At 36.5% G+C, this 576,716-nt stretch overlaps 3 protein-coding genes and 3 non-coding genes across 13 annotated transcripts in view; 3 read left to right on the top strand and 3 right to left on the bottom strand.

Annotated features, from left to right (window-relative positions):
• The first annotated feature begins 20,650 nt into the window (after positions 1 to 20,650).
• On the top strand, positions 20,651 to 301,029 carry LOC150103716 (cubilin-like). The gene is made up of 23 exons (XM_090397061.1): positions 20,651 to 20,753; positions 227,996 to 228,107; positions 240,017 to 240,277; positions 243,886 to 244,017; positions 247,448 to 247,693; positions 249,671 to 249,787; positions 252,205 to 252,483; positions 252,959 to 253,090; positions 260,595 to 260,840; positions 262,173 to 262,544; positions 263,878 to 264,273; positions 264,393 to 264,782; positions 267,392 to 267,766; positions 273,097 to 273,216; positions 275,089 to 275,382; positions 277,614 to 277,733; positions 280,110 to 280,397; positions 281,282 to 281,866; positions 283,971 to 284,108; positions 287,526 to 287,774; positions 289,544 to 289,666; positions 291,601 to 291,849; positions 300,568 to 301,029. Exons 3-23 carry the CDS (start codon positions 240,022 to 240,024, stop codon positions 300,912 to 300,914), a joined length of 5,454 nt encoding a protein of 1,817 aa, XP_090253187.1. The 5' UTR covers positions 20,651 to 20,753; positions 227,996 to 228,107; positions 240,017 to 240,021; the 3' UTR covers positions 300,915 to 301,029.
• LOC150103717 (uncharacterized) lies at positions 71,423 to 109,930 on the bottom strand. 5 transcript variants are annotated; one of them, XM_090397121.1, is made up of 3 exons: positions 109,773 to 109,930; positions 84,461 to 84,623; positions 71,423 to 74,609 (listed from the first exon to the last, which is right to left on the bottom strand). In XM_090397121.1, exon 3 carries the CDS (start codon positions 74,529 to 74,531, stop codon positions 72,207 to 72,209), a length of 2,325 nt encoding a protein of 774 aa, XP_090253247.1. In that variant the 5' UTR covers positions 74,532 to 74,609; positions 84,461 to 84,623; positions 109,773 to 109,930; the 3' UTR covers positions 71,423 to 72,206. The 5 variants fall into 5 exon arrangements, with proteins under 5 accessions (XP_090253247.1, XP_090253248.1, XP_090253249.1 ...); XM_090397119.1 differs by lacking the exon at positions 71,423 to 74,609 and adding an exon at positions 78,386 to 82,902; XM_090397122.1 differs by lacking the exon at positions 84,461 to 84,623.
• On the bottom strand, positions 168,858 to 168,929 carry TRNAH-GUG (transfer RNA histidin (anticodon GUG)). Its single transcript has one exon. It is a non-coding gene; the product is annotated as a tRNA-His (tRNA).
• TRNAH-GUG (transfer RNA histidin (anticodon GUG)) lies at positions 196,932 to 197,003 on the bottom strand. Its single transcript has one exon. It is a non-coding gene; the product is annotated as a tRNA-His (tRNA).
• A 33,257-nt stretch (positions 301,030 to 334,286) lies between the features above and the next one.
• TRNAL-CAA (transfer RNA leucine (anticodon CAA)) lies at positions 334,287 to 334,402 on the top strand. Its single transcript has 2 exons — positions 334,287 to 334,324; positions 334,357 to 334,402. It is a non-coding gene; the product is annotated as a tRNA-Leu (tRNA).
• A 2,251-nt stretch (positions 334,403 to 336,653) lies between these two features.
• LOC150103721 (glycerophosphocholine phosphodiesterase GPCPD1-like) overlaps positions 336,654 to 576,716 on the top strand; it is a 284,138-nt gene continuing 44,075 nt past the window's right edge. Inside the window, exons 1-16 of one of the 4 annotated variants that reach the window (XM_090397127.1) lie at positions 336,655 to 336,887; positions 356,546 to 356,621; positions 402,637 to 402,801; positions 424,769 to 424,977; positions 454,641 to 454,798; positions 471,682 to 471,765; positions 475,264 to 475,374; positions 491,001 to 491,151; positions 491,278 to 491,410; positions 503,632 to 503,686; positions 518,750 to 518,842; positions 542,938 to 543,015; positions 543,104 to 543,122; positions 546,425 to 546,573; positions 566,759 to 566,889; positions 573,740 to 573,875. In XM_090397127.1, coding sequence (XP_090253253.1) covers positions 402,647 to 402,801; positions 424,769 to 424,977; positions 454,641 to 454,798; positions 471,682 to 471,765; positions 475,264 to 475,374; positions 491,001 to 491,151; positions 491,278 to 491,410; positions 503,632 to 503,686; positions 518,750 to 518,842; positions 542,938 to 543,015; positions 543,104 to 543,122; positions 546,425 to 546,573; positions 566,759 to 566,889; positions 573,740 to 573,875 — 1,662 coding nt within the window. In that variant the 5' untranslated portion in view covers positions 336,655 to 336,887; positions 356,546 to 356,621; positions 402,637 to 402,646. Of the gene's footprint in view, positions 336,888 to 356,545; positions 356,622 to 379,688; positions 379,844 to 402,636; positions 402,802 to 424,768; positions 424,978 to 454,640; positions 454,799 to 471,681; positions 471,766 to 475,263; positions 475,375 to 491,000; positions 491,152 to 491,277; positions 491,411 to 503,631; positions 503,687 to 518,749; positions 518,843 to 542,937; positions 543,016 to 543,103; positions 543,123 to 546,424; positions 546,574 to 566,758; positions 566,890 to 573,739; positions 573,876 to 576,716 lie in introns of those variants that run through there. The other 3 variants (XM_090397125.1, XM_090397126.1, XM_090397128.1) reach the window with 3 other exon arrangements.

The following is a 576,716-nucleotide window of genomic DNA, read 5'->3' on the forward strand; positions in this document are numbered from 1 at the left end:
GAAAAAGAAATTAAAAGAAACCATGAGAACTAAAAATTTTAATGCGATATATAGCGGAGTCGACAGAGACCAAAGAGCACAAGCAGGAGTCATGATTTGGATTTCATAACTCCCTTTCAAAAGAGTTAAAACATTATAAATTATGAAATGAAAGAATAATAGAAGCTAGAATAAAAATAGATAGAGGCTATTTAACAATAATTGGTTTATATGCCCCAGAAGAAGGAAGAGAACAGGATAATATTGATTTTTATAATCAGCTACAAAACATATATAATAAAATAAATAAAAATGATTACGTAATTTTATCAGGAGACTGAAATGCAAGAATTGGAAACACGAAAATTAATAATAATATAGGAATATATGGAGAACACACTCTAAACAGGAATGGTAAAAAATTGATTGACTTTGTAGTTTATAATAACCTAAAAATAATGAATTCCTTCTATAAACATAAAAACATACATAAATACACTTGGGCAGCAAAGATGATGGAAATATTAGATTACTTTATATTAAATGAAAAGACATCAAAATTTTCAGATATGAAAAGGGTCACTGCTTATTTCAGATATGAAATAAGCAGTGAATGACACAAATGTACAATGGCTATATGAACAAAGAATTAACCAATATCTAGATAAAATAAAACAAAATGAAGAAATAGAAATAGAATGGCTTAATATAAAAACGATACTAAATGCAGCAGCAAATGAAAGCTTAGGAAAGACCAAAAAATTCAATAAAAGGAAAAACTGAAGATCTGGGATGATACAATCAAAGAAATAATGAAAAAGAAAAAAGAAGCCTATCACAAGTGGTTAAGCAGTAAAAGATTAGAAGATGAAATAGAATATAAAAGAATAAGAGCCATAGCTAAAAGAGAAGTCAGAAAAAGACATAGAGAATCATGGAACAAATTTGTTTCTAATTTAGAACATGATTTATATAAAATAAGACCCAATGTATATAAAATTATGAAACACTTAAATGCAGATACCAAAGAAAACATCAAATTAAACACCGAATTGAAATTAGAAGAATTTCTAAATTACTACACAGAATTGTGGACAGACAAATGTTTTAAAAAAGACAACTGGCAAACAATTAACGAAAATGAAAAGGAAATAACTAAAGAAGAATTAGAAATCAGCCTGAAAGAAACAAGAAATGGAAAATCACCTGGAGAAGATTAGCTAGGTTCAGAACTATATATATACGCAGGAACAAGATTCAAAGAAAGACTCATTATTTTTACATAAAATTTATTCAACTGGTATCCCTCCAATAGAATGGAAAAAAAGCAATTCTGATTCCTATCTTTAAAAAAGGTAATAGAGATGACCCTAAAAACTATAGAGGTATCAGTATACTTAATTCCTGTTACAAAATATATAGCAGAATCTTAAATAGCAAACTAATGAAATATTCCGAAAACTTTATTTTAGAAGTACAGAATGGATTTAGAAAAGGACGATCATGTATAGACCCGGCCTTTTGCATAAAATTAATAATAGAGAAAAGAAGAGAATACAATTTAGAAACAGATATTGCATTTATTGACTTTAAAAAAGCATTTGACAAAGTTAAAATAACCATATTATTTAACATATTAAAAGAAAGACAAATACCAAATAATATCCTAAAAACTATCACAAGTATATATGAAAATAACCAAATACAAATAAGATTAAATCACGAGCTATCATATACGAGAGAGAGATAAACCAAGGGGTCCGAACAGGGATGTCCCCTCTCAGCAATTTTTTTTAATATCTACTTAAATGAAACAATAATAAAATGGAATAAAAATTTACATAAAGAAATTAAACTTTCTCCTACAGTGAACTTAAACACAGTCCTCTTTGCAGACGATCAAATAATAATTACAAATTATGAAGATAACTTACAGAAAGCTATTTTAGATCTAAATGAGATAGCCAAAGATTATAGTATGAAAATATCAACAGAAAAATCCAAAACTATGGCCTTGAAAGGACAAGATCCAGCAAGAACTAAAATAGTAATAGATAATAAGATCGTAGAACAGGTGAATTCATTTAACTACCTATAATGTATGATTACGTATGAAAATGAAAAAGATATAAACGTAAAAATTGCAAAATATTTCAAAATAACAGGTCTAATTAACTCTAATTAACAAAATAACAGGTCTAATTAATACAATACATTAGCCCTACCAGTCTTAATGTATGGAAGCGAAATCTGGACAATAAAACAAAAAGAAACAAAGATTAACAACAGCAGAAATGAAGTTTATGAGAAAAACTGCAAAGTATACCCTATTTGATCACAAAAGAAACGAAGATATTATGAAAGAATTAAACCAAGAACCAGTAATAGAAAAAATTAAAAAATATAAACATAAATGGATGGAACACGTTCAAAGAATGAAAACAGAAAGATTACCAAAACAAGCCTTAAAGTACAAGCCAGTAGGAAAAAGAAAACCAGGACGTCCTCTTAAACGATTCAACGATGACTTCTAATGCCGGAACAGGCCACGCTAGGGCTAAATCCTTGATACGCATGATGATGATGACATGAAGTTGGCGCTTTCTTAACTTTCTCAGAAAAAGGATCCAAATGTATCTTTGCGCTCTGAAAAGTGGAAACTGGCTCCGACTTGTAATGATCATCGCTAAGCTGCTTCCTTCAACTCAGGATTCAAGAACAGCAAATATAAAGTTAATGTATGGACTATCTTTTATCATTTGTTTGAATTTATCCAAACCTACAAGACAGAAGAGAAACACATCCAAGTTTTATTTGCAACTATTGAAAATCATTTAACAATGCTGACAAAGAATTTTAGTAATTATTTTATAGACTTTCCATCAAGCGGCGAAATCAAAAGACAATTTGCATCTAATGTTTGAATATTGGGTGGTGTTGATGATGAATTTGCCATTTCCAACATCTTATTTTTGGGAAGTAGGGTTTTCTGCAGTGGCTGCCTTAAAAACAAAACACAAATCTCAGTGAATAGAAAAAAGAACTAAGGGTGTCAATTTTCAATGTATGACCATCATTATGGAAAGCTTTGCTTAGCGACACCAAGGAAGCCATTCATTTTTAGATTCATTGTTACTGTTTAGTTTTTACTTAATTAACTTAGTTGCTCGGTTTATTTTGTAATATTGATATACTCCCGTAAGCTTAACTAGTTTATTCAATACATTGGAATTTATGCATTTTATTATCTTATTTTCATAGTTTATTTTATGTTTTTGTTTTTGTGTCAATAAATAGTTTCACTAAATGCTTTTGTTTCAATAAAGTAGATTTTCAGTTTTCCTTTGATATCCACTTTCTTCGCGCTCCACAGGTTGAGAGTCATTTTCAAAATAAACACATCTCGTGATTTTTATGTGGTAATGTTAGGAAGAATGTTTTTTAGTAAACCCTTCTTCATTGTTAACAGTAGGTTAATTTCGTCGGATGAAAACACATTTCAAACACTTTTCTATTTACGACATAAGAATTAAATAACACCACGTTCCATGACTATCAAAGCAGATCTCACGATGTGATTTGGAAGACGAGAAAATAATCTTCAGTATTGAGGGGTTTAACCCAGCAATTCAATAAGGTTATTTTGAATATAATTGCTTTGCAACCAGTAATAATATTCCAAAATCGTCTCGGATAAATGTTTTAGGTAGTTCGTTGCTGATGTGGTGTGGGAAAGTTTTTTAGCATAGTTTTCAATATCATGATTCTTGTTATGCATCGCTTCAGATAGTAAGTGAGATTACGATCGCGAACTAGGTCTACTGACTTTTGTCAACCACATGGAAAAAAGCGCGCCTAATACTCTACCTCAGAGGGAGGTGGTATGGAAAATAGTATCTTACGCCTTTGCTGTTCGCTGACTTCCTTCAAAACAGCGATGAGGAGCAAACTTTCGGTTGTACTTGCAGAGGTCGCAATAATAAAGACAGACTCTCACTCTTGATAAAGGTAAATGCCGATTCTTTTAAGTAAGCAGATACACACTCTGCTGTGCGACATATAACATGCGTTATCCGTGCAGAGATAAGTTAGAGTCCTCATACTGAATTACACAAATACTTTGCACTGCTCCGCAGGTGTGTGATGTATAGTATCTTGTTAACACTTCTGGATAGTTGGCCTGAGTCCGGAACGACTTATCCTTCGTCAGATTTTCAAGAAACGGATGAATTTCTGGTTATTATTGAACACTTGGTAAGTTCTGTATGCGCTATTAATGTCATGAAATGTGTCAATTGATATGCCACTCGATATAAACATAATCTTAATTTTAGCCTCTCATAAACTTATAATAAAATAACATCTTACTAGAGGGGGAATTTAAAAGGAGTCATATGAAAAGTAATCGTTGTCTGTGTTAAAATATTCAAATTATCAAATGTCAAATTTTCGATTTGACAAAAATTTAAAATTTTGTATTTTTATTTTTCCATAACCCAGAACTGTAGAGACCGAACATGGAATTTTGTTTCAAGCCACGACGGCCCTAAAATAAACCGGTCAGTGGTCTTACATTGGTTGATGAAATTCGTCTCATATGCCACTCAATTTGATATTTAACAACCAAAGTCCTTTGGTGTATTTTTTTACTAAGAGCAGGAAAAGAAATTATAAGAATAATGAATCAAAAACAATGGTTGATCACTGATTGGTTAGATAATTTTGTAGCCACAAATGGTTTAAATTTTTTTTCCATTTCATCAAAATTATATGAAGCAATAAGATCACGTGCCATTTACAAAGAATTTAATATTCCGAACTAATAAGCATTATTTCGATGTCTTTTTTTAAATTTGCATGGCCAGTGCTTAATCGCCTGAATTCTGCATCTCGAAACCATACTTCCACAAAGACTGTATTAAGTTTATATCACAATTTAATTTTCCAAGTCCCTTTTTCACTACGGTCCACAAATTTTCTATTGGGTTAATGTCAGGGAGTTGTATGCGTTGGAGTGAGATCCTGTTGGAAGATGAGTTCCTTGTCTTTCAGGATCTATGGGACCACTTTTTTCTCCAATATTTTTATGTATTGTCACTTTTCATCACATCATTAACAGGCACCAGTGACCCTAGATAGTCATGTGTAAACCAACCCCAGAACATCGTTTTACCTGGGGGTTTTAGGAGCGTGTTGAAGGTGGGCAGAGAAGTCTTCTCAGACAATGATTTGCGAAGATAGGGTATTTGCTCTCCTTGGACAAAGAAATGGCTCTCATCTGAGAACATGACCTTCTTCCACTTCTCAACAGTCCACTCTTTGTACACTTTTTCCTATGGAACCTCTTTTTCTGCATAGCCTTCGTAAACAGCTGTTTCTTTTTTGGTCTGCGGGCTGTCTGTCCTCCTTGCTTCCAACAATCGTTGACGGGCTGTCATGTCAGAAATATTAATCCTACTAGCTGCCAGGTCTCTAACTCTAGATCAGACAATCTTGGATTTATTTTGCTTGAGAAAGTGTAGTTTTCTTCTCTTTTTTTACCAAATTTTCTTTTTCTATCAGGAGGAAAGGTACCTGTCTCCCTAAACCTCTTTAAAATCGCATCAACCAACAACACGAGACTCATTGGCAATTTGCCTTTGAGTCATGGATGTGCGCTGAGAAAAAGTACATATTTTTGAATGCTTTTTTTGGAGATGTATTCCTTTTATAGCTACACAAAATGAATATAACACTATTACTAAACATGTAGAGACTGCTAAAAACACGCAGTCAACCAAAATAATTAACTAAAACCAAAACTGAAAATAGTAAACCGAAACCAATGCCAAGTATATTCTGAACTCAAATAAAAACCAAACCAACACAAACACCTCACGAAATTTCGGCTTGTTTGGATTAATTTGTTCGCTACTGTAATTGAGAACATAACTACTAAAATGAATAACACCTTACAAGGCATTAGGAGGCAAAAGTACCCTTCAGTGTTATCATTCACCTTCTTAAAAATGGTACAATAGTACTCACAAGACCATATAAATTGCCTTCCTATAAGCTTAATTTCTAGTGCCACGATAGCACGATTATTACGCACAGAGGCTGCTGTGGCTGTCAACTATGTGTATTTCTTGTGCAGATTTGCCCGTCTTCGGAAGTGAAAAATGCAACTTATTGAAGGAAAAGCTCTACCATCTCCATACGAAACAACTACTTCCACCTGAAAAGCCCTCATAAAGACCCATCCTATTTTTAATATATGTTGAGAATCTGTGTGAGTGTGTGAGTACAAACTTTTTTTAGCAAAATGATATCGTTCGCTGACGGCATCAGTATACACCGAAACGACCCTTGAGGATCAAAATAGAATCAACCGTGATATGTTGAAACTAAATAAAGGGTTTAGCAATAATGGTCTTAAAATTAATACCGATAAAACGAGATATTTGTACTTCACGTTAACAGATAAGCTAGATTACAATATAACCATAAAATGGCATGAAACGAAGTGTAGTGATATCCACAATTGTAACTGTTACTTAGTCAAAAAAAAAAGAAAATAAACACTTAATTATTTCGGCTTCCATATCGATAGCAATCTGAAATGGAACTCCCACATCACACTTTTAACAAATAAGTTGAGGTTCGTAATTAACAGAATATATTATGTTGTAAATGCAGCATTCCTAAGATGCTTATACTATTCTTGGGTAAATTCCTCACTGCAGAATAATGTAGCCTGTTGATAAAGCAGGTCACACCATATGGCAGATTACTGCAACGATCTGCTTCATTTGATACGAATACAAAATAGAATAATTATAGCTGTAGCCATTACTGGCTTCGCGCATTCAACCAACGATCTGTTTGTCATCCATAATATTTTGCCACTATAGAAACTCTATCTTTATGGTTGTATATTGTATGTAAGAAATAACGTTGTTATTTCTTACATACAGGAAAAGTAAGTTTTTCGGTATGTAATGTAGGCTATGGTTTAGGCTGTGGCCGGAACTTGATGATAGTACCCAAGGCAAACAAAGAAATTTTTCATAAATCCCTTGAATAGCTGGCAACAAGCAGCTACAATAAACACCCAATTAATAATAAATCGCAATAATAAATTGTATTGCGCAATTCTAGTTTCCTAGTAACCAGTATAGCTACGTCCCTTGCTTACACATAAAAATATTGTAAAAACTCACTAACTTATTTTAAACATTTGTATAGACTATGAAAACTATCTGTTAAAGTATTCTCTACACTGTTGTTCTTTGCCACAGCCTTTTCTCTGGTATATTTTCTGTAAAACACAAACTGCATGCATTCCATTTTAACAAGTGTCTCTTCAACTTTCTAAGTGGGATTTTGGACAAGATATAATGGAGGAAGATACTTATTATTACTAAAATAAGGGAACAGACACCACATAACTTAAATTTTTGACTCATTAAATAGTCAATTTGCGAGATGTGCAAAAATGTTTACAGGACGAAGACCCTCTTTTTACATTAAGTTTGCCAAATATCTTCACAATTCAGTGACACGACAATCAAGCACATATTTAGAGGAAATTTCCCCTATCAATGGCTTCATTGTGTAATGTAAAATGGCCTCTCGCAGTGAGCGATAGGACTCCATGGAGGAGCCGTGTAATAATAACATAAAATTTCGGTTAATATTTTACTTAAACAAAAAACAAATCAAATTTCAAACAACATAACATCGTGATGAATGACCAACAAGAAAACAAGAAGTTCCTTTCTCTGGCTCAGATAATTTAGAAAACCTTTGCCTTATAGAAGAATATAAAAGTAGCCATATGTGTGTGTGTGTGTGTGTGTGTGTGTGTGTGTGTGTGTGTGTGTGTGTGTGTGCGTGTGTGTGTGTGTGTGTGTGTGTGTGTGTGTGTGTGTGTGTGTGTGTGTGTGTGTGTGTGTGTGTGTGTGTGTGTGTGTGTGTGTGTGTGTGTGTGTGTGTGTGTGCGTGCGTGCGTGCGTGCGTGCGAGGGAGGAGAGATTTTATTCCACAATAGTGTACTTGTAGAAGTATTACCTCTTTGACCTCATTTCTAACAAGATACCGCAGAGCAACGCAACGTCATCAATTACTGGAGTCTTGTTATCACCTGAAACTCAAACTTCGTCTATCCAGCGGCCGTAAATATGTCAGAAGTGGATAATAACGGAAATAATATCAAATTTCGAGATTTCTATAAATATGTCGTCGGTACAAGGAATCAGATACACTCCACTATTGATTGATAAGAGCTGTCGTCTCCAAACGTACGATTCCTTCATGGCAGTTTGGAAACTGTTCTGCCTACAATTATATCAAAACAACAAGAAATTTGAATTTTCCTATTGACTTTATCATGGACATTTTGGGGGGGGGGAACAGAAAATCCCCCTCTGTTTTGGGTGTAACAGGACGAAACAACACATTATTGGTATGTAACAGTTCTGTTCCAAACTATCAACATTCCATTCCGATGCTACCAGGCGGCTGTTCTTTACGAAAGTGTAGAATGTCTTTCATTTCAGGCAAATTCAGTAGAAGAGGTTGGTTGCTATTTTCCATTAGTCTTAGAGAGAGAGAGAGAGAGAGAGAGAGAATTTACCAGGCTTATTGAATAACCTACAAGGATGGTCTGAACAGTTCTCGGCCTAACAATAAAAAAGCGACTTTATAATTTTAAAATTATTTTTATTTTTCAACATAATCTCCCTTAAGACTAATGCATTTATTCCAGCGCCATTATCCAGTCCCTGTTGTTATCAGTGAGATCTACAAATAACCCCTCTACAGCTGCAATCACCTCTTGATTTGAAATAAAATGCTGACCAGTGGAAGAGTTTTAGTTTGGGGAAGAAATAGAAGTCAGAGGGAGCCAAATCTGGGGAATAGGGTGGATGTTCCAACAATTCATAGTGCAGATCGCTTAATTTTTCTATTGCCAAAATACCTTTGTGAGCAGGTGCATTGTCTTGATGAAAGATGATTTTTTTATTCTGCAAACACACCAGGTCTTTTCTCACAAATGTTTTCATCTAGTCTGGTTAGAAGATCGGAATAATACTCCCCGGTTATTGTTTTACCCTTTTCAAGATAATTATTAAGCAAAATGCCTCTAGCATCCGAAAACAGAGATGCCATGACCTTTCCTGCTAATGGAACTGACTTTGTCTTCTTTGGCGCTGAACAACCAGCTTCTGTCCACTGTTTTGACTGCTGTTTGGATTCTGGTGTTTAATGGTGAATCCAAGTCTCATCCATAGTAATAAATCAGTTTTATTCTTGTTAAAACGCTCCAAGCACTCTTCAGAGATTTTCATGCGAATTCGTTTTTGATCTGCTATGAGCAAGAGCGATACCCATCTTGCGCAAAGCATTTTCATATGGAATTTTTCATGCAAAATATATCCTCCATCGTCTTTTGAAATGCCTATAATCTCATAAATTTCACGCACTTTGACTCGCCGGTCATCCAATACCATATCGTGCACTTGATCAATGATTTCTGGTGTTGTTACACGTTTAGGACGTCCTTCACGTGGATCTTCTTCAAGGCTGGTACGGCCACGTTTAAACTGGAGCCAATTTCTTAATTGTCGAAAACGAAAGAGAAGAGTGCTCATAAACTTTTACGAACTTCGAATGAATTTCTTTTGGCATTAAACCTTTTATAAAGAATTTATAACCACATGATCCTCAATTTTATCCATTTCAAGGGATACAGACAACACTTTTGCTTCAGGCATCTGTATAAAACAAACTACTTGATAGAATGACTTGCAATTTGACATGGATGCTTACGAGAGATGTACTAACGTAGAAAAAAAAATCTTTCCTATAGTGTTGCCATCTATGGTCGAGGACGAAAACTTTTCTCATCACCCTCGTACAAAGCAGTTTGCGTTATTTGGAACTACGGCCGAAGCAACTGAAAACATGAAAGCAGAGTGGTGTCTGTTAACTGCGTGTGTTCCTCAGACTGGTTTGATTGTTTTACGAGAAGAAATCATCGAATGGGGATTTTTTCTTTTGAACAAGGAAATGTTGTTAATTTTTGTATGGAAATTGTCAAAAAGGGTGAGTCTATCTTTAATATTTTCTTGTTAAATAGGATAATAAAATACCTGATTTACTAAAAAGAGCATTTAGCAATACTGCCAAGAGACATATTTACAGTAGCGAACAAATTAACGTAACTTTAGGTAATCATTTATAGGTGCTCCTCTGTTCCTAATAAGTGCATTAATTTGCATAGGCATGACTTTTACCAAGGTTGAACACATTTTTCTTATTTCTGCATCTCAAAACCCTACTTTTATAATGGATTGTATTAAGTTATCCTTTGTTCCACAATTTAATTTTCCACGTCTTTCAATTTTTTAATCTTTTTGGCCCACAAGTTTTCTATTGGGTTAATGTCAAGAGAGTTATCTGGCCACTGAAGCAATTGAATGTTGTGATTTTTGAGGAACTCTTTCACTTTTAATAAATTTAGTTTAATCCTTTATCCAAGTGTGAGCAACAAAGTTTGCGCCTGAAAGTATCTTCAGAACTGGGGGAAGGTAGTACACCACCGGGCAACTTGTTCCAAAGGTGGAGCAAGCTAACATCATTCCTATCTCAGTGTCTCGCATAATGCAAAACACATCTCCTTGGGGATATGTATAATGTTATGCATTAAGGGAAGGGCCACTACCCAGACTAGTTTCGACCTTTATTGAGGTGGCCTCAGTGGGAGCCAGGCCCAAGTGGAGATACCAGGCAGGATATGTTATGCATACCTTAATGCATAACATTATACATCGCAAGATGTGTTTTGCATTATGGGAGATACTGAGATAGGAGTGATGTTAGCTTGGTCCACCTTTGCAACGAGTTTCCCGGTGTTGTACTACCTTACCCCAGTCCTGAAGATACTTTCAGGCGCAAACTTTGTTTGCTCACACTTGGATAAAGGATTAAACTAAATTTATTATAGTCTAACCAAGTCAAAAATTAACTTTCACTTTTATTGAAGTGTGGCATTTATCGAGATCCTGTTGGAAGATAAGTTCTTTGTTTTTCTGGATCTGTAGGACCACTCTTTTTCTCTAATATATTTGTATTGGTCACGTTTCATCACATCATTAACAGGCAAGTGATCCTGGACAGAAATGTGTAAAACATCCTCAAAACAACTTTTTAGCTGGGTGTTTAGGAGGTTGTTGAAGGTCCGCGGGAGAAGTCTTTTCAGCCCCTGATCTGCCTACAGAGAGTACTAGCTCTCCTTGGACAACGAAATGGCTCTCATCTGAGAATATGACCTTCTTCCACTTCTCAACAGTCCAATCTTTGTACACATTTGCCCACTGGAGTCTCTTTTTCTGCATAGCCTTAGTCAACAGTTGTTTCTCTTTTGGTCTGTGAGCAGCTCCTTGCTTCCAACAATCTTCGACGGACTGTCGTCTGAGAAACAGTAATCCAACTGGCTGCCACCCTCTATTTAAATCAACGGCAGACAATCTTGGACTCATTTTGCTTTTCCTAGTCAGTAAACGATCTTGAGTAAGTATAGTTTTCCTTTTCAAAGTCTTCAAAGGCGCTTCTTACTCCATCAGTCTATCGATCCTGGCCTTTCTCTGGGTCTTCGTCTTCCTTCCATCCCATCCTAAACATCTGTTTTGCTAATCTCTCCAATCTTTCTTCCTTCCCTCCCTTCCTTCCTTCCATACCATCTTAGGTTGGTTCTGTTCACACATACCAGAATGCTAACAGGTCAAGTTCCTTTCTAATATCTTCATTTTTAATATGATTCTACAATTGATGCCATGTTTTCATTCCCCTAATTTTTCTTAGAACCCTCATATCTGTGGTCTCTAGTCTTTGGTCAAGTGTTTTATTTCTAACCCAGTTCTCAAGTTAAAATTGGTTTGAGCACTGTCTTCTATACAGCTAATTTAGAGTTTGCACTAATTTCTCTCTTATTCCATAGAAATGTATTCAGGTAGCTACCCGCCATACCAACTTTGTTTTTTCTGTTGTCTGTTTCCAGATTTAATTTGCGATCTTCGCTAAAAATTCTGCCTAAATGGCTGAAATGTTTTACTTCTATTCTATTGGTTTCCATTCAGGATGCATTTGATGTTTTCGATGTCTCTGCATGTTTTCATAATTATTATCTGTTATTGCTAATTTTCATACCAAATTTATTACAACAGTTGTTCAGTTTAGTGAGAGAATTCTGCAAACTTGTAATAGATTTATGTGTGAGTATAACATCATCTGCATAAATTAAAGAGCTGACATTACCATCTCCATTTTGATATCAGGTTGAAATCACTTTCATTCATAATGTGATCCATATAGACGATGAATAACAGGATTGGCACTACATGACGGACTTGTCTGAAGATGTCAATATAGTAATAGTAAGATCTGCGGTGAATGTTACCTATGTCTCCGGGAGTTTACGGAGCTTTAAGTGTGAGACTGATGAATACATCAACGGAAGATGGCCTTCAATTCTAACTGCTTCCTTACAACTCAAATATAAACCATGCATTACTCGATAAATATTCCATTTAATCCATAAATCCATTAATCCAAGTCTTAAAGTGAAAATCTAAATCTGGCAACCTCTATTTGTCCCGAACCGAGCTTGTTCTTAGTCTACGGTTCACTTCTGAAATTTTTTTTCTCAGTCTGGTTGCAAATATGCTTGCAGGAATTTCACTTCATAGTGAAATTCCTCTGTGATTCCCACATTTAGTTTTATTTCCCTTTCTTTATAGATGGTACTGTGATACCTCTGCTCCAATCATCTAGATTAGACCTTCTGAATAATGCGATGCATCCACTGTAAAACGTTTATTGCTCATATTTGAATATTTCTGGTCGAATACCATCTACTCCAGCTGCCTTTCCAGATTTCAAGTTTATGATGGATTTTTCTACTTCAAGTATGGCTATCTCTTCCTGACTGCATTCCTGTTGAGAGTTTTTTATTATAATGTTGACAAAGTCTTATAAATTTCTTCAGAAATCTAGAGTATCTCTATCTTGAATTTTGATGTCAACTTTATCGTTTCTAATTCGTTTTCCGGTAGTCTTTCTTCGATTTTTAAGCTTTTCAATAACTTTCCGAATATTTTGCAACCTCCATGATATTTACTGTCTGTGTTAATTCCAGCGTCTTGGCATGAATCTTTAACTTGCTGAGTCCACCATCGAGTTCTGATTTTTCTATGCTTGCAGACAACTTCATCACATGATTCTCTGGCTAAATCATTCTCAAATGTGTTTCTCGAGATCTTGCAATGAATCTCCAAGGTTTGATTCTTGTTTTCAAATTATTTCATTTTTCTTGAATGATATTTGTTTACTTAGAGTACGGTTGACTTCGGAAAGCTGCTCAACTTTGATTCGTCTCAAATCTTTCTTGCGCACTTTTCTTTTCAATATGATATTCACTTCCATCATGGTCAAAGCAAAGTAATGATTACTTTCTATTTCAGATCTACTGGATATTTTTGTCCTGAACCAGAGGAAAGATTTCTCTTTCAAAAATAATATACTCAATGAGACTTTTCCCATTTTTCACATCTTTTCTCATTCTCTCATCAAACAGCAGGTACGTACCAATATCATTAGCTTGCTCTTTTCTCCAAATTTTCCCAAAACACTTTTGTATATCTGACAATTATTTCCTATTCTGCTGTTTAGATCCCCAACAAGAACCAACTTTTCATTTTTCATTGTGTCAGCTTCTCTCTCACTCATGCCTTAATATTTCTCCATTTGTTCCTTAGTAGAACATTCAGTGGGACCATAGACACAAATAAGTCTCATTGTCCAGTTCCCCATCTGATATTTCCCACATCACTCTACTTGAGATTGCCTGCCATTCAAGAAGATTAGCCTAGTATTTTGTGTTGAATACTATGGCTACTCCTTCTTTTCCTTGATTGTTATTGCCTGAATATAACATTTTGTATTTGTTGGTTAGAAGGATCTCACTGTTTTTATCTTCTTTGTTTCAGACAGGCCTATTATGTCGATGTCGTATTTATCCAATTCTTCAATTCAACGTAGGAAGCATCATTTTCCAATGATGCTTCTTACGTTGATGGTACGAAGGTTGAAATCTTCTCATGTTGTTTTCGAGTTCTTCCTGATATCTGAATTATTATTATTATTATTATTATTATTATTATTATTCGTAACACCTCCAAGGAGTCCGAAGACTAATTGCGGGAGAACACCTATTGTACAACTCTCCGTCTCCACCACTACCCCGAAATTCTAATACCAATCATCAACATCAGCGCCATCTACTGGTCACTACCACCACCACAGCTAGTATTTTTTTTTTGTCTGTAAATTGCGTGTGTTCTGAAGGGCCGATTTGTCTGTATGCGGGATGAAAAACCCGAGTTTCTGGGAGAAAAAATCCTGCTGATTCAATTCAATATTCTTTCCATAGATTTTCTTCAAATTTTCCTAGAAAGTCTCCAAATATCGGTTCCAGTTTGTGAACTGTTTCACGTTTTTGTATAGTAGTTAGTGTTTACATATTCATTTTTGAAAAACTATTATTTTAATATTTAAGTTTGTAGTTCACCTACGGAAACTTTTATTGTTTTTTTTAATAATTTCTTCTTTTTTTATTTTATTTTATTCTATTTTATTTATGTTTTGAATATGAATGATATTAAACTTAGCCAGCTGAAATGGAGTTAACTTCTTATTTCAAATTCTCTTCATAGTCGTGTGTCCTAAAGAAGCGTAAAGATATAAATTGTAAATATAACATAGTCATTGAGATTTCTTGTTCTTGTGTCTTCTCTCCATGTCAATTTTTGTCACTTTTTACGGTGGAACAAGGCGTTCGTATCAACTAGTCGATGTCCTGTATGAAATATGACAGGCACTTACAATTATGTAGTATTTGAATATAAAATCTTGTATTTGTTATTTAGAAGTGTCTCATTCTTTGTTTACTTGTTTGTTTCATATTTCTTGTCACGTCAACAGTAAATTCATTTTATAATAGTCGAATTTACTTTCTATTAAATGAATATTTGGTTTTGGACCTTTCAGATATCGCCTGTATAACGTAGCTTTGCGAAACATAACTCTACAAGCTCGATGCTGTTAGCCTGATAAATGTCTAGTGACGCCATCTCATGCAGTTGAAGCAACTTCCTAATTTCGCATTAAAATTATTTTGTGAATATTATCGATGTAAATTTAAGCATCAGAAAATGTAATGAGTTGAAAGTTAACCGCATCAAGCCAGAAATTCAACTGTTTGTTGCATTTTGCTGATTTCACTTTAAATAGCATGTTCTACACGATGTTTCGTCACCAGTAACGATCTTTTAATGCGGTTCTTGCAGTGTTCAGTTCGATACATTTTTTGGTCATCGGTTAACCTTGTGGGGAACAAATCACGAATTTAATTTACGAAGGCCCACACACTCGGTCAAACTGTTGTGCACAGTTGATTTTGGAATCCCCAATTCATCTTCAATCAATCTCACTGATCAATTTCGGGTTTTCTTTGATTAAATCACGCACTTTTTGGATATTAACTTCGCTCAATCCAGTTTTTGGACAGCCCGGCTTTTCGTCGTCCTCATGCGTCTCACGACCACTGAAATCGCTGAAACAACTCGTAAACTTGAGTACGGGATAAGCATTCATTACCGTATGCTTTTTGAAGCATTTGATGCGTTTCGGTTTAACACAAAAGTCAATCGCAGCTCTCTATTTGAAACTCATTTTCCGACCGTTCGTCAAAACACACTGTAACTCTTGGCACTTAACTCGGCTTCTAATGAAATAAATGTCATAAACAGTTCACACAATACTAATGAAGGATGCCGCTTTCGACAACAAAACGATACAACAGGTGGCGCCATTAGTTTTACGTGTAAAACGCCTTCGTATTTGTTTGCTATTTCTTATTTCCTTTTCTAAAACCAAAAAAAAAAAAAAAAATGAGACGTGATTTATTTCTGCAAAAAAGCCTGTATTTTAATACTATACTTTAATATTTGAATCCTGGTTGGGTACTCAATTCGGAATAAATTCAGAAGTATACAAATACAGCTCTAAACCATTTCAATGATTAAGTTGTAGGCGAGGCCTTTAAGCCCCATCTAGCTTGTTGGACACTGACTGATCAGCTCAATCTCCATAGGTAGCCAATCAGAGAGTCGATCACTAATTATAGGCGGCCACCGTTGACGAGATGGGCAAAAAAGTGCTGCCATCTCTTGGTACTTAACAATAACAGGATATGTTACTGATTAAAATAATGTTGGTTCTATGGTCGATTTTCTTGAGTATACTAGACGAAAAACCCGAGTTTCAGGATAAAAAAAACTCACTTGCCGTGCCAGATATCGACTAACTCGGGAACCGGTCGAAGAAATCTGAAAACTGTGATTAGTGAGAAAGCGCACCATATTTAAGAAAACTGCGGGAGAAAGGGCATATTATTTAAGAATATTTATTCTTTTTGCCGTTCATTATTGTCCTGCACATATAAACACCAACTGAGATGTAACATTTTTTTAATATGAACTAATTCAGAAGATGTGGTGTTAATATTATATTATGTATTCCCAACGTATAAGTTTATCGATAAAACTGCCGATATTGGTTAATAATTTTTCAGCTGTCATCATTATTATATTGAAGATCAGCCACCATACGATTTTTTCAAAAGGCTATTAGGTACAACTACCAGAGAAACTATTCCTAGATTCTTGAGTACAATCGGAATTACTTCTTTCAAAAGTGAAATTGTTTTAAACACACGTGTATCTGTTTTGCTCTGCTACGATTGGGTTAATAAATAAATAATAATAACGACAACAATATTCCAGTAAAAATAAAATTTATTTTAATATATATTATATATATATATATGTGTGTGTGTGTGTGTGTGTGTGTGTAAAAATGAATTTTACATTTTTACCATTTTTTAAAATTGTTAAATTAAACAGAATTCTTTTTATTACAAGCAAAGTAAGGGCTAAATTCGATGGGGTTTTATTCTATATATATAGGATGTGTTAATTTTCTTATTATTTGATTATTACTATTGTTCTTAAAAGAACCCTCCAGGTCGTCAGGAACTTATCGAGTGAGGCGTCATAAAACTTGCCAGCTATCACACTTAATCTTGAATTTATTCACACTGCTTGCACTCACAACATCCAATGGCAATCGATTCCAATCACGCACTACCCTACGAGAGAAAAATCTAGCTCTCTCACCATCTTCTGAGTGGCAGTCGTTCTCATCTTCCAAGGATGCCCTCTTTCCCCATCCTCCATCAATTGAAATCCTGTACAACACTTTCAGAAGTTTGTAAGTCTCAATCATATCACCCTTCTTTCTCCAGTCTGCTAGTGTCTGCAGTCTACAAATTCTCAATCTCTCTTCATAATTAGCATTCCACAATCCTGATATTATTTTAACATTCTCCAGTATATCAGAATCCCAATGGAAACTAGACCTGTGAACAATAGTCCAGGAGAGGACTTATCAAGGACTTGTAAAGAAGCAAATGGTATCCTTATCTTTACATGTGGACATTCTTTTCAGCATTGTGATTATGTTTTGAGTTGTTTTTGCAAATTGTGCTGCTTATCCCCCCCCCCACCAACTTCAACATCCTATCTGTTAACACTCCAAGATCCCTAGCTTCATCAGCATCTGGCATAATCCAACCAATATATTACGACATTGCATATCTAATCACGCAGTAGCGAATGATTTTATGTCATTTATTTACGTCAGTTGTGAATGAGTTTCCTGACATCTATATTCCCATGCCCACAATTCCAGCCTATTCAAACCATTCTGTAAGTACTGCATATCGGCAGCATTACTGATTATCGTCCCTGTCTTTGCATCATCAGCAAATAGTTGTATATCGCTTATCAAATCCTTTCCAATATCATTAATATACAGATTGAATAACAGTGGACCACTGGTTACATTAAATCTTGCAGACTCAGATCTCCCATGTACCACTTCATATATTATCAGTCAGCGATCCTCTTATCTATACTGCCAAAAGCCCCAGCAAAATGCAAAATAATCAAGGTATATCCGTTCTCCTTGTCTAATTCAATGGCAATATTGTTATACAATGCGAGCAATTTTGCTATAATATGATTTTCTCTTAGTAAACCCATGTTGCTCATTGCAAAGCAGACATTCACTTTCAACCCATTTCTGAAAGAGAGTCCTAACGGAGTTTTCCAAAACCTTCATCAGCACTCCTGAGATACTAATTGTTCAATAGTTGAATACATCTCTCTTTGCTCCACTCTTGTGCAATGCAATTTTCATACATCCTTTAAATCCCTATTAAAGATTCCCTGTTCTGCGACCCATATTAACCTCTGCAGCTGTAACCCTCACGCCATCTGCATTTAGAAGAGTTATTTTTCCATTTTCATTCTTTCGTTTACTTGCAGAATATAGATAGAATCCTTTTAGATTGTCTTTAGAACGCAGAGCCAGGTTCTTTTCATAATCCTTTGTTTCCGTACAACAATTGTCACTATTCTAGCCTGCTGCTTATAATTTTCATAACGGTCATCATCCTAATGTATACGATATACCCTCATATCATTCTTTTATTACGAATCTCTTGCTTACTAAGATTACAAATCCATTTGACTCCTACGTTATATATTATTCGAACTCTCAGGCCACATTCTGATATCGCAAGAATTAAGTGTTCTTTAAATGCTTCCCATGAACTGTCGATATTCTTTCAATCCAGCAACTGATCCCATTCCACTGAAATCAGTAACTCCTCAGTTGGTGACAGTTTCCTGCTTTTATGCGGTACTCACTGGGAAAGTGAGTGGCGCATGATCAGTGTCACCAACAGGAGTCAGAATAGTTATGTATCTAACCGAAACGCTGTCTGACATTAAATTCAAATCTAACACTCTTTGAACCTAGAGTATGTTCTGTCACATTCTGCTTAAAGATGTTTTTATGCAATAGCTCAATAAAGTCTACCATTATGATTACTCTTTTCACCCTCATCATTACTATTTGGTTATGCATTTCTTCATTAGTAGCAACCGATCCACCGTCTGTAATTGACACCCTACTATGTAATTGATCTTGTTAGATGCCACTTCACACCAGACGACTTCAAACGCACGGCCACATGAAATATTGTTAGTAGTAGTACTACAATCACAAGTCTCAACTCTAACTGGATTCAAGTCATCCGATATCATTAGCAGCACTCGCCCTCCTCTCCTATCCTTCCTAATAATAGCGTGCCCTTTACACTCGATACCAGTAATATGTCTGATTGCCAAGTCTCACTAATGCCTATAATCTGAGGTCCCAACATATTGACAAAGCAACAAACTCTACTCCTTTGTTTCTGATACTCCTAGCATTCGTTTACAGACATCATAATCTACCTGAATGGTCTTTTGTATACTCTTTTTTTGCAGTCTGCATGACACAGTTGGACAACTTGCAGACCTCTATTCTTTTCTAATGCTTTTTACATGTAGAAATCGTTTCAAACGTTTAATGGGTACGAACACAAAGCCGAAATCTTTCCCTCCTCGTCAACATTTCCATGACAAAGCCCATTCCCGTCATTTGACATTGTCGCTCTTTCGCTCACATTCTCACCATTCCTTCCTTTATAATTTAGTTTCCCTGACTATAAGTGTTAATTCTCATACCAGTTATTAGTTTCTCTGGTTTCCTGATAAAAAAAAGCATTCAGGTGTAGGCAGTCCTTGTTATACAAATCCATCTTCCCTCAAACTAACTCCACACATCCATATCGCATCCATTCCTTCTACATGTCCTACGATTCAGATTGTTTGCCATGATAGCCCTTCTTCGTAATACATTTTTATCATATCGAGGTAAAATACTGACGATTTTCACTTTCTCACTCTTCACTCTCGCCTCATCCAACAACTCTTTCATGTTTTCTCTCTCTTACTGAATTTATCGCTAGTTAAGTCGTTAGACCCACTACAATTACGAACTCGTTTACTTTTCTTTTCTGATTTTAAATTGCTTTCTTTATTTTCTTAAATATCGCTCAAGGTCAACTCGAAGTCATAACTCGCCCATCAACAGCATGTTTTTTTTATAGATGACTCGCGATATATGCTCATTTAAACGCCTTCTACTTTTTGTAATTCCCGCTCTGATGATCTTCTTAAATTTTGCTATTTTGGGGGTTACTTCATTTTTATTCACCTCGTCCACATCTCCAATAATCTCGTCAGCGGGGCTAGTCTTGGGTTCGCGCGAGGTGCTCTTCTCAGCATGACGTTTCTTGTGTGTGTTTTGCGCCATTTTAACCTTATATTTATTATTGAAATATCTTAAAATATATGTTATAAAATACTAATATACTATAAAATACAAATTTTCTAAGGAAAAAACAAAAAAAAAAAATCATCAATTTTACATTCACCGACCAACCACAATCTATCCTAGAACCAATCAGTTATTTTACTATAATTTTTTTTTTATCACATACTGCAAAATAGATGGCGTTAAAAACCAATGTTCTCTAAATGGTGCATTTATTTATGAGAAGCGCCCTCAATTTAGTATTTTGTTGATGTTTTCGTAGTGTGGAAATTTTAATTATTGTTCAGGTAACTTTCATTTAATGCTTTCACTTCGATTTACTCTGTTGTTTAAAACGAAGTAAAGAAATGTTCAGAAGGAAAACTGTATATTACTGAGCAAAGGTAAGTATATAAATCTGCCTCATTATTTTCCTAATAATATTTTTCGCACCGTACCAACATGATAAGTGTGCAATCAGATTTATCAAGCTCATGCATAGTTAATAATGTGGCTGCTGTGTCCTGATTAAAATTATTCTTATGAAAGAAAGATATAAGAAACTTCATTGACAAAAAAATCAAATTATCCATTTCAAAAATGTTTGCGTATTTCAATTTGAGTTTCGGGATACAGTGTGGCAAGTGCAGATTTTACATGTACAAGCGATGATTATTATTAAGTTCAGCTAAGCTTTGTGATATTTGTGTAAACACTTCGCGGGAAAGTCAGACTTGTGTGTTTCGCTTCTTCACAGTATACCAAATTTGTACATAAGTCAATCTTCTGCTCGAGCTATCTTAAATTAAATGGAAACCGTCTTTACACAACTTAAGCAATATTTTGGAAGATAAATTATTATATGCATTTTCACATTTAACGCTTCTGGTATTACGTAAAATACAAATTTTAAGATGGATTCGAAAGTAACTCTGTAGAATTTACATCCTGTTGCCATCATTCTGAGTATTTACTTATATTTAACAGAAAGGGAATACATTTCCTTCCTAAGCTTAATAATAAATATTTATCCGTTTTTATTTGTGTTTTAAATTTCGTATTTCGGGGATAGCGTGCCAAAATTCTTCTTCTTTGAGTATTCTGCAATTGAACAGGTTCTTCGTTTAGTAGAAAAAAACTTTCCTCTTAAGTGTTGGAGGCCACTTATTGCGTGCATGATTCAACGTGCTTTGGATCTATCTTGCATTTCCGTTGCAACTTCTGGAAGTAGCTTCGGATATACTACAGAATTGTTCCATTTATAGATAGATTGTCGTTAGACAACGTAATCTGCTTCTAAAGATTCATTGTGTGTAAAGCGTGCGTAGCCACGTTTTACATACAATGCATATATTACATGAAGCTTCTAAATCAGCGCTTCCCAAACTGTGGGCCGCGGCCCCCTTGGGGGCCGTAGGTTTTGTTGAGGGGGGCCGTGAAATAATGAAAACAAATTTAAAATGTTTTAAGACTAAGTAGTTTTTTATTTTAAAAGAAACGTCTTTAACTTTTATTATTTATTTCTTTTTTGTTATTTTTTATATTTTAATGGAAAAATTCACACATTGGTGTTGGTTCACAAACTTTGCTTCCTGCGTATTTCGGCGCTTAACAAATATTAGTAAATATTGCTTATTCATATGTTTCATTTCAAAGCAGTGGTTAATTGTATTAACTTTGAATGCTCTCCGGGGAAGCTCCAAATCTTCCCGTCCCTTTCATCACGCGTTCGTAATCAGGGACTGTTGATATTGACTTTATATACATATCAAAACTCGTTTTATATTATCACTGTCATCCGAGCTAGTTTTCTGTTACCAATAAAAGTTTCGCATATACTTCACACATGAAAAAAGCTTAAACAAGTTCATGTGGGGATATAGTAACTCGCTTGCAGTGGTAAACAACACGCCCTCCCTAAGAGCCACTATACTGCAGAGGCAATAAAAATAAGTACTTTTATTATGCCAGTGAATAAGGTATGAGGAGTCTGTGTAATATATTTCTCAACAAATAGTGCAATTAGAGACAACTGGGATAAAAACACACTAATTAATGAATCACATGCCCCCTCATACAGAAACTATGCTATATAGACTGAAACAAAACCATATGTTGCATGGGAAAACACAGTATCTAACTAAAAACTATTGTTATTAATTAGATGTATGTGAGTTCGATTTCCCAAGGCAGCAATAAAATTCAACCGAACGTGTTAAAATTCGTAAAAGTGTTAAAACAAGTAATATATATATATATATTAAATATAAGAGAGTTTCAACTCAATTGTCAGCTATGCTTTTATGTTTCGGTTGCGCGATCTTTTGTTAATACCGCACCAATCATATGCACGTTTTAATAAACAGACTGCCTTTGCTGTCTGTTTCGCGTTAGGCTTAATTACCGTAAAAGGAGAAAAGTCACAAAAGTGAAAAATGTTCCTGGTCCAGGGATTCCCTTATTCAGGTAATATTCACTAATTTCATGTTATCAGTCTGTGGTGTGCCAGTAGTGGTAAGTGGTGATATTATTTGATCTATTCTACGTTAAAAAATTTAACCCTGAGATGGATAAGTGGTTGATAAAAAAAGAAAATAAAAAATCCCGCTAACAATCAGAAGAAGCAGAAACAGACTAAAAAAAAAAGACAGTATTTCATATTTTACCAGAACAGCCCGCATCGTCTTCAGAACCAAACGGTAAGAGGCAAAAAATGTAATATATGCATTTGATTTTTGCAATATTCGCTGTGTATGTTTTGTATTGAATATAAATACAATAAATATTATAATAATATATCTCTTTTACGATTTTTTTTCGAGGGGAGCCGTGAAATATTTTAATTTTTGCAAAGGGGGCCCTGACATCCAGAAGTTTGGGAAGCACTGTTCTAAATAACTGACTAACATTTACATTAATAGTATTAACATTCATATTTTCATTTATGTATTTACAGCTATATGTACACATTTAAAAGTTAACATCCATATTTGCATATGCTGTGTTTATATTTCTATAATTTTATATCTACATATTTACAAACATAATCCAAACATAAGTAGTTATATTAAATAATCAGAACTGGAAGTTGACTCTATTCTCAAAATTAAATAATTTTGAGTACTAAGGGTCACTTATCTCTTGACGTGATGATGTGTTGCATCAAGGGCATCAGGATGGAGTCCAATAGCTGACATTAATAATGGACAATCTCTTGACGACGTGGAAAACAGATGAAAAATAGCGATTTCCAGAATATGGATTCTATTTTGATAATGTCTTTGTTTCCATGTCCTGTTATCCGAGTGTTTAAACCTGGAGAGATGGCGTGTATTTTCTGACAGTCTCCATCTCATACTTGGAAAGAATTTTTTTTGTTGTTGATCCTTTTTATATGTTTTCTTCTTCTTTTCCCACAATCTTCAATTATTTATTCTGCCAATGTTTGTGTAGCTGATTTTCAGTACTTTAGCAACCTTATTACTGACCGTTCGTTTATAGCCGCTTATTTAACCAGCGTCGGCTCTTCTTTTCCTGATACTTCAGTATACACCTTCACCCAACAGAACTTAATTTCCCTCCGCTCTAGACTGGGATTGTTTACCAGATTTTGTGTCTGGAGTATTCAAGCTAGGTGGTTGTTCTAGTTATTATTTTTTTCCTTATGTCGTCAATAGTGCCGCTGTATTCAGTCAATAGTCTTTTGGTAAGAGATGTTTAATTTTAATTCCTGGAGATATGTGAGTGAATAGTTGTTCTGTTTTGTTGTTTGAACAGAAGGAAAACAGCATAAGGCAGTGTTGTATATAATGTACTGCCTGTAATACTAGTAGGAAATAACCAACATTTCCACCTATTTCACTCCCCTCAGTGTGTTTATGTGGTATTCGTTATATCTTTCTGTTTAACGCTAGTAGTATACCAGTCACTAATGACAAGATAGAGATCAAGATAAGATAGAGATTCATGACGTCGTTGTGTGATGAGATCATTCACATCATTGTGAGGGAGGCGTGCCGTGATTTCATGAGTTTGGAATTTTCTTGGGAATATATGTGTGAGTGATATCATTTGGTTTGCGTATGGAATTTTGTATGATGGTTAGAGATAAGGAATCATGTCGTGATTGTTGGGGCAGTTTAAACCAAATAGGGGCTGGGTAAATGAGGGAAGCAAAGTCAGTGTCCTGGATGTGTGTTGTTATGAGATGTAGATAAATAAATGGTTTGTGTATTGAATTGTGGTGATGGTAGAGATAACATAGAGCATGGAATGTTTGGAATTCCCCCATCTGTCAGTGACATCGTGCTGTGTGTTTGGTTCACGTTTACCCTTGTGGGTTATGGTTAGAGATAAGAAATCATGACTTTATGAGTTTGAAATTTTCTGGGGACCATATCTCAGTCAAGAGATGACGGCAGCATTTAGACATTATCTCTGAATAATTAATTATAGACTATCATTGCTGTTCCCCCTCACACACAATTTTCTTGTGAATAGATGAATATGGGAATTCTTAGTTTAGAGTCGAGATATTGGCAGTATTTAGACCTTTTCTGAATAATTAATTACAAACTAATGTTATCTTTATTACAAAATATTTTGGCTATTGAAATTTTTAATTTAGAGTCAAGAATGGTGGCATTCTTTAGAGATAAAAAATTAGTTCTTTTTTTAATGAAAAACCAAATGGCATTTTTTAAAAAAAATAAATAAACAGATTTTAATGGATTACAAGAACTTTTGTATGTAGTCTAGAAATATTCTAATGATAATTTAGATTAACTTACAGTCTCTCCAGAATGGGTCTTCTGAATGCCAATAGATATTCCAAAGTAGTTGAAGTATAACCATATATCCACAGCACAACACACACAAAACACAAGGGTTGAAAGAATGACAGTTCTGTAAATAACCTGAAAAGCTAGTTGAATTTGGTTCCCTTCAATTTTCTGTCCTTTTGGTACTCTTAGTTAATTTCATTTGAACTGCGATCATGCTATTTTTTTCTCACTGTAATGAGTGTAAACTCAGCCTGCCTTTTTCATGATTAACATATGCCAGTGACTGGAAAATTTATATTTCTTGATGCGAAGATTTTGATGTTTCCATTTTTTTTTTCTTCAAATTCATTGGTTATTTTCTCTATTTTACTTTTAATATTCAGTTTCACAATATATTTTAACCAGAATAACTGAACAAAATAAATAAATAAATAAATTGTCTGTCAATTTAGTTTTCCCCCACAGTAGATTTTTCTTTTGTGTTATCTTAAAGATGTGTCTCATTTCTGGTCACAATTTGTTTTGCCTAGGTGAGAAATCATGTGTTTGGGTTGGAACACTTTGTTAGCATTTTCTTATATTTCAAATGAATGTTAGCTCTAGTATACTTTGTTGACTTCTATGTTACCTTTTATTTGACTGAAATATTATTTACAATATTGTATTTATGAATCTTACATACAGAAATTAAATAAAGTAAAAAAACACTGTTTTTTAACTCTTTGTTTCTTACTCTTCTGATTTAACATTTGCACTGAGGCTCATTTCTGTTAGTCCCAATTGACTGTTGTCCTCTCGGTTTGGCATTTATTTCACAGTAGGGATATTTATATATATTTTAACACATTGATTATATTAGGTATTTTTTCCAACACAAAGACATAATTATTTATTCTTATTTCAACTGAATATTAGGTTTGGTACTGTAATTTTCAACTTAATTCCAAAGATTACAGTTCAGAATCCCATATTTTTGACACAGCTATTCTGTTCTGTTAATTTCACAATGAAGTGCAAGGGTTTGTACTAAGATTTTATTTGGCACTAGTAATTTTTTTTCAATTAAAACTGATTGATCGTTTTTCTCTATTTTACTTTTAAAATTCAGTTTAACTACATATTCTAACCAGAATAACTGAGCAAAATAAATAAATATTTATTTATTTTGTGTGTGAATTCACTGTTAGTTCTGAAAAAAATAATATATATATATATATGTGTGTGTGTGTGTGTGTGTGTGTGTGTGTGTGTGTGTGGTATTACTTAAATTTACATAACACATTAATGACACTGATTTGTTCATTTAATTATATACATTTTATTAGTGTGAAATATTATTTACAATTGTATTTATTGAATCTAACATACAGAAAATAAATAAACTGAAAAATAAAATTTATTTATATTTCCTTAGTCTTATTGTTAAAATTGCGCTGTTGTTCAAGAACAAACTGAAAGTTTAATCATTTGCAATCGTCAGACTTTGTTACTGTAGTAAAATTAAGGGTGACATTTTTATTTTTTTTAAACGAATACATATATTTTTGAGCATTGTTATAAGCACAGAATCTTTCATTATGTTTCCAAAACCATTTAAAAGTACACAAAATTTTTTCACATTTATAACTTATTCAACAACAGGTCTGCCTATTAAATTCGTTAATGTTATTGATTTTTCTCTACCTTTGGCAACCAATATTTGATATTTGCATGTTGATTCCATTATCCATTCTCTTAGTTTGTCCAGAGATAGTGAACCAATTTCCCAAGTCAGCTGATGATTATATTTTATTAACCAAGAATTCTGTTTTTTAACTCTTTCAGGTAATTCTTTCCAAATACAAGGTGATTTTGTCAATGCATATCTTACAATAATTCCATCAGAAATACAAGTTTCTTTAGGAAATAAAGTGAACTCTTATTCAAAAGAAATTGAACATCAATAATTCCAATGAGAACTGAAAATTCATATTTTTCACCCACTGTATATTTTTCATATTCTTTTTCCTTCATTCTTCTTACAATACTTCATTTGGACTACAAATAAATAGTCATTTATTATTATTTCAGTGATTATTAGTTCTGATCTTATATTTTATGTTAACTTTCTGTTACAAAATTCCAAACAATTAGAACTTTACACAAAAAAAATTTCAGACTTTTGTGGCCAACTCATTGTTTTCACTTTACTGGACACAAAACACTGCAACACAATACAATAGCTGCAGTGGATGAATAATTTCCTTAAGTCCAAAGACACTTGACTCGATTGTTTTTCCTTATAGTACTGTTTACTGTACCCTACCCTTCCCTGACCATTCCTTCAAAAATGAAACTTCCACACAGATGACTCATGGACATGTTTTTGCATGCTGTTGGATATGCTGTTGATGTGTTTTTATCTTACTTTCTGTGGGGAAAGCAAAAATTTTTATTTGTGTTATTTGCAGAATACAAACTTTTTCTATACCAAACTTTTTTAAGTCATGTTTTTGGGTTAAATTATCTTTTATGTCTCTATAAAATCACCAAATTCTAACAGTTCGCGTTTTCGAGTATGTGATTATCAATTAAACAGAATTGCATTAAGGGTATAAAGTTAAGGATTTATATATCAAATTCTAAACAGAATAACTGGGTAAAAACTTCACTGTGGAAAAACACAGAACTTTGTTCATTTAAGTTGACAAATGCATATTGTATTTGGCTGAAGTACTATTTACAAGTATTCACAGAAAAAAATTCTAAACATCTAATTACCTAAAATTATTATACCATATTTAGTTTACTCTGTTAACATTTTCCAAAGGGTTCAATAAAGAAAGTGTTCGCTACTCACTGTTTCTTGGTTACATTAATCAAAACAGTTGGTAATGCAAAAGAGACTTAAGAACAGATACCATAGTAAACACATCTTCATACATTTGATACTACATCAGTCTGGAAATGACACCATGCCTCCCTAAACTTTCCGTGTATTCTTTTGTCACCAGATATACACAAGCAGTTTTTGTATAATGCTCGTAAATATCCCAAAATAAAGAATCTTTATTTAATTGAATAAAATCTTGTAAGTCTAATTTCCATTGACGAATTTAGATGATTAACGATCATTTTCCCCATGATACGAATTGCTGGTAATTCAGTTTCCAAAAATTGTAAATGATTATCAATGTCTTACAATTTTGGTGAAAATCTCTTAGCTTCTTCACAACTAATAGAGAAAACTTTACATCCACCAGCTCCTGTATCATCGAGCATTAGTTCCCCATCTTGGCATTTCAGAAAATAACAGTCACCAAGGTCCATTTCATAGTCAACTTTTCTTTGCAAGTAACTGAGGATATCAGACCACTTCCTGCATAACTTTTCCTGGATAAACATGTCACAATGTATGTGTCTTCTAAAATAATAACAGGTTTCTATCCTTTTAGATCTATGTGAAGAGATTTGTCTCGTGCTATTTTCCTGAAGAAAGAAAATTTCAAAGACTTGTAGTTCACTCATTATTTTACTTTACTGGACACAAAACACCACAATAGAATATGATAGCTGGACTGGATGGACGAATTGCAGTAACTGAAAAGGCACTCGACTCGATTTTTTCCTTATAGTACTGTTTACCTGACTCTTACCCTGACTGTTACTTCAAAACTGAAACTTTCGCACAGATGACTAACAGACATGTTTTCACATGCTGGTGGATATGATGTTGATGTCAGTTTATCTTACTTTGTGACATCATGGGGCAAACCTTATCTCTGTGGCTCAAATGGTATTCTATGTTATTTATCCTTATTATGTTAAGTAATTTTATCCTCAAACAGCGTTTTTGATGTTAAAGCATTTGACTAGTTCTCTCACTCATATGTCCGAAATTGTTGGGATGGAAAAAAAAAAAAAAAAAAAAAATATTAACCATTAAGTGGTGATGGTTAAAGGGTAGTCGAGAGGTTGACAGTGGTCTTCCCTACAATGCACCCAAGGGAGATGAGCGAGTTCACCATTTGTAGATATCTTTTAGTGATGTCATCTCAAACATGACCAGGGAGATGAGCAAGCTGGTGGATGTAAAGTTTTCTCTATTAGTTGTGAAGAAGCTGAGAGATTTTCACCAAAAATGTACGAACATTGATAATCATTTACTATTTTTGGAAACTGAATTATCAGCAATTCTTATCATGGGGAAAATTATCGCTAATCATCTAAATTCATCAATGTTAAAATTAAACTTTCAAGATTGTATTCAATTTGATAAAGATTCTTTATTTTGGGATATTTACGAGCATTATACAAGAACTGCTTGTGTATATCTGGTGACAAAAGAATACATGGAAAATTTAGCGAGGCATGTTGTTATTTCCAAACTAACTCAATATAAAATGTATGGATCTGTGCTTATTATGGTATCTGATCTTAAGATACCATAGTACTATTTTGATGTAATGTAACCAAGAAACAGTGAGTAACAAACACTTTCTTTATCGAACTCATTGGAAAATGTTAACAGTGTAAACTAAATATTGTGAAATATTTTTAGGTAATTACATGTTTTGAATATTTCTCTGTGAATATACATGTAAATAGTATTTCAGCAAAATGAAATATGCATTTGTCAACTTCAATGAACAAAGTTGTGTGTTGTTGTGTTAAATCAACAGTAAAGTTTTTACTCAGTTATTCTGTTTAATATTTCATATATAAATCCTTAATTTTATACCTTAATGCAATTCTGTTTAATTATTGTAAAAAAAATCACTGTGAAATTAATGCCAGGAACAGGAAAAAAGCATGGGGAAAACTGATATCCTGTAAATAATTATTTTCGAAATTTGTCTAATGCTACCTGTTGACATTGCTTGAGTTATTTGTAAACATTTCGTTCAGATACTCAAAAACCCAAACTGTTAGAATTTGGTGATTTTACAGAGAGACAGCAGATAATTTAACCCAAAAACATGACATTAACTCATAAAAAAAGTTTGGTATAGAAAAAAGTTTTGTACTCTGCAGATAACACAAATACAAATTTTTGCTTTCCCCACACAAAGTAAGATAAAACACATCAACAGTATATATCCACCATCATGCGAAAACATGTCCATGAGTCATCTGCACGGAAGTTTCATTTTTGAAGGAATGGTCAGGGAAGGGTAGGGTAAACAGTACTATAAGGAACACAATCGAGTCAAGGGTCTTTGGACTTAAGGAAATCATTCATCCACTGCAGCTATTGTATTGTGTTGTGGTATTTTGTGTCCGGTAAAGTAAAAACAATGAGTTGGCCACAAAAGTCTGAAATTTTCTTTGTGTATAGTTCTAATTGTTTGGAATTTTGTAACAGAAAGTTAACATAAAATATAAGATCAGAGCTAATAATCACTGAAATAATAATAAATGACTATTTATTTGTAGTGCAAATGAAGTATTGTAAGAAGAATGAAGGAAAAAGAATATGAGAATCTACAGTTGGTGAAAAATATGAAGTTTCAGTTCTCATTGGTATTATTGATGTTCAATTTCTTTTGATTAAGAGTTCAACTTTATTTCCTAAAGAAATTTGTATTTATCATGAAATTATTGTAAGATATGCATTGACAAAATCACCTTGTAGTTGGAAAGTATTACCTGAAAGAGTTAAAAAAACAGAATTCTTGGTTAATAAAATATAATCGTCAGCTGACTTGGGAAATTGGTTCACTATCTCCAGACAAACTAAGAGAATGGATAATAGAATCAACATGCAAATAAAAAATATTGCTCACCAAAGGAAGATAAAAATCATAAACGAATTTAATAGGTAGACCTGTTGTGGATTTAAATGATCTGGGTTGCCCTAAACGTGAAAAAATTACGTATACTTTTAAATGCTGTTTGAAAACATAATGAAAGATTCTGTGCTTATAACAATGTTCAAAAATATATGTATTAGTTTAGACAAATAAAAATATAGCCCTTAATTTTACTACAGTAACAAAGTCCCATGATCACAAATGAATAAATTTTTAGATGTGTGTGTCACATTGTCAAAAATCACTTGATGGCAATTCTGCAACTATGGGAATCTTTGAACAACAGCACAAATTTAACAATAATAAGATTAAGGAACAAAAAATAGATTGTATTTTTCACTTTAGTTATTTTCTGTATGTTAGATTCAGTAAATACAATTGAAAATAATATTTCACTCAAATAAAATATGTAAATTTAAATGAACAAATGGGTGTCGTTGATGTGTAATGCAAATTTAAGTAAGACGATATACATATTATATATATATATTTGGTCTTGTAATTTTTTTTAACTCACAGTGATCATTTATTTATTTTGCTCAGTTATTCTGGTTAGAATATGTAGTAAACTGAATTTTAATAGTAAAATAGCAAAAAACAATCAATCGGTTTGAAGAAAAAAAAATTACAAGTGCCAGTTCAAAATCTTAGTACAAACTTTCACACTTCATTGTGAAATTAATAGAATAGAATAGCTTTGTCAAAAATACAGGACTCTGAAGTATAATCTTCGGAATTAAGTTGAAAAAATTATGGTACCAAACCTAATATTCAGCTGAAATAAGAATAAATAATTATTTTATAATACATAAATATTTATTAATATAAATATAATAAATGTGTTGAAATATATATGAATATCCCTACTGTGAAATAAATGCCGGCCTGAGAGGACAACACTCAATTTGGACTAATGGAAATCAGCCTCAGGGCAAATGTTAAATCAGAAGAGTAAGAAACAAAACAAAAAAATAAAAAAATAGTGTATTTTTCACTTTATTTAATTTCTGTGTGTTAGATTCAGAAATACAATATTGTAAATAATATTTCAATCAAATAAAAGGTAATATAGAAATTAACAAAGTATATTAAAGAGCTAATATTCATTTAAAATATAAGAAAACGCTAACAAACTGTTCCAAACCAAACACACGATTTCAAACCTATGCACAACAATATTGTGCGCGGAAATGAGAAATCTTAAAGATAAGATAAATGACAAATATACAGTGGGGGAAAAATAAACCCTCACGCAATTTATTTATTTATATATTTTGCTTAGTTATTCTGGTTAGAATATGTAGTGAAACTGAATTTTATAAGTAAAATAGAGAAAAATAACCAATCAATTTGAAAAAAAAAAATATATATATATATATATATATATATATATATTTGAACATCAGTGCAAATGTAAAATCAGAAGAAAAAGAAACAAAAAAAATGTATTTTTCACTTTATTTAATTTCTGTATATGAGATTCATAAATATAATATAGCATATAAAATTTCAGTCTAATAAAAGGTAACATGGAAATTAACAAAGTATTCTACAGAGATAATATTCGTTTGAAATATAAGAAAACTCTGACGAAGAGTTCCAACATAAACACATGATTTCTCACCTAGCACTACAAATTGTGACTGGAAATGAGACACGTCTTTAAGATAACACAAATGAAAATCTGCAGTGGGGGAAAAATAAATTCACTCACAATTTGTTTATTTATTTTGCTCAGTTATTCTGGTTAGAATATGTAGTGAAACTGAATTTTAAAAGTAAAATAGAGAAAAATAACAAATCAATTTGAAAAATATATATATATAGAAACATATCAAAAACTATGCATAGAGATATATACGAATTTTCCAATCGCTGGCGGATATAGTCGTGAAAAAGATGTGTTAAGTTTACACTCGTCACCGTGGGAAAAAAGATAGCATGATCCCAATGCTTTTGAAATTATCGAAGAGTACCAAACGGACAGAAAATCTAAGGCAACAAAAGTCAACTAGGTTTTCAGGTTATTTAGTGAACCTTCGTTCTTTCAACCCTTGTGTTTTCTGTGTGTGTTGTACTGTGGATATATGGTTATACTTCAACTACTTTGGAATATCTATTAGCATTCAGGAGACCCATTCTGGAGAGCGTGTACATTAATTTAAATTATCATTACAATTTTTGTAGACTACATACAAAATTTCTTGTAATCCATTAAAATCTCCATTAATTAATTAATTTTTTTAAAAATGCTGTTTGACTTTTCATTCAAAAAAGAACTCATTTTTATCTCTAAAGACTGACACCATTCTTGACTCTAAACTAAAAATTCCAATAGCCAAACACTTTTGTAATAAAGATAACATTAGTTTGTAAATAATTATTCAGAAAAGGTCTAAATGCTGCCAACATCTCGACTTTAAACTGAGAATTCCCATACTCAACTATTGACAAGAAAAACGTGTGTGTGTGTGAGGGGGGATAGAAATGATAGTCTATAATTGATTATTCAGATATTGTCTAAATGCTGCCGCCATCTCTTGACTGAGACATGTGTTCCCTAAAAAATTCCTAACTCATAACTTCATGATTCCTTATCTCTAACCATTACCCACAAGGGTTTATGCTAACCAAACACACAACAGGATGTCACTGACAGATGGGGCACTCAGCGAAATTCCAAACATTTCGTACTCTATCTTATCTCTTCCATCACCCACAATTCCATACATAAACCATTTACTTATCTACATCTCATAACAACACACATCCAGGACATGGTCGTCACTTCCCCCATTTACCTTACCCCTATTTGGTTCATTGTGACCCACCAATCACGGTACGAGTCCTTATCTACTAATATATCTTCCTTTTCCATTCAAAGCAATAGCATCACTTATTTACCACTAACAAATTACGTCTCTTATCTACATCGATAACTACGCATATCAAGAACACAGATGTTGCTTCCTCCATTTACACTGCCACTATTTGGTTTAAACTGTCCCACCAATCACGACATGATTCCTTATCTCTAACCATCACCCACAATTCCATACGCTAACCAAATGATGTCACTGACATGTTCCCCAGAAAATTTCAAACATTCCAAACTCATGATGTCACGCCTCCCTCACAATGACGTCATTGATCTCATCACACTACGACGTCACGAATCCTTATCTTATCTTGATCTCAATCTGTCATTAGTCACCGGTATACTATTAACGCTTTCTTTCTGCATAAGATGTTTCTGGGTGAGGCCACTTAATATAATGAAGATGAAGATGGTAGCAGCATTTCCATGATATATTCCCAAAGTGACTTCATATATTAGACATAACCCTTTCATCTTCACACATATCGGTGGTAGACCAGCAATAATGCAAGCTGCCATGAAAGATATTGTTCTTTATCCTTTAATTATTGATAGGAATATAGCATTGAACTCTTAACTTTTGTTGGTTTTTCTTAGATTTCATTTCATATTCCCAAGTAGTACATCACAATATCTCAACATTGGTATATATCGCTTTTATCGCTTGTTGAACTAAACCCCACTTTATCCTTGTTGACTTAGCTATAAGGATTGCAATTTTGTTGAAGTTTAATTTGTTGTCTGTTGTTATTTCTAGGGTTTTTAACTTAATGGTTGCCTCTAAGTCATTTCCGTTTAGGAAGATCGTTATAAGTTTTTTCTATCGTTTAAGACAGGTATGAAGCATTTTCCACTCGATGCTGTTGAAAGTATCTTAATTTTCACGGTGAATTTCTGAAATTTTAAAAAGTACTTCATTGACAGTTATTTGTAACTGTAAGCCATTGCTTGTGCGAATCATTATCACATCATCAGCCAAAGCTCTGTCTTTTGTGCTTCATTAGTGATAGAAAGTCGCAATAGCTAGTCCTACTGGCTGCTCCAGAAATCTGATGCACAGCAAGAACCTTTCGGCCAGCCTGCCTTGTATGACATCTTTCGTTACGGTTAGGGGTTCTCGATGTCTGTTGCGCTTCTGTGTGTGAAATATTTTTTTTGTAAGCTATGGATGCTATTTTGCACGTTATAACATGTCTTAATCTAGTAAGTATGACTCGCACCATGTAGCATCGAAGTCGCCTTGCAGATCGAGTGAGATCAATAGTACCTCTTTTTTTTTATGGTAGATCTCTCTTGCGTGAGCTTTATATAACCTTCATAATTTCGTCTACTGCACTTGATCTAGGTCTGAATTGATACTGATTTATTCTGAACAATCAGAAGAAAAGAACAGAAGAGACTGAAATGCTCAACAACAGAAATGGTATTAGTATGAAAAATGAAGACAGAACAGTGACATAAGAGGAACAGGGAAACATGGGGGCCCCAGGTGGATACACAGATGGGCATAGGGAGGAGGGTGGATGTTAGAAGTAGCAGTGAATATATGTATTGGGGATGATCAGCATAGGAATAAAATTGAGATCCGAGTGGGACAGTTGAGAGTAAGGAGATATGCGGGATAGTGGTGATTACAAAATTCCTTAAATCTATATTTTCTGTTCTAAACTTTAATGTCATGCAAACCTTAAATTTTTCTGCAGTCGTGGCTATCTTAATTATGTTAATTCCGCACAGATTCAAATTTTCATGATGCATTGAGACCAAGATCAGGCAGGCTATTTGATTGACAAAAATGGATTTATTGATTGAACTAAGTAAGATACAAATAACAACAATTATGTGGTTAAAAACTAAAGCTATCATACAGGCTAATGTTAGTTAACAATAGCCTGTATGCTATTGTTAACTAACATAACTAACCCGCATAACTTCCAGGTCATTCTTTACATCTCATTACAATTTTATATCTCATATAAAGTTAAGTTTAAACTCCTTCTAATTGCTTAACGTTTCCAGCTAATCATTCAACAACTCTCAGAACTAGGAACTAACAAACTAAACATGCTATAATTCATTTAACACAATTCCTTACAATTCTCAATCCTATGACTTTACGGTTCCCTGTTAAGATTCTAGTTTTTTAAAGTCCTATCACGCACTGTAAATCTAGTAACTAAACAGTTCTTTTCTCAGACCCCTATTACTCCTCTCAGTACACAAGTAAATTGAATAAGATACTACTTTACTGGGGATTCTGGAATTCTTTGGCTTCTTCCTTGATCATCTGTAGGATGTCTGGGTCTCGTTGATTCTACATCTGCATAACTCTTCCTAATAAAACGGACTTGTGGGTTCTGTCACAACTCTTCCTTTGGTGCAGGAAAATCTGGTTGGCCACAATCCCCCCCCCCCCCCCACCCCCCCCCCCCCCCACCCCCCCCCCCCCCCACCCCCCCCCCCCCCCACCCCCCCCCCCCCCCACCCCCCCCCCCCCCCACCCCCCCCCCCCCCCACCCCCCCCCCCCCCCACCCCCCCCCCCCCCCACCCCCCCCCCCCCCCACCCCCCCCCCCCCCCACCCCCCCCCCCCCCCACCCCCCCCCCCCCCCACCCCCCCCCCCCCCCACCCCCCCCCCCCCCCACCCCCCCCCCCCCCCACCCCCCCCCCCCCCCACCCCCCCCCCCCCCCACCCCCCCCCCCCCCCACCCCCCCCCCCCCCCACCCCCCCCCCCCCCCACCCCCCCCCCCCCCCACCCCCCCCCCCCCCCACCCCCCCCCCCCCCCACCCCCCCCCCCCCCCACCCCCCCCCCCCCCCACCCCCCCCCCCCCCCACCCCCCCCCCCCCCCACCCCCCCCCCCCCCCACCCCCCCCCCCCCCCACCCCCCCCCCCCCCCACCCACATGTAATTTGATGTGATGTTTTGACAAACATAATCCAAACATAAGTAGTTATATTAAATAATCAGGATTGGAAGTTGACTCTATTAGCAAAATTAAATAATTTTGAGAACTACTGGTCACTTTTCTCTTCAGGTGATGATGTGTTGCATCAGGGGCATCGGGATGGAGTTCAGTACCTGACAGTAAGTGATGGACAATCTCTTGACGATGTGGAAAACAGATGCAAAATGGCGATTTCCAGACTATGGATATTCTATTTAGATGATGTCGTAATTTTCCATGTCCTCTAAGCAGAGTGTCTAGCCTGGAGAGATGGCGTTTATTTTCTGACAGTCTCCATCTCATACTTGGAAAGAAATTTTTTTGTTGTTGTTGATCCGTTTTTATATGTTTTCTTATTTTCCCACAATCTTAAATTATTTATTCTGCCAATGTCTGTGTAGCTGATTTTCGGTACTTTCGCTACCTTATTACTCACCGTTCGTTTATAGCCGATTATTTAACCAGATCGTCGGCTGTTCTTTTCCTGTTACTCCAGTATGCACCCTCACCCAACAGAACTTAATTTCCCTTCGCTTTAGCCTGGAATTTTATACCAGATTTTGTGTCTGCAGTATTCACGCTAGGTGTTTTTTTTCTTTACGTCATCAATAGTGCCTCTTTAGTCAGTCAATAGTGATGTCTATCGATAAGAGGTGTTTAATTTTAATTCCCAGAGATATGTGACTGAATAAACTATTGCTAGTTGTTCTAATTTGTTGTTTGAACAGAAGGAAAACAGCCTAAGGCAGCGTTGTTTATAATAGATTGCCTGTAATACTAGGAGGAAACAACCGACATTTCCACCTATTTTACCCCACTCAGTGTATATACGTGGTATTTGTCATGTCTTTCTGTTTAACTCTTTCTTTCTGTATAAGATGTTTCTCGGTGAGACCACTTAATATAATGAAGATGGTAGCAGCATTTCCATGATATATTCGCGAAGTGACTTCATATATTAGACAGAACCCTTTCATCTTCACGCATATCGGTGGTAGACCAGCAATAACGCAGCTGCCATGAAAAATAGTGTCCTTTAATTATTGATAGGAATATAGCGATGAACTCTGTTTAACTTTTGTTGGCTTTTCTTAGATTTCATTGCATATTCCCAAGTAGTACGTCACAAGATATCAGCACTGGTATATATTGCTTTTATCGCTCGTTGAACTAAACCCCACTTTATCGACTTAGCTACAAGGATTGTAAATTTTAAGCTTTTTCCTGCAACCAATGAGATGTGTTGTCTGTTGTTATTTCTAGGGATTTTAACTTACTGGCTACCTCTAAGTCATTTCCGTTCAGGAAGATCGTTATAGGGTCTTCGTATCGTTTAAGACAGGTATGAAGCATTTTCCACTTGGTGCTGTTGAAAGTATCTTACTTATCACGGTGAATTTCTAAAATTTTAAAAGTTCTTCATTGACAGTTACTTGTAACTGTAAGCCATTGCTTGCGCGAATCATTATCACATCATCAGCCAAAGCTCTGTCTTTTGTGCTTCATTAGTGATAGGAAGTCGCAATAGCTAGTCCTACTGGCTGCTCCAGAAATCTGATGCACAGCAAGAACCTTTCGGCCAGCCTTGTATGACATCGGTTAGGGATTCTCGATGTCCGTTGCGCTTCTGTGTGTGAAATATTTTTTTTGTAAGCTATGGATGCTATTTTGCACATTATAACATGTCTTAATCTAGTAAGTATGACTCGCACCATGTAGCATCGAAGTCGCCTTGCAGATCGAGTGAGATCAATAGTACCTCTTTTTTTTCTGATGGTAGATCTCTCTCTCGCGTGAGCTTTATATAACATTCATAATTTCGTCTACTGCACTTGATCTAGGTCTGAATTCATACTGATTACTGCATAATTGGATGCTTGAACAGACAAAGTGCATTATTCGGTTTATCAGAACTGTTTCTAGAACTTTTCCGGCGTCAACTATGTGACTAATTGGGCCGTGTTTCCTAATTTCTTCGGATGCTTCTTTTCTTGATTTGATTATCGGTACAATTTTAGTGCGTTTCTATCATGAGGTATTCCTTGTAAACTGTTATTGTGAATTTGGAGTATTCAAGCAACGTTCTTCAGAGTATGTTACTACTCATCCCATCTTTTCACTTCGCTTCAATCACTTCACTAATCAAGTCTCTATTGTATCTCCCCTTCCTCTTATTCAGCGATTCATCTTCATGATTTTGCGGTGATTAGGAGAACATTCCCGTCAAGACATTATAACGACAAACAAGAACTTTCTTTTCTTACTCGTCTTCACTTTGCCAGCACAACAAGTACTCGATGTCTTACTTCATTTTGTTTCTTCTGAATATCAAGTGCTTGCAAAATATCACTCCTCGTTTCAAATTTTCTTAATCTCCGAAGGGCATTTCTGCTATCTCTTTATATAAACACATTCGTACCTTGGCCATATTATTCTTGCATCGGTTTTCCCCTCTAAATAATAATCTTTCAAATCATCGTGAATTGTTCCTGTGTCAGACTGCCCCTCCTCGCTTTGCATGTTTAGCAATGAATTCGTTACGTATCAATTGCAAAAGTAAATGAAATGTATTCAATTTCATCATCATCATCAACAACCATAAGTACAATGCCTGTAGGTGTCCTGCCATCCATTGCATTCTATTTTGTGCAAGATGACTCAATTTGTGTACGTATAGGGTTTCCGCATCATTTGACGATGTCATCGCCCCATTCTCTGTTGTTTGGTCTTCCTCTTTTTATCATTCCAAACAGCAACGTTTTTAATTTTCTCTCATCATTCATTCTACATATATGGCCAAATAGACGTAGTTTCCTTTTGATTATTTTCTTGATCAGGTTTTCTTCTGGTTGTATTCGTCTGTAGATTTCTTCATTGTTCACTTTCTTTATCCAGCATATTCTCAAGATCTTTCTATAGCACTTCCTCTCAAATGCTAATATCCTCCTTTCAGATTCTCTCAGGAGTACCCAGGCCTCGCATCCATAACGCATGCTGCTGAAGATACAGGTTTCTACAATGCGCAGTTTAGTTTGCATCTTTATAGCTCGGCTCTTCCATATTTTGTCCATGGCTTTTAAAATAGTTGTTGCTCTGGCTATTCTAATTTTTATCTCTTTTGGGGTCCAAGTCATGTGTCATGTGGCATCCAAGATATGTGAAGTGTTCCACATTTTTTAGTCGAAATCTGTCTATCGTAACTCTGTTCAGTACTCCTGTTGTCCGAATATCATTGTTTTAGTTTATTCCAATTTGACATTTAGTCCATATCTTTTTCCTTCTGTGCATAGTGTTTGCAATGTATGGCCTTGCTGTTCTTCTATCAGAACGATGTCATCTGCAAAGCAGAGGTAGTTTATTCTCATACCATTTATTGAAATGCCTCAACCTTCTTTAATCTTGTCTAGTGTTCTTCCCAGATGTGTGATGAAGATGATTGGTGATATTAGGTAAAAAATCAGAATAGCAGGTGAGACTGGAGATTGGTTTGCCACTAGTCAAGGCACAAGACAAGATTAGTGGCAAACCAGTCTCCAGTCTCACCTGCTATTCTGATTTTTGCTTGTGCTTGGCTGTTTATATCTTTCAGCAGGCAGATCAATTTATTGTCCACACCATAGGATTCAAAGACAACCCATGTTATATTTTGGTCAATATTATCAAATTCTTTTTGGAAGTCCACGAAACAGCAATATATCTTTTTGTACTTTCTTCGAGCTTTCTCTGCTATTAGTCTTAGTGCGAGTATTTGTTGCAGTGTACTTCGACCTTGTCGAAATCCGGCTTGCTCATCTGGAAGATGTGCCTCCATATGCCCCTTCAGGTGTTCTGTTAGTATTTTCATCAGCACTTTGCCAAGATGACTCACTAATGCAATAGTTCTATAATTTGGTGCATTGTAAAGCACTGCCTTTCTTATGAAGAACAACCAAGACCGATTTACCCTCGAGGATATACTCCTCGAGGGTATATCCTCCTCTCCATATTTCATTACATAGCTTATGTATTTCGTTTACAACTGATTCTCCCCCATATTTTAGCATCTCGCCTATTGTTGTCATTTCAAGGACGCTTGTTGCTCTTGAAATGTTTTATAGCCTTATTCATCTCCTCTTCCAAGATGTCATTTTCAAAGATCTCTGCTGGTGGAGAGATTGCTTTTAGTTCTTTGATTACTTCTGTTGCAGTATCATTTAGTTGCTTTTTATATAGTTCGCTGAAATATCTTGTTCATCTGTGTATGATTTCTGTCTTGTCCATCAATACTTTACCATTTTCATCTTTGACTGCTACTGATCTTGTTTGCCACTTCCTATTGACATTTCTTATAAGTTTGTAGACCTTTCTAGTTTTGTGTTTTCCATAGTACTGTTCAATGTCTTTGCACTGGTCCTCCAACCATTTAGCTTTATCAGATCGTGCTGCTTTCCGTACTTCATTGCATTTTAACGGTATAACCCATCTGCAGCCACTGAATTATCTCTTTTAAGTCTCAGTTCTCTTTTCACTTGTACCAATTTTACAACTTTTACATTTTGAAATGGATAACTCACGGTTTCCTTAGTTATCGATTTCTTGTTGATCTTTTCTCTTTCAAGAATTACTTCCTCTACTGCTTTTTTAGCGCTGTAGTCAGTCGTTTTGCTCTTGTTTTTATTTTCATTTTTCACTTGGGGTCTTGAGCTTAGTTTCCAATATGTTCTGATATGCTGTTCTTAGCCTGTCGTAATTTAGTTTTGAGATTTCTCTTGATTTTTGGAACTTTCCTTTGTACGTCTGTTTCAGTTTTTGTCTTATATTCGCAATCACTCAGCTGTGGTCCGAATCAATATCAGCTCCTTGGAATGATCTGCACTGTTGAACTGAGTGTTTGTCTATTTCTGGTCTATTAATATCAGGTCGATCATATTCCCGTGTTTGCCATCGAACGAGCGCCACGTCCATTTACGGCAATCGTTTTGTTAGAATTTGGTATTGCAAATCAGGTTGTTATCCAAGGCAAATTCCAGAAGCATCTCTCCGCGTTCATTTCTTTCTCCATATCCGAATATTCCCATAACCTTTTCCCATCCTGTGTTATTTTCGCCAATTTTTGCATTAAATTTGTATGAAATGTGCTATCAAATATATGCTGTTTCTTGTAGAAATTTGTTTTTTTTTTCGCAGCAGGTTCATATGATTGGAGTCATAAGATCAACTTTTATCCTCTTCAATTTTTCCTTACATAAAAGAAAGGGAATTATGTTTTGTATTATAATTCTGTTGAAAGTACCTACAATATTTACCATCGGAGGTCATTCCCTGAAAACCATGGCAGTTATTTCCAAGACATTTGTAATTGATCTGAGCAGATTTTCTTTCCTTGCAAACAAATTGTTCGAATAATATGCAAATTATGCTTACAGGATTACTTCCTCGATTATAAGTTATCAACAAATAATAACAGAATTAACAAATTCTACAGATAAATGATTACTACTTCCAAATTGTCGCTTACATTGCTTGCATTTAAATTTGCATGCATGTTATAATTTATAACAGGACGCTTCGATGCAAATTACTCGTCTGAACAGACCATTAGTGAGCCTAACACAGTGAAGGAATAAAGAAATTAATTCAACAAATAATTTCCGCTTAAATTTGTTAAGTGCAATTAAGAAAAAAATGAAAATTCGAACTTAAAGTCATCTCCTACAAATAATTCACAAGAATGTACTAAAATTTCTGGTCCATTCCCCGTCTGTATATAAACACCATTTCAAATCAATATGCGTTGGGTTTATTTTTTACTTTCTTATTATTTACCTATGGTAGTTCGTATTTGATTTTATATATATTCGAATTACTGTCTAAGCAAATTCTAGACAAGATTCGAATCCAATCTTTCAAATTGAAGAGAGTGAACTTCTCGACGCAGCCATAATGGGGGAACGTTTTAGGAAGATCGTATGAGTAAATGGTGTAATAATTGAAAAATCTCCTTATCATTCTGATTTAAATTACGAATTACTTTTATTTAAAATTTTGCATCACTAAAATCAGTTGTTTTTTCATTATATTTTCTGTTTTTCATTCTTTATTGCAGAAAATTCCTAGAAGTCTGTGCGTGGAAGTCATATTACAGAAAATTAAGCATCTTCACGTTTCACGAAATTTACGCAGAAGAATGTGTCAAAACCGATATTTGTTTGCCATAGAAACTGTCGAGAAATATAACCAAGTTTAATGATAGAAATTAGTCACTGGAGGAAAATGAGTAGCGAAAGTATATTGCAACACTGTACGGATGACAATTACATTCTGAAGCGTTTTCTGTGCGAAGCAGAATATAAATAAAATATTTGCGCTGCCACCGTGAACATCGAGAACAAAGGCCCAGTCTGAAAGTGCACTTCAAGATTCATACTCATCATAAACCTTTCAAATATGAAGCCTGAACACAAATTTCTAGAAAGACTTGATCTCAAAAAGCATTTCAGGGTTCATTCTGGTGCGAAATTCTTTTCTTGTGAAGCCTGTGGAAATAAAATATCATCACGCTTCAAGCTTAAACGACATTTGAAAATTCATAGTCAGCAGTATTCCTTCACTTGTGGAGTTTGTGAAAAGAAATTTTCAGAAAGATACAATCTCAAAATGCACTTGAGAGTTCATTCTGGAGAGAAGCCCTTCAATGGTGAAGTCTGTGCTAAGAAATTCTCACGAACGTCCCACGTAAAACAGCACTTGAAGACGCATACTCATGAGAAACCCTTTAGTTGTGAAGTATGTGAGAAGACATTTTTTACAAACTCGAATCTTAAAAGGCACTTGAGAGTTCATTCTGGAGAGAAACCCTTTAATTGTGCAGTCTGTGTGAAGAGATTTACAAACAGCTCCAATCTGAAAGAGCACTTAAAGGTTCATACTGATGAGGAACCCTTATAGGGTGAGAAGAGATTTTCAGAAAGTTCTCTTGTGTAGTCTGTGGAAGAAATTCTCAAAGCTCCAATATTAACCAGCACTTTAAAGTTCATAGTGGTGAGACCCCTTCATTTATGTAGATTGCGAAACGAAATTTGCATATTATGCAGTCTCACAAAGCACATTATAGTTGAAAGTTAGAATTATTGGATTGATTCTTGTGAAACTCGTTCGCTTCTGATATATTAAAAGTAACGCAGTTCATTACACTTTGGGAATTCTCTTATGGAGAGAAATGAAACACGTACAAAAGAAAGTACGTTGAATTCCAAAACAAAAAAAAAAGAATTTTTCTTCCAAGCACTTTCAAATATTTCCTAGAAATGTATTCTGAGTACTGATTTAAGAGAAAAGTTAAGTCAGATGGGATTAGTTTTCAAACTCACTTCATGTGTTGCGGTCAGCAGAATCATCTCCAGAATAAAAATGTGCAGGAAAAAAAGCATTTCATATAATTACATCCTACAAAAGGATTCGTAATCAACAAACTATTTTCAGTTCTGAAATGTATGAAAAAGTAATTCAGATCATTGCAGACGAGAAGTCACTTCGTAGCTCTTACACAACAAATATCTTTCTCAAGATATTTAACAGCAAAATGTTTGAAATGTGCAATCACATTTTAATATTCTTTGAAATACAATACTAATTTTTCATCTTATATGTAGTATTTTTCTTTGCTTAAAATTAAAATTTTACCAGTTGAATGTGTTACTTTTCTAGAATTATCAGTGGGTTTATTTAGAACTCCAGCGAAATAACCTGCAATCAAGAGTTATTTTTGAATGGTGTCCTTTGTTTATATTTTCCCAGTTTCCTTAAATTATTTCTTCGAATTAAAACATCTTTTATAAAACGGAATTTGTTTACTCATAAAGCGATTTCACCAACTGATTTGTCACGTGAAGTAAATTTAAGTAATATTATTTATTATATTTCAAAGGATGAAACTGATGAAATAATATCCACATAAATACAATCCTCGGTATCACAGATATCAAAATTACATGTTTAGGCAGAAAACATTTGTTTAAAAATTTCATAATGCTTTGCCAATTTATTTTTCAGAGACGAGTAGAGTGCAGAGTGCTTTTTGCAATGCCTTTGGACCCCGTGGAGAATTACTTACACATATGATGATTCGGTCGCTCTTTGAATACTGAGCTCATATTTTGACCCCTGTTTGCTTCAAGATTGCAAAGTCGCAAAGACCATTCTGAGAACAACTGACTGTTGTCTTTCGGCTACTCTGTTGACAGTGAATTAGTTGAAAGCAAAATACGATAGGTGTGTTTAGATCGGTTAGTTTAATTCTTCAATATTCCTGCTGTCTACATGGAGGCATAATAATAAGAGCATATGATAAAACTATATGTTCACGAAATTTATTATACTGCATGCAATATTTATTAATCTACTCAAACAACTATTTATGATGGTGTTCAATTCAACACAGCGATTCATCCCTTTATCGGCATATTCATCCAGAATTAGAAAGAAATAAACATATGAAGTATATGTTTATCATATTATCTCGTCTTTAGTGCTGTATAAGGCCAACAGATATATATTTAGAGTTAAGTGTAGGAAGAAAATCTTATCGATTTTCAAAAAGAATGGAGGTTTTGATTGTACTTATACTTACTAGTTCATATCAATATCCTATCAAATATTGACAAAAGATCACAATTCAAAATCCACAGTGTTGTCCTCTGAAGAAATAGTTGACGCTCCACTTCAGTATATGCAATTCCTCTAGTCCAAACACACAGGACTTGCGGGACACGCTATATAATACCTTATGTAATGCTTATATACGATGAAAGTTTTGCAACCTTATTACTTCGTCCTATTCTTATCTATATTACGTACGTGTCATTCATGCATTTTCGTTGATGAGCATTTCAGTTTCTGTTCTACTGATGAAATTTTAATCATATTGAAAATTGCTGTGATATCTGGAGGACAATTCTATGCTTAATAAAAGCATATGAGAAAAAACATCCAAGTTTGAAACATAAAAGTTATATTACTGGTGTTCTGCAGTAGATGATGTTGGGCGCAGTTGGAGGATTCAGTAGTGCAGAGACTGCGTGAGGAATAGTATGATCTCCCAATAATGAGTTCTTGGGCTCCTTGCAGTTGTCACCTAATAATAATAATAATAAACTAATAAACCTTTTATTGCCTTATAGGGAGTAAGCGAGGCCCTTTAATCTGATAGAGCTTTTGGAGATTGAGTTGCAGATCCCATCTCTATCGTTGGCCAATCACAGATAGCTACCCCATATCTATCACTAATTTACTCATCCCTTCATAGGTGCACCCGATGAAGACACGAGCAAAAAATTGCTGCCATCTTTTGGTACCTAACCCTAAGAGGATATGTTGCTGTGAAATAATGTCGGTTGTAAGGTCAATTTGTTTGAGTTTATGAGACGAAATACCATATTTTTAGGGAGATAAAACCCCCTTGGCCGTGCCAGACATCGACTGACTTGGCAACTGGTAGAAGATAGGCTTAGTAAACGTTCCTCCATTCGATGACTAGAGTTCAATTGAAGTCTATCTTCGGGCGCCCTAGCACAGAAGATGCCAGCTCTGCTTCCACTGATCTACACAGGCCTTCCTCATAATTTTATTATTTTACCTAATAATAGTAATGTGAACTTAATACATAATTAATCAAACTTACAATGGAATGTAGTTTCGTCATGAGTGTAGATTGTAATAGATGCGTTTTGTGCAGTTCGAGCATTAGTTCAATAGGTTTAATTTTTGCATAAGTGGAAGACAGTAAGCAGGCGGTGTGATTTCTGTGATGAAGACAACCATACCTTTTGATGTCACATAACAATCATAATAAAATATGAAATGATATTGTTATTATTATTGCACCTAAAAATGAAGTTAATTTTACTGAAAATTGAACATTTACGATCAGCAAGTGCCATTCTTTATCATTAAAAATATATCTCATTTATTAGTATTCATTGTTTAGAAAAAATCGACGCTTGTTTATTGTATATTAGAAGGGTTTGCAGGAGAAGTAACTGCCATATTGCCGCAACTGCGATATTGCCCATGCCAGACACCGACACATGGTCACGTGACAGCAACAATGAGAACTTTCTGCAGATGAAGCCTAGTCCAAAGTTTACAGAAACCAGGGCCGGTTCTACTGACGGTGCAAGACGTGAATTTGCACGGGGCGACAAGTTTTTTTGGGGCTGCAAAGTTGGCATGAACTATACGAAAAATAAGGGAGAAGGGGCAGCAAAATATGCCACTGGGCGACTATACGAAAAATAAGGGAGAAGGGGCGGCAAAAGTCCGAGGGGCGGCCCTGACAGAGACGGTCAAAGTCACTGAAGGAAATACCCTGTCCAGTAACAATCTGTGAACAAAGCTTGTGAATCAATATCTTCCAAAGAGACTATCGCACATGTGGACTGCAGAGCCAAGTCATCAAAACTTATTCACATTGTGTGTCTTGTATTTCGTAATCAAATTCATAAGAAACGTTCTCTGTTTTATTTGAGGGTATTTCTTCTGATATCTCATTTTTGTATTGACGAAAGGATACAGAGAGAATTGAAATCGACATACATTATTTTTTTGTCGTCTGTAGTTTCTAAATAAAAATGTGTTGCATCTGTTCTTCCTCCATACAAAGTATCACAGGAGGAAATAAAGAGCGGAAAACTGTCTTCATCTTCGCAGAATGAACGAAAACAGGATCAGATTTCTTAAATTCTTGGAGCTCACATTCCGAAAGTTCATGATACGCATAATCTGGAAGAGCTTGTTTAATTGCAAATGAGCGATCAAGTTTCTTTTCCAAAATTTGCATGTTCATGCTATCTTTATAGAGAGGATGCATAGCTCGAGGATTACAAAGAAAGAAAGCGATAAAAGCAGCCATTAGCTTCGATCATTATTTTTGGAGAATGACAAATGGCATCGATGCAAAAAGGACCTACTTTGTACTCTGCTTGCGATGAACACATGGGGACCACTATATGTAATTTGAAAATTGTTTTTGGTAGAATACACAATGATCTGATACTGATTGTCTAAAAATCTCTGAAATGATATTAATGCATTTATAGAACCATCACCTGGAGTAACATTTGCTTTCTTAAATAACTGTCTTGCCTTCTGTCTTTTTAAGCAATATCGACAGTCAACAAGCTTCCGCTGTAATTTCTCATCAAAAGGGATGCCTTGTTTGCGACAAAAACTCCTATCAGCATAACTACAACTCTTCACAATAGCACTAGGTAGACATAACCCTTCTGTATTCCATATCCTTCTAACGGAGTATTTCTTTCTAAATTACACTTGCATTTCTATCTCTGCCCTCTTATATGGAGCTTTCATACGGCCTTTACCATCAGGAATAAACTTTGTAATTATTTCTAGCGTGAAGTTCTTAAAAAGGACTTATTCGATTGAGCTATCTTCTCTGTTGTATGCAATAACCGTTTTATAGAGAAACCATCTGCAGACATTACAGGTAAATTAACAGGGTGAGTTAAACTGTCGCTTAACATAGCAAAGCGAATTTTATTAAATTCTGGAACTTTACATTTATAGCTTTGTACGTATTAATATTCATAGTTTCATTTATATTTTCACAGCTACATATGTACATATTCAAAAGTTAACATCCATATTTACATATATAACCTAACGATTTTGAGTAGTTATATTAATTAATCAGGTTTGGATGTTGACTGTTCGCGAAATTAAATAATTTTGAATACTACTGGTCACCAGTCTCTTGACGTGATGATGTGTTCAATCAGGGGTTTCCGAATGGAGTCCAGTAGCTGAGACAACTGATGGACAGCCTCTTGAAGTTTTGGAGAATAGATACAAAATGGCGATTTCCAGAATACGGATTCTATTTAGATAATGACTTCTTTTCCATGTCCTGTTAGCAGAGTGTTTAAACCTGGAGAGATGGCGTGTGTTTTCTGACAGTCTCCATCTCATCCTTGGAAAGAATTTTTTGTTGTTGTTGACCGTTTTCATCTTTTCTTCTTCTTCCCAGAAGAAAAAATTGTTTCTTCTACCAATGTTTGTAGCTGATTTTTGGTACCTTTGGCAACTTATTACTAATCGATCATTTATGGCGTTGATTTAACTAGATCGTCGGCTCGGTTTTTCCTGTCTGGTCTATTAACGCTGGGTGGTTGTTCTTGTTTTTTTACATCGTCAATAGTGTCTCTTTAGTCAGTCAGTAGTGCTGTCGTTTAAAAAGAGGTGTTTAATTTTAATTCGCAGTGCGAATAAACTATTGTCAATTGTTCTGCTTTGTTGTTTGAACAGAGGGAAAGTAGCCTAAGTCAGCGTTGTTTATAATGGACTGCCTATGATATACTAGGAGGGAACAACCGACATTTCAACCTGTTTTACTCCCCTCAGTGTGTATCTGTGGTATTGATCATTTTCAAAGCTCTCTTTCTGTTTCAGATGTGTTTCTGGGTGAGACCACTTACTATAAGGAAGTGGAAGTCGGTTGTGGCATTCCCGTTAAATATTCCTTCTTCTCATATTCTTATCTAATAGTGTCTCTTTAGATGTCAGTTGCTCTACTATGTGTGAAATATTTTTTGTAAGATATGGATGCATTTTTACACATTATAACATCTCTTAATTTAGTTATTATGGCTTGCACCATGAAGCATCGAAATCGCCTTGAAGATCGAGTGAGATCAATAGTATCTCTTTTTTTTCCCTTTTTGCTGGTCGATCTGTCTCGTTAGAGCTTTAGAAATTTCATTCCAGCATCTGCTTCACTCCATTGAGGTATCTGAGTTCATACTGATTACTGCGTAGCTGGATTCTTGAATAGACAACGTGCATTATTCAGTTTATCAGAACTGTTTCTAGAACTTTTCCAGCGACAATTATGAGACTAAATTATGTCGTATTTCCTAATTTCTTCGGATGCTTCTTTTCTTGATTTGATTATCGGTATAATTTTAATGCGTTTCTATCATGAGGTATTTCTTGTAAACTGTAATTTTGAATTCGGAGTACTCACTGAAACGTTCATTTTAAGAGTAAGTTAGTACTCATCCCATCTTTTCACTTCACTTCAATCACTTCGTTAATTAAGTCTCTATTGTATCTCCCCTTCTTCTTATTCAATGAATCGTCTTCATGAAATTCCTGATAATTGGTGTACATTCGCGTCAACACATTATAACGACAAACAAGAACTTCCTTTTCTTACTCGTCTTCACTTTGCCAGCACAACATGTACTCTATGTCTTCTTCATTTTGTCTCTTCTCAATATCAACTGCTTGTCAAATATCACTCCTCGTTTGAAATTTTCTTAATCTCCGAAGGGCATTTCTGCTATCGCTTTATATAAATACAGTCTTGTCTTGCTCAAAATGATCTTGCATCCGTTTCCCCCTCTATATAATTCTAATTTATTCAAATCGTGGTAAATTGACACTTTGTCAGACTGCCCTTCCTCGCTTTGCGTGATTATCAATGAACTCATATTACATGCAAAAGTAAATTAAATGTATTAAGCATGCGTTCAAATATAAACTACTTCTTTTAGAAATCTGTTTTATTTCGCAACAGGTACTTAGGATTTAAAGTCATAAAATTTATCTCCTTCGATATGCAGTATTTTCATATATAAAAGGAAAGGAATTATGTTTTGTATTATGATTCTGTTGAAAGTACCTACAATAGTAACCATCGCAGATCATTTTGTAAAAAATGATGCTTCTATGCAAATTGCTTGACTATAACAGACCATTAGTGGGCCTAACTCTGGGAAGGGCAAAGAGATGAATTCAACAAATAATGTCCATCAAATATATTAAGTGCAATTAAGGAAAAATCAAAATTCTGTTATATTCCGAATTTGTATAAACATAATTTCAAATCAATAGACGTGTATTGTTTATTTTTTATTGATTAAATTTGGACATTCGTATTAAATTTTCTATATATTCGGATCACGGTGCAAGCAAATTTTAGAACAGAATCGATTCCAATCGTTCCAATTAATTAAGTTCTTAAACAGAATATGGGAAGAAGGAAACATCCCACAAGAATGGAAGACAGCAATAGTCATAAACATATTCAAAAAAAGGAAACAGAAAGGACTGCAGAAATACAGAAGAATATCCTTATTAAATATATGCTATAAAATATATCTAGATATAACTAAAAATAAATTAACACGATGGGCCGAGAAAATTATTGGACAAGAATAATGCGGCTTTAGGAACGGAAGATCCTCCACAGATCCCACATTTACACTCAAACAGATTATAGAAAAAGAATAGAATTTAACCTGCAACATACACGGCATTCCTAGATTATGAGAAAGGATACGATCAAATCAACAAAACAAAATTAATCAATATACTGTATGAATTGAAAGCTTCACCTCAAATCATAAAAGGAAAAGCAAATATAATGGAAGAAAGCTATACTAAAATAAAATTAATAATGAAACAAGCGAAATAATTAAAACCAATAGAGATCTCATTCAAGGAAGTGGACTATCACCAAACACTCTTCAATATATACATGGAAAAAATCTCAAGAGAGTGGAGGAAAAACAAAATCATAGGAACTAAAGAAGGAAATAAAGAATTAATCAGCCTTTTGTATGCTGACGATCAAGTTATTTTTGCTGAAAATGAAAACCAATTACAGAAACATCTTCACGTGTTGAACAAACAAAAGAACAGCATGAAATGAAAATCTCAATAAATAAAACAAAATTAATAACATTTCAAGGTAAAGAAATTAAAAGGTGCAAACTAGTCATCCACAACAAAGTAATAGAACAAGTGAACAAATTTAAATATCTAGGAAATTACATAAGCGCAATGGAGAAATCAACATTGCATATAAAAAGCAAACATTCCTAGCAGTCATTGGAACTTTGAACAGAAGACACTTCAGTAAACAGATGTCCAAAACAACCCAAACTATATAAAATAATAGCCAAACCAATTCTGAAATATGGCGTGAAACATGGACTTGGTGAGAACGAGATAAAAGACAAGTGGAAGCTGCAGAAATGAAGTTCCTAAGATCACTCGCAGGCTATAAAAGAACAGACAAGATAAGAAATGAAGAAATAAGAAAACAATCATCCATAATTAGCATAACAGAAGACATCACAAACTATAGAAAGAAATGGAAAAAACACGTAGAAAGAATGAATGAGGACCGCTGGCCAAATATTGCTTGGAAATATAAACCAAAGGGACACCGATCAAGAGGAAGACCCAGGAGGAGATGGGCAGAAGACTTTTTAAACCCTTGAAAACGTTGCAGGCAAACAATTGCCTAACACGAGAAGCCAAGAAGAAGAAGACTTTAATATCTATGAGGCAAATGATATATATTTTATAAGCAGAAATAGAAATTCCTGTCTTATGATAATAAGGAGAAAGTTAAACAAAAAAAACCTGTTAGTAAGAGTTCTATTCTTCTCGCTAACAGCAAGAGAAGACGCTAATTCAGTTGAATGGAGTAAACTTCTGTCATTTATCTTATATATGCTCTGAACAAAGTCACATTTAATTAAATCTCCTCTCCATTTGTCTGCTCTGCTTAAATAAATTCATTTGATTACTTTACAGCAACCAACTAGTTCTAATAACTATCACGAGAAACCCGCAACACACTTATTAAGTCTCGTCTGAATACCCTCGACCATTTTCTTGACATCCGTTAAACTGTTGGAGAGTACAGATGGTAGTCATAATCTAATGTTCGACTCACTGAAGACTTCATCTCCTTTCTTCCCCAAGGAAGCATCTTTTAATTGAATCCCCAACCTGCCGAGCTTTACTAGTGGCCTTACCGATATGATCCCTGAACTTGAATTCCCCATCAACAAAACATCCAAATTCTTGTATTCATGAACGTTTTCTTAAGCCTGTCATTCAACTATTATCCATCTAACATTATCTTATAACCAAATCAGACATTGTTGCTGTTTAGAGTTCAATGCGCACATTGAATTATGAACCGCACCTTTCTATCTCGTCTTCCAATCAATTAAGATCATCTGTTACTGTAATACACAAGAAAGGTCCTAAGCACCGAACCCTTTGGCACCTCGCTACTTACAATCGGATGCTTTGAAGACTTCAGAAGTTTATAAACCAAACAATTTCCTACTCATCTCACTAGATGTTCATCAATGCCTATTCGACACAGTTGAATCCATAATCCTTATAAGGATGGAAGGTCATGGGAGGCTTTGCCCAAATGCAAATAAATCACATCATAGCCATTACGTGGTCTATTCCTATCGTGGATTCATCATAGAAGAATAAGTACAATTATTATAAATGATCTCCCCATAACGAAGCTATACTCAGCTCTGCTCTACACCAGAATATCTTGGGCATAGTTTTTAATTAGTATTCCATTGCTTTGACTGTAACAGTAAGAGGGTTCTCTAGGATATAATTCTCCATTTTATGTAAAAAGCCGCCATCGTTAATTGGAATAACTGTCGCAAACGATCAAGAAAATATTTCGAATCTCAGCAATTCATTAATGATGATCAGATGTTGATTAATTTAACATCAAAACGGATATTTTAAAAAAATTTTAATAGACCAATAATTGAATTTAAAAATATCTACATATGATGCTCTGAAATCAGAGGATGAATCAGTACGTGAATTCTTTCATTTTTCCTTTTACGTAGTTTTTAATTATTTTTAATATGTTACCATGTTGTTTTTAACAGAATCCTTCGATCTATTGTAAATTCTTGCCATTCTATAAATCTTCCCTCCATTTTCTTTAACTCTTCTCCGCAGAATGAAACGCTTTTCAAGGAAATAACACAATAAGAAACTGAACAAAATAATTTGTGATCTATCACACTTCAGGAACCCTTATATTCAAAAAATATTGTTTCAAAGAACGAGAGTAAAGACCAGATCCTGTAGTCCTGAAAGTGCTATGGGCCATTTCGCATACAAAAGATTTTCTTAACAGATTGCTTTCCAATCAATATTGACGCTGCTACAGTTGCCGAAATGCCGTGGCAATCTACAGTCGTGAAGCTGTTATTACACCCTTCGTCAAAAAAGAAACCGAACTTTTCGAAAATAGAAGAAACTAGTGGCGCCACCTATTGTATATTTTTGTAGAAAGCGGCAACCGTCATTAGTGTTCTGTAAACTGTTTTATGACATTTGTTTCATTAGAAGCCGAGTTATTAGTGTCAAGAGTGACAGTGGGTTTTTATGAACGGTCGAAAAATGAGTTTCAAACAGAGCTGCGATTGACTTTTGTGTTAAACTTGGTAAACATTTTACCGAAACACATCAAATCCTTCAAGAAGCATACGCTGATGAATGCTTATCCTGTACACAAGTTTACGAGTCGTTTAAATGTGGTCTTGAGACGCTGGAACAGAGGGTGAACGTAGCGGTTTTGCATAATTCTGATAATCGGAATGCCTTTCCTACAAATCAGTGCATTAACGTTCTGACTAGAGCTAATAAAACACAATTGTATTCTTGACGAAATACCTCATCAGTGGTTGGGCAGTCGTCGTTGCTAACAACGCTTTCACTCCTGAGAAGGTTATGCGCACTCAAAGCTGTTTTATAAAAACAAAACCAAATATTTTATTTATTTATTTAGCTATTTATGTAAGATAAATAACAAAATAGGATTAAAAAAGGCACAAATGATTTAACCAGCACCTACTAATTAGAGGGAATTTCCCGATTGATTAATTATTCTTGTTTATTCTGATAAACAAATGTATAGGTTGCGGACTTGCGGGTGCTTCGGATAAGTTTTTTTATTTATTATTTTTTTTTTTGAATTTTTACAGATAAAGGAATGAAAGTTTGTGCTCAACTTGAATCTGATCGGGTTATCTTTTCTGCTGCTGCATAATCTTGGATTGACTAAGTATATAATACATAAGTATATTCCAATCCGAAGTAATGACAAATGGCTACTTATCTTGTTTTTAAAAGCAAACAAGTCTTCTTCAGTTCCTTCAATCCAACTGAAGTTTTATTTTTTTTTTTAAGTAGCCTTCTGAGGATGAGCTGTTTTTTTTACGACTATCTCCTTGTTTGTTGTGTCTAAAACAGTCTCTAAAGGACAGCTTCATTTTAGCGAATAGTTTGTTTCTAGAATGATAGAAATGAATCTTTTAGATGAAAACATGTTGCTTTAGGGAAAATCATTGTGAGAAAGATTTGCACCAGGCAACACCTTACTCTGTCCGGAGTAAGGTGTTGCCTGGTGGAGCATCTACCTGAGCCGCTGTGCTGCCCCAAGTTATAATAATCTTATAATCTTCCAGCACTTAACAAAATAAACCACTATCTGACACTTGTGATTTGTAATGTACTGTGCATTTTATTGATTTGCTAAGATTTGAGAGACAGAATAACTTCCCTTTTCTTTTCCGAGTAGCAGTGCGTACTTCGCACTACAAGTAAATCTTACAGTACTTTGCCCGCTTTCGTTGAGCGAGTTTTCATCAGCACATGATACCAATTACGACATCTTTTCTACTTCAAACTAAAGAAAAAATGAAAAAATATAGAAATTGGTGTAGAGATTCCATTTTGAAAGCAGTCCTGCTTTCGAAATCCAGAACACCTAAAGCACTTGACCACTGTGGGTTGGTTAAGTTAACGGTTGTGTGACCAAAAAGCCTCATTGTAATACAGAAATACAATGCTTAATCGAGCCACCCCAGGCCTCTGAGAAGTAAGATGATAGTTGAACAGCATGTGATGAACATCGCTCACCATTTAAAATTCATTCCATAATGGGATTTGACTCTGCATGCAACGGTTTATTGCCAAGTGGAATCCATTCTGTTTCCCAAATCAGCACTAAACTAGCTGGTAAAAAAATAAATAAATGCTAACACTTGTAATGGTTTGTTGCTGATCAGCTAACGACAATGCATTCTTAGTTGGAAACACTCCAGTTCGACTGCGGTTTAGAAAGGAAAATCTTTATAAGGTCATTTCAAATGATCACGAGTCGGCAGGACTCATGCGGAAGGAGTTTCATTCTGCAAACAGACAAACATCCGCGCGCACAGAGAGAGAGAGAGAGAGAATATACAGAACCTGTACTATCAACTAGACAAAAGAGTGTATAGGATTGCAGTGGGCAATAAAACTTAACTTGTACATCTCCTCCAAGAAGAACTAGGAAAAGATGAAAGAGGAAGAAGAACAAGACAAACAGTAAATGATTTCAGCCAGTGCTTTTGGATTTCCTCTAATTTCATCTGTTGAACTCCAACAGAAAACCAACTAGTATGCCCTAAAAACGACGTTCATTCAATCACAAACCCTGTCGGAATCGCTTCCTTTGACAAAAACAAGGAAAGCAAAATCTATAGTGTATCACCGTCGACCCGTTCTCCTATACCTGGGATGTTCACCCCGTCGATCGCGGAGCGATTTTTGCTGGATCTCTTGTGTATTCCTCCTTACTTACAAATTTAATTAAAACTGGAAACATAATATTTTATTTATTATTATTTTGCATTATTTTTAATTCGCTTTAAGTGTATTGCTATTGTGTTTTTTTATTTTTCGTTAAAATTGTCAAATCAGTAATTTTCTTACAAGTCCGGGTAAATGAATTAATTTGGATCAGTGGAAGTCAAACAGCGAGCCGAGGGAATAAGCAAAGTGTAAAAACTCGATTGTAGCTTAAAGATTAAATATTCCAAAGCACATTACATCGATTTTTTACTTAGGTTAAGTCCCATGTGAATATTGTAAAAAAATAAACTTTATTTGTCTCGGTATAATTTGTATTGGATGTTTTTGTAAATAACTCATTTGAAGCTGACTGTATATACTGCTTTAATAAGAATATGTTAGAGTGTTAAAAACAAAGCCAATGTTTATATCGCCGAAGCTGCATGTAATAGATGTACATGGCGACATTAGAAAGATTGTTATTGGAACTTGTATGAATGAGAAAGGCTTGCAGGCTCTAAGTGTAAACATCTCTGAAGTCAGTCAGAAAGAGTTCAAACAACTTTCCAATGGCCGGCAACTAACAATTAAAAGAAAGCGGAGGAGAACCAAAGGCATGCCGAACTTGAAACTTAAGATGAAAGACTTATAGCGATTCTTTGGGGAGTTGCCAAACTTCATGCGAGGTCTGAAAGGAGGTCTAATAAAAAGGGACTGAAGCAACTAGAAGGGGTCCGGGTTCCAGAATTGATGTCAGAGAGTAGGCCGCCCGGTCCAGAGTCGCCGTCAGAGAGACTGCCCGGATCCACGTTGCTTGAGAGAGGAGTTTCCTGCTTCCAGAAAGGAGCTTCTCGGTTTGAGACGTCGTTAGAAAGAGAGACTAATTCTAGGTCTCAGACAAGGTTTCAAATTGCCGAAAGGAAGAGTTCCAATTGCCGGAGAAAAGTTTCCAGGCCAGGTTAAAATGTCAGACATTCACCAGTGTGTTGCGTTTTCATTACAATTTGATGAGTCAAACGACTTCACTGATATCGCTCAGTTAATGGTATTTATTCGCATGGTATTTCGAGATTATTCAAGTAAAGAAGAACTTTTGAAAATTATACCATTATTGGGAAGGACTAGGGGAGAAGACATTTTTTCGGCATTTGATGAATTTGTGAAACTACACAAACTTCCGCTTTTTAAACTTGTTTCTATTACGAAAAAACGATGACAGATATCCAGATTTTTTTAACGTACCACTGTGTTATTCGCCAACAAGTACTGTGTAGTAAAAGATTAAGCACAAAAGATGTTTTGGATATTACATTTAGAATTATAAATTCTGTTCGAGATGCCCTGTAACGGTGGTTTTCTAAATTACAGGCAGATAATATTAGAGAACTTCTGTTGTATACAATAATGTTCGCTGGCTCAGCAGAAGTCAATTTTTAGAAAGATTTCTTGTATTTATTAACGATATAAAAATTCTTCATGATGAAAAAGGAGATCTTTATCCACAATTGAGTGATAAAGGATGGTTGTTACACTTATCAATTTTAGTAGATTTATGTACGAAATTAAGCAATTTAAATTTAGAATTACAAGGTAGAGATAAAAATTTAAATTGACATGTTAAGTTCCATAAAAACTTTCCAACATTACTTACTTTTATTAAAGAAAAATATAAATGACCGCGAATTTAGACATCTCCCATATTGATTAAACGTTTTTGAACAAAATCAAGAAATGCTTTGCTGTGATTTAAAAGAATTTATTCATGAAATAGAATTAGTCGAGGAAGAAATAAATTCAAGATTTAAAGATTTTAATAAAACTGAAATGATTGCATCTTTTATCAATAATCCATTTCAAGAAAACTTGAACATCACAGAAATTTCAAATAAAATTAGTGGGCTGTTTGATATAAACCAAGCTGAAGTAGAACTTGAGATAATAAACATTCAGAATAGTTTACATTTAAAATCAATAAACAATGAAGTCATTTGGAAGTATGCACATGAAAAATTCCCAATATTAACTGATATTGCGCGAAAAATTCTGTCGTGTTTCGGATCGACATACTTGTCAGAATCCGCTTTTTCAAATATGACCGTCATATGAAATCAATTATGAAACCAAATTACAAATGATCATTTGGATGATTGTCTGCGATTGGCCACTTCTTCATATCAACTTGACTATGAAAATATTGCGAGGTCCAAACAATGCCAAATTTCACATTAACTTTTTTTTTTTAATCAACCAGCATTTCCTGTAACTTGTTAATCTACCTTTGTTAATCGTCCCTGTTCTTTTCCAACATATTCTCGTCACCATGAAAACCTGGCAACCAAATCTGTGCACAATAATCCATATGAGGCCTGATCAAGGCCTTATACAATGGAATCATAACCTCTCTATTTCTGCATGTCAGGGTTCTCCGTATCATTGCCATTATTCGATGTGATGTCTTCACAACTTGTGCAATGTGGCTCCTGAATTTCAGGTCCTTGTCCACCATCACTCCTAAATCTCTCATTTCCTCTGCATCCTTTAAAGTTTCCCCACCAAGTGTATACTTGGCATCCCATCGTTGCTAACCAAATCTCAAAACCTTCCACTTTGCAACATTGAACTCACAGTTCCACTTAACTGCGCATTCATCAATCTATTCAGATCCTCTTGCAAGGTCATAACATCCGCTTGCATTGCTCTCCCCTAGTTTAGCATCATCTGCAAACAGCTGGATATCACCAGTTAAACCCATCCCAATATCATTAACATACAAATTGAACAACGATGGTCCCAAAACTGACCCCTGCGGTACACCACTAGTGGCCGTCCTCTTTTGGGATGCCGCACCCCCATATACAACTTTCTGATACCTATCCGACAGCCAGTCACTGATCCAACTCAGAAGTCTGTTATCCAATTTCATTTGTTTTGATTTATTTAAGAGCTAGTCGTGTGTCTATCACAAAGTTTATCAAAAGCATTTGTAAAATCCAAATCCTTAAACTGTATATGCATCTCCCTTATCCAAGATATTTCTCACCTTGTTAAAGTACATAAATAAGTTTGTGAAACATGATCTCCCCTTTACAAACCGAAGCTGATAGCCACAGAGAATACTGCTGTTTTCAACTCAATTCTGTGTCCTACTTCTTACCAATCTCTCCAGGACCTTCACCACAACTCCAGATACACGGATTGGCCTATAATTTGTAGCCACAGCCTTTTATCACCACCTTTATGCAGTGGAACAATTTTACTTTCTGTCCACTCCCTTGGAACCTGTGCTGTTCCAAAACTCTTATTAAACAGGCATGCCAAGTCTCTGGAGAACATTCCCTTAAGATGTGTGGTTATGAAATCTTATTGCCTATCAAATCTTATTATACGCCATCAAATCTTATTATACGCCATCAAATCTTATTACCTTATTGACATGAAGGTTATTTATTTCCTCAAATACCTCCTGCTCACTCACAATTAAGCCATCCTCTCCTATGCCTTCTACACTTAAGTTCCTCATGATTCCACCCAGATCAGGATGAAAGACTCATAAATTTATCACTGAATACTTCAACAATGTCTTCTGCAGCAGTTACCATTCCACACTTTCATCCCTTAACTTCGTCTTTCCATGATAATTGTTCCTTCTACTTGCCACGTATCTAAAAAAAAAACTCTCTAGGGTTTTTCTTAGTCTGATTTGCCAATTTCTGCTCATACTCTACTTTTCTTTTCCTTACTAACTGAGTCACTCTCCTGGCGTGTTCTTCATGTGACTGATTATTACTACCATTTGAATCTTGTTCTACCTCCAAAGTACCTTCTTCCAGATTTCATGTTTAAGCTCCTCATTCATCCATTTTAAACCTACCTTATTCAGCCATTTGGCCTTCGGAATACATCCACACATCGATGCTGTTATGTATTTCTTTGTCAGTTCCCATGCAGCATTTATTTTCCTTACCGTTCAACTCCTTGTTCCATGCTATAGCTCCAAGTTGTCTCCTAAGTTTGTCATAATCACCGCCCTTATAATTCTATATTTTTCCTTTCCTGACAAACGTCTGCATATGACCAGCCACAACGCAAGTAATTACTTCACGATCACTTTCACCGACTGGAGAAAAGTGCGAAACCCCTCTCACAGTCACATCCTCTGACGATATGATCAGTTCGCAAACTATCGATCCTCGCGTGCCTTCCTTTACATGCTGCCTCATTAACTAGGTTTTTTCAAGATCTGTTATGTTATGACATTTTTCGTTAGCTAGAGGGGATGACCTGATTAGCGTGGTGTGTTGAATGTTTGCTATTAGGCTGTATTTTTATCGTCATGAGTGAACCCTCTGGTCGAGTCATCTTCATATGAAGATGCGGGCTATTAACTCAACTACACACACGTGCAGCGATGTCTGGGTTGCTTGTAATGTTTCTCTTTCTGAGACCAAATTGTTCCTGGGTGGGGTGGGATACTGTTTGTTGTGGTTTCGGATCGAGTTTACAAGCTGCTGGTGGTATTGTTTGTTGTTTAGTGAATTTGGTGCTACTCACACCGATATCTGTGCTGTGCTTTCAAAAGCTTTGTGAGTTATCTCGCGCTTCGTTGATTAGATGTCAATTTTGTGCTCTTTGCCATACTTCAGTTATATCTGTTACTTTCTTTTTGCGTTTTCGATATGTGTATTCGGCTCTTAGTGTACATTGGGATATATGTATGGTGTGTGTGTGTGTGTGTGTGTGTGTGTGTGTGTGTGTGTGAAAGAGAGAATATGCTGATAGCAGGTGTAAGTACTGCACTGTGTTATCATTATTTATATTTATATTTATATTTTAATATTTGTCATCTCTTCATAACAAGAGCTTTGTGCTCCGCCACGCCTGCCTCTGAAGGCGAAAGATAACGATTTGATTCGCCCACATATTTTAAGAGGCTTCAAATTGGACTGTCTGTAGGCAGAATATCAAAGATCATATCATCAAAGATCAAAGATCAGAATATAGTTCATATCAAAGATCTCTTTGGTTTAGCGTTATATTTCAAGACAAAGGTTTTCTGCCTGTTCTAATTACGTATTTTTTCGTGTGGTACTAATTTGGTTTGGTGACTATTATTATTTCCTCTCGTTGTGTTTATCGACAAGTGTTTGTGTTGTTGTTGTTAGCATTTCTACTTCCTTGTTTGCTGCGGTTAAAGCTGATAACGAAACTCGTCCAATTACCTCTGAAATAAGCGTCTAATTTAAGCCAGCGATACTCGGAATGGTTTTCAGGTTCACGTGGAGGATTCAGTCCCTTCTGTTGGTGATTGTGATGAATATGTTGCCCCCCCCCCTTCTTTCCCGTCTAACATAGAAACCTATTCAGATGTACATAAGATTGGTTTGAATTTTCGTATTGCGCCTTAAAGAATATCTCGCCAATTTGACACGAATAAATAGTTTTCCCTTTCATTTCTCTTGCTTAACAGATATAAAGCTTATATTTCAACCATTCTCTGAGAAGAATGGTTGAAATTCGGTTAGATGTTAGATAGACTGGGATATTACCGTGGGTAGCCATCATTAACGATTTTTCTATATGTTTATTTCGTTTATCTTTTTTTTTTTTTAGTGTGGTCTCATGTCAAGTGACTTATTTTGATAAAAGTAGTTCTAAAGCTCGATATGTTTTTCAATTATTTATTTTTTTAATAATATTTTCATCACATCATATTACCAACACGAATTGTAGTTCTGCAATCTTTTTCGTAAGGTTATACACGTATTGGCTGTCACTTTGGGACCTAAGCGACAGCTAGTACTTGCGACCTGTATCAAAACCGGAGTGGAATCAAAATGGCTTCAAAAATGGTTTAACATGAACGCGAGATGGCATTTGATTAGCTGGAATCTTCACATTTCAAGACATAATGCACACCACGTGCAAGGTCTCTTTGCGGGAAAATCTTCATAAGCGATGACCTCATTTAATGCAAGACGATGCCTTGTTTTTAATTCACTGAAGCATCCTTGAACTTTCTGAGGAAGCAGTTATGGTGCCTGTACAGCATCTCTGTTTTCTGCAATGGCACTGGACGACCTTCGCTAGTCGTGTAATTGAGATTTCTGTTTCATCTCCCTTTCTCTGAATCGTCCTGATTGTTCAGCGTAACACATGCTCAATGAGCAGTGAATTTTATGAACTCCTGGTTTTTTAGGAGACGGCTGAGAAGGCTTGGGAGGATAGATGTTTTATGTTTCTTCCAAACCTTCCCAACCATCTCTATATTTCGTTAGGTTCGGTACAAAGTGTTAATTAAATTCTCATCCTAAGTTATCTTCTCAATTCTCCAATTGATTTGCTAGCTTTCGATCCGAATTCGCATTGCGTATGACGGCTGACGAATCTTCATCCTCCAACTCTGCAATTGATGCTGGCATTCCAAAAGTCTCTGTTCTTTCACTTACTCCCTTCGTTCCTTTGTATATCGAAGACTTTCTGTAAGTGACGGCGAAGCCATTCCACGTTTTTCGACCCTGCATCCTTCTGTGTGATTCGACAAGCTTCCTCACGCTACAAATCAACAAACTTTCCAGAATGTCACCAATTGCAACCCCAAGTTCGGATGTCGACGAAATTCTTCAGAGATGTTCTAATAACCTTTTAAATTCTGGTGCCAGAAGAACTTAACTTTGTCGTATTTCTCACAAAATATCCTCTTTTAGTTCAGTCTTTGATAATGCTCAGATATGTGAGAAGAAGCAATATATTTCTTGAAATGTATGACCGTAACCTTCAGGCTTACTTCATATAAGCGTTGACATCTTAATATCTAAGAAAATTTTTCACTTCATGTGTTACTTTGTCTGTGGATAACCATCACTCAAATACAAATACCAAATCTTCTGTCCAAGCAATGAATTTCTGACATTTGGGATGGTAAGGGCTTTCTAAAAATAATTCGACTAGATACTGAACGTTGAATGGTGACTTCTCTTTTATGATTCATTTCACTCTCTTTGGCACATAGTTTATGTTGTTTGAATTAACTAGGGATGTTTTCATGGTCACAGTTCATTAGTATTAACATTGACAATTCCTGTATTCTCTATTAAATCTGATAAAACACATTAGTCAATACTCCTTCGCCGTTCATCTCCAAACTCATACACCCTCTGTCAAAAAAGAAACCGAACTTTTCGAAAATAGAAGAAACTAATGGCGCTACCTTTTGTATTTTTTTGTTGTCGAAAGCGGCAACCTTAATTAGTGAAAGTTGTGTCAATTGTTTATGACATTTGTTTCATTAGAAGCAGAGTTATAGTGCCAAGAGTGACGGTGTGTTTTGACGAACGGTCGGAAAATGAGTTTCAAACACAGAACTGTGATTGACTTTTGTGTTAAACTTGGTAAAAGTTTTACCGAAACATATCAAATCCTTCATGAAGCATACGGTGATGAATGCTTATCCCGTACTCAAGTTTACAAGTGGTTTAAGCGATTTCAAAGTGGTCGTGAGACGCTTGAGGATGACGAAAAGCTCGGCCGTCCGAAAACTGGACTGAGCGAAGTTAACATCCAAAAAGTGCGGATTTCATCAAAGAAAACCCGAATGATTCATTTCTTTGAAACAGTCTTCCCCTCTTATATATTCCATAAATAATGGAAACGTTAGATTCTCAAATGCAATCTTAGCAGATATCTTATTTTTCTTTAATTTTCTTCTCATCCACTGCAACATACGAGAAGTGGAACAGCCTCGCTTCTGTGGGATTATCGCGAAAAGAATACCAGCCATAATCAACAAACTGCTAATCTGAATAAGACAACACAGATGTATTGTGACAAAAGGGAAATCAGAATTCCATAATCCAGATAAGGTTTTCTGATGCCAACGCAAAATCAAAGTACTTACTCTCTTGTCATGCACCATACCATCAATCAGTGCTAGCTCGTGGCTTGAAATCGTGTGGGTGCTGCAACTTTCTAAATATACATACACACTGTAAGTACAGTGTATACGTGTTTGGATAAAATATCAAAATTATGGTAAAAATTTAAAAAAAAAAAAACTTGAAAAACTATTGTTTATTCTCGATAAAATTATACAGTTTGGTATAATTCAAAATTACTTAAAAATAAAATCGATTTACAATTTTTGGACATTACAATTAATCTCCTTAATTAACATCCTTTAATTGTAATGTCCAAATATTTAAAAAGATAGAGTAAACACGATAACCACTACGAACACTCTACTACTGGCGCAAACTGCATATAAACAACAGTGGAACTGCGCGACGGACAGTGCCGCATTATGCTAATAGTTCACATCTCACGATGACGTGCATATGCTTGCGCGCGTAGCAATATGACACTGTGGTAAACACAGTGCTACTAGCGCCCTCCTAAGTGCTACAAGATGGATTTTTATTATTTTTTATGCAAAATAAGAGAATTGTGTAGGATTGTTGATGATAAAATTAAATATTACAAGCAAATATAAATGAATTAATAAATATATTTATTAATTGTTATGTTAATAAATTAATAAATATATTTATATATCGAAAAAAATTGGGGGTGCTGCAGTTCCGCAGTGCTCATGCACGAGCCGCCCCTGCCATCAATCTATTCATGTGTATATTGAGTACACCTCGTAAGTATGGTATTCACAATTAAACAGATTCTTGGTGTGCTGGGGATATAGTATCTGAATCACCAAACCTTGGTTGTCCAAAATCATCCTCAAGTAAGTTAAACACAAGCTTCGAGAACTCGGTAATATAATCAAAACACAATCAAACTATAATAATGATATAAAAAAACTTAGTATTGTAGAAAAAAGTATATGTGCAATACTCAAGTACTGATCTTTAAAAAAAGTATCGCTGTAATTACTACTACTGATTGTAATGTGAGGGGGAAATAAAAGGTCTAATTTAGACACTTTGTCTGGATCTAAATAAAGAAAGTGAACGAAAGAGTTAATGTTTCAAGAACCATCACTGGGAAATTAATTATCTTCTAGGCTCCATGGTGCAAAATAATAAATTACTTTTAGCCACCGCTTAAAACATTGAGGAGCTAACTGCCATTTAATTAACTTCTGTGTCTCTCAATTTTAAGCTATTTGGAGAAAGAGAAACAACAAACAAGCAAATGAAAGGCCCTTTGTTTGCAGTTATGAACAGTGTCTTTTATGCGAATTTTGCTGATCAAATTCAAAAGATTTCTTATTAAATTTGACAGGACAAATTCCCAGGTCCTTCTGGGAATCAACATATCAGGCCTCGATCGGTGTAGAAGAAAGCGACCTTTTTTACCTTCGTTAGCGGAATCTTCAGTGGAAAATCCAATTTCGTTTTATGTGTTGCCAAAGTACTTTGCATGCATTTAATTCCTTGTGCTATGAAGTTCGTGAAGTGCTTCTGTCGTACAATTGAAACCCCATTTACAGACGGAGTGATAAGAATTGAAAGCGATTCTTCATAAATGGCTTTTTACCACGAAACCACAAATCACTTGGCACCACTTGACACGGTCATCGATCCGTCGGGTTATTTCGCAGCCCTGAAAGAAACGATTGTGAAAATGATAGCTGGGCCCAACAAGCGCTGTTTTTGTTATCCTGGGCGAAGGAAGTGATTGATTTCCAAAAGGAACCAGTTAAGCATTTGACGTACGTCAGTCGGTAACTGAAGTCAGAAGCGGACGCGAACATAAAATCATGAAATGCGACACCGAAGCAATCACCCACTGGGATCGCTTAGGCTAGTCTCACCATCACTTGTTAATATTCTATGAGCACATGCAGGACAGTTACGTCTTCTTTTTTTTTTGTCTACTGTGCGTAGAAATTTTATGCCACTTTTTCATTTTGAGAAGTGAATAAAGAAAATCTTCATGACGCCATACATCGAAAACACTTGATGATTGGCTTTCAAGAAAAAGAACAAGAATATTCAAATGCTGCACGAATTCGAAATGAATTTTGAGACAAGAAATTCTTTAGATAGAAAGTCACAACGCATTTGAAATATTAATTTGTAATTAGTAACCAACGGATTATAAACTCCAGATTGACTCAAGAAAAAAAATGACCTTACTAATTAGATTAAACCCAAATTAAACCTTGAATACAAGATTTATATAAGAACAGAAACTTAAGGGGAGAAACAGGCAAACGAATTTTTACAAACCATTTGCTACTTACAGAAGTTCAATTACAAACTTTTCAATCTTTTCAAATCAAATGAGAGCATTCTGCGCTTCTGAAGCTAGACGGTAACGAAAATTCCCTTTGCTTTCAAAGATCCGGGTTCGAATCCGGTGACTTGAGGAAGCTGCAGAGTTTTCAGCTGATTAGTTAGCTGGTCTCATACGAGGGTCTTTTCACAGCACTTCCGTCGTTTTAAATGCAAGACTGATTGGTGTAGAGATCAATTAATTCGCGGAGTTAATTTAAAAAAAGAAAAAAGGTAAAAAAATAAAATTAAGATTATCCATGTTGACGTTATCTAAACATGCATGTTTAGATAAATGCATGTCTCGTAAGTTCCAAAACTTGCCTTTCACAGCAACCACTCATCACATCCCTGGCAAGGGATGTGATGAGTGGTTGCTGGAAAGGGATGTGAACCACTCATTACATGTTCAGGGATGTGAACCACTCATCACATCCCTGAACATGTGACACAGTTCTGTCATTACGCTCTCGTGTCCATTCTCGATAAACACGAGAGCGTATTTCATGTTTTCTCGTTGCTTTTTTTTTATGACCTGTAGAAATATGAGATGCCTCAATACAAGATCGAACGGTTCGTCCATTATCTTACATTAGCTAATAAAAATGCAATTGAATCAGTCCAGAAAGGCAGTGCTTGATTAGGCTTGCGTGAAACCAAATGCCTTAGCTGGACTGGGCATGGAGAATAATATTAAGAGGAAGGTGGGGTCACATTTGTGACATGATGATGAGAATCGGAAGTTCAGCGTTGGGAGATTTTGGAAATGGAAAATTTAGGGACTGTTTATATACACTTCGGTTACATTTAATAAAATCACTAATTCTTATCCGCCATGAGTTAGAATCTGCGTTGTATACTTGATGGGAGGTTTCCAGATCACGTTCATCGAAGTTGTTCCTTGAAGAGTCGCCAATGGAACAGGAAACGTCTGCTGTGCGAGTCTTCTTATGAGATCGCAAGAAAGGCCTCGAAAAATTCAACAAGTGCTGAAGAAGTTGCTAAAAGTAAATTTTAAAAAATAATAAAAAGAAAAGAAAAGGCTACGAAGTTTTTGATCGTCGATGGGGTCCTTGAGATGTCAATTTTTCTCCAAACGAATTTCTTAGTGGAAGAGAAAAGTAATTAAGAGTAACAACAACACGTCGCCTGAGTGACTGATAGAATTATCAGCCAGCAGGAAGACAGAAAGTAATTAAAATATGACCGAGCAAGAATTCCTAATTAATTACAGCGAAACGTTTTCTTAATGAAGGCTTCCAGCGAGGGGATGACGAAGTCAAAAACGAAGGGGGGGGGGGGGGTCGGAAAGGATTATCGTGTGATGATGGATGAATGCAGGGCGAGCAATGAAAATGAAGTTTTTATTTGTTTGTTTGTTTGTTTCTTTCTTTTTTTGTTTTACTGTTAGGTAGGCATTCGTTTCATCATGTGAGGTCAAACTTTATGAAACTTTTATGCAATTCATCAGCAGATGGAGTTAGCAGTAAATATATTTATGAAGATGTTTGTATATACTCGCGTCACCAACATTGGGAGGGGCTTGGAAACAGAAATAGAAAACACCGATGACGAAGATCTAAATGCAAATACGTAACTAACAATTTAATATTTAAAAAGGAAATGTGTTGCTATAAACGCAAAGAAAATACGCAATGCTCTTTTCAGATATGACAACAGGGATGGTTTCTCACTAGTGCACAGTACTTTCAATATGTTAATCACAATTTACTTTATATTTGAGACAAGATTGTCTTCTCATAATCCAATATTGGCCACGAACAACCTTTTTTAGGAGTTTTTCCAACAGAAAAATTTAGTTAGTCTTAGGTGGAGGTGGAAAAAATATTTTATCCCAAATATTCAACTTTTTCACCCAACAAAACAGACAAACTGGCCTAAGAACACACGCATGACTAACTGATATAAAATACTCATGCTGCTCATCTTTTTCGTTTGTCTGGAAGAAATCCCAAGGAAACCAAAATCATAGAATTTTTCCTGGATAAACAAGGAGCACTTAACTGTGTGCATGCTTTGTAAAAACGACCCTGTGGGAAAAAAAACAAAAAACGAACGAACAACTACTCCTTTTAGTTGATTTGAATACTACAGCTGAGGAATGCTTATGACCAAATTATCGTGTAAAATAATGGTTCGCTAAAGCAAGCATCGAAGTGAGAGAGAGAGACGGCGACCTAAACTTCTTATGCTCAAATATAAAATCTTAATGTTAATTTATAAACGCATCAAAAATTTCACTTGGTTTGAACTGAAGAAAAATACATTAAAATTCCACGAAATGGATGTAAATATGCGTACAGAATCCTTCAAGGTTTAGGACACATCAGATTATCATAATGCGTATCGTGTACATATGGCGAAGGGTTTTTATGTGAACTGAAGAAGACAGATCCGATTGTCCAGGGAGACCTGGATATTATTAAAAGTACGAAGAATTGAAGGGAAATATTTCTTACAAGAAAGAAGGGATGACTGCGTTTTTTATAACGCTGATGTTCTATAGATACATCTTCACGTGACGATCTTTAGATTAACTCTGCAGAATGGGTTGTTGATAGTTTTAAGTCAATGCTTATGGAAGATCTTGTAGTTTGGGAAACTTAAGCTCCTGTAGATTTTTCAAAGAAAAAGAAGGAATAGAATGTACTGTCATTAAAAAAAATGTAAGAATGAGATTCGTAATTAGTCGGAAGAGCTCATTGATGCACAAGAGGAAAAGTTACAGAGGGAAGAGACAGACAATGAACATGCCCCTGTACAAGGCTTTACTTTGGTTTCACAACCATCTGCAAAATGTTTTGAGTATGTCGCCAGCAACCACATATTCTCTCAATCTGTCCATAGCGTTGGTCCAAAGGTGAGTGATATTGGCCAGAGAATTTTCGATGTGGTGTAAGGTTGATAATGTAATCGTATTGGGGGTTGTGATTAGCGAATGAGGAGCTGAAGAGGTTGACTGTTGGTGACCTTGTCCATTATTTTTGAGACAACTGAAGTGATCCCAATAAGATGAAGGCTTACTTTCATTCCCTTCTGGAATGGGTAGAATGTAGCCTTGCTTTCAAGCAAGGGTGGAGACCAAATCAATGTGAATTACTGTGTAGGCAATAGAGGATGGGTGTTGATTCTGGAATAAGCATGGAACCCGATTGGGAGAGGAACCACCAGTAAGAGAGGACTTGGTATCTCAGCTATTCAGAATTCTCTCATCTCTTTCTGAGTTAAGGCCAGATGGTGCACGCAGTGAGCAAGCCGTTCTTGGTTTAGTTGGAGGTATTTTGCTTTGGTCCTATTGGGAAAGTTGAGAGGATCGGTGTTCTAAATTCAACCTTATCTCTGAATGAATACGACAGCACCTTTGGAGGCAAGAAAAGTGCAATCAGGGAAGAGAAGGTTAACACATTAGTATTAGCGATGAACCCAAAAGGCTCGATTGCTGTTTGAGCAAAATTAGCATTTTCTGCAATTCCGTATGGTCACTGCGAAGCCTTAGACTACCAACCTGCTTATTTAAGTAAGTGAAAATGGATTATGGTCTGAAATTTACTTATTTTTGATGCTGCCTAAAGCAAACAAAGAGGTATTTCACAAGTCTCCTGAACATAAAGCTTTCAGTAGTGATAGAAATTCATTCAAGGCTCGAAGTGTTTAATACCTAGTACATACAACACAAAGGATGTATTAAGCACACTGCGTGCATTAAGTAGGCCAGCGCTATATTGCTATCACTAATGTCTTCAGAATATCTCATTATGTCCGGTACTAAAACACACGCACACGTTTTCCATATAAGACGTTTGTTATGAGATGTTTCCTTTCTTAAAGATGAAATAGGAAACGCATTCGACAAAGAACTTGATTAATGTGACATCTACCTGCAAAGGAAGCAATTCCAACCCCCTATACACGCAAACATACAGACGCACGTAATCTTCCATGACTTTTCTTTCATTTTTAGTTAGCTCGAGTTGAATTCCACGCTGGACCTTTAGAATGCCAGTTGCAGTCCGAACTTGGTCGGTCGAAAACAGTTGAATGTTACGACTTGTGCAGGTGCTTGTAGATGGAAAAAGGAACAGAAGAGTGAAACGTTATACTTTTTGTCAGTTTTATTTTTGCCATTTTTAAAGTAATCCATTCTTTTATAATTTTCATACTGTGCCCCGCGACTAATGCTGCCAATGATTTTCAACTTGGAACTGGAGTTACAGCAGGTCGAAATTCGGCCGTAACGACGCTTGTAACAGTAACGTGTTTCGCGGTGGTGACTCTGTTGGAAGATTGCTGGTGATTATCCATTCTCCCTAATTCCAAGGTTTCAGAAGAGGAATTATGAGATTAACCACCGTATCTTAACCAAAAACAATACTATACGAAGCCAAGCGACTTGTTCGTAACATGTTATTGTAAACCTAATACGAAAAGGGAAAATTAAACAAGAAAAATTCAAGACCTTTGCTTTTATAATTTTTATTTCATTTTACTTAATTCGTTAAATTTATCGACTAACTTTCGTCACTTGCTGTTACAAAAATGTCAATCTCATGCATGGCAAAAAGTTACGTTAATGACTGCTTGCTGGTTATCACAATTAAACTGCAGAAATTATGGTAAACGTAGCGATGTTTACCATAATTTAAACTATAAAGAAACAATTTTAATTTGCTAACTCCTGCAATTATAATTACTGAAATATCACGCGCATAGTTATAAACAAGAAACGAGAAAGAAATTTGCAATGGTTGTGTAAATCTACGTAGCTACAATTCCAAAATGCGTAAACACGTACTGATCTGCATTATATGCGCATTATTATACGATCACCTACCTTCAATTTTAAAATTAGCTTAAAGTGTGGGAAATTAAAGAAAAGAAAACAAGGTGACATTATTTCATTAATATTCATTTCTTGTTTAAGAACGATAATATTAGTAATGAATGAAAGACATTCGCTGAACTAGCGTCAGCAAATCTATCTACTTTATTTATTCACAGAACTAGCATTCGATAATATAACCAAAAATTACATCCAGTCACGTGATCATTCCATTTCAAACGCTTGGCTAACTTAAGCAATTTTCAAAAAATGACGTTTTATTTTAACCAAAATAATAATAATAATTACAATAAAAAAATTACATAAATCTGCTCCTGTTTGTGTTTACTGGGACTAGAACAGCACACAAATTCAAATGATATTTGTCGGAAATAAGCGGTGAAAATTACAAATGACGATGATCACATTTTAAGTAAACACGACATTAAGTAAAGTGAACATACAGACGAACTACTCAACACATTCAACATATAACTACTACGGGAAAAAATTAGAAAAATAAATGCAGTATTATATACAAAACGCATCCAGAAATTCCATCGATGTTCGCAGTCAGTTTACATCAAAAGACAAATTCAACTGCAATTCTGATACACGCATTGAACACACACTTTCGGTCAAGTCAAGATTAAAAACTTATTGTGTACACCAACCGAATTAATAGAAAATACATTTATGCAACACTTTTTTCTTTGCATTTGCACTTTATCGGATATGGCTTTTTAATTTATTTACTGAAATGGTGTTCCTCTTTGACTTTGATTTTCAAAACAGTCAAAAATAAATAGCAAATATTCTTAAAGAGGTCTTGTAGGCTGACAGGTGTGAGAGAAAAAAACTGGACCAGTTAATCTTCCATTTAAAAGAAAACGTTCAGGCCTAAGTAGACAATTTACTTTTTCGTTTTATTTGCTGAATGAGGACACGACAGTAGTAATTGTAGCTGAAGAACGAGAATCCAGCGATGAGCGAATAAATCTTCGTCGCCTTTGCCAAGTATTTACTTTTCGCAGCAGTCGGAACTGCGTAAAAGCCAGTAAAATATAAACCCCTTGGGCGCTGTTGAAAGCTATAAACAAATACCATAAGACATCATTGTCTGCAAAAGCAGACACAAAGCCGAATATCCAAGTAAGTCCCATGATCAGGGCCAGTTTGATGTACAGCAATAATCGGATTCGATCGCTTTTGTTTGAATTCTCGTAGGCGACCTTCGTGGCCAAGGATGTTCGGGCAATTTGCACGGAGGTGGTGATGAAGAAGAAACCGTTCAATGCCAAAAGGAGTCCAATGGGAGCGGCAAAGAATACCAGAAGAGGAACTCGCATGGAGATCCAGCAGAGTGGGTGCCCGTATTCGGCCTTCAACGACGGAAAGTCCAGCACCCAGTTGAAGACGAGGGTCACCGCAATGATCAGCAGAGGAGAAAGCCATCCGAAGATCGAATAACGAAGCAACTGTCTATTTATGGTGGACGACTTGGTTACTTCACCAGTGCAAAACGTTCTCCAAATGTCATAGGCAAGAATGTTCATCCAGAAGAACGATGAGAGCCAAGAATAATGCATGCACACCCCCAGAAAGACACAGAAGTTGCGGAGTTCAGTTCTGTTGATGCCAAAGAGAAAAACAGATTGGGCTATAAACAGGGAAATGCAAAGAAATAAAATAATCTTGGGGGGGAGTTTATTGGGTTCTGGGAAAGCCAACGTCAGTACTATTTTCGTCAGCAGGGCCACGAGAGATAAACTAATCCCCACAACGGTTAAGTAACTGTGCACATCCCCGAATTTCTGTAAGTACTGAGTTTCTTCGGGGATGCAAATCAGAATTGCAGACGAATTGTCTTCTTCTTCGTACTGTTCTCGCATCAGAACTTTGCCTGAGGGAAAAAGAGTGACAGAATCGTTTGAGTTTATTCGAAAATGGTCCTTTGTAACGAGAATTTTCACGCAGTTTGAATTCAATAGAGCGAAAGTGTCATTTCCAGCAGGGCGTTTTGGATTTCTGACGCACGTGCCATTGTCGTTCACAAAACGCTCCCCGCACCGCACGTTGCGGCACTTTTCCTCCCAAGGATCGTAGAGCATTTGTCCAGGACAACGTCTTTTACGACCAACCACGCCATCCTGCTCGTTGAAATCGATCAGGAGCGTAAGACTAGAAACAGTTCTTGGTGGGTTATAAACAATTCTTCGTTTTGGTGGAGGACATCGGAGAGAAGATGCTGGCACACCATTGCAGAAAGCGCAAAACTTATTTCTGTACCAATCCTCGCCATTCCACACGGGAGCGTAATACGTGTGGCATTTAGATTCCAATTCCTTCTGACTTAGATCGAGATCATCTACGTTGCTGGAGCACCACCCGACCTCTTTAGGATTACAAGATTTCAGGAATTTGGAGACGAAATCTGGCCGATGAAATCTCACCTTGCAGGACTTGTGATCTTCGAGGGTGTTAGTTTCGAAATCCGCTGGACAGAATGTGTTCCAAGCCACAACCGTTAGATCTTGGTTGCACACAGCACAAAATACATTTCTATAGGTGGCGTTGGTGCTGTGACTACTTACTGGCACTTGACGCATTATGTCGCTGCTGGAAGGTTGTTCGCACTGTTCGCGAATCTCTTCGTCTTTCCAATTCTCTAAACAACGTGAAATGACATAATATGAATCTGAGGAGGACTTTACAGCAATTTTGGCACAAGACCATTTCGGATGGAAGCCCATGGTGGAATGAGTTACATTTTTGTCGAGACAGCAGTCCCCAAAATTAACGCAGTAATCGCGACAATAACAAACAATCCCACTTCTAGTTCTTTTGTCAGATCTCCTGGTACCACACAGCGCATGCTTATCGGGACATGAAATATCAACTTCATCTAGTAATGAAAGATCGTCGAAATCATCTAAAGTGGTGCTTTTTGGGAAGGTGAAGCCTGTGATGGATTTGGTGACAAAACGTTTCCGCATTATGAAGTCTGAACCGGAGTTTGTGACGTCCTCCGTAGTGTTTGGTGCGTTGGACTGAGTATCGCCTATGAATTGTTGCGATTCTGATCTCTGCCACGGAGACGAAAAATTTACGACGTTTTCCATCTGCTCGTAAAAGTCCACCGAACTTGGCGACCGTTGCTCGGAATCCTTCGATGTTTCGGTTGGTGAATTTTTGATCCGGTGCACAGAATCCAACATCAACAAAAATAGGAATACGTTTCGGATGGCCATCTTTGTGACTGCTTTAATTCTGGATATCACATTCTTATACCTATCCTCGTTCTCACCATATTTTGTCACTCAACACACCTAGAAAAAAATAACAAAACAAATTAGCATTCTTTTATGTTACTAGTGGAAAACCTTTTCTAAATGAAGCGTAACACAACAAGTTTATTTAAATAAGTTTCACGGCTTGCACAATTATCTAGAATTTCTAGAAATTCACAATTATCTAGAAATAAAAATTATCTAGAATTTATTCAAAAACTGCGATGTATTTCATGCAATATTACTTGGACATCGTCAGGGAGAGAGAACGCTAATTGCATTCAAAAAGATGAATCAAATCGAGTCATGAATCATGCGTGTATTAGTTCGTGTCTCGGTCGCAGCTGAAGTCTATGATATTACACTATTACAGTTCAAAGGAACAATTGTAGTTAGTTGCACAGATTAGAAATGATTTAAAATATTCATTGATTAAGAAAAAATATATATCAGCATCATAAGTTATAATAAAGACAGCTATCATACAAATCAAATTTTTATTTTATCTAAGCCTTATTTAAGTAGTGCGAAATCTGACGAAACATTCAATTTCTCGACTGTTTCTTTCGTGTGTAAGATAACGATATTCATCTGCTGTTCAATATTGATCCTTTTCAAGACACTCCGTCTTGGGACTCGATACGAGTCCAGAATTCTCAATATTGCTAAAAATATTCTCAGAATTTCTTCGTTTAGAACTTGAAAAGTTTAGCAAGCTATGATTTAAAAAAGAAAAGAAAGAAAAGAAAAAATGGCAAATAATAATCGCTGCCTTTCAGAAATGATCAGCAACAAATTCTAAGCCAGAATAATGTCTTGGCGTTGCCATAATGCTTTGCACTGATAGCAAAACGAGATTTCCGACTGATTAGTTAATTAGTGGCTAACGTTTGTTTTCACAGGGGGTGAGTTCCTTGATGTTCCCAATTTTCAGCATCAACAGACTTGACGTCACATTTAAATCTGCAAAAGTTTTGAAACAGAACTTGAAGAGCATGCGCTGTTCTCATTTTGAAGTAGAATTCAAAACACACGCAGTCTTACTTTACAAGACCACTTCTGGATATCACATGCTCCAGCTTTGAAATAAACCAAAGGATCCGTCATATCTACCAACACCTAGTGGAAGAAATTGGTACTAACTGCAGTAGTGCTATCTGGCGAAGAAGTGAGATCAATTTTTTTTTTTTTTAAATACTTTTTGTTTTAATAACGACAAACTGTTTCGACTACATTTGGAGGGTGTTAATAGGGTGAATCTTCTTTGGATTTCTAGGAATGAAAATGGATCTCGGGGATTGTGAAATATCCACCAGTGCGGATCGATTGATTTTGTGCTGAGGATAAATAATACACTTAAGTCATTGAGCTGAACTGCGAGATAGCAACCTTCGTGCAAATCCTTAAATCGTCTTCTCCATCCAGTGCTAGCTGAGTGGATTTTGAGTGAGAGGCTAAAAGTGGAGTATTTAAGAGTGGAAGTAATTTAGCTTTTAAAATCTACTTTTCTGGTGGAAAGCTTCAGTTGGTTTCTTTCTAATTTTGCCTAATTGCGTGTGTTCTTCTGGCGATTTATCTGTTTTTCTGGGATTAAAAGCCATTATAAATATTCATCGTGTCCTAGACGAGATTAGAACCAACGTTTTCCCAACCAAAAGGCATCGTTGATACTAACTGAACTCTCTTGAGAAGCTGTATAATAAGAGTCCACATATGGCTGTAATTTTAATTATTATAATATAACGAATGATGTATGGAAAGCGTAATTATAATTAGGTGTGCTGTTGAATAAAATACATTTTATCCTCTGTTTTTGGAGAGCAACAAGAATTTTCTAAACCTAAAAGGCTTCCTTTTGTTAAAAGAGTCCGCTGTACACATATTTAGTTCATTCCAGAAAGGTAATTATTGTAAAAATGAAGATCTTAAATGATATACTGCCTCGATTAAACATTTTGGATCAAAATGTTGTAAACTATGGTACGTTGAGCAATACTGGGTGTTAAGATTAACAGCCTGGATTAATAACAGAACTCATATTTCATATTTATGGCTCAGAAAATATCAGCGTTAAACCAGGAATGATCATTATCACTGTCATCATCAAACTCCTGATGTGTATCCTCAGGAGGTGATGATGGATGCTGATGATGATGATTTATAGTTTTAATAGTGCAAGAATAGAAAAGGTCATATTGCACAACATCAAAGATTATAGCAGTACACAAGACAATCACAAATATCCATACCCGGAGCGGGATATGAACCCGCGCCTTGTTCGTTGGAGAGCGGGTACACTATGCACTCAGCCAACCAGACTGGCTCCTTTGGGAGTGTACAGGATCTTATGATAGTACTACAAGAAAAGTTACATCATTACTAGCTTCCTCTCAACAATTTCCCTCCGGATTAGCCTGTTATCTGTCAACATTCCAGCATTATCAGACCTTATATTTCAATCTTCTGAGGCAATTTTTATTGTGTCAATCCATCTACATCTTCGTCTTCCTCTAGATCTTTTCCTACCATCCTGATAACAACAAACAGAAAACTTGTTTGCGCCCTTTTATCCTGCCATTTCGCTTAAGCGACCATATAACTGAGATCAGTCCTCTTACACATTCCTGAATACTAAAAATGTCAAATTTCTTCGCAATATCTTCATTTTTAATACGACTCCGTCATTCATATCATCTGTTCGCTAACCTAAGTTTTCTGAGAACTCTGCCTGTTTTGTATTTCTCTCTTATTCCATATAAATTTCAGCGACTCTCCACCATACCAACTTTGTTCATTCTGTTGTCTTTTATCAGTGTAACCACAAATTATTGCTCAGAAAAATTCGGCTTTTTTTTTCTTGTGACCCCACTGAAAAAACGTTGTGAACCAATAGTGCATTAGTACCGTAGATGTATTAAGCTTTTTATTATTATTATTATTATTATTATTATTATTATTATTATTATTATTATTATTATTATTATTATTATTTATAGAATTCGTATTTTTTCATAATCCAAAATTCTGCCTTGAAAACCAAAGTTGGATCTTTTTCAAGCCATTTCAGACCTCCAGCGTATTTCATCTGAAAATATTCAATCCAGAATAATTGCGGATTATCGTTTTATTTATCTATTTATATTTTATTTATTTTTGGAATGACGTTCGAGGCTATTCCATTTGCAGTGCTGCCAAAATAAACACCTCGTATAATAATAAAAAAATAATAATAAAATACTAAAAAATAAATAGTAGAATGTGTTTTGGGGATTCTACATACTATATTTTGTGTGATGAGATCTAAAAGATCAACAGAGATTTCGGTAACAACAAAGAGATTTGTGTAGAACAGCAGACTTTTCAGGTAGTAAGAAGAACAAATGAGCGCTGAAGTTTGTAGGATTTGAAGGTGTTTTGTTTAACCCACCTTATTTGTTATCACATATACTTTTTATGGCTGTGTGTCATTTATGAGGATAGGGGTTATTTGCAGTTAACGCCAAGGAAGCTCAGGTCATGAGAACCGTACGTTGCGTCTGGGGGACTACGTATGATCATCGGCTTGGCTGAAGTCAGATATATTTTCGTTTTCTTGTGGTTCATCTTTTTATTTGTCGCTGTTTTGTAACGAAATTTATTTACAGCCGTCGTTTAATTTTTTTAATAAGTCGCGAAGATTTGAAGAAATTTCTGTAAATTCACAATTCTCTACTTTCATTAAATTGAAAAAATTCGGATTATCTAACCCAAAGCCACTCATGTTACTAATCTAACCTATAAGTTTATAACCTTCAATACCTAGGATTCGTATTTAAAAAAAAAAAGTCTTTTGAATAAATAAACGAAGTTCTTTACATTATTGACATCTTGAATGGGACTGTAAGACAGAGATAAACAGCGACGTTTCCAATTTTGTATTAATAATAAGAATAAACGAAAGAAAGTCAGACATTAGCCGTAACAAATTAACAGATTTTATTTTAACAACACGTAACATAACAGAAACAAAAATATCTAAAAATAAAACAAAAATTATATGCAGACCCACTGCATATAATCATGTTGCATTCTTTGAATAAACAAATGCAAACAAACAATCTGCACAAAAATGTGCGCGTTGACTTCGTTTGAACGAGATACGACATCATTGCGATCGCAGCAAATGGCCACTTTCAATTGAAGTTAGTATCTTCATATAGAAAAATAAATCTTTTTTTTTTAAATAACATGAAATTTTGTTAAATTAAGGGGATAAAAATCCCTTATTTTTTTACAGCCAGTATGTGAAACTGTAAGATCGAAAACTACGATCTAAGCGTTTCAACTCGAAGCAAAGGTGGAGCAAGCTCCACCTTTGCTTCGAGTTGCTTTGGTGTGGTACTACCAAGTGGTCATTTACGCTTGGATTCGCCGATAGTTGTTCGGCATGAAACTCTTAGATCCCTCACTATCACAAGCTTCCTCACTATCATAGTGAGGGATCTTGCTCCACCTTTGCTTCGAGTTGCCTTGGTGTTTTACTACCAAGTGATCACTTACGCTTGGATTCTCCGATAGTTTTTCGGCATGAAACTCGTAGATCGTAGTTTTCGATCTTAGAGTTTCGCATACTGGCTGTAAAATAATAAGGGATTTTTATCCCATTAATTTAATTAACTTCGCCAGAAAATATAGCCGTTTGGTTTTATATCTTATGAAATTTTGTTGTTAAAATTGCGAATCTGCTTTTACAGCTTTACAACAAATCAATTAATTTTTTTTCCTCACGACTCTCTGAAGAATTCATTTATTGCTCTTAATCGCTCTTTGTTCATTTACTCACTTGTTCAAAATTAATGCCCCCCCCCCCCCTTATACTAAGCCTATTACTATTCGAAATCGCGATCGTCTCGAGGATAAGGTGGTTAGCCCTGTGCTTCCCGGTGTGTCCTATGTCTGTAGATGTGTGTGTTCACGAGGCTTTTTGTCTGTTCTGGAGGACGAAAAACCCGACTTTCCGGGTGAAAAAGCTCCCTACCCCTGTATGAGACCGGCTAACTCACCTTTCGTCGAAAGAGACCACGTCTTGGACGAGAATCGAAACCAGGTCTTTCCGACCAAAGGGCTTCGTCTATACCGACTGAGCTACGGGGGTCAAAATTAATGTGATGACATTAAATAATCGACAGATTATCAGGAACTTTTTTCTCATTAATTTATTACATCTTCGTTTTCATTTAATTTCTTGCTTAGTTTCCATTTTCTCTCCTTACGTATCCTAACAAGAAAGTAAATCGCTCTTTGAATGAGCATCTTTTCTGATGATGGAGGGTTGACGTTATCCACATGATGTCGTTTACATATTGAGTGCAAAAGATACAAAGACTGAGGTGACATAAGCAAGGATGAAAGAAAACACTTGACTATTACACAGGAAAAGGAATATTTGAAGAAAACAGCAAAGAAAACTGGCGAAATCATTAACCCATGAGAAGACGTTTGTTTCTTTGGAATGACAATCGAAGGAACTAAAAGTAAGAGGTTCACATACTGGGCCTGTTCACTGACTGTGCTGTTCTGTCTGGTATGTAGCAGGCCAGAGGGACACACGCAATTAATACGCTAACACAGTGGCCTGATAGCCTTAATTACTTCAGCTATAATGCCTGATATTTCTCACAGTGTAGTTATTTATCAGTTTTTCTTCTGTTATTTCAACTTAAAAGAGAGATTTAAATTTGACAGTGTTTTGAATGCCATATTCTTCAAATTTGTTTCTTTCTTTTGAGTAGCACGAGATTGATCAAATCTCAAAGGCACGTCGTTCTTTCTTATTGCAAAAACAAGTAAATAAAACCGGGTGAACTTAAAATTTGAGTTTTGCTGAAACATGCATGTTCAGTTCGGTTTTTCATTTCATTTGCTGAGCGAAGCCACCGTGGTGATCGTTGCTGATGTTCGAGAATCCACCCGCGATCTAAATACGTGCCTTGGTCTGTGAAGTTTCATCAGCTTCCGTAACTGCTTGAATTGCGTGAAAGCCAATAAAATGTAAACCCCTTGAATGCTGTTCAACGCAGTAAATAAATACCATAACACGTCGTTGTCCGCGAATGCAGATACAAAGCCGAATATCCAAGTAAGTCCCATGATCAAGGCCAGTTTGATGTACAGCAGTAATCGGATTCGATCGCTTTTGTTTGAATTCTCGTAGGCGACCTTCGCGGCCAAGGACGTCCGAGCAATTTGCACCGAAGTAGTAATGAAGAAGAAACCATTGACTGCCAGCAGGAGTCCAACGGGGGTGGCGAAGAATACCAGAAGAGGAACTCGCATGGAGATCCAGCAGAGTGGGTGCCCGTATTCTGCCTTCAACGATGGAAAGTCCAGCGCCCAGTTGAAGATGAGGGTCACCGCAATGATCAGCAGAGGAGAAAGCCATCCGAAGATTGAATAACGAAGCAACTTCTTTTTCATGGAACAAGACTTCGTGATATCTCTATTGCAAAACGTTCTCCAAATGTCGTACGCAAGAATGTTCATCCAGAAGAACGATGCCAGGAAGCAAAAATGCAAAAGAACTCCCAGAAAGATGCAGATATTTTGAAGCTCAGTTCTGTTAATGCCAAAGAGAAAAACAGCTTGAGCTATAAACAGGGAAATGCAAAGAAATAAAATAATCTTGGGGGGGAGTTTATTGGGTTCTGGGAAAGCCAAAGTCAGCACTATTTTCGTCAGCAGGGCCACGAGAGATAAACTAATCCCCACAACGGTTAAGTAACTGTGCACATCGCCGAATTTCTGTAAATACTGAGTTTCTTCCAGGATACAGATCAGAATTGCAGACGAATTTACTTCTTCGTACTCTCCATGTTTGAGAACTTCTCCATTGTGGAGGAGTGTGACCGAAGCATTCTCGTTCATCGAGAAGTGTCCCCTCGTAACCAGGATTTTTGCACAGTTGGAGTTTAAAAGAGAGGAAGTATCATTTGGAGGACGGTGGATTTGATTTCTGACGCACGTGCCATCAGCGTTCACATATAGCGCGCCGCACAACACGTTTCGACACTTTTTCTGCAAAACATCATACAGCTGGTATCGGGAGCAGTGACGCTCGCTTCCCACTACACCTTCGTTGAAAAAATCCAGCAGGTGAGTGTAGCTCACTCCTCCAGAATCGTAAAAAGGGGTCTGAGGATTGGAAGAAATTTTTTTTCTTCCATATAAAATGTTTTTTACTGGCTTCAGTGATAGCTCCGGTTGTGGACACCGAAGATTTGATGCCTTAATATGGTTACAGAAAGCGCAGAATTTATTCCTGTATCGATGTTCACCGTGACCAACAGGAGCGTAGTAAGTGAGGCATTTAGTTTCTAATTCCTTTACGTCTAAGTCGTGAACTTTTGTTTCGGGACACCGTCCAATTTCCTCGGGCCTACATGGCTTCAAGAACTCCGACACAGAGTCAGGTCCGTGAAATCTAATGCCGTCGGTGTTCCACTCGGAGTAGTTGGTGGCTTCCCAATCCGAAGGATAAGACACGTTCCAACCCACGACACTCTTCAGGTCTTGATCGTTGCACACGGCACAAAACACATTTTTATAGGTGGCGTTGGTGGTCTGACTACTTACGGGCAAAATACGCATGACGTCGCTGTCGTAAATTTGTTCGCACTGCTCATGGATCTCTTGGTCTTCCCAGTCAGGCAGACACCGAGAAATGACATAGAACGAATGGGTAAACGATTCTACGGAAATATTCGCGCATGACCATAAAGGTCGAAAGGCATTGCTGGTGGACGGTACATGTTTATCCAAACAACAATCGCCAAAGTCCACGCAAGCGTCATCACAGAAACAATCAATCCCTTTTTTTGCTCCCTTAATGGCTGCACACGTATATTCTTCTAAACAGAGAAGATCATCTTTGTTTGAAGAAGAAGAATTGGCAAATTCATCTAAAGTGGAGTATTTGGGATAAGTCAAACGTGTACTTGTGGAAGACTGGCCCACCAAACCTTTCCTGGTGGTCGCGTAACCTGAACCAAAATGCGGGCCATCCTTTGCGTTGTCCGGTGCATTGGATTGAACGCTGCCTCTCAAATGCTGTAATCCCTTCCCTGATGAACTGATAAAATGCTCTACTTGTTTGGAAGCGTTCAAGGAACTCGTCAACCCATGCTCGGAATCCTCTAATATTTTAGCAGCTAAATTTTGAATCAAGCGAGTGCTACCAAGGAGAACAAAAATAATGCAAAAGAGTTCGATGCGCATCTTGGAATTTTTCTTTGCTTTTTACTTATCACATTTTATAGAAATCTGCGTTTCTTCCAGGCTGCTTTGCATATCCGACCTGTAAAAGTAATAAAGGAAATCATCACATTAACCACATCAAAACATGGAATACTTTATATTCGCCGCAACTCCGTGATATAAATACTTCTTATTTATATCATGGAGTTAATATTAGTGTAATAGATTAGTTAGTTTAAAAGCAAGAGCGACTCTGCCATAGAAAGTTGGAAATCGAAATTTCTAAATCCCTCCTATACGCGATCGGATCGGTGTAATTTCGTGACTTAATTGATACCGCATAAGTAAACCCAAGACAGCTAAGTTCATATTAATGATTCGTTTTTATTAAAACCTCAGCAGAATGGAGTTAAGGGTGCAGCTAATACTAACATATCTGTGAATATAAAAGTGCTTTAAAAACTGCGTTTGTCCAAGACCTTAAACTGTGCCTTTTTATACTTTACTTCACAGAGGCACATATTATCTGGCTCTGATTGTTATTTAAAATACTATTTATCCTTTATTATTATAGAGTAATTATATTTATTTCATCATTAAAAAAATTAAATCCACTAAATCGTTAGCAGAAGACAATATAATAACTTTGTTTTCTGCTTATCTTTTGAACTGCGTAACACACTAAGTCGATGTTATAAAAAAAAAAATTTTTAAAAAAATCCATCCAGTGAAGAATTATTAATATAAGCTGGAATCGTAACTGCAATACAAATGATGAGATTTAAGTATAGAATCGAACTTTTAGGGACATCGCCTTGTTTTCATTCTAAATATCATATTTCATTAAACTCCATCCGGACAGCACAGATCTGTTGCTGGATGTAATTTAGAAACGTTTTAGCTCTGAAAATGATCCAATAAACAAAATCTATAGAACGGCTTGACACATTTTTGTACCGTTGCCAAATACGGAATTTCAATAATTATATCCATCCGAGTATAGCCAGTAATAACTTCCGTAAGATGGACAGATAGACAAAACAAGTCTTAAACATGTTCATGAATGTTGTGAAACGCAACAAAAATCATTCAATTTAGGGCTATTTATCAAAATGTTCGTTTTGGCAGCATAGAACCGGAATTTGTCACCTTGCCAGCAGTACAAGATGTTAAAAGTTAAGTGTAAGGTTAAAAAGACGACCTGGTGATAGAAATAGTTAAGAGAAGTTTTTTTTTTTCTTTCGAAAGCATAAATAGACATGGAAATATGTTGCTGCGTATTTAAAATAACCGTTGATATTCCGCTATCACAATACGAAAATTGCTGTAATGTTTGGCAGACGCTTTCAGTTGTATAGAAATACAAAAGGCAAACGATATAAAATATCTAACTTACGTAAACTGGTAAATTGGGTTTCGCGTGCAGAAGACTAAAAACTTTGCGCATGTTGTCAGCTTCGTCTGCTAACATATTTGCACTTTTGGTTGCGTACATTTCACACTTTTAAACATTAAACTGATTCTAAATTATGGAAACGTCAATACATTTCGAATATTGGGTTCATTCCGAAGCAGGTTCTTTTCTTGATTGTTCCTTTGATCACTTTTATCTGCTAATTTGACACGGTGTCTCGATGTTTAATAGCTGAATGACTTACCACTTTCCTTTGCAATCCTGATAGCTTCGTTTACTTTTCTTATCTTGTCATTTGCCTTTCGGAGATTTTTACCCTTCCGGTCTACCATTAACAGCAAACATGTTAAGATTATGCGTCTGCCTTGGATGTTTTAATTTTCTTTTCACTCGAGCTCACTTCATTTCTAGAGATAAGGAACAAATGTGTAATATTATTCAGAAGTGACGGTTGGTGTCTAAGAAAAAAACAAAACAAAATGGTGCTTAAAACATTAATATATCCTACTGTCGAACGTTGTGTACTGGATACAACTTAAGACAAAAATAAATAACGATAAAAGACAGAACGAAACTGCCTACAAATGTAATCATGTTTGAGATAGCGTAACAATTAATTTTATACACAAAGATTTATTTTCTAGTTCGTATTCCGTTTTTGTCTTTCTTTTTTTTTTAATCGAACAGGTTTAATTGAATTTTTTTTAATTAACATGTTTTCGCAACACGGTAAAAATGCGGCGTCTTTTTTTTTTTTTTTTTGATAAGCTGCAAAATTTTCAGTGTATTTGCACTGAAGGTTATTATTATCTGTTTTTAATATTTCTACAGCAAATTTTGATAATTTTTTTTAAGAATTAGTTTCGAAAATTATTCAGAAGAAGAAAATGGAAACCCATCTGTGTTTCCATTTGCTTCTTCGTTATTTTCCACTTCACTTACTTTTAATATATTTTAAATAAAAGTTCGTAAAATCACAATTTACATTAAAAGTTAGAAAAATATTCTTAATTCGATTAAAAGCTTGGTTAATTTAATGTTGAGTAGAATAAGAGGTGACTAGAATTGCGCGAGAAGTATGGAGCTGAAAAAAAAAAAAAAGAGTAGGGGAGGGAAGGGCAAGGCTTGGTGTCTTTAAAAAAAAAAAAATCTGTTGTTCGTTCTGAGAAAACCTGCGAAGTTCTGTGAGTATAAAGAAGGTGACAGTCTTGAAAGGAAATCATTGAATGTCCTGTGGAAAGACGTGAATCTTATCAGCGACGGAATGTTGTTGAACCATGGGATGAAGCAAATGAAAAGCTGCTATTGAAAGGCTGCAAAAAAATCTTGTTTTGTTTCTACACAGTGAAAGTAATGCGATTTGTCTTTTCTTTCAGAAAACTAATTTTATTATCTTCCCCTTGAAGTGTTGTTCTCAATGGCCGATCACAGCGAAGTTATTTGGCTTCCTATAAACCTAATTAATGCCCTGACAGCAAATTAATCTCATTTTCATAGTCTGCTATGCCTGTTCTCAGGCTCGTTTGTCTATTTAGCGGGATGAAAAAAAAATCCTTTTAGGAAGGAAAATCCCCGTCAATTCGATACTTACTTTCAGTTCAAATGTCCCTTTTAAAGGATTTTCGTGTCCCAATCAGGAATTTTGTTATTATTATTATTATTATTATTATTATTATTATTATTATTATTATTATTATTATTATTATTATTAAGAGAGGCCTCCAGGGAGTCAGAGACTCATCAAGGAAGGCCACATACTACACCCATCAGCTATCATACTTATTCTTGAATTCATTCACACTGCTTGCACTCACAACATCCAAAGGCAATCCATTCCAATCATACACCACCCTATGAGAGAAAAATCTAGCCCTCACACCCTTCTTGGCGGCCTTCATTCTCAGCTTCCAGGGGTACTCTCTCGTCCTTTCCCCGCCCTCCATAAATTGAAAAATTCTATCAACTGAAATCTTGTACGACCCTTTCAGCAGTTTGTAAGTCTCAATCATATCACCCCTCTTTCTCCTGTTTGCAATCTACAAATTATCAATCTATCTTCATAATCAGTATTCCACAATCCTGATTATAATCTCCTTTGCACTCTCTCCACTGTATCAGAATCGCAACGGACACCAGCAGACCAGACCTGCGCACAATAGTCCAAGCGAGGTCTTATCTAGGCCTTGTAAAGAGTTAAAACGACATCCTCATCTTTACATGTGAACCGTTTCAGCATTGTAATTATCTTTTGAGTTGTATTTGCAATCTTTTCCACATGACCCCCGAACTTCAACTTCCTATCTATTAACACTCCAAGATCCCTAGCCTCATCAGTTTCTTCTAGCCTAATCCCACCAACATAAAAAGACATTGGATATCTAATTTAACCGAAGTTTTTCAAGATGGAATACGACCTTTTGCTGCTTTGCACAGACGTAAAGAGAAATTGCTGAACGAGGCTGAAAGTTCCTTCCATCTTGGAAGGATCTTGCAGATGTATGAAATCTGAGCATTCTGAGCTCCGTGAAAACTTCTGAGTAAAAAAATAAAATGAGTAAAGAAGCGATTTCATTATGTGGTGGAACATTCTCAGCGATGAAGTATCTAAAAGTTAAATTTTGTTCTTTCACGGTAAGCTTACACATTTCTTTCCGTTTCATAGAATTCCCAGCATATTTCTAAGCCGAATCACACAAATTCTGCAGAAGGAAACAGAAATCTCCAAGTTAGAAGTTTCTTAATCATTTTATAAGTACAAGTAATTCATTTTAACACATTTTACGAGAAACAAAGACATAAATTAGATTACGCATTCAGGCAGTTTTAGTTGAGTTCGTGCCTGACAAGTTACAGCTTACTTGTGACGAGATTATAACAGATAACTACAGCCGCCATGTTGCGTTCCTAAACCCTAATCTGATATTATTGTGTGAGACAATATGAGTTCTAAGGTTGCTTTTTTTTCTATGTTGCGAGGTTAACAGCACGATTTTTCATATAGGCAAATAAAAAATAAATAAAAAGTTTAGCATCTCAGGTGCGGACTGAAAAGTCCAAGAAACAGTTAGATTCAACTGCAATCGTACCTTGAATGTATTTCTTTTGATGGTTTAGCATTAATTATTATTGTTAGAAGTAGTATCTAGCGAAAACAGAGGGGTTGTTGTTACAATCACATAATCACATGCTTATATGTTTTTAAAGGGAATTGCAATAAAAAAAGGTGAGTCGCAAGGGTGCAGAAAGAGAAAGAGAGAAAAAGAAAGAAAGAAAGAGAGAGAGAGAGAGAGAGAGAGAGAGAAATAACTCAGTCATTCTCTTTGGTACACAGTGAAGGATTCTTTTTAGGAAACTGTAGGGAAATCGGGGATGCAGAACACCCACATCCGATTTCAAATTTTCAGACGTTATCATTCAAGGTTGAGAGAGATTTGTCCTGATTTTACAAAAATCAGAATTTGGAGAGAAGTTAGCAACCAACAATTCATCACTGATATCTTCCTCAGTGACGAATTGTTGGTTGCTAACAACTCTAATATTGTAGCATTTATTTCAATAGCCAACTCAAATCATTGGTGGTGGTTTTATTCATCCTCATTACGCTGTCTCGTAACAGTCTATGCTATTCTGACACAAGAATCAATATTCCACTTTAACTGCTTGCTGTGCAAACAGACGTTAGAATGAAAAATAGACGTGTCAGAATGTCACAGACTGTTACTAGACAGCCGTCCAAAATGCATTTGAGGATGAATGAAAGCACCCTCAATGATTTTAGTTGGCTATTGAAATAAATGCTCCAATATTTCTCTGCTATTATGAAGGGACGGAGGGGCGAACAGAAGTCTTTTATTCTGTAAGACAGCACTAACTTCTTTATGAATCAACGTACTTTATTAGGTATCAATTCTGGTTGGAGAACGTGAGGATTTTCTCTGACGAAGCTTCTAATTCTTGTTGGATTGTCAGGTGCAGCGCGAAAACGCAACTTCCAAGTATCAAGAAGACAAATCGGCAAATCTAAATCCTGAAATAAGAATGGATCATAATCGAGTCTTGTGCACTTTAGCATTTTCACTGATGACTAAAAGAAATAACTGAAAAATCTGACAAACAGATTTTTCATCTGGACGTGGTTGTCGCTGCGTCAGCGCAGAAAATGCTTGTCATGACCTTTCAACTATTGGTTCGGAAATAAGTGAAATCCTCAAATAGCAGTGAGTACAATTCTTTAGAATGTTATTTTTAAATAAATTAATAAAACACTCTGCTGCATGAATTGGGCTCGCCAGTAAACCACATTCCTTTAAGTTTTATACTTTATTCAAATCAAAAAATCATGTTTATTTGTATGCTTCCTATAATAGTACCAAATGTTGAACAATCACGTGTGTAACGTAAGAGCAACAGCTCATCCGGGTTACGATATGCATAAAGTTATAAAAATTTATGTAATGCATTTTCATTATATACACATATGTACATTCATATAATATACATATTACATATTATTATAATATAATTACATAATAAAATCGCAGATAAAATAAAATTTCATCATACAGAGAAAGTTGCATAACAATTAATTAGGAACAAAATAAAACAAAGTATTTAAATGTTACGTTTTACACATGAGATTGGATCTTTGAATACAAATATGCTAAAAACCAATAATTTATTCAATTATTTTGAACAGAGCTTCCTCATTTCTGTGGGAAAATAAATATGCTTTGATTAGAGTTTTGTATTGGTTTGGGTTAGTTTCATTTATTGTTAAAGGTGGCGTGTTGAATACTTTTGGCACTAAATAAGTATAATGTTTGTGTGTTGCTTCTTTATTTGCTTTGGAACTAAATATTTTAGGCCCTTGTGTCTACTAAGGAAAGCATTTTGTTTGATATTTACGTATTCGTTGTCGTTTTTTATGAATAATAGTACCCTATAGACGTATAAACATCTAAGGGGTAGTATGTTTAGTATGATGTATTTATTACACATTGCAGTATCCTTATATTTGTTTCTAGTTAAGATTTTAATTACTTTATTCTGAGTCGAGACTAAAGGTTTCAGAGTTGTGCGATGGATTCCTCCCCAACTTAATATACGAGATTGTAGTGTTCTTTGTATTCTTTGGCTTTCTACAATTAACCCCATTTAAAGACCTCGCGATTGCAACTGTATTTGCGAGCGTTACCCATTATCACTTCATTTGTGTCCTGCACATCCTGTTTTTGTCAATCTCTTGAGATAATAAGAAGAGTTTTTTTTTTTTTGTTTTTCCCCTCTCGGAAAGAAAACTGAAGTGTTTAATCCGACAATTACCTAAAATCGACTTGAATACTCACAGTTAACATCATGAACATTGTCTTAGGCATGGGACGTAGAAATACGTGTCGGGAGTGTACTGTAGCTTTTTTGTACTCCTCACTGCGATATGGCATCACCTGTTGGGGTGGAGATTATTACACCATCTGCTTCCATTAATAAGAATACAAAACAGAATAATTAGAGCCATAACCACTACTAACTTCGTACATTCAACCAACGATCTGTATATCGTTCATAATATTCTACCACTTCAGAAACTCTATCTCTATGGTTGTCTATTATACGTAAAAAGGAACGCTGAAAGTTTCTTGGTATATAATGTAGACTATGGATAACGATGCGGCCGAACATGCTGGTAGCACCCAAGGCAAACAAAGAAATTTTTCATAAATCCTTCGAATAGCTAGCGACAAACAGCTACAATAAATTCCCAAATGAAATCAAATCTATAACCTCAGCTTATGCATTCAGAAAAAGATTGAGAGACTACCTCATGGGACTAAACAATGTTGACAATTACTTTAAACGTATAGTATAAGAGATCATTATAACGCATATATCATATCCAGTTAAGGTACCAATATACTAACTAGTTCATTCACTTAGGAGACTAATATATCAACATGTACATCAACTCAAACCGTCTAAGGTGAACCCTCATAGATACGGTCACTGGACTCGCAGTGACTGTTTCGAACATTTAATTCTCTAGTACCCAGTATGGCTACGGCCCTTGGTTACACATAAATACACAAACTAACTTACTTTATCACTAAAAGCAGTAAATCTATTTTACTCTATTTGTATACATAATTTGTATATATAAGTGTAATTTCCAACAGAAAATGATAGTAATACTTCAACTGTATTGTATAATATTGTACATTGAATTGTACACCTTGAATTGTATAATACAGTATAAATATCTTCTATACGTGATGAGAACGATAATAAACTGTTAAACTACGAATTTTCTTAAGTCTCATAATCCCTTTTTCGATTAAATTTCTACAAGACAGCACAACGAGAAGAACTACTTTTTAAGTGTTGTCAGCTGAAGCTGATTAAACCAGTCTCGGATGGAGAAGGGATTGTTTAAATAAAATTGAGAGTTTTCTCTGCGTATAACAGAAAAACCAGACTGAGAACGCACGCAGTTGGGGGTTTAAATAATAGTTTTCGAATAGATTTCACTCAATCGCTCTTTTGAATTCAAGCAGTGGAGAAGGAAGTGAGGTTCGCAGGATGGACTTCGCTGTTTACAAATCGTAGATTGCGTGGCGTCGACGACGATAAGGAAACACAGAAGTGGAAAGAGATCGACAGAGTTCAGGTGATATCATCGTGTACAGAAAGGTGTGTTCCAGAGGGAGTGATGGGGATGGTCGAAAAATGGAGATAATTCGTGAAGATGATAAAGAGGTACTTTCAGCTAACGTAAGAAACTTGAACTGCTGCATTTGGACGAAATAAAAATGCGAAAAAAATATTTCTTCTCTTTTATTATTTTAATATTATTTGACTTTTTTTTTTTCTTTTTCATCCGGAGATGATAACAGAAAACAATCGACTGGCACAGAGCGTCTGTCTGTGATAGATTTGACGTACACAGGATAGTATTTTTTGGCATTTTCAAGAATTCGCCAATTTTATTTATTTATTTATTTATTGTATGCTCATCCCACGCGTAAAAGATGGCCCAACACACACGGAAAAGCTCTTTTGTTTGACAGCACTATCAACAGGTGAGAATATACAAACGAAAAATTAATCTATATTGTACTTTCGATTTTTTCAGCAGGTGGCGATATTACAGTGGCTGTTATGGCGTGTTTTGCAGTCCCAAGCATAACAGAAAATTATGGTAATTTATATATCATTCCTAGAACATAAAATTCGATTATTTTATCTCATCTCCTTAATATGTCGTGTTCATCGGCGTCCGAACTTACTGAGTGACCCACTATGGAGATAAGATTATAACATCAAATTAGGTTTCGGTTAAACTAATCTACAAATAAAAAAAATTATAACTTCATGACTTTTTCTCTCTCTCATAGAGATTTTTCTCTCAGAGGGTGGTGCGTGATTGGAATGGATTGCCTATGAATGTTTTAAGTGCAAGCAGTGTGAATGAATTCAAGAATAAGTATGATAGCTGGTGCGTGTATGTGGCCTCCCTCGATGTGCTCCTGACTCCCTGGAGGTCTCCCTTAATAATAATAATAATAATAATAATAATAATAATAATAATAATAATAATAATAAACTGGTGTGAGGGTTATAAAACCCCTCGTAGAGTAGCAACTAAAATATTTTTAAAAATTCTACAAAATCGCTTACTCATTGGAAACATAAACAAAGAAACATAAAATACTAAACTGCACTGAAGATGAAGATGGAATGAACTAACATAAAAAAGGAACAGTTGAAAATAAAACCAAGTAGGCGATGCAATAAAACCAAACTCCTTATTTGTCAAAGTTCCGAAATAATTTCTAATCAGCAGATACGTATAATTGAGTATCCCACGAACACCATGAGGGAAAAGGTCTTCTTAGATGTCCACAAACAGATTCTCATCCAATTTGCAACGAACTGTGGAACATTTCCAAATAGTCATCTGAAGCGTTCAAGTCAAGCCAGTCTTACCCTGCCGAATATTCACATTTCGGTTGAAGGTTTGAATTGAACGATTCAGAAGTTTTAGAAGTTGAATTTCGGAGCAGTCGGACACTTTTAAAACACAAAATAGAGTACGGACCAACTCTTGCATCTCGTGCTAAATAATAGGAAATATTTCGTAAACTCCTAAGTATTAATTAATTGTGTGTACTAATGAGTACTCTGGATAAACAAAACGTCTTTATATATATATATACTGTATATATATAAATATATATAAATATAGAAGCATGTAGACCAGTGGCACATTCAGGATTTCGTCTTGAGGGTGAGAACGAGTGGAGTAGACGATTTGAGAATACACACTACGCATTGCATACAATCTATGACTGAGCATCTGCAGTGATCGCCAATACATGATACCCGTGATCTCCTCTGGTCCCGCTCGGGTAAACGAAGTAGCGCTCGGTCCGCCCGAGCTCTACCTCATTCGCCTTGCGTTCACAGCGGCCATGATTCCCGAGAGCTATAGGGTATTCCTACCTTATGTGACCCCTAATTCATAGGTAGTATAGAAATAGAAGACACAACATAAATTAAAAAAATTAATTTTAATTAGGAAAATATTTTTGGAAAATTTTCTAGTGTTTTTTTTTCCTTTTTCATTTTTGTCTTCGGGCCACTTACCTCCCCCCCCCCCCTGGGTGCGCCACTGATGTAGACTTTGGTGGTTCATGAGTAAGTAGTTTGCATGTTTACGCCTGAAGAAATCGTCTGCAATTAGGACGAAATGTCGTGTTATTAATTAAAATCAAGGCCTCTGTCATAACCCCTACTGTATTTCTCCTGTACACAAATAATCTACTCACAATAACCACTGATCCCATCCGCAACTTTGCTGACGATGGTAAGCTCCACTCATCGAACTCATTCGACAAACCATGCAGTCCCAGACTACAATATCACTTACAACTAGTGCTTTAAATATTGATCTACATACTGTCCACCAATGTGGCGAGGACAACCTTGTTATTTTAACTGCCACCGAAACACTGTCTTGCCTTTTTCTAGCTCATCTATCCTTACCCTTAGGAATACACAAATCACAGACAAGATCTGATCTCTCTGCTTGGACTAACGTTTACTCCAGTTTTTCCTGGCACAAACACGTCACGTCAATATCCTCATACGCATTTAAGAAACTTGGTATTCTCTTTCGTTCAAGAGCCTATTTTACACTCAACTAACTCTTCACTATACACATATTCCAAATCCGTGCATGCATATGGGTGGTGCACATAAAACGTCCCTTAAAATCCTTGATGCTGTCCCAAGGGTGGGTAATTCAGCCCAGAGACAATCCCTCTCTTACAGATTCACTTCAATCTCACAGACATTGTTTCGGCGTAATGTCTATTCTACAGGCACTTCCATAGTCACGGCTCCAGCGAATTGGTAACCATCATTTCTCCACTTTCTGTTGCGTCTGTTAATACAAGGGCAGTGCTACCCATCCCTTTATTGTGCAGCTGCAAACACACCGAACCTGCTTCTATTTTTCCTCTTTCATTCCATCCCATTGTGTCCTCTGGAACAGCCTTCTTCATGAAGTATTCCCAAACAACTACAACTTTCAACTCTTCAAAAAAAAATAATAATAAATAAATAAACAAACAAACAAACAATATATGTATTTATATATATACTAGGGTGATCTGAAAAGTTCTCGGCCTCAACCATAGATGGCAACACTGTCGGCACAATATTTTTTTTTCTAAGTTGGTACAGCTATCGTAAGCATCCATGTGAAATTGCAAGTCAATTTATCAAGTAGTTTGTTTTATACAGCTGTCTGAAGCAAAAGTGTTGTCTGTATCCCTTGAAATGGATAAAATTCAGTATTGTGCTGTCATAAAATTTATTATATTTCGATTTATTACTATGGATGAGACTTTTATTCGCCATTACCCACCAGAATACAAACAGCAGTCAAACAGTGGACAGAAGCAGATTGTTCAGCACCAAAGAAGACAAAGTCAGTTCCATCAGCAGGAAAGATCATGGTATCGGTATTTTGTGATGGCATTTTGTTCATTAGCTATCTTCAGAAAGGTAAAACAATAACTGGGGAATATTATTCCGATCTTTTAACCAGACTAGAAGACGAAAATATTCGTGAGAAAAGACCGGTTTAAAAAAGAAAAAAATCATCTTTCATCAGGACAATGCACCTGTCCACAAAGGTGTTTTAGAAATGGGAAAATTAAGGGATCTGCACTATGAGTTTAATAATAATAATAATAATATTATTATTATTATTATTATTATTATTATTATTATTATTATTACGGGAGACTCCAGGGAGTCCTTCGACTCATCGAGGGAGGCCCTAAACATCATGTCCCCACAACTATACGACATTCTCACAGTATCTATCATACCTTGCCTTGAACTCACTCACCGTCATAGCACCCACAACAGACTCTGAGAGCTTATTCCACTCATTTACTACTCTAAAAGTAAAGAACCCAGCTCTAACACCCTACTAACCGCACTCTTGCCCAGCTTCCATAGGTGTCCCCTAGTTCTCCCACCACCAGTCCTGATCTCAAAAATATCCTCTGAATTAATCCTATAGAAACCCTTTATAAATTTGAATGTCTCAATTATATCTCCCCTTTTCCGCTTATCAACTAATTTCTGCAACCCACAAATATTCAACCTGTTCTCATATGGTTCATTCCACAGACCTGCTATCATCTTAGTCACTCGCCTCTGGATCCTCTCCACCACCTCCCCATCAAGAAGTAACCTAGGTGACCAAATCTGGGCACAGTAGTCGAGATGTGGTCTTATCAAGGCTCGGTACAGAGGTACAATAACTTGCTTGCCTCTGCTCGTCAAAGTATTTTTCAACAACCAAGTGAGTTGATGAGCAGATTTAGCTACTTTTGCAATGTGCCCCCTAAACTTCATCTCCCTATCCACCAACACTCCCAAGTCCATGGCCTCACAATCTCCTGGAGTACAGTTCCACCAACCAATGTGGTATACTGCTGCTAATCTTTTCACCCCAAAATGCATAACCTTACATTTTGTCACATTAAATTGACATCCATTCTCCTTAGCCCAGAACGCCAATATATCCAAGTCGTCTAGCAAGATTTTGACATCTTCTGCATTTACTATTGCACTACCCAACTTTGCATCATCAGCGAACAAATGAACTGTTCCTCTTAGATCCTTCCCTATATGGTTAATGAACAAATTAAACAGCAGTGGTCCAAGAACAGAACCCTGCGGCACACCACTAGTCACAGGCCGTCTTTTGGACTCTACTCCTGAATAAACTACTTTTGATATCTCTCCATCAACCACCCACCTATCCATCTCACGAACCCTATATCCATTCCCATATGTTGTAGTTTACGGATTAGAATTCCATGTGGTATCCTATCAAATGCCTTTGCCAGGTCCAGCAGTATCACTGTAAACCCATTACCCTTATCCAGTTCAGCCGTCACCGTGTTATAAAACTAGAGCAAGTTACTGAGGCATGATCTACCCTTCACAAAGCCATGCTGTCTCCCGTACTGTATCTCAGTAAGGGGGACAGCATAGCTTCAATCAATCATCAATCTTCAATCATCAATCATCAATCCATTCCTGGATTTTTCCCTTGACTACTTTCTCCAAGACCTTGACAACGACTCCTGATATGCTGATCGGTCGGGAATTTGCAACCGTAGTCTTGGATCCTCCTTTAATGCAGTGGAACTATTTTCCATTCTTTCCACACTTTCGGGACTAAACCAGACCCGAGACTCAGATTAAACAACATGGTTAAGGGCACTGATAATTCTTTAGCCGCTTCACGCAAGACCCGTGCCGGTATACCATCCAATCCCACAGACGTATTCACATTAAGGTTCTGTAATAGACTATTAACCTCCACTTCATTCATCACAATTCCCGTATAAACTAATGTTTCCTTCATTTTTTCAATGTCGCCACCTGGATGATATACTTTTGCAAAGTGCTCGCTCAGTAACTCCACTATATGGACTGATTCAGTGACCTCCTTACCATCGTCATTCCTTAAAATCATTTTGCCGTGTACAGTTTTTTCTTGCTTGCAGCATATTGAAAGAACTATTTGGGATTCTCTTTAGCTTACATAGCTAGTTTCCTTTCATAATCCGGTTTTGGTTTTTTTACCACACTCATTGCCCTTCTGGCCTGCACTTTATACCGTTCGTGTGCCTGCAGGTTACCCCTTTCTTTAAATTCCCTCCACAGTTGTTTCTTTGTTTTACTTGTTTTACTATTCAGACCGTAGGTATACAATCAGCCATAACCTCCTGTAAATGCTCCTTGACCACTTCCCATGCTCTATCGACAGCCCGTGCAGTTGTATATGCCATGGCACTGATCCAAGCAATCTCCTAAACTTGTTATACTTGCCAGCACGGTAATTCCACATATACCCTGTCTTAATCGAAAATTCCACATATACCCTGTCTTAATCGAAAATTCCACACCTTTATCCACTTCCCTTATGATCACTCTCACCAATAGGTGGCAACATGGTCATATTTATTACAGTCAAATTCTCAGATGCTATTACCAGGTCAAGCACTCTCACATTCCTAGTATTTTCAATTACATGCTGTCTCAGATAGTTATCCCTTAATAATTGAATAAAATCCATTTCCTTCCTCACATGTGTCCTCTCCTCCTTCCAATCAATGTTACCATAGTTAAAATCCCCCATAATAATTACCCTCCCGCTCATTTCATCAATTTGTCTATGCATACTGTCTCCACCATCTATTCCATCACCTGGTCTATAGCAGCACCCAACTGTATATTTTATTCTGCCAGTCTCAATCTCACACCAAATAGCCTCAAATGAGCTCTTTTCACTATCCTGCGATACAACTTGAATTCTCCTTGGCTGCAGTTGGAACTGAGTTGTTAGAAACATCCACCCTATTCCCCAGATGTGTGGCTCCCTCTGACTTCTATTTCTTCCCAAAACTAAAACTCTTCCTCGCTGGTCAGCGTTTTTCTTCGAATCAAGAAGTGATTGCAGCTGTAGAGGGGTATTTTGCAGATCTTACTGAGAACCACTACAGGAATGGGATAATGGTGCTGGAGCATCACTGGAATAAATATATTAGTCTTAAGGGAGATTATGTTGAAAAATAAAAATAATTTTGAAATTATAAATTCATTTTTTCATTGTTAGGCCGAGAACTTTTCAGATCACTCTCGCGTGTGTGTGTATATATATATATATATATATATATATATATATATATATATATATATGCACATGAGATCAAATAGCTCGAAGCGACATCAAATGGCCTTTAAAAAGTAACAAAGTCGCGTAGCATCCCTCACAGTTCAACTTGCGCCATATGCGCAACAGCACTTGATATCTCCACCGTTTTAATATAAGAAGAGATTTATTTCCTCGAGATGAAGTCATTAAGATCTTCTGAGGTAGGGTGCAGTATAACAGAGGCGTCGAAGAAGTTAATCCCGAACAAACACGAGGACTGACACACCATCGCTACTGCAAACACAATTCGTTCATTACGTTGTGCAACAGCTGCGAGTCGCCTAATCCAGTGCACGAAGTACGAACTGGGGGTCAGCGAGCATGCGGGGGGGAAGTCGAGGAGGTCTGATAACGTGTCGTTGTACTTCTCTCTCCCCAATTTGTAGCTACGGAAGACGTCAGCTTATTTAAAATGAATAAATCTTGAGAGAATCCGAGCGAAGGCGCCTACATTTGCAACGTGGTTTCGTGATTTCTATCCGCCATGCTTGACCAAATGCGCCATCTGGAACGGATCCAACAGTCCTTTGCTTGCTCGTGATAATTACAAGGTTATTCCGAGTGCATTCTCATACGCACACACATAAACACATTTCAACATAAAATAAAAAGTTCTTAGTGACATTGTGCGGTTTTAGAGACTGTTAAAATCGGACCTAAGTGATCTTTTGTTTTAGCGTGCAAAAAAAAAAAAAAAAAAAAAAGCAATCAGTCGCTACCTTTAATTTATTTGTGTGATTACAAAATCATTTAAATTATTTATGCAGTTTTTCTTTACACTGTAACAAAATACGTTCGTGAAAAATATCGAAATATTACAAATACCTGCTCCTATAAATCCCTTAACTATCAAATTTCTTCTTCTTCTCTCCTCAATCTTAGAGTTGGGGGGGAGGGGGAGAGGGACGAATAATTATTGAACAAAGTGGTACCTGTTGCCTTCCTTGCGCAATAAGTATTTTAGAAGTGTTCTTCACGGCTAGTTTGCCTGGTTGCGGGATGATGGAAATCCCCTCCACCTCCGTATGAGATCGGTTTGCTTACCTTCAACTGAAAAGTCCTTGTAAAGGTTCTTCGCTTACGAGATTCGAACCCAGACCTTTCCAACCGTTTCCATAAATCCCTTTACTTCGACTGAGCTACGAAGGGTCCTACCAAATTGCTATTCATAAACACATTTTTCTCACACTCTTGTAACTGCCTTTTCATTTTGTTTCCTCTTTATTTCCTTTGAGATTTTCCCCTTTTCTTTATTTTGCTGGTTCAGAACACTTTACAACCAGGTTTTAAACTGCATGCAAATGTGAAATGTTCTTTTAGACTGAACCGAATATGATAAAAATAAATAAAAAAAAACACGCACGTGATTGCCACCGTGCACCATTCCACTTCCGATATCTGTTTTCAAGAAATTTAAGGGTTGAAGAGGATATCAAGATTGGAGTGTCATCTTCCAAAACAGAGTCAAGATGATAAAACTTGGGAAGGAAGCACTCAGGAACTAAAAATGTTAAAATTGAAGACGATACACTGGAGGGTGCGAAGGAGACAATGACTACGTTAAGAACTCATACGGTAAAGGACTTCGGTCTTCTAAGTTACAAACCATACAGTAAAGATGTGGATAACAGGGGGCTCGATTTCTTCTTCTTCTTCTTCTTCTTCTTCTTCTTATTATTATTATTATTATTATTATTATCACTCACTGAATTTTACGCCAATCAAATAGAAGTAGAAAACTGAATACTTAACCACTTCGCCAAAAGTGCCTGCCATTTTCTTCGTTTTCTGTACAGGGGGAGAGATTTGTCCATGAATTTTGATCCAAACAGTATGCTAAACTTCCCAATACTTGTAAGCTTAGATATTTCACTGGGATGCGTATTCCGACCAGAACAGAACAGCTACTGTTGTGTGACTCTTCTGTCCCAATCCTTTTTTGCTAAGCAAGGGAATTCGCGTGCAATTTGGAGGTATATTTTTAAATTTATACGATTCAATGTAGAGCCTAAACTTAATCACAGAAGGTCCTACGCCATGTCTGGAGGACAATTTAATATAAAGTGTGGGTATCCTTTGTGGTTGGCACTGAAGTACTTCCTGGACATGAAATACAATTGCGGGCACTGATCTCGAGGAGTGCATCTACATTCTGACGTTGATGCTACAGGAGCTTTAATTCACGCATCATCGGCTCGAATGCTGATACTCAGCGTTGACTGTGTCGCTATAATGCTGAGGCAAACAATTAAATATCGTCCCTGATGGATTATAAGACAAAAATATAAGAGCATCTCCAGTTGCTATTTTGTTTTTATTACCAGAGAGACATTAATGCAAAACAATTACATAATAATATTAATTAAATGTTTGCTCTACGAGGATATCGCACAATAAAACTGTTTATGAGCTCTTCTAAATTTAAATTATAAGCTCTGTCCGCCTCTATCGATATAGTTGCTAGACCAACCAATCTTTCTTGAACCATTGCTGTTCGCAAATAATTTTTAGCCAGTTTGAGCTTGGAAAAACTTCTTTCCGCACTTGCTACGCTAACAGGAATTGTTAGCAGCGACGGCGCCTACCGCAATATGGCTGAACGAGCGCCCTTATTAAGCCGCGCCGTGAGGCAGGCTGCCTCTATGCTACACCCTGTCGACGGTGTGTGTGTTTCGAACACACCTCGATGTGGTCATAACAAACAAGTATGAAAAGGCACATAAATGCATAATACTCAGTTCTGGGCCTTGAATGCTATAACATAAATTTACTATTGATCTTTAATAAGTAAAAAAAAAAAAAACGTTCTTTGTTTTCATCAGACACAAGAGGCGCTATGGTCGTTATTTCTACGCACCATACGGAGCACAAATGCCATCAAAATGTTTCCGAAGGTGGACATTTAATTCACTGCGACCTGCTTGTGTACTCATGAAAGGCATTTTAGCTAAGTAGTTTCGCCGCTGCAATATAGCACGTGTGTACTACTGCCGACCGAACTATCTTTATCGCAACAGCTGCCGTGATATGACACGTACAACCCAACTCTCTTCCCCCCCCCTCCCACCCCGACTCAGCCAAGGACATCCAAATAGTGTTTGAGAAACTCCGTGAAATTCGTTCGTATTATGATTGATTAATGGCGATTTCAAAACGGGGGAGATGCGTGACTTATCTCAGCGGACAACATAAAACAGACGCACGTGGTAGCAGCGAGCCAGTAAACCACACGCGAATGATAAATATTAGCGGTTGTCACTCTTTGTTTTCTAATTGGATAAGTCTCGAAGCAAGCGGCTTCAATAATTCATTTCGTATCGACCATTTGGTTCGTTATAGCGACACAAGCCACTTGAACCCTTTCACACGCACTCGGTTTTTGTCTCTGTTGGAGTATCCCATCGGTAATTCTGTTTGGCACCAACAGAATTAACTGCGCAGTTCAAACAATTGCAGTGTTTAGCATTCAGAAGGTCGTACAGGAAGTAAAATGTGCCGGATGTGGATCACATGGTCGACACCCTATTCTGCGCAAAGCGAAGTGCAGGGGTATTTGTCTAACAGCATTTACCTCGCAGTAAGCTAATAACCAGCTAGATTGTCAAATTCACCAGTGAGAATCAAGGACGAATTGCAAAACTGTTTGAGTACACTACAACCACAAAAGTAGTTGCCGCCCAAGCAAGTAAATACTGAAAGCTTTTCCAAAGCCCCATTGCTGTGTTTAAGACGTTGGTGTGCCCTGCTATGCCTTCGAAAACAAGCATCCGCTTGTTTTTACAAAGAAAATTAAATCCTTTAAAAATAATCATTTAAAGATATATTTAAGTTGAAACTGAAAATAAAAACTCGATGAGTCTTTGGACTCCTTGGAGGTGTTACGTAATAATAATTGCGTGGTACAAGAATTAAAGCATCATGTGACCAGGAGAATATTTCTCTGGGATCGTGTCCCTCTGCTTGTTTTTACAAATGAATGTTGCAGCAATCCTCTCACGGCTAGAAAACATACATTTTATAAGATTCCCATGCGAAAGATCCGAGATCTTAAAGTAGCGGATTAAAGATTAAGATTACGGAATCCCCCCCCCACCCCGATACCAGTTGAATGAAGTTTTTTTTGTGTGCTATCTCTATACTTCCAAAGTATAGAGGTTGAGTTTTCCCAGGTTTTGAATTGTTCTTAAGTAAATGCTGCGACTCCTCTAATAACTGTTGACTAAAAATCGGGAATGCGAATCTTCACAGGCAACCTCAAGAATGCATGTAGGCCGATACACGTCACTGCGTGATGAGTATTAGCCTGCCGTGCATCCTTTGCCCTTTTTATCTGACAATATATAACAACAGCAGTATTAAACACCCACCCACTGCCAGCCCACCCATCTACTCCTTATTACTACGTATACAACTCCCTGTGAAGGAACTGTTGCCCATCTGCTTATTTTTAGATTGTCCACCGTCAGAGCTCGTAACGGATACCGATTTATTTATTCGGTGTTTCCGTGACAACCGCATAGAAGGAAAAACTTAATTAAATTCCAGCGGTCATTCCCGATGAATAAAATAATATTTACGGCTACGAGAAGGGAATGACGCAGCTTGAAGAGAGCTTCAAAATGTGACACGATGGCCAGGGGTCCTGTTGAGCATTCTTGAATTATTAATTGGAGGCAAAGCAATCTGAAGCTTTCTATCTCTCCACGAGATCCTAGTAATCTTTTTCGTACTGGTTTACGCCATGCGAATGAATGAAAGGCATTTGACAATTCGTGTTATGGCATTTTTTTTTTTGGTTTTATTCAGTTACACAACATGAAGCTAATAGAATATACTTTTTCGTAGTATCTGCTAGTGGTTACCGGTTTTATTTATTTATCATTTTATTTATTGATTGATTTTTTGCAACCATGAGGTATACGTTTGGTATCAAAACAAAACTAGACGTCCGATCAGAATTTTTCTCATTTATACGAGTATGTAATTATGCATGTTGTGTTGCATCTCTCTCTCTCTCTCTCTCTCTCTCTCTCTCTCTATGCAAGTGGTATGAGACAGAGCAATTTTCCCGTATACTCTGAGATTACAATTCAGAACACGTGCATATCCTTTTAGTATTAGATGGCGTGTTAATTATCATCAAGATACATTAACAATGTTAATCAAATCGAAAAACTTTCCAGCAGTAAACCCCAGCAGTTATAAAAACGCCTCTGAAAACAAAAACCTCATTTGGAAAATGAAATTTGAATTTACAAGGGACCACTAACACTACAGTACTTAGGTCGGAAAAAACACGGAAGACATTTTTGGAGAGGTATTTACTTCGAGATATACACTGGGTTAAAATAAGTATAAGAAACTGCATATTACGCAAAATGATTTCTGCTCTAAATAAAGAGATACCGTTAAATACTTTGATATGCATTTCTACACATTCCCAAAGAAACACTACACAATCATCAATATTTCCTTGCGCTTACGAGTATGATGTAAACAAGAGAGCCTTATTAAAGTTTCGTTATCTCTTTATACGTAATGTTCAAACTACGGCATAACAAACTAAAGATTTCCTATTATACAACTCTGACACGATGAATCATCGTAAATGAAACTTCAGATAATTCCAGAGAAATATTTTGCAGCGCATTTGACGAAAGAGAGGCGATTCTTATCAACTACCACTTATCTACACCAAAAAAAAAAAAAAGGATGAGTTAAAAACACAAAGAGTTTTCGTTATCAACAATGAATAATTTATTTATCTATTTCAGCTTTCAAACTTACATTTATTTATTTATGTTAGCAATAAGTGAAAATTTGTCAAGAGAGAAAACATTGCAATAAAAGCCTCCTGCAGTAGGGCTGGCGATAGTTTAGGTTAATGTAATTCGAGTCTCGTCTTTCATAAGGACATTCCACGTGAGGGCGAGTTGACCGTGTCCACGATCAACAAGATATGTTTTGCACGTCTCGTTGTTGACATGCAAAACAAGTCGACCTGCTCAAATAATACACGCTGTTGACATACGTGCACCAGTAGACAATGCAGATATGATTAACGGTCCAATCAGATTATCAGTTGGAATTACTGCATAATGAAGCCAAGCTACTCGACCATTAGGCTAATTCGGTATTATTACCATCATTATTTTTGTTGGGGTGAGAAGAAAATGAGGGGATGAGTTGGACATTAAGGAGCAGATATCGACAATTGAGACAGAAAAAAAAAAAAACATCAGAAATCTGGAAAGGAAGATGATGTACGACCAGAAATTAGTCAAAACACCCAAGCCAACCTACAGAGTTCAAACCAGTGTAAAGTTACTGATCCGGGAGGGAGCGGGGTTAGAAATAAAACAGTTAATGGATGGATAGAGATCACAGATGTGAGAGCTCAGAAGAAAATAAGTGGGACGGATGGATGGATGAAATATCAATGGCAGGATCGCGTTAATGTAAACGAATTCACAGTGTTTTGGTCAACGAAAGTTTAGAGCAAAACAGGTTTTCGATGTCTGGGAAAAGGCCTGGAGGAGGACCAAGATCGAGATAAGTAGTGGTTTGCAGTGACGTGTACTTTTCATATAGTACTATCACAGTGTTTTGTGCGCCTCTTGAGGATTCATATCTGAATTTGATGACGACGAAATGTGCAAGTTGCGAAGCAGGACTGAAATCGTTCATTGGCAGTGATGGGCGCAATTTTACGAACAGTTTAAAATTCACCTTTATTAGTTAAGGGGATCAAAAAATCCCTTATTGTTTTTCAGCCGTTTGGCTTTTCATTCACCTTTATTATTATTATTATCATCATCATCATCAAACCTCCATGTAATCAAGAGACTTATCGTTGGAAGTCCCACTCTCACGTGCACAACTCGACTTAAATGCATTCACTGTTCCTGCACTCACCACACTTTGTCACGCAATGCATCCCTACCACCCACCACTCTCCATGCAAAGAAAAAAAAACAAAGGAATTTGGAATTCATTTCTCTCTCTCTCTCTCTCTCTCTCTGTGTGTGTGTTATTATTATTATTATTATTATTATTATTATTATTATTATTATTATTATTATTATTATTATTATTATTATTATTATTATTATTATTATTATTATTATTATTACTGAACAACTGTTGAGTGTGCAAGGAGTTCTACTAATAATGAATTCTTAAAATAAATAAATTAAAAAGGAGCGCTATGCGATACACTTTAAACTTTGAATTAAATAGCTTAACAAGAACTGGAATGTAAAAAATAATGGCGGATACAAGAAAGTTAAGTTGTGACCTCTGTAACTCAGTTGATACGGTGGAGCCCTTCGGTTGAAAATACCCGGGTTTGAATCCTATCTACAACGCGAGAAAACCTTTTCCAAGTCTCTTCTATCAAATGGTGAGTTATCCGGGCTCGTGCGGCGGTAGAGAGTTTTTCTTCCGGAAACTCAGATTTTTCTTCCCTCATAACAGCAAACTGGCCTCACACGCAGCTCCACAGACATAAAACATTTGTCCCTGAGTGGGATGCAGAAGAGGAATGGCAAACTGGCTGCATCACAGTACCTAAAGTTCCTAATCAGGGGATTGAACCCGTCTTGGACGGATGAGAAATGGATGGAAATATTTTATACATTCTGTTCATGTAGTTAGCTTTGCTTTTCTTCTTTTTAATTAGAAAACTTCTAAAATGCTCTGAAGCGCATCTTTAAAATGACATTTACACAAAAGCAACTTATTTAAATTTCTCACACCGCACTCGAGGGCCTAATTTCGGCAAACAAAAGCTACGAAATATTAATTTTTGTTTAAGACCATTCGTTATCCTGGGGAAATCTGCTTGCACTGGTAATGCACAGCTGATAATCATTGTCAAGGCTGTGCAATCAGAGTTGGTAATGATTTGTGCAATCCTCCGGTGTTAAATCCCCGAGAAGATTGGTCAAATCAGATGTGGCCCTACGGAATGCACGAGCTATATGGTACCGCTTTATTTGGGTCTTGTGAATTCGCTGAAGAGAGGGTTGTAATTGCAAATAATAGATTATGACTGCAATAAATATCGTTATGGAGATAAAGAATTCAATAACCTTTATAAATGACTGCCATAATTATATCGTCCTCTCTGGGTCCCCTGAGAGGGGTTACAGGGTCCCCTCTCAGGGAACCCTGTAACCCCTAGAGAGCGCGTCCCCTGGGCGGCGGATAGGGGAGCCCACCATGTGTGTGTGTGTGTGTGTGTGTGTGTACATGCGCGTGCGTGTGTGTATATATATATATATATGGTGGGGTGGTCCGAATATACTGAATAAGGACTCGTGGACCAACAGGGCTATAAGGGGCAATCATCTTGATTGTAAGTGAAGCGGCACTCCCATGGACCCCTAGCTGGATCTATCCTCTCCTTCTTCTACTTTGAGGAAGACCCACTTACTTTAATCTTTCCTATAAGGCCTTATCAGCCAACTCTTCTTACTTTATGACCCTTGTGCTATTAGAGTACTTGAGGGCCATGGGATCTTTTCATTTCTGGCCTTAAAACTATGTCCTCTCTATAAACCTTACTATATTTCTTCTATAATCTACCCTTTCCCCTTCAATATACCCTATTCCTCCTATGGGTTTAAATTCGGAAGAAGGCGAGTTCAGAAGCCTTAAGGTAGCAGCCCTACCACTGAACTATTCCATCGTCAGGCTAGTCCCCTGACATGGAGAACATAACCATACTTGTAAGCTGACAGAAAAAGATAATCGGATTGAATCTATGGGAAACGACCCTGGAATGGAAAAGGGAAAACGAAAATGGAAACGACAAAATATAATACACACAGCAAACTGGAATGTAAGAGGAATAGCATATAAAGAAACAGAATTAGACCAGTTATTAAATGAAAGAAATTTTAAAATAGCAGTAATCACTGAAACAAAAAAGAAATTAAAAGGAACTATGAGAAAACTGAAAATTTTAATGCGATATACAGTGGAGTCGACAGAGACCAAAGAGCACAAGCAGGAGTGATGATTTGGATTCATAACTCCCTTTCAAAACAGTTAAAACATTATAAATTATGGAATGAAAGAATAATAGAAGCTAGAATAAAAATAGATAGAGGCTATTTAACAATAATTGGTTTATTGTTAAATATATATATATATATTTAACAATAAACATATTTATTGTTAAACAATTAAACAATTGTTTAACAATAAATTAAAAAAAACATTAAACAATTAAACATATAAACCAATTATTGGTTTATATTGATTTTTATAATCAGCTACAAAATATATATAATAAAATAAATAAAAATGACTACATAATTTTAGCAGGAGACTTAAAGGCAAGAATTGGAAACACGAAAATGAATAATCATATAGGAATACATGGAGAACACACTCTAAACAGAAATGGTAAAAAGTTGATTGACTTTGTAGTTTATAATAACCTAAAAATAATGAATTCCTTCTATAAACATAAAGACATAAATATACTTGGGCAGCAAGAGGATGGAAATCAATATTAGATTACTTCATATTAAATGAAAAGACATCAAAATTTTCACTAGATGTTAGAGTTCACAGAGGATATGAAATAAGCAGTGACCACTTCCTTGTTAAAATAAAATTAAGATTAATTACCACCTAAATGGCTACAAGTAACAAGAACAGAAAGAAAAATTGAAACATTTGTTTATAAAACTAGACTACTGAATGACACAAATGTACAATGGCTATATGAACAAAGAATTAACCAATATCTAGATAAAATAAAACAAAATGAAGAAATAGAAATAGAATGGCTTAATATAAAAACGATACTAAATGCAGCAGCAAATGAAAGCTTAGGAAAGACCAAAAAATTCAATAAAAGGAAAAACTGAAGATCTGGGATGAAACAATCAAAGAAATAATTAAAATTAAAAAAGAAGCCTATCACAAATGGTTAAGCAGTAAAAGATTAGAAGATGAAATAGAATATAAAAGAATAAGAGCCATAGCTAAAAGAGAAGTCAGAAAAAGACAAAGAGAATCATGGAACACATTTGTTTCTAATTTAGAACATGATTTATATAAAATAAGACAGACCCAATGTATATAAGATTTTCAAACACTTAAATGCAGATACCAAATAAAACATAAAATTAAACACTGAATTGAATTTAGAAGAATTTAAAAATTACTACACAGAACTGTGGACAGACAAATATTTTAAAAAAGACAACTGGCAAACAATTAACGAAAATGAAAAGGAAATAACTAAAGAAGAATTAGAAATCAGCCTGAAAGAAATAAGAAACGGAAAATCACCTGGAGAAGATAAGCTAGGTTCAGAACTATATAAATACGCAGGAACAAGATTCAAAGGAAGACTCCTATTATTTTTAAATAAAATTTACTCAACTGGCATCACCCCAATAGAATGGAAAAAAGCAATTGTGATTCCTATCTTTAAGAAAGGTAATAGAGATGACCCTAAAAACTATAGAGGTATCAGTATACTAAATTCATGTTACAAAATATACAGCAGAATCTTAAATAACAAACTAATGAAATATTCCGAAAACTTTATTCTAGAGGTACAAAACGGATTTAGAAAAGGACGATCATGTATAGACCCAGCCTTCTCTAAAATTAATAATAGAGAAAAGAGAATATAATTTAGAAACACATATTGCATTTATTGACTTTGAAAAAGCATTTGACAAAGTTAAAAGAAACATATTATTTATATTAGTATATATGAAAATAATCAAATACAAATAAGATTAAATCACGAGCTATCATATACAAGAGAGATAAACCAAGGGGTCCGACAGGGATGTCCCCTCTCAGCAACTCTTTTTAATATCTACTTAAATGAAATAATAATAAAATGGAGTAAAAATTTACATCAAGGAATTAAACTTTCACCTACAGTTAACTTAAACACTCTCCTCTTTGCAGACGACCAAATAATAATTACAAATTCTGAAGATAACTTACAGAAAGCTATTTTAAATCTAAATGAGATATCCAAAGATTATGGTATGATAATATCAACGGAAAAATCAAAAACTATGGCCTTTAAAGGAAAAGATCCAGCAAGAACTAAAATAGTAATAGATAACAAGATCTTAGAACAGGTGAATTCATTTAACTACCAAGGATGTATGATCACTTATGAAAATTAAAAAGATATAAACATAAAAATTGCAAAATATTTAAAAATAACAGGTGTAATTAACTCTATATTTAAACCAAACCTAGTTCAAAAGCAAACCAGGCTAAAAGTATACAAAACATTAGCCCTACCGGTCTTAATGTATGGAAGTGAAATGTGGACAATAAAACAAAAAGACAAACAAAGATTAACAACAGCAGAAATGAAGTTTATGAGAAAAACTGCAAAGTATACCCTATTTGATCACAAAAGAAACGAAGATATTATGAAAGAATTAAACCAAGAACCAGTAATAGAAAAAATTAAAAAATATAAACATAAATGGATGGAACACGTTCAAAGAATGAAAACAGAAAGATTACCAAAACAAGCCTTAAAGTACAAGCCATTAGGAAAAAGAAAACCAGGACGTCCTCTTAAACGATGACTTCTAAGGCCGGAACAGGCCACTAGGCCTATATCCTTGATACGTATGATGATGATGATGATGAATTATATCGTCATTTTTTTTTTTTTATGTCAACGTCATTAATTCTGGAACTCTTTGCAAAATTAAAATTTATGCTATCCACTCTTCGTACTTTCGCTTATTTATTTTTGGATTTTTTTTTTTTTAAATTACATTCATATCAGTATTAAAATCTGAATCCGGACTGTTTTAGGACTGTCACCAGAAGAAAATCCTTTTTAAACGTGGCTTCAAATTTGCGATGAGCAACTTCTTTGCTCGATTTCGACATTTGAATAATTACAAAAAAAAAAAAATCATTTCTAGCGTAGAGTAATACGTGACATAACATGCGGGTATAATTTTATAATTCATATGGCGTGCATTTAAAAAACAAAACAAAACTGGTCATGGAATATTTAAAATAAAAAATAAAATAAAGACACTACTATTTACTTTTGTTGTTTCCGGCTTCAGTATTAATTATGTGCAGATGCAATTTAAAATGGGAAAAAATAATTTCTCATTTGAACCTTAGCAAATGCAGAATAAGAAATACTTAAATATATTTATCAAACAACATTAACGAGATCTTGAGTTAATATTTCGTTCAATACAATCAATAACATAGACTTACGTACTTTAAAAATATCCTCAAGAGGTTTATGCACTCTCCACGTTACATATTAATTCACTTAATATCTCGAAAATATAGAGTGAAGGTCACATTTTGATTCTGCATGTGGCAGCTCACCTAATCGGTCGAATAGCGCAGGCACCTTAACAACCAACCCGTCACTTCAAACAGCAAACCATACTTTGCCGCGAGAAGCGAATGTGACGTTTTTATAACGGACGCTGCTATTAGCCAACGTTGCTAGCGATCGCGTACGCTAAATGCAAACAGCCCGTGGAAGCTACAAGTGTGTGGGTGTTTGATTTGACACCCAGTGGCTGTTTAGAAAGCATTTTTGTGCTAATACTGTATCAAATTTACTTCGAATTCTATTTTTACGACTGCTGGTTCGCCTGAATGCATGTCAGAAACCAAAGTTTCTGGTGAAAACGTTGGCGATCGTATGCCAAGTGGAAGAATCATAACAAATACAATAAAAGAGCGGTGATAATAAGCAGTTTAAACTAGACAGTTTATTATTATTATTAACTGCTGGGAGAAAATACACATTTCTGAGATTGTAAATAATTTGATTTAAGAAAGGGGGAGAAATGATTTTATTAAAAAAAAAGTTCATGAGAATTGCGTAAGGCAATTCATTCTCAAGTTAATTGTGATAATGCGAAAAAAAAAAATCAGAAGTCAATTAGAAACTTTTTTATGAAAAATAATAGGAAATAAGTTTGTTAATAATAAATTAATAATATTAATATTAATCAGAATTATGAATAAGCATAATCTGGTTTAATGAAATGAAATGAAAACTGCGCAATAAATAGTTCCCATATTTCGTCTCTTTCACAGAGTGAACTTTTCCCACCAGGGGGCGAAACTTAGATTAGATTACTTTCGCATAAAATTGTAGAAACGAAAAATTATTAATAAACGGATGTATAATGCGTGAATAATATGATTCGATAAAGCAATAGTAGATGAGAGTCAGACTAAAATACGTTTGTAGACTAAATTATTCAAATAAAAAATCATTTACAAATCAGATAGTTTTGCAAGATCGTTTTTTTTTTATTATTAATAAATCGCCGGAGTTGCACCAAATTGGTTGGGCGCCCAGAAAGACTCTGTTGAGTTGGATTAGTAGCTGTTACGGAAGAAATAATGTAGCAGTTATCTATTAATATGTGTTATTCGAGAGCAGGGATTCGAACTCAAGTCTTTCCAATAGATGAACAAATGTGGTTTTGTTCTCTGAATATCTTCAACTGGAAAGTGATTTGCATCACCAAGTGAGAGACTTCAGACTTCAAAAATTATGTAATAATAATAAAAAAATAAAAATAAATAAAGCGCTACGTTCGGCTTAGAGCTGAGTCTCCAAATTATTCTACCCCTTATTCGACCTCCATTGCCAAAATTGATGACCTTTCGTGGGTGGAATTCGCATAAAGAAAAATGAGAGGTTTCGGAATATTTGATACGTGCGGATTTTGTCTTCATGCTGAAGGAGTACACCAAAAGCAAAGGAGGTTCCTGTGGTAAATAGATGACAGAAATGTTATTTCAATTCTGCAATGCAGACAAAGTGCAACGGGAACTCTCTTGAACAGATTTGAAGGAAGAAATTCCTGTCAAACCAGAGGATTTCCCGGCTAACTTCATTTGACTGATCCTAATCGACATCGACTAAGCTCGATTTTCATATGTCATTCGTGTCTTTGTATTTATTTCCAGTTCGGTTTAAAAGGGGAGGGGGGGAAATAATCGTTTAGGTGTGAGGCTTTGCTGTGGTAGCAGGTGTAGATATAACAGAAAAGTAAAATGGAGCTGGAAAATTCCATTTGTTTTTAAATAGGACAGCAGGGATTTGGGTTGTTTTGAAAATAGGAGGAAGCAGCTCAGAATATATTAAAATAAACCATAAGAAAGAAAAACCCAGTTTCTGGAGAGAAACTCTCCTGCCTCCTCACCACGACCAGGTAACCCACCTTCATTTGAAAAACAGACTCAATGCATCGAACTCAGGTCTGTCTAACCGAAAGATAACCTCGATACCACTCAGTTAAAGAAGAGAAATTACTGCTGATAGTTACTTGTTGAGCAAGGGAAAGAAAACCAAGTTTTTAAAGAATGATGGTGTTTTGATGCTATGAGTAGAAAAAACATTATACTCATCTGACATAAAATACTTCACTGTAAATATTAAGAATCGCTTACGTATCGTTTGTCTTGATTAGAAATATAACCAGGACGAACAGTCTAGGCATCTGTGGATTAAGGAAGGTAAGCTTTTCATGAGAAAAGATGATGACATTTCGCACATATGGCGGATAAGATGCGAAGAAGAAGACGTCTAAATAACGAAAGACTGTCTGATTACTGGACGGTGATGATATCGGGCAAGAAGACGGACAATAAGAAATAAATGGAACACTTATAACTAATACTGAACGACTTGGATTATAATAAAAATATTTTAATACTAACAGAAATATGGATAAAGGAATTAGAAGCTGACTTAATAAACTCCAAGTTACATTATTAAATCAACCAATCAGAGATCACTCTTCAACAACCTGTCAAAATCAATTTGAACTCGGCATCCCAAGAGAGCGTCCAGTCACCAAGAATAAACTAAACGAAATAAATAAATAAAATAAATATTTAAGGATCAATTCCTGGGAAAAGGATAAAAGCTGAAACTGAAGTTGACGATGCTTGCTGTTAATTTTTGAAGACGTTGAATACTGCAAGAGAACTCAACTGTAATTCTCCAAGGAGACAATAAATAAATAAATATTGGGAGTGTTTCCAATAGGATTTGAGAAAGCTGTGATGCTACAACTCATAAAACGGGTAAGAAAAGGGATCTTCAAACTTTCAGGCGATCTCCCTACTCCACTTGGTTTAAAAATATTAGAGAAATTAGTAAAACCAGATTAGTTTTTTTAAGAGAAAATAATAACTTTTTTCTCCAAGAACCAGTTTTGATTGCCGTGCTGAACTTCACAAACTTATTTTATTCATTGCAAAATCAATGTCAAGTAACTTGGGCAATTTCTCTAGACCTGAAGAATGCTTTTCACACAGGTGGCGCATTAGTTAATATCTCTGTTTTAGTTCGTCTTTTTTTTTTTTTTTTGGTGATTTATATTAAATGTTTGTGGTGTAATTTATGACATATATTTATTTATGACTGATCCAAAGTCGCTTAGGATTTCTGGTAAGTAAACTCATTAATCTATTCTTATTTTTTACTACGTTTGGGAGTTTAAACTTGTGCCTTACTAAGCCAAATTCATAAGCGCGCGGAAATGGAACAGGGATCGAGAAGTTGTTGTTGTTACATCGTAGCAGTGCTGGCCAAAAACATAAGTGAACATTTATAATTAATTAAAAAAAAAAAAAAAAAGTTGGGAACGCGACAAATATGTTTGCAATGGAACAATCCCCAAATCAGTATGTTAACTGTTTTTGATCAGACACTTTCTAGCGAAGATCTTTCAGACGTGACTTAGAGCATGGGGACCTGAGCCTTAAGGCTCACAGAATAGTTCAAATTGATTATGCTTCACTTACAAGAATGAAGTGAACATTCCAAGAAATCAGCTTGCTTCACTCCTCAGTGCTGCCGAAAGTCTAAATGTAAAGGTTTTGCAGAGATTGAAGGTCAATATCGGGATGCTCCGGGGTAGTAATCTGCTGCAGAAGGACTGTGATCATAACTCGAGCACAAGCGGATCTCATCTCTTACTGTGGTGCAACAAAAACGAGGGTATAACTGCCCCCATTAAGTAGCAGAAAAGGAGACCTCCAAGGAATTTAACAGTAAAAGAGAAAGGTGATGATTTAAATAACACACACACACACACACACACATAGACACACACACAGACACACACACTTTAACCATCCACTAAGGTTTCCGTTCCTTATTCAGCTGCACACCCCCACAGTTCGCTGACGGAAGAAGGATTTCGACTTATCCAAGATGCAGTCATTGAAAAGGAGTCACTTCAGTGATGGCAATAAAAACTCAGGTGATGGCAATAAATAGCATATTCGCGTCTTCCGTCATCTGCACCACGATGCTACGTCAATGCCGATAAAAAATAAGCTTCGCATTCTTGCCCCTGTTGAATTAGCAACACAACCTCATCTCATAGAATCCGGGTCATGTGGAGATAGTCGGGTCTTACTTCCTCACCACCTGAGTTATTCGTAAGCAGTCATAATGCTCACACAATATAATACAAGACACGGAACCGGCGCTTGTTTGAAGCATCTCCAGGTTTTCATCTTTTGCGAATTATCCACATCAAGACAGCAGCGCCTGCAATCAGTGGGCCAAGTAATCAGTCACATGCGCAGCAACCTCATATACAACAAGTACTGGTTGTTGCTCGGAAGGAGTTGCACGAGTTAGTTCAGCATTCTCGAAGGTCCTTGTCGCAATACCAAGGCGGGTCTGTTAGAGATCACTCAAACTAGCAAATTTCTTAAGAATCATCAACATACGAAGTTGCATGAGAATAACAGTGATGAGTCTTCGTACGTATGAAAGTTCTGGTCGGGATGTTTCTTCTAATAATTCGCACTTCTAAACAGCGCTTTCAGGATTAAAAAAATTCGCCGTTTTCTTTAATTCCAGATTAGATTCTATTCAATTGAGGAAAGTGGTAAACAATAACCAGCTCGACCTGGTCATTGTTTAATTTAATAATACAATTTAAATAAATAAATAAATAAATTTCAAGAGAACTATAACGAAATGTCTTTATCTAAAGAATAACTGCCTTCAAATTAAACCACACGCAAGACAAAGCATTTCGACACCAGGTGGCACACTCATCTAAATTATAGCCGTAGTTCAAAAACGCGATATGGGGAGGTCACGTGATTAAATGTTGTTTCTTGACAAAAACGAATGACCAGTTTATGCTTCTAATCATTATCGTTGTCGCTACTCCGTTGAGCTCTGAATTCGGCTTCTACAGTTGATGAAAAGGAGTTGTCTTAATGGTAGCATGGCGGTCATTAAGGCAAACAAAGAGAAGAAAGCAGTTTCATTTCTGAAGCGAAAGGAAGGACGGAATGAATTAACATTATAAAATGCTTCATTCACAGAAGAACAAAGGATAATGTCGAGGATGATTTCGGCCGATTTAATCGTGCAGCATATTAGAACCATTAAAACGATGTCCATTAACAGCCGTGGATTTTTTCTTTTTTAATTACTTAACAATTGGGACAAAAACATGTTCACAATTAGCAGCAAGTATTTTATTATTATTTATTATTATTATAAAAACCTTGATGGAGTCAAAGACTCATGTTATACACACACTTTATCGTACCGCGCGCCTTAAATATATTCACTGTCTCTGCGCTCACCACACTCTCGGGCAATGCATTCCAATCACTCACCACTCTCCATGCAAAAAACCTGCTCCTCACTCCCTTGCTCACACCCTCCTTATACAGCTTACAGGGATGTCCTCTTGTTCTCCTGTTATCCTCATCCATTCTGTGCGAAACCTCCCCGACATTAATCTGCCAATAACCTCTTAACAACTTATGTCTCAATATCTCCCTCCTCCTCCTTCTATCCACCAATTTCTGAAAATTGCATTTTGTCAATCTGTCTTCATACTCAGAGACCAGAAACCACCTTAGTCAATCGCCTCTGAACTTTTTCCAACGCATTTTCATCTTTTGAAAACCAGGTGACCAGATCTGTGCACAGTAATCCATATGTGGCCTGATCAAAGCCTTATACAAAGGAACCATAACATCCTTACTTCTACAAGTCAATGTCCTCCGCATCATTCCCATTATCCCCTATGTTGTCTTCACAATTTTAGTAACATGTCCCCGAAATTTTAGGTCCTTGTCTACTATCACTCCCAGATATCTCATCTCCTTTACTTCTTCCAAGATATTTCCACCGACTGTGTACTTTACATCCCATCTCTGATTCCCAAATTTCAAACCCTTACACTTTGAAACATTGAATTGACATCCCCACTCATTTATCCATTCAACTAGTATATTCAAGTCCTCTTGCAAAGCTACAGCATCCGCTCTACTTCTGATAGCTTTCCCCAACTTTGCATCATCTGCAAACAACTGCATATCACCATTCAGAACACTCTAAATATCATTTACATACAAATTTAACAGCAATGGACCCAAAACAGACCCTGGAGGTACACCACTAGTAACTTTCCTCTTCTGGGATATCAGTCCTCCATAGACAACTCGCTGTACCTATCAGACAGCCAATCTCCAATCCAGCGAACCAATGTACTGTGCAGCCCGATCCGTTCCAATTTAATTACCAGCTTGTCATGTAGCAATTTATCAAACGCTTTGCAAAATCTAAATATACCAATGTATATGCAACACCCTTATCTAATGCATTTGTGACTTTATTATAAAAAGTAAGCAGATTTCTAAAGCACGATCTTCCTTTAGTAAATCCATGCTGGCCGCCAAAGAGTCTTTTTCTGTTGTCGACCCAATGCTGAATCTTGGTCCTAATTAACTTCTCTAATACTTTGATCACAACTCCAGACACACAGACTGGTTCATAATTCAAAGCCTTACTCTTATCACCTCCCTTATTGAATTGGAACAATTTTACCCTCTTTCCACCCCTTTTGGAAAGAGGATATATAAAGTAGTTCTGTTTAATGAGTATTGACGACAGGAAGTAAATATTTTTAGTTTAAGCGGAATGTCGCTCTTTCGTTAATTTTCATATAAACGTTGTTTCATTAACGTATTTTTTTAAATTAATAATTTGACTAATTTTCTTATTTTTCATTTGAAATCCTCTTCAAGAAGGATTTAAATCAGCTATATTTTAATGTTAATTTGTAATAAATTACAGTTTAATGTATTAAAAAAAAAAGAAAACGTATTCATAGCGCCCAGTTAGATACAAACTGCTGATTTTAGTCACCACGCACATGTTTTGCGCACAGTCGTAGTTAAAGCCAAAAGGTTTAGAATAACGAAAGTCGTCTGCTTCTCAAAGATTAATGATTATTTTAAGAGCCCGCGAGTCGCAGCGCCACATCATTAATGCAGAAGTTGTCACCAGGGTGGACGGTAAATTAGGATCGTATTACCCTCAGCAATAAAAGTCAGGAAGAAGCAGCGCTTAGCGATGATTACAATACTAAGTTAGAGGGCGTTTATCCAAATATGGAGGGTGGATACAATTAACGAATGCTACGTCTGTCTGCACCTTCGGCGCAATTAATTTCCTGTACTGGGCTCGAACTGAGAAGAAAATGCAATTTATAAATTAACTATCGCAATATTCTTGGGAAACTTCCCGGCTGGATTACGACTTTTAAATCAATCCCCTTTCCGTCCCTCCCCCCCATTTAAGTTCTGCTTTGTGCAAGGTTAAACGGAATGGCTTCTGAAAACGGTATTTATAGGCATTTATCATCTTTTATTTATTTTTTCGCTAGAAACATTTCTTCATTTTTCCAGAACTGTTTGCAGCATTTCGCTAAACAGCAGTTTCTTGAACTTGTTGCCAGATGGGGCAACGATCTGCAACTGAATGAAGAAACAATTGTAAAAGTAAATATTATATACTGTATGTATATTTTTTCCCCTTTTTCTTTCTGGTTAACGTTACTTGTACAGAAGACATTTATGGAAATGAGCAAATGTATTATTGCACTCGGAAATGAGCTTCTAGAGATATTAAATATAAAATAAAAATAATAAAATAAATAATAACAATAATAATTTGTTCATATTTATTTTAAGTTTATTTATGTATTTTAAATTTAATAAAACAATAACAAAATAATAAAAAACAAGTAAATAAAATAAAGGACCTAAGATAACGCTGAAAATTATGCTGTGTGTGTGTGCGCGTTCCCCTATAAAAGATTCTGAATAGATTGCGGAACAAGCACATTCAAATTTTCAATTCGAATTTTTGAAGATAAAATTTGCCTTTTATCCTTACACGTATATCCATGCAATATTGTGAAAAATATTACTATATCGCGATAACGTACACTTTTCAACAAGAAGGCAAAGCATAATCTATAACGGAATAGGGAAACATTTCAAAAGCATTCCCTTGTGTGTCTGTGGGGGATTCAATTAACTTTTGCGTTTATTAGTATCTTTAATCTAAGAGTCAAAAATATACAAATATCTGAAGTCACAAATATCCAAAGTCATATATATATTATGCCAATAGGCAACAAACCGACACAAGTTATTTGTCGTGACAGTTCACACCTTAAGGATAAGGGGAGGTGATGCAATTTATTGCTAATCTGATTGGAGAAGTAGAAATCCTTTTTCTACTCCCCAACCACCAAGTTTCGGGGGTTCGAATCCCAAGGTAGGCGTGAAAGTTTGCGACTGTCTTGAAGTAGTGGGCAGCTTCGTCCCGGTGCGAGACCAACGTCCTGCTCATTGGTAGTTTGAAAAAAGAGTTGCGTGTTTGCTCTCTAGAGGGGGGGGGATTTCCGGATTATGTAATAAATAAATTTCAAAGATATTGACACTATATCTATTCTATACTATAAAATGATAAGCTGAAATTGGAAACGGATGTGACGTCGGCTTGAAACGGATGTAGGCTGTAACGTTTTTGTGTCACGTTTTTTGTAACGTTTTTGTCAAGTTATTTGAAACGCTTTGAAACTCAGGGGCTACCCTGAGTGTCGAGTCTTCAAAATTCGAGTCATCGGAATTCAATGAGAACTGGCCTACCAGTCCGGAACACGGGGGATTGGGCAACGTAGGCGTCCGGGGGCGGAGCCCCCTAGTCAAATATAAAAGAATAACCTTGACGTGTGCACGGTACTAATTCTTTCATGAACAGGGTTCCCGTAATGCATGTTTAACAAGGACAGGGAGATTAATTGTATCCCCATGACCTCGTTTGTCTATTTTTTTTTTTTTTTTAATGTTACGCGCCTACACGAGAGGTTGGTTGGTCAACCTCTCGTGTAGGCGCGTAACACGAGAGGTTGACCAACGTAGTGGATTCGGAAACGAGGAACTTGTTCCCATTGGATTTGAAGACGTGTGTATTGTATTCCTTGGGAAAGACGTGGGGGGGGGCTGTTTCAGAATAGAGCAGTACTGGGGTTGAAGGAGGAGGAAGACAAGTTCTATGAGGAAGGAGTTTGACTGTGAAGGGATGTTGGTGGTAGCTGCACGTATTTTAATGGATTTAGTAGAGAGGGGAGGACAGAAATTATAGTTCTGATGGATAGTAGACGCCTGTGCGAGAGTGGTTGGAGTGAGTTGAGTCGTTAATCAGTCTGATTGCTCTCTTCTGTATTACGTCGAGTATTTTTACGCAGCTCTTAGGGGGACCTCCCCGGATGCACGAGCGGCTCGATAGGCGGATCTGTGATTTGTTTACAGTTAATAGCTGTTCGGGGGGGGGGGTAAAGTAATGTCTTGAACGAAAGAGAAATCGAACTTTTTTTGGATGCCGAGGAGTAGGCAATGGTTGTAAATGTGCTTTTGAATAACAAAGCGTGCAAATATTCTTCTGAGGCTGCGCTGAGGGGTGTACCGAAACTGCAGCAGTTATTCTTTCGTTTTTAACTTGCGGTGCTTGTGTGTGTTTTGCTGGTAAGAGTGCCATGATTCTGGGAATCTCACAAAATGCTGTTTATAATTTTATTTCTGTGTCGGCGCGATGTTGTCCAAAATTTACTGCTTGCTCGAAAGAGGTCCCGGGTGTATTTTTAGTGGCTTCTCGTTTTTGCAACTAAACGAGAAACACTTCATTCACTTGGAATGAAGTGCTTCTCGTTTAGTTTGAAGCTTCTGGTTAGACACCAGCGTGTTTTTTTTTTTTTAATGCACCGAAGCAAGCAAATCTATGAGGAATGTGTTTCAGTACATTTATTTTCTTCATTCCATCAAGAGCATGATGGATTTTTTCCATCATTCTCTTCTTTATTGCTATGTTCGCACTCAACACCTCAGAAGCAAGATTTGCATTCATTCAGATTGATTTCCATCGTGTAACTTTACAGGTGGATAACTTAAAGAGTCGCGTTTATTATCTGTGGATAGCAAATACAGTTGTTCTCGTTGTCTTGCTTTTTTTTTTCTTTTTTTTTGTTAACTTACTTTGATAGTTAGCCCCATTACAATAGTTTTTCTCGTTTGTGTTGGACGTTTCGTGCATATTCAATTGCTCGATACGTTTGAATTTCTTTGATTAGTCATGTGTTTCCTTTTCTTTTCTTCCCCTTCATTCAGTCTATTATGTTACGTGAGCAACTCACCTCTTCATCTTTTAATGTTTTGCGTGTCAACTCCTAATATTCGGCACCTAAAAATACACTTGGGGAGGAACTGCCATAAGTAAACACATTTCACCGTTAACGCACCGCGGGGGTCTTCCTGCCATAAATTCTGCGACCCTCGGTGACATCGATTCCCGGAAACTTCTTACGCAAGGGTCCTCTTTCAACAAAGCAGCCTCCATAATGAGTGTCGGAAGAAGGGTGTTTATAATTGCGAATAAAAATATTGACAAAATGTAAGCAGCTTACGGTGTTGGTTGGATGCGCCGGTATAGCCGAAACACGCACTTTCTCTGTTCTCGGTCAGAGGGCGCTGTTTAACATCATCCGGTGGACGTGGCTGTTTCCACTTAGATCAGGGATCGCAAACTGGCGGTTCGCGGGCCGTATACGGCCCGCAAAGGCTTCGTATCTGGCCCGCGACCCTAATGATTTCTTTTTTAAAAATCAATGTTTCTAACATCCTGCGGAGATTAAAACAGAAAAAAATTCAAAATTCTAATTGTTTTAAGACAGCTTTAAACAAAAGCAAAACTTATTGCTACAATTCTTTGTATGCCATGTTTCTATCATCGAATGTTGGCAACACTGAATGGAAGTTACTTGTCACGCAGCCACGTGATGCAATGTCAATAAGTTGCAGGTTATTGTTGTAATACGATAGCGTGTTAACAAAAAATTACCTGAATAACTTTTTTTTTTTTTTACCCATAACAATGCCTGAATTTAAAGTTAAAAACAGAAAAATAAATCAAGAAGGCAGAACTTTCCAAGACTAATGGGAGAAGGCAAATTTCTTGGTGGAAGTAAAAAATATTCCAACATGTTTGATATGTAGACAAAGTGTCGCCGCGGTGAAAGAACATAACCTTAAACGCCGTTATGAAACAAACCATAAGAACTGTGATAAACATACAGAAAAGATGCGAGATGACAAACTTAAAGATTTTAAAAATGGACTGAAGTTTCAACAGAGGATATTTTCGAATGTTATCACAACCAGTGAGATGCTGCTGTTAAATGTGGTTACGTCATAAGTGAAAAAATTGCTCGGGCTTCGAAACCTTTTACGGATGGAGAATTTATTAAAAATTGTATTTTAAGTGCCGTCGAAGTCATATGTCCGGGAAAAAAAAAAAAAAGCAAGCATTTCAAAGTATAAGCCTATCAGGAAAAACAGTTGCGGAAATACGTTGTTCCTATGTCAGGAACAGGAAATGACTTTATATTTGTGTATTGAGAAACGTCTAGAAAATACTCACGTGGACTGGTCAAATTAGAAAGTGTGACTACAGATGGCGCTCCTGCTATGGTTGGTGTTAACGTCGGACTTGTTAGAAAACTTCAAATGAAACAGGAAATGTTGGCAAGGACAAACTTAAATCGTTTCATTGCATAATACACCAGGAGTCACTTTGTGCTAAAACACTAAAGATGGAACACGTCACGAGTGTAGTCATTAAAACAGGAAACTGGATACGCTCTCACGCCTTGAATCATCGACAATTCAATGCTTTGTTGGGTTAATTAGATTCACAATACAGCAGTTTGCTATATTATACGGAGGTTAGGTGGTTAAATTGACATGTTTACCTCATCCAAAGGAAAAATTGATTCCTCAGCTCACCGGTGAAGATTGCTGCAAAGACTTGGCCTTTTTAGTTGACATCACAAGCCACTTAAACACTTTGAATTCTGCTCTGCAAGGACGTGAACAGTTGATATGTCATATGCACGATGATTCAATTAAGTCATTTCTGGCAAAACTCTATCTTTGGCAAACCCAATTGGCAAAGAATATTAGTCCACTTTCCTACGCCTAAATCGATTTCTCGAAATAATGATGATGCTGAAAAGCACATTCCTCAAATTGAAGAATTGAAAATGAATTTAAAAAAAGATTTTCTGATTTCAATTCTTTTTCAACCAGTTTGAAATAATGATAATTTGAAATAATAATGAAAAAATACTAATTCATTTTCAACCAGTCTGAAAATGAATTATTATTCAGCTCACCTTTTTTTAATTAATATTGAAAATATTGACGAAGAATTACAAATGGAAGTAATTGAACTCCGGTGCAATCAATACTGAACTAAAAAATAAATATAACGAAGTTGGCATACTAAATTTTTATAAATATCTCAACAATAAATATCCCAAATATAAAATTTATTGTGCAAAAATGTTGCCAATCTTTGGAAGTACCTATGTATGTGAGCAATTATTTTCAATTATGAAACGTGAAAAGTCAAAGTTCCGTTCACGAATAAAAGATTCGAGATTAAATGCAATACTTCATATTGCAACACGAAACGAAAAAGCAGGTATTGACATGTCAGTACTGTACAGAGGAAAAGATGCTAGGTTTCAGGATCAAAATCAAATTAAAAAAAGAACTCGTAGATAAAAATCTTTATTTTTGTAAGTCAAAATTATGTATTTAAATAATTTTCTTAAAGTATGAATAAAATGTAATTGAACTTATATTTTCTAAACTTGTTAATTTTTTATAATTTATAAATAAAAATGGTTATAAATTTAAAATTTAAACGGTAGTGCAATTGTTTACGCAAGTCGTAAAGGCGTGGCAACAAATGGGCCTTTGTTAGAGCTTTTCTTTTTTTAGTTTGTTTTGGTTCACAGAATAATATTGAATACGGTCCGCGTCAGATATTCATCTAATTGACTAACTCTGCTGCGTTTGAGATCCCTGACTTCGATTCTCACTTCGCCATGGATTTCTATAGGTATTCTAAGGAATCTTAAATCCTTTAGAATTCATAGAGAATATTCAGAAAAGTTCAATGCCAAAGAATCTGGCAAAAACATGTTGGTCTCTAGACAAGGCTTTCGGATTAACCTGGAAGTTATTATCCCAAATGCGGTGGTTTAAGCCAATGCATCATCGGTTTCAACTTTTATTTAATGGTATTAATATAAAAAAATAAGTTCATATTTATTATTGAAAGTCGAAATTTCGGGAGGGGGAAGGAGAAATGGGGAGGACTGGCTATGACTATGAGGAGTATGATGATGATTGCATTCCCTTGGGTTTCAGACAAGAGGTATCATCAACCGCGATTTCTGTTGTAGCACCTGTTCTGCTGGTTTCATTTTGTGATGAAGCTGCCATTTTGCTTATTAGCCGTCTGAGGTGACATAAAATTGCTGTGTGCGTGTGTGTGTGTCCAGAAACAAACCTTTCTACTTACTGAACCTCAAACTAGTCCGTTTTACTCCCCTACCGTAGACATTCGATCTTTTGACGAAAAAATTGATTCTGATATAGCTTAAAGAATCAGGTCATGTAATTTCTTAAACAGCGCAGAAATTAACCGACTTGGAAGCTGCCGTTAACGGAAATACAATCGAAAAACAAATCAGGACCACACTGATGAATAACGAGTTGCGACACTTCAGTGCAAACTGCTCCCACACACACAGATGTGCATGGAATCCAAAAGTGGGATCCTAATATTCTGCGTTAAATCGTCCACTAGGCTGCGTTCCTTACGCTATTGCAACACGATCGTGGGGAATCAGAAGAGCACGTGGCACTAACTCAAAATGTAATCGCTAAGTGAAGTACGGTGGCTTTTTATCATCGTCAATCCCAAAAGCCACGAAGGTTTGTCAAAGTCACGAGTCTTCGCCACCAAGTAGAAGTTGTTCCACGGGAGATTGGTGGGGGAGTCAATTCTGAACAGGTGCACAAATACCTTGATGATGATGTACTGCCCGACCGACTGCTTCCTTGAGATTGAAACTTTTTCTTCTCCTCTGTCGAAATTTTTGGCTGCAACTTCAGGTGAAGTATTTATGTTTGCGCATGACGTCGGTGATCTTTTATTCGAATTATTCCTGCTATTCCAGATGTTTTCCTACCGTTTACAAGTAAGGAATTCTACTCACACACATTGGTGTGCGTGTGCGTCACCACAGATGAAGTATCCGTGTGATCTTCATGTGAGGTGGATTGCCTTTGTGCAGGTGCTTTTACACTCAACACGATGCATACAAATTATCTGTTTACGAAGCATCATTTGGACGATTTGTGTGCCTGAGGGGCTGTGCTTTGCTTCTTCTGTTTTTATTTACTTATTTTCTTTTTGCCAGGTCAGCGTAATTCCGAATTCTAATAATCAGGAAATTAATTCCAATCATTAATTTATAAATTTAATTACAAACACGGCAGTCGCATCAACTAAAACCTTCAAGGAATGGGGGCTTTAGCTGACGATGCAGCCGCTCATTTCTCCGTACCCAAACGCAAATTAAGTGAAAGCAACTGCTACGAAGTGGTCGTGCACATTCCTTCCTTCTGTCATTTTTCGAACATACGACCGATCCGAACATCTTCGTGTGTGCAGGGTGATCTCTAGCGGAAGAGGAAAGGCGAGATACCTGTTGTCAGACGCAGTTGTGTCATATGTAATATGAGCACATCAATGGAAATGAAACTTTTGGTCTCTTAGTGCACACATTTATGCAAAGTAAAAATTTCTTTCTCTTTATAATAAAAAATTTAAATTTCTCCAAGCCGAACTACAACACGTAAACACCCTCTGAAAGGTAAATTCAACGCCATTTCACTTCTCCAAACAAAAAAGTAGGCGGTAATTCAGGGAAGTCCTATCCCTATGGCTTTAACAGGCCTTTAAGGCCCACAACCTTCCAAGCATGCTTGGATTTCGTAACCGAAGCACGAGGATAGGGTGGTCACCCCAATGCCTCTAAGTATTCCTGACTGCATCCCTGTGTGTTCACTGGGTCGATTTGCTTGCTTGCGGGATGAAAAACCCCAGGATAAACTGGCGGAAAAAAACCTGCTGTCCACGCCCAAGACCGACTAACTTGGCTATGGCAGATCCTTTAGCTCTTCACGTCAGCGACGGGAATCGAACCTAGGACACTCCTTCCCCAGACATATGGTTGCGAAGCGCACAGCCACTAGGCTAACCGCGCGGACGAAGTTAAGAAGTAATCCTACTAATAATATGACTCAAATATATCCCAATGACTGGAGATTGATGATCAGCGTACAACTGAAGGAGTCCCCTACTTCATAGATGATTAGTTATAATATTCAGGTTAGTAAGAAACACCATACTAGGCATTGTGTTTCCTAAATTACAAACTACAGAAATAACATTTTCAAATCATATCGCATTTGACATATTGGGGAAATATTTCCCCCGTAAGTTATTCAGTTGGCCCTGCGACTTTTTCATGCTCTTCAAGATGAAGTTCCTCAGAAAAGGCGTCATTTTCACACAACTGAGGAGATCTAGGCAGAATCGCAGGAGGTGCTATACACAGTTACACTTCAGGGATGCTGGGAATCATGGACAAGTACCCCCAGTTTCTCTCCATACATAAATATATTTATTAATTTATTTATATTTGCTTGTAATATTTAATTTTATCATCAACAATCCTATACAGTTCTCTTATTTTGTATAAAAAATAATAAAAATCCATCTTGTAGCACTTAGGAGGGCGAAGGACGCTAGCAGCACTGTATTTACCACAGTGCCACATTGCTACGCTCGCAAGCATATGCACGTCATAGTGAGATGCGAGCTATTAGCGTAACGCGGCACTGTCCGTCGCGCAGTTCCACTGCTGTTTAGATGTAGTTTGCGCCAGCAGTAGAGTGTTCGTAGTGCTTATCGTGTTTACTCCGTCTCTTTAAATCTTTGGACATTACAATTGAAGGATTTAATTGTGATGTCCAAAAATTGTAAATCCATTCCTTTAATTACAATTAAAGGAATGGATTTTATTTTGAAGTAATTTTGAATTATACCAAACTGTATAATTTTATCGATAATAAACAACATTTTTCATGTTTAATTTTTTTTTTTTAATTTTTACCATAATTTTGATATTTTATCGAAACACGTATACACTGTACGTACAGTGTTTATGTATATTTCGAAATTTGCAGCACCCCCACGATTGCAAGCCACGAGCCGCCACTGTACATGTATATATACGAGGGGATCTGGAAAGTTCTGCTAAACACCTTGAACAAAAATGATGTTAAAGCAACTGGTATAACCACAAGAAAAAACATACTAGTAGCAGAGCTATGAAGGCAACTTATATTCTTATATCCTCGTATATTCTTTCTTGTGGTTCTATCATTTACTTTAATATCATTTGGGTTCTAGGTGTGTATCAGAACTTTCCAGATCCCCTCGCACGTACCCTTGGGAAGACAATCCGTTTCCTGAGGAAGGCTGAGAGTAATGAAATACACGTGGTTGGAAATAATGATGCATTTTCCGAAAGAAAGAAAAAAATCAGTCTTATACTTATTCCCCTCACTCTCCAAAGAGTTAGTTAGATGGGGCTAAAGCATTATTTTGCTTGTTGTTACTTTCCACTTCAAATCAACATCAACTTCAAAAAAATCTTTGCTTTGTTTTTGCTGAAGAGATTACAGTTCGCTATGAACCAAATAGGGGTAGGGGGTTAGGGATATCATTGCAGTGCCTTGGGGACATTAGCTCATGTGGAGGTTTGAGGTTAAGGATAGGTGGCATGGGTGGATTAGAGATTAAGAATTGCTGATCTCTATCCTGAGGACATCAGGTATGTCAGCGCCATCTGTAGTTTGGTTCGAGTGATGCTTTATGCGTAGCGGTTCGAGTGTGGAATTATGGGAAGTACTCTGGAAGAACCAGCTGTCGATGACGTCACGTGCGTTGGGTCTTTGGTTCGAGTGTGGAATTTGAAGGAAGATGCATTTCGGCAACTTCCTGTTTACCTTTTTAAGTCTGCTGTCGTGTGGTAATTCCGCTTTGTTAGATCTTGAATGATGGCTCTATCAAGAATAGAGCTGCTCCATTCAAGATTTAACAAGAACAACCATATCAAGCAAAAACACACTTGTACTCTCGGCAAAAGAGACATAATATGTGAAAATGCAGATATTAACTTTGCTTAAAAAGGAATTAAAATATAAAAGAAGTGGTTGAATCTTAAATTAAAAATGAAATCGAAGGAGGAAATAAGTATTAGATTGTACTATGTTTAAAGTCATTGTCAATACAAAGTCACAGATGGAATCTTAATTTGTCAAAAAATATCAGTGTTAAAATATTCCATGTATAAAGTTCAAAGGTTGCAGTTTGACCATCAAAGATGACGTAACGAGCGATGAGTAGTCATTCGTGGAAGGCGCAAGAAATTCGCGTTCCCCAAAAAGTGCGATGCGAATACAGCAAGGAGGTGGCATCACTCGGAGACAGCAAATGGGAGAGCGTCGTAGGCAACTTTGGAGTGCGGAAAGAGGGCGCTATAGCGGGGTTTAAAACGGATTCACATCTTTGAGGGAACCTTCCTTTTTTTTTGCTTACTTTTACTTTTTTTCTCCTGATTCCTGTGGTGTTCCCCAGTCTCGTGTGCCCTCCCCGTGGGTCTCCTGCTGAAGTTCCCAAGCAGATCAGCATGCCTGATACCCGACAAGACGGCAAAGGCAGCGTGTTTCCCGTTGCTGAGCGACGCGAATCAAAGAAAATATAGCACGAGATGACGGCAGTGTTCGAGTTTTAGACCATCGGTGTGGATCTAACTGATGAGAAAGCGACAAAGGATTTCTTTGAAGGTAAATCGTGTTAGAAGCGAAAAGTTCGTAAGCCCAGAAGAAACAAGTGGCGAATTCGGGACGAGCATGTGACTCCCACATGGCACAGGCGGAAGGATCGAGAAATCATCTAACAAGGTGGCAATGTACAAATCTTCCTTTTATGTGTTATCTGTTGGTGAAGAAGGTGTAAAATGGACAGAGTTTAGAAAAGAAGAGAGAGAGATTTTTGAGACAATTTCCTGTGTTATGTCAATCGAATTGGACTGGTAGTCTACGTCTATAAGTTGTATAGGCAAAGTTTAATGCGAATGGGTCGTTAATAGCAGTAATCTAGTTTAATACGGACATCCATGTTTGTGATATAGATGAACATAAGATTCTCATGAGTGTGTTTGAATAGTCTGTCTGTTTGATTATTATTACCCTGCTTTACTTGTATTTTAGTATTAATCTTAATTTGCTTGATTTTATGTGTTGTTTAAATTGTAATGTTCCTTGATAAATAATAAATGCGTTCTCCCATGTATACCTGAGTTTGTCTGAGAAAGAGATTGAATTTTACCACTCACGAAAATATCGAACCTTTGTTTAGAGGAAAAAAGGGGAATTTAAGATTGTCAAGGCCATGGCACTGTATACTGAGAACTCAAATCTACCTAACTACTTAATCTATATAAGGTATTACTTGAATTCTGGGAACGTTTCTTCCGATAAGACTTTCTATCCTAGAGTTCAGACTGGCGCAGCATTAACAAATAAATTTCGCCAGAGCTCGAAGAGAGGAACGGCTCCAGAAAGTCAGTTTAGAAGCCAGATCTCAGTAGGCACAAGGAGAACAATAGAGGTAAAATATATAAGGAAACAACGACGCCCATGAATAGAGACTCAGCTTGAAATTTCGTTTCCGTGTTTGTAGGAAACATCTTCACACTGGCGTTACAGGGTGGCGCGAACAATTCTCGTGTCCACCTACCCCAAAACCCTTTTCTAAATTTGTGGTATCATCGCTCAGAACCACGCTATTTCCTAAGTGAAAATTGGGTTTGGCAGATTCCTCCTGGGTTTCATACAAATACTTCCAAACACTATCCTCATCGTGAACGTTAACTTTCGGAGACATACCGAGCGAGCGGTGGGGAGTCACGTTGTGTACAAGTACGTATAAGGGTTGGCAATACTTTATAACTTTTGCTTTTAGTAAATATCATAAAACTCGAAAGCATTAACAACAGCGTCTGCTAATTTCTTTTTCAGTGCTTGAATCCACGCAAATCGCGAAAACCAATCAATGCAAACAAGACGGACTCACCCCCATTCTCTTTGGCATGGGATGACACGAATGTACGTGCTGCTTAGCGGAACCATGAATGCTGCAACTTACACAGAGACAAGATTCTGGAACGACAAAATTGGCCTAAACTACACAAAAAAATAAATCATAAAAAGTCATTTATTCCTTCTCTGTTGAAACCAGTCCTTCCATACGCTAGTGCGATACGGGAGACATTTATCCTGCAAAACAATGACCATCCTCATGAAGAAAAGCTCTTGGACCAATAAATTCAAGAACGATAATTACCGTACGCATGCAGAGCCGGATCTACTGACGGTGCAACACGTGCATTTGCACGAGGCGCAAAGTTTTTCGGGGCGCGACAAAATTGGCCTGAACTACACAAAAAATAAATCATAAAAAGTCATTTATTCCTTCTCTGTTGAAACCAGGCTTTAGGATGCCGTTAATGAAATTTTTACATAATAAAACTTTATTGTACTGTATATTTTTTAAATATCATAATCATTTAAAATAATATAGTATTATGTTGCGTTTATTATCACAGTGTTAATATTAGACGACGTGACAACACCAGAACACCTCTCTTGCATTTATTTTTTGGAGTTCACCCAAATTCATGGAACTCCATGAGTTTTGGAGCAAAAATCATTTATTGATTTTTCAAATAAACCGACCTTTAATAATTGACACTTTCTTATTGTAATGTAATTAAAATTTGCAGCAAGTGCATTTACTCTGCGTTTGACGAGTACACTCGTCTTCGCTTGATTTTAATTACCCATGCACACTCTCAGAACAAAATCCCATCATTAAAGAGTTAACTATCTCTCTCTTTCTGTAAAAAAACATAGTTTATAATCATTTTTCACTAACTTATGAATTTTCATTAGCTAATGCTACAATTAGAATATACGATCAGACATGTTGAAGCCTAGTTTAACATCATGGCTATTAAGACGTCATTAAAAGATTTATTTTAGGGGGAAGAAGCCGCAGAGTATGCTACTGCACTGGCTCACAAAACTCCTAGGGGCGTGCAGTAGCATATTTTGCGAAATTTTGCCACGGGACGGCAATAGAGTTTTGCAGGATCGCATGTTATTATTACCAACTGAGCTCCTGGACACCATTAGAAATAGTATGCGATATAAATTGTTAGAGCTATGTGGGATGAGCACATCCATACTGAGGCACTTGGACGATGTCATTTTCACCTCTGGTTTTCGACCATTGACTTCATGTTGGCGAAAGAAATTATTTGTTTACAATGCTTATGGGTATTTCTTTCACGTCGCTGATCACACTTCTTTTTACTTAATTGCATAAAAATTCATCAAATTTCTTTGAGCTATCAAGATTTTTCTCTTTGTTCCTTAATTCATGGAAACGAGAGTACTCTCGCTCTCGTAAGCCTCGATTCATTTAATACTGAAGCATTAAGTATTCACTTAATACGTAATACTTTTTGTTGAGCAGTATTCACTTACTGCTCGACAAAATTGACAGATTTTTTGGGGAGGAGGAATTTTTTAGTAAGAGTGTCTCCGAAGGAAAATATTTGATATTCTCCTTCACATATTTGAGATGAAAGCATTCTGTATTCAAAATCCGAGTACTGAATAGAAATCGATCTACCACTCAACGGGGTCCTCACACGATGCAAGTTATTCATGCCACTCAGAGCCACATCACTTCATCCCCGTTTTCTGGCTTGCTCGGTGGGTTATCCACATCTCCGGTATACTCTCAGGGTGGCATGTTATCATCGATTCGATAATTGTTAGAGGTGGCGGATCATTGGATGCATTGAAGCAGGAAAGTGACAGGCGACGGTGGTACGTTTTCTTAATGTATAGACACAGTATCAGGACACAAGAATTATTACAAGCAAGGTGGACCAATACCCCAGGTCTTAGTCAACTAGAACAGACCACTATTTCGCTCTGACAGTAAGACGTCACCCCTGCAACGAACTCTCTCTTGAGGTTGCTGCAGTCATATGCAGAATCATTTCCAACCAGACTGGGTTAAGAAGGTTCATTTCAAGAGGACTGGACGCAAGGAATCCAGTAGATTATATCCCATTAGCCACAAAACACCGCAGAGCTTGTCGAAACTGGTGCCATAAAGTGCCTTGGAATCCTGACAGAGTACATTTCTATTTTAAACTGTCAATAAACTCAATGTCACATTTTAAACTGTCAATAAACTCAAGGGGATGAATACTTTCCAAAAAATAAAATAAATAAAAATCATTGCTAAACAATGAGGAGCGAAGTTCACATTATGGGTAAATATCAAGAATAGTGAACGGATCTTGCTCCACCTTAGACACGAGTTGCCTCAGTTTGCACTACCTTAAGGGTCAGTTGCTGCAGTATCCAGGTATTTGCTTACGCTTGGAATCGCCGAACTTTATATAGTTTCTACTATATTCGGCATGAAACTCTTTGAGTTTCTTATTCGGCTAAGAAACAATATGGGATGTAATATCCCTTTACTTAAACAAGTCATATGTCGCCGAATTGAAGCCTTTGGCTCTTCATATATCTAATAATCATTGCTAAACATTATCATACATTGAGAAATGGGTGAAAGCATTTGAGGCTATCTGAGGAGAGATAGATAGATAGATAGATAGATAGATAGATAGATAGATAGATAGATAGATAGATAGATAGATAGATAGATAGATAGATAGATAGATAGTGAAATTAAAGAATGTTTCTTTCATCTAAGTCAGAACATCTACTGGAAAATTCAAGAGAATGGTTTGCAACAATGTTAGCAAGAAGATTCCGCTTTCGCACTGAAATTAAAATGATTGCATTTGTTCCGACAAATGAAGTTGTCGGTGTTTTTGAAGAATTGTATGAATTTCTACCTCCAGAAAGCTTACCAGTCGCAGATTATTTCGAAGATTCTTACATTGGAAGACCACAACGCCATGGACGACGGTAACCAATGTGGGGAATATGTATCAACGATCCGAAGATAAATTACCAAAAACAAATCATTCAGTAGAAGGATGGCACAGAAGTTTCCAGTCCAATGTCGTAAGTTTCCATCCTTCCATTTGGAAATTTATTGCATTTCTCCAAAGAGAACAAGCATTACAAGTTTACTGCACTCAAATGGTCATCCATTCCAGTATGCTGATTCAAATGCAAAGATTCTTACCATAGTTCACAACATTATGGACTACCTACGTGGGACAGCACACCACATTTCTTTCTAAGTATTAATGCGTAATTAATATTATTAAACTACATTTCCTGTAAATGATTTCAATATTTTAAATGAATTAATTTTTCTCTCTGTCTATCCTAAAATGAGTATATTTGGTTTTCGTATAGTTTTAAATAAGAATATTAAACTGCATTTTCTGTTAGAGATTTCAATAATTTGAAAGTAATTAATTTCTGTTTTAAATTATTAATTTATTAATAATTTTAAATAATTAACATTTTTTCATTTAAATAAATTAAGAAATTATTTTAAAAATTAATAATTTAATTAATAATTTTAACTTAAATCCATATTTTGTTGTGTCAAATAAATTTTTGTTAAAATTTTTATTTTGTCAAATTTATTTTAAAACATTAATTTTGTGAAATAAATTTTTGTATCCATTGCTTGTTGTGTGATGGAAATTTTGTTTAAAGAGTTTTTATTTTTATATGGGAGTTAATGTCGGGGATGTTTTTTACACGGGGAGTTTTTGAACATGCGGTTATTGTCCGAGGGGTTTTGTCCAGTTGTCCATTCGTCTGTTGCCTTCCTCGCTTTTCCATCATCAGCAAACAACCAAATAGAAAATGTTTTCTGTTGAATTAACTTGCAACGTTTGAAAGGCTAATGACTCTATCTGGAGTGTTTATGTGTGTGGAAGAGGAGGAATTTCTGAGAGTCTGGTAATGGTAGATTTTCCTTTGGCGTTGTAAGAAGTTAAGCGGAACATAAAATTTAAAAATTCTCTCTTCATAAAGCTCTGAAATCTGTTCTAGTTTCATAATATGCCCCAATGCAGGAGATTACAAAGGTGAAAGAAAGTGTCTGTAATCAAGTCAAGAATGTTGAAAATAAAGTGAAGGGGGGGGAGTAAAGTATTCGCGAAGCAAAGTTATTTCCGTTCATAATGATCTGACTTGTTTTGTTTCTAAAACACCCTTTAATATTTTACACCAAGAAGATGAATAAAAGTTTAATGTTGATTCTATAAATGATTTGAAAGGGAACAACAGCTTAAAAGATCTTTGATAAGAGTTGTGTAGGTATTGCACTGCTTTAATATTTATGCTTTATCTACTCTATACTATGAAATGATAAGGTGAAATTCGAAATGGGATGTGACGTCGGCTTGAAATGGATCTAGGCTGTAACGTTTTTATGTAACGTCAAGTTATTTGAAACGTATTGAAACTCAGGGGCTACCCTGAGTGTCGAGTCTTCAAAATTCGAGTCATCGGAATTCAAGGAGAACCGGCCTACCAGTCCTGAACACGGGGGGGGGGGGGGCGTAGGCGTCAGGGGGAGGATCCCCCTAGTTAAAGATATATATTTCCTAATTCTGTAGCCTCCTCTCTTTTTGAGAGGGTTGCGACTAATTACTAGGGAAATATGACGCAAGGTTGTTTCCCCTCGAAATCGGTTTTTCGAAAGACAATTCATCGAACAACAGTTAATCAAAAAATCAATTCATCGAACAACAGTTAATCGAAAAAGTAATTCATCGAAAGTCATTTCCCCGAAAAAGTAATTCACCGATCAGCAGTTAATCAAAAACACAAATCATCGAAACGCAATTGATCGAAAAACAACGATTCATCGAAAAATCACAATTCATCGAAAATACAGTTCACCGAAAAATGAATTATAAGGCATGTTGGGTGAAGGTGTGTGTGCAGTTTTTTTTGTTTGTTTGTTTGTTTTGTTGTTGTTGTTGTTGTTTTGAGAGGGATATACCTTTCAGGAAAATCGTGTTTTAGCAATATAGTTAATTATTATAACAGCCAAACAGGTGAATTGAGAAAATTGGATGCGTACACTACGGCATATTTAGATTTTGTTAAATCCTTTGATAGATTGCTAAATAACCACGTGGTATTTTAAGTGGAACAGATGGGATTGGATAATACATTAGGGCACTCGACTGGAGATTGGCTGTCCGATACGTATCGGCAAGTTGGGTGTGGGGACGCGATATCCCAGAGTCACAAGTGGTGTGGCCCAAGGACCAGTTGAACATAACAAGCTGTACGATTGGGGGGGGGGGGTGAAAAGTTCTGGTAAACACCTGGAACAAAAATGATATTAAAGCAACTGATATAAACCACAAGGAAGAACATATGAACATATAATAAAACCTTTTAACACCCACGTTTCATCAAATTGTAATAATTTATTCTTTTTCATTTGGGATATGTAAGAAGACAAGTTAGAGGTTTCGAAGAAATTCGAAGACACAGAGGTGCGGGTCATCACGTTTTTTGTGCTGCAAGAAGAGTCCACAACTGAGATTCACCAAACTTTGTGTGAGACTTTTTAGTTCTGATAAATAATTAAATATTTATCAGAACAAACTGTAAACAAAATCGGTAGTTTGATTTGCGGCATTTGGTGTGCTTCTAATAGAAAGGCGTTGTATTTTTGAACTGCATATAACTTTCACTCAAATGGAAAATTTTAAATCCCCTCTCATTCAAAAAAATATAAAATAAAATAAATAATTTTTATACTGTTTCAAAAATATAAAATAAAATAAAGAAATAACATTTGAAAAATGCATTTCAAATTTTCAAGGGCAATGCGATTCAAAATTGTCACAATTAAAATATAAGCTGTCTCTCTCTCTCTTTCTCTGTGTGTGTGTGTGCGCGTGCGTGCGTGCGTGCTTGTAGTCAGCAGATGATAGTGTCCACTCTGCAAGGTCTAGAGTTAGAGGATAAAATAAAAAAATCTTCTCGATAATTTTAAAGGTAACTAAAATGATAAATTCTGGTAAATGAATCCCAGGAGTATCGGCAGCTGTTACGTCAGAACTACCTAACTTCTTGTTCACTTTATTTCTGTGATGTTTTCTTTTTTTCTGGCTATCTTATCAAGAAGTTATTTGGTGTTCTTTCCCCCCCCCTAGAAAAAAAGCTCTCGGTATAAACAAATGTCTTTATTTTGGCAAGACAAATGCCCATGGCACTTCAAATTACTAAACCGAACTTCCTTCGCACTGGTTATTCATTTCGCTGCAATGTATTCACGATGCGGACTTAAGCAGAATTCTTTGCCGATTTCTTTTTACAAACGAAGTGCTAGTTTAACAATAATTAAACATGTTTGTTAGTAATATTTAGTGCACAGCTTAACTGCCTACAAACTTTTAAAGTCAAATTACTACAAACGAAAGTTGTTTGGCTAATAAATCAATTTTCCTCCTTCCTAACTAAATTACCTCGTTAACTTCTGTTATATCACACGTAATATCTTGAGAAACTTATACTCTAATAATAGAAACGTTTCCCCATCAAGGCTAAGGATATATATCGTTATGCAGAAGTATGGTTGAGGCGGTGTCAGAAGGGTGCTAGCAACGTGATATTTTTTTAACGTGATAATGGGACACTGAAAGAAGGCGCGCAGCTACGAATTTGTCAAGGGCGCCAATAACCATGCTAAGCTCCCGATACACTTTGTTTCTGAAATATCTTAATTTTATAATCCCTATATATCGCTGCAGATGAAAAAAATGGCCTATCAATAATTGCTGATTTTTAGAGTATACTGCTTAAAAGCATGTCGATGGATGCATAAACCAAGCAAGTTAATTACAGTAATCACTATAGGAAAATGGATCTTCTTCTTCTTCTTCTCCTTTCGTGCAGCTGAAATGGTCGCGGATTGCTCCGGATTGTTGGCACTTGAATGAATCCACATGATTTATCATACGTTGGAAAAGAAAAAAAATGAAACATTTAAAATATGGTGCCTTTTTAAAAGGAAAATGAAAAATGTCACAAGCCAAGAAACTGAATAATAAATTACATTGAAATGTTTACACACTGCATAAACGCATCAAAAGGGTTAAGCAAAAACCCTAATATAATAGGGAACCGCAGAAATATTATTATTACCGGGACCCCAAAATCCTGTCGATGGCCTTAGTTATGCGAAAAATTAGAATAAAAAGAAAAACGTTTTCGCAAATGTGTATTGACTGTGCGGTGCCGCCCGCTGCTGAGGAGTCGCCACGATTATAAGCCAGTTTTCCCTAACGTTTTTTGGATCATGCCCCACCTCAACGCCTCAAAGAGTTTGATACCCCCCCCCCTGGCATAATAGTCAGCCAAGTTCAGAAAAAGTATAATATACATATGTACTTTAAATAAAAAAAAGGTAAAACTGTTTTTAATTTGACTTTTTTCAATGAATATAAATTTTACATTACACTTTGTATATTATGAAACATAAATCGAACTGAACTCGGGAAAATAAAATCCAAGGTAACGCGATCCTCGAGCTTGATATCTGCTGCAGAGTTTTTATTTGAGGTACTAATTTAGTCGTTTTCAATCTCAAATCCCCATGGTTTGTGGTATCCAGATGATTTCTTTTTTTTTTTTTTTTTTTTCAGTAGCAAGTCATTTACAGCACGAAAGCCACATTCAACTAAATATGATGACAGGAAGGGCAACAGGATTTTTTTGCAAAACTAGTTGAATTTCGGTATTTCGTTTCTGTCTGGTCAGAAAGCCATGCCATTGTTCCTTCTACGTTGAATAAATTTCTAACAGACTCATCGTTTTACTTTTCTGACAGTTCTTCTTGATACTGTATTCATGTTGACTGCTGTACTAGTGATGTCAGCTTTTTTTCCCGGAAAGTCAGGGTTGCAACGTCGACAATTTATCGCCGACAACGGTGAGTTTTTTGAGTACATCGGTGATGAGGTGACAAATGCAACATCATTTTCTAATTGCTCTCCAAAATATGTAAATGCCCCCCCCCCCCCCCTGTCGGGCGTACGCCCGCGTTGGGAAACACTGGTATAACCAATAAAGCAATTGCCGTTCCATGCGTTCTATTGTTTTATTTTTAAGAATTTGAATTATAGTATGATAGGGAAACGTAATGGCTTTGTTATATTTATATTTTGTTTATTTTAGTTGTAAGTATAGTTGTTAAAAACTAACTATTAATTAAGTAATAAAAATTACTAAGTTAACATAAATAAAAGAATCGTCGACAAATAAAATTGTGTCTCATGTGTAAATCCCAAAAAAGTGTCGCAAAAAAGCTGAGGGTGGAGGGGGTGGACCACCCCCTCCGCCCCCAGCTACGCCACTGCTGCTGCCTATAAACCAATCAACCAAATTCACGACTCGCTGCCTTCTCCAAAAGACAAACTCTAACTAATGTTCTACGAAGTGCCATGTTCTTGTCATTTGTCTTACTATGAACGAACAAAGGAAGATCTGTAAATAAACATACCTCTGAACATCAAGACCACATCTGCCTTATCAAAACTCATCAATATGGCCTTGCACAACATGAAGTTGAAATCGCTAACCACAGGATCCAATGGCAAAACACCAATCTGCTATATAGATTCATATATAAACATAAACATTTGTATAAAGAACGTGCTCTGGTCTTACGTCACCGACCCCATCTTAACCGTGAGAACTGTCTCACTATCCCAAAAGTGTGGAAAATTGCTATCCTCAATTAATAAAATAAAAGTATCAATTATATTTTAATTTAATTTAATTACAACCCAATGGTTTTTAATCCTTGTTGTATACATAGAGGGATTCCAATGTAAGCATGCGCACTAATGTGTATTTTTTTAAATATAATTTCTATTGTTGATTAATAAGTGTACCGATGATGTGTTATGAAACTTAGGACGAAATATTTGCGTATTATCAAAAATTTAATTGCTGGGGCATACGTACGAATTAATTAAACTTAATTTAATCAAGTCCCTGAAACTTGGTTTTTTTCTTGTCGAAATATAAGCGAACCACATCGAAAAACACGCGCAGTGATTTGAAGTCAGTTGCTTAGGCCTTAACAGAAATGGTGGGCAGAAAAAAAAAAAAAAAAAAAAGCAGAAGCAGTCATTTTCATAAGTAAAAAAAAAGCTCCGAGCATATTTCAGAAGCGTCTACTTCTTAAATGTGCAGTAAATTATCACGCTTCAGGCAAACGCTTTGCACGCTTTAAATAAGATTTTACGTATAATTTTATACTGTTGTTTTAATTTTTTCAGAGTGGAAGTGAAGCTAGAATTATTTATAAAGATGCTTTTAACACTAGCCATGATTTGTATCGCTGTAGCAATTTTACTCTTCAAAATAATAGAGATTTAGCATTTGAAATACGAAATATATTTTAATAGCATCGAAGTAAAAAAAGGTTTTGTAAAATTTTAAAATATACATTTGGGATTAGAGATGTATTTCTGCAGGAAATAGATGAGGAAAACTGTTGGCATATCGAATACGTCGGTTTTATTAGACATTTTAAGTCAACTATTTTAATAGAAACGAAAATAAGGTGGTGGAAAACGAAGAAATGCTAAAGAAATATTTTATATTAAAAAAGCAACTTGTTAAAACATTATTGTGTAACATATCAGAAGTTAGCTAAATTACTATGTAATACGGCACGAATTGTCTGCCGATATCTGAATTGAAAATCGGACTCCACTTAACCCGAGTTGTCATCGTAAATGTGATTATGGCGCGAGCTTTTCTTAAACGTAAGTACAAATTTTTCATCGTTAAAGAAATCAGCGAATACCTTCTCGTTCCTTTGATTTCCTCTAAACATTAAATACTTAAATGGTATCAGTAGTATGGGAGGCTCTTCTGACCAAATGCTTCTGGTGGGCGTGGCTGCCTGACGGCATTGTGTGTGACGTCATGGGATTGGAATGTTTGGAATTTCCCTGTGGGCATATGTGTGAATGGCTTCAGTTCTGTTTTGGTTCGCGTATGGGGTTATGGGTGATGATAGAGATAAGGAATCGTGTTGTGATTGGTGGGACACTTTAAACCAAATGCTTCCGGTGGGCGTGGCTTCATGAGTCATGAATTTCCCTGAGGGTATATGTGTCAATGGCTTCAGTTGTTGTGTTTTGGTTCGCGTATGGGATTATGGGTGATGATAGAGATAAGGAATCGTGTCGTGATTGGTGGGACACTTCTGACCAGATGAAGATCAAGATAAGATAAGGAATCGTGACGTGAATGTTTGTTGTTGTCAGATGAATATCAGTGACGTCATTTGTTAGTTGTAAATAAGTGACGTTGTTGTTTTGAATAGAAAAGGGAGATATATTAGTGTATAAGGAAACGTGTCGTGATTGGTGGACACTTCTGACCAGATGAAAATCAAGATAAGATAAGGAATCGTGACATGTATGTTTGTTGTTATTGAGTTTTGAATGTTTGGAATTTCGCTGGGTCCCTCGTCTGTTGGGGACATCACGTGGTGTGATGGGTGATATTTAGAAATAAGAATCGTGACGTTATGTCTTTGTGTGGTATTTTGGTTTGGCTATGGAATTGTGGGCTATGTTTTGAGATAAGATATCTTTGAATTTTCCCAGGGTGACACACATCCATCATTGTCGTCTGTGGGAATTCTTAGAGTATGTCGTGATGGCGGGTGTGATTAGATTTTTCTGAATAATTAATTATATACTGGTGTCCTTAATCATACACACACACACACACATACACATTAGACATGAAAAGTCGTTAATGTATCCATGTTGGTACTTTAATATGTATCCTATGATTATTCTCATGAAAAAAAAAACTATTCAGTATTAGAATTACGCTTACCATAAAACACACAAACAGTGTTTATTGTATTACAATTATCAATTGTTATGTTCAAGTTAAAAAAAAAAAACTTACATTTCTTTCAGAATGGGAACATCTTGGTACTATCTAGGTTTTCTGAATATTCCAAATTGTTGATTAACATATATTCACAGAACACAAACACAAGTCTGAAAAGACATTTCACTTTTTCATTATAGGTTACTGTGGCTAACATATATTCACACTACAAAACACAAAACATAGGAGTTGAAAGATATTTCTGTAAATAACCAGAAAAGCTAGTGGACTACTTAATTTACTTTAGTATCCGTTTGGTTCTCTGTATTAATTCTTTCCCACTGTTGCCCAACCTTGGTGGGAAAGTCTATGCGCCGTTTTGTTTAGGGTAAGTGTTATTTCCGGTTTCGATTTCCGATTGCTGTTATGGAATTCTGACAAGTGAAATTATTATTATTATTATTTTATTTTATTTTATTTTATTTTTTCAAATTGATTCGTTATTTTCTGTATTTTACTTTTACAGGTCATATTCTAACAGAATAACTGAACAGAATTAATAAATATATAAAGTATATGTGAATTTATTTTCCAACACTGTATATTTCTCATTATGTCTTATCTTTAAGGTATCTATCTTATCCGGTCGCCTTTTGTTATACGTAGGTGAGAAATCGTGTGTTTCGTTTCGAACTCTTGGTTTCTGTTGGAAAATTACCAATATAACTATTAATTTTACCTTCCATTCCTTGTGCTCTTAACCTATTTCTGTAAGTAGAATTTATTTGTGAATTATTTTCCCACACTGTTAATTTTCATTAACCTTGTTTGTAGATAACTGAGTGACTCATTTCCGATTAGTGGTCATCGTTCTTTTCTTACCCGTATAGATAGCGGTTACTTCAAAGGTAAAATTTTTCTCAGGGATCTGTATTAGTCAACTTTCTGATGGGTAGCAAAGGTTCGTAATTTGACCTTGTGTGATCGATGAGAACTAAGTTATTCATTGTCACATGATGTGATTTTTGGTTTTCCATTGGTTCTAATTTTTTTATAAATAGACTAAAGGGTTGCTCTTTGGTTCCAATTTGAGTTTCTAGTAGTAACTTTCTAGTAGTATTTGTAACAGTTGTATGCATTCAGAAGATTATTATAGTTTCAAAATGAGTTTTCCTGGAGAAAAGGTAAGTTAATTTTGTCATTTTATAGTAATGTCATATGAATTTTAGTGACTACATTAGCGATTTTTGTCTATAAAGCTATAAGGTGGTTTTTGCAATGGAAAAATAAAAATCATGTTTATGATATTCAATCTGTTTTGTGTCAAGTGAAATCATAAGTCATATGTATATATTTTTTTTTTGATTGGGAAAAGATATTGAGTGTGGTTATTTAGTAATATTGTGTTAGTATAACCATCGTGTAGTATCGAAATTTGCTAAAAACATTATGATGAGTAACATTTAGTTTTATTTTTGGTCATTAGGATTTTTTGGGTAAACTTTTTGAGGGGTGATATTTAGTAAAAGTGTGTGTGTGTTAGTGGAACTCTTATGTAGTATTGAAATTGCTAAAATCACCTTGAGTTTTTATTTCTAAACGATATTTCTGAAATCTAGAAAGTAATTATTTTTTATTTTTTAATAGCGATCATCTGTTATTCGGTTCGTTGATGGTAATGGGAATATATTCATTCATCAACCCCACCATTGTAGAGGTAGATTTGACTGGAGAAAATGGTTGCGAAAATGCACAAACCACAGGATGTGGTATTAATTCTAATATAACAATCGCTGGTGTGGCTGGAGGAAGTCGCGACCCTCCCCAAAATTTATATAATTCACATTCAGTTTCTGGATGTGAAACTAAAATCTCTACGTCTACTACTATTGAACCCTCACTCTACAGGGACTTTTATACTGTTTCGGTGGCTCGATCACGTAAATCTATCAAGTATCAAACTCGACAATTAGAGTATCAAGTTCGATTTCGTGATCTGGAACTCTTTTCACCAGAGTGTTTTTTTGAAATATTTCGAGATATGCTTAATGAAATCATTCAGCGTTTATCGGGTTCTGGAACTTTTTCTCACGTTCGGTTGGGCGTTAGTGCATCCAGTTTAGAAAGCAACATTAACTTACCGTTCATGTTGCTTTCTGAACTAACTATCCAAAGGATAGTTGATGCTTTTTATGCTGTTGCACAATCGAAACTTGAGTTTCTTTTGGCAAATGATCTTGTGATCGATGTCGTACTTATCAATATCAGTAACAATGGGGGTGGTAGAAAAACCAATGTTAAAAGAACACTGCTTAGCCTGGATGAATTTGTGAAAATAAAAGAAGCTATTGTGGAAATTAACAACAAAGACAATCTTTGCATGGCCCGAGCACTTGTTCTGGGTGTTTCTTCACACACTGATGATGTTGCAACATACAGACAAGTACGTTTAGATCGTAAGCAGATACAAACAAAGAGGGCTTTAACTCTCCACAAAATTGCAGGGGTTCCGCTCATTTCTTGCGGTATTCCAGAAGCAGATCTCTTTCAAAAGCATTTGACTCCGAAATACCAAATCGTAATTTTTTCGGCAGATGCTGATTTTTCTGTGGTGTTTCGGGGATCAAATGCAAATAAACAGATCTGTCTTTTATACCGCAACTCTCATTATGATTTAGTGCGTAGTGTGCCAGCTCTGTTTGGGAATAGATATTATTGCCCCAGTTGCATAAAATCATTCAAAAATTCAATCAAATTACAAATGCATAGATGCCAAAATGTGTGCACCCGCTGCCGCACAAACGCCAATCATAGTGTGCAGAACCTTCTTTTGTGCAAGTTATGCAATAGGTTTTTCTATGGCAATGAATGTCTGAATTTGCACATACAAAATAATATTTGTTCAAAATTCCATCGTTGCGGACAGTGTTTGACTACTTTCTCTACAGATAAAAGTCACGTCTGTCCACCTGAAAATTTCTGCAACTACTGCAAATTAGTTCACCCAAAACAGAAATGCTTTGTGAAGAAATTGGAGGTCTCAAATAAACAGGTTTCTATGATTTTTTTTGACACAGAAACTATAGCTAAAACTCATTGCATGTACCAGTCTTATGTATAGCTGATTTTGGTAGTCACGAACGTGAGTTCTGGGGTAAAAACTGTGTGGGTCAGTTTCTAGATGAGCTGTTTTCTGTCAGGAATATCATGAAAAAGATTGAGATGGTAAGATCCTTCGGACTGTCAAACCAAAATACGAAAATATTCGTGTAATTGCACACAATTTTCGTGGTTTTGACGGGTGTTTTATTTTGGAATATCTTTTTTCAAAACATTTCCAACCCCATGTAGTGTTTGACGGATCGAAGATCCTTGCTATCTATTATGACCTATTAAACATCATATTTCTTGATAGTTTTTCCTACATTAGTGTCGCTCTTAGGAAATTCCCAGCCATGTTCGATCTCCCAGACATTCATAAGGGTTTCTTTCCTCATAAGTTTCACACATCCGATTCTCTGAATTATCGTGGAGTCATCCCTGAAAAATCATATTTCCAGCCAGAATTTATGAATAAAGAAACTCGTACAGAGTTCGAGACTTGGTAGGAAAATCGGCTAGACACTGAATACTGTCTGAAAGCGGAACTTTTAGCTTATACAAAAGATGACGTGCGTGTTTCGCGAGACAGTTGCAACACTTTTCGCACTCTTCATACAGCTCACCCAGATTGATCCCTTTCTCCATGACATTACAATTGCAGGAGTATGTTTGAGAGTATTTCTCCAAAACTTTTTGAAACCTAACACATTGGCCATACTTCCTGCTCGAGGTTACATAGGGGCAAACGTACAAAGTCGAAAGGCTTTGGTTGGCTCAAATGGCAAGAACAACAGAACAACATAACCATAAAACATGCACGTTCTGTTGGGGGGGGGGGGAAGTCCGCATCGGACCTTATTTTGTCGATGGGAAATGTGGAAGCATTTTATATGATTTTTACGGTTACTTCTTCCACGGTTGTCAATTTTGTTACAAGCCAAATACATTCCAACCATACAGAAATACAAACGTGATAACCCTTTTTGAGCAAACGAAGGATCGCGAAAACTACTTTCGTAGCCAAGGATTCGACGTTATCTCAATTTGGGAATGTCAGTTTAATGCTGAAATTTCTGAAAACACAGCCTTGAAAACCTTTATTGCTGCTCTTAATATTCCAGATCCCATATTACCTCGTAGTGCTCTGCATGGTGGCAGAACCGACTGCTACAAAATGTATCACAAAATTCAGTCAGAAGGGGAAGTTATTCGCTATTTGGACTTCAATAGCCTTTATCCATGGGTAATGAAATACCAGGTATTTCCTATGGGGCATCCCGAAGTTATTATCGATAATTTCGACTATTCTCTGGGGTATACTTTGGTATTTGCCATGCAAAAGTGGAAGCACCTACTGATCTCTTTTTACCGGTTTTGCCCATCACAGTTAACGAAAAATTAATCTTCGCCCTGTGTGGAAAGTGTGCTTCCGAAATGGCCCCATTATGCTCTCATACGGACCGATCATTTACAGGTTATTGGTGCAGTCCAGAATTAGATTTAGCACGTTCTCGCGGTTATAAAGTTATTGAATTTTACGAGGTGTGGCATTTTTCTCAAAAATTTGAAGGGGAAGAAAACTTCTTCGCTCACTATATTGATACCTTTCTGAAGCTGAAACAGGAAGCATCTGGATGGCCTGAAGGTCAAAACCGACAGGCTTATCTGGACGAGTTTTTGCTAAGGGAAGGTGTTATGTTAAATAGTGAACACATTAGTAAAAACCCTGGTAAACGTTCACTTGCTAAGCTTTGTTTGAATTCTCTATGGGGAAGGCTTGGCATGAGAAAGTTAAGAACTCTGACCCAGGTGATTTCCTCTTATGAAGACCTCGTAGAACTTTTTTTAGATAACAGTAAAGTTATCCAAGATGCCAGGTTAGTTTCAGAAGAGCAGATGATGGTTGTCTACTCTCCTATTGAAGGCACTGAGCCTGAAAATAGGAAAGGGAATGCTGTCATCTCCTCATTTGTAGTTGCCTACGGTAGGATAAAGTTATACGAGGTCATGGAACCTTTGCAAAGACGGCTTTTATACACAGATACTGATTCTGTGATTTTCATTGAAAAACCGGGCGATTACTCACCGTCCATTGGTCACTTCGGGAGCTAGGTGACGAACTCGACGGTGACTTTATTGTTGAGTTTGTTACCACAGGCCCCAAATCTTATTCCTACAGAACGCGGGGGGGGGAATTGTGACCAAATGCAAAGGCATTACTTTAAATTCTCGCGCGGCCACTGAGATTAATCTGGAATCTATGATTGCAGCAGTAAGAGGTGAGCCACAAAACATCCAAATTCCTGTACCATTTTTCTGTCCACAGAGACAAATGGAGCTGTCAACTCAAAACGACCTCCGTAACAAAAAGATTTTGATACACTTTTGCGAAGTGCATAGTGTCAACAGACGCATGCACTTTTCCCTATGGGTATTTTAAAGGATAATTCCTTACATTCACATACCCCATAAGCAAAAGATGCCATCTATGGGACAGAAAACTAAACAATATTCTACTTGGTAAGTAAAAATCCATGGTTGTTTCCCAACACGATGATTTGCAGTGTTGCCCTTCTCTTGTACATTTTTAACATCAATATTATTGTTAATATTATTCCACAATAGCTTTTTTTTTCCTTAGAATTAAAAAAGAAAATTCGTCTTGGCATGATTACATGGTGACTGTGATAAAAAAAAAAAAAAAAAAAAAAAAAAATGTTGACAAGGAGATTTTTTTTTTATATAAAAACAAGTATCTATTTGTTTTTACATGATCTCTAATTATATAAAAACAATCACAGACTTATTATATTATCATTTTCAATATGTTCATACATCCATTTACATGTATAATTTCGGGAGCTACTCAGTCAGGAAAAACAACATTCGTGTTGTCTCTCATAGAACATTGTAATCAACTAATCAAACCACCACCGGAACGAATCGTTTACTGTTACAGTGAAAATCAAGATAAATTTAAAAAATTTACCAATATAGAATTCGTGAATGGTTTGAAGTTACCTGAATTTGATTCTAATGTGAGAAATTTACTCATAATCGATGATTTGGTTCACCAGGCTAAGGACAGCACGGAAATAGCTGATGTATTCATAAAAGGTTTACATCACCGTAACCTTAGTGTCATTCTACTGACACAAAATTTATTCTGTAAAGGTACACATTTTCGTATACAATTTCTCTCAATAGCCATTATGTTATTGCTTTTAAAAATCCCCGAGACTCTTTGCAGTTTTCTCATTTAGCTTCCCAAGTATTTCCAGGACAAACGAACGTGTTAGTTCAGATTTATAAAGATACAACACGCGAACCCCACTCATATTTAGTTTTAGACTTTAGACAGGAAACACCTGATATTTTACGCTTGAGATCACGGATTTTGCCAGGAGAAGAACCCAATACAGTATTTATCCCTGAATGGCTGATAGACTCAAACGCTATGAATATCTCATCAAGTACTTATCTCATTCCTCTCCCAAACAAGCAAATGATGCTTTAAAACATTGCACCTCTAGCCAAATCACCACACTCTGTGAAATCTGCAAAAATGTTTTATGTGGAAATATTCCACTACAAAAAAAACACAAGTCACGCCTACGAAGGAAAAAAAAAATTATAAGAGCACTAAGTAACAAATCGCTTCCCTTCATAACCAGAAGAAAATTGGTTTTACAGCACGGAGGAGCACTGTTCCCATTATTAGGCAGTATCATTGTTCCTTTATTGACTTCACTTATTATAAATTGAATATGTTTAAAAAATTTACGCTTCTCCAATCACCAGAGGAGCGTGAATTGTACACACTCGATGACGAAATGAGTGCCATTTTAAAAATAAGAAATAAACATGCAGATGAAAAAGTAAAAGCATATTTAAATGTTCTGCAAAAGTATTTAGGGTTGAAAAACTAATTGGCTCACACAGAAGGAGAGCAGGAACATAGACTACCACGTCCAGAACCTTTACTGAACAAATCATTTAACCACAAATCCTTAGAATAACATTTGCTAATAATATTTTGCATAGAGAGACCACGACATCTCAATATTAAAAAATACACACAATGCAAACCACACGGGACAGATTCCTTAGCTTAAACAGCTACAGAATTATAATGCCATTTATTAGTGTTAATATTCAGAAAGTTAACAATATCGTTTTCGGGTGGACGACCGAAGCTATCGAAAAAATCACCGTGTTTGTCTTTAATATAGATAGCTTGCCAATATTGTCCTGGCAACCAGGTCGGATCTGTGTTCACGACGAACATCGACTGTTGTTTTCTGATCGGATATTGTGGGATTCATCACGAGCACAAACTCCTAAACCCACTTTTCTCGTGGTGGGTTCTAACTCTAGTATGCTTACTAATTGTTCAGTGTTCATAGTCCAGTAACACAGAACGATCCTTTGTTACGGATAACGTACGCTCAAATTCTGCATAAAGAACCACTGTGATGTTTTCAGGAAGAGGTTGAGCAAATTTAACCTCGAGTCGCACACTTCCTCTTCTTAACAGGCTGACATGGGGGGCAACGGCATTTTGATCTGGCGATAAGTCAAATCCATAGAGAACGTTTCCCTTTACGTATTCTTCATAAGAAATGTCATTACCACAGTCTCTGTTCCATTTACCTAGTGATGTGAACAGTGACTAGTAACATCTGCTGTAATGCCTTTCTTTGAAGTTCGGAGTCAAAGGTTGTGAGGGATACTGAATACTGTCAGCTGTCACTACAAGAAAATTCAGATTGAAATGATGAAAATTAAATGTATTTCTGTTGAAAGTGCCATTAAATCCATCACTAGCGACCAGTCCAATAATTAATCTAGATGGTATTTCACCTAGATACAGATTGTCTCGTGTGGCATCTGACATACCCTTGGGAATCGAAAAATAAGACGCTTGCACACGATTGATGGGATATATCATGTTTGACTTGTCTAGCACAGACAGGTGAGCCAGTTGAATCTTTGAATTTATTTTGACTTTGCGGACAAAAAGTGTAGCCTCTTCAATTTGCACTTTAGCCTTAGAATCAGCATTTGCAGTCAGTAAACAAAATTCGGGAGAACTGCGAACCATACGAACACGAACAGTAACGTTATTGATCAAGTACCGGTCTTGATGCATGATGTCAGCGTGTATTCGCCCAAGCATCTCGACACTTTTCGATTGGTTAATTCGAGCTTGTCGTCTACGCATCCCACATTCACTTTTGGTAAACATATCACTAACATTAGCCACATCATCTTTAACGAATAGTTCATTTGTCAGTTGACTGTTTTTAGCATCTCTGTCATAATTTAGTAGGTTTTCAATATAAGCCCTGTAAGGATACGTGTCTGATGCCACATTCACTAGTTTATCTTGGAGAAAAACGTCAATTTGACTGAACAGGGAATGAAAAAAATTATTCACAACACCAACTGAAGAATCTTCGATAGGTTTATTATCATTGTCAGTGATGCGCACACGAACACGTAGGTATGAGTTTCCCAAATCCAAGTATTCTTCAGATGTACCTGGTATGCAAAATTCCACTGGACCTCCACTGTCAGTACTGGATATTGGTTGGTAGGTAACATAAGAACTTCTTTCCACACACATCTTGACACGAGGGTGGGAAAAAAGATCTAACTCTGACATCATATCCTCAGCAAAAGATGTCATCTCGCTTGCGTTTTTTAGTATTCGTTTTTTTCTTCTTGCTTCCTTGACCCTCTCTGAAGTAATCGACTCTGAGCCTTTTCAGCAATGGTTTTCCCACCTTCTGATGCTCTGTTTATAAAGGCTCGACGTACAGGTACCCCATCCGATACATCTCCTATCATATGCTGACCGGCTTTTAAGGCTTGACGACCGACAAATTGAGCTGCAGGTTTTAAAAGTGGACTTAGAAAGGAGAAGGCACTTCTGAAAATGCTACCTAATCCGTACCCACGCTATATTGGGGGCCCGTAAACATTTGAGCCCCACCTGCCTGCAATGTGTAATATCTGAGATAATCAGTCATCCTTCACTTGTCGGAACTGTAATTTAACTTTGTCTTGCCACAACCAAAGTGGAACAACTCGCCGCTGTCAGAACGAATTTCAATGCTAATTGACTGAAATGTTTGTTTTCGTAACGAATAATAATCAGGTTGAGCAAAAACGAAGGAACACTTAGTGCTGCACTGAACAACTCGTAACAATGGTGCACATGTATCACCAAATATCTGTTCTTGGATTAAATCAGAATAAACAAAATATGCGGCTACACCCCTCTTTATATCAACTGGATATTTCCCTGTGATTATACTTTTCAGTTTAACACCAATCTGATTTAAAACCCAGTAGAAGACCAAAACCCGAGGCCTCCTTGGGAAACAAAAGGTTGTAATCTTTTGGGACTGTCAGAGGAATAGTGTTGTTTAGGTTCTTTTTTCCAGTAATCACAGAACTCACATCAAACATTGCTTGAAGAAGTTTAGAGGGTGAATTGTAATTGCCATGGGGAATCTTGTACACTTTGTAAAATCCTTCTTTAGATTTTTCGAAAACTTTATTTCCTGTGATGTTGTTGTCAATATTGTTGACTCCTCCTCCAATTGCACGTATCATATGAAACTCATCGTAACCGGAATCTATATTATTAAATTCTCCCGGAAGATGAATTTCGGCAAGAGCAACTTCCCATATAACTGTAAGTCTGATCTCGTGTGGTAATTCCACTTGAAATTTCGTTTGCGTGTTTGTAGGAAACATTTTCATACTGGCATTACTGGGAAGGGTTAAGTAAAACATCTTCGCTACGAACCCAAGAATTATACGATGAGGGATAACCGAGCCACTTAACAAAATACTGAAGCTTTCCTTTCTGTTTGCGCTGCTTAAGTACTTGTTCGATTAGATACACGTCTTCCGGAAGTTCATTGGGTATATTAGCCTTTTGCAGTTGAGGATCATAGAAAGTTCCCTCCACTATCTCTCCGTCCCGACTGCGAACTCTATATACTACAGGGTTTCTATTAATAACCTGAACAATAGTGAACAATTCTCGTGTCCAGTTACCCCAATACCCTTTTCTAAATTTCTGGGTATCATCACTTAAAACTACACTATCACCTACTTGAAATTTTGGTTTGCTAACCTCCTCTAGGGTTCCGTACAAATATTTCCAAACACGATCCTCGTTGTGAAGGTTAACTTGGGAAGGAGCCATACCGATAGTGCGGTGTGGTGTGAGGTTATAAGTATGTACAAGGGTCGGCAATACATTTGTATAACTTTTACTTTTAGTATACGTCATCCACTTGTAGATCTTTGTTTTCAATGTTCTGATAAATATTTCTGCAATGGGTGCTTTCATTTCGCTCCTGGTCGTGTAGAAATGAATATTATGGTTCTTAAACAATGCACGAACTTTCTTGTTGCAAAACTCTTCTCCTTGATCAGTGTTTATGTAACATGGCACTTCCTCTTTAAAAATAGACTCGAAAGCATTAACAACATCGTCTGCTGATTTCTTCTTCAGTGTTCGAACCCACGCAAATCGGGAAAAACAATCAATGCATACAAGAAGGAAACACACCCCCCCATTCTCTTTTGCAAGGGATGACATATCTGCCAAATCACATTGAAAAGTGTGTAAAAGTGTCGGGACTTTGATTTGATTGCGTTTAAACTTTCTTCTAATGGGTTTATGTCTCACATAAGTAGGTTGTGTTGCTAACCAACTTTTCACGGTTTCATGTGACAAATTTGTATGTTTCTGTAAAGCTTTGATACTTCCAAAACTAACTAGTGTATTAGGATTATAGTAATCTGCTAACTTTTCCATTACTATCAATGGTATTTTTTTCTTTGCAGGTGAAAATCAAGAAACATCGCAAAAGTGCCAGATACTTGCTTTTATAGCAGTACTGCTAACATTAGTGACCGGAGAAATAGCCATAATCATTTGGGAAGTAGTATCAAAAGCAGGCAACCAAACTTGCCTCATCAAAGAAATGTTACGCCAAGAAAAATACCATTTGCATTGGTGATATATGTAAATTCAATTCCTATTTCTGCATATTGCAATGTAAATAATATCTGTGAAATAAATATGTAAACTTAAAAGAACAAACAGTGTCTTTGATGTGTTATGTATGTTTAAGTAAGAACACTTTTGAAATAACCGTGAATACACACACGATTTGTTTATTTATTTATTTATTGAACTTTAAGATCTTACTTTTAGACAAATCAAAATATCCGGATGAATTATGAATAAAATATGAACTTGATTAGAAATGAATATAGAAGAAAATACAGATGAGGTATGGAAAAAAAAAAAGTATGAGTGTTTGAGTGACATCAGTATATAATTAATTATTCAGAAAAGCTCGAAAGACTGCCGCCATCACGACTTACTCTAAGAATTCCCACACTTTAACAGGAAACAAATACCCCAAATGTATTGGAAAATTAGTACAAACATCTTTATAAAATAAAATAATAAAAAATAAAAAAAACCCGTATGTTTGAGTGACACTAGTATATAATTAATTATTCAGAAAAATCTAATCACACCCGCCATCGCGACATACTCTAAGAATTCCCATAGACGACAATGATGGATGTGTGCCACCCTGGGAAAATTCAAAGATATCTTATCTCAAAACATAGCCCACAATTCCATAGCCAAACCAAAATACCACACAAAGACATAACGTCACGATTCTTATCTCTAAATATCACCCATCACACCACGTGATGTCCCCAACAACGAGGGGCCCAGCGAAATTCCAAACATTCAAAACTCAATAACAACAAACATACACGTCACGATTCCTTATCTTATCTTGATCTTCATCTGGTCAGAAGTGTCCACCAATCACGACACGTTTCCTTATACACTAATATATCTCCCTTTTCCATTGAAAACAACAACGTCACTTATTTACAACTAACAAATGACGTCACTGATATTCATCTGACAACAACAAACATTCACGTCACGATTCCTTATCTTATCTTGATCTTCATCTAGTCAGAAGTGTCCACCAATCACGACACGATTCCTTATCTCTATCATCACCCATAATCCCATACGCGAACCATGAAAGTCTCTCAATTAAAATAAAAAGGAAGTATGAATTTCGCATTAATGGGTCATCTCTGATGTCATTCTGTGGCGAATTTTATTTATTTATTTATTTTTGTAATTTCATTAATTACCAAATAACCTCATTTCGAAATCATAAGATGAATGAACAATCCGACTGTTTAATTCGAATTAAAACAATTCTAATTATTTTAATGTTGTGTAAGCAATTTCAATTAAAATATATTAACGCGTCAAAGTAATCCGAGAAACTCAATTAAAAATGCTTTAGTTTATCGATATATATATATATATATATATACACACACACACGTACGTAACGTCTTGATAAACCTCTGTATCTTTCCTAATTTGTATTTTGCTATTGCTTTGATGTTTTCAAGAAACAAGCCTAAAAGATATTCAGAAGGGGCTAGATTTTTTTTTAATTATTTATTTTGATTATCCGAAAAGTGTACCTTACGCGCTTTTGTGTATGCAACTTCATGTTTACATGTTCTTCCCCTTCTGCCTTCTTATACTAGTCACAAAAAAGGTCTGGGCCAATTGAAAAGTGCAGTAGAAAAGACATAAAAAAAAAACAATAAAATAAATAAATAAAATAGCAGAGCAGATTTTTTTTCACTTATTTTGCAATGTTAAAGCCAAAAGAAAATCGATGAATTTTGTAATATTAGCTTGTCAGGAGAATGCACTCAATATGTAGTAAAGCAAAGTTACGCTAGCATTAAAAATCAAATTAGCTAACTCCTTTTATTTCCTTATAGGGAATAGGCGAGGCCGGGCCGTTTTAGCCATATCTAACTTTTGGAGATTGAGGGGGCAGTTCATCCAATTATAACAACAAAATAATATCCGAACTTTGGTAAAACGGAAATCAAATATTTTGGATGTCTATTGAAATATATATATGTATTTGTCACGCTTCTACGATTAAAAAATAAAAGAAAAACAACGCGTAAGTTGGAAAATATTTCACGCAGACGATCGGTAGTCCGGGAAACGAGCAATGACGACAACAGGTGGGCGGCAGTTTCCGGTGACAGGCGAAAATATATTTCATGTCGCTTTTTACTAACCACAACGCCGTTTCCCGCAACGAATTCTGCGAGGCCATTTTGCCTTCGTTTCAAAACTAAATTATTATTTAAAACAGCTTTATGATTACTTGTCGGCGTAAGAAAAAGATGAATGCTGTACTTATTTTGTGACTACTTTAGATAACACAGACATTTATACAGTGATATGCCTTACCATATGTACATAGTGATATTTGTTGTTTTTCGTGACTGAAATGTCGTTCAAAGTGATTGATTTGTATACGTGTTTGTAGCATAAGCTCTTTCTTATCAAGAGAAACTGCCTGTTTGTTGTTAAAATGCATATCGGTATCAAACAACGTTTTCCAGCGGTTATTTTGTACTATTGCATATACAATGGAGAGTGCTGTAAAATATCACTAGATGGCAGCACACTCACTACTCTTCAGAATTGTAAACTAGGAGCTCTGGGAAAACTGTTCAACAGCAGTGCGTTATAATTATTTCTCGAAAACACTGACAGTTGTAAACATAGATTTATTCGTTAGACTATTACAAAATTTTATTATTGTTGAAACTGTGGCAGTGTTAATAATTTATGAAAGCGTCAGACAAATACGAAACTAAATATGTCTATTTTCTGCAAAGTTAGTTGTGGTGCGGTTGAAATTTATATAAATTTGTATATGCCTGTAAATTTAAGAATTTACTGCGATTTCCGTTAGGAACAATGTAAATTAAACTCCTGTACATTTGTGTAATTTATATGAATAGTATTCAGTTGTGTAGGATTGTAAAAATATCCATTGTTTTTTTTTACGAAAATAAATTTATAAATTTTCGTTCTTTTGCTCAGGTGTAAATCGAATTGAGTTTGGTTCCATTTATTGGGTCTACACATTTAGGCACTTGCTGTCCTATCTCCTCGCAACACATAGCGATTAAGGATTGTCGGAAATTGCACTGTTTTGAGATTCATGAAATTTAGTTATCTGAATTTTCCCGATGCCTTCATTATTATTTTTTATTTTTTTCCCCGCAGAATATGAAATCGGTAATGTGATCTTTTCAGGCTGTGCCATATCACCTGAATGAACACATCGCATCACGAAGTAGATTCCCAGGAACGGCATGCAGTTCACTTTCAACACGATCCTGGAATGAGCTATTTTGTGATCGGGCTTATTGCAATAACATATTAAAGGCTCCCATGGAAGTCCTGTAAAATTAAATTAATTCAAAACAAATACATTTTATTTTTCAAAAATCGAAACAAATACATTTCACTCGCCAACCATAACCGAGAAGATTCGTGTAAAGTGTTCAAGCGATGTGATTCGATCTTGTCGCTGACCACTGTAGTGCCTTCATTGCGGAGTATGAGAATGAAATCCCGAAGACAAAGCGCTTGTGAAATAGTTCCTAAGCCACAGAACGGGAGCAGTAATGCTGATGGAACTTACAATTCGGAAATTTATTAATGAGTAAAATGGAATTGAGAAATTTTTTCTTCCTTCTGTGGTCTCCGTAAGAACGAGGGGTTAACTTGAAGACGGAAGGATCACTCGTAAAATGGATATTCTCCTACTTTATCCAATTCCACTACAAACGTGATTTTGAAACGCGCTAAAATATTCAGGGATTGCAACATATCGTAGTGCCAACTCACAGCGCAGATGAGTGAAGTACAGACATTTGAAAGTCTTTGCAGTTGCTGCAGTTCTTATCTGGGTCAGATGGACAATAAAAAAGAAATGTGGCCGAAGTCATTGGAAGAAGGACTATTTTGGGACAAATTTTAAGTAGAAATCCTGAAATGGCTCGCTTTGTTGGTATAAGAAGATTAGCTTCCTTCTCCTCGAACAGAGCCATCACTTCGGCTGTTGGATTCTACTAGGATGGAATTTTAAAACCCCTTGAAGGATAGTTAATTATGAAAGATCCGTGAATGATTGCATGCATTATTTCGGCGCGTGCAGAGTGCTTTCGTCAGGAATATCAGTCCCAAATTCTCCGAATGGAGCTAGCAGTTCGTAGCGGACAACCACCAGATTAACACGTGCAGAAATGCTGAACATGCAGTGGCGTGAAACGCAAAATAAAATTTTCTTCCACACAATCCTCCGTGGACGTACTTGGGGGAGAATGAATGTTTGCTGGATTCGAATCACTTTGTAAAGTGGGGATCAAAAATACGTGGATTATTAGTTATTATTTTTATTTGCGCAACCTTTTGAGTCAAGGAAAAGACCAAAACAGAAAAGCGATGGAAGATGCTTCGTAATCCATTTCCAAGATGCTCGCGCAGTCCAATAACAAAGGAAAAAGGAAAGGGTGCTGGAAAGAGGCCTCTCATTTGCCTGATGACACAATTTAACCCTGCACGAGACTCACCTGAACAGAAGAATAATACCTTGAAAAGTGACTTGTCCTTCCCGCAGCGTCTCCGCTTATTTTAAGATGATCTCGAATTCACGATTTTAACAGCCAATTCCTTGAATGTGGTGATGTTGACTGTTCTATTCTTTCTTCCGCTTATTCGACTTGTTCTCCTCCAACATCGCAATATTCGGGAGGGGTGGGGGACGAAAGCCCATCTCTGCACTGGCGAAATTGTGGTTCAGTTATTGAAGCCCCAACAATGGCCGATCCGTCCTGCGTACAAATACGCACAGAGTATTATTAATATTCGTTAAATATCGCGCGTGCGTTGTACGTGCAGTAGTGTCACATGATCGTGAATAAATGGTAGGTAGTACGCAAATGATAGCGAAACAGGCAAAAGGTAGAATTACGAATAACACTAGCATATGGAACGAAGGGGTATTGTACGGAGATCCATAGGCGAATTCCGCTCGATCGCTGTAGAATCGAGATAGGGAACAGTCGTTAGCGAGCACAAGCTAGTGGTGGCAGGTATTTCCCAGAGTGCCCAGTAGGTGGCAGAGACATTATGGTGCTAGCGTAGCTTATTGTCTCTGCTAGCCATAGTGATAACAACAAAGAACTGGAAAAAATACTAAATATCGAGATCTGGCAATCGAAGTTGGCCGACTGTGGCTTAAACACTCCAAAGTCATCCCAGTAGTTATCGGTGCACTTGGTGCAACTTCAAAGAAGCTGTCCAACTATTTACGGCAATTAAACATCAACGAAGTGACACCATACGACCATAAAAAAGCAGCATTACTTGGAACAATCCATATTTTACGACGCTACCTGGCGGACTATTCTTAGATTCTTGGGTAGAATCTGAATTGTTCTGAATCACCAGCCAAATTGTTATTTAAATGATATCTTGGTTTGACTGCGTATCAATTATGTGAATAAAATAATAATAATAATAATAATAATAATAATAATAATAACCGTACGATGGGGGGTTGAGCCTTCCTGGTGAGGGATCAAGTACATATATTTTTATGACCGTAGATCCGTGTGTGTTCACGAATCGTTTTGCCTGTTCTGAGGGACGAAAAACCGGAGTTTCCGGTTGAAAAAACTTTCTATCTGCGTATGAGACCCGCTACCTCACCTTTTAGTCGAAAGAGATCAGATGAAGGTTCCTCGCGTCGTGGACGTAAATCGAGTGCAGGTCTTTCTGACCAAAGGGCTTCGTTCATACCAGGGGTCGCAAACTGGCGGCCCAAGGGCCGGACCCCCGAAGGCTTCGTATCCGACCCCCGACCTTAATGATTTCTTTTCTAAAAATCAATGTTTCTAATATCCTGCGGGGATTAAAACAGAAAAAAGTCAAACTTCTAAATGTTTTAAGACAGCTTTAAACCAAAGCAAAACTTATTAATGCAGTTCTTTGTATACCATGTTTCTATTATCAAATGTTGGCAACACTGAATGGAAGTTACTTGTCACGCAGCCATTTTAAGCCACGTGATGCAATGTCAATAAGTTACAGGTTATCGTTGTAATACGATAGCGTGTTAATAAAAAAATTACCTCAATAACTTATATATTTTTTTTGCCCATAACAATGCCTGAATTTAAAGTTAAAAACAGAAAAATAAATCAAGAAGGCAGAACTTTCCAAGACAAATGGGAGAAGGCAAATTTCTTTGTGGAAGTAAAAAATATTCCAACATGTTTGATATGTAGACAAAGTGTCGCCGCGGTGAAAGAATATAACCTAAAACGCCATTATGAAACAAACCATAAGAACTGTGATAAACATACAGAAAAGATGCGAGATGACAAACTTAAAGATTTAAAAAATGAACTGAAGTTTCAACAGAGGATATTTTCGAATGTTATCCCAACAAACGGTGCTGCTGTTAAATGTGGTTACGTCATAAGTGAAAAAATTGCTCGGGCTTCGAAACCTTTTACTGATGGAGAATTTATTAAAAATTGTATTTTAAGTGCAGTCGAAGTCATGTGTCCGGAAAAAAAAAAGCAAGCATTTCAAAGTATAAGCCAATCAGGAAATACAGTTGCGGAGCGTGCTGAAGATATAGCAGAGAACGTCCAAGATATATTGCGTGAAAAAATAAATAAACGGTTTTGTAGCGTTTTCCATTGCAACTGACGAATGTATAGACATTATTAATACTTCCCAGTTAGCAATATTTATTCGTGGCGTTGTTGACGATATGAATGTGACCCAAGAACTATTGGATGTAGTGCCTATGTCAGGAACAACGACAGGAAATGACTTATATTTGTGTATTCAGAAAAGTCTTGAAAATACCCACGTGGACTGGTCAAATTAGAAAGTGTGACTACAGATGGCGCTCCTGCTATGGTTGGAGTTAACGTCGGACTTGTTAGAAAACTTCAAATGAAACAGGAAATGTTGGAAAGGACAAACTTAAATCGTTTCATTGCATAATACACCAGGAGTCACTTTGTGCTAAAAACTAAAGATGAAACACGTCATGAGTGTTCCATCTTTAGTGTAGTCATTAAAACAGGAAACTGGATACGCTCTCACGCCTTGAATCATCGACAATTCAATGCTTTATTGGATGAATTGGATTCACAATACAGCAGTTTGCTATATTATACGGAAGTTAGGTGGTTAAATTGACATGTTTACTTCATCCAAAGGAAAATTGATTCCTCAGCTCACCGGTGAAGATTGCTGCAAAGACTTCGCCTTTTAGTTGACATAACAAGCCACTTAAACACTTTGAATTCTGCTCTGCAAGGACGTGAATAGTTGATATGTCATATGTATGATTCAATTAAGTCATTTCTGGCAAAACTCTATCTTTGGCAAACCCAGTTGGCAAATTTTAACCAACTCGATAGATCAGATATCGGAGTTGATACATCATCCAGTTTGCATGAAACTACTATTGCAACTATTGAACAAGATAACAAGACGCATGATTTAAGTGAAAAACAGTTAGGAGAAGATTTAGTTGTAGTTGACCACGAAACTAACACATTGTTAGTCTCTGTAAATGTAGAAGATCCAGGTGAATGGGGAAATATTGATGAAAAATTACGAGTTGTTTTAATTGAAATGGGACCTGTTCGAAAGAAAAATATATTATATCCCAGAGATACATATGGTCGTAAATCTGGCGACACGTATTATAATAGAAAAATGGAAAACGGGGAGCTCGTGCCAAGAACATGGCTCATTTATTTCGAAACTTTAAATTCTGTTTTTTTTTTTTTTTTTTTTTGCTTTTGTTGCAAACTTTTCGCACCTACCGAATCAAGTAGTCTTGTAGAAGGTTATAACGATTGGAGAAATAAGTACAACTTTGCATAGATATCAGACTAGTTTAACTCACACGAAAAATTTCTTAAAACGGAAGGAACCTGATAAAAACTTAAAAAACAAAACTACTCTTGATTGCCAGACTCAAAGCATGTATGAAATGGAAAAGAAACATTGGACGAGTGTTTTTGAACGCTTGATTGAAATTATAAAATTCCATGGTAGCCAAAATTTAGCTTTTCGCGAATTATCTGGTAAATTATATGAAAGGAATAATGGCAATTTTTAAAAATTAGTCGAACTCTTTGCGAAGTTTGATCCCGTTATGGAAAATCACGTTGAAAGGGCCCTACAACGAAACAATAGAGTACACCATTTGAGTAAAGACAGTCAAAATGAAATATTGGAAACTTTAAGTAATTCAATCAAGGATGCAATTTTATTATCGATTCGAAAATCAAAATATTATTCCATAATTTTAGACTGCACACCTGATGCAAGTAAAACAGAACAAATGACCATTATTATTCGCTTTGTTTCCTGTGACAATGGAAGATCAGGGAAAACTTTTTAGGTTTTGCAGATGTATCAGATTCCACAGGACGTGGTTTATGTGCAACAATAGTGGAACAACTGGAAAAATGGAACATTCCCATTGAAGACATGCGAGGTCAAGGGTATGGCAATGGGGCAAATATGAAAGGGAAAACATATGGGCTCCAAAATTTGCTTTTGAACAAAAATCCTCAAGCTTTTTACGTGCCATGTGCTGCTCATACTCTAAATTTAATCATTAACGATGCAGCCAAAGTGAATGCAGATACAATTAGTTTCTTTGCAATTATTCAAGAAATATACAATTTCTTTTCATTCTCTTACAAACGTTGGGCAATCCTTTTAAAGTTCGTAAAAAAATTAACATTGAAACAGCCATCAGAAACGCGATGGGAAAGTAAAATTAATGCAATCCGCCCTCTGCGATATCAGTTAGGAGAAATTTACGATGCACTTTTTGAAATTTTAAATAATGAAAATTTTAATAAAGAAACTCAGCATGAAGCACGAACATTATGTGCTAAAATAAAGGACTACACATTTATTTGTTCTCTTATAACTTGGCATGATGTACTTATCAGAATAAACCCTGTGAGTAAAATGCTTCAAGACAAAAATATGAACATTACACTTGCTTTAGAATCTATCGAAAACTTAAAAATATTCTTACAAGAGTATCGGTCAGATACAAATTTTAAAGAAGTTCTAAAAACGGCAAAAGAACTGAGTGAAGAGGTGGATGGAGAACAAGAATTTAAAACTGGTACGGAAGTCCGACGACGAAAGAAGACACGTCAATTTGACTACGAGCATCATGACGAAACGCCACAATCGCCAGAAGATAAATTTAGAGTGAATGTGTTTTATACACTTCTAGACGTTGCAATGTGTTCGTTAATAGAACGTTTTGAACAACTAAAAACATATTATGATGATTTCAATTTTCTGTATAGATTACTACAAATTAATAACGAAGATTGACGAAAAAATTGTGACGATTTAGAAATTCTCTTGAAGGACGGCGACAATAAAGACGTAAATGCAATAGAACAATATGACGAGTTATGTGCTTTCCGGGATATTTTTCGGAAGGATAATTTAAATATTCAAAACCCTTTCGATATTCTTAATTTTATTCTGCCGAATAATTTATCTTTCCCTAACTTTTCAATTGCTTTAAGAATACTGTTAACCTTACCTGTTATTACCGTAGCGAGCGGTGAACGTTCCTTTTCCAAGTTGAAATTGATTAAAACCTACTTAAGAACAAGTATGTCAGAAAAAAGGCTTGTTAGTTTGGCGTTAATAGCTATTGAAAATGATATATGTGCGGAATTAGACGTTAAGACCATTATTTCTAATTTGGTGAATATGAAATCAAGAACCCTAAAATTTTAATTAAAAAAATTTCAAGTATATTTATGTAATTTAATTTATTCTAATATGGTCTAATTATTTCTGAATTATTTTCTTATTTTCTCATCTATCTTGAGTTTCTTTTATTTTCCTGAAAGATAGTTCCACTTATAAAAATTATTAAAAAATTTTACAAGTTACTAAGAATTTAGTAACTTGTAAAATGCAAGAATTTTTTAAACTTTAGTTCAAATAAATTTTAACTTTAATTAAAATTCATTTTAATTTTGTTAGCGATTCGGGTCGGTGAGAAGGCTATAATCCCTCTACTATCATTATATTCAACGATTAAAGTGAAGTGGCTTATCAAAATTTGCTTTAAATTTTGAGAATTTTTTGAATATTCGGGTTTTTAACGATTATCCTGCCTAGTCAACACCCACGGTTCGTTACATTTAGCGAACCAACGTGTGGCTGTTCTGTCAAAATTTATTTAAGAAATTTCAAATAATTTAAATTTTTATTATCGTAAAAGAACCACACACGCCCGGATCGTTACAGGGGCGCTTAGATAGAAATTGCATGCGGGCGACAAAGACCCTAGCGCCGGCACTGATTACGGGATACTAAGGCAATTGATGTGAATTCATTTGCCTCTGTATACAAGTAGTCGAGTGGTGAAGATACTTAACGCGCAAACTTTATTTCTTACACTTTGATAAAGGATTAAACCAAGAATATATAATTTCTTGGCATTTTAATTTATACTGAAGGAAGGTATGACCCCTAACCCAAAATTTATGGTTGGTCATTTAGGAAAAATTGCAATTATCCTCTTGAATCTGCAACAGATGGCTTGAACACAGTGTACACGCTCCTAATTAGCAAATCGTAATCCTACATAATATTAGGATTAGTTTATCCTATTTAATGACTGTTGTAATATTTGAAGCGAAAGTTAGATGGCTCTCAACTTGTGTAAATCTTTAAATGTGTGCTAATTAATGATTTGGGCAGCGTAACTAAAAAGAATTGTTACAAAACTGCAGAAACAGAATATTCAGTTGATGTAAAGTCTTAATGGTTTTGAAGTTTATAATGATAATGATAATTAACGATTTTTGAAGTTAGAAATAATCTTATTTATAAAGATAGCGTGCTAATCGGTAAATTTAAAAGTTAATTATTTGAAATCCAAAGACATTAAAAAGAGGCTTCAAGAGTTAAGCTTGTGCTAGATTTATTCGAATAATTTATCGCCAACACTTCAAAATCAGTTGATATGTTTCTTAATCCATCGATAAGAATTCTTTACTTTCATAAGTCTTGAACAGAACAAAGTGGGATTGTTTCTTGTTATTGTCAAAAGTTTAATGATTATTATTATTATTATTATTATTATTATTATTATTATTATTGGATAACAGGCAATTGGATATATATATATATATGTGGATATCAGACAACATATTAATAGACATACAAAGAAAAGATGGCCTATGGAAAGAACTTAAGAAGTCGCCAAACAATATCGCTTTACAAGCTGAATGCAAAAGAATCGCTTAATCGCGTTATAGTCTTCCTTGTGGGCATAAAGGATATCTGCAATTTATTTTTAACTGTTTCAAAAATCAATCAAAGAGGAACACCATTTCAATAAATAAGTAAATAAAAAGTCATTCCCGATAAAGTGCAAACAAAAAAAATTGTTACATAAATATTTTTCAATCAAATTGGCTGATCTGATGTACGCAATGAGTTGTCAGTCTGGACTTGACCGAAAGTGTGTGTTCAGTGCTTGCATCAGAATTGCAGATCAATTTGTCCATTTTATGTAAACAGTCTACGAACAGCGAGGGAATTTCCGAGTGCGTTTTGCATAATATTGCATTTATTTGTTCAACTTTTTCCCGTAATAGTGATATGTTGAGTACTTCGGCTGAACGTTCGGTGTATTTACTGTCGTGCTTACTTCTATGTCAAATCGTCGTCCTTCGTCTTTTTCACTGCTTGTAATATAAACAAATTTCATTGGATTTGTGTGTGTTTTGTCCCGGTAAACCTCAGCAGATTTGTGTATTTTTTTATTGTAATTATCATTATTATTTTGGTTAAAATAAAACGGCATTTTTTGAAAATTGTTTAAGTTAGCCAAGCGTTTGAAATGGAATGATCACGTGACTGGATGTAATCTTTGGTTCTATTATCGAATGCCGTTTCTCACTATGGAGAAATAAAGCAGATGCATTTGCTGACGCCAGTTCAGCGAATGCCTTTCATTTATTACTAATATTATCGTTCTTAAACAAGAAATGAATATTGATGAAATCAGTTCAACTTCTTTTCTTTTCTTTAATTTCTCACACTTTAAACTAATTTTAGAATTGAAGAATTTAGATTTATCGTAGGATAATGCAGATGAGGAAGTACTTAGGCATCTTGGGAATTGTAGCTGCGTGGATCCCTTTTCGTTTCTTGTTTAAAGCTAGGCACTGGTATTTCACTAATTATAAGTGCAGGAGTTAGCAAATTAAAATTGTTTATTTACAATTTACATAACGGTAAATATATGGCTTTGCTTACCATAATTTCTGTAGTATAATTGTGATCACAAGTACACAGTTACTAACGTCAATTATTGCCGTGCACGAGGTTGGCATTTTTGTCACAGCAAGTGACCACAGTTAGTCGATAAATTTAACGAATCAAGTAAAATGGAATGGAAATTAAAAACATCTTTCAAAATGAAGAGCAAAGCAATGTTCTTCAGTTTTCTTCCGGAGGTTATCAATAATTGTTACGCAAGTGAGCTATTTCAATGATGTGAGGTAACATTGGATTTAACTCTTGATTTATTAAAAATAAATCAAAAGAGGGGGTTCAGGTAACAAGTTGTCACTACTTTGTCAAATAAAGGGAAAAGATTTATAAAACCAATCTAGTTGAAAAAAATATTTATTAATCATAGCTGGCTTGTAATTTTCCTGGGTAACAAGAATAAATATTTCCGGGGCGTTTTTCCATCTGTTCTTTCAGTTAGGTGGAGCGAGTTGTGCGGACTTCTGTTTTAACGAAGAACGTGGAAAGGTCTTCATGGTGGTTGATAGCAGTAATTCTTCTTGTGTAATTCTTAAATAAGGCTTCACTTTGACATCGAGTGTTCATTTGTTCACTTCAAAATTTCAGTCATTTGTGAAACGTTGGCTATATTTCAGAAATCCAAACACTCGAGGAGATAACATACGCCAAGAGCGAAAACAATGCATTATTATATTGTAAAATTATCTTTCAATTAAAGATGTTTGTCTTCTTCCTAACTTTATTAAAATAAAAGTTTATATAAAACAGCGATTATTATTATTATTATTATTATTATTATTATTATTATTATTATTATTATTATTATTAGAACTACACAGAAATATTCCGCCAATCACAAAACGTGACCCTCCACTTGGACCACAATCAAAACAGACATTATGGTTCCCAACCATAAAAGAAGCAGAACTTCTCTCTGCAATGCATCAAATCAAACCAAACAAAGGCCCAGGAATTGATGGCATATGACCTAAAGATATAAAGCAACATGCAACTAGCTTAAGTCCTATCCTACTAAAATTAATAAATAAAACATTTAAAACACGAAAGATACAAAGTATGCTAAAGACAGCCATAATCACACCCATATACAAACATGGTAAAAGAAATTTAATCAGCAATTACAGACCATAGCAACATTACCAATTATCAATCAAATTATGGAGCGGATCATACTGAAGAAACTCACAGCATACACTGAGATCTTTCATATTATCCCCAAAACACAATATGGTTTTCAGAAAAATAAGGGAACAACATCTCTCTTGGAAGACTTTACAGACGTAATTAATACCGCCTTAGACAAAAACAAAATTGCCATGGTAGTCTTTATTGATCTAACCGAAGCATTCGATACACTTACACATCAAACCTTGTTAGAAAAGCTGAGGCATGTTGGAATAGACGGGCCTCTGCAGGTGGTTTACAAACTACCTCCAAAATAGAAAGCATATCACACGTATCGGGTCAAACCAAAGCAGAGAGCTACCAGTAACCTGTGGAGTACCACAGGGAGCTGTACTCTCCCCAACTCTATTCAACATTTACACGCACGATATTAATCAGCTACCACTCAAAGGTAAGATATTCCAATACGCAGACGATACAGCAATAATATCGATCCATAATAACGCAAGCAAAGCCCAAACAAATATGCAGCATGACATAAATCTGATCATAGACTGGCTCACGAAAAACTCCATACACCTAAACTCAGAAAAGACAAAATTAATGATATTCAGAAATCCACTGACTCGACCAGTTGATAACAAATATATAACCATCCAACATCCACTTTCCAATACAAAAAACACACAGAACAGCAAAACCACTACAATCACTCAGGTTGAAACAATACGATAGCTTGGAATTTACTTCGATCCAGATATGAACTGGAATAGCCACATAAACCATCTACACAACAAACTCCGAACAATAAGTGGCAAACTCTACATAGTTCCCATTTGCCTAAAAACACTAATATACAAAGCACTGTGCCAAAATATACTAAGATACGCTATAACAACGTATGCTTTCTGCGCACCCTAGAAATTAAATAGATTAATGTCGCTACAGTACAAAATGACAAAACTGATCTTTTGGGAACAAAGGGACAATAACGACTTTATATGCACTGCAACGTCAGAACACAAAATACTGACAGCAAAACATTTATGTCACTATGCAGCCTTGCTAAAACATTATTTCGATGCCAACTACAGGACAGTCAGAAATACATACCGTATAACAAGACCTCAGACAACTAATTATACCACATATAAATACAATAATCACTACGGAAAGGCCACGCGAAACTTCTACATCCCTGACATGATAAACAAATTACCTTTTGAATACAGAAACCTTACAAACTACAATAGCCTGAAAAGAGCTCTAAGGACATACTATGAACATGAAACACCCACCCAAAATACCATACAAACGTAATGAAACACAATATATGTATGTAATGTATGTATTATAGGTAAACCAATGTATGTAATGTATGATATGTAAACATGTGTATGTAATGTATATAATAACTGTAACAAATGTATGCAATGTAATAAAAAAAAATTATTTTAAAAGTAAATCATGAGTTTACACCGTATGTTTGTGAGAATAAGAAAACATAATATTTAGATCGCATATGTGTAAATACTGTTGTATAATCACCCCTTTTCAAACTTGAATAAAAAAAGTAAACCACAACATCTAATATCATGCAATTTATGTAACTCTGAACAATTTTATTGTTCAGAGTTACATAAGTTGTATAATATTACAATTATTATAATGTAATATTATTATTATGATTGTTATATAAAAAAAACTGTTATCATCATTACTATTTAAATCTCATTATATATAGCACAAAGTGCTGAACCTTGTAAAATAATATACTGAATAGATGATCATTGTACATATGTAAATATTTGAAAGAACAATAAAAAAATGATTCTGTATATTCTAAGTTCAAAAATTCTGTATAATCTTCATTGTTAATATTAGAAGAACATGTGTTGTAAATACATAAAATAAAGGCAAAAAAGTATTATTAAAATTTTTAATTGAAATCCAATGTAGGAATTGCAGCACTTAGTGCTAAACTCTGTAAAACTATAAGTTGCAATGTCACACAAGATGTTTAATGTATGTGTAAATATTTTAACAGATCAATACAAATATTATCATATAAAAAAAAATTATTATTATTATTATAAGCATGACTTTACCTTTCGGTACATTTTTGCGGACTTCACAAAGCGCCGGGTTCTAAGATGTGCAGCAAGTTTTAGGAAGGGAACTAGATTGAGCTTTGCTAGAATTTTGCAGAAGTCGCAACAAGTACTTGTTCATCTCAGGTGGGGATGAACACCATTTCATGCTTTCCTCCATTACGCAACCTTAGAAATTCGGCTGTTTCCTGTTAGAAATTTATCGCAGATAGTGAGGACGAGACGTCACTTCCTTCTGAATATTAAGAACTTGTTTTGAATTTTACGGACACGCCAGAGTTGCCAAATAGAGAATTTGGGAGTCTCGTGCATAACAATATGCACAGTAATATAGTTTATTATAGATCCTTAACTCTGCTACGATTTTTTAATCCTAAAAAGAAGTGAGTTCTCCCCTTGAAGTCCACATGTAATTGCCATAAACGGATGTTGGAAAATCATACTTTTTCCTTTTACGTTATTATTACTAACTGCGCAAATATTACTATGCGAATTAATTATGAGACTGGCCAATAGATGGCACCACTTTTGGCGCCATCTATCGGCCAAACGGCGTGAAGGTTTGGGATATTGCGTTTGCAAAATCTGAAGAAAACGTGGATTATTCAGAGTACTCGGCCCTTTTCTATCCCAAATTCATTTCCATCTGAAGTCAAATAGTAGGAAGATTATAACTGGCCCAAAAGTGTGCAAAACGGAAAAGTAAACATATCTTATTGAAAGTAAGGGTATCTCATTGAAAAAGAACCATTTATGTCTCTCAGTGATTGAGCTGAAGGTTAATGAGAACCGAGCTCGTAAAAGAAAAAGTTTCGGATAAAAGGACTCACTAATTGGGAGGATAAAAGTGACACAATGGAGAGAGGTAAGAATAATTTCATTCTCATTTACTCAGTGGAACCAGGTAGATAAGAAAAAAAGACAACAGCAGATACCTTCAGATGAAATGGCGATATCTGAGAAAAATGTAATGAAAAACCTTCCCCTCTCGTCTTGTCCTTAACTGGTTTGCTTGAAGGAATCGTTTCTGCTACAAATTAACAACCAGAATCGCGAAGACAGTCGTTTTTGAAAATAATAATAATAATAATAATAATAATAATAATAATAATAATAATAATAATAATAATAATAATAATAATAATACTGAAATCTCTGTAAAGAAAAACGCAATCCAATTCTTCTGAAACGTAAACATACAAGAGTGCAATTCATCTGCAACGGTAAGGCTCTCTCTCTCTCTCTCTCTCTCTCTCTCTCTGATTCCTTTCAAATATGATATAACATAATCAGTGGAGAACTTGAATTTCAAGAAAAATGTTCATCGAAGTTTAAACACCTGCAGAGTCCTCTCTTTCCCTTAAGGGCCAAATCTCCTCCTTCCGAACATATCAAGATCAAACATGGACATTACGAAATGAAGGAGTGCCGATGGTCGTCTTGCTGGTCATTCATCAGGGAAAGCAGAAAGAAATGGGTGTCCGAGTACACGTTACGGAAAGTGATGCGATGGCAGATGGAAATCCCTCCATTAAGTATTTGCCTTCTTCACAAGATTTTCCCAAACGAAATCCTGCATTTCGCATTAAAAAGATTGCGTCTCGATTATTATTCTTCGAAACAATTCCACAGCAGTTAATTGAGCTCAGGAATGCTATTCGTAGAAAACGGATGGGTTCACGTCCAACGTGAAAGTGGTCAGGAGCATTGATGTGGATGAAGCGCTCATTTGGGAGAGGAATACGAATACGTTCGCGATTGAAGCAACACCAGGAACGGATGTTCATCATCTTCTCTCCGACCAAGACGACATATCGAAGTTTACTACAGAAATGTCCAACCCAGTCTTTCCTTCTTCTCTTAGAGTCGGAATCCCTGTCATCATTAGAACCATGACCCGAGTAATTGCCTTCGATCTTCTACAGAACAACTTGATCTCTTCGCTTTCATTCAGTTTGATCAAAGCAAGCTTTTTTTTTTATCGATTTTCGTAACTTTCTCTTTACGAAAGTGTTTAGGAAATTACCAAACTGAATTTTAAAAGATAATAACAATAAATTCATAAACTTGAAGAGAAGGATCTTCCCGCCAGAGACAGAGAATCCCCTCAAGAGCAAAGGATTAAGAAATAATCCCGCTCCCACATCGAACAGAGCAAAACGAAACTCTTCTTCCCTCAATCCAACGACTTCGTTAAGGATAACCAAACATCATCAAGCGTGTGCGACGGGATTAGCGGCAGAACATATTCTGTCGCCGTTCTCCACATATGTCTGTGCTTATTTTGAATGGATGTGTAATGAGATGCTGATAGAAGAAAAAAGAAAAAAAAAATTGCCGTGACCAGGATTTGAACCTGGGTTATTGCGGCCACAACGCAATGTCCTAACCACTAGACGATCACGGCTGTTGAGAATAAGTCTACTATAATTTCTTACATTCGCACTCCGACTGCAATTAATACTGAATCCAGTTTAGCACTAGTGAGGTCAGTTTTTATTTCGGGTTAATTTCGTCAGTGTAGCGAGGCATGCAACTCGTTATTTGAAAAAAAATATGATATGACGAACCAGTTCATACTATAAACCTCTAGCACCATCTACCGACACAATTTAGCACTATTATTATCAGCTTTAATATACAGTAAAAGTGTCCATGATATTCTGAGGTGTGTGGATTATGTTTTCCATATAAAAAAGATTACTTTTCTATAACAGTTCAATGAACTTAAGTATAAAGAGCTAATAAGCTTCATTTCAGCAATGAAAACGTTACTTAAATTAAGGGGATATTAAATCCCACATAGTTTTAAAACCGAATAAGAAACTCAAAGATTGGAATCAGAGAGTTTCTTGCCGAATATAGTAAACTATAAAGTATCGGCGGACACTAGCGTTAGCCAATGCAAGTGATCCTAGTACGTAGTACAATACTGGGCAACTCGTTGCAAAGGTGGAGGAAGAAGTTCAGATCGCTATTCTTAGGTATTTTCCATAATGTAAAAACACATTTCCTAGGAAATGTATGCTGTTATTACATTATGGAGGGAGGTCACTGCCCAGACCGGTTTCAGCCTTTTTTTAGGCTTCATCAGTGAGCAGCTAGACCTAATACCAAAGTGTATAGCGAAAAGAACTTATGTACTTTGCGAACGAGTTTTCCAAATAGGTGCAACCATTGTTACTTAAGTATAAAGAGCTAATAAGCTTCATTAGTTCAATGAACAACTTCAATACGAATGGAACAAAGAGCAACATCCAGTATAAAGTACAAGTGCCCCCCTCCCATTTCAAATGGGCCCATTGCTTGATCTAAAATGTCCTGAACTCGGATGTAAATCTCATTTACTGTTGTGAACTTTAAAGTCGAGAATTTCGAATATTGACGTGCCGAGTGCTCTCTCTCTCTCTCTCTCTCTCTCTCTCTCTCTCTCTCAAGCACACACTTATTATTATTGTGAATTATTTCCATTTCTTTCGGAAGAATTCTTTCCACTTTTCTCCACATCAGGAGTCTGATTTGGCCTCACAATCAACCCTCATATTCAAGAGTCCGCTCACTCATCGCAATTGCGCACTTGAATAAAATTTAGAAACCAAAAGGAAAAATATTTCTGAAATGATTGGTCTCTCCAAAAATGTGACACAAGAGGCGTTTTGGTTGTTGGGTTGGTCGTGTATCGGAACAACTCCACCACCGCGAAAAAACATCGAAACACAAATCAAACACATTTCGAAGAATTCAAAGTTCACGTTAGGAAGAACGCAGATCTCTGAAAACATTGGCCGAAAATTTATTGTTAGATCCATTCTTCAAATGCGAAAGGCAGAAGTACATTCATTGCTCTGGACGATGCTTTTTAACTCTGTAGAATGTGGTTCCTACGAGCAAGACAACGATGTGATCTTTGTTTAGCATTAATAGTTGCGATTGTTGGTTTGTAAGTGAAAATTCATTCTCCAAATTCACTGAGGCAAGAAAGTCTGGACGTTATGGAGAAATCCAAAACGTCTTATTTTCCCGAGGGTACAGATTTAAAAAGGTTATTCTATGATCGAACCAGTGCGTGTGTGTGTGAGTGAGTGAGTGAGTGTGTGTGTGTTGGACCTCCTTTATCGGAGATAATCACTTGCAGCTGTTTTGGCATTGACTTCAATAGACGACGGAAGATGTACTCAGATATTTTGAACCAACTAAAGAGAGCAACATCCCGGAGATGAGATGAGCGATCAAACGAGGCGCTGGTGCAGACAGGCGAATACCGCATTTCACATAATACCACAAATGGTCAATGGGATCCAAATCAAGAGGATTAGATGGACAGGGGAGCATCGGAATGCTCTCCAAACCGTGCTTGCACAATGAGAGCCTTGTGACACGAACTTTTCTCGCTGGAAAAGTGTAGATCCATGGCGCCACACTGTCACCACGTACGGAAATACGTGGTCCGAAAGGGTCGGACCACGTATTGCCATACGTGGTAATACGTGTTCATCGGGGATAAGAGGACCCTGTGATGTCCACGAGACTAATCCCCATACCATTCTACCTCAAGAACGGCCTGTTTCCGGCCAACCGTCCAGTCTGGTTGGCCAGAAAACTGACTGGGTGGTCATGTGACTTATTTTGGCTGATGGGTGTACATCTCTCAAATCAAGTGCTATGATGTGAGAGATATCGCACTACAGATACTGCTTCCACAGCATTGCACCATGTCACTTGAAGCGTAACATAGTGCAATGCTGTAGTCAAATAAACTTGAGTGTGGCCACAATGTAGGAAAGATACTGTATTATGCAGACGTACTGCATGCCACAAGTCATTCATCTTAGCTATACACGACCACCGCAAAGGTCCTTTGAGAAACCAGAAGAAAGAGTTCGATGCCGTACCAGGAGAACAGCGTCAGGGTCACACTTTCTTGGCATAAGGCTTTCCTCAGCCATGCATCACGCCCAAACGAGTCCACCCAATTAAAAGAGAGATGTAGCTCTATTCGTTGCTAATGTATCACTGGAGATTCCAGGTTGTGCATCTCTCTCTCTCTCTCTCTCTCTCTCTCTCTCTCTCTCTCTCTCTCTCTCTCTCTCTCTCTCTCTGCGTTATGCCCTACTAGTAGTAGAAGGGTGAACCCTTCCCCTCATCCGTAGACTTTTTGAACTCCTGGTTAATCACTTAGGACCACAGGGACTGCTGTACTCCATTCCAAGAATCATTTGGTCTATCCCTAGTGCTTCAGCTTTCTTGTGTGTGTGTTTTCCAGATGGCTGATAATGCGATGTGGTTGAGAACGTTCCCTACTGTTGATGCGATGCTTCCCTTGATGCAGTGATCCCTTCACCTTCAAGTGCAATTTCCAGTCAGGTCCGTGCGTTGAACATTTCGTTTCGAGTTGTATCGAGAAGGATGGAAAGAAGAGTTTTATATCTGATATTATTTCGATAAATTTGCTTAATTCACACACTAAAATTTGCTCGGTTTAAGCTAAAATTGGAACAACTGAATACGTCAGCGAATATTGAAACTGGAAAATTTCATCTGCATCTGTCTAGTCAGAAGATGGTGCTGTTGGGTAAACGGAGGCAAAGCAACCTAAAAGATTTTTGATACTTTTGCATCGAGAAATTGCTTTGAGACAAGATGGTTTTCCTTTTGCATCGTTGCATAGTGAAAATGTTATGAAAAAAAAATTAGACATGTGACAAAAGCATCGAACAATAAATTTGTTTCCATAATCATATTTGTCTGTTTTTTCACAGAATCCCACGAAAGAAAACAAAAACCTCGGTTACAAATAAAAATAAAGAGAAGTGTATTAGGACAGGTCATTGTATCAAATAGCTGTTTGCTTCTTTAAGTTTTCCAAAAGTGAGGCGCCAACTTAAGAAGGTTAGTGCACGAAGCCGATTTGAATCGGATTGCTTTAGGATTAAGCCCTTTTCTTTACACACAATCCAAGTGGAATTGTAGTGAATGTTATGTGCACGCATTACGGATATATTGAGAAATATAATAAAAAATGCATGGAATTAATATAACAACACCACAAGCAGTTATTCTCTAGAATTCTATATCTGGAAGAAGTTCGACATACAACTTCTCAAGAAGTTGTATGTCGCTAACCCAACTAATTGCTTTAAACTAATTCCTTGTTGTTTATTGATTTTTATTATTGAAGATTTCCCTTCTTCAACCAAGGCTCAGTATACCTTCTGACGTGCTAAATGATACTTGGAGAAAGGGTGTCGTGAGTTAACCCCAGTATTTATGTATTTTTCGGAAACGTTTTATAATAATGGAAAAGTGGCTTAGAACTAGAAATTTGAAAACACCAGCAAATGAAACAAGTGATGCGAACCCTAATTGTGAAACGCGTTTTGTAACGGCGAGTAAATCTGATCCTATTAAAGTAGAAGAAACAAGCAGTTCAAGGAAAAAAATACAGTAAGAAATATAACAGTTCATATTCAGTTCGTATTTGTAATTTGGGTTTACTTGGTGTGGAGATGAAAGTGAACAGAAACCTCAGTGTGTTTTGTGTTATGAAGTGTTGTCGAACGAGTGCATGAAACCTGCGAAACTCCGACATTTAGAAACTAAACATTGTGATGTGAAAAATAAGCAAATTGAAAAGCAAAAGTCAATTCCAGCGATGCTTAGCGACATTAAATCACGGGAAAGATGTAGTTTCGGCCATGGGTTCGATTAATAGCAAGGCATTGGAAGCATCTATCTCTTAAGTTTGAGCATAGCGAAAACAGGGAAACCTCATTCTATCGGGGAAAATTTACAACTTCCAGCTACAAAAGATGTGGTAAAAACTATGTTTGGCAACAAGTTACTAAAAGATGTTGATTTGACTCCTCTTTCAATGACACGAATTAATGATATGGCAGGTGGCGTAGAATCTCAGTTAATCGAAAGAGTCAAGAAGAGCCCTTATTATGCGTTACACTGATGTTACGGATGATGCGTATTACGTAGCATATTAACTGTAACTGATGTTACAGTTAATATGCTACGTAAGATATGCGCATGATAACAACATTCATGACGATATTCTATTTTGAAGACCTTTGTCATCCCGAACAACTGGAGAAGAAATATTTCACACTCTCAATAATTACATAATACACAAAGGGATCCAGTGGGGAAAATGTATGGGCTTCTGTTCAGATGGAGCTCGCGCCCTTACAAGCAAGCATAGTGGGGTTGTTTCTAAGGTCGCGGTAGCTCCTGATATGAATCGGGTATATTGTTTCGTACATAGGGAAAGGTTAGCCACCAAAGAAATGCCACCAGAATTCAAAACTATCTATCTAACGCTGTAAAGCTAGTTAATTTTATTAAGGCCCGACCGCCAAATAACAGGTTATTTTCAGTATGTGACCTCCTCAAAACTCTGAAACAGAATTTTGAAACATATTTTCCGAGTAACTTTTATAAGAAATTTCTGTGGGTTCGAGATTCATTTCTGGCTTGCAGTCACGAGAACGACCTTTCGTTATCGAAGAGAGAACAGTTCATTGAGCTTTCAAGTGAGAGTGGGCTTAAAATGGAATTCTGTGATTTTGTTTTCGCTCGATTCTGATCTCGTCTTCAGCGAATGTCCCGAATTATCTGAAGAAGCATTGAAAATCGTCCTGCAGTTTTCTACAACCTGTCTTTGTGAGAAAGGATTTTCATCGCTCCTTCAAATAAAAACCAAATACAGAAATCGTCTTAGTGTGTGTGTGTGTGTGTGTGTGTGTGTGCCGATCTTCGACTCAAATTGATTAATATTGAGCCAGATATCCAGGAACTCTGCAATGGCCGAGAAGCTGAACCATCTCATTAAAAGTAAGTAGTAATATAATTATGTCATATTATTTATTTGCACTACAGTTTCCGATTATTCTCGTTACTAGTTTTGGACTTACTCCATTTCCAAAATCGGGGATGAAACGAAAGTTACGCCAAGTGACGTCACGGCCTCATCAGCTCTGCTGGTGAGGAGGATAGCTGTCCGCTTCCCGTTCAGCAAAGTTCCGTATCTCGTATGGTTAATTGCGGGAATATGCGGCCAAGCACACCGAATCCGTCATGCAGACAACAACAACATCCGTACGGTCATGGATTGTACAGAAACACACATCACAAGATAACGAATACAAGCAGCACACAGGGCGGATATAAATAAAACCACCACACGATTAATGAATCTGCCAGATTTACGATGACCACAGTTGTGCCTCTGGATAAAACAGGACGGATATAATTAAAACCACGATCATAACACGATTAGTACAAATCATATGCGTACGGTATATACGGCATACCGTCGCTGGTGGGAAAATGCGCCCCATCACGTGGATGGCACTTTGCGACTGACATCGTGGGTTGGACTGTTTATTTATAGATATCGGGAAGGACATCGCATAAAAGGATGTCTCATTTTTTTTTCTTCTGGTCATGGAAATCTCGTTAGGGTAATAAGGCGATTCGTATCTGCCGGAAGTGTGTGTGTGTGGGGGGGGACATGAATGGCTTTGGAATGTTCTGAGTGAAATTTTTGGGTATATGCAGGAGATGGTTTGGACAGGACAAGGGATGTCATCCATGATGAAACCTATGGATATCAAGTTCGTATTCAGTATTATGATGAATGGAGTAAGAGAAGAACAACATTTTTCCCTCTTCTCACAACGCACTTAGCGAATGGAACAGTTTGGCATGTCGCAGGTCGAATCAGAGAGCGCGTGAAGATAAACGTTGTTGTGGGGTTGGATTGGGCAGATCAATGGGGACAACATATAAAATATAAAAGTTGCTGTGGGTAGATGAATGGAGATTAAAGATAAACGTCGTTGTGGGCAGATGAATGAAGGTCTCATCGGGGCGGCGCTGACATTCCCCATTCATTTGCCCATGGTACCAACGGGGCTGAAAACGTTGTTTTGGGGCGAGCTTAATGAGTGTGGGCAGATGAATGGGTAACATAAAAAATATAAAAAAGTAGCTGTAGGCAGATGAATAGGGATATCAGTGGGACGGCGCTGACGTACCGATTCATTTGCCCACAGCAAATCGGAAACTAATGCCTTTTATTTGTTTAATAAAAATTAAAACTCTGTTCAGTGATGATACACTTTTAAGCGTTTACTTCCAACTTAATTATGTTTCCAAATGTATTCAAAACATGCTTTTAGATTTATTAGGTTATAAAAGGCACAGTTTTTCCAAAATGGTTGGTAATAATCCCCACATACATTTAAAAAAAAAAATTACCTAACTTAGTGGTCCGTACAATTGTTTTACACATTTTACTGGTCCTTGGGCTTAGGATGGTTTGAGAAACGCTGACCATAAATGGCATTAAACGAAATGTAGTCATATCCAAAATTGTAACTGTAGCTTAGTCCAAAAAAAAAAAAAAATCTCTTTGGGCCTCCATATCGAGAGCAGTCTGAAGTAAATTGTTAAATGCGGCATTCTTAAGATGCTCTGGTGGTTAAATTCCTAATTGCAAGATGGTATCACCTGTCGTAGTGGAGATTATTACGACAATCTGCTTCCTTTGCTACGAATACGAAATAGAACAGAGCTGCAGTCATTACTGACTTCGTGCATTTAAACAAAGATCTGTTTGCCATTCATAATATTTTGAAATGACAGAAAACAGAAGGAACGTTCTACGTTGTTTGGTGTAAAATGTAGACTGTGGTTTACGCTGTGGCCAGAACTGCTAGTAGTACCCAAGGCAAACAAAAAACTTTTTCATAAATCCCTTGAATAGCTGGCAGCAAACAGCCACAATAAACTCCCAAACGAAATCAAATCAATATCCTCAAAATATGCTTTCAGAAAACGACTGAAAGATTTCTTTACGGGACTAAATAATGCTGACCTTTATTTAATTTAAACGTCTATAATAAGAGATCGGAATTTACCAACACAGTTAATATTGCATTAACACTTATATACACATGACAAATCACCAGCATCCGATGCCTACATTCCCTCCATAAACAGTACCAAACAACATAAAGAGCTAAGCTAATCCCACTCTATTCATAAAAGCTAACCGTAGCTTCGAAGTAGGTGGGATTAGTCTGTTCAATCAACTCATCCTCATAATCATGCACTGTAGATTATTGCAATGGATATGTCAAACGGTGTATAATAATAAATGATGATACTGATATGGAAAAAAAAATATGTATTTATATTCAAAATTTTTTTTAAAAATTAAAGTACTGTAAACTGTGTACAGAATTTCGTACGGTGCAGAAAACGAAACATGATTTAATTGTCTATATATATGTAAATAATCTATTATAATAATAGAAAAAAAAATATTATTTAAAAAATATATTATATAGAGAAATTATATGTATTGTTCTCCATATATACTGTAAGAATGAAACAAAATCTGCAATAATGATCATTGTTAATATTATAATAATATATATATTGTAAACAATTATTATTATTATTATATTGAAAAATATGTACGTTTACGTATCTGTATGCACAATCCTGTTCATCTAAATTATTACAAATATTTCTGATTTTTTGTAATAATTTTGTAATAATAATAATTAAAGTTTGATTAAAAAATTATTAATAATATATTATAGTATTATTATTCTACTATTAATATATATATATATATATATATATATATATATATATATATATATATTAATATTAATTATTAATTATTAATTAATTATTTAATTAAATAATTAATAATTAGTAATTATTTAATTAAATAATTAATAATTAGTAATTATTTAATTAAATAATTAATAATTAATAATTAATAAGCATTAATTAATTTAATTAAATAATTAAATAATTATTAATTATTAATTATTAATTATTAATTATTAATATTATTATTATTAAGAGAGACTTCCAGGGACTCAGAGAATAATTGAGGGAGGCCACATACTACACGCACCAGCTATCATGCTTTTTCTTGAATTCATTCAAGCTGGTTGCACTCACAACATGCAAAGGCAATCATTCCAATCACGCACCACCCTATGAGGGAAAAATCTAGCCCTCACACCCTTCTTGGCGGTCCTCTCGTCCTTTCCCCACCCTCCATTAACTGAAAAATTTCATCAATTGAAATCTTATATGACTCTTTCAGAACTTTGTAAGTCTCAATCATATCACCCCTCTTCCTCCTGTTTGCTAGTGTCTGCAGTCTAAAAATTCTCAATCCGTCTTCACTACAAATTGTCAATCCGTCTTCATAATCAGTATTCCACAATCCTGATGTCATTTTTAACACTCGCCGTTGTACTCTCTCCAATATATCAGAATCACAACGGAAACCAGACCTGCACAAAATAGTCCAAGTGAGGTGTTATCAAGACTTGTAAAGAGGCAAAATGACATCTTTATATTTGCATGTGATTCGTTTCAGCATTGCAATTATCTTTTGAGTTGTATTTGCAATGTTTGCCACATGGCTCTTGGACTTCAATATTCTGTCTGATAACACTCCAAGATCAGACAGAATAGTTATCGGACAAGTTCCTCATCAATTTCTTCAAGCATAATCCCACCAATATAATACGACATGGGATATCTAATCATGCCGAAGTGAATGACTTTACAGTTACTGGCACTGACATTTTCCCATGCCCACAATTCCACCCTATTCAAATCATTCTGCAAAGACTGCATAACAGCAGCATTCCCGATTACCTACCTATCTTTGCATCATCAGCAAATAGTATGTCACTTGTTAAATCCTTCCCAATATCATTAATGTACAGATTGAATAACAGTGGACCAAGCACTGATCCTTGTGGTACACCACTGGTTACCTGAAACCTTGCAGACTCACATCCCCACGTATACCACTTTTTGATATCTGTCAGTCATCCTTCCTCTTATCCACGCTAATATTCTATAATCCAAACCCCTATTCTCCAATTTATGAACAGTTTCCCATGCTGTATTCTGTCTGTCAAAAGCCTTAGCAAAATCCAAAAGTGTCATGCTGTATCCATTCCTCCTTATCTACTTCAATGGTAGCATTGTTATAGAATGGGGGCAAGTTGCTAAAATCCATGTTGCTCATTGTAAAGTAGATATTCGGTGTCAACCCATTTCTGAAGGCGAGACCCAACCAATTTTTCCAAAATCTTTACCACCACTCGTGAGATACTAATTGGTAGCAGTTGGATACATCCGTTTTCGCACCACCTTGTGCAATGGAATTACCATACACTCTTTTCATTCCTGCGGAATCTTCCCTGTTCTGAGACCCACATTAAACAGCCGGGTCAAGGGAATAGCCATTTCAGTTGAATACTCTTTTAACACCCCTGCTGATATCCCATCAGTCCGTATTGACGAATTCTTATTCAATTTGTGCAACAGCTCTAATACTTCGTCTTCATACACCTGAGTTTCTTCACCTAGTAAAGGGATTGCAGTGAGCGCAATGTTGCGCTCACTCTGTTGATAGATTTTAACAAAATGGTCACTCATTAATTGAACAAGCTTTTCTGCATTTGTCACCCTCACGCCTTCTGCATTCAGCAAAGTTATTCTTTCATATTAATTCTTTCTTTTACTTGCAGCATATCGATAGATTTCTTTGGGGTTATCTTCAGCTTGCAAAGCCAGTTTTTTTTCGTACTCAGACTTTGCTTTCCGTACAACAGCTGTGACTATTCTAGCCTGCTGCTCATAATTTTCTTAATGGACATCGTGCTTATGCAAACAGTATTCCTTCTACATCATCCTTTTCTTATGAATCTCTTGCTTATTAAAGTTACACATCCATTTGACTCCTACTCTATTTATTCTTCGAACTCTCGAGACGCATTCTGATATCGCATGACTTAAGTATTGTTTAAATGCTTCCCATACAACACTGTCGATACTCTTCCCATCCAGCAACCAATCCCATTCCACTGAACTTGGTATACTCCTCAGTTGGTCCTAATTTCCTGCTTTGTAGTTCAGCATGGAACCTTTTTTGAACGGAACATTCATAAACTTGATCACACACATGATCCCAACCACGTGCTCCACGTGGTCACCAACCGGAGGCAGAATGGTTAACGTCTTTAACTGAAACGCCCTCTGACACTATAATCAAATCTAACACTCTTTGACCTCGAGTTCCTTCTGTCACATGCTGCGTGAGAAAGTCGTCCCGCAAACAGCTCAATAAATTCAGTTTTATCTTATTCTCATGAGATTTTACCGCTAACCAATCAATATTTGGATAATGATGAAAGGGGCGAGAGGGAGATGGAACTTCCCGTAATGCGTTATCTTGCAGCGATTGACAAGCAAACATTGTTGCAGCTTAGCGTAGCGGAATTTCAATAGACTAGTAGTGATATTTTGTCTTTTCTGGTTGGCAACACTGTCAGCAACAGTGAACAGTAGAACAGCAAATCAGCAGTTATTTATCAGAGCTCGTCATTGTGAGAAGCACAAAGAAAATCGTGTAATATTTTTGTGTTTTTTGTAGGCCTACTATTTCAACTATGGATAAGTACATTGGTACCTTCTATAAACGGAAAAATAGCTGGGAAGAAAGAGTGATAGTACAAAAAGAGTTTGAAATGACAATTTGTGCGTAGTTTCTGTAAAGAAAGAAGTCTGTAACGAATCCACAGCGGGATTACCGTCAGTTGCAACTAATTAATATTATTGCAACTGACGCAATAATATTAATTAGTTGCAATAATATTAATACGTTGAACGAAAGGAAAGATTTGCCGACTTGCTGGACACTCGACCAGTGGATCGCATTCAAAGGTAAATGCAGTTGGTTATTTTGTAAGGACGGAGGTTTGAGGTGAATAACGTGCGATTGCCTCAAATTTATGATTCTTACTTTAAGGGTTCCGGAGCTTATTCGTTTAGAATTTAACCACTGATTTCGACAGGTGTAGCCCCCCCCCCTAATTAGTTGAACCGAAAGCTGGAACGGTCAGCAATTTTTTTTTAAAGTTTCAAATACCGAATCTGAGTAAAATTCATCCCATAATAATTGCTGCATTGACGTCGCATATTTTATCATATTAATATTATTATTATTATTTATATGGGTACTCACTCCATGGAGTCCAAAGTCTTATCATGGGAGACCCAAATGTGAACCCTCGTTTCCTCCATGCTCTCCATGTACTGAAAAATGTCTTCAGTCAATCTTACATCATCCCTTTAATAACTTATAATTTCTATCACATCCCTTCTCCTTCGCCTGTCCGATAAACTCTGAAACCCACACAACCCTCAAACTTTGTTAACTTTTGCAACGTTATTATTATTTTGAGGAAAGTAGTCCAGGGAGTCAGGGACTCATCGAGGAAGGCGACATACTACACGCACCAGCTATCCTACTTATTCTTGAATTCGTTCACGCTGCTTGCACTCAAAACATGCAACGCCGTTCCATTCCAATTAGCATTACTCTGTGAGAGAAATATTCACCCCTCACTACACACATGTAATCATAATATTAATGGAGCCTTCGGGGTTCAGTCGCAATAAACGAAGCCCTTTAATTAGAAAGACCTGGGCTTTTCCTCAGGGAAACAGGCAGTTCAGTCCCATGAGCGCGCGCGCGCACACATACACACATACAGACATGCAATTATCGGATAAGTAAGACAATAAGAAACCAAATTGTTCTATAATTATTCCGTAGTAAAGTAGCATTCCTATCCCACAAATAATTAGGTTGAGGAGGATGAGGGGATAGCATTAATCATTATTACTACTACTACTACTACTATTGTCCGCGCGGTTAGCCTAGTGGCTTTGCGCTTCGCAACCATATGTCTGGGGAAGGAGTGTCCTAGGTTCGATTCCCGTCGGAGACGTGAGGAGCTGAAGGATCTTCCTCAGCCATAGCCAAGTTAGCCGGTCTTGGGCGCGGGCAGTAGGGTTTTTCCCGCCAGTTTATCTGGTGTTTTTCATCCCACAAGCAGGCAAACCGGCCCCGTGAACACACACGGATACAGCCAAGAATACCTTGAGGCATAGAAGTGACCATTCTATCCTCGTATTTCGGTTACGAAATCCAAGCATGCTTGGAAGGTTGTGGGCCTTAAAGGCCTGTTAAAGCCATTGGGATAGATAGACTACTACTATTAATAATAATAATAATAATAATAATACACGTACTGATAATACTACTACTAATAATACAACTAATGTTTTTTTTTAAATAATATGTTTTTCCTACTATCATCACACAGTGTATTAATATGTTCAATTAAGACATTACATTTTCTACCCTGTACGCAGAAAATGTAATGTCTTGTACAAAATACTGTACACAGGTGCAACCTTGATTGCTATTAATACTTTTTCTTTGAATATAAATACACTTTTTTTTCATATCAGCATCGTCATTTATTATTATACACCGTACTGACATATGCATTACTATAATTTGCAGTCTCTGATTATGAGGATTAGTTGATTGAGGCGGGCTAATCTCACTTACTTAGAAGCTGGTGTTAGCTTTTATTAAGAGAGTGGAATTAGTCTTCGATATTTTATGTTGTTTGGGTTGAATGTAGGCGTTGAATGCTGGCGGCTTGTGATGTGTTTATTAGTGTTAAAGCTATATTAATCTCTCTCCCAAAAATATGCATGAATGATAAAGAACTTAATGGAAGCGCTCCCATGAAAATGCTTATGGATGAGTGATGAGGCAGAAACACAATCTATAGTAGAGTCTTAGTAGAGTGGATCTCTGTGTGAGAGAGTAGTCATCAATTAGTTGGTCTGTGTCAAGCATTCTTAGGAAGTTTTTTGGTATCTTCTTCAACTTAATGGAATATTTATTTCTAATGCTCCCATCACCAGGTTTCTCCATCATAAGCGCATCCTGGAAGTCAGTGATCATCAAGCAGTCTAAAATCTTTCATTACCACAATGATATTCGAAGTCTTCTTGTGGGTCTCTTCGTGTCAATTCTATTTGTAAATACTTGTTCAATTAACTGGTCATATTCTCTAGAAAAGTCACTAAACCATTCAATTTTCTTACCTGTTATAAAGCACAGGATGTTGGTTTCCTATTACCTCCCTTTGTCGATAGATCAGAGTTTTTTGGTTCGATTTTCATTATAATATTCAAGCCTTCAAGAATTGTATACATGAACGGTGGCTGCTAATGATGATTCCTGTCTAGAATAAAATTCCACTTTGTCAAATATATAATTATCCACATACAAGATGAATCGATCTTCTACAACATTGAAATGCGCACATGTTTATATCACTACTTCTAGGCTTCCTTGCCTTCATTCGAGCAGACGTTCACCCAAAGATAAAATGCCAAGAATATAAACCACCAGAATGTTGTTCCTATTCTTTCCCATCTTCCTTTGCTCACTTGGATGGCTAATAACCTTTTTTTAACAATGCTAGATTGAACAGGGTGGTGAGAGAACATTTCCTTGGCACAGTCTAGATTATATTTCAAACTTGATGATGTTCCTAGAGGAAACGTTCCTTACAGAGGGTGTGGTGTGGCTAATAAAATGTTATATCACATTTATATACTTTTGCGGTAGTCTAGAATAGTCGATGTGTACTGTCATATGTTTGTTTATATTCCACAAATAATAGATAGAATTCCTAATGCTTTTGTAGCAAGTGTCCCAGAGGGAGATAGAGAGAGAAATACCTCTGTACGAGGTGGTCTGAAAAGTTCTCGGCGTCGATCATAAATGGCAATGAAATTCTTTTGAAATGACTATCGGCATTTCAAAAGAACGTGTAGGATATATTGCATTCTTCATGCAAAATATTGCGTTCTTGATCTGCTGCGAACAACCATCGCGCAAGATGGGTGCCGCGCTTACTCACAGCAGATCAAAAACGCACTCGCATGAAAATCTCTGAACAGTTCTAGGAGCGGTTTAACAAGAATAAAACTGATTTTGTGTGTCGATTTATTACTATGGATAAGACCAGTGCTTAAAGTTTAAACGAATAATCTCCGAGGCCCTTAAAGTAAGGTTCATAAATGTGAGGCTATTGCTAGATTGTCGCAACATATTTTTTTTTTTTTAATTTCATTTATTTATTTGTTCTGGTGGAGTTTGTTTAGATCCTTTCCCTTTAACACGTATTAATCCATTTATCCACTCTGATGCTAAGTGAATACCCTGATGTGAAGAACTTGCGCCTAGGATCTGTACTTCTGCACATGTTATACACCCCAACCCACAGTCCTTACAAAATAACCAGTTGTAATTACCTTTGAATGCGAGTGTCCACTGGTCGAGTGTCCAACAAGTCGGCAAATCTTTCCTTTCGTTCAACGTATTAATATTATCACATTGCAACTGACGGGATCCTGTGTTTCTGTGGATTCGTTACAGACCTCTTTCTCTTCAGAAACTACGCATTACAAACTGTCATTACAAACTCGTTTTGTATTATCACTGTCATCCGAGCTATTTTTCCGTTTATCGAAGGTACTAATGTACTTATCCATAGTTGAAATAGTATGCCTACATAATAATACACGATTTTCTTTGAGCTTCTCACAATCACGAGCTGTGATAAACAACTGTTGATCTGCTGTTCTATTGTTGGTCATTGAATGTTGTTGACAGTTTTGTCAACCAGAAAAAACAAAATATCGCTACGAGTCTGTCAAAATTCCACTACATTACGCTGCAATAATGTTTGCTTCTCAATCGCTGCAAGACACAGAAAGTTTAGGAAGGCATGGTGTCATTTCCAGACTGACACAATATCAAATGTATGGAAGTGTGGTTACCATGGTATCTGATTTAAAAACTCTTTTGCGTGACCAGCTATTTTGATGTAATGTAACCAAGAAAACGTGAGTAACAAAAATTTTATTCATTGAACTCTTTGGAAAATGATACGAGTGTAAACTAAATATTGTGAAACATTTTTAGGTAATTACATGTTTTTCGAATTTTTCTCAGTGAATATATTCGTAAATAGTATTTCAGCAAAATAAAATATGCATTTGTGAACTTAAATGAACAAATATGTATTATTGTGTTTTTCAACAGTGAAGTTTTTATTCAGTTATTCTGATTAGAATTTGATATTTAAATCCACAACTTTATACCTTAATGCAATTCTGTTTAATTATTGTAAAAAAATCACTTCTGTGAAATTAATGCCAGGAACGGGGAAAAAAGTGTTGAAAACTGATATCCACGTAATGATTATTTTAGAAATTTTCTAATGCTACCTATTGACATTGTTTGAGTTATCTGAAAACATTTCGTTCACATAATCGAAAATCCAAACTGTTAGAATTTGGTGGTTTTACAGAGAGACAGAAGATAATTTAACCCCAAAACCTGACTTAAACTCTTAAAGTTTGGTATAGAAAAAATGTTTGTACTCTCCAGTTAACACAAATACAGATTTTTCCTTTCCCCATACAAAATAAGATAAAAAGACACCAACAGTATATCCAGCAGTATGCGAAAACATGTCGTTGAGTCATCTGCGCAAAAGGTTCATTTTTGAAGGAACGGTCAGTGTGGGGCATGGTAAGTGTAAACAGTACTACAAGAAAATAGAAGAGTCGAGTGAATTTGGACTTAAGGTAATCGTTCATCCACTGTAGCTGCTGTTTTGTGTTTGGTAATGTAAAAATAATGGCTGAGCCACAAAATTCTTTAAAAGTTTCTTTGTGAAAAGTTTAATTGTTTAGAATTTTGTAACAGAAAGTTAACACAAAATATCAGATCAGAGCTAATAATCAGTGAAATCATAATAATAATAATAATTAACTATTTGTTTGTGGTGCCATATGAAGTAATGTATGAAGAAAGAAGAAAAACGAATATGAAAAATCGACAGCGGGTGAAAAATACCAATTTTCAGTTATGATTGGTAAAATTGACTGTCAATTTCTTTTGAATAAGACTTCAAATTTGTTTCCTAAAGAAATTGTTACTTCTGGTGGAATTCTTGTAAGATATGCATTGCCAAAATCACCTTGAAGATGGAAAGAATTACCTGAAAGAGTTAAAAAACAGAATTCTTGGTTAATAAAATATAACCATCAGCTGAAGTGGGAAATTGCTTCACCATCTCTAGACAAAATAAGAAATTGGATGATAGTATCAGCATGTAAATATCAATTTTTATTCGCCAAAAGACGAGAAAAATCAAAACATTAACAAGGTTAATAGGGAGGCCTGTTCTTGATTTAAATGAAATTGGATGCCCAAAACGTGAAAACATAGCATGTACTTTTAAATGCTTTTGGAAATATAACAAACGTTTCTGTCCTTTTAATAATACTGAAAAATATATGTATTGGTTTCCAAAAAAATAATAATGTGACCCTTAATTTTACTACAGTAACTGTTACTGTAGTAAAATTTTTAACAAATTTTACTACAGTAACAGTTTCTTCAATCACAAATGAAGAAACTTTCAGATGAGAGTTACATTGTCTAAAACTGCATGATGGCAATTCTGCAACCATGGGAAGAACCCTTGAACAACAGCGCAAAATTAACAATAAGAAGATTAAGGACCAAACAATAAGATTGTATTTTTCACGTTATTCATTTTCTGTATGTTAGATTCAGTAAATTCAATTTGTAAATAATTTTTCACTCAAATAAAATGTGTAAATTGAAATGAACAAGAGGGTGTCGTTGATGTGTTATGCAATTTTAAGTAAGACTATATCTTACTTAATTTTTTTTTATTGTTAAATTTCTTTCTACAAACTAACCAGAGACTTTTTTTTTTTTTGAAATTCCACTCAGTGAATTAAAAGTCTTATTTGTTCATGCAAGCCCTCAAATATTTCAAGAAACTGTGTCAACTCTTGGAAGCAAAAGGAATCGAGTATTAAATTAATAATCAGAATTTTAGTGGAGAAGATTTCGCCTGAAAAGTGACAATTTTAGTACTATATCTGTAGATACCTCCACCAGAATAGAAAAAATAAAATAAAATAAATAATAAAAAGTTTGTTTATAAAAAAAAGACAGATGTGATAGCTAATAATGTAGTTGTGTCATTGGAAATGAATAAAGTACAAATGAATTAAATAGTGACAAAATCTGTAGATGTTTCCAACAGACTAGTATATTTGACCATCGTTTGGAATTAAAGTGCGACTGTTAGCATTTGGTGATTATAAAATTATCTAATGGTACTTATTGACCTTCTTTGAGTTATCTGTAAACATTTCGTTCACATACACAAACCCTGAACTAACATTCTGTTAGAGATTATCAGTTCAGGGTTTGTGTATGTGAACTAATGTGTACAGATAACTCAAACAAGGTCAATAGGTATCATCATAAGAACACACCGCGCAAAACATCAAAAGGGAGTATACGTTGTACACTCACGTAAACATATCATATAATCTAAAGTTTTAAATGATTGGAAATTGGTAACATGGAAATTAAACTAATTACAAAGTACAGAATACTACTGAGCTAATATTCATTTGAAATAATAAGAAATAACCATTTATTTGTTGTTCTGGCAAAAAAAAAAAAAAAGTGTCTAAACGAAAACGCTAACGGAGAGTTCAAAACCTTGTTTGTCTCAATATCCATTACTTAACTTGCTAATGCTAAAGAAAAATAAATAAATAAAATAAATTTCGGTTACAGAAATAGATTAAGAGCACAAGTAATCGCAGATAAAATTAATAGTCAGAGAAGGACAATAAGTTTTTTTTTTTGTTTGCTCAGTTATTCTGATTAGAATTATATCTATTTGTTTTAAAAAAAATAAAATGTAAGCCAAATTACTACAGTAACAATTACCCATGGGAAGAGTTCCAACCTAAGCACACGCTTTCTCGTCTCACCTCAAAAACATTTAGTCACATCAGAAATCGTGAGTAACACACAACCCTGGGAAAATGTTTACCTTTGAAGAATACCGCGATACACCTGTGAAGGGAAGTGATTAATTATTTACAAATGTCTAAACTAAAGTTCCCACGCCAAAGAGAGCGAAAACCAAATGAGCAGAAATGAGTCAGTCTTCTTCGAGATAAATGAACATCACTGCCAATGCCCCAATCAGAAAATTTCACAAGAAGGCTCAACAAAAAAAGCGAAGAGAAAAAAGACAGTTTAAGATAACACATGAAATCTACAGTGTAGGGGGAAAGAAATTCACACAATTTATTTATTGATTAGAATTATTAGAGACTTATTTTTAAACCAATATGTATTGGTTTAAAATAAGTTTTTGTGTTTTGTGCATCCTGTAAAGTTAAAAAAAAAACTCATTTCACTTGTCAAAATTCCATACTCTAACAACACCCTGAATTCCAAACAGGAAGTAACACGTACCCTCAACAAAACGGCGTTTAGACTTCAACTCTAAGATGTCATTTTGGACAAAACCCGTGGGAAAACATAGTATGAGACAAGGTGCGAAAGACATGAACGATACGTACAGAATCTATAATGAAAAAGTCAACTGGATTTTCAGACTTGTGTTTGTGTTCTGTGCTGTGAATATATGTTAAAAATCAACAATTTGGAATATTCAGAAAACCTACATAGTACGAAGATGTTCCCATTCTGGAAAGAAATGTAAGTTAATCTTTTTTTTTTAACTTAAACGTAATAAGTGATATTTGTAATTTCAATAACCACTGCTCATATGTTTTGGTAAGCACAATGCTAATAGTGAATAGTTTTTTTTTCATGAAAATAATCATCGGGTACATATTAGAGTATCACCATGGATACATTAGCGATTTTTCATGTCTAATTTGTGTGTGTTTGAGAGGACACCAGCATATAATTAAATTATTCAGAAACCCTAAATACTGCCGCCATCACGACTCTACAATTCCCAGCCTTTAACAGGAAAGAAATGCCCCAAAATGTATTGGAAGTACATGAAGATGTTTGTCACCTTGAGAAAATTCCAAGATATCTCAAAAACATCGCCCACAATTCCATAGGCTAACCAAACCACTCTGTGATATCACAGTGACATATGTTTCCTAGAAATTTCCAAACACAAACAGAACCAAACACACCACGCGATGTCCATGACAGAAGGGGGGAGGAGCCCCAAGAGAAATTCCAAACATTCGAAACTCTATCATATTACTATCTATCACCGATAAGGCCATGCATAAACCATTCACTTATCTACATCTGATAACAGCACACAACCACGACACTAACGTCGCTTCCCCCATTCACCCTACCCCCTATTTTGTTAAAAGTGTCCCACCAATCACACCACGAATCCTTATCCACTCATATATCTTACTTTTCCATTCAAAACAATAACATCACTTATTTACAACTAACAAATTACATCGCTTATCTTCATCTCTGATAACAACACACATCCACGACACGATTCCTTATCTTATCTTGATCTTGATCTGGTTCAAAGTGCCCCACCAATCACGACACGAATCCTTATTTCCAACCATCACCCACAATTCCAAACGCGAATAAAACAAACAACGTGACGTCACACACATAGATGCTCCCCAGAAAAATTCCAAACAGTCCAAACTCATGACGTCACACACGCAATGACGTCATTATCTGAGCAACCAATCATGTCACGATTCCTTATCTGATCTTGATCTGTTCACAAGTGCCTGGAATGTTTGGAATTGGAATTGGCAACAATCAATGTGTTCCATAGTTGGAAGTATGATTATTAAGTCATTGATTGTTGCCTGACTATATAAGCAAGCATCGAGGGCTTCTTTATCAGTTGACAAGATTGCTGTTCCTCTCCCCAACCATCCTGACAGGTTATTTGGGGAGAGGAACAGCAGTCGGTTGGTTAGGGTAAGAAAGTTGGTAATGGTGGGACGGCGGGTAGCGGATGCGGCATCGGCGGCGAGGTTGGGGTGTGGAAGGTGGCTATATGGTTAGATGTTGAGGGTTTGGTTAGGTTAGACCTAACCAGACTCTGAACAGGGTGGGTTGGTGGGAATAAATTAATCTACACTTGTGGTATTCTTACTCCGAAAACTCTGTAGCTGGTGATGTAGAATAACATTTTTTTCCAGGAATTACGTAGTTTTCCTGATGATTGATAATGAATGGATTACACATCCAATACCGAATTCATTTTGAAATCTATTATATTAATTATAAAGTTGAAGAACGGGTGGAAAACAGATTACTCCACTCCGTTTGGAAATCATTAAATTAATGATAAGAATACCACAAGTTTAGATTAATTTTTTTCCGTTTTTTTAAAAAAACTTATTTTTCTATTTTAGATTTTTTTTCACGGTTGCAGATATCAGACTGTTGGGTGAACTCGAATAGTTGGATGTCAAGTCAGTTGCGAAACCTTACATCAGACCATGTCGACAAGAGAAAGTGGATTTCTCTGGTTGTTCTGGCATTCTTCCCCTGATAAATCTTCGTGGCATTTATAGTAGATGCTGTTCCTCTCCCCAGCCACCTTGACAGGTTATTTGGGGAGAGGAACAGCGGTCGGTTGGTTAGGGTAAGAAAGGTGGTAATGGTGGGACGGTGGGTAGCGGACGCGGTATCGGCGGCGAGGTTGGGGTGTGGAAGGTGGCTATATGGTTAGATGTTGAGGGTTTGGTTAGGTTAGACCTAACCAGACTCTGAACAGGGTCGGGTTGGTGGGAATAAATTAATCTAACCATGATTGGTAATGAATGGATTACACATCCAATACCGAATTCATTTTGAAATCTATTATATTAATTATAAAGTTGAAGAATGGGTGGAAAACAGATTACTCCACTCCGTTTGGGAATCATTAAATTAATGGTAAGAATACAAGTGTAGATTAATTTTTTTTTTCGTTTTTTTTTTCAAACTTATTTTTTTATTTTAGATTTTTTTTTCACGGTTGCAAATATCAGAGTGTTGGACGAACTCGATTAGTTGGATGTCAAATCCATTGCGAAACCTTGCATCAGACCATGTCGACAAGAGAAAGTGGATTTCTCTGGTTGCTCTGGCATTTTTCCCCTGATAAATCTTCATGGCATTTATAGTAGAGCATCTTGTTTCTGGTTTTGGCGATCCTAGTGTGACTTTCCGAATTCCTTTGTTTTCCTGTTGGGTGGACGTACGCATCATGCGATTCTTCTCATAAGCGATTTGAATTCTGTGCGTTTATAGAAGTCATATTGTATGGAGTAAGTTACTCTGTTAGAAAGAGCTGTTCAAGCTAATAGTACTAGTTAGGTACTAGTTGCATCCAGATTTCTTGTTCGATACTGTAAAAAATCAAGGTTAAAAGGGGAGCGATCTCAGGCACGTCCGAGCCTATTCGTTGTGTGTGCGTGTTGCTTTAAATAGTTATTACTACGGAGAATCGATGTCAATTTAATATGACAAAATGTAAGGTTATGCATGTTGGGGTGAAAGGATTAGCAGCAGTATACCACATTGGTGGAAACATGCTCCAGGAGATTAATGAGGCCAGTGACTTGGAAGTGCTGGTGGATAGGGAGATAAAGTTCAGGGGACACATTGCAAAAGTGGCTAAATCAGCTCATCAAATCACTTTTTTGCTGAAGAATACTTTGACGAGAAGATATAAGCAAGTTATAGTTCCTCTGTACCGAGCCTTGATAGGAACTCATCTCGACTACTGTGCCCAGATTTGTTCACCTACTTTCCTTCTTAATGGAGAGGAGGTGGAGAGAATCCAGAGGCGAGTGACTAAGATGATAGTAGGTCTGTGGAATGAACCATATGAGAACAGGTTGAAGATTTGTGGGTTGCAGAAATTGATAGATAGGCGAAAAAGGGGAGATATGATTGAGACGTTCAAATTACTGAAGGGTTTCTATAAAATTAATTCAGAAGATATTTTTGAGAATAGGACTGGTGGGGGGAGGACTATGGGACATCTATAGAAACTGAGAAAGAGTGTGGTTAGAAAGGGTGTTAGAGCTAGGTTTTTTACTTGGAGAGTGGTGAATGAGTGCAATAAGCTGCCAGAGTCTGTTGTGGGTGCCATGACTGTGAATGAGTTCAAGGCGAGGTATGATAAATACTGTGAGAATGTCGAATAGGGCATCCCTCGATAAATCTAAGGACTCCTTGGAGATACCCATATGATAATGATAATAATAATAATAAATTGCAAAAAAAAAAGAAAAAAGTGTTACATAAATTTTTTTCTATCAATTTGACTGATGTACACAATACGTTGTTACTATGAACTTCACAAAAGTGTATGTTCAATGCTTGTATCAGAATTGTAGATGAATTTGTCCATTGATGTAAACTGACTACGAACAGCGATGGAATTTCCGAGTGCGTTTTGCATAATATTGCATTTATTTTTTCAACTTTTTCCCGTAATAGTAATATGTTCAATAGTTCGGCTAAATGTTCGATGTATTTATTGTCGTGTTTATTTCTAATGTTACATCATCGTCATTTGTCTTTTTCACTGCTTGTAAGTCCAACCAATATCATACTGAATTTGTGGGCTATTCTAGTCCTGGTAAATTTGGTTATTTTTTATTATTATTATTATTATTATTATTATTATTAATAATCAAAATTATTATTATTATCATTAACCACAATCAAAACAGACATTATGGTTCCCAACCATAAAAGAAGCGGAACTTCTCTCTGCAATACATCAAATCAAACCAAACAAAAAGCCCAGGAATTGATGGTATAAGAACTAAGGATATCAAGCAATACGCAACTATCTTAAGTCCTATCCTACTAAAACTAATAAAATATTTAAAACAGGACAGGTACCAAGTATGCTAAAGACCGCCATAATCACACCCATATACAAACATGTAAAAACAAATTTAATCAGCAATTACAGACCCATAGCGACATTACCAATTATCAATCAAATTATGGAACGGATCGTACTAAAGAAACTTACAGCATACACAGGGACCTTTCATATTATCCCCAAAACACAATACGGTTTTCAGAAAAATAAGAGAACAACATCTCTCTTGGAAGACTTTACAGACGTAATTAATACTGCCTAGCATATCTCGCGTATCGGGTCAAACCGAAGCAGAGAGCTACCAGTAACCTGTGGAGTGCTACAGGGAGCTGTACTCTCTCCAACTCTATTCAACATTTACACGCACGATATTAATCAGCTACCACTCAAAGGTAAGATATTCCAATACGCAGACGATACAGCAATAATATCCATCCATAATAACGCAAGCATAGCCCAAACAAATATGCAACGTGACATAAATCTGATCATAGACTGGCTCACGAAAAACTCCATACACCTAAACTCAGAAAAGACAAAATTAATGATATTCAGAAATCCACTGACTCGACCAGTTGATAACAAATACATAACCATCCAACATCCACTTTCCAACATAAAAAACACACAGAACAGCAAAACCACTACAATCACTCAGGTTGAAACAATACGATACCTTGGAATTTACTTCGATGCAGATATGAAGTGGAATAGCCACATAAACCATCTACACAACAAACTCCGAACAATAAGTGGCAAACTCTACAGCTTAAAAGACATAGTTCCCACACACCTAAAAACACTAATATACAAAGCACTGTGCCAAAATATACTAAGATACAACAACGTATGCTTTCTGTGCACCCTACAAATTAAATAGATTAACATCGCTACAGTACAAAATGGCAAAACTGATCTTTTGGGAACAAAGAGAAAATCACGACCTTATAAACATTGCAATGTCAAAATACAAAACACTGATAGCAAAACATTTATTTCACTATGCAGCCTTGCTAAAACATTATTTCGATGCCAACTGCAGGACAGTCAGAAATACATACCGTATAACAAGACCTCAGACAACTAATTATATCATATATAAATACAATAATCACTACGGAAAGGCCACGCGAAACTTCTACATCCCAGACATGATAAACAAATTACCTTTTGAATACAGAAATCTTACAAACTACAATAGCCTGAAAAGAGTTCTAAGGACATTCTATGAACAAGAAACACGCACCCAAAATACCATACAAACTTAATGAAACACAATATATTCGTTCAGGCTTCTAGTTCAGCGACGCATCAATACATTCCAAGTTATTGTGTGTGTGCGCGCGTGTGCGTGTGTGTGTGCGTGCGCGCGAATTTCTGAGTCATAGATTTCGTATCTTCCCAACACAGCAAAAAAAACAATAAATAATAACCAACTGGTGTCATCCTCAGATAAGCTTACATATAAGCTTCGAGGATGAAAGCAGAGACATCAGTTCTCATCCCAGATGTATCATATGTAACCAAATGCATGTAATGTACGTATCACATGTAAACCAATGTATGTATTATATGTATTATATGTAAACCAATGTGCGTAATGTAAATATCACATGTAAACAAATGTAAGTAATGTATCATATGTAATCAAATGTATGTAATAACTGTAACAAAAGTATGCAATATAGAGTGATTATATCCATTGATATTGTATATATAGAGTGTAAAATTGTAAAGAAACATCTGTAATAATCATCATTATGAATATTATAATAATGTAAACAATTATTGTTATTATTATTATTTTAAAAAACTTTATGTACGAGAAAGTATTTGTTATGCATAATTGTGTTCCTATAATGTATGTAATTTATCTGAGAAATAATAAAATATTAAAAAAAATTATTTAATATGACTTTACCTTTCAGTTCATTTTTGCGGACTTCACAAAGGGGACGAGAAGTGAGCTTTGCTAGAATTTTGCAGAAGTCGCAGCAAGTACTTGTTCATCCCAGGTGGGGATGAACACCATTTCATACTTTCCTCCATTACTCAACCTTAGTAATTTTGCTGTTTCCTGTTTGAAATTTATCGCAGATAGTGAGGGCGAGACGTCACTTCCTTCTGAATATGAAGAAATTCTTTTAAATTTTCGGAATTTCCATCCAGAATTGCCAAATGGAGAATTTGGGAGTCTCGTGCATAACAATATGCATAATAATATAGCTGACATTCAAACTTATTGCAAAATGGTGACCTTTATCATCAGCAGAATTTGACAATCCATTATAAAATTCGATTCTTCTGAAAACATTAAATTTTTTTCCTCACATTTCCCATCCACTGAGGGGATGATCATTAAATGTTCTATGTTCTATTAATCCTAAAAAGAATTGAGTTCTGCCTTTGAATAAAAAAAAAAAATCCACATGTAATTGCCATAAACGGACGTTGGAAAATCATACTTTTTCCTTTTATAATATATTATTACTAAATGCCCAAATATTATAATGCGAATTACGAGCCTGGCCAACAGATGGCACCACTTGTGGCGCCATCTATCTGCCAAACGGCGTGAAAGTTTGGGATATTGCTTTGCAAAGCAACAGAATGATGAAAACATGGATCCGTCAGAGTACTCGGCCGTTTTCTATCCCAAATTCATTTCCATCTGAAGGTCAAATAGTAGGAAGATTATAACTGGCCCAAAAGTGTGCTAAACGCAAAAGTAAAGGTAAGAGTATCTCATTGAAAAAGACCATTTATGACTCTCAGTGATTGAGCTGCAGGTTAATGAGAACTCAGCTCGTAAAAGAAAAAGTTTCGGGTAAAATGAACCACTAATTGGGAGGATAAAAGTGACACAATGGATAGAGAGAGAAAGAGGTAAGAATAATTTATTCTCATTTACTCAGTGGAACCAGGTAGATAAGAAAAAAACACAACAGCAGATACTTTGAGATGAAATGACGATATTTGAGAAAAATGTAATGAAAAACCTTCCCCTCTCGTCTTGTCCTTAACTGGTTTGCTTGAAGGAATCGTTTCTGCTACAAATTAACAACTAGTATGACGAACATAGTCATTTTTTGCAAAACAAAATTAAAATAAAATAATCAAATCTCTCTGACGAAAAAAAGCAATGCAATCAGTGGCGGCCCGTGGCTTGAAATCGTGGGGGTGCTGCAACTTTCGAAATATACATACACACTGTAAGTGCGGTGTATACGTGTTTGGATAAAATATCAAAATTATGGTAAAAATTTTAATAAAAAATTAAACATGAAAAAATATTGTTTATTATCGATAAAGTTATACAGTTTGGTATGATTCAAAGTTACTGAAAAATAAAATCCATTCCTTTAATTGTAATTTAAGGATTGGATTTACAATTTTTGGACGTTACAATTAAATCCTTTAATTGTAATGTCCAAATATTTAAAGAGACGGAGTGAACACGATAAACATTACGAACACTCTACTACTACTAGCGCAAACTGCATATAAACAACAGTGGAACTGAGCGACAGACAGTGCCGCATTACGTTAGTACGCATCACTATGACGAGCATATGCTTGCGCGCGTAGCAATATGACACTGTGGTAAACACAGTGCTGCTATCTTCCTTCGCCCTCCTAAGAGCTACAAGATGGATTTTTATTATTTTTTATACAAAATAAGAGAATTGTGTAGGATTGTTGATGATAAAATTAAACATTACAAGCAAATATAAATAAATTAATAAATATATTTATATAGCGAGAAAAATTGGGGGGTGCTGCAGTTCCGTAGTACCTATGCACGAGCCGCCCTTGGATGCAATTATAATTCATCTGCAACGGTAAGTCTCTCTTTCTCTCTCTCTGATTCCTCTCAGATATGATGTAACATGAGCAGACGAAGCAATTCCATAATTTGGGAGTGTCCGGTGGAGGCCTTGAATGTCGAGAAAAAGGTTTCTCCAGGTTTAAACAGCTGCACGGAAACCCCACTCTCTTCCTTGACTTAAGTACGAAAGAGAGCAAGCACAAATCTCCTCCTTCCGAACATATCAAGGTCAAGCATGGACATTACGCAATGAAGGTCTGCCGATAATGTAATCATTCCGTACAGTTTGCCTTTCGCAGATGTGCGGTGATACTCTGTTCACAGTAATGTCGACGAGTCATTTTGCTGGTCGCTCATCAGGGAAAGCGGAAAGCAACAGGTGTCCGAGTGCACGTTACGGAAAGTGATGCGATGTCAGACGGAAATCCCTCCATTAAGTATTTGCCTTCTTTACAAGATTTTCGCAATGAAATCCTGCATTTCGCATTGAAAAGGACTGCGTGTCGATTATTATTTTTTGAAGAAATTTCACAGCAGTTACTTGATCTTGAGAAAGCTGGTTTTCGAAAACGGACAGATCTACTTACAACGTGAAATTGCCTCTCCCCCGATGGAGACAAGGAATCCCTCAAGAGTAAATGGTTAAGAAATTCTCTCCGCTCCCACATACACCCCAGAGCAACACGAAACTCCTTCCCTCAATCCAACGACTCTGTTAAGGAGAAGAAACATTATCGAGCGTATGATACGGGATTAGTGGCAGGACATATTTTGTCGCTATTCTTCATATCTCTCTGCTTATTTTGAATGGATGTGTAATGGGGGGGGGGATTATAATGAAAAAGAAAAAAAAAAAAACTGCCGTGACCAGGATTTGAACCTGGGTTATTGCGGCCACAACGCAATGTCCTAACCACTAGACGATCACGGCTGTTGAAAATACGTCTTCTATAATTTCTTACATTCACACTCCAGCTACAATTAACACGGAATCCAGTTTAACACTAGTGAGGTTAGTTTTTAGTTTGGTCTAATTCTGTTGGTGTAACGAGGCATGTAACTCGTTATTAGAAAAAAAATGACGAACCAGTTCATACTATAAACCTCTAGCACCATCTACCGACACAAATTAGCACTATCCTTATCAGCTTTAATATACATTAAAAGTTTCCATGATATTGTGAGGTGTGTGGATTATGTTTTCCATATCAAAAAGTATTTATGCAAGAGAATTGTTTATTTTAAAAAATCTTTGTTTTTCCAGAACAGTTTAATGAAAGACGTTTCAATAGGAATGTGAGTCCCCCCGTTCACCCTGTCTCCATGTTAAATGGCCCATTGCTTGATCTGAAATGTCCTCAACTCGACAGAAAATCTCATTTTTGTGATAAAGTTGAGAATTTCGAATATTGACGTACAGGGTGTTCCCTCACACACACGCGCGCTTTCTGTGAAGGCTAGGGGGGGAGCATAAAATTTGGATAATATGTGAGAAAATTTTGGAAAAATATTATTTGAGTTTTGTGCATGAAAGTGAGCTGTTATGTTTCTTAAAATTAATTTTTTAGAAGAAAAAATTTCAAGAAATAAAAATCTAAAAACTGTTTAAATATTTTCTAAAAAATTCATTTTTTTTATTAAAAGGCTTTTAATATTTTCTACGTATGTCATTAGAAAGTTCTTTATTGAGTTGGTTGATAACATGAAAAAAGGAGGGTCTGGTGCAAAGGGTTCTGACATTTCCACTACTTTCAAATCCTCATGTGATTGATAAAGTCGAAAGGTTACAAAAAATGTCTCGTAATCCTCTCCGACGCTAATGGGAGTTCAAAGCCAGAAGAGCAATAACAGACGTAATTCACACAACCTCTGCTTTGGCCCTAACTCAAGACCATCCCAACCCCAACAGTGCATGCGCGTTCATAGCATGTAGTTGCTTGAATAAACTCTTCTTGGAAAAAGGTCTTCGAATTCTTGATGCAAACAGAACCCCTCTCTAACCGCCTCGGCATAGAATCAACTTTCCATCCCACATTTTCGTTTCCAACCTGTTACCATTCTCGACAGAAGCCATTCAAATCGATTAATGACCTTTAAAGATAGTTCAATCAAGCTTACAAGGAAAGAGGAAGTCAACGAAGGAGATGTGTTTGTGTGTGTCATTTTTCATCACTTATTTTTCTGCTGTGCTACAAAAACTTCACTTCGAAGCCTGTTAAAAGAACTCCTTTCATTTGCAATGCGCATGGGAAATTGGTAATCTTGATTAAAAAAAAATCACCCCCTTGCATTCATTTTTGCAATTTTGTACGAAACTATCTCGCTCCATTATAGTATTATTTCTCAGGAGCTGCAATTTTTCATCCCATCAAACCTCCGGAGAGTTTCAGGGAGATTCCATGTGCCCCAAGAAACTTCTTCTCAACGACTGTCGCTTCACTGTCCGGTCTGGCTGGACAGTGACGTGACTAATTCCATACAAATCCCAGATTTGTCCTGCTTTGGATCACTGCTCTCACACATGCAGTGGCGAACTGAAAACGCCTCTAAAAATTCTTCATTTTATCCAGAAGAGGGTGGGGTGGACGCCTATTTCATGAGCCGTCTCTCGCAGACTCTCTCTGTGTTCAGCCATTATCACACAAGGTCAGTTTCGCATTCTACCTCTTCTATAGATATTTCCAAAGGGAGGGGGATGCTCCACCTGCTTTTACAATTAAATTGCTAACTCACCGAACAGGCCACTCCCATTCATTTCTTATTCCATCCACTTTTGTTCTCTTTTATAGCCTTCCATATGAAGTATTCCCCAAAGACTTCCAGGTTTCCAAAACGAATATCAAGAGATTTATTATTTTTTTTTTTATGTTGGGTCCATACACAGGAGGTTGATTGGGCAGCCTATAGTACATTAGTACCGTGTACGGGTGATTACTTTCCTCTTGATCCCTGCTCGCGCCCATAGTTATTTACGATACGCTTCGCAATCTCTCGTGTGCGGGAATTTGAAATAATAAAATAAAATAAATATTCAGTGGCGGGAAGCCACGAAGGGAACAAAACAAGCTTTCTTTTCTTTTTAAAACTATTTTTAAAGACTAAAAATAGTTTATTTTTAAGATGCTTTATTATTATTATTATTATTATTATTATTATTATTATTATTATTATTATTATTATTTCCATTTCTTTCGGGAGAATTCTTTCCACTGTTCTCCACATCAGGAGTCTGATTTGGCCTCACAATCAACCCTCATATTCAAGAGTCCGCTCATCGCAATTGCGCACTTGAATAAAATTTAGAAACCAAAAGGAAAAATATTTCTAAAATGATTGGTCTCTCCAAAAATGTGACACAAGAGGCGTTTTGGGTGTTGGGTTGGTCAAATCAAACACATTTCGAAGAATACAAGGTTCACGTTAGGAACAACGCAGATCTCTGAAAACATTGGCCGAAATTTTATTATTAGATCCATTCTTTCAATGCCAAATGTAGAAGTACATTCATTGCTCTGGATAATACTTTATCTCTGTAGAATCTCGTTCCTACGAGCAACACTCTGATGTGATCTTTGTTTAGCATTAATATTTGCGATTGTTGGTTTGTAAGTCAAAATGCATTCGTTAAATTCACTGATAGTATGCAAATTATGGCGAAATCCGATACTTATTTTTCCTTCGAGGGTACAGATTTAAAAAGTGTGTGTGTGTGTGTGTGTGTGTGTGCAGAGAGAGAAAGAGAGTGAGTGACAAAACATGATGACGGCCTAGCTAGTAGCGTGCTGGGCCTTCTTTAACCGAGGTAATCGCTTGCAGCTGTCTTGGCATTGACTTCAGTAGACGACGGAAGATGTACCCAAATAGCTTGAACCAACTAAAGAGAACAACATCCCGGAGATGAGATGAGCGATCAAGCGAGGCGCTGGTGCAGACAGTGCTGAATTTCATATACTACCACAAATGTTCAATGGGATTAAAATCAAGAGGATTAGACGAACAGGGGAGCACACGGAATGCTCTCCAAACCGTGTTTGCACAATGAGAGCCTTGTGACACGAACTTTTCTCGGTGGAAAAGGTAGATCCATTGCGCCACACTGTCACCACGTACGGAAATACGTGGTCCGAAAGAGTCGCTCTGTAAGACTTAGTGGGCAAGTTGTGTTCATCGGGGATAACAGGACCCAGTGATGTCTATGAGACCAATCCTCATACCAGGATACCTCAACAACGGCCTGTTTCCGGCCAACCGTCCAGTCTGGTTGGCCAGAAACTGACTGGGTGGACATGTGACTTATTTTGGCTTATGGGTGTACATCTCTCAAATCATGTTGCGATAGCACTTGATTTGAGAGATATTGCACTACAGATATTGCTCCAACAGCATTGCACCATGTCACCCGAAGCGTGTCACTTTCTCACAATGTAGGAAAGATACTGTATTATGCAGAAGCACTTCACACCACAAGTCGTTCTTCTTAGCTATACACTACCACCACCAAAGGTCCTTTGAGAAACCAGAACAAAGAGTTCGATGCCATACCAGGAGAAACAGCGTCAGGCTCACACTTTCTTGGCATGAGGCTTTCCTCAGCCATGTATCACACGCAAACGAGCCCATTTGATGGGAGAGAGAGAGAGAGAGAGAGAATATTATTCGTTGCTAACGTATCCATAGAGATTTCACTTTGTGTATCTCTCTCTCTACGTTATGCCCTATTAGTAGTAATAGCGTGAACCTTTCCTCTCGTTCGTAGACTTTTTGAACTCCTGGTTAATCGCGTCCACTTAGGACCACCGAGACTGCTGTACTCCATTCCAAGAATCACTTGGTCTATCCCTAGTGCTTCAGCTTTTTAGTGTGTGTGTTTTTCAGCTGGCTGATAATGTGAATGTAGTTGATGACGTTCCCTATTGTTGATGCGATGCTTCCCTTGATGCAGTGATCTCTTCTCTTCCAGTCGAGTCCATGCATTGAACATTTTGTTTTGAGTTGTATCGAGAAGGAGGGCAAGAAGAGTTTTATATCTGATATTATTTCGATAAATTTCCTTAATTCACACACTAAAATTTGCTCGGTTTAAGCTAAAATTGGAACAACTTAATACGTTAGCGAATATTGGAAAATTTCATATAAATCTGTCTAGTCTTCTGACTAGACAGATTTAGATGAAATCTGTCTTGTTGAGTAAACGGAGGGAAAGCAACTTAAAAGATTCTTTGATACTTTTGCATCGAGAAATTGCTTTGAGACAAGATGGTTTTCCTTTTGCATCGTTGCATAGTGAAAATGTTATGAAAAAAACATTAGACATGTGACAAAAGCATCGAACAATAAATTTGTTTCCATAATCATATTTGTCTGTTTTTTCACAGAATCCCACGAAAGAAAACGAAAATCTCGTTTACAAATAAAAATAAAGAGAAGTGTATTAGGACAGGTCATTGTATCAAATAGCTGTTTGCTTCTTTAAGTTTTCCAAAAGTGAGGCGCCAACTTAAGAAGGTTAGTGCACGAAGCCGATTTGAATCGGATTGCTTTAGGATTAAGCCCTTTTCTTTACATACAATCCAAGTGGAATTGTAGTGAATGTTATGTGCACGCATTACGGATATATTGAGAAATATAATAAAAAATGCATGGAATTAGTATAACAACACCACACACAGTTATTCTCTAGAATTCTATATCGGGAAGAAGTCCGACGTACAACTTCTCAAGAAGCCTCGATTTTTTTTTTGAAGCAAATCGTTATCGCTAACGTTAAACAGTTTTTTAAGGGCTCCGCCCACGAATGGTTGAAAACACACACACACACACACTAGTATATTTTGTGGTATTATTAAATGCTATTGTTTTCATTTTAACGAGTCGGGTTCGCATAATATTTTTGAGAGATGAGAGAAGATTGTTCGGATCGCCATAAATTAGTTGAGTTTTTTAATGATTCTTTCGCTGACTCTCTTATTTTTTCTACTCTTTAATAATGCAGAGACATCCTTCACAATGCACCCCTTAAGGACATTAGCAAAAGCAATGTTCGTGGGCAGAGAAACATGCTGCTGGGTCAAGAGTTTGCCATCACCAAAGACATCTTTCACGAGGCGATGCGTTCCACCTAATTAATGTTATGAGATGACCGCAGGGGTGCACCGACCCCCGTGTGAACCGCTGTGTTAGCGACACTAGAGGCTCTCTGATTTCAAAATCTTTATCTTCCGTCTTTTGTGTAAGGTTAATAAGAAGACTTTCTTGTCTTCTGCGATCGTTAATATTCTGATTTAAACGGTGCGAAAGCCATTGGGTGAAGAGAAGTGGGGGAAAGGGGCTGTTTAGGTTAACACAATGCTCACAAGAAGTAAGCCTGGGCGAGCTGCTAATCTATTCTGTCTCTCTTTTTTTATGTCAATTTGTCTATCGAGTACTTGGGAAACCGGTGTCGCAGTTTGTCATCTAGCAGCACCCATGGGGGGGGGGGAGCTTTTTCTCACACCATTTGTATTTAATCGGACTGCAAGTGACTGTCACCCTTTCAAAGAACAGCCGTTTGTCTGTCGAAATCACAATGACAATATTTGCGACTGCAAATAAATTAGAATTGATGAAGTTTGCTGACACAAAATCAGCGTCCGAACAGATCTCAGAAGACAATGCATCAAGCACTTTTTAATGAAAGGTGCTAGCGAGATAGATCTAGATCATCGCGTTACAGGGAAAGGCATTAATTCCTCTTATTTGTCGGATCTCATTTAGGTCACGGAGTTTTTCTCAGTTTGTTTCTGTTCCATGTTCGAAGTAATTGCTCTCTTTTCTTGGGATTTCTCACGTTATTAGTTTCGTGGGTTCAGAAGGGGTTTCTGATGAAACATTTTATAGCAGGAAATTCTTTGATTATTTTTTGGGTCAGTAAATTATTTTACAGGGGCCACTGCAAACAATTATCGGCAAAGAATATCCCGTTGCTTGGTTATTTTTTTAGTTTACGTTATCCCAAACTGCATTATGGTTTGGGATAACGTAAAGGGAGTTATATAATTCAGCACATCCATAAAAGAACGGTTCGGCAGCTTCCGCCAGCTTTATTATATGAAGAGATTTCTTAAAATTGTCTTTTATTTCTACTTTGTTTTCAGAGCGATTTCGACGTACGATATAGCAGAAGATCACATGATCTTCTCATTCGGGAATGAATCGATGTTTGTTTTCACGGAGCCATCAAAGACAATGAAATTCCCTCTCTCTCTAAGAATTAATTTAACTTTACCACTTCTCTACAAAACGAATATATATATATATATATATATATATATATATATATATATATTATACACTACGCCGCCCAACCCCCGAGTTCCGGACTGGTAGGCCGGTTCTCCTTGAATTCTGACGACTCGAACTTTGAAGAATCGACACTGAGGATAGCCCCTGAGTTTCAAAACGTTTCTAATAACTTGACAAAAAACGTCACACAAAAACGTTACATAAAAAGGCTTATCGTTTTATATCTATAGGGTAGTTCTATATATATATATATTATCACACAAAGTCAAACCATGTATTTCCGCCAATAACAAAACAGGAACTGGAGGAAGCGCTCTTACAACTAAAACCAAAGACCACTCCAGGAATAGACAAAATAAGACTCACAGACCTTTTAACACACTTTGAACAAATAAATCCAATAATTTTTAGACTCGTGAACATAATATTCGACACTGGCATTATACAACAATAACTAAAAACGCCAATTTACAAACATGGTAAAAGAAACGATACTCAGAACTACAGATCAATAGCTAACCTACCAATCATCTCCAAAAAAATGACATCTTGAAAAAATGACCTACAAAAGTACAACATTATCTCAAAAAACCATGAATATAGCTCTAGAAAAAAACATGTTCGCTGTCCTTTTACGTCTTGACTTTTATTATTATTGTTATTATTATCACAATTATTATTATAATTATTGTATTATTATTATTATTATTATTATTAAATATTATTATTATTAGTATTGTTATTATTGTCGTCGTCTGACAAACAAGTCCACAAGAAACAATCTCACCTGAAAAAACCAGTTGCCAAGGACTTAAACGCATCGCAAGACAATACACCAATCTTTCTATCTGAGTATTTAACACCATTCAATCAGAATCTGTTGTACCAAGCAAGAAAAGCAAAAACAGAAAAAAATTATAAATTTTTGAAGATCAAAGACAGCAAGATACTCTTGAGAAAGTCACAAACTTCAAAGTCGATACAAATAAAAAGCTCGGAAGATATAGATAGGTTGCCAGAGTGAAACAAAAGACTAACTTAGTTCAAAAAGAAGACCTCAACACAACAAAAATGAATCTGAACCATCAGGCAGTTGTAATTACACCAGAATACACCAGCAATTGTACTTTTGACTCGCTTGATGGATGGAAACAAACAATACAAGCGAGAGGACTCTCCATCATGCATATTAACATCAGAAGCATCCGAAAACATTGGTTTTGTTAGAGACTCATCTGGGGAATTACACTGAGATTATTGATATATTGGTCCTAACAGAAATATCCATAATTAATGACGAAGCCACTGCTTTCCAAATTCCAGGCTTCCAACAACATAGATCATGCCGCCAAACAAAAAGAGGGGTGGAATATTAATATTTATTGAACATAAATGAATAGCAAAAGAAACTGCCTATCAGTTTGAGCATGCTGAAACCCTTTGCCTCGAAATCACTAATACCACCAATAGACAGCATCCCATAATACTAAATGCTATTTACAGGCCACCAAACTTAAACATGATAAAATTCTTGCACGAACTCAATTGCTGGCTTTCACGCCAAGAAATATGCTCAACCGAATGCCTAATGATAATCGGCGACATAAACATTAATATTGCAAATGAAAACCAGAACAACACTGTACAATACCTAGACACGCTATCCATGTATAATCTAATACCAGCAATAACATGTACTTGAGAAGAACTATTCGGAAATACTATCACTGCCTCCTGTCTAGATCATATAAACGTCCGAGCACCACCAAATAGTTACACTGCATCTGTCATAAAGCACAAAGTAGCAGACCATTACTTCACCGCTCTAAACCTGCACACAAAGACAATATCCATGCAATGCTCCAGATATGAAAAGTAACACAAAATAATAATAGACGAAGAAATATTCAACCACGAAATAAAAAAAAAAACCACATGGCATCAGATTCAGCAGATATCTTATGCAACAACATTAAACTCACACTGGAGGAACATATAAGAAATCTGCGAAGAAAGTCAGAATTTGTTCAAGAACAAACCAAAACCCTTGGAAAACACAAAACTTAATCCTAGAAATACAGAGAAAGGACGCTCTATGGAAAGAATTAAAGCGATATCCAAATAACGCAGCTTTAAAAACCGAATATAAGATAACGAGGAATCGCATTACAACACAGATAAGAATTTCAAAAAGAAACTACTACAGAGACAAATTAACCTCTGCACAAAACAACATGAAACAAACCTGGCACCTGATCGACAAGATGCTAGATTGTGCTCCCAACACCACCGCCTCCGAAACCATAAAACACAGCTTCATGAAAGACGCAAAACCTATCCAACAACTAGCAAATGACTTTAACCAATACTTTGCAGACTCCATCCAAGAACTTCACAGAAATATTCCCCCAATCACAAAACGAGACCCTCCACTTGGACCACAATCAAAACAGACATTATGGTTCCCAACCATAAAAGAAGCAGAACTTCTCTCTGCAAGACATCAAATCAAACCTAACAAAGGCCCAGGAATTGATGATATAAGACCTAAGGATATCAAGCAACATGCAACTAGCTTAAGTCCTATCCTACTAAAATTAATAAATAAAATATTTAAAACAGGACAGATATCAAGTATGCTAAAGACCGCCATAATCACACCCATATACAAACATGGAAAAAGAAATTTAATCAGCAATTACAGACCTATAGCAACATTACCAATTATCAATCAAATTATGGAGCGTATTGTACTAAAAAAACTCACAGCATACACACAGAACTTTCATATTATCCCCTAAACCCAATATGGTTTTCAGAAAAATAAAGGAACAACATCTCTCTTGGACAGACGTAATTAATACGCCTTAGACAAAAACAAAATTGCCATCGTGGTCTTTATTGATCTAACTAAAGCATTTGACACACTCACACATCAAACCTTGTTAGAAAAGCTGAGGCATGTTGGAATAGACGGGCCTCTGCAGGTGGTTTACAAATTACCTCCAAAATAGAAAGCATATCACACGTATCGGATCAAACCGAAGCAGAGAGCTACCAGCAACCTGTGGAGTGCCACAGGGAGCTGTACTCTCCCCATATCTATTCAACATTTGCACTCACGATATTAATCAGCTACTTCTCAAAGGTAAGATCTTCCAATACACAGATAATACAGCTATAATATCCATCCATAATAACGAAAGCATAGCCCAAACAAATATGCAACATGACATAAATCTGCTCATAGACTGGCTCACGAAAAATTCCACACACCTAAACTCAGATAAGAAAAAATTACTGATATTCAGAAATCCACTGACTTGACCAGTTGATAACAAATATATAACCATCCAACATCCACTTTCCAAAATAAAAACACACAGAACAGCAAAGCCAGTACAATCACTCAGGTTGAAACAATACGATACTTTGGCATTTACTTCGATGCAGATATGAACTGGAATAGCTACATAAACCATCTACACAACAAACTCCGAACAATAAGTGGCAAACTCTACTGGTTAAAAGACATAGTTCCCATACGCCTAAAAACACTAATATACAAAGCACTATGCCAAAATATACTGAGATACGCTATAACAACTTATGCTTTCTGTGCACCCTACAAACTAAATAGTTAATGTCACTACAGTACAAAATGACAAAACTGATCTTTTGGGAACAAAGAGAAAATCACGACCTTATAAACATTGCAACGTAGAACACAAAACACTGACAGCAAAACCTTTATGTCACTATGCAGCTTTGCTAAAACATTATTTCGATGCCAACTACAGGACAGTCAGAAATACATACCGTATAACAAGACCTCAGACTACTAATTATATCACATATAAATACAATAATCACTACGGAAAGGCCACGCGAAACTTCTACATCCCAGACATGATAAACAAATTACCTTTTGAATACAGAAACCTTACAAACTACAATAGCCTGAAAAGAGCTCTAAGGACATACTATGAAAAAGAAACGCACCCAAAATACCATACAAACTTAATGAAACACGATATATTCGTTCAGGCTTCCAGTTCAGCGACGCATCAGTACATTCCAATTTATTGTGGGGGGGGGTGGGGGGTGCGCGTGCGCGCGTGTGTGTGTGATGCCCGAATTTCTCAATCAACGGGTGCAGTGGAAATCAAACCTATTAAGCATCAGCCTACTTCCCAACGCAGCAAACAAACCAGTAAATAATAACTAACTGGTGTCATCCTCAGATAAGCTTCGAGGATTAAAGCTAAGAAATATTATCTCATAGAAGATCAACAAAAAAAAAAATAGAGGGGAAAAATATCCCTGTATCATTTAAGTGCTGTAGTTACAGCGCTTAAATATATTCAAATCAAAATTGTAAATATTTATTACAGTTAAATTTATTCATTTAACTCATTGTTAAATGAATAAATGAAATTAAGTATTATTATTATTATTATTATTACGTTATACGGGAAAAAAAGAAAAGAAAAGAAAGAAAATCTGTACGAATTTCATTGTTACAAAAAAAAAAAAAAAACAGAATTAAACCTGTTGTAAATATGTAATCACAATATATAATCATAATTTTAATAATAAAAAAATATTGAATTTTTAAAAAAAATATGTAATCAATGTATGTATGTATGCAATTTTAATTTTAAAAAAAAAATTATTATTTCGTGACCCTTCCAAGGCGTCATCTCGGGAAAGCAATCCACTCCACACAACTTGCCATCCTCAGATCGCAAGTTGTGTGGAGTAGATTTCCATCTCCATTCTGTTTAATCAAGCAATATAACTGTGTAAACTGCAACCCATTTTAATTTGAATGAAAACAAAATCCAATAGCGTTAATCCTCTTCCTTGTAAAACTACTTTTATTTCTCATCTTCTCAGCGAGGTAATCCGAAATGACCCTCGCGTCAAGTTAGGAACATTTCCTGCTGAAGGTTGCACAGCAGGAGCACTGCAAGCGTTTCGGACGAATTCAACTTAATGTGTATTATAAAAATCTTTAAATCGTGGATTAGACTTGGGCGTGACCTCAGCGTATTGAAAATGTGGGGAGGTCGGGTGAGACGCGATTAAAAATTAAAATTAAAATTAACGAACCAGTGCATCAATTTCCTTCACGCTCAAGAATATGGCAAGCTTTTTTTTTTCTTTATTTTAAGAAAGAGAAAAAGTTATTCGTATGTTTTTCGGATTACATGGATTTTGATGCACTACAGCAAAATCTGTTTTTGATATCATGCGATGCCTTCTTCGAGAGGTTTCGATGCCGAAGGAAGCAGTTCAGGTGCTTTGTTGTATGTTGGCTCGCCGACCGACACTTCGTCTACGAAAAATACAACCTTGGAACGCAGGATTTGGTGGTTCCTAGAAGGGTTTATTCTATTTCGGTTTCCGCCCTCATGAGAACCAACAACCCAAAGTGCGTTCAATGAAACTCTCGATCAAAAACCACAAATAAAAAAAAACGAACACCCGGGCTTTTGGGTAAACTTTGTCATCTTTTCAGTAGTGCAATATCAAGGCAACTCGCATGCCGTACGTTCTGTTGACGCCAACTTTTCATCGCAACGCGTGTACAGTTTTTTTTCCACGAGAGGAACTTCTCGTTAGCTCCATGGGAGTCTTACCTCAACGAAGTCTCGATGAAAAATGTTCTGTTTTTCTATTGGACAGAAATTTCCGTTTCCCAATCGAAACTGGCGATTCTCATAATAAGAAGTTGAAAGCAAGTAAGAAAGCTCCAGTATTGGCTTACGAAGTGAAAGAATAAAGAAATCGCATGCAAGAATATTTCAAGCAATACGCAATGTGGTGATGTTTGATTATTAAAATTATTTGTCTCAATTTACGTTTTTCTGAAAGCAAGATTTCTGAAAAGGGGATCATTTAAGTGAGCGAGAAAATTTTATACTCTGGGAGTGAGGAGGAAATAGAATGTTGGGAATATGTCACATTTATTGGAACCCTCCACGAATCGAAAGTGCCATCCATTTGCAATAATTAAGTCACTTTTACGAGAGAGCAGTGCGAAGCTCTAAGTAAGAAAACCGTAACACCAAAAAGGAAGCCAGAATTCGAATTTTACGGTCAAAGTATCATCCGAATTGGTTGGGATGAAGATCCAGCACCTTAAGCCTTTAAACTGATCATAGAGGAAAATTCTTACCACGAGGCAAGATAACTTCCCTTCATTCGAAAAGCCCCGTATAAAGGCCTGTCGAATCACACAGGAGTGATTCTCTCCAGCTGCAGCGCAAATGTCGAGTCATCCTCTTTCCCGACAGCATTACGGGGACCCTTTTATACATTCCAAATGCTACTACAACTGCCTCCATAAGGCTATCGGGGGGACTTGACATTTGCGAAATAGCCGAGTTTCACTGAACATTCCTTCTGAATCTCAAACAAACGCGCTTTTACGAGGGGTGGGGACGAAAATTTTCAGCAAAATTAGTGCCCTTGTGATTAGAGTATTTGCTCTCCAACCTACAGGCTGTTGGTTCGAATCCAGCCGTCTTTAGGTGGCAGATGAATTTCGTCACCCCGGATGAGAGCACCACTTCACTTACTGAAGGCCTGAAATACCCTGGAAAAGTTCCACGCTTGGTTTCTCCTTGCGCATCGCTTCAAAATTTTTCTTTTTTTTTTTTTTAATATGGTGACTTCCTCCCAGGAAAGGTTGAAAATCTGGAGTACTTTAATACCCAGGGTAGCTAAAATTTTCTGTTTTTTATTTTATTTTTTTTTTCGTTATTCTTTTTGTTTTTGCATCTTATTTATTCACATCACCAAGACCAACATCAGAACTGTCTCAAGCCACATCCGATAAGCTGGGGGAGAGTCTTCTCGCTCTGATCGATTAAATTCGTCGTCCACCTACGCCCACGGCTCGATTGAAACCCGCAACCAGTTTGTCGCTTAGAGAGCGGATACCCTAACCCTTCTGTGAACCAGGTCAAATTCTCCAACCCCCTTCTGCCGTTTACACGAATGCACTCTGCGTTAACAGCCCCTCGAGGGTGAGATTTAATTATTTTTTTTAAATAATTAAAAATGGAAAGCGCGCCTAATTTTTTTGGTTGAATTTTAATTGCAACAAGTTTTGAAACCCGCTTCAATTAAAACAGAGAAAGAAACGACTTCGTTCTGTCAATTTACGGTTCCGAGCGTCAAGTGCGGGCAGTGCTGGGAGCATCTTCCCATCCCGGAAACCTTTCGTGTTCCACTTCTGAGAGGATCCGAGCACTTCGGATTACTTTCAGTAATGGTTCACTAGGAGAAAGGTAGGTGCTGCGGCGAACTTCTTACGACCCGGGACAACACCCCGACTTAGGTCAAGAGACGGTCACATGACCACGACTCGGTGATTATGTGTGTCGCAGGGATTCCGTTCCCAGAAACCGAGTGGCTCTAGCGATGACCGTCACGCCCGATGGTGTGACGCCCAGCACCGTCACGGTCTAATCGCACCGATCAAGAAGCCAAAGGTCATCTCAGGGCGGGACGAAAACGAGGCGGCATCGTGTTCTTTCCTCTTTTCTCCTCTAAGGAAACCCTCGGTAAGAAGTCGCGCTTCGTTGAATCCAGTTTCTCCGGAGTCTGCTTTGTTTTTACGTGACGTAATAACTTTCGCTAGCAGCCGAAAGATGTCGCTTTGTAGAACCCGGGGTCAACGGAGTGTGACAGTTGACATTGTGTTGCCTCGAGATAATAATGACGACGCTTTGTTAAGATTAGAACTCTCCCAGTGCTCACCTTTCGTATCTGTGCGGGGCTCCGTTCCGAAGACGCGGAAGACCTTGGCCGATTAGATGATCGAAACATGACATAACGCTGACTGGGGGATTCAGGGACTTTTTCTGAAAGGGAGGATTTTCTTGCCAGAGGATCGACCGATTAGAAATGTTATTTGTGTGGGGCATTTTGGCCTTGCTGGAAGCCAAAGGTCGCACATCGGCCGCTACAACCTCTCCACCCGGTAGAAGCACCAGCGATGCTCCATTCTCAGAAGCCATCCAACTAACAACATCAGCCGTAAGTAGCCTCGTTTCTTTTCTTGTTCGCTTCTTTCTCCGGCGCTGAAGATAAACTGAACTTGCAAGCAACAAAGCTGACATGATCCCCGCTTCAGATGATAATCCCCAACCTTTTCAATCCCGGGACTTCAGTCACCACAGAGTTGGTCAACCATTCATTTTCAACAGTTATCAGTCATTAATCCCAATATCCTCGCATTTTTTACCAAATCAGATATTTCTTTATACATTTGTAAAATAACCAATCGAAAGAACGAAAATAAGAAAACAATAGAGAATCTTCTTTCTCTCTCTCCCAGGCTTAAATGTGGTTTCCTTTTTTTTTTCCTCTGAACCAATTCGATCTTTGATCATTTTTGAAGGTTCAAATCTGAGCAATTTAGCAAGGAAAAAAAAAGAGAATTCTAGTGCGTGATTAATATTTAAGGACAAAATCAATCAAAAAAATCTTCCTAATTGACAAAGCTTTTATTCACAATACTGTTTGTCAATTAGTCTTAACACATACTTATTAAATGCCACCAATGATTTTCACTCAATATTGCGTTTGAGTACGTAATCATCATTTCCTGATTGTTCTCTCAATGGGCGTACAGGGGGGGGGGGTATTACATTATTTATTTTTTAATTATTATTTCTCGAAACGAAGGCAATTCCGGATTAACCACGTGTTCCTTCCTGATGGCGGATAAGCTGGATGTTGCAGATCATTCGGCAAAAACTCCCAAATATTTTCACTAACTTTTAAAAGCCCAAATGCTTAAGTTTTATTAGATCGTGAAGAGTCGTGCTAAGTTTTGAATTTCCATTTATTTGAAAAACGAAGTACGCAGTGTAGATTGAAGCAATTCAGCTATGAATGAAAAATTAATGAAATGATATTAGTAAAATAAGTTTGAGGTAATGATATGACAAGAAGGTAATTTATCTAATAAGAATTAGTGCATAGTTTTCGCTAGCGATATCTAACAGAAAGAAGAAGAAAGAAAAGAGACGCCCCCCCCCCCCTGTAAAAGAATCGAACAAATACGTTTAGGAAGACAAAGAACCCACAGTAGGAGAAAGGCAAGAGACAGGAATTGCAATCGCTGTTCTGGTGCATCCAATAGATGACAGTTGCTCGTAAGAACTGTTCTTTTAGTGCTGCAGTCAAAGTGTCATTTGTCGCACGATCTCATTCTGCATCTCACATCTGCCTATCAGCTACGCCAAGACTTCGTCTACGGGAAACATTAGCCTTCAGCTATTAAAGTGAGATCCCTTTTTCAGTCGATGCTTATTTTTAATTAGGTCTTTAGTAGCTTACCCAACATATCTTATAAAAAGTCCTACGGTATGCTCAAAGCCCTGTTCTATCAGCTGACACTCAGCAAGTGCTAAACTGCTTCCAATTTGCATCTTTTTTTTTTTTCCAGCGTTGTTCATTATTAGCGTTTCTTACATCAAGTCCACGCCTGTACATGACATCCATTTGGCGATCGTTTCTAGCACTACCTTTTCTGATTATCTTTTTTTTTTTCATACTTTTGTTCAAGGACGTATCGAACTGCTCTTCTAACTTGTTTGGACCTCAAGGCCAACTGCGAATGTGAAAAATCTCAAGGAAATGTCGAAAATACAAAAAAAAAAAAAAAAAGGCATAATTTGAAGGATGCTTGAATGGCGACGATGTGTTCATATAGTTTGAAAGTTCAATTTTCGACAAAATTTTATGGTTCGCTGTGAGCACTCCCTGTCGGTATCAAACACGGCACTCCAAACGTCCCCCCCCCCCCTCTAGTTAGCGTGAGTCGTTGAACCTGAGATGAATTCACGTGATATTTCTCGTGTCCACAGTTCTTCTAATGCATTCCCATCCCCTCATTGATTAGATCTTTAGTAGGGCTTTGCGTGACTCTTCCAACAGCATTTGCATTCTCAAGGTGACGAGTCCCGAAGCACCTGCAATTAAGTCTCCAGTTCAAGGTGAAAGCCTGAAAGGCAAAATGCGATTTTTGCAAAATTCTCGGTAGCCGCTACCTTAATGCTGTAGCTTCTAACAAGACCTGACTGTTCATTGGTTATCTTTGATTTCTTTTATTGCTCTTCACAGAATACAAAACAAGCTCTACGTGTATGCCGATTGATGTATATGGCTGTGGCTACTTACTCGAACTCAAACAGTTCCGGCTGACTTTGTTCCCCTCCCACTTTTTTTTTAAAAGTTAGACTCTTCTTCTCTTCTTCTTCCTAACATGGAATTTAGGCCAGGTGGCCTGTTCCTGTCTCATGCCATCTCTTTCTTGGTCTCACGATTCTTCTTTTTCCACTTGTTTTATATTTGTGTAATATTTTCGGTAGTCTGCTGTTGTCATTCGATTTAAATGTTCTATCCATTTTTGTTTATACTGTCTTATGTAGTAATTAATTAATTTGATTTTTAGGGTGTAAGATTTCTTCATTTGTTTTGTGGTCCCACTTGGTATATCCAGCTGTTTTTTTTCTGAGGAACTTCATTTCTGCGGTTTGAATTCGCTTTTCATCTTTCCTTTTTTATTGCCCATGTTTCGCTTCCGTATAGTAGAGTTGGTTTTGACAAGACATTATATAGTCTGATTCTCGTGTGTTTTTGTACCAGGGATGGCTTAAATATACTGTTTATTATGCCATTTACTTGGACAAAATTTGATATTTTAGTGTCTTTTTCTTCTTCTTATGATAGATCATATCCCAAGTATCTGAAAGTGTTTACTTGTTCTAGTATTTTATTATCGATCACTATTTTACTTCTTATTGGGTTTTCTCCTTTGAATGCCATTATTTTTGTTTTTTCTTTGGATATTGTCATATTATATTGCTTTGAGATATCATTTAATGATTTTAATGATCTTTGTAAGTCATCTTCAGATGTAGCTAATACTATTTGATCATCTGCAAACAGTAGCGTATCTATCTTCATTTGCGGGGTCATTTGTAGACCAAATGTTTTATGCTGTTTCCAGATTGTTAATATTTCATTTATATATATATTGAAAAGCAGAGGGTACATCCTTGTCGTACTCCTCTTGATATATCTTTCCATTCTGAGGTGTGTTCTAATTTAGCTGCTATTTTAAGTTAGACTTAAATACACAAATATAAAAAGTATATTTTCATTGTTGTCAAAAACATTTGCTAACTTCGGATCAAACCACACGTCCGTCGAAACCATTTTGTTTTTAATTACTCTCTTTGTCTGGATGTAACTACAGGGACACTTTAACCCCATGCGGATGACTGTGCAATGTTACGAAATATCAAAACGGCATCAGGATAACATTCCTCTCCGTAAAACGCTTTTAGAGTCGTATTACGTTTTTTAAAGAATGACGCCCGTGAAGGTTTAAAAGGTGACGTAACAGACAGAACATGTTTGGACTGCAGAGCAGGATTCAAGGTTATCTTCTTTACGGTGATGAGTGTTGTGTAAATCATGACGGATATCGTTATCTCGTTGTTTAATTATTATTTGGAATCACGAGTTTCGAAGAGCCACAATGAGTTGCAACGTGGCACAAAAGCATGTTGGAAAGTCTAAAGGAAATCAATGCAGACATGAGACCATCAGAGATCTGCAGCACGATGATGTCGGTAAAGTGTCACGGATTTTCTCAAAATAAATCCGTCAGTATCTTCTTCTATTTACGTATTAGGTTCAAGTACTTAAGGTCGAGTGCACTGGCTTTTATAAAAGGAATATTTCGGTTAAGCCTGTCCTCATAATCTGCAAAAAAAAAAGTTCCTTTGGAAGAATGTAACTTAGCAAAACCGAACACGGCAGCAAACACGCTACGATGATGACTCCAGTCACAACCGGAACTCGCTCCTCTGACAGCATAGAGTGGAAGGACAATAGAATCAGGAGACTTTAATTTTCGGGAGAAACAACAAGCATTTTAATCATTCTTCCATGATTGAAAGATACCCCCTTCTCAAAAAAAGAAAAGAAAAAAGTTCTCGGGGACTAGCAGAGAACCCAAATGAAAACGCAGCACCGTGGAACATGACGGTTTTCCAAAAGATGTTTATCATTCGACAAGTGATGACGAATACCTCACATTCCCATTGCGTAATAATGCTGCTGCTTGCAGCTGATTTTGGGTGATGCCATTGTAAATTTCACTGCTGCAGCATCTTATGACAAACTTCTTTCCAAGTCCGTAAGTTCCTGCATTCAAATGGACTCTCGATTCTAAAGATGTTCGCCATTTTGCTTTCTATAGGCCAGGTAGAACAGTGGAAAGATACATATGAGTACAACTGTTTCTAAAACAACGGATGCTCCTATACTTATTTCGACCTAGCATAATATGCCATAACAGCTTTTCTCCTATCAGTAAAGTTTCCTGTAATTAAACCTCCAATCTTGACTAGTTGCCTTACCAATACGGTTTCCAAACTTCAATTTCCCTTCAACTAAAATACGAACTCTTTAAATTGTTGTGTTCATTAACTTTTTACGAAACCTATCCATTCAACTTATCCCCTCCACCCCCATGGAATGCTACCTTCTTCTAAAATTCCACAAACTTGCATTTGTTCACGTTAAATTTTAAATGCCACTTTCCTGGTCATACTTGAAATCTTTTGAGATCATCCCGACCTGAACAATTGCCTTCCCTTCCAAACAGAGAGGTCTTACTCTGAATACAATATTCCTGATATTAAATGCGAAGCTCACCTACAGTAAAACTACTCTGTTATAGGTGTTTGCAGTTGATGGATGAAATTCACTTAAATAAAAAACTGAACACCGAGAATATTCTTTGGACATTCATAAAATTTATAAATCCTCAGTTTTACTGTTAGTAAAAAGAGCGTCCATTATAAATAGTCATCATTATCATCATTCTGTCCAGTAGTTCTAATGGCCTGATTCACTCTCTCTCCCTTGGTGGTCTTCCGGGCGTCTCCTTCCTCTGAAGATGCGCTGAAGAATATGTCCAGGTATTCTGATTCCGTCCATTCTTCTTTTTGTCCAGACGGCTGGATATACTGCATTGTAGTATTCATATTTAGTCTACTCGTTATCTTTGGGTTACATTCCGATCCAGTAACTTATATCCTGCAGTTCTTCTCATGAATTTCATTTCGACTAACGTAATCCGTTTTTCATCTTGTTTTCTGAAGATCTAAGTTTCACTCCCTTATTAAATGCGTCAATTCCGGTATGTACAGTGCTTTTGTTGGATACGAAATATGAATAACTGTTCCAAAGAAGAATTGGATAAGTACCAGATCGACATAATAGGGGTGACTGAAACAAAAAAGACCAAAACTGGTGAGATCTTTCTGAGCAATAAATACAAAATGTTATATTCAAGCAATGACAATCGAGGAAAAGAACGAGTAGCCATAGTATTCAACACAAAATACGAGGCTAATCTTCTTGAATGGCAGGCAGTCTCAAGTAGAGTGATGTGGGCAAATATGAGAATGGGGAACGGGACAATGAGACTTGTTTGTGCCTATGGTCCCACAGAAGGTTGTTCAACTAACGCAGAAGTGGAGGAATTTTTTGAGGCTTTAGAGAAAGCAACTGACTCAATGAAAAAGGAAAAGTTGGTCCTTGTTGGGAATCTAAATAGCAGAGTAGGAAATGATTGTCAGCTATACAAAAATATTGTGGGAAAATTTGGTGAAAAGAGCAAAGCTAATAATAATGGCAAATATCTGTTGGATTTCTGCTCAGGACATGGACTGGTTATTACTAACACCATGTTCCAACATAAAAATGTGCACAAATTCACATGGAGAGAAGAGGCAAGGAATGAGAAAAGTCTCATTGACTATGTTATTGTTGATAGTGATGTTTTCTCCCTGGTGCAGGACACCAGAGTATATAGAGGATTTAAAATTGGAAGCGATCACTATTCAGTCTTGAGCAGGATAAAATTGAATTTCATATTGAAAAGAATGACATGTAAGAAAGTTTTAAAGTGAATAAAAGTTGAGCAGCTCTCAGATGTGAACTGTAGACTAACATACAAAAAGATTATTGAAGAAAAAATGAAAGAGTTTGAGAACAGGAACCAAACCTTGGAGATTCAGTGGCAATTGATTCAGTCAGAGATGCTTGTGGTGAGGTTGTCTGCAAAGATAAAAAAATCAGAACTCCCTGGTGGACACAGGAAGTTAAAGAGGCAGTGAAGGAAAAGAAGAAAGCATATCAAAAGTTCCTGACAAATAAGTCAGCTTGTGCTCTTAGAGAATATAGAGACAAATGCAAGAATGCTAAACACTGTGTAAAACTAGCTAAACAAGTCATGGGAGGACTTTGGCAAGAATATAGAAAATAAATATCAAGAAGGTGGCAAAATATTCTGGAGGTTGTTGAAAACAAAGCTCAAAAATGGAGGAAAGAGTGCTGTAAAAGGAATTAGAGATAATAAATGTCACATGAAAACAGAAGAAAATGATATCCTTGATATATGGAGAAATTACTTCGAAAAACTGCTAAATGAAACAAGTATTGACAGCACAGTGGTAAAAAAAAAACTCAACAGACATACAGTCAGGAATACATATCCATACTTGAAATATAAAAAGCCATGAAAAGCCTGAAATGTGGAGTAGATGATATTCGACTAGAAATGCTCCGAAGAATGTATGGAGGTATAAAAGTCTTACAGTGGCTGCACTGCATAGTTCAGAAGACCTGGACAGAGGGACGAATTCCAGATGATTGTAGTAGAGCTCTCATGGTACCCATATACAAAAAGGAAAATAACAGTGAATGTGAGAATTACAGAGGTATTTCCCTCCTGAGTGTTTCTGGTAAGATTTATGCAAGTATACTTGAGAAACGGTTGAGAAGGATTGTAGAAGAGAAGTTTGGTGAACAAGCTGAATTCAGGCCAAATAGAGGCTGTCAGGATCAGATCTTCACTTTACGGCAAGTAGCTGAGAAATCGTGGGAATATAAAAAAGATATGTATTTAAGTTTTGTTGACCTGCAAAAGGCATATGACAAGGTACCAAGAGAAAAGCTATTCAAAATGCTAATAGCAGCATTTAGAATTGAATTGGTTTAATGTTAAATCTGGTGTCAGACAAGGATGTACATTATCTCATCTGTTATTCATTATCTATATGGATCGCATTAGGAAGGAAAGTTGTATTAAACCTCATATCAAAATTGGAGATGTTAATGCCAGCTTTTTACTTTATGCAGATGATGTTGTATTTCTAAATAAATCTGCTACACGTTTGCAAGATTCTCTGACTAAATTGAATAGCTGTTGTAATAGATATGGTATGAAGGTCAGCAATAAAAAGCCAAAGACAATGAAAATAGGCAGAATCGTTTAAAATGTCAACTGTGTTGTGAATGGAGAACCTATAGAACAAAGTCAATCATTTCAGCTACTTAGGCACGATTTTTAGTGAATATGGTAAATTAAATATGAAAATAGACAACAGAATCAGCAAAGCTGGTATGGTGGGAAGTCAATTGAATAAATTCATACGGAATAAGAGAGAAATTAGTCGGAACACTAAATTAGCTGTATACAAGACAGTGTTCAAACCAGTTTTAACTTATGGATCTGAGAGCTGGGTCAGAAGTAAAACACTTGACCAAAGACTAGAGACCACAGATATGAGAATCCTGAGAAAGATTAGAGGCGTGAACAGATGGCATCAATGGCAATATCATATTAAAAACGAGGATATTAGGAAAGAACTTGATGTTGTCAGCATCCAGGAATGCGTTAGCAGAGCTAATCTCAAGTGATATGGTCACTTAAACAGAATGGGAGAGGAAAGATTAGCAAAACAAGTGTTCTCTGCCAGGTTGGCAGCAAAACGACCCAGAGGAAGACCAAGATATAGGTGGATTGATACGGTACAAAGTGCCTTAGACGATAGAAATATAAGACCTGATAATGTTGGAGTCTTGACAAGTAACAGACTGATTTGGAAGAAAATTGTAGATAGGAAGTTAGTAATGATGTAAATTTTTCATGTAGTACTATCATATCCTGTACACACCCCTTGAGGGTACATGGCAGGAATTTGATGATGATGATGATGACTCTTCCAAATGCTCTGCTCTACTGTTGAATTTTATTATTAATGTCATTTGCTTAATCGTAAGTCAAATCATAACCAAGGGAGTTGAAGCAGTTTACTTGCTCAAAAACTATATTTTCAAATCATATTTTACTTCGAACGATTTCCTTTCGTTCAAAAACCATAATTTGGGTTCTTACACTTAACATTTCCATTTTTAAACCCAAGTTTAGATGTCGTACAGTACTACAAGTGTTGATTATTTCATTAGTGGCCGTTAGGTTCTTCGTTTAAGATTTCGTCAGCAGCCAGCATTTCTGTTTACTCCGTCAAAAGCTTTCTTACAGTGTCAGTGGGCCGTACGTATTTGTCTATTGCACACACTCAGCGCTTTACAGTACATGATAAAGTATTCATCTGCCCAGGATCTTCTACTGCAAAATCTAGTTTGATACTCATCTCTCTCTCCTATCAATCGGTTGTTTAGAGAAAAGTAGTAAGTGCAGTCATCCCTCGACCGACGTTCGGGTTCTGTTCCACCGGCAGGACGTAAATCGAATCGGACGTAAGTCGATACATTAAATCAACAGAGTTATAGGGGTTAGGGACTTGACCGTAATAAGTATACTATCATTTTCATTTTTAAACTTTATTATAAAACTGTACTGTGCGTTACTGCCACTATAAAACATCAGAATAATCACCCAGATCTTCCTCCCCAATCACATCTTCATCTTCATTACCTTCCCTGTGTGAACGATCAGGCTGTGGCTCTTCTGGTGTAACCTTTGTCTTTTTGATGAAATGTCCAAATGTGCTTTGCTTATTCTACTTCTTCTTTTCATCATATATTTTATTCTTAGCAAGCAAATGCATCATCTACTTTCGTTTCTATTAAGTAGCGTTCAATATTGGGGTCCATGTCTTGAGCCATTTTGAGAACATCGCTAACTGCAAAGAACATTTCTGCAAGATCCTTCACTGTAAATTGTTTAACTACCTCCTTCTGTTTATCTTTTCCCTCTTCCATTTCTCGTTTTTCCTCTTCTGCAACACTTGTTCCTCCAGTTCGACCAATTCTTCGTTGGTTAACTCTTCAGGAGAGCTTTCTGTGAGTTGAATTATGTTGTCATCATTCACTTCGAGATTCAGATTGTTTGCTAGGCCCGCTATTACGAACTTCCAAAATCATGCACAAACCTTTTTAATATCTTTTTCCATATGCCACTCATACATTGAGAGGTCACTTCGTCCCAAGCCACAGCAATATTTTTAATAGAATGATAAATATTTCATGTTTTCCAGAATTGCACGAGAGTCTGGTCATTTCCTTCAGTAGCAGAAATGGCTTGTGAAAAATTTCTCCGTAGATAATAAGCCTTAAACACTTCAAGAACTCCCTGATACATCGGTTGGATCAATGGAGTAGTGTTTGGAGGAAGAAACATGACCATGAACTTGGTGAGGATCAGAGATATAAGACGGATGACACGGAACATTATCTAGAATTAAAAGTTTAAATTCTACGTTTTGTTTCACACAATAGCTTTTTTTATTTCACTCGCATTACAGTTGACTAAGACATCCTCAAACAACGTTTGAGTCATCCACGACTTCTTATTGCTCCGATAATGAACTGTAAGAGTATGCTTCCTAATGCTTTTGAAGATTCGTGGATTCTCACTGTATCGTACCACAAATGGTTTCAGTTTATATCCAGCCACATCACCCCCCCTAACAGAATCGTAACACGGGCATTAAGAGTTTTGAAAGTAGATATAGATTTTAGCTTTTTGTGGACGAATGTCCGCTCGGGCATTTTTTTTTCCGAAACAAGGATGTCTCATCCATGTTAAATATTTGCAGTGCCAAATAATTTTCCTCCGTAATAATTTTGTCCAGTTTTTCTACAAACTTCTTGGCAGCCTTCTCAGCACTTGCAGATCCCCACACATTTTCACATTATGCAGCGCAAAACGCTGCTTGAATCTCATGAACCAACCGGAAGAAGCGTTGAATGCGTAGTCATAATCGGGTTCTGCTTTCTCCTTCATCATGTTGAAGAGACTTAGTGTCATAGCGCTTATGATCGCAGTGCTAAGAGGTATGCGCTTTTGGTTCAGGTCCTCTATCCATGATGCAAGTAGCTTTTCCATATCACCGATAGGAACGTCACTGTCGTCGATTTAATGGGAGCAGATCCCTTCACAGCTTCTACGATTTTATCCTTTTTTTTTCAAAATGGTCATCACTGTAGAATGAGACCGTGCGATCATATTGAAGGGCCTACCAGCTTCGTGTTGCTTTATAACTTTGAGCTTCGTTTCAAGATCAATTGCTCGCCTCTTTTTTTGTGATTTTTTACTAGGTTTTTTGATTGTGCGTGTAGGTGGCCATGTTGCACAAAACATCGCGAAATATTTAACGATAAATACACAAATAACCTATTTCTCAAACGCAAAATCAACAGAGGAACTGTTGAAGACACGTGCAGACTGCCGAGGGATGTTGTCACTGTGCATGCTTTACCTTACGCTCGCTTGCGTCTTGTTCGAAAGTATATCCGAAAATGTTATTTATTCCCTTGTGGGATCACGGACGTATCTTCGAAAGGACGTAACTCGAACGGTCGTAAGTCGAGGGATGACTGTATAGTAATGAAAATGCCATCTCACAGCCTCCGGACCCGCATGTATTATAACTAGCCTTTCCTGCAAGGCGAGGAAATGGTTATCCCCCTATCATTCGGCCGTGAGCGCTTCGTTCCGGAAAACAAGATGTGCCACGAAACGGTCAAGTTGGCATTTGGGCAGGAAAGGTCATATTTGACACATCTGCAGTTAATTACACATATTAACACGTGCAGTTAATAAACCATCTCTAATAAATAATGGTAACATTCAGTTAAGGCTCTTTATAAATATTATTGCACATTAATTCAAACAAACAAACAAACAAAGTGAATTTCAGAAGGAGCGTGAAGGAATGTTCTCAGACGTGTACGAGAGCCTAACGGCGCCATCTTGTGCCATGCACCTCCCAATAACCTGTAGTCACGATTTACAATTCCTAGCCTGTAAAGTTAACGAATAACCACTTCTCGATGAGCCAGTCTGGGCGACCGAGAAATGTTCAAAGGCACGCGATCACCAAAACATGGTGATCGCGGAGAAACAGTCGACTGTGTTCCATTTGGCGAATGCCAACGAAATGTCTGCGATTTAGAATTCTGTTCGAATTGAATACTTCGGCAGAAGTGCGATTTTTATAAAATAGTACGAAATATTGTGCTGCAACACTGCAAATACTTTTTTTTTCTTGCTGTTACCCCGCTAGAGGGATTCTATTCTTTCTGGTGTTTCTTCCTGAACACCTCCACGTTTTTCCTTTGATTGGAAAGACCTAGGTTCGAATTCCCTCCAGGACAAAAGGAAACTTTATAAGGGATTTGCAAATGTGAGGCTGCTGACATCATCAGGAGATGATGGGATTTCCTCCCACACAGCAAACAAGACGGGCAAGAAGAACACGTGCAGTTAATAAACCAAAAAGCACACCGCTAGTGCAGCCAATGCAAACTCGATCTACTTAGAGAAGTGACTTGAAATACTGTTCGAAAGTCAACGAACGTCGTGAAGCGGTGCCTGTTCAAAAAGTAACTAAGAATTCGCAGTTACCGTACTTGAACATGCTAGAAGGCTTAATGAGCGAAGAATTGGTTCCATTGCAAAACAACTTTACAGCGATAAATATTTTACATGTTTATTTATTTCTAGAATTAAACTTGCCACGTGTTTGTAAAGATCAAGAGAGAGAAAGAAACATTTATGAAAGCTGAAATTCTGGTGGATGACATCTCTATTTATCCAACCAAGAGACTCTGCTTTCGAATCCCGCTGTGGGCATGGATTTATTAGAGGCTTCAAGTGATTTGAAAATAGGGTCCATATTTGGTGTGCTGAGCGATTTCCAGATTATAAGCTGGAAAGCATGCTCTGCATAACATAATTATCTTAGCCTGAGCCTCTCCACTGTGCTAAATATATTTAAATGGTTTATAGCCTTTGATCGACGTGAAAAGTTAATGGAGTTTAACTTTTCACTGCAAAAACTGCAAAAGTTAAAGGAGTCTTAAAAAAGAGCAAAACTTATGTTATTATAACTGTATGTACTCAACTTACTAATTTGCACGTTCTGATTCACGTGCAACAAATATATTAAGAGGCAGGTTTAATGTTTGTAAGAGGAGAGTTGGAGAAGAACCAGAAAGCAAATCTGATCCCATGAAACAGCCAGAAGAAACAACTAACTTAACTGGGGGAAAAATCGCTCAGTAATGATATAAGTCAAATGGATATTCGATCCTGCATTATTTCAAAGCCGAATGTAGAAACTACGAAAGCTTCGTAAGGTAAGTTGACCAGAGAGTTTACGGGAATACACTCACCGGTATTCACGAGTTGCCTTAGTATGGACTACTCAGAAGACATAGGCGCCGTCTAAGCGTCTATATATTTGCCTTTTATTGGTCCATTCTGAAAAGGCTTCACTGGCCTGACAGCTGTTTCGAACTGGTTGGAATGCCGGCGAGTGTATTCCCGTAAGCTTTCTGGTCAACTTACGAAACTTTCACAGTTTCTACATTCTGCTTTGAAATAATGCTGGATTTAATATCCACTTTGATTATGTAATTTTTCATCGCCAAACTGAAGCCTTTTAGCTCTCATTTTAGTAATCGCTCAGTAACGTTGCCGCAAACTAAGTTCACGACTCGACTGAAACCAGTAACAGAAATTCCCCATCGCATCGCACATACGGATTGACTTGTATATCTTCAATCATGACTTGATTCTCTCTCTCTCTCTCTCTCTCTCTCTCTCTCTCTCTTTTTCTCTTTCTCTATTACATAAATGTTACATCAATTCATTATTTCCGTAGTGCTGGAGGTCATTCTGCACACTTTCAACTGAAAGTGTAAAAAATGAACGTTAGGTATTCAAACTCTCTTTCTCGATCTCCAGGGGGAGGGCTCAACCAAATGCAGGAAACCTCTGTTTATTTAATGCATTGCCTGACATTAATTTATACTTCGAGTCAATCTCATATTTCGGTCTTTTATTAGCTAAACTCAGCAAATTCCAAGTAACCAACTGGTTTTCATGCACAATCCTTCCCGGAATTTTAGTGGGTCTTTTGTGAATGCCTTCGATACTCTTTCCATCCATTAAATATCAGGTTGATTAAAGTTGTGAATTCTTATTCCAATATTCACCTGGCAAGTATCCAAACTTATTTTCTTGTTTTAATTACAATAAAGCTTCTTTTAATTAAATCTACAATCAGCTAAGATTTTCTAGTGGTCTCACCGCTAAGAGCTACCGACTAAAACATCCAAATCCTTGTGTTCGTTGACGTTTTCCTAAACCTGCACATCCCATTTCGATTCACCTCGTAAATATTTTCTTTTCAGAGCAACCCTAATTTTCACCTACACGAAATTGTCACTCGTATACTCTGTCCAGTCTTTCAGTATTTTAAGCAATTTTATCAGCTTGTAAAGAAATAAGGTAGCCCAGAGAATTGGCTATTCTACCTTATGCACACCATCAGCAGCAAATGTTACTCTTCATATTTGAATCGACATCATCCATGATTTATTCTACTTCCCTTCCTATTCTCAACCATCTTGGCAGGCAATCATCATCAATAATAACTATTTGGTTCATTTTAATGGACAATCTTCTATGCAAAAAGCGTCCGCGTCCGCGCGGTTAGCCTAGTGGCTATGCGCTTCGCAACCATATGCCTGGGGAAGGAGTGTCCTGGGCTCGATTCCCGTCGCCGACGTGATCTTCCTCAGCCATAGCCAAGTTATCTGGTCTTGGGCGTGGTCAGCAGGGTTTTTCCCCTAAGTTTATCTGGGGGTTTTCATCCCGCAAGCAAGCAAACCAGCCCCGTGAACACACGGATCTACAGCCATAAATACTTAACCCCCCCATCAGGGGGATCAACTCGCCCCAATAGAGACAGGGGAGCAAAGGGAGGAAACTGCATATGAATAAATAAAAATATGCAAAAAGGCTATCAAAGGCCTTCTGAAATCCAAAGTCATGTTATCGCGATTCCTGTGATCTCTTTTTGTGGTGACGTCATAATAATAATAATAATAATAAAGCTGTTTTGTCATAATTAATTTTCCCTTTACAAAACTATCTTGCCATTTTCATCAAGTGATATTGCAGTTGACATCCTGGACCCTATTCCTAATAAGTTTTTGTGTGTATTTTCCATAAAGATATGCATATACATATGGACCAAGGAATTTATATCTTCCTGCTGCTAAATTCAGAAAAATGCTAATTCCTTATTATCTTCCTGAGTCTAGTCGCTACTGAGATTAGTCCCCATTGATGAGACCCAAAGTTCGAATCGGGTTTGAACCGTGACTCTTTCAACAATGCATAGAGATATACACGCAAATCGAAGAATGCTGTTTACATGGAAAATGATTAAAAGAAGAATTTAATACGCGCGCCCGCGCACACACACACACACACATAATATATATATATATATATATATATATATATATTTTTTTTTTTTTTTTTTTTTTTCCCGGAAAGGTACGCTCCACACTTCAACACTACCTCAATAAATTTTGAAGCAAGTCTGGGCAGCGACCCTTTCCATAATACATAGCAATATACACGACAAATGAAAAGGTAATCATCAAATCATTAAGAAATCCTTCTTGGCAATTGATGTTAAGTCAACAGCCTCTGTATAGATATGCAGACTAGTAAGTTTCTTCACGCGCAAATTTTGTTCGCTTACGTTTTGGTGTTGAGTAAAACAAGAATATAATTTTGTCTTTTCCAACCAAAGGACATCGTTAACTGCAGAAGTCGGTGCCAGCGAAATACGTAAATATAATTTAGCTGTTTTGTTTTATTGAAAAGTTCCTTATAGTTGCTTCATGTCGATTTTAAATTGCATACATATAAGAAGGAGCTTTTTTTTTAATTGCATTTCTACCCAAATATTGTCCTCTAATGTATTTAATAATAGGACTTGCTCAAAGAGAGATATTTTTCGAAATTATATTCAAATCTCCAAAGCAAACATTTCGAAAATGACTTTTGACCAAACCACTATCATTACGAGTTTTGCCTTGAAACAAAATTAGCTTTAATCGCGGAGAGGACTGAATGCACTCGACCTCAGCATGGAAAAAAGCCCCATCGTTTTGAAATGACAAACTCCAAATGTTTATGCACGTGGTCATTATAGGAAAAATGGATTCAGAATAAAAGTAACATAATTGAAGTGCATAATAAAAGTTCAAGAGTGAAGCAAGGAACGAAACAGTTTAAAGTAATCACAATCATAATGGTTCGAGTGAATTTTCCCATTGCTTAAAACCATTCCCAACCTGAGTCCAAGAAGCGTTTTCCCCTGATAATTACGAAGAAAGTCAGGAAATTGAAAGGAGAAATAGCAAGCAAAAAAAAGATGCGGAAATAAATTCGAATTTTCAGCATTCTGTAACTGTGTTCGAACACTCTTGGTTGAATTTAGAATTTTAATATGAAGCACGTGTCCAACATTTTCCTTGATCTTTTGTGATTTTCTCTAAGATCATATTGAGAAATTAAACTGTTTCCTCCTTCTGTACTCTCAGCAGTCTTTGTACGAGCACAGATATTTTCAGAACATCAATTTTGTCATCAATCGCTAAAATAACGAATCGTCCAAACATGTGCCAGAAGAGGGCGCCACTGCATCATTAAAATAATAATTAATATTATTAATAATATGAGACACCTTCGTGAATACAAAAAGGTCATCAGAAAAAGGGCGCTTTACAGCCAACGTACGTTTACCCTTAATCCACCATCTGCAGGAGGCGGAATATTTTGGTCTGCGAAGTGTGTGTTCTTTGGTCAGTTTGACTGCATGCGGGATGAAAAGTCCGAGTTTCCAGGGAGAAGAACCCTGCTATTCCCCCGTATGAGGTCTGGTAACTCATTTTCATATGAAGAATATCACGTTCTCGTCATGACGAGAATCGAACTCGGGACCTTTCCAATCGAAGAGAGGACACATTGCATCGTCCTTCTTCCAACTTTACTACGTTTTTCTTCCCAGAATGTTACTCATTTCATCAGGACTGTTGCTTTCATTGGAACTGTTTGCATATTATGAAAGCTTTCAAAAAAAAAAGTGTTTTATTATTAACGTGTACAATTTGGTGTGTGCGTGTGCAAATCTTGTCCCACTTCAAGGGTGTACAGTTTCATTAACGACAGAGATGGACTTCTGAATGAAGACAAAAGAGAAAGTAACAAAACAAAACGAGTTTGCCATTTTCGTAGTCCATATTTATATCACTTTTATTTACGTGTCTAAAATTTAAAAAAAACGCTTTGAAATTGTACTTTGTTTAAAGAGTATCCGATTGGCCCATTGAGCAATTAGCGTATTTTTAAGTTTGAATTATGCAGTGAGCTTGTTCCATGTTATAAATTTTGAATAATCACGTGATTGTGTTCTACAGGAACCCAGGCTGACGACAGTCAAATCCGAATCTGTCCTTCCCGGTTATCTCCAGCAAGGAGACCGTCCAGTGATCAAATTGAACTCGGAGGTTCTCTTTACTTATGACAAAGGTAAGTCGGTCATGTTTAGACATTTAAAGTGTTTAAATGTCTAAACATTAAAAAAATCATTTAATTAAAGTGCGTTCATTCAAATAAATAAAAAATTTTAAAATTTAAAAATAAAAATAAATAAATACACAACACTGTTTTTCAAATAAAAAAAATGTAAATATACAAATAATCTTTTGTTGTGTATTAAAAACCTTTCATTTTCTTACGTCTGGGCTAATCCATAAAGTAACTTTTATTTTTTCTGTTTCCTTCAATTACAAGAAAAGAAGAAATAAAAAAAAAAAAACCGCATGCCTGGCACCGCAGTGTCAACAACACACGAACGTATAATCCCCCGTTCCACGTGGCTGATCAGCAACCTGCCTACCTGATCTAAGTGCGTATTCCTCAAGAGATCGCTCCTCGTGCAAATAATTTTATCATCACACAACCAGGAACATCCGCATGTTCGTGTAAAGAAACTTAGCGAGCATAACGAGAGAAGTGTTGTTTCTGCGGACAGTATCAGCACTTCTGCGATGGCAGGCACGAGAGCTTTATGGCCACTCTTAAATGTTTCGATAAGAAGTCCTCTGTAGCGATTGAATAGAAAAATCAAATAATAAAGTTGGATTTTATTACTATTATTATAATAATACTGTAATAAAAATAGCGTTGAGGATATGCTACATAAGCCCCACACGATGCTTAGGAATGGGATGGTTCATTGCCACATTCCTGTGCGTGCGTATACCACTGCGGTGTTATTTATCAGATCAACACAGCCACGAACTGATCTGCAATAATCGATCAATGCACTCCGAGATAAGTTTAACACGAGTTCGGGGATGCAAGCTTTTGCATTATACACTTCATCCAGAACCGACAATATAAAAATTAAAAACATTTCATTTACTATATTGAAGTATACTAAATATATCATCAGAATTAGTATAGAATTTTTAAAACGTAACGTTAGAATTCATCAACATTTTCTGCATCGAGGCGAGTTTTTGTAAGAAGTTGAAATATATTGTAGGACATTTAAATTTATCCTTGTAGGCAATTTTCCGTATTTGGAGGACGGAAATTACACGTAAGGGGAAAGAGTAATTTTCTTGACCCTCATGGGAAATGGAAGGAAGGGTTGGGGGGGGGGGTGACCGGACTGAGCAGAACACTTTTCCTTTCCATAATCAAAGGTTCCATCAAAATCTCATTAAGGATCGCAAAGTAACTTCTTGCATTTTAATTTTAAACTTACTGTGGATATTTCAATTGCAACTTTCTTTATCATGCACTATCGGAAGTGAAAATACTTTTATAAAACGGAAAATTATTCGAAACGTAAATAACTAAACAGATCAAAAATGAAGAAATAAGTCTAGAACGAATTTTATAAAAAAAAAATTAAAAATAAGAAAATAAAGGTCTAAAACAAAAAGTCCTGCGAGAAGTATTTCTGGCTTTCTTTCAAAAGTTTCAAAATTTGTTTAGCAAAATTTGTTGGGCTCGCACCCCGTCGACCCTCTCCCCGGCTCCATTTTCCCATTAACCCCTCCCCTTCCTCTAAAAAACAGTTTCTATTTTCAGCCCCGTTTTTTATCTTTTTCCCACTTCACAAAAAAGCGCTTCGCCATCCCTTAAAAATAATATGTGTATATATTACATAAAAAAAAAACTGATTTTTTTAAATTAATTCTCCTACACTGCCAATCCCCCACTTCACTTTGAACACCATACCGGCAGAAGTATGCACCCCGCAGAAAGAAGACAGACAACAACATTCATGAAAAGGTATGTGCGAAGTTTCTTCTATTATGCTACATATATTTGTCTCTAAAATAAGAATTCTTGAGTAAAAGCCAAGACATTAAGAAAAGGGACACTCCTAAACAAAATCTGACAAAAAGCCATAAAAATAATAACAAGAATATTATATATTAATAAAACACCAATAATATGTTGCAGTACTAATAATATGTTAATATTAATAGTGTAACATAAAATTCGAATCCCAGACTGTACAGTGATTAGTGCCAAACCACTGAATCAAATAGAGCAGTGCTTATGGATGTAAAGGCCCCCCTTGTAAAAATTAAAATATTTCACGGCCCCATATCGGAAAAAAATTCGTAAAATATTATGTGATTCGAAAAATATGCTTTCTTTCTTTTTTTCTTTCTTTCCGCTTTGATGTAGAAATTTGAGAATAGCTTTCCAGATTGCCGAAAACATTATCAATTTTTTTGTATATTTGCGACTCCGTTTTAAATTTGTTTTCATAATTTCACGCCCCCTCAACAAAACTAACGACCCACAGTTTGGGAAGTGCTGAAATAGTGATGTGATATTTATGGAAGCTTTTTTTTTTCAAGTTAACTGGAAAATTCATGTTCCTTTTGTTATGAAGAAGCAAATAAACAAGTAGGAGCGGAAACAAACACGAGATCAATAAGTGCAGAAGCACACATAAATTATCATGTGATTAATGTTACACAGTCATAGAACCAAAAAATTCGGTCTCTTCATTTATATGGTAAATGATTAATTATACTAGCTTATTTCGGTTTGTATTACAGACAATGCAATTTCTATTTCTTAAAGATTAAAAAAAAAGGTGTATTTTTTTTTCCTTTTTTCTTTTTGTGGAAAGAGATCTGTGTGACCTCTTAACCTCGTAAAATTTCGTTACTGATTACGATCTGCTTTTGAAAACGGATAATCTGGCGGCTGCATCTGTTCGCACCATCTTATATCGTGGGGGGTGCTTTGCGAAAATGAAGGCGAAAGCGGCTTAGAAAGCGTGCCCTTTCTCGGCAGTCAATTTTACGGGTGGAAACACATCAAAGACCTCCGGAGGTGTTGCACGGGCTCGAATAAATAGATCAGCAGGGGGGAACATAGTTCCCGGAGAGATTATTAGGTTAACACAAAGCGAGAAGTTCGTAGCACAGGCTCGGTGTATCAGATAAGCGAAAGGCGTGTCCCACGCGTGTAATAAATCGCGTGTTTCGGGGGGGGGGGGGGGACTCGTTACACTCAGGTGAGAAATCTTTTAATAATGATTTCCTGCTCGGTGCTTTATGGACTGTGCCGATTCTTAAGTGCCGAACAACGGAAGAGCTCATAAATTTTATTTAACTGTGACAGCGCGATTTATTACTCCCGTAATGGGGTCATTATTTTGGAAAATTAAAACGAGTGTCAAATTTGCTAGCAGAATGCTTCGAGACATTTTCGTTATCCCGATGTGACTCGATGCATCGCTTTTGTTGGGCGAAATGAACGAATCGATATTTCGTACATAAAAATAAGTCGATTTATTTTTATCGCTTATTCTCCAAGAATTTTTCTAGTCTCGCAAAATAGGGGCAGATCGGTCATTAATGACCTTTGTGAACTGGGTTTTTTCCCGCGGCTATGTCATCGCCACATTCAGTGCTCAGGATTTTGCAGTCACTGAAGTGCGTCACTATTTTCCCGGCGCGTTTCTTTGCCTTTAGGAAAACGACGTTCGATACATCTGCCTTGAACAAGTCTGCAGCTGTAGACATTCCCAAACAGGCCAAGCAGATGGGCACGAAACCTGGGGTGTCCAACGAGCGGCCTTGGACTGTTAGTAGTGCGGCTCCATAAATCTTCAACTTTTAACATTCTTATGTTATGCGAAAAATATGCTTTCTTTCTTTCCGCTTTGATGTAGAAATTTGAGAATAGCTTTCCAGATTGCAGAAAACATTATCCATTTTTTTGTATATTTGCGACTCCATTTTCTGTCGACATAAATACATCAACTTCGAATTTTCAAGGGGAATGTAAAGAGTCGCAATCAGATATTCAACTCAAAGAAAAATTTCATAAGACCTATCTTCGCAGAAAAAATGTCCTTCGCTTCACAATCAACCTTTATTGATAGCATCGCTTTTTTTGGTACTACGTGCATTTGGGACTGACTGATATTCCATTTCTGTCGCTTCCGATCGTAGGTCACTTTGTAGGCATTGCCCACAAAGTATTCCTAATGGGATTTTTGCAGGTTAGTTCACCACTGCTTTCTCCCCCCCCCATTTTATCCGGACTCGGGACGGCATATGGCTGGGACGTATTCATGACTGTAATCCATGTGTGTGTGTGTGTGGCTACGAGGCCGGTTTGCCTGTTCTGGGGGACGAAAAACCCGAGTTTCAGGGTTTTTCGTCCCCCAGAAACCTAGGACACCGGCTAATTCACCTTTAGTCGAAAGAGACCAGATAAAGGTTTCTCACGTTACTGACCAGAATCGAACCCAGGCCTTTCCGACCAAAGGGCTTCGTCTATACTGACTGAGCTACGGAGGCTCTCGTACATTTGTGGACAACTATTTTCCAGAATGAAGCGTACGAAGAGTAAAATTAGATGAAAAATTTCTGACGAGAACCTTGAGAGCTCACTACGAATTGCAACCACTTCCATCGAACCACACGTCGATGCATTGGCTTCACGTACACAAGGCCAAATATCTCGCTAGTTTTGTGTTTATGCTGCCGCTTTTATTTAATGTTATAATGAAAATTAAAAGTTTTGTTACTTATATTAACTCTATTATACATTTTATATGCGGCCCAAGTCCTTTCCTCTTCACGCAATGTGGCCCGGGCAAGCCAAAAAGTTGGACACCCCTGCACTAAACAACATTCCAAGAATTGCTGCATACTATCACAAATCCGCGTGCTTTAGACGTAAAAATGCTAAAACTCGATTACGGTTATGCTAATAGGATGGAAGACTCCTTGACTGCAGCTGCATTCATCTCGCACTCAAGATTTTAATTCGCAGCCAATTTTACTGTTACTTTCACTCACTTACGGTTTTCAGTTATGCTGTTGGAGATCGTATTTGCAACTCGAGTGTTGAACATGGCAAAGTTGGTTCGTTTATTTTTAATTCAATTCTGCGTGATTTTTAACGCAACTCGACTTGGAAAGTTTCGCACGATTTTTCTTGAACGCCCTTTCAGAAGGCACTGAAGAAGAAGGGCTGCGAAGGACGTCTTTGGTTTACTGTTTTCGTGACATTTCGCAAACATTTCTTACGGCAACGAAGGCTGAAACCGATTCGTGAAGTGCTCATCCAGAAACGTCGGCGCACATCATTTCAGTGGGGTCAGCGTTCCGTACTTCGTGCTTCCGCCCTATTTGAACGTCTTGACACCTGTCACCCCGCTTGAGTTTCTTCTCGCACATCAAGACGTCTTAATTGTTTAGATCTTACTTTTTGTGCCGCGTGTCCTTCCTGCGACAGAGTCACCTACTTCCTATAATAGCTTTCTCGTACAAAACCCCCCTCCTTGACACACATAACACGTGACTCATGGCATCCCACATTAGCGTCCTCTTGCAGCTCGCGATTCTTTCTGAGTGTTACGCTCGGGTGGTCGTGGTTTGTAGTGCACGTGTCCTAGCATGAATATTGTGTCGGTGGGGAGGGGGACGTGTGCTCCCGACTTAGATTCGAAGCAAGTGGGGGAGAACTGGAACGTCTGTCGTACATTAAGGCACACAAAACGCGGGGCTTTGTTGAGCGGCCTTTGGGCGACAATCCGCTTTCATTCCATTGCTTAGCAACGTGTCGCAATATTCAAGAAATCTGTTAAAAAGTAAAAGGGGCTTAAAATTAACCGCACCCATCCTTAAAGGATTTGGATAGTTCAGCCGCTTTTCTAATGAATAATTTTTCCTTGAAATATTATTTCCCGTGTGGGCTACTTGGAAGAATGGGGATTGCCATATAGCAAGACCGATAGCATCGCCATCACCTATTCTTGTTGGTGAGATGCCATAATTAAAAATGATAAAACAGAAATGGTGCTCAAAATTTCTTTCTATGATGTGCAAAATTATTATACCAGACGGGTTTGTACATGTCATTGGGGATAACAACACGTTTCGCGTAATGTTCGCCAGAGAGCATTACAGATATTAGTGAGCGTCTGATTCTAATGGTAATTTTCATTCAAAATGAGACAAGACAGCGATTGCTACCCACCCAGGGGTGTAGTCCTAAAACAAATAGTGCCAGGGCTCTACCTTGGAAACAAAAATGCAGAGCACGAAGTGTGGCATTATTATTATTATTATTATTATTATTATTGCGCCAGCTATATGGCAGAGAGATTGCCTTGTTTTCTGAAACGAAAATGACAAGAGCAGCAAGCTGTGTTTTTTGACCGAAAGCTGGAAATGCATTTTAAGTCTCATTATGATAATTCTTATAATTTATTATAATGAATTTAAATATTTTGATAGTTTTAAAAAAGTACCAGGGCGTCGCCCTGGCCCGACTACACCCCTGTAACTCACCCCCTCACTCAGACGGAAATTGAAATAGAATTACATCTGGTGATCAGGGTTCTCTCGTATAAAGAAGCGCTGAAGGCAGTTCGATGTGCTGATTTATCGTTCGTTGCGATCTTAGGATGCAAAATTCACAAATCACCAAAATAACGCTCGCTGCTATTTACTAAATAACTCCAACCTATCTGTTCGTACAAGAAAAAACACAGCTTTCTTGAACAAAACGTATTTCATCTGAGATTGGTTATCGCAACCCGAGTGGAAAAAGTTTAGGCAGTTCCTCTCATCCAGGCGGAATTTGAGCCGATATCCTTGCAACCGAGAGGACCCATAAAAATATTAGATTTTACTTTTACAATTGTAAACATTGTTGAAATCCGATGTTAAGAAGTTCCTCGTTTAAACCCCAAGCTTTTGGCCACGTCATTTCGAATTCAAGAGGGATGTTTAACTAATTCCATAATTTTTCATTTGTTAATGTTAGCGGTTAACAACTTTGCTAAGTGAGACAAGAATTTTTTTTTTTTTCTCCGCTACCGGTAACCATCGTTTCCTGAATTATTTTGTATATTGGTAATTTCGCCGAAGTCAATAACTAGCCAATGAGTCGAGAGAGATACATTTTAGCGATACTTACAGGTTGCATCGCTTTGTGTATCTCTTAAAAGGCATAACGGATCTTGATAATTTTTGGTTTAATCTACACTAAAACCTAACCAGCAGATTCAATTTTGGTCCGGATTAGTCAATTTAATTTATATCGATGCACGGGACAAAACGAAGCTACAACTGCGCATTGAATAAATGCGGTTCTTGCATTTGGTTATGGCGCTTATAAGTTTCTAAGTGCAAACTGTCGCTATGACAACACACGCTGTATTTTGTCTCGTGCAAGGCTCTAATACAGTGGTTCTTAATCTTTTCGAAGTCACGGAACACTTTTGATTATAAGAAAATGTGGGGAACACCAAAAGCATTCGGGTCATCAAACTAACAATAAAAATATGCATGGACTCGCCTTTTATAAAAATGGAACTGATTTTAATGCGATACTTGAGCTTGTCAGCTTTGCAGATTTCAGCAATATCAGGTCGAATATGGGATCTAGCCACTCTCATCTCTTTGTCTATACTAGTAAGTCTTTCACGCCTTTTAGTTTTTCTATTGATTAATATTGAGGAACCGAACTCATACAAATATGATGTTGAAAACTGTAACAAAAGTTTCAGTGCCCTTGTGGAGAGAGAGAGAGAGAAATGGGTATTTGGCTTGGACAGAAACCGAAATTCCTCCAGAGTTATTTCAGAGAATTTCATTTTTAGAGTTCGATCCGTTGACAGGTAACTGATTCTTCTTCTTCTACTTGATACGAAAATTCACAACTCGATGTATTAACTGTGCCAAATGGATTTCGTATCCAATCATAATTGTAGTATCTTGAAATATTTTCTTCCAATATTGTGAATTGTTCTTTTATAACGGAAATAATTCCCTCGAAATTTTTATTATGGAGCAAAGGAAATATATCTCTTGTATTTTTTTTTTTTATGTGCGGTTTTTCCAAAGAGATGCTTTCTTTCTGAAAAGCTGACAATTTGTCAGTGGATGTCAAAATATTTTCATTTTCCCCTTGGATACTTGTATCAACGCTATTTAAGTAATTGAATAAATTCATATGGAATAAGAGAGAAATTAGTCGGAACACTAAATTAGCTGTATACAAGACAGTGTTCAAACCAGTTTTAACTTATGGATCTGAGAGCTGGGTCAGAAGTCAAACACTTGACCAAAGATGCAGATATGAGAGACCTGAGAAAGATTAAAAGCATGAACAGATGGCATCAATGCCAATATCATATTAAAAACGAGGATATTAGGAAAGAACTTGACACTTGTTATCAGAGCTAATCCCAGGTGGTATGGTCACCTAAACAGAATTCAAGAGGAAAGATTAGCAAAACAAATGTTCTCTGCCAGGTTGGCAGGAAAAAGGCCCAGAGGAAGACCAAGATATAGGTGGATTGGTACGGTACAAAGTGCCTTAGACGATAGAAATATAAGACCTGATAATGTTGGAGTCTTGACAAGTAACAGACTGATTTGGAGGAAAATTGTAGATAGGAAGTTAGTAATGATGTAATTTTTTCATGTAGTACTATCATAATATCCTGTACACCCCTTGAGGGTACATGGCAGGAATTTGATGATGTGATGATGATGAAGTAATTAAAAATATCGGATAAATATGCCATTTTAAGCACATGAAAGATCATTTTGAAGATATTTCACAAAAGCATCTTTACCTTCATTTTGAAAAAGGCCAATAATTCATTCTTGAGTTCTGAAATTCGGAATAGCACTTTTCCCCTGGATTAAACCATCTTATTCCAGTGTTCAAAAGCAAAGATTCGTACTTGGCTTCCATAGACATGCAAAGTTTTTTTTAAAAAAAGGCGTGCTTTTAAAGGTCTTGACTTGATGTAATTTTCCATATTTACAACTTGGTGTAGTAGAGGTTTTAATGTTGCCGGAAATGTTTTTGAAACTAATTTTTTGAAACTAGGGATTCTCTGTGCAAAAAAACAGTGCGTAGATATAATATTTATAATATTTGGGGTTTATTTTCTTTGAAAATAAACAATATTCTATTGGTTTAGAAGTCAACGCGCATAGCACTTGTCTTCAGTTGTTAGATCAGAGTAACCAATTACACTCAGAGCTGTGTCAGGTGACATCTTTCACCGGCGGAACACTTGTAACCAGTTCGCGGAACTGGTTAAGAACCTCTTAACCGGTTAAGAACCTCTGGTCTAATGAGTAGCTATCGTCTGCTTCATATCCTAAATTACGCATTCGGATTATGTAGTGAGCGAAATGCTGCGATGGTGGAGATCGGAATTTATAGGTTCGATGATTAATATTGTACCGAATTTATGTATTATTATTATTATTATTATTATTATTATTATTATTATTATTATTATTATCAATTATAATTATTATTATTATTATTATCAACACAAATCAGAAATGCAAAAAGAAGCTGCTACAGAGACAAACTAACCTCCGCACAAAACAACATGAAACAAACCTGGCATCTGATTAATGAGAAGCTACATTTTGTTCCCAAAACCACCGCCTCCGACACCATAAAACACAGTCTCATGAAAGACGCAAAACCTATCCAACAACCAGCAAATGACTTTAACCAATACTTTGCAGACTCCATCCAAGAACTGCGCAGAAATATTCCCCAATCACAAAACGAGACCCTCCACTTGGACCACAATCAAAACAGACATTAATGTTCCCAACCATAAAAGAAGCAGAACTTCTCTCTGCAATACATCAAATTAAACCGAACAAAGACCCAGGAATTGATGGTATCAGGCCTAAGGATATCAAGCAACATGCAACTAGCTTAAGTCCTATCCTACTAAAATTAATAAATAAAATATTTAAAACAGGACAGATACCAAGTATGTTAAAGATCGCCATAATCACACCCATATACAAACATGGAAAAAGAAATTTAATCAGCAATTACAGATCCATAACAACATTACCAATTATGAATCAAATTATGGAGCGGATCATACTGAAGAAACTCACAGCATACACTGAGATCTTTCATATTATCCCCAAAACACAAGCTGAGGCATGTTGGAATAGACGGGCCTCTTCACAGGTGGTTCATAAACTACTTTCAAAATAGAAAGCATATCATACGTATCGGATCAAACCGAAGCAGAGAGCTACCAGTAACCTGTGGAGTACCACAGGGAGCTATACTCGCCCCAACTCTATTCAATATTTACACTCACGATATTAATCAGCTACCACTCAAAGGTAAGATATTCAGTACGCAGAAGATACAGCAATAATATCCATCCATAATAACGCAAGCATAGCCCAAACAAATATGCAACATGACATAAATCTGATCATAGACTGGCTCACGAAAAACTCCATACACCTAAACTCAGAACAGACAAAATTAATGATATTCAGAAATCCACTGACTCGACCAGTTGATAACAAATATATAACCATCCAACATCCACTTTCCAACACAAAAAACACACAGAACAGCAAAACCACTATAATCACTCAGGTTGAAACAATACGATACCTTGGAATTTACTTCGATGCAGATATGAACTGGAATAGCCACATAAACCATGTACACAACAAACACCAAACAATAACTGGCACACTCTACAGGTTAAAAGATATAGTTCCCACACGCCTAAAAACACTAATATACAAAGCACTATGCCAAAATATACTAAGCTACGCTATAAAAACGTATGCTTTCTGTGCACCCTACAAACTAAATAGATTAATATCGCTACAGTACAAAATGATAACTGATCTTTTGGGAACAAAGGGACAATAACGACTTTATATGCACTGAACATAAAATAACTGTCAGAACATAAAATACTGACAACAAAACATTTATGTCACTATGCAGCTTTGCTAAAACATTATTTCGATGCCAACTACAGGACAGTCAGAAATATATACCGTTTATCAAGACCTCACACAACTAATTATATCACATATAAATACAATAATCACTACGGAAAGGCCACGCGAAACTTCTACATCCCAGACGTGATAAACAAATTACCTTTTGAATACAGAAACCTTACAAACTACAATAGCCTGAAAAGAGCTCTAAGGACATACTATGAACAAGAAACACGCACCCAAAATACCATACAAACTTAATGAAACACAATATATTCGCTCAGGCTTCCAGTTCAGCGACGCATCAACATATTCCAAGTTATTGTGTGTGTGTGGGTGGGTGATGGACTTTGGGCGCGCGCGAATTTCTCAATCATAGATTTCGTAGCTTCCCAACACAGCAAAAAAAAAAAAATTCATAATAACCAATTGGTGTCATCCTCAGATAAGCTTACATATAAGCTTCGAGGATGAAAGCAGAGAAATTAGTTCTCATCCAAGATGTATCATATGTAACCAAATGCATGTAATGTACGAATCACATGTAAACCAATGTACGTAATGTATCATATGTAAACAAATGTATGTAATATATGTACTAACTGTAACAAAAGTATGCAATAAAGAGTGATTATATCCATTGATACTGTATATATAGAGTGTAAAATTGCAAAGAAACATCTGTAATAATCATCATTATGAATATTATAATAATATATGTTGCAAACAGTTATTGTTATTATTATTATTTTAAAAAAAAACTTTAAGTACGAGAATTATTTGTTATCTATAATTGTGTTCCCATAATGTATGCAATTTATCTGAAAAATAATAAAATGTTAAAAAAAATTATTTTTTTAAACTTCGTTTCTTAAAATGGGCATAAACAAAACTTATTAGCGTATTTTAGATAAAATCATCCATCAATATATAGAAATATTTGTTTTAAATTCATAGTTAATTTAAAGAAAATGTTATTTTTTTTTTATATATACGTATAATTAAATGGAAAAGGTCTGCTGTATGATTTCGTTCTTTGCAATGACAAAACATTTTCTTAACCTACTTCTCAGATATTACAACGTTCATCTACGATTAAGCTTTCTTTTCTTTCAGACGCCATGCCGGTAGTGTCCTCCGCTTGTGACTTTTCTCTTTTTGACGGCGAAGGTAACTTTTCTAGTTACGCATATCCGTCGACGTACTCGAACGACCTTGACTGCACCTTCCGCGTGGCCAGGATAGACGACTCCTGTCAACTGGAACTGATTTTTCACGACTTTGATCTCCAAGGAAATCCTTACGAGCCGTGCAACACCGACTACCTCTCCGTAAACAAAAAGAGATATTGCGGAGACGTGTGGAAAGGCAGAAGAGGTTAGAAACCAGTTTGGCTTCTTACGATAAAAATACAATGCCTTTTTTATAGATGCCAGCAAAGAGTATCTGCGTCGCTCTGTTAGTGAATGCTGTAATTTACTATCTGAATTAGAAAAACAAACCAGAGTATAAACAATCAACATGTATAAATAATCATGAATAATTATACTGTATTTGTAAATAATTAGCATAGTTTAATTGATTAATGACATTATTATTACGTGACATCTTAGAGAACTTCAAGAACATCGCGTGAGGACGATGACCACACCATTCAACCCATCGTCTATGTTACTTAATCTTCCACCCGCAAACTACACCACTATCTGCACACTGCGCCATTTACCGACCACTGCATGTCAGCGAAGGTTGGTCGATTGGTAAGCCTCTGATATTAATGGCTCACGCAAAAAGTTAAGCAAGTTTGAGAGCGGTTAGTAGTTGGACTGCGATCAATCGTTCGATGCTGTTGGCACACTCTCCCTCGATGAGTCTTTGGACTCCATGGAGGTGTCGCATAATAATAATAATAATAATAAATCTTTGTTAACCGCGTGTGGTCTGTGTCCGATTTGCCTGTCTGGGGAATGAAAAATCCCAGTTTTGGGGAGAAAAAGCCTACCACGTCTGTAAGAAATTGGCAGACTCACCTACAATTAAAAAAGTCCCTCAAGATTCCTCTGTTCATGACAAGAATCAAACCAGATATTTTCCACTCGAAGGAAACTCGCAATCTTAATAATTCATATTATTAATGCTAATTATTATATTCAATTTTTCACATTTTTTAACACCCTCGTGCTCACTTTCAAATTTTGATTTCTATTACTTTATATGTGCTTAGTGATGTTGTTATTTGGAATCCTGGAATAAAGCAAGTTTGGGGTTATAAGGCTTCTGTATAAAATGCGTGTATTCTTCATGCCAATTTGCCTGTTTGGGAGAATGAAAATTCGCGTTTTCGGAGGAATAACTTAGTGATGCCGGTAGGACACTAATTAACTCGTTTTCAGATGGAAGGGGGATTAAATCTGTTCAGCGAGTTTTAAGACGGTTATAAACTCTCCGTATATTAGAAAACAGCTTTATTTTCACAAAAGATAAGTCCCCTTCGTGTAAAATAAATGCAATTTTCTTGGGAAGGTAAATGTGAAGCACGGACTCTTATCTACAGAAGGAAATCGTTTATCAATGGTAGATGGACTTTCAAGACACATCCTTTCGTGAAAACGAACCATGTTTTCTAATCTACAGACAGTTCTTAACTGTTTTGAAATGGCAGTGACAGATCCGAAACATTGAACTGTCACGCCGACCACATTCACATTCTCAACTGAAAAGATAAAGGCTAAACGGTTGAGCGGCTTCTTTGAACCTTCACTGGAAAGTACAGAATCCGTGTCTACGTCCTGTCGGGAAGGTCGGCAGGGTTATTTTTACCGAGAAGCAGCTCTCCTATTCTCAAACCTGCTTTCGTTATCTCGAAGATCATCGGAACGTGTTTTGGTGGAAGAGGGGTTGCGCTCCAGTCCCTGAAAATGACTTTAAAGTGATTTAACTGTTTCTCAGAAGATCTAGAAGACCTTGCAGAAGACATTTGAATAGGAAGACGATACTTTTAGGGAAAAAAAAAAAGTGAAACGACTAAACTTAGAGGAAAGGGGTTGTTGACCTAAGGCGGCGCATGCGTGAAAGTGACCTCTTGAATGCTTTCTAATGATAGCTTTCGGTTGTCCTCCCCTACAACGTGCTTTGGGTGCATGCGCACTTCGTACTAAAAGTCTGAACTGAACAATGAGGAGCCAAACTGGAAATTGGTCGTGGATTTCCAGTTTGTCTCCTTTTTTGCTTCAGATTGTCAATTGACCAGTTGGCGTGTTGGCCCCCTGAAAAGGAAATAGTTGCCAGTTGTGGGGAACGCAAATAAAAATATCCACATAAAAAAATAAAAACAAAATCGATGAAATATATCAAGCCGTGACTGTGATCCTCAGCAACATTAGTCAGAATTGAGGAAATATTTCAGAAAATTGAAACGCGAATTTCCCTTCTTTTCTTGGGAATAACTCATCCAATGCCTTCACTGGATCCGTCCCTTTTCTTTCTTGTAATTAACATTCTCGTCCATTCCGTATTTGTGCTGAATAGTTTCCGCTTATTGACCTGTCGTTCAGTTGGAAATTTTCAAGTCCTTCGAGACATCCAACAATCGGAGTGTTCTTACAAGAGACGATGAAATCCTGAAGCATTCATCTGCGATGGAATTCTGACCCACAAACCTAGTTAAACTTTAACTCCTCGAGGTATATCTGTTCACTGGGCATCCACAGATGCCGTATGGTCACTCCGATGCTCGGTAATGTGCTACACAAAAACCTCGCCATGTAGTCCTGTTGTTTGCTTTTCTGGAGACTTCAACTCTCTGAAGATTAGTTGCTCCACACACGCCATCCATCCATCTCATTGATGGTCTACCTCTTCCTCTTTTTCCAAGAACTTTACCTTCTATTGCTGTTCTGAGAAGTCCTCCTTTCATCCTTTCAATGTGTCCAAAATATTTTAACTTTCTTCTGTCAATATCCTTAAGGAGCCTTAAAGCTCTACTAATCTTTTCTAACGCCCATTCATTTGTACGCCTTTCAGTGTATGACATCCTCAACAGCCTTCTTAACACCACATCTCAAAAGCAGATATCCTTTCTTATCTGACTTTTTAGGTTCCAAGTCTCACATCCATAAGTCGCTGTTGGAAAACAACTTCATCCAAAATCCTCAACTTTGTTTCCATGGAGATAGATCCATCCTTCCAGATTTTAGACAGATCTCTGACTGTTATTTCAGCCATTTCTAACCTTCTTCCTGAATAAACCAAAATTATAAATCAAATTAAACATTTTAAGAATAAAAATAGAGAAGCATCTGCATGGGGGTTTTACAAAGTGAGTTAATGGGGTTCAGACGGTTGGATTTCCATTCCCCAAAATCGGTAAACGTCCAGAAAAAGAAGTTAAAGGAAATAATGCGTTGATCTCCTTCGGTTGCTTTGATTGTAATTCAAATCAAGGTGAACTGAACTATCCCTTTCAAGATATTCCACTCACCACCGTCCATGAGAGAAATCTGCTTCTCATTCCGTTTCTGAGTGAGTGAATGCAGTTGGATTGACTTTGCAGAGATGAATTTTGGTTCGTTCCATTCCAGTTGAGAAAAAAAAAATTTCCCTATATCTGTTCTATCCATCAATTTGTGTCTATCATATTCCCCACCTTCCTCCTCCTCCTCCTCTTATCAGATAAAAACTGTGCCTCAAACGAAATTTGTGCGCCCCCTCTTGAAATGTTCGCATTTGAGCCTTTTCCAATGTTTTTCAATCTTCCGAAATTCCGGCAACCAAATGGTGTCAAATAAATGCCTTTTATCTACTTTTTAATTATAGTTTATGATAAAATATTTTGCGTTACTCTGAGGCATCGTGGACGTTTATCAAAAAGTTGCATGCAATTGAAAATGACAGTCGAATCATAATTCAAATGACAATCAAACTTCAACGCGCATGTTTGAATTTGCTCACCACTAAGCCTTCTGAAGAGTTTTCTTGTCTTTCAGAACTCATCGAATTCCCTCCAGACCTCCAAGAGCAGGTGTTCCACTTCCATACTGATCATTCTGGCACCGGCAGGGGATTTTGGGTGGAAATCAAAAGAAGACCAGGACTGTGCAACCTCGTCGATGAGAAAGGTGAGGAATTTAATGTTTGTGTGCTCAGCTTGCCTCAATACTGCTCAGATGAATTTTTAATCAACCAATCAAACTTTATTCATGCATAATATTTATATTATGCGTGAATAAATGTTATGGACTTGCACACTAATCTGCATACAGGTATTTACACGTACTGCTAACATAATTTTTTTAAATACTGTATATTGACAGTGAATCTCTACTTTGCAATGGACAACATGGATTTACTAAGGGAAGGTCATGTTTTAGCCACTTGCTCGCATTTTATAACAATGTTACCATTGGACTAGACGAGGGGAATGGACACCATGATACTTTTGGATTTTGCTAAGGCTTTTGACAGAATACAGCATGGTAGACTACTGCATAAATTAGAGAAAATGGGTTTGGGTTATACAATATTAGCATGGATAAGAGGATGGCTGACTAACAGATATCAAAAAGTGGTATACAGGGGATCCGAGTCTGCAAGGTTTAAGGTAACAAGTGGTGTACCACAAGGATCAGAGCTTCATCCACTGTTATTCAATCTGTACGTTAAGATATTGGGAAGGATTTGACAAGCGACGTACAGTTATTTGCTGATGATGCAAAGATAGGTAGGGTAATCAGGAATGCTGTTGATATGCAGTCTTTGCAGAATGATATGAATAGGCTGGAATTGTGGGCATATGGGAACATGGCTGTAGTTGAATGTCAGTAAATGTAAAGTCATTCACTTCGGCATGATTAGATATCCAATGTCGTATTATATTGGTGGGATTAGGCTAAAAGAAACTGATGAGGCTAGGGATCTTGGAGTGCTAATAGATAGGAAGTTGAAGTTTACGGGCCATGTGGCAAAAATTGCAAATATAACTCAAAAGATAATTACAATGCTGAAATGAACGTTCACATGTAAATATAAGGATGTTATTTTGCCTCTTTACAAGGCCTTGATAAGACCTCACTTGGACTAATGTGCGCAGGTCTGGTTTCCGTTGTGATTCTGATATATTGGAGAGAGTAAAAAGGACAGTGTTAAAAATGATATCAGGATTGTGGCAAACAGGAGAAAGAGGGGTAATATGATTGAGACTTACAAACTTCTGAAAGGGTAATACAGGATTTCAGTTGATGGACTTTTTCAATTTATTGAGGATGGGGAAAGGACATAAGAGTATCCTTGGAAGCTGAGAATGAAAGCCTCCAAGAAGGGTGTGAGGGCTAGATTTTTCTCTGAGAGGGTGGTGCGTGATTGGAATGGATTGCCATTGGATGTTATGGGTGCAAGCAATGTGGATGAATTCAAGAATAAGTATGATAGCTGGTGCGTGTGGTATGTGGCCTCCCTTGATGAGTCCCTGACTCCCTGGAGGTCTCTCTTAATGATGATGATGATGATGATGATGATAATAATAATAATATATTTTGCATACAAGTACATGTCGTAAATATTCATATACATTTACATTGCATATTCATTGCATATAATTTTTAACATTTTAACACTTTATTATCTCTCAGATAAATTACATACATATAACAAGAATATTTCTGCAATTAAAATTAAAACATATTTTTTATTCGCACAAACATACTATTTACATATTTTTTTAATAATAATAATGTTTTTATTACATTATATTTTCATGTTACATCGTAATATTATTATGTTATTACATTTTACATGGTAATATTATGAGGATTGGTCCAAAATACAATTACGTGTACTGCATATTCATATTGCTTACTATACTTACTTTACGTTTTATGTAGGTCTACATAGAGTAAGTAGAATAACCTTACAGTATATTTAATGTTCATTTTATTCACATCTTTCGAAGCCAATGTTTGGCTTATATGAAGATGTTTTAGGTGTTTTTTTTTTTCTATGCGACTGCTTTAATACCAGGCATTATTATTGCCGGGTGTGGCGATAACAACAAACAAATGAAGATTTATTTATTTGAAAATTCGAAGTTTCAAATGTTTGCAGTAAAAGTATTTAGTAACACGAGCGACAACTGGAACTAGTCGGTGGTGCAAATGACTTGAATATTGGCCTCTTGCTCGACTAATAAATTCACGCAGAAAAGCAATTGTCTTCTTCCCTTCAGGTAAAAGTCCTAGTGGCCTTTTACGGAGCTATCTTTAGCCCTTCTAAACCGTACCCGTCCCGAGGATAAGGTGGCTAGCCCTATGCCTCCCGCTGTGTCCTATGTCCGTAGTTGCGTGTGTTCAAGGAACAGGTTTGCAGCAGCTTGCCGGAGGAAAAACCTCAGATAAACTGGTGGAAAAAGCCCTGTTGTCCACGCCCAAGACCGACTAACTTGGTTATGTCGGAGAAAGATCCTTAAGGTCCTCACGTCGACGGGAATCGAACCCTGGACACTCCTTTCCCAAGAATATGGTTGCGAAGCGCATAGCCACTCGGCTAACCGCGCAGACGGAAGCAATTCTAAAAGGCGTATTTTAGAAGGATAAAATTATTTTTCTTTCAAAGTCCACTGACGACTAGGGATGCGAACCTCCCCAGTTTGAGCTCACAATCTGAATTTTATTGCTTTTGTCTCGTTCTGCCTGAACTTTTAGTTGTTTGGATTTTATTATTTTTTAAATGTGCTTTTATATCCCATTGCCGAATATAATCCATCGGTTAATAAAATAGTTAATCTGTAATGGGATTTGGCCCATTAGAAGGAGGTCGATGTCGACTCAACTACACAGCTGAGTCTCAGCTGTGTAGTTGAGTCGACATCGCGCCCCCTTTCGTTGCAAAATTCTAGGTTATAATCCCGTCTGTCCAGTGTGCTAAGAACCTTCATCAGAGCTTTTATACCGAAGAAGCGTTAATCAGTTTCATGAGGTGGCGATATGGGGTTCCCCTCCCGAAAACTTGGTTTTTTCATTCTGCAAAAACGAAATGAACCGCCCATAAGAATGCGTGCAATGAACAGACATGATACGCTGGCCTCATCGCCTGAGTTCTTAGTCTATAATTACAAACAACCTCGGCACAAGGTTAAATTGACTTCGCATGCAGTCTAAATTTTAGCCTTCTTCGGCAGTGATTCATCTAAGAGCGCGAAGAACTCGTCGTATAGACATGTCGTATCTTCTGTTGCCTGCAGCTGTGCCGAGATTTCATCTGTTTACTCAAAGACGCATTTTGATGAAATTTAAACGCGTTCCATTGAAATATGAATTCCTATTGAATTAGTTCATTGCTCAAAGAAAGCACTTCATAGCTGTCCATGTTGTTCTCACAAAGACCAATTTATTTCTACGCTGCGAAACAGTTTATTCTTTTTCGATGGGTCTCTTTATTTTCCATGGCAGTAACACTCAAGAAATGTCTTTTGTTTTTAAATTCAGCAGTGTATGAATCCCATATAAAATATCTTTTTATTTTAAAGCATGTTTACTTCTTTTTTTTATTTAACAGTGCCTGACGTCTCTTGCGACAAAGGATTCACCGACAAGCAGTTTTTCCTGACCAGTCCCAACTTCCCCAACGACTACCGAAACAACCTCGAATGTTACTACTACGTGAAGCAGCACTCCCAAGACGTGTGCGGCTTGGAACTCACGTTTCTCAAGTTCGACCTCGAGCCGAGTGACGGCTGCACTTACGACTTCTTCGAAGTGGGCGAAAGGAGACTCTGCGGAACCATCTCGGGAGACTCCGTGCGTACGTGATCCACTTTTCCAATCCTCTAGCAAACTCGTAATTCATCTCAAACCGTTCGAATATAAGAATGTTGTCTACAGGGGAGTTCAAAATTCTACGTACAAACTTTGAGGGGAGGTAGAGAACACCAAAATACTAACAGGGACACAAAGATACAGAAATAACACAAGGCAGTAAATAGTCTAAAAAACTTTATTAGGCGTAACTGAACAGTTCAATAGTAGTTGGATACATAATATGGTAAACGAGGGGCATATCTGCCGTCTCAGCGTTCGTAAAACGACGCCTGTTCTTCGTACGACGTCGAAAGCTTGAATGAGGAAGCCCCGATTACTCACCTAGAGAGCTGGCGAACAGCGCCACCTATCACTTTCGGATGGCGTTTCCGGTCATGCTTTCATTCTGTGAATATGGTTGATTTCGATGTTCTCTACCTCCCCTCAAAGTTTGTTCGTGGAATTTTGAACCACCCTGCATAAACAAGCGAATATCAGGATTGTTCTTACTCGTTCAGTCTGTGTGGGACTTCAATTCACGTCCCACCGACTGATTAACGTTTTGTTATTTAGTGTTTTAATTTAATATTTTTCAAACTTCCAAGTCGGATCTCACGTCTTCAATGTCGTCAGCTTGCGCACATACCATATGTATTAAAAATGTCCACGTGATATTTTTATTTTAATCTGAGAGCATTTGTTGCTGTTCCACGTTATTTCTAATATCTGAGATATTAGTTTAGGCCAATCCGAAGAAGATCCGCACCTCATTTTGTCTTCATACCCTAGGAAGTGTGTTTAAAGATGAAACCACCAGAAATCCCCTGCCGAAACGCGTACGGAGTTTCCTGGAATTTTCATTGAAGAGCAGCATTCTTTAGCCTTGTTTACCTACGGGAATACACACGGCCAAGGTGCCCAGAACCTGGAGTGTAAAGCGATGGAATCGGTTGTTTGAAACATTAATCACGGTATGCACTCTTCCAATCGATTAGATGGGTTTGGGTATGTGGAAGGCTTGGTGTTCTTGGCACAGGTGAAGTTGCAAGGGATCGAATCATCATTTACATTGACGACCATTGTGGTATGTTCTACACCGTCGCAATTTTGGGGAGCCGCCTCTTACACCTTCCTGTACAATAACTCTGCGTGTCACAAACTAACGTTTTGAAACGTGTGATGCAAAGAAAATAACATCGGAACTTTGTACGGGGTAGATCAGTCTTGACCTGAACTGAAACAGAACATCTGGGATGGAGCGGAAGACAGAATTAAGACACTGCGGACACGACCTTCTTCTTTTGTAGGAAACGTAATAATAGTGATGTATTATTGCAAGGAGGAAGGGCGGGGGTGGGGGGAGCAAAATATAATGCCGCTAACTTTCTATGAGTAAACGGTCTTCCACGACCCACTGTTTTGAGGACAAAGTGGGACAAAAACGTCATAAACTTTTGCCCATAAAGAAATATTTTGTTGATATCTGCACCCGCACGTGGTTGGTTTGGGGTATGATATTGTACAGGGACCACTCTGAATCCATCTCTCATGTTGTAACTGCTGATTCTGTTTAAAATGCACACAGGGTTGTGATAGCATCCATGCATACACCATCTGTCAATGCACGTTCAAACAGGAGACTTTTTTCGGAAGTGAACCCCTTTCCCTAAGATTTTTAATGAATCTCGCTAAAAGAGTTGCGAAGTGCTGCGTTGTCAGATGTGTTTCTGAGAATACTAAAGAAAATCAGTGGGCTATTATCCAGTAATCTTTAAGATAGTGCTGCCATCTAGGAACGTCTTTTTCTCCAATTTTTTGCGTCATCCTATAAAATTTCATCAACGTTCTAAACATGTAATACAAATACTACAAAAGGAGACTTTTTAACTAAACAAAAATAAACTAACTAATATTTACTTAATTAAACTTGTTTTTGTGTTGCTTTCCAGTTGAGCTAACCGTACAAAATTTCTTTGTTTAGAGGTTTTCATGTTCGGAGGCCCAGAAATACTTCTGCACTTCAGCACGGATGACCAAAATACCCGTCCTGGCTTCCACATCCGAGCCCGACAGATTACGCACTGCTACCCGAACAACGGTATGTAACAAAGCCTCGAATTGAGATGTAATTTATTCGCAATTGATAATAAATTAGTACTTCGAGATTTGCAAGCAATTTTTTATTCAAATTGATTTGAAACTGGGGGAATAATTGCCCAACCAACTGAAAAGTGGCTTTCATTTAATTAATGGAATATTTCTATTTTATTTTATTTTATTTATTTATTTATTATTATTACGTGACACCTCCAAGGAGTCCAACGACTCATCGCGGCAGGACACGCTGCCTCATCCCTCCCAACTACACACACAACTTACCGTCTCACCTATTTAATATCCAGCTGCACACAACGCCATCTACCGTCCACCAACAACAACAATAATATTTTTGTCTGTAAATCGCGTGTGTTCTCACGGCCGATATTAATTTACAAATTTTAATCGTTTTAAGGAAATTTAAAATTAACAATAATTCTCTATATTTGACAGAAACATTATTTTGCATTTTAAATAAGCAATTAATAGCTCAATATGCCTATTTAGAACACCGTTCTGTGGTGTTTTAATAGCGTGTAAGCGATACATTCTTCACGAAATAAACTGAACCCGCAGAGGAGTGACGGGTTATTAGAAGTAGGTCGAGTTTCCCATCAGTCTGTTAAGAAGGCCTATTTAACAGATGGTACACGTCACGGACTAGCGGTCTACAAATACAGTAGTACCTGAAAGTTCCCTTGGTTGCCCACAGGATTCAGATGTAGAAGAGTCAAATAACATCACGAAGCCAATAATCTATCTTTCCAGTAACTGCGTTTGTTCGCCTTAACTGGCGTTTCCAGAATCTCCACAAGGGGAAATCTTCTGACCAGGGTTTGTTGAAACCTTGAATTATGTTCCATAAGCCTTTATAAAGGTCAACATCCAACTTTCTTCAACAAACAGTGTTTTTTCATTTGGACAATTACAACAGAAGTCGTTTACAAACCTACTAATCATCTGTAATCTAAATGAATCCTTCGAGTTAGTCTGATTCCATCAAGTGACCGATGGAATGGACAAAGGCCACGAATGAAGCCGAAGATTCTGTGGCCTTCGATTGTAATAGTAGTCTTTAAAAGAGAAAAGTGGATCATTCAAAGTTATCTGCTTAACGCAAAACCCACTGGGAAACTACTTTCTGGTGGATGTATGCAGCAATGTTTGAATTTCTCATTTAAGCGTTATGTATTGCTGATATGTAATCAAATATTGACAACGTTATCTTCGTATGTGAGAAAATTATCTTTAGCGACACCAACTTCATGAAATGTTTAGGAATAAACATTTCACTAATTCAGTGGCAAATAAGAGGCAGCGCATCCCATAGCATACATGAACCAACCCTTATCCCAGTTTTTGATTCAATATGGGTCTGAAGCCCATCACTGACTTGGATGGTTTGATGAGCGTCTTTATGGGTAGATAAATTTCATGCCCTAGAGTGAGACACGGTCATTCTTACTGGAGGTCTGAAGTGGATTGAAAAACGTTCCATATCTCTGCTCTAGAACTGGATTATTTACTGATGTACGATGTTTGCAACCTTTTTGCGGGTTGCAAACATCGTACATCAAAAAAAAAAAAAAAAAAAACTTCATCCCTGAAATAGTCAGATGGTGCATGAATTGAATGAGACAGATTTAAGAAGTATCAAATAGACACCTGCCAGGACCGTCGTAATCTACTGAGCAACACCGCAACCATAAAAATGTCGTTTTGTTTTTAATTTACATGTTCTGTTGAATTTAGGGGAAGAAAAATAGTGTTCGCCTAGGGGCGGCATATAGTTCGGGGATTAACATGTTGTTGTTGTATAATCACCGGTGCAAAATACGAATTCCTTTTCCCCAGCAATATGCTTTTCTGCCCCTTGAGATAATTCATTGAGATCAACCCGAACCATCGCAACACCCAAATTGCAAAGTTTGGTGATACGATTGCTGTCGGCAACTACTTAGGGAAATTGTGTGTATCGCCTTACGAACTCGTCGAATTCTTTATACACGTTGAAGAAAGTTTGTGTGCATGTGTGCGTGCGGCTCACTAAACAGAATAATATAGCTGCTTTCCTTCGCTAAGAAATAAAGGTTATGGGAGATATATGATACACTACTGAACAGTTTCATATCTCTACAGCACATGAAAGTGAACAACGATAGTCTAGTTAGTAGCCCATTGCGACTGCGCACACCCCTCGTCCAGATATGTCTTTACTAACGAAGTGTATCGATTGCAAGTTATTTACATAATACCTTAATCACCGATGAAACGTTTCCTGGACGACAGTTGAATCTTCCTCATTTACAACATTGAAGATCCAGTGTCCACCATCAGTCCACTTGCATTCATTTAGACTTCTGACCACAGCAATCCATCCTGGACGTTCTCGTTCATTTCCTTTTTTATATCTTCCAGGAAGAGGTTCATCTTCGCCGCTGCCAACCACCGAAGAGGAGCCATCTTGTGACCTCGAGACCTCGGCCATCAGCGGGAACATCACCAGTGTGGGATATCCCAGAAACTACCCGGATGGAGTCACGTGCACCTACACCATTCAACGCTTCGACGAAGGATACTGCCGGGTGGAGTTGAAGTTCGAAGATTTCGACGTGGACTTTACAGTAGGGTGCACGAAAGACTACTTGCAGATCCAGGGGCTCAGACACTGCGGATCTTCTCTCAAGGGACAAACAAGTGAGCACGTTAAGAACTACCTCTTTGTGGTTAGTCTGAATATTGCATTAAAAATTAACTCGGCTACCATTTCTGCTTCTACGTCAGAATGTGAGCAGACGAAATTAATCTCTGTTTTGATAAATTATAATATTCTCTATATTATTATGCTGATTAATGTTTGTTAGGTGCAACGATAGGAGATTCCTTTGATTAATGTGTCTTTTGCTTAACATTGAAACCCCTTTTTTATTTGGGCTTTGAAAGAGTAGAAAACATTTTTAATGAGGGAGTGGGATTCGCTGAACGGAACATCGCACTGCTTTTTACCAGGTCGTGTGTACGCCCATGAATTTTAAGTTTCATTATTAGTTTTTTATCAATTGAATCCAACTGATAGTTCTGAGTCAAAATAGAAATCTATTCACCATGTAACAGGCGTGAATGTAGACACTTAGTGAATGTAGACACTTAGTGAAGCTCTTTCTCTTTTTAGTGAGCCTTCCATTCGGTGACAACAAGGAAGCGAGCGTCGTGTTCCACGCAGACAATATTTCTTCCCGAAGAGGGTTTCACATCAGTGCGACCCAAGTTTCCTGTTCCAGGAGGGCTCCGTCTCCTGCTACTGGTAACCATATTTCTTTCACATTTCTCCTCTGATTAAAATAAGACAGTATTTCTTTTCTTTTCTTTTCTTTTTTTTTTATGTAAAATTTTAATTTATCAAGACTGCCGACACAAACTTCAGAGTCGTTAAGCCTTGATAAGATTTGTTGGTTATTTTTTATAGCAATAAATTCGTCAATAAGGAGACAAATAAAACAGCAACAACTCTCCCAAATGAGGTTTCACGTACGGTGAATTTCGCAGAAATAAACTATTATCGTTAGTCTCAAGCGTCGTGTCAACGAGCGTGCGCATGATCGAAGGATAGTTCAATGGAAGGGCAAGCCCTATTTATTCATTATATGCATCCCCTGAAGTGCATTGTTTCTGAGAGGTTTTGAAGACGGTTATTAATGCAATGTTTCTAGGCTTGGGGATTCGGTTTTTGAGGAGTAAATAAAGCTCATTTCGTTCAGCCAAAAAAGTGGTCTGCTTTATAAACATACTAAATTAGAAACCTTTATGCAGATACACGTAAACGTCCCTTACGCAGCGTATGTGCAAAATACTATCTAGGCAACTATTTAAGAATCCTGTTGGTCAGTAATCGTCAATAGTGTCGATCAAAATGGGAAAAACAAACGATCTTTAGGAGTTCGATCAAGGATTATTGTGGGTGCCCGTCTGGCTGGATTTTGAATACTGCAGAGCTGACTAATTTCTCAAAAGAAGAGATATCTGAAGTGTTTAATCAGTGGGAAAATAACCCTCGTGCTTGTCTAAGAGGCGTCATTGTGATCCTAAGATAGTCTTAGGAACGAGATCACCTTCTGAGGAGGCTTGTACGCACGAACAGAACTTCCTATGTGCAGCACTTGACGAAGCATTTAATGAAGAGTATTCCCGACCCATAACTCACCGAACTGTGGACAGGGAATTGACGAGGATCTGTACTGGCAGTCGCAGAAATCAGTGGTTTCCTATACGGAAACCACTGATTTCTGCAAAGAAGTAAAATGCTCGTCAGTCCACATGACTTTTTTCTAGTCTTCCCGTGTCCAGGCATGGTGTTGTTGAAATCACTGTAGACGAACATTTTACTTCTTTGCAGAAATCAGTGGTTTCCGTATAGGCATGGTTTCAAGGCAAGTTGGGTTCATTGCTTCACGGTAGACAAAGAGTTTGGCAGAGCCCATGAAGCAATGAACCCAACTTGCCTTGAAAACATAACTCAAGGTTCTGGAGTTGATGTGGGACATGTTCTGTTGGTACAAAACGGGTCCCCTGACATTGCTGGAAGATCGGGTGTCCTCCAAGGAATATCTGAACATTGTTACCGATCGAGTCCATCCTAATGTTGACTTTTTATCCAGCAGGTGACGGTCGTTTCATGGACGACAATGTTACTGTCTATCGCGCAAGAATTGTTCAGCAGTGGTTCGACGAGCATCACAATGATTTCCACCATCTTCCCTGGTCCCCACAAAGACTGAATGTGAATCTCATTGAGAATGTATAGACATATTAGAAAAACAGATCCAGGAGCAAAATCCTCTTCCGTCAAATCTAAGCAAGTTAAAGGACTGTCGGGCGAACGGCTAGTTTGTTGTGGAGGTGGATGCAATCCAACACCTTGTGGAATGCATGTCAAACCTAATATGTGCTGTAATTCAGGCTAAAGGAAGTCCAGTACGGTATTCAATAAGTTTCTAGTTCAGTGCGCCGTATGTGTATAGTGTTAACTGACTGTGGGTGGGTTTTGACTGCCACTGCTAATCTTATTGGTGGGAGGGTCGGAAATCTCGTTTCTCATCATCATCATCATCAAATTCCTACCATGTACCCTCAAGGGGTGTACAGGATATGAAAGTACTACATGAAAAAATTACATCATTACTAACTTCCTATCTACAATTTTCCTTCAAATCAGTCTGTTACCTGTCAAGACTCCAACATTATCAGATCTTATGTTTCTATCGTCTAAGGCAATTTGTACCGTATCAATCCACCTATATGTTGGTCTTCCCCTGGGTCGTTTTCCTTCCAACCTGGCAGAGAACACTTGTTTTGCTAATCTTTCCTCTCCCATTCTGTTTAAGTGACCATACCACCTGAGATTAGCTCTGCTAACGCATTCCTGAATGCTGACAATGTCAAGTTCTTTCCTAATATCCTCATTTTTAATATGATATTGCCATTGATGCCATCTGTTCACGCCTCTAATCTTTCTCAGGACTCTCATATCTGCGGTCTCTAGTCTTTGGTCAAGGTTTTACTTCTGACCCAGCTCTCAGATCCATAAGTTAAAACTGGTTTGAGCACTGTCTTGTATACAGCTAATTTAGTGTTCCGACTAATTTCTCTCTTATTCCATATGAATTTATTCAATTGACTTTCCACCATACCAGCTTTGCTGATTCTGTTGTCTATTTCTATATTTAATTTACCATCTTCAGTAAAAATCGTGCCTAAGTAGCTGAAATGTTTTACTTGTTCCACAGGTTCTCCATTCACAACACAGTTGACATTGTCAATGATTCTGCCTATTTTCATTGTCTTTGTCTTTTTATTGCTGACCTTCATACCATACCTATTACAACAGCTATTCAATTTAGTCAGAGAATCTTGCAGACTTGTAGCGGATTTATTTAGAAGTATAACATCATCCGCATAAAGCAAAGAGCTGACATTAACATCTCCAATTTTGATATCAGGTTTAATACCACTTTCCTTCATAATGTGATCCATATAGATAATGAATAACAGAGGGGATAATGTACATCCTTGTCGCACACCAGATTTAACATTAAACCATCTTCCCGTACTTCCTTCAATTCTAACTGCTGACTTACAACTCAGATAAAGACTAAGTATTGCTTGATATAATGTCCCATCGACACCATATAACTGCAGCGTATTGAATAGCTTCTCTCTTGGCACCTTATCATATGCCTTTTCCAGATCGACAAAACTTAAATACAGATCTTTGTTATATTCCCATGCTTTCTCGACTATTTGTCGTAAAGTGAAGATCTGATCCTGACAGCCTCTATTTGGCCTGAATCCAGTTTGTTCTTCACCAAGCTTTTCTTCCACAATTCTTCTCAACCATTTCTCAAGTATACTTGCATAGATCTTGCCAGGAACACTCAGTAGGGAAATACCTCTGTAATTCTCACATTCAGTTTTATTTCCCTTTTTATATATGGGTACTATGAGAGCTCTACTCCAATCATCGGGAATTCGTCCCTCTGTCCAGGCTTTCTGAACTATGCAGTGCAGCCACTGTAAGACTTTTATACCACCATACTTCAGCATTTCTGGTCGAATATCATCTACTCCTGCTGCCTTTCCACATTTCAAGCCTTTGATGGCTTTTTCTACTTCAAGTATGGATATGTATTCCTGACTGCATGCCTGGTCAGTGTTTTTTTATCACTGTGCTGTCATCACTGCTTGTTTCATTTAGCAGTTTTTCAAAGTAATTACTCCATACTTCAAGGATATCTTTTTCTCCTGTTTTCATGTCACCTTTATCGTCTCTAACTCCTTTTACAACACTGTTTCCTCCATTCCTAAGCTTCTTCAACAACCTACAGAATATTTTGCCACCTTCTTGATATTTATTTTCTATATTCTTGCCAAAGTCCTCCCATGACTTTTGTTTACCTAGTTTTACACACTGTTTAGCTTTCTTACATTTGTCTCTGTATTCTGTAAGAGTAAATGCTGACTTATTTGCCAGGAACGTTTGATATGCTTTCTTCTTTTCCTTCACTGCCTCTTTAACTTCCTGTATCCACCAGGGAGTTCTGATTTTTCTATCCTTGCAGACAACCTCACCACATGCCTCTCTGGCTGAATCAATCAGCGTTTTCTTGAAGGCTTGCCACTGAATCTCCAAGGTTTGGTTCCTGTTCTCAAACTCTTTCATTTTTTCTTCAATAATCTTTTTGTATTTTAGTCTACAGTTCACATCTGAGAGCTGCTCAACTTTTATTCGCTTTAAAACTTTCTTACATGTTATTCTTTTCAATATGAAATTCAATTTTATCCTGCTGAAGACTAAATAGTGATCACTTCCAGTTTCAAATCCTCTGTACACTCTGGTGTCCTGCACCAGGGAGAAAACATCACTATCAACAATAACATAGTCAATGAGACTTTTCTTATTCCTTGCCTCTTCTCTCCATGTGAATTTGTGCACATTTTTATGTTGGAACATGGTGTTAGTAATAACCAGTACATGTCCTGAACAGAAATCCAACAGATATTTGCCATTATTATTAGCTTTGCTCTTTTCTCCAAATTTCCCCAAAATATTTTTGTATGTCTCACGATCATTTCCTACTCTGCTATTTAGATCCCCAACAAGGACCAACTTTTCCTTTTTCATTGTGTCAGTTGCTTTTTCTAAAGCATCACAACATTCCTCCACTTCTACCTTAGTAGAACCTTCTGTGGGACCATAGGCACAAATAAGTCTCATTGTCTAGTTCCCCATTCTCATATTTGCCCACGTTACTCTACTTGAGACTGACTGCCATTCAAGAAGATTAGCCTCATATTTTGTATTGAATACTATGGCTACTCCTTATTTTCCTTGATTGTCATTGCCTGAATATAACATTTTGTATTTATTGCTCAGAAAGATCTCACCAGTTTTGGTCTTTTTTGTTTCGGTCACCCCTATTATGTCGATCTGGTACTTATCTAATTCCTCAGCTAGCTCCATTTCTTTGCCATTCAGTCTTCTTACGTTGATAGTACCGATCTTTAACTCTGGTGATGTTGAGTTGGGGTTTGTTTTCAGATTTGTTCCAGTAGCTGGCTTTTCGCTGTTCGCACTGGTTCCCTGGAGAAAACAACGGGGGCCTTGTTTAACCGGGCGACGCCCCAGCCGGCATGAAATTTTGTCATGTTATACCATCATTTTTTATTTTGGTTTAACCAATACGAATACAATTTGTTCGGCTAAATCCCAAATTGCCAGCCCATCCTCGTTCGTTCAGTATCCAGGTAGATACCCAACAGGGTGCACTACGAGAAGGTGAAGATTGGACATTAGGTCAGAAGCCTTGGTCGGTTCTCCGCATTCCTTTAAAGGCTATGTGGAGGTCTCTTCTCAGTTATACAGCTTTGACCCTTAAGCACCCCCTGTTTACGAAGGAAATTCTAGAGAAAAATATTGGTTAAATCTCGTTTCTTCCCTTCAATAAATTGCTTCGAAATGCTTTTTATTTGCTGTATGGTACCGAGTGATGTTGGCGAATGACATCATTTCGGGGCATCAAAAGGAAGTTAGTAACAAGGTATGAACATTTCGAGAGCACTTCGGCTGCTGATTCATTGAAGATATCCCCCCCCCTACTCACATCATCACTACCATTATTACCGCAGGAAGTTTCGCTTGGCTCTTTCAGTTGAATCCAACTTATTCAGTAGAAGATACAAGCAAGTGAGTTTCTCTCTAGGATTTCCTTCGTAAACAAAGACAACCAGCTCAGGACTCGAGAAAATGACAGATGCGATGCAAACAACATTCGCGCTGAAGCAATGGTTGTTGTTGGATTCGATGCAATACATTCAACCTATCAAAGCCGTATGTTGATATGAACCCAATAACACCAAATCTCTGAGAATCCCATGTACAACGAGTTCAGAAACGAACCTTTTAAGCCTTCGAGATTCCTGAACCATCCAGTACGCACCCTCCTGGACTGAAACGCTTTTGCAAGATAGAGCATCCAAGTTAGGCTAACTCGGATTCGTTATCCTGTAAGGAAAATGAGTTTTTCTTCTTTCGCAGGTATTTTCGTTAAGAAAACAGTTTTCATCTGTATATTTCTTTTTGGTACGGCAACTAATCTTTACAGTTAAGGACCACTGCAAGCAATCTCATGACCGAAGGTGACAGTAGGTCTTTGAATTTTTTTTTTTTTTAATCTAGTCTTTGGCTAGCGTCGTTTGTCATGCAAAAGAAATTGAAGCCATATATGTCCGTCTGTGTGTATTTATATACTCATTTACATTCAAATAATTATAAGAGTAAAGCGAGTTCCATTTCTTGCTGAATGTGACCTCTTCCTTCTCGTGCGATGGGGCCATGCCACACGATTTTTCTTGCGAAGAGCTGTGACGCGCGTACTCAACCATCTTCTGATTATATCAGAGAATATAATCAGAAGCTGGTTCTAGTCATTGGTGCTAACCAGAACGATGGAAGAATTCCGTATGCGCTGTGTGAAGTATCTTTGTTCGAATATGAAGACTATCTCAATACTAAACAGTCAGATCACTTAAACCAGGGTTTCCCAAACTCTGTTCCGCGAGAAGTTCTCCTGGAATTTGTCACTTTAGTTTTCTAAGCATTTTTCATGAATAAATATTTTATAGTGGAAATATTCTGAGGAAAATAATATTCGTGAATATGTCGAAAACCTCAGACCCAGAACGTTTATTAACATCTGTGTAGCAAATATTAGTGACTAAGCCGTGTATTTTAAAACGAAGAAATATTCATGAATTATCGTTAATTTTCACACATCCTAACCTTTCAACATTTGGGAAAAGGAATGCCGCTGTTTATGACCAGTCATAAAAATTGCCTGCAAGTGGATTACAACAATGGGCGGCGTATCCTCTGTTCTCAAAACTGAACGAAATAACATCTGTGTTGCAAATGTCAGTGACCAATCAGCAAGAAAGTATAAAGAAAATTTTTCCACTGAAATTGAAGATCAAGGTAGTCTGTATCCGGTTCTCAAATCTATTAATACTGAATATACTTTCTTCGCAAGTTCGTATTGCAGTGTGTAAGTTCACATGTTCTGAAACTGGAGTGCCGTGATTTTTTAAAAGTAATAGGAATACAGATTTAAATCTTAATATGAATAAGAGACAAGAGACTTTGTTTAATTTTGGTATTAAGAAATCTCTTATTGAAGGTGTTTGTGACGCAACAGATAGTGAGTCATCATCCACCACCAACCTACAAAGCGATCTCCAGGATATACAAAAGGAGGGGAAAACTAATCCAATATCAGCACACAGGAGAGAAAGTCTGCATTCACTCGTAAGTACTTATATTATAAATTTTTGGTGATCAGAATAGGATATGTCAATGAAAATCAGCACAAATTAATTCAATGATGTTTATGTTTAATTTATGTTTAATTAATAATTAATGATCAATTATTAATTAATAATAAAAATGACCTGAATTAACAATTAATTATTAATTAATACATTACAAAATAACCAAATTGTTCTGTGGAAATTTCAGGATTTGTAAAGTGTTCCGTCGTAGGAAAAGTTTGGGAAACGCTGACTTAAACCAGTGGAATCTAAGCTTCCCTCCACAAGGAATTTTCTTTTCTTTTCCTAATGAAAATCATCCTGGTGATGATCACATCGATACTGGAGGGAACATCGTTAAAGCAAATTTTATAAAAACACAAGCGCAAATGTTTATTATCATGCCAATATTTCGCAGCAGAAACTGTAACGTTCTTTCTCTCCCACAGCATCTCCGGTTCAGTGCGACCACACGTTTGCCCAAGAGGAGTTCTTCTTGCAAAGCCACAACTACCCTTCCGATTACGTCAACAACTTGGATTGCGTTTACACCATTCGCCGCCAGGGGGAAGATATATGTGAACTCGAATTGAAGGTGGGGAGTTTCGACGTGGAGGAGAGTTCAGGTTGCGAAAATGATTACCTCTCTGTGGACGGAGAAAATCTGTGCGGAGTTTTAGAAGCAGATTCTGTTAGTACGTATTTCATCTTTTTTTTTTTTAATACCATTAATTAGTTGTGCGCATCGACTTTGTTTCAATGAGATTTTGCTCTAAATAAGTTCGGTTCTCACACTCGGGAAACACACCCACACACAACTGACCGAATTTGATCCTTTAAGTGACGTAAGATCCTTAAATATTTTAACGAAATGTTTGATCAAAATATGTTTCACACAGGCTAATGGTGGGAAAATCACCATTTAAAGTACTACTTAAAGTACGCATTCTCAGAAAAGGATATTTCATTAGAAGACCGAAATAGATAGACGAATTAAAGACACTGCAGAAGTACTAAAAAAGTAGTCACAGTCTAATTAATTATTTCAAGCAGCATTCTTCAAACCATTTTGAACAGTATAAAATTGAAGTGACTGATTTTGGTCTTTCAATATTTTAAAAGAGTTCTGTATAAAATGTAACAGTTTATTATCATAATTAAAACTATATAAAATATTGCAACACAGGCCTGTGTAGTCCTGAGAAAGTGGCGTTTGCATGAATAGCGCTAGGATGCAGAAGGAAGCAGTTCTAAGTTCGAATCTAGTCGCCGACTAGAGGAACTTTCTTCTAACCCTTCCTTCAAACGATTCCCGAGTCAGTTGAACTCGGGTTTAGGCAATCGAGTTTTTTCTCCCGTGAAATTACTTTTCGTTCGGTAAACTCAAGACATTTGACTGTAGAACTCCTACTGTTTCAGACAAATAACATAATGTATTAAGGTTAGGGACTATGAGATGGCGGCACTTGTCTCCATCTCTTCACTGGATGCCGCTTATAATTAGTGACAGTTTGTGGCCAGCTCCGAAAGTTAGATGGGACAAAACGACCCACTATAAGAATAAAAGGAGTTGGCGATTGTATTTTACTATTTGTTTAATTGTCATAATGAAAACAACACAAAATATTGCAGCGTACTGCTACATTTTGGGAATAATCTCAGTAGATGTTGTGAACTCAATAGATAACTTGGCTGGCAATCTCCAGTTGGCTCAATGCCTAAGTGGCCTCCAATCGACAGGTCTTATATTTGGAGGCCTGAAGTGGCTGAAAAAGTCCTCTTTGGTCTTTAGATCAGGGTTCTCCGTTATGTATAAAAAATAAATTAAATTAAATTTAAAAAAATCTTAGTCACCCACGGTACTAATATATTGTACAGCAAAAGTTATGAACTACTTATAAGCTCAATTCTAGCTGAAATAATAGAACTGAGAGCATCTTTGAAATTATAAAGAAAATGTTGATGGTGTTTATCATCGGCACGTGCTGTATAACATTTCTCATGCGTATTTAAATATCTTTTAACAGGACGTTTCGGTTTCCAGAGTGCAGAGAAAATCCTTCGCTTCCACTCGGACGCGTCCACCACCAGAACCGGCTTCTTTCTAAAAATGTCGCAGAAGAAATGCCCCCTTTCTACTCTCGCCCCCTCGACGCCTCCAGTGGATTGTAATCAGGTATTCGAGGACCCTGAGTTCGAGATTACAAGCTTCAACTTTCCCGACAATTACCCAAACGACTTACTTTGCGAGTACATTATCATTCCTCGCAGCAGCGCCATCTGCAGTATAGAACTGAATTTTGTGGAATTTCGCGTGCAAGAAGGGGTTGTTTGCGAGAACGACTATTTGTTGGTGGAAGACCAACGATTCTGTGGGAAAATGGACAGCGGAACAGTTCGTAAGTAACGAAATTATCTTTAATATGACATGAATTTTTAAGCTGAAATTACCAGAAATATCGTATTGTTCTCTTTATTTATACCCAAAGCTATTAACGTAGCAAACAAATTATAACCAAACACAGAAAAAAGCTATTAACGTAGCAAACACAGATGGATATATTGAACAATGTCTTGCTCAAATAATTGCTGCGAATGCAGTATTACAAGTCTGGCAATAATCGATCACATTCGCACGAGCAAGACTCGTGGCATGCGCGGATCACAGTGGTAAAGCTAAATGCATTTTATAGAAGCTTGAATGAAAATCGAAGAATCACGAAAAGTGTATCTGATGGTCGCATTCTTGGCCGTTCTATCTCACCTTTATGGACTTGAAAAAGGCCTTTTGCGATCATCATCGCTTTTTTTTTTCTATTGGGTATCTTCTCTCATTTTTACCATTGTTAATGCTGCTCGTCGATCTCATAGAGTGGGAGCAAATGTCCACTGTTTTCATGGTCCTGAACTGCTATAAATACGAGATTACACGTTGATCAAAAAAAAAAAAAAAAAGTGAATCAAAACAGGAATGTCTCAATAGTACAGATCTCTCCGTAATGATCAAAAATGTTTTTTTTTTTTTCCTTTCGGCTAGAAATGGAAAAAAAAAGTTTTTTTGAAATCTGGAATAAGCGAAGACCTATTGATGTCAAAAAATAAATAAATCTGCATGCAAAATAATGAACTGATGAGCATATTTTAAATTTCCAGGGCTGTAAAAAAGTCAAAACTTCGATCCAATCATAAACTTACTGTTTGTCACTTCAGTTCGCTTAAGTAGTTAAGGTTGTGGCGCCATCTTCCGTACGAATGGAATACTATTAATGATCACAAAGGAATAATCTGTAGTATTCAATAAACGAAACAATAATAAATATATATGCAATGTTACTTCAAGTAGGTAAATATTATTTCCTTTGAAACTTTAAAAATGCCTGAAGTGATGGAGAATTTAAATAAGTTCCAATCATTGCATAAATCGCGTGGCTCTCCCAGTAATTCGAATATAGTTGCGTCATTGGTTTCGATTGTTGATTTCAGGAAAAAAGTTGTGCATTATTAATAAATGCTCTCTCTCTCTCTCTCTCTCTCTCTCTCTCTCTCTCTCTCTCTCTCTCTCACTCACTATAATTACTACGGATCATCTTTTTATTGTTCTGCTTTGTAATAAGCGTGAAATGATGAATAACAAAACACGTTAATCCGATTTTTTAAAAAATCCATTTACTCCTATAAGTGTATAAAAAAAACGGTTGTTCATACTTCCGACTTTATTCTTCTCTCTTTCAGAGTCCTACCAGCTTGGTGGAAGAAAGGAAATCAGTTTAGTCTTTTCATCGGACAACTCCGTCACCGAGAAAGGATTCAAAATCTTGGTCCGTCAACAGGAATGCCCATCCACTGTGGCAGCACCGACCACGGTCGCACCCACCACCCCCACCCCAACTCCCCGCTGCCAGGAAACGCTCTCGGGATCCAACATCACCATCACGAGTCCAAATTTCCCCGACAATTACGCGAACAACTTGAACTGCAGCTACGTCATCCTGAGGGCCACCTCGAGGGTGTGCGAATTCGAAGTGGTCATGAGGGAGCTGCACGTGCAAGCAGGGGACGCCTGTCAGTACGACTATCTGGAGGTCGGCGGACACAAGTTCTGCGGGAGAAGCTCAAGAGGAGCGAAACGTAAGCAAACCTTCTTCCATCGTTCATTCCTTCTTTCTTTCTTTATTTATTTATTTTTGCGTTTCCGAAAGAATGATTTTCTTTTACTGCGACGATCTTCGCATTTTCTCCTCCGACAGGCAGTTTTACGTTCGTCGATGATCGAACTGTGATCAAGTTCCTGTCCGACTCTTCGATCACCGACAGGGGTTTCCAGGTGCAAATAACGCAACGCGAATGTCTCTCCCCGACCACCCCTCCGACGACTTCTCTCCTTCCCACTTCGACCACCACGAAGCCTTGCGATCAGGAATTCCGGGGGCAAATGTTCCTCATCCAAAGTCCGGGGTTCCCAGAGGATTACGACGACGAACTCAACTGCAAGTTCATCATACGGAGGTCAGGCGACAACATCTGCAAGCTTGAACTGAATTTCGTCACTTTTGATGTGGAGTCGAGCAGCAACTGCGAATACGATTTCTTGATGATCAACGAGGAGAAGCTGTGCGGGACCATGAACAACGTCACCCGTGAGTACGCTATGATGACCTTCTTTTAAGTTCGAGCGAACTGAAGCCTTATTTCTTTTAAGTAATTACTTCTTCGTCAAGTCTTATGCTAAATTTCCGATAAACTGAACATTTAGAACATTAAAGAAAATTTATTGATGTAAAAACAATAGCGACATCTATCGATCGGTTCGAAAGATATTGTGCATTTTTTATAATTAGGATTAAAAATGTAAAATCATCCCGAGTGGGGTGGGGTGGGGATAAATAAAGTATATATAAAGCGTGGAATTATCTTATATGTTCGACTTTGTTTCTTTATATATGAGGATGAAGGATTTTCTCTCCTTCGGAAGCCACAGCCCGTTTATAAGTAGGTTTTTTTTTTCTTTTGTTTTAATAATTTATATTTCTGTATCATTAAGAAAGCTACCTTGGGATGAATCGTTATCGAAGTCAGGTCTAATGGGAAATTATCACGCTTCAAATAATTTATATTACTGACATAATGTAAATTTTCGCTAAAACAAAAGAAAAAAAAAAAAAAAAAGAGCGCCATCTACGAGTGAAATTCTAAGTCATCAATCATTGTCTTACTCATAATTGTAAATGCAAAAAAGTAGGTAGAAATAGTTTGAATACTTAAGGGGACAGTTTTATGAAAATCATTCTACTCGAAGAGCATTTGAAAGAAGTCGTGGAACCTTCTTAGTATTACTTTTTTTTACAAATACAGGAAAACCTCGCTTAACGCGAATTCAATATGCGCAATAATCAGTTAGCGCGATTGAGTGACATGATACTATTTCCCACTTTAAGTGAGTGATTAATCAGTTAACCCGATTTTTTTACGTTATGCGAAATTTTTTGACGCCAATCTACAGCGAGCGGAAAAGATGGAAGTCATTAAGAGACATGAAGGTGGAGCTAATAATACAATGTCTGTGTGAGATCTGGGATGCAGCGAGTCTACAGTTTGGACTATATTAAATAAAAGCAAAGAATATAAAGAACAAGGAAAAGTTGCTACTTCTTCTTTAAGCATGCAGATCACCCGAAATAGAAGCCATTTAATGATCGGAATGGAGCGTCTTCTATCACTCTGGATCGAGGATTATAACCAAAAAAGAATACCTCTTAGTACAGGGAATATTCAGGCAAAAGCTCTCAAATATTTTTACCTCATTGAAAGAGACCAAATTTCATGAGGCATATGAAAACTTTACTGCGAGTTTAGGATGGTTTGGCCGTTTTAAAAATCGAACTAGATTGCATAACGTAAGAATAACCGGGGAATCTGCTATTGGTGATAAAGATTCTGTGGCCTAATTTCCCGAAGAATTACAAAGGATAATTTAGGAGGGTGATTATGACGATCGGCAAATATTCAACGTCGACGAAACTGGTCTCTTTTGGAAGCGTATGCCAACAAAAACTTTCCTAGCTAAAACTGAAGCATCTCAACCAGGATATGAAGTATTTAAAGATCGTCTTTTATTTTTATTTTTACCATTTTATTAGGAGGCAATGCATAGGCTTTAAACTCAAGCCTATGTTAGGCTTGAGTTTAAAGTCCAACATCTAAAACTTGCTCGATTCCCATTCAGAACAGTTAAGCCAGAATGATCTCCTTCAACTAGAACAGCGTGCATATGAAGACGAGAAGGGGTGCGAACAAGAAAAGAATGTTACGACTAAGAAGCTAACTGCAAAAGAACTTGAGCTAGTTTTCAATCACATTGACCATGGTAAGGAAATTGTGTTTGATGGTGATCTTGATATGGAACGAAGCTTCGAAGTCTGCCGAAATCATTATAAAGCGATCGCAAATTGCATGACAAGATGAAAACGTCGAGCACGATTCAAACATCTTTACTTTTTTTTTTTTTTGTAAAAACAAAGTAACTCAATCAAATGTTTAGACATTAAATAAAAATGTAAGCAATTGATTTTTATTAACTTCGATGATTTTATCCTCTAATATAGATTATACTGTATTTTTTCCCAAAATTTATGCTGACTGATGGATGAATTAAAATTATTTCTATTGTTTATTGTATCGCTTAACGCGATTTCGCTCATCGCGCATTAATTGATGATTTAATTAATCGCGTTAAGCGAGGTATTCCTCTGATACGAGGACGCCCCTGTGGCATCGGGGTTACATCTCCCTGGTTCAGTTACAAGAACGACGCGGTGTTTGTCCTTTTGTTTGAGAGGGAAGCCTTCCACGGTGTCGAATATAAAACCAGAGAGAAGAAGTTTTGCGCTTGAGCATACTGAGGTACGACAGAATGACCTTGGCATCACTGTTTAGTGTTTTTCATGGAATCCACCAGACGGTGCTCACCACTAGTGCATCGTGTCTGCGTACTTTTGTGCTACCAAAAGTTAAAGTATTTCCTGCTATGTTAGGTTTAAGTTTAAAGGGACATAAGACGACAAAGGAACCAAAATGCGTGAAAACCTTTCAAGAAGTCGCAGAGGGGCCTTCAAAATTAAACTTTTACTTCATTTTTTTTTTTTTCAAATAAAAAATATAATCTAAGTGTGATGATAGAAATCTGACCACATTTCAGATGCACGGAATCAAGCCCCTTATTTTTATTTTTGTTCCGCTTTCTCTGCAGGAGTTTACTTATTCAACGACTACGAGAAGATTTTTAATTTTGTGACCGACTCTGGAACATCGCGTCCTGGATTCGCCATTCAGGTCACTCAAGCGGACTGCGACAGTCCGACCACTCTGTCCCCGGCGATCACCCTCAAGCCGTGCGACGCGCAGTTCGACAAGCAGACGTTCGCGATTCGGAGCGTCAACTATCCGAGCCAGTACGACCCGAACCTGAGCTGCGTGTACACCGTTCGAAAGTCGAACCCAGCAGTGTGTCAGCTGGAAGTGACCTTTCTCACCTTTGACCTCGAGACGAGCGAGAACTGCCAGTACGATTATTTGCAAATAGGCGGCGACAAACTGTGCGGAATTTTTCCTCCCAATGTGAAAAGTAAGTACGAGAATATTTATCTTTTTTTTCCTTTTTTTTTTTTTTTTTTTTTTTCACTGGTGTTAGGTACGGAGTGCCTAACACCAGTCCTTGCATTCTTCCCGATCTATCATTTTTCCAAAAAGGGCAGGCATTGACGCTGTCCATTGAAACCCAAATTAGGGTCAAAAGAGGAAGAATGTATCGAATGTGTAAGACAACAGCGATTAAGAGAATATCATCTTGTAACCACTGTCATGAGAGAAGTGACATGTATGACGCCATTAAAGCAAATTGCAATGAAAACTTTTAAAGGGTGAGAGAGAGAGAGAGAGAGAGAGAGAGAGAGAGAGAGATGTTCTGTGAAAAAAAAACATCAATAATAATGTCGGCATACAGACTGTCCAAAAGCTAAGACGAACTACATGCTTACCTGTATATGAAAAAATGTTCACGACTATAGCCAAATGCGGACATAAATTTATTGCCAGCATATTAATAAATTATATTACACAAAAAGTGTTATAAATTTCGTACACATTAAATTGCAATACGTTTTTGGCAAAACTTACAAATTTCCTACGCACGTAGTAAGGAATTAATGTACAGCGCTTACAGAAAACAATGGGGAGAGACATTTCCATGTGGACATCACAGTTCGATATGTCCACATTGAACTGTGATGCAGCTCTCATAACGCCGTACCATACTTAGCACCAAATGATTGGGGAGTTCTTGAGGCAAACTGGCCCACTCCTCCTTCAGGGCAAAGACCAGGCCTTGTTTGTTTTCTGGAGGAGAATTTCCAGAAGCAATGCATCTCCCTATTTTTTCCGAAATGTGTTCATTGGGGTTGAGATCTGGGAGAGCATGCTGGTTACTCGATTTGATTAATATCCTCTGTCTCCAGAAGCATCTCCGTTGCTCGTGCCTCAATGCGGTGTGGCATTGTCATCCATAAAAAAAAGAATTCTTCGCCTACAGCACCACCGAACAGTCGAACATGACGTTGAAGATCGCCGTTGCAATATCGTTCACCAGTCAATCCCTTTTTCCAGCACTTGTAGCCCGGTGCGTTCATTAAGCATAATGCGTGGCCACACCATGACCCAAGCACTGCTGTTTCTACCCCTTTCAAGAACATTCTCGTGATGGCGAGCAGTACCACTTCCGCGCCAGATCAAGTGTCGTCTAGAATCAGAGGAAAGACTAAAACGCCTCTCATCTGTAACGAGTACATCAGCCCATTGGTGTGTTGTCCACTTTTTACGGATGCAACATCATATAAACGTGCTTTACGATCAGCTCTGGATAAAGGGACGCAGACCACAGGCTTTCGAACGTGTAGGCCTATTTATCGTAGGTATGTTCGATTTTTGTCAGGTTTAACATCGCTTTTTTTTCCCAATGACCATCGTTCTTTTAATTTCATCTTCACATTTCCCATCATTTCTGATTCTGGACCCCAGTAAATCATAACTTCCAACGATTTGTATTTTATCTCCCTTTTTTATAAATTCCTTTAAATTGCCAGAAGCTATCATTTTTGTTCGCTGATGTTTAAATTAAGCTCGGCTTTGTTATGTTCCGTCTTAACCAATAGAATCAACTGCTCCAGATCTTCTTTAGTTTCTGTTATGAGGGTTGTATCATCTGCATATCTTAAATTATTTATTTTCTTGCCACCGATCTTAATTCCAGCTGAATCTCTGTCTAAATCAGCCATTCTCATAATATATTCACTATAAATATTAAAAAAGGTAGGGCGACAGTGTATACAACCCTGCCACATCCCTTTTTCCACACGAACACTGTCTGTTTCTCCAAAGATTGTTTTTACTGAAGCTTGTCGTTTGTCATACAGCTCTGTTTTGAAGAGAATTAGATGTTCAGGTATTCTCATTGATCTCATTACAATCCACAGCCTGTTGTGATCTACATAATCAAAAGCTTTCTTATAATCAATAAAAACAGATGAATATTTCTGAAATTCTCGTGTTCTTTCCATAATCCATATCGTGTTTGCTATTTGGTCTCTAGTTCCTCTATCTCTCCTAAAGCCTGCCTGTTCTTATGGCATTTCTCTATTCACATATGGCTCGGGTTAGACACTCCCGTATTCACTAAAGAGCACTTAAGGAGTAGAAGGCGCTACAATCATGAAAATGTAATTTTTCAATGTGCTAACTAAAAATATTATTATTTAATAAAATAATATTTATTTAAGAAAACATGGAATTAACATTTATTTTAATTAAGTAATATTAAAAGGCTTACAAAACTGATTCTTAAAATAAGTTAACCAAGTCATATTCCACATTTGAGCCTCGTGTGGTCACTCGTAATTAATCCCATAGAAATTCAACGGCGAATATGATTTCACTCCCAGAGTGCAATTCGGCATGCATTTCAGCATAGCACTAAACCAGAGATTCTCAACCTATGGTACGCGTACCACTGGTGGTACGTGAGCCACTGCCGGGTGGTACGAAAACAGAGTATAAAATAAAAGGGTAAATGAACATTTTTTTTACGAGTTGAGAATTAAAAATGTCTGCACAAATATTTAACAGTTCTACTTAAAATATTTCACGCCACTAAATGAAGACAATCAGATTTTACATTATCATTAATACGGAAGTTCAATTTGAATTTAATAACTATTAATCAAATGACAATGACAGAAAATATCCCGATCAAATATATTCGAATATATATTTGATCGGGAAACAGTTTGTCGTTTGTTTAGCTGCGAGTCGCAGTTACAGTTAAGAAAGTAGTGGTGTTAGGTTATTGTCTTTGAATGTGAGATTTTATTTGTGAGATTGTCATCTTTATATGTAGTTTGTGCCAGAGGATAGAAACCGGAACATGAATAAGTGGTTAACGAGCGGGTCCTCGAAAAGATCGAAGGGAGAAATGAGTGCAAACGGGGGAAACGATTCTTCTCTGCCAGGAGCCACTACTTCGAATCCTAACCAACCGACGGAGGACATCATCGTACAAGAATGCAACAAAAAACCCGTACAGCACAACGTAAATACAATCTTAGTTATTTATCGTATGGCTTCACGTATACTGGAGAAGAAACCGCACCTTTTCCCAAGTCTGTGATCTGTTATGAAACGCCATCAAAACATTCGACGAAGCCTTCCCTTCCTAAACGTCATTTTGAATCCAAGCATGGCGATTTAAAACACAAACCTTTGGAATATTTCCAGAGAAAACTGTCCGATTTGCCAGCAAGGAAAAACAAATATCCTCATTTTCAGGATTTAACACGAAGGCATCTTATGAAGTCAGTCCAGCAGCTACAGATAGGGTTAGAAGAATTTGGGGGGGGGGGAATGCAGCAAACCAACTTGAAATGATTTCGTTATCCAATGACACCGTATCACGAAGAATTTCAGATTTGTCTTCGAATGTTAAGGAGCAGTTAATAGCAAAAGTTCAGGCTAGTAAATAGTTTTCCATACAATTAGTCTTACGTATATAAGATTTATAGATGAGAAAACAGTGAAGGAAGAGTTCTTGTTTTGTGAACCACTGCCTGCTCGAACAACCTCAAGTGAAATATTTTCAAAATTAGACCAATTAATGAAAACGAATGATATAGAATGGAATAAATGGTTGGTGTTTGTTCCGATGGAGCACGTGCAATGGTTGGGAAACACAGTGGCGTTGTTGCAAAAATTAAAGAAGTAGCTCCACGAGCAAAATTTGTACATCGTAATTCATCGTGAGGCTTTAGCCGCAAGAAATATGCCTGTTGCTCTGAAGACAGTTTTGAATGACAGTGTGAGAATTGTTAACTTCGTGAAGTCCAGAGCTATGAATTCACGACTATTTTCCATTTTGTGCAATGAAATGGGTGCTGAACATGATTCTCTTTTACTTCACACCGAAGTTAGGTGGCTGTCGAGAGGAAATGTATTGAGCCGCCTGCCTGTCTGAAGTTCGTTCGGAAGTGCAGGTTTTTCTCTCTGACAAATCCTCAGACTCAGACTTCAATTATTTCACTGATGAACTGTGACTTGCCCGGTTGGCTTACCTGACAGATTTATTTTGCCACCTCAACCAGCTGAACACGAGCTTGCAGTGTGCGCGTACTTCCTTATTCTTGGTACAGGATAAAACTGCGGCTCTTAGGTAAAAACTTGGTTTCATCATTAAAGATATCGAACTGGAAACAAGTGTTCTTTTCCGTTGTTGGATGTTTTCTTAACTGAGAATGAAATTCTTCTTCATAGTGAACTGGCAGTGAATATAAAGAAGCATCTTGGGAGTCTAATCATAGATTTCAAGGAATACTTTCCTGAAAACCTGGCTTTAGAATTTTGGATTGATGACACCTTCCAAGAAAGATGAACTGATCGAGCTCTCCTGCGACGGAAGCCTCAGACAAACGATCAAGAGGATGGATTTAACAGACTTCTGGTGGGCAAGAAAAAATGAATATCCAATGTGATCTCAGAAAAAGCTGTAAAATTTCTGTTGGTGTTTTCAACTACTTACTTTTGTGAATGTGGGTTTTCTTCTCTCATTTATATCAAAAACAAGTACAGGAATAAGTTGAATATTGAACCCGATTTAAGACTCAGATTAAGTCAATTGAAACCAAACATTAAAAAGCTGTGTTTAACTAAACAAGCACAACCTTCACACTGAAACAAGAATGCGAGTTCTGTAATTTTAAATATTTTACATTTATAGCTTCTACTGATTGTAAGTTTATTTGAGAACTGGAGTCCCATTATCAGGAACATGTGTTTCTTAAAATTTGTTTACGTATTCACTCATTATTATTTTAATTTTTAAAAATTGCACGTTTTACAGAACAATCCATTGAATAGATTCAAAGAGTATCTGTTTCTCCAATAAATATCTGAATAAAATAAATAAATAAATCACTAGTATTGTAGAGAAATGGTTATTTTGACCCTGGGACCAAATCATGCTTTTCCAGAATAAATTTGCTTACTGGTACATCTAATATCCTGAATTAAATATAGTGGCACGCCACTGGAAAAGGTTGAGAACCCCTGCACTAAACGAATCGTATTACTTCTAATAATTTATATTATTATTATTATTACTCAATATTTGAATGGAGCAAGTAATTAGGTCCATAAATAAACATGCAGGATGTAAATACGCGCTTTTAAATAAATTATGTCAATTAAACATGCACATAAATGCTGGTTAAATTACAGTCGTCTCCCCTGAAGGGCATAAATGTGTGCGGTTCTGCAATCTTACTTGCCTGTTAACACGCCACTAACAGTTATGAAAGTATAATAACCCCTTTTCGTACATCCCGGAGATGCCTAATAGAGTGCGTTGTCTTTCAGGAAATATCACGTTCGAAGCAGACGAATTAACTTTCCACTTCCGGTCAGATGGAGCAACCGTTCGGCCAGGATTTCAACTGAATATTCGACAAACGCTGTGCACTGTAGAAGAAAAACTCAGTAAGCAATAATGAAACAATTAATACTGGATTTATAAATAAACGAAATTTGTATTACATGTGCTTATTTATAATAATACGACACACACAAATAAATAAAAACGATAATTACAGTCATTAGATGGCATCTGAATTTATTATTCTTGTTAGTTATTATTAACTAGACTTAACTAAAGCTTTTGATCAAACAGTAGATCGCACGTCATACTAACTAGAAACTAACATCAGAAGGAATCGACGGCAGGTTAATTACTTGGTAGAGCCTCTCAGGAAGTCATTGCGCGTGAGTAAGTAGTGCGCTAACAGAAACATGCTATGGTGTGCTACAAGAGGCGGTTTTTTCTACACGATTTGATATTTATGTAAAAGGTAACTTCGTACCTTTATAACAACTGTAATATTATGGCCTTACTACAAAGACTACACAGCACCAAATTAAGGCATTCGTCAACACACAAAACAATACTTTTACCGATGCTACAGTAATAACATATGGCTCAGCTAAGATGCTACTACGTTCCTTCTTTGTTAAATGCCCTTCCAGAGAACGCTCTCCACCTACACACTCCTCAAGAATACTCTGGACTTTTGATACTCTACAGAAACGATTAATGCATGAGACACCCTGGAAATGTATCATGCGATACGATTAAGCAATAGTAAATCGTCGAAAAACAACCCAAGTAGCTTCTTCGAGGATATCATTTAGAATTGTGATAAATGCTATTATTACACGACCCTCCAAGGGGTCCAAGGAGTCATCGTGGGAGGGCACTCTACGCCACTACACACACATCTCACTACGTCCCCTACTCCCCCAACCACACCCAACTCACCGTCTCCACCACTTAATTCTCAAACTACACAAAACGCCATCTATTACCCACCACCACCAAAAACAACATTTTAGTGTGTAAATTGCGTGTGTTCTTATGGCTCATTTGCCTGTATGTGGGTTGAAAAACCCGAGCTTCTGGAGGAAAAATCCTGCTATAATCCGTATGAGATCGGCCACCTTAAATTGGAAAAGCCCATATAAAGATTCCTCGTTGCAGTGAGAATCGGACTCGGGCTTTTCCAATCCAAGGGCGTAATATCTCGCTGTTCTTTCAATTGCTCTTTTATGTAATGTTTCAGAAATTATGCCACGCATCACATGATACGATTGCGTAACAATAACTCTCCTGATAAGTTAAATACAAATCATTGCCTTATCCTTTTAGGGATGATTTTGTATGTAACTAAAAAAAAAAAAAAAATCAGCTAACGCCTTTTATTCCCGTCGAGAGTACGCAAGACCGTTTTAGCCCTATCTGACTTTTGGAAACTGAGTGGGCAGTTCAATCTCCACTGGCACCCAATCAGAGATACCTGGCCGAAGGCTATCACTAATTAAAGCAGGCCGCAGTGAAGAGACAGCTACAATAACTGCCGCCATCTCGAGATCCCTAACCCTAACACAATTTATATATTTTTTTAATATCTGAATTTATGTTGCTTCTAAGGTCGATTTTCTTAAGTTTAAGGGACGAAAAACCCACTTGTCCGTGCGAGACATCGACTAACTCTGAAACCGATCGAAGTCAGAACCAGTATAAAAAGTTCCGCTAGTCGGTGACTAGACTTGAACTTAAGTCTGTCTTCGGGCAGTTTAGCGCCAGGGACTGCGAAACTGAGCTACACACGACGTTATAACTCTGAAAACGTAAATATAAATAAAAATTATTAAAATTTAAATATATATATATTTGTTTCAAAGCCACTCATTTCTCTTTTCTTTTATCTGATAAGGCAAAAGTGTATTTATTATGAAACTGTGCAGCACTGCGGTGTCCAACAGAACTCACCGATGTGTTTATTTTCATTTTATTAGGCACGACTTTCCTCCCGTCGACCTCTCTTCGTCCGTCCCTTCCTCCTGCACCTCCACTTTCCTGCGATCAACGGTTCACAAACGCTTCGGGAACCTTCTCCAGTTACGGCTATCCGGACAACTACTTGAACAATCTTTCGTGCACGTACGTGTTTGTGGGGATGCCCAAGCACTGCCGGGTCATATTGGCCTTCAGCGAGTTCCGAATCGAAGCGGACGGCACCAACTGTTTACGAGATTATCTGGAAGTGAACGGAGTGCGTTACTGCGGGCGACACCTGGTGGGACAAACAAGTAAGTCATCATCGTTTATCATTAAGCCATTTAGCGTTGAAATCATTTTATGTACTTCAAAATAAACAATTGTTTGTTGCTACTGGTTTCGTCAAAAATTATGAATCACGTGTTAAACAGAGAATAAATCTTAGTTGATCCATTGCGATCGAAATTAAATATTTGGACAAATGTCCGTTTCTGAAAGTGTGGAGTGATACTTTCAGGGTTCTTCGTGGCTCAAGTCTTTTATCATTACAAGCAATAGGAAGACAAAACTTAACAGGTTCCGGAAATAAATATTTGAAAAGAAGGGGTTGGAGAAAGACAATTACGGATTGAGATGAAAATCGGTTTTGTGATCGAAGCAAACTACCTTATTTCAACAGTTAATGGTGTGGTAACTGGTTTTGGATAAACGGATCCAGAAAAACCCTTCTTTGTGGTGTACTCAACCTGCCTTAGGCGGATGATGAAAGCAAGTCCAAATTACCGAATTTCCTCAGATAAATATGGAGAAAACTGATGACCAATTAATGACGAATAAACAGGACGTTATAGTATGAATAAAGAATTTCAAGAAGTTCTTTTCCAATGTCAAAAGAAAAATGCATTAAAACAACACTTTGCAACTATTAATTCTCCGCCAGCTTTGCCATTCGTAAGGTTTCAGTTTTCTATTTGGAAATGTTGTACGGCTATTGACGGCCATGCGAGCAAAAGAAAAACGGCTCTTGAATATCATCAACACGTCATCGTTTTCGCTGCAGTCAGTACGTGTAGCTAGGAGGGAAAACGATGACGTGTTGATGACATATAATTCACTTATACATATTTATAACAAATAATACACTGTACGATGACTCATAGCTCTTGAGTTTGTCTACTTTTACCAAGGGCCCATGCGCGTTTTAAAGCGCTGAGGTATCTTTCGATATATAAACCGGTCTGGCCACTACCCAGACCGGTTTCATATATATCACAAAAAAATATGTATATATATGAGAAATATATGACTTCTGCATTACTTCAACCTTCGTATCTCTCTCGGGTCTGGCTCCCACTGATGGACCTCAATAAAGGTCGAAACCGGTCTGGATAGTGGCAGGCCCTTCCCGTTATGCATTGCATTATACACTCCCAAAAGGGGGTATGCTTTGCATTATGGGATACATACTAATGCCAATCAAGTAATACGAAGTCATCAGCCTCTTTATACAAGTAGCTCAGACGTTAATATATTTCACGTGCATATATATATATATATATATATATATGTATGAAAGTGTTTTAAAGCGACTTCTTGTTATTATAGCTGACGGTTTGACCATTTAGAATACTGAATTTATTTTTTTCGTCTACATAAAATCTGTGGCACATTATTGTTGAAGAATGTACATAGAAAATTATGTCTATAAATTGAATTTAAAAAAATCCGCGAACGCTTTTTATTCGTATACGTTGTATAAAAAGCTCTTTTAGCCCAGTCTATCTATCTTTTGGAGCCCGAGGAGAAGTCAAATTTCGCTGTTAACCAATCAGAAATAGCTGGCTAAAGACTGTCACTAATTTTAAACGGCATCCGTTGAAGAGAGGCAGACACCTGGTGCCATTTCATGGTTCCTAATCCTACCACAAGATAGTGTCTTAAATAATGTTTTTCTTTTCTTGAGTTAATGGAACGAAAAATCCGAGTTTCCGAGAGAAAAAGCTCTTTTACTCGTGTTAGAGACCAACTAACTCGGAAACCGATCGAAGAAAGCCTTAGAAAAGTTCTTCTGGTCGACTAGAATCGAACTTAGAACGGCCTTTCTTTGGGCAGTCTTACGCTATGAGTGCGAACGCAGTTTCCAAGAGGAGTTCCAAAGAAGGAGGACTCTCCACTACTGTACGAGACTGGATAACTCCGTCAAAAAGCCTTTAGAAAGATTCTTCGTGTACTAGACGGAATCCAAACATTGATTCCCAATCAAAGGAATTCAATAACAGTCGGGGGTTGTGCAGCGAAGAACGCGGTGGATGGCATCCATTAGTTACTTAAAATCCAATTCAAGCAACACCCAAACTTTTGGAGAAATCCGTTTTCCGATCGCCATTCTGCATTCATTTTACGATTTTTCAAATGCGAGTCTAATTTGGTTACGCATTCAAAAATTTCCAATTTGGCTTTAATCAGAAAGTTTCTTTTATAGCAGGAGACAGAGAGGGGACATCGCCACCAAGTGCACTGACTGCTTTCTTGTCTGTTTCAGGGACCATCACTTTCTACGGGACGCCTCGAGAAGTCAAGGTCTATTTTCATTCGAACAACCGCATCACGGACACGGGATTTCGAGCCGCGTTTTACCAGCTACCCTGTCCATCTGAACGTCGTAAGTTTTGCTTTAGTTTGTGAAAGGTTGACCAACCTGATAGACTTTTGCTAATATCAAATCCCATGGGACATTTATCCGTTATTATTGTTTTGCAAAAATTTCGAAATTTCCTACTTTCCTTATGTGGTAAACGAAAACACATTTCACAGTTCTTTGGAGTTTAGTTGAAGCCACCAATCATTAGTTAGGAAATATTACGCATGCTCTAATGATCAAGTAGTGTGATGTCAGTTGGTAATCGTTCTCCCCTCTTATCTTTTAGTGATACATTTTTTTACTTTAATTAGGGGGAATGGGGGCTTTCCTCCAGTTAGCTTTATTATAAGAATCGGACAAGTTCAGACACGAATACGTGGAAAGGGTGTTGCTCTCGGAATGCAAGCAGTGAAGTCTTCTGAGCGTAACTCACCATGAATGGAGGTCTTCGGAAAGATGCCGAGCCGTAAAATCTTGATTCCTAAGAATATTACTGCGACTCACACTCTCACGCATGCCTATCCCTGACGGGTACAAGTTCCGATAGGAGGCTTGGAAATCCACGTCAAAAACTGCTGGAGACGACAAGGATGACACTACATGTGAAGAAGTACCATTTATCTATATGGTCCACATTAACTGAAAAAAAAAAAAAAATCAAAGGAAAAAAATCAGCTTGAATTCTAAAGTGTGGGTGAATTTTCTTCTTTGAGACAATGTCTCTTCTTATTGCAATTGAAAGCGAGAAAAGTACTACCTATCATGGAACATCAGCGCGTCCTATTCACGAGCTTTCACCCTTGTAACTGTAACTTGTATTTCTTTCCTCAGTCAATGTTTTTTTTTTGAGAAGACGACATTTTTTTTTTCAATAAGTAACTGTACAAGACGGATTCACTAGCAAAGTTCAGAAAAGATAAAACTGAAGCTTAACTCAAAGTGCGTACTCTTCACTGTAATTGCAGCAGAAACACTTAAGTCTGAGATGCCAGTTATATGTGCTAAGTGCGTGTGTCCTTCTAGCCTGTTGTCCCTCATACCTAAGAGGTAAATTCAAGTGATTTTTGCATTGCGAAAATGACCGAGTCGGTTTGAAAAACAGAATGAATAGATCTACACGGTTTCCGAGATTAATACCAGCGCAATAGGTCTCCAGGAATTCCTTATGTGTTTCATGAAGCACGTGCCCTGCTAATTTGTGTCTTGCCAGTTGAATATCTATGTCATCTTAATGTCTGGGTAGACGATGCCAAACCTCAGACACTCAAAGAAACTTTCGAAATACTCAATAAAATTTTCGGAAAGAGAACATCAAAAATAATGTCCTTTTTCCATATTATCATCTAAATGAATATTCAGTAATTTAGTATTGATGAAAATTGTTTATGTCAGTACTAAGTTAGTGGTTAAAGTTTCTTTAACCACTACGAAGAATTGAACTGTCCAGTGGCATTCATAATGTTATCGGAATCTCTGCGTATAGACACGGCTAAATGGGGGAGGGGAATGTTTCACTTCTATTCTTTAATAAATTTAGTTTAATCCTTTATCCAAGTATAAGCAAACAAAGCTTGCGCCTGAAGAATCTTCAGGACTGAGGCAACTTGTGGTAAAGGAACCAAGCTCTCATCACTCCTTGTCTAGTATCTCCCATAATGCAAAGCGCATGCCCTTGAAGACATGTATAATGCTATGCATTAAGGGAAGGGCCATTACCCAGACCGGTTTCGACGTTTATTGAGGTCTCGTCAGTGGAAGCCAGATCCCGAGGTGGTACCAAGGTGGAAGAAATGAAGAAGACACTTTTTGGCAACTCGTATAGGTAAATATGACTTCTCCATTATTTCCACCTTGGTACCACCTCGGGATCTGGCTTCCACTGACGAGACCTAAATAAACGTCGAAACCGGTCTGGGTAATGGCCCTTCCCTTAATGCATAGCATTATACATGTTTTCAAGGGCATGTGCTTTGCATTATGGGAGATACTAGACAAGGAGTGATGAGAGCTTGGTTCACCTTTACCACAAGTTGCCTCAGACCTGAAGATACTTCAGGCGCAAAACTTTGTTTGCTCACACTTGGATAAAGGATTAAACTAAATTTATTATAGTCTAACCAAGTGAGAAAAAAATTCCAACTTCTATTCTTTGATTACCGTCCCTGTTGTGACTTCAGTTATTCCCATCTCACAGAAACTGCACTCAGGCATCTCATTGGGGATTTAGCGCGGATAACCTGTGAACTATTCGAAGGATCGGCAACTAAACAGATGAGTTCTTTTTTACACACACACACACACACACACACACACACACACACACACACACACACACACAGACTATTCGCTGAGGTATGTTCTTTCTTAATCAGCGGAATTTTTTATTTCTTTTCGCAGCTCTTCGTCCCACTCCAGCCCTGGAACCCCCTCAAGTTGCTTATCCCATTCGATCCTGCGATCGCTTGTACGCCTCGGTGCAGTTCGAGATCCGCAGTCCGGACTTCCCCACCAACTATCCCAACAAGAAGGACTGCCGCTACACGATTCGCCGTCTCAGCGACCGCATTTGCTACTTACGACTCACTTTTCTGACCTTCGACGTCGAACCCAGCAAAGGATGCGAATACGATTACCTGGAAATCGATGGGGAGAAGATCTGCGGCAAGCTGCCCTCCGAGACAGTCCGTAAGTAAAGTTGATGTCTAATGAAAGAAATCGTTAAAGGCAAAACACACACAAGGCAGTCGTGGATTGGGCAGGGTTTTTTTTTTTTTTTCATTTGTTTATCTATTTCTAATTTATGCTCAGTTATCAACGCTCATTCGTTTATTTCTGCATTTATCAAGGTTTTAATTCGTGCAAAATAATAAAAGCTAGGGGTCCAGAATTATATTCTAATTAATAAGGGCTCTCGTTCAGCCATATTGCGATAGGCACTGTCGCTACGCTAAAAGGAATGGTTAGCTTAGCAAGTGCGGAAAGAAGTTTTTCCAAGCTCAAACTGACTAAAAATTATTTGCGAACAGCAATGGTTCAAGAAAGATTGGTTGGTCTAGCAGCTATATCGCAGCGGACACGGCTTATAATTTAATAGAAGAGCTTATAAACAGTTTTATTGCGAGATATCCCCGTAGAGCAAACATTTATTAACATTATTATGTAATCGTTTTGCTTTAATGTTTCTGTTGCAATAAAAACAAAATAGCAATTGGAGATTTTCTTATATTTTTGTCTTATAAGGGGCGATATTTAATTGTTTGCCTCAAGGTGAGATCTACTCTGGCGACGGCCCTGGTTGTATTTACGGTCAGCTTTTAATTATCGATGACTAGGATTAAATAAGTTAATAAAAGCTGTAAAATTAGACTAAACGTGAAACTTGCATTATAGAACGTTCGAAAGATCTGTGTATTCAGTTTATGGAGTATACTTTGCCTTCTTTTTTTTTTCCCGAAAGAAAAAGGACAAATAAATACCGAACAATCTAATATTTCCTTATATGAAAACAGGAATATAACTTGCATTTCCTAATATATTCTCCTGTTTCGTCTCTCTCTCTCTCTCTCTAGGGGACTACGACCTCCGCAACTTCCAGCTGTCCTTTCGATTCCATTCGGATCCGGCGAATTCCCGACCAGGTTTCCGGGTGCGAGCACGGCAGGTAGAGTGTGTAGCTCATATTCACGATCACGACCTTTATCCCCCTTATCCGTCTGAGAGTTTCCCCTACCCGCCTAGCCCTCATCCTTTTGACTATCCCTACCCACCTTCGCATTATCCCCCTGAACCATCTTCCCCTCTTCTTCCTCCTCCGGATTCCCATTATCCTCCTCGCTACCCTCCGAAACCTAGCCCTTCTCCCGTCATCCAATCCTACCCTCCAGTTTCTCATTCGACGACTTCCGGCTACGATTATCGAAACTGCGACAAGGAATACAAGAAGAGCGAATTTGAAATCCGAAGTGTCAACTTTCCTGCTAATTACCCCAACAGCATAAACTGCCGCTACACTATCATTCGTGTCAGTGACGCCATCTGTCGACTAGAATTAACATTCGTGCGTTTCGACTTGGAGTCCAGCAGTGGCTGCTTTTACGATTACTTCAGCGTGAATAGCAACAGACTTTGCGGAGGCATTCCCGACGGAGAAATCAGTAAGGAAAATATTTATTAATATTACTCTGATATTTCAGTTCTTAATAAACCTTAGATTACGTAAAATAATTTAAATCAAATTAAAATAAATGATTGAAGTTATTGCAATATATTCATTACCAATCATTTAATTTCAAATGATCAAATTGTCGTACGCAATTTAAAGCTGAGGATTTAATTGCTACAGAAATGTGAAGGCAGAAGTTATTTTGAAATAGGCAAAAATATTTATATTTAGGTGCATTGCTTTTATGGAGAAGTTAAACCGATGCAGTTTGTTTTGAAGAAGAGTTTCGTTTAGTTTATGTCAAGTAACGTACAATTATTTATGAACACTGTAAATATATGAGGCAAATCGTTGAAATTTACGCCTAGATAATATAAAGAATTTGATATATGAAACCTGTTTGCTTACTGCTTGGTTGCAGATAACTTTTTTTTTTTTTTTTTATCCAGTTCAAATATCATTTGGCAACACCTTATTATCTAAAAAGCTCAATTCTCTTCAGTGTAATACAAGGAAAATAATTTTAACAATATTATCGTGACTGTATTTATTAGGGAATTATACACTGTAATTTTCTAGGTAAGGTCTCCTCCTCGTCTCAGAGGAAAAGAGACGCATAGATATTATTGCTTTCCTCGTAATCAAGCACATTAATAAGTAATTATTACGACAACGTCTTCTACAAGTTCATGCTCGGTGTCGAGGTTAAACTGAATTTAAACCTATTTATGAGTTTATGTTGATTTTATATTTTTCATTATCCAGTAAAAATTCTCATTTCTCAGTCGGTTAAAATGAAAATTCTAATTCTCCTGTTTCGTTGAGGGAAATGGCTACACTGAAGATAATAAACAATCTCGCAACTTGAATCACGTGACTGACTGTTGCTATGACAGCACCAAAATAATTATTATTATTATTATTATTATTATTATTATTATTTGACACCTCCAGGGAGTCCGAAGACTCATCGAGGGAGAATGTGCCAACAGCATCGAACGATTGGTCCCCTTCCAACTAATAATGACAATTTCGCTCAGCGATAACAGCGCCTTTATTTTAAATAAAAAATATATTTCAAATATAATATAATATAAATCGCAAAACTACATATTTCAAGCAACTGATTATATGAAGTAAATTTATATACTGCAAAAATTATACAACCATCATGTTGCCACAGAATCTATCACCATGGTATTGTATGCACCATTACAAACGGCAAAGCGTTGTGGTTTGAGATGCTGGGAATGCAAACGTTAGAATAGCTAGTACAGAGTTACGATTTCAACTTCATACAGAATATCTGCAAAAATTTATAACATCCGTTGAAGATGAAAGCAAGACGTCACTTTCAATCAAGTGAGTGTCATATTTATTAGTTTAAAATAATTTAATTATAAATCGCTTATTATTATTAATTTTAACATCTTATTATTTAACATCAGTTGACCGCGCGGTTAGCCTAGTGGCTTTGCGCTTCGCAACCATATGCCTGGGGAAGGAGTGTCCCAGGTTCGATTCCCGTTGTAGACGTGAGGAATTTGAGGATCTTCCTCAGGCATAGCCAAGTTAGCCGGTCTTGGGCGCGGTCAGTAGGGTTTTTTCCGCCAGTTTATCTGGCGTTTTTCATCCCGCAAACAGGCAAACCGGCCCCATGAACATACGCCTCTACAGTCAAAAATATATCCCCCCCCCCCCAGCGGCAGACCAGGCGACGGGTCGGTTGGGAGTAGTACTAACAAGAAGTCGCATCTAAAGTAACACGCGGACCCTGCATGGGAAGCGGGAATAACGCGTAGTAGAAGAAGATTATTTAAGATTAAGATTATCGTAGAAGAAGAAGATTATTTAACATCAGTTATCAACGTATTAATTTTTGTTTATATTTGTTAATTTAAAATAACAATTTTAACAGGATATCATTTAATATATTAATTACCGTCATCCACCAATTATGGAAGTATCTCTTGCTGCAAATATTACTTTTCATGTTTGTTTTTATAATAAAGAGTGAAATTCTTTTAAAGTTGAAGTCAGAGTTCTCATTAAAAATGTGATATTTGTTGAATGAAAATGCGGATCTCTTTTAACAGGAACGTATGCGTTTGCCAAAAACGAAAAGTTGCTGTATTTTCGTTCAGACTCTGCTTCTTCGAGAAGAGGTTTTCTAATTCGAGGAAGACAGTTATCCTGTGATGTTGCGCCTTCAGTTCCCAGCGCCACCACAACAGGTTTGATATAAAACAAAACTCGCATACATTTTAAAAATGGTTAATAAAAACTTCATAATGCTGATAATATTACTAACAGTGATATTTAGCCATTTCTAGGAATAGGAGAAGCACACGACGTTATTTAATTTATTCAGAACAATTTTATATCCAAAATTAGTTTAATAAGTTAAGTATAAACCTTTTAAGCTGAAAGTTTGAATTTTCATGAAAACTTTGCATTGAAATTATATTTTTTATTGTTGATATTTCCGAGTTTGATACGACTGTAAGCTAATTGATTAAATAAGTACATTTCTAAATTAATATTTATTTTGAAAAGAATTACTAAGCGAAGTAACTAAGAAAAAGAAAAGAATAAGTAAGAATCTGTAAACCTATTTATTATTGAAACAAGGATGAATCGCTAAACTTTTCGCAAATTCACCACAGATGCGAGAACCCTGGCTGGTAGATTGCCAAGAAGAGTCAATTCATGTTGAGGGGAAGAAAAGAATAAGGCGATGTACACATTCGTCACGAACACGTGAAATCGCGTGCTTTATACGTAAAATTTTCCAACTGTTGTACAAGCAAAATAGTCGCCACTTTAAGAATTTTCATAAAACAAAAGCTAATTTTCCAATGTATAATAATAACCACTCATCCCACGAAACGCATTGATTACCCTATTATTAGAATGGATTCGGCTTCTTCTGCCATGCGCACAAGTGTCGAAGGGTCTGGCATCTGTGGTCGGACAGTGCTTTTATAATATTGGGAGTACAATCCATTGGGATTATTTGTAAGGATTAGTCACTGACAGCTTGTATACAAGGTGTATTGGAGTTAGGGAATTAGTTTGGTGTTAATGATTTAAAAGACATATTTATTAAAGTTGTGTTCTTACGTCTCAGACTCGATCATATATTCTTTTCAGCGGAAATTTTTAGCGACAAACAGTGGAATTTAAACCTGTATTTAAGACATTTCGTCATGAGAAGCATGTGGATTGATAAATTTCTAACTGGACTAAATTCCTTGTGTTCGCTAGCTTTAGCGATGCAGTGAGTTAAGGTGGAAGACAACACCTAACCTTTAGGTGCTGGCTGGGTGTTGATAAATTGGTTAATTTATTCCAGTTTTTTATTATGACGCCCTCTATTATAGAAAATTACCCTTAATTAAGGAATGGATCTGGTTAGCGAAAATTGCTTCTTTAAAACTAAGAAGATTTGAGTGTGACTTATTTTTATTTCTATGAATGTAGTTAGTGTAATTTGTTTTTGTATTTTACCAGTTGGTGCTTGGCCACCGAAAGAAGACTGTTATAAGTTTCATTCTGGTAGCAGATGAGAGAAACTTTTTTCTGAGCATTTCTTGGAGTGGTTCTCGAGTTAGTTCATCTCTGGTACGGTCAAGTAAGGGGTTTTTCTCCCCCAAGCTCTGATTTTTCTTAATCCCTCAAGTCTAAAAAATAGACTGTAAAAATCACACTCTTTCTGAAAATAATGCATGGTGTTAGGGCAACGGACCACGACATGGCAGCAATTGTCTGCCATACTTTTTTTCCCTAAATGTGCCTATTAAAAATCACTGATCGCTTTCAGCCAGCTGTCTGACACTGTAAAGGTAGAACTTGGCTTCCCACTAGACTTCTTCGGTCAGTTAGTGCTAAACGGCCTTCAGTTCCTTCGATGAATAAAAAGGCATTTGAGGATTTATTTATTATTTTACCTATTACGTAACGTAGAGACCTGAGACCAAAAAAAAGTTATATTTCCTTGAACTAATTTACATTATAGAAGATTTTTTTTTTTTTTTTTCAAAACGCTGTATATGTAGTTTCTGAGTATGGCGTTTTGAAATCACTGTCGTATATTGTATGTTTGCATTAGTTAATGAAACAACAGGGGGGAGAGAGAGAGAGAGAGAGAGAGAGAGAGAGAGAGAGAGAGAGAGAGAGAGAGAGAGTGGGGGAGGGGGAGGCAAACTTATCTACAAATCTATACAGTATTCATGCGAAAATTACGAAATTTGCAGTATTTATGAGGAGGAAATTTAAATTTAAAATACCCTCGAGCTAATAAAAATTCCTTTTTATTCTAGTGATGGCATAGTTTCACAACAACCGAGCTTCCGTAGCTCAGTCGGCATAGATGAAGCCCTTTGATCGGAAAAACCTGGGTTCGATTCCCGTCGGTGAGGTGAGGAACCTTTATCTAATCTCTTTCGACTAAAGGTGAGGTAGGTAGCGGATCTCATACGGAGATGGAGGGTTTTTTCACCCGGAAACCCGAATATTTCGTCCTTCATATGGGTTTCATAAGATGTTGCCGCACTGTCCATATGGGACTCACGGCTGTACACCGCTATATAAATAAATTCAGGACACCCTCAGAATTAGTTTCCCTTCCTTCTATAACCCGATGAGGAATTTCTCGAAATAGCCAGCATAAAGTCCTTAATACTGATGGCTGTCATTTTAAACGTTTTTAGTTCTTAGTCTTGTTATACATTTTTATATCCAAATGTATTTCTAAAGTTACTCTTTCGTTGTATTATATTTCTGCCACTTTCATTTTTCCATGTATATCTTTATGTTCTTCCTTTTCTTCATTATTGTCAGTTTTTGGCCGCTCTTTACATTCAGCCATAAATAAGGAATCCTAAAAGTTGGCAAAGTTTCTTACTCCGAAAAGTCTGGCGACCACCCTTCTTGATTTTTGATCGGTATTCTTTTGTTTTTAACTGATTTGACCTATTAACCTTTAGAGTTGGTTACATGGAGCTACTTATAATGTTACCCAAAATAAAAATATTTGCAATATTGGGATCACTTTGTCTGTCTGTTTGCATGATGTATATATTTTTACGAAATGTGATATTTCTGTTTGTTTCTTTTTTCAATGGATATCTGAAGGTGTAAAGTGATTCAAGTCTATCCAAAATTATTCCAAGCCTTAACGAAACTAGCAAATTAATAGCGACATTCCTATTCACGCGTTTCTTTGTTTGTTTCTGTCATTTGTGTTTGCCTTTCACGCCTTAATGAAATATCTACGCGAAGAGGCAAAAAGAAAATCAACTGCTCATGATATTTAGCTTTTTTTCTCAGATTTTTTAAGACATTTCTACACTTGTTATTTCATTCACTTACAGATATTCAGGGAGAGGAGAGAGCTCAAAACAATTCCTTGTAATTTTAAAGTGTTTTTTATTTGTTTATTATTTTTTCTCGAGAAGCGTCCATATTTTGATTTTAATTATTTGATTTTTAATTACAACACCTGCAATATTTTGCTAGTTCAAGTCCACTTCTCTAAAAATAATTTCAAACCTTGGGAATTCACAATTGATAGGGACACCAACATTTTTTAATCGAAAAACTGTGATTTTATGGAACCCTTATTAACCTCATGATGTTTTAAATCTTAGGTTTCCGTGCATTCTGCGATAAGACCTTCCGGGAAGAAACGTTTCTGCTACAAAGCCCCAGCTACCCCAACGAGTATCCCCAGGACATCATGTGCCATTACACCATCCAGAAATCCAAAGATGAAGTTTGTAATCTCGAACTCACTTTTCTAGTCTTCGACGTTGAAGACGATCAAGCTGGCTGCGAAGGAGATTATTTGGACCTTGGAGATCGGAAAATTTGTGGAGTTCGGAAAAAAGACACGACGCGTAAGTGGAACTCCAAAAAAGAAACCTATTCTATATATATACATATATAAACCAACTCTTATTAAATATATGAAAATTTTATAGTGTTTATTTTTTCGGTGCCTCTTAGCCCTGCGTAAATGGTGTTTGCTTCCATAGAGCAAAACGCTCGAAGAAAGAGATTCTAAGTTCGATTCTGGTCCCTGATTACAAAGTCTTTAAAAGAAATTTTACTCTTTGGTCAGAACAGGTCACAGCAAAAGATATCACAACCAATGAGATTTCTTTCTAGCAAGATCTGTAGTAGGGACTTCACACGGATGACCTGCTTAATACTTCATGGTTTTACTTACTCGGTCACCACAAACTGCAAGAGGTCTTCCTGCTGTTTAGTTATGTTTAAAGTTGAGAAGCTGACAAAGACTGCGCACTCTGATGGAAATGTGCAAGGTTTGCTGTCTTTTTTTTTTTTTTTTTCATATTTCCCGGCAGTCCCGTCGTTTTAATTAAAAAAAAAATGTCATTTTTGTCTCGTTTTTAATAAAACCTATAAATATACTTTAATATGGTCGATCATAAATTATTATTCATAACCTAAAATCGTACATCAATATCATGGATACCAGTAATTTGTATAACCATGGATTCAATATCAAATATCGATATCTGCAGTGATTTATTCAGAGAAAATAACAAATACATTTTGGCAACACTTGCGTCTCCGACGCGGCGTATGTTCTGCTGTAGCGTTAGTTTTTGTTTGTCTGTATGTTAACCGGTGGCTTTGTTATTCATAGCAAGTGGTTTAAATTTCGTATTTTTTTAAAGCTTTAAGTCTATCATTGCAAAGTCAAAGAAGCGAAACTGCAGTTTTAATGACGATCTCCAGAAAGAATTCAAATTTATTAAACTGGACAAGCTGTGCAGTGACGGGACAAATGTGGAATGCCATAATCGTAATATCCATTTTTCTGTTGCTCATGGAGGCAGAAGCGACATCAACCAACATCTACGTAGCCAGAAACATAAGGATGCTGAAAAGACTTCAGTTAAAAACATCCGCTCGTTTATGCTGAGACTTGATGGGGATAGCGAAAGCGATAAAATTGCAGCAAGTGAAGCTCTTGTTGCTTATCATATTGTTGGTCACGGCCAAAGTTTTCGCGCAAAGGACTGCTTGTCGACATTAATCAATAAAAGTTATGAACCAAAATTTTCTTCAGCACGTGCCAAATCAGAAGCAATAATGACCAACGTTTTATCACCATACACACTGGACAAAGTAAAACGTCTTTTAACGGTCTTACTTTTTCATGAATAAAGAATATTACATAATCCCCGCCCCGTTTTTTCCATCCCAATGTCCCGTTTTTGTGTCAAGGAAACATGGGCAGCCTAGCAATAACCAAAAGCAATGACTGAGGTCAACAGTTCGAAGCATCGATGATTTATGGCTAAATCCATTAAGTGACAGTAAAGCTAATAGTTACAATCAGAATCGCAAGATTTTGTATTCGAAAATGGATTGCTCACCCAACACCAAATTAATCTTCAGTCACTTTGAAATGAAGAACGATATAAAGAAAGATATATTGAGAGAGAGAGAGAGAGCTCATGAAGTGCCGATTATCAATGAGAATGTGCCTTTTGTACTACTGAAATAAGACTGGAAATAAAATAACATTTCATGCATGTAAAGTAAGTGGAGTTTTGCAATGCTGTGGTTATTTTAGTAAATTACAATCGTTTGCTAATGTTTAACTTTCTCCTTTTTTTTTTTTTTTTTGTAGAAATTCTGCCATTCGACACTCCAGAGAAGCTCTTGATTTTCCGATCCGATTTAAGTACTTCGAGACAAGGTTTCTCGATCCGCGTCCGCCAAGTGGCTGACTGCGTTGTGACCTGGGAACCAAGTACGTTTATTTCTTTTGTAACTTTCTTTCCATTAAGAAAATCAGCATTTTTTAATTGCGCTTTTTATCCTCATCTTGATACCGTTTTGTGTGTTTGTGTTCGCTTGTTTAAATAGGCAACAATTTTTCGTTTTTTAAATTGATCTTTTACCACCAAAACTGACATTAACAGGACATCTTTTAGTGAGATAATTTGAGCTTGCTACTGCAACCAAACCCCAAGATTCCTCACCAGAGTTTATCGGCCACGTCACCCACAGCGACTTTTGTAACTGTTAATTTCTAAGAGCAATAGAAGCTTTTTCTAGGGTGATTTCAAGAGGGTGTTCGGTTTGGTCACAGGAGTCACCTTTAGAATTCAAACGTCTCATTGATTAACTAGAAAGATGCCATGCTGGAACGGTTTCTTTGACCACTGATGAAACTGCCTGTTCCACTTCATTATTTGACGAGCGATATTAAATTCTTACCTCTTTATTGTAATCCAAAATACGAAGGTCTGGAGAACAAGTGTGGAATCCACGTTCCAACCTCTCTAAAAGAATAACCATTTCATGCATGGTTATTCATTTTTGCTCTAAGCGACCTACTGTAGGTTAGAATTGACGAAAACCTCAAATTCCTTGAAATCCAGAAAAAAATGGTTATCAGAAAAAAAACCCAGCTAACTCCTTTTTATTTCCGTAGGGCTAACTTTTTCGAGACTGAGTGGGCAGTTCACTCTCCACTGGTACCCAATCAGAGATAGCTGGCCCAAAGCTATCACTAATTAAGAGGCATGCAGTGAAGAGAGGCGGCTCAACAAGTGCCGCCATCTCGTGGTCCCTAACCCTAACACTCGTATTTATTGTCTGAAATAATGTGGGTTCTACGGTCGATTTTGTTGAGTTTACTGGACGAAAAACCCGAGTTTCCGGGAGAAAAAAAACCCGTTTGCCAGTGCGAGAGATCGACTAACTCGGGAACCGGTCGAAAAAAGGCTTAATAAAATTTCTTCTAGTCCCAGACTAGATTCGAAACCAAGAAGTCTTTTTCGCACGGTCAAGCGCCGTTGTGTGCAAACGCCACATCCACTTATTCATAATAAAAGGGGGGAAAAAGAACTAGTTCGCTCTTGACAAATACTGACACCTAAAATCTCTCAATCGCAAGCAGTAAACAGTGGCTTTGATATCATGAACAAACGACCAAAGAGGTGGCTGACTACCGATTGCTTTAGAAAGAGTCAATACCAAGTATTAAGATGACGCAAAGAATTTTTACAAGGACTTTTCAAGTGAAGGTGAGTTAGCTGGTCTGATGTAGAAGCGAACAATTTTCTACCACAGACTCGAGATTTTCATCCACAACTGGCCAGAAGAAACCACGCAATTTACTGACATAACTGGCCTCATAGTTTCAGCTGCTACGTCTGTAATTCCAAACTACACCCACAACCCATGACCTTTTGGTCGAAGAGTAGAATAGAGAATTGGATTATAACTCTGAAATTCTGCATCCAAAGCACTAAATGCATCGTAGATTTAACTCTTATGCGCATGTGACCCATAAAAACCGAGCCGAGAGGTTTTGGAACATTCGCCATAACTTCCCATGAAAACAATTCTCCATTGTTAATTAATTTGCGTGTTTCTGTTTGAAACATACAATTAGATTCTATTAGCACTGAACTAAGTTTTGCATGATTTTATTAGGTTTTGATTTACATTTTATATAGTTATATTCAGATGTTTTATTCCAGTGAAGATGTATATTTGCGAATTCACTGACTAGTGTAGTGAACAGTTTGTTTATTTGACAGTACTTTTTTTTTTATTTAACTATGAATTTATTGCTTTATATGACAATAAAAAGGAACATGTAGAGTAACATTTCATGGAGTATGCTTTTCCTTCTTCTTGGGACGATGGAGTAACAGAACCCTCATTTTGCAGTATCACCGCCTCCTCCCCTCTGTGATTATTGCCTTCGGGAACCACGAGGCCACATCATCAGTCCCAACTTTCCCGAGAACTACGGCAACAACGTTCATTGCTCTTACCACATTGAGAAGGTCAAAGGCCAATGTACGGTGGAGATCTACTTTCACAACTTCGACATCGAGCAGTCGGAGAGTTGCTGGAAAGACTCCTTGCTTCTGGACAGAAGACGTTACTGTGGGACCGAACTCAAGAATGAAATCAGTAAGTTGCCATGGATTAAATTATTTATTAACAACCTTAATAATATTTTTTTTTTTCGAGGGAATGGGAAGAATCTTAGGCCTACTTTGTAGATCCCTGCTCGATATACATCGTCTTCCTTCTCCAACCTTACTACAGGTCAACCTTTTGCGGGTGGAAGTTACGTTGTTGAACGCTGTCCTCGTAGTGTGCCGTTTATGGGTTAAGTATTTCTGCATCTGCTCTATTTCGACCCACTAAACCGAATCACCACTGGCTGTTTGCTGCATGCAGTCTGCAAAGGAGCCATTTTCATTCTGAGTTCACGAGACGAGGATTATCTGATGCAAATGCCTGATAAATATCGGACATGGTCAAATACGTGAACTCGTTAGTTATTCAACTAGCAATACGTTTTAATATTTTTACATGGGTAATTATCAGCAGTGACACCAGCTGGGGTTGGGTTAGTAATAAATTACACGCGCCGTTACTTCCTGCCTTCCCCCCCCCCTTCCAATATAATAGCGCACAGTGTATATCACAATATCTTCACGTTGCATATAGCGTTTTCTTGCAGTGGATTAATTTTTTTTTTTTTTTTTTTTTTTTTTTTTTTTTTTTTTTTTTTTTGTCAGGAACTTAATATATATACAGGGTGGTTTATAAGTCACGAAGGGGTTTAGAAATATAGATAACATTTTGATTAAATAAGGAACTTATTTACTAAAATAAAGAGCCAAAAGGCTTCATTTGGGCGATGCAAAATTTATAAATATCAAGTGGATATTAAATCCAGCATTATTTCGAAGCCGAATTCAGAAAGTATAAAAATTTAAACTTGACCTAAAAACTTGAGGCAAGTTTAAAAAAGTTTAAACTAGACTATAAAAGTATGAAATTTGACCAGAGAACTTACGGGAATACATTCGCCGGTATTTATGAGTTACCCTAGCCAGACCTAATAAATAGGTGACGACGACCGTCGCCGTCACCTATTAGGCCAGTAAACGCTGGCGAATGGTGCCACCCGTACTAAAATGTAAGAAACGGCGATTCCCTTAAGCTCTCTGGTCAAATTTCATACGAAACTTTTATAGTTTCTGAATTCCTTTGAAATAATGCTGGATTTAAGATCCACTTGATTTATTTTAAAAGGACCCGCCTTTGTGAAGTCGAAAATTGGAAGTATTTGCGTGATGTGGTTTTTCATAATAACTATTTAAAAAAAGTCACCAGATTCTGTATTTCATTATAACAAAAAAAAATAATAATAATAATAATAAAATAATAATAATAAATAAGTTATCAATGTTTAAACCCTTTCGTGACTTAATAAACGAGAAAGAAAAAAAAAAAAAACGCATTTATAATCCGTTACCTTCTGTGACGTCACCTAGCGAATCGGAATCTACTGGTTGCTTTATATAGACTTCCCGCTACTCATTTCAGTGTCTTTGTGCATGCCCTTGGGACGCGGCACTTCCGCAAGCACCAAGTTCTTTTGTATCTACTCGTATTTTGCAATCTTCTTAGACGGTTAAAAAATTGGTTCAAATTTGATGCGGTTTAATTTTGGACAAAAACTAAAAAATAGCGAATGCCCTTCCGGTATTCGCTATTTTTTTAAATTTAATTTATTTATTTATTATTATTATTTTTTTTTTTTTTTTTTGAGAAAGCAAATTGTTGTGTACGATGCTTTTATTATTATTATTTATAATGCTTTGCGGCTGAAAAATAAATAAATAAAACAAAAACGGCTTTGAATAAAACGCTGTCTTTTGAATCCATTAGAAAGAATATGCCTCATCTCTCGCAAGAAGGGGAAAAAAAAAAAAGGCGCGAAGATAATGAGCGGGAATTTAAGGCATTTAATGAAATTTAAAATCGTGGAGGTGGGGGGTGGGGGGGTTCAGCTGTCGACCAGCTGTAAAAGGAAAGTGAGACACACGAAGGTCGCACGTTGTGATTCATCACTGAATGATTCCTGGCTGGAGACAGGCAATCTGAATGCCGAAACTACACCTTCCAGTCACCAACGCAAACTGGGATCTATTTCTGGATTTAAACTACTTTATTGAGCAGTTTGCCAATTCACAGACAGGGAAAAATCGTATTTTTGGCAGTTGAACGAACGCGACTTCAAATTGTCTAGACTGTAAGCATTTTTTGTTGAAGTAGGGGAATCCCCTGAAAAGTTGTTGTTTTTTTTACTTTTCGGGGGAAAAAAAAAACATACAAAATAAACAAGTATGGAAACGACCTCAGGAAATCAAAACATGCGCTTAGTGATAGAGTGTGTGCATTGTGATGTTAACTAATACAGCACTTAAACAAAGCTGGTTTTCTCTTATTTGCTGTAGATCGTGCATTTATTGCTATTTGATAGACAGCTTTTGTATCGCGCCCGTATGGTAGGAGGCAATGTCAATGTGTTATAGCTGGAGAGACCCAAATTTCGTCTAAGAACGCGAAACATTTATAACAGATTTGAAAATGGATGTAAATTAGGAGGTCACCGCGTTGCCCTTTCGAAACTCGGGATTTCATCCCACAAAGTAGCCAATAAATGCATCCAATTAACAGATGTAGAAAACTATGTACAAGGGTGTTAACTCGTACCATTACTCGCCTACGAAGGCAATCTGTTTCTTGGCCATGAGTGACCTTTGAGTCTAACATACGTTTTTCTGTCGTTCTGACTAATTCTGCTGCTAAAAATAGTCCCATTGAAATCAAGATGGAGATGACATTCGACAACTGAGTAACATCGCGAAATCCTGAATTTCATCTAAATCTGTGGTAGGAATAACATGCTCACTTACGGTAGACAAAATGAATCTTAGAGGTTGTATACTTTTGGTATAAAAACAAAGCAAAACATAAAAGAAGAAAGTCAGTCTCTATATTTGCACTAATCATTGTATTGTATCAGAGAACTGAAGCTCTGTTCTCTGTTCCCATGGGCACTATTTTTAGCGCTTCCTTTCTCATTTATAATATATTTGGAATCATTAAATTATTGCTTATAATAAACAGTCTTTACAACGTTGTAAATATCGCACAACATAGCAGCATCCTGTGATCGCATAACCTCCTGAAAAGTTTTTCTAAAATTTTTTTTTTTTTTTTCCTGTGGGGCTAAGGTTGTTCTCTAGTTTCTGATTTAGTTCATGTTCAGAGGAGGTGTGTACAGTTTTTAACATGCAATTCAAAAGAAAATAGTTACAATACACACAGTGACACACATACACTGCTTTGAAAGAAGTCAACAAACACCATAGTATAAGGAACAACCAGCCATCGCGCCCACCTTAATAAGATGTAAGATCTCCTTTAACTGTTATGACTTCAGCAATCCTACGGGGCATAATTTCCACGCGCGTATGATAGCGATCAATGGGAATTTTCGACCATTCTTCCTGTAGGCATGTAACGAGGTCCTGGACTGTTGTGGGACGGAATTCCCTTCGCCTCATCCGACGTTCCAGTTCATCCTACTGATGATGAATAGAATTGAGGTCAGAGCTCTATGGAGGCTAGTCAAGTGTGGTAACGTGTATGTCCACAAACTACGCAGTTACAGCAGCAGCCTTGCTACATGGTGCATTGTCTTGCTGAAAAAGACAATGGTCATTTCCATAGAAACGCCACAAAATAGGAAGCACTGCATTGTCCAGAATGTTCAGATGCTTCTCTGAGTTCAATGTTCGTGGCACCACAAACAAAGGTCCAATGCCAAACCAGGAAAAACAGGACGATACCATCAACCGCCACCTGCGAATTTCATAGTTGTGGTTATGCACTTTGGTAAGAGACATTCACCGGGCATCCGCCACGCCCAGACCCGTCTATGTGCTCGGTAGAGTGTGTACCGTGATTCGTCGCTCCATAATACAGTTTTCCAAGCTTCCACGTGCCACTGTATTTGCACCATTGAAGACGACACTGCATGTTCGTTGGATAGGGTGTGGCTTGCAAATTGTAGTCCTATCATGGACACATGAATCTCCATGGTAGGACTGCATGTTTTTGTGCAGATTCGTGTTTCAGTCGATGCCCGGAACACCACATTCAACGTGTTGGCCCACGAATAGCGTTTTTACATATTATTCTTCGCGCGCCCTACACTCACATTCTGTGAATGTGGTTGTCGTCCATTGCGGGTAGCAGTTGATTCCTTGTACTTCCATCTCAGTACGGTATTATTGATTTTTGACCGGGGAAGGCCCAATTTGCCGAACAGATAGAGATAGGCCTGCAACATGACATCCTATCGCATCGCCTCTTTCAAATTCTGTTAGTTGCCTTCTCGCAGCTATTTCACCCGGACACAGTTGCATTGACTTGGGAGCATCACATTCCTCCGATTTATACCGGTTCCAAACACGTGACTCGTTACATAGCACGGTGTCTTATTTATGGGAGGGGGGGGGGTGTCCATCGATTTCTTTCGAAGCAGTGTTTATTAATAAGGATTAGGAAAACAAAATGGTGGATGACTGCCGTATTATTATCTTTTTATGTATACAAAGACGGCTGATCTTACCAACTGAGCGAATGCCGAAATCAAGACCCCTAACGATTTCCGACCAAGATGGAAGTAATAGTGCCGTCTGCACCCTGCCGGGATGAAAATAAATAAATAAACCAGAAAATTCATTTTATTTATAAAATCGATGAATGTTGATAAATCGATGAAGAAAAATACAAAAGAGAAGGAAATTGTGAACACAAAATCACCCCAAAATTTATTTTAAGTTTTACATGAAGGAAAAAGATTACCTGCTTTGTATAAATACTACTACTGTATTAGGGGAGAGAGAGGGGGGGGGGTAGTGGACTTTATTTCTTTATTTCTGAATTTTGATAGGAAATCAAAGCGTTTTATTTTTTGTATAATAATAAATAGAAATAAGAAATAGAAGAAATTTGCCTTTCATTCCGGAATTTTATTTAAAATTTAATTTTAACTTAATTTTAATTTCAACGATTTAATGCTTATCTCTACTGCAGTAGAGATAAGCATTAAATCTAAATCTGGTTAATTTACGTAAAGAGCCACCCCACAGATAAGCCTGTTGAAAATCAATCTGCTGCTGGATGAAACCGGATAGCTATGACCGACCTTGAACTGTGAAAAAGATAGATGGTCTTTAACACGATTATCTTATCGAAGGCAGCACTTTATCTAAAGTGGTAAATGGCATTATACATAGACACCCTTAATGCCTATATTCACTTTTAAAAATGTTAATAATGCATTTCTACGTAAAGTGAAAGATATAAATGGATTTGCGATCAGACGATCTCTATCTACCTTGTGCGCCAGTCTGTTTCAAACGACCTCAAAAACTACATTTTTCATGAAAAAATAAAAAATAAAAAAATCACCTTGTCTTTTTTTTTTCTTCCCATTTTTCCACGAACTTATATTCCAGACGACTCAAGAGTCACTCTACTTGAATCTAAACATTGCGAATGCCCTCGTGGAACATTCGGAACGATGGCACGTGCCCATCGGTTGGAAATCCGTGGATGATTTCAGTCCCGCCAAGAACACGAGGAACATTTTGGGTTGTTTCCGACCAAACCTGAGTTAGCAAGTCTCAGAGAAGAGTGGTGATCTGCGAAGCAGAAAAATATAGCTGGGAATGAACACAATCAGCTCGCAGAAATCATGACCTTAGCAACTCTTCCGTAAATTCTAGATCGTTCATCCGCGAGTGTGTCAGAGTAACAGTCTGAGACCGTACTATCTGTACGGTCTCAGACTGTTACCATGGAGATTGTTATTTGGACAAAATAGTTGTTCATTATTCCCCATCTGTTCTGGTTTCAATAGGAACACATGAACTTTTCAGTCTTAAAATACCCGTACGATTTCAATGTCGGAAAAGTGCTTATGTAAAAACAAAAATGAAATTTTCTACCTTAATGTAAAATGTTTGCTACATTTTTGTCCTCGTTTTAGCCGACAAGGATCAACATTTCTATCGCATTGTCGGACTACTGAAATTTTAATGAAACGATAGAAAGAGGATCATGGGAGCTCAGCTCCTGAGAAGAGTTCATTCTCATTTAAGTAGTTGAATACACGGGCAAACAGGATATCCAGACTTTATTCTCGTAAGTTCTCTTCTCAATTTCGAAATATTGTTCAACAAAAGAGAATAAGACATACGAGGGTAGTCTCAAAAGTTCTCGATCTAACAATGAAAAAAACTAATTTATAATTTCAAAATTATTTTTATTTCAACATAATCTCCCTTAAGACTAATACATTTATTACAGCGATGCTCCAACGTCATTATCCCATCCCTGTGGTGGTTCTCAGTAAGATCTGCAAAATACCCCTCTACAGCTGCAATCACTTCTTGATTCGAAGAAAAACGATGACCAGTGATGAAGAGTTTTAGTTTTGGGAAGAGATAGAAGTCAGAGGGAGCCAAATGGGGAATAGGGTGGATGTTCCAATAATTCATAGTGCAGATCCCTTAATTTTTCCATTGCCAAAACGCTTTTGTGGGCAGGTGCATTGTCCTGATAAAAGATGATTTTTTTCTTCTGCAAACCGGATCTTTTCTCACGAATTTTTTTCGTCTAATCTGGTTAAAAGATCGGAATAATATTCCCTGGTTATTGTTTTACCCTTTTCAAGATAATTAATAAACAGCATGCCTTTAGCATTCCAAAACACCGATGCCATGGCCTTTCCTGCTGATGGAATCGACTTTGTCTTCTTTGGCGCTGAACAACCGGCTTCTGTCCACTGTTTTGACTGCTGTTTGGATTCTGGTGAGTAATGGTGAATCCAAGTCTCATCCATAGTAATAAATCGACACATGAAATCGATTTTATTCTTGATAAAAACGCTCCAAGCACTGTTCAGATATTTGCGCAAGATGGGGAATAGGGTACCCATCTTGCGCAAAGCTCTTTCATTTCCAATTCTTCATGCAAAATATATCCTACACGTTCTTTTGAAATGCCTATAGTCTCAGCAAGTTCACGCAGTTTGACTCGCTGGTCATCCAATACCATATCGTGCACTTCATCTGGTGCTATCTTCATGATTTCTGGTGCTACACTTTTTGGACGTTCTTCACATGGATCATCTTCAAGGCTGGTAAGGCCACGATTAAACGCGGAAGCCCATTTCTTAATTGTCGAAAACGAAGGAGAAGAGTGCCCATAAACTTTTATGAACTTCGAATGAATTTCTTTTGGCGTTAAACCTTGTTTTACAAAGAATTTTTTAACCGCACGATACTCAATTTTATCCATTTCAAGGGATACATGCAACACTTTTGCTTCAGACAGCTGTATAAAACAAAGTACTTGATAGAATGACTTGCAATTTCACACGGATGCTTATGACAGATGTACCAACTTAGAACAAAACTTTCTTGCCTATAGTGTTGCCATCTATGGTAGAGGCGAGAACTTTCAAACCACCCTCGTATTTAATATGAGTTCTTTGAATTAATTCATGTTCATGTCATCAGCAATGCTATCAATATAGTTGGACTTTAGTGAGATTAGATCATTGATGTATAGGAGAAAGAGTAGGTGAATTCACTGAGCCTTTGATTTTCCACCATTGATGAAAAAATCCGATTTCAGTAAATTCTTCACAACTACAATGAAGGACCTAAGAGGAGGATGGCAATCCACTCACAAAGGATCGAGGGAGATGTTATTATAAATATTCCACACTTATGTTTAGCTTTAAGTAGGATTTTGGTATATTCAATTGCGACTGGAGTAGAATTCTGTGGGCTACCTACACAAGGGACAGTCAGTGAGTTTCAGCGTAGTCAGTGAAACTGGACTTCCAAAGATGTATGGAACGCCATTCAACAGGGTAAGCCTCAGTGAGCATCGCACTGCCTGACTTACTTCGCATTAGTCTACCAGATTTTAACTGTTCCATGTTTTCAGGAAAGTAAGCCTGTCAATCCGCAAGCCAATTGCTCGCTGTCCTTCCAATCTGCATTAAGCCAACAGAGAATTATGGAAGACACCTCCGTTTCCATGGGATAATGGACAATAAGCATTCTGAATTGAATGCTTTTGTCATTGCCTACGTTCTTCGTCAATGACTTTATAACGTTTCTGTTTTCCATATTCCTCATTTGACATTGTGTTATAGTCATTATGATATCGTTTACTAAAAGAAATTCGTCATGAGCTTTCTGCTGAAAAACTATTCAAATCTTCTTCAACAGCATCGTATACATTTGAAACACTTTTCTTCGTTTTTAGTCATTTCCCTTGAAACGAGTGCGAGGTTCCTTCTATAAAACTTTCTACGATGATGTCACATAAAATGCTGAGAGAGTGAGAGAGAGAGAGAAAAGACTGATTCGTAAGGATGCAATGCTGTTATAAAGTTTATTTTTTGAACTACTGGGTTAAGCATTCTAAAATTAAGATCGAAGAAACTGGTTATTATTAGCCCATTGCATTATGTCCGTTACTTGCAAATTCTACTTCTGACTAGCGTGTTTCTTTGGATGATAAACTCAAGCTTTAGGGAGAGCAAAAGCTGCCACCACAGCCACTGAGCACATTCAGTTAAAAGGCTCTTGTGAAGGTCACTGGAATTGCAACACATAAAATATCTTCAGAACTCACTGATCGCAGAGTCTGTTCTGATTAATTTTTAATTCACTTTTGAACAGGATGATTCATTGATAAAATTCATAAATAACTGCTTGTTTATTTTTTCAGGAAATTTCACTTTTCCAAGTGGCTACCAGTCGGAGATCATGCTCCAGTTCCGTAGCGACAACACTACCACCCATCCTGGGTTCCACATCGAATACCGACAGGTTCAGTGCCCTGATGGCTACCGGAGACAAGGACGAGGGAACACGCAACCACACTCTTGGGTTCCAAGCCATTATCTCCCAGCGAATGGCACTGTCGGGGCGCTGGTGCAGACTATTTCGCCGGTCACCAGTCATCGTTCTTCCACGCCCACCTCTCGGTCTATCCGCGCACCTCCATCTCCCTATAAGACCTATCTCAACCATCGCAACATCACCAAACTCGGAAGGATCCAGCAGGGCGCGTGATTTCAATAAGACGACCTTCGTGCAGCTGAGATCACCGACATGCATGTGTTGTATTGTACAAAGTGCCAGTTACACTCGCCTGAAGAACATCAATAAAAAGACTTCAGAAAATAAATCCGTGTTTCTTTATTCTCGTAATCTTGAGTATTTACTAGATTAGTAATAGTGACATTCTACTTAATAGTGAAAATTTCCTCTGTGCACAGTGAAGTCTACCCAGCTGAATACGAAACACTTTATGAAACGGAGTTAGGAACTCGTTTCATGAATAACAACTAAGGCTAAAAGGTCGATCTTATATTTAGCCTGTATTCTCCAGCTGGTTTGTCTGTTTCTGAAACAGGAAGAAACTTCCACTACGTTATGACAACAACCAACTCATCTTTAGTTGATGATATTAGCTTGTAGAATGCTGGACAAAGACCTTTCCGAAATTTTTCCATTTTACTCTGTCACGGTCATCTTCATCCATTTATTTCCTGCTGTTCCTATAGTTCATCCCTGCATTTCATTATCTGTCTTCCTCTGGATCTATTGCTCTCTTGAGAAACCAAATTAAGAACTCGCCATCCTTGCTACAAATGCAAGTTCAGTTCAACTTTAACTGTTTTGCTTTTTGAATAACATCAACGATTTTTGTGAGGTGCCTGTCAGAATTTTTTGCCCTCTGATCTATTTTAATTTACAAAATATTGCGTTCCATTGCTCGTTGACATATTCTTAAAGTGTTTTATTTTTATTTTATTTTATTTTATTTTTTATTTTTTTGTTTGTCAAAGACCACGTTTTTGGCACTGTTTGCAATGTGGGCAATATAATTTGAACGTCTTTTAGTTGAAATACTCTCAGTTCCTTGTTTACTACGGACTGGGCTTCAAGCCACTTTTTCTACCATCAAAGAATTCAGAAATTCTTTAATTGAGTTTAATGGACTCCATTATTTAATACATTCATTATGAGTTTAATTGCATTAAACTCATAATGCAATGTATTATGAGTGATGTCCATAATACATTGCAATAATACCCAATACTATCCCATAATACATAATACAAAGAGATTTCTAGTTGGATGCCCCACTGTTCCTCTGGGTATTGTATGGATTTCAGAATTAAGAATGTTAGGTACCACTACATGAACTATGATATTCGAGCCGGATGGAAAAGGATGAAATGTTGCATTAAGAACACTTGGCCGCGTATTTTTTAATGGGGGGGGGGGCTAAGACAGAGAGTGAGAGAGTTTTCTATCAAACAAAATTGCACCCACATGTGCAGCAAAATCGCCCAACAGATTCAGGAGAACGCATTGCATGATCAGAAATTTTACGGGTCAGTTCCTGCTTATGATCAAAAACTAACGCGAATCCTCAGAAATTGCTTTAATAATGTTCTCCAATTGTCAACTGACAAAAGGATAGTCTCTGATTAGTGATGAATCTCGCCAATTACTTACAGTCTGGATCTCACAACAGGCATAGGAATGCTTCCACTATGAGTTCATTACCCCAGTGTGAGGTACGGTGATGGGAATGCGTGTTTATCGGGATAGTTTCCATGGTAAAATACTGAATCTCTGGTTTCTCAACAACGCATTCATCGAGGAATATTCTGAAATCCTTCTGGATAACGTGGTATTGCCTGCCAGGATGAAACGCAAACTATGGAGAAGAGACCATACACTTGAATACAAGAATGGCATCCTTTTCTCCCTCCTACGTTAAAAATGCGAAAGATGAAGGGCTTGGCTGTGGTGTGGGGCGGGTGGGGGGGAGGATGGCCATGGCAGAGATATGACTTTAGAGGTTTCATTAAAGAGGCGCATGTTTACTTAGATGCGTGATTGCATTTACATGAATTTGAATCCATCGAAGATTCAAGGAATTTTGTAAAACTGAATGAGTTTAACAATCTCAAATAGAGACAGCATTATTTCAGTACGGAACCCGATTAGTTCGAAGAGAGCTATAAACACAAGTATGTGGTGAGTGTGTCTTTTAACACACACATAATACATTGATCCTCAATTCGTTTTGAATGTCCATTTCAAAGATTCCATTTTTATTGCCGCAATTCTCAATTATTAAGCCATTGTTGTTATTCTTTGACAATCCATGACGTCTCATCAATTACCTAAAAATGCATCATCATTGGTGAAGTGTTTACTTTGTATCTAGACCCATCCAATTACCAACACGAAGACAAATAGATAAAGCCGGAAAGTTGAGAATCTCATGTATTACATTCTCAACTGGTATGTCGAATTTTTATGACTGATTTCTCATTAATGCATCTTAATCTAAATTCTTCCACCCATATACGGAAACTACCTGGAAGTAGGACTAATTATTGCTGTATGTCTGGCAAATTACACTCCAAGCAAATCATCCAAAATAAGTCTTATTCGGAGCAGCGATAGTAGATAAAGAGTAGCGCTATTACGTATCCAACGAGTGATAGTACAATATTAATGATGACCTCACCCAAGAGACTGTCGAGAGAACTGGGACATTTGCTGAACTAATGATTATGAGAAAGATGCTGCATAAGATCAGACATCACTTCCATGAATCAGAACAAATAGGTTCTATGGTTTATCAAAAATCCATAAAAAAGACACTCCATTCCTTCCAATTGTAGAGTATATTGATTCATCTACGTATCGCATAGCCAAATGTTTAGAAAACCCACTGAAATCATATATTGGGAAGTCTCGCTCGTTTATAAAAAATTCTTCGGATTTCATAGACAAATTGAAAGATGCTTTTATTCAGCCCACTGATCTTATGATAAGCTTCGATATAGAATCCCTATTTACAAACATACCTCTCACGCAGATATTGCAGCTACTTTTTGAAACATTCCCACAAGGTATAGCAACACTATTCGAATTTGTGATGCACTCTGGATACTTTGTTTGTCAAAACAAATTCTACAACCAAGTAGAAGTAACTGCCATGGGAAGTCCACTCTCCCCTGCTCTATCCAACTTTTATTTAGAACATCTAGAAGACATCCACTTTTCATCCGTAAACGCTTAACCTTCATTTTGGGTTCGGTACATTGACAACATTTTCGCTGTGTGGCCTCACAATAAAGAAACTCCACCAACGTTTTTAGCTAGTATAAATACTTTACATCCTCGTATCAATTTCGCTATGGAAATTGAAAAAGACAGCAAATTGTCTTTTCTAGACTTTCTTCTCATTCACTTGCCATCATATGATTTAACCACTTCGGTTCATCGAAAGCTCACTTTCACTAGATGCTACAATCTTCAACAATCTGCACACCTCCCTCTCAAACAGACAGGAATCGTCAAGTTTTTAATTCAACAAGCTGAGACTAATTATTCGACTCCTCATCAATTACAGGAAGAACCCTCAGCTATCAAACAATATGTGAAATTAAATGGATTTTCAGAAAGGACCACACGACATCTGTTTGACTCCTACAAACCCAACCAAAATAACAAAGAATCAATACGTCGAGTTACAATCCCGTACATTTCTGGTTTCAGATCCGATTTCCAGAATTCTGAAAAAACTTGATTTAGTAACTACTTTTATACCCATCAATAACCTCTCAACTGCAGTGGCGCACCCACAGGAGGCCAGGGGCCCTGCCCTCCCCAAAGAAAAAACACTAGAAAATCTTTTTCTAATTAAATTTTTTTTTTTAATTGTGTTGTGTCGTGTCTTCTATTTCTATACTACTTATGAATTAGCGATCGTTGTAGATGCTCAGTCATAGGTCGTATGCGATGCGTAGTGTGTATTCTCAAATCGTCTACTCAACTAGGCGATTTTTCCAAATTAGGATTCTATCCTAATTTGGAAAAACTGGACGCTCAATAGAAAAGAGATTGCAAGAACATCAATCATATTGTTACCACAGGAAATCCGATAAATCTGGATTGGCTCAACACGGACAACACAACATACTTTGGATGGAAACACGCCCATTACATCGCTGTCGATACAAATTTGAACATTTATTTAAGGTGAGGAGTGCTGAAGCCTTGCTTCTCCGCCCGAAAATATGGGAAAGTCCGATTATAACGCATCATTAATTTTTTTCCCTTAATACTGTTATGATTAACCTTTTCCTCAGTTAGAACATAACATAATTGAAAATATAACATCACGAGACTCACTCTATTTCAAATAAACCCATTCTTTACATTCTACCTTGAATCAACTCTTTTTTGCCACCGAAGTTGGTCCGTAATTTTCAGACTGAAATATTGGCCTTATAATAAATTATTACCTTTACCTTGTGTTTACATGGAAATGAGTCATAAAACTACAGCACATGTTTCTCTCAAAGAAAGAATAGTGGATCTCGTGTTACAGTCTACATAAAATCTTGAACACCACCGAGATCCATTTTTCATTGTCAATAATTCTGCTGGCACTGATCGCAATATCAACATGACAATTTTTCGAGTCTTGCTAACGAGTCACAGCGGTCGCTTAAAAACATTTCGATAGAATTGCTGCATCAGTAAAGCCCATAGTCGTTATATTCAATGCTAAATTTCTCTGTTTTTTTTTTTTGTTTGTTTTTTTTAAGTATTTCATTTGGGTAGGAAAGAAAGCGATTGATATGAACTGGTGATGTAGAATTCATACGTAAATTTAAGCTAGTAGGAATAAGAAAGGACCTTCGTTTTCCTGTTTAGATACCGTACTTAGATATCGCTGCCACCATAATTACGTTGACTAACAAGTTTATCAAGGCTATATGCTAATAAGGTTTCAGGAGAACTGCCGCTAGAACCACTGCTCTTGGCTTTGCTGCATTAGCGTGAAGAAAACTGCGAGGTTTACCGTGATCGTGTAATTTTATCATCAGTAATCCTGTGAAATGTCGCAGGATGTTGGAAGAAGAGTTTATGCGTTTCCTGTTCTTATCATTGGAGCTGGTCCAAGTTGAATCCAGTTGAACTAAAGCCACTAAAACCCAGTGGCGACCGGTACACATAAGCACTGCGACACTGCAGTACCCCCAAGGAAAAAATGAAAAAATTAAATTTTGTTTGTGTTTATAAATAATAACAATGCTTACAACATTATATAAATGCAAAACAACATGTTAAAGGTTACAGCTTATGTTTTGACATTGATTGAATAGTTAATAATTGGAATTGTTTGATTAACGCTTTAGATTGCGAAACAAATGCACTGAGATCTAACGCAGTGTCGGAATTATCACGTTAGGTCAATTGCAACTAGCCTCGCCGATATTCGTTTCCGCTTCTCATTGCACGTTATAAGTCATTCCGACACTGCTCGTTTGGGCAGTATATCATATGCTTGCGCGCGTTATTTCTGTGAGATACGAAACTTTTATTATTGGTGTTTGTTCGTGGTGAGGGTGAAATATTTTTAATAAAGCAATTTTTTAATATGTAAATTTATTTATTAATAAATTGGTTACTGATTAGGAAAAATATAATTTTTTTATTTTTACTTTGTATATGCAGCATCCCCCCCCCCCACACACACACTTAAAATTTTCACCAGCCACCACTGCTAAAACCTCATAAGCGTCACTAATGTCGTACGAGTGTTCTAATGTTTCCTGCGAGGTTTTGATTTCGTCATAATTCATTTAACACTCTGCTCGCAACTAAGCTTAAGAGATTGATAAAAGAAATGTATTCTATGATTTCAACGTTGAAATTTATGTAGACTGTATAAAGAATTATTCATGAACATAAACAGGCTCAAAAAAAGAAAAAGAACATCTGTCTTCGTTCTCAAGCGAGGATCTGGCGAAACATCTGTTCAGAATTAAGACATTTCTGAGTTACATTAGTTTATGCATTGCAATGGATGGGACGGTTGGTGTAATTAGAGTTTCTGTAAACAGCATGTGGAAAATACATAAGTGTTCATCATTTGGTTATTTAAATAATAAAAAAAGGAAATCTATGAGTTACAAACAACCTTCTAACGCTTGAAGGATATCGCAAAGTAAAACTATGCTGCGTGGGTTTTCACCCATTTGCAGTTTTTGATTGGTGAAAGGAGTGAATTTTTTAATACGCCATCACAGGGAGTGAAGGTCAATAGTGATGACCTTTTAAATCCCTTTTGAGGGAAATAGCAGCACATTCATGATGCATCCTGAAGCCAGAGCACAGTGATTTCCTCATATCAATTCCATCGAATTGATGCATCCGTTTGAGCAATGATCGTGTCCAAATGGGAACACCAACAAACTCGAATGAATGTGATTAAGCAGCGTGATGAAGAATAAAACGTAATTTAGAGTGACAACCGGAGGAAGGGGGGGGGGCTGCTGTATGAAAACATATATACGCCCAATTAATATCTAACTGGGTTTATATATGAAGAATAAAAGAAAGATAAATACGAAAAATAACGCACTCACTTACCCAACCACTTCTAGACATAATGCATACTTTAGATTTACAACATACCTACAATTCCTTTCCACTTACGGATATCGAAAGAGGTATTAGCAGAGGTTGCAATATGTGACATATCTGCGTGACTAACGTAGCGGTTGCAAAACCAGAATCAACAGATGGAAATGTGAGGGCGCTGCTGTAGTCAAGTAACTAGCGCTTGATTTTGATCTTTTTGATTACCTCAGCTGTTTCTGGATCAAGGTGTGAATGCCTTATGTTTTGATACTATGTACACTTGCCAAAAAGAAAAGAAAGGAATGGACATTGTGGATCGCATGAGTGCGGAATGATATCGTTGCCTTTTTCTTCGAAAATTTAAAAAATGCTTAGAATTTATTACCAAATATGATTCGGGCCCCCGAATGGATTGGATCGCTGTCGAAGCATCTAAGACTGAAGCCGGTCTGTTAATTGTTTGTGTGCATTCGCCCGTTGAGCGAAATGGAAAACTCAATTTTCCAGGAGGGAAAACCATCCACCGCCATCCGAGACCTGCTAACTCACATTCAGTTGAAAAGCAATTATGAATTCTTCGCATCCTACACGAACTAACCCGGTCTTTCTAACCAAAGCGGATTATTATTATTATTATTATTATTATTATTATTATTATTATTATTATTATTATTATTATTATTATTATTATTTGATACCACCAGGGAGTCCAAGAACTCATCGAGGGAGGCCACCTGCCCTACAACTCCGTCTCCACCATTCAATCACCAACTGACCACAACTACACCAACGCCATCTACCGCCGACCACCACCAGTATTTCCACAGACAAGCACAAACATCCACGCCCAAGGCTGGATTCAACCACGCAGCATTTTGTCTGGAGAGCAGATACGCTAACCACTCGGCAAACCAAGCCGGCTAATGATGACAGACCGAACTACGAAGGGGACGGAGCAAGAAGCACTACAATATTCTTTTATGTTGCATGCTGGAACGAAATCATGAAAAAGTCAGTCATTTGGGCTGCCTCGATATTATCAATGTTGGTAATGAAACCGGGCCGTGTAGAAGACGACTTCTGTTGTCCTATGTATTATGACCGCTGTGAAGTTTGGCACGGAAGTGCAATGATGTAGAGCAATTTCTCGTAGCATAGAACTTCGCATAACTAATTGAACTTCGCATAACGTCCACACCAATATATGGATTTAGAGTCACCTGGAAAGTAGAGGAGTAGTCCAAAATACTGCACTTATATTATTGAAAATTGACAGAATGCATGCCTAAAAGGGTAGGAAACGATCAAAATCAAAATACCCACACGCGATCAAGTTGAATTGCGTGCAGTTTAGTTTTCTCTGAAACATAGTGATAACACAATACTTTGTAAACAGTGTATATGGTGTTCATAGTACTTGACAATTTGAATCCAAGGAATCTTAATGATCCGTCAAATATTCATTAATAACCTGTATCTGGTAACATTTTGAGACACCAAATGAATCAGAATTGCTACAGTATGTGCAAAATAACGGAATGTCCAATTCATCCATTTTTAAAATAAATATAAAGCAATGAACGCAAATCTGTACTCACTTCACTCATTACCTATTCTCGTTAATGGTAACATCGAAGTCATCAGACAAGATTAACTGTTTCCAGAGGAAATGCTTGCGATGCTGATTAATTACCGGGACCAATCTTGTATTTATTTCGACTGTGCAAAAAGAAGAATGTTGTAGAAGTACAATTACTCGGCGTTGAGGATTAAACCCCCAGAAGTTCCTCAGTTGCAAATTCCACATGAATCCTTGAGTATATCACTGCGTAACTGAGTATCCACAGAAATCGTTTAAATCATGACCGACGTGCATATTCGATGATTTCGCACTTGACTTTATTTTCAAGGGTTACATGAAGAGGAACTAGCTCCCACTGGAAATTCTATTTCCCTCCGGCTTTTAGTTCAAACAGAATTAATTTAGTTTCTTGAACGTTGCTTTTAATTTTATCTGACAAAAAATCATATTCTTGTTCTAATCCTTATTTATCCATATACATTACCTTTACTTCAACTGTGCATGAATTACAGACTAGTATACATGAACTCCAGAAGTTCATGGATACGAGTTGCAAAACAGCTGGCCTGAGGATAAACTTAAAGAAGCTGCAAGTTATGTTCAATAGTTATGTCCAACCAGAAATAATAAAAATCAATAATGAGGAAATTAAACAAGTAGATCATTACATATACTTAGGACAACAGATATCAATGGAACAAAATATCATGGACGGAATTAAAATGCACACGATGCTTGGATGGAAAGCATTTGGAACATTTCATTCAATATTCTAAAGCCAGCTACAGTCATGACTGAAGAGAAATGTTTTTAACCAGTGTATTATTCTTATATTAAGATATGGCTGTGAAACATGACACTGAATGCAGAGAAAATTCAGAAATTAAGAACAACACAATTTAGTATGGAAAGAAGTATGCTTGGTATCACAAGATTGGATCACAGAAGGAATACGTGGATAAGAAATCAAACCAAAGTCTCTGACATCATAAGAAGAGTGAAACATCTGAAGTGGCAATGAGCTGGGCATATTTCTCGAAGATAAGGTCAACGATAGATAAAAGAAGTACTGGGTTGGATTCCACGAGAGGGAAAATGACCACGACGCCTACCTAAATCATGATGGATTGATGATATCATCAGATGTGCAGGAGTGACATGGAAAAGGAGAGCCATGGACAGAGAGTGTTGGAGTAATCTTGGAAAGGCTTTCATCGAGCAGTGGGCCGGCTTATATATATATATTAGGGACGAATATTCCGGGTGTGTTAGGTGTGCAGTGCTCCACGAAATATCAGTATCACCCATGTTATATTTTTGCATTTATTCCTGTTAAAAACTCCCCAATTGTTTGCAGACTTCACGCGATTCCTGAAATTAAGCGTATTATACTAATGCTTCATTGTCCTCTTCACGAGGATAATGAAGCATTAGTGCTTCATGAAGAGGACACTTTTCGACATGCAAACATTGCGTCACATTCGTGTTAATAGCCCAGGTGTGCTTTCAAAATGCATACACCTTTGAGCCCTTCAAAAAGATGTAAAGAGGGCGCACCAGGTCAAATTCTTAGCGTTTTAGTATTTTTAAACCGCTGAGAAGGCGAGGCTGGGTGAGCTAACATTTTGAGCTCATCCAGCACCTAGTAGCTGTGATTGGTTGTCACCAATTCATTTGAATGTTGCCACTTGTCATGAGTTGAGCGCTTTCTGCATCCGATGACTGTATTACAAACAGTGGTTACACATGTTTTCTGGAACTGAAAATTTGAAAGTGGATGTCAGGAGATATATGCTAATTATTTTTTCTTTTGCTTGTGCAGTATAACATCTGTTGAGGTTGCAAAGTTTTTTTAACGGAATATAGAGACATTTTTATTCTAGTCTTTGGAAACAACAGACAGTAAAAAATATCTATTCCTGAATAAAAATGAATATTCTGTGAATTACAAAACGTTGTTGATCTACAACAAAATACCAGCGTACGTGAGATTGATAAGACAGAAGAACCGCTGATACTAAAAAAAACTAATGAATGTAGGATTCCTGAAAGTGTGGATAATTCCGATAATAATCGGATGTCTCAGTAAACAAAATAAAATTCTTGGAGAACGGAACGAAATATACACAAACCAGAGAAATACACATAACATGGGCAACGTGTTTACGAGATGATCTGCTGCTCTATCAAACCAATGGGAAAGGAAAGATTAGCAAAACAAGTGTTCTCTGCCAGGTTTATGGAAGAATGCACTTTCTTTCTCGATCATAAGTTTTTTTTTTTTAATTTTGCCATCATAACGTCACTTATTCATGTTTCGAATTTATAGGATCGTGCTATTCACTCTACCCAGCAACTTATAGGACTCACATATCAAAAATGATAATTATTAATTATCTTTTACCATTAATGAAAGTGTTTCTATTCACACTAATTCTTTGCTCTCCCCACATGTCTTATAAATGATGGTTCACATATTTTCATCTTTGAGTATTTCAAATATACCAACCAAATACAGCATTCTCCTTCATTGTTTTCTAATCAATCCTAAAACAGATCGTTCCCCCGCTCTACGCAGAAGTATTCAAAGTTATCCTGCAATTAATTGCATCGGACCAATTAAGATGAGTGCTGATGCGCTATGCCCTCTCAAAACTTTTATACATCGATAAAATGCAATCACACGGTCATGGGCTTCCGCAGAGGGGGGGGGGGGACAAATGAGGCACGTTCTCCAAGGATCGAGTAAAAAATTTCACAAATTATAATCGTAAAAGTTATTGAGATATGTAATCTTACACCCTCGACCCTGGGAGCGCTTTGTCTGTCTTAAAATTTTATTATGGGTTGGCCTGTTTCGACCCACGGTGGGGTAGCCATAGAACACGTGTTTTATTGCAGCAGTAAAAGACGTGTTCCTGTTTTTGGTTTATCCTTTTCTGTTTTTGGTTCATCTTTTCACAAATGAGGCATGATCTGATTTGTGAAAAATATGTTCATTACTGTTTGTGAACAGAACCACTTCGTTTTTTTCTCTCTCTGTCTCTTGTGAGTCACTGAGCGAAGTGTGAATTGTAAATTTATACAAAGTTAAACAGAAAAATACATTTTTAAAAGGTAAGTGTACATAATTTAATATTATTTTACGTGTTAGTTTATGATTTTTTTTGCTTTTAAACGGAAATAATTTAATTTAGGATTTCGGAATTAATTAGTTGATTTTTAGCTAAATATGCCGGTCAATTTTTTTTATAAATGAAATTGTGCTAAAAACTGTATTAATTCTGAATACTTTTTTTCCAAGAATTAAAGATCATTAAAATCGATGCAAAATGAAAAGAATGTATTTCTAGTTTACATCGACAAATAATTACATAAAAAAATGCTAAAAGACGTTTATTGATGTAATTATTTAATTAAATCAATAATTATAAAAATTTATTGATGTAATTATTTGTCTCCAAGCTTTTTCTTCTCCCTGGAAAATTTTCTGCGGACGCACGGTCATGCATACGATCAAATTGACTCACGCACACATACCTATATATAGCGAAGCTAATCTGAAAATCTCAAGTCTTTTATTTTTGCTGAAAAATATCCGTTTAGGCTCAGTGAATCTGCGTCCATGTCACGCATTCGACATGTCAATGAGGCTTTCGTCTTATCGTACGAATAACTAATTAAGTTTCCTTTCCACCCCATTAAGCGTGGGTCGTTTATTTACTTTTAGTCAGGAAAAAGATGGGATCAAGGACTGTCTGTGTCTTGAGGGCCTTTAGTTTAAACGAGCGAGAATTGTCTTCAAGTGTCGTTGATTTGAACTAGAATTTAAATTATTTATCTGAAATTATAGTCAGAAACTTAACTTAGAGAAAAGCTTGGTACCAGGATTAAATTCGTTACATTTTAATTAAGCGGAATAATATTTTAACGCCCAGTCCGTTTTAATTTTCGAGTTTTAGTAGATGAAACAAACGATCGTTGCCATCAAAATTGGGAATTCAAGTGCCGTGAATTTCTGATGTTTTTTGACTTGCCACCCTCGAAGGCTATGAACTTTTACGGAAGTGAGTGGAAGGATTTCTGATCAGGTTTACGAAGTAACTGCCGAGGCTACCTTTACGAATGTATTTCGGGTGTTTCTTTTTCCGGGTTTCTATTTTCCAGAGCTAAAACCATTATACTTTAGGATGCTTTTGCTCTTCGCGACATTAAACAGGAAAGAATAAAGAGAATATACACAGTATTCAAAGAATCTCTTCTGGCAATATGCTTCAAGACATGCCACATTATGAACGTTAAATTTGCATTAACATTGGTAATATGCAAGTTGCTCACTTCACAACATTTAGGAGGTCCTTAAAATTGTCTTGATAGGTGGATGTACTAAATACGTTCAAAGATGCAGTACAAAATGTGGTTTGTTCATTTTCAAAAAGTTGTTTAGGGCTAAAGCAGTGTTTCTCAACATTTTTTTGGATCCTACCCCACCCCAACGCCTCGAATATTTTGATGCCCCCCCTCAACGACTTGTGAGTGTTTTGAGTATATCAGTGACTGCGGTGACGAACGCAACATCATTTTCTAATTGCCCCACGTTGAGAAACACTGGGCTAAAGGACTGAAAATAACATAGTGGGACTAATTTTGCTTTATATCCACTCATCAATAGTATGTCTCATTAGAGTTTCAATTTTTGGAAAAAGTGGGGAGGAAAAAAATACTCGGAAGTCCTAAAACAGATGGGCTTAGCTTGAAAAAATTAGTCAGCCTGAAAATGCAAATAAGGAATAAAAAAAAGTGTATATTTTGAGCAATAAAACTGCAGTAAAAATCAGAAATTGTGGAAATAAGCTAACCCTGCTATCAGAGCTTTTAAGATTAAGAAGAAAAAAAGCGATCCCGGAAACTCGGGTTTTTCATCCCGCGTACAGACAAATCGGCCTTCAGAACACACGCAATTTACAGACAATAAATACTGTTGTTGGTGATGATGGGCGATAGATGGCGTTGATGGTGTCGTAGTTGGAGAATTAAATAGTAGTGGAGAGGATGAGATGTATTTAGCGAAGTACAGTAGAATGCCCTCCCACGATGAGTCTTTGGACTACCTGGAGGCAGTGGCGCACCCAGAGAGTGCGGGGCCCTGGCACACCCCTGGGTGCGACACTAGGGAAAAAACTAGAAAATTTTCCAAAAATCTTTTCCTAATTAAAATTCATTTTTTCATTTATTTTGTGTCGTGTCTTCTATTTCTATACGACTTATGAATTAGTGGTCATATAAGGTTGTTACGCCCTATTAGCTCTCGGAAATCATGGCCGCTGTGAACGCAAGGAGAACGAAGTAGAGCTCGGGCGGATCGAGTGCTACTTCGTTTGCCCGAGCCGATCACGAGTTTCATGTATTGGCGATCACTGCAAATGCTCAGTCATAGTTCGTATGCAATGCGTAGTGTCTATTTTCAAATCGTCTACTCAACTCGGCCCCCCCCCCCCACCAAGATTAAATCGTTAGTGCTCTCCCCCCTCCCACAAGATTAAATCCGGAGGTGCACCACTGCCCAGAGGTGTCACGTAATAATAATAATAATAATAATAATAATAACAATATAGTACAAAACATCATATTGAATCCCCTTAGACAATCGTTCGTGATTGCATCACGTGAGTTCAATTCCTGAAAACAGATACGCAGAAGAATTACATCCTTCATACGAAAGAACACCATGTGATGCAATATTATTCCATGGACCAATGACTCGCATTAATGTCTAAGGAAAGAATGACTTGCATTTCAACTTACGACATTCAACCACGCCTCCAGTGAAATTCATGAGGCAATTTAGGATTCTAACAACAGATCGAGTTATCTGCTGTTTCAACATATTTAGTTTATTTAAAGGTTTGAATTATATAAGAAAATAACAAAAACAATCCACTTTCCCTTTGAAGGATGCCCACTTAAGTAGTTCATACTCAGCCCTTGCAGCGCTCGGCTCAGCAAGGGCTGAGTTACATAACAATTTTTTGCGCTTTTCTACACTTCTACTATTTCAGCTAAACAAACAAGGAAAACGGTGTTGTTGATGCCATTTGACGGATGTTTGACAAATTTCCGTCCTACAGATTTAAATCTGATGATCGCTGTGGAGTGCAGAAAATGTTGTCACAAAATTGGCACAGCCACCTACACGAAAACTGTAACACACCCTTCACTTCCAGTTTGGGGACTGCACGCACGACGATCTGCGCACCTCTGGAGCAGCTGTCTGAACTCATAGACAGCGGCAGTAAGTGACGCAATAAGAATGAAATAACACAAAGAAGGGGGGGGGGGGCGATCAGGTGAGCTCAGCGAAAGCTCCGAGGGTCTGAACAAACATTTTATTATTTTATTTTATTTTATATTGCAGGCGTCTTAAAATATTGCAGCCACGCAATTAGCCAGCTGCTTCGAATTATTGACATCATTGCCACTATTAAATCCTACTAGTATAAAGGTTTATTATTATTATTATTATTATTATTATTATTATTATTATTACAATAACTAAACACTTTACAGGAAATAAAATAAAAACCTATCAACTTCCTTCACTGATTGCATTTCGGTGTGTTCACGCAATGTGTTCTGCGGCTAGTTTGCCTGTTCGGATTTCAGATGAACAACCCTGACATCTATGTATTAGACCAGACTGGTAATTCGCTTCAATGATTAAAAAATGAAATAATTATCAGTTACAAAAAAAAAGAAGTTGTATTTGTAAAACTCATAAAAACAGCCGAAACTGAAGTACTAAAGAAATAAAAAAGGTAAAAATGCATAAAAATATCAAAGTACTTTTTTTAAAAAAAATAAAAGTTATTTAACGAACTTTGTTTTCTCTTCAAAGTATCTTCGCATCTCTCTCTATGTGATCATGAGAATGATTTAATCATCAATAGCTAATTATCAATTCATCTAAGTTATTATTAAAATCAAGCTGAAAATTTCCGCCCTAGGCTTAAAACTACGTCCTTTTAAACGAATGCAGGGCGATCGGGTGTTTTGTAAGTAAAACATGTATCTGTTTACTTCGTCACGCTTGTGCGCATTTCCAAATCATTCCACTTGCGACACTCGTGCAGACGCCCTTTAAATTTATTTTTAACTTGCATGCGAGATTGTTTCAAAACATGGTAAACAGGTGAGATGTTTACAAGACAGCGAGGAGTACAAATAAAATCGCTGGTTTTTCAAACATATTATTAGTATTTATTAGTTGTTGTTTTTTTTAAATAATTCTTCAAAAGCTTTCTCTAAATTTTAATTTCATCGTATTTTTCAATATTTCATTCGTAAACTACTGTCATTATTATCTGATATTAAATTTAAAAATATAATCATCAACAACTAGTTATTCCTACTAAGGAAGAAGTGGAGGAATTTTTCGGGTCATGAGAAGGCAGCTGAAGTTGGTCCTAAACAGTAGAGGATGAAATAAATACAAGACAAATGGTTTGGAAAAATTTGGAGAAAAGAGCAAAGCTAATAAAATGACCAGTATCTGCTGCATTTCTGTTCAGGACACGGACCAGTCATTACTAAGATCACGTTCCAACATAAAGATGCACTCACATTCACGTAGAGAGAAGACAACACAAGAAATAAGAAAAGCCTTATGGAGTATGCGATTGTTGGTAGTGATATGGCCGAGTCGTCAACGGATTTGCTCTCCAGTCAAAAGGCTGCGGGTTCAAATCCAGTCGTGGGCGTGGATGTTTGTGATTGTCTGTGAAAATATTAGCGGTGGTGGTCGGCGGTAGATGGCGTTCGTGTAGATGATGACGGTAGTTGCGGTTGGTGGAGTGGTATAGGCAGAGAACTGTGGAGTGGGTGCCCTCCCTCGATGAGTCTTTGGACTCCCTGGAGGTGTTATGTAATAATAATAATATCTGCACACGGGCTCAGGACAGAAAAGTGTACACGGGATTTGGAATAAGAGCTGATCACCATTTGGACGTGATCAGAATAAAACTGAATATCGTGTTGAAAAGAGAGTTTTTAAAAAAATAATCTCAAAGTCGAGCAGCTTTCGGATGTGAACTAAAACACTCAAACATTACTGAAGAAAAAATGAAATAATCTGAAAACAAGATTCGAGCCTTGAAGAGTCAGCGGCAAATCCTGAAGAAAATATTGACTGATTCAGACACAGGGGCAAGTGGAGCAACAAGCGAAAAAGTGAAAGTAACTAAACATAAGTGGTGGGAAGGTTTTGTTAAAAATACAGAAGATAACCATCAGGAAGGCGGCAAAATATTCTGGGGTTGTTGATAAGGTTTCGATTGAGTTTAAAATAAAGTTTAAACTGCTTAAAAGTCGCTTATTTTTTCGTTTACTTTTGAAAGTATATAAAAAGTAAGAAAAACTTAAGGGGGAAAATGATAAAAAAGCGCTTAGAATTTTAAACCGAATCTTTGGCTACCCGTTGCTTAGAAGTCATATTTTATTAGTGACTCACTGGATGAGTGCAAAAATTACCTCGCGAAGTCCTGCGACATTTATATCATCACGTGTAAATGAAGGGGCAAATTCTCCATGCTTGCTGCGCAAGCTCATTAATTGGGAAAGAAGTCATATTTATTACTTAATAAATGCATGCATTTATAAGCATTCCATTTAGGCTTTTATTTTTGTAGACGTCTTAAGCTTGCGCAGCAATAATTGAGCTTTGCATATCGAAGGCAGATGCTTGCTCGTCTAGTCAAAGCTACCTTGGCTTGCTCTATTGTAGTAGCTTCCAGGTCCTCGCAGCAGCACTGTGATTTCATGCGCGCGCATAGCCATTTCACGTCGTCTCACTCTTTTGTTTAAACACAAGCCATACGCAGTTAACGTAGCTCTAGCCAGTGAGCTTCAGCAGCTTTTACAAGTGTGCGTCAAAATGAAGTTACAACCAAAATGTGCGTCAAAATGAAGTTACAACTTTTTATGACGATGTTATTGACCACTTCATAAAGAAGAACCGGAGGGTAGAATTTGTATTCAAGTAGCTAAATTGAAAAAGATAGAATATCATTTGTAAAATAAATGTTGTATTTGTATGATTAAATGCACATAAATTTATAAATACATAATTATAAATAGTCAGTAATTTATTATTCCGCTAATCAGACTTCAATCAAACCTCTCACTCCATGAATGCCAACAAGACCAACATTCGCCCCTGGTGTAATGCCCTCATATGGAATCAAGTTATTGTTCAAGGCAGTTGTCCCCCCCCCCCCCCCGCAAGCAAAACCAAACGCCTCAGAAGTATTTATTAAAGCAACATAAAGTCTGTGGGAGCTGAACATGGAATCTGTGCATTTGGGATAAAATAACATTAACAGTTGTACATTATCCATTTACTTGGAACGAAACGAATGATAGTAGTAGGGAAGGCGCTTTGAACAAGATCAAGATAAGATAAGGAATCGTGACGTGATTGGTTGTTCATTTGATGACATCATTGCGGGCGTGACGTTATGAGATTGGAATGTTAGGAATTTCCCTGGGGGCATATGTATGTGTGACGTCCGTTGTTTGTTTAGTTCGCGTATGGAACTATGGGTGATCATTAGAGATAAGGAATCGTGTCGTGATTGGTGCTGCACCTCTGACAAGATCAAGATAAGATAAGGAATCGTGACGTGGGTGTGTGTTGTTATGAGATGTAGATAAGTCATTCGTTAGTTGTAAATAAGTGGCATTATTGTTTTGAATGGAAAAGGGAGATATATTAGTGGATAAGGAATCGTGTCGTGATCGGTGGGGCACTTTTAACCAGATCAAGATAAGATAACGAATCGTGACGTGGATGTGTGTTGTTATAGAGTTTGGAATGTTTGGAATTTCGCTGGGGCCCTCGTCTGTTAGGGACATCACGTGGTGTGTTTGGTTAATTTATTGCATTGTGGGTGATATTTAGAGATAAGAATCGTGAAGTTATGTGTTTGGAATTTCTGGGGAACATATGTCTCTCTGTGATATCACATGATGTTTTGGTTTGGCTATGGAATTGTGGGAGATGTTTTCGAGATAAGATATCTTGCAATTTTACCAGGATGACACACATCCGTCATGGTCGTCATAATTTGTGTTTGGTTGTCTATAGATGGCTGTACTAACTTTCCAATACATTTTGGGGTATTTCTTTCCTTTTAAAGGGTAGGAATTCTTAGAGTAGAGTCGTGATGGCGGTAGTGTTTCGAGCTTTTCTGATTAATTTAATTATATGCTAATGTCACTCAAACATACAGTTTTTTTTCTTCTATAGATGGCTGTACTAATTTTCCAATACATTTTGAGGTATTTCTTTCCTGTTAAAGGGTGGGAATTCTTAGAGTAAGTCGTGATGTCGCCAGTGTTTCGAGCTTTTCTGAATAATTTAATTATATACTTGTGTCATTCAAGCACACACTTTTTTTCCATAGCTCATCCGTATTTTCTTCTATATTCATATTCTAATTCAAATGCATACTTTATTTATTGTTAAAGGGTGGGAATTCTTAGAGTATGTCGTGATGACGGGTGTGTTTAGGCTTTTCTGAATAATTTAATTATATGTTGGTGTCCCTCAAACACTTTTTGTTTTTGCTCCGAAGTTTTCATTATCAGTTGGAGGTGACATTACTAAACTATTATTGGCAAATAACAACCTCTTTTTCGAATTAACGTTATCTTGTTTACTAATGTTTGGATAATGGTGTTCTTTTTTAGTTTACATGAAGAGAAAAAACCAAACGGTATTTTAAAAATAAACGGAGACTTAAAAGGTTACAATAACATTTTTGTATGTAGTCTAGAAATTCTAATGATAATTTAAATTTACTTACAGTTTTCCAGAATGATTCTTCTTAATGCAAATAGATATTCCAAAATAGTTGAATTTTTATTCACACCACAACACACAAAAACACAATCTTGAAAGAAAGAAATTTCTGTAATAACCTGAAAAGCTATTTGACTTTTGTTCCTTAGATTTTCTGTCCATTTGGTACACTGTTAATTCCTTAGCATTGGGTCATTCGATGTTTCTGATATGACTATATGTTTTAGCATTCACATGATTGGTTCATTGTGACACACATGTCCTAAGTTGTGTGTTTTCATGAGAAATATCCGGCAGTGAGCGGTAACTTCAAATTCACCTTTTTAATGACTCGTATTCTCCCTTTGATGTTTTGCACTGTTTTATCAGTTTGGAGGAGTATGACTGTTTTTCTAGTCTAAAATTCTTATGACACATATCCTAAAATTATTTATTTCTGATTAAGGATTTTATATACTTATTGTTTTCAAGTAGATCGCTTGTTTGTTTGTTTGTTTACATTTTGTGTAGTTAGGAAGCTGGAATTTATTTTAAATGAATATTAGCTATGTAATATATGCTTGGTTAATTTTTATGTTACCTCTTATTTGACTGCAATATTATTAACAAATTGTATTTACTGAAGCTAACATACAGAAATTAAATAGAGTGAAAACGACAGGTATCTACATATATAATAAATAAATTGTCATTTTTCCAGTGAAATATTCTCCACTAAAATTCTGGCTATTAATTTAATACCCATTTCCGTTTGCTTCCAAGAGTTGACACAGTTTCATTGAGTGATTTAAAAAAAAACTCTCTGGTTAGTTTGTGGCATGAAATTTTACAAGGAGAAAAACAAAATATTATGATCTTAATTAAATTTGTATAACACATCAACGACACCTAATTTGTTCATTTAAATTTACACACTTTATTTGAGTGAAATATTATTTACAAATTGTATTTACTGAATCTAACATACAGAAAATAAATAAAGTGAAAAATACAATCTTATTATTTGGTCCTTAATCTTCTTATTGTTAAATTTGCATTGTTTTTCAGAGGTTTTTCCCATTCTTGTGGAATTGCCATCATCTGGTTTTTGACAATGTGACTCGCATCTGAAAGTTAATTTTCATCTGGCGATCATTGGGAATTTATTATATGAGTAAAATTAAGGGTTGCATATTAATTTTTTTAAGCCAATACATATACTTTTGAGAATTATGAAAAGCATAGAATCTTTCGTTATGTTTCCAAAAGCATTTAAAAGAACACGTTATGTTTTCGCATTTTGGGCATCCAATTTCATTTAAATCAAGAACAGGCCTCCCTATTAATCTCGTTAATGTTTTTGATTTTTCTCTTCCTTTGGCGAGTAATATTTGATATTTGCATGTTGATACTATCATCCAATTTCTTAGTTTGTCCAGAGATAGTGAACCAATTTCCCACTTCAGCTGATGGTTATATTTTATTAACAAAGAATTCTGTTTTTTAACTCTTTCAGGTAATTCTTTCCAACTACAAGGTGATTTTGTCAATGCATATCTTACAATAATTCCATCAGAAATACAAATTTCTTTAGGAAATAAATTTGAAGTCTTATTCAAAAGAAATTGGCAATCAGTAATCCCAATGATAACTGAAAATTCGTATTTTTTACCCACTGTCGATTTTTCATATTCGTTTTCCTTCTTTCTTCGCATTACTTCATATGGCACCACAAATAAATAGTTATTCATTATTATGATTTCACTGATTATTAGCTCTGATCTTATATTTTGTGTTAACTTTCTGTTACAAAATTCTAAGCAATTAAACTTTTCACAAAGAAACTTTCAAAGAATTTTGTGGCTCACCCATTATTTTTACATTACCAGACACAAAAGACAACACAAAACAGCAGCTGCAGTGATTGAACGAATACCTTAAGTCCAAAGTCACTTGACTCTTCTATTTTCTTGTAGTACTGTTTACACTTACCATGCCTTACCCTGTCCGTTCCTTCAAAAATGAACCTTTTGTACAGATGACTCAACAACATGTTTTCACATGCTGCTGGATATACTGTTGGTGTGTTTTATCTTATTTTGTGTGGGGAAAGGAAATATTTGTATTTGTGTTATCTGGAGAGTACAAACATTTTTTGTATACCAAACATTAAGAGTTTAAGTCACGTTTTGGGTTAATTATCTGCTATATCTCTGAAAACAACCAAATTCTAACAGTTCGGATTTTCGATTGTTTTCAGATAACTCAAACAATGTCAATATGTAGCATATGACTATTTCTAAAATAAGCAATACGTGGATATCAGTTTTCAATACTTTTTCCCCCATTCCTGCCATTAATTTCACAGTAGTAATTTTTTAAAAAAATAATTAAACAGAATTGCATTAAGGTATAAAGTTGTGGATTTAAATATCAAGTTCTAATCAGAATAACTGAGTAAAAATTCACTGTGGAAAAACACAACAAAAGCACACATCTTTGTTCATTTAAGTTTACAAATGCATATTTTATTTTGCTGAATTACTATTTACAAGTATATTCACTGGGAAAAATTCGAAACATGTAATTACCTAAAAATATTTCACAATATTTAGTTTAGACTCTTAACATTTTCCAAAAAGTTCAATGCATAAAATTTTTGTTACTCACTGTTTCTTGGTTACATTACATCAAAATAGCTGGTCATGCAAAAGAGTTTTTAAAACAGATACCATGGTAACCACACTTCCATACATTTGATATTGTGTCAGTCTGGAAAATGACACCATGCCTCCCTAAACATTCTGTGTATTTCTTTTTTCACCAAATATACACAAACAGTTTTCGTGAAATGTTCATTAAGGTCCCAAAATAAAGAATCTTTATCGAATTGGATAAAATCTTGAAAGTCTAATTTTACCATTGATGAATTTAAATGATTAGCAATAATTTTCCCCATGATACGAATAGCTGGTAATTCAGTTTCCAAAAATAGTAAATGATTATCAATGTTGTACATTTTTGGTGAAAATCTCTCAGCTTCTTCACAACTAATAGAAAAAACTTTACTTCCATCAGCTCCTGTATCATCAAGTATTAGTTCCCCATCTTGGCATTTCAGAATATAACACTCACCGAGGTCCATTTCATAGTCGTCTCTTCTTTGCAAGTAGCTGAGGATATCAGACCACTTCCTGCATAACTTTTCCTAAGTGATCCTGGATAAATACATCACAATGCACGTGTCTTCTAAAATAATGACCAGTTTCCATCCTTTTAGAGCTAAGTGAAGTGTTTTGTCTTGTGCTGTTTTCCTGAAGAAAGAAAATTTCAATGACTTTTGTAGCTCACCCATTATTTTACTTTACTTTCCTGTATACAAAATACCCCAACAGAATACAATAGCTGCACAGGATGAACGAATTGCCGTAACTGCAAAGACACTTGACTCGTTTGTTTTTCCATATAGTACTGTTTACCTGACCCTTAACCCTTACCGTTCCTTCCAAAATGAAACTTTCATGCAGATGATTCACGGATATGTTTCTACATGCTGTTGGATATGATGTTGATGTGAGATTATCTTACTTTGAGACATCATTGGCAAATCTTATCTCTGTCACTCGAAGGGTATTCTATATTATTTGTCCTTATTATGTTAAGTATTTTATCCTCAAAAAGTGTTTTTGAATTTAGACCATGTGACTATTTCTCTCACTCATATCCAAAATTGTTGGGATGGGAAAAAAATAGCATTAAGTGGTAGAAGTGAAAAGGTCATCAAGAGGGTGACAGAGGTCTTCCCTGCAATGCTCCCCCAACCCAACCCAACCCCTAACCTCATTACCCCCTATTCTCCTCCAGCTCCTCCAGAAGATGTCTGCTCAGTCGAGTGGATATGAGTGAGCTCATCTTTTGGGGATATTTTTAGTGATGTCACCTCCAAATGATGCGGATAACTTTTGGAGAGGAAAAAATAAACGCTTTTTTATTTTTTCTTTCCAAAAGTTATCAGTATCAGTTGGAGGTGACATCACTAAAAGATATCTGCAAATGATGAGCTCCCTCATCTCTACTAGCCTAAGCAGACATCTTCTGGAGGAGAGTGTGGAGAAAAGGGGGATAATAGGTTTAGGGTGTGGGGTAGGGTGGGGGAGCATTGCACGGAAGGCCTCTGTCACCCTCTTGACGACCTTTTCACTTCCACCACCTAATGCTATTTTTTTTCCCATCCCAACAATTTCGGACATATGAGTGAGAGAAATAATCACATGGTCTAACATCAAAAACACTTTTGGAGGATAAAATACTTAACATAATAAGGACAAATAATATAGAATACCCTTCGAGCCACAGAGATAAGATTTGCCAATGATATCTCAAAGTAAGATAATCTCACATCAACATCATATCCAACAGCATGTAGAAACATATCCGTGAATCATCTGCATGAAAGTTTCATTTTGGAAGGAACGGTAAGGGTTATGGGTCAGGTAAACAGTACTATATGGAAAAACGAATACATCAAGTGTCTTTGCAGTTATGGCAATTCATTCATCTTGTGCAGCTAACGTATTCTGTTGTGGTATTTTGTATCCAGGAAAGTAAAGTAAAATAATGGGTGAGCAACAAAAGTCATTGAAACTTTTTTTCTTCAGGAAAATAGCATGAGGCAAAGCTCTTCACATAGCTCTAATAGGATGGAAACCGATTATTATTTTAGAAGACACGTACATTGTGATGTATTTATCCAGGACCACTTGGGAAAAGTTATGCAGGAAGTGATCCATTAACCCCGGCTACTTGCAAAGAACAGTTGACTACGAAATGGACCTTGGTGATTGTTATATTCTGAAATGCCAAGATGGGGAACTAATACTTGATAGAAGTAAAGTTTTTTTCTATTAGTAGTGAAGAAGCTGAGAGATTTTCACCAAAAATGTAGGATATTGATAATCATTTACTATTTTTGGAAACTGAATTACCAGCTATTCGTATCATGAGGAAGATTATCGCTAATCATTTAAATTCATCAATGGTAAAATTAGACTTTCAAGATTTTATCCAATTCAATAAAGATTCTTTATTTTCAGACATTTCTGAACGATTTACGAAAACTGTTTGTGTATATTTGGTGAAAAAAGAATACACAGAATGTTTAGGGAGGCATGGTGTCATTTCCAGACTGACACAATATCAAATGTATGGAAGTGTGGTTACCATGGTATGTGATTTAAAAATTCTTTTGCGTGACCAGCTATTTTGATGTAATATAACCAAGAAACAGTGAGTAACAAAAATTTTATTCATTGAACTCTTTGGAAAATGTTAAGAGTCTAAACTAAATATTGTGAAATATTTTTAGGTAATTTTATTGTTTCGAATTTTTCTCATTGAATATACTTGTAAATAGTATTTCAGTAAAATAAAATATGCAATTGTAAACTGTAATGAACAAAGATGTGTGCTTTTGTTGTTGTGTTTTTCCACAGTGAATTTTTTACTCAGTTATTCTGATTAGAACTTGATATTTAAATTCACAACTTTATACCTTAATGCAAATCTGTTTAATTATTTTTTTAAAAAATCAATACTATGAAATTAATGGCAGGAATGGGGGGAAAAGTGTTGAAAACTGATATCCACGTATTGCTTATTTTAGAAATAGTCAAATGCTACCTATTGACATTGTTTGAGTTATCTGAAAACAATTCTTTCACATAATCGAAAATCCAAACTGTTACAATTTGTTTGTTTTACAGAGATACAGCAGATAATTAACCCAAAAACGTGACTTAAACTCTTAAAGTTTGGTATACAAAAAATGTTTGTACTCTCCTGATAACACATACAAATTTTACCTTTTCCATCACAAAGTAAGATATAAACACACCAACAGTATATCCAGCAGCATGTGAAAACATGTTGTTGAGTCATCTGCACAAAAGGTTCATCTGTGTAAAAATCTGTCAGGGTAGGGCATGGTAAGTGTAAACAGTACTATAAGAAAATAGAAGAGTCGAGTGAATTTGGACTTAAGGTAATCGTTCATCCACTGCAGCTGCTGTTTTGTGTTTGGTAATGTAAAAACTATGGGTGAGCCACAAATTTCTTTGAAAGTTTCTTTGTGAAAAGTTCTAATTGTTTAGAATTTTGTAACAGAAAGTTAACATAAAATATACAATAAGAGCTAATAATCAGTGAAATAATAAGAATAAATAACTATTATTTGTGGTACCATATGAAGTAATCTAAGAAGGATAAGAAGAAGAATGAAGGAAAACGATTATGCAAAATCGACAGCGGGTGAAAAATACGAATTTTTAGTTATCATTGGGATAATTGATTGCCAATTTCTTTTGAATAAGACTTCAAATTTATTTCCTAAAGAAATTTGTATTTCTGATGGAATTATTGTAAGATATGCATTGACAAAATCATCTTGTAGTTGGAAAGAATTACCTGAAAGAGTTAAAAAACAGATTCTTGGTTAATAAAATATAACCATCAGCTGAAGTTGGAAATTGGTTCACGATCTCTGGACAAACTAAGAAATTGGATGATAGAATCAACAATCAAATATTACTCGCCAAAGGAAGAGAAAAATCAAAAACATTAACAAGGTTAATAGGGAGGTCTGTTCTTGATTTAAATGAAATTGGATGCCCAAAACGTGAAAACAGAAAGGGTACATATAAATGCTTTTGGAAACATAACGAAAGATTCTGTGCTTTTAATAATTCTCAAAAGTATATATATTGGCTTAAAAAATAAATATGGAACCCTTAATTTTACTACAGTAATAAATTCCCAACGATCGCCAGATGAAAATTAACTTTCAGATGAGAGTCACATTGTCAAAAACCATATGATGGCAATTCCAAAAGAATGGGAAGAACCTTGTATTTTTCACTTTATTTATTTTCTGTATGTTAGATTCAGTAAATACAATTTGTAAATAATATTTTATTCAAATAAAATGTGTAAATTTAAATGAACAAATTGGATGTGGTTGATGTGTTATATAAATTTAAGTAAGACCATAATATTTTTTTCTCCTTGTAAAATTTCATGCCACAAAAGAACTAATCACTAACCAGAGACTTTTTTAAATCCATGCAATGAAACTGTGTCAACTCTTGGAAGCAAAAGGAAATGGGTACTAAATTAATAGGTAGAATTTTAATGGAGAATATTTCACCTGAATAGTGACAATTTATTTATTATATATGTAGATACCTGTCTTTTTCACTTTATTTAATTTCTGTATGTTAGATTCAGTAGATACAATTTGTTAATAATATTACAGTCAAATAAAAGATAACATAAAAATTAACCAAGCATATATTACATAGCTAATATTCATTTGAAATAATAAGTAACAATTTATTTGTTGTGCTGGCAAAAGAAATTTCTGAAAGAAAACGCTATGGCGAGTTCAAAACCTTGTTTGTCGCATATCCGTTACTTAAAATGACTAATGCTAAAGATAAAAATAAATAAAATAAATAAATTTCAGTTACAGAAATAGGTTAAGAGCACAAGGAATCGCAGGTAAAATTAATAGTCAATATTGTTTTTAAAAAAACTAAATGTAAGCATTAATTTATTACAGCAATAATTTCCCATGGCAACGAAGAGTTCCGAACTAAACACACGATTTCTCTCCTACGTACAACTCAATTGGCGACCAGATAAGAAAGATTAGAGAGCTAATATTCGTTTAAAATAAATTCCAGTTTCCTAACTGCATAAAATGTAAACAAACAAACAAACGAGCCATCTACTTGAAAACAATAAGTATATAAAATCCTTAATCAGAAATAAATAATTTTAGGATATGTGACATAAGAATTTTACATTAGAAAAACAGTCGTACTCCCCCGAACTGAGAAAACAGCTCAAAACATCAAAGGGAGAATACGAGTCATGAAAAAGGTGAATTTGAAGTTACCACTCGCTGCCAGATATTACTCATGAAAACACATAACTTAGGACATGTGTGTCACAATGAACCAATCATGTGAATGCTAAAACATATAGTCACATCAGAAACATCGAATGACCCAATGCTAAGGAATTAACAGTGTACCAAATGGACAGAAAATCTAAGGAACAAAAGTCAAATAGCTTTTCAGGTTATTACAGAAATTTCATTCTTTCAAGATTGTGTTTTTGTGTGTTGTGGTGTGAATAAAAATTTAACTATTTTGGAATATCTATTTGCATTAAGAAGAATCATTCTGGAAAACTGTAAGTAAATTTAAATTATCAGTCGAATTTCTAGACTACATACAAAAAAGTTATTGTAACCTTTTACGTCTCCGTTTATTTTTAAAATACCATTTGGTGTTTTCTCTTTATGTAAATTCCTTATCTTATCTTGATCTTGTTCAAAGTGCGTATCCTACTACTAATGATGCAAGTTGTAACGAAAAATATCCGCCTGCAAACCAAAGTACGAGGTATCTCGATTTCAGCTTACTCTCTAATATAAAAGAAAAATAATTTCAATAAATTCTTACACAACCACCTACTGCATCTGATGTCATAGTGTGTGGCAAAGAACATGAAAAAAAATTAGTGGAATGCGAACTAAAATGAAATAAAATGAATACTCGAACGCCTTAAAAGGAGTGTGCAGAAAAGAGTAGGAGAACGCAGATTCTGCATCCACTCTGAAACCGATAATATGGATACAAAGCCAAATGGCTATTTTTTCTGGCAAAATTAATTAAATAAGGGGATAAAAATCCCTTATTATTTAACAGCCAGTATGTGAAACTCTGAGATCGAAAACTGCGATCTAAGAGTTTCATGCAGAAGAACTATCGGTGAATCCAGGCGTAAGTGAACACCTGGTAGTACCACACCAAGGCAACTCGATGCAAAGGTGGAGCAAGATCCCTCACTATTATTGATATTTTCTCATAATGTAAAACACAGCTCCTCGGAGATGTAATACTGTCATTACATTATGAGGAGAGGTCACTACCCAGATTGGTTTCAACCTTTTTTGAGGTCTTATCAGTGAGTAGGTAGACCTGGATGATATCAGAGTTTAAGTGAAAAGAACTTACATACCTTCACTATATATGAATGCCAGAAAGGTGTGCCCATATATTATAACGAAGAGAAAACGCCAAACAGCTATTTTTTCTGTCATAGTTAAATAAATTAAGGGGATAAAAATCCCTTATTATTTTACAGCCAGTATGCGAAACTCTGAGATCGAAAACTGCGATCTAAGAGTTTCATGCCAAAGAACTATCGGCGAATCCAAGCGTAATGAGAAAATATCAAGGAGAGTGAGGGATCTTGCTCCACCTTTGCTTCGAGTTGCCTTGGTGTTGTACTACCAGTTGTTCACTTACGCCTGGATTCGCCGATAGTTCTTCGGTATGAAACTCTTAGATTGCAGTTTTCGATCTCAGAGTTTCGCATAGTGGCTGTAAAATAATAAGGGATTTTTATCCCCTTAATTTAATTTCGATAATATGGATGGCAAACAATTGACGCCATATCATGATTCTAATTCCAACTAGTATTATTCTCTAAATAATACCAATTTTTCTGAAATGCGGTGTTAAAACGGTATTAAGTTTTTACAGGGAAGAAACGCATTTGTCTGCAACAAAAGATCGGCCAATGAAGGAACCAGCTGGGAAAAAGACAGAGGGGAAAAATCACTTCTAGTGGCCGACTAGAATCGAATCAATAAAGAGTTCTTTTATTTTTTTTAACAATTTAGCATTATGGAAGCAGATACGTTGTCCCAAGGCTACACAGAGAAAAAAACTGCCTGCCTGGTTGGCCGAGTGGATAGCGTATCCGCTCTCCAGCCAAAAGGCTGCGGGTGCGAATCCCGCCGTGGGCATGGATGTTTGTGATCATCTGTGTAAATACCAGTAGCGATCGGCGGTAGATGGCGATAATGAAGTTGCAGTCAATTGTCGATTGAATAGTGGAGATGGAGTTGTAGAGCAGGTGGTCTCCCTCGATGAGTCCTTGGACTCCCTGGAGGTGTCAAATAATGTTAAATAAATTTAATTAATAATAATTGAGGCACTTGGTTTTTATTTAATAGAATATATTTTAGTGGTAATTCTGACTCGTCAATATTAGAATTACTACGAGTAAAACAATTAATTCTTTTTTTAGAAATAGGAACATTTGCATATGCTTCATAGACTTTCAGAAGGCTTTTGACCGGGTTAAACATACTAACATTTTCAATATATTAGATAAATTAGACATAGAAGATCATGTACTTAAGATTATAAAAATGATTTACACCAAACAGAAAATGCAGCTGTTTAACTCTAAGACTTCTGTAGTGAAAATAAAAAGAGGAGTTAGACAAGGTTGTATCCTTTCACCAAATCTATTTAATATCTATAGTGAGACAGTGCTGAAAAAGATTGAAAAACAAAAAACAGGAATTAGTATCAATGGTATAAAATACAACAACCTTAGATATACTGATGATATCATTCTAATAGCAGAAAATAGAAACGAATTAATCAAATTACTGCAGCCACTAATTGAAGAAGAAGAAGAAGAAGAAGAAGAAGAAGAAGAAGAAGAAGAAGAAGAAGATAAAGAATTTGGATTAGATATAAATGTAAAAAAAAAAAAAGTCCAAATTTATGAAAATCTCAAAAGAAAGCAGATCTGAGCCAGAAATATTTATAAACAATATGAAAATTGAACATACAACAGAATACAAATATTTAGGCACCTACTTTGCTGCAGATGGAAAGCAAGATAAAGAAATAAAAATAAGAACAGCCATAGCTAAAGATGCCTTCTGGAAAAATAAATATCTGCTCAGAAGTTCTGTGCGTATTGAGACAAAGAAAAGAAGGATAAGTTCATTAGTGGTCAATTCTCACATATGGAAGTGAGACCTGGATATTCAAGAAGAGAATAAGGCAACAGATAATGGCCTTTGAAATGTGGTGCTATAGGAGAGCTCTGAAAATCCTATGGACAGAACATGTGACAAATACAGATGTCCGACAGAGAATGAGAACACAGAGATCTTTAATACACGAAATGATCCAGAGAAAGATGAGATTGGCAGGACATGTACTGAGAGGTTCAACAGGACAGAGGATATTGACAGTTTTGGAAGGGAAAATAATGGGAAAAGGATCATAATAATAAAATAATAATAATCAGCTAACGCCTTTTTATTCCCGTATACGGGAGTAAGCAAGGCCATTTAGCCCTATCTAACTTTTGGAGATTGAGTGGGCAGTTCAGTCTCCACCGGTACCAATCAGAGATAGATGGCCCAAGGCTATCACTAATTAAGCAGTGCACAGTGAAGAGAGACGGCTCAAATATGCCGCCATCTCGTGGTCTCTAACCCTAACACAATATATTTAATGTCTCTGAAATAATGTGGGTTCCACGGTCGATTTTCTTGAGTTTACGGGACGAAAAACCCGCTTGCCCGTGCCAGAGATCGACAAACTTGGGAACCGGTCGAAAAAAGGCTTAGAAAAATTTCCTCTAGTCGCCAACTAGACTCGAAACCAAGTCTTCTTTCGTGCGGCCAAGTGTGTGGTGTGCAAACGCCACATCCACTGAGCTACACAGGCTCCGAAAAGGATGAAGAGGAAAAAAAAAACGAAGGACATGGCTTGAAGATATAAGATCATGGACAGGATCACATGGCTATGCAGAAACAAAGAGGAAAGCCACCAACAGAGAGAACGGCAAGGACATGGTGCTGCACCCTCTCACTGAGGAAGCTACATGAAGAAGAAGAATTAAAAAAAAAATACTATTAGTAATAGTAAAGGTTAAATAATGCCTGCTTAGAATAAAAATCAAGAATACCCTAAAAATAATACAGAAACTGTTCGAAGCGTAGAATTTTAAAATGAGATGATTGTGAAGGTGAATTTAAAATGTTCGATATATGAATGAAAATTTACGAAGAAACGATACGAGCAAAGATACTTTTTAATTTGACATAAATTTAATGAGAAACGGCATCTCCCCGTCTCCTGTAATATGTCGAGTTCTGGTATTATAAAAAAAAAAAAAAAAAATATATATATATATATATATATATATATTATATATATATATATATATATATTTTTATATATATATATATATATATATATATATATATATATATATATATATATATATATATATATATATATATATATATATATATATATATATATATATAAAATTCTACAGGTTTATTTCTTAGATTTATTATTATTATTATTATTATTATTATTATTATTATTATTATTATTATTATTATTATTATGAACTTGTTTCGGAAATAGTTCGTTTATGATACATTATAATTTTCAATCTTAATTATTCAAATCGTCTCCATTAAATGCCTTGGTATCGTTGAGACAAAATCGTTATCCGAATGACCTACTTTCACTTCATTATGTCACACCATTTTCCAATTTGATATCACGAACGCCTCAAAATGTCTATAAAAAGAAACACGGATTGATTCCAACTCATATAAATAAATTTACTGGACAGGTTTTCTGAATTATTTATTCTTGACGAATAGCGCACTGTCGTAATCAGAAATGCTGCCATAAATCAGCTTTTAAAATGCGGTTACTTTAAACCTTCCAAAAGACATTCGTTGTTCATTATGTGCATAAGCAGCCAAACGAGAAAGAAAATCAATTTTTTCCTCTTTTTTAAAAAAATTTGTCGATTGTTATTCGAAGTCACGTGAACTTAGTATTACGGGTTTGGGGGCGTGGTTTTACAAGCTGTGATCCTTATTAGGAAAATGTATTTGCCTGTAGCTACTTAAGCCTTTGGTTTGATAGAATTAACTACAGTAGAGTGAAACTTAAAAAAAAATATATAAATAAATAAAAAATGGGACATGACGTCCGGTGACTTGCAGTTAGCGTATGAGTTTATGTTAATACCGTTGCATTCGTGCGTTTATTTGTTACCACGCAAAAGTAACTTCTACATACGTAACGTGTACGAGTTTTTGAATGAAATCGGAAATGCCATATTTTGCCCATTTTCATTCAGCGAATTATTATCAGGGAGAATGATTATCATTATTATTTTGGGAATCCTTTTGTGCATTATATGAATGGCAAATGAAACGAAAATTGAGATAATAATCCCCAAATTCTCATAAACATGTACGTGTGTTTGTTCAACTTCTGTTTAGGAGTGCCCCTGGTCAGGGGCACTCCTAAACAGAAGCAGGCAAAATAGCCGTAAATATAATAATTAAAAGTATACGTTATTTATACATAATATTAAACAAAATTAATTATTTCGTATTATGATACATTATTATACAAATATATTTTCTTTTCATTAAAAATTTTTCATAATACATATTTGCTGCTGCTATTTTTAATTATGTCGCCAAAATCATCTGGCGGTAACTTTACGAAGCTAGAACGGTACAACACCAGGTCTTTTGCTATTCTATGGTCGGTTCCAGTCACAGACTAGTGCATTTTCCCCTTAAGCTTTTCTTTTTCAACCGATTCCAGAGATAATCTCTCCCTGGGAACCTAAATAATTTTTTATTTCATTTGGAAGAAACTCCGGTTTTTAACAGTGCAACTCAGAAAAAACTGGCTAGATCTTATACGATAATAACACTAGTTACGATTAGGAACAAGATGGCGAGAGTTGTCTACCGCACACGCAAACCTACAAAACGTTCATAAAAAAATAATGAAAAAAAAAATGGAAACTGATACATACATACTAAAATGCCACTTGTTGATAACCTTCATTAGTTTTTTTTTATTTTTTAATGATACTTTCACCCAGGAAAGGTTGTAAACCTATCGATGTAGCATATCCCATTAAGACTTCGGATGGGCTGTCAGATAACCCGAAATCTTGCTCTAAAAAAAAAAAAAAAACATTCTTTTTTATATCTTCCATAAGCAGGGGCGTGGTCTTCCATCCAATGATGAAATTCAGTTACCATTTAAACCCAAAAGAGATAACGCATGAGTATATATCATCTTTATTTTATTATTATTTTTTTTATTTGTAGCATCTGCGTTTATTTTTTGGGATTCTCTCTCTCTCTCTCTCTCTCTCTCTCTCTCTCTCTCTCTCTCTCTCTCTCTGTGTGTGTGTGTGTGTGTGTGTGTGTGTGTGTGTGTGTGTGTGTGTGTGTGTGTGTGTGTGTGTGTGTGTGTGTGTCAGTACTATAAATATAATTATGACTAAAGCGACGTCCCAAATAACAATGCCAGCCCCCTTTTACTGTTTTAATTAAAATATTTGCGCAAAAGTCTACGATCTGGGAACAAAGTGCTGACCTCTTCCTTCCTTGTACGATTTTTAAATTTCCTAGAAAAGCTTATCGTACTAAAGAGAATCACATCTCGCGCAGCTGACTAAGCAGAACGCGTGACAGTTTGATCTAAGAGCATTTTCAAAAGGTCATAGAAACACGGGTGCAATATATAGTAAAGACAATTCACGTTGACAAATCAACGACGAAGAAATGTTCTCTTGTTTATAGAGGGGCAAGTTTAGCTAACGCATACATCTTGTCAGGGTGGCCGAGCGGTCTAAGGCGCCAGACTCAAGGTTTAATACCTTTCGCGTGCAGCGAATGTGAATTCTGGTCCACGAATGTGGGCGTGGGTTCGAATCCCACTCCTGACATATATTTTTGAACATCGTGTTAATATTTGAAAAGCTTTTGCACATATTTCCGAAAATATAATTGTTTTCAGTTTACAATTTTCACCTTTTTACGAGCTTCCGAAGTCTACATAAATGATAGCAACAACACTCGTTTTATATCGTAGTTCTACAGCGCACGCCCCTGGTGTTGAAAACAACAAACTTATTAAGTACAGACGTCCTAGAAGCTTGCCTGGGTCACAGCACTCTAATAATAAATAAAAATATCTATTAGTTTAAAATGAATTAAAACTAAATGTAAATTCAAAAAATATTTTATTAAAAATAGTCCATAAATTACATTTGAAATGAATAAAACTAAATAAAATAAATAAATAAAATAAAATTTTATTTTAAATAAATAAATTAATTAAGTAAATTTTCAAAAATAATGAATCCAACTGGAGATAGAGCTTTCGTGCTATTTTTCTTTCTTTCTTTTTTTGGGGGGGTGGGTGGGTGGGGAGAAAGAGATGAAAGAGCATAGAAAATTAAAACTTCTATAATACATTCGAAAGTGGCTACACTTAAATACAGTAAGTAGTTACGAAGGACAAATTGGAACATACCTTCTTTCATTTTAGGGTGTTAGTTAACATCTAAAGACATTGCATTTTGGTTTGCTAGTGGTGAATTGTAAATAATTCCAATTACATATAAAACCTTGGGGGTCGTGTAATCGGAAATTATTACTAAAACGTTTTATGTTATACATTTCGTATAAACTTTTTCGTTTATTATTTACTCTTCAAGTACAAATTTATAAACCTAAAAGCAAATTACTTGCCCAAAATGTATAAAATGGCACCATCTTCAGAACACACGCAATTTACCGACAAAAAATACTGTTTATGGTGATGGGCGGTAGATGGCGTTGATGGTAGTTGTGTGTAGGTTGAGAATTAAGTAGTAGGGAAGACGGTTAGATGTGTGTAGCCGGGTGAAGTAGATACTCTCACGCGATGAATCCTTAGAGGTGTCACTTGATAATAATAATAATAATAATAATACGATGTAATTATTATTATTATTATTATTATTATTATTATTATTATTATTATTATTATTATTATCTGAGACCTCCCTCATGGAGGGAGGCTATAAATCACCCAAACCAGCTGTCATACCTTCAGTTAAATTCATTTACACTAGATGTAAATGAAATGAACAAAAAAGAAATGCTGATTGCATTTCTTTTTAAGCCATCTATACAATTGACCGATAATTAACTGAATTCAGTGCAATTTTCACGATTTCACTTTTATCATCTTTGTCTGTGGAAACTCGAAACACAATTTGTAACTATCGAGACAGCTAGTCTTTTTCTTTTACTTTTTTATTATTCTTAAGAGTATTTAAGAACTTAAACTAATGCTTCACAGTTTTGTCTTCATTAACATTTTCTTATTCTCTTTAATTTTATTTTTTTAAACAGGTGAAAATGTGCATCTTAGTGATAAAAGAAATGGCGCGCCTTCAGATTTTCATTATGTATTTCTAAATCGAAACTATTTCATGTAACTGTATATTACATAAAAGTTCAAAATATCAATAAGCAGCCGATATTTTTAAAATTTTGGAACTGCCAAAATTCCGGCTTCTTGCACTTTCCTTCATTTTGGTAAATGGTGAGAATCATGTATGCTAGTTAGAAACTACTTTCAATATTAAATATTAATAATAATAAAAAAAACTGAGGCCTGTATAACATAATTACTGGCATTTCCAGACAAACTGATTGTTAGAAATAATCATACTGCACTTTGGACTTCGGTTATAAAGGACGTTAGTCTTATTAGATTTATGCAAGCACTGCCAAAAAAATTGCGGCCAGTGCATCAGCAAGCCGTCGTTAATTAACAAAAAAAGCCACTCTGTAAACAATGTAAATCACAATAAACAAGAGGAAAAGGAAGATTTTTTTAAAAGCGTCTACTAAAACACGTGGAACTCATTGTACATACTTAGCAGCATTTCTTTTTCACTTCCAGCGCCCCCTTAAAACCTTGGGGAATGTTTACGAAATGCTTGTTATTCTAGAATTTGGGTTTCAGCGTTCAAGGCTGTTCAGTAAAATAAACAATAAAAAAAATATTTTTTAATTCAATGGGAGTAGTAGTATTCAATTTGTTTTCTTTCATTTCTAGAATTGTATGCAACTTTGGCTGTCTAGATTGCAATAAATGAACAGAAAAAAAAAAAAAGAAGTTTATTTAGCACTTCCTGTGGCATTCAAGTGACGTCGGGTAGCAGACGCCGTTCAGCCAGTTGCATAATACCAATTGCACCCAGTAACAACGCCAGCAGCTTGGAGGTGTGTGAGTCTACGTGTACTATTTGGAAATTGGCTGGAATAATATCATTTCGGTCGCGTTCTTCAACTTATCAGTCGCACAAGTGAGTACACGTCAGCCATCATGTTCAACTTCGGTAATACGTTAATATTTCTCGCCGATTCCCAAAGGTAAGGATATTTTTTTCGTATCTGAGTATTTGAATTTAACTTGTTATTCGTTGTTAGACCTAACTCATATACTTATTAGTAGACACGTTGTATTTATTCAAGAACAGTTGTAAGTAGCTTTAATCTCCCATTATTATCATATTATTATTATTATTATTATTATTATTTATAGCGAAGTCCATTTTAAGGCGTTATATGCATATTATATTATATCGTACTGTATTTTTTTAAAAGTTTATTAAAATAACGCTTTTTTCAAAAGCGAAACAGACATTAATATTATCAACGATTAAATCGTAACGGTTCGCACACATCAAAGGTTATACCATAGTGATAATAAAACCTGAATTCCGCAAAACAGAAAATTATTTTTTTTAAAAAAAAGGATAAAACGTAAAATTACGTACTGTACCTGTTCTCTGGGAGGATCGGACTAATTGTATTTTTAACATAAGTTAACTAATTTATTTTCTAATTCGAAAAATGCTATATTTAACATAATTGCATAGTAGTGGCATGCGCATCAAAAAGTTATTTATGATTTAATAACTTAAGCATAAGCAAGCACATTATTATTATTATTATTATTATTATTATTATTATTATTATTATTATTATTATTATTATTATTATTATTACAAAAACCTCCATGGAGTCAAAGACTCATCGTGGGAGGTCCACTGTTATACACACAGTTTATCATACTGTGCCTTAAATATATTCACTGTCTCTGCACACACCACACTCTCGGGCAAAGCATTCCAATCACTCACCACTCTGCATGCAAAAAACCTGCTCCTCACTCCCTTGCTCACACCCTCCTCATACAGCTTCCAGGAATGACCTCTTGTTCTCCTGCTGTCCTCACCCATTCTGTGCAAAACCTCCCCGACGTTAATCTGGTAATAACCACTCAACAGCTTATATGTCTCAATCATATCCCCCCTCCTCCTTCTATCCACCAATTTCTGCAAATTGCATTTTGTCAATCTGTCTTCATACTCAGAGACCAGAAACCACCTTAGTCAATCGCCTCTGAACTTTTTCCAACGCAATTTCATCTTTTTGAAAACCAGGTGACCAGATCTGTGCACAGTAATCCATATGTGGCCTGATCAAAGCCTTATACAAAGGAACCATAACATCCTTACTTCTACAAGTCAATGTCCTCCGCATCATTCCCATTATCCGCTGTGTTGTCTTCACTATTTTAGCAACATGTCCCCGAAATTTTAGGTCCTTGTCTACTATCACTCCCAGATCTCTCATTTCCTCTACCTCTTCCAAGATATTCGCACCGATTGTGTACTTTACATCCCATCTCTGCTTCCCAAATTTCAAAACCTTACACTTTGAGACATTGAATTGATATCCCCACTTATTTACCCATTCAGACAGTGTATTCAAGTCCTCTTGCAAAGCTACAGCATCCACACTACTCCTGATAGCTCTGCCCAACTTTGCATCATCTGAAAACAACTGCACATCACCATTCAGACCTCTCCAGATATCATTTACATACAAATTAAACAGCAATGGACCCAAAACAGACCCTTGAGGTACACCACTAGTAACTTTCCTCTTCTGCGATATCGCTCCTCCATAGACAACTCGCTGATACCTATCAGACAACCAATCTCCAATCCAGTGAGCCAATCTACTGTTCAGCCCCATCCGTTCCAATTTAATTACCAGCTTGTCATGTGGCAATTTATCAAACGCCTTTGCAAAATCTAAATATACCACTGTATATGCAATACCCTTATCCAACGCATTTGTCACTTTATTATAAAAAGTGAGCAGGTTGCTAAAGCATGATTTTCCTTTAGTAAATCCATGCTGGCCACCAAAGAGTATTTTTCTGTTGTCAACCCAATTCTGAACTTTATTCCTAACTAACTTCTCTAATACCTTGACCACAACTCCAGACACACAGACTGGTCTATAATTCAAAGCCTTACTCTTATCACCTCCCTTATGAATTGGAACAATTTTACCTTCTTTCCACTCTTTTGGAACTTGACCCAGTGAGAGACTCATGTTGAAAAGATATACAAAAGCGGTTGTTAACTCTCTGGCACATTCCCTCAAGACACGTGGTGAAATTGCATCAAGTCCCACAGCCTTATTTACATCAAGTCTATTCAATTCCTCATATACCTCCTGTTCACTTACTAACAGTTCCTCCTCCTCCTCTTCTCCCACAACTTCAAGTTCTGCATGATGTCACATTCGCAAGAGTGAAATACCTTTAGAAATTGCTCATTAAATATCTCAACTATATCCTCCGCAGCGGTTATCATTCCTCCGTTTTCACCAATCAATCCCATTCTACCATAATCATTCTTTCTTCTACTGGCGACATATCGAAAAAACTCCTTAGGATTTTTTTTGGCCGCTTTAGCTAACTGCTGCTCATACTGCATTTTTGCTACCCTTATCAAGCTAGTCACCTTCCTCGCCTGCTCTTTGTACTTCTCATGCAACTGGTTGTTATATATACTCATTTTGTGTTTCTTCCATAATACCTCACAGCGGATTTCTAAAGATTAAAAAAAAGTGTTATTTGCTAAAAATCATGAATATGATAACTGATCGTTTTGAATTTCTGAAACGCATGTAGAAATAGTTCATATTCATTATATAAAATATTCTTGAAATATTTTCGTATTCGTGATCAATGATTTACAAAATTAAAAATTATTGCAATAAAATAATGTTTATAAAAATAATAATTATATTTTTATAAATAATAATTATTATTTTTATAAACTGTTTTTATTTTTATAAAATGTTATGAAAATAATACTTTATAACATTTATAAAAATATTTTTTAAATATTATTTTTATAAAAGCAGAGAACATAGAGTTAATTGGAGAGTATGTGGCGTAGTGTGGATGACAATTTTTTTTCAGTGTAAATGAAGTGTAAAAACAAATAATAAAATATATTTATTCATGTAACGCTACAAAATTTGCATACTTTACACCGCCACAACGAGCCACTTAGCATAGGATATTGTTTTATAATTTCAAGATATAACTTATTATTAAGTTATGGAATTCAAGGATTCGTGAAGGTACTCACACCACAAACCCACTGTCTGCACTAAAAAAAATTGCCATCCACACTACGCCATCTACTGTCCACTTAATTGCATATGTTCTCTGGTCGATATGCCTGTATCAGATCAGTTAACTTACATTCAATTGAAAGGTTTATGTAAATATTCCCCTCGTCATGATAAGAATAAAACTCGGGTCTTCTCTAATCGAAGGAGGAGATGAGGCGCCGTTTCTTCCATTTCTGCTAAGGTTTTGTATTATTTTTAGTGGTATTATTTCTATGCATTCGCGCGCACGCGTGTGTTCTATAGTTTGCAAATTAACGGCATTCTGTAGATGAGCTGCGGACTTAAAAACCAGATTGTCTGCAAAAGAGAGAGGGAATCGAGATTTCAAAAAAAAAAAAAAACTGCTTGTCCATGCTAAAAGTTGCCAAACTCGGATATTATTTTTTAACATTTTATTGTCTCAGATAAATTACATACATAGATACAACAATAGTTTTATATACACGTATATACTGTATATATATATACATAGTATTTATAGTACATTACAATTGTGAATAACAAATACTGGCGAGTTATTAATATTTTTAAATTATAATAATTTTTTTAAAATAAATAATATTTTTGTTCACTGCTAAAATATTTACACATACATATATACAATAGTTATCTTGAGTATAATAATAATAATTTTTTTTATTATTTAAAAAAAACAATTTATTATGTCTCAGTATAAGTTACATACAATAATATTATTTACAGTACTTACTATAAGGATTATACAGAATTTTTGATTTTAGAATATACATAATAATAATAATAATAATAATAATAATAATTTATTTGTTTTATTCATTTATTTATTATTATCATTATTTTTTTTTATGTCTCAGATGAATTGCATACATAGTTGCTGTAGTAATTATATATATATAATATTTATAACGCATTACAAGTGTGTATAACAGATTCTTGCAAGTTAGTAATTTTCTTCCTCGAAGCTTAGCAGAGCTTATCTGAGGAAGATAATAGATGACAGAGGGTGGTGGTTTCATGGTTGTGTTCCTATACTGGTCACAAGCCAGGTGTTGATTTTACTGTTTGTTGGTACGTGCTTGAAAGACTTCGACTGCTGTTACAGTTTAACTTTTTTATTTATTTATTTTTTTTTTTATTTTTGTGCAAATAGGGTTGGATTTAGACGTGGTCTGTTTGTTTCTTTGTGTTCTTGTAGTGATAGTTTTTGAGAGGGGGGGGGTTGTCATAGATTTTTGTGTGTGTGTGTGTGCATGTGTGGTGGGGGAGAGAGAGACAGAAATTGCTCTAATTTTCATTCTCGCTATAATATTTATATAGTGCCTGTTTCAGCTCTCTGTATGTTCCTAGGTTTCTGTTGTCGAACGGCAGTTTGTTTATCATGTCAGGTACGTAGAAGTTTCGGGTGGCTTTGCCGTGGTGATTGTTGTACTTATATGTTATGTAGTTTGTTGACTGTGGTCTTGTTATTTGATATGTTGTTCTGGTTACTCTATATGTCGGGCTGTAGTAGTGTTTTAACATGACTTTGTAGTGGCGTAAGTGTTTCACCTTAAATATTTTGTGTTTTGTCCGTGCTTCCTTATGCTGCATAAGAGTGGGTTGTTCCCAGATATCAGTTTTATCATTTTATCTTGCAACCATATATAACCAATCATCTTGCATTCCTATATATGCCGTTTTCGTTAACCATTTAGTGATTTGATTGATGTCGTGTTGCATATTTTTGTAAGCGATATTTGCATTGTTGTGAATGGATACTATGGCCGTGTCGTCTGCATACTGGAAGGTTTTACTTTTTAGGGGGAGTTGGCTTATGTCGTGTGTGTATGTGTTAAATAGAATGGGAGATAGGACAGCTCCTTGCGGTACTCCACAGGTTACATGTACCTCTTTACTGTATGCTGATCCTATACGTGTGATGTGCTTTCTGTTTTTCGTGTATGCTTTAAACCACTGGAGTAGACGACCTCCAATTCCGATATGGGTAAGTTTCGTTAACAAGGTTTTATGTGTTAGTGTGTCAAATGCTTTGGTTAGGTCAACGAAGACCACTAATGTTATTCTGTTTTTATCCAATGCAGCGTTTATTAGATCTGTGAAATCTTCCAGGAGTGTTGCTGTTCCTTTATTTTTTTGAAAGCCATATTGTGTTTTGGGTATGATTTGAAATTTTTCAACGTATGTGGAGAGTTTCTGGTGTACAATGCGCTCCATGATTTGGTTGATTACAGGCAGCGTGGCGATAGGTCTGTAATTACTTATTATGTTTCTTTTTCCCTGTTTGTGTATGGGTGTGATTAATGCAGTCTTCAGTGTTTCAGGTATGTGTCCCGTTTCGAAGATTTTATTTAACAGTTTTTGTATAACTGGAAGTAGGTCGGTTGAGTGTTTCTTGATGTCTTTTGGTCTGATTCCGTCTATCCCCGGTCCTTTGTTAGGATTAATTTGTTGAATTGCCAGTGATAGTTCTTTTGTTACTGTGGGGAACCACATCGACTGGGTTGCTCGTGGACCTAGTGGAGAATGTTCGTTTGTGTGAGGAAAGGTTGTTTCTTGTAGCTTTTGGACAGAGTTCACGAAGTGCTGATTAAAGTTGTTTGCCAACTGTTTGAGGGATTTGGGGTCGCAGGCAAAGCTGTGTTTTATTGTTTCTGAGGCAGTGGTTCTGTGTATATTGTCCAGCATTTCATTAATCAGGTGCCAGGTTTCCTTTATGTCATTCTGCGCTGTTGTTAATTTGTTGCTGTAATAGTTTCTTTTTGCCGTTCTAATCTGGGTTGTTAGGAGATTCGGTTTTCTTTTGTATTCAGCTTTTAAAGCGATATTGTTTGACGACTTCTTAAGTTGTTTCCATAGGGCATCTTTTCTTTGTATGTCTGTTAGTATGTTGTCTGTTATCCATGGATTTTGTTTCGTTTGGGGGCGTATTTTTATTTTTGTTAATGCTTTGCTATATATTTTGTTAAATGCAAGTTTAAGATTATTATATACAGCTTTAGCAGAGTCTAGAGATGCTATAGTTCGCTCACCGATTTGAGGTCCCTCGAAACTACTGCGCATGTCAGAAAAAGGAGAATCCATTCCGATAATAGGGTAATCAGTCTGTCTTCTGGGATGTAATAATAAACAAACTGAGTTTGTTTATTATTACAGGTCGGAAAATTTAGCTTTTCTTTTACGAACATTGTTGTTTTTAAAGTGTAACTATTTTGCTTGTATAACAGTTGGAAAAATGTACGTAGAGTGTTAATACGTGCAAATACTGCGTTCTACATAAAACAATGTCACTTCGCTCCATGATAAGTTTCCTTTTATTCTGGGACTTTTTAAAACAAAATCCGATTTCATGAAGTATTTTCCTTAAAGTTTCTCTTTTCCAAGGAAAATTAATTTTTTCTTTAAGCACAGGAATCAGTTTCGGAACAGTTGGCACTCTTTTCTCGACCACGTAAAATTCGTGAATAGCTCTTCTTATAACGTCTACATCAAAATCATTCAAAGCTAAGGTTTCGATGGTTTTACTCTGGCGCTTTTTTTTTTATTTTTTTAGGAGATTTAAATTTTGGCTTACCTTCACCTTTGGATTCCCTACGAATTCTTTTAACAGTCGACCCCGATACGCCCGCAATTGCACTTGCACGTTTTATGACTTGAGAAAGGGGAACAAGAAGACGGCCTTCTGACGATTCTTTTTCGCAGAATGTCAGCACATTATTCAATATTCTTTTGCAAGAGCTACTGAAACGTGTAACAATAGAACTTGTTGACTGTACTGGATCCATCATACAAATTAATAATAAAAAAATAATGCAAAAAGAGAACAACAAAAATCAAGCTAGTACTAGTACAGCGACAGACAAGAAAGCACGTGATTTCGCATGTTGGCGACCAATTCGTACATCCTTCATTTCTTTCTCCCCTTCAGCATTAATCGACTATTCTTGGCACAAATCCAACAAGGGATCTAGAAATGGTGGGCGAACTATATCTGCATCCAGTCTGTTTTTCTGATTTCATCGTTCACTATTGCTTCGTTTACAATGCTATGATACTGTTTTGTAGTCTCAGTGATTTTTATGGGTTCTGGTTCAATGTGTAACTGCAATGCTGTGAAATAATGGTCTGCTAGTTTGCATGTTATGACAGCTGCTGTGTGGCTGTTTGGAGGGGCCCTTATATTTATATGATCAATGCAGGTTGAGGTTGTTGTGTTTCCGACTATCTCTTCTCGTGTATACGACTGTATGGATGGGGTTATGTTATATGCCGATAACAGGTCTAGGTATTGTTCTGTGTTGTTATTTATGTTCCTGATGTTTATATTAATGTCTCCTATTATTATCAAGTATTTTGAGGTGCCTACTTTCGTGGCTGAAAGCCATCTGTTTAGTTCGTCTAGGAATTTTATGGTGCTTAAGTTGGGTGGTCTGTATATTGCGTTTAATATCAGGGAGTTTTCTTGTTTGATGTTTTTAATTTCGATGCATATGTTTTCTGCGTATTCTAATTTATAGTTTATTTCTGTTACTTCTAGTTTATGTTTGGTAAATATTATTATATCACCGCCTCGTTTTGTTTGTCTGCAGTGTTTGTGTTGTTGGAAGTGTGGCATTTGGTAGGAGGATACCTCTTCGTTTGTCGTAGATACTTCAGTCAGAATTAAAATGTCTATTTCGTCTATATCTTCCTTCAGATAAGCTTGCAGGGTCAGCCAGTATTTTTGAATGCTTCTGATGTTGATGTGGAGAATAGATAGTCCTTTTTTGGGGATTGTCAGTTGTTTCCATTCTGATATTGATTTCAGAATGTGGCAGGTATCATGTTCCGAGGTGATTACGTCTGCTTGATGGTGTGCATTCATGTTGGTTGGTGTGCTGTTCCTTCTTTACGAGTTGTCAATATTCCTTTCAATGTGACAGCCTGTTGAGGTCATCTACGGATTTTATTTCGATTGGTTTTGCGTCTTGTGTCTTTCTAAGGAATATTTTGCTGTCTCTTATCCATATAAACTGGTAATTGTTTTCTGTTTTTACTTTCCTTGCTTGGTAGAATATTTTCTGATAGTGTGGAGTAATGTATTCAGACAAGTATATTGGGGTGTTGTCGTGGTCTCCTTTCAGATCCTCTACTACTGGATTTTTAATCCTGCTAACTTTTATAAGTGTAGTTTTTGTTAGGCTGTTGGTGAGTCGCACTACGACGGGAGAAGGATGGGTATTATTTCCTCTTTTCCTTTTTTGTGGTAACCGATGCACTGATTGGATGTCTCTTGATTCAATGGGAGAGCCGATTTTTTGGCTTAGTTGTATTACAGTGTCTCTTAGATATTCCGTAGCTATTTCTGGGAGACCATTTATGAGGAGGTCATTTTTGTGCTGCTGTTGCTTTAGAGAGTTTAGTTCTTGCCGTATGTCCGTTGTCTCTTTAATTAAATTATGCTGTCTTTCAGTTAGCTCTTTGACGCAGCTTTTAATTTCTCTAACGGTCTGTAACATACTTCTACCAAATTATTATTAAATTTAATAAATTCCTCATATTGGTTGAATTTTTCTGTAATTTGTGCGGTATGTTTTTTAAATAGTTCTCCAACAAAATCGATTAAACAGTCTTTTAGGTTTTGTAATCTATTTTCAAGTAATGCATTTAAAGATTGCTCACCTGGGTTTCCGTTGTTGTTTTCTTTGTTTTTAATTCCCTCTGTTGTTGATAGCTGTTTACTGCCTGCGGTTGTTTTCTGCATTGGCTGTTTTCCGCCTGCGGTGGAAGGCGACGTTCCTTTGTTGTCTCTGCAATGGGGACACTTCCACTCGTCACGATTCTTGTTTGATTTTCGCTGCCAAGTAGTCTCGGACAATCCTGAATATAAAAAATGCATGTTTCTTTGGCAGTTTCTACATGTTACGTGGTTTTCTTCCCCCGTTAGGTCTTCTTGGCATTTGTAGCACTTCATATTTCTTGTTTGACGATCTTGCTGTAATTTCTAATATGGCGTCTTCCTTTGTTCTCTTCCCGCGTAGTTGAGCAACGTATACTTCCAACTTTGAATACTTATACAGGGTGTTCGGGATAAATTTGACATATTTATAATTAATTATATTTTTCCGTAAGTTACATGTATTAACACACACTTCTCTTCATTTAAAAGTTTGGACCCTTCTTCATTCATATACAAGATGTCAGAAAGGATGGATAGCTGGAACCTACCTGAATCATGGAAGAGAATAACTTGTATCATGATGATTCGTGCCCGCCATCAAAATAAGGATATTACGACTGCTGCCCAATGCTCCCTGAATACAGTAAAAACAATCAGGCATGAACTAGAGACTTGCAATGGTGACTACGAGGATGTAGCAAGAAGAAAGATCCCTAGCAGACGATCTGATTGCGTTCGTACAGCAGAATTCCTCGCAAATCTGCAGGAACAGGTGTTGAAGAACCCTGGCATTGGAATTCGGGCTTTGTTCGTGGAGTTGCTAACTGTAGTCAAGCCCTGGATAACAAGGGTAGCCAATGGTAGGCCGTATGTATGGCAGCAGGATTCGTCCCCTTGCCACACCTCTGGGAAAAGTCAAAAATGGTTGTCTGAAAATTTCTACGACTTCACCAGTCCAAATGTTTGGCCTCCAAACTCCCCAGACCTTAACCCCATGGATTATTTTGTATGGGGCGCAGTTGAAAAAGACACCAATCGCACTTCCAGTAATACAAAAGCCCAGTTAATGGATAAAATTAAAACAGTTTTTGCGGCCCTTCCCAGGGAGACTGTAGCATCAGCTTGTTCGAGGTTCCGAAGCAGAATTGAAGCTGTGATCGATGCTAATGGTGGTTATTTTGAGTAAATCTTGTTGATAGTATTGTAATTAACTCTGCCTGTAATGTTTTTTTGTCAATTCATTAAATTTAATAGATACAAAGAAGATTTTCTTTTTCCTTACGAAACTGTCAAATTTATCCCGAACACTCTGTATTTTACTTATTACTTAACAGATACTTACAGTTTTTACATCTATATGTTCGTCTTGAAGAACGGAGTTCACTGATGTACATTAAATTTTAATTCACAAGAAAAGATCTACTTTGCAACTTAAAATATGGGAGCATCGAAATCTAGATTAAATAATAATAATAATTGTCTTTCTAGTTGGAGTCTGGAATATAGTTTTTTTTCTGCCGGGATCAACATCACGGCAGTTACAATAAGGCTAAGTAAGCCTCCTCATTCCTATTTATAATTTTGAAAAGTGTATATGTTTTCTTCTCTTTTTCTACATTTTATAAGAACTGTTAAACGTCATTTTAATTTCTCCGTGTAAAAAGGAATACTTTTGCACTGACCCATGCATTTTAATATTTCAGTGGTTTCTCCTATTTAGTTCATAACAACTTTTAACTTTTATTCTCTCTCTCTCTCTCTCTCTCTCTCTCTCTCTCTCTCTCTCTCTGGCATGTATCAAATAATACTGTTTCACGATTCAATCAGTGTTAGTCCTTGTCGGAAGGTAATGTCCATATTTTTAAAACATGACAACTTAAATTTATTATGGTATAATTATATTATGGGTGCCTGCGGAGCCGTAATAAGTTCCATGACGCTAGGTCTACGAAAGATCGTACAGGTTGGATTCTAGTCACCATCTGGAGCAGGCATGATAATAATAACTGTTATTATCATTACGTGCACCTCCATGGAGTCCAAAGATTCATCGCAGGAGGACACTCTACCCAACCACCGTCAACACTTCAGAATGATAGATATCGATATGTCTGTACTGTGTAAAAAATTCTTTTGAATAAACTTTTTATATATTTTATGTAAAATGTGCTTGAGATAAAGAAATTATTCTCTACGCAACTCCAGTATCCTTTCTCCTGCTTCTTTCAATCCTTAATCAGAATTTTCAGTTGCGCCTCTTTCTTCTTCCAATATCAACAGAAATCATCATTATCAGTACTACACACTGCATGTTGCAAATTAGCATAAAATTCTTCTACCTTCTCTTCATTTGCATCTGATATGCGTTTATTCCGATTTGGATTATTCTGTCGGACACCGGATTATATCCCAAAATGCATTTTCCTACTGTTTTCTAACTATGAATTACATCCAATTTGTTCTAAAATGTTCAAGTCCACAGTAATAAATCCTGGCCCATTCCTGTCATCTAACTTCACTACTTCCTGAAATCTTTACTTCAGTTCTTATTTCTTTCTTTACCATTTCCAGTTTTCCTTGATACAACTTCTTGTGTTGCTGTTTCATCCGTAAAACGAAGACATCTTCTGAAATTAAAACTATCAGAAGAAGTTCACCAAGACTTTAATCCAGTTTCATCATCCTTATTAATTGCATCAGAAGATCACCTCTGCTCTTTCTCAGTAACCATCTTGAAGCATTCCGAGATCTCCCACCCCACTACATGGAGTGTGCATCCCCTCCATGTAGCGAGGAAATGAAGACTGGCTACGCTGTTTGAGAACAAGTTTCTCCTGGTAGGGCCTTCCACAACAGACAGGCAGTGATCCCTATGGCTATCATGCACCGCTAACACAGAGGAAGGCAATAACAGACCACTTCTATAGATATTTTGCCAAAAAAAATTTATGAACACATCTATAGTGCCAGAAAATGGGACATCTCGGAATGCTTCACGATGGTTACTGAGAAAGAGCAGAGGTGATCTTCTGATGCAATTAATAAGGATGATGAAACTGGATTAAAGTCTTGGTGAACTTCTTCTGATAGTTTTAATTTCAGAAGATGTCTTCGTTTTACGGATGAAACAGCAACACAAGAAGTTGTATCAAGGAAAACTGGAAATGGTAAAGAAAGAAATAAGAACTGAAGTAAAGATTTTAGGAAGTAGTGAAGATAGATGACAGGAATGGGCCAGGATTTATTACTGTGGACTTGAACATTTTAGAACAAATTGGATGTAATTCATAGTTAGAAAACAGTAGGAAAATGCATTTTGGGATATAATCCGGTGTCCGACAGAATAATCCAAATCGGAATAAACGCATATCAGATGCAAATGAAGAGAAGGTAGAAGAATTTTATGCTAATTTGCCACATGTAGTGTGTAGTACTGATAATGATAATTTCTGTTGATATTGGAAGAATGGAACGCAAAAGTGGGAGTAAAAGAAGAAAGAGGCGCAACTGAAAATGAGGAGAATGTACACAGTAAGCACAAAACTTACTGTTGCGAAAAATATTATAACGACCTTTGCATTTATTGAGTTATGGTCAATTTTGTATGAGATTTTATTCCATTTTGACTCCACCTAAACATATACTGTACCTCGTTATTTTAATTTTTAAGTGTGTAAGAAGATTTATTTTCATTGATATAAATAACGGTGTATGGTCTACAAATAGCGCAAAACAGGATCGAGTAAACTCCGGTGACACAGCACTGAAAAATGCTTTTCCACAGTTACTCAAAATTTATGAAATGTTTGAGTAGCTCTGGAAAACATTCCGCATTTGGAGAACTGAAAAAAAAAAAAGTGCACTCATGATTTCTCTTAGAGATTTTATTTTATTTATAATAAATGGCTTCAGATTACAGAACTGCAAATAATTTTGCATCTTCAATATTTATTCTTTAAGTATCCAGGATATGGTAATAAATAATCTGATGTATGGTTTTCTTTTCCGAGTTATCAAATGGATTTCAAGTTAAATTTGCAGTGCAATTTGCTCATTTATATGAATGATGTCTGATTGTACGAATGCTACAGTATCTGCTTCTACACGTGATTTTGGATTATTATAATTATTTTCTAATATTAGCAAGAAATTTATGCTATCCTTACTGAGGAAGTTGTAATCCTCACTATATATTTTGTATTTTTTACTATTTAATGACTTTCTAAATCATTAGCACCAATGCACTTACGTAACTGTCACTAATAAAGCTTATCCTACCATTTCGCTCTTTCCTGACACGGAAATTTTGTTTTTATATTGTCGAAGAACTTTTATACTTCCTCTTATATGAACTCATTTCAGGATGAAGTATACACAGGATTTGTTTTTAAATAACACCGTATATCATACAAGCTCCAGGTTTTCGGCATACGAGCTCTGTGACAAATTTGTCAGCGAATTTATGAAAAGTAAATCAGAATGCGCAATATTTATTCCACGCAGATTAAAATTTGTTGTTTTAAGGATACTTGCGACATAAGACTGAATGATATAATCACGTAATCACAAGAAAGATATTTATTTAACCAAATATTTCGGTCTGGAAATAGCAGACCATCGTCGGTGGTCTGCTATTTCCAGACCACCGACGATGGTCTGGAAATAGCAGATTAATTTTTTAAGATTAATTTCTTAAAAAAGTGCCGCGACAACAAGATTATTCCCAATTTCGCTAAGATTAAAGAAACAATAAAATCTCCTGGAGCTCATAATATTTACCGGAACACAAGTTTATCTCTAATCCGTAATCAACTTAAAGCTGCTAAACGTGATCTTGCTATTCACAGTCATCAGACTTCTGATTTACGCACCTATATATCCACAAATTTGGATCCACATCTTTCTCACATAGTTCTAAATGTAGCTAAACGTTCTACTCAACGTGCTTATAATAAACTAAGTCAACATCTTAACCGTAAATATGAGGCTCTTTCGTCTAAACAATCCAAGCCATTCATAACTCCAGATAATTGGATTGTAAATATATCCGGACGTCCTTTGACTAAAAACGAAACCCTCATCCTTTCAAAAGGACATGATTTTTCTATTGTTCCAAATAAAATACCATATCTAGATTTCCTAGTTAACATTGAAAGGAATCTTAATCATCTAACCAGCGATAAAGCTAATGCTCTTCGCCTAGAAGTCGCTTCTTCTCTACTTAAGGCTAAACTTCCTCCTTCTAACATATCTCCTTCTGAAATGAAATCTTTACAGTCCTTGAGAAAAAATAATCACCTCATTATCACTAAAGCTGACAAGGGAAAAGCAACAGTAGTTATGGACTCAGTAAATTACAGAAAAAAACTGTCTCTTTTGCTTCGAGATCGCTCCACATATCAAGAAATTGATTATAATCCAACCAACAGACAACTAAAGAAATTAAATTCTCTCCTTGATGAAGTCATCAGTTTGGATAAAGACACAATTGAAAGACTTAAAACTCATTTTGCAAGACCTCCTAGATTTTATGGCCTTCCAAAAATCCATAAGATTGACTATCCTCTTCGTCCAATAGTAGATTGCATTGATTCTCCTACTTACCGTATAGCCAAATATCTAGCTAAATTACTGAAATCTTACATTGGCAACTCTAGTTCTTTTTTAAAAAACTCCTCAGATTTCTTAGAAAAATTAAAAGATGTCTCATTACAACCTACAGATCTTATGGTTAGTTTTGATATAGAATCTTTATACACCAATGTACCTCTTAAGGAAACTTTAAAACTACTTGCTGACATCTTTCCTCAAGATATTATAAAACTATTCGATTTCGTTATACATTCTGGTTATTTCATATGTCAAAACAAATTTTATAGCCAAGTAGAAGGAACAGCCATGGGAAGTCCTCTTTCTCCAGCTTTAGCCAACTTTTATTTAGAACATTTAGAAAACGTCCTCTTCACATCTAGTTTCCCTCTACCATCTTTTTGGGTAAGATATATAGATGACATATTTGCTATTTGGCCTCACAGTAAAAACACTTTATCTTCCTTTTTAAACAGTATTAATTCCTTACATCATCGCATAAAGTTTACTATGGAATTAGAAGAAAACAACCAGTTATCTTTTTTAGACGTTCTCCTCATCCGATCATCTTCAAATATTCTTACAACTACAGTATACAGGAAACCAACATTCACAGGTCGTTATATTCTGAAAGAATCAGCCCATCATCCATGTCATAAAACAGGAATTATAAAATGTCTCATCAAAAGAGCCAAAACTAATTGTTCTACTTTTGATTATCTACAGAAAGAACTTTCTACTATCCAGCAACACATGAAACTCAATGGCTTTTCTGAAAAAAGTATTCAACGTCTTCTTACATCTTATAATCCTACACAAAACAACAAAGATTCAATACGTCGAGTACCTATTCCTTATATCTCCGGTATTTCAGAACCTATCGCAAGAATTTTGAAGAAATATGATTTAACAGCTACGTATTCTCCTATTAACAAATTGTCTTCTCATTTTCCTTCTCCTAAAGACAAACGCTCAACTTTATCTCTTCCTGGAGTTTATCAAATTCCTTGCAACTGTGATCTCTCTTACTTTGGACAGACTGGACGTTCTCTTGAAAAAAGAATCCAAGAACATCAATCATCCATTCTTCACAATAAACCTGAAAAGTCTGGTTTGGCTCAACACGGGATTGAAACTGACCACAGCATCCTTTGGTCCAAGACGCGCCTCTTACATAGATCCCGTTACAGGTTCGAACGTTTGTTCAAGGAAAGCGTGGAGGCCTTGCTCCATCATCCCAACCTGAATCGTAATGACTGCATATCTATATCAAAAATCTGGGAAAGCCTAATCAAGATTACTCATTAATTTTTTTTTTTTTTTTTTTTTTTTTTTTTTTTTTTTTTAATAGCAAATTCAATCATGTTTCTACTTCAAAATATTTCGTTTCATACTTAGTGATATAACATCACGCGGCATGTTCTAATTTCAACGATCTATTGTTAGTATTCTAGCTTGTATATTTTTTAAACTGTTCTTGTAATACCACCGACGATGGTCTGCTATTTCCAGACCGAAATATTTGGTTAAATAAATATCTTTCTTGTGATTACGTGATTATATCACGCAGATTAAAAATTACATACATTTTAGTCTACATCATCATCACGAACTATGGGCTCACTGCCCTTGTTGTCTGATGCCTGTTTCGCTATCTTCTTCCACCTTTCTTTGTCCAGTGCACAGTGTCGCAGTTTTTGTACACCCATTCCACACCAGTCTTTTATATCATCTATCCATTTTCTGGTCTATCTCTTCTGTTTAAACCATCCAAAATACCAAACACAAATGTCTTTATCTTCCGGTCCTCACTCATTCTACAGATGTGTCCAAATAATTGCAGCTTCCGTTTTATAATCTTCTGCATTAGATTCTGTTTTGGTTGTATCTTCTGATAGAGCTCTTCACTGGTGATTTTCTATACCCATCTTATTCTTAGAATCTTCCTGTAAGAAGTTCTTTCAAACGCCAAAATTCTTTTTCTTGATTCCTTATTTATTACCCACGTTTCAGATCCACACAGTACACCACTAAAGATGCATGTTTCCAGCACTCTTAATTTTGTTTGCAGGCTGATCTTTACTTTTCCAGATGTTATCCATGGCCTTCAGATTTGTTCTTCCCTTTGCAATCCTGATCTTTATTTCTTTTTTACAGTCCAAGTCATATGTCAGTTTACTTCCCAAATATGTGAACTGTTCTACATTTTGTATATTAATTCCATTCACTTGTATCTTTTGTTTCATGTTCTTCTCACCAAATACCATTGTCTTTGTTTTTTCCAAGTTCATAACAAGTCCAAATCTTTTCCCTTCCTCATTTAACAGTTTCAGTGTTTTTTGTAGTTCTCTTTCGTCTTCTTCAATAATAACCATGTCATCTGCAAATCTCAGATTGTTTATTCTCATTCCGTGTACAGATATTCCTTTGGCATTTTATCCATTGCCCTTTCTAAATGTGCGATGAAAATGCTTCGTGATATTGGGTCTCCCTGTCTAGTACCTCTGCTTGTTTTAAACCATTTCCCAAATCATCACCTATTCTAACTGCTGCAACTGCATTCTGGTAAACATCTTTTAATATAGCTATTAGTTTTTTATCGATTCCATAGGATTCTAGAATTGCTAATGTCACTTTCTGGTCAATACTGTCAACATGGTCTGCTTTCATATTTATCCTAAAAAGAAGACATCGCCGTTTTTTTGCGAAATGCTGGGAAAACGTAAGTTTTTTTTTTTTTGTTAAAAAAAAAGGAGATCCTTCTCCTTTTATAGGAAGTTATAATAACCTTTTTTTTCGAGGAAGTCTTTTCTCAGCAGATTCTAAAGTTAGTCGGTCGTTGATTTAGCCAAACATATATATTTTTTCTCTCTTGAGAGAATTTTATATTTTTAAAAAGTCCTGGAATTCATTAGTCAACCCTTAGAATACTCGCAAACGTACCAAAAAAAAAAAAAAAACTGATAGGATTAGAAACTTTGTCTTTTACCTAGGACGTGGGAAGGTACTCAGTTTCTGCATTGTTGAGAAAGAAGGAGAAATGGCCTCCTGCCAATTAAAAGCAAGTTAAGTTTTTTTAGAAGATTTACCCTTCTAAAAATGAAGGGTAAATCCACGCATAGACATCAATCGCACAGTGAAGTTGCTTGGGTCAATGGTAGAGTTGTCGAGTCCGTTGAAGAGCTTCTAGATATGACCATGGATCTGTAGAACTGCTTTGGGAATCTATTGAACTTTGATGGAGTAGAGCTTTTCTCTAGGGTTATTGTCAATTTTCTATGGGCAGGTGTTAGTTCAATCCTGGAAGTTCTTTCATGTTTCATAGCGCCTAGTACTGTCTGGCTGTAAAGTGGTCCGTCCATGCCTGGTGATGATTGTGGTTATTTCTCTATTTTCATTAATTTCACTGATTTCGTTCTTTTTCTTCTTGATAGTCTGTTTTACAAATCTTATTTTAGCGACAGAGTTAGTATCAGTTAGTGATAGCGCGTGTAATTTTTGAGTTAAGTATCTTGCTTCTTTGGCTAGTCTGTCTGCTTTTTCATTGCCTTCAATATTTACATGGGCTGGTATCCATTACAGCGTAATGGATACCAGCCCATCAAGAAATTCAACTAACAACTTTAAATTTTTCAAATTTAAAGTTTTTAGTTGTTCATGAATTTCCTGTGTGTTTTGTTTTTCCATTTTTTTTTTTTAATGCTCGAGTGCAGATTCTGAGTCGCTGTAGATGGTTATTCCTTCTGTAATGTTTTTACTGGATTTGAGAGATAAACTTGAGAGCTGTTTTTATGGCTGTTAATTCACAAGTGAAGTTTGAAGCTATTTTGTCAGCTGTGGTTTTGATTTGTGTTTCCTCATCTCCAGGTTGAGTTAGAAAAACCTCTGTATTTTGGTGATTATGTAAATTATAATTATTATTATCTGAGTTTAATCATTTAAAGTACTGTACATTTTTCTTAGTGTGTTAAATATTAAGTTTAATCAAAATCTATTTTTGAGTTATTCCGTGTGGATGGACCTGAAGAAGCTGATAAGTGTTGTCCACTTGCAATGCACGTTAAAAAGGAGCAACATTTTAGCTCACGAATGGGCTATTTTCAAAGTCAATGAAAGGACAAATAATATTACTGATTATGCTTCTGTAACAACCTTGTTTATTGACTACGGTCACTTGTTCAAGGTTGTTTTGTTGTATTTGAGGTGCGTCTGCCTCTTTTCATTCTAGGAACATCAGAAATGAATTCAAGTAACTTATAATAAAGGTAACAAAGTGACCTTCTTCATACATGAATGAAGAAAGAGCTCTTTTCTTGGTTAGCATTTCTAAATGCGCATTAATTTTAAAGAAGAACGCTAGGGATATTTTATTGCGGCATATCAAATGAATGACTTGATGTGTGTGAGTAGGGAATATATATATATATATATATATATATATATATATATATATATATATATAATCCGTGAAAAGTTGGAATAAGTCCTCCAACTGTTCTGACATTGGCTTAGTATTGATAAACAGCGAGTATCTACACCACGTACGTGAAATATTTATTTAAGTAGGCACTAAAAACAAACTTCGAAAAAATATCAGAGTCATCCTTTCAGGAATGTTTTTCATAAGATGGTTCTAATCCAGGTGAGTAGCTGCAGTGTATTATGTGGGCGTGGAAAGCTTGCATGCGATGGATATCTTTAATTTAACTCCAGAACGCATCCTAGAAATTTCACGATGTCACCGACACACAACATATGCAAAGTGTGGAAGGAAAGTATCTAATCGGTTTGCTATACAAACCTTCGAAGTCAGGTACCTGTGTAGTCTTGTGGCAACGTTTTTAATTCCCTATAAAAACCGTAATAGAGTTGATTCTAGTCGTTGGCCAGAAGAAATTCTTTTCTAGGCGTCTTTTTTGTTTGTTTGTTTGTTGTTTTTGTTCCTGAATTAGCCAACTCTAATACAGGCCAACTGGGAGTTTTTTCTCCCCTAAGCTTTCTAAGATGCATTTTTAACTCGGTATCTCGAAAAATCTACCTTAAAACTCACACCATTTCACACAAGTTGTAGGGTGCAGGATCACAAGATGGCAACAGTTGTGTGCCGTACTCTCCTCCCAATACTTCTAAACTCATCGATAGTCATGGCTCAGCTTTTGGTGTAGACTGGTTGTCTCCGCGATTGGTAAGTTAGTTAAGGCGAAAAGAAGAGTTAGAGTGTTTATTTATAGCATCAATTATTACTATATTTGTAATCTATATTAAAATAATACATTAAAAGTGGTGCATATTTCGATAGAACTCACTCTATGTATTGATATCCATCACAATGAAGAAGAGAGGCTGAAAACCATTAACTTTGCAATGATTTAATTGTAAGTATTTACTAATTAAGAATCAATTGAAATTATATATATTATTTTAGATTATTAAACTAAAATATTAAAATAACACCTTTTTTATATATAAAATTGTATTTCATGGCAGCACCATTTTTTATGAATTAATCATGCACACAAGTGGTTGCACAACATATTGCACGCTAATCGTGGTGTAAGTAAGGTTCAAAAAGATGAGGAATTCATTGATATATTTTAGAGATATATTTTAAAGACTGAGTAACCAAAGAAACAAGCGCAATAAAATAAAACGCAAAGTAAAACCCCAAGATTCCCTTCAATATAAAAATGAACTAAAGCAATTAAACACAGAGGTATATGAAGCTCTCTCGAAAGATAAAGAAGCCTACATCCAGGACGTCTGTCAAGAGCTAGAAAACTGTCAAAAATTGCACAAAACAAGATAAAATTGCAAAATGGCGACGTCCCTGTGCACAGCAGAAAGAAAACCCAGAGTATTGAGAATCAAGAAAAAAGATGGGACCTCGTCTGAAAAACAAGACCGAAGAACTTGACGAATGGAAGACACACACTTCTAAACACGCCAACTCCAAACATTGATTTCATCTCGAAAACCATAGTGCCGGAAACTCTTAGCATCAACTGCGACGATTTCACCATGCAGGAGTTCACAATGGCCCTTCAACAACAAAAAGCAGGAAAATCACCAGGAGCAGATGGCATCACAGTTGAGCCTTTAAAGCACTGCTCTACAGAAATCAAAGAACAACTTCTACACATATATAACTTTGCACTTTCCTCTGGAAAAGTTACTGAACAGTGGAAAGAGGATCTAATAATACCAATTCCAAAAAAAGGATAATTGAACAAACCTGAAAACTACAGAGAAATCACACTCCTCTCTACTCCACTAAAAATGAATTGAATGAGCTGCTTTCATGGGGTTTGAAATTACACTGTGAATGGTTAATCAGCGCTTCTAGACTAAAAAAAAAGTGAAAGAATAACACAAGTTAGTTTAGCAGAACAGCCCCTAGAGGAACCTATAGAAAAGGCTGTGCGCAAAAACAGAACATCTTTAAGAAAGATAGTTGGAGTAAACCTGTGAAAAACGTGGCTATCAGTTAACCTTGATTGTCTACGTCTAAGGTAGCATGAAGAATTTTAGGTAGATTTTTGGTGCATCATCACAGATGTAACAATACGTATTAGGTTGGAAGCTTTGGGATTGTATATAATATTCTGTTGTATACAGGTTATACAGACTTGTTTTGCAAGCTGAAGAGGTATATTTGTGCTAGGAAAGGCCAAGATGAGAAATCTAATCTTGTTTGGTGATCAGGATATTAACAAAAGGAAGAAGAGGGGAAGAAAGTTCTCCACTACGAAAAGAAGACAGGACTGTGTTTTGATAGTAGACTTGAGTAGATTGCCCTCATTTCATCTTTGTTTTAGAAATTTTTATGGAATATGTTGAAACGTTCGAATCTTGAAGATTTGAATGTTTCAACACTGCAATAAACATGCTTTTATAAGCACTGCAAGGCTTATCAAAATAAAATGCAAATTAATAAAATGTAAGCGAGCAATGGAGTCTATGATGGATTGGATTTGATGTTAGTGAGAGAAGATAATTTAAGTATAGTAGTAAAACTGGTCACTAGTTACAAATGATGGAAAGTAAACTTTAACATAGCAATTGCTAAGTAGGTTTCTATGCCAGATCCAATTAAATGCCTTGGAAATATCAAGAGGAACGAAATACATTTCTCCGAACTTTCCGTAGCCTTTGTCGGGAGGAGGTTGGGTCAACTAGGAAATCCGCTATGTATTGACTGTAAAAGATTTCATACTAGTTAGTATGAAATCTTTCACAGGTTAGTATGAAAGAAGCTAACCATTATTGTTGAGAGAGCAAAGAAAAAGATGATTGGACGATAGTTTTATGGTAGATATTTATTCCATTTGTGAGAGTTGGAGTAGGCCAAATGTTCAGCTGGTGTTGAGGGAGAATTGCAGGATGTGTACGAATGAGTGTAGAGAATAAAGACGGGATAGTTCCGAAACGCAAATACGTTTGGAGCGTATCTTGGGATGTGAAAACACATCGGTACCATAAGCTCAAAAGTTAAGGAGTGCTGTGATAGCAAATGATTCCATGCGTCAGTTGTATAGAAGATCTCAGCTTTTGGATGTGTGCAGAAAAGACTTGTATAAGAGGAACTGCTTGAAAGTATTTGGCATCAGGAGCCTCGAGAAATTATTTATTCGGATGAGACCTAATGCGGAGATTTAAGGAAACTAGATCATCAGGAGAACAGCAAAAGAGTAAAGTATGTAAAAGATAATAGTATAAATTTTAATAATCATGGTTATGAATCTGGTGAAAGGGAGAATATACTGTAGACCTCTACTTGGTTTCAAACTTTTTGAGTATATTTGGGAAAAGTTTTTATTTCTCAGTTGAGAAAGAAAAACTTTCCCAACTGAGTCAAGCAGATGACTGCAGATATAAGTATACGAAAAAGCCAGGAGGTAGGAAGTAACCTGTTATGCATATACACAAATGTCACGAGCGGCATGAAAACAAGGAATTGAGTTTGTTGTCTTCGTAATTACGTTGTAGCCTAAGATTGTATTAGTAAAATTTGGCTCTCACAGTGAGATGTAGTACCTGGAATCGAGTTTAAAGGGTGTAGTATTTTTAGGAAGTACAAGAGATAACAGAGTGGGAGGAGGGTATACTACTAATAATATCAGATAACTTGAGTTCAATTAGGGCAGAACCTAATGAAAGCAATAATAGTGATAATGTCCCATGTAGCAGCGGGGTAGATTCTGGCTATGTAACGTGAAGTGGGAACTAACAGAATGAAATATATGGTGGGCATTGCTACAGACCTGGCGGCTCAGCTGCTGGTGACGATGAAATTATGGATTTCCAAATTACCTTAACGTGTACTAAATGAGTAATCATTATTTGATATTAGAGAAACCTCATTATGAAAATAAAGGAGACTTTATTGAGCTCTACTGAGATAACTTCTTCAAGCAGTATGTGAAAGAAGGTACTTGAGGAAAATATATTAGATTTGATCATGGGGTCAGAAGGGGGAGGGTTCAGTTTAGGGTGTGACCGTTTACCAATCATCCAGTGTGAAGTATATGGACGATCCAATTAGGAAAAGTTACAGGCTGAACTACAAAGCTGCAAATTATGAAAAACTCAAGAGAATACCATGACATCACTAATAGGAAGGAATATTAGCAGAGATCTGAATGCAACACATTTAGATATTGCGTTATTGGAATATATCGCTAGAGTTCGAAGAACAAATGGAATGGAATTAAAATAGACATGAAACCGTATTAAGCAAGATATCCATAAGAAGAAGATGATGTGTAACGAACTCGTAAGTTTTCTAGCCTCTGCTTTATGAAATACATAAAGTGCAGAAAAGTTGAGTATTGTATGTAAAACATAGTTGGAGTATGAAAAAAAAATCTATGTAACTAAAGACAACCAAAAATACTTTTTTTAATCGTTATTATGCCACAAGTAAAAAAAAGTATGAATGTGAAAGAATAACTTTAGTGGATTCAGATGATACCATTGTCAGGAACAAATGACATTGTTCAAATAATTCACTTTGCTAAGTTCTATCAACCTTGTGTATGCATTATGATGCATAGTGCTATCTCTACATTGGATGAAGAAAAAAAGATGCATGAGAAGGAGGTTCTGGAGTTATCGCATGACCTCGATTTCAGTTCAGCAATAGGGCCAGATAGGATATCAGCACGTATTGCAAATGGAATGTTTAGCTCAGCTGATTAGGCCCTTTATCTGAAAATTTGAATCTCAGCTCAGGAAACATCTCACAGGAATGTATGGTAGTTCCGTTGTTCAAGGATGGTGCAAAAACCGATGTGTTTAAGTACCGACCTATCAGTAATCTCTGGAGTGGTGGTGAAGATTTCAGAGAAGTTTGTAAGAACTCGTATACAGAACTGGATTGACAGACAAACTATATTTTGCAAGGAACAACATGAATTTGCCAAAGTTATAAAAGTCAAATACTGTATAAGATTACACCATGCAAAAATTACGAAACTAATTGAAAAATATATATTAAAATGGAGGATTTATTGATCTAGCCGTATTTTATGGTTGGATCCATAATATCCTTCATTTCAGTATTTGCGAAATTAATGCCATATTGAAGCGTTCGGTTCTATATTTCAGTAAGAAAAAAAAATATTTGAATTTTAAACAAATTGACATAAAGTAATTTATTTTTAGTGTGCCAAATCGGCTATTTTAAAGCCAGTTTCAGTTTTTGTGGAAAATATTATTAGTAGATTTTTATTAATAATAAAAATTAAGAAAAAAAATGTTTAGCTAAATTTTACTGTGTTTTCCAGACCTAATCACAAACATTAAGTAGTCACGACAGTCAGTTCTTCGAACCATTTTGTGAATTACAACCATCTTTGGTTGTAATTTCTTTTGAAATTATATTTTCAGAGCAGAAATTTAGAAGTAGGTATCAGGTGTCCCCTTTTTTTTTACTTAAAATGTTTATATACTTTTTTTCCTTATTATTTTCTGAAATTCTTTAAATCTTTAACGAAAACGAAAGGATATTTATTGGAAGGAGATGATTATCTGTGACATGTGATCTCGATGACGTGCAGATTGACAGTATTGGATCTTGTGATAACTTCAAAGGATGTGACCTCATTTATGATCACTTTGCGTCCCGTGGTGGAGATGGATCATTGTGACCTGACCCGATAAGCATGTGGATGTTTAGGTTGCAAAGTAACGTCATCTGAAGCTGGAGAGATTGAAATGATGACAAATTTAGAACTCAGTTTAAAGCATTGCCGTGTTATCGGAATCTACGGGGAAGGAAATTGATTACCTTTGGGAATCTGTGACGATATTGTTTATGATAGATGCATGTGTTAAATTTTATTCTTAGAGTGGATAAATGGAAATTCCCCCGAATCTACAGCCTGTTGAAAAGCAGGGAGAGCAAAGAACAAAGCACATTAATCATCCAGCCAACCGATTAGATGAGTGAATAAACACATTAAGAGAAAAACTGATTATAAATAATATTTCAGGAAAGAATTCTTCTTTTTATTTTTTTTTGTTGTTGTTGTTGTTGTTGTTGTTTCCTGGAAACTCGAAATTTTAACTGCGCAAATCACAAAAGTCTACTATATGCTTCGAAATTTCGCATCATAATGTAATAATCTGAATCCCCTAACTCCTCCTATACCCCCCCCCCCAAGTATTGGCGGAGCTCCTTTACCCCTAACTAACTTTTTGAAGACAGAAAGGAAGCTAGTCTTGATCCCTTACTAATAGTGAGATCAAACTATCATTGAATCCGTGCATTTTTAAAAGAGTACCGCAGACAACTGCCACCATCTTGTAGCTATGAACCCTAACACTCGTATTTTTGTCTATAATAATGTGAGTTCTATAGTCGGTTTTTAATTGTAGGGTTAAAACCATGGATTTTTAGCATTAAAAAGAACGTAATTTGCCTGCTAAAGATCGACGACTGGCCTACTGGGTTAGACAAAGTTCATCTAGTTTGCGACTAGAATCAAATCTATAAAAACATTTTTTTTTTTTTTTTTTTTTGGCAGCTTAGTGCTATGGCAACAAATACCATTTCCACAGGACTGCAGTGAAGAATTTTGTTTATTTTGATTTTGATTTTGATGGTTAAAAGTGCCACATTTCTTCATAATGTGATCTTGATCCATATATCCGTTAGGGCTATTCACATAAAAAAAATAGAAGCCTGAATTTACTGGGGGGAAAAAAAGTACAATGTTTTTCTCCAGAGCAAGAAAAGCAGATTTTCTGACCTAAAATGTACGATAAATTTTCATCTTTATTTATGATATAAATAGCTGATGAATAAACTTTACACTTGATTATACATCAAATATCTTCATGTAAACATTAAATTCAAGCATTCAGTGTAAGACAGTGCCATTTGTCAAAGTCATCTAAATATATTACTTGAATGGTTAAAGCGACTATTACTTCACAGCGTCCCGCACAAACATTAATTATTATTGTTATTATTTAATATGACTCCCATCCACTAAAGGTTGTAAACCTAGAGTACATTAATGCTGTGGGTGGAGTAAGTTTTTCATATTTTTATTAATTATATATTTATAATGTTACTATAATCTATTATACAGGATGGCCCATAAGTCATAAAGGGGTTTCACCATTTAATAACTTTTTTATTTATTAATTATTTTTTCTTATAATGAAATACAGAATCTGGTGACGTTCTTTTATTACTTGTGAAAAACCGCATCACGTAAGTGCCTCCCATTTTCGACTTCACAAAGACGGGTCCTTTCTACGGCATGTTCCATGACAGCTGTTAACGGCTGCAGCAATGTTTTCTTTCGGTTGTTGGATTATCTGGGGCTTGTTCGCATACATGGTTTCATTGAAGTAACCCCATGCGAAGAAGTCGGGAGCCGTCAGATCTGCAGAACGAGATGGCTAATTCATAATATCGAATCAATGGCCAATTAATAATAATCGAATGCTGATTTTCATATAATAAAATTGCACCGTTTTGGTTCTTTGTTGGGTTGTGAACTATTCCATGATTAATTTCCCAAATTTTCCTTAAAATACCTGAAAAAAAAAAATCAATAATCAAACAAGTTATTCACATTTTAAAACCCTTCCTGATTCATGGGCCACCCTGTTTATATTGTTTTTTTTTTTTTTAATTTAATACTTACGTAAATCCGAAAACTCCACTCTAGAGACCAAACATAGAACATTTTCAAGCTATTTTAGTCTCCTAAGAGCGACTGACTCGTGCATGGCGATGAAAGTTATCTCCCGCCTAAAGACACTTACAAACATTCATGTTCACGCTTGGATTCGAACTCGGATTCATGGACTAAGTGGTACATAGTGCTGGCTGATGAAAGGGGAGAAATAAGTAGTGGATTATGTATTAAATGGAAAGAAGACAGATATGCTGCTCGAATAATGCGTGTGAGCGAGAGAGGTGGGGGAGGCGGACAGAGAGACTGCAATGCAGGAAACATACAGTTAACTGTAAATTCAAAAGTGGACATAACAATAAGCTAAGCATAATTAAACAAGTTAAGGTCATTGTTAAATTGCAAACATTACAGAAAAATGCATGGTTAAAACCTCGTTATTCATATGACATTGAAGTTGTGAAAATCAGTGACAAACTTATTTAGCTTATGAAACGTTTCTTTTCCATTTATATGAAGGAAGAGAACAGACTACAGGAAACTCGCTTAACGCGAATTCGATATGCGCGATTGAGTGATACCATTTCCCACTTTAAGCGAGCGATTCATCAGTTAATGCGATTTTTTTTATTATGCGAAATTTTATATTACGCGATTTTTTTTTTTTTTTTTTTTTTTTGTCGCCAATCTGCAGCGAGCAGAAAAGCTGGAAGTCATTAAGAGACATGAAGGTGGAGCTAATAATACAATGTTTGTGTGAGATCTGGGATACAGCGAGTCTACAGTTTGGACTATATTAAATAAAAACAAAGGATACAAAGAAGGGAAGTTGCTACACAACATAAAATTTCGCATAACGTAAAAAAATCGTGTTAACTGATGAATCACTCGCTCAAAGCATGCAGATCACCCGATATACGAGCCATTTAATGATCAAGATGGAGCGTCTTCTATCACTCTGGATCGAGGATTATAACCAAAAAAGAATACCTCTTAGTACAGGGAATATTCAGGCAAAAGCTCTCAAATATTTTTACCTCATTGAAAGAGACCAAATTTCATGAGGCATGTGAAAACTTTACTGCGAGTTTAGGATGGTTTGGCTGTTTTAAAAATCGAACTAGATTGCATAACGTAAGAATAACCAAGAATAACCGGGGAATCTGCTATTGGTGATAAAGATTCTGTGGCCTAATTTCCCGAAGAATTACAAAGGATAATTTAGGAGGGTGATTATGACGATCGGCAAATATTCAACGTCGACGAAACTGGTCTCTTTTGGAAGCGTATGCCAACAAAAACTTTCGTAGCTAAAACTGAAGCATCTCAACCAGGATATGAAGTATTTAAAGATCGTCTTTTATTTTTATTTTTACCATTTTATTAGGAGGCAATGCATAGGCTTTAAACTCAAGCCTATGTTAGGCTTGAGTTTAAAGTCCAACATCTAAAACTTGCTCGATTCCCATTCAGAACACTTGAGCCAGAATGATCTCCTTCAACTAGAACAGCGTGCATATGAAGACGATAAGGGGTGCGAACAAGAAAAGAATGTTACGACTAAGAAGCTAACTACAAGAGAATTTGGGCTAGTTTTCAATCATATTTACCATACTAAGGAAATTTTGTTTGATGCTGATCCTGATATGGAACGAAGCTTCGAAGTCTGCCGAAATCATTATAAAGCGATCGCAAATTGCATGACAAGATGAAAAAGTCGAGCACGATTCAAACATCTTTACTTATTTTTTTTATTTTTTGTAAAAAAGGTAGCTCAATCAAATGTTCAGACATTAAATAAAAATTTATGCAATTGATTTTTATTAACTTGGATGATTTTATCCTCTAATATAGATTATACTGTATTTTTTCCCCAAATTTACGCTAACTGATGGATCAATTATAATTATTCCTATCGTCTATTGTATTCGCTTAGCGCGCATTAATTGATGGATTCATTCAGCGTTTCCCAAGTTTTTCCTACGAAGGAACACTTCACAAATCCTGAAATTTTAACGGAACACCTTGGTTAAAGTCGCATATCATCGGTCTCGTATTCAATGTAAAGCTAAGCGTACACTATCGCTGAAGCAGGCTGTATCGCATCGCATTGACCTTGCTTGTGACGGCACGTTTCCGAAAATAGATACCTCCGTACTTCATTTGCGCTCGGAGGTGTCGACAACCGCGGGCGGCTGAGTCAAGGCCAGCTCGCGTTGGCCTTAATAGCACAATCCACACGCAAAATGAGGAGCGCCTGATTTTTAAACATGTTTGAACTTGTCGCAGCATTTAAAACCATTCCAAGCTCATATTAATTTTAATAATTTTTTTACGGAACACCTTCATTTCACTTAAATAATCGCGTTAAGCGAGGTTTTTCTGTATATATTTGAAAAGAATTTCGACTGGAAGCATTCGAAAGTCATTTCTGAATTTGTATCTGGCATCTGTCGCTGCGTAAGTTTCGCATTTCGTGGAGGAAACTCAGGACTGGCCCAAGGTTCGAATATTATTATTATTCGTGACACCTCCAAGGTCCGAAGACTCATCGCGGGAGGACACCTATTGTACAACTATCCGTCTCCACCGCTATACCGAACCTCTACTACCAATCATTCACATTAATGCCATCTACAGCCCACCACAACTAGTATTTTTTTTTTTTTTTTTTTGTCTGTGTTCAGAAGGACCGATTTGTCTGTATGCGGGATGAAAACCGGGTTTTTTCGGGTTTTTGAAAACCTGAAAAAACCCGACTTGGAGTTTATCTCAAATTCCCTGCAACTGTGATCTCACCTATTTTGGACAAACTGAACATTCTCATGAAAAAAGAATCCAAGAACATCAATCCTCCATTCATCACAACAAACCTGAAATATCTGGATTGGCTCAGCACGGATTGAAACTAACCACAACATCCTTTGGTTAAAAACTCGCCTCTTGCATAGATCCCGCTATAAATTTGAATGTTTGTTCAAAGAAAGCGTAGAGGCCTTACTCCATTGTCCTAACCTAAATTGGAATGACTGTATATCGATATCAAAAATCTGGGAAAGTCTAATCAGGATAACTCATTAATTCATATTAACTTTATGTTATTTAATATTATTAATTAATATGTTTATTCCAATCATGTCTCTGCTTAAAAATATTCCCTTTAATACTTAGTGATATAACATCACGCGGTTGTTCTATTTTTAAATGATCTATTGTTAGTATTCCACCATGTATTTTTTTAAAACTGTTCTTGTAGCGCCCCTGAAGATGGTCTGCTATTTCCAGACCGAAATATTTGGTTAATTAAATATCTTTCTTGTGTTTACGTGCATATATTATTCTATAGAATGCCGATAGCGGGACGTCAAAGTATGAAACGCATAGATTTTCACACATTTCCTAGGCATTCTATAGAACGCCAAAAGGCAAATCGGCAAAGTATAAAATACTCCCGGCAGTGACTTTTAATGTGGAAAGGCGAGTCACGTGACTTTCGACGCTCGCCTCAAACAGAGCCAGAGCACTTCTGCCCTTTGTACTGCTGGCTTTGTTTGACTTTCGACGCTCGCCTTGCTGCACAAAAAAAAAAATGGCTGAGCAAGCTACATTGTTCTGGCAGGAATCACGGCATGTTGACATGCAACGACTATTCTACGAAGAACTATCTAAAGTTCGAGCCAATGCTGCTAAAAACTGCGTTTTTTTAACCAAAACTACCTACCCAAAGTTTGTGAACGCTGCGAAAAATGCTAAGATGGCTTCTAAGAAGATACCACCTGACTTTTGGCTGCTGAATCGCTATGATATGATGGTCTTAGAAAACAAAAGTGAGTTGATTTATCCTGATAAAGAACGCGTCAGTGAAATCCAGTTTTACGTCACAGATTCTGAGTTATTTAATGTACTTCATGAAGCTCATTTGCTCATTGGACATGGAGAACGTGACAGAATGTTGAAAGAAATCTCATACAAGTACAAGAACATTACTCGTCATGACATTGAACTGTACATTCACCTTTGTGGGCCGTGTCAGAAAAAACAAAAAGGTGTTTAAAAAGGGTGTTGTAGTGAAACCTATGATTTTTTCCAAGTTCAATTCCCGTTGTCAGGTCGATCTCATTGATTTTCAATCACATCCTGACAGAGAATATCAGTTTATGATGGTATACCAAGATCATCTTACTATGTTTGTGGTTCTCAAGGCTCTGACATCAAGGACAGCGGAAGAAGTGGCATATAACTTAGTGGACATATTTACGTTGCTTGGAGCACCATCGATGCTACAATCCGACAATGGCAGAGAATTTGTTAATAATATGGTGAGAAGCCTAAAGGGGGACTGGCCGACTTTGAAGATCGGCATGCCTCGCCACTCACAAAGCCAAGGAAGTGCCGAAAGAGTTAATCAGGACATTGAAAATATGCTGTGTACATGGATGCGAGATGAAAAAACTGATCGATGGTGTAAGGGGCTACGTTTCGTGCAACTTATGAAGAACATGACATTTCATTCTGGGATTAAGAGAATACCATATGAAGCTCTCTTTGGCTGCAAAGCTAAAGTAGGTCTCACAACGTCTTCCTTACCCCAAAATGTTTTACAAGACATACAGACTGAGAAGCAACTGGAAAAAATTATGAAAAACGTTCGAACAATACAAGAAGAAACAGATAATCCTATCCAACAGAAAGAATCTATTGCACAAAACACGGACGAGACTGAGTCCATGATGGAAGAAACGAAAGTGGTGATGAATACATGTCTAGTGAAGAGGCTTCCTGTTCTGCTACTTGCTGCGTCTGTTTGAAGGTAACCAGTGGTGCCCATAAGTGCAGAAACTGTCATCGAAACGTTCATGCCGCCTGTGGTCATGAGAGTAAAGACGATGGAAGTGAGAAAATAGAAGATAATGATGTTAATATTTTGTGTACTCTTTGCTTCAATATTGAGAATGTTGTCGAAGGTAAAATTCGATCTAAATTGAATTTGGAAATACAAGCCCAAAAAAATGAAAATGGATTCAGACAAAAAATTTCCTCCTGCATCTTTGGTGGCCACTGTGCGAGTTCCTATCCCAGACGTCGACAAGGGATGGGGCGACTCGCGCAATCTGCTGACGGTTGTTATGAGTGTGACAGACGATGGTTTTTACCGACTTGGAACTGCGGAAGGAATTTTAAACCAACTCTATGCCAGATCACAATTCACTTTATGTCCCAAGGACTTACTGAGAATTGGAGATGTTCCTGACGACGATATAGTTCTCCGTTGAGCCGCTTCCGCCCAGTCCAAGGGTAGCGGCCAAGGGTTCGTGAGGTGTACTTGCAAGACCAAGTTGGAAATACAGGCCGAAATTTGAAGTGCTTTTGTATGAAAAAGGCAGTTACGTGCAATCCAAAATGGCATTCCAGTCTACCTTGTAGCAACAAATAGTTCAGCACTGGTCGTTTTCTCTTTTTGTAGAAAATTCCGGTATCTTACATTTTGTACTTCTTACATTTTCACATGCATCTTTTCAATAAAAGCCTTTTTCATACTTTGCCGAAATAGTATTTGTCATTCTATACAATGCCTAGGGAAAGTATGTAAAATATTAAAATAAAACAGATATTTCATGCTTTGCCTAAAAACGTCACGCATTGTATAGAATGCCTAGGCATTTTATACAATGCCTGCTTTTCACACTTCTCCGGTAACATATATAAAGTCAATATCAACAGTCGCCTGATTACGAACGCGTGATGAAAGGGACGGGGAGGTTTGCAGCTTCTCCAGATAGCATTCAATGGTAAATACAATTGGTTATTTTATATAGGGCCCCGGAACTTATTCGTATAGAATTTAACCACTGGTCTGACGTTAAAATCAGATAACTTATTCTGCTGTCCTTAGTTGTGCTACCACAGTCATTTGACCTCTTAAAGTGCTTCTGTTAGACTATATGATCTTCTCGCGTCAATCGGCTGTTTCCGGGCGCATGTCTGACGTTTTCATGCATTCTCAGCACAACTGGCAATGCTACATGTGGGCATCCTAGCCGGCCAGGATCACCGACACCGAGATACTGTAATAGACTTGCTGGCTTCTCCTATTTCGAAGTCGCTGAGGTCGTTACTCATTACCACGTGAACTTGAACGCAGGTAATGTGTCCCGAATATAGTTTGTAGTTTATTTACAGCTAGTTCCTACATGTGTCGTCAGTCGCGTCTTCCTGATGAATGCCATTTAACATAGGTTGCCGCGTCGTTTTTGACTAGATCAGAAAGTCCTTTTTTTTTTTTAACCTCTGGACTTTTTGACCTAGAAGAAATAACGAATAAAAGAAATAAATAAAGCGAAGATGCTTATCGAAACATTATCTTAACATTAAAACTACACGGTATATTAGTTACGTGATAAAAAAGAAAGGTTGGAAGTTAGAGCCTGCTGAAGGAGGTACAATGGTTTCTGCGAGGCAATTCGTAATTACTTACATTTTATATAAAATTATCGTTTTATTTTGAAAAGTATAGTTTTACTTTATAAACAAACTGCAGTTTATTATATAGCAGTATAATAAACTATATATAGCAGTATATTCACAATATAATATTTGTGCTATCTAGAAGGCATTTAACACGTAGAATAGTGTCTGATAAAGCTTAAGTTAAAATAATTTCATGTGTCATAACTAAGGAAAAAAAACATGATTATTCTGTATAGTTTATTTCTTCAGAATATTAAAATTTTTCTTCTGTTTGTCTTTTTATTTTTCACATTCATTTCAAAAATTGTTTTTTATTAAAACGATTATTATAATTTTAGTAGTTCAACGTTTTCTCAAAAGTTATTCAGTTAACCTATTTACTTCCTTCAGCAGGCTGTAACTTCCAACCTTTCTTTTTTATCACGTAACTTACGGGATTTGACCCTGTTTAGAAGGATAGCCAAGCAATACATGAGGCATAGTTGTAACGCATTGCTTACCAGCTGTATTCACATAATCATTGTAATATTAATACATATGTTATTTGAATACAGCTCGTAAGCCATACGTTACAACTATGCCTCATGTATTGCTTGGCTATCCTTCTAAACAGGGTCAAATCCCGTAAGTAGAGACAGCATCTAGTAATGGTGATGACAGGGCTGCCGTGATAACTTACGATTTCGGTGAGGACCCTTCCATTCAATTGCTTGAGAGGGTTCATTACGTTGCGAGTCGCACTAATTAAGAAATAGTATGGACGTGATTTTTATAATTATTATTTAAAAAAAATGTGTGAATTCCACCCATGAAAGGAAGGTAACGTATAGCACATTTGGTATGTATGGTAAGTTAAGTAATCCTCGATGAGTCTATGGACTCCCCGGGAAGTGTCACGTAATAATAATAATAATAATAATAATAATAATCATAAATCTGGCACTCTTGCTTTAGGACAATTAAAGAAAATGAGTCACATTGGGCAACTGAAAAGAGACTTAAAAACTGCAGCACTTTTGGGATGTGTGTGTATTGCACAAAATTCATAAAAACCAATATAATAGATTTTTTCATCTTCTATTCCCAAGATTTTCTCGTTTTTAACCACAAAATTCAGAAAAAAAAAAACTAGTGCACGCACTATTTCACATGGTAAATCGAGATTTTAATATTAGAACCATAACATAACGGTAGTGTCTGTCTGTCGCAGCCTAATGAACTTTCGTCTATACACGACTGCAGAGATTACGCTAATCTGGAGAATGATGAAGAAGCAGATAGGCTGCTTACTGGTTTCTAAAAGAGTGCTTATCTGCCTTTGAGAAAATAAACAAAGGCATAAGATTTATTTCGTATACTTCTTCTAAGTCAATGCAGTGGAAGATCATATTTCATTCTCGTCTTTTTTTCTTTTTTTTTTCAAAATAATAAAGAATATCTTACATGTTATGTGTTTGATTTGACACAACACTTTTCGCAGCATGATGGCGGAAATTGTTATCTGCAAAAGTGCACATTTAGGAGGCTGTCATATTTCACCTAAATCAGCAAACAAATTGATCCCACCTCTGACCACACGCATTCTACTTCACCAATGTTCACATAATAAATAGAACCATGGACATCATCACTTTCAGACACATCTAGACCTAGTTTCCTATTTTTGATTGAATCTCACATATCAACTACATTAATCGCTGTAGCTTGACTGTCCAAACTGCATTCTGTATGATTCTTTCTCCGTTAAGGTACACTTGCACCTTTGCGCGATCTGATATTTCATGTTAGATATCATGTTTGTCATGTTTTGTCTCTAGAGTAGGGTGGTTAGTTTCTGTCCTCTCCCTTTCTTCTCACATGCAAAGTAAGTAGTGGCTTTCATGCATATGCTTTCTACACTGTAATTGTTGAAACTAAAAGCTAGCACTTTCCGTGCATGGGTATAGCAGTAAGGCAGTTTCCGTGGGTCGGTCGCCAGACAGTAGACGGAGGGGGGGGGGGGAGCACTCATTAGTTGAACGACTCTTCTGCATCTGTCTCCCTCACACCATCTACATTCAGATGAGTTATTCTTTGATATTCAATTTTTTTTCTTTTTTGATTGCAGCATATCAGTAGAATTCTTGTGGGTTGTCTTTAGCCTGCAGAGCCAGTTTGTTGTCATACTCAGACTTTGCTTTCCGTACAACAGTTGTGACTATTCTAGCCTGTTGCTTATAATTTTCATAATGGATATCATCTTTGTATCTCAAACTTAAAAAAAAAAAAAAAAAAAAATCTTTATGCACACGGTATTCCTTCCCCATCATCCCTTTCTTACGAATTTCTTGTTTAATAAAATTACACATCTGTTTGACTCCTACATTATTTATTCTTCGAACTCTCCGGGCACATTCTGATATTGCATCATTTAAGTATTTTTAAATGCTTCCCATACACTGTCGATATTCTTCCCATCCAGCAACCAATATTATTCTGCTGAAGTCAGTATACTTCTCAGTTGGTTATAATTTCTTGCTTTGTAATTCAGCATATAATCTTTTCTGAATGGAATTTTCAAATACTTAGTCACTTCCCAAGTGAGTACCGCATGATTACTGTCACCAATCGGAGGCAGGAGAGTTACGTCTTTAACTGAAATACCCTCTGACACTATAATCAAATCTAACACTCATTGATCTCGAGTTCGTTCTGTCACATGTTGCTTGAAGAAGTTGTCTTTTAACAGTTCAATAAATTCAGTTTAATTCTCATGAGATTTTACTGCTACCCAATCAATATTTGGATAATTAAAATCTCCCATTATGATTACTCTTTTCACGCTCATCTTGTCTATTTGATGATGCATTTCTTCATCACTAGCAACCGATCCACCAGGTCTGTAAGAACGCTCCACTATGTAATTGATCTTGTTAGATTCCACTTCCACCCGATGGTGGAAATTGGGTTCAAATTCACTGCCACATGAAATACTGTTACTAGTACTACAATCATAGGTCTCAACACTAACTGGATTGAAGTCAACCAATGTCATTAGCAGCACACCCATCCTCTCCTATCCTATTCTTCCTAAAAATACTGTACCCTTTACACTCAATACCAGCTAATATGTCTGATTCTGATAGCCAGGTATTACTAATGCCTACAATCTGAGGTCCCAACATATTGACCAAGGCAACAAACTGTACCCCTTTGTTTCTAATACTCCTAGCATTCGTGTATAGCCACCTGCATGTTCTTTTATATACTCTTGTCTGCAGTATTCATATCATAGTTAGACAACTTGCAGATCTCTATTTTTCTCTAGCGCACATGTTTGATGGTTTCGAATTGGACGAACTCAAAGTCGAAATCGTTCTCTCCTCGTAATCATTTCCATGATAATGCCCATTCCCATCATTAGCACAACTATATAACATTGCTTCTGTTACACTCATATTCTCACTATTCCTTCCATTATAATCTAGTTTCCCTGATTCTCAGTGTTAGGTCTCACACCAGTTATTAGTTTTTCAAGACTCCTGATAACAAATGCATTGAGGTGTAGGCTATCCCTCTTATACAAATCTAATCTTCCCTCAGTCCGCGCGGTTAGCCTAGTGGCTTTGCGCTTCACAACCATATGCCAGGGGAAGGAGTGTCCTAGGTTCGATTCCCGTCGACAACGTGAGGAGCTTAAGGATCTTCCTCAGCCATAGCCAAGTTAGCCGGTCTTGGGCGTGGGTGGCAGGTTTTTTCCCCTAGTTTATCTGGGGTTTTTCATCCCACAAGCAGGCAAACCGGCCCTGTGAACACGGATTACAGTCAAGTTACCGCCCTTACGGGATGCGGCAGAGAAGTGGCAAGCCGGCTGCATTATTATGCCAGTAAACCCCTCATTAGGAGGAGATTCAACTCGTCCTTAGACAGACGAGTAAATGGATGGATCGGAATCTTCCCTCAGACTCACTGAACATCTATTCCTTCTACACAGTCTACACATTGAATAATTTGCCATCATTGTCCTTGTTAGTTCATTTTTATCATATCCTATGCTGTCCCTCTCGTCCGTCCTAGGACGACTTGAGTCCTCTCCTAATTCTCCACTCCTCTGCTGCATCCCCTAAGGGCGATATTCACGACTAATCCGTGTGTATTCACGGGACCGGTTTACCTGCTTGCGGGATGAAAAACCCCAGGATAAACTGGGGAAAAAAACTGCTGTCCATGCCCAAGACTGGCTAAGTTGGTTATGGCTGAGGAAGATCCTCGAGCTCCTCACGTTGTCGACGGGAATTGAACCTAGGACACTCCTTCCCCAGGCATATGGTTGCGAAGCGCATAGCCATTAGGCTAACCACGTGGACATTTTTATCATATCGAGGTAGTATACTTACTATGTTCACTTTCTTACCCTTCACTCTCATCTCTTCCAACAACCCTTTCCTGGCCTCTCTCATACTGAACTTATCACTAGTTAAGTTGTTAGTACTTACTAAAATTACGATCTTGTTTACTTTTCTTTTTTGTTTTTGAATTGCTTGAGTTTTATTTTTAATTTTACTTATACTAAATTGTACTAAAGTATATACTAAATTATTCTAAATGTATTTATTCTAAAATAAATATGAAAAAATTGTTAATGCTTTTATTTCCCAAAGTAGGGCAGTCCATTTAATCCTCCTAACTAATCTTTCGAATATGGCTGAGGGATTTGTCCTTAGCTAATCACATATAACTAGCCCTAGACTATCAATTATTTTAATTCGCATCCAGAGAAGAAAGTACGGCAAACAACTGTCGCCATCTCCTGATCCCTGACCATAATACTATATATTATTCTCTGAAATAGTGTCGGTTCTAGTCAATTTTCTTGAGTTACAAGATTAATCAGAATTTTCAGGAAGAATCCTGATTGTCCATACCAGAGATTGACTAATTTGGGAACCAGTCGAAGAAAGTCTCAGAAAAACTTCGAGTTAGCGACGAGAATCATGCTTAGAAGTCTTTCTTTGAGCAGCAGCCTAATGCTATGGATGCAAATTGCATTTTCACAGTGCTGCATAACCCCACCAAAACAAAAAATTGGAAAAAATAAGTATGAGAAATTCGTTTTAGAGACCTATTTTGTAGTTCTACATTATTAAAAAATGTTTGATAAAGGAAATAGGCAAAAAATTATGAAATATATTAGAAGACTGAGGAGATCCAAAATTCCGATAACAGCTTATAGCATATAACAGTAATAATTAATAGTAATGACTGAATAATAGCAAAAATGGTAACAAATCATGGAGTTCAATAGCGGTATGGCTTTTGTCTCACTTTTTGTCTCACGCATTTGATTTAATGCATCAAATAAATAAACATATGTAAAGGTATCTTTTATTCCTGAAGGGAAGTAAGTGGAACTCCTTTAGCACACTAGCTAACTCTTGTAAATCGGTAGGTTGTTTTGAATTACTGTTGAAGCATCTATGGTTAGAGGTGTACATTATGTGATATATATCTGTTAATTGCTTGTGTTGTTCTGGTTGGTATTTGCGTTTTGAAGGATGAAAAATCTGAAGGGAGTGAACCTTCCACTTTCGGATAACAAAATTTCAATTGACAAACTCTTATGAGAATTCTTTGAATCTTGAAGCTGGACTCAGAGTCGGTTCTTTCCAAACATAGGGCATCATCAATACCGAATGAGCTGCAGAGGGCCTCAGTTGTAGGCATTCTTAGATATAACCGATAGTTTAGCTCAGGGCTGCCGACGATTGAATTTGCCAACTGCAGATTGACCTTTGCTGCTATCTTCTATTCCTAAACCGTGATTTGTATTGTCTGAAATAGCGTTGTACGATTGCCATTATTATTATTATAGCTGTTGAGTTAAAAAAATACATTACGGGGGGAGAAAAGTACTTATACGGCTAAACTTCGACTAACTCAAGATTCGGCCTGAATAAAAAAAAGTCGTTTATCAACGACTGGAATCAAACTTATAACAAGGCAGAAGCATTACCACCTAGAACGTAGGTACTCTATTTAATATACGTAGGTGTGTGCATTGTCACCCAATAGTTGGCCTACTAGAAGGGTAATTTAATTTTCTAAATGTTTATTATTATTATTATATTATCTGCATCTGTTAGATGGATTCATATAAATTTTTTAACATTTTCATATTTTTTGTTTTATACATAAAAATCTTGGCTTTATTAAACATAGGACCCAAGTACTATGATTTTGTATTTAATAGTATACGTAATATTTAGTGAAAATCAATTATTCTGCCTAAACAAAAGATTTGAAAAGTAATTTCAATATAATTTTTCTTCTAAAAAAATTATTAAAATTACTACATTTTTTTTTTGTTTTTGTTGAAAAAAAATTCAGTTAACACTTTTTTCATTCCTGTACAAGGAGTAGGCGAGGCCGTTTTAGCCCTATCTAACTTTTGGAGACTAAGTAGGCAGTTCAATCTCCACTGGCAGCCAACTTCAGACATAGCTGGCCCAAGGCCAGCTATCTCTGATTAAGCAGCATGCAGTGAAGAGACGGCTAACAAGTGCCGCCATCTCCTGGTACTTAATCCTAATACAATATTTGTAATGTCTGAAAATAGTGTTGGTTCTACTGTCGATTTTTTTGAGTTTACGGGATGAAAAATTCGAGTTTCCAGAAGAAAAAACGTGCTTGCTCGTGCCAGAGATCGACTAACTCTGGAACTGGTCGAAAAAAGGCTTAGTAAAAGTTTCTCTAGTTGGGGAGTAGACTTGAACTCGAAATCTATCTTCGGCCAGTTTAGCACTGAGGCGTGCAAACATATCTTCCACTGAGCTACACAGGCTCTTATTGTTGATGATCTGTTTCAAAACATTTGCCTTTTTTTTTTCTTCCCACAAAGAAGTTAGATTTCTTATGCATGTTTTTTTTGTGTGTGTGTGTGTGATTTTGAAGAAGTTTTATAGTTTCAGATTTGCGAAATACGTTTTATTGTCTTATTCTTGTTCATTCGTAGCATCTTTCTTTCTGCATGATCTGATCTCTTATTTCCTAACATTCCAACAGGTCTTTTTTACCAAGCAGAACTCAATTTCCTATCCTTCTAGAGTAAGGATCGTTACCATATTTCTTGTTTGTTCAGTTAATGCCAAGTGGCCGTGTTGGTTTTTTATGCCATCCCTAGTGATCCAACAGTTCGTATTATTGCTGCAATCTTTGAACGATCAATTCTGGAATTATGAAAAGTGTGTGGCCAATTGTAAATTGTTCTTCCTGAATACTTGATCACAGGGAATATAAATTTGAAGCACTGTTTTTTTGTTTTTGTTTTAGAATGGTTGATTGCGTAGAACTATAAAAGAACAATCTTTGCTTCATTCTATTTTGCTCCCTCAGTGTATAGATGCTTGCTTCTATACACTGAGGGATCTCTGCTCATTGCTTTCAGGGCTTTTCTTTTCGTAATATACATTTTCTTAACTGGATAAGTTCATTTGTTGCAGTGAAGCCAGTGGTGAGCTATAATGGGCTCGCCCGATCCCTTTGTTAAATTTTTCTAAAATTTGCGAGTCCCTTGTTCTTGTTTACTTTTTTTATTTTTTCAAAAAAAAAAAAAAAAAAAAAAAACATAATTTTTTGAACTATATTAAGCAACAAACTCATGCGGTAACCTAACAAAGTGATTTTATTAAATAAAATATTATAGTTACTGTTACTACCATTTTACAAATAAGAATTCGCTTTTGGTAATCGCATATAAATAAATAGGACTATAACATAATGCCCCTTGATTGGTACCATTGATTATCACTTTAAGTATAAAAACAAAAGAGAAAGAGCCTGTGTAGCTCAGTGGATGTGGCGTTTGCACACCACCGCGCTTGGCCGCACGAAGGAAGACTTGGTTTCGAGTCTAGTCGGCGACTAGAGGAAATTTTTCTAAGCCTTTTTTCGACCGGTTCCCGAGTTAGTCGATCTCTGGCACGGGCAAGCAGGTTTTTCCTCCCGGAAACTCGGGTTTTTCCTCCTGTAAACTCAAGAAAATCGACCGTAGAACCCACATTATTTCAGACATTAAATATATTGTGTTAGGGTTAGAGACCACGAGATGGCGGCACATTTGAGCCGTCTCTCTTCACTGCGTACCGCTTAATTAGTGATAGCCTTGGGCCATCTGTCTCTGATTGGGTACCAGTGGAGATTGAACTGCCCACTCAGTCTCCAAAAGTTAGATAGGGCTAAATGGCCTCGCCTACTCCCGTATATACGGGAATAAAAAGGCGTTAGTTGATTTTTTTTAAAAAAACAAAAGAGAAATATAATGCATTTCAATATTATCGTGTTTAGATAATATTTATTTATTATTTATAGATTATTTGTCATAAAAACTTCTAGCGCAAACAAAACACATTTATTTTGTTTATAAAAAATGCGGACTATTGCATATGTGCGATTATAAAAGATTTTATTCTTATTATATTTTGATAGTAAAAAAATGTTTTTCTTATTGTAAGATAAATTAATACAGATGGTATGATTGTGTGCAAATATTTCATGTTTAGATAATGAAATATTTGTTTAAAAATGATAGCCTTTACAGGTTGATTGGCCCCTCATACTTTTTGATTAAGGCAAGCTGTATTAATAAAAGTTTTGTGTGAAATACGATTTTTTTTTGCTCGCTGATGCGAGCCCTTTATTAAAATTTCCATAGTTCACCACTGAGCGAAGCGGAATGCTTTCAAACTGATCGGTCAGCAATAAGGTAAATAAACCACCTGGAAATAAATTGTCCTGCATCATTTTATTATGCGTCTGGCTATAAGACATTGGACTGTTAAATTTTCATTGATTGTTGTCAGACGTTAGTGTTGCTTTCCAATCTGATGGATATACATCTTTGGCGGCAAAATGGTACCTAAATTCTGCTAAAAGATTTACTGCTTGCAAGTTTTTGTCAGCAACATATGATATGTGCTTGTTAAAGTTGACCTTGTGTGTGTGTGTCATGATAACGATATGAAAATCTATATATCCAGTAATATTTATTACTGGTTATTTAATTAAGGGTATATTGAATCCCACATTATTTCAAAGCCGAATAAGAAACTCACAGATAGGAATCAAAGCGTTTCATGCCGAATATAGTAAATTATAAAAGTTCGGCGAATCCAAGCCTAAGCCAACACCTGGTACTACAAACTGGGGCAACTCGTTGCAAAGGTGGAGTAAGATCTGATCACTGTCCTTAGTATTTTTCCATAATGTAAAACACGACTCCTTGGAGATGTATACTGTTATACATTATGGAAGGCGGTCACTACCTAGACCGGTTTCGACCTTTATTGAGGTCTCATCAGTGAGTAAGTAGACCTGGATAATACTCAGGTTGTAGTGATGAGAACTTATATACTTTATAAGCCTTTTGGCTTTTTAAGCCTTAAGCATTTTGGCTCTTTATTTCAGTAATTTATTCCTAGATTTATAGCATGAGGATTCTATAAATCCAGTAATAAATATTACTGGATTTATAGAATCCTCATGCAGAAAGGAAAAGGCTACGAATGAACAAGAATTAGACAATTAAGAGTATTTGAGAACATTGGAAGATATGAACCGTTTTCAAAATCAGCCAAAAAAAAAAAAAAAAAAAACGTGCATGATATTAGCTTTGCTCCTTACGGGGGAATAAACGCCGTTACATTTTATTTATTTATTTATTTATTTTGACAATAAATGCAACGTTTTTTTGCTGACAATCCAGCAATCATGTATAAGTCAGAACCCGCTAACGCCTTTTTATTCCCCAATAGGGAATTGGCGAGGCCGTTTAGTCCTCTCTAACGCTTTGGAGACTGAGAGGGCAGTTCAGTCTTCACTAACAGCCAATTAAAGAAAGCTGGCCCAAGACTATCATTGCATATCTTGCAAATTTCATCATAGAAAAAGCAGTGTGGCATTCTGGAGTATGTTTAGTCTCTGCAGCAGAGTTTCCAGACCTGGTAATGAATTAAAAATATATATAAAAAAGTATAAAAAAAAAGTATAGAAAAAAAAATATAAAAAAAAAAAATCCTTAGCCCACGCCACGTTACTAATCTACTACAGGCTTGCAGCCTTTCGTGGGTGGGAGTCACATAAAAGTATTCCATACAAAAAGTATTATTATTATTGCATGACACCTCTATTGAGTTTAGATTCATGAAGGGAGGATATTCTCCACAGCGCTACACGAGCTACCTGTCTGCATTGCGTCGTTTTTTTTTTTTTTTTTACTACGTTCTGCTGCTCTCTGGTGGTTTTGTCTGTTTTATGTGAGGAAAAATGTGCTTCCTCCGCTTGAGACCAGCAATTTTTGGTTTCCCCCGATCAGTTCCTCACTCTCTGGAGGCCGCTCTTAATAATGATGATAATAATAATAATTCATCTTCAGTTGAAAAAGGCAATATTAAGATTCCTCGCTTGTTCCTGTTTCTTTTAATAAGTGTTAAAATAGTAATATTGCAATATAAACTTCACGATTTCTCGGGTTCATTAAAACAAATTAAAAAAAAAGTGAATCGTAGTTTCAGCTCTGCTTATGAGAATAAATAACACCCTACACTGTTTTATGTAGGAACTTTGTAAATATATTTCGTCACGTCGTGTGTCGTGCCTGCCCTCTATTTCAGAAAACATAACTCAAGCCGTTTTCATCTAAGCTCCGTTGGCAACGTAACTAATCGAATGTTATGTTTGCAGTTTGGGTAGGTGTATTGGATTTTGTAATGTGCATTCAGTGTGGATTTTGAATTTGTTGTCGGCTCTCTTTTTTGTTTGTGGTAGTATTTTCTCATTAATTAGTAAAATTGAAACTTGATTCGTTATGCAGGCGTGACATGCATAACAAATTAATTAACGAATTACTGATACCTGTACGTTTATTTAAATGACTTGTAATGGCGGGGGGGGGGTATATGTCCTGCGAAATGACAGTAGTTTGTGTTATGTTATTTAGCTTATAAACTATGTGCCTTCAATAGAAATATATGCATGTGTTGCAACTTCTGGGAAAGACCATTTAAAATAATCGCCCCTTTAAATGCTACTTCAGAGCATATCACTGTCGTAGTGTTTTAATGAAAATTTTAATTGTGGTATTTAAAGAAATACAATTATTCTTATTTAATCATATTGTTCCTGTTTTCAGTAGATATCTTGATTCGACCGTTATGCAAGTTTTAATGCACAAGTCCAAATATTACAAAGTGGAAATGAACATAATTGCAATTTCTAATAAAGTAAATATGTGCATGTTGAAAATTTATTTATCACTAGGTTAGACTATAATAGATTTAGTTTAATCCTTTATCCCAGTGAGAGCAAACAAAGTTTGCGCCTGAAAATATCTTCAGGACTAAATATAGTGTTGTACTATCTTATCCAGTAAGTAGTGCAACACCAAGGCAACTCGTGGCAAAGGTGGAGCAAGCTACCTAAATCCAGAGTAATTTTTAAAAAAGGTGATAAACCTTTTGGCAACTCCCATAGGCACAGATGACTTGCTACTGCTTCTGCTTGGTATCTCCAGCTCTGGGCCTGGCTCCCACTGAAGAGACCTCAATAAAGGTCGAAACTAGTCTGGGTAGATGGCCAATCCCTTTAATGCATAACAGTATACATATCCACATAGGAAATGTGTTTTGCATTATGGGAGATACTGGGTTAGAAGTGCCTGGTAGCTTGCTCCACCTTTGCCACGAGTTGCCTTGGTGTTGCACTACTTACTGGATAAGATAGTACAACACTATATTTAGTCCTGAAGATATTTTCAGGCGCAAACTTTGTTTGCTCTCACTGGGATAAAGGATTAAACTAAATCTATTATAAATATTATAAATATGTGCATATATATTATAAATATTATAAATAAATATGTGCATATTTACTTTCCTAGAAATGATCGAATGTCACACATGCACAGAAACGAAATATTTGTATTCACTTTATGATGAACAATGAATGTTACACTAAAAGAGTATAATCATTTTTATTTTGAGAAAATTATTATCCATGAACATTTAACTTTATAACACCAGCTTCATGATATTCCACATACCTGGATCAATTAATACACTACTTGCAAACATTCATAGAGCATAAAGTTATTGGACTAATCACTTTTAAAAAAACCAATATTTTTCATTGTTATTACTTGATTCTTTTATTACAGCTTGATTGGTTGTCTTGTAGATTGAATGCTGCTGCTTCTTCAAAGAGTGGTGGTCACATTGTTCTCTTTCTTTCTTTTGGTATTTCTAGTTATCATTTTCTTTCTCCACTTTCATAATGATAAGCAGAATTTGGAACATAACCCTGTTATCACTTACAATAATTTTCATATGATTGACTGTTAGTATACCTGTAATAATAAGCATTGATTTGAGTGAACTGATTAATTTTCTTTGAATTAACATTTTATAATTTTTTTAAATATTAAATAATTTCTGAAATTTTTATTAGCAAAGCATAAAATTATTTTTTATTAAAGTTGGTCAGCCATTTGAGTAGATCACAGGAATAAAATTTCTTTCAGGGGAAAAAAAAAATCTTAAGCAAGAACATTTATTTTGAAAGCAGTTTTATTATTAATATCACATTCACTGTGGATAAGACAATTTATTTAATCCATTTAAATGAACACATCAGTTTTATGAACAGTTAAGGTTGTTTGAGCATGGGTAGCATGTTGACTTTCTCAACTGAGGGAATTATTCTTATACAGAGATGTAATAGGATTGTTTTTTTTTTTTTCTTTCTGAAACAGCTTTTTCATTCCACATACAGGAAATTAAGCTATAATGTTTGTTATGTGCATTACTACTATTGGCATAGTGTGGATTGTATAGGTGTAGTGTAGGTAGTGGGTTATGGAGTACTCCTTATGAGTCTTTGAGCTTCATGAAGCTGAAAGACTCATTGCAGAACATATTACTAACAGATGACCATTGCTATCACATAGCAATAATTCCTTAATAGTTGGTCTTCTGTTTTTTTTTTTTTTTTACAATATATTCCTGAAATAACTTTAAAATAGTTCTAAAATCTGAAGTTTGATTTAACTAACATGTCTCTACACTTTAGACACTTCACTCTTAAACTTTGTAGAGTTTTAAGGTATAAAGTAATTATACATGACAGAAATTTTATCATAGTGGTAAATAAACGGTTTACATGTTGAATATTCTTCATGACTGAGGTACTTGTATATGAAGTATTTTATTTCATAATATTTCATTTCATAAAAAAAATTTGTTTTTTTTTCCTTTGTGGTTCCCACCCATGAAAGATTATTAGTAAATCTGTAGTTCATTTGTACTGTGGGTGGACTAAGGATTTTTTTTTTTCCCCCGTTTATATCAATTTTATATACATATATAGATTGTGGATCAGACCATCAATTATTAATCTCTAATTTAAAGATCCATCTGAAAGCAAACAAGAATAACAGCAACAAAAGATATGACTTTTCACAAATGGACAACAAATTTACAATGGACATTGAATCAGAGCTCAAGAAACAATAAAGCACACCTCAGGAACAAAGCATTGAATCATATTGGACACACCTAAAACAAATCATTGCAAAATCTGCAGCCAAAAACATCCCAAAAAAAAAAAAAAGAATAGTAGTCCATGGATTACAAAAGAAACCCTAGAACTAATTGAAAAAAGGAAACATTTAAATAACAGATTGGCAAAACCCAAATTACCTGAACTGGAATAAAGCTATTAAGAAATTTTGTCAAAAAGATAAAAATAGCTATATCCAAAACATCTGTAAAGAAATAGAAAGACATTCCAATTCTAATGAAACATCAGATTTATTCAAGAAGGTTAAAGATATAACCAAAAAAATTCAAACCAAAACTTAATATAATTGCAGAGGAAAGGAAAACAGCAAGATCTTAAATGACATAGCCAGAAGATGGAAAGAGTATTGCGCTGAACTTTACAAGGACCCAGCTATTCAACAAGAAGACTAAGGAGCTATGGAAAACATAGAAACAGAACCAGAGATCCTCAAAAGTGAAGTAGAACAAACAATCAAAAAATTAAGGGAAAACAAAGCCCCCAGGTTCTGATTCAATACCAGCTGAAATATTGAAAAACCTTAGAGAATGCAGTCAACTGGATACATGATTTATGAAACAAAGACTGGAAGATGGCCAAATGACTGGACCAATTCCACCATTATACCAATCTACAAAAAAGGCAATTTCAACAACTGTGAAAACTACTGCACCATTGCCTTTATCTAGCATACCAGTAAGATTTTACTACACATTATTAAGGAGAGATTACAAAATTTTTATAGACCATCAGATCCCAGAAGAACAAGCAGGATTCAGAAAAGGTCGAGGGACTAGAGATCATATATCTAACAGACAAATTTTTTGAAAAAACAAGGGAATTCAACTTAAGCCTTTATCTATGCTTTATAGATTACTCCAAGGCCTTTGACTGCATGAGTAATTTCTTAGATGAAACAGGACTAATAACTCTCAGCACTGGAGAGCCCACTTATCTGTTGTATTCTTGTGGCATAAAAGATGCCCTAGATATTGCTGTAATGTCTCCAGATCTTCATGTTTTGGAACCAGTAGGATGCTTTCTTCTGGTTCTAAAAATAATATACTACCACATTTTCTGGCTGCCTTTAGAAGAAATCACTCAACAACTGATCAACTTTTCTATTTGACCCAGTCAATTCAAGATAACTTCCAGATCAGACCTACCAAATCCACCATTGCAGCTTTTATAGATTTTAGCAATGCCTTTGATAAGGTGTGGAGACAGAAACTCTTTTCCCAACTTTGTCATATTGGAATAGAAGGGAAAGTTCTAAACTAGATTTATGAGTTTCTAAGAAACAACAATTAGAGTTAGAATAAATAATACTTTTTTCCAAGAAAGTGAAAATAAGACAGGGACTCCCTCAAAGCAGCATTTTGAGCCTGCTCCTTTTTTCCATCTACTTAAATGACTTAGACAAAAATATAAAGAAACAAAGATAGCTATGTTTGTTGATTTGGTCCTATTCTTAGCTCACAACAATGAAACAGCAGAAATGTCACTTAAACAAAGCCATTGAAAGTTTGAAAATCAAAATTAACCCTACATCAGAAATTTGTGTATTTACCATTCCCTTTCTGAGGTATTTACCACCTCAGAAAGTGGAGACCAAAGATTCAGCTAAAGATTATGCTCAACTAATTACATTTAATGAAAACCCAAAATACCTTGGAGGTACTCTGGATTCATCACTAAGCTTCAATAAACATATCAACACTGTTGCAGTCAGAGCAAAAAGAAGACTAAATACCTTGAAAAGTATCTCTGTAGAGAGTGGGGAGCTATTGCTAAAACCTTAAGTCACATACACCTCTATCTGACCCATAATGGAATATGCTTCTCCCATCTGGATGTAAATGTCACAAACCAGTTTAGACAAGCTTATAAAAATTCAGAAAAATGCAGCTAGAATCTTATGTGGACTATACAACTTTTGGCAAAATAGCAAACTCAAATTCAACCTTTTTCCTTTAAAAATTAGGTGGCAAGAAAATCTTACCAAATTGGTCAGAAAAAAAAGAGCCAGCTTTGCACATCATAGAACAAGTAAACTTTTTAAAAAATAGCAACCAACAAACAGAATAAAGAAAAAATTGACAATGTATAAAATCATCAAAAAAAAAAAAATCAGCTAACGCTTTTATTTTATTTTTTTTATTTATTTATTTATTTTATTTTTTTATTCCCGTATACAGGGAGTAGGCGAGGCCATTTAGCCCTATCTAACTTTTGGAGACTGAGTGGGCAGTTCAATCTCCACTGGTACCAATCAGAGATAGATGGCCCAAGGCTATCACTAATTAAGCGGTACTCAGTGAAGAGAGACTGCTCAAATGTGCCACCATCTCGTGGTCCCTAACACAATATATTTAATGTCTGAAATAATGTGGGTTCTACGGTAGATTTTCTTGAGTTTACAGGAGGAAAAACCTGCTTGCCCGTGCCAGAGATTGACTAACTCGGGAACCGGTCGAAAAAAGGCTTAGAAAAATTTCCTCTAGTCGCCGACTAGACTCGAAACCAAGTCTTCCTTCGTGCGGCCAAGCGCCGTGGTTGGCAAACGCCACTGAGCTACACAGGCTCGTATAAAATCATGGAAAATAATATTATCTTGGATTGTCCCAAATAAAATGGCCAACTATCCAGCATTTCCTCCAGATCAAGACAGGAAAAATAGTTATTAGTTTTGAAATAGGGAAAGGAAAAAAAACCTTAATTTTGAGATCATTAGCGCTTTCAAAACTAATGAAATATGAACCTGACTCAGATATCTACACAGATGGCTCCAAAAATCCAAATGGCAATTCTGGGAGTAGCTTACTCATCTATGGCTCTCAAAATATAGAGCTAAAAAACAACCAACAGTATAGGATGCAACTCATACCATTTGAAACATTTGAATAAACAAAACTCCAAGGAATTTATATTTTTCAGATTCCATAGCAGCCCTTCAAGTTATTAAGAACTGCTACATTAGCCATCAAGAAATACTTAGAGACATAGCAAAAAACATAAACTACATAAGGATTCAGAAATAATTTTCCAGCGGATTCCATCCCATGTGGGATTAAAGAGAAATGAAACTGCAGATAAATTTGCAAAAATGGCTGAAACATCAAGTGATAACACAGATTTTGATATTTTTAAAACTACTCGAGAAGAAAATGTAAAAATAATGATTCTCCAGGACATGACTCACCACTGGTATTCAGCAGAAAAACCAGGAGCTACCATCAACTCTAAGTTTAATCACTGTGCCACCACCATGATCTCTTGCCTCAAGACCAATCAGGTTTAGCAATCGCAAAAAAAAAAAAAGTCTTTCTCATCTGCAAAATCTAACATCAAGGAAGTTTACACTACTGCATTTACTAACTTGTATGGATATTTCTAAAAGTGAAATTTATAACAACCCAGAAAAGGTGCTATATAAAATACATGAATTTTGATCTCTATGATCTGGTGTAATAATACCATAGGATAATAATTTAAAAAAACTAACAAAACCAGCAAGGATATCGAGCAAAAATTAACTTTGTAAATATCTGGACTAAAGCAAATCATTAGATAGGTCAAATATCTCAAATTCCCTCATCTAAGTTATTTGAGAAAACGTACTTCAAAACAATGGGCAAGAGGACACGTCACAAGACTCGAGGACAATGGACAAAAGTTTTGCTGGAGTGGCAGCCCATATGAAGATAAAAGATCTGTGGGAAGATGATATAAGAAAAACAATTGGAATTCCCTGGTACTAGCAAGCTAAGGATAGAAACAGATGGAAAGAATTGGTGAATGCCTATAGCCAGAAGTGGCTATAAAAAGGGTTAAAAGAAAAAGAGAAGTTGTTACCACCCCCTCCTTCGATATAACCAACCATTTGCTGATATGTACACTCAGTGGGTGCACAGGATACTGATAACACATGAAAGGTATATCACTAAATTTCCTCCAAATTAGTCTTCTGTCAGAACTCCAATATTATCAGATCTTAGTTTTCTTCTGCATTTCTAAAAATAAAATTTTCACGTTTGACATTCATAGATGCCGTATGATCACTGCCGTACCTCACATGGTTTTGGCAATGATGTCTTCTGCTAGAATAAGTGGTAGGGTCGCAGATTCCCTTTCCACACAAAATTTGTAGGACAATCATAAACATCCATGCTCACAGGGGGATTCAAACCTGCAGCCTCTTGGCTGGAGAGCGGACATGCTAACCAGGCATCAAATACCTTTGCTAATCTTTCTTCTATCATTGCTGTTAATGCAGCAATGGTATGGGTGGAAAAAATGTATTCTAAATTTAGAGTGGGTCTTTCATAGATTGGCTGTTGAGTGAGGAGAGTTTGCATTTAGAGATTTTAATGTTTAGTGTTTTTTTGTTGGTGTATTTTGTCTACTTCACTGTTTTTAATAACTGTGGCTACTGTACAGTAGTGACACAACACATAGCTTGCTCTGTTTAAGCACTGCATTCTGCACAACCTCTCTCAACAAGAATGTGTGCATCCTGGAAATTAAAGATGTGGCGGGTAAGAGATGGAGGAAGTGCATGTCTGTATAAAATGTAGGCAGTGGAAAGAGCTGGGTGATATCAGTATCCCTTGTTGAAGTGCCAGCAGATGAATAGTGTGATCTAGGGTGAGGAAGGAGAGCATGATGTGATGCGGATTTAATATTAGGAAGTGTTGCTGGCAGCTTATAAGACTAGATGGTATGGATTAGGTAGGTGAGGATTGAAAGTAGGATGATTGGAGAGAGAAGCACTGAGGGGAAGCAGAGGGTATAAAAATGAGTTGATTTGTGTGAAGGTAGAGATTAAGAGATTTGAAAGACTAACAGATGAGGCAAGCAAGAGGAGTGAGTTATGGAAAAGATGGAGAGAATGGGAGAATTAGGGAAAGAGGAAGTTGAAGTATAAGAGCAAGGGATAGAGATGAGAGGAAGAAAAGTAGGTAGGTAGGTGAGTGAGCAGAGGTCAGTGAAGAATGCATATGAGAAAGGAATGAACCTATCTGAGAGGTGATATATGGAGATTTGATTTGTGGTGTGCAAAATAGTGTTAGTGTCTGTCTATAGGAACAATACTGTGACTGGCAAGTAAAGTGAAAATGTGGATGTAATGAAGTGATGGTTGGAATGAATGACCTGAGAGGTAGTTGGATGGTGAACGATCCGAAGTAAATGTTAGATTGTAGAGCAGAAAAGTGAGAGAGGAATAGATATGATAATATAGAGAACAGCAATAATAAATCACAGTATTGATCTGAAATATGAATGCTTAGAGTGCATGCAGACATCTAGTGAAAGTGTCAGTCTCTGGGCAAGTGTGTTAAGAACAGGGAAACTAGTTGCCAGGGTGTATTGTGAAGAAATGGCCTCTTGTGGGTATGGTCACTTGATAGTGTGATATTACAGTCAAATGAACTCTAAGGCTGGAGCATACATTAATATACAAGACAAGCTGAGTTACATTATTAACTGTAAGCTAAAGAAACAATGATTTGATCACATGTTATTCTATTGGCATGACCTCTAGTGAGAAAAAAAAATTACATCAAGCTAAATTCTATTTACAATGACAGGAATAAACATTGTTGAAAGTTTATTTTTCACTTGGTTAGACTATAATAAATTTAGCCTAATCCTTTATCCAAGTGAGAGCAAACAAAGTTTGTGCCTAAAAATATCTTCAGGTAAAATAGTACAACACCATATTCAGTCCTCAAGATATTTTCAGGTGCAAACTTTGTTTGCTCTCATTTGGATAAATGATTAAACTAAATTTATTATAGGAATAAACATTCTTTCAGATGGTTTTCTTTCAGAAACAATGATGTCCTATTTTTAGTATTACAATTTTTATTTTTTGCTTTTAAGATACTGGATTTTTTACAGTCCTGTTTATAGTTGTTCTTAGTGGGGAACAGTCCATGGTTAGAATATATACCTTCCATATGTTTGAAATTTTTAGACCATCATTATTGTTCAGATTGGGGTGATTGATAATAATCTCACATGCTTCCTTGAATTTTCGTTCATACCATGTTTAAGTGCAACGTAGACAGCTAGTGCTTTTCCAGTCAGTTATGTGTAAGGAATTCAGGGCATGATCAGAAAGGCTTCACCATAATTATTATATTTAATGTGTCGTTTATGTTCTTTTTGTCTGACAGGAATTGTGCGTCCTGTTTCTCCTATATATAGTATGTTGCAAGTACAATAAATCCGGTATACTCCAGGGTGGGCTAGTGGAGAGAGTGGGTCTTTGAATGAGTTGAGTAAGCTTTTTAATTTTGCAGGAGGTTTGAAGGTGGCTTTGAGGTTATATTTTCGTAGTACTCTGTTTATTTTGTCTGATGTTCCTTTAATGTAGGAAATGATTATAGTTTTTTTACTGTAGTCTGCTTTCTTTGTTTTTTATTGAGATTTTGTAGAGAATTTTGTTAATAGTGTTTTGGCTGTATCCGTTTTTTTTTTGGAAAGTATTAAAGATAATTTTAAATTCGTCTTTTAGTGCGTGTTCATTGGAGCAGATCATCTGTACCCTGTTTTTTAGCATGTTGATGACATCTAGTTTTTGTGTTGGGTGGTGGTAGGAGTTTATGTGTATATATTGTCCCATATGTGTCGGTTTCTGGTAAACAGTGAAGGAAAGATTCTCAGAGGGAAGACGTGTGACAAGTGTATCCAGAAATGGAAGTATGCTGTGTTTTTCAATTGTGAATTGTTTGTGTTGTTTATTTAGGTGGCTAAGGAATGTGTCTGTCTGGCAACCATGCGACCAGATCGCGAAAACATCATCAACGCATCTAAGCCAGACTTTGGGTTTTAAAGGGGAGGGACCTAAGGCAAGTTGCTCAAAAAGTTTTTTTAACACAGTTGTAAATTCCATAAATTTTTAAAATGTGGACTCTAAGAATACTTAATGCTTCTCTATAAAAATGCCAGGGGTATTGAGAAAGGAAATGAATTGGCGATATTAATAGCTTTATCCCATCCAAAAATTGAGGAATCAGTGAAATGTAGTTAGTTGATATTTGATGTTTTAAGGAAACTTGTGACATAAAGATTGTATAATATTAGCACGTATTCACAAGAACGATATTTAATTAATCAAATATATTTCGGTCTGGAAATTGCAGACCATCTTCAGTGGCATTACAAGAACAGTTTTAAAAAATACAAGGTGGAATACTAACAATAGATCATTTAAAAACAGAACAAATTTATCAAATTCCTTGCAACTGTGATCTCTCCTATTTCGGAAAAACTGGACACTCTCTAGAAAAAAGAATCCGAGAACATCAATCCTCCATTCATCACAACAAACCCGAGAAATCTGGATTGGCTCAGCATGGGTTAGAAACTAACCACAACATCCTTTGGTCAAAAACTTGCCTCTTACATATATCCAACTATAAATTTGAACATTTGTTCAAAGAAAGCGTAGAGGCCTTGCTGCATCATCCTAACCTAAATTGGAATGACTGTATATCTGTATCAAAAATCTGGGAAAGTTTAATCAGGATAACTCATTAATTCATATTAACTTTATTATTTAAAATTATTTAAATTATTAATTAATATTTTTAATTCACTCATGTCTCTGCTTAAAAATATTTCCCTTTAATACTTAGTGATATAACATCACGTGGCTTGTTCTGTTTTTAAATGATCTATTGTTAGTATTCCACCTTGCATTTTTTAAAACTGTTCTTGCAATGCTACTGAAGATGGTCTGCAATTTCCAGACTGAAATATTTGGTTAATTAAATATCTTTCTTGTGAATACGTGCTTATATTATACAATGTAGTTGATAATCTCCTGACAGGAATGGAAATAAAGGGATATAGCATATTTCAACAGAGAAGGTTAATTGGTGTGGTGGAGTATTAAGTGATGTTCTCCTCTGAGTGGAGAATTTGGAGGGGAAATTGTACTAATAGTTTTGAGGATGTAGTGTAAGGTGATGAGCAGGGAAGGATGTTGCTATGGGCCAGGCAACACAGAGGGTGATGAGCAAGTGTTTAAGCAGGTTTAGTTTGGCAAGTACAAAATTTGTGAGCATTATGGAAAATTTTAACTACAGTAGTATAAATTAGTAAGGGGAGAAACAGCATATAGTAGTAAAGGAATAGAATTTCTAGAATTATTAAAGGACAAATATCTTTAAGCAACATGTAATAGAGGGAACATGAAGTTCGGGTTTTGGATTTGGTCCTAGCCTCAGAGGATATTGATCTAGTTATAAGTGAGAGCATCATCCTTGTCCTAGTTGTCAAGTGACCATATAGTCTTGACTTGAAGGATAAATAGACATGCAGAAATATTAAGGAGAAAGGAATTTATGTGGAATTATGATAATTACAGTGTGCAGTGTTAGTTATGAGAGTATGCAGACTGCAATGTTTGGTGGGTAAAGACGGGTCATATGATTGAGACACTTAAACTGAAAAGTGTATACAGGATTAACACTGGGGAGACCTTTTGTATTGTAGAACAGAGGGTAGGAACAAAGACAAGGGACCATCCCTAGAGATAATGAAACATCAGAAGTGATTTTTCTGCATGGAGGGCGGTTAGGGTTGTGAAATGCATCACCTGATAGGGTGAGCACAGTAAGTTTTTTTTTAATGAATAGTATGATACTATTTTGTGACTCCATGAAGTCTTCCACCTATATATATATATATATATATATATATATATTACTATTATTATTATTTGTCACCTCCAGGGAGGGCATCTACTCTACAACTCTGTCTCTACAACTCTGTCTCCACCACTCACAACTCCACCAGCTGACCGCAGCTACACCAACGCCATCTATCACCAACCACTACCACCAATGGTATTTCCACGGACAATCACAAACATCCATGCCCACGGCGGAATTCGAACCCGCAGCCTTTTGGTTGGGGAGTGGATACGCTAACCACTTGGCCAGCCAGAATGGCAAAATTATTAATGCCAGCAGCACCCAGAGTTCCCAGGTGGCACCCACCCAAGTACTAACTGGGCTCAGGTTTGCTTAACTTCAGTGATCAGACGAGAACTGTTGCTTTTAAACCAATCTGGATATATATTAAATTTATTTAATGACTAAAAACCTAGGTTTTGAGTAAAAAAACTATTAATGCACATGACTAGTTTCGTCTGAGAACAGACTTCAAGTGTAAGTAAAAAGGACATAAAAAAAATCAGAGAAAACCATACGAATACTGGATTTCTACACAGCAGAACGTATAAAATAACAGAGGTTAACGTTTAAATGGAGATGAAAGAACTCTGTCTGTAGCAACATGGCCATGCATGTAAGGTCTCGTGATCTCCAATATTGAATGACAGAGCTGTGAGTTTGGTAAACTATAGCTGAGATTGCTATTGACATGGATGGGATTAAGAATGGTTTCCTTAGATTCTAGAATCCATCTCTCTAATTCGTCATAAGATCTGTGAACATTGTTAGTTAAATCCCAACATATTTGATGTTGTAGGCCTTCTTCGTTAATGTTTGCCGAAAATAATACATGGCTAGACAAGGTGCTGGCCCAAGTTTTGGTGTAGGAAATGTCTCTTTTGTGCTCTCTTCTAGCTGGAGTTCGATGGATTTTACAGTTTGACTGTAGTACAGTTTGCCGCAATCGCAGAGGACTGTAGATACCTGCATAGTGGAGATTATTATGTCTCTCCTTTGGACGGCTTAAGATTGAGCTGAGTTTTGATAAGGTAGTGAAAAAAGTCTTGATCTTGTATTTCCTTAAATTTTTTTGCTAAAACTGGGGATAGGGAGAGCTAATATAAGGTAAAGAAATGCAGCCTCTGAAATTAGTTGTATCTTCATTGTGTTGTTGGTGTGATGGTTAAACAGCATTTATAGTACTCCTAGAGTATCCATTGTATTTGAAAGTATTTTAAAGGCGTTTGAGTTCATTTTAAAGTTCTTGTTCACACCTGACAATAAAGATCTTGCTCGGTGACCAAGAGTTGAGATGATGCCAAACTTCTGTGGTGGATAATCATGTGAGTCAGTGTGACCGTACCTATTGGTATGTGTTGGCTTCCTAAAAATGGAGAATTTAATATGTTCAGCTGACTTGGTTAGTAGAATATCCAAGAAGGAAAGAGAGCCGTCCACTTCTAGCTCATATATGAATTTAATATTTGTATGAATATCGTTTTAAATGATTTTGAAATATTTTGAGTTTATCTAGGCCATGTGACCAAATCAAGATACATCATCTATATAGCGGAGCCATATCTTCAGTTTTAACAGAGAGGAAGAAATTGCTTTTTTGTCGAAGTTTCCAAGGCGTTTTTTCAAATGCCTTCAAAATACTTTCAGAAACAATGGATACTCTAGGAGTACTATAAATTGAATACTGTTTAACTGTCACTACCAACAACACAATGAAGATGCAACTAATTCAAAGGCTGCATTTCCTTACCTTATATTAGCCCTCTATCCCTAGTTTTATCAAAAATTTTAAGGAAATACAATATCAAGACTTGTTTTTCAAAACTCTGCTCAATCTTAAGTCGTCCAAAGGATAGACATAAGAATCTCCAATATCCTGGTGTCTACAGAGTCCTCTGCGATTGTGGGAAACCATACTACAGTCAAACTGTAAAATCCATCGAACTCTGGCTAGAAGAGCACAAAAGAGACATTTCCTACAACAGAACTCGGGCCAGTGCCTTGTACAGCCATGTATTATTTTCAGCAAATGCTAACGAAGGCCTTCAACATCAAATATGCTGGGATTTAACTAACAATGTTCACAGATTTTATGACGAATTAGAGAGATGGATTGTAGAATCTAAGGAAATCGTTCTTAATCCCGTCGATATCAATAGCAACCTGAGCTATAGTTTGCCAGACTCACAGCTCTGCCATTCAATACTGGAGATCACAAGACCACGCACGCATGGCCATGTTGCTACAGCCAAAGTTCTTTCTTTCATTTAAACATTAACCTCTGTTATTTTATACGTTCTGCTGTGTAGAAATCCAGTATTCGTGTGGTTTTCTGATATTTTTTATGTTCACTTTTCACTTACACCTGATGAAGTCTGTTCTCAGGCAAAACTAGTCGTGTGTATTAAGTCTTTTACTCAAAACCTCGGTTTCTGGTCATTAAATAAATTTTAATGTTATCGAACTGAATAAACCTTCTGTTCAATAACATATAATTTTTATGACCTAAACAAACACATGTAATAACCACAGTAATAAGTTTTAATATGTAAATATTTCTTCCTAAGTATCTTAGAACATTGTCAGTACAGTTAATTCAAACAATACTAGGATGAAATATTTACGTTTTAAAACTTATTACTGTGGTTATTATGTATGTTTGTTTAGTCATGAATTATCCACAGGTTTCATTGTATAATAAAATCATTTTTTATGATTCTACTTTTGATACCAACTGTTCATTCTCCTAATTTTTCTCAACTTTTTTTTCCATTTCAAGATTCAAATTTTTCTGGAAAAAATGGGGGAAGAGTGGGGTTTCTAGTCTGATCATCTGTTTTATTTCTAACTAGCTTTCAGATCGAACTTAAAATTGGTTTGAAAACTTGTTTATGCAGCTGGATTAGATTTAACTTCTTTTATTCCATCTGCTTATTCATTTGACTCCCCAATATATCAGTTTTGCTTTTCTGTTTATTTCCTTATTTAATTTGCCATCTTTACTAAAAATTGTAATATTCTCATTGTTCCTGTATGTTTTTAGTCTCTTTATTGTTATCTTCATGCCCAACTTTGTTACAGCAGTTATTCAATTTAGTTATGAGATCCTGCAGAATATGCTGTCTGCATATTCTGCAAGATCGCATAGGATCTCAGTGGAGTGCTGAAACCAATATATTCAATTTTGAATCATAATGGCACTTTTTTTCATAATGTGATCCATATAAATTGTGTGTATAGTGTGCAAACTTGTCTTGCACCCAATTTTATATCAGACAATCTTCCTAATACTTCACTTCTGACATGCAACTTAATTGTCTAATATGTCCTGATTAAAGCAGTGTTTTGAACACCTTTCCTAATGGTACGTATACCTTGCCATTTGTCTATTCCAGATCAAAGCTTACACAGATCTTCAAAAATGTACAGATTTTCTGTTATTTATGTTGATGATGCCTATATTGCATTCTTATCACAAGGGTAGTCAGGAGAAATTGATATTATTACAGTAATTCCTTGATTAATGCACCCCCCCCCGATTAGTGCGTTTTTTTTTCGATACCCAAATTCGATTAGTGTGCCTATATATTTTAAAATTTTCTATCTATACATTTTTATGGCTAACTATTTTAAAAATCGCTCACCAGAATGAAATAATTTAGTTACCGATTTAAAACATTTTACAAAGTTATTTTTAATGGCATACTACACTACTTCCATGTACACTGTATACTATGTTCCAAATTTTTACTTCCAAAATTTGTCGTCTGCTATAGTACACCAACAGATGCGAGACCCCTCCACACTTCTGTGCATGACAGAAGAAGGCGAATCCATTCCGATAATAGGGTAATCAGTCCTTCTTCTGGGATGAGTTGTTTATTATTATTACATCGGAAAATTAACTTCTCTTTTATGATCATAACTATTTTGCTTGTATAACAGTTGGGAAATTTTATCTATAAAGCACGTGATTTCTTATGTTGGCAACCAATTCGTACGTCCTTCATTTCTTTCTCCCCTTCAGTGATAACGTCCAAGTGTTAATGAAATCTCATTCTGTAGAATTGAGCGATTCCGACCTGCTAAATTTAGATGCACAGTGGGAAGATCCCGAAGAATATGAAGAAAATTTAACCACTGATAGTCAGCCAAAAGAGATTTCACAGAAACAATTTGAAAATATTTTTCATACAATCGAAGTTTTTAAGCAGCAATGCTTAGAGGCTGACCCTGATGAAGAGAGAAGCACAGAGGACAGGAAGTGTTGGCCGTAGAACAAAGGGGTACCAGTACGGACTGTCAGATGAAGTCCGACGAAAACCTCTAAGTGCAGACTGACATCCGTCGGTCTGCACTTAGAGGTTTTCGTGATGACACCAGAATCATGAAATGATGTGATAACGGAATTCATTCTATCCTCAAACAGGAGATCGAGAAGATGCAACAACCTCTCATTGTGCGTCTTGACACTGCGCTCAATAAGTTAAAGATGATTCCTACTAATAATCATGAGCAATTCCCATACCGGGAGGGGGGGGGGGAAGTTGAAAGGCTATAGGCACCTATGTTTGAGAAAATGGACACCATTATGAAAAGATTGGACCAACTATTCCCCAAGAATGAAAAACCTCCTTCCCCGTTTCTACCTCGGGTGGAGAGAAAAGAAGAGAACATCGCAAGGAAACACCCTGATGCTATGCCTGTAACAAATTAAGTCACATTGCTCGTGATTGCTATGCTTCATCCAGTAGATTCCAAACTAGATATCAGGCAGAGGCAACATCGTACATATGCACAAGGTTTCAAAAGAAAGGGAAGGGAAAAAGGGGAAAGCAGACACTGGGGACCATAGACGTGACAACCTATGGGAGGAACCTTAATGGGATCATCGATACCGGCTCCCAATACTCTGATTCCTGAGAAAGTTATCAGAGGAATGGAACCAGGAATAAATAGAAGATTGAGACACATGAAAAACCCCATCAAACTCGGGCATATCCCCCTTCGCAACCCAAATTACCAGAAGTGTCAGACTGAGAGTGAGTCTGCCGTAGTTCGGCCTGTGTGCATGGCATACCTTCCTCTTCTCACCCACAGATTCATTACCTCACGTGGGGTAATGAATCTGTGGTTTCATTATTTCACAAGAAATAATTTTGCTTGTAGCTATCCAGGGAAGGTGATCCTATTCCTCAAGATAAAAGACCCTGCTACATCAAGACCGAGTTTAAGAAACCCGAATAGGGAGGATGCTCCTTTAGTCCGTGTGCCTGACAGATCGGAGGGAAATCTAACCCATCCAAAGAAAAGGAACATCCTGCTGATGGGATTCGAGCGGAATCAGAAAACCTAATCCTACCGTGGAAGGTAAAGGGAACCAGGATGTTGAGCTCTGAAAGGAGTCCTCAGGCTGATGAAAACCGTGTCGCGGACCAAAAGCATAATGACAACGGCGAGGAGGCAGAATGTAGTTTGTCCCCTGAACTCACCGGAAAGCAACAACACTCTGAAAAAAAAAATATATTTTTTTTCCTTTTGTGAAAGAAAAATTTTAAGGAAAAGGGGGACCTTTGTTGGATCATGAATGAGGCCTGCCATTACCAGACAGACTTTCATTCAGGATCCAACAAGAACAGAGCCTAAATCAAAAGATACCTGTACTGCTGGTGCAAATTGTAATATAAATAAAAAGAAGGGGTAGGGGCAAAGTGTATCATGTAAATAATAAATGAGTGCATATCTGTTTACCCAAAGAGGGAAAACCACTGTAGGTTATGTTGTATGATATGTCAAGGAAAAGGGATATATGAATTTGTAGTGAGGCGACATATTTTACGACCAACCCAAGAATAGGCTGTGTGAAACAGTGCATACTTCAGTGGTGACTAAGAGCCCTGAGGTCATGACCTTGGCAAACTCATTAGTGATCTTTACAAGCAAGGTTCGTGAAAAGAGACAACCGTGGACAATTCTCTGGGAGGAGCTCTCTCACGAGTTCAAGTGCAACATCATCGAAACGACCGTGCCTGAATGCTGCAGTACAATAGGAGTAGGGGGGTCAAGGTTTCTAGGAACATGAAGCAGGAAGGAAGAAAAAAAAGGGATGTGATCAAAGCAAGGAGGACAGGAAGCATCGGCCATAGAACAAAGGGGTGCCAGTGCAAACCGTCGGATGAAGTCCGACGAAAACCTCTAAGTGCAGACTGACAAAGAAGCTCTGGACCAACTGGAACCTCAACCATGATGTCTTTCTAGAAGGGTTTATAAGTCCTAGAGATGCATGGCAAAAAATTTCCACTGACAGCAAAGTTCCAGTGCGCATTGATCCAAAAGGGAGAGTGCTCCACAAAGTGAGTAAAGTCCAATCAGGGTTTGCACGTGACTCACACGTGGTGATGAAGTGTGACTATATGCTGCATCAAAATGGTAATGTAAAACTTTGCTATATCTAAAATATGTTAAATGTTGAAGGGGGAAGCAGCTAAGACCTTTCATTAGCAAAGGAAGCTGAGACTATTTGTCGGTAATTGGAACTTATAGAGACCTTGGACTGGTAGTCCGATGACCCATGTCATGTGATCTTCACATCGTGCATATATATATTGTTTTAGTGATCTCTCCAGAGATCCATGTTCAGATAATATAAGAATATATGCTTATCTATAACATCCTTAGAAAATAGCAATCTTGTCCTGTTTGAAATTGTCATGTATTACCATGTAGAGCGTTTAAAATTTTGAAATAACAGTTAACTGATTGAATGATTTTATGTTCTATGTATCCCAATCTTGTTAAAATTAAACTTGGTGTTTCTTGTTAAATCCTCTTACTGAATTGTGTTTGAGAACGACATTGCCACTCATCAACACACGAACTGTGATAAAAGGGGAAGAGTAACTAAATAAATTTAGTAAGGCTAGGAGAGGACACGACTGCAAAATCCCTGAATCCGTACACCGTTCTACCTGACTTGGGTCAAGTAAGATAAATGTCGAATTCAGGAAGGGCCCGCAACATTAAAGGGGTGACTCTAACTGGCACAGAACAAAGAAATTTGTTAGAGTCCATGATCCGAGGGAACTTTGGATCCCAGGTCACAGGAAAGCACGCTAATAGGCCATATGCAAGGCTCAGAACAAATATTCTGTGGAGTGGTGGCGTAACACTGAGGCATGATCTACCCTTCACAAAACCATGCTATCCCCCATACAGTATCCCATTTTCATCTATCCATTCCTGTATTTTTCTCTTGATGACTTTCTCCAAGACCTTGACAACGACTCGAAAGTATATCAAAGGAAATTGGCTGAAGCATTAAAGCAAAACCCTAGAGAATTCTACAGTCAAAAGGTGAATATGAAAGACTGATTTTAGTTTGCCAGAGATGGAACATGTTAAAGATGTAATAATGGTGTTTGAGTAATATGTTGGTGATTTTATATAGGAATTAGGAATAGTGTTGAATAATAGTTAGGGAGGTCAGAAGACTGACAGTTCAAGAATGAAAAATGTTTAGAATAATAAGTAACCTTGATGTCAATAAGACTGTTGGACTGAATGGGATGTTGCCATGTTGTTACAAGAATGTGTAAAAGAGCTGGCAGTCTTGTTGATTGGGTTGTACAATAGGAGTCTGATGGGATAAGGGAGAATCCAATTCATCGGTTGCCAACTATAGACCAGTGTGTATATCAGATATAGCAAAGGTGTGTGGGAGAGACTGTATACTGGATAGAAAGAATACAAACATGTATTGATGAGTGATCTTTCAAGAGAGCAGCATAGGTTTAAGGGGAAGTCTTGCTTTAGTAACTTGTTTACGTTCTATAATAGTGATTAGTGTATTGGATAGAAAAGATGTTTATACAGAGATTTATCTGGATTTTGCTAAAGCATTTAATAGAGTACCACATGAATACTGTTGAAATTGAGTAGGATGGAGATGGATAGTTACAGTAACTTGATTACAGGGATAGTTGACTGATAAGTGTCAGCGGGTTGTGTATGTGGTGCAGTGTCCCAAAAAAAAGTGAGTGAGTACCTCCAGTTTCATTTCCTGGACCACTGTTGTTAATTTTGTATTTGTATATCAATGATATAGTTCAAGGTGTGAGAGGAAATGTTCAGTTGTTTGCTGATGATGCTAAATTTGGAAGTTTTGATAGTTTGTTGCAAGAGCGGAATGGAATGCTGTTTTGGAACAAGCTGAAGAATGGGGATTTTGCTTCACTGTTGCATAAAATGTTGTTATGCATTTTGGTCAGAGAAGATAGAATGAGGTTTATTGTAATGAAGAAAGTTTGCTTCATATGGTGGAAGAGCTAAGGATCTGAGAGAATTTTAGTGGATAAAGAACTGAACTTCTGAGGACATATTGTTGTAATGGTTATTTGTAAAATTGTTGTTATAATGTGAAGATCCCTGACAAGTGTAGATACAGTGATTGATAATTCCACTGTATGAGGCACTAATCAGGCCTAATTAGATTTTTGTGCATAATCTAGTTGCATGGTAGTAAGGAAACATTAGAGCCAAATAAGACTGTTTTTTTGCACAAGGTGATGTATGTTGGGAGAATGAGAAGTCCACTTCTGGATAGTACAAAAATCATGTTAAGGAGATGAAAAGTGTTTTTTTGTTTGTTTTGAGTAGATTGCATTGTCAGTGGATGGTACTCCAATTCTGAATGTCTTCATTCAGACAATAATGCAGTTACTGTGGAAAGACTACATAAGTATGCATGCCACAAACTTCACCCTGGATGGATGGATTTTCAGATAATTTGGTATTTAGGATCTGTACTAATCTTTTTTTAGCTTTCTTAATTTTTTCTTTCATTTGGATTTTTTTTTTTTTTTTTTTTTTTTTTTTTTTTTTTTTTTAAGCTAAAGAAAATTGTCTGCAGTACATAAATGCCAGTAACAAACCAATTGTGTGCACACACACACACTAGGCAAGATATGCCGGCCGAGTGGTTAGCATATCCGCTCTCCAGCCAAAAGGCTGCAGGTTCAAATCCCGCCGTGGGCATAATTCTTTGTGATTGTCTATGGAAAAACTAGTGGTGGTGGTGGTCAGCAGTAGATGATGGTGGAGTCGAGGTCAGTTGGTGGATTTGTTGTGGAGACAGAATTGTAAAGCAAGTGCTCTTGATGAGTCTTTAGACTCCATGGAGGTGTCAAATAATAATAATAATAATATAGTTATTGTGGTCTGCAATTGACCTCCCTCAATGAGTCTTTGGACTTCATGAAGGTTTGGAATTAATAAACTGCTTGAAATTGCCTCCTATTCAAAATTTTCACATTTAGTGTTGAATACTATAGCTACTTCTTCCTTTTTCTGATCATTATTACCTGAATGAGCATCTTGCATTTGTTATTTAGAAGAATCTTGCATGTTTCTTTGTTTTGGTAATATCAGTTATGTCCATGTGGTACTTCTCTAATTTTTCTGTTGCTACTTATGTTGATAGTGCCTCTATTGAATTCTGCTAAGTTTCACTTTGTTTTTATCAAGGGGGGGGAAGCTAACTGGGCAACTATCTGGCATGAAATTTCATCTTTAGTTCATGACAATTCATCACTATAGCCTTTGAAAATAGTTTTTTTTTTTTTTTTTTAAATCAGAGTTAGTATCAAATATTTTGTTTTTGGATGAATTCATCTCAAGTCCTTTGGTAGATTTTAAAATTTGGTCTTTCATAAATCCTCCAGTATTTTTGCTGTAATTGATTTTACACATGAATAATCTTATACATACTATCGTGAGATGAGCTTGTTAGTTACATATTTAGTATATAATATGGTCTTTTCGGGCAGAATTCTTCGAAAAAGTACGGACCGATAATAAACGATGCTTGATAGAGTGATGAGAGCGAGAACAGTCAATGAGTTTATGGAGTGGTAAGATCGACTTTGTTTCCTAGGAGGGACCTCCCATGATGAGTCCTGATAGAATTGTGTTTCCTAGGAAGGACCTCTTGCGATGAGTCTTTTGACTTCTTGGAGGCCTTAATAATATATGCAATGATCTCGCAATTATGATCTTCAAATGAATGAATGAATCTCCAATTAACCCACTCTTGAAAACATTAGTTTGTCAACTGACTTCGGGTACAGGATGTAATTGAAAGGTTGAATAACTAAAGGTGCAGTTATCCAACCAGAATTGCTGTCTGTTTCATATGCAAACAAAGCATTAAGAATCCTTGTCCTATCTCACAAACAAGTGCGACATAGGAATTGTGTTCCTGCCTGACACATTTAATATTAATAAAACATTTTCTTGGGGATATGTTAGAACTTGTTTCAGTGTTGGGGATGTCACTGTAGACTGTTTTATCAAATTTAAGTTTACTAGCATGCTTTTTTTTTCTTTTTAAAAAGGAAGTATATTGCTTAACATAAGTTAACTAATTTATTATATGTTGCACTCCAGAAATGTTTGAAAAAAATGTACTTTTTTTACAGTAATCTTGAAATGCATCCTAAAGGCACAATGTTACAAACCATTGATGTCAGGGTTCAGGCTGTTACATCAGATGCAGAAACTGTATGTATGTGTGGTAATATCCCAGAATTAGGTGAATGGCAAGTAGCTAAGGCTGTACCTCTTGCAAGGACTAGTACAGAGAGGTAAGTTTCTAAATCTTTGTGATTTTTAAAGATTACTTTTGGTATTCCATTCTTGTGATAAATGAAATTCATCCAGTCAAGAATAAAAATTGCAACCTATTAATGTACTACATGACCTGATATCATTTGAGTTAGTAGCTGACTTTAAATTATAATTGATGGGATGTGATCAGTAGTTACTTTTTTTTTTTTCATGTTGGGTGGTAGATGGCATTGTTAGAGGTGATGATGTTGCAGTTCATTGTAGTTGGTGGATTCAGTGGTGGAGACAGAGCTGTAGAGTAGGTGCCCTCCCTCGATGAGTCTTTGGACTCCCTGGAGGTGTTATGTAATAATAATAATATTTGTCAACATTAGATGTCTGGAATTAACTGATTACAGGAGGTCTCCATTGTCAATTCTTGAACCACGCTTTACTTATTCAGTGCTTTCATACTTAGGCAAAACATTCCATTCCTTCTTGTAGCTTCCAGGAATTGCCTCTTGTTGCACAACCCTGTCTACATCCATTGTGAAAAATCTCCTTTCACCAGTAACAACACCTGTTTTGTTAATTTGATCATATTGCCCCTTCTCCTATTCAAAAGATTCTGCAAATGGCATTCCTAGTTTTAATATCCATTTTAGAAACTTTTCACCACCTTAGTCACTTTTCTGACCCCTCTAGTATTTTCTCATGGCCTTGAAAAAACTAGTTGATCAGATCTGTATACAGTAATTCACACATGGCCTCACGAAGGTCTTTTATGGCAGAACTACAACCTGCCTTACTTCTGCATATAAAGGTTTTCTAATAATCAGTACTATAACCTGGTATGATTCCTTACAAACTTTAGGTCCCTGTCTACAAACACTCCCAAGATTTCTGACATTAGAAATATACTTAAGAAAAACTTACTAGGTAAATTTTCCCACCAATTCTGTATTCTGAATCTCTTCTTCACCTACCAAATTTCAAAGCCTTTCACTTCACACGTTGAACTGGTAGCTATCTTAATTGATCCATTCACACAGCTTGTTCAGATCTTCCTGTTAGGTCACATCTTTATTAATTCACTCTCCACGCATGAGGTTTACATATCCTTATGTGGAGACGTGGTCAAGAAGAAAGGACAAACCAGTTTTTTAACTGGAAGTTGTAGTCCTTTCAGGAGATTGTGTGGGGATATTGTTCCAAATTGTATAGGTAGATAGAATGAAGTTGATCCACTGAAGCTAGTGAGTGGATGTTAACCAGCAGTTATTCATATGTTTGAGGGAAAGTGGAGAAATGGTGTCAGCCAGTTCAGCAGAAGTGTTCATGAAAATAGGAAACTGTCTCAAAGTCAAGAAGGTTGTCCTCGTCCCCACTCGAAATAACAAGACGGTAGATGTTTAAGGTATTGATTTTGGAAAATCTTGTAGCTTGGGATATATGAGCACAACTTGTGAAATAGAATGGAGTCCAATCATCAACTATGAATAGGATTTGATGAGATTACAATAGGTCATGTATGAATAGAAGAAACAGCATGAAAGTATGGAGGCCTTGAGATAGTTCATTGGCAGGAAATCTGAAGCCATTCATGACATGTAATGAATGATTGGAGAGGAAGTTTATTATTGCCTCTGTGCTAGACCTCATGAAATGCCTTGTAAACATGTGGGTGGCATGACTGTGAATGAGTTCAAAGCATAGTATGATAGATACTGCACAAATGCTGGATAGTGCTTGACATGATGTTTAGGGTCTCCCTTGATAAATTTAAGGACTTCTTGGAATAGCCCATAATAATATCTAATAACCAAGACTTACACTGAAATCTTTCCATAAATTGGATCTGTAGATGAGTGATTTTTGCAAAAATTTGTATTGGCAGTCACTAATTATCTGGTGGTAGTTTATAAAGATACTATAGGGTAGGTCTGAAAGTTCTGAGCACAAGTTTTAAGGACACTTGGGAGGATACCATCATGACTTGTTGGCATCTATTCAGAATTCTTCTGATGTTTGAAAGATTAGAAGAGGCATGCAATGAGTATTTCTTTGTAATGTGGAGACATGTTGCATTGATTATCATTGCAGGAGTTTAAGAACAATGATACCAGAAGATTCACTTTGTCTTTGAGTGATGTAACAATATCACCATTTAGATGTGAAAAGTGGAAATATGGATAAGCAGACGTTACTGAAGGATCAACTACTATTTGAGCAACAAGTTTATATTCAAGTCATCCAAATTACAGTAATCTACTGTCTACCCAAATTCAGTTATCGGAATGGTGAGTTTGGGTACCATTTGGGTGTCACCTAGTAAGGGTGTTTCTCTCAGATGCTGACTGTTTGGTAGCCAGACTCTTATCCAACTTGGTAATCTCATCTAATTCCATCTGGTCTAATTCAATATGGCAGTATCAATCTGTATGTCTTAAAAATTATTAATGGTATTACAACACAAAATGAACTAACTATAAAAAGATGCTTATTAACTGGTTTATTTTCCTGGACTTCAAGCCAACATCCTCATAGCACAAAACATGTTATAGCTTACATTATTCTTATTTTTATTATTATTACAGGTATATCCATGTAGTCAGTAGACTCATCGCAGGAGACCCAAACTATCAAAACAATATCTATCATATTTGTTCTTGAACTCATTTACAGACGAAGAACTCACAACTGAGTCAGGCAATGCATTCTACTCATTCACTACCCTCCTGGCAAAACCTTGTTCTCACACCCTTGTTAACCACACTTTTCCTTAACTTCCAGGGATGACCTCTTGTTCTTTCATCACTATCACACAGCTGAAACATTTTCCCCTGCATCAATCTCATAAAAGCCTTTTAGTAATTTAAATGTTTCTATAATATCCCCTCTTTTCCACCTATCAACCAACCTCTGCATCCACAAGCTCTCAATCTATCAATGTAGGGAGCATTTTTTACATCACTCACCAACTTAGTCACTCTCCTCTGAACCCTATCCACAACCTCATCTCCAAGGAATCCAGGTGACCAGTCCTGAGCACAGTAATCCAAAAGTGGAAGTATCAATGCTTTATAAAGGGGAATAATAACCTCTTTATCTCTGGATGTTAGGGAAATGAAGTTCAGAGGACACATTCACTATCTACCAACACCCCTAAGTCCCTAGCCTCATCAGTCTCTTGGAGTACTGTTCCATCAATGTAGTACACAGCTGGTAATCTTTTAATTCCAAAATGTATAACTTTACACTTTTTCACATTGAACTGATATCTGTTTCCTTTTGCCCATTTTACCAGCTTATTTAAATCATCCTGCAAACTCTCAGCATCGATGTCTGTGGCATTAACTCATTACAGGAGGTCTCCATTGTCAATTCTTGAACCACACTTTACTTATTCAGTGCTTTCATACTTAGGCAAAACATTCCATTCCTTCTTGCAGCTTCTTACATGCAACAATGAGTAAGTGAAACAATTTAAATTGTAATGACGAAATATCTGAAGATTTAATTTGGTGCTCTAGGATGTTGTACGAGACTGGTCTGAAAAGTTCTCAGCCTCGACCATAGATGGCAACGCTATTGGCAAGATTTTTTTTTTTAAGTTGGTACATCTGTCATAAGCATCTATGTGAAATTGCAAGTCATTCTATCAAGTAGTTTGTTTTATACAGCTGTTCTGAACCAAAAGTGTTGTCTGTATCCCTTGAAATGGATAGAATTGAGTATCTTGCAGTTATAAAATTCTCTGTAAAAGAAAGTTTAATGGCAAAAGAAATTCATTCGAAGTTCATAAAAGTTTATGGGCACTCTTCTCCTTCATTTTCAACAATTAAAAAATGGGCTGCCATTTTTTCAAGTGCACGATATGGTATTGGATGACTGACGAGTCAAAGTGCATGAAATTGCTGAGACTATAGGTTTCAAAAGAATATGTGGGATATAGAAGAATTGCAAGTGAAAAAGTTTTGCACAAGATGGGTGCCATGCTTGCTCATGGCAGATCAAAAATGCACTTGAATGAAAATCTCTAAACAGTGCTTTTAAGAATAAAACTGATTTTGTGCCTTGATTTATTACTGTGGATGAGACTCGGATTCGCCATTTACACAACAAAATCCACACAGCAGTCAAAACAGTGGACAGAAGCCAGTTGTTCAGCACCAAAGAAGACCAAGTTGGTTCCATTAGCAGGAAAGGTCATGGCATCAGTGTTTTGGGATGCTAAAGGCATTTTGTTTATTAATTATCTTGAAAAGGGTAAAACAATAACTAGGGAATATTATTACGATCTTTTAACTAGACTAGACGAAAAACTTTGTGAGAAAAGACCTGCTTTGCAGAAGAAAAAAATCATCTTTCATCAGGACAATGCACCTGCCCACAAAGGTGTTTTGACAATGAGAAAATGAAGGGATCTGCATTATGAATTGTTGGAACATCCACCTTGTTGCCCAGATTTGGCTCCCTCTGACTTCTATCTCTTCTCAGAACTAAAACTCTTCCTCGCTGGTCAACGTTTTTCTTCGGTATCAAGAGGTGATTGCAGCTATAGAGGGGTATTTTGCAAATCTTACTGAGAACCGCTACAGGGACGGGATAATGGCACTGGAGCATCTCTGGAATAAATGTATTAGTCTCGAGGGAGATTATGTTGAAAAATAAAAATAATTTTGAAATTATAAAGTTGTTTTTTCATTGTTAGGCTGAGATCTTTTCAGGCCACCCTGTAAGGTAAACAAACAAAAAAACTATTTACAACAAAAAATTGACATTACATTAAAACATTAAACTGAAACTTTTTTTTTTAACTAAAAATTTTTACTCCTCACATGTGACTGCATTTTTCAAGTCCTGAGTATATTATGCTATCATGTTACAGTGAAATTATCAAAGAAACAGTTACTAAATGGATATAATCCAATATCAACCCAAAAAATAATTAACTACTCTTCTATAAATCAACACAGACAAGAAGCCCACAGGACTCCTATATCATATATTAAAGGCATTGCTGAACGTGCAGCAAAAATTATGAGAAAATATCAACTCATTGCTACCTACAAACTCATCAACCAAATTCACAACTTACTACCTTCTCCAAAAGACTCACCAATAATACTACCAGGTGTATACGAAGTATCATTTTCGTGTAACTTGTCTTACTATGGACAAACAGGAAGATCTATAAATAAACGTATCTCTGAATATCAAGACCTCATCTGTCTTATCAAACCTCACAAATCTGGCCTTGGACAACATGGAATTGATAATGTTGATCATCTGATCCAATTGCAAAATGACAAGCTACTACATAATCTACATGTAAACATTAATGTTTACATAAAGAAAATGCCGAAGCTTTACTTCATAGACTTAATTTTAATCTATGACTGTCTCACTATTCCAAAAGTTTGGGAAATTATCATCATTTGTGTTCAATAATTTGTCTGCTATATTTTAATTTAAGTAATGTTAATTTCAGCCCTGTAGTTTTTAATCCATGAACCATGCAACTGTATATGTAGAGGGATTCCAGTCTAAGCATGTACACTACTATTTTTTGAATTCAATTCCTATTGTTGTTCATTAGTTGTACCGAATGTTTTATGATACATAAAACAAAATATTTACATAATAAAGTTATTTACTGTGACGTGTTATTCTATAGTTATGTACACCCTACTGATTTCACTATATATATATATATATATATATATATAATGCTATATTAAATTTTTGTGCTAACAGCTTATTTTGAGTTGGAAAAGTTCTTTATCCATAACCTTATGGATAAGGAATTAAATTTCAAACACACAATGAGCTGTTGCCAAACAAACTTTATAACAATTGAATTTCTAATTAAAATACTACTAATAAATAAAATGGTATTACTCAAAATTGGTTGTGTGCGTGTAAAAATAGGGATATAGAATGGAAGGAAGAGCTAGTGTGTGGGAACAACGAGAGTGGATTTGAATTTCTGAGATAAATATCTTAAGCAGCATGTGACTGAATCAACTAGTGGCTTCAATGTTTTGGATTTGGTGATAACTTCAAGATGTAGTTGTTAATGGGGTGTTGAACTTCTGGCAGTTGGTGAGAGGGATCATGAGGTACTTGTTTGGGAAGTGATGAAACATGAATAGACTACTGTCAAAAATAGATATATGTGGAAGTATAAAGCAGGTTATTATAGGAAGCTCTAGTCAGTTAGCATCAGTATGTTGAGTAGGTGAGCTGAGCAGAAAAGATGTTGAAAAAGCATGGAAATTCACAAGTCAGTATCTGACACAAGCAATGTTTAACTGCATACCAAGGGTTAAGCAAGTAAATAGAGTAGGAGTGAAATGGATGAATAGTGAAATCAAGCAAGCTGTGTTGAAAAAGAAAATGTTGTACCTCCTCCATAAGACATTTGGTGGTGATTGGATCCATGAAGAGTATAAAGTGGAGGCTAGGAAGGTGACTAGCATGGTAAAGAAAGAAAAGATGCAGTATGTGAGGAGATTGGCTGGTCGGGTCAAGGTTAACTCAGGGATATTTTTCCACTGTATGGCAAGCAAGAGAGAATAATTTCACTAGGTTGACACTGGTGGATAGTCATGGTAGCAGAATAAAAGTTGCAAAGGATATAGTGGAATTGTTGAACAAGCATGTTATTAGTGTATATCATACTGGTGTTATTAGTGTATAATGATATGGTGCAGCATATAGAAGGGAGGCAAGTTATTAGGAGAATGTGAAGTGAAAGAGTCACAGGAGTATCAAGTATTGATTGAGTTAGATGTTAATAAGGCTTTGGGAATTGATGACATCACCAAATATTCTTAAGGAATGTTCACCACAGTTGACTATGTTCTTGACTTGGTTATTTAATGAAAGTCTTGCAGTGGGTAGGGTTAATGAGGAATGGAAAGAAGGCAAAATAGTATCATTCCACAAACATGGTTCTAGGACTAAAGTTTCCAATGGTATACATTTGCAATGATATAGACCAGTCTATATAACTGCAATTGTGGTCAGACTGTTAGAGAGATTAGTTAGGAATAGAATACAGGATTGAGTGTTGATGAAAATAGCATTCTTTATGATGGTCAGCATGGATTTGTAAAGGAAGGTCCTGTTTTAGTAATTTACTTGATTTGATGATAGGGCAATGAGATAAGGGAGAATCATATACAGTGATATTCTTGGACTTTATTCTAACGTACTGCATTTTATTATTATTATTCTATGACTAAGACCATATCAGGACTTGGGAATGCTGGCTATGAAGAAAGGCTGAAGAAATGATAAAATTCCTGATATTCATAATATTCTTGGACTTAGCAAAAGCAATTGCTAGATTACCACATAAGTTGATGCATAAGCTGCAGAAGATAGGAATAGGTATATTATTATTATTATGGGTATCTCCATGGAGTCAGTAGACTCATCGCAGGAGACCTGAACTAGCAAAAGAATATCTGTCATATCTCTTCTTGAATTCATTTACAAACGAAGAGCTCACAACTAAGTCAGGCAATGAATTCCACTCATTCACCACCCTCCAGTCAAAAAACCTTGTTCTGACACCCTTGTTAACCACACTCTTCTTTAATTTCCAGGGATGACCTCTTGTTCTTCCATCACTATCACACAGCTGAAACATTTCCCCTGCATCAGTCCTATAAAAACCTTTCAGTAATTTAAATGTTTCTATCATATCCCCTCTTCTCCGTCTATCAACCAACCTCTGCAATCCACAAGCTCTCAATCTATCAATGTAGGGAGCATTTTTTACATCACTCACCAACTTGGTCACTCTTCTCTGAACCCTCTCCACAGCTCCTCATCTCCAAGGAATCCAGGTGACCAGACCTGAGCACAGTAATCCAAATGTGGAAGTATCAATGCTTTATAAAGGGGAATAATAACCTCTTTATCTCTGGATGTCAATGTGTTCCTCAACAATCAAGTAATCCTATGTGCAATCTTGGACACCTTAGCAACATGTCCTCTGAACTTCATCTCCCTATCTACCAACACCCCTAAGTCCCTAGCCTCATCAATCTCTTGGAGTACTGTTCCATCAATGTAGTACACAGTTGGTAATCTTTTAATCCCAAAATGCATGACTTTACACTTTTCCACATTGAACTGACATCCATTATCTTTTGCCCATTCTACCAGCTTATTTAAATCATCCTGCAAACTTTCAACATCAGCTTGATTTTTTATTGCGCTACCCAACTTTGCATCATCAGCAAACAACTGAATATCTCCCTGTAAGCTATTTCCTATATTATTTATATACAAATTAAACAACAATGGCCTAAGCACAGAGCCCTGAGGCACACCACTGGTCACCTCCTCATCCTGGACTCGGCTCCTCCATACACAACTTCTGGTATCTCTCCCTGAGCCATTCTCCTATCCATATCACCAATTTAGTATCCATTCCCATCTGCTCCAATTTGCATAACAGTGTTCCATGGGGTATTCTCTCAAAAGCCTTAGCAAAATCCAGAAGTACCACTGTGTAGCCAGTTCCATATCCTTCTAACCATATTGGTTAGAAGGATCAGAGATTTGCTCTCTGAATGATACCAGTAAGTTGTGTATGATAGATCAGTATATCAAGATAGGAGGGTAACCAGTGGGCATGCCCCAGGGTTCTTGGGCCACTGCTGTTTAACTTGTTTGTAAATGATGTGGACTGACTGGGGATCTCAGTTGTTTGCTGATGATGCAAAGTTGGGGAGGATTATAAATTGCACTACTGATGTTAATTACCTTCAGGAAAATTTTAATAGGCTTTTGACTTGGACAAAGATTGCTAGATTACCACATAAGTTGATGTATAAGCTGCAGAAGATAGGAATAGGTATATTGGTTAGAAGGATCAGAGATTTGAAATTTAGAGGGCATATTGATGTTGCCATATTGCCACATATACAATGTTGCAATGGCTGCACATTGTAGTGTTATGAAAAGAAGTATTCTAACATATAGGGATATGGAAGTGGTTGTGTCACTGTATCAGACCACACGTGCTCAAATTTAGTCACTTGGTTGTCACTGTGATGTGGAAACATTCGAGAGGGTTCAGAGATTGGCAGCTGGCATAAGTTGATACTACTATTCTTAAAATTAAAAAAATACTCTTTAACATACTGCATTTTATTATTATTATTCTATGACTAAGACAATATCAGGACTTTGGAATGCTGGCTATGAAGAGAGGCTGAAGAAATCACCTGACATGTACCCTTGAGGGGTGTACAGGATATGGTTAGTACTATGTGAAAAACTCGCATCATTACTAACTTCGTATCTACAATTTTCCTCCAAATCAATCTTTTACCTGTCAAGAAGACTCCAACATTATCAGATCTTATATGTTTGTCTTCTAAGGCACTTTTTACTGTATCAATATCAATCCACCTATAATTTGGTCTTTTTCCTGATAACCTGGCAGAGAACACTTGTTTTGCTAATCTTTCCTCTCTCATTCTGTTTAAGTGACCATACCACCTGAGATTAACTCTTCTAACGCATTCCTGGATGTTAACAATGTCAAGTTCTTTCCTAATATCCTCATTTTTAATATGATATTTGCATTGATGCCATCTGTTCATGTCCTTAATCTTTCTCATGATACTCATGTCCATGGTTTCTAGTCTTTGGTCAAGTGTTTTATTTCTAACCCAACTCTCAGATCCATAAGTTAAAATTGGTTTTGAACGCTGTCTTGTATACAGCTAATTTAGTGTTCTCACTAATTTCTCTCTTATTCCATATAAATGTATTCGGCTAACTTCCTACCATACTGGCTTTGTTGATTCTGCTGTCTCTTTCCATATTTAATTTACCGTCTTCACTAAAAATCGTGCACTAAGTGGCTGAAATGTTTTACTTGTTCTATAGGTTCTCCATTCACAACACAGTTGACATTTTTGACAATTCTACTTATTTTCATTGTCTTTGTCTATTTTAATGCTGACCTTCATACCATATCTATTACAACAGTTATTCAATTTAGTCAGGGAATCTTGCAAATTTGTAGCAGATTTATTCAGAAGTATAACATCGTCTGCATAAAGCAAAGAGCTGACATTAGCATCTGCAATTCTGATATCATGTTTAATACCACTTTCCTTCATAATGTGATCCATATAGATAATGAATAACAGAGGGGATAATGTACATCCTTGTCTGACACCAGATTTAACATCAAACCATCTTCCTGTACTTCCTTCAATTCTGACTGCTGACTTACAACTCAGAAACTAAGACTGCTTGATATAATGCTCTATTGACACCATATAACTGTAGTGTTTTCAATAGCTTTTTTTTGGCACCTTGTCATATGCCTTTTGCCAGTCTACAAAACTTAAATACAGATCTTTGTTATATTCCCACGATTTCTCAACTATTTTTCGTAAAGTGAAAATCTGATCCTTACGGTCTCTATTTGGCCTGAATCCAGCTTGTTCTTCACCAAGCTTTCCTTCCACAATCCTTCTCAACCGTTTCTCAAGTATACTTGAATAAATCCTACCAGGAACACTCAGTAGGGAAATACTTCTGTAATTCTCACATTCAGTTTTATTTCCCTTTTTATATATGGGTACCATGAGTGCTCTACTCCAATCATCTGGAATTCATCCCTCTGTCCCAGTGGTGCACCCAGGGAGGGGACCAAGGCCCCTTGGCCCCCAAAAGAGAAAGGAAAAAAGCACTAAAAAATTTTCCAAAAATCTTTTCCTAATTAAAATTAATTTCTTTTATTTATGTTGTGTCGTGTCTTCTATTTCTATACTACTTATGAATGAGTGGTCACATAAGGTAGAAATACCCTATAGCTCTCGGGTATCAGTGCAGGGCGAATGAAGTATTGCTCGGTCTGACCGAGCGCTACTTCATTTGGCCAAGCCGGACCAAAGGAGATTACTGGTATCATGTATTAGCGATCACTGCAGATGCTTGGTCATAGGTTGTATGCAATGCGTAGTGTGTATTCTCAAATCATCTACTTAAATTGACCTCCCCAAGATTAAATCTTGAGTGCACCACTGCTTTATACAGGCCTTCTGAACTATGCAGTGCAGTCACTTTAAGACTTTTATACCTCCATACTTTAGCATATCTGGTTGAATATTATCTACTCCCGCTACCTTACCACGTTTCATGCTTTTGATAGTTTTTTTCTATTTCAAGTATGGATGTGTATTCCTGATTGCATGCCTCTTGAGCATTTTTTACCACTGTGCTGTCACTGCTTGTTTCATTTAATAATTTTTCGAAATAATTGCTCCATACATCAACGATATCTTTTTCTCTAGTTTTCATGTTAACTTTATCTTTATCTTCTGTAATGAATCTTACCATGAATCATTATATCTGTAAATAAATAAATAATTTCCTTTTCATATTATCTTTTCATTTTTGATGTATAGTGTTGGTAATGTGTACAGTATAACATGTGCAGTGTTTTGTATCATATAAGACAATATTGATGTACGTACTGACAGAAATACAATTAATCTTGTAAATAGACGATGTAAACTTACGGTATTGATAAATACAGTACTCTAAATGTATTTTCACTTCTTTATGATTTTCTTTGATAACATTTTCTTTTCTCTATCTTACTTTATTGTAAGAATATAGTATATAATACATATAGCATACAAAATATGTGTTAGTCAGTGGTTTATGATGTTGGTAAGGCTTCCAGTCAACAGTAGGCTATTAGTGAAGTTTTGGGGAGATAAAAGTTATACACAGATTTTTGAATAACTGTATATTAAATCCACCATTTTTATCAAATGGTTTTAAGGATTTTTTCATCAAAAAAGCATTTAATGGTTATGGTATCTCTACTGCTTCTGCACACATAACAAAAGGTTTAAAACCACTGAATATTTTTGTTGCCTTTTGTGCCATCAGAAAAATTCTCACCATTCTAGCTTCTAAGGATAAGCTTCTGCTTCTAGGTTTTTCAGGTGTCTTCCAGATTTCTTGCTCTTGTGGGTTATGTTATTCTGGACAAATAGGAAGATCTGCTAATATAAGACTTGTATTCATCTAGAAAAACACAAGTCTTATATTAAATATCATATGCTTGAACAGTCTGGAGACTTGCTGAGCATGCTGTCTGCACTAAATATAGTTTAATGAAATAGGACAAACCCTTCGTAAGTCATTTCCTCATTGAATGTCTTTATAAAGAAATGTGTGAAATACATTACTTCATTGTTCTAACTTAAACATAACAGATCTGATTATTTCTCTATCCCCTTTGTGGGAGCGTACTTTTTAAATCTGCTAATCTTTCCTAACTATAATATATATAAAACTAAGGAAATTATTGACCGTATTTAGTTATCATACATTAGGCGTGAGTTTTCGTCCATTTTTATTTTGATGGTGCAAAAGTTAGTGATTCAAAAGTGTTGTTAGTGATGAAAAAAAAAAAGTGAAGAAAATTATCCTTTTGGCTGGTACTAATGACTTGAAAGGTGAAAAAAAGTCATACAAGGGAAGATATAAGTTATTGGAAGAAACAAAAAAGAGCAAGAATAAAGAATGTAGATCTGCTGTTATGCTATGACAGCAAGTTGAGGGCACTAACTGCAAATGTATATAGATTGTGCAGAAGGAATGGTGTGTGCAATATGTAGAACTATGGACTGAATGATGGATGGAAAGACATTATATAATGGTAACAAAATGCACTTTAACAAATTCAAAATTAAGTGTCTTGATAGTGAGAATGATCATGCAGCCTTGATTTGGGAAGTTGCTAAATGTTTCCATGTTAAGGGATATATGTGGAACTACAGGGCACTTGATTATGATGAGCTTAGGAAACTTAAAGTAATGTCTTGGCATAAGGATCATCAAGAAAAGGATGTTTGCAGTGTATGGCAGATGGTCAAGAAGTATCTGAAGGAAGTGATATCAGGCTAGACCCACTAAGAGAAAGGTGATAGTAGGCTCAAAAACAATACATGGCTTGGAAGAAATGTAATCAGTATACCAGCAAGGAAGGTAAAATTAAATTACAAATGCCAGGAAATTATATTTTTGCTTAGTCCTTTATCTGGGTGCCAACAAACAGTTTGTGCATGAAGAATCATTTTTTGGCATTTTTAATTTAATTTATAATCAAGTGAAAAAAAATGTTCTACAAGTAAGGCAATAGTCAGATGAGAAGAAATTAACTGAACAGGTCTAGGAAATCCCAGTTCTATGTGGTGAGGAAGAGAATGACTAGAAGGATAACTTTAGTGTGCTGATAGTGGCAGAATCAGACCAAGTAGTTGAGTTACTGAATTATGATTTTGCATGTTACATGAACTGATGTGAGAATAGAGGTTGATGAATTGAATGCACTTAGGATATTGCAAAATCTCAGTACACATGGCCATGGGATTAGATGGGATGTTGGTCTCAACTCTAAAGTACCAAGGGAGTGAAAGGAAGGCAAAATAGTTCCATTGTTTAAAGGAAACTTCAGATTGCAGTAGCAAATTATAGACCAATCAATGCCTTGGGAGTATTGTAAAAAGTTGAAAGTTTATTTTTCAATAGGTTAGAATATAATAATTTAGTTTAATCCTTTATCCCAGTGAGAGCAAACAAAGTTTGCACCTGAAAATATCTTCAGGACTGAATATAGTGTTGTACTATAGGTAAAGATGACCTTGACCTTGCTACTGTTCCTGCCTGGTATCTCTAACTCTGGGCCTGGCTCCCACTGAAGAAACCTCAATAAAGATCGAAACTAGTCTGGGTAGTGGCCAATCCCTTAATGCAGTATACATATCCACAAGGAAATGTGTTTTGCATTATGGGAGATACTGGAATAGGAGTGTTGGTAGCTTGCCCCACCTTTGCTATGAGTTGCCTGGTGTTGTACTACTTACCAAGGTAAGATAGTACAACACTATATTCAGTCCTGAAGATATTTTCAGGTGCAAACTTTGTTTGCTCTCACTGGGATAAAGGATTAAACTAAATTTATTATATTGTAAAAAGTATTGAATAAGTTGGTCAAAGGCAGAATTCAAGAATGTATGAATAATAATGATACATGGGCAGGCAGCATGGCTTTGTCAAGGCATACAGTTTTGTGCCAAACCTGTGTCAAGATCTAGGCTCCATACTACTAGAAATGAGGACCCTGAGGAGTGTATTAATGTAGGTGCAAAATGAGATACAACAATTAGGAGAGTGGCTGACTGTTGGAAGAAGAAAAAAGTGCAAGTTAATGATAATTTAAAGGTGACTGATTATAGTAGCAATTCATAATGCAAAATAGTGAAAGAGAGGGAGAGAATAGTTTGATTCAATTTATCCATTTGTGAGAGTGTGTAAGAAGCAGAATCTTGTGTATATTGGTCTTTGGGATAAATTTGAATAGCTATTTGCTGAGGATGGTTTGCATCTGTGAAAAAGTGATGGTGATAATCTTGGGGGATTGTTGAGTGGAAGGGAATGTCTTTGCAGGGAAATGAGAAATAGATGGTGTGTTTCTGGGTGTGAGCTCATGTAGGTGTGAGTTAGATGGCGGCATGCATGATGTGGTATTAGGGATTTTTCAAAAGACATAGGTGGGTCAAGGGCTTGGTTCTGTGAGAGTGGAGTGATAAAAATTGTGATGGGAAGGAGTTTAGTGAGTTTTTGAGTGTAACTGTTAAGGTCGGTGATACGTTTAACTGGTGTGAGATTGGGAATGCCAACTAGAGCTATTAGGGGAGGATGCAAGTGAGGGTTCATGGAGATATTAGTAAGACAAATGAGTGTATGGGTAGAAGGAAAAAGTTGGATTTAGCTCATGAGGTAGCAAATTGGTGGGGATGGTCAGTACAAAGTACGGGGACTAACTGTATAGTGAAGCAGCTGAGTTTTATATATACACTAATATGAGAAGCATTTTGGGAAAAAAGGGAGTTTTTTGGCATTAGTTAGCTCTTCTTGATCAAAATATTATTATTATTACGGGCAACTCCAAGGAGTCCTTAGACTCATCGAGGGAGGACCTAACATCATGTCAAGAACAACTATTTGACATTCACACAGTATCTATCATACCTCGCCTTGAACTCATTCACAGTCATGGCACCCACAACAGACTCTGGCAGCTTATTCCGCTCATTCACCACTCTCCAAGTAAAAAACCTAGCTCTAACACCCTTGCTAACCACACTCTTGCCCAGCTTCCATGTATGGCCCCTAGTCCTCCCACCACCAGTCCTATTCTCAAAAAATATTTTCTGAATTAATCTTATAGAAACCCTTCAGTCTCAATCATATCACCCCTTTTCCGCCTATCAACCAATTTCTGCAAATCTTCAACCTGTTCACATAATGTTCATTCCATAGACCTGCTATCATCTTGGTCACTCGTCTCTGGATCCTCTCCACCTCCTCCCCATCAAGAAGAAACCCTGGTGTCCAAATCTGGGCACAGTAGTCTAGATAGGGTCTTATCAAGGCTAGATACATAGGGAGATCTCTGCTTAAAGAATTTTTCAGCAACCAAGTGATTGGATGAGCTGATTTAGCCACTTTTGCGAAGTGCCCCCTAAACTTCAACTCCCTATCCACCAACACTTCCATATCCCTGGCCTTGTCAATCTCCTGGAGTACGGTTCTACCAATGTGATATACTGCTGCTAATCTTTTCACCCCAAAATGCATAACCTTACACTTTACCACATTAAATTGACATCCATTCTCCTTAGCCCAGTCCTCCAAATTATCCAAATCATCTTGCAAAATTTTGACATCCTGTGCACTCACTATTGCTCTACCCAACTTTGCATCATCAGCAAACAAATGAACACTTCCTCTCAGATCCTTTCCTATATCGTTAATGAACAAATTGAAAAGTAGTGGTCCAAGAACAGAACCTTGTGGCACACCACTAGTCACAGGCCGTCTTTTGGACTCTACTCCTAAATAAACCACTCTCTGATATCTCTCCATCAACCACCCTCCTATCCATCTAACCAACCCTATATCCATCCCCATATGCTGCAGTTTACTGATTAGAATTCCATGTGGCATCCTGTTAAAGGCCTTAGCAAGGTCTGGTAGAATCACTGTAAACCAATTACTCTTATCCAGTTCAGCCATCATTGTGTTATAAAACATGCGCAAGTTATTGAGACATGATCTATCCTTCACAAAACCTTGCTGTCCCCCATACAGTATCCCATTTTCATCTATCCAATCCTGTATTTTTCTCTTGACTATTTTCTCCAAGACCTTGACAATGATTGCTGATTGGTCGGTAATTTACAACAGCAGTCTTGGAACCTCCTTTATTCAGTGGAACTATTTTTCCCTCTTTTCACCCCTTCGGGACTAACCCAGACCCGAGACTCAAATTAAACAAAATGGTGGGCACTGACAATTCTTTAGCCGCTTCATGTATGACACAAGCTGGTATACCATCCAATCCCACAGATGTATTGACATTGAGTTTTGTAATAGACTATTCACCTCCAGGTGGTGACATTACAGGAATGAATTCACCACAATTCCATTATAAGCTATTGGTTCATTCATTCCTGTAATGTCACCACCTGGATGATATACTCTTGCAAAGTGCTCGCTCAGTAATTCAACTATGTCAACTGATTCGGTTACCTCCCTACCATAGGCATTCTTTAAAATCATTCTGCTATTTACAGTTTTTCTTTTACTTGCAACATATCGAAAAAACTGTTTGGGATTCTCTTTAGCCTGTATGGCTAATGTTCTTTCATAATCTGCTTTTGCTTTCCTTACCACACTCGTTACCCTTCTGGCCTGAACTTTATACTGTTCATGTGCCTGCCAGTCACCTTTCTCCTTAAATTCCCTTCACAGTTGTTTCTTTTTTTGCAGCTCAAGCTTAATGGTGTTATTCATCCATTTAACCTCTACTTGATTTATTATTCGTACTCTAGGTAGACATCAGCCATTGCCTCATGCAAACACTTCTTAACTGCCTCCCATGCACTATCAACATCCAGTCCTCAGGTTTACATGCCATGGCACTGAACCAATCAAACTCCTAAGCTTGTCATACTTACCAGCCTGATAATTCCACATGTACCCTGTCTTAATTGTAAATTCCACACCTTTGGCCACTTCCCAAGTCAAGACCCTATGATCACTCTCACCAATTGGTGGCAACGTGATCATATTCATTACAGCCAAATTCTCAGATGCAATTACTAGGTCAAGCACTCTTTGACCCCTAGTATTTTCCATTACATGCTGTCGCAGATAGTTATCCCTTATTAACCGCATAAAATCCAATTCCTTCCTCCCATGTGTTCTCTCCTCCTTCCAATCAATGTTACCATAGTTGAAATCTCCCATAATAATTACCCTCCTTCACTCATTTCTTCTATTTGCTTATGCATACTATCTCCACCATCTATTCCATCACCTAATCTGTAGCAGCACCCAACTGTATATTTTGTTCTGCTGCCCTCAATCTCACACCAAATAGCCTCAAATGTGCTCTTTTCTTTATCCTGCAGTTCCAATTCTATTCTACTTGGCTGTAGCTCATCAGCTATCATCAATAACACCCCCCCTTCCCATTTTATTCTCCCTGTCACTCCTGAACACACCATACCCCTCACATTCAATCCCACTAGCTATATCATCTGCTGTCAGTCATGTTTCACTAATGCCAATAACCTGTGGCCTGGAAGTGCCAACCAAGGCCAAATATTTTTCCTTCTTGTTCGTAATACTTCTGGCATTAGCATACATGAATTGCAGAAGCCCATTTGTCCCATCCCTATTTTGATGCCTTATACTAACTATTCCATCCTGATTTGTTGTCCTTCGTACTCGTTCGGGCATATTACACACATTCATAAACTCAACTGTCTCTCTAAAGTCTGCATATCTACTCCCCCCCCCTTAATAACTAGTTTCCCTGATTCTGCACATCCACTTCATTCAACATTTCATTCCGTACACCAAATCCATTCAAATATAAACCATCCATCTTATATAAATCCTTTTGCCCATCAAACTCTCTCCACACATCCACAAATTCCACACCACTCCTCCTGCCTAATCCGCGCATAAAGTCATTAACAATTTTGGCCCTCCTTCTCTACTCTTCACCGTCATACCGCGGCAACAGACTCACCATCCTAACTCTCTCACTCTTCTCTTTTGCTACCTCAAGTAATTCCTTCAAATCCTCTCTCATAGCCATTTTGTCTCCTTTCAAATCATTCGTTTCTGCTATTACTATCAATTCTTTCACCCTCTGTTTTTGCATTCTAATTGACTCGCTTACATCCTTAACGTTCTCCAGGTTGGTACGATTTTGTTAAACTGTCATCCATATGTTATTGGTATTAATGTGACGTGGCTAGCACAAGATGATATAGTAATTGGTATGAAATGTGAAGGCTATAGTATTTTCAAGGCAAATCGAGTAAACAAAATTGGGAATAGGATATTACTGATAACAGATGAACTGCAGCCAAATGAAAAACAGTACATTTGAGGCCATCTAGTATGATAGAAGCTAACAGGACAAAATATATAATTGGCTGCTGCTATAGGCCAGGGAATGCAAGGGATGATGCAGATGATATGCATCAGCAGATAAAGTCAGTGGGTAGAGGATGGATAATTATTATGGGTGACTTCAACTGTGGAGATAGATTGGAATGAGGAAAGGTCACATGAGCAAATGATGGAATTTGTGCAGGGCTACTGAGGAACATTTACTTAAGACAGCATGTAGTTAAAGATACTTGGTGGATTGAAAGTTCTGGATTTTGTGATTGCATCAGAGGAATTCTCTGAGGTGGCTACATTACCACCAGTTGGTAGAGTGATCATGTAGTTTTGACCTGGGTAGCATCTAAATGTATAGATCTCTAAGGAAGAGTTACATGTGGAATTATTGAAATGGTGATTATGACAGATGGAGGCTTGGAGAAGTGCCATGGAATGACAAACTGCAGAATGGTCAAGGGAGTGTTTGAAGGGAGGGATGCAAAGTGTGTACCTAGTTAGGATAATTATAGTAGGAATTAAATGGATGAGTAATAAGCAGCAGTTTATAAAATAAAAAATAAATAATTATGGAGAACATTAGACAAAGGTGATCAGTACTGCTCATGACACTACTGATCACCTTTGTCTAATGCTCTCTATAATTTTTTAGACCAGAAGTGTAACCAGTATGGTAAGGAAGGAAAAAGAGTAAGAGATGAAATTAACTGAGTGAGCCAAAGGTAATCTGAAGTTCTTTCAGGTGGCAAGTAAAGGAATGACTGTGGTAGAATAATTTTGATGGATGCTGAGTAGGAAGGTGACTGAAGCATAAGAAATAGTTGAATTACTGAGTGATCACTTTTCAGAGGGGGTGTGTGTGTGTGTTAGTTATCCAGGTGGTTATTCACATCTCTTACTACAATATCTCCAACAGCTGATATTGAAATTTACTGATAGTGCTTTTGACCAGATTGTTTAATTTGGGTGTCAGCTTTGATAGTCTCCAGGGAATGAAAAGAGTACAGAATAGTTCCATTGCATGAAGGAGGCCCTAAGACAGAAGTAGCAAATTATTGACTAATCAGTATCTGAGGGATAGTAGTCAAGGTATTGGAGAAGTTGGTTAAAAGCTAGATTCAGGAATAGGTGAATAGAAATAGGATACTGTATGTGTCAGCATAGTTTTCTTTTCCTTAGTGATTTACTCACTTTTTATAACATAACAGCTGAGTTGGATAAGGGGAATGGCTACATGATACTGCTTTGACTTTGCAAAAACATTTGACAGGATACTGCATAGAACCATTATATAAACTGGAACACATATATTTAGATGTAGAAGTGGATAAAAGGATAGTAAATAGTTATTAGAGTAGTTTATAAAGGAGTTAAGTTCAGGAGAAGGCATGTAACTAACAGTGTGCCAGCAAGCTCTGCACTTGGTTTAAATGAAGATCACATAGTTATTTAACTTGTACATTAATGTTGTAGGAAATGACCTAAGGGGAAATATTCATTTATTTACTTACGTAAAACTGGGTAGAGCAATAGTTAATAAGGATGATGTTGAAGATCTTGCAGGAAGTTACATAGACTAACCATATAGACAAAGAATGGCTGTCAGTTTAATGTGGCAAAATGTAAGGTTATGCATTTTGGGATGAAAAAAAGATTATCTGCTATGTGCATTGATGGAATTGAATTGCAAGAAATTACAGACACTAGGAATTTGGAGTTACTAGTGGACTCCAGGATAACCAAGTGTAAAAACTTTCAACATCTGTAATCCAGAGTATTTTAGTAATAAAGTGTGACACGTTTTGGCTACTTGTATATAGAAAGGTGACTTCTGCATTACTTCAACCTTGGTATCACTTCTGAGTCTGGCTCCCACTGATGAGACCTCAATCAAGGTCGAAACTGGTCTGGATAGTGGCCCTTCCCATGATGTATTGCATTATACGTATCCTTAAGGGATATATTAAGGGATATACGTATCCTTAAGGTATAATGCCATACATATCCATAAGGATATGTGCATTGCAATGAAGTCATTGGCCTCTAAGTAGCCCAGTCGTGAAGTGACTTCACATGCACTTGGATAAAGAATGAAACCAAGAATATGATTTCTTGGCATCTTTAATTTATAGGCTAAAGTTCATAGGCCATATTGCAAAGGTGACTAAAATAACTCGTAGGATTACATGGTTTTTGAAGAATACACAAGCAGAGAAAAGTTTATAATACCTTTTTTAAGGCTTGATGAAGCTCCATCTGGATTATTATGCACAGATCTAGTCACTCAGGTTTCTTTAATATGTAGAAAAGATTCATAGGCAAGTGACCAAGATGGCAGGTCTATGAGATGCTCCTTATGAGGGTAGAATGAAGATTTGTGGGTTACAGAAATTGGTAGTTAGGAGGAAATCCAGAGAATATGATAAAGACATAAGTTATTTAAAGGTTGTTATAGGATTGACACAGAAAATTTTTCAGTACATGACTAGTATGGGGAAAAAACTAGAGGTTATCCCTGGAAGTTAATTTAGTTAGCAAGGGTGTGAGGACTAGATTTTTTGTTTGGAGGGTGAATGAGTGGAATGGGTTGCCTGAGTCTGCTGTGAGTGATGTTGGTGGATGAGTTTAAAGTATGGCAGTTATATTTCACTGAAGGTTAGTGTTTGGTTTTTAAAATACTTGTACACCGTCCACAGAATCCATAGAGGTGTTCACAATGATAGCAAAATTTTCTGTTTACCTGAATTTGAGAGCATAATGCCCTCAGAATATTTTTCATGTGAACACATGTATGTTACAAATCTGTACAAATTATAAAACTTGCAATCTTCACATTTTGAAAATAGTTAACATGCCTCACTGTTCTGAAATAATATGTAATTATACCATAAAACTGAGTGCTACCTCACTAAAATGAATAAATTTAGATTACTTGATTATCCACAAGGAAATTAGTTTTATCAAACCTGTGTATTCAGTCATTTGCAGTTCAGTGCATAAGTAGAAAACTGGTAGAACATAGCATGGAATCAAAGGTTGATATACAAATAAGTCATGATCACCTGAGACAAAGGGGAGTCCAGAAGAGTGTTCCCCACTGGTGTGCAGTTGCAAGCAGTGAAATTTCTCTTTTGTTTAACAAATTGCATTTTAGGATTATTGCAGTTGTCTATTTTCAATTCCCTTTCTCTTTAAATTTAAATGACCTATTTTTAAAGTAATTTGAAGTAATTTTGATGTCCTTTCAGCTTTGCATTCATAAACATTTCCTTTAATGCTAAGTCAAATGCTGATGGCAACATATAAGCTTCATAACATATTTGACCCTTACCTCACATACCAGTATCTTCTACAAGTGATTCTTAATGCCCATTATAGGAAGTCCTACCTATATAATTTGAATATCAGTTTTTCCTTGCATGTATTTTTTTTTAATACTGGTAAAACTTTCAGTGACATCTGGTTTGGGAGTATTGAGGTTCCGGTGAATAAAATCGTCCATTTCCGTTACCTGATTGTCCTTATAGTGGAATCACCAGAAGAAGAAGATAGCAGGCAAGTTATTGTTCGGCAGTGGGAAACTAATATTCATCCTCGCTCTATAAATTTGGCTTATTTGAGTGAAAATGCAAATCCAGAAGTGGATACATTTGGTTGCTATGGTAAGTGTAAACTTTTTTTTTAGTAAGTTTATTTTAAATGGATTACTGAGAACAGAGAAAGCTGGATTACCAGAACATTTGTAATCTGCTGCGAGTAAGTTGATAGTGGAAGCTTGGTGCAAAAATTATAGAACAAACCCTAACAGATCTAATCTTGTTTATCATTTTTTTGCTGGGTATATAGTTTTACTTGTTATGTATGTATGTTGACTATATCTGAGATTAAAAAATAAATAAAACTGATGCATACTCTATATATTGCTATGTTATATTCCATCGAGTCGTTTTCGACTCCTTGTGATCCCATGAACATACGTTCTCCATTCAGATCTGTCCCTGACCATGTCTTTCAGAATTTCCAAGTGCACTCCAGTTGCTTCTTTAACTCCACCCACCCATCTAATTGTTGGTGTTCCTCTTCTCTTGCTTCCACCAACTTTAGCAAGCATCATCATCTTCTCCAGACTGTCATTTGCTCGCATAATATGTCTAAAGTATGACAATTTTTGCCTGATGATCATAGCTTCGAGGGAGCAATCTGGCTTTATTCTGTCTATCACTGATTTATTGGTTTGCTTTGCAGTCCATGGTATTCTTAGTAAGCATCTCCAAACCCATAATTCAAATGCATCTGTCTTCCTCCTTTCACTCTTTCTCAGGGTCCAACTTACACATCCGTACAGTACCACAGGGAATACCGTTGCTGTCACAATTCTGATTTTTGTTGTGAGGCTAATATCTTTATCTTTAAAGATCTTGCTTAAATTTGTCATTGCTTTCTTTCCGAGTAATAATCTTCTTCTAACTTTTTCAGTACAATAACCATCATTATCAATTCGGGATCCTAGGAGCACAAAACTGTTAACTGCTTCCATTTTCTCCCCATCTACTTCAAAATCATTAAGTTCACATGTTGTAACTTTTGTCTTTTTTGAGGTTAAGTTTAAGACCATATTTATAGACTCTATATATAGTTTCCTTTAATTCAAATTTCAATGTTTTATTCTCAGCTTTGCAAAACAGAACCAGCTCCACAAGCTATCTCATGTTTTGAATCAATTAATCCTTTCCAATTTTTAATTATGTATAATTACATTTTATTTTTAATTAGTTACTAAAAATGATCAGTATTTTCCTATTTTACACTAGCTACTAAGATTGCGCTTTTTAGAATTTTATGTTTAACTTCTGTTCTATTTTTGTGCTAAAGGTGCCTTTTGAAACAGGTGGAAATTTTATAAACATCACTGTTCAAACAACTTTTCCAATTTTTGTATTTGATTCTTAGTATGCATTCTCATCATATTGCAATCTTGAAACAGACCAAATATAGTACTTTTGCCACTTGTGCATTTCTGTGGAACTTTTAATCCTTTTGTCACATTTTCAATAATGTTGGAATTTTCTATCTTTTGTTCTATGCATCCAGCTGTTTTTCTCCACATTTGTTTTCAATCAACGTATGGGATGTATGGATTTGTTACATATACTCACTTCACTCCCATGTTCCAATTATTGAGATCTCTGAGACATGGTTGACAGAAGATATTATATTATCTTCTGTCAACCACGTACTGTACACGGTACAGCATTTTTCATCAGGATAGGAAGGGAAAATGCAGTGGTGGAGTACTGCTCATAAGTGATGACTTATGTCCTCTAAGAGTGGAGGCTTTGGAAGGCAGTGACACTAATGGTTTTGAAAGAATATGGTGTGAGGCAGAGGTGGGCAAGACAGGATATTTAGTGGGATGTTGCTATAATATAAGGAGCACAGAGGGTGGGGAGCAGGAGATGTTTAGGCAGTTGAGCTTGGCAAGTGCAAGAAGAATGATTGTTATGGGAGATTTTAACTACAGCAGTATAAGTTGGGAAGAGGAAAATGCATGTAATAATAAGGGAATGGGATTTCTAGAATTCTTGAGGGACAAATGTCTTAGGCAACATGTAATAGAGGGAACAAGAGGTTCAAGAGTTTTGGATTTGGTCATAGCATCAGAAGAGCTGATAATAACTGAGATGACATCTCTCTCCCCCCCTGTTGGAGAGTGACTATGTGGTTTTGACTTGGAAGATGAATAGATATGCAGGAGTATCAAAGAAAAGGGAACATGTGTGGAATTATAAGACAGGTAATTATAATAGTCTTAGGTATCAACATGGGAGCAGTTCCGTGGAAGGGCAGAATTGGAAGGCCAAGATATCATTAGTGCTTGGGAAATTGTGAATGAATATTTGTTAGCAGCAATAGTTTGGTGTAAAGTGGATGACAAACAATATCAAACAGGAACTGCAGGCGAAAAAGAGGTTATGGAAGAGATAAGGAGAGGGGTGGAGAGCAGATGTATGTAGAATATAAGACTCAGGCCAGGAGAGTGACAAACATGGTAAGGAAGGCAAAACTGGAATATGAGAAGAGATTGTCACTAAGATCCTAAGAAAATCCTAGGGAATTTTTCAGCTATGTAGCCAGTAGAAGAAGAAATGATTGTGGAAGAATGACGTGGAATAAAAATGGGAATAGAGTGACTGATGCAGAGGACATAGTGAAGTTGTTCAATAACTACTTATTGATACGTATTTCAACCTGCAGAAGTAGGTTTTAATACTAGAGGGATAGGGTAGGTTCAAGGTTTAGAGATGAGTTTGTTCCAAATATTGAGTACCCTGAATGTCAGCAAAGCTGTGGGACTGGATGGTATATCACCATCACAGGTTTTGAGAGAATGTTGTTATATTGTTATTTCTCTCTATTTTCTGATTTTTATATACTTCATTAACCTCTATTATCTTTTCTTGTGTGTAGCCTAACTAGATTCTACCTAGGGATATTTCCTTTTCAGATACTGGCAAATTTGTATTTATACTGCGCCAGCCAGTATCCTATAACAGGAATTTGTTCAAGTTCAGGGAAATATTCTTAGATTCATTGGCATATACTCTAATGCACACTTAAATAGATATCGGTACTTTACAGTCGTGACCAATGATCTATTACTTAAACATATATATCTAAAATTTCTCCCACTATGGTTCTAATTTTATAAGTGGTAATTTGATATCTCGAATTCAGGCACGACTCAGGCATATGCAATAAAACATGTTTATTGGAACTAAATGACAGTTACAACTAAATTGAATCAAATTACTAAAACTTCTAAATCTCTTGCTAAGTTAAATCTCATGCTAAGATAATTAAAGAATTATAAATTAATCAAGTTCACCTAGACAGATCGAATTGTTAATCACACGGAACAATAGAAAGCAATGACAATATTACACTAAATTAAGATTTTCTCATGCATGCTACTTATAGAGTACTTATAGAGTACTATACAGCTTGTTGCTTTCTCAATTAAGGTTATCTACTAAACAAAATACACTTATTACTTCAATCACCTACAATTAGATTCGTTCCTGACAATTCCTTTTCCAAGAGAATTTTGCTGTCTCAAATACGAAATCTTATCCAAGTTCTCTAAAGGATTGTCCACATTACTTAATCAAACATAAATTTCTTCAATCTTCTATCACTTCCGTAACATATAACAAAGATCTCTACGTTACCCAGTTCTTTCCGAAGGTCTATTAACTACCATGTGTTGTTCTTGTCATCCTTCGATTGGCTATCTCAGCGCCTGGCTTTTGGCTATGTCGTCCTTTCTACTGCTGCTGGACTCGAACTATTTTCTTCCGCGACTGAGGGTTATCTCTGCTCCTTTCCGATGGGACATCCAGCGACTGGCACGATTTCTGCATAGGCTGATGATTCGCATACAACTCCACATGGAATCTTGTTCAGCATAATCAGGAAAATGGTCCGCTGTCCGACATCATAGAATCCTGGCTCGTCCTTTTTCCGACCACCGGTCAAGAATCCTTGAGATGAAATCCGGAACAAAAAGCCTTGCAATATGGTGCGCATTGCCTTATAGTCTTTGTTCTAGTGCCCTCTTTTTGCTGTATCCTTTTTTTCGCACAACCCTTAGTTTTAATGCCCTTAAGATGATCCTTACTCTCCCTATTGCTGTTAGGTGCTGTCTTTGAGGAAAGCGTGATTACGTTACTTTCCGCGTACACTGTAGCCTCCGGCATTACGACCAATACGTGCATTTCAGACGCGACCTTTGCACTGTTACTCATTACTGTCTGGCGATTTATGCTATTTTAGATAGCTTAATAGGGCACAAATTTAAGCCAATATTTTCTTTTACATAGAATCATTAATTTGCACACAAAGTTCTTTACATATTATTACAGTTCTACTAAAAGGAGGTAATTCTATTTACAGTTAGTACTTTATTTCTTCTGCTCGAGTAAAAGTTTTTTTTTCTCAGCTGATATTTCTGTCTTGTTAAATCCTGAATGAATTGTTTCCTTTTAAAAGTTCTTCATTCAGGATGTAACAATGTGCTAAACAACTGACAGCTCCACTGATCTGGCTTTTCAGTGAAAGTGTGGCTACAGGAACGATACCCAGAAAATGGAAGGAAGGAAAGATAGTACCATTGCATAAGGATGGTAGCAGACTGGATGTATCTAACTATAGGCCAGTTCTATTGGTGTTTATGGATGCTAAATGCATTTTGTGTATTAATTATCTTGAAAAGGATAAAACAATAACCCGGGAATATTATTATTACACAAGACACCATCGAGTCAAAGACTCATCTAGGGTCCTTTTATCAAACACACAGCTCATCATACCGTGCTTTAAACCCACTCAAATTCTCTGCAGACACCACACTCTCAGGCAAGGCATTCCAATCATTCACAACTCTGCATGAAAAAAACCTGCTGCTCACGCCCTCCTTATACAGCTTCCTGGGATGACCTTTGGTTCTCCCTTGATCTCCCACTATTTTCTGTAGAACCTCTCCAGCATTGATCCTATAACAACCCCTTAATAACTTGTAGGTCTCTATCATATCTCCCCTCTTCCTTATGTCTGCCAAATTCTGCAAGTTGCATCTTCTCAATCATTCCTCGTACTCAAAATTCAAGAGGTCAGAAACTACCTTAGTCAGTTGAATCTGGACCCTCTTCAACATCTCTTCATCCTTCTGAAAACCAGGTGACCAAATCTGGGCACAATAGTCCATGTGTTGCCTAATCAAAGCCTTATACAATGGAACAAGAATCTCCCTACTTCTACAAGTCAGTGTCCTCCACATCATTCCCAGAAGCCTTTATGTTGTCTTCACAATTTTGGGTATGTCCCCCCTAAAATTTCAAATCCTTATCCACTATAAACACAAGATCTATTTCCTCTGCCTGTGACAATATATCCTTTCTTTTAGTGTTACACGGTGATCAGCATTCATTTTTGAAATTATGGATTCTATAACCCTGTTAAAATAACTCTTTTTATTATCCCGATGTTTTGATCTTCATATCAAGATCATCATCTGGAGCATACATAAATATTCAAGACAAGCTGCATTACATTTCAAACCGTAAGCTAGAGAAACAATGGTTTGATCACATGCTACTCATTGGGAAGACCTCTAGTGAAAAAAAAAAAAAATTAAAAAATTACATAAAGCTAATTTAATTTTTAATTGCAAGAATAAACATTCTTACTCACAGATGGTTTTCCTTCCAGTAACAGTGATGTCCTATTTCTATTATTACAATTGTTATTTTTGATTTAAAAAACAAAAATTATTTAAATTATAGAATGGCAGTCAGTCTCAAATAGAGTAATGTGGGCAAATATGAGAATGGGAAACTGAACAATGAGACTTATTTGTGCCTATGGCCCCACAGAAGGTTCTACTAAGGTAGAAGTGGAGTAATTTTTTGATGCTTTAGAAAAAGCAACTGACACAATGAAAAAGGAAAAGTTGGTCCTTGTTGGGAATCTAAATAGCAGAGTAGGAAATGATTGTGAGACATACAAAACTATTTTGGGGAAATTTGAGAAAAGAGCAAAGCTAATAATAATAATGGCAAGTATCTGTTGGATTTCTGCTCAGGACATGGACTGGTTATTACTAACACCATGTTCAAAAATAAAAATGTGCACAAATGCACATGGAAAGAAGAGGCAAGGAATAAGAAAAGTCTCATTGGCTATGTTATTGTTGATAGTGATGTTTTCTCCCTGGTGCAGGACACCAGAGTGTACAGAGGATTTGAAATTGGAAGCGATCACTATTTAGTCTTGAGCATAAAATTGAATTTCATATTGAAAAGAATAACATGTAAGAAAGTTTTAAAGTGGAGCACCTCTCAGATGTGAACTGTAGAAAAAATACGCAAATATTATTTTTTAAAAAAATGAAAGAGTTTGAGAACAGGAATCAAACCTTGGCGATTCAGTGGCAAACTCTGAAGAAAACATTGACTGATTCTGCCAGAGAGGCATGAATCAAACCTTGGCGATTCAGTGGCAAACTCTGAAGAAAACATTGACTGATTCTGCCAGAGAGGCATGTGGCGAGGTTGTCTGCAAGGATAAAAAAATCGGAACTCCCTGGTGGACACAGGAAGTTAAAGAGGCAGTGAAGGAAAAGAAGAAAGCATATCAAAAGTTCCTGGCAAATAAGTCAGCTTGTGCTCTTAGAGAATAAAGAGACAAATGTAAGAATGCTAAACACTATGTAAAACTAGCTAAACAAAAGTCATTGGAGGACTTTTGTAAGAATATAGAAAATAAATATCAAGAAAGTGGCAAAATATTCTGGAGGTTGTTGAGGAAGCTTAGGAATGGAGGAAAGAGTGCTGTAAAAGGAGTTAGAGATGATAAAGGTGGCATGAAAATGGGAGAAAAAGATATCCTTGAAGTATGGAGTAATTACTTTGAAAAACTGCTAAATGAAACAAGCAGTGATGACAACACAGTGGTAAAAAACACTGACCATGCAATCAGTCAGGAATACATATCCATACTTAGAGTAGAAAAAGCCATCAAAGGCTTGAAATGTGGAAAGGCAGCAGGAGTAGATGATATTCGACCAATAATGCTGAAGTATGCTGGTATAAAAGTCTTACAGTGGCTGCGCTGCATAGCTCAGAAAGCCTGGACAGAGGGACAAATTCCCAATGATTGGAGTAGTTCTCATAGTACCCATATATAAAAAGGGAAATAAAACTGAATGTGAGAATTACAGAGGTATTTCCCTACTGAGTGTTCCTGGCAAGATCTATGCAAGTATACTTGAGAAACGGCTGAGAATAATTCTGGAAGAAAAGCTGGATGAAGAACAAGCTGGATTCAGGCCAAATAGAGGCTGTTAGCATCAAATCTTCACTTTACGACAAATAGTCGAGAAAGCATGGGAATATAAAAAAGATCTGTATTTAAGTTTTGTCAATTTGGAAAAGGCATATGACAAGGTGCCAAGAGAGAAGCTATTCAATATGCTACAGTTATATGGTGTCGATGGGGCATTATATCAAGCAATACTTAGTCTTTATTTGAGTTGTAAGTCAGCAGTTAGAATTGAAGTACAGGGAGATGATTTAATGTTAAATCTGGTGTGAGATAAGGATGTACATTATCCCCTTTGTTGTTCATTATCTATATGGATCACATTATGAAGGAAAGTGGTATTAAACATGACATCAAAATTGGAGATGTTAATGTCAGCTCTTTGCTTTATGCAGACGATGTTATACTTCTAAATAAATCCGCTACAAGTCTGCAAGATTCTCTGACTAAATCGAATAATTGTTGTAATAGATATGGTATAAAGGTCAGCAATAAAAAGACAAAGACAATGAAAATAGGCAGAATCATTGAAAATGTCAACTGTGTTGTGAATGGAGAACCTGTGGAACAAGTAAAACATTTCAGCTACTTTGGCACGATTTTTACTGAAGAAGGTAAATTAAATATAGAAATAGACAACAGCATTAGCAAAGCTGATATGGTGGAAAGTCAATTGAATAAATTCATATGGAATAAGCAAAAAATTAGTCGGAACACTAAATTAGCTGAATACAAGACAGTGTTCAAACCAGTTTTAACTTATGGATCTGAGAGCTGGGTCAGAAGTAAAACACTTGACCAAAGACTAGAGACTGCAGATATGAGGGTCCTGAGAAAGATTATAGGCGTGAACAGATGGCATAATGGCAATATCATATTAAAAACGAGGATATTAGGAAAGAACTTGACATTGTCAGCATCCAAGAATGGGTTAGCAGAGCTAATCTCAGGTGATTTTGTCACTTAAACAGAATGGGCGAAGAAAGATTAGCAAAACAAGTGTTCTCTGCTGGGTTAGTAGGAAAACGACCCAGAGGAAGACCAAGATATAGATGGATTGATACGGTACAAAGTGCCTTAGACAATAGAAATATAAGATCTGATAATGTTGGATCTTAACAAGTAACAGACTGATTTGGAGGAAAATTGTAGATAGGAAGTTAGTAATGATGTAACTTTTTTCATGTAGTACTATCATATCCTGTACACCCCTTGAGGGTAAATGGCAGGAATTTGATGATGATGAAATTATTTATAAATTACAACATGAATAAACTTTCTTATAGATTTTTTTTTTTTTTTTTCTTAACAGTGATGTTCTATATTTCAGTATTAAAGTGATTTTAGATTTAGGATCCTGGATTTTCTAGAGTCCTGTTTATAGTTGTTCTTAGAGAGGAAGGATTCGTGGGACGAATATATCCTTCCATTTATATGGGATTTTTAAACCATCATTATTGTTTAGATTGGAGTGGTTGATAATGATCTCACGAGCTTCCTTAAATTTGCATTCATACCATGTTTTGGCGTGATGTAGACAACTAGTGCTTTTCCAGTCAGTTCTATGTAAGGTGTTCAGAGCATGATCAGAAAGGCCAGCTTCACTATAATTATTATATTTGATGTGTTGTTTATGTTCTTTTTGTCTGATCGGAATTGTGCATCCTGTTTCTCCTATGTATGGTATGTTGCAAGTGCAGTAAATATGGTACACTCTAGTGTGGGCCAGTGGAGGGAGTGGGTCTTTGGATGAGTTGAGTAAGCTTTTTAATTTTGCAGGATGTTTAAAGGTAGCTTTGAGGTTGTATTTTTGTAGTATTCTGTTAATTTTGTCTGATTTCCCTTTAATGTAAGGACTGGTTATAGTTTTACTGTAGTCTGGTTTGTCTTTGTTTTTTATTGAGGTCTTGTAGAGAATTTTGTTGATAGTGTTTTGGCTGTATCCATTTTTTTGAAAAGTATTACTGATCACTTTAAATTTATTGTTCAGTGCCTGTTCACTGGAGCTGATCTGCAGAGCCCTGTTTTTTAGGGTATTGATGACACCCAGTTTTTGTGTTGGGTGGTGGTAGGAGTTTATGTGTATATATTGGCCAGTATGTTTCGGTTTTCGGTAAACAGTGAAGGAAAGATTGCTCGAGGAAAGACTATTAAAAAACTATGTCAAGGCTGCCGTCAACTCCCTGGCACATTCCTTCAGAATATGGGGTGATATATTATCAAGACCCACAACCTTATTTACATCTAGTTTGCTCAACTCCTCATAGACTTCTTGCTCACCTACAATCAATTTCTCTTCCCCATCATCAACTGCTCTCAATCTCTCCATGAAGTCACATTCACAAGATTGAATCTTGTGAATGTGACTTAGGTTAGGTTAGATTGGGTCAGCTGTCTTTATACCATATTCTCCAATCAATGTCATCCTTCCATAATCATTGTTTCTTTTGCTCTACATATCGAAAGAACTCCTTAGGATTCTTTTTGGCTTCATTAGCTAACTGCTGTTCATATATCTCTAGCTACCATCACCAACCATGTCTCCTGTATGGCCTGGTCTTTGTAGTCCTCGTGGAATTGGTTATTTCCAGTTCACTTATGCTGCCTCCATAATGTCCTTTTTCTCTGTATCGCATGCATAATCTCTTTATTCATCCATTTCACACCTACTTTATTTAACCTTCTCACCCTTGGAATACATTTAGACATTGCATCTACTAGATAGTTTTTGAAAATCCCCCAAGCTGCATTGATCTCTTTTCCAACTAGCTCCTCTTTCCATGCTACACCTGCAAGCTGTTTCTTGAGCTTTTCGTAATCATAATTATTCTGATCTTTTAACCAGACTAGATGAAAACATTTGTGAGAAAAAACCCAGTTTGCAGAAGAAAAAAATCATCTTTCATCAGGACAATGCACCTGCCCACAAAGGTGTTTTGGCAATGGGAAAATTAAGGGATTGGCACTATGAACTGTTGGAACATCCACCCTATTCCCCAGATTTGGCTCTCTCTGAATCAAGAGGTGATTGCAGCTGTAGAGGGGTATTTTGCAGATTGCCAGAGCCATTATCCCATACCTCACGAGAGGGATGGGATAATGGCTCTAGAGCATCACTGGAATAAATGTATTAGTCTTAAGGGAAATTATGTTGAAATATAAAAATTTTGAAATTATAAATTCGTTTTTTCATTGTTAGGCTGAGAACTTTGCAGACCACCCTGGATCATGAAAAACTTACATCATTGCTATCATATCCTGTATACACCCCTTGAGGGTACATGTCAAGAATTTGATGATGATGAAATCAGATGCTACCTGCATATTTGACAGTTGTGATAGACTTGAATGGTAGAATATCTTAAGCTGAACATTCAGTCCTACTTATTATACTTATATGTTTTGGTTATGGTAAAACTTAATTTTTCTTAATTTATGGGGTTGACGGGAAAGTGGAGTTATTAACCAGTTCAGCAGAATAACTCATGAAAAATACCTTTTGAAAGAGGTAGAGTGGAAAGAGCATTACAATGAGTGGATGGAGTGAGGAGTTACTTGTTAACCAAATTACCCTCTGAACAGCATCGGGCATTTTAAGAGGTTTTTGGGTAAACTACTCTGCATGTGAAAATATTTTACGGTAAGGTATTTTGGGATTTGTACACTATTAGGAGTTTCACACTTGAGAAATGGGCGGAAAAACATACCTGGGGTTTTAGATGCAGAGATGACTACGTGTGTGTGGATTATGCATGGAGAGTCTAGAGAACTGATCATATATTGATCTAGGTATTATCATTATTTGAGGAGAGAAGTGCAGTATTGTGTGAAATAAGGCAATTGATTTTAGTAGTGAAGTTGACAAGGTTATTGAAAAGACAAGATCGGTGTTTAGGGCATTGATCATGAAAGATATAGCTTAGGATAAGGATATTGCAACTTGTAGAATGAAATGACAAGTAAATTGCAAGACTGGATAAGATTTTAGGTTTTATCATTTATAAATAGGAGAATGAGCATGTGTGAAAATAGTTCTAAGGTACTCTAGCATTAGTGAGAAAATCTGAAGAAAGGAAGTCGCCCACTAAGACAGTGAATGACTAGAGGAAATTTTGCAATTCAATTGCGAAGGGTAGATGGGACACTTAATTTGGTTATGCCTTTGTACCAGATAAATAAAGCTTTAAATATCTAAAGTGACCAAACAGGTTTCACAACCTTTCCATGGTTCTTCTTAGATGGTTGATGTTGGCAAGATCCTCTATGGCAGTGCTTCCCAAACTTTTGGATGTCAAGGTCCCCTTTGGAAAAATTAAAATTTTACGCTGCCCCCCCCCCCACTTGGAAAAAAAAATCGTATTATAAACATATATTATTATATCTAACAGATAAGATTAGGTGTTGACTGTTATTCATGACTTACTTTTCACAGTATTAACAACACCACACAATTTTTTCAAAGAGATGTTTTATTAACTGCTAATATTTTGCTGATTTTCAACTCGCCATCATCAGAGCACAACACACTTGTACACGTGACAGTGAGTGAGTGAAACTACAGTTGCAATGGACAAAAGATCTAAAGTCATATTTTTGGTGCCCTCTAACGGGGGGGAAAAAACTATGCAGGAATTTTTCTTAGGACAGTGGTGGCGAACCTATGACTCGTGCCAGAGGTGGCATGCCCGAGAATTTTGCTGGCACGTCAACGATTTATATATGATATCCTTTTATACTCTTATAAATTTTTCCACCTTTTTTTTAATTGATACACTATGTACAAGTTAAATTTTGTTTTACAGGAGAGAGCAACTATGAAGACATGAATTTGATTGGTGTGGTATTAACAAAAGATCACATGACCCAAAGACAAATGGAAGCGACAATTTTTGAGTTGAAATACTAACTCTCTTCAACCGAATTCCATAACATCTGCAACTGTCATAACAACATTCACTATATATTTCTTAGTTTTAAGACATTCATGACGGGGTGTCGTTTTTCGTTCTGACAGAACTTCTCATTACCGGCGGGCTGAACTCGCACAAAGTTTCAACCCTTGGTTGATTTTTATTGCTGCTTGTTTGCATTTGAGCTGGAAGGGGAACTCACACAAGAATTATATGACATGTTTCAATTCGTGGTAGAATTTTGTTTGAAGTTAGCCTTTGTGATATGTCATAATGACATCGAGAATTTCAAATGCAATCAAACAAACACTTATTTCATGTAATTGAAAATTTTGACAAGAGTTTTTAGATACTGTGTTTCTGGTGCAACATATGGTTTTGCTTGCCTATACAGTGCAGTTTCTGTGAGAGGGGTACATGTGATTCATTAGTTAGCACTGTTTTTATTCCAGCTGTCTCTAATTGCACTATTTGTTGAGAAATATATTGCACAGACTGCAAAAGCCTCTGTACCTTATTCAGGGATACAATAAAACTTTTTTTTTATTGCATCTACAGTATATAATGGCTGTTGGGGAGGGCGTGTTGTTTTTTGTGTAGGAGGTATATATGTAAAACCTTTTAATGTCTTTTTTCATAAAGTGAAATCAGGGTGGCAGTTATATGCGGGGGCAAGTAATATTCGACGATAAGCATTCGCCGACAAGTCAACATCCTTCTGCTGCTTCCTCTCCGCTGACTTCTATGGTGAGTTACAATGCATAAATATTTTTCTCACTGGCTTTTTTTTTTTTTTTTTCAAACCAACATCATTAAAATTCATTTAATAATACAATAATCAATTTTATACTGAACAATAGTATAAATTTTTGGTGATCAGAATGGGATAGGTCAATAGAACTTAGCAGAAATTAATTTAATGATGTTGGCCTGAGGAAACAGCATTATGAGACAAACCATAAATCTTTCCTTGAGAAAAACAAGGACGAACAGAAAGAATTTATTGCTTGGGCAATTAAAAATAGGAATATCCGGTCAACAACCCTAATGAAATTTATCAGCAGTCTTTCAAATATAACTGCTGCTAGTTTTTTTGTCTCAAATGTAATTGCCGAACACGGGAAACCTTTTAGTGATGGGGAATATATAAAAGAAGCATGGTTAAAATGCGCCACCAGCTCTATGAAGATTTTGAAAACAAGGAAAAAATTATTCTAAGAATAAAAGATATGCCTTTGACTAGAAACACTGTGAAAGATAGAATCATAGAAATGGCTAAAAATATAACTCATGACCAAAAAAACAGATATAAAATCTTCTGGTTTAATTTCTCTTTGTCTTGATGAGAGTACTGACATAACTGGATCAGCTCGTTTAGCAATTTTTATTCGATATTGTGTTGGGAATAACATCAAATAAGAATTGATAAGTTTAACATCATTAGCAACAACAACAAAAGAATAGATATTTGCAACATAGTTATAAATGCACTTGCTGAAAGAGATATAGATCCCTCCAAAATTGTATCAGTAACTACTGATGTGCTCGCAGTATGACTGGAGAGGAAAATGGATTCATCAAGTTATTTACCAAACATGTTGGACATTCAGTTCTTGGGTTTCCATGGTATTATACATCAGCAGGTTTTATGTGCAAAGGCTAGTTTCAAGCCACATTTCAAGAAGTGAAATGCTCATAATCATTTCACTTCTTGAAATGATTATGAGCATTGTAACATACAATGCTCATAATCATTTAACATACAATGATTTTGAGCATTGTATGTTACAATGCTCATAATCGAAGATATCGATTATGAGCATTGTAACAAAATTGGTCAATTTTATATCGGCATGTGCTTTAAATAAACGAAAATTTATAGAATTATTAAGTGAGGTAAACTCAGTGTACAATGGTTTACTTATGTACAAAAACATCTGATGGTTAAGTCGTGGGAAAGTTCTTCAAAGATTTGTTGAGTGTTTAGATGAAGTCAGACTTTTTTTACATAATGAGAAAATCATTGAAAAATACAATCAATTAATGAACATCGAATGACTTTCGGAATTAATGTTTTTACTAATTTGTGTTTACATTTAAATTAATTAAATGTTAAACTGTAAGGTGTTAACAAGACAATTATTGTCATGTTTGATTTAATCAAAGCATTCGAAGCTAAATTACCAATTTTTAATTGTGACGGTATTTCCGATATTTTCCAAATACCAAAATATTCTTCTATGCAGATCTAGAATCCCATGAAAAAACAGATCAAGTTAAATTGACAAAAGAGTTTTCTACAGTTATTCAGTCGATAATCAACGAATTTTCTTCAAGATTTATGCAGTTCAGGCAATTTGCAGAGACATCAAAATTTATTTTGCATCCAGATACATCAACAGATAAACACAATTTGGAGATTTTCGAGTGGCTGAATTTGGAAGATATAGAAATGCTCCTAATCGATTTTCAATCTAGTTCTATATGGAAACAAAAGTTTGTCGATTTGAGAAATGACTTGGAAATAATGGAAAATGATCGATTATTGGATGCAATTAAAAAGAATTGCAGAAGAGAAAATATTGAGAACTTGGAATGCCATTCCTGAAACCTTTTGTTGTTTAAAAAAAACTAGCAATGGCTATATTATCAATTTTCTCCTCTACATATGCTTGCGAGTCATTATTTTTGAAATGAATTTTATAAAAGATAGTTTAAGAAATAGAATGACTGATGAATCTAGTTCCACATGTGTATTACTAAAAGTGACAAAATATGAACCTGATATAAAGCATTTGGCATCTAATGTACAACAGCAAAAATCTCATTCATAAATTAATATGTTGATGTTGATTTGTATACGACAATGTGTATGTATGTCAAATTATGAGTTCATTTTTATGAAATTCTATGTTAATTTTTAAACTTGTCTCAATAAAATGTTGCAATTAATTTTATATTAATGAATGTTAATTAATTAGTTGATGACGTGCCGGGCATGTCAGCAACTTGATTTGTAAATTTTTAGCATTCGCCAGCACGTCAGCAACTCGATTTGTAAACTTTTGGCACGCGGACATAAAAAGGTTCACCACCACCAAGATAACAGTCTCCCAAATTTTTGGCAAATTAATGCAACCATATTTGTAAAGGTTGGGAGAATTCTTCAAAGCCATTGCTGACTCAAAAAAAAAAATCTTTCAGATCTATAACGACTCCTGAAAAGCACATTCGTTGGCTTATTATGGATAAACAGGAAGATCAGTTAACATCTGCCTGGAAGAACATGAAAAGTACATTCACTACTATTACTATGGCAAGTCAGGACTGGCAGACCATGCTTTGGACACTCCTTCACACAGGATTAGAAGGAGAAAAACGAATGTGCTTTTCAGGAGTCATTATAAATCTGAAAGATTATTTTTTGAATCAGCAAATGGCTTTGAAGAATTCTCCCAACCTTAACAAATATGGTTGCATTAATTTGCCAAAAATTTGGGAAACTGTTATCCTAAGAAAAACTCCTGGAAATTTTTTTTTTTCGTTAGAGGTTGCCAAAAATAGGACTTTAGATCTTTTGTCCATTGCAATTGTAGTTTCACTCACTCGCTGTTGAGTGTACAAGTGTGTTGTGCTCTGATGATGCTGAGTTGAAAATCATCCAAATATTAGCAGTTAATAAAACATCTCTTTGAAAAAATTGTGTGGTGTTGTTAATACTGTGAAAAGTAAGTCATGAATATATTATTATAATATTTATTGTATTTATATTCAATACAAAACATACTCAACGAATATTGCAAAAAATAAATGCAAATATTACATTTTTAGCATCTTGCATACACTTTTGACATGCCACATTATCTCATATTTCTATATAGATAGATATATTATTATTGTACATTTGCAGTACAAGCACATGAAACGTAAAACGATCAGTAATAAAGAAAGAATTAAAAACATAAAAGAAATTTAATAATTTAATGTGATGGATGTGTTTCAATATACTGCTACACCAATATCAGGTGAAATATTTGAAACTGCAATTCTTAGATTTCTGCTTTGAAATGAAATTTTTATGAATAAGCATATATTTACTAATATTCGTTAAGTGCCGAAATACGCAGGAAGCAAAATTTGTGAACCCGCACCAATGTGCGATTTTTTTTCCATTAAAATATAAAAAAATAAAAAATAAATAATAAAAATTAAATATGTTTCTTTTAAGATAAAAAAATCTACTTCGTCTTAAAAGATTTTAAATTTGTTTTCATTATTTCACCGCCCCCTCAACAAAACCTACGGCCCCAAGGGGGCCATGGCCCACAGTTTGGAAAGTGCTGCTCTATGAACTAAAAATGACAGTTTCTTTATCGCCTATATACCATCCAGCCATTATGGATTCTAATTGTTAATGATTATTTTTCAGTGGAAGTGAGACAAGTGCAATGCGATGATAGTTGGATGGCTGACTTATCTAGTTTCTCTGGAATTGGTTGCTTATAGGCATTTCCATGCTGAAGGAAAGATGCCAGATGAGTGAGATTGTAAAGATGATAACGGGTGTTAGTTCAGGAGCAGAAGTTTTAAGCACTCTTTTTTTGTTGGGGGGGAGAAGATACAATCTTCTCTGGAACTTTGTAGTTATTGAGGATTCTTCTTGTCTGACAAAGGACTAGAGGATGCCCTTCAGCATATTGTTCTTGGTAATTCTGGGAATACTTTTGCATTTCCCATCAATTAGGAGTTAAAGAAGAATGGTGTCAGTTGGTGAGCCTTAATATACATGAACTCCTACCACCACCCAACACAAAAACTAGATGTCATCAATACCCTAAAAAACAGAGCTCTGCAGATCTGCTCCAGTGAACAGGCACTGAAAAACAAAATTACAGTGATCAGTAATACTTTTCAAAAAATGGATACTGCCAAAACACTATTAACAAAATTCTCTACAAGACCTCAATAAAAAACAAAGACAAACCAGACTACAGAACTATAACCATTCCCTACATTAAAGGGACATCAGACAGAGTACTACAAAAATACAACCTCAAAGCCACTTTTAAACTTCCTGTTAAAAATTAAAAAGCTTACTCAGCTCATCCAAAGACTCACTCCCTCTGCTGACCCACCCTGGAGTATATCGTATTTACTGCACCTGCAACATACCATACATAGGAGAAACAGGACACACAATTCCAATCAGACAAAAAGAACATAAACAACACATCAAATATAATAAATATGGTGAAGCTGGCCACTCTGATCATGCTCTGAACACCTTACATAGAATTGACTGGAAAAGTACTAGTTGTCTACATCACACCAAAACATGGTATGAATGCAAATTTAAGGAAGCTTGTGAGATCATTATCAACCACCCCAATCTAAACAATAATGATGGTCTAAAAATCGCATACATATGGAAGGCATATATTCGTCCCACAAAGCCTTCCTCTCTAAGAACGCTATAAACAGGACTTTAGAAAATCCAGGATCCTAAATCTAAAATAACTTTAATACTGAAAAATAGGACATCACTGTTAAGGAAAGAAATCTATAAGAAAGTTTATTCATGTCGTAATTTATATATATATATATATATTTATTTTATTTTTTTTTTAATCAAAAATAATAATTGTAATAATAGAAATAGGACATCACTGTTACTGGAAGAAAAACCATCTGTAAGCAAGAATGTTTATTCATGTAATCAAAAATTAAATTAGCTTGATGTATTTTTTTTCCCCCACTAGAGGTCATGCCAGTTAGTAGCATGTGATCAAATCATTGTTTCTCTAGCTTACGGTTTGAAATGTAATGCAGCTTGTCTTGTATATTTATGTATGCTGCAGATGATGACCTTGATATGAAGATCGAAACTTTGAACTTCAACGTCTTATCTGCTAAAACTTCAAGATCCCTAGCCTGATCAGTTTCTTCTCGCTTAATCCCTCCAGTATAATATGATACTGTGATATCTCTTTACACCAAAGCACATCACTTTACATTTACTAACATTGAACTGATAGTCATTTTCACAAGCCCATAATTCCAGCCTATTCAAATCATTCTGTAAGTATATCGGCCACATTCTTGATTACCCTGTATCTTTACATCATCAGCAAATAGCTGTATGTCACCTGTCAAATCCTTCATAATTTCATTAACATATAGATTGAATGATAATTGACCAAGGACTGATTCTTGCAGTACTCCACTGGTTAATTTAAATCTTACAGTTATAGATCCCCCCCACCATATACCATTTCTTGATAGGTCAGTCAGTCAGCCTTCCTCTTATGCATGCCAGTATTTTATAATCCAATCCTGTATTCTCCAATTTATGCAACAGTCTTCTATTCTGTATTCTGTTAAAAGCCTTAGCAAAATCCAAAAGTATCATAGTGTATTCATTCCTCTTGTCTAACTCAGTGGTAACATTATTATAGAATATCAGCAAGTTGCTTAAAAGTGACTTTCCCTTAGTTAACCTATTGTCTATTGCAAAGTACAGATTCTCTATGAACTCATTTCATGTGAGCCCTAAATCAACTTTTCCACAATCTACACATTCCTATGAACTTATCAGTATCTCCAGAGATACTGATAAGTTCATAGGAATGAATACACTATGATACTTTTGGATTTTGCTAAGGCTTTTAACAGAATATAGTACATCACTCTTTGCACCACCCTTGCAACAGCTCTAATACCCCCCCCGCACTCTCTCTCTCTCTCTCCATGCACTCAAGTTTCTTCATCATGTAAAGAGGTAGCAGTGAGCATAATGTTGTATATACTAGGTTTATAGCTTCGAGCAAAATGGACACTCATTAGTCACTCTTCTGCATATGTCACCAACACATCATCAGCATTCAGCATAGTTATTCTTTCATATTCAATTTCTTTTACTTGCAGCATAACAATAGAATTCTTTTGGGTTGTCTTTAGCTTTCAGAGCCAGTTACTTTTCATATTCAGACTTGGCTTTCTGTACAACAGTTGACTCTTCTGGCCTGCTGTTTATAATTTTTCATAGCTCACATCATCTTATGCACATGTTATTCTTTCCACATCTATGAGTCTCTTGCTTAATAAGATTACACATCCATTTCACTGCTACTGTATTTGTTCTTCGTATTCTAGGGATGCAATTCTGATCCTGTGTCATGTATTTCTTTTAAACCCTTCCAATGCACTGTCGATATCCTTGTATTCAACAGCCAATGCTATGGTGCAGAATCCACCATACTCCTCATTTGAGCATAATTTCCCGCTTTGTAGTTCAGCATGCAACCTTTTTTGAATAGATCGTTCATAGCACGATCTTAGGCATGATTTGAATAGATCTTAGGCACGTCCTAAGTTCTGTATGATCACTGTCACTAGGCAGAGGCAAAATAGTTAAGTCTTTAACTGAAATTCCCTTCTAACATTTGTTGACCTAGAGTTCCTTCTGTCACATGCTGCCAGAGGAAGTTGTCTTGCAACAGCTTAGTAAATTGTTTCATCTCATGAGATTTTACTGCTAGCCAATCACTGTTTGGATAACTAAAGTCCCCATTATGATGTGCTTCACACCCATGTTTATTTGGTGATGTATTTCTTCATCATTAGCAAGCAATCTACTATGTCTGTAACAACACCAGACTATATATTTGATCAACTTAGACTCCACCTCACATCAGATAGCTTCAAACTCATTGTCACATGAGAAACTATTATTAGTATTTTGGTCATAAGTCTCGACTCTAACTGGATTCAAGTCATCCAGTATCATCAGCAGCACATCCCCTCTTAGCTTAGCCTGCCTATCCTTCTTAAAAATACTGTACCTTTTACACTTAATGCCAGCTAGTATGTTCTGCCTTTGATATCCAGATCTCACTAATGCCTATGTCTATAATCTAAGGTTCTCCAACATATTTACCAAGGCAACAAATCACTGTAGTTCGCCCACCGATTAGAGATCCTTCAACACTTCTGCTCATGTCAGAAAAAGGAGAATTCATTCCGATAATAGGGTAATCAATCCGTCTTCTGGGATGAGTTTATTATTACAGGTCAGAAAATTTAGATTTTCTTTTACGAACATTGTAGTTTTTAAAGTGTAACTATTTTGCTTGTATAACAGTTGGAAAATTGTGCGTAGAGTATTAACAAAATTAAGAAAAGGTATAGCACATAAGAAAAATTTAACGAAATTTATTTCTAAGAAAGTCTATAAAATAAAAATAATTATACAGAAAAACAGAAATTTTTTCAAACAAACTTAGATATTCTAAACTTACAGTTGAGAGAACTGAGACACTTTAATGTCCTAAACTGATTAATTATTTATGATTGTTATGACTTTTAACAAACCCATGCAAAAAAATGTTGGAAAAAAATACCATTATCAAAGCCTTTTAATCTTCAGAGTCATCTGAATCGGTGTCCGAATCGCCATCACTTTCACTTAAACTGATCACCAAAGGTTCGCATAATTCTTCGATAATTCCGTCTCTGTCCCAATACATATTTTCCAATGAGGTGACATGAGAGCAATATTTTCTCCAGTTTTGAACTGTAATGCTTTCAATTGTTCCTGTTCTGAAAGCTTAAAAAGTTTCGACATGTCAATATCCCCAGTTACGTTGCGATGGTGAATGAAACTTTTCACTTCTACCCAAACATACTCAATAGCATTAATATCGCAATGATATGGTGGTAGTCTCAAAGCTAGAAATCCATGCTCTTTGAGCATAGTGTTGAATTTAAATAGTTTAGTTGTGGGTGAGTTTCTTTTGACCAAATTAAGCAATTCAATTTTTCGCATTACTGGGAAATGAGAAATGTTATTTGCAGAGAGCCAATCCATAAGAACTTGCTTCTTATTAGACAAATTTGGAACTTTGTTTAATCAAATAGAGTGATATGAAGCATTATCAATTATAACAACAGCATTTTTAGGAAGCTTTGAAATCAGTTTTTCTTCTGCCCACTTTTTGAAGATTGTAGAATTTATTTGCCCATGGTAACCTCCAGTAGTTGAATTGGCTTTGTATAGTAAGTTTGAATTCGGCAAAAAACCCATTTCTCCACGCGCACACAAAATTATTATGCGCCGCAAAGCATTTCCGGTTTGTAGCACTCCACATTATTCTTTAGACTGCCAACATTTTCCATAAGTTAAATTACTATCAATCCAAGTTTCATCTAGATACACAATCGGTCTTTTCTCCTCCCTGAAACATCTTATTGCTCTCAAATACTGCGTTCTAGATAAACAATGTTACTTCGCTCCATGATAAGTTTCCTTTTACTCTGGATGTTTTGAAACAAAATCCAATTTCATGAAGCATTTTCCTTAAAGTTTCTCTTTTCCAAGGAAAATTAATTTTTTCTTTAAGCACAGGAATCAGTTTCGGAACAGTTGGCACTCTTTTCTCGACTACATAAAATTCGTGAATAGTTCTTCTTATAACGTCTACATCAAAATCATTCAACGCTACGGTTTTGATGGCTTTCTTTCTCTGGTGCTTTTTTTTAGGAGATTTAAATTTTGGCTTACCTTCACGTTTTGATTCCCTATGAATTCTTTTAACAGTTGACCCCGATACGCCCGCAATTGCACTTGCACGTTTTCTGACTTGAGAAAGGGGAACAAGGAGATTGCCTTTTAACGATTCTTTTTCGCAGAATGTCAGCACGTTATTCAATATTCTTATGCAAGAGCTACTGAAACGTTTAACAACAGAACTTGTTGACTGTACTGGATCCATCATATAAATTAATAATAAAAAAAAAGCGACAACAAAAATCAAGCTACTAGTACAACGACAGACAAGAAAGCACATGATTTCGCATGTTGGTGAAATCCTGTGCTTTCTTGTACATCCTTCAATTCGTACATCCTTCATTTCTTCCTCCCCTTCAGCATGAATCGACTATTGTTATATCGTTCTCTTTGTTCTATATATCTTTATGAATCCTATCAACTGTGCCATTTGTTATAACTTCCCCATCTTACTTATTTTTATCTTTATTATTTAATTTTATCCTTTATTCTCATATATCTTTCCCTTTTAAATTAATTCTATACTTATCTCGTTCTTTACTTAAATCTTCCCCCTTTTTAAATAAGCAGTTCTTTGGTCTCTCTATAGTTTAACCATGTGGAGGTTACTTAATGTTTAGGGCTTTGTCCTTGTATGGGACGTGACCATTAACACATCTTCTGAGACAGTCCACCCGATAAGCATCGACAAATTTATATTATAACTGCGCCAGCCAATACCGAGCCAATAGCCAATACGATAGATGGGACTCTTACCCAGGATGGCTCTCTCAGAATGATACACAATAATTAAACTATAATAAAATCTAAACTCTGTTCACCTAATTCTTACATGTAGTCATGGTCTGCTTTGTTTAATCATACACGTGGCTTCTTCCCGCTAAGTTCGATAGTAATTTTATGAGTGGCTGTTTGAATTCATATACTAAATCAGATCAGACAGGTATTAAGAAACATATTTATTAATAAAAGAAATTATACAAGTAAGCATTACTACTAATTAATCTGAATCATTCTCAAGTAAGATCTTTGGTTCAATACTACTAAACAAAATACATGAACCAACTTGCTTGGACCACTTCTATATACAACTTAACATTATCTCATTAACACTTATCACACTTTCTACATTCACGTGGTTACTAATTATATCATTTAACACATTACTACTTATTCACACAGAATAAACATGGCCTTTCTAGGCAGTCAGTTCTCAAACAAAAAGGGCCTATGCCAAGTTATGTACAGTTCCTAAAGTTCCATAAAATAAGTCCACTACACAAAATGTTCTTTAGAAAGCGCACGATTCCTCAACAGAATATTATATCGCAAGAGTCTATGTTACCGTCCCTGGAATGATACTCGATGTTTTCCTCTGCCTTGTCTAGAACATCAAGGCTTCTTCTCAGTCTGCTATCCGTCTGGCCACCTACTACAAACTGTACAGCCGGATTCTCTGTGGGAAGAACGATGTGACTCAGGAGCTTAGCCAGAACGGACAGCATCTACTTGGATCTTCCATCGCACGACATAACACGGCTATCCTAGTCCAAGGAAATAGCTATCCCTACTTGGTACACTATGACAGATGCCTCATACCTTCCACGGCCACCTGGAACTTCTCCATAGGTGCAGACTGGACCAACATCTGGGCGAGCAGGAAACCGGAACCAAAAAAAAAGACCTCGAGTGGGGTTTGCTTGACCTTTTTGTTTTCTCTTCTCGGCTATCGCAATGCCTGCCAACACGGTCACCTGGGTTTACGTCACGGCGTCCAGCTCCCTCTATCACATTGCACGTGTGCTTGTTGTGTTTTTCTTGGAAAGCGCTCTAGTTTCTTTCTTATAACTACTCCCCCCCTAGTATACGTAACATTGGATGGTCAAAGGTGACCCTTGGACTCTGGCTTACAGGCTTTGCTACCTTATAACACATGAAATGGGGTTCTTAAATAAATTTAGCACTTTAATTAATTTCTTTATCTGACCCATATGCATAACAGGTTAGGTCTTACAATTTTCTTTCATTTGTTATACAATTTCTTGCTCCTAATTTAGTGTTATATACATAAAATTACCTTTCCAGTATATAGCCAACATACCACATTCTCTGCCTTTATTTAAATAAAGTTGTTCCTGAATAATTCATCTTAAAACTTTTTTCTTAGTTTATTCAGGAACAACACTATTCTTGGCAAAATGCCAAGCTGAGACCTACAAACGGTGGCCATACTATACCCATTTGTTTCTTATGCTTCTTTGTGTGCGTGTGTGCAGACATTACCTGCATGCTTTTTGTATACGCTATAGTTTGTGTGATACAACTGGAAAACTTGCATATCTGTTATCTAGTTCCTTACTTGCACAGATATCCTTGAATGCTTGATATGTCTGATCCAGATGAACACAAAATTGTTTTTTCTTCAGTCATTTGCATAATGCTCCTGACTGTTATCTCATATCAATTAGTTTTTCCAGATATCCTGATAGTAGAATGTTTAAAGAACTTTAGGTTTTTCTTGGGGGTGCTTAAGGGTCAAAGCTGTATAACTGAGAGAAGATCTCCACATAGCCTTTAAAGGAATGCGGAGAACCGACCAGGGCTTCTGACCTAATGTCCAATCCTCACCTTCTCGTGGTGCACCCTGTTGGGTATCTACTTTGATACTGAACGAACGAGGATGGGCTAGCAATTTGGGATTTAACTGACCAAATTGTATTCTTATTAGTTAAACCAAAATAAAAAATGATGGTACAACATGACCGGCTGGGGCGTAGCAGACTTAAACAAGGCCCCCGTTGTTTTCGCCAGGGAACCCGGGCGAACAGCGAAAAGTCAGCTACTGGAACAAATCTGAAAACAAACCCCAACTCAACATCAGAGTTAAAGATCGGTACTATCAACGTAAGAAGCCTGAATGGCAAAGAAATGGAGCTAGCTGAGGAATTAGATAAGTACCAGATCGACATAATAGGGGTGACTGAAACAAAAAAAAAGACCAAAACTGGTGAGATCTTTCTGAGCAATAAATACAAAATGTTATATTCAGGCAATGACAATCGAGGAAAACGAGTAGCCATAGTATTCAACACAAAATACGAGGCTAATCTTCTTGAATGGCAGTCAGTCTCAAGTAGAGTAATGTGGGCAAATATGAGAATGGGGAACTGGACAATGAGACTTATTTGTGCCTATGGTCCCACAGAAGGTTCTACTAAGGTAGAAGTGGAGGAATTTTTTGAGGCTTTAGAAAAAGCGACTGACACAATGAAAAAGGAAAAGTTGTTCCTCTGTTGGGGATCTAAATAGCAGAGTAGGAAATGATTGTGAGACATACAAAAATATTTTGAGAAAATTTGGAGAAAAGAGCAAAGCTAATAATAATGGCAAATATCTGTTGGATTTCTGCTAAGGACATGGACAGGTTATTATTAACACCCTGTTCCAACATAAAAATGTGCACAAATTCACATGGAGAGAAGAGGCTAGGAATAAGAAAAGTCTCATTGACTATGTTATTGTTGATAGTGATGTTTCCTCCCTGGTGCAGGACACTAGAGTGTACAGAGGATTTGAAATTGGAAGTGATCACTATTTAGTCTTGAACAGGATAAAATTGAATTTCATATTGAAAAGAATAACATGTAAGAAAGTTTTAAAGCGAATAAAAGTTGAGCAGCTCTCAGATGTGAACTGTAGACTAAAATACACAAAGATTATTGAAAAGAAAATGAAAGAGTTTGAGAACAGGAATCAAACCTTGGCGATTCAGTGGCAAACTCTGAAGAAAACATTGACTGATTCTGCCAGAGAGGCATGTGGTGAGGTTGTGTGCAAGGATAAAATAATCAGAACTCCCTGGTGGACACAGGAAGTTAAAGAGGCAGTGAAGGAAAAGAAGAAAGCCTATCAAAAGTTCCTGGCAAATTAGTCAGCTTGCGCTCTTAGAGAATACAGAGACAAATGTAAGAAAGTTAAACAGTGTGTAAAACTAGCTAAACAAAAGTCATAGGAGGACTTTGGCAAGGATATAGAAAATAAATATCAAGAAGGCGGCAAAATATTCTGGAGGTTGTTGAAGAAGTTAGGAATGGAGGAAAGAGTGCTGTAAAAGGAGTTAGAGATGATAAAGGTGACATGAAAACAGGAGAAAAAGATATCCTTGAAGTATGGAGTAATTACTTTGAAAAACTGCTAAATGAAACAAGCAGTGATCACAACACAGTGATAAAAAAACACTGACCAGACATGCAGTCAGGAATACATATCCATACATGAAGTAGAAAAAGCCATCAAAGGCTTGAAATGTGGAAAGGCAGCAGGAGTAGATGATATTCGACCAGAAATGCTGAAGTATGGTGGTATAAAAGTCTTACAGTGGCTGCACTGCATAGTTTAGAAAGCCTGGACAGAGGGACAAATTCCTGATGATTGGAGTAGAGCTCTCATAGTACCCATATATAAAAAGGGAAATAAAACTGAATGTGAGAATTACCGAGGTATTTCCCTACTGAGTGTTCCTGGTAAGATCTATGCAAGTATACTTGAGAAACAGTTGAGAAGAATTGTGGAAGAAAAGCTTGGTGAAGAACTAGCTGGATTCAGGCAAATAGAGGCTGTCAGGATCGGATCTTCACTTTACGACAAATAGTCGAGAAAGCATGGGAATATAACAAAGATCTGTATTTAAGTTTTGTCGATTTGGAAAAGGCATATGACAAGGTGCCAAGAGAGAAGCATATTCAATGTGCTATGGTTATATTGTGTCAATGGGGCATTATATCAAGCAATACTTAGTCTTTATTTGAGTTGTGAGTCAGCAGTTAGAATTGAAGGAAGTACAGGAAGATGGTTTAATGTTAAATCTGGTGTGAGACAAGGATGTACATTATCCCCTCTGTTATTCATTATCTATATGGATCACATTATGAAGGAAAGTGGTATTAAACATGACATCAAAATTAGAGATGTTAATGTCAGCTCTTTGCTTTATGCGAATGATGTTATACTTCTAAATAAATATGCTACAAGTCTCCAAGATTCTCTGACTAAATTGAATAGTTGTTGTAATAGATATGGTATGAAGGTCAGCAATAAAAAGACAAAGACAATGAAAATTGGCAGAATCATTGAAAATGTCAACTGTGTTGTGAATGGAGAACCTGTGGAACAAGTAAAACCTTTCAGCTACTTAGGCACGATTTTTACTGAAGATGGTAAATTAAATACAGAAATAGACAACAGAATGAACAAAGCTGGTATGGTGGGAAGTCAACTGAATAAATTCATATGGAATAAGAGAGAAATTAGTCGGAACATTAAATTAGCTGTATACAAGACAGTGTTCAAACCAGTTTTAACTTATGGATCTGAGAGCTGGATCAGAAGTAAAACACTTGACCAAAGACTAGAGACTGCAGATATGAGGGTCCTGAGAAAGATTAGAGGCGTGAACAGATGGCATCAATGGCAATATCATATTAAAAATGAGGATATTAGGAAAGAACTTGACATTGTCAGCATCCAGGAATGCGTTAGCAGAGCTAATCTCAGGTGGTATGGTCACTTAAATAGAATGGGAGAGGAAAGATTAGCAAAACAAGTGTTCTCTGCCAGGTTGGCAGGAAAACGACCCAGAGGAAGACCAAGATATAGGTGGATTGATACGGTACAAAGTGCCTTAGACGATAGAAATATAAGATCTGATAATGTTGGAGTCTTGACAAGTAACAGACTGATTTGGAGGAAAATTGTAGATAGGAAGTTAGTAATGATGTAATTTTTTCATGTAGTACTGTCATATCCTGTACACCTCTTGAGGGTACATGGCAGGAATTTGATGATAATGAGGTTTTTCTCGACTAATCATTTTTAAGAAAATTATCTGAATGTTAATGAAATGATGTACTTGATTTAATGTGGGTGTCAGTTTCACATTATTAAACCAGGGATTTGGAGGTAGTGGTAGATAGTCAAAGTTTATAGGACATATTGTTAAATATGTCCTATAAATTTTACTTAGTGTTCAAATTACTTGGGTTATTTGGTGTTCAAATTTAGTCACCTGAGTTTCTTGGGGTTGATTAAGGGTGGAGAGAATTCAGAGATAACTGAGGAAGATACTGAGTGGTCTATAAAATGCTCCCTATGAGGATTGATGGAGGGCTTGCATAAGTTGGCTGATGGATAAAAAAAGGGATAATGATAGAAACACTTAATTTTATTGGATTAATCTAAAGGAAATATTGCAGCACTTGTCTAAAAGGGGTAGGACAAGAGGTCATCCTTGGAAGTTGGGTAAGAGGTTAGGAAGGGAATGGTTGCCAGAATCAGTTTTGACTGCTTTGTCTGTTAATGGTTTCGAGGAGAGGTATGATTAGTGTTCATAGTATGAGTCTCTCATGGTGAATCTTGGGATTCCATTTAGGTTCCAGTGTAATAATAATAATAATAATTACCTAAAATTTTGGTATCCATAAAATTCACTGAAAGTAACTTATTGAAAAAAAATAACTTATTGGAAAAAAATAAAAAAATAAACCATAAATTGAAAGAAGGCAATTCATCAAAAAAAATCATAGTTCATCAATACTACAAATCATCAAATGAGCAGTTCATTGAAAAATGAATTATAGGACAAGTGAAGTGTATTTATCAAAGACCTGCAGTTTTTTAAAGATTATTTAAAAAAATTTTTATATCGACATGAATATTTTATTGCATGAAATCCTTACATTCCTAATTACAGGCACCTATTATTATTATTACTACTACTTATTATTATTCTTAATTGTGGGTGCGTTATTATTATTATTAGTAGTAGTAATAATAATTATTCTCGCTCATCAACCTAATGGTTGGTGGGTTAGCAATGCTACGTTACTAGGGAATAAGTATATCACAACATGGTTTCCTATTGTGTTTCTTGTCCAATAAGTATTTCCTGTCTGTAAATGTGTTCATAGAACTGGTTTGCTTTTTTCCTGGAGGAAAAACTGCCATCTCTGTAAGGCCTGCTAACTTGCCTTCAGTTGAAGACATAATTATTCATGTCAGATGGGATTCAAACCCAATGCGTTCAATTAAATGGTTTAATTTATATCGACTGAACTATGGATACTCATTATTGCTATTAGTAGTAGTAGTATGACTTCTGTGTGCACACCAGTTATGGGATGAATTTTATTCAGATTTGGTATTTGAAAACCATTCCATTTTTCAGTTCAGCTATATTCAGGGCTACAAAAGGACAAAGTGTTGAAATTACATATTACAATAACTCTATGACTTTGTGGAATTTGAAAAAGTTGTCTCTACAAGAAGTTATCTGGTGTAGTTTTAGTTCCAACTAGACCACTTTTATTATAATACTTTTGTAAAGAAGTTTCAAAATGATATTAGTAATTTCACTTTGGCTGGATAAAATTTAACGAAATTTTACAGTAGATATCTGTTAAAATTTTTCAGTTTTGATTTTAATCTGACCATTGTTATGAAAAAATTAGAACAAAATTTGTTGTCTAGAGATTAATCACTATGAACACGTTGAAGCAGTATGTATACTTACAGAAAATTTGTTCTAAAATAAAACAAAATAATTATTACCTCTTATTGACTAACGTATGTTGTCTTTTATCTTGAGTAATGTTAGATATTGTTACCAAACACTTTTAAACAATAGTGCAACCCAAGGTAAAAAAAAAAAAAACTTTCCACATAATTTTAAACAATAGTTTGCAAGAAAATTATTTTTTCGATGAACTGTGGTTTGACGAAATGTTTATTTGATGAATTATTTATTCGACTACTTGTCTTTTTTGATGAATTGCAATTTGGTAAACTCTTTTGATTAACTGTTTTCAGTGAATTTTCATAGTACCAAAATTTTTGTTACACTTAAATCATATAAAATTTAGGTGTTTAAGTATTTAATTTTTTTGTTGTGGATTTTAAATGTTATGTGAATTTACAGGTGGGGAACAACATATTGAACCTGGATGGCTAACTGCAGAAACAGTTGTTCAGTTGAAACTATACAATAGTCCTGTTACTATCTGGAAACGCAAATACAGGGATAGGCCTTTTTCAATTAAAGTATCGGCCATCGACATTAGTAAACGTGAAAATGAGGTATACTTGAATTTCCTGAATTCTTTCTTTAGACTTTTTTAAAACAATTCTAATTTTAAAAATTTTAGTTATTCTAATTTTAAACAATATAAAGGTTTAGTGGAAAACATTTAATTTCATAGTTAAATGTAAAGAACTTTTCCATTGGGTAAGTTTTTGACATCTGGTTTTGCAGATTTGCATGACTTTATACAAGACTGCCTAGTCTAGTAAGACTTAGGTTTAGAAAATTATATTTCTTTGTAATTGCACCCTTATAAGTTAGGTGGCCTCTTGTTCCTCATCCTCCACTTTGTGTCTGATCTCTTTTATAATTAATCTTATATTCTTTCAACATGAAAATCTCATTTTTGTATGTCCTAAACTGTTTATTTCTTCAACTTATCTCAATAATCAGCATTCCAGAGTTGTGACATTGCCTTTGTTATATCGTCGTTTTTTTTCTATATTTCACTTCATTGTTTTCCTTTGTATCTACTGAGATATAACCTCTAAACTGACCTTTTGGGGCTGTTTCCCGTTTTGAGCTCTGACAAAATTTATTTGTTTTTGCTGTCCCAGCCAGAGCTCTAGGATAGAAATTCTTATCCAGAGAAACCTTCTCAGAAATCAAGTAATACTTTATCTAGTTTAAGTAGGTAAGTAAATTTCAGAGTTCTCAGTATACAGTCATGGCCTTGACGATCTTAAATTTCCCTTTTCTCCTCTAAACATAGGTCGATATTTTCGTGAGTGGCAATTTCAGTCTCATGCTCAGACAGACTCAGACTTGCATAGAAAAAACATGTTTATTAATTATCAAAATTACATACAATAAGCTTCCACACATCAAAGGTATGTCATATCAAAATTCTAATTAACTAGCTAAAGAATAAGGAACATTCTAATTATCAAAATACTCTAATCTTACATTTCTAGGTTAAATAAGTACACATTCATCACAAAACACTAGTTCAAAATTCTAAATAAAACTTGCTAACAAAGATCAATTCACATCCAGCTAAGTGTTGCATGCTCTAGACTTTCAGACTACTAGTCCAATAAGACTAACACGTATATTGAAAGCTAATCAAGATCAATACTAAAATATAGGTAAAGCAAGGCAGTGGTAATCAAACAGGCAAGTTATTTATACACACTCATGATTCATCTAAATCACAAACATGGCTCTCAATATCAAACTAAATTACTGCTACTAATGGCCTATACACATTAACTTGGGTTTAGACAATTTATGAATGTAGACTACCAGTCCAATTCAATCAACATAACACAGGAATCTGTCTCTAAAATTCTCACTATCTTCTTTTCTAATTTCTGTCCATTTTACACATTCGTCACTAATAGATAATACATAAAATGAAGATTTGTACGTTACCACCTTGTTAGACAATTTCTCGATCCTTCCGTCTGTTCTTTGTTATGGATTGTCCCTCTGTACGGTGATCTGCTGCCACGTGGAGCCACATGCTCGTCCCAAATTTGCCCCTTCTTTCTTCTGAGCTTACGAACATTTTGCGTCGCTGCCTTTAACATAATTTACCTTCAAAGGGAATCCTTTGCTGCCTTCTCATCGGTTAGAACCAGACCGATGGCCGAAACTCGAAACACTGCCGTCATCTCATGCTAAACTTCTTCGATTCACGCCACTCGGCAACTGGAAACACGTTGCTGCTATGCCATCTTACCGAATAGCAGCCATGCTGACCCGCCTCGGAACTACGAGCCAGAAACCCATTGCCACTATGCCCTCTTATCGGATATCAGCCATACTGGCCCGCCTTGGAACTACGAGCCAGTAACCCACGTGGAGGGGCCACACGCGATTGGGGAACCACAGGAACCAAAACCAGAAACATAGGAGCCAAGAGAGAGTGTCTCGAGCCCTGTGAGTTCGTTTTTAAACTCTTCTATAGCGCCCTCTTCCATACTCCAAGCTTGTCTATGACGCTTTCCTATTTGTTGTTACCTCCTCGCTGAATGAGGATAGCTCTCTTTGGGGAACACGAAATGAAATTCGAGCACCTTCCATGAATGCCTACGCATCGTTCGTTACGTCATCTTTGGTGGTCAAACTGCAACCTTTGAACTTTCGTTCACACGACAATATGCGATTTCTTTACATGGCATAGTTTAATATTGATGTTTTTGAAAGTTTAATATTTCCATCTATTTTAGACAATACTTTAAACATAGTACAGTCTAATACTTATTTCCTTCTTCGATTTCATTTTAATTTAGGATTCAATTTCTTCCTTTATATTTTAATTCCCTTCTTAAGCAAAGTTAACATCTGCATTTTTACATATTATGTCTGTTTTTCCAAGAATACAAGTGTACTTTTGCTTGATATTGTTGTTCTTGTTAAATCTTGAATGGTGCAGTTCTATTCTTGATAGAATCATCATTCAAGAGCTAACACTTTATTCATTTCTGAATCTTCTGGTTTCCATCTCACAGTGGCAACTGATTGACACATTGTACGTAGTTTGAAGGCCTTGTATGGGTAGTTGCCTCCTATCTCTATTTTTTCAGTGTTCTTACTTATGCACAGTGCAAGGGCACTTTTGAACACTCCAGGTCTCTAATCATCACCTCTTAGTTTTCTTTTACCTTCTGAAGCATAATTCTACCAATACAGTATACATTTTTAAAACTTCCTATTAATCAATGTTAATAGCTCATCAGCTTAAGCTGAATGTATATTTAAATATTCTAAAGAATACGTCAACAGTTGAATTCCTGTCAATCCACAGAATATCATTATTACCAGATAAGTTGAACATTGATGGCTTAAAAAAACTCTGACTTACTACTGGTTACCTTTCTTTTCTGAGATACTCATACATGCTAGTATTGTCCGGTTTCCTGTCCATCGAACTTAAACATAGTTGGTGTACACTTGTTCGGAGTATGTTCAGTATGGGTGTGAGTAAAATTGGATGATTTCAGTGGAAAAATATCCCTTGAAATAGGCTTTATCTGTTGGACATCTTGAGTATATCCCTAGAGTCACTCACTACAAGACACCTTCAATAACCATTATGCACACAATACTTACTCCTTATAAATTAGAGATGCCAAGAAATTATATTCTTGATTTCATTCTTTATCCAAGTGTAAGCAAACAAAGTTTGCACGTGAAGTAACTTTACGACTGGGCTACTTGTATATAAGAGGCTAATTACTTCACATTGATTGCCTTAGTATCCCATAATGTAATGCACATATCCTTAGAGACATGTATAATACTATGCATTATGGGAAAGGCTACTACCCAGACTGGTTTCAATCTTTATTGAGGTCTCATCAGTGGGTGCCAGATCCAGAAGTGACACGAAGGATGGAGTAATGCAGCAGTCATATTTCTATATGCAAGTAGCCAAAAGGTGGCACACCTTATTACTAAAATACTCTGGATCTGGGTCTGGATCTGACTCCCACTGATGAGACCTCAGAGGTTAGGTAGTGGCCCTTCCCATAATGCATAGCATTGCGCATGTCTCTAAGGATATGTGCATTGCATTATGGGATACTGAAGCAATTGATGTGAAGTCATTAGCCTCTTATATACAAGTAGCCCAGTCATGAAGTTACTTTACATGCAGACTTTGCTGACACTTGCATAAAGGATGAAACCAAGAATATAAGAATTATTTCTGGGAAAATTCCCAAGTTACTCCTCTTAAAAACTATTATTTTTATGGCTATTTTGGCTGCTTTCATTTAGGAGTGCCCCTTTTTAATGTCATTGACTTTTTACTCAAACATTTTTAGGGCATTACAAATGTATTTTAGAGACAAATATGTGCAGAATAATAGAGGAAGAAAATTTGCACATACCTTTTTTTTGGATGTTGTTGGTTGTCTTCTTTCTGCGATGTGCATACTTCTGCTGTTAGGCTGTTAAAAGGGAAGGGGTTGAGGCAATGTGGGAGAATTAATTGACTTTAAAGTGAATTAATGTGGGAGAATTAATGACATTAAAAAAGGGACACTCCTAAATGAAAGGGCAAAATAGCCATAAAAATAACCAAGAATATAATTTCTTGGCATCTCTAATTTATAATATAACCAAATGAAAAAACTTTTAAAATACTTGCACATCTCCTTGAACTCATTCATAGCCACCTCTGACCTTCCATCCACCTGCTGTACAAGCCAAAAATTAGTCCTAACTCTCTCAAACCACCACCATCTTACACAATTTAGGGTGACCCCCTTGTTCTCTCCCTTCCTGCCATGTGAGTCTGTGGTGTCAATCCTATATTACTCCTGTAATAAATTCATAATGATCTTTCATTCTTGTGAATATGAAATCATGGAGAGTGTGAGAGCAGTCTGATGAGGAGAGGCTGACTATAAGTGAGCAAGAGGTATACGGGGAATTGAGCAAACTCGGTGTTATTAAGCTTCACCACTTGATAATATCACCACTTATTTTGAAGGAATGTGCCAGGGAGTTTGCATCTGCCCTGACATTTGTTTCAGTCTTGTACTGAGTCATATTCCAAAGGAGTGGAAGGAGGCAAGATTGTGCTGCTTCATAAGGGAGATTACAGAAATCAAGCATCAAATTATAGGCCTGTCTATAATTTGATGCTTGATTGTGGTTAAAGTGTTGAAGAGGCTGGTGAGAACCAGGATTTGTTAAAGGGAGGTAATGTTTTAGTAATCTACTTACTACAATAAGGTGGCAGCTTCATTGGACAAAGGAAATGGATACACAGTAGTAAACTTTGATTTTGCAAAGGCTTTTGATTACTGCATGATAAGTTGATAGTCAAACCGGGGCAGATGGGGTGGATATAAGACAGAACTGGGTTTTATAGTATTGAAATTGGTGAGGTTATCTGAACCCCATTAGAGGATAGCTCGGAGATCAGAATTGAGAGCAGTGGTGGTTGATGTTCTGTAGGTTGAGATGAGTTGTGTAGCGTAAGGTTTATCAAATGAATGATGCTGTCATCTGCAAAACTGTGTATTGAGTTGGGGATCAACTGAAGTAGGTCATTGATATACAGAAAGAAAAGCGTTGACGTGAGGAACAGAACTTTGTGGAACCCTGCCTTTAGTTGAATGGTAAGAGGATAAGGAACCATCCACAATCACGTAGCCTGTCCTGGCAATCCAGCTGCAGAAGTTCTGAAACAGACCAGATTGGTCAAAATGTTTGGAGATATCAAGGTGCAACCACTTGAGTTCACCAAACCTCCATGGCATTTGTCCAGAGATGGAGAGATGGATGATATATGTGAGATCTGTGGATTGGCAGCAGTGCCGGCTCATGGCTCGAAATCATGGGGGTGCTGCAACTTTCGAAATATACATACATAGCACTGTACTTACAGTGTGTATTTGGATAAAATGTCAAAATTATGGTAAACTTTTTAGAAAAAATTAAACATGAAAAAATATTGTTTATTATCAATAAAATTATATAGTTTGGTATAATTCAAAATTACTTAAAAATAAAATATATTCTTGTTTTGTTTCATGAAAAAATATTGTTTATTATCAATAAAATTATCCAGTTTAGTATAATTCAAAATTACTTAAAAATAAAATCCATTATCATAACCCCAATAATGTTCTAAAATAAAAACTATAACAAATGTTATATCTTTAATTGTAATGTCCAAATATTTAAAGAGACTGAATAAACACAATATTAAAACTACAAACACTCTACTACTGGCGCAAACTGCATATAAACAACAGTGGAACTGTGCGACGGACAGTGTCGCATTACACTAATAGCTCGCATCTCACTATGATGTGCATATGCTTGCGCACATAGCAAATACTAGCAATATGACACTATGGTAAACACAGTGCTGCTAGCGTCCTTCGTCCTCCCAAGTGCTATAAGATGGATTTTTATTATTTTTTATGCAAAATAAGAGAATTGTATAGGATTGTTGATGATAAAATTAAATATTACAAGCAAATATAAATTAATAAATATATTTATATATCAAGAAAAATTGGGGGTGCTACAATTCCGCAGTGCCTATGCATGAGCCGCCCCTGATCGGCAGTGACAGAATTCATACTGGCAGTTGTTTATTAGCTAAGTGTCTTAGAGGTAGTGTAAGAATTGGGACTTAGTTTTCTCCATTACTTCAGACAGGACTGAGGTGAGTGAGATAGGGCAGTGGTCAGACGGCAGTGATTTGTCACCCTTCTTGGGAATTGGTTGACTGTAGGCCAATTCCAGATTGTGAGATAGATTATCAGTGGAGTAAGAGAGTATATACAGGCAACATAGGATAGGAGTGGTGCACAAACCTTCAGGACAATTAGAAGAATACCATCAGGACCAGGAGACTTGTCCAATTTGGACAATGTTTCTGATCTCTTTCTGGCAAAATGATATAGAGGGGGCATTGTGTGTTGAGTGTCTGGAATGGTTTTTTAAGGGAAATTGCTGTTTAATCTGAATGTTAATGATATTGAGGAAGATTTGGGTGGAGATGTTCAGTTGTTTGCAGATGATGCAAAGCTGGGACGAACTATGGGGAGGTAGAGATGTTCTGGTCTTGCAAGAAGACTTGAATAGATTGAGTGAATGGGCATGGGAGTGGGGATGCCAGTTCAATGTTGGAAAATGCAAAATTTTAAAATTTGGGATAAATATCAGATGTAGAATTTATGCTTGGTGTGGATATATTGTTAGAGGTGGAGGAAATAAAAGATCTTGGGGGTGATGATGGATAAGATCTAAAATTTAGAGTACACATGGCCAAAATTGTGAGGACAACACAAGGAATTTTGGTAATGATGCGAAGGACACTGACTTGTTAGGAGATTTTTGTTGCATTGTATAAGGCCTTGATTAGGCCACACATGGACTACTGTGCACAAATTTGGTCACCTGGTTTTCAAAATAATAAGTTGGAAGGAAGGTTCCAGAGGCGATTGACTAAGGTAATTTCTGATCTCTGGAATGTTGAATATGAGGAAAGGTTGAGATGACGCAATTTAGAATCTAGTGGATAGGAGGAGTGATCTGATAGACATAAAAGTTGGTAAGGGATCAATTTCTAGGATCAGTGTTGAAGAGGTTTTTCATGAAATGGTGGGAGTTTAAGGGAGAACAAGAGGTCATCTGTGGAAGCTGTATAAGGAGAGTGAGAAGCAGGATTTTTGCATGCAGAGTTGTGAATGATAGAATGCCTTGCCTGAGAGTGTGGTGTCTGTAGATAATTTTAATGTGTTTAAGTCAAGGTATGATGAGCTGTGTGACAAAGGGACCTCCCATGATGATTCTTTGACTCTGTGGGGTCTGAGAATAAGAATTTTTTCACTCTTTTCTGCCTATCAACTAGTCTTTCTAGCCCAGTGACTGATGCATTCCGTGTTTCACCACTTCCTCATTTCCGTGGAATCCAGGTGACTAGATCTGTATACAGTAGTCTAGATGTTGCCTTATTAAAGCTTTATAAAAAGGAACAACCTCCCAACCCCCTCCTTGTTCATCACAAGCATATTTGACAACTATTTAATCTGTTTTGTTTTGGTTACCTTTGCATTATGCCATCTATACTTCAATCTTTCCCAATTCCTTAGTCTTAATTACCTGTAGTGCAGTTCCATCAGTGTAACACAATTTGTGATTTCTTCACCCCAAAGTCCCTGACTTTTTTTTTACAGGATTCCCACCCATGAAAGGTAAATCTATAGTACATTAGTACTGTGGATGGCCTAGAGACAATTGCAAATAATCACCATGCTTGGATTTGAACCTGTAAACCTCTAACCTCTTGGTTGGAGAGCAAATACGCTAACGATTTGCCTAACCAGGCTGGCAAGCTTAACGTTGACATATTTTCCCTCAAAGTTCTACCATATCACTGCTCAAACTGCTGCCTTAGTTTTTTGTAATCACACATCCCGTAACTGAAAATTCTGCATGGCCCACAATCTTTTAGGTGAAGACCACATCACTATCCTCACTAGTTGGAGGCCATTATGCCATCTCTGTTACTGCCAAGCATTATCTGATGATATGATATCTGATCCTCTCTGCTACATGTTGTCTCCTGTAATTATCTCTTAGCAGCTGTATAAATTTTTATTTCCTTCCCACTGATTATTTTTCTCTCTAGTCTATCCCCATAGTTGAAGTTCCCCACTCCCCATAATAATTTTTCTTGCCCTTGTGCTGATTTTCTGGTCAATGTATCCACATTCTTAACTGTCCAGAAACCCCTGTTATTTGAAGTTATCGAACATTCCAGGTTTGCTAATAACATAAATTGGTGTATAGATAGCAGGAAGCAGTATTTCATCGTAGCAGTTGAATACAGGTGGTATGCAACACGATGTGAACTCAGTGACTTCAAGAGAGGTGTCATTGTGGGATGTCACATTGATGGCATGTAACATTACTGCTCAACTGAAGCATCAAAAATCAAAGGTTGACATTGAGATCAACAAATGGAGACATTCTGGCATGACTAGTGTAGGAAAATACCCAGGATGGTCACTGAAAATGACTAACAGGACAGTGTTAAAACGGGTGGCAATCAAAAACTGGCTACAATCGGCACACACACCTCCCTGATGAGTTCCAGAGCACCAGTAACATCATGGTGAGTACTAATACTGTAAGAAAAGAACTCCATTTACTGGGTTTACGGAAGAGCAACAGCACACAAGCCAAACATCACAACAATGAACAAGGTGACTTGTCTGGCCTGGTGCAAAAAGCATGTGAACTGGACAGTTGACCTGTGGAAAATGGTACTCTGGAGCGATGAATGAAGGTTTACCTGTTTCCAGTCTGATGGCAGGTTGTGGGTATGGTGGCAGCCTGTTGAACACTTGTTACCACAGTGTGTTGCACACACAGTAAAGTTTGGAGGAGGAATAATGGTGTGGGGTGCATTCAGCTGGTTTGGAGTGGGACCACTGGTCATTATCCGTGGTTCCATGAAGGCAACTCAGTACCTTGATATTCTGGATAATCAGGTGCTGCCTACACTAGATTTTTTATGGAATGGACGGACCTGTGTTACTATGAAGACTACAATGTCCCATGCCACAAAGCAGCAGCTGCTATGGAATGGTATGAAGAGATGGGTGTTAAACAACTGCCCTTGCCTGCACAGAGCTGACCTCAACCCCATCAAACACCTATGGGATGAATTGGAGTGGTAATTGAGGTCCTGAGCAGTACATCCTCGATTTGCTGCTGAACTCGGTGCTGCTTTGATGGAGAAATAGACAAATTCCAGCTGATGTCTGTTGCACATTGGCAGAAAGCTTTTCTCGAAGAGTGCAGGTGATCAGAGATGGGCATACCTGATATTAGGGTTCACCCGTGGGTATCAATTGCATATTGCTAAAGTGTCTGGACAATTATTAGTAGATAGTGCATTTTCATTTTGTTAGCCTCTCTCACACCAAATAGCCTTAAATGCACTGCTCTTGGCATTCCATTTACCTGCTGATCTATCCTTTTTGGTTTCATTTCTTCTACCATTACCCTTTTTGAAAATATATCCATACCCTTTTAATCACTGACTATCATCCTCTGTCAACCAAGGGTCAACAGTTGAGCATTTCACTAATGCCCAACCATTGACTCTTGTCAATAGGTATAGGGATTTAAAGAGTTACGGGATGACTGTTGCAAGTTATAAACATTAGTGAAGTAACAAGTGCTAAAACTTCTCCCTTATTCCAAATACTTCTGCCATTAGTATACATAAACTACGTTACCTCCTTTATCCCACAGATCCTCTCACACCTTTTGTCACACTTCTGCACAGAACGGAGGCATGGTTGTCATGATTTTATTTGCATATACAAGGATGGTCTGAAAAGTTCTCAGCCTCAAACCATAGATGGCAACACTAGTGGCAAGATTTTTTTTTCTAAGTTGGTACATCTGTCATAAGCATCCATGTGAAATTGCAAGTCATTCTATCATGCAGTTATAAAATTCTTTGTAAAAGAAGGTTTAATGCCAGAAGAAATTCATTTGAAGTTCATAAAAACTTATGGGCACTGTTCTCCTTCGTTTTCAACAATTAAGAAATGGGCTGCCGAGTTTAAATGGGGCTATGCCAGCCTTGAAGATTATCCACGTGAAGGACGTCCAAAAAGTGTAACAACACCAGAAATCGCTGATCAAGTGCATGATATGGTATTCAATGACCGGCGAGTCGAAGTGCGTGAAATTGCTGAGAGTATAGGCATTTCAAAAGAACATGCAGGATATATTTTGCATGAAGAATTGCAAATGAAAAAGCTTTGTGCAAGATGGATGCCGTGCTTGCTCACAGCAGATCAAAAACGCACTCACATGAAAATCTCTGAACAGTGCTGGTAGCATTTTAACAAGAATAAAACTGATTTTGTGCATTGATTTATTACTGTGGATTAGACTTGGATTCACCATTACACCAGAATTCAAACAGCAGTCAAAACAGTGGACAGAAGCTGGTTGTTCAGCTCCAAAAAAAAAAAAAAGACAGTCGGTTTCATCGGCAGGAAAGGTCATGGCATCGGTGTTTTGGAGATGCTAGAGGCGTTTTGTTTATTAATTATCTTGAAAAGGGTAAAACAATAACTGGGGAATATTATTCCGATCTTTTAACCAGACTAGATGAAAAAATTTGTGAGAAAAGACCCAGTTTGCAGAAGAAAAAAATCATCTTTCATCGGAACAATGCACCTGCCCCACAAAGGTGTTTTAGCATTGGGAAAATTAAGGGATCTGCACTATGAATTGTTGGAACATCCACCCTATTCCCCAGATTTGGCTTTCTCTGACGTCTATCTCTTCCCAGAACTAAAAACTCTTCCTCGCTGGTCAGTGTTTTTCTTTGAATCAAGAGGTGATTGCAGCTATAGAAGGGTATTTTGCAGATCTTACTGAGAACCACTGTAGGGACAGTATAATGGTGCTGGAGCAACGCTGGAATAAATGTATTAGTTTTAAGGGCGATTATGTTGAAAAATAAAAATAATTTTGAAATTATAAAATCGTCTTTACATTGTTAGGTCGAGAATGTGTCGGACCACCTGTACAAGATAAACCACTATATTAGTCACTTTTCTTTCAAAGTAACATCAATTCAAATGATGTTATAGATTGCTTGGATTATTTCATGTTTTTTTTTATTTTAAAGGATTTTCTATGCATTATAGAAATCATCAGAATTCTCTCATTTGCAAATTAGTGGGTCCAAGTAGCAGTCCTGGATCATTTTGTTCTTTATATTATGTTGATCTTATAAAGTTCAAATGTTACTTATTCTCATATTTGTATTTTTCAAATAATTACAATTAGAGTAAAATTTCATGTTTTAATATCAAAATTCAACATGCGATGTAATTTTGATTGAATTTTGTTCTCCCAAAAATTGTTGAAATAAGTGAGACATGGTTGAATGAGTGACATCCTGGCAGGAATACAGATGAAAGGGTATGATGTTTTTCATGAAGACAGAAATGGTGAAAAGGGAGGTGGAGTGCTGTTGATGAAAGAAAAAGTTGTATCCATACAAGGTAGAGATGCAAGGGAAAATAGTCACAGGTGATTTGAAGCAGTAAGGTGTGAGATAGAGGTGAATAGAATGAAATACTTAGCAAAATTTGACTATAGACCTGGTAATGTGGAGAGTAGCAACCATGAAATGTATAAGCAAATTTGCCAAACAAATAGGAAAGGTTTTATCTTTATGGGTGATTTTAATTATGGCAATATCCAGTAGATTGTGATGACTAGATAGCAACTGGAAGTAAAAAAAAATAATTTCTTGAGTTTTTGAGGGATAACCAACTCACAGTATGTAACAGAAGGCATGCAAGGATTTGAGGGTCTTTGATTTGATTGTCTCATCTGAGGATTTCATAAATGAAATGTCATATCTCTTTGGTTGAGAATGACTATGAAGTGCTTACTTGGGGAGTTGTCAGCCATGTGAGGAATTCTGTGATGGATGGGTATATGTGAAACTTCGAGGCTAGTGATTGTGAGGAGCTTAGGAGATAACCAACTCTTTCCACCCAACCTTTCCACCTTTCCACCCAACTCCTCATTCCATGCTGCAGCTTGCAGCTGCAGCATGGAATGAGGAGTTGGGTGGAAAGGAGATCAGTGCTGCTTAGGTACTATTTAAGAATTATCAAGTAGAAGCAGTGTCTAAATATATCCCAAGAGTCAGAAGGTGAAATAAGGTAGACATGAAATGGATGAAGAGATTAAGCATACAATACAGAGAAAGAAGGCATTATGGAAGCAACATAAAATGAGATGATGATAATCAATTTCATGAGGAGTACCAAGAACAGGCAAGGAGGATGACTGAGTTGGTAAGTGTAGCAAAAGTGCAGTATGCTAGTGAAGCCAAAATCCTAGGAAGTTCTTTTGACATGTAGCCAACAACAACATAAAGGTTATGGTAGAATGACATTGATCGGAGAAAATGACAATTTTATAATTAAGTATAAGGACAATAGCAGAGAGTGACCATGTGGTTTTGAGTTGGAAGATGAATAGATATGCAGGAGTATCAAAGAGATGGGAACATATGTGGAATTACAAGGCAGGTGATTATAATAGTCTTAGACATCAACTTGGGGAAGTTTCATGGAGGGAGGAATTGGAAGGCTGGGATATCATTAGTGCATGGGAAATTGTGAAGGAATATTTGTTAGCAGCAATGGTAAGCTGTATTCCACAAGTGAAGAAGAGGACACAATTTGGTGTAAAGTGGATGACAAACAATATTAAACAGGAACTGCATGTGAAAAAGAGGCTATGGAAGAGATATAAGGAGACAGGTGAAGAATATAAGACACAGGCCAGAAGAGTGACCAGTATGGTAAGGAAGGCGAAACTGGAATATGAGAAGAAATTAGCTCTAAGATCCAAAGAAAATCCTAGGGAATTTTTTTAGCTATGTGGCCTGCAGGAGAAGAAATGATTGTGGAAGAATAGCATTGTGGAATAAAAATGAGAATAGAGTGACTGATGCAGAGGACATAGTGGAATTGTTCAATGAACACTTTATTGATGTGTTTCATCCTGAGGAGTAAGTTTTAATACTAGAGGGATAGGGCAGGTTCAGGGTTTAGCAGTGTAGGAGGAGAGTATGTTTCAAATACTGAGTATTCTGGATGTCAGTAAAGCTGTGGGACTGGATGGTATTTGAAATTTCAATGAAAGTCTGGCTACGGGAAAGGTGCCCAGGGAATGTAAGGAAGGTAAGATTGTGCCATTGCATAAGGGTGGTAGCAGACTGTAAGTGTCTAATTATAGGCCAGTTTGTGTGTCATCAGTAGTTAAGATCTTCAAGAAATTAGTTAGGGACCATATACAACATTGGGCAGATGAGGGTAATGTTATCTGTGAGAGTCAACATGGATTTATGAAGGGGTGCTCTTATTTTAGTAATATGCTAGCCTTTTATAATAAAGTTACAAGAGCAGTAGATCAGGGAAAGCCATATACTGCCATTTTCTTGGATTTAGTGAAGACATTTGACAGGATTTCACATGATAAGCTGATATTTAAGTTGCAGCACATGGGTTTGGATGTCAACTGGATTCAGGATTGGCTGTCCGATAAGTATCAGAGTTGTGTATGGTGGGACAGTTTCAAGGAGACAGAGGTTACAAGTGGGGTTCCACAGGGCTCCGTACTGTCTATATTTTTAACCAGTATTGTGTCTATTATCAATGACATTGTAAGTGGATTGCAGGGGGATATTCAGTTGTTTGCAGATGATGTGAAGCTGGGAAGGGTTATAAGTAATAGTGCAGATATGGTAGTCCTTGTTAGATCTTGAATGATGGCTCTATCAAGAATAGAACTGCTCCATTCAAGATTTAACAAGAGAACAATATCCAGCAAAAGCACACTTGTACTCTTGGCAAAACAGACATAATTTGTGAAGATGCAGATATTAACTTTGCCTAAAAAGGAATTAAAATATAAAAGAAGAGGTTGAATCTTAAATTAAAATGAAATTGAAGGAGGAAATAAATGTTAAATTGTACTATGTTTAAAGTTATTGTCTAATATAGATGGAATCTTAATTTGTCAAAAACATCAATGTTAAAGTCGTGTATCATCGTGCGAACGAAAGTTCAAAGATTGTAGTTTGACCACCAAAGATGACGTAAAGAGCGATGAGTAGACATTCATGGAAGGCGCAAGAAATTTGTGTTTCCCCGAAAAAAAGTGATGGGTGTACAGCAAGGAGATGATGTCACTCGGTGACAGCAAATGGAAGAGCATCGTAGACAAGTTTGGAGTGCAGAAAGAGGGTGCTATAATGGGGTTTAAAACGGCTTCACATCATTGAGAGTGACTTCTTTTTTTTTTTTTGTTTCCTTTTACGTTTTCTCCTGGTTCCTGTGGCATTCCCCGGTCGTGTGTGCCCTCCCCGTGGGTCTCCTGCTCAAAGTTCCCGAGTGGATCAGCATGCCTGATAATACCCGACAAGACGGCAAAGCGGCAGCGTATTACCCGTTGCTGAGCGATGTGAATAGAAGAAAATATAGCATGAGATGACGCCAGTGTTTGAGTTTTAGACCATCGGTGTGGATCTAACTGATGAGAAAGCAGCAAAGGATTCCTTTGAAGGTAAATCATGTTAGAAGCGGCGATGCGAAAAGTTCGTAAGCCCAGAAGAAACAAGTGGCGAATTTGGGACGAACATGTGACTCCCACGTGGCAGCAATCCATCTTACAGAGGAACAATCTATAACAAAGAACAGACGGAAGGATCGAGGAATCATTTATTCCTTTTATTAAGAGTTTAGAAAAGAAGAGAGAGATTTTTGAGACAGTTTCCTGTGTTATGTCAATCGAATTGGACTGGTAGTCTGTGTTCATAAGTTGTCTAGACCAAGTTTAATGTGTACGGATCGTTAGTAGCAGTAATCTAGTTTAATACGGACATCCGTGTTTGTGATATAGATGAACATAAGATTCTCATGAGTGTGTTTGAATAGTCTGTCTGTTTGATTATTATTACCCTGCTTTACTTGTATTTTAGCATTAATCTTAATTTGCTTGATTTTATGTGTTGTTTAAATTGTAATGTTTTTAGATAAATAATAAATATGTTTTCCCATGTATACCTGAGTTTGTCTGAGTAAAAGATTGAATTTCACCACTCACAAAAATATCGAACCTATGTTTAGAGGAAAAAAGGGGAATTTAAGATTGTCAAGGCCATGGCACTGTATACTGAGAACTCAAATCTACCTAACTACTTAATCTATATAAGGTATTACTTGAATTCTGGGAAAGTTTCTTTGGATAAGAATTTCTATCTTAGAGTTCTCTGACTGGTATAGCATTTACAAAATAAATTTCGTCAGAGCTCGAAGAGAGAAACGGCCCCAGAAAGTCAGTTTAGAAGCCAGATCTCAGTAGGCACAAGGAGAACAATAGAGGTAAAATATATAAGAAAACGATGATGTAACATCCTGCAGGAGGATTCAAATAAGCTAGACAGATGGGCAAATGAATGGCAGTATTGGTTTAATGCAGCAAAATGTAAGGTCTTGAGGTTTGGGACACATTGATGGGATGCTGCATTCACTATTGGAGGAGCTATACTGGAGGAAGTAGGGGAGACAAGAGATCTGGGGTTGATGATTGATAGAAACCTGAAATTCAGGGGACATATTGCAAAGGTGGTGAAGATAACACAGAGGATTCCTGCAATAATGAGAAGGACGCTGACCTGCCAAGATAAGAGTTATCATTCCGTTGTATAAGACCCTGATCAGACCACACTTAGACTATTGTTCTCAGATTTGGTCCCCAGGATTTGAAGGGGATAAATTAAATGTGGAAAGGGTACAAAAGCGGATAACAAAGACAGTTTCAGGACTGTATAATGTTAGTTATGAGGATCGGCTGAGGGAATGTGGACTGCAGAGTTTGGTGGATAGAAGGAGAGGTGATATGATTGAGACTTTCAAACTGTTGAGAGGTGGATGCAGGGCTGACACTGGAGAGTTCTTTCACTTGGTTGAACAGCAGGAAGGGGTGATGTCAAGGGGCCATTCGTGGAAGTTACGAAAGGAAACTGTGAGCAGGAGGATGAGGGGTGATTTCTTTGCATGAAGGGTGGTTGAACTGTGGAATGCATTGCCTGATAGTGGCGAGAGCCAGAACGGTTAATGAGTTTAAGGAGTGGTATGATAGACTTTCCTAGGAGGGACCTCCCACGATGAGTCTTGATAGACTTGTGTTTTCATGAGCAGTTTATAAAGGTCTCTCATCCTTGTGAAATGTGATGTCATGGAGAATTTGAGAGCAGTGGGTGATGAGAGACTGAGTAAACAAGAGGTATATAGAAAATTGAGCAAACTCGATGTTAATAAGACGTGGGACTTGACTTGTGTGACATAACCATGCCACATGATGTAATATCACCATGTGTTTTGAAGGAATGTGTCAGGGAGTTGCTATCTGCCTTGGCATATTTGTTAGACATACACCTTAGTAAGTGGTTGGATTAACATTGAAGAGGTTTTTCATAAAATGGAGAGAGAACAAGATTATCCCTGGATGCTATATAAGAAGGGTGGGAGTGAGATGCAGGTTCTTTGCATGAAGAATCATGAATGATTGGAATGTATTGTCTGAGATTGTGGTGTCTGCAGAGAATTTGAATGTGTTTAAGGCACAGTATGATGAGTGGTGTGTGTATGATAAACAGACCTCTTGCAATGAGTATTTGATTCCACATGGGGGGGGTGACTTAGGATAATAGTTAATGATTTTCATTTATGCATACTATGTAAATCACAATTTTATTTCATAAAAGAATTGAGTTTAAAATGTGAGGAATGTTATTCTGTTTATATTTTCTCTAAACTTCTTTCCTTCTTATTTGTAGGCATTGTTATGTGATGACATGGAAGATGATAGTACTCTAACTGAAGCTAATCAACAACAAAGTTGGCCAGTGATAGAAGTTGCAGTAAGTCACCAAATTGTTTTATATAGAAACCACTTTTGCTTTTATGTTGTGCTGTTTGAGTTGTATATTTAAACCTTCATTAGAGAATTTTTATTCTCTTGTGAGGATGGTTTTGTATACAAAAATTGTAATCAAATAGTAGTCAAACATTTGATTACAATAGTCCACAAAGGACTGTAGAGTAAATATTAGGAAATATTCCTCAGAAATTCTTTTACTCAGTCCTTGATTGACACTTTGCTTTCAGCTCTGTAAGTGAAGCACTCTTGTCCAATATTTTATATTGTCTATTCATTTCATTCTAGGTATGCCTGTTGAATTTCTGGAATAAGTTCTTCAAGAACTTGCATTGGTAGATCTGCTGACATAACTAAGCCATATAAGTTATTTCATTTGAATCTTATGTTTTGGACTGGTGAAAGAACTAATTCTTTGCCATACTTCAAAATTTGTGATGTGATCAGTGTATGGTATCTTTACAAGTCATCAAAATAGCACTTCATTTTAAATGTCATCAGCAACCAGATTTCACTTCAATCTAGAAATACGGAACCAACTAGTGTTCTATAATATTGTCAATAAGGGGTATTCTGTTTGTAATTGTATGCTTATCTGGTTGAAATCCATAATGGTTTTAGTTTTTGAGTGCTGTTGTTGCTTTTATAATTTTTGTTTTAATATTGTTGTGTCCCTTTTTCATTTAACTACTTTGTTAATTATGCAGGTTCCGTTATATAAGACCCTGATATCATTCCATTGTATAAGACCCTGATCAGACTACACTTGGACTATTGTTCTCAGATTTGGTCCCCAGGATTGGAAGGGGATAAATTAACTGTGGAAAGGGTACAAAGGCAGATAACAAAGATGGTTTCAGGACTGTACAATGATAGTTATGAGGATCAGCTAAGGGAATGTGGACTGCAGAGTTTGGTGGATAGAAGAAGGAGAGGTGATATGATTGAGACTTTTAAACTGTTGAGAGGTGGTTACAGGGTTGACACTGGGGAGTTCTTTGGCTTGGTTGAACAGTGGGAAGGAGTGATGACAAGAGGCCATCCCTGGAAGTTATGAAAGGAAACTGTGAGCAAGAGGGTGAGGAGCAGTTTCTTTGCATGGAGGGTGGTTGAACCATGGAATGCATTGCCTGATGGAGTGGTGAGAGCGAGAAAGGTCAATGTGTTCAAGGAGTGGTATGGTAGACTTTTGTGTTTCTTAGGGGGGGGGACCTCCCCTCGATGAGTCGTGATAGACTTTGTGTTTCTTAGGAAGGACCTCCCAAGATGAGTCTTTTGACTCCATGGAGGCCTGAATAATAATAATTATGCTCTATACGTTATGTTTCCCTATGGTGTGACGTGGTACTGTCTAAGTACAAAGGAATTGCCTCGGGGTTGAGCCAAAATCCAAATTCAACAAAGCTTCTGAAGTTCTTCTTCTCTTAAGGTCCTAAGACATTTATTTGTTAATGCTGTGCCACTTAGGACAATTAGTTTAAAAGAGGAAATCTTAAACAAGAAGTGTATGCTCAGATATACCTCAATGACTAACAACTTTGCAATTGTGACCATAAATTCACTACTTAAATCTCCCGCCTAAGTTCGTACATTTAACAAGTGGTGCGTTGGATAGTACATACAGACAACTGAATTAGAAGAAACAAAAGGTTTATTCAACATACTAACATTTATACAGTGCATGGAAATTTGGTAAAATTCAATACTATAAAATATTGTGCAAATGTGAGAGTTAAGTTACGTAACTATAGGATTGACAATTGTGCTGCTCCAAACTATATCACATAAAAATTCTTCAAATTCCTCTCTAGTAAAATCTAGTTAACATGCATTAGCTCCTTATAGACACACATCCTTAGTTTAACACTCTTAAATTTTCACTCATATCCTTTCACAGTTTATAATATGCTACAGTCCTATTCTATCTCTATTTAAGTCCTCAGATCTTGAATTTCATATCATTCATTCACATTAATTAACAAGAGAATTTCACGATACCGTTTTACAGTAGGTTCCTGCACTTGTTCCTTCCTTTACTCGTCTCTGGATCCTCGAAATGATTTCTTCTTGCTGGTGAAAGTATCTGAGATTTCTTGATCATATATAGGCCTACTCGCTTCCTGTAGGTCATGCCCTTTTTTCAGGGAGATACTTGGGGTAAAGTAACTCCTTCGACGTGAAGCATTCTACATAGACTCTGAGCTTTTCCGCAGACTACCTTGTCTTTTCCGGAATAATTTCCGGAAAAGGTTATGTATTGCGAACCCAGTCTCCTCGGATTCGTGATACATAACCTTTCCTATAGATACGTGCCGCTTTTCTTTCTCTTTTGCTGGGAATCGGGGCAGAGATTTCCCCTCCCGTTCTGGAACCTTACCTCCACTCGCGAAGTCCACACACCGAAGAAAAGAACTTAACAAAAAGGCCTTGTCGGGGGGAGGGGCCCTAACCCTTTTATCACCTCACCCTGTCAGCACCTTCCGTAACCTTCCTTCCCCCGACGCATAGACAACGCTCAATGTGCTGTCTTTTGGTGGCGGTTTTCTTCCTTTTTCGCTTATTCATCGTGTGCCGTGTGCACACGATATGCTTGTAGCAAATTCTTTTAATCCTGTGCTTTGGCCGTGGATCAGTCCCTAATTCTCACTAACAAAATGCGAGTCATTTACCCATTCTTTGTCTATCTAAATTTTAGGAATATTATACTATTTCAATTATACATTAACGTTCTTTTCCTAGAAATTTCACAGCCAATTCAACTAGCTCAAGGTATCTTATTTATATAATGGGATAACAATCTTTTCTTATACATTTTCACAATTATTTTCTCTTTGCTTAAAATATCCTAATTTTGTTCACATATATAATTTACACACTTTGATGCAAGCAATTTTCTTTTATAGGGTCATTGCTTGTTAAATTATGAAGGAATAAATTCTCTTAAGAACTTTATTAATCACAATTTAACAATATCCTGTCTTTTATCTTACATAGTTATGTTGAAGTTATATTGCAACAGACCTTATTCATTTACAAGTTTGAGTTGTTTGGATTTGGTTTATAAAATCCTCCCCCCCCCCTTTTTTTTTTTTTTTTAGTATATAAGTAACCAGTAGGATTTTGACTCTTGGTCTTTTGTTAATGTAAGGAAGATGATACTGATAAAAACAGTGCTTTCGTTGTTGACAAGATCTATTTGATAATAGACCTGTAATATTCTTTGGTGCCATAGATATCCATTGTTTTATGTGGCAGAATTGTTCCATATTTTACTGTGCATTTTTTATTATTAATACCTACTAAGTTAATCATTACCTTCTAAGAAAAATAACAAAAATAGCAATTTTCTGTTGATCATTTTTATTACTTGTATGACTTCCTTTAAAATTCATATTGTACTGTGTTAAAGCAAATTTTTTAAAAAAATTATGTGATCTGAAATATTTAATTCCTGAATGTAATATCAGTTTCTGATAATTAGGCAATTAATGAAAATGAATGGCAATTTATAAAACAGAATCAGTTTGGCCATCCATATAACCCAGAAGAGTATGTTGTCTTTCAAGCACAGATGCTGTATCATGAAACCATTGTGAGTTGTGCTTTAACAGTTTTAACTTATTTATATGCTATTCTTTTGTAGTGCATGACATTTGACATTTTTTGAGATTTCTTCCTTTAAATGTTATATTTGAATAAAATTAGTAAGTTCATTTTCTGAATACTTTTAATGATTTTAAGACCTTCATGCCAATGCTTAATTTTTTTTTTTCTAGTCAGTTAAGAAGAAGAAAAAAAAAGTATTTTGAAACTGAAGATTTCACTAAGAATGCACTTTATAAACAATAACGTTGGTCATTGCATAAATTAATGCAACCATTTTGCACTTATGATGTCATATGGTTAACAGCATTGTCATTCTTTAGAATGTTTGTAGATTTTTTTTGCCATCCAAATGAATATTTTGCTACCCAATAGGACATTTGGGGGTGAGAAGAACTAAGAACATATTCTCTTTGTTTCTGTTGTTGAAAGCAGTCTTAAATCTGCCTTCAGAATTCTGGGTCTATTAATTTATGGATATATCCAAATGTCCTTGTCCCGTACTAATTGTCACTGAAGACGTTTTTACAAACAGCTTTCCATTAAATTCTTTCAGATTCGATTGTAGTTACCACTGTTGATCCCTTCAAGCAGTGCTTCCCAACTGCGTGCCAGGAAAAATTTAACCGCAAAGTCCTGATTATGGGGCGATGGTACCGGAGGGCTAGGCTGCCTAGTGGTTCCATTTTCGCTTTATTGCTCTTTTCTAGCTATGCACATATGAAGGCGACCTCCCAGAATGCCATAGGTGCCATTCCTCCCATTACTCCCTCCCTCACATTTTGCATCTACGACTCAGAAGATCATTACTCTGCTTCAGTTCCAACTCGTCTGCTGTGTTGTGAGAGTACCAGTCGAGTGTTTCAAGAGCATATCAATTTTGTAAGAATTGCATTCAAGTGGATGTTCAGTGTTGCTAAGTGGTCTGTGTAAACACATCTTAGCAAGAATTTGTGTTTTAACAAATGTGATAGTTTGTGGAACATAAGTCAAATTGTTATTATTTGCTGACAAAGACGCTTTTTCCTGTTACCATCGATCTATAACATTCATTTTAGCTGAAGCTATAACGGTCATACAAGAAAGAAGTACCTTCGCATGATAAAATAAACACTGGTAAGTCATTTTTTTCTTATAGTTAACCATTTTCTTCGGAATCAAAAGTTCATTATTGAAAAGTCTTGATCATGAATTGCGTGTAGCTCTTTTGACCGTAGACCCAGATATAAAAAAAGTTGTGTTCACAGAAACAAGCCCAAGTATCTCATGGAAATAAGCAGGAAATATATGTATTAACTGTGGCAAAAGAATATTGTAGATATTTATATTAATACTTAAAATGTTTATTTTGTCACTAAATTATTATTAGCATATTTATACATAGTAATTCTTTTCATATAATTAATTTTACTTTTGTATTTTCACATCATAATTTTATAAAATAGGTGTTCTAAAAATTAAACACAGTTTCACTCAGTCAAATCTGACAATTTAGTTCATAGATGCGATATAAAAACTATGTCAAATATCAATCACCGAGGTTGTATGGATTAGGTATTTTCATTCCATTTGTTTTGTTTATTTCATGCATATGACTGCATAAGAAGACTTATCTGAAATGAATGTCTAGCTGGAATGTTTATGTATTATAATGCAAAAATATTTGAAAGAAAGATCTTATTAATTGAATCCCTGTATGAAATAGAAGAAATTAATCATGTTAATAGAAAAATGTTCCTTTATAGTGTGTCATGAAATTATTTATGTTTGTGAGGTGTGACGTGAAAAAGGTTGGGAAGCACTGCCTTCGAGTATTTCAATTCTTCATCTTTTTTTTTTTCCAGGAGAACTTCCTTTAAGCTTCAGCATGTTGCATCTACAACACTGAAGTGCTGTAGATGCAACACGTAGACCAAGAAAATTATGCCGTCTACACTTCAGTGTAGACAGTATTTCTTCGTCTACCAACTGGGATTTTCATATTTGGTTTCTAGTCTCTTGCTAGTTTAATTTTCTTTTTGGTTCCATTCTGATCTCTATCCATTCGAGTATGGGTTGTAACTGACATTCTTCATAAATCTTAATTTTTTTACTTTATCAAATTTTGTTTTGACTATTTTTCTTAACGTTTTTGTTTCAGGTGTAGTATTTATCCGCCATATTTCTTATGTTTCTATTGTTTCACATGCATAAGTCAGTATTTGTTGAAGTGCTGATTTATATATTCATACTTTTGTTTCTTTTATTAGATCTTTCTTTTTCCTCATATAGTTGAATTTAGATATTTTATTAACCTACAGAAATTGTTCTTTTACTTCATGCTGTGTTATATTTTCACTGTTAAGTTATTCCTAGGTATTTAAATTTCATTACTTGCTCTGGTATTTTTCCATTTAGTTCTAATTTCCATCTTATTGGTTCTGTTGCAATTCCATTGTTTTTGATTTTTTTTCTGTTGATATTTTTTTTTATCATTATTACCTGACACCTCCAGGGAGTCCAAGGACTTGTTGAGAGAGGGCACCTGCTATACAACTGTCTCCACCACTCAATCCACCAACTGACCCCAACTACACCAATGCCATCTACCACTGACCACCACCATTAGTATTTTCACAGACACTCACAAACATCCATGCCCACGGCAGGATTTGAACCCACAGCTTTTTTTTATTTTTGGCTGGAGAGTGGATTTGGCCGGCGTGGTTGGCCGAGTGGTTAGCGTATCTGCTGTCCAGCCTTTTGGCTGGACAGCGGATACGCTAACCACTCGGCCAACGTAAAAAAAAAAAAAAAAAAATGCTAGTGGTGGCGGTGGTAGAGAGTAGATGGCATTGGTGTAGTTGATGATGGTAGTTGGTGGATTGAGTGGTGAAGAAAGAGAGTTGTAGAGTAGGTGCCCTCCCTCGATGAGTCTTTGGACTCCCTGGAGGTGTCACATAATAATATTTTCATGTTCAACTGCTGCATATCTGAAATTTGAATAGTTACTTTTGGAGATCAAGTAATAAGACATCTGAATATCCAAATAAAATTAAAATTTTCTTTTTTGATTTTTATTTGTTAAATTCTGTTATTTTGTCCATAATTATGTTAAATAAGCATGGGCTTGTTATCTTATTACACACTCATTTTTTTGTGTACATATCTTTGATAAGTTGGGATGGTATGTTTCTTGATGCTAGTACTTTCAGGACATCCTGTAAAATGATTCACTGTCAGAACTTACAACTACCTTAAACGTGTGGACAGACTTATGTGTTCATCGTACATGTTGTTTATTTTTTAACGGTATATATTAGAACACAGAAAAATAAGTAAATAATTAATTTATTAACTTATTGCTGATATTTCGCTGGTGTTATAACCAGCATCTTCAGCACACAAAAAACACAGTTTGTCACAATACGCAAGACTATAACAACATGGTGTAATCGACAGACTAGTTAAAACAAAATTGTAGCAGCATCACAAAGACTAGTCCTGATTTTGGCGCCCTCTGTCTGAAAAAAAAAAAAAATTGCAGCTATCACATAAGACTAGAGTCCTAAACAGAAAAAAAAACCGGTACCAGTTTTTTCTTAAGATGACTGTCTCCCAGATTTTAGGCAAATTTATACAGCCATATTTGTTGAGATTTGGAGTGTTTCAGCTTCTGTTGCTTCTAAGAACAATCTCTCCAACTTGTAAGAGCTTCTGTGCAGTACTTTTGTGTTCTTCCAGTTGATCCTGTGTGCAGGGGTATCTCCAGAGCATGGTCTGCTAGGCCTGACTTGCCATAGTGATAATGCCGGATGTATCGTTTGTATTCGTTGATGCGGATGTTCACAGTTCTTCCTGTTTGACCGTAGTGGGCTTAATTACATGAGCAGCGTACTTCGTAGACTCCCGGATGTGATAAAGGGGGAATGCTGTCCTTGGGTGAGCAGATAAGGGTTGCTAATTTGCCACACAGTCTGAATGTGGTGTGTAGTTCATGTTTCTTAAGAATTCTTGAAATCTTTTCGGATGTGCCTTTAATGTATGGGATGGTGACTGTTTTGTGTAGTTCTCTCTGGTGGATAGTGGGAGGGGTTTCTTAGGAGCATTTAGTATTTTGTTTATCTTATGGGGATTATAGCCATTGGCCAAGAAGGTGAGGCATAAGTGAGCCAGTTCAGCAGCAAGAGCATTGTCATTGGAACAGATTGCTCTCGCTCTGTGGGTTAGCGTTTTTAAAATGCCATATTGTTGAGAACGGTGATGGTGTGATTGTTTGTGTAAATATCTCCTTGTATGTGTGGGTTTTCTAAAAACTGAAAATGATAAGGAACCATCTGGAAGACGTGATCTTCCAGTCCATTACAACTACCTGTAATGTATCAAATCCATATATCATTTTAAATCATCCTGCAAAATCTATGCATCACCTTTATTAACTATCACCTTCCCCATTTTGGCAACATATTCACCAAACTGAATATTTCCACCCATTAAATCATTAATATACATATTACAGTATTGATCCTAGTTCAGAGCATAGCCTAGTGACACTAAGCTAGTTACTCTCGTTCTCTTGGTACTCCGGTATATACTACTGTCTGGTCAGTCCCCCCCATTCATGTCACGAGCTTTCCCTTCCAAATTTTCTCCAACTTATTAATAGTTTACTGTCTAGATATTGTTGGAATTTGAAAATGGCTTTGCAAATTCCAGAAATATCATGGTGTAGACAAAGTGATGTTGCCTATCATTCATATCCACCCATTCCTGGATTTTACTTTTAGCCAACTTTTTCAATATCTTAATTACTACTGAGATATTAATTAGTTTGCAGTTTCTACTTTTTTGAGCTTCTTTATGTAATAGAACTATCTTACTCCTTCCACTCCCTTGGAAACCTTGAAAGAGCTGAGACTTAAACAGCTTGATCAGAGGAATAGCTAGTTTTCTTGCACATTCTTGAAACACAAAAGCTATTCACACTGCTGTTGTAAATATAAATATTCACACTGATATTTATTAATATGCTAAGCATCTCCAGCTCATCTACCTCACTTTTCACATCAGCCTTTGTCACATCAGAAACTGTAGTATGTTCATCTGGATGATATACCATTCATTTGGCTTACCTTGGGTATGTTGTCTGATACTGCTTTCCTTAATCCCTGACAATTTTCCATGTGCTATTGACATTCTTTCCTTTAGCTTCTTATGCCATGTGCATGGTTCCAAACTACCTCCTAAATATCATAATTACCAGCTTTATAGTTCCACATTTATCCTTTATTTCATATTATAATAATCCTTTTTGCCCTAGGAACTGCCAGGCTTGGAAGCTGAGATTACTCGTTACTGTTGAAAAACATTCACAGATTCATACTAAAGAGCTCTAAACAATAGCTCAATATATTTCTGAAATTTCTTTAGAATCGAAATGAACCGAAACAACGTGGATTGTTTTTGTTAGCCAGAACGTATTTTTGTGGAAATTATTCCACCTAAGCATGCCCAAAACATTTTTAATTATAATAATCACAGCTTCAGTTTTATTATTAAAAAGTTGTAAATTATTGATGCAATCATTTGGTTCTGTTTGATCTGATTGATAGTCACCTTTTGGGGGGGGGTTGAAAAGAGTGCAGCTATGCACATCAGTCATTTGACTATTTTTGGACAAGGTATTTTAGGTATCTAGATTTATTTATTTTTTGTTCCTTTCATAGGCAGTAACATGGGGAATGATTTTTTTTTTTTCAAAACAAAATTTTATTCACAGATGGACTTTTCTCAAAAGCAAAGTGCAGTAGGTAAATTTTCTTGCTATTATTCTGCTAGGTGTACATTGAAAATAATTATGAATGATTTTAATATTCAAAAGCCTTACCTGATACATAATTTGTTTCATGACTATTTCACTGTAAATAAACGATTCTGGGAAATGCATGGGAAAGAACTGCAGCACATAGTACTGCAAATAGATTCTTATATGTATAAAGATTTTTTTTATATAGAGGGAAAACCTCATGTGCAGAAATTAAGCATTAGCATTTTTCCTGTGAAGTGATTGATTTCTAGAGTAAGAATAAACAACATATGAAACTTAATTTAGAACAAATGCTGAACATTTTTAAAACTCAGGCATGTGTGATTCCTTCAGGATTCACACATGCACTGTCAGCTAATTATGAGTCAAAGTTAACAAAAAATTGATTCTGATATTCCTTTTTCTAGGAAAATACAATATTTATTCTGCACTAAATGCTAACAATTTGTCATACCCACAGCTGGCCATGTTTTCCCCCAATGATAAAAATTAGAAAACTTCCATACCGTGTTTTTTTTGTTGTTGTTTTTGCTCTGTCATTCACAGGCTATAATTATGATAATAATATTTAAATAAATAAAAATGTGTGTGTGTGTGTGTGTGTATATAAAATTGTTTGGTCTAAAATTAGAGCTACCTTGCACACTGTAAGAAACCACATTTCTGACTTTCGGTTGCTGGTTCTGAAACCCAGCTAATGAGAATGAGAGTTAATCTCATGGTCTTCCTGAGGATTATTTCACTTCGTGATTAATAATTGATGGATTGCACTTCTTATTCACATTCCTTCCATTTTCACATACTTTGCATCCATTTCACTGCTGTGAAAATGTATCATAGAAATTGTTTGGAGGAATTTGTACAAAATACTTTTAAATAAAATTTGAGATCACAGAAATGACCCTTCATGATGGACGTAATGCCCACTGATGTGCAGTATACTTGATAATAGTCCACAGGTGTGTTAAATGACCTGGCTTGTGTTTCTCTGTAGTATTAAAAAAAAACATTCATTTAATTTGCTTCTAATCTTTGACTTTTTGACTTATAGAATTGCTGATAGCATGGGATGCATTCAGACAACATACATAGGTAAATTACATGTGGCACACTTCAGTAGGTAACAGTGCTGTTACAGCACTTTAAAAACATTTTACTTTTGTCTAGTTTTGCATTTGATGGATTCAAGTGGTATGGCAATCAGACCAGTTTCTTTTTCTCGACATGCAGTGTCTTTGCTTTAATGAATTTATTTTTACACTTTGCCACCATCATTAAAATATTGATGGAATTTTTCAATTTATGGAGGGTGGGGAAAGGACAAAAGGGCATCCTTGGAAGCTGAGAATGAATGCTGCTAAGATGTTGGGTGAGGGCTAGATATTTCTCTCATAGGGTGGTGCATAATTGGAATGGATTGCCATTGGATGTTGAGTGCAAGCAGTGCGAATGAATTCAAGAATAAGTATGATAACTGGTGCATGTAGTATGTGACCTCCCTCGATGAATCCCTGACCCCCTGGAGGTCTCGCTTGATAATAATAATGGAATACTGTGAATTAAGTCAAATGTTTAGCCATTAGTTGCTCTCTGACCTTTCAGTAAATTGGTGTCCAGGACTGCATTTGCCTGTTGAACTTCTTAGTGTTTGTTTCTGCTATCATTCATGTAGTTAATGCATGGCAGTTGTTGGCATTATAGTAACTTTCAACCAGAATAATCCAACTGATATTTTTCTTGGCCTCCAAAAATTTCTTTGCTGACAGGAAAAAAAAAATAAACTTACAGTTTGACATCTTCACTGATATGCCTTTAAATGATATCTGTCCTGAAGCTCTATCTAGAAGCTAGAAAAAGAAAAAAAAAAACTTGCATAGTCTCATACAGTGGTGGTAAGGTTTTCTCTCAACTCTGGTTTGTCTCCCATCAGACATCCTGATCAAACAACATACATAGGTGGCAGAGATTGAGTGAACTGCAAAGATTAAACTCTCATGTCCTTAGCTGCTTTGTGCATTAAATTTCCACAACCATCACTCTGACACTTATTAATATCCCAATCCTTGCTATATTTGTATTGTGGTTGGTATGCATATGCATTTTCTCTCTCAATTGCAAATCTCATTTTGAGAATGGCATTGAAGACTGCTGTTATGGGATTATTGCAAATGGAATAATGGTAATTTCCACTTTTGTCCATTGTTTATTTCATGTATACTATATATAATAATGAAATACTTAAAGTTCTACTTAATTGCAATTGCTTTTTTTTTTGGTGTAGCAGCTTTCAAAATTCAGAGTTACATCTCTCTAACAACTTAAACTTTACATGTCCCAAATCTTGCTCATGCTTCTGGAATTTGAGTGAATTGTTACTTTCTTCAACATTGAAGGATCCACAAAATTAACGACTTCTTATTGATCGGCTTTCACTCTTGTGCACAATATTTACTGTTCATTTTATTATTATTATTACCCAAGACCCCCATGGAGTCAAAAACTCATTTAGGAGGTCCTTTTATACACACAGCTCATCATTCTCTGCAGATACCACTCTCACGCAAGGCATTCCAATCATTCACAACTCTGCATGAAAAAAACCTCCTCACACCCTCTTTATACAGTTTCCAGAGATGACCTCTAGTTCTCCCTTGATCTCCCACTATTTTCTGTAAAACTTCTCCAGCATTGATCCTATAACAACTCCTTACCAACTTGTAGGTCTCTATCATATCTCCCCTCTTCCTCCTGTCCACCAGACTCTGCCTGCAAATTACATCTTCTCAATCTTTCCTCATACTCGACATTCCCGAGGTCAGAAACTACCTTAGTCAGTTGCCTCTGAACCCTTTCCAACATCTCTTTATCCTTCTGAAAACCAGGTGACCAAATCTGGGCACAATAGTTAATGTGTGGCCTAATCAAAGCCCTATACAATGGAACAAGAATCTCCTTACTTCTACAAGTTAGTGTCCTCTGCATCATTCCCAGAAGCCTTTGTGTTGTCTTCACAATTTTGGCTATGTGTCCCCTAAATTTCAGATCCTTATCCACTGTCAACACAAGATCTCTTATTTCCTCCACCTCCGACAATATATCCTCACCAAGCATAACTTCTGCATCCCATTTTTGTTTTCCAAATTTTAAAATCTTACATTTTGCAACATTGAACTCGCATTCCCGTGCCCAATCACTCAATTTATTCAAGTCTTCTTGTAAGGCCACAAAATCCTCTCTACTCTTCATGGTTCGTCCCAACTTTGCATCATTGCAAACAACTGAATATCTCCATCCAAATCTTCATCAATATCATTAATATACAAGTTAAACAGATATGGCCCTAAAACAGACCCCTGAGGCACACCACTAATAACTTTCCTTTTCTGGATATCGCTCCCCTATACACAACTTGTTGATACCCATCAGATAACCAGTCTCCAATCCAATGCACCAATCTAATATCCAACTCCATAGTTTGACTATCAACTTATGTGGTAATCTATGAAAAGCCTTTGCAAGATCAAAGTATATTACTTTGTATCCTTCTCCTCTGTCCATGGAAACATTCACCTTATTGTAATAAGTAAGTAGATTACTAAAACATGACTTCCTTTAGCAAATCCATGCTGTCCATCAAAGATAATATCGTTGTTGTGAACCCAATTCTGGATCCTAGTTCTCACAAGCTTCTCCAACAACTTTACCACAACACCTGACACACAGATAGGCCTATAGTTTGATGCTTGAGTTCTGTCACCTCCTTTATGAAGTGGCACAATCTTGCCCTCCTTCCACTCCTTAGGAATTTGACCAAGTGCAAGACTCGTATTAAAAAAATATGTCAAGGCCGGCGTCAACTCCCTGGCACATTCCTTCAGAATACGTGGTGATATATTATCAAGTCCCACAGCCTTATTTACATCTAGTTTGCTCAACTCCCCATACACCTCTTGCTCACTTACAGTCAGTCTCTCTTCCCCATCATCAACTGCTCTCAATCTCTCCATGAAGTCGCATTCACAAGATTGAAAGTCCTTTATGAACTTTATGCTTAAGTATCTCCACCACACCTTCTGCAACAGCTGTCTTTATACCATTTTCTCCAATCAATGTCATCCTTCCATAATCATTCTTTCTTTTGCTGGCTACATATCAAAAGAACTCCTTAGGATTCTTTTTGGCTTCATTAGCTAACTGCTGTTCATACTTCTCTTTAGCTACCCTCACCAACCAAGTCACCCGCCTTGTCTAGTCTTTGTAGTTATAATGGAATTTATTTCCATTTCTCTTATGCTGCCTCCATAATGCCTTTTTTCTCTGTATCGCATGCTTAATCTCTTTATTCATCCATTTCGCACGTTCCTTCTTGCCCTTGGAATACATTTAGACATTGCATCTACTAGATAGTTTTTGAAAATCCCCCAAGCTGCATTGATCTCTTTTCCAGCTAACTGCTCATTCCATGCTACACCTACAAGCTGTCTCCTGAGCTCTTCATAATCACCCACCCCCCTTGTAGTTCCACATATACCCTTTTCTTACAGAGGTCCTCACACTGCTGACAACCACTGAGGTAATCACATCATAGTCACTCTCACCAATTGGTGGGTGATTTGACACTTCATTTATTTTTACATCCTCTGATGAGATGACCAAATCCAAGATCCTCAATCCTCGTGTGCCCTCTGTTACATACTGTCTGAGATAGTTATCCCTCAAAAACTCAAGAAACTCATTTTCTTTCCTTCCAGTTGCTATCTCATCATTCCAGTCTATATTGCTATAATTAAAATTGCCCATAATGATAACTCTTTTCTTATTTGCGTGGCTAATTTCATTATACATTTCATAGTTACTACCATTCACATTTCCTGTCTATAACAACATCCAACCAAGTATTTCATTCCATTCACCTCTATCTCACACCATACTGCCTCAAAACCACTGACACTATATCCCTCTTGCATCTCTACTTTGTATGGACATAACTCTTTCTCTATCATCAATAGCCTCTCCTCTCTTTTTACCCCTTCTATCCTCACAAAACACATCATACCCTTTGATCTCTATTCCTGTCAGGATGTCATCCTCATCTAATGTCTCACTTATTCCAACAATTTTTGGGTGAACAGACTCAATTAGTGCAACCATTTCATCTGCCTTCTTCTAGCATTTGTATATAAACACAACAGCTCATTCCTGGATATCTACAGCTAGTTCCACTGATACCACTCATTTGATGTGATCTTTCCATGCTCGACTGGGGCCAGTTCCCTTTCTGCTTATTCATTTTAGAACCTGCTTCAATTCCAACTGTTTCCTCTTGATCCCAGGTCATCCTATTCCTCTCCTGTCTACACATGCTCTCACATCCTCTTGGAGCATCCACCTTTCTCACGCTGTGTACCCCTGTCCACCATGAGCCTCTCCATTTCCCTGTTCATCGTGCACACCCATTTTCTTATTTTCCATACTCATGCCACTTACTTCCTCATTCATAACCACCTCTTCAATCTCTCCTGCTCTTCCATATCACTTCCCCTTGATCTGATTCATTCTCTATACTCACGTCTCTACCTTCCAGCAACAGTCTCTCCAAGCGATTCACACCATAACCACTCAAATGCAGTCCACCGCTCCCATACAGTCCGGTTCGTCCTTCAAACTCATTCCGCATGTTAACAAATTGTACTCCCCTCTCCTCACAAATTTCAACCAACATATCATTCATAATAGTTGAAGTTTAGGGGACACATAGAAAAAGTGGCTAAATCAGCTCATCAAATCACTTGGTCTGAAAAATACTTTAACAAGCAGAGACAAGTTATTGTTCCTCTGTATCGAGCCTTGATAAGACCCCATCTAGACTACTGTGCCAAGATTTTTGGCGTTGGCACCAGGGTTTCTTCTTGATGAGGAGGAGGCGGAGAGGATCCAGAGACGAGTGACCAAGATGATAGCAGGTCTATGGAATGAACCTTATGAGAACAGGTTGAAGATTTGTGGTTTGCAGAAATTGGTTGATAGGCGGAAAAGGGCTGATATGATTGAGACATTCAAATTACTGAAGGGTTTCTATAAGATTAATTCAGAAGATATTTTTGAGAATTGGACTGGTAGTAGGAGGACGACTAGGGGCCATACATGGAAGCTGGGCAAGAATGTGGTTATCAAGGGTGTTAGAGCTAGGTTTTTTACTTGGAGAGTGGTGAATGAGTTAAATAAGCTGCCAGAGTCTGTTGTGGGTGCCATGATCGTGAATGAGTTCAAGGCGAGGTATGATAGATATTCTGTGAATGTTGAATAGTTGTTCGTGACATGATGTTAGGGTCTCCCTTGATGAGTCTGTCGACTCCTTGGAGTTGCCCGTAATAATAATCCTTGTTCTCTGCCTCATCTCACCACAGTCATACCTAGGCAACATGCATGCTACCCTTCCTGTCACACTATTCTATTTTATCCATCTAAGAAGCCTCCTGATATCCATTCTGACATGCTCTGTCTTCTGTCAAGTCATTCGTACCTATTAAAACCATCAACTCCTTTGCTCGCTCCCTCCTCATATCCGATGCCTCAATCACTCTACTCATTTTACTGCCTGGAAAATATATCTTGTGCATCCTCTCATTCACCACACCTTTAATAATGGAGTCGCCATACAATGCCACTCGCTCATCTTTCGTTAACTCTTTCATACCTACATGATTTGTTTTAATCATTTTCACCCGAATTTTCTTAATTTCACTCCGCATCCATTTCATTTCTTGCCTCATCCAACCGAATTCAACTTTCGAATCTCGCATCAAATTCTCTCTATCATTCAATCTTTCTAATTTTTGAAATCTCGGCTCCTGCTTCACACTTTCACTCTCATTCGTCCTTTTGAGTTTCTGTACTTTCAGCCCATGCATCCAACTTTCGCTTTCATTCATTCTTTCCATTTTTCATACTTTTGAACCTTGCATCACACTATTTCCGGTTTCTTTCGTTCTCTCAATTTTGTTTCCTTCTGCCACATTCACCTTGCTTTTGTTCTTTTTACCATCCATTACGGTTTTCAAATCGCTCTTTTTCTTTTTCAATGATTTTTTAACAATTTTTTGCCCTTCTTTCACACCATGCTTCTCTTTCGAACGAGTACTCATATTCTTCCTGCGACATTCTCACTACTAACACTTTCTGTCATCAAATTCTCATTTAGCTCACACTTCGCACATACCCTTCTTCCATCAGCCCTAAATGTCCACAAAAACCATCTATGTAATCAAAAGAATACAAGTAGCACACCTCCCACTTCACGAAACGACTGAAGTCTAAGTTAAAGTCATGTCCTGACAAAGCCGCCACCGTCTTTCCTCTGCCGGTTACTACTCTAAGGTCCAAAAACGACGAATTTATAATTAAGTTTAAGCAAAATATCCCACACACTAATAATACTAGTAGCGCATAACTTTTATAGCATCTCTTACTCAAACAATCACTCCTATACTAATTATTTCAAGAATAACTTATCTGAATCTGGAGCTCTTCTTACACACAGCTTTATGCTGCTACTTTCATGCTAATTCATCTGTAATTGAATCTGGTTTCTTCATTGTTCTTAATCTCTTAATATATCAACCAACTGTCAGTTATCTCTCTCAATGAAGTTTAAAACGTTCTAACTACTCGCTGTCTCATGAAACATTAATATTCCTTGTCTGATCCTTCATCTAATCCCTATAACTGGGATGCTGTAAATGTGTATTCTTTTGTGGGTAGGATTGCTGTCATTTAATAGTACTGAATTTTAGATATCTTCAATGAGTATATCTAATAGCATTTAAAGTTTTCTTTCTCGATTTCATAAACTTCAAATCAGGTTGTTTTAATTTCTTAAGACATATTTTAATACAATCTTTTTTAGTATCGCCCAAGATCTATATACATTGCCATGAAAGGTCAAACATTTTGATGTTTTAGAATAATCAGATCAGTAACTTTCAACTTACTGAAAGTTACTGGTCTTCTTATGGTTGCAGTTGAAGTCTGATATAATGCCCAATTTGGAATATGTGCACTGTGTATAATGAAAAATACAACTCTATGAATTGAAGTTTCGAGTTGCACGAGTACGTGGTATAGTGACGACACTTCAATAAAGATTTATCCACCACATGTAGGCAAGTTGATGGCATTTTTTTTTTTTCCTTGCTTAGAGGATGCATATTTAAACTTCTTTAAATGACAAGTTTTCATCTTATAAACTTTTAAAATCTTATCTTTGATGAGTTGTGCTAATGTTTGTCCTATAAATAACCATCCAAAAATTTGATCTTAACTTCTGCTATTGATCATGTTGATCTTTTTTACATTCCTTATAAAAGAGACCAAATCTCTATTAGATGTAAATAGCTTTTTTTTTTGGGGGGGGGGTCTGGAAAGTTCTGATAAACACCTAGTACAAAATGATATTAGAGCAACTGATATAACCTCAAGAAAGAACGTGCTAGTAGCAGAGTTATGAAGGTAACTTATGTTCTTACTTTCAGAAACATTGTATAATAGGTTAGTTTCATGAAAGTTATTTATAGTGTCTAATTCAAGTAATTATCTACCTAAAGATTTGTGTAGCTATAATTAGAATTGTCTGAGATTAGCATAACAACCAGCCCTCAGTTCAAAGTTGTCATTTGTTCTGAATTATGAAATTACATTACCTGTGCTTATCAAAGACCAAGGCTAAATATTTTTCTCTTCATAATCCAAATACATGTTTCTTTGGAAGTTGAACTCTCTAAATATATTAACATCTGACAATTATCAATAAATCTGCTTAACTTTTTTTTTTCATTAGCACAACAGGTATGCTAATGACTGTATTCATTCTGATTTTTGATGAAACAATATACAGAAACTTGCAATATGAAAGAACTAAATTGTATCAGGCTTTAACCTTTATTTGGATTTTCTGATTTATTATAAGTCACTTTGAAAATTTTTAATGTTTAGATTAATTTAAATTATCAGGATGATTATAAATTTCATTAATTTATAAATTTGAGTTAATCTAAATTTGGTTGTAGCTTAGATCTTTTGTAGCCTGATGGAGTGATGGAATGTATTTCTGCATCATGGTTGAAATACAGCACTGAATCAATGTATTCAGAATATTATACTAGTCTTTGTTTACTATTACAGGCAGAGTACTGGGGTAATTAGGACAGCAAGTGTCCTCTTCCCCCTAATCAGAGAAGACTCAAGAGATAGAAAGCAGTACCTCTTCTTCCGACCTGCATATCCTTTAACCAGTCATTCTCCATTCAGATGAGATGCTCTTTGAATCCACTTAGTCAAGTTATCCAGAACTTTTGTTTAGAAAGAGTGAAGAATGGCAGGCAAGCTCCAATGCCTTTAATCTTTCTTTGTTTTTTCCAGCTTTGATCTTCAAGTAAACGTGTAAGCCACCAGTCTAAAGAAAGGTTTAGGCTTGAGAGATATACCTGAACTTTTCTTGGTGCAGAAATTATTTCTGAGAATAGAAATAATTTTAAATATTTAGTTACTTATGAAAATATTTCTTATATAAATCTGTATTGGGAAAAATGTAGACTGTCAGCATGTTTACATGACTAAATTTTAAAGATACTTAATTCTTTTGCATGAATGGGTAATCTGTCCTAAATTAAAAATTAAGTGTGTTGTGTGTGTGTGGTACTATGTATAGGCTCAGAATAAACAACTTAATAAATTTTAGATAGTTTTTTTTTTACTAAAAGAATATGATGTAACATAATTATAAACAGTTTGAACTTCCTGTTTTTTTTTAGGCTTATATGGTAGACTTTTACACAAGCAATGAAATAATTTCTGAACATATGGGATTTTGCTACATTCTACCTAGCAATCTAAGAGAAACTGCAGGTTCTTGTACAATGCCAATTACTGGAAATCGGCAACAACCTATAGGGCAACTGGCTGGTTAGTATTGATCCTTAGGGGGGAAGTACTAAGTGTTATGCATTTGTAGTTATGTTATGCATTTGTGATTGGTTTGTAGATGAATGTTTCAATTAGTATTCATAATTTTATTTTGTTTATAATCAGTTGAATATCTGATCGTGAAGCCAATTAAGGGACATTCCTGTGATTGTAGTATTACTTATGCTAAACATTGGAAACAAAATATTAGACTAGATGTTGGACATAGAGGAGCTGGATATTCTCGAAGAACAGATAAGTAAGCTTTTTTTTCAATGTATACATATTTTTGTATATTTATAATTTTATTTTCTATGATAATTAAAATACCATGACTGATATGACTATTCTTGATCTCATTTTATTTTCTATCAAAGGTATGTGTGTAGGTATTTAGAGATATTAAATTCATTGATTTTTATAAGTTAATTGCTCCATAGGAATGAATGGCCAGTCACCCTGTGCTGAAAAAGATCAGCTAGCAACTGGCATTATCAGTTCACAGAATTGACTTTTCAAGTGTATGGGTTACTATGAATAATTGTCACTCTGTATCATTGTAAGGTTAATCCTGCAGTAGTTTCATTGTGACATTTTTACCAACAGCTTTTTTAATTTTTTTTGCTTCCATTCTATCAGTGTTTTATTTCTCATCTTAGTTCTAGTCAAGTGATCATGCTGTTAAACATTACTTTTTTTTTACTAATTCCATCTTAATATTGTATTATTTGACTCTCTTTTAATCTAACACAGTGCTGTGTGTGTGTGAGAGAGGGAGAGCAAGGCTTAACTGAAAGGAATTTTTGTATCCTAAAAGTTTTATCTCTTAATAGTTAGCTGGCCATCACAATACTTATTCCACCTAACTGGAAGCTTCATTATTACTGGTCTTTTGGATATCAACAGATTTTTTTTTTTATCTCATTGAGAGAACATTCTGGTATTCATACTAATAAGAATATGTTAATTTTTACAGTGGGCATAATAAAATATGAAATTACAGATCATATTACACATATTTACACATAACATATCCTAAAGACATTTTTCTGCCTCCCACCTCTGATAATACCTTTTTTTAGATGAGACTAGTTGCATTGCATTATCTGACTATTAAATTCTTTCACAAATCCATTTTTAAATATTAACCCTATGAAGATTGCAGTCTAAAAAATTGCAGCTTAGGTCACGTGTATCCGAGAGATACTACTAATAAATGTATGTGCTGAAATGTGATAAAACTTAAAAAAAACATTGCAGATGTAATACATGATGGTTTATTTATATTCAGTTACAACCTAGAAATTATTGAACAAAGAAAAAAAAACTAAACCAATACTATACTGACATTGGAGTTTGCAGTATCTCATCATCAAATTCCTGATATATACCCTCTAGGGGTGTATGGGATATGATAGTGCTGTATTACTGACCCCACACAGATAGGCCTGAAGAGGAGAGTGAGGAATTCTATGAAAACTTACAAACTGTTTTGGACTTCCTACCAAGGAGAGACATACTGTACATCTTAGGGGACTTAAATGCAAAAGTGGAAAAGAGTATGAGAGTCAGGCCGGAGTGCGGCGTGTTTGGTCTGGGTGAACCTAACACACCGTGGTGAAAGACTGTTGGAATTTGCCTGTGCTAACAGATTAGTTACCAATACCTGCTTCCAGAAACATCCACAACGGACCTATACTTGGACATCTAACATTGATAGGTCAAGACACTAGATTGATTACATCCTGGCTCTCCAGCAGTGGAAAACAAGCATCTCTGATGTGCATACTTGTCTTGGAGCAGATTGTGGTACAGACCATCAGCTAGTAAGAGCCAAAGTAAGACTATTATTCCAAAAACTTCCAGGTCAGGCACATCCCACTAGATTGATTGGATGTTAGAGTAATTCCTAATGCACACCCCTAGAGGGTATATATCAACTCGGTTGGATGATATTTTGGAGACCAATCAGGAAAAAATCAGGGAAGGAGTCAAGGTGATAATACAGGATACAGCGAAGAAGTATCTCCGCCCAATAAGAAGACCAAGAGACCCATGGATATCAGATTCAACATGGGAACTAATCAAAAGAAGGTGGTTGGAAAAACAAAGAGACAAGGACTGAAGAATACAAGAGATTACATAGAGAAGTCAAGCAGGACAAGAAAAAGTTCTATACTAATAAATCGAGTTCCAGATGATAAGGCACAATTATAAAAGGATGTTTTATTTAGTTTGTAACTTAAAGCACAAGTTTATGCCTAAATTGAATGTCATCAAAGACAGGAATGAATCATTACTAACAGAAGAGTTGGAAATCAAAAACAGATGGAAAGAATACTATGAGGAACTGTACAGCAGAGTGGATAAAGAAAATGTGGAACCTTCTAACCAGGAAAATTTTGATTTTGGAACCTCCTCCACTTAGGCATGAAGTTGAAAGAGCAATTAAGCAGCTTAACAGCAATAAGGTCCCAGGTGCAGATGAAATCCCAGCAGAGTTAATTAAGGCCACAGGGGACGGAAGGATAAGAGTGTTTCATAGACTGATTACAATGATATGGGAGACAGGATCATTGCCTAGAGACTGGAAGAAGTCAGTTTTCATACCACTACATAAGAAATGTGATATGAAGGCATGCAAGAACTATAAAACTGAATATTTCATGCAAGCAAAATTTTATTGAAGATCATGCTAAATAGGATTAAGGCAAATTGAGGCAGAGATGCCCGATTCAGGTTTTAGGAAAGGTAAGGATCAGAGATCAGATTCTTTGCTTTAGACAGATCATAGAAAAATATTTAATGACAAATGATCTAAGTGGACATAAGGAGCATGTGAGGACAAATACCAAGAGGTTATTGAGAAGAGTGAAAGATAACTGTGTAGTGGTAAAAGTTGTCAGTATGTTGCAAAGGTATGATGATGAGTTGCGACGGAGAGCCAAAATCATGAATGGTATGTAGTGGAGCTGTGTGAGATGGGAGTACAGTTTGTACTCACTTCTCACACATGTATAGCATGTATTTGAGGGAAGAATGAAATTATACAGGCATGATTGTTGCATTTAAATGGCTTTTGAGCGAGTGCATTAGAGAAAGTATTGTGGGATGCAAGCATAGTGTGTGGAAATACAGTGTGTAATGTGTTCAAGAGATGAAGTGAAAAAAATCAGGAGAGTGGTATTAAAGAGACAGAAGTGCTTGGTAGTGAAAACAGTAGTGTGAGAGATGAAGAAAGAATGGGAATGCAAGAGGAACAAGGAAAGTAGGGGGAGCTCGGGTGGACAGGGAGACATGGCATAAGGAGAGTGGATGTTGAAAGTGGCAGTGAATATGTGTGTATGAAGATTGAGTATATTGTGATATAGGTGGGGTAGTAGACCGAGCAGATATCTGGTAAGTGATGATAAAGGTGATTGGGTAGGTGGTGGGGGAGAAATCGCAACCAACAAGTGGCTTCGTTAGGACTGGTTATAGACCTAAAGATGAATTACTGTTTGTTTACAAATATCAGAAGAATCAGAAATAAGGCAAGATGAAACAGTTTCACTGATTGCATTTATTGGCCCAAAACCATTGCAATAAGTGCAACATGGTTGAGTGATGATGATATTCTAAAGGGAATAGAAGGATATATAGTATTTTTCACAAGGATAGAAAGGACAGGAAGGGAGTATGTTTGATCATAGCAGGGGAATTATGTCCACATAAGGTAGACATGAAAGAGGGAAATAGTGACTGGTTATGAGGCAGTGTGGTATAATGTGGAGGTTGACAGGAAGACATATTTAGTTGGATGTTGCTACAGGCCCAGAAATGTGGAGGGTGGTGATGAAGAAATGTGTAAACAACTTGGATTAGTGAACAAAGAAAGAGTAATTATTATGGATGTTTTTAATTATGGCAGTATAGATTGGAATGAAGAGATAGCATTTGGGAATAAGGAAAATAAATTTCTTGAATTCTTGAGAGATAACTGTCTCAGGCATTATAAATTAAAGATGCCAAGAAATTTATTCTTGGTTTAATCCTTTATTCAAGTGTAGTAAGCAAACAAAATTTGCACCTGAAGTAATTTCAGGACAGGACAATTGTGTGTGTGTGTGTGTACATACACACAATGTAATCCTGAGTTGCATTTGCAATCTTTGCTATATGGCCCTTGATATCAATCATTCATGTATGGACATAAGTTACCTGCATGATTTTTTTTGTATACTCCTCTCTGTAGTCTCTGACACGATTGAAGAGTTTGTAGATCTGCATTTACTCCTTCTACACAGCCTATGCAGTTGTTTATTGACACCAGACCTCAATGGAGTCTAGACTCATCAAGAGAGGCAAACACTGTTACACACAAAGCCCATGCTTTAAACTCAATATATCTGCATTCACCACAATGTCAGGCATTGCATTCCACTCACCAACCACTCTTTGTGTAAGGAACCTGTTCCTTCTGCCCCTGCTCACACCCTCCTTATACAGTTTCCAGGTATATCCCCTTGTTCTATCCCCCCTTTTCCCATTTTATGAAACATTTTTTCCACATTAACCCAGTAACAACTCTTTACTAACTTAAATACCTCAATCATATCTCCTCTTCTCCTAGTCACAAGGCTTTGCAAACTACATTCCCACAATCTGTCCTCATATTCCTTGAGAAGAGTCAGTGTTCTTTGAATTCTTTCCAACATATCCTTATCATGAAAACCAAGGGACCAAATCTGTGCTTGATAATCCATATGAGACCTTGATCAAGGCATTATATAGTGGAACCAGAACCTCTTCATTTCTACAAGTTAAGGTCCTCAGCATCATTGTCATAATATGATGCGATGTCTTCACAACTTGTGTAATGTGACCTCTGAATTTTGGATTCTTGTCCACCACCACCACCACCACTCCAAGATCTATCTCCTCAACTTCCTCTAACATTTTCTTCACCAGGTTTATACTTTGCATCCAATTGCTATCTACCAAATTTCAGAACCTTACACTTGGCAACATTGACAGTTCCATACTATTGCCCACTCATACAATTTATTCAAGTCCTCCTGTAAGTCTGCAACATCTGCTTAATTCCTCATCACTTTCCTCAGTTTCGTATCATCTACAAACAGTTATATATCACCAGTTAAACCTATCTCAGTATCATTAATATACAAATTAAATAACAATTGTCCCAAAACTGACCCTAGCAGCACACCACTAGTGACTTTCCTCTTTCGAGATAGTGCCCCCTCCCCTTCAACCCCTGCTTGCAATCTTGTGGATTTATCCATTCCCATCTGCTTCAGTCTGGCAACCAGTTTTTGGTGTGGCAACCCATCATATCTATTATGCTTCAGTTTTTATTAAAATTTTATCTATTTTAGGACTTTATTGTATAGTATGGTACTATAAAATAAAACAGTACTAACTTCAATACACATGCAATGAAATGCTGTTCGACTGCATGCACAATTATAGAAGAACACGTATAGAGGCAGCATCATTACATTTAGCTATAGCAGTGGTATTGACATTGGAAGAAAAGATGCTTATTGAACATTATTTTCATTCATATGGAGTGTTAGAGCAAATGGTCCAAGCCTAGGTTGAAGGAAGGAATGGATATTCCACCATGATCTGCCTTCAAACCTTGATGAACTAAGGGATAAAATTACACAATATGTCCAGCAGATGCCTCAATTCTTATTCTCCAAGATGACAGAATCTTTGCATACACTACGACAGTAGATTATGTGCCCATTTTGAGCACATAATCTACTGTCATTAATGCTTTATTTGGCCAAGATTCCACTGGTAGTTGTGGATGTACATATTGTGTGTAAGCATATTTTCTTTAATAAATCCATTTACTCCATAACATATGTCATTGTAGTTATTCAGTATTTTTTTTTATATATACTATACTTTCTTTACAACAGATACAGGAACTGATTTTTATTCAGCCCATCAAAACTGATACCAACTGTCATTTTTCTTAAAGAACATAATTTAAAAATTTGTTGTGCCATCCAGTTTTATGTATGAAGATTTGATTTGGGATGTGCAGAGTAATGGTAAAGAAATGCTTGCCAAGAGGAATGATAGTGTGATGAGGGCAGTGAAGACAGATCAAATGTGGATGAGATGATAGTGATGTTTGATATGAATGACTTAAGAGGTAGTGTGGATTGTGTATCAAAAGATTCAAGATTGCTGTTGGGGATTGTGCAGTAGAAACACGGAAGATTATTGGTATAATCTTGAGATAGAGGAAGATGGCCTGGCAGGATAGAAATTGAGTGATATTGCATATTTTGGCATGATAAAGCAAATGGCGATAGTGTTATGGTTAGTTCTCGTAGACAGGCTTATATGTTGGTTATGCATTATTAAAACACTTAAGGAATTGAACAACGTAGTTAAGGATATAAATTAAATTATACTTTAATAAATACTTTCCGATATTTCGGCAATGTCATGTTGCCATCTTCTAGAGGAACTTACAAAATAATAATAAGGTAATCCCGAACTGTGTAAAATTCAAGCACCGTTTTGTTTCACAAAAAGCTCTCCGAATATATAACCGCGCTAGCTACACGTTGCTACGCAAACAAATCACCACCACGCGGTTTCTCTTAGCGGACATTAACGAAGCTATTCGTGCCATCGAAGATGAGCTTTCGTGCACTTTAAACCATGAACTTTGGTCGATTTTACATGACGTCTTATGTACTGCTGCAGACAAAGAATTTGAAAAAATACGAGGCCAACAGATGAAAAAATTCAAAAAATTAAAATTAAAAAAAAACTCTACCGTCTTTCCAAAACTTGCTACCAACACCGTAATCAACCTTTCTTCAGTCACCCTGAAGCCTGAAGCACTCAATGCGCTTTCACGTGGCCACAACTTCGCCATTGCTCCCAATAAAATACTTAGTGAGGATATTATGATCCAGGTCGAACGCGGAATCCTCCACCTTCCACATTAAGTCGCCAACAGTGTAAGACTGGATGTAGCTTGTCCTCTCCAAAGCAAGACCACCAAAAACTAACATATCCAACAAGGAATATAAAGCTCTACAGGAAATGAGGAATAATAAAGAATTATCACCAAAGCGGATAAGGGAAATGTAACTGTAGTACTTAACCAAAATGACTACACAGGTAAGCTGAATGCGCTTCTATTAAATCGGGCTACTTACCTCCCTATCAAATGTATGGTAACTTCTACAGGCCAAGAAGTGACCAACAGATTAACGCCGTTTAACTCTATACCCCCCCTCCCGTATTTACGGACTCCCAAAAATACATAAAGAAAATGTGCCATTACATCCCATAGTGGATGGCATTGATTCCCCCACATACAAATTAGCTAAACATTTGGCCAAAGAGCTCCACACTACTGGCAACACACCATCATACATAAAAAAAAAAAAACTCTGCCCATTTCAAAGCCAGCATAGAAAACCTTACACTCCAACCTACTGACATAATGGTCAGCTTTGACGTCTCCTCTTTATTCACAAATATTCCACTCAAGGAAACTTTAGAGCTAATCCAAGCTAAATTTTCTCCTGATATCTCAGCCTTATTTCAGTTCACAATGAACTCAGGCTATTTCGTTGGGCAGGGAAAATTCTACAAACAAATAGAGGGGACAGCCGTGAGTTCACCACTCTCCCCACCCTTGGCCAATTTCTTTATGGAGACCTTTGAAGAAAAAGCCTTAGCCTCTGCCCCACAAAAACCAACCGTATGGCTTCGCTACATTGATGATGATGTTCGCTATTTGGCCACATGGCTCTGAAACACTTCTCTCCTTCTTAACACACTTAAACAACCAACACCCCAGAATCAAATTCACCCTGAAAAAAGAGGAAAACAACAGCCTCCCTTTCCTAGACACACTAGTCACCTGCCAGCCTAATGGAACCTTGGTTTTCTCAGCTTACAGAAAACCCACCCATACAGGCAGATACATTCACCAACAATATGGAGTGGTGAAAACACTATACAACAGGGCTAAACTAATCTGTTCAAATGACGTGGCCCTAAACACTGAACTAAATCACATCCTCAACACTTTCTCAGCCAATGGCTATCCCCCAAAAAATAATCCAAAAAATATTAGACCCTACAAACCACAGATCTCCTCCCCCCCACTCCACAACAAGGATTATTCTAAATCCATCACCATTCCCTACATCCGAGGCACCTCAGAAAAGATTACCAAAATCCATGACCTGACCTCCTGTTACAAACCTTACAGAAAATTGGCATCCCTTATCTGCTCCACTAAAGACAAATCACTTCCCCTAGACCTACTTGGTGTATACCAGGTCCCTTGCAGTTGTAAACTTACTTTGGCCAAACAGGCAGGACAGCGAATATCAGAATTTCTGAACACGAGGACTACATCCGTTTTCACAAGTACAGCCATTCTGGTCTTGCAGACCATGCTCTGGATACATGCCACAGAATACGGTGGAAGAAAGCTACAGTAATACACTGTAGCAAATACAAATTCGAAAGACTATTTATGGAATCAGCCTCAGCCCTAAGAAATTCTCCAAACCTCAACAAATTTGGTTGTATGCGACTGCCCCAAATTTGGGAGGCTTACATCAGCAGACCTTCAGCCCAACAGCCAAGAACACCTACTTAGCCTGCTAGAGGGCACCATCAGGACTTTTAGGAGAACAATAGCTTCATCTCTTCATTCCCAGTTACTGTGTTGTAGTGCCTACGTGCACGTACCTTTTTTTGTAAGTTCCTCTAGAAGATGGCAACGTGACATTGCCGAAATATCGGAAAGTATTTATTAAAGTATAATTTAATTTATATCCTTAACTACTTTGTTCAATTCCTTAAGTGTTTTAGTTATGGTTAGAGATTGTGCCCTCTGAGTTGAGAATGAGAAGGAAATGGATGGCTTTGAGAGCATATGGTATGAGAGGTGCATAGGATATTTAGTTTGATGTTGCTATTGGCCCAAGAATATATATATGGTCATGGGTAGATTTTGAGACAAATCTGTTTGGCAAGTGCAAAACAAGTGATTATTTGGGAGACTAACCATAACATAAACTAGGCAGAAGAAATGGTATACAATAATAAACTGAATACTTGGAATTCATGAGGGATTCAAGAATATATGGCAGTGATAAATGTGACATGAGAACTGAAGATATTCTAAATGTCTGGAGTGATTACTTTGAAAGATAGTACCACTGCTATAGCTAAATGAAACAAGCAAGCGACAGCACTGTAGTAGAAACACACTCGCCAGGAGTGTAATGAGGAATATTATTATTATTGCATGGGCACCTCCATGAAGTCCTAAGACTCAGTGTTGATATATTGGTTCTTCCACAATATCTATCGTACCTCTCCTTGAAACCATTAAGAGACAAAGCACTTGCAAACGACTCAAGCAACACATTTCGTTCATTCACTATTCTCCAAGAGAGAAATCTAGTTCTCATGCTCTTACTAACCACACTCTTGTCCAACTTTCAGGGATGCCCTCTTGTTCTGCCTCCTCCAACCAATGTTGAAACATTTCCCCTGTATCAATCCTATAAAATCTTTTAAGTAACTTGAATGTTTCTATCATATCCCCCTTTTTACTTATCAATCTACTTTTGCAATTCATAAACTTCAATCTTTCATCATAGCATTCCACAGACTACTTGCCATCTTGGTCACTCACCTCTGGATCCTCTCCATTTCCTCATTCCCAAGGTGACCAGACCTGAGTACAGTAATCCAGATGTGGTTGTATCAAGGTTGTTATCAATAAGAGTGATAATGCCCTTATCTCTGCTTGTTGTTGATATTCAATAACCAAGTAATCTTGTGAACTATGCTGGCAACTTTAGCAATATGTCCTCTAAACTTCAGCTCTCTATCTACTAGTACCCTCAAATCCCCGACTTCATCAGTTTTCTGAAGTACAGTCCTCCTCAGCGTGGTACAAAGCTTGTAATTTTTGTATCCCTAAATGCATAATTTTACACTTTTCCACATTAAATTGACATCCATTATGTTTTGACCACACAGCCAGCATATTCATATAATCCTGCAAGCTCTCTACATCAGCTTAACTATTGCCCAACTTTGCATCTGCGGGGTTAATATATAGTAATAGCTCCAAAACATCCTTGGAGCATACTACTAATATATTAATTGATATCCTATCTGATGACCAATTCTGCAATCTAATCTATCCCCATTCTTTTTCCAATTTAATTACCAGCTTGTCATGTAACAATCAAGCCCTTGCAAACTCTAAATCTACTGCTGTGTGTTCATTTCCTTTGGCCAATATGTTGTCTTGTTATACAGAGTAGATTGCTGAAATGGGATTTCCCTTTAGAAAAACCATTGCTGCCCATCAAAGTGAATACTGCAGTTAACCTAACTCTGAATCTTACTCCTCGCTAAGTAGTTTTAACACCAATCACACATACGCAAAGAATGGCATATAATTTGAAGCCTTAGTTTTATCACTTCCATTATGAAATGGAACAATTTTCCCCTCTTTCCACTCCTTTGGAAATTAGTCTGATCTAAGACTCATGTTGAAAAATTATGTTGCTTCAACTCCTTGAAACATTCTCTGAAAATGTATGGTTGATATATCAAGCATGAGTCTTATTAACAGTTTATTCAATTCCTCATACTGCCTGCTGTATCATATACTAGTATTTTTCATTATTGGTCCCTAACTTATGTAACTGAGAAATTATTAATTTTCTTGATTTTTCTTGATTTGTGAGGTAGTAGAGATGAACAGCAGAACACACAAAACAAAGGAGTTGTTTTAGTAAATAGAGTGCTATTATTATTATTGACATCTGACCTCCATGGAATCAGACTTTCATGATGCAAAGCAACTTGTGAAAGCAAAATAAATTGATAAAATAAAGTGGAACCTTATCAAAATGGACCAATAGAAGGCAAATATATGGATGCTTTCGCTAGTGATCATGTCTCCTATAAGGCAACTCATAAATGCCGGCAAGCGTATTCCCATAAGCTCTCTCTCTGGTCAATTTTCGTACAAAACTTTCTTTCATAGTTTCTACATTCGGCCTTGAAATAATACTGGATTAATATCCATTTGATTTATATAATAGGAATATATGTTTTGAAGGGTGTGTGTGTTGGGTTGGGGGGGGGGGGATAGGTAGTAGTTCAAAAATGAAAATGCCATTTGGACTTATCTTTGAATTCTGTTCAGAAAGTAGCATACAACATAAGCAGCTGTTGCGTGATTTTAGAGAGAATGATATTTAGAAATAAGTGGTTTGAATGTTTATACAAATTTCTGTTGCTTTACATTATTTAGTTCAGCGCTTCCCAAACTGTGAGTCATGGCGACCCCCTAAGGGGCCAAGGGTTTTGTTGAGGTGGGAGCTTTGAAATAATGAAAACAAATTTAAAATGTTTTAAGACTAAGTAGATTTTTTTTTTTATCTTAAAAGAAATGTTAAGTTAAGGAGATAATAAATACCTCATTATTTTAAAGCTGGATACGAAACTCGGAGATCGAAATCTAAGGTTTCATGCCAAAGAACTATCGGCGAGTCCAGGTGTAAGTGATCACCTGGCTTGACTTAATTTATGCCGCCGGAAAAATAGCCTCTTGGCTCTTTATCGTTAAAAGAAACGTATTTAATTTTTATTATTTATTATTTCTTTTTCGTTATTTTTATATTTTAATGAAAAAAAATCACACATTGGTGCAGGTTCACAAATTTTGCTTCCTGTATATTTCTGCGCTTAATGAATGTTAGTAAATATGTGCTTCTATATATTCTGTTAGTAAATATATTCATATAAGTTTCATTTCAAAGCAGAAATCTAAGAATTGGCAGTTTCAAATATTTCACCTGATATTGACTTTTTGTGTAGCAGTATTGAAACACATCCATCACATTAAATTGTTATTAAAATTCTTTTTTATGTTTTTAATTCTTTCTTTATTACTAAGCGTTTTATGTTTCATGTGCTTGTCTGCAAATGTACAATAACAATATAAAATATAAAAATATGAGATAATGTGCCATGTCAAAAGTGTATGTAAGATGCTAAAATGTAATATTTGCATTTGATTTTTGCAGTATTTGTTGTGTATGTTTTGTGTTGAATATAAATACAATAAATATTATAACAATATATGTCTATATTATGATTTTTTTCGGGGGGAGGGGGCATGAAATATTTTAATGTTTCCAAAGGGGCCCTGAAATCCAGAAGTTTGGGAAGCACTGATTTAGTTAACTTCATTTTCTTAGGAAAGTAAAATGTTGACTGGCAATATCTCAATATATTTTATATACTCAAAATGTTCAGACCTTTTCAAACCATCAAGCATTCCTCAAAAGTGGAAGAACAAATTCAATTTCCATATTTAAATATAGTATAACCTTACCATAGATAAATTGTTTACAGATATCATTACGTTTCTTTTCTTCTTAGAGTTGAAAATGTTCTGGAAAATACTGTGGCCTCTTTCAATTATGCAGCTAAGCACGTAAGTTTTTACTATTTTCTCGTGGGAATAAAGATGAGATTTTATGATTGCAGTTCATTTCATAGGGGAGGGACTATTTCAGTATTTTCATTTCATTTGATAATATTCAATGCAAAATTAGTTTTGCCATCTATTCGAATGATGTATAAGTTTACATGTTAATTTTGAAATCAATTGCAACAGTTAATAAAATATGCTTCAGCAAACTTAAATTTCACAAGAACATGATCTTAAATTATATAAATCAAGTGGATATTAAAGTGAATTATTTTAAATTATTTTAAAGCCAAATGCAGAAATTAAAGTTTTGTACAAAACTTATTTTAGTAAATGATCTTAAATATCCATTTAAAAAAAAAAAAAAAAACTAATGATGCATTATACTAAACAGTAGGGCAATGTATATATATCATGACCTAACACAAAATTCAGCAGTCTCCTTAGTTATACATGCTTAACAGTTGAGATAATTTTAACATTCATCAAACCAATTATGATTTAATTGTGAATGCTCATCATACCTTCAGCTGAAAAGCCATTCCAGTATAAATTAGTTCTATGGATAACTTGCTGTCTTTCATGATAATATTTATGCTTCCAAATAGTGCTCAAATCAGTAAATGAATTAACTTGTTTTATGAACTAATGACTAGTTTTGTTGGTCTGGTTGAAATAAGGATTATCAGATTTGTAAATGATCCTCTACATACTTGGATATTTTTGGGACTCTCCCCCCCCCCTCAATGGAGTCATTAGACTCACCTTTGAGGTCCATCTTAAATAGTCTATCCTATTTTTCCTTAAACTCATTCACAGTTTGTCCTTTCACTACTCTATCAAGCAATGCATTCCAAGGTCCAGCCACCTTCCATGCAAAAAAAAAAAGCTACTCCTCACCCTCTTACTCACTACTTCCATTTGTAACTTTCAGGTGTGGCTCCTTGCTCTTTCCTTTTGATCTATCATTTGAAAGAACTGTTTCAATCCTGTAACTACCTCTCAACAATTAAATGTCTATCATATGGCCTCTCCTCAACCAAACTCTCCTTGGCATGTCTTCAATCTTCATGGCTAACATTGTACAGTCCTGATATCATTTTTGTTATCTGCCTTTTGCATGGTTTATTTATTCTAAATAAACTTCTCTCTAGTTTATTTATCTACTTCATGTTCTAGTGACCAAATCTGAGCACAGTAATCCATGTGTGGTCTGATCAGGGCTTTATATAATGTAATGTCTTCAACCAAATTATAGGAAACTAGATGAGTCTTTGACTCCAATGAGGTCTTCGGTGATAATACTAATGTCCCTGCTGGTCACTGTCCTTAGTAATGCAGCAATCTTTTGCATTACCTTCACTTTTGCAATGTCCCTTAAACTTCAAGTCTCTATCAGTCATCACCACAAGGTGATGATTTTCCTTCAATATTCCTTCAGCAGAATATGCAGCTTCCCATTTGTGGATTCCAAACTTCTGGACCATACATTTAATTGCATTAAACTGATACCCACATTCATTTGTCCAGTTTATTCAAATCCTCCTGAAGGACTATTGACACTATTACTAATAACCCTTCTCAGCTTCACATCTGCAAACAACTGAGTATCTCCCTGCAATTCATTGATAGTGTCCTTGATATTTTTGTTATGAAGGTTAAACAATATGGGTCCCAGTCCTGAGGGATTCCACTTGTAACCTTCTGACTTCCTCGTACACAACTTATCTTTCAGACAGCCAATCCAATTCACTAACCTGATATCCAAAAACCCATATATTATAACTTAATTATGAACTGTTAATGGGGCATCCTCTCCAATGCCTTTTGCAAAAACAAAAAAAAAATGTATGCCTTCAACTGCTCTTTTTACTTTATTATAAAATGAAATTCCTATCCTATCAATAGTCCTAACAGGCACTTAAGTGCCCATGACCTTTCCAAGTATTCTTGGACTTCATAAGGTTGTTAGCCATATGCCTTCTAGTGTGTCCTATGTCTGTAGATGCATGTGCTCAGAGGGCTGGTTTAACTTTTCTGGGGGATGAAAAACCAGATTCCAGGTGAAAAACCCCCTACCTCCGTATGAGACTGGCTAACTTGCCTTTCATCGAAAAAGACCAGATAAAGGTTAGGTTCCTCGCATTAATGACAGGAATCGAATCCAGGTCTTTCCGATTAAAGAGCTTCAGCTATACCAACTGAGCTATGAAGGCTCATAAAATGCAATTAATTACTAAAACAAGAGGACTCCTTAAATCCATATATATATCACAGATAACATTACTCGTATCTCAATGCTGTATACAGTCTCTCCCTAATTTCTCCAAAATCTTAACTGCAGAAGAAATACAAACTGTCCTATAGTTTGACATTTTCCATTCTACCATTACAATACTAGTCTTACTCTCCTTCGGCACCTTTCTCATAGCCACTCTCAGTGGCTACGGGGTGGGGGGGGGGGGTACAGGATGTTATGCAGAGTGATCTGTTCACTGTCAAGACTCCATCATTATCAGATTTTATATTTTTGTTCTAAAGTATTTTTTTTTAGCAATCCACTTACATATTGGTCTTTCTCTGGGTCTTGCCATCTGGGAAATGAACACTTGTTTTGCTAATTTTTCCTCTTCCATTCTGTTTAAGTGACCATACCATCTGAGATTAGCTCTGATAATACGAGTATGGTTCCATTAGTTTCTGGGACTAACTTTTAGAGGTGATAGAAAGAAGAAAACTGTCACATTTTCAATGTAATCTGCCTTTACTTCAACACACTTTTCACATCTTTGAATTAACATTTCTGATATATGCAGTTTTAGGCCATTTTGCAGACAAAAGTACAAAAACTGCATCATTTACCTCATAGTCATATGCAAATTTTCTTCCTCTAAGGTCTTTCTTCATTTTTGAGAAGAGGTAGTAGTCACTGTGTGCTAGATCTGGGCTGTAGGGTGGGTGTTCAATTTCCTGGAAGACACAGTCCTTCACTGAAGCCTTCGCAACAATAGCCGTATGGAGACTGGAGCATTGTCATGAAGCAGGTGAACATGACTGCTTGGCTTTTCTCTGTGGTGCTTCACCTGGTTTGTCCCACTCCATGGATTCCCTTTTGGAAAGAGGATCACAATAAAACACCATGGTTTCCTCCCTGGTGACAGTGAATTCCAGCACTTCTCTCTGATTCCCTTGGCAAAACTCTAAAAACTTGTAGGAACATGTCACACAATGTTCCCTCGGAATTGAGAGAAGTCAGGGCATCCACCTTGTGCTGACCTTCGTCATATAAAGCTTCTCGTGAATGATGCCAAAGACTTGTTATAGAAAGCCCCAACCTTGCTAAGATTTCTTTTGAGCTTCAGCCATCTATCATTCTCTTTCTCTGGACTCATATCTGTGGTCTCTAGTCTTTGCTCAAGTGTTTTATTTCTAACCCAGCTCTTAGATCCATAAGTTAAAATTGGTTTGAACACTGTCTTGTATATCGCTAATTTAGTGTTTTGACTAATTTTTCAATTTATTCAGCTGACTTCTTACCATACCAACTTTACTAATTCTATTTATATCCATATTTAATTTGCCATCTTCACTAAAAATTGTGCTGAAATATTTAATGTTTTACTAGTTCTATAGGTTCTCCATTCAGGATACAGTTCATGTTTTCGATATTTCTGCCTATTTTCATTGTCTTTTGTCTTTTTTATTGCTGGTTTTCATCCATATTTATTACAACAGTTATTAGATTTAGTCTGGGAATCTTACAGACTTGTGCACCACGTTAACTGTAGCATACTTGTAAAGCTTATCTCTTTACATCTTATCGTATGCCTTTTCCAGATCTATGAAACTTGCATACAAACCTTATGTTTCGAAGATTTCTCAACTATTTGTCTTAAAGCGACAATCTGATATGGACAATCTCAATTTGACCTGAATCCAGCTTGTTTTTTATCAAGCTTCCCTTCCACAATTTTTCTTAGCTGTTTCTCAAGTAATTTGCATAAATCTTATCAGGAACACTCAGTAAGGAAATAGCTCTGTAATTCTCTCTTTTTTTTTTTTTTTATGAGGAGGCCTTCTGAATTGTGCAGTGCAGCTACTGTAAAACTTTTATATTCCATGTTTGATCATTTCTATTTGAATTTCATCTATTACAGCTGCCTTTCCACATTTCAGTTTTTGATGGCTTTTTTTTTCTACTTCAAGTATGGATATGTATTCCTGGTATTTTCTACCATTCTACTGACACTCTTTGTTTCATTTAGCAAACATTCAAAGTAATTACTCCAGACATCTACAATATCCTCCGTTTTTGTCACCTTTATCATCTGATTCCTTTTACAGTACTTTTTCTTCCATTTCTAAACTTTTTTTTTCCCCAATAGCCTCCAGAATATTTTGCCACCTTCCTGATATTTATTTTCCGTGTTCTTACTGAAGTTTTCTCATGACTTCTTTAGCTAATTTTACATACCGCTTTGCTTTCATATGCTATTCTCTGTATTCTCTAAAAGCAGACTCTGACTTTACTTGTCAGAAAGTTTCGATATGCTTTCTTTTCCTTGACTTCCTCTAACTTCCTGAACCTACTTTCTTTTAGGCTTGCACGGTGATCCGAATGCATTTTTGGAAATTATGGAGACAACTACCGTGTTTGAATAAAAACTTTAGTTTACTATTACTAAAATTTTACAATTCGACGTTTAGACCTTTATGTCAAGGTCATCTTCTGGAGCATACAAATATACACAGGAAACAAGCTATACTACAATCATACTGGTTCGTTAAAGACACTGACTAACCGCTACCACAATTGTTGGCCTGACCTCTGGTGAAAAAAAAAAAAAAAAAAAAAAAAAAATTATACATCAACGCTAAAGTCCTATTATTTGTGTTGTCTACTATATACATATATTAACATTATATTAACATCATTCCAGCCAGTTGGAGTGGAATGGTTTCTAATAATAGCAGATTGGCTAGAGTCCTGACTTGTGTTGAATCTTTCAAATTAGGTTGGCTGAATGTGTGCCATCCAGATCCTTGGAATTTTCATACCATCTTTATTGTTGATATTTGGGTGGTTTATCAGAATTTCGCAGGATTCTTTAAATTTTCTTTCGCACCATGTTTTGTGCGGTGTAAGGAGCAGGTGCTTTTCCAGTTGATTTGGTGTAAGGTGTTGAGTGCGTGGTCTGAGAGGCCTGCTTCACCATAATGGTTATATTTAATGTGTCTAATGTGTTCTTTTTTGCGTATGGGGATTGTCCGTCCTGTTTCACCAATGTACGGTAAGTTACAGGTGCAGCGGATGCAATAGACTCCAGGATGTGCTAATGGGAGGAGAGGGTCCTTAGAGGAGCCGAATATGGTTTTAAGTTTAGTGGGTGATTTAAAGGTGGCATTAAGGTTATAATGTTGTAGGATTCTGTTGATTTTTTCCGATAACCCTTTAATGTATGGGATGGCTATGGTTTTACTGTAGTCTAGATTCGTTTTTGTTGTGGTTTTATAGAGTATTTTATTGACAGTATTTTTGTTATAGCCATTGTTTATGAATGTGTCACTAATGATTTTTAGTTCTTGTTTCAGGGCGGCCTGCTGGTTAGAGCAAATAGTTGTGGCTCTGTTTTTAAGGGTGTTTATGACTCCATATTTTTGTGCTGGGTGGTGATATGAATTCGCATGTATGTATTGGCCCGTGTGTGTCGGTTTTCGGTAGACCGTGAAGGATAGATTGCCTGAAGGAAGACGTGTAACTAGTGTGTCTAGGAACGGGAGCGAATTTTGGTTTTCGATTTCGATGGTAAATTGTATGCGTTCGTGTTGTTTGTTTAGGTGGCTGAGGAATGTGTTAAGCGTTTGTCGGCCGTGCGGCCAGATCGCGAACACGTCGTCAACGTATCTGAGCCAGATTGTCGGTCGAAGCGTGGCGGAATCAAGAGCCCTTTGCTCAAAGGTTTCCATGTAGAAGTTCGCGATTGGGGGGGATAATGGTGAGCCCATGGCCGTACCTTCCTTTTGTAGGTAGAATTTGTTTTGCCACACGAAGTAACCGGACTTTAGTACGTGGGCAAAGAGGGCCGTAATGTCGGGCGGAAATTTGTTCTGTAGTAGGAGAATTGTGTCATTGATGGGGACATTAGTGAAAAGGGCAGAAACGTCAAAACTGACTAATAAGTCGTCTTTGTCGAGTGTTATGTTTTTGATTATATTTATAAAGTGTTGTGTGTTTTTTACGTAGGAGGGGGAATGACCTACCAACTCCTTGAGTGTTGCCGCTAATTTCTTGGCTAGGTGGTAATTGGGACTGTCTATTCCTTCCACTGTTGGTCTAAGGGGCACATTTTGTTTGTGTATTTTCGGAACCCCATATATTCTGGGGGGGCGGGCGTAGTGGGGTTTGAGTTTTTTAACTGTGTCTGGTGGCCATGAAGTGACGGACTTTAATAGTTTTTCTGTTTTTTCCTTTATCCTCTTTGTTGGGTTATAATTTACCATTTTATATGTGTTGTTATCGGCTACTAGTTGGTTCATTTGCAGTATGTATGTTGACCTGTCAAGGACAACAGTGGCACTGCCTTTATCAGCTTTTGTTATTATTATGTTTTGTTTGGCTTTTAACGATTTAATTGCTGCTAATTCTGTTTTAGTCAGGTTGTTCTGTATGGTTTTCTTGGTATTTAGGACATTACTGGTTTCTAGTCGTATTTTGTCTGCTATGTTGTTAGGTAGGGATCTGATGCCTCTTTCAATGTGGTAGATAAAATCTAATTTGTTTACCTTTTTAGGCGCTATTGCGTAGTTCAGTCCTTTATTCAGCAGCGTGAGTTCGCCGTTGTTCAGGGTGTGGCTGGATAAGTTAACCACATGGTTCTTGCTTGTCGGTGGTTGGTCACTTCTTGTCTCCCTTGTTTGTTGTTCATTGTTGTTTCTCTGGGAAGAAGTCCTCTGATTGGCCGCCATATTTTGCCGTTGTTTCAACCTGTGGAATTTTTTCTTGAGTTTTTCTTTGTTCTTTTCCAGGGTATGCTTGGCCGAATTGTCAGTAATTCTTTCAAGTGTTTGTAGAATGTCTTGGTTAACATAGTTCGATAGTTCTAATTGTAATTCAGAAACTAGATTTTGTGTTGTAGCTAGGTTTCGGCAGGCTGTTTGGACCTGCTCTCTAAGCATTGCTTTTTCTGTGCGGTCATAGATACGAATGCGATCATAGATACGATTAGATACGAGTGTGGTCATAGATACGAAGCGCTGCAATCGCTATGGTAAGCTAAAGATTCGTATTTCTCTCCTGATCAATCGGCTGGCCTTTTTAAAGAAATGCAGAGACAATAACCTCATTCCGATCTGCATCAGGCTAAAAAAGAAATTTACGTCCGCTAAGGCACTTCGTATCTATGACCGCACAGAAAAAGCAATGCTTAGAGAGCAGATCCAAACAGCCCGCCGAAACCTAGCTACAACACAAAATCTAGTTTCTGAATTACAATTAGAACTATCGAACTATGTTAACCAAGACATTCTACAAACACTTGAAAGAATTACTGACAATTCGGCCAAGCATACCCTGGAAAAGAACAAAGAAAAACTCAAGAAAAAATTCCACAGGTTGAAACAATGGCAAAATATGGCGGCCAATCAGAGGATTTCTTCCCCGAGAAACAACAATGAACAACAAACAAGGGAGACAAGAAGCGACCAACCACCGACAAGCAAGAACCATGTGATTAACTTATCCAGCCACACCCTGAACAACGGCGAACTCACGCTGCTGAATAAAGGACTGAACTACGCAATAGCGCCTAAAAAGGTAAACAAATTAGATTTTATCTACCACATTGAAAGAGGCATCAGATCCCTACCTAACAACATAGCAGACAAAATACGACTAGAAACCAGTAATGTCCTAAATACCAAGAAAACCATACAGAACAACCTGACTAAAACAGAATTAGCAGCAATTAAATCGTTAAAAGCCAAACAAAACATAATAATAACGAAAGCTGATAAAGGCAGTGCCACTGTTGTCCTTGACAGGTCAACATACATACTGCAAATGAACCAACTAGTAGCCGATAACAACACATATAAAATGGTAAATTATAACCCAACAAAGAGGATAAAGGACAAAACAGAAAAACTATTAAAGTCCGTCACTTCATGGCCACCAGACACAGTTAAAAAACTCAAACCCCACTACGCCCGCCCCCCCAGAATATATGGGGTTCCGAAAATACACAAACAAAATGTGCCCCTTAGACCAATAGTGGAAGGAATAGACAGTCCCAATTACCACCTAGCCAAGAAATTAGCGGCAACACTCAAGGAGTTGGTAGGTCATTCCCCCTCCTACGTAAAAAACACACAACACTTTATAAATATAATCAAAAACATAACACTCGACAAAGACGACTTATTAGTCAGTTTTGACGTTTCTGCCCTTTTCACTAATGTCCCCATCAATGACACAATTCTCCTACTACAGAACAAATTTCCGCCCGACATTACGGCCCTCTTTGCCCACGTACTAAAGTCCGGTTACTTCGTGTGGCAAAACAAATTCTACCTACAAAAGGAAGGTACGGCCATGGGCTCACCATTATCCCCCCCAATCGCGAACTTCTACATGGAAACCTTTGAGCAAAGGGCTCTTGATTCCGCCACGCTTCGACCGACAATCTGGCTCAGATACGTTGACGACGTGTTCGCGATCTGGCCGCACGGCCGACAAACGCTTAACACATTCCTCAGCCACCTAAACAAACAACACGAACGCATACAATTTACCATCGAAATCGAAAACCAAAATTCGCTCCCGTTCCTAGACACACTAGTTACACGTCTTCCTTCAGGCAATCTATCCTTCACGGTCTACCGAAAACCGACACACACGGGCCAATACATACATGCGAATTCATATCACCACCCAGCACAAAAATATGGAGTCATAAACACCCTTAAAAACAGAGCCACAACTATTTGCTCTAACCAGCAGGCCGCCCTGAAACAAGAACTAAAAATCATTAGTGACACATTCATAAACAATGGCTATAACAAAAATACTGTCAATAAAATACTCTATAAAACCACAACAAAAACGAATCTAGACTACAGTAAAACCATAGCCATCCCATACATTAAAGGGTTATCGGAAAAAATCAACAGAATCCTACAACATTATAACCTTAACGCCACCTTTAAATCACCCACTAAACTTAAAACCATATTCGGCTCCTCTAAGGACCCTCTCCTTCCATTAGCACATCCTGGAGTCTATTGCATCCGCTGCACCTGTAACTTACCGTACATTGGTGAAACAGGACGGACAATCCCCATACGCAAAAAAGAACACATTAGACACATTAAATATAACCATTATGGTGAAGCAGGCCTCTCAGACCACGCACTCAACACCTTACACCAAATCAACTGGAAAAGCACCTGCTCCTTACACCGCACAAAACATGGTACGAAAGAAAATTTAAAGAATCCTGCGAAATTCTGATAAACCACCCAAATATCAACAATAAAGATGGTATGAAAATTCCAAGGATCTGGATGGCACACATTCAGCCAACCTAATTTGAAAGATTCAACACAAGTCAGGACTCTAGCCAATCTGCTATTATTAGAAACCATTCCACTCCAACTGGCTGGAATGATGTTAATATAATGTTAATATATGTATATAGTAGACAACACAAATAATAGGACTTTAGCGTTGATGTATAATTTTTTTTTTTTTTTTTTTTTTTTTTTTCACCAGAGGTCAGGCCAACAATTGTGGTAGCGGTTAGTCAGTGTCTTTAACGAACCAGTATGATTGTAGTATAGCTTGTTTCCTGTGTATATTTGTACGCTCCAGAAGATGACCTTGACATAAAGGTCTAAACGTCGAATTGTAAAATTTTAGTAATAGTAAACTAAAGTTTTTATTCAAACATGGTAGTTGTCTCCATAATTTCCAAAAATGCTTCCTGAACCTACCATGGTGTTTTGATTTTTCTGTCCTTATTGGAAACTTCACCACATGCTTTTCTAGCTGAATCAGTCTATTTTCTTCAGGGTTTGTCATTAAATTTCCAAGGTTTGGTTCTTCTTTTCAAATTTTCTTATTCTTAAATAATTTTTGGATATTTGAGTCTACACTTCACCCCTGAAAGCTTAAACCTGTGAAATAAGATTTCCATTGCATAATCGTTTTCTGTACACACGCATTTCTCATGAATGGCTGAATGCATACTTGATTACAATTCCCCCCCCCCCAACACACACACACACAATCTAGTTTCCCTGAATTTGGACTTCAGCCTCTTGTTGAACAACATCATCATCAAATTCCCGACATGTACCCTCAAGGGGCGTACAGGATATGATAGTACTACATGAAAAATTTATATCATTACTAACTTCCTATCTACAGTTTTCCTCCAAATCAGTCTATTATTTATCAAGATTCCAATATTATCATTATCAGATCTTATATTTCTGTCATCTAAGGCACTTTGTACTGTATCAATTCACCTATATCTTGGTCTTCCTCTGGGTCGTTTTCCTGCCAATCTGGCAGAGAACACTTCTTTTGCTAATCTTTCCTCTCCCATTCTATTTAAGTGACCATACCACCTGAGATTAGCTCTGTTAACGCATTCACGGATGCTGACAATGTCAAATTCTTTCATAATATCCTCATGTTTAATATGATATTGCCATTGATGCCATCTGTTTATGATTCTAATTTTTCTCAGGACTCTCATATCTGCGGTCTCTAGTCTTTGGTGAAGTGTTTTACTTCTGACCCAGCTTTCAGATTCATAAGTTAAAACTGATTTGAACACTGTCTTGTATATAGCTAATTTAGTGTTCCTATTAATTTCTCTCTTATTCCATATGAATTTATTCAATTGACTTCCTACCATACCAGCTTTGTTTTGATTCTGTTGTCTATTTCCATATTTAATTTACCATCTTCACTAAAAATCGTGTCTAAGTAGGTGAAATGTTTTACTTGTTCCACAGGTTCTCTGCTCACAATGCATTTGACATTTTCAACGATTCTGCCTATTTTCATTGTCTTTGTCTTTTTAATGCTGACCTTCATACCATATCTATTACAACAGTTATTCAATTTAGTCAAGGAATCTTGCAGACTCGTAGTGGATTTATTTAGAAGTATAACATCGTCTGCATAAAGCAAAGAGCTGAATTAACATCTCCAATTTTGATGTCATGTTTAATACCACTTTCCTTCATAATGTGATCCATATAGATAATGAATAACAGAGGGGATAATGTACATCCTTGTCTCACACCAGATTTAACATTAAATCATCTTCCTGTACTTCCTTCAATTCTAACTGCTGACTTACAACTCAAATAAAGACTAAGTATTGCTTGATATAATGCTTCATTGACACCATATAACTGTAGCGTATTGAATAGCTTCTCTCTTGGCACATGTCATATGCCTTTTCGAAATCGACAAAACTTAAATACAGATCTTTGTTATATTCCCATACTTTCTCAACTATTTGTCGTAAAGCGAAGATCTGATTATGACAGCCTCTATTTGGCCTGAATCCAGCTTGTTCTTCATCAAGCTTTTCTTCCACAATTCTTCTCAACTGTTTCTCAAGTATACTTGCACAGATCTTGCCAGGAACACTCAGTAGGGAAATACCTCTGTAAATTCTCACATTAAGTTTTATTTCCCTTTTTATATATGGGTACTATTAGAGTTCTACTCCAATCAGGAATTTGTCCTTCTGTCCAGGCATTCTGAACTATGCAGTGCAGCCACTGTAAGACTTGCATACCACCAGACTTCAGCATTTCTGGTCGAATATCATCTACTCCTGCTGCCTTTCCACATTTCAAGCCTTTGATGACATTTTCTACTTCAAGTATGGATATGTATTCCTGACTGTATGCTGTTGAGTGTGTTTTACCACTGTGCTATCACTGCTTGTTTCATTTAGCAATTTTTCGAAGTAATTACTCCATACTTCAAGGATATCTTTTTCTCCCGTTTTAATGTCACTTTTATCATCTCTAACTCCTTTTACAACACTCTTTCCTCCATTTCTAAGCTTCTTCAACAAACCTCCAGAATATTTTGCCACCTTCTTGATATTTATTTTCCATGTTCCTACTGAAGTTTTCTTATGACTTGTTTAGCTAATTTTACATACTGCTTTGCTTTCATACGTTTTTCTCTGTATTCTCTAAAAGCAGACTGACTTTACTTGTCAGAAAGTTTCAATATGCTTTCTTTTCCTTGATTGCCTCTAACTTCCTGAACCTACCATGGAGTTCTGATTTTTCTATCCTTGCAGACTACCTCACCACATGCCTCTCTGGCTGAATTAATCAATGTTTTCTTCAAGGTTTGCCACTGAATCTCCAAGGTTTGGTTCCTGTTCTCAAACTTTTTCATTTTTTCTTCATTAACCTTTGTGTATTTAGTCTACAGTTCACATCTGAGAGTTACTCAACTTTTATTCACTTTAAATCTTTCTTACATGTTTTTCTTTTCAGTATGAAATTTAATTTTATCTTGCTGAAGATTAAGTAGTGATCACTTCCAATTTCAAATCCTGTGTATACTCTGGTGTCCTGCACCAGGAAGAAAACATCACTATCGACAATAACATAATCAATGAGACTTTTCTTATTCCTTTCTTCTTCTCTCCATATGAATTTGTGTACATTTTATGTTGGAACATGGTGTGAGTAATAACCAGTCCATGTCCTGAGCAGAAATCCAATAGGTATTTGCCATTATTATTAGCTTTACTGTTTTCTCCAAATTTTCCCAAAATATTTTTGTATGTCTGACAATCATTTCCTACTCTATTTAGATCCCCAACAAGGAATGACCTTTCCTTTTTCATTGTGTCCGTTGCTTTTTCTAAGACATCAAAAAATTCCTCCACTTCTACCTTAGTAGAACCTCTGTGGGACCATAGGCACAAATAAGTCTCATTGTCCAATTCCCCATTCTGATATTAGCCCACATGCTTTACTTGAGACTGCCTGCCATTCAAGAAGATTAGTCTCATATTTTGTGTTGAATACTATGGCTACTCCTTCTTTTCCTTGATTGTCATTGCCTGAATATAACATTTTGTATTTATTGCTCAGAAAGATCTCACCAGTTTTTGTCTTTTTTGTTTCAGTCACCCCTATTATGTCGATATGGTATTATCTAATTCCTCGGCTAGCTCCAATTCTTTGTTCAGGCTTTTTATGTTGATAGTACGGATCTTCATTTCTGGCGATATTGAGTTGGGGTGTGTTTTAGGATTTGTTCCAGTAGCTGACTTTTCGCTGTTCTCCCTGGTTCCCTGGCAAAAACAACGTGGGCCTTGTTTAACCGGGCGACGCTCCAGCCAGCATGAAATTTTGTCATGTTGTACCATCATTTTGTATATTGGTTTAAGCCAATAAGAAAATACAATTTGGTCGGCTAAATCCCAAATTGCCAACCCATCCTCGTTCGTTTAGTATCCAGGTAGATACCCAACAGGGTGCACCACGAGAAGGTGAGGACAGGACATTAGGTCAGAAGCCCTGGTCGGTTCTTCACATTCCATTAAAGGCTATGTGGAGGTCTCCTCTCAGTTATACAGTTTTGACCCTTAAGGAACCCTTGTTGAACAACACTTTTTCAAATATCAACTTTAAAACTAGATTCAATCCATCAGGCATATGTAAGTTTTTTCATCCATCAGATTCACTTCATTCATATAAACTGTACAACATTGCCCTTGCATAATCTTCTCATTGACTCATTAGCAAGTATGGGCCTTCTCTGTTCATATCATACTGAGGCAGCAGACACAATCTTTTTTTCATTCTTATTTGCTTTTATCAGCAACTTATATATCTTCTCTTATTGCATATTTCATCATTTGTATCTTTCAAAACAATCAACTTTCACTTCTTTCTGCAAACAGTTTCCCTAGCATCCTTGATCTTTGCATCTGGGGAACATGCTTTTGTCACATTCTCATTAAGTACATCTTTTATGATTGAATTTCCATAAAATACCTTCTTATTCCCAGTTTCTCTCTCTATTTTCTATTCACTTTCATTCTCTGTCATGTTCTGCCACATGCTAGTTGTTTTTCAAGTTAACTTAGTCCTGTGAAGGATTAAGTTAATTATTTTTCTCTTCACTGTCTCATTATCCACATCACCTTCAGTCACTTCATTCGTACTCTCATTCATACATCACCCACTGTCGTTCACTCCTTCCATTGCATTCTCTGTCTTGCCTTATATTGTTAATTTTAGTACTTCATTCTTCCATTCTCCAGCTTTTAACATGACTTGCATTATTTGTGCACAGAAGATTTGACATATCCTCTCTCCACTCTTTAATACCATATATCATTCACTCAGACTACATGGAATACATATTACACCTCACAAAATCCTTCACCTTAAACTTGGTGAAAGAAGTCATGGCTGCCATTTTTCTTATATGCATTAGTGCTACGTAAAATTTTGTAAATTTTGCTACAAAATATTGCTTACGTACCCACACTCAACTACACAGTCCAATGTGAAATAGTACAAATAATACTTGCTAAACTTTTTAATGTTTATTAAAAATACTTACTTGTATGACATCGACAATACCATCGCTTGCCTTACACCTATAATCGAGTAACAATCCTACGTTAATTTTTATTTAAAACATACTCATTGTGCAGTACTCATTATTAGCAATTTTTTATATAACAGCTACTGTATTGCTGAACCTATTTGATGTATACTTGGTGATATTTTTTATAAACCACTTTCGCTGAACTTATTTGGTATGCCTCTTCTCCTTATTTATTTTATCTGTGTAGAAGAGACATTTTGTCATTCTTTATCATATATCATTGGCCATCTTTCAATTGCATGTGCATTTCTCAGTGACTTATACGATAAATACTTGGCATTTAACTAAGTTTAAAATCAGCATTATTTACCTTTGAATTAATAATTCCAATATTAATCTGTTTTTTTTTTGATATTTTCAAATTTTTCATTTATTTTTTTTCTCTATAGGGTGCTGATATGGTGGAGTTGGATGTACAGCTATCAAAGGATATTATTCCTATTATTTACCATGACTACTATATTTGTATCTCAATGAAGAAGGTTGGTATTAATTGTAGCTTATATTAGAATGAAATATAAGCATTTTATGCATTTTTCCCAAGTTAAATAATTCTTACATTCAGAAAATTAGAATTAATACCTTTGGCCAAATTTAAGAACACTGCAAGAAAAAAAAGATTGTAGAGTAACTTGAATGTTATGATGCACACAAAATATAACATGGGGTGTTTGCAATTGGAGATGACAAAACAAACCAAAATTTCATCCATTATTAAGAAAAACAAGTTTGTCATTTATTTGATTTTATTATGCCACTGATTATTCCGATCTGTCATTTTTCAATTCTAAAATATAATCTAAAGATTGATACAGTTTAGATCTATAAATGTAATAATTAAGGATTAACATGCACCTACCTATGATGCAGCTGTTATTTAACTTCACCAGCCAAAGTGAATCAATTATATATTCTGTCTTTGAGACCACTTGTTGTAAATTGTTTTACTGGACCTTTCCTGTATCAAATGTTTTTCAATAGTTTTTTTGCTATACATTTACTCATTTTGTTTACTCATTTCATTTTATGTATTACTTGTAACAATAGATCAACATTAGGAAATGGAAATATTTTCAATCTTGTTGTTCAAATCAGTGTGGTTGAACAAGATTTTGACTCAGGTTTTAATTTTATGGAAAGTTGATGTTATTTTCATGATGTTCTCGAAATATTTTGAAAATTTGTTTTTTATGGGGGGGGGAAACACCTTGTACAAATGCACCTTACACGTCACTGGCTTTACGGGTGGTTTTGCAGTAGAGATAGAACTGAAAATTGTGGAGGTCTAAACTATGGCCTCATATTTGAAGTCTGGAAAGATCTTTCTTTACTTGACTTTTCATTGTTTGAAATTGAAAACTGGGAGGGAGATGGAATATTTGGCAACAGCTGTATGCATAAAAAAATTCCACCCATTTTCTGTAAATTGTAGCCCTAGTAGTGTCTCGCATACTGTAACTCATTCCAGGTACGTGGCAGCATGTTTATTTGCCACCTGATTTGAAAGCCTCAAAGTATTACCATAAAGTTCAATCTGGCATGCTATCCATTAAGTTTTAAAGCTTGTACTCTCAAGAAATGTTCTCTCCATGATGCATGATAAAATTATGAAAGCACTCATTGCACGTGATAAGGAGTAAAAAAAGTAAGTACTCAAACTTTGCTCTAAAATCTGAGTGGTGTGGTTTTTGGCTCCTTCAAGCATTCAATAAGCAAAGTGGTATTACTCAAGGTGATAAAACTTGTCCATCTAGTGGTGCCTAGCCTAGAAGTTTGGTCTTTCCTCAGAGGGGTGGATGGATTTTGTACCTCACTTTGCCTACATTAGCTCACTGTTTTCTCCAGTCTGGTTAGGTGCTTGTTGACCTGGAGACTGAGTAGACTTCATCTAAGCATATTATGCTCATGTGAAAATCCTAATATCCATCATACTAATGAATGGTCTTAATATTTAAGTAAACCTGCTACTTGATCTCTTCTTTCATCTAATTCAGTTCTGTGGAACAACTAATTGAGCCCTTGAATTTGCAGATGTAACTGCTGGAGTCCTTTTTTTTATTTTTTTTTATTTTAAATTATTTTTATATATATTATTGAGTACTTGATGATCTTTGCTGGCTATGGGGAATGTTTAGAACTCAATTTTCTTCTTAGCATCTTTGTGTTTCTGCCTTTCAGATTTGTCTAGAACTGCCTGTTGATCTCACTAAATGTTCTTAGGTAGTAAGTTAACATGCGTTTTATAGAGAAAAATATACGAAAAACTAAGTTGCTTATTAAGATACTTGCAAGTAGTAGTAGAGTAGTGGGAAAATTTTGACAATTATAGAGAAATATGAAGGTGGCAAAGGTTGCAAAGTTTCACCATTAAAGATACATGGTGAAAAGTGAAAATAAGGTTTAATGAAACAAATAGCAGGCTTCATCTTTCATAGGACAAAGTATGAGAACAACTAATGAAGTGTCTGCACATGATAGTATAATAGAGAAGACTAAAGAGAGGTAAGAGTACTAATGAGTGAAAAAGGTTGAGTAAGGTGAAGTAAGATATATAATATGGTAATTCCATGATTAATGCTTGAAGAGGATGTGACAAAATCATGTTTCCCTGCTGCAAACATTAAAGGTGTTAGTGATGCAGTTAAATTCAAAGGGGAAAGTAAATTAATTTTGGCTGGAATGAACAGTTTGAAAGAACTATAGAATGATAGGTATAAGAGGCAAATGGAGAAGGACAGTGATTACAAATAGTTTTTCTCCCACCCATGAAAAGTTATTTTGTGAACCTATAGTACATTACCACAGGTGGTTTAAGGATTTTTTTATTTTTGATCAATTTTGTGTGTGTGTGTGTTATGTATTTTTAAATTTATTTTTACATACACTTCAGGCTTCCAGTAAGCAGAGAGATAGTCTCACACCAGGCAATGAAATTCATCTCTCACCTGAAAGATTAATGCATAGGTTGTGTCGGAATGGTATTCAGTTTTCTGATGTGTGGAATTGAATGTGAGGGATGAAAGACATATATGATTGATGGATTGCACCTAGTTTGGAGAAAGTTCATTGAGAATAAAACTGAAAAAATCAAGATAATGAACCTTATTAAACAGGAATACAAGAAGGCGTGTGCAGGCATCCCGGAAGTAAGTGGAATGATCAAAGAATACTGAATGCAGTTCTTCCTATCTAAATTAGTATATTGTAATAGATCAGGAACAAGGGTGAAGAGTTCTTGGCATTGGTGAGACTTGGTTCACACAGGAAGATATTGTTAGGAATAGAATATAAGTTGGGTTTTCAAGGAGAAGTGAACAGGATAGGGAAGGGTCTTGCTAAAGATAAGACAATAAGTAAAATAGGTAGTTGAGAAAGGCAGTGTATTTGAATCTCTGAGAAAAGTCAGGACAAAATATACAGGTTGCTGCTGCTGTAAGTTGGAGTGCAAAAATATCAATGATGTGCATTAGCAAATTAGTTTAATGAGTTGATGAGCACAGGGTGGGTAATCCTTATTTAGAGACTTCAACTGTGGCTGCCATAGATAAATAAATTGGAAGGAAATGGCACTTATGAAGGAAATGAAATTTATGTAGCCACTAAAAAATAATTACCTAACACAGCATGTGATGGGACTTGGGGCAAAGTGGCTACCTTGGTTATGAAAAAATTTCCTAATGCTATCACCAAGTCAAATACTTTGAAAACCATGGATTCCATCACACTAAAAACCAGAATATAGCATAGAAGACTGCTGCATGAATTGAAGAATATGGGATTGAATTATAAACTATTGGCATGGATAAGAGGATGGCTGACTGACAGATATCAAAAAGTTGTATATAGGGATGTGAATCTGCAAGATTCAATGTAGCCAGTGGTGTGCCTCAAGAATCAGTCCTTTGACAATTGTTATTCAATATGCATTAATGACCTAACAGATAAGCTTAGGTGTTGATGGTTATTCATGACTTATTTTTCACGGTATTAACAACACCATAAACACTTTTAACAACAAAGATGTTTTATTAACACTTATATTTTGCTGATTTTCAACTCAGCATCATCAGAGCACAACACACATGTAAACGCGACAGTGAGTGAGCGAAACAATATAATTGCAAAAGACCTAAAGTCCTATTTTTGGCGCCCTCTAACGAGAAAAAAAAAAAAAAACAGTTATCCAGGAGTTTTTCTTAGGATAACCGTCTCCCAAATTTTTGGCAAATTAATGCAACCATATTTGTTAAGGTTGGGAGAATTCTTCAAAGCTATTGCTGACTCAAAAAATATTCTTTCAGATCTATAACAACTCCTAAATAGCACATTCGTTTTCCTCCATCTAATCCTGTGTGAAGGAGTGTCCAAAGCGTGATTTGCCAGTCCCGACTTGCCATAGTAATAGTAGCGAATGTATCTTTCATGGTCTTCCAGGCGGATGTTCACTGATCTTCCTGTTTGCCCATAATAGGCCAAATCACAGTCACACAGAACTTCATACACTCCTGGGTGTGCTAAAGGGTGAAGTTTATCCTTAGGCGAGTGGATCGATCAGAGTTGCCAGCTTGACATGAGGTTTGAAAGTGGTGCGAAGGCCATGTTTCAACAATACTTTGGCTATCTTTTTCGATGTACCTCTGATATAGGGAATAGAAATGGTCATGTTGTATTCTTGTGTATTAGGGGAGGGCAGAGTAATGGGTCTATGTAGTATTTTATCTATTTTGTAGGGATTGTAGCCGTTGGCTAAGAACATATGGCGCAGGTATTGGAGTTCAGTGGTCAGAGCTGTATCATTCAAACAAATGGCTCTGGCTCTGTGTGTAAGTGTTTTTAAAATGCCGTACTGTTGGACTGGATGATGATGTGATTGTTTATGTAGGTATCTTCCTGTGTGTGTAGGCTTTCTGTAAATAGAAAAAGATAGTGAACCATCTGAAAGGCGGGTGAAAAATAAAGTCAATAATAATAATTCAAAAGTCAACAAAAATAAAGTCGAAAAATAAGTCATGCGTTAATGACATTGGGAAGGATTTGATATGCAACATACAGCTATTTGCTGATGTAAAGTTAGAATCAGAAGTGCTGCTGATATGCAATGCTTGCAGAATGATAGGCTGGAAATTTAAAAAGGAATTTAAAAAGTGCACCTTACATTTATTAAATAAATTTAATAAATGTAAGGTGCACTTTGGTGTGATATCCAATGTTGTATTATATTGGTGGGATTATGCATGAAGAAACTGAAGAGGCTAGGGATCTTGGAGTTTTAGTAGACAGGAAGTTGAAGTTCAAGGGTCATATAGCAAAAATTGTAAATACAACTTGGAGAATAATGGCAATACTTAAACGAACCTTGATGTAAAGATAAGGAAGTCACTTTTGCCTCTTTACAAGCCTTTGATAAAACCTCACTTGGACTATTGCACACAGGTCTAGTGTCCTGCTTTCTGTGGTGATTCTGATACAGTGGAGAGAGTGCAAAGAAGAGTCAAATGATATCAGGATTGTGGAATACTGATTATAAAGACAAATTGAGAATTTGTAGGCTGAAGACACTAGCAAACAGGAAAAAGATGGGATGATATGATTGACTTACAAACTTGTGGAAGGGTTATACAGAATCTCAGTAGATGGAATTTTTCATTTTATGGAGAGTGAGGAAAGGATGTGAGGGCATCCATGGAAGTTGAGAAAGTGCTGTCAAGAGGGGGGGGGGGGACAGCTAGGACTAGATTTTTCTGTCTTAGAGTAGTTAGTGATTTGAATGGATTGCCTTTGGATGTTGTTGTATGCAAGTATCATGAATAATTGAAGAATTTGACAGCTGGTGAAAATAGTATGGCCTCCCTCAATGAGTTCCTGATTCCCTGGAAGCCTCTTGATAATAAGTCCCCCATTCGTGTGTCATCTCCTTTCTAGGAAGTTGACTACTATAATGTGACTCGTGGTTATCTACTGGCATAATGACGAGGTGATGTGATTCTTATTGTTAAGAATTACAATTAATTAATTTCTTCTACATGTTGTAAGTATTCATGTCTGTAGAGCCATGTTTGTTCACAGGGCAGGTTTGTCTGTTCTGAGGGATGAAAATCCCAAGTTTCCAGGTGAAAATAAACTTTTGCCTCTGTATGAGGCTGCCTAACTCACCTTAGTTGAACGAGACCAGATAAAGGTTCCTCACATCATAGACGGGAATAGAACCCAGGTCTTTCCAACCAAAGGGCTTTGTCTATACTGACTGAGCTATGGAGGCCCTCTTAATAATAATAATAATTATTATTATTGTTTAGAATTTAACCAACCAAATTGTATTCTTATTGGCTTAAACCAAAATATAAAATGATGGTACAACATGCCTGGTTAAACAAGGTCCCGTTGTTTCGACAGGGAACCAAGACAAACAGCGAAAAATCAGCTACTGGAATAAATCTTAAAACACACCCCAACTCAACATCACCAGAGTTCAAGATATCGGTACTATCAACATAAGAAGCCTGAATGGCTAAGAAATAGAATTAGCTGAGGAATTAGATAAGTACCAGATCGACATAATGGGGGTGACTGAAACAGAAAAGACAAAAACTGGTGAGATCTTTCTGAGCAATAAATACAAAATGTTATATTCAGTTAATGACAATCAAGGAGTAGCCATAGTATTGAACACCTGTTTGATGGCAGGAAAGAGACCCAAAAGACCAAGGTCTAGATGTATTGATTCCATCAGAAGTGCCTTAAAAACATGAAATGTTAAATATGACAATATTGGAGTGCTCACAAGTAATTGATTTTGTGGACAATTGTTGATAGATTAATGTAAACTTAACCATGTAGTGCTGTCATAGTAATCTGAACACCCCTTGGAGGTACATATCAGGAAATTGATGTTTACTTACTAAGCTACAAGTAGCTCTGGGTTGATTTAAATTTAAAATGATCACATAAATGGGCATTTTCTTTCTTACCCATTCAAAAACTTAATGGAAGATTTTCAAATTGACTGAAATAAAAAAAAAGTATAAAAAAAATGTGTATTAGTGATTTTTAGTATACTACTAATATGGTTTTTAGATTTATATTAGCTTCATCCACAAGAGGTAGGGTTAATATACATAAACTTAAAAAACCAAGACCTTTTACAATGGTGCATCAAAATCATTCACAGAGGAGCCTGTATCAATCTTCTAGCATATTCTAAAATAATTTGTGACACAAGAATTTTGTTCTGCTTTTTTTAGTCATGAGCAATGTTAAAGGCAAAATATCATGAAATGTTTGTTTCCTTTCATTTATCTTGAGGAGATTTTTCATATGGCAGTGGCTGGGTTTCCTTCTGGAAACACTGGTTTTTCATCCCACAAAACAAACTAGCCAGAACATTAAGTTGTGAGATATATATGCTTGCCTTATAACCTTAGGCAAACGAATTGAAAATCTCGAACAACACATCAGTGCTATAAATGAAATTCTCTTTCCTCTAAAATACAAGCACTAGAAACTAAGCTCGAATCAACTGACGATCAGTGCTGCAATGCAAGTTTACCCTTCCCCTCGATTGAACTCCGTGAAATAATCGCATCGATGATGCATAACTCGATGGAGGCCAAAAACAAAAAATTGAACGCAGTCATTTTGAACTTTCCAAAAGAAAATGGAAAAGCACTGAAAGAAGACATCATCAAATTAGCAGAAGAATGCAACATTGATCCTAAAAATATTGTCAGGTGCTATCGTTTTGGACCCATAAACAAAAGAAAGGACAGAACGAACTTTCCACACCTTGTAAAAGCGACTTGCGACATGCTGAAAAGCACATGAAAGCTAATAGCGATTATCAATAAGTTCAGACACTTGTCCCCAATTGTGCATACGTGCCCAACCAGATTTATCATTTGATTTATCATGTCAGCTTCGTTAAATTGGTGCAAAAACCAAGTGATGCCACCATGGTGACCAGTATGCAGGCACTGCATAGAAAATGTGCAAAACCCCTGCAGTCCAACATATGACTTGCAAAACCCTACAAATCCACTTCAGCAACATCCGTGGCTGAAACTCCAACCTTAATAGTGTCCACTACCGCCTGTAGTCTATCAAACCCCCCACCTACTCTTTCTGGCAGAAACTCAAACCTCGCCTCCCTCCAGCACTATTCATCTCAACCTTCCAAACTCTTTAACTCCTTTTGACCAAAGGGTGGCATCTGTGCATACATCCACTCTGACATACCTTGCCAGAGAGCACCCAACTTTGACCTTTTTTGGATGAAAATATCCCTACCCAACTTAAATTCATATGCTGTCTCTATCACTCCCTAATGCAACCAACCACTCTGAGTCTTTAATTTCCTCATCTTAAAATTGGCTTTCTCCAGTCTCACTTTCCCAACAGCGAAATCTACTAGGCGATTTTAATGTCCACAACACCAACTGGCTTTCCTCCTCCAGCTGTACAAATCTTGCAGGCAGAGATGCTGAAACATTTGCCATCACTAATGATCTTACACAACTAGTTCAGATGCCAACCAGAATACCTGACAACCCGAACCACTCTCCAAATACCCTAGACCTCTTCCTGACCAATGACCTTTCCAAATACACGGTGAATGTAGAGGGCCTGCTAGGCAATTCTGACAACAACCTAGTGCTTGTTTTCTCCCCATACAACAATGCTTACACAGCCACTCCCATACAAGAGTAGTTTGGCATTATAACAGTTCCAAGTGGGACAGCCTTCGTAACTTCTTTGTCTTATTCCCATGGTTAAACTATTGCTTCTGACCTTCCAACCCAAATAAATGCACCGAACTCATAACCAAAGTAATCCTCACCGGCATGGAATCATACATTCCCCACAATACTCTAACCTGCCATCCCCTAACTAAACCTGGTATTCCAAAAGATGCACCAAGGCTGTACAAATGAAAAACCAAACATACCATTACTGGCTCAAATCAAGAACTCCATCCTCCTTTAGAGTTTATACCCAAACCCGAAATAAATGCAAAAAAAAAAAAAACAATACTTCCAAAACAGAGTTTGAAAGTGCAAAAAGTAGGAAATTAGTAGCTTGTCCAAATCGCAACTGAGCTTTTTGGTCCCTCGCCAAAGCAGTCAGTCGTTACTTCTGCCCAACACTATTCCCACCTCTATCATACCCTCAGAAAAGACCAATCTCCTTGGCCTCACACTTTGCTTCCAAAGCATGCATATTTGACGATGGCAAAACTATTCCATATGCTCAACATACAATGCCCACTACATCCTTTTGCCAGAAAAAGATCAATTTGGACAGTAAAATACTGTCCAAATTAGACGCAAGTCTCCTAGTTCTGATGGCATTCCTCCAATTATCCCGAAGGTTTGCTCCTCAGAACTGTCTCCTGTCCTATGTCACTTATATATACTGTCTTACCCACTGATATCTATCCTACAGCCTGGAAATTGGCTGATATTCAACCCATTCCCAAGAAGGGAGACAAGTCCCTGCCGTCAAACTACCACCCCATCTTACTCACCTTGGTCCTGTCTAAAGTAATGGAAAAATCAATTCCCAACTCCTACGCTATCTTCAAGCTACCTGTCTAATAAATTCCAGTATGGAATCCATCACTGCCAATCAACAGGCGATCTGCTCACATATGTCACCCATCTCTGGACAAATGCCATGGAGAAGTTTGGCAAATCTCAAGCGGTTGGACTTGATATTTCCAAGGCGTTTGACCAGGTCTGGCACAAGGGCTTACTAAGCAAGCTGCCATAGTGTGGTGGTGGATGGCTCCTTATCCTCTATTCAACTAATGCCAGAGTTCTTCAAGGTTCTGTCCTCTCACCAACCCTCTTCCTACTATATATCAATGACCCACTTCAGTTTACCTCCAACCCCATACACAGTTTTGCAGATGACAGCACATTGCACTCCTCCCTTTCTTTTGTTAAACTTTACTCCATGCAACTCACCTCAACGTACAGAACAGCAACCACCACTGCCCTCAATTCAAACCTCTAAGCCCATTCTCCAACGGGGTTCAGATAACATAGTCAATTTCAATTCAAATAGAACCCAGTACTGTTTTATTTCTCATAAATAAAAAAAAACGCATTTTCTCCCAGAATTATTTTTGACAATACCCAAATTTCCAGACAATCTGAGATTTCTCTTCTTGGAATTACCCTGACATTAATTAAGCCTCTCTTGGCATAAACACATAACAACCATTGCATCCTCAGCTTCTAAAACACTGATTTCTCTTTCGCTCAGTATGTTACTTCATCCTTGAACAGCTGTTATCTGCCCAACCATCAAATACTGCTTCCACATATGGCGTGGAGGCCCCCAAAAGTTCCCTCAAAATGCTCAACTTAATACAGAGGAGAGCAATCATACTTATTAATGACCCATTTCTTACCAACTCGCTCTCCCCACTTTCACACAGATGATAGGTCTCCCTACTATGTGTCCTCTACAAATATTTCCATGGAAAATGTTCATCCAAAATATCATCAATAATGCCGCCCCCACTTAGTACTAAGCTCATTGGAACACGTGCAGCTGCTGCTGCTCAACATTCCTACACAGTGCACCTTGAAAACCACAGAACATGTTTCTTCTCCTTCATTCCTGCAACTGCTATACTATGGAACAGTCTTCCCCTTGATGTTTTCCCTAAGGAATAGTCATTCAAAAAAAAAAAAACACCTTAGTTGCTATGGCTGTAATTCTAACACCAACCAACCTTTCAAAATCTGCAATCTGTTTAAAGAAATATCAAAGAAATAATGCAATTTAGTGAATTTTGATTGTTTTTGGTATATAATGGTCAAAGTGTGTGGCAACTGCATCCATTTAGAAAAATTAAAACAAAACATTAATTATGAAATAGATTAGAGTTTAGGCCATACTAAGTGATGGTTTCTTTAATTTCTTGAATTTCATAATTAGTAGTATTTCTGGTATACTACTGTGGTTTTAAGTTTTATATTAGCTTCACCCACAGGAGGCAGATTTTATAACTAAAAAAAAAAAAAATCCTAAGACCTATGGCAATGGTGCAGCAAGTGGTTAGGAGAAAGGAATCTTGAAGAGCTGAGGGTTGTAATCATTGGATAAAATTGATAAACATTGGGTTAAGCTGTCTCGATATGTTTGGAGCTAAACTGTGTGGGTAACTGGCAGCTTATGTGAATTACCCTGACATCTGCTGTTTATATATGATGAAAGGGAACAAATGGTAGTAGTCAGTTCAGTGGAAATACTTAGAAAAGACGTAATGTGTGTCCATGGAAATACTTTGAAAAGACATAATGCAGCATTATCTATGGGAAAGTAACCAAAGGGAATTGATGAGAGAGCAGTCATCTAATGAACCTGTTCTGAATACAATAAAACATTCTAAGAGGCTTTAGGTATACTGTCCTAAATATGAGAAGAATATTCTAAGGTCTCGCAGATTGGTGATTTATAAAGTGCTGTCAGGAAATTAGCACAAAAATACTGTCTAGAATGAAAAAGCTTTCTGGAGGCTGAAGAGGATATGATGTGGGTATGCTAAGATAGATTAATGTGAACTAAAGATAAACTGATCTTGGTTGGTGAACAGAATATTGTCAAAAGTGGAAATGTCTGAACAAAGTGCAATCAAAAAACAAAAATTAACATAGATGTTGAAGATGAGGATAATACAGAAAATAAATTTCACATATGAAATTTCTAGTTTTAAAATAAATTATTAGACAATCATCCTTTGCTGAAACATTTGCCATCACTAACGACTTTACACAAATTGTTCAAAAACTGACCAGAATACCAGATAACCCAAACCACTCCCTAAATACCCTAGATCTCTTCCTAACTAATGGCTCCTCCAAATATGCAGTGAATGTAGTGAGCCCCCTGGGTAACTGACTACAACCTAGTGCTCGTCTCCTTTCCCATGCAACAACGATTACACAGTTTGGCATTATAACAGTGCCAAATGGGACAGTCTCTGAGACTACTATGCTTCATTCCATGTTTGGACTATTGTTTCCAGTCCAAACACATGTATCGAACGTATCACCAAAGTAATCCTCACTGGCATGAAAACATACATTCCCCACACTACTCAGAACTGCCGTCCCCTAACTAAACCTTTTTTCTCCAAAAGATGTGCCAATGCTGTACAAATGAAAAATCGGGCATACCACAACTGACTCAAATCAAGACCCCTATCCTCCTTCAGTGCTTATACTGAAGCCCAAAACAGATGCAAGAAAATTATCAATGTTTCTAAAACAGAATTTGAACAGGCAAAAAGCAGGAAGCTTGCAGCCTGTTCAAACGGCAGCTATGCCTTTTGGTTTCTTGCCAAACAATTGGTTGCAATTTTTGCCATACACTATTCCCACCTGTATCTTACCCAGATGGCTCAATTGCGACATCACCCATAGAAAAAGCTAACCTCTTGGCTTCACACTTTGCCTCCATTGTGCACATAACTGACAATGGCAAATGCCTTCCAGTCATTCCAACTGCCCAACATACAATGTGCCCTGTATCTATCCTTTTGGTAAAAAAATATCATAAATCTGTTGTCTAAATCAGACACAAAAAAAAAGTCTCCTGACCCTGACTGCATTTCTCCAATTGTCCTGAAGTTCTGTATGCCAGAACTGACACCTATCCTATGCCATCTGTACACACTCTCTTACTCCATTGGTATATATATATCCCAAAGGCTGGAAACTGGCATATATTCAAACCATTCCTAAAAAGGGTGGCAAATCACTGACATCTGACTACTTCCCTATCTTACTCACTTCAGTCCTATCTAAAGTGATGGAGAAAACTTTCAACTCCTAATCTACCTTGAAGGTACCCAGTTATTAAACGACCACCAGAACGGATTCCGTCAAAGCTGATCAACAGGAGATCTACTCTCATACATCACTCATCGCTGGACAAATGCCATGGAGAAATTTGGCGAATCCCAAGTAGTTGCACTTGATATCTCTAAAGCCTTTGACAGAGTCCAATACAAAGGTTTACTAAGCAAACTCCCATCATTTGGATTGCCAGCTTTCTGTCTGGATGCAAGCTATGTGTGATGGTAGACGGCTCCTTATCCTCTCGCCATCCAACTAATGCTGGGATCCCACAAGGTTCAGTTCTCTCACTGACCTTCTTCCTTCTATATATCAATGACCTACTTCAGTTGACCTCTAACCCAATACACAATTTTGCAGATGATAGCACATTACACTCCTCCTGTTTATTTGACAAACCCTACTCTACATAACTCACTTCAATCCACAGAGCATCAACCACTACTGCCCTTAATTCCGATTTCCAAGCCATCCTCCAGTGGGCTCAGATAACCTTGTCAACTTCAATGCTAGTAAAACCCAGTTCTGTCTTATTTCTCACAAAAAAGAACCATTTCTCTCCAGCATTGTTTTTGATAACACTCAAATTCCCAGACAAGATGAGATTTCTCTTCTTGGAATTACCCTGACATCAATCCTCTCCAGGCATAAATACATCACAACCATTGCATCCTCAGCTTCCAGAAAACTAGGTTTTCTCTTTCAACTGTTAACATTATACAAATCACAAATCTGCCCAGTTATCGAATACTGCTCTCACATTTGGAGTGGAGCTCCTAAAAGCTAGCTCAAAATGCTCGACTCAATACAGAGGAGAGCAATTAGACTGATAAATGACCCATCTCTCACCACTCGCTCCCCTCACTTTCACATAGACGCTTGGTCTCAACAATTTGAATATTCTATAAATATTTCCATGGGAAATGTTCATCTGAAACAGCATCAATAATTTCCTCACTCTGTACTAAGCCCATTGGAACATGTACAGCTGCCACCCAGCATCCTTTCACAGTACACCTTGAAACCCACAAAATAAGTTTCTTTTCCTCCTATTTCATCCCTGGTACTGTGGAACAGTCTTCCTCCTAACATATTTCTCAAGGAATACAACATACAGGCTTTTAAATCAAATGTAAACAAGTTTCTCCTTTCCCAACCCACCACCCATATACAGTACTAACATACTATAGGTTGACCAGCCAACCTCTTGTATATGGGCCCAACCTTAAAAAAAAATCCCGAGAGTTAGAAAAAGTTCTTCTTTCATTATGCCTTATCCCATGTTAAACGGGGTCGGTGCACCAATCTTTAACCTTCCTCTTCCAAGTTCTCCGGTCCAGGGTGTCCTTCGGACTCCATCCTCTGTCACCTTATCCCTCCACCTGAGCTTGGACCTGCCTCTTTTCCTCCTTCCCTCCAACTCCATATACTCCACTTGTTTACCAACATACTCCTCACCCTTCCTCTCTACATGTCCGAACCACCTCAGCCTTACTTTCTTGTATCTTCTTGCCAATTGGTCCCACCTTAACCGTCCCTCTGATGTAGTCATTCCTTATCCTGTCCTTCTTTGTCACACTACTCATCCATCTCAACATCCGCATCTCCGCTACCTCCATCTTCCTCTCCTGTGCCTTTTGTTATAGGCCACGTCTCTGCACCATGACGCATCGCCGGCCTCACCACCATCTTATACAGCTTTCCTCTTACAACTCACTCTCTTGTCGCACAGGACCCTGCTCATCTTCCTCCAGTTCATCCAGCTGCATGTTATTCAGTGTTGTATTTCCTCATCCAGGTCACCATTCCTCTCAACGACCAACCCAAGGTACTTGAATTTCTTCCCTGAAATTAGCCTTTCACCCTGAAGTCGTATGATCATATCCTCGTCACTCCCATTGATGTCTATTAAGTCTTCTCCCGGTTAATTTTCATGCCTCTCTCCTCCAATACCTTTCTCCACTCTTCCAGGGTATTTTCAAGCTTCTCTTGGGATGATTCGCATAGAACAATGTCGTCGGCAAACAGCATGCTCCATGGTGCCTCCTCCTTGACACCCTCCACTGGTACATCCATGACCAGTCAAAGAGGTGGTGGCTCAGAACTGACCCTTGGTGTAGCCCTACGACAATGGGGAACCCTTCTGTCATGCCGACACTACACCTGATCTGAGTTTCTGTTCCCTCATACATCTCCTTCACCAACCTCACATACTTCTCTGACACCCCCCCCCTTCTTCCTCATACACCTCCATACCTCCTGCCTGGCTACTCTGTCGTATGCCTTTTCCAGGTCTATAAACACCATATGTAACTCCACCTGCATCCCCTATATTTCTCCATCGCCTTAGTGCAAATATTGCATCCATTGTCCCTCTTCCTGGCATAAATCCAAACTGCTCCTCACCAATTTTCGTTTCCTGCCGTATCCTCCCTTCAGTTACTCTTTCCCATATCTTCAATGTGTGTGACATCAGCTTGATCCCTCTATAGTCGCCACAGTCTTGAACTTCTCTTCCTTTGTAGATTGGGACGAGAATACTTTTCCTCCATCCCTCTGGTATCTTTTCCTGTTGGACTATTTTCCTCATCAGATCCCATAACATATCCATGCCCTCACTGCCCAAACTTTTCCACACTTCCCCAAGTATCTGGTCTTCCCCCACAGCCTTTCCATTCTTCATTTTTCTCAGCACCCAATCTACTTATGTCTTGCACCGGTCTCTCGTTTGCCTTTCCATCCTCACACCTCTCTCTCGGATTCTCCTCATTTAGTAGTTTACGGAAATATTCTTTCCATCTTCCTCCGATTTTGTCCTCCTCTTGTAATACTACTCCTGAGGCATCCTTTATCTACTTGACTGATGTTATGTCTTTCGAGGCCTTATCTCTGGCTTTTGCTATTCTCAACAACTGGGCTTCACCACTGTTTCTCTCCAGTTCTTCACAAACCTCATCAACTTCCCTCGCTTTCGCCCTTGCCACAGCTCTCTTTGCATTTTTCTTCGCTAATCTATATGCCTCCTTGTCGGCTCTAGTTCCAGTCATGTCCCATTTTTCTTTGCCTCTTTCTTTTCCTTGATCTCCAACTGCACCTCCTCATTCCACCACCATGCCTCCTTATCCTCAGGCGGTCCCCTTCCTGATGTTATACCAAGCACCTCTTCTCCAATTTTTCTAATATTCCGACTATTAAAGTCCCACCATTCTTCCACATCCTCTGGTAACTTCATTTCTTTCAATACCTTTTCTTTAAACTTATTCCTTGGGCCTCCCTCTTCCAATTTCCACCACTTTATTCTCCTCTGTATCTGCCACTTCCATCTATTCTTCTTTTCCCCTTTTATATCACAGTCTACCACAACCAACCTGTGCTGTGCCATTACACTTTCTCCATTAATCACTTTACAGTTTTTCACCTCCTTCAGATGTTTCCTATGGCACATAATATAGTCAATCTGACTCATTCTATCCCTGCTCTTATAGGTTATCAGATGCCCAACTCTCTTCTTGAACCACGTGTTAGCTATAGCCAGATCAAAGGCTACAGCATATTCTATGATTCTTTTACCTTCTTCATTTCTTTCACCACTACTCCAACCCCCATGTACCCTTCACCGCTTCATCGCCTTCCTACATGCCCATTCAGATCTTCTCCGACGATCACTCTCTCACCATCAGGGATTCCCATTACTACTTGGTCAAGTTCTCTCCAGAATGTCTCTTTCTCCTCCTCATCACAACCTACTTGTGGAGCATAGCCACACACTATAGTAACCACACTTCCTCCCATCTCAAGCTTAACGCTCATAATCCGATCATTCTTCTGGCACACCTCACAGACTCCACCCTTCAGCTCCTTATCGATGATAATTCCAACTCCGTTTCTTCCATTCTCATTCACCCCGCTGTAAAACAGTTTATATCCTTCTGGCAGCTACTTTGCTTTATTGCCCTTCCACCTTGTCTCCTGCACGCACAAGATCTTCAGCTTCCTTCTTCTCATCATGTCCACTATCTCCCTACTCTTCTCATTTCAGCGACCCGATTCTTACTTTACACACACACTCTTTCTGTGGGACTCACTTCTTTAGCCGAACCCATCCTTGGTTAAGTAGCCCTAGCCCACTTCTCACAGTCCTCGGGCGGCAGAACTGCGCGTCACTTATGGGGTACACCCTAGCCATGGTCCTTTCTCTGTTATTCAACATTTCATCCTTGGTTTTGGCATGGTTTTTTTTTATGGCCAGATGCCCTTCCTGACTCCAACCCTCTCCATTTATCCGGGCTTGGGACCGGCACCGAAAAGACTAATTTTCCCTTGGCTAGGTTAGAGTTAGAAAAAGTTAAGGTTTACGAAATAAGGATAAGAAAATTAAGTAGAAAAATAGATAGCAAAGCTCAAAACTTAAGTAAGGTAAGTTATCAAGATATAATACAGAATTATGGAGGAAGACTATGATAGCAAACGATTAGATGTGCAGGCTGTGTAGAATGACTATTATTCAATGTGCGCAGCGAATTTATTGGTAGAAAAGACTTGTATAAAGGTGTTGGGGGGGGGGGCTGTGCATAAATGGGTTTGTCATCAAGAGCTTGAAGAAATTGAGTTTAAAGTTTTTTCCACATGGTTACATTATAAATTAAATATGCCAATAATATAATTTCTTGGCATCTTTAACTTATAGTCTAACCAAGTGGAAAAACTTTCAACATCTGATCCAGAGTGTTTTAATAATAAGGTGATACACCTTTTCGCTACTTCTATATGAAGAATGAATTCTGCATTACATCAACATTGGTTCTTCCGGGTAGTGTCCCTTCCCATAATACATAGTATTTTACACATCCAAAAGGGCATGTGCTTTGCATTGTGGGATACTAAGGCAGTTAATGTGAAGTTATTAGCTTCTATACACAAGTAGCCCATTATTATTATTATTATTATTATTTCGGGCGACTCCAGGAGTCCTTAGACTCATTGAGGGAGGCCCTAAACATCATGTCCACACAACTATGCGATTACATTCTCACAGTATCTATCATACCTTGTCTTGAACTCGTTCACCGTCACAGCACCCACAACAGACTCTGGCAGCTTATTCCACTCATTTACCACTCTAAAAGTAAAGAACCCAGCTCTAACACCCCTGCTAACCACACTCTTGCCCAGCTTCCATAGGTGTCCCCTAGTTCTCCCACCACCAGTCCTGATCTCAAAAATATCCTCTGAATTAATCCTATAGAATCCCTTTAGCAATTTGAATGTCTCGATCATATCACCCCTCCTCCACCTCTCAACTAGTTTCTGCAACCCACAAATCTTCAACCTGTTCTCGTATGGTTCATTCCATAGACCTGTTATCATCTTAGTCACTCGCTTCTGGATCCTCTCCACCTCCTCCCCATCAAGAAGGAACCGAGGTGACCAAATCTGGGCACAGTAGTCGAGATGAGGTCTTATCAAGTCTCGGTACAGAGGTACAATAACTTGCTTGTCTCTGCTCGTCAAGGTATTTTTCAACAACCAAGTGAGTTGATGAGCTGATTTAGCTACTTTTGCAGTGTGCCCCCTTAACTTCATCTCCCTATCCACCAACACTCCCAAGTCCCTGGCCTCATTCCTGAAGATACTTCGCACACAAATTTTGTCTGCTCACATTTGAATAAATGATTAAATCAGGAATATAATTTCTTGGCATTAATGTATTTGAGGTTGAGACCTAATGCAGTCAGGAAAACTAGATCATGGGTGATACAGTGAGAATATAAATATCTGTGATCGCAGATATGAATCTGGAGTGGGCCTGTATGCATAGATGTTAGACTTAAGTCTGGGGATGGGTAAAGAAGAGACCAAACACTGAGCCAAGTAGATTGCAGGCTTATTATGTATACAAAACAGCTAACTTGTTTATTTATACATCCATGTTAGGAGCATCAAAAACAAAGTGGTTGATTTTGTTGCTTGGTGAATTATGTTGCATTAGTGAAACCTAGCTCTCAGATATAACTAGAATTGAGTGTAAAGGATAGCATTTAAAGACAGGATATAGGAGGGCACTACTGATGATATCAGATGATTTGGGTCTATTTGAGGTAGAAACTTGTGAAAGCAATAAATGTAATGCTCCATGTAGAATTGAGGCTATTTGGTGCAAAGTGGAGGCTAACAGGATGAAATATCTGGTGAGGTTGCAGACCTGGTGATTCATTTGCTTGGAACAGTGAAATGCATCACCATCATACTGATCATACATTCAGGACAAAATTAGGAATGAAGATAAAAAAATGAAACAAGTGAATATAAGGAAAGGTTTTAAAATTAAAATGGAGCTGGACAGGACATCTATCACAAATCTATCTTAGATAGACAAAAACAGTCACCCATTGGCTTCCATGTGAAGGAAGACAAATGCTTGGACAACTAGAGAGATGGGAAGAGATGACCTAGTGGAGATGATTAGAGGATGTTGACATCAGAAAGCTTTTAACAGAGAAAGATGGGGACAGATCGGAGAAGCCTGTGGCAAAAAATGGTTATAAAAAGGAGCTTAGAGGAAGAGAGAGAAACTAAGTTTATATATATATATATATATATATATATATATATATATGTTATATATTGTAAAACATAGTGATCCTTCTAGTTCCTCACATACATTCAAAACTTTAAAAACATTGATTCCGATCTTTTCTTGCATTAATGACAAAATATCTGCAGAGGCAGAAGTTAATATATTTCATTCAGAGAATCAGACCCAGAAGAAAACTTGGCTAATTTTGTTCTGGAAACTTCAATATTAATGAAGTATTTTGAGTTGATGGGAGTTCTCTAAGGGGAAACAGCAACAACAAATCTTGCACCCAATTACACAAATTACAACTCATACATGTATCTTCAACTATTTTACTGTAAGCATACTGAATGTTTAAAGCTGTCATCAAAAACATGAATAGTGTTTCATTAGGTTTCAACTATCCAGCAATTAAATAGAACACAGCTATCTTTGAATGTTATTGTGTTTTTACTGGTAAGCTGTCAGTTCTACAGGGTGTCCCAAAATTCACGCAAGAAGTAATTTTGATAGAAAACACTGGTTTTTAATTAAAAATTGTAATTTCTTATTGATTCATAAAGTATACAGTATAGGGTTATGCATGGAATATCATATCGGGTAAATGACCTCCACGGCTTTGCTGGCACATACGCACTCTTTTGTCGAAATTTTCCATGACAGTGTTACATAAATGTGGCTGAATTTCGTTGATATAGCGCTCAATTTCCTCCTTCAATGCATGGGTGGACTTGTTGGCATAAACCTTAGACTTCAAAAAACCCCAAAGAAAAAAGTCCAACGGCGTTAAGTCACATGATCTGGGTGGCCAATTCTGATCACCAAAACGGGAAATTACACGACCAGGAAATGACTCGCAGTAATTGAATTGTTTCTCGGGCTATATGGCATGTGGCACAGTCTTGTCGAAACCACATGTCGTCCACATCCATATCTTGCAACTTAGGCACAAAAAACTGGATTATCATGTCGTCATAGCGAGCACCATTAACTGTTATTGCCTTACCAGCCGCATTTTCAAAGAAGAATGGACCGATGATGCCTCCAGCCCAAAATCTGCACCAAACAGTGACACGTTGTGGATGCATTTGCTTCTCAACAATCACTCGTGGATTTTCTGAATCCCAAATGCAACAATTTTGTCGATTAACGAAGCCATCAAGATGAAAATGAGCCTCATCGCTGAAGATGATTTTGTTCGAAAAATAAGGCATCCACTTGTTGTTCCATAATCCATTCAACGAACTCTCTTCGCTGTGTGTGGTCATTTTTAATAACCCTGAACTATCAGCTGTCACACTGTCTTTTTTTTCTCGTTGGCAACCCTTTACCGCACAAATGGCAATAAATTTAAATCTTGTGTGAATTTTGGGACACCCTGTATAAGCACAATGATTTCTTTCCAATATGGTTCAGTCATCACAAACAATGTACAACACTGAAGATATATTAAGTTCTTAAAAAGAACTGAATAAGGAAGCCACTGAAAATCGCTATTCATTCCTTATGTTTGTTAGGAATCAGTTGCATCTCTCCCTTTCCTTCTATATCCTTTCCTTTTTCACAACATAAATCTCTATTCTTTTTGTTGAGTCCATCACTTGTTTCATATACTCAGGATAAAAAAACTTTACAGGTATTTTAATTGCAACAGTATAGGAAGATATGTAGATCTTGTCAACTCTTTGTATTGCTTCTGAATGAAAACCATATCCTTCAGTGACTGAACCAAGTGGCATAGTTAGGCTTAATTGATTTCTAGTCATCTTTTTTTTTTTTTAAGTTGAAAGTTTAATTGGTGTGTTGTTATTACCTTACCCCAGTCCTGAAGATATTTTCAGGTGCAAACTTTGTTTGCTCACACTTGGATAAAGGATTAAACTAAATTTATTATAGTCATCTAATAATAGCAAAACTGCCAGTGCTGGTGCTGTTTTTCTTACAGTAGAATATCATATCAACATATTTTTATACCTCTTTCGTTCCACTCTTATTGACTAAACTAACACAATCTTCCATAAAAAAAAAAAAAAAACTGTCAAAATATTTAAATGTCTTTACAACACACTGATACTGGACTGCTAAGGCATCTCACAGGATACCATGTGAAAGGATGCTATATAAATTAGAGGATTAGACTTGGATAGTATATGGTGGATATTAATCTGCCCTTGGACCACTTGTTCAATCTGTACATTTATGATATTGGGAAGAATCTGACAATGTTCGTTTACTGATGTTGGATTCTGAATATATAGAGATTTAAGTAATTATTATTTGCTTCAGAATCCAACATGATCTTCCATCACAGAGACTAGACTTGTAAATATTATTTAATGTAAACAACTTATTTTACAATTTAATATTCATATAACTACCTTTAATTTTATCTAATATTTAATTAATTAATCAAAGATATATGTATTAATAATGAAAAGACTGTATTAAATATTATTAAGCTATTTTATTCATTACTATATTAATATTATAAGAACTTATATTTGATAATTTGACTATGCGTTAATTGAAATGTAAATATTCTTTATTTATTCCTATTTGTAGAAGTTTAGCGTTATGCAATAGCTCAATTTAATTATGTTTTGTTTTGTTTTCATGGAAACATATGTTAGATAGCTTGCACGAGTTTGGAACAAAGCGTGAGGGAGAATATTGAAAGTTTACTAAAAAAAGAAATCACGAGAACAATTTAGGCGGGAAGAATGGACATAAAAAAGGAAGAACGCTGAAAATTATAGATTATAGAGAGAAAGGATTGGCATTGGGTTGGAATCGGAGCATTGGACATTCGGGAATCGGAGTGTGATATTAGAGAGTCGGCAAGTTACTCAAGCAGCTAATTTAAGTCTACTAGTCGAGAAGCAGTTAGCTAATAAGTTGTAGAATAACAATTATAGCTACGGAAAACAGCTGAGAGACTATTAAATAGACTAGCGATACTTAAGTTGGGATTTAATTTCAGCGCCGACCTTTCAAGGACATATGGAACCTTGAAGCAAAGCACGAAGTTACTAGAGAATAGTAGAGGCTGTAAAGTTGAAGTTTACTGTTAGCTGTGTTTAGAATTATAGTGCCTAAAGAATTAATTGAATGCAGGAAGAATGAACAACTGTGCATATAAAACCTCAAGTTAAGAATTATTGTGTGTTGCCTTAATTCAGTTATTGCTTAGAAGATCTATTTTAATGAGTGCCGTATACTGCTTAAAGTGTTCACAGTTATAAAAAAATGTTTGTGTGTATTTATGAAGAAAGAAGATTATCGGTAAGATTATTCCATCCATTAATATTCCTTTGCAGAGAAGTGTGTGAGTTTCATCCTAGAATTTCCTTATACTAACAGTAACTATTGCGGAAGTTAGCTAAGGTGTAAATTTAAAAGTGTTTGTTTGTGAAGAGGTGTTACTGAAATTTTTGTCGTATTTGAAACTTAAGGAACTGTGAGAAGACTGTACTATAGAGATAACAGATTTACCATTGTCTGAGTTTGTATGATTGTACTTATCAGAGAAGCTAAAATGTTTGTGATATCTTAATTACTGATTTGAAGTTAAGTGTAAAATTTGTGATTTTAAAATTAAATGTTTGTTTTTGTTAATCAAAAGTTGTATTTTGCCTGAATCTCTTTTACTGCACCATTCATAAAATATTCGAACCAAAGCGGGTAAATTAAGTAAGTTAAATATTCTTGGCCAGTATATATAATATTAACATCTAAAAGGAGAGATAATTGTGGGTTGGTTTTTCTTCAGTTCTTGAACCAATTCATATATAGAGTGGTGCAGTCTTTAAATATAAATTTTCTCTATATTTGAATTAGAAATCAACTAGCAACTTATTATTATGTTTAAGAACATCATAGTGATCAACATGTCGGATCCAAAGTATAGATTGAGAAGAAGTAAGATCCAACAAAATGGCACAGTTGGCAGGATTCGAACCTGTGCGGGGAAACCCCAATGGATTTCCACTGGGGTTTCCATTATCATCAACTGATGATGATGGAAAGATAAGCAGGGCAATCAGGAATGCTACTGATATGTAGTAGAATGATTTGAATAGGTTAGAGCTGTGGGCAAATGATTATAGCTGTCAGTTCAAAGTTTACAAGTATAAAGTTATGTACTTTGGCATGATGAGACTTCCAACAGTTTGATTGTATTTGGAGAATCAGGCTGAGGATCTTGAAGTTATTATAGATAGGAAGTTGAAGTTCAAATGTCACATAGCAAAAATTAAATACAACTCAGATAATTATAAAGCTCTGAAGCAGTAACTGGCATTTTAAAGATAAGGAAGTAATTTTTGCTCCATTACTTGATATGACCTTATCTGGACTAGCATGTGTAGATTTCATCTGAATTCTGACAGGATCAAGAACTTGTGGAAGAGGTGCAAAGAACAGTTACAAAGATGTCAGGATTATGGAATTTCGATTATAAAGACATAGTGTATACTCTGTAGACCCTATTAAACAGGAGAGAGTGGAATTTTTTTTTGTTTTTATGTTGCTCTCACCCACAAAAGGTTATTCGCAAACCTATAGATTTTATACCATGGGTGGGTATAAGGATTTTTTTTTTTTACATAGCCTGGAAATGCTGCTTTAGAGACTAAACATGGAACTTTTTCAGGCCTCCAGTAAGTGGGGAAGTGGTCTTATATTTGGTGATGAAATTCATATTCCACTTAAAGAAAATCACAAATAACCATACCTATGGCAGGATGTGAAACCACATTCTATTGGTGTAGAGCAGGTATACTAGTTGTATTGCCAACTAAGTAAGAATGATATGATAGACCTATAAACTTCTGGAATGGTGTTATGAGATGCTGGTTGATGAAATTTTTCATTATATAGAAGGTAATGGGGAGCAGATGAGGGATATTTGTGAAAATTTGTTTCTAGTTTGTGAAAACTAATTTTTCTTATAGGAGTGAGTGAGCAATTTGCTTGTTGAAGTGGAAAGTGCATCTAGTGTGAATTAGTTTGACTGTGATAGCTGGTGTGGTTAATGCATAGCTTACCTTGAGTCCTAGATGCTTTAGAAATCTCTGATAATTAGTTCTTAAGGATTAGGATTACCTGAAATTAACTTTTTTTTTTTTCCTTCTAGAAAAAAATGGCTCATGAACATGAACTTTTAGAAGTTGCTGTGAAAGATTTAACAGCCCAACAACTGAAAATGTTAAAGGTAATCTTGCTATATCATTATTGAATTTCTTTGTTTTGATTTATTTATTGGTTCCCCATGCTAATGCTTTTTTTTTTTTTTTTAACAGTTGAGTCCTGCAAAATCAGGTATGTTAATTTTTATTTTAAAATATTCTAGTTTTAAGACAGTAAAAGACATAGCCAATCTTAAAATACTTTAGGATTTAGATTAAAAATTCTAAAATGAATCATAACTAGTAATCATTGTGGAATTTAATTCATTAAACTACATTATTAATGGTCTAAAAATAGTTTCAAGTGTTTCAGGTAGCATTGTCAACAAAACTTTTCACTATAAGCTTGTAAAAATAAAACATCTTGTGGATCGAGGAATGTGGTTTGCTGTGAAATAATTTTTTTCCCAAAAAAGGTCTATTAAAAACACTGAATTAACTTCTGTTCATTGAATAGTAAGCATTACAGATGTAACAGACTCCTGCTACATATAGCTTAATTTTTATTTAATGTTAAAATCGAATATTTTCTTTATTCATACTTTATCTACCCCTTTTAAATGGCCATATGGATGAATTATATCATGATTTATGCTTTATAGCCATGCTAATATTATAATTTTTTTTTTAAATAACAAAACCTGTGGTGAGGTCATAACTAAAAGAAATGCAGCACGTATTAACCACAGTGAAAATTATTTAATCGTAAATATTTCATCCTAAGTATCTTAGGACATCATCAGTACAGTAGTTTAAACAATAATAGGAATAACATACAGTTAGGGCACATGATTACAATAGAATCTCATTAAACGTGTGTAACGTGTTACAGAAGTAAAAAAAAAAAAAAATTATTTTACACAATTTTGTATGACAATTTCCCATACTTTAGGAATAGTAAGAACGTCGCTGCAGCTTAAATCTGGTCTGTGTAGTAGGGCTTCAGAACTTTCTTTATATAAACGTTCATGTTTATATAAAGCTCTGTGTAAAAGTTTAGACTTTTCCCAATGGATCCTATGGCTTGGATTTTCAATTCCGTGTTGAGAGAGACCAGATTTCTGCGGTTTAAAAAGACGAATGTGGTCTTGATGTTCCAAGATGCGTTTCTGAACAGGCCTACCTGTCTGTCCAAAGTAAGACAATTTGCATGAGCATAGAATTTCATAAATGCCAGGCAACATCAAAGGTGAGAGTTTGTCCTTAGGAGAAGATTACAAGTTGTAAATTTTGTTGACAGGTTTGTAAGTAGTGACAAAATTGTATTTCTTCATAATTTTAGAAAGGCATTCGGAGATGCCTTTGATGTAAGGTATGGGAATTATTTTACACAATTTTACAAAATTGTGTAAAATAATTAATTTTTTTTTTTTATACTTCTGAAACACGTTATGCACGTTTAATGAGATTCTATTGTAATCATGCACCCTAACCGTATCTATTGTTGTTTAAACTACTGTACTGATGATGTCTTAAGATACTTAGGATGAAATATTTACAATTAAATAATTTTCACTGTGGTTAATACATGTGTTTCTTTTAGTGATTATCAAAATATATGTGAGATGTCAATGGACATCTCACATCCATGATTTTGGATGTGTAAACACATCAGTGCCAGTACAGTGGTTAATAGTATTGATATTCCGTAGGAAACACTTAGTAAAAAACCAATCAGGAGCATGTATCACTACTTGAGGTGGATCAAAAACTGCCAGAGTAGATATTTTACCAGAAATACTCAAATATGGAGGAATAAAAATTTTAGTGGTCACACTGCATGATTTGGAAATTCTGGTCAAAGGGTTGAATTCTAGATGATTGGTGTAGAGTTCATAGTACCCATCTATAAAAAGGAAATAAAACTGAGTGGGAGAATTACAGAAATTTCTCTATCAAGTAGTGTTCCAGGTAAGATTTTTGAAAAGCTAAGAAATATTGCAGAAGAGAATCTCGAAGAACAAGCTGGGTTTGGGCCAAATAGAGGTCATGTGGATCAGATTTGAAGACAGCTGAGAAATCATGGGAATATAACAAGAATCTATATTAAGTTTTCTAGATTTGGAAAAAGTATATGACAAGGCACCAAGTGAAAAGCTGTTCTAAATGCTGCAGTTATATTCAACCTTGTATCTTCCTGGGGTCTGGCTCCCACTGGGGAAACCTGAGTAAAGGTCAAAACAGGTCTAGCTAGTGGCCTTTCCCATAATATATATCATTATGCATTTCTGAAAGGAAGTGTGCTTTTGCATTATGGGATACTAAGGCAATTGATGTTGAAGTCATTAGCCTCTGTATTCAAGTAGACAAGTCATGAAAATACTTTACATGCAAACTTTATTTCCTTACACTTGGATAGAGAATTAAACAAGAATATATTTCTTTGCAAGTATAATTTGTAATAAACTTCATATGAGAATTAATAAAATAGACTATGAAAACAGGTAGGAACATTGAAAACATCAACTGCATCTTGAATGGAAAACCTATAGAACAAGTAAAACATTTTAGCTATTTAGGCATGTTTTTAGTGAAAATGGCAAATTAAGTATGGAAAAGCACAACAAAATTAGCAAAGCTGGTATGGTAAGGTGTCAACTGCATAAATATATATGGAATAAGATAGAAATTAGTCAGAATGCAATGCTAAACTAGCTGTATATGAATGTGTTCCAACTAATTTTAACTTATTGATATGAGAACTGGTTATAAATTAGACTTGATGAAAGACTGGAGACTACAGATATGAAAATTTCTGGAATGGATTAGAGAAGTGAACTGATGGTATCATTGGCAGCATCATATTAAAAATATTAGGAAGGAATTGATATTGCTTGTATTCAGGAGTGTTGGACCACAGCTAATCTCAGGTGTTATGGTCACTAAACAGAATGGGAGAGGAAAAGATTAGCAAAACAAGTTTTTTTTTTCCCAGGACAACAGGCAAGACCCAGAGGAAGACTGAGATCTAGGTGGACTGATAAAAAAAAAAAAAAGTCTTAGACTGAAATATAAAACCAACAATGGAGTCCTGATAGATGACACATTAATTTGGAGAGAAATTGTCAATAGGGAGTTAGTAATCGTGTAAACTTTTCATGGAGTATTATCATATCCTGTACACTTGTTGAGGGTACGTAGCAAGAATTTGATGGAAAACGATAGTTCTGAAAACTACTAAAGAAGCATTGCAAACAGTAATTATATTTAACTTCTTCTTGCTTATATATAGTTTTTTTCTAGTGTAGTTTTCAGAATTATTTCTTTGGCTTGAAGATATCCAGATTTCTTAAAAGATTGACATATGTGATCCAAATTTCAGTTTCATGTTATCCACATCAGCAGTTCAGTGATAATGGTAATCTTGATACTTTGCAATGTAGTTATTAAAACATTAAGTGGACCAATTACATATTCTCTTCAATTTTATCACAGTATTTTTCATAATAGGAAAGCATCGTCATGATTTTCATGATGATGATTATGAAGATAATCAGCCCTTTCCTTCACTAAAGCATGTTCTAGAAGCAGTTGATCCTTGTGTTGGTTTCAATATTGAAGTTAAATGTCCCATGCAGCTGAGGGTAAGTATACCAGATAAGTTTTTCATTTTGATTATTAAAATTAAACCTGTATATAATGTTTGTCATTTTGCCAATGCATTTCTTTTTATCAAGAAAAGTATGGTCGAACTTTGTAATGAGCACAGAAATGACAAGAACAGTGCCATAATGAGCAAAAAGTCATAATGAATTTAATTTATGCATATTCCCATATGGTTGCTCACTTTTATACTGCATACTACATTGATATACTGTACAAATTTGGTAAGGTAAATGTGTTAAACTATGCAAACATTCTTAATTGTTCAAGTAGTTCTTGGAATAAACAAAAATGAGAGGAGTGATAGCTTTTATAGTCACTCTGCATTGGATTATGGACTAGTTTATAATTTCGTCTTATCCTTCAGAAATATCCCCACACTACCTACCTCTCCAGTGTCTAGCCTCTGTCCCTCCTCTCTTCACTTTACACAAACACTGCCATGACTGTAAAATTAGAAAAGAACCCTTCCGTCAGAAACATCTTTTACTAAAAGAGTGTCTCTTGGTTTGGGAAAAAGTTGTCTAAAATTATTCATGAATTAAAACATGGTGCAAAAAATGTTGAAGTTTGTCAAAAGTTCTCATTTTCCTCTTCAATAGCCTTAACATTGTAGAAGAATAAAGATATTTATATGTTGGTACTGGAAAACAGCATAACTTCAATTAGAAAGCACAAGCTTACAAACATGAGAGTATTACTTCAATGGTTCACTACATAAAGAATTGCTGGATTCTCAATAGATGGCCTGATCTTGAAGGATCAAGCAGAAAAATTTGCCAAGCAATTTGGACACAGCTTTGCAAGTGGTTGGTTGGTTAGATTTAAAAACTAATTGAAATTGAGTTTATTAATTAGTATTTTTTTTTAAAATATGGAGAAATAAACTCAGTAAAGTGCATGGTTTGAAAATTATGGACAATTAAATTGTGTTTAATATTAAGTGAATTGTAATTTACACAGATGTATAGGTATGTAATTATTTTTTCTCTCTAATACTTCATTTTTTCATTTATTTTTTTTTTATCAAGTTATTGATAATTCAAAAAAAAAAAAAGTAGATTTAACTCATCATTGATATAGTGAGTAATGGTAACGGGGAAATTTTGTCTGTTCCATGGTTTTTATTTATTTTGTTAACCAAGTTTGTGGTCAACAAAATAAATAAATTCTGCCCAACAAGGTAGTTACAATATTTCAGTTTAATTCAGTGGGTATCCACTTCCCAGTATCCTTTTTACTGTAACATGTGCATTGTTTTTCCTTCTGGAATGTGTTAAAAATTCATTCTGTCAAATCCCTTTGATAGTGATCTTTCAAAGCACAGATTTTTGTTTTGTTTCGTTTTTTAATTGAGTGAGATTATTTGATACTGCCTATTAGTGGAAAGCATGTACTTGGGAGTCAAGTACTGGATCCACAAGATAACATGCTGTAGAATAGATAATGAATAGAAAATATATTTCTATTTTCTTAAATCTGCCAAATTTTTTCCATTTTTTGTGTTTACTACAATTGTTTTTGTTTTTAGTTAGGTAGAGAGGAAAAAAAAAGTATTAATCATCATCCAAAGTCGACATGATGTGAGACTCATCTAGGAGGTTCCTTTGTCATACACATGCTCATCATACCTTGCCTTAAACACATTCAAATTCTCTGCAGACACTACTTTCTCAGGCAATGCATTCTAATCATTCACATGCAAAAAAACTGCTTTTCGCTCCCTTGCTCACATTCTCCTTATACAGCTTCCAGGATGACCTGTTGTTCCCTTCTCTCACCATTTTATGCAAAACCTCTTCAATAATAATCTTATAAGAACCCCTTACCAACTTGTACATCTCTATCATATCACCCCCCCCCCCCTCTCTTCCTCCTATCCACTAGATGCTGCAAATTGCATCATCTCAACCTTTCTTCATATTCAACATTCCAGAGATCAGAAACTACCTTTGCCATTTGTCTCTGGACTCTCTCTAATATGTCTTTAATCCTTTTGAAAAGCAGGTGATCATATCTGTGTACAGTAGTTTATATGTGGCCTAATCACTACATCTTCCTTCAGTGTTTATTCCCAAGCCTAAAACCCAATGCAAGAAAACTATCAATGCTTCCAAAGCAGAATTTGAACAGGCAGAAAGCAGGAAACTTGCAGCCTGTCCAAATGGCAGCCATGCCTTTTGATCTCTTGCCAGAGTAATTGGTCATAACTTTTGCCCAATACTATTCCCACCTCTATCATACCATATGGCTCTTTTACATCGTCACCCATAGAAAAAGCCAATCTCCTGGCTTCACACTTTGTCTCCAATGCCCCATTACTGACAATGATAAATGCCCCCCAACCATTCCAGCTGTCCAAAATACAATGCCTCCTATACTATATCCTCTTGCCAGAAAGAGATCAGAAACCTATCGTCTAATGTAGACAAAAAAAAAAAAAAAGTATTCTGGCCCTGATGGCATTCCTCCAATTGTCCAGAAAGTCAGTGCACCAGAACTGACTCCTATCCTATGCTGCCTGTGCATACTCTTTTACTCCACTGGTATCTATCCCACAGCCTGGAAATTGGCCTATATTCAACCCATTCCCGAGAAGGGCAATAAATCACTACCATCTTACTAGTACCCTATCTCGCTCACCTATCTAAAGTGATGGAAAAACCAATTCCCAACTCCTACACTACCTTGAAGGCACCCACCTATTAAGCAACTACCAGTATGGATTCTGTCACTGCTGATCAACAGATCTACTCTCATATATCACTCATCTCTGAACAAATGCAATGGGGAAATTTGGAAAATCTCAAGTGGTTGCACTTGATATCTCCAAAGCTTTTGACTGAGTAAGCACAAAGGCTTACTAAGCAAACTGCCATTTGGACTGTCTCAGGACTTATGCAGTTGGATTGCCAGCTTTCTGTCTGGATGCATACTGTGTGATGGTAGATAGTTCCTTATCCTCTTATCATCTAACAAATGTTAGGGTTCCACAAGGTTCTTTTCTCTCACCTTCTCTCACCTTTTCTCTCTTCTGTATTTCAATTACCTACTTCAGTTGACCTCCAACCTAATACAGTTTTGCAGATGACAGCACATTGCATCTCCTCCCTTTCATTTTATAAACCTTACTCTACACAACTCACCTGAACCTACAGAACATCAACCACCACTGCCCTCAATTCTGATCTCCAAGCCATCCTCCAGTGGGTCTCAGATAACCTCATCAATTTCAATGCTAGTAAAACCCAGTTCTGTCTTACTTCTCACAAAAAAGAACATTTTATCCCAGTATTATTTTTGATAACACTCAAATTTCCAGACAAGATGAGATTTCTCTTCTTGGAATTACCCTGACATCAAGCCTCTCCTGGCATAAACACATCACAACCATTGCATCCTTTGTTTCCAAGAAACTAAGATTTCTCTTTTGCTCAAAATGTTAACAGCTGTTCAGAGAACAGCTGTTAACTTTATACAAATCACAAATCTGCCCAGCTATTGAATACTGCTTCTCACATTTGAAGTGTGACCTAAAAGTTCCTTCAAAATACTTGACTCAATATGGCGGCGAGCAATGAAATTGATAAATGACCCACCTCTTATCAACTCACTCCCTCACTTTCACGCAGACATTTGGTCTCAGCAACTTGTGTATTCTATAAATATTTCCAAGGCAAATGTTCATCTAAAATATCAATAATTCCTCCACTCAGTACTAAGCCCGTTGGAACATGTACAACTGCTGCCCAACATCATTTCATAGTGCACCTTAAAACCCACAGAAGAAGTTTCTTTTCCTCCTCCTTCATCCCTGCTACTGCTGTACTGTGGAACAGTCTTCTCCCCCCTATGTATTTCCCAAGGAATACAATATACAGGCTTTTAAATCAAATGTAAACAAGTTTCTTCTTTTCCATCCACTACCCATATATGGTACTTCACTAGTCCCCCCTTATCTGCAGGGATATGTTCCAAGACACTCCACGGATACCTGAAACCACGGATAGTACTAAACCTTGTATATACTATGTTTTTCCTATACATACATACCTATGATAAAGTTTAATTTATAAATTGGACACAGTAAGCGATTAACAACGAGAACTAATAATAAAATAGAACAATTATAACAACATACTGTAATAAAAGTTATCTGAGTGTGAATGGAATCTTAGCAACCTCAGTATACTTTATTATTATTTATTTATTTATTTTATGAAGTCTAACTTTCACCTTTTCACTTAAAAGGAAGCACTTTATGGCTTCTCTTTGGTATATCCAAATTGCTAGCATCACTACTCTTGCGCTTTGGGGCCATTATTAAGTAAAATAAGGGTTACTTGAACACAAGCACTGCAATATGGCAACAGTCAATTTGATAACCGAGACTCAGAACGGTGTACAATTTAAAACTTACGAATTGTCTATTACTAAAAGAAAGAGCCATACAGCTTCAATTTGGCAATGTCAAATTACATAGGCAAAGTGGATATTAGAGCCTACATTATTTAAAATCCGAATGTTTGTAGAAGCTATTTCATAAGTTGACCTGCAAGCTTACAAGAATACAATCCTTTGCTGCACCGAGTTACCTTAGCTACTTAATTAATGCAAGCTAAGGCAACTCAGGGCTGCCAAGGATTGTATTCTTGTAAACTCTCAGATCAACGTATGAAACTTTCATAGCTTCTACATACAAACATTCGAATTTGAAATAATGTTGGATCTAATATCCACTTTGCCAATGTAATTATAAATTGTTTATTTCTGGAATTTTCCATTTAATATTACCAGGATTGACCTGAAACTGTGGATAAGGAGGAGGTTAACTACAGTAATGTATAGGTTGATCAACCAACCTCTTGTGTATGGACTCTTCTTCTACGCGTTATTCCCGCTACCTATGCAGGGTCCGCGTGGCGTGTTACTTTAGATGCGACTTCTTGTTAGTACTACTCCCAACCGACCCGTCGCCTGGTCTGCCGCTGGGGTGGATATATTTTTGACTGTAGAGGCGTATGTTCACGGGGCCGGTTTGCCTGTTTGCGGGATGAAAAACGCCAGATAAACTGGCGGGGAAAACCCTACTGACCGCGCCCAAGACCGGCTAACTTGGCTATGCCTGAGGAAGATCCTCAAATTCCTCACGTCTACAACGGGAATTGAACCTTGGACACTCCTTCCCCAGGCATATGGTTGCGAAGCGCAAAGCCACTATGCTAACCGCGCGCTCTTGTGTATTGACTCAACATAAGAAAAAAAATCAGAGCCTTATGCAATGAAACCAGAATCTCCTTACTTCTACAAGTCATTGTCCTCTGCATCATTACCAGAATTCTTTGTGCTGGCCTTACAATTTTGCAATATATCCTCCAAATTTTAGGTCATTATCTGCCTCATCCAAAAATCTCTTACTTCCTCCACATCTAACAGTATATCCCCACCAAGAGTAAATTCTACATCCCATCTTTGTTTTCTAAATTTTAAAATCTTATATTTTGCAACATTGAACTGGCATCTCCACTCCTGTGCCCATTTGCTCAGTCTATTCGTCGTCTTGTAAGGCCACAACATTTGCACTACACTACTCCTCTATTTCTTCCCAACTTTGCATCATGTGCAAATGACTGAATATCTCCATTCAAATATTCCCCAATATCATTAATATACAGATTAAATAGCAGTGGCCCTAAAACAGACCCCTGAGGCATACCACTAGTGACTTTCCTCTTCTGGGATATTGTTTCCCCAATACACAATTTGTTGATACGTATCAGACAGCCACTCCCCAATCCATCTCGCTACTCTAATATCCAACCATATCTGCTCTGGTTGGATTACTGCATAATAAGTTGATAATCAATCAAAAATCTTGGCAAAGTCTAAGTATACTGCTATGTATCCATCTCCCATGTGCAATTCACCACATCCAATGTCACCTTATTGTAATAAGTAAGTAGATTACTAAAACATGACCACTCTTTGGCAACTCCATGCTGTCCATCAGTATTACCAGATCTGTAACAACATCCAATGAAGTATTTCATTCTATTCACATCTATCTACACCATACTACCTTAAAACCACTCAAAACTTTTCCCATTTGCATCTCTACCTTGTATGGACATAACTCTTTCTATCATTAATAGCACTCCACTTCCCATTTTACCATTTCTATCTTCACGAAAAACATCATATCCTTTCATCTCTATTCCTATCAGGATGTCATCCTCATCCAACCGTCTCACTTATTCCAACAATTTTTGGGAGAACTAACTCAATCAATGCAAACATTGGGGGTCGCTTGGTGTCGCACGGATTAGATAGTCGGTTTGTCGAGAGCTCCTCAAAAGATCAGTATTATTTTGTGTTAACATTAGATATTTTACTGAAATCTTAAGTAGTATTGTTTGCTTTTTGTTTCTTGGCGTGTCTGTGCAATTTTTGCGTGTTTTCTGTTATTTTAATTATTATTTTTAAGAAAAGATAGCGTACACATGGCACCGATAAAGAAAAAAATGGCGGCCAGGTCGCCATGTTTGTTTAAGAGTTTTGATGTAAACGAATTTATGCAATGTGCTGTCTGTGAGATGTATGCCTTGCGAAGAGCGGTAGGAGTCTGGTTAGAAAGTGATAGTGGAGTTAATATGTGTAGAAATTGTAAAGAGAATGAGGACTTCAAGCGCGTTTCATGTATCGAGACTGATATCGTTAACGGTAGTCAGAATGTAGAAAATGGCGGTGTACTAGAGAATTGCATGGTAGTGCCAGATAGGTGTGAGAGCGTCACTGAAAGTGTAAATGAAGGTAGAAACACAGAAAGAATGGATGATTTGATCGATAATGAAAATGGTGAGATAAATGCGAGTAGCGAAATTGCCCGTTTGAATGGCGCGATTCACAGAGCCAGAAGACAACTGGAGCGTATGGAAAAATGTGTGTTGAACGTACCGACAAATAACCGGCGGAAGTCTGTGACGGCAAATAATAGAATGTTCGTAAACGTCAATAAAATGAAGGAGCGAGTGCTGTATGGGGATTCGCTATTGAGAGGCGTAATAATTGAGAATTTAACGAAGTCGTACCAGCCGGGTGCGAACATAAAGGACGTCAGCGAATCTATTCGACTGCAAAAACAGAGGGTGAAAGAGATGATAATCGTGGCAGGAACGAATGATTTGAAAGAGGACAAAATGGAAATGATAGAGGATGTGAGGGAGTTGTTTGAGGTAGCAAAAGAGAAGAGTGAGAGAGTTAGGATGGTGAGTATCTTACCGTGGTATGACAGCGAAGTGCTTAGAAGGAGGGCCAAAATTGCCAATGCCTTTATGTGTGGGTTATGCATGGAGAGTGGTGTGGAATTTGTGGATGTGTGGAATGAGTTCGATGGGCGAAAGGACTTATATAAGATGGATGGGTTACATTTGAATGGAGTTGGTGTACGGAGACTTGAAAGAGTGTTGATGAATGATGTGGAAGTGGATGTACAGACTCAGGGAAACTAGATTTATTAAGAGGGGGGGAGTAGATATGCAGACTTTAGGGGGGGGGGCAGTTAAGTGTATGAATGAGTATATTATGCCCGGGCGAGTACAACGGACAACAAATCAGAATGGGATAGTTAGTATAAGGCATCAAAGTAGGGATGGGACAAATGGGCTTCTGCGATTCATGTACACTAATGCCAGGAGTATTAGGAACAAGAAGGAAGAGTTTTTGGCCATGGTTGGCACTTCCAGGCCACAGGTTGTCGGTATTAGTGAAACATGGCTGACAGAAGATGATAAAGCTAGTGGGATTGAATGCGACAGGTATAGCGTGTTCAGGAATGACAGGGTGAATAAAAAGGGGGGAGGAGTGTTATTGATGATAGCTGATGAGCTTCAGCCAAGGAGTATAGAAGTTGAACTGCAGGATGGGGAAAAAAGCACATTTGAGGCTGTTTGGTGTGAGATAGAATCTAGCAGAACAAAATATACAATTGGGTGCTGCTATAGGCCGGGTGATGGAGTGGATGGTGGGGATAGTATGCATAAGCAAATAGAAGAAATGAGTGGAAGGAGGGTAATTATTATGGGTGATTTCAATTATGGTAACATTGACTGGAAAGAGGAGAGGGCAAATGGGAGGAAGGAATTGGATTTTATGCAGTTATTAAGGGACAACTATCTACGGCAACATGTATTGGAAAATACCAGGGGGCAGAGAGTGCTGGACCTAGTAATTGCAACTGAGAATGTAGCTGTAACGAACATGACCATGTTGCCACCAATTGGTGAGAGTGACCATAAGGTCATGACTTGGGAGGTGGCTAAAGGAGTCGAATTTACAATTAAGACAGGGTACATGTGGAATTACCGGGCTGCTAAGTATGACAAGCTTAGGTGTGTGCTTGGCTCAATGCCATGGCATGTAAAACTGCAAGGGCTGGATGTTGATAGTGCATGGGAGGTGGTTAAGAACTGTTTGCAGGAGGCAATGGTTGACTGTATACCAAGAGTCCGAATAATAAATCAGGTAGGGGTTAAATGGATGAATAACACTATTAAGCTTGAGCTGCAAAAAAAGAAACAATTGTGGAGGGAATTTAAGGAGAAGGGTGATCATCAGGTGCATGAACAGTATAAAGCTCAAGCCAGGATGGTAACAAGGGTGGTAAGGAAAGCAAAAGCAGATAACGAAAGGAAATTGGCCATGCAGGCTAAAGAGAATCCCAAACAGTTTTTTCAATATGTTGCAAGTAAAAGGAAAAATGCTCATGGTAGAATGATCTTAAAAAATGCTGAGGGTAGGGAGGTAACCGAATCAGTCGATGTTGTGGAATTACTGAGCGAGCACTTTGCAAGAGTATATCATCCAGGTGGTGACTTTGCGGAAATGGAAGAACCAACAGCTTATACTGGAATTGTGATGAATGAAGTAGAGGTAACTAGTCTATTACAGAACCTCAATGTCAATACATCTGTGGGATTGGATGGTATACCAGCTCGTGTCGTACGTGAAGCGGCCAAAGAATTGTCAGTGCCCTTGACCATTTTGTTTAATTTGAGCCTCAGGACTGGGTCAGTCCCAAGGGGGTGGAAAGAGGGGAAAATAGTTCCACTGCACAAAGGTGGTTCCAAGGCTGTTGTTGAAAATTACCGGCCAATCAGCATAACAGGAATCATTATCAAGGTCTTAGAGAAAATAGTCAAGAGGAAAATACAAGATTGGATAGAAGAAAATGGGATACTGTATCGGGGACAGCATGGTTTTGTGAAGGGTAGGTCATGCCTCAGTAACTTGCTCACGTATTATAACACAGTGACGGCTGAACTGGATAAGGGAAATGGGTTTACAGTGATTCTACTGGACCTTGCTAAGGCCTTTGACAGGATACCACATGGAATTCTAATCAGTAAATTGCAGCATATGGGAATGGACATAGGGTTGGTGAGATGGATAGGAGGGTGGTTGACGGAGAGATATCAGAGAGTGGTTTACTCAGGAGTAGAGTCCACAAGACGGCCTGTGACTAGTGGTGTACCATAAGGATCCGTTCTTGGACCACTGCTGTTTAATTTGTTCATAAATGATATAGGAAAGGATCTGAGAGGAACAGTTCAATTGCTTGCGGATGATGCAAAGTTGGGTAGGGCAATAGGGAATGCAGATGACGTCAAAATTTTGCAGGATGATTTGGATAGATTGGAGGTCTGGGCTAGGGAGAATGGATGTCAATTTAATGTGGCAAAATGTAAGGTTATGCATTTTGGTGTGAAAAGATTGGAGGCAGTTTACTGCATTGGTGGAACCGTGCTCCAGGAAATTGATGAGGCACGAGATTTAGGAGTGTTGGTGGATAAGGAATTGAAATTTAGGGGACACATTGCAAAAGTGGCCAAATCAGCTCATCAAATCACTTGGTTGCTGAAGAATACGTTGACAAGCAGAGACAAGCAGGTTATTGTTCCTCTGTATCGAGCCTTGATAAGACCTCATCTCGACTACTGTGCCCAGATTTGGTCACCTAGGTTTCTTCTTGATGGGGAGGAGGTGGAGAGGATTCAGAGGCGAGTGACCAAGATGATAGCAGGTCTGTGGAATGAACCGTATGAGAACAGGTTGAGGATTTGTGGGTTGCAAAAATTGGTTGATAGGCGGAGGAGGGGAGATATGATTGAGACATTCAAATTACTGAAGGGTTTCTATAAAATTAATTCAGAAGATATTTTTGAGAACAGGGCTGGTTGTGGGAGGACTAGGGGACATCCATGGAAACTGGGCAAAAGTGTGGTTAGTAAAGGTGTTAGAGCTGGGTTCTTTACTTTTAGAGTAGTGAATGAGTGGAATGCGCTCCCTGAGTCTGTGGTGGATGCTGTGACAGTGAATGAGTTTAAGGCGAGGTATGATAGATACTGTATGAATGTCGAATAGTTGTGATGAAAATGATTTGGGGCCTCCCTCGATGAGTCTAATGACTCCCCGGAGTTGCCCGTAATAATAATAATAACATTTCATTTCCCTCGTTTCTGATACTTCTAGTATTTGCATGCAAACACAAACAGCTCATTCCTGGGATATAGGAAAAACAGTTGGATTTGAAAAAGATTCTTGGATAAGTAAGGAGAAAAAGAAAGGCTCGATATGGAGAAGTCACATCTAATAAGTGATATCAGTGAAACTTTTATAGATCCCTTTCCCTTTTTTGTCTACACATGCATTCACATCCTCTTGAAGTATCACCCTTTCTCATGCTATGTTCCCCTGCACACTTGTTCTCTCATTCTCTACACTCATGCTACCCACTTCTTCATTCATAAGCATTTCAATCTCTCTTTCCTTTCTCTCCTCTTTCACATCACTTCTTACATGCATGCTCAGATTCATTCTCTGCAGTCATTACTCTCTCTTCCAGCAGATGTCTCTCCAAATGACTCACACCAAAACAATTCAAATGCAGTCCAGCACTCTTATACAGTTCAGTTCTTCTTTTGAACTCATTCCACACATTCCTTTCCTATCACATTTATTATCATTTTATTATCCTGATTATTTATTATCCTGATATCCAATCTTTCATGCTACTTGTTTCCAGTCAAGTCATTTGTACTGCCACTACCAACTCCTTTGCTTCCTTACTTCTCATATCCAATGCCTCAAATATTCAATTTTGTCTCATGTAATAGCAAGATATAAGTGCATGAAGCAGCATCATATTGAGAAAAGGATGCAAGAAACATATACCATGGTCACTTGCTGTGCATGAGATCTCACTATAAAGGTTGTGTTCATGGGTACACATGTGGTTGAGCATGGTTTGCCTATTTTTGAATTTTAAAACACTATTTAGAAATTGAGATCAAACTTTTTTTATTCAGTTTTTTTACATTTTTCAGTAAACCCAGAAAAATTCAGAAAACATTAAAAATTTAAAAATATGTTAAAACATTTTCTTGAAGAAAGAAAAGTGAACCTGTTTTTTATATCTTATGTATTAGTATGTTCACGTTGTGCAGTGTTCCACACGTTGCACTACTGGTAGGATTTTCACAAAGTTTACACACCATATTAGTTGCAACTTTTTCGGTATTATTTTATTTGTAAAATTAGCATTTGTGAACTGTCTTAATGATATCAAATCTGAATTGAATTGATTTTAAGTTATATGCATGTGTGTGTGTGTACTTTATTTGCCTTATTAAAACACTATATAACAGGGTAAAATTCATCTGTTCAGATGACAATGCCCTAACCACTGAACTAAACTACATCCTTAATACTTTCTTAGCCAATGGCTACAACCCCCCCAAAAAATATTAAAACCAGTAAACCACAACCCCCCCCCCAATAAAGATTGCACTAAATCTATCATCATTCCCTATCTTTCATGCTACATCCGGGGCACCTCAGAAAAAATAACCAAAATCTTTAAAAAATATGACCTGACTTCTTGTTGCAGACAGTATAAAAAGTTGGCATCCCTTATCTGCTCAACCAAAGACCAACCACTTCCCCTAGACCTACCTGGGGTATACCGAGGTCCCTTGCAGTGGTAAATTGTCCTACTTTGGCCAAACAGGCAAGACAGGGAATATCAGGATTTCAGAACACAAGGACTACATCCGATTTCACCAGTATAGCCACTCTGGTCTTGCAGACCATGCTCTAGATACCCGCCACAGAATACATTGGAAGACAGCCAAAGTAATACACCGCAGCAAGTTCAAGTACGAAAGATTATTCATGGAATCTGCCTCAGCACTAAAAAAAAACATTTCAAACCTCAACAAATTTGGGTGCATGAGACTGCCCCAAATTTGGGAGACATCATGAGAACATCAGCCCAACGGCCAAGACAACCCAATATTGCCTGCTAGGGGGCACCATTAGAACTTTAGGAACAAAAGTAGTTTATCTACTGCCTCATTTGCTTTTTGTAGTGCCTGCATGCACGTATGTTCCCATGAAGATGGCAATGTGACTGCCAAAATATAGGCAGTATTTATTAAATTTTCTTTTAATTAATATTCCAGTATATGTTGTGAATTCCTTAAATAATTTAATAGTCACTTTATTTGCCTTAAAATTTCCTTTACATCAATAGTTTACTTTCTGCACCCAATGATGGCATTATAAATGTTACTATGTATTTCTGGAATTGAAAATTTTAAAGGAAGATGTTAGGACAAATTTATTTAAATACTGCTTGTGTTTTGTTTGAATATATGCAGCATAATTTTGTGGGAGGGAACATTTTTTCATTATCAAGGGTCATTTTCATTCCAGGAAATCAACAATTTCATTCCAGGTGCCTGGAATGAAATTGTTGCTAAATATATAGTACATGGTCTGTAAATGTTATTGTACTTAGTGATTCAATAAAAATACTTATTATTATTATTATTATTGAGGCCTCCATGGAGTCAAAAGACTCATCGTTGGAGGTCCTTTCTAAGAAACACAAGTCTATCAAGACTCATCGAGGGAGGTCCCTCCTATGAAACACAGTCTATCATACCACTCCTTAAATGCATTCCATGGTTCAACCACCCTCCATGCAAAGAAACCACTTCTCACCCTCTTTCTCACAGTTTCCTTTCGTAACTTCCAGGGATTGCCCATTGTCATGACTCCTTCCCGCTGTTCAACCAAGCCAAAGAACTCCCCAGTGTCAACCCTGTAACCACCTCTCAACAGTTTAAAAGTCTCAATCATATCACTCCTTCTATTCACCAAACTCTGCAGTCCACACTCCCTCAGCTGATCCTCAAATCCTGGGGACCAGATCTGAGAACAATAGTCTAAGTGTGGTCAGATCAGAGTCTTATACAATGGAATGATAACCATTTTATCTCTGCAGGTCATGTCCTTCTCATTATTGCAGCAATCCTCTGTGTTACCTTCACTACCTTTGCAGTATGTCCCCTAAATTTCAGGTTTCTATCAATAATCAAATCCAGATCTCTTGTCTCTTTTTACTGCTTCAGCAGAATGCTTGTTGGGAATTGGATGTTTTTCATACTCTAGTTATATTTTCGTTCATTTTCAGAATGAATAGATTTACTGAGTAAAAATTTATCTATTGCTGAATAAAAATGATAAAATAAATAAAAATAAATTTATATATATATATATATATATATATATATATAGTTTTATGAAAAAAATTGAATGACTAGAACCGAGATTTAATTAAAAAGGTTTTAATATAAACACACTACTAGTTTCAGCCTGTAACAGCCTTCTTCAGGTGACATTATAAAAGAAAAAACACTAAACATTGAGGGTTAAAAGACTATGAACAACATAGACAGTCTTTATACATAATTAGCATTAAAACGTTGTAGTTGTATTTGAAGCTGTTCTTTCATTTAGTGGGAGGGAAATTTTTAGGGGAATTTCTTTTAACCCTCAATGTTTAGTGTTTTTTCTTTTATAATGTCACCTGAAGAAGGCTGTTACAGGCCGAAACTAGTAGTGTGTTTATATTAAAACCTTTTTAATTAAATCTCGGTTCTAGTCATTCAATTTTTTTCATAAAACTATGTATGTTAACCGAGTCAATGATCATTCTGTCATATATATATATATATATATATATATATATAATATTATCCTATATATTATAAGTAATGGACTTATAATACATAGGATTTGCAAAAGGGTGTTAATTTCAATGTTAATTAAATTATTTATGTATGTTACTATGTAAAAAGTGTATATTGATTATCAGTGAATAAGAGAAATTCTTAGAAACAAAACAAAATGTTCATGCACATAATCACATTAGTACAAGATGATTTGCAGCTCCATCATCCCATAGGTATTCTTTCCATGGCTAGATGAATTGCCTAATCAACAGTATTAGTTCATTGGATTAACCTCTCCCTGTAGTTACTATGCTACCAATGTGCTTAATATTCTTTGGCTGTTTATTATTGGTTAGTTATTTATATTTTGCAAATTGCTTTCCCTCTCCTAAGTATTTTTTTTATGTCTATGGGATTACACATGATCCTATAATTTGCTCAACCTTAACTCCTTATTGGAGTGTGAGGGGGAGAGAGAGACACACACACAACTGTAAATTATTAATTCATTTGTCAGTAATAAGTGTTTCTATTCACCTGTTCTCTCTCTCACCCCTTATTTGCCCTTCTCACATGGATCATTAATGTTCACATATTTGCACCTTTTAGTAATTCAAATATACTAACCAAATATAACATTGTCCTTATTGTTTTCTTATATCCTGGAAGAAATATCCCTCCCCCCCAAGGCTAATTTGATTACAATTAAAGAATCCATCAAGATATATGGTACATCTGCCAATACACAAACAAATTGTGCAGGGTGAGATTTTCTCTTCCCACCAGATCAGGCTTGCAGAAAAAACCCTGAGGTTTTCCAGTGTATCTGCATTGCCTCAGAAACTGAGGAGTTATGTGCACAGTAGAGTGGCCTAGGTGAATTTATATCAAGTCCTAAGTAGCAAAACAACTTCATTATCCTTGCATAACATTCATTTCAGCAACGATCGTCCTGAGTTTTATGTGAATCTTTACTATATGAGCCTTGAACTTCAGCTTTTTATCCATCAAAACTCAGATGCCCTAGCCTGATTAATTTCTTCCAGCATAATTCCACTAATTAATGTTTTTTTTTTGGCTATCTCATCACACAGTGATGCATAAATTTCAATTTATTAACATTGAACTGACAACCGTTTTTCGCATCCAGCATATTCAAATCATTCTGAAAGTGTTGCATATCAGTCATGCTGATTACCCTGCTTATCTTTGCATTATTAGCGAACAGCTATATGCAAAAGCCTGCCAAATCCTTCCCAGTGCCATTAACATAACAGTTGAATAATAGTGAACCAAGGACTGATCCTTGGTCATGCATGCAAATACACACACCACTAGCTACCTTAAATCATGCTGATTTCCCCTCCCTCTCTCTCTCTCTCTCAATAATGCCAAAAGTTACATTTTGATACCTGTTAGTTGGCTATCCTCTTATGCAAACTAATAGTTCATGATCCAATCACATATTCTCCATCTTATGCAACAGGCTTCCATGCTGTGTCCTGTCAAAAGCCTAAGCCATAGTCCAAAAGTATTATGATGTATCTATTCTCCTTGTCTAACTCAGGCATAACATTATTATCCTTGAGTTAAACAGAATACTAGGCGGTGAATATAGTATGCTCAGTTGGTCATAATTTCCTGCTGTGTAATTTAGCATAACTTTTTAACACTTTCATTGCCAAGCTGAAAATTGGAATTTCGTGTGGTGGCCAAATTATTTTTTTAATTTTTTTATTTAGTTAACGACGTACAGGCGATAACGCGTGATCGGCCGTTTGGTGAGAACTCGCATCGCGTGATCTCGTTCATTGCCAAGCTGAAAATTGGAATTTCGTGTGGTGGCCAACTTTTTTTTATTTTTTTATTTAGTTGACGTCCTTGCGATAACGCGTGATCAGCCGTTTGGTGAGAACTCGCATCGTGCGATATCGCGTGATTGGCAATGAACGTGTTAAATGAACTATCTGTACAATTTGAAAGTTTTTCCACTTGGTCATACTATAAATTAAAAATGCCAAGAAATTATATTCTTCATTTAATCCTTTATCTAAGTGTAAGTAAACAAAGTTTGTGTGTGAAGTAACTTCATGACTGGGCAACTCATGTATAGAGGCTAATGGTTTCACATCACTTGCCTTAGTATCCCATTTGCTGGTCTAGTTGGCCGAGTGGCTAGCGTATCCGCTCTCCAGCCAAAAGGCTGCGGGTTCGAATCCCACTGTGGTTATGGATGTCTGTGAAGATACTAGTGTTGGTGGTTGGCAGTAGATGGCATTGGTGTAGGTGATGAGGGTAGTTGCGATTTGTGGAGTCAGAGTTATAGAGCAGGTACCCTCCCTCGATGATTCCTTGGACTCCCTGAAGGGATTATGTAATAATAATGCAAAGTACATATCCTTATGGACATGTAAAATGCTATCATTATGGTAAGGGTCACTACCCAGTGACCCTTCTTGGGAAAAAATGCTTGGAAAGTTGTGTTATGGAGTGATGAATCGTGATATCTGCTCTACCAAGCAGATGGATGGGTGTGGCAGATGTCCAGTGAACATCTATTTCTAGAGAGGGTAACTACAACTATGAAATTCAGAGGTAGTAGTGTGATGGTGTGGTCATGTTTTTCCTGGTTTGGCCTCAGGCCTCTGTTTGTTGTGCCACAAACATTGAACTCTGAGAAGTACCTGAACGTTCTGTATAATGCAATGCTTCCTACTTGTGACATTTCTACGGAACTGACCATGGTCTCTTCAACAAGACAATGCGCTGTGTAATGCTACTGCTGCTGTAACTGTGTGGTTTATGAATATGAACTTCCCACACTTGACTGGCCTCTGCCCTGATTTCAGCCCTATTGGACATCTTTGGATGAACTGGAGCATTGGATGAAGTCAAGGGATGTCTATCCCACAACAGTCCAGGACCTCATTACATGCCTACAGGAAGAAAAGAATGGTCCAAGATTCTCATTGATCATTATCATATGCTTGTGGAAAGTATGCCTTGTAGGATTGCTGTAGTAATTGCAGCAAAAGGTCCTACATCTTAAGATGGGACCATTGCTGTTTGTTCCTCACTATGGTGTCCATTGATTTCTTTCCAAGCATTGTATACAAAAATACTCTGCCTCACTTATGCAGATATTTTTGTGCATAAGTCTGAACAACAAGTACAGTCATCCCATGATTGCAATCACATTCATGATTATACCCATTCTTATTAACACAGTTGCATAACTTAGTCACTCTTATACATATTTTCACCATTCCTTATATACTTCTCCTATTGCCTCATACCAATAATTTTTTTCCAGACTCCTGATACCAATCTCATGTAGGCCAATCCCTCTTATATAAATCTGTTCTTTTCTCAGACTAGTTCCATGCATTTATAAAAGCTCAATCTTTCTTTCTACACACTCTGTGCATCATGCCGTTTGCCATTATATCTCTTCTTAATTCAGTATTATATGTTGGTAACTAATGATTTTAATTCTTTCCTTTTGTTTCTTCTAGCAGCTTTAATACTGTATTTATCACTAATTAAATTGTTTGTTGCTTATGAGAATTTTGTCCTTTTTCTGTTTCATTAGCATTCATTATTTGATTTTTTACCCCCAGAAATCTAAAGGTATTAATATGGTTATCAATGGCATGTTTTATTAAGTATTCTTCACTTTCCTGATTCATTACTCATTGTTGCCTGTTTCAGTGCTTTATCTCATATTGCTACTTAACTTGTCCTTGTGGTTTTCTAAATTCTTTTCTAATGCCTGCATCTTTGTCTAATAGTTTTCATCTTGAGATTTCAAAAATTAATCCACTTTCAATATCTTCATTTGTATCATTACTGGCATGTGTAATGGGACAATCTCTTTTCTTTACATCTGTATTCAATAACATTAGCATTTCGTTGCTGCGTTTTGACACCATTTTTTTGATATTCTCATTTAGTAAATATGCTAAAACCATGAGCAGTAACATAAAACTTTCTTCTGAGAAAATATCAGCATTTTTTGTCATGACATTTTGAGATTCATGAGTCACACTTTTACTAATAGTTTTTCGTGTAGGTTATCCAGTAATCCCTTTTAATTGGAAAGATTAAATTTGAAGCAGGAGACTAAACCAAAATATTAATGGATGACAGTAGATTGGTAATTGCTGCAGAAGATACAGTTGTGAGGTATTCATTGAGTAGTTTATCAGGGTATTTCATCCTCATGAATGCAAGAGGCATGGGAAGCTTGAATGTAGAGGTTACGGTTCCCTTGTATAAGGCCTTGATTAAACCACATATCACTACTGTGCCCAGATCTGATCTGCCACTTTTCAAGGGGATGAAGATATGTTAGAGAAGGTCCAGCAAAGATTCACAAGTTAGTATTGGGTTCGTGAAATGTGGAATATGAAACTTGAGAGAATGTAGTTTGCATAAACTTGTGAATAAAAGGAGAAGATATAGTTGATGTAGAAGCTGGTGAGAGTATCACAAGCTTCTACATATAAGCTGTGTAAAGGAGGGTGTGGCCAAAGAAGTGAAGAGAAAGTTCTTTGTATGGCTAGTGAGTGAAATGCATTGCCTGAATATGGAAACAATGGCTAGATTAAGTCTTTTTGAATGTGTGTGGACCTACTTTAAGCCTTTTTTAATTTATGTGCAAACTTTTGTTTACTTACACTTGGATAAAGGATTAAACAAGAATATAATTTCTAATCTAAAATTTAATATTAGACCCTGGAAGTCTGATGTTAATATGAAGCAACTGTATTGAATGCCAAAGTAAGTTGTGCCAGTAAAATTTTAAATGCTAAATTACACATGCTTACACTTAAAGTTTGCAGTCTGTATCTGGAGTTAATATTTATTATTATTATGTGATACCTCCAGGGAGTTCAATGACTCATCGAGGGAGAGTGTGCCAACAACATCGAACGATTGATTTCCTTCCAACTTACTACCCGCGCTCAAACTTGCTTAACTTTTTGCGAGCCATTAGTAGCAGAGGCTCTACCAATCGACTAACCTTTGCTGGCTAAGCAAATATATATAAATAATATTGTCATGATCAATCAACAAAACTATAAACAGACCTAGGAATGATTTAATACTGAAGATATCAGTTAATTTGAAAAATTGAACTGCTGTAACAGTGAAAATATGTTTATATCAGATATCTTTTTAAATAAGTTGTTCTGCTAATCACAGAAGTTTAGCAATCCTGAGTCGAGTTAGTACTTGAGAGGATGACCACCTGTTAATATTCATTGCTTCCAACAAAGTAATTTAAGTACCCCTTTTGTTCTCATGCTCATAGTGCTGTTGAGAATGATGGGACGTCTGCTGTTTAATTGGAAAAGACCTGGTTTAATTTTTGTTATGCAAAGAATCATTATATGGTTTTCAACTGAATGTGTGTTATAGAGGTGAGTTTTTTATCTCTCCTGGAAACTGTTTTTCATCTTGCAAAATGAGTTAACTGGCTAGTGAACACACAGTTATCTCACAAAAATAGGTTTAGTGCAAATGATGGAATTGGTGTTGTGGCTTTCTCAATTAGTCCTTGGAATCTGGGGTTCTCATGCAGTTTCTTTTCCTTTGGTTCACTTCTCAAATTCAGGAAAATTGACAACTAACACAAGTGTACCATTTCAGGAATAGTACATGTGTGCCAGTTGCCTGCTTTCCTTAATAATACAACTAAAATTATCTAACTGAATAAAATTTAAAATTTTGCAGAGAACTAGCATGGTGGATGACTAAAAATAATTTACCATTCTGCAGTGAATAACTTATTCCAGTAAGTTGGTTTCTAAATATCAAACACACCAGTCAAATCGGTTTCTCATGCTGAATTTTTCCAAACTGTTACTTAATAAAATCCAAATAAAAATTTGGATTGCAAACCTTACTTATGAAAATAGCTCTAGTTTCTCAGAAATATTGTAATTTGAGTTCATAATATGAGGAATGCTTACAGAAGTTTTTCTTGTTTCCAAAGAATGTGTTCAGTTAAGTTCTGTTTGTTAAGTACTTACTTAACAGATCTTGAACTTTTAATATTTGATTAGTTTTTTTTTTTCCTTCTTAGGATGGAACATGGGAATTGGATCAAAGGTTTGAGCTAAATTCATATGTTGACATTATCCTGAAGACAATATTGGAAAATGCTGGAAATCGTTATATTATTCTTTCATGTTTTCATCCTGATATTTGCACAATGTAAGTGTTTTGCTGATATAAATTTGGTGCACATTAGCTAATCATCACTATTAGATTAAGTCTATTTTGAAGAGTTCTTAAATGTCATATAAGAATGACATAATCTCTCCAGTGGAATAAACTAAATGCAGTACTAGGTTATGAAATAAATTGTATTTATCTTAAAATTTGCCAGTGTTTCTTGTTACTTTGAAAATTTTTTTTTCCTAGTTTATTGCAAGTGATTTAAACTTAAATAATTTTTCAAATTTCAATATAACTAATCTTTATGCTCAAAGAAATTATATTTAATAAACTTGCTTGCATTTTTTTTGTTACATAATTATTACATCTATACATTCTTTACATTTAAATTCATTTTATTTTAAAATGAAACATTAAAAATTTTAAAACAGGACAGTAAAACAAATAACCTGTTTTAAAACATGCAGCCTCCCATAAAAGTTGTAATATTGTAGTTTAATTTTTGCCGTGAGCATGTGCAAGCATATGCACTCTATTAGCTGTGTTGGTACAGCTTCCATGGTTCATGTTAATGTTCTGTAATTGTGTTTTAAAATTTGCAGTATGTTGTTGAGCAGTGGGTATGAGATACATTCTCATAGCTGCAGCACATGAGTTGTATTATATCTTATGATAAGTTATTTAAAGACCTCCAAAGCACTGTTGAAATTCTAGATATATTTTTCTAATTTATGTAGACGGCTGTTTGCAGAGACTGTTACACCTTATAAGTATTGATTTACATATTCCATGATATGAGTTTTTCATGATTAAAGAATCTTTTGCTGCAATGATGTGACCTTTGATATGAAAGTGGGTCTATGTAAAGGCCATGGTATTCATTATTTTATTATTATTATCTGACCTCCATGGAGTTGGTCATCGTGGTATGTTCACTAATGCACACATTGCTCATCCAACCATGCCTTAAACTGATTCAATGTCTGCATTTGCCCATGACAGATGCCTATGTGACTGCTCCTCAGGAGTACAGACTGAAGGAAGTTCCAAAGAACGAATAAGACGAAATAAAATAGCAAAATAGGAAAGATTCACCCCTAGCCCTTGAATACTCTATTAGCATTGGGGGGGGGGGGGGCAAGAAGGAAAGAAATGGGGGGAACAGTCTACAGATAATATAACAGATGTATATTACATGAAGTAAGGCATGGTCCAGCATTGGTACCTTGGATTTGCCCCTCCTGTACTCACTAAAGTGAGCCCTTGAGGTATAGAGGTATTACCTTACCACCTTAAAAGTATACTTTCTCTAGTTGGAGGAAATCTCAGGCCTCAGGGTGATAAATGACTTTCATTGCTTTGGTGTAACACCACATCATGGTGATTCACTGGAATTGAAAGTTTAAACACCAGACTAGCAAGCCAGCACACCACTTCATTTTGGAGGTACAGCAGTAGTTGCTTTTACAGGCTGGCCCAGATCATACATAGGAACCAAACCTATTGGTGACAACTTCAGGAGACTTCCTGATGAACTGGCAAATCATCCTGTTACTGCTTACTTCTCCAGGTTGTGCCTGGAGGAAGTCAGATAATATCAGCTTCAGATGCACTGTCAGGTCTATGCTGGGATTGGAGTCTGGGCAATTCCTGAGTTGGAGTTGTCCACAAGCCCTTCATCTCTGCTGCATGCCCTTGCTCTAAATTTTCCACCATGAAACAGCATTGATTAGTGTTTCTTCTGAAGTTTGGGGGGGGGGGCAAGAAGGAAAGAAATGGGGGGAACAGTCTACAGATAATATAACAGATGTATATTACATGAAGTAAGGCATGGTCCAGCATTGGTACCTTGGATTTGCCCCTCCTGTACTCACTAAAGTGAGCCCTTGAGGTATAGAGGTATTACCTTACCACCTTAAAAGTATACTTTCTCTAGTTGGAGGAAATCTCAGGCCTCAGGGTGATAAATGACTTTCATTGCTTTGGTGTAACACCACATCATGGTGATTCACTGGAATTGAAAGTTTAAACACCAGACTAGCAAGCCAGCACACCACTTCATTTTGGAGGTACAGCAGTAGTTGCTTTTACAGGCTGGCCCAGATCATACATAGGAACCAAACCTATTGGTGACAACTTCAGGAGACTTCCTGATGAACTGGCAAATCATCCTGTTACTGCTTACTTCTCCAGGTTGTGCCTGGAGGAAGTCAGATAATATCAGCTTCAGATGCACTGTCAGGTCTATGCTGGGATTGGAGTCTGGGCAATTCCTGAGTTGGAGTTGTCCACAAGCCCTTCATCTCTGCTGCATGCCCTTGCTCTAAATTTTCCACCATGAAACAGCATTGATTAGTGTTTCTTCTGAAGTTTAAAAAAAAAAAAAATTTCAAAAATATGATAATTGCAAAAATCATATCCAGAAAAATCAATGTTAAAATTAATTTATGAATATCTGAGGGGCTTAATACAAACAACTTGCACCCCTGCTTGCAGACATCCAAACCAAATGTTATTCATCACTGAACCTTACTGAAGCAAGGGAAATTAGCCAAATACTAAACTATATGCATGTGTTACAACTAACTTATAGATCTGAGAGTTGGGTTAGAAGTAAGTTTATCAGACTAAACCACAGGTAAGTACTCTAAGAATAATTCATAGTGAAAAATTTATGGAGACACAACACACGTGTTAGAATAATTACTTTACTTAACATTAGAAAAGTAACATTCGATGTTTCGACCTCTGTATTGAGGTCATCATCAGGAAAAATACATATGTATAAGATACAAACTACATGACCTGCAGCTTGGGGGTCCTGACTTCTTTCCAAGCAGTGTTTTTCAATATAAGATCTGACAATATTGGAGGTGTGATAGACTAATTTGGAGGAAAATTGTCTGCAGGAATTCAGTAATGTGAACTGATGATATAATACCATTGTAGTATTCTGTATACCCTTTAAGGTTATACATTATCTAAAATTTCATATTTTCTTGATGTAATGTGCTGTTGCTCTGTTCACCCATAAGCAAAAGCAGTGGCATTTTGTACATCCTTGTATACTTGGCAGTACTTTTTCTTTTTTATGTTGCTCCCACCCATGAAAAGTTATTTGCAAACCTATGGTACATTTTGTACTGTGGGATGGGCTAGGGATATTTTTTTTCCATATTTTATCAATTTCATATATATATATATATATATATATATATATATATATACACACACACACAAAAAAAAAAAAATTTTTTTGTATTTTTTACATAGTCTGGAAGCCCTGCTCTAGAGACCAAACATAGAACTTTTTCAAGTCACTTCAGGCCTCCAATAAGTGGGGCTGGTGGTTTCACACCAGGTGATGACATTCATCTCCCACCCAAGTATTGCAATTACTTTGAAATCGTATATTCCCATGATAATTCTTGTACCTTATTACTTACACCTTGGATGTGATTTTAAAGTTTATCTTCATATTTAATTTGTAAGAGGTATAAAAATTGCAAGAAAACTGTTTTTCGAGCTTGTTTTGAAAGAGTCAAACAAATACCACCCTTTTGGCTTGTGAATTCACTTTTTTTCTTTCTTTTTAAGTGTTCTACATTATGGAAGAAACAAGTTTCTTAAAATATTATGAATGTTCCTCTGTCAAGTTCAAGGACTCGAGGAAGGGTCATTTTAATGTGGCTACAAAGCTTTTAAGCTTCCTAGCTCCACTCCCTTAGCCAGTTTCTGGTAATGACCCAGAGTTCTTTATGCACCAGCCATAAACTGCAAAGTCTTGTTATGCTTATTGTTTTTGCTAACTTGTGTGTCATCTCGTTCCGTCTGATCTTCAAATGTTGAAGATCACATTATCTTAATCTGTGGATCAAATTCATATTATCTTATATTTCTGTACTCCAAAATGCAACACCTTGCACTTATTGATATTAAAACTACAACCCACTCCTTTTTAAGTAAAAAGGCTATTCAAATCTTCCCGAAGGGAATTAACATCAGCAGTGCTACTTATAATTCTTCCCAACTTTGCATCATCATCATCAGCAAACAACTGAAAATCCCTAGTCAGTCCACATGATATATCATTTACAAACAAGTTAAACAGCAGGGGCCCAAGAACAAAATCCTGGGACATTTTACTGGTTACCCTCCTTTTTTTTGAGACATTGCTCCATCATATAGAACTTGCTGGTATTGTTTTTAGAGAGCCAATCTCCAACCCATCTAACCAATATACTATATATTCCCATCCTCTGCAGCTTGTACACCACCTTATGTGACAGTCTATCAAATGCAAAGTCCAAGAATATCGCTGTATATGATTCTCCCTTCTCTAACACACTTGTTACCCTATCATAAAATACAAGTAAATTGTTAAACATAACCTACCCTTTACAAATCCACGATGACAATCATAAAGAATGTTATGTCCATCAACTCAATCCTGTATTCTATTCCTGACCAATCTCTCCTGATCACCAACTCTCTTGTACCTCCTTCATAGCATTTTCTTTTTCAACATAGCTTGCTTGATTTCACTATTTATCCATTTCACTCCTGCTCTATTTACTTGCTTAACCCTTGGTATGCAGTTAAACATTGCTTGTGTGAATACTGCCTTGTGAATTTCCATGCACTGTCAACATCTTTTCTGTTCAGCTCATCTACCCAACGCACTGATGCTGACTACAGAGCTTCCTATAATCGGCTGCTTTATACTTCCATATATAAAGGTGCCAGCCTGGTTGGCCAAGTGGTTAGCGTATCCGCTCTCCAGCCAAAAGGTTGTGGGTTCGATTCCCAATTCCCACCATGGGCATGCTAGTTTGTGAAAAAACTAGCAGTTGTGGTGGGCAGTAGATAACGTTGGTGTAGATGATGAGGTTCTCTGTAGTTGATGGATTGAGTGGTGGAGACAGAAGTGTAGAGTAGGTGCCCTCCTTTGAGTTTCTGGACTCCCTTGAGATGTCATGTAATAATAATATATATTCATTTTTGGTAGTAATCTTTTCTTGTTTCACCACTTCCCAAACAAGTACCTCATGATCACTCTCACCCAACGCACTGATGCTGACTACAGAGCTTCCTATAATCGGCTGCTTTATACTTCCATATATAAAGGTGCCAGCCTGGTTGGCCAAGTGGTTAGCGTATCCGCTCTCCAGCCAAAAGGTTGTGGGTTCAATTCCCAATTCCCACCATGGGCATGCTAGTTTGTGAAAAAACTAGCAGTTGTGGTGGGCAGTAGATAACGTTGGTGTAGATGATGAGGTTCTCTGTAGTTGATGGATTGAGTGGTGGAGACAGAAGTGTAGAGTAGGTGCCCTCCTTTGAGTTTCTGGACTCCCTTGAGATGTCATGTAATAATAATATATATTCATTTTTGGTAGTAATCTTTTCTTGTTTCACCACTTCCCAAACAAGTACCTCATGATCACTCTCACCTGGCAGTGTCAACACCTCATTAACAACTGCATCGTGTTAAGTTGTAACCAAATCCAAAACATTAAAGCCTCTAGTTGCTTAAGATATTTATCTCTCAGAAATTCAAACTCGCTCTCCTTGTTTCCATACACTATATCCTCATTCTATATTCCTGTAATTAGTCTCCCATTAGGATGACCTTGTTTTTACATGCCCAACCAATTTGCCTAAACATTTCACAGTCAGTATTCTCCACATTCCCTAGCCTATAACAGCATCCTATTAGATATACTAGCCTGTTAATTTCAACTTCACACCACACAGATTCAAAATCTGTGCATTTGCCAATGACTTCACACATTGTGAACACATTTCCCTCTACAAACATTAGCAGCACTCTCCCTCTTTTCACATTCTATCCTTCTGGAAAATTATATATCGTTTCAGACAAACCAAGTTTCACTTAATTCCAATTATCTTTGGGCTTAATCAATGCAACAAACTCAGCTCTCTTATTTGAATTCTCCTTACATTTGTGTACAAACACAACAATCCCTGTGTCTTTGAGGTCAATTCCACCAGTACCAACATTCTCTATTCCAGCTGCTATATCACACCCTCTTTGGTCTGACCATACCTGTTTCCCTGATCTAAAGCTTATGGGTTTGAATATGAAATTCCTGTCATTGAACAGCTAACAGTGAATGTTTTGCATGCTGATTTTTTTTCATTTAATTTTTTTTATTAAAATATATTTGAATTCAAGCTTATTTGATTTTTTAATTTAAGATATAAAGAGCAGATATTTTAATATATATATATATATATATAGGCATGTTTTTTTTTTTTTTTTTTTTTTTTTTTTTTTTTTTTTAATTAAAGGAAAGAATATTATTACATGTGCTGCTTCATTTATGTATCATCTTATATATCATAAAAGCAACAATTGAGGTAATTTTGTGTGTGTTGGGGAGGGGTAGGGGTACTGGTACCCTGCTTGCTAATCACATTTTTTTTTTTTTTAGCTCCAATCATAAGTGGTCACTTCTACTGCATAACCATTTAAAAAAGTAGTCTGTTAAAAAAATAAATAAAAGCAAGTAATCTTATGTACTTTTGGCATCTGTTTATGCTAATCATTTGATTAGCATATAAACTAACTTTGAGGGTGAAAGCCTTCTCCCTCTCAGCTGACATGTCAGCCAGGAGGAAGGGGACACTTTTACCTTAAAAGCTACATATTTTAATGAGAGTTTAAAAAAAGGGATGGGGGAATCCTCTCTTATGATCTTTGATTTCAGAAAAATTTAAATTAAATAGTGACCAGTCTTGAAATTTTAAGAATGACTTTAATAAATTTATTCTCCCTTTTTTTGAAGAATTGCTTTTCTCAGAATGTTATTTTTTTTTTTAGTAGTCTTTCTTATTAAAATTAACATTACATCTTAATTTTCAGGATTCGATTAAAGCAAAATAAATATCCATTGCTGTTCTTAACTCAAGGACAAACAGACAAATATCCTCCATATTTAGATACAAGAACATCATCGGTACCAATGGCTACATACTTTGCCTTGAATAGTGGTATACTGGTAAGCATAGTTAGTTAAATGAAATGTAAAGCATCTCTTTTTTTTTTTTTTAATATTATTAAAACTGCTTTATTTCAGATTTCTTTTCTTTTGTTTTTCTTTTTTTTTTTTTTTTTTATGTAAATATAGTAACAAATGCAAGCCAAGTTCATTAGTCTGTCAAATAATGTTGAGTTCATGTACTACGGTTTTGTCAAGAGAAATTTAATGATCATATTATATCTAATTTAACTCATTGTTTGGGAATATTGATGACAAGTATTTTTTTTTTTTTACTTCATAATAATTTCATCAATTTCTTAGTGACGCATTCTTTAATTGTATGGTTGCTACAAAAGCTTTATTTTACATTTAAAATTAGTTTAAAACGGGATGTTTTAAACATCCGTCATTACTTATGTCACTCTGAAGTTATACAAATCGCTTTCTCAACATACACTCAGTCCACAATCCTACATCCTAGACCCTTTCCTTGTCTGCTAATTAAGCAAGAACTGCACACAGTCCACCTGTCCACAGGACCAATCTATTCATATCATTTTCATCTCTTACATCAGAATTGCAGAGATTAATACTACAGTTCATTGTACATATAGCATACAATCAATTAATGATAGACAACACAGCATTGTACCACTTCTTAAACTCATCCACTGTTTGCACTTTACTACCTTCTCAAGCAGTGCATTTCATGCTCATACCATTTCTCATGCAAAAAACCTTATCCTCGTACTTTCTTCTTCATGTGTAGCTTCCTCAATGGAGGGTTGCAGCACCATGTCTTTCCAGTCCTCTCTGTTGCAGCATAGTTACATGATCTTATATCATCAAACCATATCCCTTTTTTATGTCTTAATCCTCTTCTCATAATCTTTCCTTCTAAAGCTATTAGTGTCCTGCTGATCCCCTCAATACATTTCCTGTCAGTCTCATCTTTCTCTGGATCATTTCCTGCAATAAAGATGTCTGTGTTTTCATTCTCTATAGTATCTCTGCATTTGTCACATGTTCTGTCCATGAGATTTTCAGGGCTCTTCTGTAGCACCACATTTCAAAGGCCACTATCTATTGTCTTACTCTTCTTGAATACCCAGGTCTCACTTCTGTATGTGAAAACTGGCCAAACTAATGTTCTTATCATTCTCTTCTTTGTCTCTATGCCCACAAAAATTCTGAGCAGATCTTTATTTTTCCAGAAGGCATCTTTAGCTATGGTAGTTCGTTTTATATTTGCTCTAAAGTAGGTACCTAAATTGTTGTATGCTCAATTTTTATATTGTTTATGAATAGTTCTGGGTCAGATCTATTTTCTTTTGAGATTCTCATCAATTTGGTCTTTTTTGCATTTAAACGTAGGCCAAAATCTTTACCCTCTTCAATTAGTAGGTGCAGTAATTTGATTAATTTGTTTCTGTTTTCTGTTATTAGAATGGTATCATCAACATATCTAAGATTGTTGTGTTTTATACAATTGATACTGATTCCTATATTTTGTTTTTTGATCTTTTTCATCATTGTAAATATTAAATAGATTTGGTGAAAGGATGCAACCCTGTCTAACTCCTCTTTATTTTCATTCCGTGAATCTCAAAGTTTTTCTGCATGGAGTAAATCATTTTTATAAGTTTATGTACATGATCTTCTAAGTCTAATTTTTCTAACAGTTTATTGTGTTTTACTTGATCTAAGGCTTTCTGAAAGTCTGAAGCATATCTATATGTTCCTGTTCCTTTCAAGTGACTTTCCAGTAATATTTTTAGTTCCGGGATAGCGTTAATGGTTTTCATTCCTCTTCTGAAGCCTTTCTGTTGTTTGTTTAGTTCACCTGTTAAGGTTCTTTTGATTTCTTTGTTAACAGTGGTTAAAATGATTTTAGATGCATGAGAAATTAGGCTCACAGTTCCTCTTAATACTTCATTTTATAGTTTCCAAGAATAGTTCTCTTTTCCTTCCCCTCATTCTACCATTTGAAAAAATCTCCTCAGTATAAATCTGGCAACCTTTCAAAGGCTTAAATGTCTCAATTCCCCGCCCCCCCCCTTCCAATCTTTTATCTGCCAAACTCTATAGTTCACATTCCTTCAATCTCTCTTCACAAACAACATTGTACAATGTCATTTTATCATATATTTATTTTGTCCTAGTAGCCTGAGCACATCAAGAAATTGATGATTGTTTCATTACGCTTTTCATAAAAGGGTACTGAAAGCCCTATTCCAATCTGCAATTCTACTTCTGAACAAATGGTTCTCCAATGATGGGATATGAAATCAGATTAAGGGATTCTCATGTACAAAGCCTTGTGAATAAGAGGAGGAGGGGATATGATTGAGACATGGTGTTACTAGATTAATATGGAAGTTTTTTATAGAATGGAGTGAGATGATAGAACAAGAAGCCACTTCTGACTGTATAAGGGTCTGAAGAAGAGGTTCTTTGCTATGAGTGGTTCTGGGTTGGAATGCATTGCTTAAGAGTGTGGAAACAGTTTAAGGCATAGTTGATCTTTGTATAACAGTGGGAATCTATGATTGGTCTTTATGGAAGTTTGAGGGTAAATAATATTAGGCTCAGGGGCTCACATTGGTGAGTACGAGCATGGCAAACCTGAGATACCCAAGCTAGACCTGATCTTACTTCATACAATATACACTTGGTATATCATATCTGAAGAATGGTCTTCTACTCTTCTTTCCCCTCTACTCTCTCTCTTACTTCTTACTCCTTTCCCTCAGTGCTATTAGAGCAACTCGAGGGCGAGGGGGCCACTCTTTCCTCTCAAACTGTAGTTTCCACTATCTATAAATAAAAGTGCCTGAATTCAGGTCAAGGAGTGGTGGT

Source organism: Typopeltis vanoorti, chromosome 8, assembly GCF_054136105.1.
Source record: "Typopeltis vanoorti isolate ZY-2024b chromosome 8, IOZ_Tvanoo_1.0, whole genome shotgun sequence".
NCBI lineage: Eukaryota > Metazoa > Arthropoda > Arachnida > Uropygi > Thelyphonidae > Typopeltis > Typopeltis vanoorti.

Coding starts and splice junctions, on each gene's coding strand:
- LOC150103717 (XM_090397119.1), bottom strand. CDS start 82,823: ATGCGCATCGAACTCTTTTGCATTATTTTTGTTCTCCTTGGTAGCACT.
- LOC150103716 (XM_090397061.1), top strand. CDS start 240,022: ATGCCGGTAGTGTCCTCCGCTTGTGACTTTTCTCTTTTTGACGGCGAA. Junction 244,018..247,447: donor CAACCTCGTCGATGAGAAAG/GTGAGGAATTTA, acceptor TTTATTTAACAG/TGCCTGACGTCTCTTGCGAC. Junction 247,694..249,670: donor CATCTCGGGAGACTCCGTGC/GTACGTGATCCA, acceptor TTCTTTGTTTAG/AGGTTTTCATGTTCGGAGGC.